Source organism: Pan troglodytes, chromosome 9 (assembly GCF_028858775.2).
Source record: "Pan troglodytes isolate AG18354 chromosome 9, NHGRI_mPanTro3-v2.0_pri, whole genome shotgun sequence".
Classification (NCBI taxonomy): Eukaryota; Metazoa; Chordata; class Mammalia; order Primates; family Hominidae; genus Pan; species Pan troglodytes.
Window position 1 is genome coordinate 70,276,664 of NC_072407.2, and position 473,915 is coordinate 70,750,578.

Consider the following 473,915-nt stretch of genomic DNA (forward strand, 5'->3'; position numbering starts at 1 on the left):
CGATTCTTTCTTCTGCCTGCTTAAACCTGCCTTTGAATCTGCCCTCTAGTTATTTTTCATTTCAGTTGTACTTTTCAGCTCTGGAAATTTTTTTGGTTTCTTTTAGATTTTATTTTTACTGATATTTCCATTTCGTTCACACATCATTCTCTTGACTTACTCCATACCCTCCTGTAGTTTTCTGAGCATCTTTAAGACAGTTGCTTTAAAGCCTTTTTCTAGTACACCTGCCATAAGCTCTTTTTCAGGGACAGTTTCTGTTTATTTGTGGTTTTCTTTAACCTTCGAATAGGCTATATTTTTCTGTTTCTTTGTATGCCTTTTGATGTTTTGTTGAGCATTGGACAACTGAATTTCATAATTGTAACTGGAAATCATATTCTCCCCCTTATCCAGGGTTTACTGGTTTTTGTTACTATTTTTGTTTTTTGTTTATTTGATTGATTGTTGTAGCCTATCTCTGTGTCAAGAATCAGCCTGGAATGTAAACTTAAGGTCTTCTCAGGTATTTTCTGAGCCTTGGGTATGTGTGGTCACTTACTCATTTTCCTCATATATGCAGTTTTAAAAAAATGTTCCAGGCCAGGCGCAGTGGCTCACGCCTGTAATCCCAGCACTTTGGGAGGCCGAGGCGGGCGGATCATGAGGTCAGGAGATCGAGACCATCCTGGCCAACATGGTGAAACCCTGTCTCTACTAAAAATACAAAAATAAAATTTGCTGGGCATGGTGGCGCGCGCCTGTAGTCCCAGCTACTCTGGAGGCTGAGGCAGGAGAATTGCTTGAACCTGGGAGGTGGAGGTTGCAGTGAGCCGAGATCGCACCAATGCACTCCAGCCTGGCGATAGAGTGAGACTCCATCTAAAAAGTAAAAAATAAATAGATAAAGTTTTAAAAGTTCTAGTGTTTAATGTCTGGCTCCCAAAGGGGAATAAAAAGAAAAATGAAGGTGGGAGGAAAGTGCATCAGCCCTTTAAATGCCCCAGAAGTCACTTAAGCCAGAGGGGGAGGAGCTTGCAACAACTGGAGGAGATGCAACAACAGTGGCCACCTGCGCCTCTGTGATTAGGAGCACCGCTGTGGGCCAGGCACGGTGGCTCACGCCTGTAATCCCAGCACTATGGAAGGCTGAGGTGGGTGGATCACTTGAGGTCCGGAGTTTGAGACTAGCCTGGCCAACATGGCGAAACCCCATCTCTACTAAAAATACAAAAACTAGCTGGGCGTGGTGGTGCACGCCGGTAGTCCCAGCTACTCAGGAGGCTGAGGCAGGAGAATCGCTTGAACCCGGGAGGTGGAGGTTGCAGTGAGCCGAGATCACACCACTGCACTCCAGCCTGGGCGACAGAGTAAGACTCCCTTTCAAAAAGAAAAAAAAGGAAGCACCTCTGAGATCAGAAGCAGCACTCAGCAGTGAGAGCACAGATCCCTGGTATTTGGAGGACAGGACCCTTTTTGCCCACGCCGGCTCCTGCAAGCTGTGTGCAGGTTGCTCCAGGAACACATGCACAGCTGCGTGCCATAGGGCTGGGGGTCAGGGATGGGTAGTAGCCATTGTGGGAAGAGCTAAAATGGACTGAAATTTACTGTAATTTACCAGTCCAAGCCTTCCCCCTGGAAGCCACAAGTCTTCAATACACTGCAGAGTTCTAAAATAGTTACACCAGACAGATTCTGTCACGCAATTGTTGTCTAGGTGGGGAGACAGATTCCTGGTGCTTCCTACCATGCTATCTTCCCAGATTCCTCTCTGAATAGGTGACTTATAATTTTTTTTTTCCAGTCAGTGTCTTATCATTTCATTTTTTTAACAGTGTCTTTTACAGAGCAAAAATTTTGGTGAAAACATTTTGATGAAAACATTTTGATGAGGTCTATTTCATCAATTTTTTCCTTTAGAGACCATGATTCTGGTGTCATAGTTGTATTCTTTTCCTAAAAGCCTCCACCTCCCGAGTTCAAGCTATTCTCCTGCCTCAGCCTCTGAGTACCTGGGATTACAGGCGTGCATCACCATGCATGGCTAATTTTTGTATTCTTAGTAGAGATGGGGTTTCACCTTATTGACCAGGCTGGTCTCGAACTCCTGACCTCAAGTGATCTGCCCACCTTGGCCTCCCAAAGTGCTAAGATTACAGGCATGAGCCACCGTGCCTGGCCTCTTACGTTTTCTTCTAAGAGTTTCATTGTTTTGTTTTGTATTTAAGTGTGTGCTCCATATTTCGTTAATATTTATATAAAGCTTAAGGTATAGATTGAGGATCTTTGTCTTCTTCTTCCTTTTTTTGCATACTGATGTCTAGTTGCACCATCTGTTGAAAGATTATCTTTTTTTTTTTTTTTTGGGGACGGAGTCTCGCTCTGTCGCCCAGGCTGTAGTGCAGTGGCGCGATCTCGGCTCACTGCAAGCACGGCCTCCTGGGTTCACACCATTCTCCTGCCTCAGCCTCCTGAGTAGCTGGGACTACAGGTGCCTGCCACCACGCCCGGCTAATTTTTTGTGTGGTTTTTTTTTTTTTTTTTTTTTTTAGCAGAGACAGGGTTTCACTGTGTTAGCCAGGATGGTCTCGATCTCCTGATCTCATGATCCGCCCGCCTCGGCCTCCCAAAGTGCTGAGATTACAGGCATGAGCCACCATGCCCGGACTATTCTTTCTTAATTGACTTACCTTTTCATGTTTTTTTTAAAAGCCCAAGTAGTGTCTGTGAGTTCTCCAATCTTCTTTTTCTTTTTCAAATTTAACTATTCCATATCCTCTGTCTTTCCATATAAGATTTAAAATTAGCTTGTTAATATCTATAAAAATATTCTGCTGAGATTTTGATTGGAATTGAATGAAATCTGTAGATCAATTTGCAGAGAATTTTTTTTTTTTTTTGAGACAGAGTCTCTGCTGCCCAGGCTGGAGTGCAGTGGTGCAATCTCGGCTCACTGCGAGCTCCGCCTCCCAGGTTCACACCATTCTCCTGACTCAGCCTCCCGAGTAGCTGAGACTACAGGTGCCCGCCACCACGCCCAGCTAATTTTTTGTATTTTTAGTAGAGACAGGGTTTCACCGTGTTAGCCAGGATGGTCTCGATCTCCTGACCTCGTGATCCGCCCACCTCGGCCTCCCAAAGTGCTGGGATTACAGGCGGGAGCCACCGCGCCCGGCCGAGAATTGTCATCTTAACTATGTGTGTGTGTGTGTGTGTGTGTGTGTGTGTGTGTGTATCTCAAGTATTCCAAACCATGAACACAGTATGTCTATCTGTTACTTGGGTCTTGTTTGATTTATTTCAACAGCATTTTGTAGTTTGCAGCTTTCAATCCTATATATACGTTGTTAGATTCAAACCTAAGTAGTGAGACTTTTGGGAGCTCTGGGACTGGTTTTGTCATTGTTTTCCATTACTAGTGATCCCTGAGGGAGAGGAAGCAAATGAGATGAGCCCTAATGATGGCCCCATCTTACTGTCTGAAGAGTTTGCAGCCTGCAGCGCAAAGAAGGAAGAGCTGAGGAGCAGCCCGGAAGCTTTCCTGAAGTGAGGAGATGGAGCTGGAGGTCTGGGAGGCCCAGACTGGAGTTCACAGGGCAAAGTTCTAGAAAGAAAAGAGTGCAGGGGAAGGAGAGAAATTGAGATTGTACCCTGAAGATTTAGAGTCGTAATTAATCTGAGTACCAATCAGTGCATACATGTGAGGAAAATGCTGAGGCTGGGGAAGGAACCTCCCAAAAGGATCAGTGGAAACAATCATGGCAGCTCACGTAGGGCCAGGAATATTTTTCCTTTCCCAACATCGGAGTGGAAACCTTGTGGGGCATTGAGTAAAGTACTCAGAAGGGTTCTACCTCAGTAGTGGGGAAAATGAGCCCTAGACTAAATGTCGCTCTGGTTCTACCTAACACAACACGACCAGAAAGAGTCAAACTCTTTTCAAAGAATTTAACTGTGTCCCAGAACAAAATTCAAGATAATTTATATGAATACAAAAATATCATACAACAAAATAATTTTCAAAACTAGCACAAATGATATATTGCAGCCAGTAAAAAGTTGCCAGGCATGCAAAGAAGCAAGAAACTGGGAGCCATCATGAAAAGAAAATGTTAAATCAATTGAAACTAGAAATGAGCCAGAAATGACACAGATGACAGTGTTAGTAGACAAGGACATTAAAATAGTTATTATAGGCTGGGCGCGGTGGCTCACGCCTGTAATCCCAGCACTTTGGGAGACCAAGGTGGGTGGATCACAAGGTCAAGAGATTGAGACCATCCTGGCCAACATGGTGAAACCCCGTTTCTACTAAAAATACAAAAATTAGCTGGGTGTGGTGGTGCCTGCTTATAGTCCCAGCTACTCGGGAGACTGAGGCAGGAGAATTGCTTGAACCTGGGAGGCAGAGGTTGCAGTGAGCCGAGATCATGCCACTGCACTCCAGCCTGGCAACAGAGCGAGACTGTCTCAAAAAAAAAAAAAGTTATTATAACTGTATTCCATATGCTAAGGAAAGTAAAGGAAAAATTAAGAATGTTAAGTAAAGACACAGAAATATGTTTTAAATACCCAACGTGAACTTCAAGATATTAAAATTACAATGTTTGAGATGAAACATATATTGAATAGGATTAACAGCAGATAAGACATGGCAGAAGAAGGCTGGGCGTGGTGGCTCACGCCTGTAATCCCAGCACTTTGGGAGGCCAAGGCGAGCGGATCATGAGGTCAGGAGATCAAGACCATCCTGGCTAACACAGTGAAATCCCGTCTCTACTAAAAAAAAATACAAAAAATTAGCCAGGCATGGTGGCAGACGCCTGTAGCCCCAGCTACTCAGGAGGCTGAGGCAGGAGAATGGCGTGAACCCAGGAGGTGGAGCTTGCAGTGAGCCGAGATCGTGCCACTGCACTCCAACCTGGGCAACAGAGCAAGACTCTGTCTCAAAAAAAAAAAAAAAAAAAAAAAAAAAAAAAAGACATGGCAGAAGAAAAAGTTAGGGAACTAAGATGTCAAAGAAAGTGCTTCAGGCAGAAGGAAAATGAGGCCAGAGAAAAGCTGGAAATACACAAAGGAATGCAGAGCACTGGAAATGGAAACTACATGGATAAATATACATGTAATTTTTTCTTATTCATTACACTTATTTATCAAGTAATTTTTTGACTTTGTAAATTGGCAATTTATAATTGTATACATTTGTGAAGTACAAAGTGATGTTATGATTTATGAATGCAATGTGGAAAAATTAAATCAAGCTAGTTAGCGTATGCATCACCTCAAATACTTAACATTTTTTTTTGTGGTAAGAACATTTACGTTTTACTCTCTTAGCAATTTTGAAATATAAAATATTCTATTATTAAATATATTCACCATGCTGTGTAATAGAACTAAGAAAACCCCATATTTTTCCTCTAACTGAGATTTTGTACACTTCATTTCCCCATTCTCCACAGTCCCAGTCTCTGTAACCAGCCTCTCCGCTTCTATGAGTTTAATTGTTTTAGATTCCATACATAAGTGAGAACATGTGGCATTTGTCTTTCTATGTCTGGCTTATTTCACTTAGCATAATGTTGTCCAGTTCCATTCATATTGTTACAAATAACAGAATTTCCTTCTTTTGAATGACTGAATAGTATTCCACAGTATATATACACCACATTTTCTTTGTTCATTTGTTGATGGACAGTTAGGGTAATTTCTTTCTTTTTTTTTTTTTTTTTTTTGGAGACAGAGTTTTCCTCTGTCACCCAGGCTGGAGTGCAGTGGTGCAGTCTCGGCTCACTGCAACCTCTGCCTCCTGGGTTCAAGCAATTCTCATGCTTTAGCTTCCCAGTAGCTGGGATTACAGGTGTGCACCACCATACCCAGCTAATTTTTTTGTATTTTAGTAGAGACGGGGTTTCAGCATGTTGCTCAGGCTGGTCTCGAACTCCTGAGCTCAGGCAATCCGCCCGCCCTGGCCTCCCAGAGTGCTGGGATTACAGGTGTGAGCCACCACACCAGGCCAGGGTGATTTCATAAACTACTGTGAATAGTGCTGCAATGAACATGTAGGTGCAGTCATCCCTTCAATAAACTGATTTCAAATCTTCTGGGTAAATACCCAGAAGCCATTGCTAGATCAGGTAAGTGATTGTTTAAGCAAAAATAATAAGAATTTGCTGTGGAGTTCATATAAAAGTAAATGCATGACAATAGCCTAAAGACTGGAAAGGAAAAAATGGAAATATACTATTGTAAGTTTTGTTTTGTTTTGAGACAGGGTCTCACTTGTTGCCCAGGCTGGAGTGCAGTGGCACAATCACAGCTCACTGCAGCTTTGACTCCTGGGCTCAAGCAATCTTCCTTCCTCAGCCTCTGAAGTAGCTGGGACTACTGGTGTGCACCACCATGCCCAGCTATTTTTGTATTTTTTGTAGAGATGGGGTTTTGCCACATTGCCCAGGCCAGTCTTGAACTTCTGGGATCAAGCAATCCTTTTGCTTTGGCCTCCCAAAGCACTGGGATTACAGGCACATATTAGTCTGTTCTCACACTGCTATCAAGATCTACCTGAGACTGTGTAATTTATAAAGAAAAGAGGTTTAATTGACTCACTGTTCCACAGGTTGTACCAGAAGCATGGCTGGGGAGGCCTCAGGAAATTTACAATAATGGCGGAAGGGCAAATGGGAAGCAAGCATGTCTTCACCTGGCAGGATAGTAAGCAAAGGGAAATGCTACATGCTTTCAAACAACCAGATCTTGTGAGAGCTCACTATCATGAGTACAGCAAGGGAGAAATCTGCCCCCATGATCCAATCACCTCCCACCAGGTCCCTCCCTCAACAATGGGGATTACAATTCAACATGAGATTTGGGTGGGGACACAGAGCCAAAGTATATCAAGGCATGAACCACCGCGCCCAGCCTATTGTAAGTTTTTTATACTATACATGAAGTGGTATCATAGCACTTAAAGGTAGACTTTGATAAGTTAAAGATGTATGCTATAAAGCAACCACTGAAATACAAATCCAAAGAGTTTTAGCTAAAAAGCCAACAAAGGAGATTAAATGGAATTCTAAGAAATAATTAATGCCAGAAAAGCTGGCTGGGCACGGTGGCTGATGCCTGTAATCCCAGCACTTTGGGAGGTTGAGGCAGGCAGATCACTTGAGCTCAGGAGTTTGAGACCAGCCTGGGCAACATGGTGAAACCCTGTCTGTACTAAAAATAGCATGGCATGTTGGTGTGTGCCTGTGGTCCCACCTACTCAGGAGGCTGAGGTGGGAGGATCTCTTGACCCTGAAAGGTTGAGGCTGCAGTGAGCCATGATTGTGTCACTGCACTCCAGCCTAGGTGACAGAGCAAAATCCTGACTCAAGAAAAAAAAAAAAAGAGAGAATTAATGCCAAAAAAGGCAGAAAAAAGTAAAAATGGAACAAAGAAGAGATGGGACAAATACGGCACAAATAGTAATATGTTAAGACTTAAACATAACCGTATAATAATCACATTAAATTTAAATGGTCTGAACACTCCCAATTAAAAGGTAAAAATTTTTAAATTGTATTTTAAAAGTGGCCAAGCTGTATACTATATAAAAAATTAACTTTACCTTTTTTTTTTTTTTTTTTTAAGATGGAGTCTCCCTCTGTTGCCCAGGCTGGAGTACAGTGGCTCCATCTTGGCTCACTGCAACCTTCACCACCTGGGCTCAAGCAATTCTCCTTCCTCAGCCTCCTGAGTAGCTAAGATTACAGGTATGCACTACCACTCCTGGCTAATTTTTGTATTTTTAGTGGAGACAGGGTTCCACCATGTTGATCAGGCTGATCTCGAACTCCTGACCTCAAGTGATCTGCGTGCCTCGGCCTCCCAAACTGCTGGGATTACAGGCGTCAGCCACTGAACCTAGCCTCAACTTTACTTTTTTTGTCTTTCACGAAGATGGTGTCTTGTTATATTGTCCAGACTCATCTCGAAATCCTGGGCTCAAGCAACTCTCCTGCCTCAACCTCCCAAAGTGCTGGGATTATAGGCATGAGCCAGCACTGCACCTGGCCTGAAATCCACTTCAAATATAAAGACACACGTAGATTAAAAGCAAAAAGATGAAAAAGATACACTATGTTAACACTAGCCAAAAAAAATCTGAAGTGGCTATATTAATATCAGACAAAATAAGTTTCAGGGTAAAAAAAATTACCAGATACAAAAAGATTATTTTATAATGAAAAACAGGTCAATTCATTGAGGAGACATAGCAATCCTAAATGTTTATGCATCCAAAAACAGAGCTTCAAAATACATAAAGCAAGAAGAGAAAGAATTAGCAGAAGAAATTAACAATCCACAATTTTAGCTAGAGATTTAAAAACCCTTAGTCAATAACTGATAGAACAAGTAGCAGAAAATCAAGCTAATCAATTAATTAATCAAAAATAATTATTTAAGATCAAGAAAATTAATCAAAAATAATTGATTAATCAAAAAATAATTATTAAAAATCAGGCCAGGCATGGTGGCTCATGCTTATAATTCCAGCACTTTTGGAGGCAGGTGGACCACTTGAGGTCAGGAGTTCGAGACCAGCCTGACCAACATGGCGAAACCCCATCTCCACTAAAAATATAAAAAGTAGCCAGCTGTGGTGGCAGGCACCTGCAATCCCAGCTACTTGAGAGGCTGAGGCAGGAGAATTGTTTGAACCCGAAAGGCAGAGAGAGGCTGCAGTGAGCCAAGATTGGGCCACTGCACTCCAGCCTGGGTGACAGAGTGAGACTCCGTCTCAAAAGAAAAAATAATTATTATTATTTAAGATCAATAAAATTTCTAAATCTCTAGCCACACTGATCAGGAGAAAAAGAAGACACAAATTACCAACTTCAGGCTTAAAAGAGGTGACTCACTATAGCATCCACAGACATTAAAAGAGTGGTAAGGGGAAACCGTAAATAATTTACCAATAAATTTGACAACTTAGATGAAGTGGACAAATTCCTTGAAAGACACAAAAACTCACACAAGAAGAAATAGATAGCTTAAGTAGCCATATGTCAATTAGATAAATTGAACTTGTAGTTAAATTTCCCACAAATAAAAACTAGGCCCAGATGGCTTCACTAGTGAATTCTATCAAATATTGAGAAATAAAAACACCATTTCTATACAAAATCTTTCCAACTTATTTTCTGAGGTCTTAATTACCCTGATACTGAAACCAGATGACAACATAACAGGGAGAAAAAACCCACAACTTCCAACTAACATCCCTCATGAACATTGATGCAAACATCCTTAATTTATTTAGCAAATCAAACCCAATAATATATTTGAAGGATAACATATCATCACTAGGTTTTATTATTCCAGGAATGCAGGATTGGTTTAACATTACAAAATTAATGTAATTTACCATAATAACAAACCTAAAAAAGAAAAATTATATCATCTCAATAGATGCACAAGAAACATTTGACAGTTGGCAGTATTCATTACAAAAACACTCAGTGGCTGGGTGTGGTGGCTTACACCTGTAATCCCAGCACTTTGGGAAGCTGAGGTGGGAGGATCACTTTGAGGCCAGGAGTTCAAGACCAGCCTGGGCAACATAGGGAGATACCCCCACCCCCATCTCCAAATAATTTAAAAAAGTATTAAAAAAATTAAATAATTATTTAATTATTTAAAAATAATTATTTAATTATTAAAAATAATTAAATAATTATTAAAAATAATTAAATAATTAAATATATATATATATATTTTTGAGACAGAGTCTCACTCTGTCACCCAGGCAGGCTGCTGGAGTATAGTGGCACAATCTCTGCTCACTGCAACCTCTGCCTCCCGGGTTCAAGCAATTCTCCTGTCTCAGCCTCCTGAGTAGCTGGGACTACAGGCGTATGCCATCACGCCCGGCTAATTTTTGTATTTTTAGTAGAGACAGAGTTCCACCACATTGGTCAGGCTGGTCTCAAACTCCTGACCTCAGGTGATCCACCCATCTCGGCCTCCCAAAGTGCTGGGATTACAGACGTGAGCCACCCTGCCTGGCCTAATTTTATTTATTTTTTAAAATTTGAGACAGGGTCTTTCTCTGTCCCAGACTGGAATGCAGCAGTGCAATCATAGCTCACTGTAACCACAAACTGCTGGGTTCAGGCAGTCCTCTCACCCCAAACTCCCAAGTAGCTGAGACTACAGGAGTGCACCAACTTGCTCAGCTAGTTTTTTTTTTGTTTTTTTTTTTTTTTAAGAAATGGGATCTCACTGTGTTGCCCAGGCTGTTCTCAAACTCCTGGCCTGAGTGATCCTTCTGCGTTAGCCTCCCAAAGTACTAGAACTACAGTAATGAGCCACTGTGACTGGCCTTTAACATTTTTATTTACTTTGTAAAATTTTTTTTTCAAACATTTAGACACAAACACACATTAGCCTAGGTCTATACAGGGTCAGGATCATCAAAATCACTATCGTCCACCTCCATGTCTTGTCCTGCTGGGAGGTCTTCAGAGACAATAACATGCATGGAGTTGTCATCTCCTGTAAACAATGCCTTCTTCTTCTGGAATACCTCTTGAAGGATCTGCCTGAAGCTGTTTTACAAGTAACTTATGATATGGTTTGGCTCTGTGTCCCCACCCAAATCTCATCTCAAATTGTAATCTCCACTCTCCACATGTTGAGGGAGGGACCTGGTGGAAGGTGATTGGATCATAGGGGCAGTTTCCCCCATGCTGTTCGCACGATAGTGAGTGAGTTCTCACGAGGTCTGATGGTTTAAAAGTGGCAGTTTCCCCTGTGCTCTCTCTCTCTCTCTCCTGCTGCTATGTAAAATATGCCTTGCTTCCCCTTTGCCTTCCGCCATGATTGTAGATTTGCTGAGGCCTCCCCCGCCAGGCAGAACTGTGAATCAATTAAACCTCTTTTCTTTATAAATTACCCAGTCTCTGGTAGTATCTTTATAGCAGTGTGAAAATGGACTAATACAACATTATACATATATATATATATATATATATATGATTAATCATACATTAGACCACAAAACAGGTCTTCTATGTACACACACACACACACACACACATATATATGTATGTGAAGAAGAACATTCTAACATAATGATTAATGCTATAGTACAGTAAATACATAAACCAGTACCATAGTCATTTATTATCATTAAGTATTATATACTGTATATAATTGTATGTGCTACACTTTTTGTTATTTTTAGATAGGATCTTACTCTGTTGTGCAGGCTGGAGTGCAGTGACCCATTCACAGCTCACTGCAGCCTCAAACTCCTGGGCTCAAGCAATTCTCCTTCCTTAGTCTCTTGAGTAGGTGGGACTACAGGCACACGTCACGACACCCGGCTAATTTTTCCTTTTTTCTTTTCTTTTTTTTTTTTTTCATAGAGATAGAATCTTGCTTTGTTGTCCAGGCTGGTCTTGAACTCCTGGGCTGGTCTTGAACTCCTGTTGACCAAAAATTTTATATCTGGCAAAATTATCCTTGAAGAGTGAAGGAGAACTTAAGATATTTCCAGTTAAACAAAAGCTGAGGGAGGTCATGACTAGCAGACCTGCCATATCAAAAATGCTAAAGGGAGTTACAGGCATTCAGTCTGAGACGAAGGCATTAGGCAGTAAGTCAAAGCCATAAGAATAAACAAAGAACGCTGGTAAAGGTAACTACTTAGGTAGGTATAACAGCTAGGATTAGTGCGTTTTTTATTTGTGACTCCTTTTTTTTTTCTTTTTTTTTTTTTTTGAGACGGAGTCTCACTCTGTCACCCAGGCTGGAGTGCAGTGGAGCGATCTTGGCTCACTGCAACCTCCACCTCCCAGGTTCAAGGGATTCTCCTGCCTCAGCCTCCTGAGTAGCTGGGATTACAGGCATGCACCACCACGCCCAACTAACTTTTGTATTTTTAGTAGAGAAAAGGTTTCACTATGTTGGCCAGGATGGTCTCGATCTCCTGACCTTGTGATCGGCCGGCCTCGGCCTCCCAAAGTGCTGGGATTACAGGTGTGAGCCACCATACCTGGCCTTTTTTTTCTTATATGATTGAAGAAAAGCATGTACAGTCAGTCGTGGTGGCTCACACCTGTAATCCCAGCACTTTGGGAGGCTGAGGTGGGCGGATCACAAGGTCAGGAGCTCGAGACCATCCTGGCTAACACGGTGAAACCCCATCTCTACGAAAAACACAAAAAATTAGCTGGGCGTGGTGGCACGTGCCTGTAGTCCCAGCTACTTGGGAGGCTGAGGCAAGAGAATGGTGTGAACCCAGGAGGTGGAGTTTGCAGTGAGCTGAGATCGTGCCACTGCACTCCAGCCTGGGTGACAGAACGAGATTCCATCTCAAAAAAAAAAAAAAAAGGAAAAGAAAAGAAAAGCAAGTACATAAAACATAATTACAAATCTATGGATAAAGATGTAATTTGTGATAATAACAATTTAAAGGGAAGGAAGAATAGGAATGTGTGGGAGCAGAGTATGTGTATACTTTTGAAACTAAGTTGGTATTTTTTAAACTAGGTTGTTATAAGTTTAAGATATTAATTGTAATTCTCAAGGTAACCACCAACAAAATAACTTTTAAAAAGTTCAGAAAAGGAAAGAAGGGAATCAAAATTGTTTTCTACAAAAAAATTAATAAATGCAAAAAAGGCACTAATGGAGGAACTGAAGAACAAAAAATATATGACACAGAAAACAAATAGCTTCATGGAGAAGTAAATCCTTCCTTATCAATATTTACTTTAAATATAAATGTAATAAACTCTCCAATTAAAAGGTAGAAATTGGCAAGTTGGATTTTAAAAATCATGATCCATTTATATCAGGGGTGTTCAACGTTTTGGCTTCCCTGAGCCACATTGGAAGAAGAAGAATTGACTTGGGCCACACAGAAAATACACTAACACTAAGCTGATGAGCTAAAACAAAAAAAATCACAAAAAAAGCTCATAATGTTTTAAGAAAGTTTACAAATTTGTATTGGGCCACATTCAAGGATGTCCTGGGCCACATGTGGCCCACAGGCCGTGGGTTGGACAAGCTTGATCTAATGCTGTCTTTATTTATTTATGTATTTATTTTGAGACAGAGTCTCACTCTTTGTCCAGGCTGGAGTGCAGTGGTGTCATCACAGCTCACTGCTATCTCAGCCTCCCAGGTTCAAGCAATTCTGCCTTAGCCTCCCAAGTAGCTGGGATTACAGGCTTAAGGTTTCACCATGATAGCCAGGCTGGTCTCGAACTCCTGACCTCAAGTGATCCACCTGCCTTGTTCTCCCAAAGTGCTGGGATTACAGGTGTAAGCCACTGTGCTTGGCCTAATGCCATCTTTAAAAGATTCACTTTATCTTTTTTTTTTCTTTTTCACTACTGCCTTCTCAGTTTCTAAGGAGATTCACTTTAGAAACAAAGACACAAAGAGATTGAAAGTAAAAGGATGAAAAAAGATATACCGTGAAATAGTAAGCAAAGGAGAGCAAGGGTGGTTATTAAACTATAAGTAAAAAAAGAAAAAGGCTATCAGAGAAAAGAATAACATTATATAGTCATAAAAATTTCAACCCAGCAAGAAGATACAACAATTATAAACATATGTGAACCTAACAAAAAAAGTCCCAAAATATGAAGCAAAAATGGACAGAATTGAAGGGGAAAATAGATATGTCTACAATAATAGAAATTTTAGTATCTCACTTTTAATAATGGATAGAATGGCCAGACAGAAGATCAATAAAGAAATGGAGGACTGGCTGGGTGTGGTGGCTCATGCCTGTAATCCCAGCACTTTGGGAGGCCGAGGCAGGTGGATCACCTGAAGTCAGGAGTTCAAGACCAGTCTGGCCAACATGGCGAAATCACATCTCTACTAAAAATACAAAAATTAGCTGGATGTGGTGGCATGCACCTGTAATCCCAGCTACTCAGGAGGGTAAGGTAGGAGAATCGCTTGAACCCAGGAGGCGGAGGTTGCAGTGAGCTGAGATCATGCTACTGCACTCCAGCCTAGGAAACAGAGCAAAACTCCATCTAAAAAAAAAAAAAAGCCGGGTGGGGTGGCTCACGCCTGTAATCCCAGAACTTTGGGAGGCTGAAGCAGGTGGATCATGAGGTCATGAGTTCGAGACCAGCCTGACCAACATGTTGAAAGCCCGTCTCTACTAAAACTACAAAAATTAGCTGGGCGTGGTGGCGCATGCCTGTAATTCCAGCTACTCAGGAGTCTGAGGCAGGATAATTGTTTGAACCCGGGAGGCAGAGGTTGCAGTGAGCCGAGATGGCACCACTGCACTCCAGCCTGAGTGTCTGTCTCAAAAAAAAAAAAAAAAAAAAACAGAAGAGAGGACTTAAATTATATTCTCAAGCAATTAGACCTAACAGATATATACTCAATCAACAAAAGTGGAATATACATTCTTCTCAAGTAGACATGCAACATTCTACAAGACAAATCATACATTAAGCCAAAAAACAGGTCTTACTAAATTTTAAAAGACTGAAATAATATAAAGTATCTTTTACAACCACAGTGGAATGAAACTAGAATGCAATAACAGAAGGAAAACTAGAAAATTCACAAATATATGGAAATTAAACAATATACTCTTTTATTTTATTTTATTTTATTTTTGAGACAGAGTTTCACTGTGTTGCCCAGGCTGTAGTGTGGTGGTGGGATCTCGGCTCACTACAACCTTCACCTCCCAGGTCAATTTTCCTGCCTCAGCTTCCCAAGTAGCTGAAATTACAGGTGACTGCCACCACATCTAGCTAATTTTTGTATTTTTTCAGTAGAGATGGAGTTTCACCATGTTGGCCAGGCTGGTCTCAAACTCCTGACCTCAGGTGATTTGCCTGCCTCAGCCTCCCAAAGTGCTGGGATTACAGGTGTGAGCCAACACACCCTACCAAAACAGTACACTCTTAATCAATGGATTGAAGAATAAATCACAACTCAAACGTTGTGATTGGCTCCGTGTCCCCACCCAAATCTCACCTTGAATTATAAGAATCCCCACGTGTCAAGGGTGGGGGATCAGGTGGAGGTAATGAGATCATGGGGGCAGTTTCCCCCATGCTGTTCTTATGACAGTGAGTGAGTCTCATGAGATCTGATAGTTTTATAAGCATCTAGCATTTCCCCTGCTTGCACTTCTCTCTCCTGCTGCCATGTGAAGAAGGATGTGTTTGCTTCCCCTTCCCCCATGATCATAAGTTTCCTGAGATATCCCCAGCCATGCAGAACTGTGAGTCAATTAAATTTCGTCCCTTTATAAATTATCCAGTCTCAGGCAGTTCTTTACAGCAGCATGAGAACAGACTATAAGATGAAAACAAAAACAAAAACAAACCCAAAAAACCACAGCATATCAAAACTTAAAAGATGCAAAAAAGGCACTGCTAGAAAAGAAATTTATAGTTGTAAATGTCTATATTAAAAAAGAAGAAAGATCTCAAATCAATAACCTAACTGTACGTCTTGAAGAACTAGAAAAAGAAGAGCAAACAAAACCCAAAGCTAGCAGAAGGAAGAATAATAAAAATTAGAGCTGAGATACACAAGATAGAGAATAGAAAAATGACAGATAAAATCAGTGTGTATTAGGTTCGTTTGAGTGCAGGGGTGTTTACAACTAACTGATTACATGCAGTTATGGATTTCTTTGTTCCTTCTTTTTTTTTTTTTTTTTTGAGATGGAATTTCGCTCTTGTTGCCCAGGCTGGAGTGCAGTGGCGTGATCTCAGTTCATTGCAACCTCTGCCTCCCAGGTTCAAGTGATTCTCCTGCCTCAGCCTCCCAAGTAGCTGGGATTACAGGCATGCGCCACCATGCCAGGCTAATTTTGTATTTTTAGTAGAGACGGGGTTTCTCCATGTTGGTCAGGCCGGTCTTGAACTCCCGACCTCAGGTGATCCACCCACCTTGGCCTCCCAAAGTGCTGGGATTACAGGTGTGAGCCACCACGCCCGGCCTCTTTGTTCCTTCTTTACTCCCACTGCTTCACTTGGACTAGAAAAAGAAGAAAAAGAAAAAAATCAATGCGTATTAGGGTTCTCCAAAAAACAGAAGCAAAGATAGATAGAAACATACATACATACAGATAGATACAAAGATAGATAGATGGATACGTACATACATATATACAGATAGATACATACGCAGACACATGATAGGTAGATAGATAGATAGATAGATAATAGATTGACTATGGGAATTCACTGACATGATTATGGAAGACGAGAAGTTCCACAATGTGCTGTCTGCAAACTGGGGAATGAGGGAAGTTGTGATCTAATTCATTCTGAGTTCAAAGGCCTGAATCAGGGAAACCAATAGCGTAACTCACTAAGGCCAAAGGCCTGAGAAATTGGGAAACTGGTATAAGTCCAGAGTCTGAAGGCCTGAGAACCTGGAATTCTGATGTCCAAGGGCAAGAGAAGACAGATGTCCCAGCTCCAGAAGAGTGAATTCACCATTCCTCTGCCTTTTTGTTCTATATGGGCCTAAACAAGTTGCATGGTGTCTGATATGGTTTGGCTGTGTCCCCACCCAAATCTCATCTTGAACTGTAGTTCCCATAATCCCCACATGTCGTGGGAGGGACCATATGGAGATAATTGGATCATGGGGGTGGTTCCCCCATCCTGTTCTCATCATAGTGAGTTAGTTCTTATGAGATCTGATGGTTTTATAAGGGGCTTCTCCCTTCGCTGGACTCTCATTCTTGTCCTGCTGCTGCCACGTGAAGAAGGATGTATTTGCTTCCCCTGACCCGTAATGGTAAGTTTCCTGAGGCCTCCCCAGCAATGCTGAACTGTGAGTCAATTAAACCTCTTTCCTTTATAAATTACCCAGTCTCAGGTATGTCTTTATTAGCAGTGTGAGAACGGACTAATACAGTGCCTGCCCACATTGGATGTGGACAGATCTTCCTCATTCAGTCCAGTGATTCAGATGCCAACCTCCAGAAGCACCCTCACAGACACACCCAGAAATAACACTTTCCCAGCTATCTGGATATCCCTTAACTCAGTCAAGTTGACAGCTAAAATTAACCATTAAATAATGAAACCAAAGTTGAAAAAAAAATCAACGGAATGGACAAATCTTTAGCTAAACTAACCAAAAAAAAAGCTCAGATTACTAAAATCAGAAGTGAAAGGACAAACATTGGATGATTCCACTTCTATCACTCTACTCTATCTAGAATAGGCAAATTTATGAAGACAGAAAGTAGAATAAAGATTACCAGGAGCTGGGGGTGGAGGAAGCAGAGAGTTATTGCTTAATGGGTAGAGAGCTTCTGTTTGGGATGGTGGAAAAAGTACTGGTTATACAATTAAATACTGTGAATGTATTTAATGCCACTGAATTGTACACTTAAAATGGTAAAAATGGTAAATTTTATCTGATGTATATTTTATCACACTAATAATTTTAAAAGATTATAAAGTCTGTCTTGCTTAGTGACTCTCTGCCTTGCTGGCTTTGAAGAAGCAAGCTGCCCTGTCACGAGTGGCCTATGGAGTGAGCCACATGACAAGGAAGTGGGTGCAGCCTCCAGCCTCCAAAAGCCAGTGAGAAGCTGAAGCCCTCAGTCTGCAGTCCTGCAAGGAACTGAATGCTACCAACAACCATGTGAGCATAGAAGCAGATCCTTCCCCAGGTGAGCCTCAGATGAGACTGCAGCCCTTGCTGACACCTTGATTAAAGCTCTGTGAGACCCTGAATTGGAAGACCCAGCTAAGCCTCGCTCAGATTCCTGGCTCACAGAAACTGAGGTGATAAATGTGGGCTGGTTTTTTTGTTTTGTTTTTGATATGGAGTCTCGCTCTGTTGCCCAGGCTGGAGTGCAGGGGCACAATCTTGGTTCACTGCAACCTCCACCTCCCGGCATCAAGCGATTCTCCTGCCTCAGCTCCCTAGCAGCTGGGGCTACAGGCGCGTGCCACCATGACTGGCTAATTTTTTTTGTATTTTTAGTAGAGACGGGGTTTCACCGTGTTAGCCAGGATGGTCTCAATCTCCTGACCTTGTGATCCGCCTGCCTCGGCCGCCCAAAGTGCTGGGACTACAGGTGTGAGCCACCACACCCAGCTGTGGGCTGTTTTTTGAATGGCTAAATTTGTGGTAATATTGTACTGCAATAGGTAACTAATGCAAGCAGTATTGTACGGTACTATCAGCAACTTTTCTTTTTCTTTGCTCAATAGTATGTCTTGGAAAACTACTAATTTTTTTTTTTTTTTTGGAGATGGAGTCTTGCTCTGTCACCCAGGCTGGAGTGCAGTGGCGCGATCCCAGCTCACTGCAAGCTCTGCCTCCCGGGTTCATGCCATTCTCCGGCCTCAGCCTCCCAAGTAGCTGGGACTACAGGTGCCCACAACCATGCCCAGCTAATTTTTGTATTTTTAGTAGAGACGAAGTTTTGCCATGTTAGCTAGGCTGGTCTTCAACTCCCGACCTCAGGTGATCCACCCACCTCGGCCTCCCAAAGTGCTGGGATTATAGGCGTGAGCCAGTTTTCGTGCCTGGCTGAAAACTACTAATTCTGTTACATGGAGCTCTAGCTCATTCCTCTGAACTGTTGTTCAGTACTTTGTATAAGCACCATTGAAGATGATTTAGAGCTTTAAAATGTTTTGCCATCACAAATAATGTGGCCCATGATGTTCTCCTTAGTGCCTCCATGTGTGCTTTCATAAGGAAGAAACCAAGATGTGTGATTGCATCTTTAGTCTTTTTGTTTTGTTTTGTTTTTAATTGAGACGGAGTCTTGTTCTGTCACCCAGGCTGGAGTGCAGTGGTGTGATCTCGGCTCACTACAAGCTCCACCTCCCGGATTCAAGTGATGCTTGTGCCTCACCCTCCAGAGTAGCTGGGACTACAGATGCCTGCTACCATGCACGGCTAAATTTTTTTGTGTTTTTAGTAGAGACGGGGTTTCACCATGTTGGCCAGGCTGGTCTCAAACTACTGACCTCAGGTGATCCGCCCACCTCGGCCTCCCAAAGTGCTGGGATTACAGGTGTGAGCCACCGCACCCGGCCGCATCTTTAGCTTTAATGCCACTGCCAATTGCCCTGCAGAGTGAAGCTCCCGAGTGGGGCCTTAGAGCGCCATTTTTCCTGTCCCTGTTGACTGCCTGTCACTGTCACCATCTGATTTCCCCACTGTAACTCCTGGAAGGCAGGAAGCATTTCCTTTGCCTCTTTGTGTCCCAGAGCTCAGCCCAGGACCTGGCACAGATCCCAAGCTATGCACATCCTTCCTTCTCTGTCCACATCCTCCCCTTTTTTTTGAGACAGGGTCTTCTCTGTCACCCAGGCTAGAGTGCAGTGGTGGGATCATAGCTCACTGCATCCTCAACCTGCTGGGCTCAAGCCATCCTCCTGCCTTATCCTCCCGAGGAACTGGGAGTACAGGCATGTGCCACCATGCCTGGCTAGTTTTTATTTTTTGTAGGGATGGGGTCTTGCTATGCTGCCCAGGCTGGTCTTGAATTCCTGGGCTTGAACTAACCTCTGCCTCGCCTCCAAAGTGCTAGGATTACAGGCTGAGCCACTGCGCCTGGCCCACAACCCTTTCTGAACAGCTGGGCTGTGACAGCCCACTAGGGACAGCCTTGTGGCTACAGTGGACTGGATCACAGAGGACCCTGGGCGTTGGACAGGCAGCTTAAATGGGCTGCTGTTGGAGCCAAGATTACAATCAGAGCCCCTTGGGGAAAGCAGAGCCTAACAGCTTCGGGAGGTAGGTCCTCTGCAGAGAGGAGCAGAGATGCGCAGAGAGCAGAGGGAAGGAGAAGAGCAGACGCACGGCCCCCAGGAGGCCCGGCTCTCATTCTGTCTTTGCAGCAAATCCCCGTCTTGGGACGGCCTGAGGTTTCTGTTCCTTGTAGCCACAGGCTCCCCGAGACAAAGAGCTGCTCCGTGTTCGTGGACTTGTTCTCTGGATCTCTCAGATGCTGAGTTGGGGGGTCTCCCAGAGATTCAGGAGAAAGGCCAGAGGCTGGGGTGGAGTCTTCCTTCTTCATGCATTTCCACGTATAGGGCCCCCGGAATCTCATGTGCTGGGCCTACCCGCCTGGCGCCACTCCATGGTTCTCTCTGCTCACCTGACGTCTTCGTGCCTGCTGCCCTCCTGCTGTGTCCTGTCCAAGCGGGCATGTCTACAGTCAGCAAAGCGGGACCAGGCCCCTGCCGTGGGCCCTGGCTCATAAAAGACAGTGAGTTTTTCACTCTGAAGTCCAGATTGCCCAGCGGGGCTCATCTTGTGCTTCAAGTCCATTCAGCGTGTGCCCGGAGCACGCAGCACTGGTGAAGTTGGGGTTCAGGAGTCAGGTGGACTGGGCCCACCCCTTACCTTGTGTGTGACCTTGGACAAGTCACCTACCTCCCCTGTTGTCTATTTCCTCATCTGAAAGTGGGCTTAGAAATGGTTCCCGCCACGTGGGGAGGCGGTGAAGCACTCTACCTGTCCTGTGGGGACCTTCCCTGTGCTTCAGACTCACGGCCAGTGTCTGCCTGGCATCCAATAGGCATCTCTGCCTTCACAACCCACAGCAGGACTCTTGATTTCTGGCCCACCTTCTCTCCAAATCCTTCTGTACCCCCTTATCAAGAGACAGTATAGGCCGGGCACAGTGGCTCACACCTGTAATCCCAGCACTTTGGGAGGCCGAGGCGGGCAGATCACTTGCGGTCGGGAGTTCGAGGCCAGCCTGGCCAACATGGTGAAACCCTGTCTCTACTAAAAATGCAAAAATTAAGGGGGCATGGTGGCAGGCGCCTGTGGTCTCAGCTACTCTGGAGGCTGAGGCAGGAGAACTGCTTGATCCCAGGAGGCAGAGGTTGCAGTGAGCCGAGATTATGACACTGCATTCTAGCCTGGGTGACAAAGTGAGACTCTGTCTCAAACAAACAAAAAAAAAGAGGCAGCATGGTCTAGTGGTAAAAGCATAGAAGCTGGGGGTCACCTACCAGCAATGTGACATGTGTAATGGTGGGCAGGTTCATGAATTCCCCAGGCCTTAGTTTCCCCTCTAAATGGGGGGCTGATGATGATGACATACTATCTCGCAGGGCTGCGGTGAGGATGAAATGAATTCACGTGTGAAGCACTGGGAATAAAGGTTCACCCTTTCCCTCCCCCCGAGAAACGATCCCTCCACCATTCCACCTTCTCAAACCAAAAATGCAGGGGTCACCCCGGCTCCTGCCGTGGGCACGTGGATCGTACATAAGGAAGCAGTGCACGCCCTGCTGACTCAGCTCCAAAGTGGCCCCTAGGGTCCTCGGTTTCTGTCCATCTGTGTGAACACACCCTGGTCCAAGCCAGCCTCCTCACTCCGCAGATGACCGAGCCAGCCAGGCCTCTCTATCTGCAGCCAAAGTGATCGTGTACTTATGAGATGTAAGTTGAAACTCTTCCTCCCCTCCTCCCTCCCTTCCATTCACTTTTTCTTTTAACTTTTGGGTTTTTTTGAGACGGAGTCTCACTCTATCACCCAGGCTGGAGTGCGGTGGCGCAATCTCGGCTCACTGCAACCTCCACCTCCTGGGTTCAAGAAATTCTCCTGCCTCAGCCTCCTGAGTAGCTGGGATTACAGGCACCTACCTGCCACCATACCCAGATAATTTTTGTATTTTTAGTAGAGATGGGGTTTTGCCATGTTGGCCAGGCTGGTCTCAAACTCCTGACCTCAAATGATCCACTCAACTCGGCCTCCCAAAGTGCTGGGATGACAGGCATGAGCCACCAAGCCCGGCCTCTTTTAACTTTTGATGATGGAAATTTCTAAACACACACAAACATGGAGAGAGTGGGAAACAGACCCCCCACTTCCATGAAGCCATCAGCCATGCTGGATGGACGGCAGCCACATGTGTCTTGTGGCACGATTCTCTTGCCCCCTTCTCCTGATGTGGAAGCATTTTAAAGCACACCTCAGACAGCCTATGACTTCATCCTCAAGCAACAGAGTCATCTTTTAAACTCTGAACTGGATAACGTGACTCCCTGTGCATTCCTGGGCTCTCCCGCTCCTCCCCTGCCGCTGTCCCCTGGGACCGGCCTGTCTCTTCCACTCTCCCCAGGGCCCTTCTCTCCTCACACTTGTGGCCTTGGATCTGCCCTGGGGGCTCCGCATTGCTGGCCTCTCTGCCTGGATCCCGCATTTCCCTGATTTTTCATCTGTGTTTTTACTTCAAATGTTTGGATTTTGTTTCCTGCTCACAGCGGGAGGCCATCGGGGATTGCTGTGCAGGGGAGTATTAGGAGCTGAGTTGTGTTTTTAAAATATCCTCCGGCTGCTGTGTGGAGGATGAGTAGGGCTGGGGGGGGGGAGCAGGAAGACCATCACAGAGAATTCAACGTAGTCGAACGTAGTCCATATTCTAAAAAGTATCGGCTTGTGTCAGCCACTGCGCTGGATCTTGAAGCAAAGCTGTAGATACGGAAATTGTGGCTGAGTATGGTCGTGGTTTGTCCCAACTGACCCAGCTGGTGGGTTTTGGGACCGAGGCCCAGGGGGCTGCCTGTGAGTTCATTGCATTCTCCCTGAACTCGTGGATTCCTTCTGGTGGGAGACAGTTACAGGCGCAAATGACCTAATACCACCTAGAACAATCCATCCCATAGTGGGAGCCGAGCCCCCCTGGCCTGGAACAATCGAGGAGTGCCAGAGTTCTCTGGTGTGGGGTAACGGCAAGACTCCCTGCTGTCAGGGGAGCGGGCTAAGGGGCTTCCACCTGCAAACATGGAATGGTAGGCGCAGGGGGCCGGAGGGTGGGATGGTGTCTCTAGCCAAGGCCAGCACCAGGGCTGGTGAAATAGGCTGGGAGGGGCAGGACGTGGTGGCTCACACCTGTAATCCCAGCACTTTGGGAGGCCGAGGCAGGAGGATCACCTTGAGGTCAGGAGTTCCAGACCGGTCTGGCCAACATGGTGAAACCCCGTCTCTAGTAAAATACAAAAACTTAGCTGGGCGTAGTGGCGGGCGCCTATAATCCCAGCTACTCAGGAGGCTGAGAATCGCTTAAACCTGGGAGGCAGAGGCTGCAGTGAGCCAAGATGGCACCATTGCACTCCAGCCTGGGCAACAAGAATGAAACTCTGTCTCAAAAAAAAACAAAAAACAAGAAGGCTAGGAGGGAGCCTTGCCCACCAGGGGGAGCCCTTGGACTTCCTCTACCAAGAGATGCGGCCCTGCTCCTAGAGAAACTGGCTGGCTCGAGGCCATGCCCTGCCGAGCTCGAGGCCATGCCCTGCCGGGGCTCTCAAGGCTTTGGAGGAGCCTCTGCTCCCTGTGGCCATCGTGTGCTCCTGAGCCACGCCCAACATTTGCAGACAGATCCGGTGTGAATGCTGTGCTGCCATTTGCTTGGTGAATGACCTCGGCCAAGCAACCTGGCCTTTCTGTGCCTTGGTTTCCTCACTGTGAAGGGAAGAGAGCTCCTTTTGGGGCCAAGTCCCAAATTGGACTCTCACTTCTGTTTGGCCTTCTGGCACCTTCTGTGTGGACTCTCACCCATCAGTTAGGGACTTTGTACCTCCTGTGTGTCAGTGCTGCGCTAGGCCCCGGATGAGCCACTGCCGCTGCCGCAGGAACAGAAAGCCTGAGGGGGGCTCTGAGCTCTCTGAGCTCCCCAGGGTGGAGGAGGCACCTTCTCTGAGCCCACCCCTCACCTTCATTGTGTTCCTCACAAGGCAGGTCTCACCCACCGCACCGGGGGCTCCTGGGCCACGTCATCTCTGAATCCCCATTGGGCTGGCAAACAGTAGGTGCTCACTAGGCACCTGATAAAGTGAGTTGAATGGGACTTTGTGTAGGCCAGGATGGCGCCTGGCTTATCTTGCAGTCTTGTGTCCTCCAAGTCAGGGAGAAGAAAGCCTGGAGCCCCTGGATTTGGACAGGTCTGCGACGGGGGCGCCTCGAGCTCTGTTTGGCTGGGACTCACCACAGGGGGCTGCACTGGGCCTGCAGTGCTGGGCAGAGGAGCTTGGGGCTTTCGGCAGGGACGGGTGTGGTTAGATTTGTGTTTTGACGGGTCCCTTGCTGCAGGGTGGAGAACGGATGAGCCAGGCTGTCTGGGAGCAGAGTGGGCAGGCAGTTGGTGGTGGGGCCCAAGGCTGGGCAGCAGCTGAGGTCAGGACAGGGGAAGTGGCCGGAGTACTGAAACCTTTAGGATGGCCAGTTGGACTCAGGGGGAAGCACAGGTTTCTAAATCTGTTAGCCCACGTGGGGATGCCATTAGGTACAGGGAGGACCCCTGGGGCCAAACACACTCCTGGGGGCCGATGCTGAGGTTGGCCTTGGATGCTGAGTTTGAGGCACCTGTGGTCCAGGAGGAATGCCATCCAAGAGAGAACAATGGCAGGGGGTTTGGAATAGGACCCTCAAGGATGGAGGGGGAGAGTGTGACCAATGCTCTCAAAGGATAAAAGAATTCGGAGACTGGGTGCGATGGCTCATGCCTGGAATCCCAGTGGAGGCCGAGGAGGGTGGTTCACTTGAGATCAGGAGTTTGAGAGCAGCCTGGCCAACATGGCAAAATCCCATCTCTACTAAAAATACAAAAATTAGCCAGGCATGGTGGCATGCACCTGTAATCCCAGCTACTCGGGAGGCTGAAGCAGGAGAATCGTTTGAACCCAGGAGGTAGAGGCTGCACTCAGCCGAGATCGTGTCACTGCACTCCAGCCTGGGTGACAGAGTGAGATTCTGTCAAAAAAAAATGGGGGGCCCTGGCTGGGGCAGGGGTACTGACTGGCTGACTCTGCAGATCCCTGTGGCCCACTCCCTGGATGTAGGGGTGCCAGGCAGAGGCCGTTAGTCACAAGCTGAAGGCCAGCACTGCAGGTTACTCTTCATCCTACCTCCCCAGAAAGGAACGAGGTGCCCACAGTCTATGAGAACACCCCCCGAGCCACAGCTCACACAGGCCCAGGGTTCTGGCTCTCCCAGGGGAGGCTCAATGAGCCAGGGTGGAGAGCTGACCCTTAGCAGGCTGGTCCTCGCCTGGGCCACTGGGGTGAAGTCAGGCAGAGGAAAGGGCATCCTCCACAGCTCCGATTGTCTACCCATGGTGGGCAGAGCTGCCCATTCCGGGCAGACGGTGTCTTGTCAGATTCAAGGACAATGCTGCGAGCTGGCCTAGAGTTCAAGATGGCAAGGGAGACAAGCCAGGGGCTGGAACCAACCACCTTCCCAGCCAGCGCCAGTGCCTGTAATTAAGCATGCAGATGCGACTCCGATGTGTGATGGCCAGGAAAGGAGACAGTCAGGCACAAGCTCTGCGGAGTGTGGCTGTCAGTCCAGAAGGCCTGACTCAGGCAGTGGAGGCTGGGAGAGGGGAAGGGGCCAGCAGGACGTGACAATGAGAAAGAAAAGGCTAGGGAAGCCGGGGTGCAGCGAGGGAGAAGACAGGAGGGGAGGACTGGGGGGCAGTTTCTGACCCATTCTCCCCACTCCATATTTTCCCAGCCTCGGCTTTGAAATTACTTCAAATGGTTTGGGAGTTACTGTCTTAGCCTTTTATCCCAGGCCCTTTGACATCCTTTTTGGAGATGAACTTAAATAAGAAGCTGGCCACCCAAACCTAGCCCAGGGAGATCTTGGTGAGTGGGAGACAGGAGATTCCGGACAAAGATCAGCTCTGCCTCAGCGCCAGGTGGTTGAGAAGCCACAGCCAACTCCACAACCATTTTTGGGTGGGGCCCCATGCCGCCATGTTTAGAGCAGATGCTGCTCTGTCTCTCCCCATTTCCCAGAGGAAGAAGCCGAGCTCCAGAACACTCTATAGCTTGCTCCAGGTCTCAGCAGCTGCAGACCTGGCCTGAGAACATGGCCTTACAAGATGCCCTGGCCACGTGTGGCCCATCAGCTCTTGCTGCCTTGGGCAGGTGGGCAGATGAAGGACCAAAGGCCAAGCTCAGGCTGGGCAGGTGGCAAAGGAACCTAGTTAAACAAACAGCTGGGACTCTAGGACCAGGGCTCAATCCTGACTCTGGGCCTCCAGGAGTGACTTTGCTGTGTGCCTCAGTGGTCCCGTCTTCAAAATGGAGATTGTGATGCTGATCTCCTGGGGCTGAGGCAATGCAGCAGGTCACACATGTGCAGCAGGTTACACACACATAGTGGGTTGCACTCACGCAGCAAGTTACACACGCACAGCACATTACACACGCACATTACACACGCACAGATCACACACACGCAGTGGGTCACACACAGGTTACACACAGTGGGTTACACTCACAGCAGGTCATACACAGCGGGTTACACTCACACAGCAGGTCACATTCACACAGCACAGGGACAGGGCAGGCATGTAACAAGCACAGAGCAAGTGCTGGCTGGATGTTCAGGATGGGAGCCTGGAATCCAGGGGAACTGGCCTAAGGAGCAGGCTCCGGGGTCAAATCCCAGGAATGGCCCTGGGGTCCTGGGTTACCTGGAGCAAGGGACTTGCACTATTCAGGACTAGCGATAGTGACCCCACCTCATGAGCAGGGCAGGATCAGATTCTGTTCTGCGCAGGTTCAGGCCGAGCTGGCCACACCACGGGGGTGATGTGTTGAATTTAGCTCCTTCACCCCTAAGGCTGGCTCCAGGAGGTTCATCGAACAGGTCAGAAAAAGGATTAAAGATGCTGGCTGTGGCCTCCTCTGGGGCCCAGGAGCCTCCCAGCAAGCACCAGGGCGGGCGTGGGTACCAGGGAGAAACCCAAGTCAGTGGCAACGACACAGTCAACCTCCAGGGTGTGGAGTGATGGTGCACATTCACAGAACAAAACCCTGCCACGTGCACGGCAGAAAGCAAGGCTCCCCAAGGAGCAGGATGCACCCACACGATTGTGGCGAGCAGTCAGTACTTTAATTCAGGTCAGGCTCCGACACCTGGGGGGATGGGGTCCTGCCCGCCCCACCCTGAGGTGGAACCCCCAGCTGCTCCTGGGCACAGAATCATTTACAAAAATAAATATGAAAAAAGCAGCAACTCTTTAGTGATCATGGAATTAATCTGACAGCAAATAAATGTGTTTAAGCATCTGGCATATCTCCTAAATTGCACTGAAAGAATTTGGAAGCACTTGGTTTGGTCTCAAAGGCAAAAGTAAAGGACGAGAAAGGGGCCAGGCCTCCCGCCAGGCCCCCGCCCCCCTCACATTTCTGAATCCGCATACATCCCGTTGATTAAGTAGTCCACCTGGGTGTAGTCCTTCTTCTTGTAGCTCTCATAGGCCTGCAGGGCAAACAAAACCAAGACTGTGATGAAAAGGGTCACCCCGAGTAACAGCACCACCAGAAGGAGAGTTTTGTCTACCACGGCCTGGGTGAGGGGCTCGGTGGTGACCACCATGTACTGGCCTTGGGTGCTGGGCTGGCACGAGTCCGTGGCTGGCATCTTAGTGCCCCCTGAGCTCCTGGGTGTTGGCCCAGTGGAATCAGTACCTGGTGTGGCTTCAGTCTCTACCTGCTCTGGTGCCTGGGATGTGCCTGGCCCAGCGGCCCTCTGGGTATATGGCGTGGGGCTTGGCTGTGTCGTGGGGGACATGGCCTCCATCTCAGGGATTGGGCTGGTGTGAGGTACTGGCACTGGGCTGGCAGTTGGCTCCCTGGCTTGTGCCTTGGTGGTGGTCACCACTGTGGGGGTGGGGGCGGGCTCTGGGGTTGTGTTTGAGGGCGTGGGTGTGGATTTATTTGTTGTGTTAACCACAGGCTGGTCCACTGACACCTGGCTAATGGGACCTTGTGCTTGGGGACGCGTAGGGGGTACAGGGCTTGCCGCGGTGTCACTGGGCATGTGCTTGGAGGGACTTGGACGAGTGCTCATGGGGCTGCTTGTGTTTGCTGTGGTCGCTACAGTCTGAGCACGTGTGGCCAATGTGGCCAGGGTTGCTGTTCTTGGCAACGCGCTGCTCTTTGGCACTTGTGCGAGGGCTGTGCTGAGAGATGGATGCCCAGTGGCGGTAGTGGACGGGGTCCGCCCTGTGGAAGTGGACGTGGGCGCGGGAGGTGCAAGTGTCATGGGAGTGCTGGAGGCTGCAGTCGTGGGAGCAATGGAGGCCACAGTTGTACTGGAGGCTGCAGTCATGGGAGCACTGGAGGCCACAGTCATACTGGAGGCCGCAGTCGTAATGGAGGCCGCAGTCGTACTGGAGGCCACAGTCGTGGGAGCAATGGAGGTCACACCATCAGCTGCACCTCCTGAAGTTGCTGGTTCACTCACATCTGTCCTGCTTGTGTCCTCTGTTGTGACTTCCATAGAGTTGAGGTGGGCTGCCGAAGTCCCTTTGGTCAATGTGACAGGAGAAGCTGCTGCCATGGTTACATCCTCAGACGTTTTATTATCAACTGTTTCCACAGATGCATTCCTCTTGACTAATCCCTTCCACATTTTGTTAGGGACAAAGTTGCCTTAAAGTCAGAAAAAGGAGAAAAAGAGAGACAATCATGTTCAATCCTGCACAGGGGGATTGCTCAGGGATCGGCTTCCACCCAGGCCTGTGGGGCCCCCTCCTCAGCCCAGCCAGAGTCGGGGGAGGTGATGTGCGAACATGCTTCCTCCCCATCTCTCTTCCCACTGTTGGCATGCAGCTCATTGAAAAAGCCCTTGTCAATTTGATTTTAAAACTCCTTTGCCCTCTATGAACCCCCTGCCCATTGAAGGCTTCAGACCTTCACTATTTGATCCAATTCCCAAAACATCAGAGTAAAAGTCTCACACAACAGGTGTGATTCACCATTAAAAGCCCACTGAACGCACACCCAGGTTTACAAAGCAGATAAACTGCACAGGTATTCACATCATAAAAGAACGCTTGGCTTTGTGAAAGGATTCACTGCAGGAATTCTTGGAAATGAATGGCACAGAGTGGGAACGCAGTTAAAGATCTGATGTATGAAGGAATCAATTCCCCAGTGAAGATTCAATTTAGAGATGACATCAAATCTTGCAGGCCAAGCGAGCAAACATTTCAGGGCTCAGCTGCCCGGTCCTGCTAGGGGCTCTTTGCCCACCATGGCCCTGGAGAAGGAAGGTTGGCCTGACAACCCTTCCCTGTGCGGCACCTGGGAGGGCTGGGGTTCCTGACGCGTTGGCCTGGGTTTGCAGATGCTGCTTTCAAGGGCTCAGCATGCTTTGTGGCCACCGTGGGCCCATCCAGCAGTCACACAGCTTTCTCACTTACGTGGATCGTTGGATGCCGCATGGCTTTCAGATAAGGACAAGGAGAAAATCCAAATGAGCACAAGAGCTGTCCACATCTTGTGGGTGAGCTGGGAGCAAGGCTGGGCGGTCCCCGAGGCTCCCAGCCAGCCAGCTCCTCAGGCTGCTAATGGTTCCCTCCTGCTTGGCCAAGGGATCTGTGGTCAAGAAAGCACGCTGGTCAGAAGGCGTCTGGCCAGCAACACACAGCCTTGCCTGAGAGCACCTGCTGTGGAGGGCTCTGGCAGGGTCCAAGGTGCAGACTGAGCCAAGTGCTGAGACCAGGGCCTGGTGCCCAGGAAGACCTCAGCCATGGTGTAGTAATGATCTGCCCTGTGCTTTGCATCTGATCACTTCTCGACCCGATTTCACTATGAATCTCAACCTGCAAAAGTTCCCATTCTCCCATCCTAGAGTTCAGAGTTTAAAGGAGCAGGAGAGAGGGCTAAGACTTGGTTGTGTTCATAGGGTGAAGGCCTTCTCATCGCCAAGACTGGTCAAGTCTTCCTCCTCAGCTTCCCCCATGGTCTGCAGAGTACAAATCAAGCCTAATGCACCCCATGTGCACCCTGTGACAGGTGACTGTGCCTTTCACATGGGAGATACTACTTAACCATTCATCCATCAATCCACCCATTCATCCATCCACCCGCCCGCCCACCCATCCATCCACCCACTATTCTATCCATCTACTCACCTGTCCATCCATAAGTCCATCCATCCATCCATCCATCCATCCACCCATCCATCCATCCACCCATCCATCCACCCACCATATCCTATCCATCTATTCATCTGTCCATCCATCCACCCACCCACCCCATCCATCCACCCACTCATCCATCCATCCATCCATCATTCTATCCATCTACTCATCTGTCCATCCATCCATCCATTCACCCACCCATCCACCCACCCACTCTTCCATCCATCCATCCACCCACTATTCTATACATCTACTCATCTGTCCATCCATAAGTTCACTCATCCATCCATCCATCCATCTACCCACCCACCCACCCATCTGTCCACTATTCTATTCATCTATTCATCTGTCCATCCATCCATCCATCCATCCATCCATCCATCCATCCATTCATCCATCCATCCACTCATCCACTTTTCCATCCATCTACTCATCTGTCCATCCACCCACCCATGCATCCATCCATCCACCCACCCACCCATCCACCCACCTGTCCGTCCACCCCTCCACCCACCCATCCGTCCATCCACCCACCCACCCACCCATCCATCCATCCATCCACCCACCCATCCACCCACCCACTCACCCATCCATCCATCCATCCATCCACCCATCCATCCATCCACCCATCTATCCATCCATCCATCCACCCACCCACACACTCATCCATCCACCCATCTATCCATCCATCCATCCACCCACCCACACACTCATCCATCCATCCATCCATCCACCCATCCATCCATCCATCCATCCACCCACCCACACACCCATCCATCCATCCACCCACCCACCCATCCATGCACCCACCCATCCTTTCATCCAATATTTACTGACTGCTTTCTCATGTGCCAGGCAGTACACTTAGGACAAAAAGGTGAAAAACACACAAGCTCTTCAGGGACCTGCAGTCCATCGGAGACAGAAAAGAGGTCATTGCAGGCTGGCACAAGCATTGTGCAGGGTGTGACTCAGTGCTGGGAAGCAAGGAGGAGACAGTATGCGGGCAGGCCTTGAAGACTGAGGTAGGCTGATCCTCTAGGCAGAAGCCCCAAGGGTGGCTGGGCCCCAGAGGACAGGGTGCCACAGGGGCCCAGAGGACACAGTTCAGCCAGTGGTGGTGTGGTCGGCATGCCAAGGAAGGCTTCCTGGGAAAGCGATGCCTGGGCCGCATTCTGAAAGCTGGGTGGGGGTGGGCAGGCAGGTGGAGAGGGAGCAGCAGATGACAACAGCAGGGTCAGAGGCAAGGAAGAGCGTGGTGAGGCGGGAATTAGTCTGGAGAGCGTGAGGAGGCCCCATGAGCCATGTGGCAGTTCAGATTTCACAGTAGGGGGATGCGAGTCCCTCCGGGGCCTTAGACAAGAACAGGAAGGTGCTTTTAGCAAGAGGGGAGGCAGGGGCAGCCAGTGAGGGGCAGCAATCCGGGCACCTGATACAGAGGCTCTCTCAATGAATGAAGGCATAAGTGAATGAGTGACTGACCCACTTCAGAGACTGCAGTGGTCCCCACAGCCGGCCCAAGTCGCTGTAAAGCAAAGCCCTCTCCTTCATTCTAATGCTCCACAGAAGTGATGTGGACGCCTTAACACATTTTTATTTTTTTGAGATGGGTCTCGCTCTGCTGCCCGGCTGGACTGCAGTGGCATGATCGTACCTCACTACAGTTTTGACCTCCCAGGCTCAAATGATCCTCCCACCTCAGCTGGGATCACAGGCGCATGCCACCACACCTGGCTATTTTGTGTGTGTGTGTGGAGAGAGGATTCTTGCTATGTTGCCCAGGGTGGTCTCCAGCTCCTCGGCTGAAGCAATCTTCCCGCCTTGGCCTCCAAAGTATTGGGATTACAGGCATGAGCTACTGTGCCCGGCCCTTAATGTATTATAAAAAAATTATTTGGTTTGGTTTATTTGTTTTGTTAGATAAAATAATGAAAACAGTCACAAGGTAACCAGCACTTAGCAGCCCACAGCAAAGTGTGGCCCCAGCTGCATAGCTGTAGGCAGACTGGGGTTTGGGGGTGCTGGGTGAGCTGCCCATTGGTCACTCAGGGACGAAGGGGCCATTGAATGCATGAGTGGCAGAAGCAGCCTTTTAGCTCTTTCAGCATTCACTGTCATTCCCTTGAGGAAGCTACTGTAATAGGGTCAAGAGACCATGCAAGGGGAGTGGGAGACCAGCAGGACACACAGAGGCCAACAGCACTGCCTGCGTTCCAACCCCAGCTCCCATGCTCACTAACCAAGTGACATGTGCAGCCACAGGACCTCTGAGCCCCGCTGAGCTGCATGGGAGTGACATGGGATCACACGGGCAAGGACCCAGCATGGCGCCTGGCTTAGCCAGCAGCCCACCCGAGAAGCACTTCCAGCTACGCAAAAGCAGCCACTGCGCAACAAGAAGCCCCTGGGTGGCTTCCTGCCTCCTGTAATCCATGTGGACTGTTGTCAAGCTGCCCCGGGGCTGGAGAAAGCCCTTAGAGCACACACTCCTCTGGAAGGCTGGTGTGTTCCATGAGACTTCCGGTCTCTTTCCGAGAGTCACTAACTTTTCTCTAGCTTCAAATGGTGCTTTCTCTTCAAAATGGTCTGTAAGGGCTCCTAATGTGTTAGGGGTTTAGAAAAATTACTTGGCCTTACAAACCACAGATCTAGAGTGCAAAAAGCATTCTTTGTTCTGACAGAAAAAAAGTGTGGCGGGGGGGATGGGGAGAGAAGAAACTAACCAATATCATGCAAGGCAGAACTGAAACTGGAAGGTTTTGGGCACAAAGAACTCACAATCCTCCACGGGTCAAGGCAGTGCAGCTGGGCTTTTGATAAATATGAGTATTTAAACGGCTGTCTCTTGGGCCAGTAACATCTACCGAATGTTTTTAAAATGCTACCACCCCTGGTATGTTCCCCAGGCCCGAGCCCGGGATTTGAGGTCCTCTGGGTGAGTTAAAGGTGAGATGATGTGGCAGGGGCTTCTTATGGGTGAAGAGGGTCTCGGCTCCTGAATGTACCCCAGCCCCAGGCCTTCTGCTGCCCCCTCACTACAAATCTCTAGGGCAGGGGTCAGCACACTTTCTCTATAGAGGACAGGATGGCAAATATTTGGGATTCTGTGGGCCATTTGGTCTGTGTCTTAGCTACTCCATTCTGCCGCTACAGTACAGAGGCAGCCCTGGAATAGAAGTGAATGGTGGGCATGGTTGTGTCCCAATAAAACTTTATTTATACAAACAGGCAGCAGGTGGGATTCGGCCACAGTTTTCTAGCCCCTGCTTTAGCACTTCAGCCAGCTTCTGGGACCGTGCTCCAGCTACAGCAGGGAGGATCAGACTCAATGTACTGAATGAACCTCCTCCTTCTTGTCCAGTTCTTTGCCTTGGAACAGACAAGGACCTTCTCCTTCCTGAGAGGGGACAGCCTTTCATCATCTTCTGCTAAGAAGCGCCCCTCCACCACCCTGCATGAGTAAGACACAGCTTCCCTGCAGCACAGAGGAGGCTTCTGTGAGTGCCCACGGCATCACCAAGGTCAGGGAGAACGAGGTAACTTGCATTTGTGTCACGAAGCCGAAGAGGGTTGCAGGGGATTGCGTGATACCTATCCTGTTCATGGGCCACCACCCCAGTCCACTCAGAAGATAAGGCCTCCTGATCAGATGCAATGACTCATGCATGTAATCCCCGCACTTTGAGAGGCCGAGGTAGGCGGATGGATTGAGCTCATGAGTTAGAGACCAGCCTGGGCAACATGGCGGAACCCCATCTCTACAAAAAATACAGAAATTGGCCAGGCGTGGTGGTATGCATCTGTAGTCCCAGCTACTTGAGAGGCTGAGGTGGGAGGATGGCTTGAACCTGGGAGGCAGAGGTTGCAGTAAGCCAAGATTGCACCTCTGCACTCCAGCCTGGACCACAGAACCAGACATTGTCTGAAACAAACAAACAAAAAAAATGGAGGCAGGGCCTCTGACAGTTAAGGGCCACAGACTGGGCCTGGGCCTTCCTTGGTTACTATAAGGCCTGGCTGTCTTTCCTTTTCCCTTGACCCTCTGATGATCTTGCAAAGCTCCCTCTGGGCTCACCGTCCCATCACCCAACAAGCAGGCCCAGCCTGCAGGGCCAGGACACTTACCAGAGGCTGCTGCTAAGGGCATGCTCCCAGCCTGGACCATCTTCCTCCTTGGAGAGCTGTGGGCTTGACACTGTGTCGCTGGGCGAAGTCTGGCTTTGCAGGGGGTGAAAGCCACGTGGTGGGGCACTCCTGGGCCATGCCATCCTTTGTGGCACATGTGAGATGAAGGTAGACTCTCCACTCTAGTAACAGATGCATCTAAAGTTTGAAAAAAAGTCCACATTCCTTATGAAAGGCATGAAGGAAAATTCCAGTGAGGAGGGAGGCACAAAAAGAGCAGAATTCAATAGATCATTCATTCCACTGGGAAAACGACAACATGGATCAAAGCTTTCAATGTCAAAACTTCCAATGCAGGCTGGGTGCGGTGGCTCATGCCTGTAATCCCAACACTTTGGGAGGCCGAGGCTAGTGGATCATGAGGTCAGCAGTTCGAGACCAGCCTGACCAACATGGTGAAACCCCATCTCCACTAAAAATACAAAAAAATTAGCTGGGCGTGGTGGTGGGCACCTGTAATCCCAGCGACTTGGGAGGCTGAGGCAGGAGAATCGCTTGAAACCAGAAGGTGGAGGTTGCAGTGAGCCGAGATTGAGCCACTGCACTCTAGCCTGGGCAATAAGAGCAAAACTGCGTCTCAAAAAAACAAAACAAAAAACAACAACGACTTCCAATGCAGCAACTTCTACTGCAGTTTCTTTTAAGGAAGCACTCAGACAGAGGTCCAAAGATGATCTACAAAGATATTTCTCACAGCATTATTTAGAAAGAGTAAAAAACTGGAATAGTTCTGTCAAGTATGGCCCCATTCATATATAAAATACTACGGCAACTGTTAAAAATACACAACTCTCTACTTATTGACATGGGAAGATATATAGCATGCATCAGTAAATGAACATGGCAGGTTACACAGCAACGTGTGGACCATGATCCTATTTTTGTTAAAAGAGACATTTATTCAAGGGTCTGGAAAGATTTGCACTAGAATGTTAATGAATATCCCTGGGGAGTGGATTCACCTGTGATTTTCATTCTCTACTTCATATCTTTCCTTCTTTTTTTTTTTTAACAAGCATGTATCACTTTTGGAAAAGATTTCTGAAAGGCTCCAAGGAAAGAAAACAGCGTATTTTCTTCAAGTACTTCAAGCCACTAAGCAGAAAGGCACAGAGTTATCCCACCTGATACAGTTTCACATGCTGATTTCCATAATTTGGAGAGACTACACGATCTATATACCAGGACAGACATTTTCCTAGGAGCCAACCAAAACTTCGGAGGAATCCAGGAGCAAAGCCATAATGCAAAGATGTCAACCGGCACAAATGCTTCTCTCATTGATGAATATTTAACGCGTACTCAGGAGAGTACAGAAACAGCTCATCACCTCTTATCATGGGAAGGTTATCAGTAGGTGGTGATATCAAGGACCACCATGGGCCTGCTCCCAACACAGATGCCCACGTGTGCACACACAGCCACACATACATGCACTTAGTCACACACGCTTGTGTGCGCACAGCTGCACATATGTCCATCTGCACATGCACACATGCCACCACACATGTGCACTCACACAGGCACACACATACACATGCAAAATCACACACACAAAGGTGAGGGCACACACACAGAGCAGGTCCACAAGGCTATATCAGGACACTCCACGGGTTTCTTAGGAAACTTCTGCTGGATACCATCACCACTTATTCCCTCCCAGCCGGTGGGGCTGGTGGTCACTCCCAGAGAAACAGGAATTGGCCACTGTGTAGTCGAGAACAGGCCTTCGTTGTCCTATGACTTCATCCCTCTGCTATGGTCCTGCCTCCACTTTCCAACAGAATATTCTAAATGTCAAGATCCCATGCGGGAACCTGTGGTCATCTATGTAAGTTGACTCATGATGGACAAACCATTAACAACATTTAAAATAACTGTTTCCCCTGCAAAGGCTTCAAGCCAAAATTAGGATGTGGGTCTCGGGACCCCACCCAGTTATTCTCATTATTATGTGGTACAGGGAGACTGGGTAGATGAGGGTCTCAGACCATAACAGATGGGAAAAAAGAGACCCCAGGGGCAGGAGGGGAATGAGCGAGAGAGAATTAAGTTTGTATTAAGTTGGAGACCAGGGCAGATGGAAAGACGGAAGGTTAGGCTGGCACTGGGAGCTCCCTTCTTCAGGGGTCAGCTCCCCATAGAATCTGCAAGGAAGGTGCAACAGGATACTCCCTTGAGCCAGGTGACACTCCATGACAAAAGCACCCCCCAACTATGCCCCTGGGTGTCAACCTCCCTATCCTTTTCTGGTTCATGACCTCGAGATGCCTCCCAAGGCATCTTGTCTGAATTCTTGTGTTCTGAACCTTGGCTTGTTATATGTGGGGCACTTTATGCAAGTTACACAAAACTGGACTCCAGGCGTGGTGCTGCATGCCTGTAATCCCAGACACTCAGGAGGCTGAGGTGGGAGGATTACAAGCCCAGAAGTTTGAGTTCAGCCTGGGCAACATAGTGAGACCCCATCTCTTAAAAAAAAAGGGGGGGAAAGAAATAACTTAATTCTTTTTTCCTGGCATAGAGAGGTTCCAAAGACCAATCCTGAAGCTTGGTAAAGGACTACAGCTGTTACCCCCACATTCTATCAGGCTATTAAGACTCACTCAGCAGCAACATGGCCAGGCCCCCACACCAAGTTAGGCAAGCTACAGATACCAAGGAGTAGGAACTGCAAACACAAATACAGGGCAAACTGCAGGTACCTAATCCTGACACATCACCTGGCTGAACTTTGGTAGCAGAAGCCCAAGGAACACAGACTTATGGCTTTGTGTATATAGACATTGTCCTGTAGCCCAAAGGATGTGACTCTGTGGCAGACGGGAACCTAGAACATTGGACATTTATTATATTACATTAACTACCTTGCTTGCTTCCAGGTTTCTGGAAGTTTTGGTAACACAGCTAAATACTAGGGCCTAGTTTTTGCTAAGAACGTGGGTAGCTCTGACATTCCTTTGTCCATTAGGCAGATCCACTGTATAAATGGAAACATTTATATTTTAAAGATTTTCCTAGCTGATTTTATCGAAATGTTAGAGATTTTCCTGGGGCGAGGGATAGCTGCAAGTTGTTACAGTCAGATTTCTAAGCACGATGATTATTTCTGGTGGCAAACCATGCGTGTGGAGGCCGATTCCTCCTATCAGCCTAACGATTAAGTCAACATGCTAAGCAGCCACACGGGGGCTACTAAGTGACTCGCACGGGGGAAGCAGGCAGGGAGACAGATGGGCAGGGGAGGGAATCTGGGGCAATGCACAACCTCCACCCAGGTAGAGAGAGGGTCTGGGGGATAGGTCTGTGTCACTCAAGTAAGAGCGACACTTCTTGGGGTCCAGTCCCGTCCTGGGCTTGCCCGGGAAAGACCCCAGGACAAATTCGGCCCCCTTCCAGAGTGTCCCCATTCTGCTCCCACAATGGGACAAGCCGGCCTCTTCTCCAGTCTGGGCCCCCTTCGGCCCTCCTCCCTCCTCCTGCCTCTTGGGCCCCCAGCCATGCTCGGCCCCCAGTTGACTTCTTCAGTACCTGCATTGCTCAGCGTCTTGCACTCTGTGCGTGCCCCATCCGCCGCTCCTCCTGTCCCGTTCCTCCTGCCTCTCTCAGCCCCACTCACTCTCCCACTGCCCCTCGTGCCCCCATCCAACCCTCCTCCTGCCCCCCACCTCTGTCTCTCAGTCCCAAGCCAGTCAGGGAGCCCTGACAGCAGCTACCCGGACGGCAGTGCGAGCCCCTTACCCGGGCGCAGCAGGCCCCCGGCGGCCTGGTGGCCCTCGGACAGTAGGAAGGAGCCTGAGGCCCGGCGCGGGGACGTGGCCGGCAGCGCAACCCAGGCAGCTCCGGGCAGCGCGCCCTGCCCGCGCCCCGCCCAAACGCCGGAAATGACGTCACGGAGGGCGGGGCGGGCCTCCTGGCCCGGGCGAAGAGCGGCTGCGGCGGGGCCTGTGGCGAACGGAGGCGAGCCGGAAGTGGGGGGGTTGTCTGCTCTCAGGCCCCGCCTCCCCGGGGCCGGCTCGGGCCACGTCTCGCGCGCTGCCAGAAGGAGCTATTTTGAGCAGGTCTGTGGCGGAAGTGGGTGTTCCCGGGTCTCTGCTGCCCAGCTGTGCCCGCTGCCGTCTTGGGGTCCCGGGGTGCGCGGGTTGGGCTGGGTGAGCTCAGAGGCACCTTGTCGGCAGCCGAGCCTGAAGAGGCGACCTCGAAACGCCTCGTGAGACCTTTCGCGGGCACACGCCCTTCGCGTTCCTCCGCTTCCTCCCACGTTTCTTCAGCCCCTGGCGGGGCGCTGGGGTGCCCGGTAGTTAAGGGTGGGGTGGCAGCGAGCGTTTCTGTGCACCCGCAGCGTGCCACGCCCGTGCTAAGCACTTTGCCTATAGAGCCAGTGAATTAATTCTGCAATAGCACAGTGAAGAACTTCGCCCCATTTTACAGACGTGGAAATAGGCTCATCAAGTGCTCTGTAATTGTAAAACCTGGGATAACAAAGGAGCAAAACGCAATGTAGAGGCAAGTGTGTGGGACTTGACTTTGGTTAGAAATAGGCTTTGCAGGCCAGGCGCGGTGGCTCTTGCCTGTAATCCTAGCACTTTGGGAGGCCGAGACGGGCGGATTATCTGAGCTCAGGAGTTCGAGACCAGCCTGGGCAACATGGTGAAACCCCGTGTCTACTAAAATACAAAAAATTAGCCGGGCGTGGTGGCGTGCGCCTGTAGTCCCAGCTACTCGGGAGGCTGAGGCAGGAGAATTGCTTGAACCTGGGAGGTGGAGGTTGAAGTGAGCAGAGATCGTGCCACTGCACTCCAGCCTGGGCGACAGAGCGAGACTCTGTCTCCAAAAAAAAAAAAAAAAAAAAAAAGAAAGAAAGAAATAGGCTTTGCAAGTTAGTAGTTCTGTGACTGAATCCCAGTCTGTATAAGACCCTCAGGCATCCCCCGGTCCAAACCAAAACCTGTCTGCGAAGGATGATTTCACAGGAGCAAACCAAGACTTTATTTCCAGTTTTATAACCTGCCTTGGGGTCTTCGGCTAGGAAGCTAAGAGACACAGAAAGCTGAGATTGGGCAAAGACAGGATCTACCATCCACTCCGAGCTCTGGGAGCACCTGAAATGCGATTTGATGTCACCACCACCATCCCCAGTTCAACCACAGTTCATGTGTGGAATTTAACCTGCAAAGTTGGGTTTGCTGAGACCCAACGCCGGTTGAATCATGTGAAGATCAGATCCTTTCACTATGTATTTGCTTTAATTTTTCCAACTAGTTCGGATCTAACATGAAGTACGGTATTGAGGCTCACTCCAGAAGTGAAAATATACAATCGTCAGGCAGATTTTAGTTCTTTGCCTGCCCTTTTCAAAAATCAATGACTGGGCTGGGCGCGGTGGCTCACGCCTGTAATCCCAACATTTTGGGAGGCCAAGGCGGGCGGATCACCTGAGGTCAGGAGTTTGAGACCAGCCTGACCAATATGGTGAAACCCGTCTCTACTAAAAATATAAAAATTAGCCAGGCGTGGTGGCGTGTGCCTGTATTCCCAGCTACTCGGGAGTCTGAGACAGGAAAATTGCTTGAACCTGGGAGGGGGAGGCTTCAGTGAGCCAAGATCTCACCACTGCACTCCAGCCTAGGCGACAGAGCGAGACTCCTTCTAAAAAAAAAAAAAAAAAAAAAATCAATGACTGTGACTCTGTTTTCATTTCCTCTTTGGCAACATAGGGACAATTTTTACTGCTGGGGCTGAAATTACAAACATAAGACACAGCCTCTCCTCTAGAGCAGCTGGGCAGCTAGACTTCCATCTGCTTGCTTTTTTTTTTTTTTTTTTAGACACGGAGTCTTGCTCTGTCGCCCAGGCTGGAGTGCAGTGGCGCCATCTCGGCTCACTGCAAGCCCCGCCTCACGGGTTCACGCCGTTCTTCTGCCTCAGCCCCCCGAGTAGCTGGGACTACAGGCGCCCGCCACCACGCCCAGCTAATTTTTTGTATTTTTAGTAGAGACAGGGTTTCACCATGTTAGCCAGGATGGTCTTGATCTCCTGACCCAGTGATCCGCCCGCCTCGGACTCCCAAAGTGTTGGGATTACAGGCGTGAGCCACCGCGCCCAGCCCATCTGCTTTCTTAAATTTCTATTGGAACAGAGTCATGCCTCTTCATTAGGTATTGTCTGTGGCTGCTTTTTTGATAAAAGGGCACGGTCGACTAGTTGTAGAGACTATATGGCTCACAAGTCCTAAAATATTTACTCTCTGGCCCTTTACAGAATATATTTGCTGATCTCCAGTCTAGAGTGTTACTGATGGGTTTCTGACACAGAAATATCTGGCTGAGATGGTCCAACATACCGAGAAACTCATTCTCTCCTATGAGAAAGTCATATTCTCTGATAGCATCTTTGGTCACCTGAAACCTAGAGTCCATTGAAGGCACAGCTCTGGGAACTGCAAAACTGTTCTGTGGAGTGTTATGGAGAGTAAAGCCAGGCAGACCAGCTGCTTCTGAGGGCTGTGGATAAAATAGAGAATGATACACTTACATCCTCTACCTTTTGTTTCCAGGCACGGATCATTTCAGGTGCCTTCTGTGCAGAAATAGCTGAATAAACTTGGAGCTTGGTCCTCTTTGTTGTTGAATTTACAATGTTATTTGAATGTAAGACCTTGTAGATACGACATTTGAAAGTTAGGGCTCTGGAATGGCACTGCCTGGCTTCAGACCCTTCATTTTTTTGCTAAATGACAACAAACAAGAAGCTTAGGCTCTGTGCCTCCGTTTCATCATAGTCAATTCTGGTATTTGCAGTAGTTATGTTGAATAAAGTCACCCAGTACACGGACTTAGCAAATACTGCTCCTTGGAAACCACAGCTCCTAGGGAAGATACAGGGTTAGGTTCCTGTGAACCTCTGATCACAACATTTTTATCAACAGATCAATATACATAACTTTGTTTTTGTGTGTGTGTTTCTATTTAAAGATGCTTTATTTAGGCCAGACACAGTGGCTCGTGCCTATAATCCCAGCACTTCGGGAGGCCGAGGCGGATGGATCACCTGAGGTCAGGAGTTCAAGACCAGCCTGGCCAACATGGTGGAACCCTATCTCCACTAAAATCACAAAAATTAGCCAGGTGTTGTGGCCCATGCCTATAGTCCCAGCTACTGGGGAGGCTGAGGCAGGAGAATCACTTGAACCCGGGAGGTGGAGGCTACGGTGAGCCAAGATCACGCCATTGTACTCCAGCCTGGGCAACAGAGCGAGACTCCATCTCAAACAAAACAAAACAGAAACAAACAAAAAGAAGCCTTATTTAATGTCTATTATTGACTCATTAATTAACATTGAAAATGAGATGGGAATAATATAGGGTGGTCACAGGAGAATTAAATTCCAGGCAGCAGTTTTACATAACTAGAGACTATCGTCTGCTAAGACCCTGAAAAACCAAGGTATGAACCAAGCTGGCTAAGACCAACTGGACCCAACATGGTGCTGGGCTTGACCCAGGCTTCCCCTAGGACCTCATTATGTGCTCATTAACATACTAAACACACAACCACCAGTACCATGACAGTTTCAGGAACACTCAGATTTGGCGCATAAATGGGTGACACCACCGCTCCAAGAAATCTCTACCTTTTCCCAGGAATTTTCATGAATATTCCACCTCTTGGTTGAAGAAACCCATAAAGGTAGAAACCCCGAACCATTGCTCGACTTTCTCTTGAGTAGGCCTGCATTCCTCTTTCTTGAGTATGTAATTTTCACCTTGTAATAAGTCTTTGTACTTTCACTATTTTCTGACTCATCCTTGAATTCCTTTTCGTAATGACATCAAGAGCCCAGGGTCAAGGTCCCACCTGCGTTTGGGCACCTCCCCAGCCCACTGGTATCAAACCCACAGACAATGGCATATAACTCATGCCTGAATGAAGTACATCTAACATGTATTTTCTCCCTAAGACAGACCTTTTGCACTGAGGAACACTAGATAACACTTCAACCCTACGTGTGGGGGCCATTTAAAAATGCAAAACCGCCACCCAAAAAAAAGCAAAAAATGACAAAAATGAGGCGCTAAACAGACCAAGAAAAGGACAGTTGTTGGCAGTAGGTGAGCAGAAATGAGGGCAGAGAGAGAGTGCTTGCTGGGTCTCAGCCAGGGACTCCAACACGCGGCGACTCGGATTTTCCCCACTCCAGGCACATGGCATGTACAGGCTCATGGCCTCAGAAACGCTGCAAGTATTGATTTGTGGGGGGAGGGGGGGAGGTTACACATAAATTTTTTACCTACTAAGTGAATTTGCAAATGTGGAATCTATGAATCATGAGAATCAACTGTATGCTAAAATAGAGGAGTAATAGGACCTGCCTCATCAGATGGCTATGGGAATTCAATGATATATGAGTGCATGTAAATTGCTTATAATGGGGCATTACACAGAGAGGACTGAGTATTAGCCACTTTTTTTGTGTGTTTTTTTGTTTGTTTTTGTTTTGTTTTTGAGATGGAGTCTCGTCCTGTTGCCCAGGCTGGTGTGCAGCGGCGCGATCTTGGCTCACTGCAACCTCCGCCCCCTGAGTTCAAGCGATTCTCTTGCCTCAGCCTCCCTAGTAGCTGGGATTACAGGCGTGTGCTACCACACCCAGCTAATTTTTGTATTTTTAGTAGAGACGGGGTTTCGCCATGTTGGCCAAGCTGGTCTCAAACTCCTGACCTCAGGTGATCTGCCTGCCTTGGCCTCCCAAAGTGCTGGGATTACAGGCGTGAGCCACCACCCCTGGGCCCGTTGTTACTATTATTGATTACAAAAGAGCAGGACTCTGGTATTTGGAAGAGGATTCTCTAGAGTTTGGAACAACTTGAAGTCCCTGAGTCCCAAACCATTCCGAACCCCTCCACGGTGCCGCCTTCGTCACACCAGGCAGAAGCCCTTCCCTTGTCACCGGAAACTCCCTCTGGAAGGAGCTGTTCTCTGTCATTAAAGGGAGTTCCCTTTCAGGAGGAAGCCAATACTCCCCTTCATGCTCCACCCTTTATTGTCATTATTTGAAAATAGAAGGTTTATTTTTATGTTCTGAACACAAAACTAAGAATATTACAATTATGAGAATTTTGAGAATAAAAGTGAATAATTGATGGGGATAGGAGTAAAATTAAATATGCATTATTGGTCTGAGCCTCCTGACATGTCTCTTATAATGTTCAGAAGTATTAATTTGGTTTTCGGGTATTCACCATGGATGGCCAGGGGAAAATTCTTAAGGATTATGAAACCAGGCTACTACGGACTTACTCTGAGTTTTTTTATTTCAATTTTTTTAAAGCATATTAATTTCAATAAATTGTTACTTAATTTAGTTCACATGTATTTGATATGGTTTAAATAATTTTTATTGAGGATTAGTATACGTCCAGAAAAGTGCACATAAACGTTTACAGCTTGATGAATTTTCACAAACTGAACCCCCCTGTGGAATGAACACTCAGTAACAGTGGCACCAGCGTCCTGGGGGCTCCCTTCAACCCCCCTTCCAGGCCCAAAATGAAAATGCCAAGTATCTGTGAAGACTCAGAGCAACCTGAACTCCCATAGAGTTGCTGGTGGGAATGGAAAATGGTACAACCACTTTGGAAAACAGTTTGGCAGTTAAACATACACATACATGACCCAGCAGTCCCACTCGTAGGTATTTACTCTAGGGAAATGAAAACATACGTCCACACAAATATCTGTAGGAAGTGTTTATAGCAGCTGTATTTGTAATTGCCAAAACTGGTAAAGGAAAAGCTTGTTCTACTCACAACACGTCTGACATCCATGTGTAGGTTTTCTTTTCTTTTCTTTTTTTTTCAAGACAGGATCTTTCTCTTATCATCCAGGCTGGACTGTGGTGGCACAATTATGGCTCATTGCAGCCTTGATCTCCAAGGCTCACACCATCCTCCAACCTCAGCCTCCCAAGTAGCTGGGACTATGGGTGTGCACTATCCTCAGGTAATTTTTTTTTTTTAATTTTTGTTAGAGACAGGGGTGTCACTACATTGCCCATGCTGGTCTCGAACTCCTGGCCTTAAGCAATCTTCCCTCCTCGGCCTCCCAAAGTGCTAGGATTACAGGTGTGGGCCACTGTGCCCAGCCCAACATGTGGGTTTTCCACACCAAGCAATTCTCTGCAGACGCCAACTGGGTATCCTACAATTTAATTCAATTTTGACACTAACTCTGTGGAGTTAGCACAGACCCCATAGGTTAAGAGCTCAGTCCCAGAAGACTGCCCCTGCTTCAGGCATCAATCCCAAGTAGTGGGTCCCCAGGTTACCACACTGGCTACAAATCAGAGGGGCCCACGAGCTCCTCCTTAGTTTTGTCATTTGCTAGAGCTCACAGAGCTCAGGGAAACACCTTACTTCCAGTTGCCGATTTATTATAAAGGATACAAATGAACAGCAGATGAAGAGAAGCATAGGGCAAGGTCTGGAAGGGTCCCAAACCCAAGAGCTTTTGTTCCCATGGAGCTGGGGGTGCACCACGCTCCTGGCACATGTATGTGTTCACGAACCACAAAGTTCTCTGTACCCTGGCCTTTAGAATTTTTTTTTTTTTTTTCGAGATGGAGTTTTGCTGTTCTTGCCCAGGCTGGAGTGCAACAGCGTGATCTCAGCTCACTGCAACCTCCACCTCCCGGGTTCAAGTGATCCTGCTGCCTCAGCCTCCCGAGTAGCTGGGATTACAGGCATATGCCACCACAGGCGTGAGGCGTGAGCCACCACACCTGGCCATGCCCAGGTAATTTTTTGTATTTTTAGTAGAGACAGGGTTTCGCCATGTTGGCCAGGCTGGTCTCGAACTCCTGACCTCAGCTGATCCACTCGCTTTGGCCTCCCAAAGTGCTGGGATTACAGGTGTGAGCCTCCAGGCCTGGCCAAAGTTAATTCTTTACAGAGCAATATTAAAAATAAAGAAGGTTGGCCAGGCGCGGTGCCTCACACCTGTAATCCCAGCACTTTGGGAGGTCAAGGTGGGGGCATCATGAGGTCAGGCGATCGAGACCATCCTGGCCAACATGGTGAGACCCCGTCTCTACTAAAAATACAAAAATTAGCTGGGCCTGGTGGCATGCACCTGTAGTCCCTGCTACTTCAGAGGCTGAGGCGGGAGAATCGCTTGAACCCAGGAGGCAGAGGTTGCAGTGAGCCAAGATCGCGCCACTGCATTCCATCCTGGTGACAGAGCGAGACTCTGTCTCAAAAAAGAAAAGAAAAGAAAAGAAATAAAGAGGGTCACTTTATGATAAATGATAAAAAATTCAACTCACCAGGAAGACGTAACAATTCTAAATATTCTAAATCAGAATGTACCAATAACAAGACCTCAAAACTCATTTTGTATTCTTTTGGAACTTGAGAAAATAATTCTAGCATTCATCTGTAACACTAAATGGTCAAAAATAGCAAAGAAGTTAGCATGCCTTTATTTCTCAAAATGGCTACAAAATATTTATTACTTTTGTAATAGAAAAAGAGTGTTTTTGTTTTGTTTTTTGTTTTTTAAGACCGAGTCTTGCTCTGTTGCCCAGGCTGGAGTCCAGTTGCACAATCTCGGCTCACCACAACCTCCACCTCCCTGATTGAAGCAATTCTCCTGCCTCAGCCTCCCGAGTAGCTGGGACTACAGGCGTGTGCCACCATGCCTGGCTAATTTTTTGCAATTTTAGTAGAGACAGGGTTTCATCATGTTAGCCAGGCTGGTCTGGAACTCCTGACCTCATGATCTGCCCGCCTTGGCCTCCCAAAGTGCTAGGATTACAGGCGTGAGCCCCCGCGCCCTGCTGAAAAAGTGTGTTTTAAAATAGAAAACTGTTTTTTAGGAGAAATGCTCTTTAGCAACAACAACAACAACAAAAAAACCCAACTTAATCCCAATACACATTTTAAAGTAGTATATAGCATGCAATAGCTGAGGTATAAACCTTCCTATCCATTCCTTATTAAATTATTGCCGGAAGTTCAAGTCACTCCACTCAAAAGGACTTCAAATAAGTGGGAAAATCGTTCTTTGAGAAGAAGGTATATGATTTGATATTGTTTTTCCTAGAGAAGAAAAAGAAACAAACCCATTAGAGTGTTGCAGAACCTGAATGGTTTTTCAAGAATTATGTTGATCAACTTTCTGTGTAGAGTAGCAAATAACAAGTGTCACCGATTTGAACAATAGTGTATTTGGGAAATAGAGAAAGGGCTGCTTCCTGTCCTTTGAGATCTTCACAGCAACCACAAACCCTATCTTGTCATCTGTGTTCCGGCATGCCCAGGCACATTTGACCAATTCTAAACGCTAAACGTTACTCCAGCACCCAAGTGTAACCCGTCACGAGGTGAGTCACAGTGAATCCTAACCAGGACCCCAGTGGGAAATGCTGCCTCCCCTTTAGGTTTCTGATTTCACTTCAGTTTCCCGCTAGCACTTATGGTGTCACTGATCACCCCTCCCCACCCCCCATCTCTTTCACAATTTTGTCTTCCGTGGGTCACGTATGTTTTGGAGATGTCTGACTTTCCCAAGAGCTGGTATTGAATTTCCACCCAGTGTTTCCAGGACGGCAGCCTGTGTGAAGTGCTAGGGAAAGCCTTTTCATGCCTTGAAAAATACACACAAGTATTTCTCTTCCTGAGCTTCAAGGAGACTCTGCATTCAAAAGACCACTCCCGGGCACTGCCTTCTACCAACTTCCCCATCCAACTCTGATTGCATCGGACCACTGTCTTCCCTCCATGCCTCCAGCCCTGAGGTTGTCAACGGGGTGCTCCAGCCTCCATGTGCACCCTGTGACTTCCTTCATCCTAGTCCTGCTGACCCTCGTGGCTTCTCCTGCTCCAAGGCCAAGCTCGGGACCCTGTCATCATCCCCGGGGACAGGCCCCATCTTAGAGAGAATCCACCCAGCTCCCCACTCCTGAGCCATCTTCCAGCTATCCCGCCTCGAGACTCCCACCGCACCTGCTCCTGGGCTGCAGCTGCACCCAACAAGTATGTCATTCTCTTGCCAATAGAGTGTCTTCCACGTCCTTGTCCTTCCCACACTCCCCTTGGCAACCCCACCCCGCCGGATGAATCCAGATGCCCACCTTCATGCCTGCCCCTGGGTGGGTGCTGAGGGAGACCCGTGGCTTTTTCCTGCAACCAGGCCTTCTGCGCTGCCAGAAACCCCATGCTCACCTGGCATGGTGCTCACACCCAGCCCCCTCCACCATTTTCGAACCCACCTCATTCTCTTTCAGCAGGTCTTGCCTCTTTCTTCAAAGAGAAAATAGCAGCCCTGTCATGGGAACTCCCTTAACTCCCTTCCTCCCTGCCTGCGCGAGTCCTGAAGAAACACACGTCCATCCTTTTCTCCTCCCTTCCAGTAGCATTGGAAGAGGTGTTCTCACCAATGAAATATCTTCTCACCTGAGATGTGGGTTCTATCCCCCACAATCTCCTGGGGAACTTTATCCCACTGATTAACTACTGCCTCTCTGGGACGTCCCACCTGTCTCTACTGGAATCTTACCTTTTTTTTTTTTTTTTTTTTTTTGAGATGGAGTCTTGCTCTGTTGCCCAGGCTGGAGTGTAGTGGCGCGATCTCGGCTCGCTGCAAGCTCTGCCTCCCAAGTTCACGTTATTCTGCCTCAGCCTCCTGAGTAGCTGGGACCACAGGCGCCTGCCACCACACCTGGCTAATTTTTTTTATATTTTTAGTAGAGATGGGGTTTCACCATGTTAGCCAGGATGGTCTCGATCTCCTGACCTCATGATCCACCCGCCTTGGCCTCCCAAAGTGCTGGGATTACAGGTGTGAGCCACCGCGCCCGTCCTGGCATCTTCCCTTTAACAGTGACACATGGCAGGGCCCAGTGGCTCAGCCTGTAATCCCAGCACTTTGGGAGGCCTAGGCAGGAGGATTGCTTGGACCCAGGAGTTCAAGACCAGCCTAGGCAACAAAGGGGGACCATTTTTCTCTATAAAAATCTAAAAAATTAGCCAGGTGAGGTGGCATGCCTCTGTAGTCCCAGCTACTTGGGAGGCTGAGGTGAGTGGAGTGCTTGAGCCCAGGAGTTCAAGATTGCAGTGAGCTATGATCATGCCACTGCACTCCAGCCTGGGCAACAGAGGAAAACCTCGACTCAGAAAAGAAAGGAAAAAAGAAGAAAAGAGAAATAGAGCTTTTCCAGCTCTCTGAAAGCTGTGTGTTGCTTGTTCTTTGCACACATCCCTTTTCTCCTTCCCTGTGGGTAACAAACTCTTGGTTTTTGTGAGCACCATCTCCTTGTTTTTTGTTATAGTTTGACACCTTTGCATGCATTCCTAGTCAAACTTGTTTCATTTTGAGCAGCGTATGAATGAATCGTGCTGCATGCATCCTTCTGTGCCTGGCTTCCCATGCTCTTCATCATGCTTTGGTTGTTATATGTAGCTGTAACTTGTTTATATTTATTGCTGTTTGGCATGTCATTATGTGAATGATCACGATTTGTTTATCTGTTTCCCTGTAGGTCAACATGTGGATTGCTTCTAGAATTTGGATATTATGAACACTGCTGTGCTGAACATTCTTGTACACTTATATGGTTTGGCTGTGTCCCCACCCAAATCTCATCTTGAATTGTAGCTCCCATAATTCCTATGTGTCGTGGGAGGGACCCAATGGGAGGTAATTGAATCATAGGGGCAGGTCTTTCCCCTGCTATCCTTGTGATAGTGAATAAGTCTCATGAGATCTGATGGTTTTATACATGGGAGTTCCCCTGCACAATACATGGGAGTTCCCCTGCACAAGCCCTCTTGTCTGCCACCATGTAAGATGTGCCTTTGCTTCTCCTCTGCCTTCCACCATAATTGTGAGGACTCCCCAACCATGTGGAACTGTGAGTCCATTAAACCTCTTTCCTTTGTAAATTACCCAGTCTTGGGTCTGTCTTTATTAGCCGCATGAGAACATACCAATTTATACACGTCTTCTGGAACCCATTTCTTTCTGGTAGGTACTAGGAGTGACACTGTCAGGCTGTAGGATATAAGATGCTTCAACCTTATAAGATAATGCCAATGGAGTGTATGAAAGCCCCATTATGCTACATCTACCCTATTCTTGGTATTGTCAGACTTTTAAATGTTTGCTTCTCTGGTTGATACGTAATAGAATTTTGTTGTGGTTTTAATTTGCATTTTTAAAATTCCTAATGAGGATGGGCACCATTTCTTGTATCTGTTAACCATTTGGATTTCTCTCTTACAAAATACCCGTTCAAGAGTTTTAATTTTTCTACTGAGTCTTCTGGATTTTTCTCACAGACTTGCAGGGGTCCTTTGTGGATTATATATTCTGGACATGAGGGTTGTCAGTTACATTTGTTGTAAATATCTTTTCCTACTCTATGGCCAGTCTTTTTGCTCTCTTTATATATCTTTTTTTTTTTTGGTAGAGATTTTTAAAAGATAAATAATAAATTGATAAACGAGAATGGAACACAAACTCTAAGTAATGGTTGTAATGGACTGTAGCCCATTGACTAAAATCAGAATCTTTTGAGTCTATCTACACTGATAAAAAAAGATTGGCCTGGTGTTGTGGTTCACACCTGTAATTCCAGCACTTTGGGAAGCCGAGGTCGGCAGATCACTTGAAGCTAAGAGTTCGAGACCAGCCTGGCCAACATGATGAAACCCCATCTCTACTAAAAATACAAAAATTAGTTGGGCCTGGTGGTACATGCCTGTAATCCCAGCTATCTGGGAGGCTGAGGCAGGAGAATAGCTTGAACCCGGGAGGTAGAGGTTGCCATGAGCCAAGATCGAGCCACTGCACTCCAGCCTGAGCAACAGAGTGAGACTCTGTCTCAAAAAAAAAAAAAAAAAAAAAAAAAGGTTTATTTATTTATTTATTTGAGACAGAGTCTCATTCTGTCTCCCAGGCTGGAATACAGTGGCGAGATCTTGGCTCACCGCAACCTCTGCCTTCTGGGTTCAAGCAATTCTCCTGCCTCAGCCTCCTAAGTAGCTGGGATTACAGGCACACGCCACCACACCCAACTAATTTTTTGTATTTTTAGTAGAGATGAGGTTTCATCTTGTTGGCCAAGCTGATCTCAAACTGCTGACCTCAGCCTTGGCCTCCCAAAGTGGTGGGATTACAGATGTGAGCCACCGCGCCCAGCGTTATTTTAGTTTTTTAGAGACAGGGTCCCACTCTGTCACCCAGGCTGAAGTGCAGTGGCACAATCATGGCTTACTGCAGCCTCAACCTCCTAGGCTCAAGTGATCCTCCCACCTCAGTACCACCATGCCTGGCTAATTTTTTATTTTTATTTTCAGCAAAGATGAGGTCTCTCTATGTTACTCAGGCTGGTCTTGAACTCCTGGGCTCAAGTGATCTGCCCACCTCTGCTTCCCAAAATGCTGAGATTACAGGCCTGAGCCACTGCACCCAGCCACTCTCTTTATAGTCTTAACCTTATGATTTTCTTCTTTTGATTTTTTTTTTTTTTGGTTTATTTGTCATTCCTTTCTAACTTCTTGAGATGGATGTTTATCCCATTAACTTTTTTTTTTTTTGAGACAGAGTCTCTCTCTGTTGCCCAGGCTGGAGTACAGTGGCGCGATCTCGGCTCACTGCAAGCTCTGCCTCCTGGGTTCATGACATTCTCCTGCCTCAGCCTCCTGAGTAGCTGGGACTACAGGCACCCGCCACCACGCCTGGCTAATTTTTTTGTATTTTTAGTAGAGGCGGGGTTTCACCGTGTTAGCCAGGATAGTCTCGATCTCCTGACCTCGTGATCCGCCCACCTCGGCCTCCCAAAATGCTGGGATTACAGGCATGAGCCACTGCGCCTGGCCTTTTCTTTTTTTTTTTTCTTTCTTGAGACGGAGTCTCGCTCTGTCTCCCAGGCTGGGGTGCAGTGGCGCAATCGCAGCTCACTGCAACCTCTGCCTCCTGGGTTCCAACGATTCTCTTGCCTCAGCCTCACTACGCCTGGATAACTTTTTGTATTTTTAGTAGAGATGGGGTTTCACCCTGTTAGCCAGGCTGATCTTGAACTCCTAACCTCAAGTGATCCACCTGCTTTGGCCTCCCATTAACTTTCAATCCTCCCCGCTCCTTAAGGTATGCACATACGAGTATACTTTTCGTCTATATACTGTTCAGCTGCACCCCACAGTTTTGGGGTATAGTATTCTCATTATTTTTCAGTTCAAGGTATTTCTAAATTCCTATTTGAATTAATCTCTGATCCATTTGTTATTTCAAAGTGTATATTAAAATTTCCAGATACATGGGGTTTTTCTAGCTTTTTGTTTTCAATTTCTAGGTTAACTGTACTTACGGTCAGAAAACACGGTCTGTTATTTTACTCCTGTGAGATTTGTTGAAACTGCTTTATGGTCCACCATATGGTCACTTTATATAAATGTTCTGAGTATGCTTGAAAAAGTGTGTGTTCTGCAGGGTTCTAGACGTGTAAATCAAGTCAAGTTTGTTAATTACGTTGTTCAAATCTTCTACATCCTTACTGATTTTTTTTGTCTACTTGTTTTATCAGTTACTGAAAGTGAAGTGTTCAAATCTTCTGCTTGATTACGGATTTTCTATTTATCCTTGATGCTCTATCAATTTTTGCTTTACTTACTGCCTTATCTACAGTACACAGCCCATGTAGCCAGTCTGCTGAAAGTTAGACTTGCAGGAAGCCAGATTACTACGTCCAGTAACAATCGAGGAAGCTAAACAATAACTTTTTTTTTTTTGAGATGAAATTGGGCGCGATCTTGGCTCACTGCAACCTCCGCCTCCCCAGGTTCAACTGATTCTCCTGCCTCAGCGTCCCGAGTAGCTGGGATTATAGGCATGCACCACCACGCCCAGCTAATTTTTGTATTTTTAGTAGAGATGGGATTTCGCCATGTTAGCCAGGCTAACTCCTGACCTCCCAAATCCTCCCTCCTTCCTGATCCACCCACGTTGGACTCCGAAAGTGCTAGGATTACAGGCATGAGCCACCGCACCTGGCCAAAACAATAACTTCTATCACAACCAGTCCACTACTGCCAGAACGTGATGAATAACTAACAGCTTCCCTAATTTTTGTCCCTGCTTCCAACTTAGGATCACCCAGGGAAAGCCAAAGATGCACCCATAGTCAACCACATAGTACCCCCTATCTCTAGTTAGCCCACCTTCAGCACCATGCCAATAGGGCAGACTTAGAGCGTTCCTTTTTGTCCACTATAAAGCTTTCCCACTCTTTTACCTATCTTTGAGTCTCTCTCTCTCTTTTTTTTTTTTTTTTTTGAGACAAGGTCTCACTCTGTTGCCCAGATTGGAGTGCAGGGGTGCGATCATGGTTCACAGTGTGATCAAACTCCTGGGCTCAAGCGATCCTCTTGCCTCTGCAAGCAATCATTTCTAACACTGTACATCCTGTCCATACAAAAAAAACATTAAAAATTAGTTGGCATGGTGGTGTGCACCCGAATCCCAGCTACTCAGGAGCTGAGGTAGGAGGATCTCTTGAACCCAGGAGGTTGAGATCAGCCCTGGCAACATAATGAGAGCCCTATCTCTACTGAAAAAAAAAATAGCCAAGCATGGTGGCATGTGCCTGTACTCCCAGCTACTCAGGAGGCTGAGGCAGGAGGATCACTTGAGCCTGGGAGGGCTGCAGTGAGCCATGATCATGTCACTGCACTCCAGCCTGGGCGACAGAGCGAGACCTTATCTCAAAATAAAAATGATGATAATAATAATAATAACGATGATAGGACTTCCAGAGGAAGAAGGGGAAATAGAGGCAGCTGAGGTCATTGGAGAAATGAAGCCCTAGCCTCATCCTCTGGGAGGTCCTCCATGTCCAGTGTCCTCCAGGGCCACATCTGAAGTGTATACTGGGGACTAGGAACTAGGTCCACCTTAGAGGATGAACAGCTTTGGCAGCCCACTTCCTGCCCATGCAAGTTTAGGGGCCTAAAGATTGTTTTTATTTTAATGCCCAAACAGTATAGAGTCTGCTTTCATGACTTCTTTGGCAATGCAATTCCCTCGAAGAAGTGGTAGACATCTGATCTGTTTGTTTCCAGTTCGTTTGCATGTGCAAGTAATCAGAGCCCAAACTCTCTTAAACGAAATGCTCAAACTTGATTTTACTTCTCTGCCTCCTCATCACCACAGGCTTCTCATTTCATTTGGGGTTAGCCCACCTGGTCTTTGTTACCGCGCTGAGTGTTAATTGGCCTTTACCACTCAAAGGCTTGTTTTCAGTGTTGTTTTCATATACGGTGTCTAGAAGCAACTGGATTTTTCTTAACCCACATGGGCACAAATGTCTGGACTCTGTTTATTACCTTTCACTTTTACTTGAAAATGGTCCAGTTGCTGCCCAAGAATATCTCTTTTGTTTAGTATTTGGCTAAATGCAACTGGCAAGAACCAAGGTCCACTGTTAGTATTCTGTTTTATACTATTTTCCCCTATGTCTACAGGCTCTGTAAGTATGTGGTTGACTTTCCAAGTCATCATAACAGACAGCTGGATCAAATGGTTGCCAATGTATTACATGGCGTGATGTCAGGTTCCACACAGCCTACTGCCTGACTTCTGAGCCAGTATCACATGATTTATTTATTTCTTTTTATTTATTAACAGTAGCACCCCACTTCTGATACTAATTCCAGTATTAGGACAATGCTATATGCTATCACAGTAGCTTAACACAACTGGACTTTAATGTTACAAAACTCAGAAAGTTCATTCACATGCTTTCAGATTCCACACTGCACCTAACCTGTATTTACTACAACTTTTTGCATTCTGGTTTTGTAACAGCAGGTTGTCCATAGTTGTTTGAAGAGAGAATCAAAATACTCTTGCCTTTCCAACTACACAACTGTATGAGGCCACATTTTCTTTACAAACTTCAACCAACACAACATTTTTCAATAACTTGAATGCAGAAACAAATATGAGAAGGCAGGCATTAAAGACATTCACAAAAATTTAGGCCAGGTGCGGTGGCTCACGCCTGTAATCCCAGCACTTTGGGAGGCTGAGGCGGGTGGATCACAAGATCAGGAGATCAAGACCATCCTGGCTAACACGGTGAAACTCCATCTCTACTAAAAATACAAAAAATTAGCCGGGCGTGGTGGCAGGCACCTGCAGTCCCAGCTACTCAGGAGGCTGAGGCAGGAGAATGGTGTGAACCTGGGAGGCAGAGCTTGCAGTGAGCCGAGATCACACCACTGCACTCCAGCCTGGGCGACAGAGTAAGATTCCGTCTAAAAACAAAAAATAAACAAACAAAAAAAATTATACATGCCACTCTTCTCACTAATTTTTGTTTTGATAAATATAGCTATTTTTCATAAAATACATGATTTATGTTAGCATGTAATGGGTTTATCCTTGTTATTTTAAATGAATAAATAATTTAAAATTTTTTCAGTTTAATTTTTGATATGGTAAATATTAAAAGATGGAACCTGTAGAAGCCTTTTTTTGGGATCCTCAAAACGTTTTAAGAGTATAAAGGGCTCCTGAGACCAAAAAGGTTGAGAACCAGTGCTTTAAAGCTTGATGTTTCTCAGGGTTTCATCCTTTGTGGATTAATGCCCATTATAAAATGTCTTGGCAAAGGGAGTTCATTCCTTTTAGCGCTTCCATCTTCTGCAGTGAGAGGACACCGCATTCTTCTTCTCCAGAGGACGCAGCAGCAAGATGCCATCTTGAAACCAGAGACCAAACCAACCAGCAACTTCGTCTTGAACTTCCCAGCCTCCACAACTGTAAGAATACATTTTTTTTCATGTATCATGTATCGGTCTCAGCTAGTCTGTGATAGCAGCACAAAACAGACTAAGATACCAGTCCTCCTCAAAACTGTCAAGGTCAACAAAAACAAGGAAAGTCTGAGGAACTCTTCCCGTCAAGGGGAGCCTGTGAAGACCTGATGGCGAGGGGTAATGTTGCTTTCTGGATGGGATCCTGAACAAGAAGAAGGACGTTAGGTAAAAAGGAAGGATATCTAAAGAAAGTGTGGATGCCGGGCACGGTGGCTCACGCCTGTAATCCCAGCACTTTGGGAGGCTGAGGCAGGCAGATCACGAGGTCAGGAGTTCAAGACCATCCTGGCTAACATGGTGGAACCCCATCTCTACTAAAAATACAAAAAATTAGCCGGGCGTGGTGGCGGGCGCCTGTAGTCCCAGCTACTTGGGATGCTGAGCCACAGAATTGCCTGAACCCAGGAGGTGGAGGTTGCAGTGAGCCGAGATTGCGCCACTGCACTCCAGCCTGGGCCACAGAAGTAGACTCCGTCTCAGAAAAAAAAAAAAAGAAAGTGTGGACTTCAGTGAATAATAATGTTACTGGTTTATTAATTGTGTATCACGTTAAGATAATAATAAGGAAACTGGGTGTGGAGTACACAGGAACTCTCTGTACTATCTTTGCACATTTTCTGTAAATATGAAACCATTCTAAAATTAAAAGTTTATTTTAAAATGCAGTTAGATAAAATGAAAAAATATGTAGAAACATTGGAAAGGAGGTAGTAAAATCATCCTTTTTTGTAACCAATATGATTAAATCGCTAGAAAACTCGAGATAAAAACTATACAACAACTTCTTTTAAAAAAAGACAGACATTGGCCAGGCCAGGTACAGTGGCTCATGCCTGTAATCTCAGCACTTTGGGAGGCCAAGGCAGGAGGATCACTTGAGGCCAGGAGTTCCAGACCAGGCAACATAGGGAGACTCCATCTCTACAAACAGTTTTTAAAAATTGCCACGTATGGTGGTGCATGCCTGTAGACCCAGCTACTTGGGAGACTGAGGCAGGAGGATTGCTTGAGCCCAGAAGGTTGAGGCTACAGTGAGCTGTGATCGTGCTGCTACACTCCAGCTGGGGCAACAGAGAGACCCTGTCTTAAAAAAAAACTAGCATACAGAGCTAGTTTTCTTTTTTCTTTTTCCTTTTTTTTTTTTGAGACGGAGTCTCGCTCTGTGGCCCAGGCTGGAGTGCAGTGGCTGCCGATCTCGGCTCACTGCAAGCTCCGCCTCCCGGGTTCACGCCGTTCTCCTGCCTCAGCCTCCTGAGTAGCTGGGACTACAGGCGCCCGCCACCACGCCTGGCTAATTTTTTGTATTTTTAGTAGAGACAGAGTTTCGCCATGTTAGCCAGGATGGTCTTGATCTCCTGACCTCGTGATCTGTGATCTGCCCACCTCGGCCTCCCAAAGTAGTGGGATTACAGGCGTGAGCCACCGCGCCAGGCCATACAGAGCTAGTTTTCTAAGTATCCCATAAAAAGAACCAGAGCTTTTCTGAGAACTGATTGAGGCTAAGTCTAGGGCAGCAAAAATGTATCCTGGAGCTTCTTATCAGTCACAGAAAGTAGGAAAGAAAAAGAAAAGACGGGCATGTTAAAATGGCATAGGAGGCCAGGTGTGGTGGCTCACGCCTGTAGTCCCAGCACTTTGGGAGGCCGAGGCGGGCAGATCACCTGAGGTCAGGAGTTTGAGACCAGCCTGGCCAACATAATAAAACCCCATCTCTACTAAAAATACAAAAAATTAGCCGGGCATGGTGGTGGAGCGCCTATAATACCAGCTACTCAGGAGGCTGAGGCAGGAGAATTGCTTGAACCTGGGAGGCGGAGGTTGCAGGAAGCCAAGATCATGCCACTGCACTCAAACCTGGTGACAGAGTGAGACTCGGTCTCAAAAAAAAAAAAGGCATGGGAGCCAAATTTCAAGGGCTCCTAATGACCAAGGTCAGATGGAACAACTGACTAACAAAATAATGATAGGATTCAATTGCAACCCAAAGAATAAAACCAATATCCACAAATCCATATTGGTATAAACAACTGAAACAAAATGAATAAATGAGGAAGAAACAAATTAATAAAGGTTGAAGGAATGAGAGAAACAGAAAATTACCATTAGAACTCCACAGTAATACTTGCTATAAGCGAGATCCATAGATGAATGCTAAACTTAGTGAGCCGAAGTTAAAGCAGAAACAGGATATTTGCATAGTCTCAAAGTATTTCCCCTCAGACATTCAGTAATTAAAAAGGGAAAAATAGTAACTTTCTAGTGGAGAATCCTGGCAGACAGCACCTTCACGAAATGCTCCAGGTTAGGGTCTCCGGCGGTATAAACTGACATTACAAACCCTCTGATATGATGCACTGAGCTTGCACATCGAGGCGGTGGCACCCTCTCCAATAATGCATGACCTCGATCTAATCACAAAAAACTTCAGGCAAACCCAAACTGAGGGCGTTCTACAAAACAACCGGCCAGTATTTTTCAAAAGTATAAAAAAATGAAAGTCATGAATTCAAGACAAAGACTGAGGAACTGTCACAGATTGGAAGACACCAAAGAGAAACGACAACTAAATATAATGTAGGATTCTGGATTGAACACTGGAAGAGAAAAGGGGAGCAGTAGAAGAACTGGTGAGATCTGAACAGCTTCTGCAGTTTAGTTAATAGCATTGTGCCCAGGTTGATTCTTAGATTTGACAATTGTTCTGTAGTTATGTAAGATGTTAACATAAGGAGAAACTGGGTTAACATAAGGGGGAAACAGGAACTCTGTACTATTTTTGCAAATCTTCTGTAAGTCAAAATTATCTCAAAATAGAAAGTTAAAAAAAACACAAAAGAATGGCCATTTTCAAAGTAATCAAAAAATTCAACAGATGTCATATATACAAATAACAGCCAATTAGGAAATAATGACAAATGAAAAATATTTATTAACAAACAACCGGAAAACATGCAGAATATCTAGGAATACATTTTATAAGAAATAGCAGGATATCATGAAAAAAACTGTAAAATTCTGTTGATGCATTGAAAAAGGCTTGAATACATGAAAAGCTATATTGTGCTCTTGGATAGGAAGACCTAAGAGTCTAAGAGTCTCAATCCTTCAGAATTTTTTTTTTTTTTCACAGAGTGTCACTCTGTCACCCAGGCTGGAGTACAGTGGCACGATCTCTGCTCATTGCAACCTCCACCTCCTGGATTCAAGCGATTCTCCTGCCTCAGCCTCCCAAGTAATGGGATTATAGGTGCACGCCACCACCCCCGGCTAATTTTTGTATTATTATTATTTTTTTTTTTTTGAGATGGAGTCTCACTCTGTCGCCCAGGCTGGAGTGCAGTGGCGCGATCTTGGCTCACTGCAAGCTCCACCTCCTGGATTCACGCCATTCTCCTGCCTCAGCCTCCTAAGTAGCTGAGACCACAGGCGCCCGCCACCACGCCTGGCTAATTTTTTGTATTTTTAGGAGAGACGGGGTTGCACCGTGTTAGCCAGGATGGTCTCTATCTCCTGACCTTGTGATCCACCCACCTCGGCCTCCCAAAGTGCTGGGATTACAGGCGAGCCACTGCGCCTGGCAATTTTTGTATTTTTAGTAAAGACCGAGTTTCACCATGTTGGCCAGGCTGGTCTCAAACTCCCAACCTCAAGTGATCCACCTGCCTTGGCCTCAAAAAGTGTAGGGATTACAGGCGTGAGCCACCGTGCCCAGCCCTTTCCTAAGTTAATGTAAAAATTCAGTATTTTTCAACCAAAATCCAATAGGGCTTTTTCTGCAAGGGGAATTTGATAAAATGATTCTAAAATTTATCTTGAAGAATACAAATAGGAGACAGGCCAGAAAAATTCTAAGCAGCAGCACAATTTTAATGTTAAAATGGATTATGATAGATGATAGATGGCCATAATGATGTAGATGCCAACAGTCAGATCAATAGCATAGAATACAGACAGGTCAAAGTGTCCATGGGATTTTAGTAAATGACAAAAAGTGGCATTTTAGGCCAGGCATGGTGGCTCACGCCTGTAATCCCAGCACTTTGGGAGTCCAAGGTGGGAGGATCGCTTGAACCCAGGAGTTTGAGATCAGCCTGGGCAACATAGTGAGACCTCTGTCAATACAAAAAGTAAAAAAAATTAGCCAGACTCACACTTCAGTCCCAACTACTCAGAAGGCTGAGTGGGGGGATTGCTTGAGCCCAGGTGTTCGAGGCTGCAGTGAGCTATGATCACTCCATTGTACTCCAGCCTGGGTGACAGAGTGAGGCCCTGTCTCTAAAAATAATAAAATAAAATAAAATAAAATAATGAAATAAAATAAAAATATAAAATAAAATAAAATATAAAATAAAATAAATAAAATAAAATAATCTCTGCATATGTACCTAGAAAGAAAAAAGCCTGAAAGTAAATAAAAATGTTAATAGCAGTGAGATCTTAGCTGTGAAATTATATACGCTTTTTGTTCTTTGTCCTTTCTTTTATTTTCAAACTTTTCTGCAATGAGAATGTATTAATTTTATAAGCAGAATACAAATAAATTCCAGGCCAGGTGTGGTGGCTCACACCTGTAATCCCTCCACTTTGGGAGGCTGAGGCAGGAGGATTGCTTGAAGCTAGGGGTTCAAGACCAGCCTGGGCAACAAAGTGAGAACCCAGTCTCCACAAAAAATAGAAATAAAAATTAGCTAGGCATAGTTGGCGTGTGTCTGTAGTCCCAGCTACTCAGGAGGCTGAGGTAGGAGGATCATTTGGGCATAGAAAGTCGAGGCTGCAAGGAGCTATGATTGTGTCACCGCATTCCAGCCTGGGCAACAGAGTGAGGCTCTATCTCTAAAGATAAATACATAAATACATACATACATACATACATTCCATTATCTTAATTAAAACCATAAGCACTGGCTTCTGTTTCTCCAACTTTCAGCCTCACCTTCAGCAACCTTACTCAAAGGAACACAGGGCTGTCCCAGGCCATTTGCACATTTCCTGGACACTTCCTCAGACCGAGCCCAGCTTATTGAGCTTATTGGGGCTGGCAAGGGGTGAGTGGGTGAGAATCCTGATTGCATCTCTTCTGCCCACAACTTATCCACCGCTGAGGGTCCTAAGCCACGAAGGAGAGTGTAGGCCAGGCCAACGGTGGAATTCTGCCCAGAGCTTTTCTTCCAAGGAGATCCGGCAAACCTGACGGGGGTTGTTGGGGAGGGTAGGCCATCCCTGAGTGTCCATCGTCAGCCCCCACCCTGGCTGAGGGATGTGAGAGGGAGTTAACATGAACTCTCTTGACTCTACATAGGTGGCTCCAGCAGCAGTCTGTGCAGGACCCTGTGAGCAGAGCCGCAGGTGCATATCTCAGCTCCTGGCTCTGCAGCTGACGCAGGCTGTGGCCCCAGGCCAGGCACTTCACCTCTCTGAGCCTCAGCTTTACAGAATGGGATGGTTACAGAGCTACCTGCTGGGGTGCCTGGGTGCTCAGTGGCTGGCACAGATCTGCAGATGTCCAGTCTCTGATGTTGGCCAAGGGAAAATGTGCCCGCCTGTAAAATTGCAAGCAGACCAGGAAGCCTCGGTCCTGAGAAGCTGTCCCAGTCCTGAGAAGCTCACAGGCTGGGGGGACTCTCAGAAGCAATTATGCAGGGAAGTGCTCAGCAGAGGCAGAAACCCGGACGACGGGCTGGGCAGAGCCTCACAGGGGCCCTGACTCTCAGCTGGGTGGAGAGGCAGGGCAAAGTATTCAGGGTACAGGGAGTGGCACTGCGAGGCACAGCGGCACGAGGGTGACAGCAGGCCCAGGGAGGGCTCAGCAGGAGGAAAGCTGGGCTGTGTTAAACCAGGAACAGGAGGAGGTGCGAATGCAGTCACCGGAAGCAGGTCCGATGAAGAGGCCTCGAAGTCCACCCCAAAGAGTCAGGACTTAACTTTGCACACAATCTGCCAACTTGGGTGGCAGAAGTTATTCCCACGCAGCAGTGCCAGGCTTGGACGAGGACTCACCCAGGTGGTAATGAGGGCCCTCCTTCGAGCTCAGGCCAGGAAGCAGCAGCCCTGACCACCGCTGCTAACCCAGCCTGGGGCCCTCTGTGTCCAGTAATACTTCATATTTGCTACCCGGTCATCTTACTTAATTCCCAGCACAGCCAAGCTAGGCAGCTATCATTATTCCTGCTGGCACAGGTTAGAAAACTGAGGTCTCTGCTGGGTGCGGTGGCTCATGCCAGTAATCCCAGCACTTTGGGAGGCTGAGGCAGGAAGATCCGGTAAACTCAGGAGTTTGAGACCAGCCTGGGCAATACGGCGAAATCCCGTCTTACAAAAAAATACAAAAATTAGCCGGCTGTGGTGACACATACCTGGGGTCCCAGCTACGCAGGAGGCTGAGCTGGGAGGATCACTTGAACCTGGGAGGCAGCAGTGAGCCAAGATCGTGCCACGGCACTCCAGTCTGGGCCACAGAGCAAGACCCTGTCTCAAAAAAAAAGGAAAAAAGGAAAAACAGGTTTCCAAGGGTTCAACAACCCGCCCAGGGCCATGCAGTGAGCGGGAAGAAGGGTGGAACCGTGTCCAGTGATCTCGGAGCCCACGTTCTTTCCCTTCATCTTAACAGCATCCAGTGTGTGCAGCTGCCACTCCCCTGGCCACGTTCATCTTCCACGCCCTCCCACGCAGCCCCCTCCGCCCTCCTCCCGGAGTTGCTTCTTCTTGGCCTGGGACGGATACTGAGCGCCGGAGAGAGCCCGGCCGGGCGGGACGCTGCTGCCCCCTCGTGGCCGCACGTGTTACCGCAGGCGGCCCATGGTGTCTGGGTCACTCTGGCCCTCCCGGGCTCAGCCTCTTCCCCCAAGAACGGCCAGAGGGTTGTGTGGGGAGCAGTAATAACGAGGTTCTCAGCTCCACGCCCTGCTCGCCGAGGAACCTCGGTCAAGTCACTTGCCCTCGCCTCACTTTTCCCCTCTGTCTAATGGACATACATTAAGACCTTGAAGGGCTATTAGGAGAACTTAATAGGCGAGTAGGGGCTCAGGGGTGCGCCTGGGGAACGTAGAAATGGGGCTTGAGAGAGCTCACGCTGCAGCTTCTGGCTCAGCGAGGGCAGCGAGAGGGCCTGTGATCTGTCCTTTTCCTTGTATGGCGAAAACAAAGTCCGGGTGCAAAGTCCGCTGCAGAGTTTGTTGACTTTGGGGCGAGGGCTCTGGCATCAAAGGCACTGCGTGCCCTGTCCACTGCTCCCGAGGCCGCCGCCCACTGTGATCTTTGCTCCAGTGGCCATGGGATTGTTTGAGAATTAACAACATGTAGGGAAAACCTGCGCTCCTGGCCTGCAGAGGGAGGGGAGGACCCCTTTTGCCAGGCTCCCCCAAACATTGAGCTCTCAGCTTCACCAGCTGCACCCCATGGGGTCTTCTTTGCCAGCTTTGGCGAGGGTCTGTTCCTCACTGCGCCAATGCCCCGGCATGTGATCTTTGGGCTCAGTGCCAGGCCCAGCTATCCTGCTGGCGCGGTAGGAAGCCAGAAAAGCCCCTACCCACTCCTGCTAGAGCCTAGGGGCTGCTGTTCCCTCTAGGACTCCACCAGGGAGCAGGAGGGGCCTTCACGGGGCTGGTGCAGACCTAAGACCTCCCACGCTTGCCCTCAGCCAGAGCCCTGAGACCCACACCCTCCTCTGCCACCTCCAGAAAAAGCCTCCGGTCCTGGACACCTTTGATGACTTCCTTTCCCATCCGTGCTGCTGGAGATGTCTACACTAGGAACTCACTGGGATGGACCTGTGTCCTGCAGGAAGGGCGGAGTGAGAGCCGGCCAGTGTCTGAGCTCCAGGAATGGCAAAGAGGAAGCTGCACAATATTTCCCAGGTCAGAGCCCTCCTTAGGGACATCCGCCGTCCCGATCTTGCCCCTGCAGCCTCTCTACCTGAAAGTCCCTATCCCCCTCCACACTCCACCAACCAGCTGCCCCTGGTCCCAGACTTGGACGTCCCAAGTCCATGTACACCCCTGCCTCCCCTCGGAGCTCCCACCACAATTTGTGGATGGGCACAGTGGGCAGGTCCTGGAGGCCCCACCCTGCTGTGAAGCTGGAGGGAAGGGGCACGTGGAAGGGCAGTGCTGGATGCAAGGGACAGCTTGGGGACTGGAGGGGCTTGGGTGGAGGCTGCTGGGAGAGGAGTAGCAGCTCAGGGGGAGGCTGGAGGTGGCTCAAGGGGAGAAGGGAGGGGCCCAGCGTGCTGAAGACTGCAGAATCTAGAAGACAGATGCAGCGGGGAATGGCCTTAGCAGGAGGTGAGGGCGGGAGGCAGCCAGTGTAGACAGTGGGGTGGAGTCCTCAGTGTAGATGGCAGGGTGGAGTGCTCAGTGTAGACAGCAGGGTGGAGTGCTCAGTGTAGACGGGGGTATAGAGTGCTCAGGGACCCTGAGGAAGAGCTGAAGGGGAATGGCCAGTCTTTTTTTTTTTTTTTTTTTGAGACAGAGTCTTGTCGCCCAGGCTGGAGTACAGTGGCGCAATCTCAGCTCACTGTAGCCTCCAGGTCATGGGTTCAAGCGATTCTCCTGCCTCAGCCTCCTGAGTAGCTGGGATTACAGGCACCCACCACTACACCTGGCTGATTTTTGTACTTTTAGTGGAGATGGGGTTTCACCATGTTGGCCAAGCTGGTCTCGAACTCCTGACCTCAAGTGATCCGCCCGCCTCAGCCTCCCAAAGTGCTGGGATTGCAGGCGCGAGCCATCGCGCTCCGCCTTTTTTTGTTTATTTGTTTGTTTGTTTGTTTTTTGAGACGGAGTCTTGTTCTGTTGCCAGGTTAGAGTGGAGTGGCGCGATCTTGGCTCACTGCAACCTCTTTCTCCCAGGTTCAAGCGATTCTCCTGCCTCAGCCTCCTAAGTAGCTAGCCACCATGCCCAGTTAATTTTTTTTTTTTTTAGTAGATACAGGGTTTCACCATGCTGGCCAGGATGGTCTCAATCTCTTGACCTCATGATCCACCCGCCTTGGCCTCCCAAAGTGCTGGGAGCCACCCCAAAGTACAGGCGTGAGCCACCGTGCCTGGCCAGGCCTTTGTTTTTAAGAAGGGAGAATCCCGTGGCGTTTACAAGCTGAGGAGATGGAGCTGGCCGAGGATGAGTGAGCTGGAGGGCTCTATGCAGGGGTGACGGCCTGGAGGAGGACAAGGGAGGGGATTAGCCTGGGTTCAGATCCCAGCCTGGCCACTTCCTCGCTGCATGACCCTGGGCAGGGCCATCCCTGTTCTGGCCCTTGCTGTCTCTGGAATTGGTTTGGAGGAATCAGGGGCATTAAGGTGGGACATTCTGCCTCCATTTTGCTTCAAGTACTGAAGGCCTCAGACAGCAAAATAGATGCCCCTGCCCAGGACTCCAAGCTTCAGGGGGCCCCACTTCTGCCCCCATGTGGCCCAGGGGATATGCCCTCAGCACCCAAACCCTCTTTCCAGGCTTTGCACCAAGTACCTGGACTCCAAATTCCCTGCCCAAGCCGCAGAGGCCATACGGATGCCTCCCTCAGACCCACCACAGGGGGACCTCGCCCTTGGTGGGGGCCGGGGGAGGTCCATGGTCCGGCTCCTCCGTCACCGTGCTCCAGCACAGCACCTCAAGCAGTCCAGAAAGTTCTACATGGAGCCGCCTTCCAGGTGTTGTGAGATGTATCTGTCCAGCCAGGGGGATGGGGTGCTCTATTCCATCACTTGTTGGCTGATATATACATTTATTTTTTCTTTACAGTGACTATCCATTATTTTATTTTATTTTAATTAATTCATTAATTTATTTTTTTTTATTTTTTGGAGAGAGAGTTTCGCTCTTGCTTTTGCCCAGGCTGGAGTGCAATGACGCGATCTCGGCTCATCACAACCTCTGCCTCTCGGGTTCAAGCGATTCTCCTGCCTCAGCCTCCCTAGTAGCTGGGATGACAGACGTGCACCACCACGTCTGGCTAATTTTTTTGTATTTTTGGTAGAGACAGGGTTACACCATGTTGGCCAGGCTGGTCTCAAACTCCTGGCCTCAGGTGATCTGCCTACCTTGGCCTCCCAAAATGTTGAGATTACAGATGTGAGCCATCCCTGTCAGGGCCACCGCACCCAGCCTCATAATTTTATTATCTAGATTCAAAATTTGTTAAGGTTTTGCTACCTTTGCCAGAAATGTAAATATTGAAGGTACATTGGGCTGAGTGCAGTGGCTCACGCCTGTGGTCCCAGCTACTTTGGGAGGCTGAGGCAGGAGGATTGCTTGAGCCCAGGAGGTTGAGGCTGCAGTGAGCTGTGATTGTGCCACTGCACTCCAGCCTGGGCAACAGAGCAAGACCCTGTCTCTAAAAAATAATAAATAAATAAAAATAAACGTGATGTTGCCAACAGCATGATGCTTTCCATGAGAGTTCAAAAGAGATCTCCTGAGAACATTCTGCCACAGAAACAGAATCATTTGTCACACCTGCAAAATACTAACAATTCTTATTTTTATTTTTATTTTTTTTTGAGATGGAGTCTCACTCTGTCGCCCAGGCTGGAGTGCAGTGGTGTGATCTCGGCTCACTGCAAGCTCCACCTCCCAGGTTCACACCATTCTTCTCCTGCCCCAGCCTCCTGAGTAGCTGGGACTACAGGCGCCCGCCACCATGCCTGGCTAATTTTTTTTGTATTTTTTTGTATTTTTTAGTAGAGACGGGGCTTCACCGTGTTAACCAGGATGGTCTCGATCTCCTGACCTCGTGATCCGCCCGCCTCGGCCTCCCAAAGTGCTGGGATTACAGGCGTGACCCACCGCGCCCAGCCATTTTTTGTATTTTTAGTAGAGACGGGGTTTCACCGTGTTAGCCAGGATGGTCTCGATCTCCTGACCTCGTGATCCGCCCGCCTCGGCCTCCCAAAGTGCTGGGATTGCAGGCATGAGCCACCGCGCCTGGCCATTTTTTGTATTTTTAGTAGAGACGGGGTTTCACCGTGTTAAGCAGGATGGTCTCGATCTCCTGACCTCGTGATCCACCCATCTCGGCCTCCCAAAGTGCTGGGATGACAGGCGTGAGCCACCGCGCCCGGCCATTTTTTGTATTTTTAGTAGAGACGGGGTTTCACCGTGTTAGCCAGGATGGTCTCGATCTCCTGACCTCGTGATCCGCCCGTCTCGGCCTCCCAAAGTGCTGGGATTGCAGGCGTGAGCCACCGCGCCCGGCCCACAATTCTTAATAGCATCAGACCTATTTTTAAGCAGGACATGATCAATCAGCCTATGTCTTTCATCTATTTTTGCCTGGAAAAATCCCTCTACCTTTCTGTAAATGGCATTGATGTGCTGAGGCATGGTTTAAGACTTGTGAGTGGGGCCAGGCACAGTGGCTCACGCCTGTAATCCCAGCACTTTGGGAGGCCAAGGCGGGCAGATCACTTGAGGTCAGGAGTTCAAGACCAGCCTGGCCATCTCATCTCTACTAGAAATACAAAAAATTAGCTGGGTGTGGTGGTGCCACCTGTAGTCCCAGCTACTCAGGAGGCTGAGGCAGGGGGATCACTTGAACCCAGAAGGCAGAGGTTGCAGTGAGCTAAGATGGCGCCACTGTACTCCAGCCCTGATGACAGAGCAAGACTCCATCTCAAAAAAAAAAAAAAAGACTTGTAAGTGACAAGCCCGGTCCTGGGGCCTGCTCTGTGTTCCTGTCCTGGGTTCCACCCATGCTTGCGGGGAGGGGGCCTGCAGAAGGAAACCTGACTCCACCAGCCCCAGAGTGACCAACTTGCTCCTGTTTGCTCCAGACTTTTGCAGTTTTATTCCTGAAAATGCCCCCTCAGTTCTAGGTAAACCAGGATGGTCGGTTGCCCTAGTTAGCCCACCATCCACCTTGAGAATCTAACAGCGGAGTGGGTGAGGCGGGAAGGAGAGAGAGGCTTGGGGACTTGTCCCTCTCTTGTTCATCTCAGGCCTGGCAAGAAAGGACATGTGTCCCCTGGAGATGGGTTGGGGGCATGACACACATGTCTGGTGTTTGCTCTGATCAAAGGCAAGGCTGTGGCTGTAGCTGTCTGGCGGGCCGTGGCGCTGAACAGGTGGCCTCGCTGGCACAAGCTGCCTTTCCCAGATGATCAGGAAAAGGTGTGTTCCCGGGGACCAGATGCTTCTGAGCAATGTCCAAGGTGCCCACAAGAGCCTGTGAGGGATGACTCAGCACTGGGAATCCATAAACCCACAAGGCCCCAGAGCCAGGTCATGGGGTGCTGGGCCTCCTGGGGTGGCCTTTCCTACTCCCTCTGTTCCTCCTTGAGGAGCGGAGGCAGCTGAGGTGGGAGGAACACGTGCAGAAAGAGAGAAGGAGCTGGCCTGGCCTTTCTCCATGGTGGCTTCCCTGCTGCAACTTCCCAAAGATGCAGCTTTAAATAAACTTAAGTTATTTATGTATTTATGTATTTATTTATTTATTTATTTATTGAGACAGGATCTTGCTCTGTTGCCCAAGCTGGACTGCAGTGATGTGATCACAGCTCACTGCAGCCTCAACCTCCTGGGTTCAAGTGATCCTCTTGCCTCAGCCTCCCGATTAGCTGGAACCACAGGCTTGCACCACCAGGCCTGGCTAACTTTTGTATTTTTTGCAGAGACAGGGTCTTGCCATTTTGGTCTTGAACTCCTAGACTGGTCTTGAATTCCTGCGTTCAAGCAATCCTCCCACTTCAGCCTCCCGAGTAGCCAGGACTACAGGTGCATGTCACCACACAGGACTAACTTTCATATTTTTTATAGAGACAAAGTCTTGCTGTGTTGACAAGGCTAGCCTCAAACTCTTGGGCTCAAGCAATCCTCCTGCCTTGGCCTCCCAAAGTGCTGGGATTACAGGTGTGGACCACTGCACCTGGTTGAGAATTTTGATCATTAAACTGGAACTAGAGTTGCAGCTCCTGAATTGAGTCCACTCTTGGGACTAGAAGTGACCCAAGGACTCCACTGCACCTAAGAGTGACGGGAGAGGGACAGCAGCTGCCCAGCTTTTCATCCAGGTGTGGGGAAAGGTGCTTCCTGCCCCAGCGCCGAGGGGTCCTGTGTGTCCCTGAGTTCATGTCACGGTTCCTGGCCCTCAGTAAATGCCAGATACAGGTCTCCTCCAGGTCACAAACAACCAGCCCATGATTGGTCCAGGGGGCAAGTTTCCAGGCTCGCCCCATGGGCCTGGGCAGCCACAGCCGCAGGCTGGGCCCCACGCTCCACCCACTTTCTCCGACCACTTCTGGGCACCATTCTCTCCCACTTCTCCTCGCTGACCTCTGAACTTGGAGGTCTCCAAGGCTGAGCCCTTGAACCTCTTTCTTCAGTTGCTTCTCTGGGATCATGGCCTTAAATACTGAAGATTCCACATTGCCATGGCCAGACCAGACCTTTCCTTGGACTGCAGACCTGGCTTACTCCACCCTTTTTCGAGGAGTCTAACAGAATCTCCATGGGATGAGTTCAGGCTAAGTATCCACATCCCACCCCGTTCTGTGCCCTAGACTGTTCCTCCTGGGGCCTCTCCCCTTCCGTTCCCCCATCACGTGTAACCCCAGTGAGCAGCAGCCCCGCCTTCCGGAGGCTCAGGCCAAATGCGTTGACGTCATCCTGGACTCCCCCTTCTCTCAGCCTGGACATTGCTCTCCACACCCATTCTGCCCTCACAGAGACCCAGAATCCAGTCACTTCTCACTGTCTCTGCTGCTGCCATCCTGGTCACCATCATTTTGAACTTGGGCCATTGCAATGGCTCCGCCACTGGCCTCCTAGGTTTCTCTCTCGCCCCCTTCCATCTACAGTATTTCCCACACCACAGCAGAGAGATGCTGAAAACAGAAATCAGCCGGGTGCAGTGGCTCATGCCTATAATCCCAGCACTTTGGGAGGCCAAGGCGGGTGATCACTTGAGGCTGGAAGTTCTAGACCAGCCTGGCCAACATGGTGAAACCCCGTCTCTACTAAAAATACAAAAATTAAGTGGGCGTGGTGGCAGGTGCCTGTAATCCCAGCTGCTCGGGAGGCTGAGGCAGGAGAATCGCTTGAACCTGGGAGGCAGAAGTTGCAGTGAGTTGAGATAGCACTGCACTCCAGCCTGGACAACAGAGACCCTGTCTCAAAAAAAAAGAAAAAAAATCAAATGACATGCTCCCCTGTTTCTGGCTCTCTGAGGGTTCCCCATCTCACTCTGAGGAAAGCAGGCTTTGCTGCTCTCTGATGGTGGCTCTCTGCACTCCAGCCCCTCCAGCCCTCGCTGCACCTCAGGGCCTTTGTACTGGCCTCCCCCAGGGCTGCAAGCTTGTTCCCTCCCTTCCTTCAGTCCCTTCCTCTCCTTCCTAGTGCAGCCTTCCTCATCCTCAACCCTCCTACGTTGCTTTGTCTTCTAAAGCTGGCATCACCCTCTCCCCTCTGGAGCATGGGTGGGTAAACACTTCTGTAAAGGGGCAGATAGGAAATATTTTCAGCTTCACAGGCCTTACAGTCTCCGTTGCAGCTACTAATTTTGCCATCATAGTGTAAAAAACAGTCAGAAATGTGGCTGGGCACGGTGGCTCATGCCTGTAATCCCAGCACTTTGGGAGGCCAAGGCGAGTGGATCACAAGGTGAGGAGTTCAAGACCAGCCTGGCCAAGATGGTTAAACCCCGTCTCTACTAAAAATACAAAAAAATTAGCCACATGTGGTGGTGGGCACCTGTAATCCCAGCTACTCATGAGGCTGAGGCAGAGAACTGCTTGAACCTGGAAGGCGGAGGTTGCAGTAAGCTGAGATCATGCCACTGTACTCCAGCCTGGGTGACAGAGCAAGACTCTGTCTCCAAAAACAAAACAAAACAAAACAAAACAAACAAACAAAAAAAAACAGTCAGAAATGCTACCCTGGGTGATACAGTTTGAATATATTTCCCCCAAAATCTCATGTTGAAATGTAACCCCCCATGTTGGATGTGGGGCCTGGTGGGAGGTGTTTGGGTCATGAGGGAAGACTCCTTGTGGCTTGGTCCTGTCCTCATGATAGTGAGTTTTCACAAGATCTGGTTGTTTCGCCCCGAGGCCTCCCGAGAAGCTGAGCAGATGCCGGTGCCATGCTTGTATAGCCTGCGGAACCATGAGCCAAATAAACCTCTTTTCTTTAGAAATTACCCAGTCTCAGGTTTTCCTTTATAGCCACATAAGAATGGCCTAACACACAAAATTGGTACCAGGAGTGGAGCACTACTATACAGATACTTGAAAATGTCGGAGTAACTTGGTACTGGGGAACGGGCAGAGGTTGGAAGAGTTTGGAGGGCTCAGAAGAAGACAGGAAAATGAGGGGAAGTTTGGAACCTCTTAGAGACTGGTTAAAAGATTGTGACCAAAATGCTGATAGTGATATGGACAAGCCAAGGCCAGGGTGATGAGTCTCAGATGGAAATGAGGAACTTATTGGGAACTGGAGCAAAGGTCACTTTCGTTATGCCTTAGCAAATAATTTGGCTGTATTATTTTCATGCCCTAGGGATCTGTTGAAGTTTGAACATAAGAGGGATGACCCAGGACATCTGGGGGAAGACATTTCTTCCCTTCCTCCTTCCTTCCTTCCTTTCGAGATCAAATCTTATTCTGTCACTAGGCTGGAGTGCAGTGGCATGATCTGGGCTCACTGCAACCTCTGCCTCCCAGGTTCAAGTAATTCTCCTGCCTCAGCCTCTCCAGTAGCTGGGACTACAGGTGTGCGCCACCACACCAAGCTAATTTTTTTGTATTTTTAGTAGAGATGGGTTTCACCATGTTGACCAGGATGGTCTCGATCTCCTGATCTCGTGATCTGCCCACCTAGGCCTCCCAAAGTGCTGGGATTACAAGTGTGAGCCACCAAGTGTGGCCATAAATTTTGAAGCAGCAAAGCATTCAAGATGTGGCCCGGCTTCTTTGAATTCCCTATGCTCAAATGCAGGAGCAAATAAATGAATTAAAGTTAGAAGTTATATTTAAAGGTAAAACAGAGCATAAAAGTTTGGAAAATTTGCAGCCTGGCCATGTGACAAAAGAAAGAAAAAGCTTTTTCAGGAGAGGAGTTCAAGCCGGCGGTGGAGTAACCTCTTGCTAGAGGATTTGCATAACTAAAAAGGAGCCGACTGCCAATAACTGAGACAATAGGAAATAGGCCTCAGGGGCAAAAAGGCCTCAAAGGCATTTCATAGATCTTCCACAACCCTCCCATCACAGGCCCAGAGGATGAGGAGGAAAGAATGGTTTCATTGTCCAGGCACAGGGCCCTGCTGCTCTGCACAGCCTCAGGACACTGCTCCCTGCCTGCATCTAGACTGTTCCAGCTCCAGCCTTGGCTCAAAGGGCCATAGTCACAGCTCAGGCTGCTGCTTCAGAGGGTTCCAGCCATACACCTTGGCAGCTTCCATGTGGTGTTAAGCCTGTAGGTGTGCAGAGTGCAAGAGTGAAGGAGGCTTGACACCATCCACCTAGATGTCAGAGGATGTATGAGAGAGCCTGGGAGCCCAGGAAGAAGGCTGCTGCAGGGGCAGAGCCTTCCCATTGGAGGGGAAATGTGGGGTTGGAGGCCCCACATAGAGTCCCCACTGGGACAATGCCTAGTGGAGCTGCGGGACGGGGCTGCCACCATCCACACCCCAGAATGGTAGATCACCAGCAGCTTGCACCCTGCACCTGGAAAAGCCGCAGGCCCTCATCTCCAATCTGTAAGAGCAGCCATGGGGACTGAATTCTGCAAAGCCGCAGGAACAGAGCTGCCCAAGGCCTTGGGAGCCTGCCCCTTGCACCAGTGTGCCCTGGCTATGGGACATGGAGTTTAAGGAGGTTATTTTGGAGCTTTAAGATTGAATGATTGCTCTGCTGGGTTTTGGACTTGCTTGGGGCCTATAGCCCCTTTCTTTTGACCGATTTCTCCCTTTTGGAACAGGAATGTTTACCTAATGCCTATGGCCCCATTGTATCTCAGCAGTAAATAACTGTTTTCATTTTTACAGGCTTGTAGGTGAAAGGAACTCATCTTCAGATGAGACGTTGGACTTGGGAGTGGGATTTTCGAGTTAATGCTGGGATGAGTTAAGACTTTGGGGGGCTACTGGGAAGGCATGACTATATTTTGCAATGTGAGAAGAACATGAGATCTGGGGGGCCGGGGTGGAATGATATAGTTTGGATATTTGTCCCCCCAAACCTCATGTTGAACTATAATTCCCAATGTTGGGGGTGGGGCCTAGTGGGAGGTTTGGGTCATGGGGGCAGACCCCTCGTGGCTTGGTGCTGTCCTTGCAATGGTGAGTTCTCGTGAGATCTGCTCATTTAAAAGTGTGCACACCTCCCTGCTCTCTCTCTCTCTCGCTCCTGCTTTTGCTGTGTGATGCACCTGCTCTGGCTCTGCCTTCCATGATGAGTAAAAGCTCCCTGAAGCCTTCCCAGAAACCAAGCAGATGCCGGCACCATGCTTGTACAGCCTGCAGAACCGGGAGCCAGTTAACCCCTTTCTTTATAAACTACCCAGTCTCAGGTGTTTATTTGTTTTTTATTTATTTTGAGACAGGGTTTCTCTCTTGTCTCCCAGGCTGGAGTGCAGTGGCACAATCTTGGCTCACTACAACCTCCTCCTCCCGGGCGCAAGTGATTCTCCTGCCTCGGCCTCCTGAGTAGCTGGGACTACAGGTGCACGCCACCACGCCTGGCTAATTTTCATATTTTCAGCAGAAATGGGGTTTCACCATGTTGTCCAGGCTGGTCTTGAACTCCTGACCTCAAGTGATCCACTCGCCTTGGCCTCCCAAAGTGCTGGGATTACAGGCGTGAGCCACCATGCCCGGCCTCAGGTATTTCTTTATAGTAATACAAGAATGGCCTAACACACTGCACAAGCCACTACCTCTCTGACTTCAGTTTCCTTTTCTGTAAGATGGGTTTGTGAAGATTAGGTACTGTATTAGTTTCCTGTGGCTGCCATAACAAATTACCACAAATCTGGTGGCTTAAAACAACAGCAGTTGATTATCTCACAGTGCTGGAGGCCAGAAGTCCGAGGTGGAGGTGTTGGCAGGGCTGTGCTCCGTCTGGAGGCTCTAGGGGAGGCTTCTTCCTACCTCTTCCAACTTCTGGGGCTCCAGGTATTCCTTGGCTTGTGGCTGCATGGCTCCAACCTCTGCCTCATCTTCACATGGCCTTTTTTCCTTCACTCTCCTCTTCTGTCTCAGATCTCTGTCTGCTTTTCTTTTCTTTTATGAGATGGAGTTTCACTTTTCTCCCTCAGGCTGGAGTGCAGTGGCGCGATCTTGGCTCACTGCAACCTCCGCCTCCCAGGTGCAAGCCATTCTCCTGCCTCAGCTTCCTGAGTAGCTGGGATTACAGGCACCCGCCACCATGCCTTGCTAATTTTTGTATTTTTAGTAGAGATGGGATTTCATCATGTTGGCCAGGCTGCTCTCGAACTCATGACCTTAGGTGATCCACCCACCTCGGCCTCTCAAAGTGCTGGGATTACAGGCTTGAGCCACTGTGCCCAGCCTCTGCTTTTCTTTTCTAAGGACCATTTGTCCTTGGATGCAGGGTCCACCTGGATAATCCACGATGAGCTCCTCATCTCAAGATCTCTAACTTAATGACACCTGGGAAGACCCTTTTCCTAACTTGGTTAACATTCACAGGTCCCAGGGATTAGGATGTGGATACATCTTTTTGAAGGCCACTGTTCAATCCACTGTATGTGTCTTTAAAACACTTATAAATGAGAATGAAGCCTGAATGTCAACTCCTTCATCTGCAGTGAAAAAATAAGACTGCTCTGTGGACCAGACTACTTAGTTTTATTTTTCACTGCAGATTATTTTTCACTACTCATGTGGGCCTGCCCAGGGCATTCTTTCCCAGGAGGCAAGTTATGTGGCAAGCAAAATGATCAGGAGAGTCAAACAAACAGCTGCAGAAACGGATGGACGATGACTGTCAGAAGGAGGAGAGAAGTGGAGGGTGACAGCCGAGGTGAGTGCCTGGCTCATTCATCCTCACTCCCTCTCTTGAATCCATGTTAATCACAATTTACATGAATGTAGTGCTTTAAAATTAAGGTATATAGAGAAACCCCATCTCTACTAAAAATACAAAATTAGCCGGGTGTGGTGGCGCATGCCTGTAATCCCAGCTACTCGGGAGGCTGAGGCAGGAGAATCGCTTGAACCCGGGAGGTGGAGGTTGCAGCGAGCCAAGATCTTGCCATTGCACTCCAGCCTGGGCAACAAGAACAAAACTCCAACTCAAAAAAAAAAGGTAAGGTAAGGCTTATGCTTATAATCCCAACACTTTGGGAGGCCAGACCAGGAGGATGGCTTGATCCTAGGAGTTCAAGACCAGCCTGGGCAACACAGTGAGACCGCAGCTGTCCCCCATCTCTATAAAAAATTTAGAAAAATTTTTTAAAGTGCTAAAATTACAGGCTTTTTAAAAGTGGTAGGATTATAGGCCGGGGGGTGGCTCATACCTATAATCCTAGCACTTTGGCAGGCTGAGGAAGGTAGATTGCTTAAGCCCTGGAGTTCAAGACCAGCCTGGGCAATATAGTGAATCCCCATCCTTCAAAAATATTAGCTGGGTGTACTGGCACATACCTGTAGTCCCAGCTACTTGGGAGACTGAAGTGTGAGGATCACCTAAGCCCAGGGAGGTTGAGGCTGCAGTGAGCCAAGAGTGCACCACTGCACTCCAGCCTGGGCAACAGAGTGAAACCTTGTCTCAAAAGAAAAAATTATCCAGGTGCGGTGGTGCATGCCTGTAGTTCCAGCTACTTGGGAGGCTGTGGTAGGAGGATCACTTGAGCCTGGGAGGTTAAGGCTGTAGTGAGCCGTAATCACACCACTGCACTCCAGCCTGGGTGAGACAGCTAGACATTATCTTAAAATAAATGAAAAATAAAAGTAAGGTAGAAAGAGTATTTTTAAAAGTCTTATTGGAGGTTCACATCAGCACTGAGAGATAAGAAATAGAGCAGATATCATGATTCCCACTTTATGAATGCAGAAACTGAGTCCCAGAGAGGTGAATCCAGCCTGTGTCCTTCACACCCCAGCTGGCTCATAGAAACCATGGCCTGTTACCAACCAAGCCCTCCAGAGCCCAGCACTGTAGGCCGATGGCGGCCTTCCCTGGCCTGCTCCTGGGGCAGGTTGCTGAGAAGCATTGCCTGTTTTGGGGAGAGGCCTGCGGCGGCCTGAGGAATGAGCCTGGCAGTGGGCACTCTCACTGGGGCCTCCTCCGGCGCTGCCCTCAGGAAGATTCTGTGGCTCCGAAAGCCCCAGGGGCACCTCTGACCACAGCAGTCGGTCCTGCCGGGTTGGGGGGGCTCTTGTGCCCAGCGTAACTTCACAGAGCCAGCACGTTCCAGCCTGGGAGGGAAACCAAAAGGCACTTTGCCCAAGTGTCACAGGGCTGAAACGGCATCCTCATGGGCCCCTGTCCCCGGAAGCAATGAGATTGGACAGGTGCTGAGCCCCTGTTACTTCATTGGGATGGACTTGCATCTAAGGAACGAACTGAGAGTGAACATTTCCAAATTTGAGGCCTAAGAAAAGTTTGTTGGCCTGATGAGCCGTGACAGGCAACCGTCTGGGGAAGTGGAAGCTCAGCACATCCTCCGGCTACTTATTATGTTACTGAAGGGTCTAAAAATGACTGTCCTTGGGGTGCTGGAATCCTGCAGAATAAAATAGTGCTGAATTTTAATTCATTCTTTGCAAATGAATGTTCTCAAGGCTCCGGTTGGAGTCAGGCACCCTGGGACCTTGCAGTAGTGTGCTTTGGGTCCCAGGTCACAGCACAGCCCCTTTCTTTTTTTTTTTTCTTTTTTGAGATGGAGTCTTGCTCTGTCGCCCAGGCTGGAGTGCAGTGGCGTGATATCGGCTCATTGCAACCTCTGCCTCCCAGGTTCAAGTGATTCTCCCGCCTCAGCCTCCCGAGTAGTTGGGATTACAGGCGCCCGCCACCAAGCCCAACTAATCAGCTAATTTTTTTTTTTTTTTTTTTTTTTTTGAGATGGAGTCTCACTCTGTCGCCCAGGCTGGAGTGCAGTGGCGCAATCTCGGCTCACTGCAAGCTCCGCCTCCCAGGTTCACGCCATTCTCCTGCCTCAGCTTCCCAAGTAGCTGGGACTACAGGTGCCCGCCACCACGCCCGGCTAATTTTTTGTATTTTAAGTAGAGATGGAGTTTCACCATGTTAGCCAGGATGGTCTCGATCTCCTGACCTCGTGATCCACCCACCTCAGCCTCCCAAAGTGCTGGGATTACAGGCATGAGCCACCTCACCTGGCCTTTTTTTTCTTTTTTTTAGAGATGGAGTCTTGCTCTGTCGCCCAAGCTGGAGCATAGTGGCTCAATCTCGGCTCACTGCAACCTCTGCCTCCTGGGTTCTAGCAACTCTCCTGCCTCAGCCTCTCGAGTAGCTGGGATTACAGGCGCATGCTGCCATGCCCAGCTAATTTTTTGTATTTTTAGTAGAAACGGGGGTTTTACCATGTTGCCTAGGCTGGTTTTGAACTCCTGACCTCGTGATCCACCCTCCTCGGCCTCCCAAAGTGCTGGGATTATAGGCGTGAGTCACCGCATCCAGCCCACAGTCCCTTTCCTCTCTGGGAGTCTCTGGTGGCCCCTTCATAATGCTTTTTTTTTTTTTTAATTCTTGGTACATTTTCTATGTAATCATTTCAATAACTGACTGTCCAGTAGAGTCTTTAGTTTTTCTGTATCCCTTCCCAAATTTAGAAACCTGACTTGAACTTTGGGCCAGTTGTAATGTGTCCTCTATGACAGGCCATCCTGGGCCCCCTTCCCTTCGTTCCTGTGGCCGGAGCCCTGAGCAGGCCCCATCCACTTGAGTCCAAGAGGCCCTCTCTCCTGGCTGCTACCATTGTACCCACCTGCTGGCCAGGCCCCCACAGGGGCCTCTTTCCTCCTGACAGTCTCATCCCCACTCAGCAGCCAGAGTGCCTTCTTTATAAATGTAGATCAGATCCTTTCACTGTATTTGTTCATCCAACACACATTTACTGAGCACCTACTGTGTGCTAGGCCCTGGCACGGGCACAGGAAACACATCAGGGAATAAAACTACACTCTCTGCTCTCCTGGAGCTTCCATGCTAGTGGAGAGAAGAAAGATACGTAAACATGTAATGAGTCAGGTGGTGATGAGTACAAAGGAGAAAAGTAAAGCAGAGAAATGGAGTAGAAAGTGCTGGCAATAGTGGGTGGTGGTGGTGGGGGGTGTGGTTTGCAATTTTCAACAGGGGTCCTCAGGCCTGACTGAGGAGCTGAAGAGGTAAGAGAGTGAGCCACGAGGCTAAGTGGGGTGAAAGAGTTGGAGCAGAAAAGGTGGGAGGATCACCAGGCATGATGGCCCCTCTCTGTAGTCCTAACTACTAGAGACAGGCTCATGCCTGTCATCCCAGCACTTTGGGAGGCCGAGGCAGGTGGATCATCTGAGGCCAGGAGTTCAAGACCAGCCAGACCAACATGGTGAAACCCTGTCTCTACTAAAAATACAAAAATAAGCTGGGCGTGGTGGCACATGCCTGTAATCCCAGCTACTTGGGAGGCTGAGGCAGGAGAATTGCTTGAGCCTGGGAGGCAGAGGTTGTGGTGAGCCAAGATTGCCCCACTGCACTCCAGCCTGGGCAACAGAGTGAGATCCCATCTCAAAACAAAACAACAAAAGCTAACTACTTGAGAGGCTGAGGTGGGAGGATAGCTTGAGCCCAGGAGTTTGAGGTTGCAATGAGCTACGATCACACCACTATACTCCAGCCTGGGCCACAGAGTGAGACCCTGTCTCAAAAAAAAAAAAAAAAAAAAAAAGAGTCCCAGCAGAGAACAGCAAGCACAAAGGCCCTGAGGCAGGAGTGCACCTGGTGTGTTTGAGAACCCACAGAGACACCACTGTGGCTGGAGCAGGGTGAGATGTGGGAAGGGAGTGGCTAAGGAAGCTGAGAGGTCAAGGAAGAAGTGTGGTTGGAGCAGGCCCTGCAGGTGCCGAAGGCTTTTGCTTCTTTCCTGAGATGGCAGCCCTCACGAGCCCTGGAGCTTCCCTGGCTGCCATGAGATCAGGTGGAAGGGGGTCGAGGCTGCAAGTGGGGACGCATGAGCGGGTGACAGGTGGCAGTAGTAGAAGTGTAAGAAGAGCTGGGAGTCTGGGTCTCTTCTATCTTGAAAATAGAACCCCAGGCTGTGCTGGTAGAGCTGGATGCAGGGTGGAAGAAGGGAAAATATTTTTGCTGCTTAAATCCTAGCCTGGCTTCCCATTGCTCGTGGGGTGCATTCTCGATTCCTCTTCCCCGCCTGAGGTCAGACATGTGCTGGCCCTGGCTGGCCTCTCCTGTACCTTCTACCACCAGCTCCAGCTCATGGCCTGATGTGGTTCCTCCCCCGAATCCAGCGACCGGGCTGCCCTCTGCCCCAGCGCCTCCTCCGTGGATGTCTGCTCTTCCTGAACTGCCCTCCCACCGGACGGCTGCTCCTTGGTAGCAGCTCTAGTGTCCTTCCTTCCCTAAGCCAGTTTCCCCAAACACTGCAGCACAACGCCCTTCATTTCTCATGGCATTCTTCATGGCCTGTCAATGGGGCTTTTGTTGTTTTAATTTTCTGTCTTCTTGTTTTTGTTGGTCTTCCTAGAATATAAACCCCATGAGGGCAGAGGCGTTCAGCCTGACTCCAGCCTGGCAAAGCTGTCACAAATCTGGAGGAACACACACGTTCACGGGCACTCAGTTCTGTGAGGTATTGCAAGCCCTCTCTGAACTTGCAAGGTGGCCATTGCTGTCCCCACTTTACAAGGGAGGAAAGAGTGCTCGGAGAGGTTCTACTTAGACCCGCCAAGGGCACAGTCGTTCTAGAAAGTAGCAGACTGGGAGTTCCAACTTGGGCTTGCTGGTTCCAGAGCCCCTTCTGTGCCCCTTCCAGGCTGTGCCTGGGTGAGATTCTTCTCCTACCAGCACGTCTTCTTCCTGGAGGGTTCAGTGGCTGAGCTGACACCGGTGGGCAAGAGGCCCTGGCAGGCTTGTTGAAGGACTCAAAGGTGGCGTCTGGGAGCCTGGCGGGACTTTCTCCCTGTCAGCCTAGAGGCACTTTTAGAGGAGTGTGTCTGTTTCGCAGTCTTCGTGTCTCATAATTCATAACTAAGGTAGAGGGTACACATTTAGTTTACAGTAAAACCTCAAACCCACCTCCACTCCCAGCCGGCCACTTCTCTCCCTGTTCCCTTCTCTGCCCTCCACAGGTGAGAACAAATGTCCGGGGCCGCCCCGTGGGGCCCCAGGCTGCCCGCCCTGAAACTGCCTCGCTGTGTGCCCTTGGGCAACCCCGCCCTGCTCCGTGCCTCAGTTTCCCCACTCATAGAGGCTCCACAGGTGACACACCTGGCTCCGGGCCCCGATCGGCCGCCGGGCCCCGCGGGGCGGAAACCCCGCGCCGAGCCTCGCGGAGGCACCTCCAGGGCAGGGCGGGGAGCGCGGGGAGGGGCCGCGGGGACCTGGGCCGCTGGGGCCGCCTGGCCGCCGGCCGGCTCCGGGGGGCGCCCGCGGGAGGGCGCGGCCGGCGCGGGGGGCGCGGGCGGCGGCGGCGGGGGGCGGAGACGCGGCGCGGCTTCCGCTCCCGCGCGCCCAGCTCCCTCCTCCCCGTCGTCCTGGTCCGCGGCGCCTGAGGAGGGAGGCGGAGGCGCCGGGAGCCGCGCGAGGAGCCGCCGCCGCCGCGCCATGGAGCCCGAGTGAGCGCGGCGCGGGCCCGTCCGGCCGCCGGACAACATGGAGGCAGCGCCGCCCGGGCCGCCGTGGCCGCTGCTGCTGCTGCTGCTGCTGCTGGCGCTGTGCGGCTGCCCGGCCCCCGCCGCGGGTAGGTGGGCGCAGGCCGGCCTGGGGCCGCGGGTTGCTCGGACAATGGCCCGGGCGGCCCCGCGGCCAAGTGCGCGGGCGCCGCCGCCGTCTCGGAAGCGACTTGGCGAGTTGGGAGCGAGTTCGGGCGCGCGCCCGGGATCCCCCTGCCGTCCCCGGCGTCCCCGCCACGCGCGGGCCCTTTGTCTCCCCACCCGGGCCCTCCCCGGGGACGCTGCGTCCCGGGCTGGCGAGGAGGGCGCGCGGGCGGCGCCCGCTCCGCCAGGTGCGGCGCGGGCGGGTCCTCACCTGCCCGAGCCCGCGGGAAGCCGGGAGCCGAGCCCGCTCTGGGCCCGTGTGGCCCGGGCCGGGCAACGAGCGGGGACTTGGGGCGCGGAGGCGGGCCTGGCCCGGGGAGCCGGTTCGCAAGCCTGTTTCCAGCGGCCGCGCGGCCGCCCCGCGTGCTCCGAGGACGGGCTGAAGTTGCAGCGAGAAAGTTCTGAGCCCGGGTGCGGGGCGGCCTGGCCGGTGGCGCTGCTCCTGTGAGCCGCGTGGCTGTGGGTTTCCAAGCGGACTGACACCTGCCAGGTGCCCGGGCGACCCGAATGCCCCGTGTGGCCGCCGGGTCCCCAGATAGTGTCCATCCCCGGGTCGGCTACGCGGAGGTGACGTGGTCCCAGAGCGCAGGGCAGTGGGGGAGGCAGGCTTGTGCCTCAGTTGTACACTCCCGTGGGGAGAGGTAGGGCCGGGGAACTTTCTCTCCAACTTTTGGTGTTTCCCAGGGGGTGGAGTTGAGGTCAGGAGGACTCAGGAAACTTAAGCAGTCGTGAAACGCTACACATGTTCTTTTAATTTGGAGATTGCCATGTGGTTTTTCAAGCAAGCCTCTTGCTACCTAAATCATTCTCTTCGGATGTGCGTGTTTTGTTTTTCTGGAGTATGGCTGGCCAAGTGGCACGGCCGCAAGTGCCTGTGCACGCCGGGGCTCCTGTTCTGTTTGTGGCAGTTTAGCGGGGAGGACCTCGGGCCCCTTTGTCTGGGCCTCCTTAAGGCAAACAGCTGTCTCCCTGAATATTTCCAGTGTGAATGGTGCAGCGGGGTGGCCCTGTAGTCAGATCCCCCAGGCTGCAGCCTCTGCCTGGAGGTGTGGGGGACAGCGGGGAACAGGAGGAGCTTGGAGTTTGTTTCACGTCCTCCTGCCTCTGACCCAAGCCTAGAGATTCTATGGACAGTTTCACCCCAAATCTGCCTCTTTCAGGAGCGTGTTTACATTGTGGGGCCTTGTCTGGAGCTAGCAAAACAAGGTGAAGACAAAACAGCGACAGTATCTGGGGAGTACAGGCCAGCGCCGCTCCTTTTTCCGGAAATGCCTGGGTCAAGGAGGCAAAAGGGGTTTTGGGGAAGCTGTTTGTTTTAAAGGGGGGGTTTCTAGGCCGACCGCGTTGCCTTTCACCTCATTGCAGTTGTGGGTTTTGTGCACGTTTTGGGGTGATGTTGCTGGAGTCAAATGCCTGTTGTCCATGTGGTTCGAGCCCCTAAGGAGAAAGAATTATAGCTGTAGAGTTCAGTTGTGTGTGAGGCAAAAATAGAGTTGATTATTTTAACATTAGGCAGCAAGGCCTGGGAGCCCCAGCGAATGTGGTGATCCAGGCCTAAAATGGAAGGAAAGGGAGGAATCTTTCTGCAGAACGGTTTTGATGTTATATCCCTGGTTTTCTGTGTGAGATACATGCCTCGGACCTCAGCGAAGCCAGTAAGTGGGCCGCTAATTATTTTTCCTGATTGCTTCCTGTTGCAATTGGAAGCTGTGAACGCACGGAAATGGCTTTGTTCTAGTGGTCCCAGTGCTGAGAACTTCCCCAGCTCCCAAGCCCTAGTCCTCTCTCCTCGGGGCCCAAGTGCTTGTTCCAGGGCCGGCCTGTCCAGGCACCCCCTCTCCCCCTGGAGTTTCCTCCTGTAGATGCCCAAGGCCAAGGCCGGGCCCTCTGGGAGAGCCCAGAAGGGCTGAGTGGGGTTAACCAAGTGCTGTGTGGAGCACCCTGAGAGAGTCCCCTCCAAAGCAGGGCCCCGTGTGTTTAGCTCCCCTCTTCAGTTCCAAGAAATTCGCCGGTGAACCCGATCCAGCATTTGTTCAGCACTTTTCTGGGGAGATTCACCTCGTGCTTCCTGTCGTTTTTGGAACCCGTTTAATTTCAGCCGTGCTGTGTCACTGCTCAGGCATTTAGTAGAACTCACACACACGGGTGGGGGATGTAGGCAGGTGAGGCCTCTGAGTTGCTTTCTCCCTTGCAGCGACGGGTTGCAGGGCTGATGGGGGTGGAGGGGTTTGGGGTCAGACCCACCTGGGTTTACATGCTCAGTGGCTGTTTGACTTCGGGCACCATACCTAGTTTCCGTTATCTCACCCCGTTCCTCTCCCAGGCTATGGGGAGCCCTAAGTGCCCTGTGTGAGACCTTTAGCCCCATCCCTGGCAGAGCTGCAGTGAGCGCAGTTGTGTGTCAGAGTCCTCGATCTTTCTGGCCCCAGCCGGTCTAGAGGCTGTTATTACAATAGTCTGGATTTTTCCTGTATGACCTTGGACATCCAGTCCACTGACAAACTCACTCACTCACCGCTGCAGCCCTCGGGGGCAGGAGTAGTTAGTTAGCACTGTGGACAGAGCCCCTGCGCCCAGGGTCTGATTCCAGCCTGGCCGCTTCCTGTGCTGGGAGGCTTAGGAAGCTGATGCTACCTTTGTGTGCCTCAGTTTTCTCACCTGTAAAATGGGAATAGAATCCTTCCTACCATGAATTCAGTGAGTTAACGTGCACCTGGCCCGGTATTATGCTGTTGCTGTTTTGCTTTGGTGTCTGCTACGGAGTGAAGTGCTAGGGTTGAGTGCGATAGAATGGCAGATAAGGCCCCGCCCCTGCGGGCAGAGCTTCCCATGTAGAGGGGAGGACAGGGAAAGAAGCTTTGCAGCTATGCAGAGGTGGGCCACGGGTGCTCCTTCACCCTCGGGGTGTCCTGCGAGAGGCCCTTAGAGGCCAGATCATGCTGTGGAGTCTGGTTGTGATCCACAAGGCAGCGGAAGCTTCTGGAAGGCTTTAGGCAGGAGTTACAGGAAATGCAAGCTAAAGCCAGATCTTTCCTAGGTGAAAGGTGTCGAGTTGATTTTTTTTTAAATTGAGGTGAAACTTACATAATATAAAATATTAAAGTATAGAAGGCAGGCATTTAGTATATTCACAATGTTTACAGTCCTCACTTCTATCAAGTTATAAGAGATTTCCATCACCCCCAAATAAAACCCATACCCATTACACAGTGACTTCCCGTTCCCTCTCCCCGGATCCCCTGGTGAACACCAGTCGACTTTCTGCCTCTGGTTCTGCCTGTTCTGGGCATTTTGTATGAAGGGAATCTTACAATGCGTCTTCGTGGCTGACTTCCTTGGTTACTGTAACGTTTTCAGGAGTCATCCAAGTAGTACCACGTATGGGTGTTTCAGCCTCTTATTTTTTTTTTGAAATGGAGTCTTGCTCTGTTGCCCAGGTTGGAGTGCGGTGGTGCGATCTCGGCTCACTGCAACTTCTGCCTCCTGGGTTTAAGTGATTCTCCTGCCTCAGCCTCCCAAGTAGCTTGCATTACAGGTGCCCGCCACCACGCCCAGCTAATTTTTGTATTTTTAGTAGAGACGGGATTTCACCATGTTGGCCAGGCTGGTCTTGAACTCCTGACCTCAAGTGAGCTGCCGGCCTCGGCCTCCCAAAGTGCTGGGATTACAGGTGTGAGCCATCACGCCCGGCCTATTTCAGCCCTTTTTGTGGCTGAATAATATTCCATTGTGTGGAGGGACCACATTATATTTGTCAGTTCATCCGCTGATTGGATTGATCTTGGTTGGTTGCGTCTCCCAGCCAGCACGAGCAGGTCTCATGCATCCTGCATCCTGGTGGAGGTGGCTGGTGGGAGGATCTGGCCTGAGACTCTCCTGCCGAGGTTCAGGAACGAGCCAGGTGATGGGGACAAGTTAGGGAGTCAGTGCTGGCATCTCAGAGGAGGGGCCTGGGCCCTGAGAGGAGTGCTGGGAGGGCAGAGTGAGGGCCAAGTTCAGGTTACAGAAGCCGTGAGACAGCCAGACATCTGTGGTTTGTGAGGCCTTGGAGACACTTAATGCGCTCTCCAAATGGGGAGTCTGTTGGGGAGGCCCTGGCGGGAGCCGGGGCTGCATCCAGGTCCTCGGCTTGGTGGCCTTGTTCACTTATTTGTTCAGGAAGCAGCAGGGTGTGGGCTCTGTGCCAGGCCGCCCTGGAGGGCTGTCCTGGGGGCAGTGAGGTCCAAGTGTGACGGGCGGAGGCAGCTGTGGCTTGCTACGAGCTGGCCTCAGGGACCCACCGGCTGGCTCCGGCTGCTCTCTGCATTCTCTTCAGCTCTGGAGAGCCGTGTGCCGGCCCTCAGCCTCAGTTTCCTCATCTGCAAAATTGGGACGATGGTGTCCACCTTGCCCATGCTGGTGGGGTCCCAAGAGCTGGTGTCTGGGGTGAGGGAGCTGGGGGCCAAAAGCTCCTGCCCTGGGGCATCCAGCTGTCCTTTGAAGAGTACCCCGAGGGTGGGACTGAGAGCCAGTCCCCAGCACCCTTGTCCAGATGGGGACCAGGAAGTGGGTGAAGATATTTGGGGTCTGAGCTCTATGCTGGTTGCCCCCGAGGGGGCCTGGAGCCCTGAGTTAGGAGCAGAACAGGGTGCTGGTCCTATCCGTTCCCTACCTGGGTAGTGGGGGCTGCCTTCCTGGGTTGGGGGTGGGGGGAGCTCCCTGTGCCCCTAAGCCATGCAGAGGCATGCGCATACGCGCAGCTCTTAGGCATGTGGGTGGCGCTCTGAGGTCCCTGCCCATTCCCGAGCCCCGTGTGGTGGTCCCTGTGCTCCAGGTCCAGCCTCTGGTTTCCAGTTTGTCCTAGTTTGTCACCTTGTAGGGGGCAGTTGACACTTTGCTGGCCTGACTCGTGGTGTGCCAGAGCCCGTGGCTGCTGGGCGACTGTGCCTCTTTCTCTCAGTGGCAGGAGCCTTATTTTCTAATTGAGCCTGATGGGTCAGAGGTTCTGCCACAGGGACACTGTTCTCTGTCTCTCGTGCTTGGGGTCTCCTGCTGTGGACCCCCTGGGAGGTTGTCCTGGGGGTGCGGGGATTGTGCTTTCTGGGTATTTTCTTATTTGCTCTATTGGAGTGTATTTAATTTAATATGTATATTTTAAACATCTTTTAGTTTGCCTTAATGTAATTTTTTTTGAGATTTAATTTTTTTTTTTTGAGATGGAGTCTTGCTCTGTCGCCCAGGCTGGAGTGCAGCGGCGTGATCTCAGCTCACTGCAAGCTCCACCTCCCAGGGTCACGCCTTTCTCCTGCCTCAGCCTCCTGAGTAGCTGGAACTACAGGCACCCGCCACCACGCCCGGCTAATTTTTTGCATTTTTAGTAGAGACGGGGTTTCACCGTGTTAGCCAGGATGGTCTCCATCTCCTGATCCTCCCACTCGGCCTCCCAAGGTGCTGGGATTACAGGCGTGAGCCACCACACCCGGCCTGCTTTTTTTTTTTTTTTTTTTTTTGAGTCTTGCTCTGTTGCCGAGGCTGGAGTGCAGTGATGCAGTCACCGCTTACTGCAGCCTCTACCTCCTGGGCTGAAGCAATCCTCTCACCTCAGCCCGCAAGTAGTTGGGACCTCAGGTGTGCACCACCACGCCCAGTTGATTTGGTTGTTTTTTGTAGAGACAAGGTTTCACTATGTTGCCCAGGCTGGTCTTGAACTCCTGGGCTCAAGCGATCCACCCACCTCAGCCTCCCAAAGTGCTGGGATTACAGACATGAGCCACTGCGCCGGGCCTTAATGTAGTTTTTCTTGTGGTTAAACTGAGGTGAAGGTTCACTCAAGGAGGAAAGTGGTTTTTAGCCTTTTGAGGGGCTCAAGGACCCCTTCAAGGATATGATAACGGCTCCTCTCCTGAGAAGGTGCTTGGTGGGGGCGGCACAGGCTCCACTCCACCCCATTGCAAGAATCCAGGGCCCTGCAGGGCTCAGAGCCCTCTGCCTGCCTCCCTGTGGGGCATTGAGGGGCACTCACCTTCTGAAGGCCTCAGTTTCCTTTTTTTGTAAAATGGAACCAGCTGATTCCAATCTCTATGGTCTCTTCTAGCACAGAGCTTCACATTTTTTCTCCCTTCAGGATCCTGAGGCCTCTGGATCGCTAGAGATTGGGGGTGTCCCCAGAAGAGGCGCTGCTTCTGTGCCCTCCCTCACCCCACCGTGCCTGGCTCCTTCTTTTTTTTTTTTTTTTTTGAGACAGGAGTCTCACTCACGCCCAGGATGGAGTGCGGTGGCACGATCTCGGCTCACTGCAACTTCTGCCACCCTGGTTCAAGCGATTCTTGTGCCTCAGTAGCTGGGACTACAGGCGTCTGCCACTATGCCCAGCTAATTTTTGTATTTTTAGTAGAGACAGGGTTTTGCCACGTTGGCCAGGCTGGTCTCGAACTCCTGACCTCAAGTGATCTGCCTGCCTCGGCCTCCCAAAGTGCTGGGATTACAGGCATGAGCCACCGTGCCCAGCCTGCCTGGCTGATTTTTAAAAATTTGTCGTTGAGATGGGTGTCTTGCTTTGCTGCCCAGGCTGGCCTTGAACTCCTGGGATCAAGCGATCCTCCCACCTCAGCCTCCCAAAGTGTTGGGATTACAGGCATGAGCCGCTGTGCCCAGCCTATTTTATTATTATTATTATTATTATTTAATTTTATTTTTTCTCACTATTGCCCAGCTCCTGGCCTCCAACTCCTGGGCTCAAAGGATCTTCCTGCCTCAGCCTCCTGAGTAGCTGGGACTGCAGGCATGTGCCATCACACCCTACTTTGTACTTTTGCTTTTCTATCTTTGCTCTTGTTAAAAGCCAAGTGCCATTTCATAGTACACAGGTGCACTTGACAGCATTTACCTGATTGAGGAGTTTTTCCAGCCTTCATTGCTATTACAAAGCATGCTTGCTCGTGTGTCTCTGCATGTGTATAAGTGTTTTTATAGGATACATTCCTAGTCAAAGAGTGTGTCCATTTCTGTTTTTAAAGATATTGAGGTTGGGCACAGTGGCTCATCCAGGTAATCCCAGCACTTTGGGAGGTTGAGGCAGGAGGATCACTTGAGTCCAGGAGTTCGAGACCAGCCTGGGCAACACTGGGAGACCCCATGTCTACAAAAAATTTAAAAAATTAGCTGAGTATGATTGCACACTCCTGTAGTCTCAGCTACTTGAAAGGCTGAGGTGGGAAAATCTATTGAGCTCAGGAGGTCAAGGCTGCAGTAAGCCATGATCACAGCACTGCAACAGATCTAGCCTGGGCAACAGAGCGAGACCCTGTCTCAAATGCATACATACAAGCATACATACATACATAACTCCTAAAAGGCTGTAGCAGTTCATACCTGCAAGCATCTACGAGAACACACACTTTCCTATATCCTCTCTGATGCCGGCAATTACAAGATTTTGGTTTTTGGTGTTTTCTTTGGTCCAGTTTGGTTAAAAATTATAACACCTTTTGATTTGCACAACCCTCATTTCTGGTTTATTGGTATTTACTTTTCTGCAAATTGCCTACACTTATCCTTGGACCATTTTTCTGTTGTCTTTTTCTTTTCTTTTCTTTTTTTTTTTTTTTGAGACAGAGTCTCGCTGTGTCCTCCAGGCTGGAGTGCAGTGGCACGATTGCCATCTTGGTTCGCTGCAACCTCTGCCTCCCGGGTTCCAGCTGTTCTCCTGGCTCAGCCTCCCAAGTAGCTGGGACTACAGGCATGCGCCACCACGCCTGGCTAATTTTTGTATTTTTGGTACAGACAGGGTTTCATCATGTTGGCCAGGCTGGTCTCGAACTCCTGACCTCAAGTGACCCACCCACCTATGCCTCCCAAAGTGCTGGGATTACAGACATAAGCCACGGTGCCAGCCTGTTTATCTTTTTCTTATAGATTAGTGGGAGGTCTTTATTTGGTATGGACTTTAAGTCTTTGTTCTGTTTGTTTCAGGTTTCACTGCTGGTCTGTAGCTAGTCCTTCATCCTTGTTTCTGTGGTACATTATCATAAAGATATTAAGAAGCTTCATGTAATCATAACTCTACTTTTTCCCTATGGCTTTTTTCCTATCCCTTGTTCCTCCACCTCCAGATTATAAATATATTCTCCATTATTTTCTTCCAGGAGTGTTACTGTTTTATGTTTTACATTCAGACATTATTCTGTCTGGGTTTTTTTTTTTTTTGTATATGGTATGAGGTAGGGGTCTGGCCAGTGAATAGGGAGTTGTCCAACACCTTGGTGGAGTGGTCCATCCTATCCATTCATTGTAAATGCTGCTCTTTTATGTGTAGTGTCCACAGACACCTGGGTCCTGATTCCAGACCCTTCACTGTGCTCCACTGCCTGTGAGTGTCTTTGTGTACCGGAATGCTGCTGTCTCCATCTCTGAAGCATCAGAACATATTTTAAGATCAGTTATGTAAATTCCCACCTCATTGTCCTTTTCAAAAGACGTGTTGGCTCTTCTTGCACGTTTATGCTTTTGTGGTGAACTTCAGAGCCATCCTATCAGGTTCCACCCTTTGATCTCTTGATCTGGGGATGGTAAATGGTGATATCCAGCAGGTGTCAGAGGGCTGGATTTTAAATGGCCTCCGATGAGCTGGCGGTCTCAGGCTGTGGAAGTGAATTCATCTGCTGGGTGCAGTGGAGCCGGCCTTGACATTTGTGGGTTTTGCTGACATTTGTGGAAGGCTCTGGAGGTGCCCTTTGTGCCGACTTGCCCGAGCCACTCCTGCTGCCCAACTCACTCCGGTGTCTGCTCAGGAAAGAAATTCTAATGCACGCTAATTTTAGCATTAGCCCGATGGCAAATATAATTACTGAGTTAATTATCACTCCCCTCCCTAGTTAATCCCAGAGCAAAATGTGGGCACCTTTCATTTCTTCCTTGGGATGTACCCCTGTATTAGTCCAGATGGGGAGGCAGTACCTGCCTGGCAAAGCTCTCAGGAAATTGCTCAACGGGGCATTAATAGCTATCTGAGCGTGTGGCCCGGGCCGGAACACACCAGCCTGGGTGCTGGGTTCCTTCCAGGCTCTGGCCACCTTGGGTTCTGCCCCAGGAAGGAGCAGACTGTCTCCTCTAGGGGACCTGAAGCTTAACGTCCTCACTGTACGAGATAGTTTTGGAGCAAGACATGTTCTGGGGCTTGCTTCTGCGGGTAAAGGCCATTTCTCCAAACTTTCCCCCAGAGCGAACTTGCTTCCCAAAAGGAGTCTGGATCCGGGCGTGGCCATGCTGCCCTGGCCTCCTCCTCACTTCAGCTGGAGCCTCCGAGCTGACGTCCATGCCTATTCCTCCTCAGCACTGTAGACACAGGCCCCAGCTCTGTCCCCTGCCCTCTCCTCCACTCAGACTCCCTGGGCTCTGAGGCTTTACCTACAGGCCCTGCGGTGCATATTCAGTGAAAGCCTAGATTCAGAGCCAATGACATCAGCTTTTACTTGGTCTCCTTGCTTTCTGGAACCTCCCCTTTGCCCATTTATCTTATGCTCTGGCCAGATTAATTTTTCTCCAAGTAGTTTTCATCACGTCCTTCCCTTTCTCAGACAGTCGTGCCCATTCTCCAGCATCTGAAGTTGGAACTTTTTGGCCTGGCAGGCCGTGCTGCCCTGAGCAGACCTACCCATCTTCTGCCCCTGGTGTGGGCACTTCTCTTGCCAGATCTGTCTGGAACCTTCCATGGTCCACCCAACCTGGGAGGGCCTTGAGGACAGGGGCTGTCTTCGTCTGCGCCCCTCTGCCTCTAGTGTGATGTCTGGTAGATGATCAGTAACTGTTCTGAGGCCACCCAAGGCCTCATCTGTCCAGGGAGCAGATCTTACCCATCTTTTACCTCCTCTGGCTCGAATTCTGCTGGAGCATGAGCTCCCTCTAGCCTAGGTTGTAGAACACCTGTCTGGCTATGTGACAGCTTCTGGGCCAAGTGTGAGGACCCCCATGGTCCTGCAGTAAGAGCCCATATTTCTGGGGTGTGGGAAACCCAGTGCACCCCAAAGGGACTTGACTGTGAAGTCCCAGGTCCACGTGGTACCCACCAGCCTCCTAGGGCCCGGACTCCGTGAGATGCCATGGTGGGGGCTTGGGCATTTGCAGCCTTCACTTGGCATTCTTACCATTTTCAGGAAACTTTATATAAACATTTTTAATCATGCAAAAAAGGAATTATGGAATAATAAATGTTTATATTAAAAAGTCTTGGTGGTTTTGATTTATTTATTTATTTTTTGAGATGGAGTCTCGTTCTGTCTCCCAGGCTTGAGTGCAGTAGCACAATCTTGGCTCACTGCAACATCTGCCTCCTGGGTTCAAGCGGTTCTCCTGCCTCAGCTTCCCGAATAGCTGGGATTACAGGTGCCCGCCACCACGCCTGGGTAATTTTTCTATTTTTAGTGGAGATGGAGTTTCACCATGTTGGCTGGGCTGGTCTCGAACTCCTGACTCAGGTGATCCACTTGCCTCAGCCTCCCAGAGTGCTGGGATTACAGGCGTGAGCCACCAAGCCTGGCTTGGTGCTTTTTAAATTTATTTTGAGACAGAGTCTGACTCTGTTACCCAGGCTGGAGTGCAGTGGTGCCATCACAGCCTACTGCAGCTTCTACCTCCCCTGGGTTCATGTGGTTCTCCCGCCTCAGCCTCCTGAGTAGCTGGGACTACAGGCACACACCACCAGGCCCAGGTAATTTTTTTAAAAACTTTTTTTGTAGAAATGGGGTCCCTCCATGTTGCCCAGGCTCATTTGGAACTCCTGGGCTTAAGTGATCCTCTTGCCTCAGCTTCCCAAAGTACTGGGATTATAGGCGTGAGCCACCGTGCCTGGCTACTTTGGTACTTTTGAGTTAAAACTATAGAGTAGGTGACTGAGTGATATTTTTAATGCGTTCTCAAGAATTTGAACATGAAGAGAGTGTCACCCTCCCAGGTTATGCCCCCGGGAGTTCATGCACTTGCCACCTGGTCGCTACTCAGGAGGCCCAGGGAGTTTGCTGCAGTGCCGGAGGACTCCTGGGTCTGGGCTGTGCCTCCCCGCAGCCGCCTGCTCCCTTGGGACACTCATTCATTTGCTGTGGCCACTGCCACCCACAGTCCTTGCCTCGTAGACTCCACTGCAGCTCTGGTTACAAAGAGCGAGTGGTCAGGGACTCCTGACCTGCCATGCAGGGCCCCGTGGGCTTGTGGTGGCTTTGGTGCCGTCCGCTGCATCTGCCTCTTAGAGCATGGAGTTCTCCTTCTCAGGAGGGCTGAGCTGCTGGAGCTCTAGTCCTGCCGCAGAGCAGCCCCCAAGTGCGGCGTTGCCTGTCCCTGTGGAGCAGGTGACTACCTGGCTGCGGGCGGAACAGCAGGCCATGGCTCTGGTAGTGGTCTGTGACAGCATATCACCCTGTGGGACAGATCCCCGGGACCTAGTGGGGTGGGATAGTGAGAGTTGCGTCCACAGGGGAGGCTCAGAGACTTGTGTGCCCATTGTGGCCCTGTGTGCTGACCCAGCTGGGCTCTGCCCTGTGTGGCCCCCAGGGTGCCCGGCGTGTGCCCCGATGGCCTGGGGCAGAGCTCCAGAGAGCCACGGCTGGCCGAGGGCTCACGGATTCTCACCCGCCCCCAGTGCCTCAGGAGACACCTGGGCAGTGAACAGCTTGAGGTGTGCGGAGGATGGCTCACGATGGGAGGGAGGGACAAGGGGTGCTTTCCATCTCTTTGGCCACCAGTTTTAATTAAAAAAAAATTTCCATCTGTTTTGAAAAGTTTTATCCTCTTAAGGAAATGACGTTTATTAAGCAACAGCCCCTTCTGCTCATCGTCCAGCTGTGCTCACTGGCAGAGCAGAGGCTGGTGGGATTCCGCCTGCTCCGCACCAGGAGGTGCCACTTGGCTTCCCAGTGTGGAAGGCCTTCTTGGACTCAGCACAACTTCACGGCCCTGTGGGCTGTGGGTCCCTGGGTTGGGCATGACTGACTTGGAGGGTGATGAGAGATCTCCAGGATCCAGGCAGGTCTGGCACGCCGCTGGGTGCTAGGCGCTGGGCTCTGGGCGGCCTCCTTGCTGTGCTTTTCTCTGAGGGTTGAGGGAGCCCTGCTCAGAGACCACCAGGTGAGCTCTGGGGGTCCCTCTGGGCTCCTGTGCCCTGCACAGCCCGGTTCTGACCACAGACCTCCTCCATCAGGGTGGACTACAGCCCAGAGCGGGATGCCACCACGCCCATCAGCCCCCACCCCTGGAGCCCCTGACCAAGGCCCTTCTGGGTACTTAACCAGTGATCTGATCTCACCACAGTCAGGGATTAGGGCCTCTCCCGGAGGGCTGGGGTCCAATGGGATGATGTGTTTCAGGTGAGAAACAGGTTCAGGGATGTCCCCAGCCTCACTGGCTGTTGTTGGCAGAGCAGGATGAAAGGCAGACGGGAATGCAGAATTGGGATCTCACCCTGACCCCTGTGATCCGTGAGGCCCTTGAGCGAGAGGGATGCACTCAGTCGAAGTGCCTGCCTCTTGCTTTGTGTTAGTGTGAAGAGGAGGGGTGGGCCCTGTTCTATTCTTGGCTGCCCACAGCACCTAAGGCCAGCTTGGTCACCAAGGCATGCTGGAAGGTCACCACAGGTGGCACAGGTGGCTTGGGGTGTGCTGGGCAGCAGCCACTATGCAGCAGTGGCCTCCAAGCAGAAGCTGCTGTTTCGGACACCTGAGGTATTCCCAGCCTCCTTCCCCTACCCCGAGGTTTGCTGGAGTCACTGAGGGGGCAGTAGCGAGCTGCAGGTGCAGGGTCGGGGTCCTGGGGGTTGCATGTATGCGCAGCCTCCAGAGAAGCCCATGCAGGCCCCCCTCACCTGTTCCTGCCTGACCTGCTGTTGTGTCCTGCTCCTAGCTCTGTGGTCTGGGACAAGCATGTTAACTGCTTCAGAGCTCAGTTTCCCCATCCGTAATAGGGAATGATCTTTATGCTCCCACAGGCTCGTCCTGAGGCTGCAGAGAGGCAGCGTTGAAAAGTACCTAGCTCAGGGCCTGGCTCAGTGACGGTTAGCTGTTAGGGTTACCATCGCATCGCAATTGTTACTCCATAGTGACGACCCCCCGGGGACTCTGGACTTGTTCAGCTCAGCTGAAAGGCTGCTTGGCTGAAACCATCTCAGCTCTGCATAGTGTGGCCTGTGGGTTGCGCTCATGACAGCGTGGAGCCTATTCAGTTGGTACCGAGTGTGCGTCCTTGCCTAGCTGGCCTCGGCATTTATTTTGTAGCTGGAGCCCTGGTGGGATGGGGTCAGGTGGGCTCTGGGAGTCTGGGGGACAGGCGCAGGTACCTTTGGGTGCACCTCCCCTGGGGGCCTCTGCTTTGTCAGAAGTATGGCTGGGGGCTGAGGGCTGACTATCTATTTGTAGGTGTCACCAGAGCAGTCCCCACCTCTCCTTTTCAGAGGACGTTATTGAGGGGACCCTGCCATCTGCGTCTGGGCTGGCTGCTTCCTGTGTGGGGGGCTCCTCCCGGCTGACCAGCAGCCCTTTCTGGCCCCCTGCATCAGCGCCTCCCCACTCAGCTTCCCTGCTGAAGGCAGGGCCAGCCTGGGCACCAGGTTCTTCCCCCTCTGCCCAAGGTCCCTGCCCACCTGTCTTCCCTCGCCCTGGCCGTGACGGTCAGTGCCTTTGCCCCACTCTGACGACCAGGCCCTGTGCGCAGTTGGCGCTCCGTGGTTGCTGAGAGATGTGCTCTCCAGTTTGTGGGCCAGATGGGGCCTCTGAAGTGGAGGGGGCCCACCCTTTCTCCTGCAGCCTACTGTGGCTCCCCATCGCCTCTGGGATGAGAGCAGACCCTGCGAAGCCTTGAGCTCCTGGCCCTCCAGCTGTGAGCCCAGGTGGGACCACCCAGTTACAAGAGTGTTAGGCCTGGCTGTGTAGGAGACGTGTGTCTCCACACCGGAGTCCTTGCAGCACACAGGAAGCCTTCATGGTCCTCATGGTGGGGAGGGGTCCCCGGGGAGGCATGGAGTCTCGCTCCTAGGTTGCTGTGTGGCTTCAGCGATCTGTACCTCCATGCCCCTGTCCTGCAGATGTCAACACCCAGTTGAGGAGAACGTGGACTTTGCCCAGTGTTGTGCAGGGATGGTGGGGCCAGGCTGGAGCCCACGTGTCCCGCCTTCGCCCTGGCCAAGGTGGGGGTTATCTGCCCTGGCCAAGCTGTGCCGCCCGTCCCTGCCCGCCCCAGCAGGTGGGGGCCTGTGGTGGGATCCCACCCATGAGCAGTAGAGGCTTGTTGACTTACTGGCCTCCCAGGCTCCCCCTCCAAAGCCAAGTCCTCCGGGACGGTTCTTGCCCCTGAGAAGGGGCAGTGTGGGTGCTGGGCTGCAGCGAGCCCCTCTTCGTTCCATTTCCTCACAGTCTCGGGGATGGAGGGCTTGTCCTGGAGCACAGGACCGGGATTGTGCTGAGGTCCTGGGAGGCCACGGTCATGAGGGGACCCAGTGAAGGCCAGGAGGGGACAAGCATCCCTCCAGGTATGGAGAGGGTCACCCCAGCGCCTCCGTGGATGTGACCCACTGGCTGTGGCTCCTGTGCTTGACCCTTTTGGCAAAGATATGCAGGGGTCTTTCAGTTGCCCCCTCTTAGGCAGCATGAAAACAATTTAACTCTTGCAGAAAGAACCTGGGAATTGATCTCCCCTGTCACTGATCCCTCAAGTGTGACTTTGCATTGGTTTCTTGGTCCCCTTGTGCCCAGTCTCCCCATGTGTAAAATGGGGTGACAGTGGTTCCACCTCCTATGAGGACTGAGTGAAGTCAGGAACCAGAAGCAGCTCCCACATGAGACTCAGAAAGTGTGACAGGCGTGGAGGGTAGGGACCCATGAAGCTAGGTCCGACGCCTTAGGAAAAAGAGGGAGCTTTCCTCCAGGTTTCCCCCGGATGGAATATGTTTCGTCCTGTGCACCTGCCTGCAGAGCCCCTCGCCCGCTGTCAGTCCACAATGAATGCTTGGTGGAAGAGTTCACCCAGGGCCTGCAACACCATAGTGCTCAGCTTCTCCAAATTCCTCTTAACTTCCAGACTCAACATGTAAACTTGATTCCAAGGAAATCAAAGCTGATCGTCAACACTGGACTTTGCAGGCAGCCCCCAAACCCACATGCATATTTACAACTAAGAAATGCCAGTTCCTCAAAGAATGTTAGCCTCTGAGATGCATCAGGAGACCAGGAGGCAAGGGGTTAAAGGCAAACCGTGGCATTCCCCAAATCTGTCCAGTTCCCTGGCATGGTAAGTGTCGCGGAGCCCGAGGTGGCATCTTTTGTTTGGCTGCTGATGGCGGCCTTCGGGCCTTGGCATCCACGTTGCTGCAATTTTCCAGGAACAGTAGATCATTTGAAAGTAGAGCTGCCACGTTTTGCTCAATAAAGGGATTTTGTAGAGCGATGATAAATTTGGCATGTCTTTATTATTATTATTTTTTCAACACTTAAAGAAAATAAAAGCTGGTACAAAGGTATGTTTGTTTCTGAAATGTGTTTCCTTCCCCAGATGTTCTTTTCTGCCAGTTCTAAAATGCGTTCTGAGCTCGGTCCTCCAGTTTCCTCCCTGTGAGGAAGAACAATGAGACCTTTGTAACCACACAGGGGAAACGGCCGCTTCCCTCTGCAGTGGGCATGGGGGAGGGGCTGGGACGTCCCACCTCCTCCCACCTCGATGGAAACCACGAGTCTGTGCCAGCCCAGCCGACTGTCGGGGGGTTTGGCAGCCTCCTTTCCCATGGTGGTAATTTGCAGGGTCATGGCTCAGGGGCACCGCAGTCTGCACCTCCGTCCCTGGATCCGTGCGTTTGCTGTGTGGCCTCGCAGTAAATGCTTCCATCTGCGTGGCGTTTATGGACCCTGGGGCTTGGTACTGTCTGTGTTATCTGGAGTCGAACTTGCCCTTTTCCTTTTCTGTTTGCCTTTCTTGCATCAAATGCTGGTCCCCACCCAAAGGGTAGCCCAGTCTGCAGGACACGGCGCAGAGGTAGAGTTGGTGGCTTCACAAGGGTCCAGTGGGGCACAGACCTTCCTCGGCTGCTCTGTCGCTTTGTGACTTGAGACTGCATGGGTGGGGTACCTGAGGGGTCTGTGAGCCCGCCCTTCCCACACGTGTGCATGCACACACACATGTGCACAGTGCTTCAGAAGTACCACCTTAGTTGGATTTGAAGGACAGCCAAGAGACCTGTATAAAGCTTGTAGTTAGAGTCGTTTCGATACTGGCCTGAATTAAGAGCAGTCTCCATGGGGTTGCTGTCTGTGGGGTACGTATTTAATGAAAATCCTTGTTTTTAAATAAATGTATCCTGCTTTAGAACACCCAAGATATAAAATCTAGACTTCATAGACAAAAATAGCTAACATTTGTTGTGTATCACAGTGTGCCAGGTGGGCTCTAAGAGATGTTTGATTTCTTTAATCCTTCCAGCTGCCTTGTGGGCTGGGGGCCATCCCTACCCTCATTTTATAGACGAAGAAACTGAGGCTGGGAGAGGTCAATTAACTTGCTCAATTTGGTGTAGGCAAAACTAGGAATTGGCAGATGGTGGTTCCAGTGCCTGCCTTTTAATTGGTACTTGAATTATACGAGTGTTTTCTTCCATCAATAAAAGAAATCGGCGAACAGCCTCCCATGGGTTTCAGTAAGTGCAAGCCCTCCTTGTCATCCCAGACCTCAGCCTGCCCATTTAATGGATGAAGACACTGAGGCCTGGAGGGAACAGTGACTTCGGAGCCACTCTCCTGGACTCTGCCACTCCTCTCGCCTCCCATATGAACCTGAGTGGCCACATGACCCTGGGGGAGAGCTACTCAACTGTCCCAAGGAGAGGGTGATGACTGCTGGCCTCCCACCGGCCATCAGCGCCCCACTGACTGACACCCCTGAGTCAGTCTCCACCCTGGAACTGTTTCTCTCACTATTTGCCATGGCCTTGGGCCGCTTCCGGGGGCTTGGCAAGGCAGGAGGCGTGGAACCAAGATGGTATGTAATCAGAATGCTATATTTTGTTGAAAATAAGAATGTTAGTAACGGGCTGGTTTCTGGCAGGTCAAACTGGGACTCTGAAATACATATTTTTCTCTGCTCTGCCCTAAACCTTCTAATTAGTGAAAACGCACATTTGCAGACATCAATCAAATGTCATATTCCCTAGCAGCTTGTCCTGGGATCACTGAGCTGGTCACATTCCACAGTTGCTAACTCAGGGCTTGCAGAGTATGTGTGCACGTGTGTGTGCATGCGTGTGTTTGTGAGAGAGATACATGCCTTCTGGGGAGCCCTGGTGGCCTGTTTCCTTCCCTCCCAGGCCCCTGAGCTTCTGCTCCCCACCCCGCCCCCAGCCCCTTGTCAGCACGTGCGCGGCCACTGCAATGAGATACAGACGTTCACCCAATTAAAACACAGTTAGTGGAGGACACATGGCTTTCAGGGAAAACCACTTTCTCTCAGGAAGATCTCTGCTGTGCAGTATTCCATAGCTAGACCCCAGCTCCACTCATTAATAGTGGGACTCCATTAATAGCCTGGGTTTTGGAAGAGGCGATTTGCTTCTGGTAACTGGCTCCGGTGCATGGATGTTCCCTCCTCTTGCTGGAATCTCTGCCCGACCCAGACAGTGCTTGTGAACCAGCCCTGGTGGGCTCCATGGGGTTCTGCGTCTGGGAGGCAAGGACTTGCCTGGGGTCATTCTCATTCTGCACGGCACTAGCCATGCTGGCTGCATGAAGCCGTATCACAGAGACCTGTGGGTCCTTTACATCTGATCATCCTGTCATTTGTATCTGGGGTGGTTAGTTGCAAACAATTCCACAGTAGCCAAATCAAGAAAGTCACTGGCTCTCGCAGGAGCGCGATTGGTGTGGGGCGAGCCTGGGGGTGTAGCCCAGGCAAGCCCTTCACCCTGATGCGCATTAGCCTTCTTATCCAGGAAATGGGGGGAGGCGGTCTGGGCCCAGGGAGGGGAGCATGCCGAGCTGGGGATCTCCACCGGTCCAGGATTCAGGGCGCCTCTGACCGTTCTCTGCCCAGTGCCTCCTATTCAGTTTTACTTTTGTGTTTTCCATTTCACTTCTGCCTCTAGGCCAGTGTTTTTCAAAATGTGTTTCCTGAGTGGAAATGAAAAAATGTTCTGTGATCAGGCGCAGTTGGGAAATCCTAGGGGAGAGAAAGTGAACTAGGCTTCCTCACCGCAGGACTTCTCACAGCCTTTAAAATGGTAATTATGCTCCAGGCCTTGTGCCCCTCTACCTAGGCATCCTTTACTGGTTGGGAAGAGACGGCAGGTTACGGGTGAGTCCGGGTAAGTGGAGTTGTGCCTAAGCTGATAACCTGACGTCACCAACACTGTTCTGTCACCTTGCTTTGGTGTGGCTTCTTCACAGTTGTCACATCTGGGCCGTTTGGAGTGACCTAGCAAGTCCTTTGCTTGTCTCCCAGGACTTTCCAGAGTAGCCAAGCAGAGCCTTCGGCCAGTTCCCTTGTGGGGCCAGGCCCTGCCCGGGAGCACAGGCAGGAGAACAGCTGCCTCCCCGCCTGCCCCAGGGCCTTGGTGTCAGGGCCATAGCCCCCAGCTCTGCGGTGGAGCAGCAGGGACCTGCCTGGCCCATCTCCCTGTTGAGGGAAGACCCGGAGGCGCCTGTCCTGTTCTGTGTGCTCCGAGGTGTCTGAAACCAGCTACCTCATTTTCTTTTTATCTTTTGCAAGTGATTTCTTATTTCCTGCTCCACCCCCAAACGTGCCCCCTGTATGTTTCCTGTTCGCCTGCTTCCCTGACCTTTGAAATGTGGTCCCTGCTCGGGAAACTTGCCTGGACCTCAGTCAATTATGGTTTTCCTCTGGGCTGTGTGTGTGTGTGTGTATTTGAGTGTGCAAGTGTGTGCATTAGGATTAGAGAGAATTCGATGGGGGGCCAGGGGCCAACAGGAATGGGGGTGGCTGAGCTGAGAGGCCAAGGGCAGGCTCCAGGTTGCATTGAGAGCCGAAGCTGGTGAGTGTGAGGCGGGCAGATGTGAGGTGTGTGTGGGGAGTGGGGTGCTGTCTGGGTGACTGGGCTGGGAGAGGGCAGGTGGGGGCCAAGCTGGAAGAGGTGGTGTTATTCTGTAGCACCTGATGTACACAGACCTTAGGGGTGCAGCTCCAGGCTTTCTCTCTCCCCACCCGCCCCTGAAGGCCCCACTCTCCCGCCTTCTGCAGCCAGCCTTCCTTTTGTCTGCCCCTGAGCTCCTCCGCTCTTGTGGTCGTTAAGAAAAGCTTTTTATAATCCAAGTTGGTTTGGGAAGAGGCAAACTGTCCTTTCCCAACAGTCATATGCCAACCCTGGCCACATCTATTCTGGATTTGAAGCAAAATATGGTATTTATTCATTATTGTCATGCAAATGTCAGCAGCTCGCTCATTCTTGATGGAGACAGCACCTGGAATGGGAGGGATGGGTCCACGGCCAGCATTGGAGGTGCTCGGCCCCAGCACCCGGGCCTTGCTCTGCAGGCAGCCCTGCTCTGCACTGGGCCCTGCTCTGCACCAGGTTCCACTGGGTGGCATCAGCCATGCCTGCCCTGAGGAGGTGAAGTGCGGGCTCTCTCCAGTGAAGGTGCAGAGGCAGGGTGAGCTGGCGGGCTCACGGAGGACGTGGGCTTCACCTGGGTTCAGGAGGCCAGGTCACATTCAGCCAAGTATTCATCAGCTGGGTGTAGAGACCAGGGAGGGTTTTTAGGGGTGGGAATGGCTGGAGGCATGGAGGTGGTCAGGGTGGAGTCTACGGGAGACTTGGTCTTCTCTGGTGCGGTGGGATTCATGTAGAGAGAGCCCTTGGGGGCTGAGGCCAGGCTGCGGGGTAGATGGGAGAGACCTCCTGGCTTAGCAGGTCCTTGGGTGGATGGATGGACGGATGGAGGGATGTTGGGGGAATTGGTGGGATATAGATGGTTCAGCCAAGGTGGAAATGGGGGAGTAGAGCTATTCCTGGGGTGCTTGAAGAAGTCAGCAAGTATCCCACTCCAGCTTGAGTTTGCAGAGCTTTCTCTAAAAGGCAGAACATGTGCTTGGTTAAAGGAAACCCAAGATTTTATTATTGTTGTAAATGTCAAGTCCCTCATTTTGAATCTTTAGACAACTGCAGAATTGTGTCACTGACTTGGGTAAAAGCCCAAGGAAAAACATGAAATTGTGTTGCCAAAATTGCGGTCATCGTAGCTGCATGAGGGTTTGAGTGGCCACCGCCACCCCAGTAGGAGAGACGCGTAGATGTTGAATACACTGTGAGCTGCGTGCAGGTAACTGAAACGTGGATGTGGGGAAGGTCCCTGGCTTCATGGAACTGTCTGCATAAAAGCGAGTCCGGGTGTTTCCTGTTTCTTCTACCTTAAGAAATTTCCACGAGAAGCTAAGGTATGGTTTTGCCAAGAATGTTGTTAATGGCCCAGCAATGAATATTTTCAGCCACTTGTAGACACCTGAACTTCATTCTTGGCAAACAGGTGTATGATTCTTGGACTTGGAGAGACTGAACTTTGCTGTGCTCAGAATGGAGGAGACCAGCTCACTTGTACTTTGATTTCTCCCTGGTCCCTGTCATTTTAGCCTGATCAGTGCTTTTTCAAACATTTCCTCTTGAAGGGGAGATAGGACTTTCTGGCTCAGGGATGGGGAGGCTTCCAGGCAGCCTTAAACATTGTCCCTGCCCCACCCTAAGTATCTTTGAAGTTTCATGTTTTATCATAAAGTCTGTGAGAATGTTGCAGACTCCGTTATAGTCATGCTAGTTTTATTTTTTTAAATGTGGTTTGAATTTTATATAAAGTATATGGATTATATCTGAGAACTAATGTGCAAGGCCTGTATGCAAAACATAATACAACTTTACAGAAGGACATCGGAGAGGACTGCAGTAGATGTTCACGGATAGGAAGACAGGAGATGGAGATGGCAGTTGCCCCCAGATTGATCAGTGGATTCAGTGCAGGGGCCGGCAGTGTGCTGTCCTCCCTGTTCTTTCCTCCCGCCCCATTGCACAAATGTTGGTGCCTGGCATTTAAAGAAGCAGACCAGGCGCGGTGGCTCACACCTGTAATCCCAGCACTTTGAGAGGCCAAGGTGGGTGGATCACTTGAGGTCAGGAGTTCGAGACCAGCCTGGCCAACATGGTGAAACCCCATCTCTACTAAAAATACAAAAATTAGCCGGGCGTGGTGGCGGGCACCTGTAATCCCAGCTATTTGAGAAGCTGAGGCAGGAGAGTCACTTGAACCCAGGAGGCGGACGTTGCAGTGAGCCTGGATCGTGCCACCGCACTCCAGCCTGGGCAACAGAGTAAGACTCCATCTCAAATAAATAAATAAGAAATAAAGAAGCAGCATGTCGAGGGTGGTGCTATGTAGAGGTGTCGGGGGTGATTGGCACCCAGCATCTGGAAGCAAGGTGGGGTAGGGTGCAGAGGTGACTGACAGCAGAGGCTACTGGAACAGATGGGAAGCTGGTTATGGAGCTAATAAGTAAATTGATTGAGCAAATAAGTAAACATATGGATAGTAACACAAGCCAGGCTTTGCACTTTGGAGAAGGTGCTTACAGACTTGGACTAGACAGTACCCAGACACATGGCTGAAACTGTAGGTACTGCCACGCACACATGCACAGAAATAGAGAAATAGTCATAGATGCATGTGTGTATAAAAGTGTATGTAGGCTAGGCATGGCAGCTCATGCCTGTAATTCCAGCACTTTGGGAGGCTGAGGTGGGTGGATCACTTGAGGTTAGGAGTTTGAGACCAGCGTGGCCAATGTGGCGAAACTCCGTCTCTACTAAAAATACAGAAATTAGCCAGTTGTGGGGGCACACCTGTAATCCCAGCTACTTGGGAGGCTGAGAATCACTTGAACCTGGGAGGCGGAGGTTGCAGTGAGTCGAGATCGCGCCATTTTACTCCAGCCTGGGTGATAGAGTGAGACTCTGTCTCAAAAAATAAAATAAAATAAAATAAAAGTGTGAGTATACATACACACGTACAGTTGGTTCTTGTTATTCTTGAAAGTTATGCTCCATAAAGTCACTGGGAACCCTGAATTATTGAATACTGAACCATTGCTCCTAGGGGAAACATCGGGCTAGGTTCCTGTGAGCCTCAGGTCACAACGTTTTTGCCAACTGTTCGATACGTGACCTGGCTTTTTTTTTTTTTTTTTTTTTTTTTTAAGACAGCATCTTGCTGTGTCACCCCAGGCTGGAATGCAGTGGTACAATCATGGGTCACTGCAGCCTTGACCTCCTGGGCTCAGGCCATTTTCCTGCCTCAGCCTCTCCAGTAGCTGGGACTATAGGCATGCACCACCACACCTGTCTGATTTAAAAAAATATACAGATGAGGTCTTGCCATGTTGCCCAGGCTAGTCTCAAACTTCTGGCCTCAAGTGAACCTCCCACCTTGGCCTCCCAAAGTGTTGGGATTACAGGCATGAGCCACCGCACTCAGCCCATAACCTTGTCTTATGTGTGTTTCTAAGACACCTTATTTAGGCTGAGCGCAGTAGCTCACTCCTGTAATCCCAACAGTTTGGGAGGCTGAGGTGGGAGGATCACTTGAGCCCAGGAGGTTGAGGCTGCAGTGAGCCAAGGTCACACCACTGGACTCTAAAGCCTGGGTGACAGAGTGAGACCCTGTCTCTAAAAAGCACCTTATTTACTGTATATTGTTGATTCATTAACATTGAATTCATGGCCAACTACGCTATAACTCATACCTGAATAAAGCCTCTCATGCATATTCTCTCTGTAAGGCGTGGGGCAGCCTCATGCACCTAGGAGCACTACACAGCAGCATATGTGCAGGGGACATTTTATACAGCAAAATTGCCCACAAAAAGCACAGTGATGTGGAAAGCATGGCACTAGCTAGACCGAGAGAAGGACACTTGCTTACATCTCGACAGCCGGAGCAAGAAGATGGGGCGTTGTGGCCTCAGTTGACCTCAGTTTGGAACGTGTGATGGTGACTCAGTTTTTTCACACTCTGCAAGTCAGTGAATGATTGCAAAAGTGCTGTGAGGTTTAATTTGGGGGATATAAATAAATGTTAGCAAGTAGGCGAGCTCAAGTACGGAATCTGGGAAGAGGGAAGACTGTACGTGTATTTCCTACCTCCATCAGCAGAGAGGCCTAGAAGCAATGACCCCAAGTAGCAGTGAGCACACCAGAGCCCACGTCTGGGTTTCTGAATACCATTCTCCACCCAAAGGAGTCAGAGCTTGTCCACGAAGAAGCTGGTTCTAGGGCTGGGGCAAGGAAAGGTACAAGCCGAGCATGGGGCATCTTATTGTGTAAGAAAGCAAAGAAGTTCTGGAGGACTGGTGGGGACCTCTGGGACAGAAGAGCCAGCTTAGAGGGGTGCTCACTGTCCAAATCTAGGAATATTTGAACGTCAAAATGTTGTGTACATGCCTTAGCGACCAACCCACATTTAAAACAAATTCCTGAATGAAGGCTGTAACTGTAGTCCCAAGTCATTCTTTTTTGTAGCTCATAATAGCCCATAATATTACTATACCATATGTTTGCATTTACCTATTTTTATTTTATTTTATTTTTTTGAGACAGAGTTTTGCTTTTGTCACCCAGGCTGGAGTGCAATGGTACAATCTCAGCTCATTGCAACCTCTGCCTCCCGGTTTCAAGCTATTTTCCTGCCTCAGCCTCCTGAGAAGCTGGGATTACAGGCATGCACCACCACATCTGGCTAATTTTTGTATTTTTAATAGAGACAGAGTTTCACCGTGTTGGCGAGGCTGGTCTCGAACCCCTGACCTCAGGTGATCTGCCTGCCTTGGCCTCCCAAAGTGCTGAGATTACAGTCGTGAGCCACCGTGCCCGGCCTGCATTTACCTGTTTTTAATTGTGGTAAAATACATATAACACTTATCGTCGTAACCATTTGTAAGTGTGAAGTTCAGTGGCATTAAGAACATTCACGTTGCTGGTAACCACTGCCACCATCCATCTCCCATCACAATTTAATAAATCATTGAAAACAGACTTTCTTGACCACAAACAATGGTGCAGCAGAAGCATCATAGATCTCTGTCTGTCCTGCTGGCTGAGCTGTGGCATCCTTCCTTTTTTATATTGTAAAAACTGTAAATAAAATGCCATAAAAACGCCAACGTTGATCTTTGTGGAACTTGCGGAGCTGACTGTAGAATGTGTTGGGGGTATAACAGGACCAGGGCAGCCCAGGTGTTTCTGAAGGAGACGAATCGGGAGGGACTCGCTCCGCCAGGCATCAGGGCAGATTGCAAAGCCTTGTTTTTGCACATCATGCTGATGCGGGGTGGACAGTTAGACCAAGAGGAGCCCGGAAGCAGACCCAGGCTTTGGCATCTGGAGCTTTGGCATCTGGCAGAACTGTCCCTGGGGTTGGGGTGTGAGGAGGTGTGCAGGGTAGTAGCGTGAATAACTGCTTTGAGGAGCTGAAGCTAGAAGGTGCCCAGAGCTGTGTTAGGTGTCAGAGAAGTTGTTTGTGAGGCATTGTGAGTAGAATTAAGTAACTTGAGTGCGTAATTGCCTCTGGGGATCAGGCCTGGGCATGCTCAACATTCACCAAGTCATGTTTGTTTTTCAATGCTCCAGCTCTTCCTCCTCCAGGAAGCCTGCCCAGTCTACCCACAGCCAGGTCTACCCACAGTCAGCCCTTCCTCTTCTTAGAAGCCTGCCCACTCTAACCACAGCCAGATCTTCCTCTGTCTAGGAAGCCTGCCTGGTTCACCCACAGCCGTGTCTTCTTCCTCTAGGAAGCCTGCCTGGTCCACCCACAGCCAGGTCTACCTCCTCCAAGAAGCCTGCCTGATCCACCCACAGCCAGATCTTCCTCCTCCAAGAAGCCTGCCTGGTCCACCAACAGCCAGGTGTACCCATAGTCAGCTCTTCCTCCTCTCGGAAACCTGCCAACTCCACCCACAGCCAGATCTTCCCCATCTAGGAAGCCTGCCTACTCCACGTACAGCCAGGTCTTCTTCCTTCAGGAAGCCTGCCTGGGCCACCTGCAGTCAGCTTATCCATCCCCAGGCTCCAGGCATTACCTGTCCATGCATTCATCCCACCTTTTCTTCTTGGGTGGTTTTGTGTGTGCGAGTGTGCGTGTGTGTGTATGTGTGTATATCCTGCCCAACTAACCTGCAGGCTCCTTGACTCTGGAGCCCTGATGTCTTCTGTTTCTCTGTCTCTTCCATCGTGCTGGCACTGGACGCAGGATCATTCCTGACTGATTAATCTCTAGCTTGTGTCCAGGCTGCAGCTTGCTCCGATGAGCAGTTGGAGGCCTAGTGTAATGCTTGGTGAATATAAATAAGGCATGGACTGAAAATGTTGCTTATTTTGGTATAGTAGCAAAGGATTGGGTTACCTTGAATTGAGTCTTGTTTGGTGTAACCATGTAAATAAACAGTGTAAAATATAGGCTATTGGAATGGAAGCCCAGACATCTGTTATGAATTCTATATATAAATATTGGATATGCTTACATGGGTTAAAATGAGATTGTTGGCACTTGGGTTTTCAAACTCCTGATTCTGCTCCGGGTAGGACTGATCACGGGTCCTGGTACTCAAGGCAGGAGGGGCCACGAGCTGGCCTTTCTCTGACACTGACTTGCCAGAAGTGGGCGTTCCTGGGAGTGGCAGACATGCACCCACTAGAGATAGATCTGAATCACCCCCTCACATTCTCCTAATAGTGCCAAGAACCCACAGCAGAGTGCGGGGTATACTGAGTTTGTGCTGAGCAGGGGTGCCTGAATCCCGGATTGAAGAAAGTGTTCTACGCCCGATTAAACCAACTGGGAATCCAGGCAAAAGAAGACGTACCCAGGGGAAGCCAGCCTGCCCAGTGTGCATGGTGCCTTTTAAACAAATTATCTGCATTCCCATTGGGATGAAGTTCACTTGACAACATTACTCATTGGTTTTTTTGCTTTTGTTTAGTTTTTTTTTGAGACAGAATCTCACTCTGTCACCCAGGCTGGAGTATAATGGTGCAATGTCGGCTCACTGCAACCTCCGCTTCCTGGGTTCAAGCGATTCTCCTGCCTCAGCCTCCCGAGTAGCTGGGATTACAGGCATGTGCCACCACACCTGGCTAATTTCTGTATTTTTAGTAGAGATGGGGTTTCACCGTGTTGCCCAGGCTGCTCTCAAACTCCTGACCTCAGATGATCTGCCTGCCTTGGCTTCCCAAAGTGTTGGCATTACAGGTGTAAGACACCGCGCCGGGCCTTTTTTGTTTTTGTTTTTTTGAGACAGAGTCTCCTTCTGTCACACAGGCTGGAGCGCAGTGGCACAATCTCAGCTCACCGCAACCTCCACCTCCCGGGTTCAAGTGGTTCTCCTGCCTCAGTATCCCAAGTAGAGCTGGGATTACAGGGACCCACCCGCCACCACACCTGGCTAATTTTTTCTTTTTTTTCTGAAACGGAATTTTGGTCTGTCGCCCAGGCTGGAGTGCAGTGGTGCAATCTCAGCTCACTGCAACCTCTGTTTCCCAGGTTCAAGGGATTCTCTTGCCTCAGCCTCCGGAGTAGCTGGTATTACAGGCGCCCTCCACCATGCCCAGCTAATTTGTGTATTTTTAGTAGAGATGGGGTTTCACCGTGTTGGCCAGGCTGGTCTCGAACTCCTTACCTCGTGATCCGCCCGCCTCAGCCTCCCAAAGTCCTGGGATTACAGGCGTGAGCCACCATACCTGGCCATAATATTCGTTTTTATGCATCATTCCTTTTTATGGCCCCTCTCACCTCCGTCAGGTGGTGAATAGACTACGTTTCATTTATCCGTTCATTGGTTATGGACATTTGAGCTGTTTCCATGTTTTGGCTTTGTGAACACTGCTGTTAACATGCGTGTACCTGTACGTGTACATACATGAGTAGAGGGGTTCAGTTCTTTTGGGTATATACGTAGGAGTGGAATTACTGGTCATAGGATCATTCTATGTGTAACTTTTTGAGGCACTACCAGGCTGTTTTCCACAGCAGCCAGAGGTGTCTTTAAAAGCAGTTGTCAGCTGGGCTTGGTGGCTCACACCTGTAATCCCAGCACTTTGGGATGCCAAGGCGGGCGGATCACCTGAGGTCAGGAGTTCGAGACCAGCCTGACCAACATGGCAAAACCCCGTCTCTACTAAAAATACAAAATTAGCTGGGCGTGGTGGCGCGTGCCTGTAATCCCAGCTACTCAGGAGACTGAGGTGGGAGAATCGCTTGAAACTGGGAGGCCGAGGTTGCAGTGAGCTGAGATTGCGCCATCACACTCCAGCCTGGGCAACTAGAGTGAAACTCCGTCTCAAAATAAAAATAAAAATAAAAGGAATGATCACTTCCTGCTTCATGAATGAGGAAACTGAGGCTCTGGGAGATGGGAAATCCTGCCCGGAATCTCACAGCTGGAGGCCAGGCCGGGCTTTGAATCCACGCACCTGAGTCTGAGTGGATGGTGTGTGCTTTGTGTTGGAGCTGGCCCAGGGCTGGATGAAGGCAACATTTAATTAATGAAAACCACTACCCCCTCCCGGCTGTTACCTCTTGAGCGCTTTTCTATGAAGCATCCTGTTTAAGCCTCGCACTCTGTGATGTGGAGGTGCAGTAATTATCCCCATTTCACAGACAGGATGTTGAGGTCAGAGGGGTTGAGTGATTGTCATGGGCCAGGTCTCAGCCAGGCTTGCTAACCCTGGAGTCTGCCGTCTGCTCTGAAGTGGTCACTCTGAGCTGGAGAGCTGACCTGGCCCTTTTGCCTTTGTGATGTACGGTCCTGAAAAAAATATTTGCAGAAATAGCTTCATAGGAACATATATGGAATTTGGAATTAAAAAATATATTAAAAACTATATATTTACCAGTATTACCAATATATTACCCAGAGACTTGTCTCCCTAATGAGGCCACCTTTACTTTTTCAATCTTCGTCTCCGCTGGTGCTTTCTCATAACTGCCATTCATTCTAGTAGAAATCATGGTTCACGGTTATGCTGTGTGTGTGGTTTTTGGTGTTGACATGTCGAACGTTTTTGTTGTTACCGCAGTCATTTTGTTACTAGTTAATTGGTGCTACCTTTCCACGGAGACAATAGTCTAGTTACCCCTGCCGCTGGAGATTGTTCTTTTCTTTTTTTTTTTTTTTGCTATTACAAATAAGGCCTCAGCAAATATTGTGACTCAGACGTTTTCCTTCTTTCTGGTGTTTCTTGGGACAGACTCCTGCAGGGGTGATCCCTGGGGAGAGGGCGTAATTATTTTATGTTCATGATGCAGCAGTCACCACCGTGTTTCTGAAAGGTTTGTTCTGCACTCTGGGCTGCCAGTTGACATTTGGTTTTTCATGGTGATCTGGTGGGTCCTGGGGTGTGATGGTGGCCGGGCCCAGCTGCTACAGCCCTCAGCCTGTCCATCCCCCACCCACACCCAGAACTGAGGCTCCAAGGTGCAGCCTCAGGTGTCTGCCACAGCCTGTGCATCCCTCATCGCCCCAGGTCTGTTGCCCTCCCTTCTCCTCCTTCTCAAATTACGCTGCCCAGAGGTCAGGCTAGAGGTCAGCAGGTCCATCACTGGATGGAATGACCTGGGGCAGGCCAAGGTATCTGGGGGCTGTGTAGCTGTGACCCCTGAGCTGCAGGGGGCTGTGAAACGAGAGACCTTGGGCACATGGGCACATGACGTGGTGGGAAGGCGCCCAGAGGACCAGCACCCGCCATGCTACCCCCACACTCTGCTCCAGTGTGCTCCCACCCCAGGACCTTTGCCCAGGCCTGCCGGCTCCTTCTCTCCCAGCAAGGCCTGCTCTGTCTCAGGTAGCATGCAGCCCCCCGACCCACTTCTTATGTAGCATGCAGCCCCCCGACCCACTTCTCATGTAGCATGCAGCCCCCCGACCCACTTCACCCTGCACCATTTCCCTGATCTGCAGCGTTTATGATGTAACATTACTAAGGTGTCCTTATTGGCTATGTGTATTGCTTGTTTATTACCACCCACGTGAATACGGAGCCATTCAGGCTGTGTCCTGGGTGTCTGGGTGGGCCAGCTGGTGCTGGGCACTCGCCTGCTGGAGGAGTGAGTGCCCATGGCCAGCCCCTCCTGGTACCTGGGCTGCATCTCCTCCTTAGTGTGCTGCCTCTACAGGCTTTTCTCCTGAACTGTCCTCTTTGCTTTTTTTTTTTTAAGCTTTAAAAGAAGTTTTTGTAGAGATGCGGTCTTGCTGTGTTGCCCAGGCTGGTCTTGAACTCCTGGCCTGAGATGATCCTCTCTCCTCGGAAAGTGCTGGCATTATAGGTGTGAACTATGGAGCCGGCCCTTCCCTTCTACTCTGCTACTCTGCTGTTCTCTCTCCCTCCCGTCGGGTTCTGCTCCTGCCACGTTCTCCCCTCTCCCCACCAAAGGCTGGGTTTTCTTTGTCAGGGCTCCTTTCCCCTTTGGAGAAGAGGGGGCTGTAGGGCCTTGGTGGGGGCCCCCCCAGTGACAGGATCCCCCATCACCCAGAGTTCCACAGGCCCTGGTGGGGAGGAGGGGGAGCAGAAGAGGAGGTGCCATCTTTGCCTGCTGGGGAAGGGCAGGGGCCACCCACACAGAGCTCTCCCATTTGCTGTGGACCCTGGGGCCACTGCCAGTTCCTTCCAAAGGAAAGCCAGCTCCCCAGGTGGTGGGAGAGTGATGTGGCTTCCTCTTAAACTTAGGAATTGAGTGTGTGGTTGCTTCTAAGTGTCTTAGAAGCCGGAGCGGCTCCTGGAAAGAGCCTGCCTGCCACAGCGGGCCTTACCCTGGCTGTGCCCACAGATGTCCCTGGGGCCTGCCGCTGCTGCCCGGCTCTCCTGGCCTCCCCCGGTGTGGGTTGGGAAAAGCACAGCAAATTAAAAAACACCTCCATCTCCGGCCTTTGAAGAACGCATCTGAACAGCCAGAACGCATCTGAACAGCCGAGAGTGTAAACCGTGGTGAAATGTGGTCTTTCCAGTTTGGGGAGAAGCAGAGCAGAGCTGGGGCTTTTGTACCCAGGGTTTCCAAGAGCTCCTGCCTCCCTCGGCTGGGCTGGCCAGGGCCCCCCGCTGGGACCTCCAGCTGTAGTAGGGAAGGGTTTACTGGGTTGCCGGCCACTGTGGACTGCCCCTAAGGGCAAGTATGCCTGCCTTTACCCGGGTTCCCCTCCTGCCTGGAAGATACAGCCCATGGGAGGCCTGTTGTCTGTGGGATCCTCCAGCATCAGAGACACTGGGGCCAGCGTCTGCCTGGTGAGGTGCAGGCCTGGCAGGCCCGGTCCCCCACCTGCTTGAGCACCCACGGTGGTGGGGGCTCGCTGCCTCCCGAGACAATCTATGTCATTGTTGTCCAAGGCAGCTAATTTAGAGTAGAAAGTTCCGTGTCCAGTCCCACTCTGTGCGTGTGTTAGCAGGGGACTCTCGGGCCGGAGCTGGGTCCACCCTGGTAGGGGGACTCCATGGGGCCTGGGCGACAGCACTGTGTATTTGTGTGTGTGTGTGTTTGTGTGTGTGTGTGTCTGAGGAGGTGGACCAGTTTCTCAAAAGGCCTGTGACCCCAAGAACCAAGGAATTTCAGCCTGGGTGGATCACACCTTCACTGGTGAGTGGGACAAGCTGGGGGCCCTCGCCACAGGGGCAGCCAGGGCATGGGGCACAGTTGGCCTCATTCACAAAATGGGAGTATAAGTGATCCCTGCTCCGGCGGCCAGGACGATGAGTGGGAACACACCGTGTGGGGGCCGCCTGGCCTGGGTGTGCCGCGGGTGTCCTTGTTGGTGATGGTTCCACCTGCTTGTGCCACCAGTGCCCTCTGGGTCTCACACACAACTCTCTTCCCAGCGAAGGCCCCTCCTGCCCTCAGGCCTCAGTGCTGCTTCCGTCTCGGAAGGCCCCAGGCGCTCCTGCATCCTGGGCGTGATTCCTGTGTGCCTGCAGACCCCCTTGCGGCTGCCATCTCATCCTTTGGTGCACCTGTTGGCCAGACCTCCTGGTAGCGGGTGCTGCACTCCCCTGAATGTGCCGGGGCCTGGGGGCAGGGACCTGGGCTCCTCTCTCACTGAGTGGAGGGAACTCAGTGTCTTGGAGTTGGGGTGCCTGCAGGCTGGGTGGTGCAGGTGAAATGCAGACCCCTCAGCTGGTGTTCCAGAGCAGCTGCCTTCCCCCGCCTGAGGGACTTCACCCGCAGCCCAGTCAGGGGTGGCGCCTGGGTGCATCGCCGGCAGGCTGGGTAGGGGTGGAGCCTGGGTGGCCCTGCCTGTGAGCTGCATAGTTGTCGCCTTTGACCCTGAGTTTTCTTCGTTATCTGTTTGGACCTGTTTGGGGCAGGCAGGGGATGAGATCTGAAGATAAATGCCTGAGCTGTGGCCATCTCCTTTTGTGAGAGGTCAATGTCCAGTTCCGCTGCAGTTATAACATCCCATTTTTTTATTTCTTTCTATTTTTTCCTTTTTCTTTTTGAGATGGAGTCTCACTCTGTCACCCAGGCTGGAGTGCAATGGGGTGACCTCAGCTCACTGCAACCTCCACTTCTCGGGTTCAAGTGATTCTCCTGCCTCAGCCTCCTGACTAGCAGGGGTTACAGGCGTGAGCCACCACGCCCAGCTAATTTTTGTATTTTTAGTAGAGGCAAGGTTTCGTCATGTTGGCCAGGCTGGTCTCAAACTCCTGGCCTTAAGTGATCTGCCCGCCTCGGCCTCCCAAAGTGCTGAGATGACAGGTGTGAGCCACCGTGCCCGGCCCAGAACTCTTTAATTCCCACCTGAAACTTGCCGCCTTAAGCAGGTCCCCAGTCTCCCTGCCCTAGTCCCTGGTCCCACCATTCTGCTTTCTGTCTCAATGAATTTGCCTACCATAAGTACCTCATATAAATTGAATCATAAAGTATTTGTCTTTTTGTATCTGGCTTATTTCACTTAGCATAACATTCTTAAGTTTCATCCATGTTGTAGCATGTGTCAGAATCTCTCTCTTTTTTTTTTTTTTTTTTTTTTTTTTTGCAGACAGAGTCTCGCTCTGTCATCTAGACTGGAGTTCAGTGGCACGATCTCGGTTCACTGCAACATCTGCCTCCTGGGTCCAGGCAATTCTCCTGCCTCAGCCTCCTTAGTAGCTGGAACTACAGGCGCATGCCACCATGCCTTGCTAATTTTTGTATTTTTTGTGGAGGCAGGGTTTCACCATCTTGGCCAGGCTGGTCTTGAATTCCTGACCTCAGGTGATCCACCTGCCTCAGCCTCCCCAAGTGCTGGGATTACAGGCATGAGCCACCGTGCCTGACCAGAATTTTTTTCCTTTTTGAGACTGAATAATACTCCATTGTGTGGATGGAGCAGATTTTGCCCCACTATTCATCCCTCAGTAGAGGGACGCTTGGGTTGCTTCCATGTTTGTTTGTTTTTTTGTTTTTGTTTTGCTGTTGTTGTTTGTTTTTTTTGAGACAGAGTCTCGCTGTGTCACCCAGGCTGGAATGCAGTGGCGCAATCTTGGCTCACTGCAACCTCCGCCTCCAGGGTTCAAGTGATTCTCCTGCCTCAGACTTGTGAGTAGCTGGGATTACAGGTGCCCGTCACTATGCCCAGCTAATTTTTGTATTTTAGTAGAGACGGGGTTTCACCGTGTTTGCCAGGCTGGTCTCGAACTCCTGACCTCAGGTGATCCACCCGCCTCAGCCTCCCAAAGTGCTGGGATTACAGGCATGAGCCACCGTGCCTGGCCGCCTCCATGTTTTAGCTGTTGGGAAGGATGCTGCTGTGATCCAGGGTGTATGCATATCTGATTGTGTCCCTGTTTTCAGTTCTTTTGGGTATATAACCCGAAGTGAAATTGCTGGGTCATATGGTAGTTCTATGTTTAAGTTTTTGGGGAACTGCCATGCTGTTTTTCATAGTAGCTGCACCATTTCACATTTTTGCCAGTGGTGCACAAGGGTTCCAGTTGCTCCAGATCCTCACCAACACTTGCTATTTTGTTTTTTTGATAGTAGCCATCCTAATTGGTGCAAGATGGTATCTTATTGTAGTTTTGATTTGCATTTCCCTGATGATTAGGGATATATTAAGCCTGTTTTGATGTGTTTATTGGCCATTTATATGTCATCTTTGGAGAAACGTCTGTTCAAGTTGTTTGCCCATTTTTGAGTTGGCTTAGTTGTTTTCTCATTGTTGAGTTTTAGGAGTTCTCTGTATTTCATGGATATTAATCTCTTAGTAGATCTATGATTTGGAAATATTTTCTCTCATTCTGTGGGTTGCCTTTTTACTCTCTCGATAGTGTCTTTTGATGCACAAAATCTTTAGCTTCCCATGAAGTCCCGTTTGTCTTTATTTGTTGCCTATGCCTTCCTGTTGTTTGACTTTCACAGTGTCCCTCGTTGCCACAAAGAACTGTAGACCTAAGATGATGACAGCACGGGTGGGGCGGCGGAGGCGCCGCTGTCATTTTCCTGGCCTCAGGTCCTCTGTGTGTCCTCCCATCCTGTGGAGCATGTCTCCTGGGAATGGGAGGGGCCAGGATTTGAGCCAGTGCTTGTCTTGGCAGGGAGGCCTGTGCTCGGAACCATCTACCCCACTGCCCTGGGGTCTCTTGGGCCATGCTCTGGCCCTTTGTGTTCCCAGCTACCCTCATAGAGGCTGCAAATCTTTCCCCTGCTGAAATGAAACCAACTGAACTAACTACAGGATTCAGTTCTGTGATTGTCATTGGCTGAGTTGAGTTTGTTTTGGCTTTCTCTTTCTTGGTGAAGGTGGGAGTGTGGGGTTGGCTGGGCTCCCCCATCTGCGCAGGAGGACCCAGGGGTCTGCAGTTTTCATGAGGAATGTCAGCTGTTTCAAGCCAAGGCTTCAGATGTTTTTTGGGGGTGTTTGTGGCCAGCCCAGCCTAGCCCTGCTGACAGCAGACACGGACTGATGGAGCTCCCTGGAGGCCCTTAACCTCCTCGTGTCCACATCTTGTGTTCACTCCTCATGTGGCTTCTTAGTCCCTCTGAGTCTGTGTTGGGGGTTGCTGGACCCTCCTGGGCCGACATCTGAGGTGTCTGGTGGGGTGATGGTCTCAAGGCCTCTCCTGATTTCTCATTCAGCCCGTTGTGGGAATGAGACCGTTGTCTGTGAGATGAGGCTTCTTGCACAGGCAGAAGGGGCTGAGGGCTGCGGTGCAGAGGGAGGTGAGGGAGCCAGCCTGGCCACAGGCAGATCAGGAATGCTTGGGGTGGGGTGGTGGAGAGAAGTGTAGGTGAGGCCAGAGGCCAAGGCCTTGGAGGCCAGGCTAGGGGGTCTGACCTTGTTCTGCATGGCACTGGCACAGGGAGCTGTGGAAGGTGTCTGAGCCAAGGGGTGGCATTCCAGAGTGACCCTTTAAATGTAGGAATGTCCAGAAGCAGGGTGGGAGAAATATGGAATACAGGGGTGGATGGGAAGCTGAGGCCACGGCCAAGGAAACGGGCCTGAGCTTGGACAGTGGTCAAAGACTTGTAAGGGAATCTTGAGGCTCTGTCTGGCCTGGGCTCTGAACCCCTCAAAAAATGTGGCCCTGTGGCTGGGTCTGTAGCGAGCAGCATGGCCAATGCTGTGCCTGCATGTCCCCGTCCCCTGTGTCAGGCCAACAAAGGGGATGTGACTTCTCTGCAGAACAGGACAGGGCCCCTGTAGCCTCTGGAGGACGATGTGGGAGGTTTTGGGCATGGCAGGAAGGGTCACCCATATCTGGGGGAACAGACATAACAGTTGGTAAACAAACAGGTGCTGTCACCGAATGTGGGAAGAAGGCTGTTTGCTGCGCTGCAGGAGCCTCTGAATGATGCGGGCCGGGGCTGCCCAGGCAACTTCCTGACAACGCCTTAGGGGTGGGAGGAAGGAACTGGAGGTCTTGGGCATGGGCAGGGCAGTACCAGGAGTGCTCTGGGCATAGTGCTCCATCCCAGGGCTGTGTATCTTGCTGGCTTAGCCAGTGGCCCTCACGGTTTGCTTCTGCCCCACAGCCTCGCCGCTCCTGCTATTTGCCAACCGCCGGGACGTACGGCTGGTGGACGCCGGCGGAGTCAAGCTGGAGTCCACCATCGTGGTCAGCGGCCTGGAGGATGCGGCCGCAGTGGACTTCCAGTTTTCCAAGGGAGCCGTGTACTGGACAGACGTGAGCGAGGAGGCCATCAAGCAGACCTACCTGAACCAGACGGGGGCCGCCGTGCAGAACGTGGTCATCTCCGGCCTGGTCTCTCCCGACGGCCTCGCCTGCGACTGGGTGGGCAAGAAGCTGTACTGGACGGACTCAGAGACCAACCGCATCGAGGTGGCCAACCTCAATGGCACATCCCGGAAGGTGCTCTTCTGGCAGGACCTTGACCAGCCGAGGGCCATCGCCTTGGACCCCGCTCACGGGTAAACCCTGCTGCGACTCCACCTGGGTCCAGGGGGCGGGGAGTGTCACCATTTCTCTCTCGAATTTACATGAGCCCAAGTTGTTTTTCAGAAAAAGGGTGTGACTCTTAAAATGAATTCGTGGGGGGTGTGTTGGCTCATGCCTGTAATCCCAGCACTCTGGGAGGCCAAGGCGAGCAGATCACCTGAGTCCAGGAATTCAAGACCACACTGGGCAACATGGTGAGACCCCATTTCTACAAAATATACAAAAATTAATCGGGTGTGATGGTATGCACCTGTAATCCCAGCTTCTTGGGAGGCTGAGGTAGGAGGATCATTTGAGCCTGGGAGATCGAGGCTGCAGTGAACTGTGATCCCACCACTGCACTCCAGCCTGGGCGACAAAGTGAGGAGATCCTGTCTCAAAAAAAAAAAAAAAGAGCTCAGCTTTCAAGATTTGTTATTGTTGAAGGAATTACTTCCCCTTGAGATTCCACAGTTATGTTCCTTTTTTTTTTTTTTTTTTTTAATTGAGATGGAGTCTTCCTTGTTGCCCAGGCTGGAGTGCAGTGGCACAATCTCGGCTCACTGCAACCTTCGCCTCCCGGGTTCAAGTGATTCTCCTGCCTCAGCTTCCCAAGTAGCTGGGATTACAGGCGCCCACCACCATGCCCAGCTAATTTTTGTAGTTTTGGTACAGATGGGGTTTCACCATGGTGGCTAGGCTGGTCTCGAACTCCTGACCTCAGGTGATCCACCCACCTCGGCCTCCCAAAGTGCTGGGATTACAGACGTGAACCACCGCGCCTGGCCCATAGTTATGTTCCTTTTTAAAACTTGCATGTCTGAGGCAACCGATGTGGTTGGCCATGGGTTTGAATGGTTAAACACATCTTTGCTGTGTGTATGGTGGGCGGCCTGGGAAGTGCGGACGCTCAGGCAGGTGGAATTTGCACCTTCTCCTGGCTTTCTAATTGCATTGGCTGAAAAAGTGCAGCTCCTTGTCTGGAAGCAGAACCTGCTGGGAGTGGTTCTCGGGTCCGTTCTGGAAGCTGCCCTGTGTCCTCCTCAGCTCCTAGTCTGGCTGAGTTCACCTGGGCCCTTGAAGGCTCAGGGCCTGGCCGTGATCCCAGGTGGGGAGAGCGTGGGTGGCAGGAAAGCTTTGGAGTCGAAGTCCGGGGTGGAGAGTTTAAGGGGAGGAGGCCCAGCTCCACTGGCCAGCTAGGCCAGGTCATCCCAGACTCCCGAGCAGAGGGAACAGTTTGCTTGGCCACCCCTTGTCCCTCCTTTGTCCCTTTTCTTGCAGCCTGGGAGTGACTCTGGGGGCCGTACACACACCCTTACCTGGGCTGTGCTGAGCCCTGGCCCTTGCTGACCTGTCAGGTTCTGTGCTGGGTCAGTGTCAGAACTGGTTGGCAGAGGTCTTGACTAGAACACACGAGCCATTTCCCACCACCCCCAGGCTCAGTTGGAAGCCCTTTGCCTGTTAGTTCATTCAGTGTCACCACAGTCTCTCAGCACTCCCAGCCTGGACCTCACCGGTTGAGGGGCCGGCCTAGATCTTCTTTGCGCAATGGCACGATCTCAGCTCACTGCAACCTCCACCTCCCGGGTTTAAGTGATTCTCCTGCCTCAGCCTCCTGAGTAGCTGTGATTACAGGCGTGCACTACCACACCTGGCTAGGTTTTGTATTTTTAGTAGACACAGGGTTTCGCCATGTTGGCCAGGCTGGTTTCAAACTCCTAACCTCAAGTGATCCACCCGCCTCGGCCTCCCAAAGTGTTGGGATTGCAGGTGTGAGCCACTGCACCCAGCCTGACCTAGATCTTCTAGGTTAGAAAGTCCCAGGAGTGGGCGGCCGTGCGTCCAGGCCTGCCACAGGAGCCCGCCTGCCCTCCTCCCTGAAGTCAGGGCTCTGGAAGCCCTTCCCTTGGCCGTGCCCTGTGGGACAGTGTCCAAGCTCTGGAGTAGGATTGAAGACCCCTGGGCTCTAGTCCTGGGGCCACCAACTTGCTGTTGCCCTTTGCAGTGACCTCCTCCTGACTCTCATGGTGCCGGCTGCAGGAGCCGGGCGGGAGGGGCTGGTTGCCAGATCCTGCAGATGCCCCTCCTCTGGGCCTGCCCAGGGTAGTGGGAATGAGGGTGCGGGGTGAGGGTCTGTCCTCACCAAGGCTGGTGTTTGGGAGCTCGGGAAGCAGAGTGCCATGTGGCCAAGTTCACCTCTTTGCTCTGTGCGGTGACTTAGGAAGCCATTGACTGGCTTCTGACGAGCACGGGAAGGGCTGGAGCCTTTCAGAGCCCAACAGGTTTGTGTGAGAGCCAGGCGTGTGTGTGTCTGAGCAACTGAGTGTGGGAGTGGGAGGATGTGAGCGTGTGTGTGTGTGCGTGTGCACGCATATGCGTGCATACGTGTGAGCCTGTGTGTGTCCGTGTGTGTGCATGCATGCGTGTGAGTGGATATTTGTGTGTGTATGAGTGTGCGCACGTGACTGTGTGTGCACGTGTATGTGCCCGTGTGAGCGAGTATGTGCGCGAGAGTGTCTGCATCTGAACCAGTCTGTATGTAAGTACGGGGTACCAGCAGGGGTGGGACGCGGTGGAATTTATCGCCAAAGTATTTTGAGTCCCTGAGGTCAGGCCAGAGCAGCCTCGTGCCCCCACTACCTGAGAAGTGCCCCCGGCCTCCCAGGGGTGCTGTGCTGGGCAACCACTCATCCCTGGAGCCCCTCGTATGCCCTCGCTGCCCTCCGAGTGGGCTAGCCACCCCCGCAGCTGCCAGGGAGCCAGCTGACCTCCGGGTCAGCCTCTGTTCCGCCTGGTGAACTGTTGCCCTCTCAGCCCTCTCCCCCTGCACTGTGACTCCAGGAGTCGCGGGGTTACTGACCTTCTTTTTGGAAGGGTCGGCTGGTGTAGCAGTGTCTCTGGCTAGGAGGGGGCATCTGCAGTAGTCGGAGAGGCTGAAGATAGCAGCTTGCTAGAAGCCCTCTCCCAGGGCCGGCCTGCGGTTGCTCACCAGCGGCTGCCGTGGCCATCGTGTCGCCAGGACCTGCGCTCCTCCTGTCCTTGCGTTCCCTCCCAGCGTGGGTCGCTGCAGCTCCCTCACCTCCCAACCAGACATCCACTGCATTTGTGAGCCCTTGCGCACTGGTCCTGCTCCCCACGCAGCGGGTATAGCCCAGTCTCTGGCCCTTTCAGTGAGTGGGAGGAGATGGTAAATGAATAGTATTTGAAAGGGACGTGTGCGTAGGGGGATAAAGCAGTGCTTGGGTGCTGTGGCGAGGGGCTTCCGTCGGAGCTCAGGTGCTGGGAAGGCCTCTTGGTGACTTTTGAGTCGAGACTGGAAGCAGATGAGGCTGAGAACCGTGTGGCTGTCTGGGGGCAGCGCGGTCCAGGCAGAGGGATCAGCCAGTGCAAAGGCCCTGGGCTGGTTTGGGGCGGGGCCTGTTTGAGGGGCTGTAGCAGAATGTAGGGAAACAGGGCCCAAGGTGTGAGGAGAGGACACATGAGGTCTCGAGCAGAGGAGGTGCCAGCTCTGACTCGTGCTGGAGGGCATCCCCTGGTGGCTGGAGCGAGAGTGAGCTGTGGGGTGGGTGGCGTGGGGGCAGGAGCCCTGTCCACAGTTATTACCAGAGAAAAGACAGCTGGATTTGCTGGCACTCTGCATGTAGGTTCGATAGAAAGATGAGACAAGGTTGGCACGGTGCCACTCTGTGCCTCAGTATCCTTGTCTGTACAGAGGCGTGACCATGCTGCATGTCATGAGGAAAACACCAAGAACAGTTTGTGAGTTCAACAAATGTTAGCTGTCGTTATAATAAAAATGCCCTTTCCTCGCCACCAGAAGTCCAGTCTCCATGCCTACGTGGTTTTGTCTTTTTACTTCTTTATGGCTTTTGCTATGTTGGTTGGGAAGTGCTCAGTGCTAGGTTGGGAGGTGATCAGTCGGGAGGTGCTAGGTGATTTGTTGGGAGGTGCATGATGCTCAGTTGGGAGGTGCTAGGTGCTCTGTTGGAAGGTGATTGGTACTTTGTTAGGAGGTGCTTGGCGCTTGGTTGGGAGTTGTTGGTGTCCAGTTGAGAGGTGCTAGGTGCTTGGTTGGGAGGTATTTGATTGGGAGGTGCTCGGCACTTGGTTGGGAGGTGCTCTGCACTTGGTTGGGAGGTGCTCGGTGCTAGGTTGGGAGGTGATCAGTTGGGAGGTGCTAGATGCTCTGTTGGGAGGTGCATGATGCTCAGTTGGGAGGTGCTAGGCGCTTGGTTGGGAGGTAATTGGTCCTTGGTTGGGAGGTGCTTGGCACTTGGTTGGGAGGTACTTGGTGCCTGGTTGGGAGTAGTTGGTGTCCAGTTGAGAGGTGCTAGGTGCTTGGTTGGGAGGTATTTGATTGGGAGGTGCTTGGCATTTGGTTGGGAGGTACTTGGTGCTTGGTTGGGAGATGCTGGGCCCTTGGTTGGGAGCAGTCTTTCCCATGCTCAGATCTGAGCTGGCTTTGCCTGCATCATCTCTGCGAGCCAACTGTCCCTGTTTGGCTCTGGCTTTTCTTAACTATTTGAAATGGTTCCTTTACGTGCTTGCCTCTGAATTCTCTCCCAAAAGCCCTCCCCAGGATCACACCTGTGGCTGTTCACTCCCACCCCTGCCCCTGGGGCAAAGTTGACCTTAGTGTTGATTCCTGGGCCTCTCCCCACACCTTCCCTTTGCTCCAGTCATTTGAATGAGAGAGTGAAAACAGTGAGATGCCGGCTCCCACTCATCAGATCCAGTGATGCTGATGACGCCAGCCATGGTCCTACCCTGAGGTGCTGACTCTGTCCCTGTAGGCTCCATGTCTCCGGAGAGGGAGAGGGAGAGGGAGAGGATTCCAGCCTGTCACAGGGCCTGCGGGCAGCAACCCCTGCTCGCCAAATACTGACTTGAATAGTGGTCCTCAGGCATAAGTGTGGGCGCTGAGTCCTGGGGCAGGACTGCTGTCCTGAGAGTGGGGACAGTGGAGGGCGGGTTTGTCCTCTGTCCTGGCCACAGGCACACGGTTGCGAGGAGCATCTTGGCCTTCCTCCCGGCCCTGCTAGAGCCCCCGTCATCTCCTGTGCCCTCCTGCAGTGCTGTCCCCCACCAGGGTCCTTCCTCAGAGGAGGGGGTTCCTGCCCCGGCCATCGTCAGGAAGGGGGTCTCTGGGTCTGAGCGTCCACCTCAGTGTGCACGTGGCCAAAAGGATCAAGAGCCCTGCAGCCAGGGGGGCCCCTCCTGAGACTCGACTTCGTTGCAGTTTCAGCAATGCAGGTGGCCCCGTGCAGACATCCAGGCAGGGTTGAGGGAAGGCACATCCCTCCCAGGCCCAGGATACCCATGTGGGTGGCAGAGCGGGCTCTGGGGATGACCCTCTGGCCCCTGAGGATCTGGGGCCAGAAAGACACTGGCTTAGCATGGGAGGAGTCCCCGGCCTGTACCAGCCTGACAAAGGGCTGCAGTGGCCCCCAGGTCTCAAATTAAAGCCAGGGTGAAACCCAACCCCCTCTTTAAAATGCAAAATGGCCCTTCCCTAAAATAACACACAACCACAACCGCAGCTGGCTCTGCACGAAGGCCATGCTGCAGCTCTTTTCTTCGGAAGTCGATTTTCCTCCGTGGAATTTGGCTGGGCTTGTGGTAGCGTTTGAGACTCTGCAAGAGCACGTCCACGCCAACCAGTCTCTGGTCACCGACTGGCTCGCAAATTCCCCATTTAAGGAAACCAGCAGGCCTCTGTTATGAAACTCGGGGAAGGAATGTGAATTATGCTCCATGCGGAGGCTCCTGCTCCTGCACGTTTTCCAGCCTTTTCCATGGGCCACGGTGGAGCATTTGGGGAAGGCCTGTGTGGATTCCCCCCCAACTCCAGACTGATGCCCCTGATACCTTCTCAGGAGGTGGCGGAGGGTCTGGGCTCTGTCCAGGCTCCTAGGGGTGGGGACGTGCAGGTAAAGCAAGGCGTCTGCCGCAGGCACGTGGGAGCCTTCCCTGGGCTGGCTGCCAGCACCTTGGAGTCCCAGGCTGCCAGGAAAAGTTCACCCACACCCGGGCTTTGCTGGCGAAGGGTGAGTCATATGATGGTCGGGCTCGGGCCCTCAGCAGACACCAAGTGTGTTCCCAGAGCTGCCGCTCAGCGCCTGTAACCTGGAACAGGCCAGCCTTTCGGGGCCTCAGTTTTCTCATCTGTCTAATGGGAATAGCAATTCCCACCTTCCCTGTGTTGGTTGGGTTCTCACTAGATGCACAGGAGACAGCAGCTTGAGAGGGACTGTTTGGAGAGCTGTTCCATGTGACACCCCTCTTACCCCGTCCCCACGGGGCCGGAGGAGCAGGGGCTTGGTGATAGCAGCTGGGCGCAGTCAGCCTCTGCAGGGAAGAGGGCACGTTTGGTTCGAGGCTCCTATGCCCTCATTCTTGTTGATCTTGTCACAACCCCTCTGGAAGGTGGAGATGGTACTCGCTCAGGAACGATACCACTCAAGGAAGCATGGCCCCCTGGATGGGGTGGCCCTTGGTGCACCTGAGGCTCCTGAGGCTGCAGAGCACCATGGTGGGGGAGGAGGTGGCTGTGTGTCTGTCATTTGCCTCTTCTACTGAATGGAGACCCCCAGAGGGCAAAGTGGGGCTTGTTCTCCCTGTGTCCCGGGATCACTCTCATGCCTGGCTTGGGCGAGCTGCCTGTTTCTAAATCACTTGCTAAGGCTGAGGGGAATGGGGTTTGCCGCCCACCCCAGGAAGAAGGGAGCAAGGGAGTCAGCACCATTTTACAAGGACCAAGAGTGGGAGGAGGCTCCTCAGAGGACATTCTGGGCACTGTCCCCTTTCTCTGCTGTGAAGGGTGGACAAAACACAATAGGTCTGCCAGCCCTTGTGTCCTGTGGCTCATCCCAGCTGGCTGGGATGGGAACTGAGTCCTCCAAGCTGGTGTGGTTCCCCTCTGGTCTCCGCTGAGAGTCACGCCCAGCCTCTGGGCACACACCCTGTGGTCACCTCCAAACAGGGCACACTGGGCACTGGCGGGGGTGGGACCTGCCATCCCAGACCTCGTGTCTACTCACTTTGTCTTGGTTCATTGGCCAGAGATCAAGTAAGGGTGCCCTGAGGATGTGCTTGTTTCTCATGGATGGGTGATGCTTGTCTCTTGGGAACATGGAGAAGCAAAGCCACGTCGCCCACAGACCTACCCAGGAACAGCTGCAGCTTCAGGTTCAGGGTCCATCCCAGCCATGGGTTTTATTCTTTTTTTTTTGAGACGGAGTGTTGCTGTCTCCCAGGCTGAGAGTGCAGTGGTGTGATCTTGGCTCACTGCAAGCTCCGCCTCCCGGGTTCACGCCATTCTCCTGCCTCAGCCTCCCGAGTAGCTGTGACTACAGGTGTCCGCCACCATGCCCGGCTAATTTTTTTTTTGTACTTTTAGTAGAGACGGGGTTTCACCGTGTTAGCCAGGATGGTCTTGATCTCCTGACCTCGTGATCCGCCCATCTCGGCCTCCCAAAGCGCTGGAATTACAGGCATGAGCCACCGCACCCAGCCTTTTTTTTTTTTTTTAGGCAGGGTCTCACTCTGTCATCCAGGCTGGAGTGCAGTGGTACAGTCACAGCTCACTGCAGCCTCGACCTCCCAGGGCTGAAGGGATCCTCCCACGTCAGCCTCCCAAGTAGCTGGGACTACAAGAGTGTGCCACCATGCCCAGCTAACTTTTTTTTAATTTTTATTTTTTGTAGAGGCGGGATTTTGCCATGTTGCCCAGGGTGGCTCAAGTGACCCACCCACCTCAGCCTCCCGAAGTACTGGAATTACAGGTGCGAGCCATCGTGCCTGGCCATGTTTTGTTGTTTTTAAATAGACTTAATTTTTTCAAACAGTTGTAGGTTCACAGCAAAATTGATGAGCAGCAGGTACTGAGTTCCTATACATCCCTGTCCTCACACCCACACAGCCTTCCCAACTGTCAGCATCCTGTGCAGGGTGGTACATTTGTTACAACTGATGAAAGCTGGCTGACGCACCATCACCCAAAATCCACGTTTACACGAGGGTTCGCCCTTGATTTGTACATTCTTGGTTTAGACAGATGAATAAGGACATGCACCCACCATTCCATGTCATACAGGATAGTTCCACTGCCCTGATTTTCTGTGCTCCACTCATTCATCCCTCTCCTCTCCAACTCCTGGCAACCACTGATGCTTTACTGTCTCTGTGTATTTGCTTTTTCCAGAGTGTTATAGCATTGGACTCATACAGATTGGCTCTTTCACCTACTAACATGCATTTAAGTTTCCTCCATGTCTTTTCATGGCTTGATAGATCGTTTCTTTTCTTTTCTTTTTTTTTTTTTTTGAGATGGAGTCTCGCTCTGTCGCCCAGGATGGAGTGCAATGGTGCGATTTCTGCTCACTGCAACCTCCCCCTCCCGGGTTCAAATGATTCTCCTGCCTCAGCCTCCTAAGTAGCTGGGACTACAGGTGCTCACTACCACGCCTGGCTAATGTTTTGTATTTTTAGTAGGGACGGGGTTTCACTGTGTTAGCCAGGATGGTCTTGATCTCCCGACCTCGTGATCCACCCGCCTTGGCCTCCCAAAGTGCTGGGATTAGAGGTGTGAGCCACTGGGCCCGGCCGATAGCTCATTTCTTTATACCACTAAATAATATTCCATCCTGAGTGTTTTGAATTGCCTTTTAGAGGTTCATTTACAGCATTTTCATGGTAGCAAAAAAATCAGAAATAACCTGAAGTTCTTTAAAAAACTTACAGCAGAGTACACTAGGCAATCATCAAAAGAACAAGGAATCTTTCTATCCGCGAGAAGGGAAGGTGCCCAGAATTTACTGTTAACTGAGAACAAGTTGGAAATAGTATATTTTGATTGCCCAGCTTAAGGCAGGAATACCTGAAACCATACCTGTTGGTTATTTCCGATGGGTGAGATTTTAGGGCAAGTTCACTGTCTATTGTTTCATGTCTGCATCTATGTAGACAAAAACAAAAAACAGATCTGTGTTAGCTGCTTCTCTTGCCCTGCCCCCGTCACAGGTACATGTACTGGACAGACTGGGGTGAGACGCCCCGGATTGAGCGGGCAGGGATGGATGGCAGCACCCGGAAGATCATTGTGGACTCGGACATTTACTGGCCCAATGGACTGACCATCGACCTGGAGGAGCAGAAGCTCTACTGGGCTGACGCCAAGCTCAGCTTCATCCACCGTGCCAACCTGGATGGCTCGTTCCGGTAGGTACCCACGCAGTCCTGGGGCACCCCTTTCCCCTTTGTCCCCAGGGCTTTTGAAGGCGTTCCTTCTTAACTCAGGCCTACAGACTCTTCTCTGAAACTCTGGGGCCCTGAGGAATGCAGGACTTCTCAGAACTTGGAACAGCTTCAGGGTCTGTGTGGCATTTGCCACCAGCCCTTGAATATTTCTATAGCAAATGTGGCACGTTCATTCTAAGTAGGGCAGAAAAGACTATCTGTAGCCCACACCCATGCACAGTTTTTTTTTTTTTTAACTTTGTTTTTTTGAGACAGAGTCTCACTCTTTCACCCAGGCTGGAGTGCAATGGCATAATCTCAGCTCACTGCAGCCCCCACCTCCCAGGCTCAAGTGATCCTCCCGCCTCAGCCTCCCGAGTAGCTGGGACTACAGGAGTGCGCCACCACACCTGGCTAATTTTTGTATTTTTGGTAGAGACGGGGTCTCACATGTTGCTCAGGCTGGTCTCAAACTCCTAAGCTCAAGGGATCCTTCCCCTCGGCTCCCAGAGTGCTGGGCCAGCCACTGCGCCCGGCCCATGCACCAAATGAGGTTTTATCACCAGATGAGCAACAAAAGCTTTCCATCTTCAGAGCGTCTTTGATTTTGGAATTGTTGGGGAGGGCTTATGGCCCAGCAGGGTTGTGAACAGTAACCCTGTCACACGCACCACCCCCACCCTGGCCCTATCCCAGCTCAGGCATCCTGAGGGCAACAGCCGGAAGCTGTCTCAGTTATTGGTGCATTCCCCAGTCTCACCAGGGGGCCTTCCACATGGTCAGTGCTCAATAAAATGGGCCGAGAATGAGTAGGAAGGGTTTTCCTCTCGTTGGTTAATTGCTTTTAGAGCCTTCTGGTCAGCATAGCTTCCCAGCTCCGTACTTAATTACCCCTTATAGAAACATCCCTTCTGTGTACAGGTGAAGGGCAGTTTATTCACTAACCAAGTGCTGCCTGCTGCTAGCCCTGTGCTAGGTGTCAGGGATCCTCCTGGGACGGCAGACCCCATTCCTGCACTAGTGGAGCTCCTGGCCCAGGCAGGGATGTGGCAGGTGTCTGTGCAGAGGGCAGTAGTGACTGCATGGGAGGACTCAGTGGCTGGATTTCTGCAAACACAGGCCAACACCCACATGAACAGACTTGAGGGCTTGGGCAGCTTTGCTCCACACTTGCCAGGCCTCGTGTGTTAGTTATCCATTGCTGTGTAACAAAACAGCCCACAACTTAACAGCCTGAAACAGCAAACAGGTTTTTTATGGGGAGGGAGTCAGTGATGAGGAGTGGATTAGCTGGGTGCTTCTGGCTCAGGGTGTGACCTGAGGGTACACTCAAGCTCCTGGCTGGGCCTCAGTCATCTGAAGGTTTGAGTGAGGCCGGGACATCCACTTCCAAGCTCATTCTCAGGGCAAGAGGCCTCAGTTTCTCCTGTTCCTCTTATGCTGAGCCACACATCTCTTTTGGGCTGGTTTGAAAATATCCTGTTGTCCCTGGAAGTGCAGACCAGCGGGTCTGGTTTGAGATTTGGAAATGTGGTTACCCTGTAGACTGTGGTTCTTGGGAGCTGAGTGATCTTACAGTTATGAAGGGTGGACGAGAGGATAGAAAGGCTGCAGCTGGGAGTGCCCTGGTCAAAGGATGGTGACAGGGGACAGTGAGGGTGATGGAGGTTGAAACATGCTAATGGTGGTGGCGGTGGTGGCGGCGAATCCTTCCATAGCACTTACTGTTTTCCAGGGACCTTTATCAGTTCATTTAATGCTCACACCACCTCTATGAAACGTTTGCTATTATGTTTTATTTTTATTTATATTTTTATTGTTTTGAGGCAGGGTCTCACTTCGTCACCCAGGCTGGAGTGCATTGGCACAATCATGGTTCACTGCAGCCTTGACCTCTTTTTTTGTTTGTTTGTTTGTTTGTTTGTTTTTGGGATGGAGTCTTGCTCTGTCCCCCTGGCTGGAGTGCAGCGGCACCATCTTGGCTCACTACAACCTCCACCTCCTAGGTTCTAGCGATTCTCCTGCCTCAGCCTCCCAAGTAGCTGGGATTACAGGTGCCCGCCACCACGCCTGGCAAATTGTTGTATTTTTTTTAGTAGGGACGGGGTTTCACCATGTTGGCCAGGCTGGTCTTGAACTCCTGATCACAAGTGATCCACCCACCTGAGCCTCTCAAAGTGCTGGGATTACAGGCGTGAGCCACCACACGCGGCCACAGCCTTGACTTCTTGGGCTCAAGTGTTCCTCCCACCTCAGCCTCCCAAGTAGCTGAGACCACAGGCACGTACCACCACGCCTGGCTAATTTATTTGGTATTTTTTTTGTAGAGATGAGGTTTCACCATGTTGCCCAGGCTGGTCTCAAACTCCTGAGCTTAAGCCATGTGTCCACCTCAGCCTCTCAAAGCACTGGGATTATAGGTGTGAACCACTGTGCCTAGCCTGTGTTTGCTATTTTGATCCCCTGTGCACAGAGAAGCATGTGAATTTGCCCAGAGCCACACAGCTAGTCCCAGCCAGGGTTGGAACATAGGGTCTGTAGCCCCAGGGTCTGGTCTGTTCTCAGCCTCTCTCCCACCTGCTTCCCCGCGGGATTCTTCTGCCTCTGCAGCGGCCATCGCTCTTCATGATGCACCTGGGGCTATTCACATGGAAGCGTCGTGTGTGGGGGGACGAGCTCTGGAGCCACACAGACCTGTGCAGGCCCCTTTATCTGTGACTGTGGCTGGGGCAAGGGCCGAGGCTGACCTTCCCTCAGTGCTTCTGGCTGAGGCAGAGCATGGCCCAGGGAGCAACCAAGAGTGATGGGCCTCTGGCTTCTCTCACTGAAAAATGGCCACATGGGCTGGGCGCCATGGCTTACGCGTGTAATCCCAGCACTTTGGGAGGCCGAGGCGGGCGGATTACGAGGTCAGGAGATCGAGACCATCCTGGCTAACACGGTGAAACCTCGTCTCTACTAAAAATACAAAACATTAGCCAGGTGTGGTGGTGGGTGTCTGTAGTCCCAGCTACTTGGGAGGCTGAGGCAGGAGAATGGCGTGAACCTGGGAGGCGGAGCTTGCAGTGAGCTGAGATCCCGCCACTGCACTCCAGCCTGGGCGACAGAGCAAGACTCTATCTCAAAAAAAAAAAAAAAAAAAAAAAGGCTGGGCGTGGTGGCTCACGCCTGTAATCCCAGCACTTTGGGAGGCTGAGACGGGCAGATCACGAGGTCAGGAGATTGAGATCATCCTGGCTAACACAGTGAAACCCTGTCTCTACTAAAAATACAAAAACTTAGCCGGGCATCGTGGTGGGCACCTGTAGTCCCAGCTACTCGGGAGGCTGAGGCAGGAGAATGGCGTGAACCTGGGAGGTGGAGCTTGCAGTGAGCTGAGATCCTGCCACTGCACTCCAGCCTGGGCTACAGAGCGAGACTCTGTCTCAAAAAAAAAAAAAATAAAATAAAATAATAAAATTAAAGAATTAAAAGTAAGGCCGGGCGTGGTGGCTCACGCCTGTAATCCCAGAACTTTGGGAGGCCAAGGCAGGTGGATCATGAAGTTAGGAGATCGAGACCATCCTGGGTAACACAGTGAAACCCCATCTCTACTAAAAATACAAAAAAATTAGCCAGGCATGGTGGCCGGTGACTATAGTCCCAGCCACTCGGGAGGCTGAGGCAGGAGAATGGCGTGAACCCGGGAGGCAGAGCTTGCAGTGAGCTGAGATGGCACCACTGCACTCCAGCCTGGGCGACAGAGCGAGACTCTGTCTCAAAAAAACAAAAACAAAAAAAAATAAAATTAGAAAATTAGCTGGCCATGGTGGTACATACCTGTGTTCCCAGCTACTCAGGAGGCTGAGGCAGGAGGATGGATTGAGCTTAGGAGATTGAGGCTGCAGTGAGCCATGATCACACCACCACACTCCAGTCTGGGTGACAGAGCAAGACCCTGTCTCAGAAAACAAACAAAAAAGATAACATTGTGGAAAACAGTTTGGTGATTCCTTGAGACGTAAACATTGATTTACGTATGACCCAGCAATTCCGCTCCTAGCTGTATACTCTTAAGAATCTAAAACAGGTCTTCACACAAAATGTGAATGGACAGTAATGTCCGTAGCAGCACTGTGCACAACAGCCGAGGGTGGAAATGACACAAAGGTCCCCCAGTGGGTGAATGGATGCACAGATTGGGTTCTGTCTGCACACTGGAATATGGTTCACCCCTAAAACGGGATGAAGCACTGACATGCTACAGCCTGGATGAACCTCGAAAACATAGTGCCAAGTCAAAGAAGACAGACATTAGAGGCTGTATATTGTGATTCCGTTTATATGAGATGTTTAGAATGTGTGAAGTTAAGTCCATCAAAAGTGTTTGCCGGGGCTGGGGGCGGGGACTGGGGAGTGACTGCTGACGGGTGTGGGGTTTGCCTGTGGGGCAATGGAAGTGCTTTGGAACTAGACAGAAGTGGAGGCTGCACCACCTTGCGAATGCACTAGGTAACACTATTCACTTTAAAGTGGTAAATTTAGGCTGGGTGCAGTGGCTTATGCCTGTAATCCCAGCACTTTGAGAGGCCAAGGCGGGTGGATCGCCTGAGCTCAGGACTTCAAGACCAGCCTTGGGCAACATGGCAAAACCCTGTCTCTACCAAAAAAATACCCCCCAAAAATTAGCTGGGTGTGGTGGTGCACGCCTGTGGTCCCAGCTACTCTGGAGGCTGAGGTGGGAGAATCGCTTGAACCTGGGAGGCAGAGGTTGCAGTGAGCTGAGATCACACCACTGCACTCCAACCTGGGTGACAGAGTGAGACCCCATCTCCAAAAAAAAAAAAAAAAAGTAAACGTATGTCCTGTGAATTTTACTTCAATAATTTTCTTAGAAAACAGCATCAACAAAAATGAACAGAAGAGGTGGTGGATCTGCAGAGCCCACAGCTCCCATCTTCCCTGTGCCACTTCATGAGTGTCACCCTCTCCTGGCAACTGTGCTGAGGGCTGGGGACGTGGCGGGGACCCTCTGCCCCCAGGCCCACCCTCAGGGAGCCTGTCACGGGGCGAGGGTCATTAAGCAAATAAAACTGCACATTACTGACCACGTCACATTATGATCCTGTTCCCAGTGTCCATAATCTCATTACACCCGAGTCCTCATTTGCTGGGCACTGTAAGCATCTAGAAAAGAATAGCTGTTTCTCTGGTTGATGCCAAGTTTCATTTACTCTGAAAGTATAAATTATGAGCATTGTAAGAAGGAGCGAGTGCACATGGCCTGATTTGTATACAGAGGTTAAAGCGTTGGGCAGGAGAGGTGTGCTTTTTGCCAGGCATGGCTTCCTCCTTTCTTCCCTGGGGGAGACTTTGCCACTTGACCTGGGGGAGCCCGTGTGTCACCATCACAGGCTGTGTTTGGGAGGTGCCCTGTGCACGCCGGGAGAAATGCACGAGGGCGCCAGCTCCTGGGGCTCTTGACCTGGCCTCACTTGTCTGGTTGAAAGCAAATGGGAAGCCTGGCATGGTGGCGCACGCCTGTAATCCCAGCGCTTTGAGAGGCTGAGGTGGGTGGATCACCTGAGGTCAGGAGTTCGAGACCAGCCTTGCCAACATGATGAAACCCTGTCTCTACTAAAAATACAAAAATCATCTGGGCGTGGTGGTGGGCATCAGTGATCCCAGCTACTCGGGAGGCTGAGGCAGGATAATTGCTTGAACCCGGGAGGCGGAGGTTGCAGTGAGCTGAGATTACATCACTGCACTCCAGCCTGGGCGACAGACCGAGACTCCATCTCAAAAAAAAAAAAAAAAAGAAATTAATTGGGTCAGCAGCAATGACTGTTGGGGGACCCTCCTGATGGCTCCTCCACCCCGCTTCCCTGACTGCAGGCAGAAGGTGGTGGAGGGCAGCCTGACGCACCCCTTCGCCCTGACGCTCTCCGGGGACACTCTGTACTGGACAGACTGGCAGACCCGCTCCATCCATGCCTGCAACAAGCGCACTGGGGGGAAGAGGAAGGAGATCCTGAGTGCCCTCTACTCACCCATGGACATCCAGGTGCTGAGCCAGGAGCGGCAGCCTTTCTGTGAGTGCCGGCTGGGGCGCGGGGGCGAGGGTGCGGGGGCTGGGGGGAGCGGGGGCGCGGGGCAGGGGAGTGGGAGGATGCGGGGGCGTGGGGGTGCGCGGGCGTGGGTGGGGTGGGGGGCAGGTGACCCCTCCCTGCAGAAGCCCATGCTCTGGGGGGCCCCCTCTCTAAAGGGGTACCTGCTGCAATGGAGGGATGTGTGTGGCTGGCTGGGGGGCACGGGCCTGCAGAGGACCCCTCTGCAGAGCTCATGGGGGCTGTTTCAGGCTCAGCAGTGGCAAGGGGATTTCCAAGGAAGGTTGCTTCGTTTTCAAGGCCGAGAAGAAGTTGTCTGTGTGTGTGTGTATATGTATTTATATACACATACACGTATGTGTGTATATATATATGGTTATTTATATATACATATATGTGTGTGTGTGTGTATGTATTTTTAATAGAGATGAGAGATTTTGCCACGTTGCCCAGGCTTGTCTCAAACTCCTGGGCTCCAGTGATCCTCACACCTTGACTTCCCAAAGTGCTGGGGTCACAGGTATGAGCCACCATGCTTGGCCCTGCAAGTCGCGTATTTATCAATGAATAATCTGCCCAGAATCAGCAGTTCTCAGCCTGGGGGCCATGCTGGGTTGTGACAGAGGTCCCTGATGGGGAAATGCACCAGCTTCTGTGACAGTGGGGCTGCGGCTCTGGGGACAGTGGCCCACTCCCACAGGGACCAGGGATGGAGATTTCTGGCCAGGCCATTATGGAAGGTTTGGACTTTGAATTGAAATGTGGGGCCTAGGGGTGCCAGCTGTTCCCAGAGCAGGACACAGGAGGGTGGGGCTCTCTGGAGCTGTTTCCTGGTGAGAAAGTCGTGGTCACAAAACCCATCTACACTTGGGGCAGCATGAGGGAGGGAGAGGTTCATTTTGATGAGTTTGTTGTTCCAGTTATATCCGTATTTTGGGGCTGCTACACCCCAGCTTTCCCCTGGTTTGAATGAGGTGCTGGAAGCATTTATCGAGTTCCGTTCAATTGCTGTTGGTCATAGAAGGGCTTGGGAGAGTGACAAGCTTGGCCATCCCAGCAAGAGGGACAGTGTTCCTATGGAAGCTGCTGGGTCCACACATAGCACAAAGACAAGACAAGCCTTTTGCCCAGGAGCCCATTGTCTCTGGGGTTCCCGTCACTACCACGCAGGCAGGTCCTGACCCCGGCCATTGGAGCGTGGGGGGCAGCCTTTGCAGAGGGGTGTCCTTTGGGGGCTCCGAGGAGCTGGGGAGGGTGTTCTAGTCATAGGAGCTTGGTGGGAGGGAGCAGGTGGGGAGGATGTCACTCCATGGGCAGGTCACATCTGGGTATGAGGGTGGCCAGGAAGGTCACGGCTGGTTTTGGGGAAATTGCAGGCCGTCTGGCCAGGCTGAGGGCCCCATGTGGACGGGGCCAGCGATGAGGCAGGTGGAATGGTGCCCGCGGGGAGGTCCCTGATGCCACTTGAGGCCGATGTTTGGGCAGAGGGACACACTGGAGGCTGTCACGGGGGACGAGGCAGGATGTGACTCATTCAGAAACAAGTGACGGTCCTCTTCTGGAACCTTCTCTCACTCTGTCCTGGTTTTCCCAGTCCATACTCGCTGTGAGGAGGACAATGGCGGCTGCTCCCACCTGTGCCTGCTGTCCCCAAGCGAGCCTTTCTACACATGCGCCTGCCCCACGGGTGTGCAGCTGCAGGACAACGGCAGGACGTGTAAGGCAGGTGAGGCGGTGGGACGGGACGGGACGGGGCGGGCGGGCGGGGCGGGGCCTGGTGGGAATGGGTTGCGGCCAGCGGGGGTGCCCCAGAAGGAACCTCGGCAAACCCGTTCGAAATGATCCACTTGGCGGGTGTGGTGATTCAAGTCTGTGGTCCCAGCTACTCGGGAAGCTGAGTTGGGAGGATTGCTTGAGCCCAGGAGGTCAATCCTGTTTTGTTTTGTTTTATTTTTGCCCCAGATATTTTCCACTTTTTTACTCTCCGCCTTGGTCCTCAGGCACTTGGTGCTTCCTGGGACTGTGTTGCAGTGAGGCATGGCTCTTCTCCTCTGGGGCACCGGCTGAGAATCTTTCTTTCCAGGTGTCGGTTCGGGGTGGGCCCTTCGGGAAATCACACACGTTCAGGATGCAGCTCGCCTTCGGGGATGCTCCCGGGCCTGGGATAGCCAGTCTGGCCTCTGGGGCTGACCCTGGGGCCTGGCAAGCGAGGGGGTAACGAGAGGTGTCAGGAAAGCGCCATCCCTGGGACCAGTCCTCCCCGTTTCTGTAGCGTGATGGGGCCCAGCTTGCAGAAGGTGGTGGGGGACAGGGCCTGCTTCCTGTGCCGGTGTCCCACTCGGGAGGGCAGGGGGCTTCCAAGTGGGCTGGCTTCCACACTCAGGAACAGTCCTAAGGGCAGAGTCTCGGTGTGGGGCCCCCTAGAAGGACTCTCCTGGCATCCAGTGGATGGAGAAGTCTCCTTGCTCTCACTGCTGTCTGAGCACATGGGGGTCCTGACTTTAGGAACAGTTTCCTGGTCCCCCTGTTCTCGCTGGGTAGGGTCTGTGTTTGTGTGCAGCGGCTGGGGTGTGTGTGTGGTCGCGGCGCCCGTGGCGTGTGGGTCTTTTCTCTGCTCCCTGGCAGGGGTCCTGCGTTTGGTGAGGATTTTCCAGGTTTGTATTTGTCTTTCTCTTTCTGAGAGCAGGGCATCTTTAATGAAGACATGGCTGTTTCATCAAAGGGTCTGTCTGCTGTGCCGGCTGCTGCAGGGGATGGTTGGAGAGTCTCCCCGACCAAGCATCTTGTTTCCCAAGTGGGGAGAAGGAGAATTTGAGAAATGGGGACTGGGGCGGCCTAGTCCTCACGGCTCTGGACAGCACCCCATTCATTCATCTGCTTGCTCATTCATTCGTTCATCCATCCATTTGCTCATTCAGCAGGCATTTGTTGAACACTTGCCGCGTGCTGGCATTGCTCCGAGGCACTGGGGACCCCGCGGTGCAGACAGAATCCCGGGCCTCTGGTGCTCGCACTCTGGGCTCTGGGGCTGGGTGGGTGGGGGAGACGGCACAAGTGAGTCCACGAGGGAGTCAGTGCATTAGAAAGGGTGAGTGTCTTGGACACCCGCTCCTCCATCACCTCTGGGGCCCTTCGCTGTTGACCGTTCACCTCGGCCTCAAAGGCAATGTTGAGAGAGAAACTGGACCCAGGGAAGGAGTCCAGATGAGCTGCCTCGTGAGTGACCTGGCGACACCAGGGGTTTGGACCAAGCAGGTTAAGGGAGGATTATAGACCCTTGAAGGGGAGGAGTGGTTTGACCAGGTTGGATGAGCCCTTTGTTTACAGAGGAGGCCAGGGCAAGTCACCAGCCTGGGGTTGCCCACAGCAGGTGGCATAGTAGGTTCTAGCAGGTGGGGTCTGGCTCCCAGAGCCATGAGTTTGCTGCTGCCCCATACCTGGGCCCTGGTGGAGCAAGGCCCTGGTCTCCCTCACAGACTGCCCCAGGACGCTGCCCGCTCCCTGGAGGAGGGGGTGCCTCGGCTGCACAAGCCTCAGTGGAGAAGGATGCTTGGCTTGCTGGCTGCCCGGGAACCTTGGCCTTCTCAGAGTTTGTTTTCTTTCCTGCCTGTCTGTTGGTGAGAAGAGGCTGAACTCAGTGCTGGAGCTGGACCCTGCGCTCTGCAGTGTTGGTTGAAGTCCTGGCGGAAAGGGAAAGAGTGAGGACATACGAGCTCATGACGGCAGGGAGCGGCCACCACAGTCAGGGCCGGGGGACGGAGGGGAGAGAGAATCACCAGAATATGGCAAAGGTGTAAAACAGGCAGCTCGGGCCGGGCGCAGTGGCTCACGCCTGTAATCCCAACAATTTGGGAGTCCGAGGCAGGTGGATCATTTGAGGTCAGGAGTTCAAGACCAGCCTGGCCAACATGGTGAAACTCCATCTCTACTAAAAATATAAAAATTAGCTGGGCGGTAGTGGCACGGGCCTGTAATCCCAGCTACTTGGGAGACTGAGGCAGGAGAATTGCTTGAGCCTAGGAGGCGGAGGTTGCACTGAGCCAAGATCGTGCCGCTACACTCCAGCCTGGGCAACAGAGTGAGACCCTGTCTCAAAAAAAAAAAAAAAATGCAGCTCGTCCTGGCTAGTCTGAAAAAGGTGGAGCATATATGTTGCCCAATATCCACAAATATTCCAGAAAATATCTGAGAAGAAAGCAGTTAATGAGACGGGCCTGTTCCCCTGCCCCGAGGCACACGTGTGGTGGGGGCCATGTCAGGAAGCAAGCCGGCACACAGATGGACATAGTCAGGACAGACCTGGATCGGGTACGGAACACAGCAGGGGCTGAGCTGGAGACTCCTGTACTGGGGGTGTGGCCGCCTGAGCTGGCAGGTCAGAGGTCTCTCTCAGGAGGCCTGAGATCTGAAGGACTAAAAGAGGGAAAGGCGAGAAGGAACAGCACGTGCAGCGGCTTTGAGGCAGGAGCATGCTGATGTTGGGACCGACTTCACGGGCTGTGTGACCTGCGTAGTCATATGAGGTGAGCTCTGTTGTTGACCTGAAATTCCTACCTTTTGAGTAAGGGACTATCTGCACTTCCATTTTGCAGCGGTCCCCACAAATTCTGTAACGGGCCCGGCTCTGTGTGTTTGAGAAGCTGAAGGGAGGTCTGGAGGTGGTCTCTTACTCTCTTGGTGTGTCTGTCTCCACATTTTATCTTCTGTTTTTTTGTTCCCCAGCCCTCCCTGCGTTTTTCCTGTATGTGACTGTGTGTCTGTGTGGGTGATCGAACCATAAGGCTTCCTGCTATTTATTTCACTTTATGCACTGCAGAAGCATTTGCGATTGCAGGAGGTAAATATGTATCAAAGACATGAGTTTTAGTGAAGGATATCTTTTTTTTTTTTTTTTGAGACAGAGTCTTGCTCTGTTGTCCAGGTTGGAGTACAGTGGCTCACAGCAGCTTCCACCTCCCAGGTTCAAGCAATTCTCCTGCCTCAGCCTCCCAAGCAGCTGGGATTACAGGCGCCCGCCACTATGTCTGGCTAATTTTTGTATGTTTAGTAGAGATGGGGTTTCACCATGTTGGCTAGGCTGGTCTTGAACTCCTAACCTCAGGTGATCCACCTACCTCAGCCTCCCAAAGTTCTAGGATCACAGGCATGAGCCACTGTGCCTGGCCTATGCCTGAACAATATCTTATCAAGACATGTCTTTTAGCCATCCTCCCGCTATGGGGCGTTTCTGTTCTCTTTGTGTTTTTGCCATTTCTGAGTCTTGCTGCTGTGGGTTGGGAGTGGGCAGGTGAGAGCTGGCTTGGGGCCTGGCCACTGGAGTTAGAGGGAGCAGGGCCTGGTGTCTGTTGCCACCATCGATTGGTGATGTCTGCCTAAACACTGTGTTGCATCTGCTGGGGATGTCTGCCTTGGGAGAGCAATGGGCATGTAGGAAGCAGGTGTCACCATCTCTGTTCTTGGGGTGTCAAAGCAAGGCTGGGTGTGGACATTTGTCGAAGGAGTGGGGAATGGACACAGCCCCCAACAAGCAGATCGTGCAGTCGTGCCTGTCAGGTGCCTTGCCCCAACAGTGGAAGGATCATTTGAGGTCAGGGGTTCAAGACCAGCCTGGCCAACATGGTAGCCAACATGGTGAAACCCTGTCTCTACTAAAAATACAAAAATTAGCCGGGCGGTAGTGGTGCGCCTCTAATCCCAGCTATTTGGGAGACTGAGGCAAGAGAACATGTTGCCCTGGGAGCTTTTGTTAAGGGTCCCTGTGTGGCTCCCTCACGTATCAGAGTTCCAGGAACGGGTGTGGGCCCTGATAAAATCCGAGACTCATGGCTCAGTGAAGTCGCACAGCTGGACAAGCTTGGAGACCCCCAAATAACTTGCCCAGGCTACCCTGGCTTGCAAAGGGCCACTGCTCATCCAGCGGTGATGGTGCCGTGCTGGGTGCCTGGCATCCGGTGGGTGCCCAGTGTCCAGCTGCCATGTCCACTGTCCATTCCCTTATCACCGTCATGTTGTCACCATGACCGGCGCCTTAGGTGCTGTGGCTGGTGCCAGGCCCGTGAGAGCTGGGGCAGGTTCACTCAGGGTCCAGGTTTGCCTGCATCGTCCCAGAATCCTCCCATACCTGGGGGAGTGGGCTGTCAGTGGGAGCCAGTAAAGGGGCGTTGATTTCTTTCCCAACCAGAAGAGGCAGGGGCTATAGACTTAGGTGGAGCCCCTGGCTCTTTGCTGGCTCCCAGGGTTCTAACAGCTGGGCCTTCTGAGCCCTGGGGACTGGCTGCTCATGGCTGAGCCCTTCAAGGGCATTGCGCTCCTTCTGCAAATGTCATTCCCAGTCTCCATGTCCAGGCCCAGAGCAGCCCTGGGGAGTCCTCAGGGCTCATTTTCCTGCAAGGGGGGGAGGGGGGGGGACGGGCCCTGTGGTGATTAGAGGAGGCTGCCTGCGCTCACAGTGGGTGGTTAGGCTACCCAGAGGAGGAGGCCCCTGCAGGCTGGCAGGGGGCCTGGTGGCTCTGGCCCCAGCCCTGGGCTCTGTGGCATGGAGCTGACACCACAGACACCTGTGGGGTTGGACCGCTGGATTAGCAGCAAGCCCTGCCCTTCCTGTTGGATAGCTTTTCCATTCCAGAGCCGTCAGGGCTGCAGGGCTGAGCACGCAGCTCCACGCTCCCTAGAGACTCAGCCGTCAGGGGTCACCTTTCTCTAGTCTTGTGGGAACTGTTTTTGCCCTCAGCCGTGAGAGGCACTTTTACACATAACTCAGTTGGAGCATGACTGGCACGCAGGAGAAAAACATTTTGTGTCATTTATAGGCCCTGCTTGGGCGAGACTCTGGGCCGGGAACGTCCACATGCAGCCAGTGTAGGGACTGTTTTACTCTGAGCCTGAATCTTTCTGCTTTGGTTCCAGATGCCGTGTGTAGGGTGTTCTGTCAAAGGGAGGAAAAAGCTCCTCGATGAGACAGAAAGATGCAACTGGGAGTCTGGTTTTGCATGAGGACGTGAGCGTTTCAGTTCACTTTTTTTTGTAAGCATGGTTCCCCAGTCTGACCTCAGAGCTGCCTGGAGATGGGCCCCACCCGCTTCCCGTTAATTAACCGGCTGGTGCTGGGTGTGGATGCTGGCTCCTCCGTCTCCCTGCCCTGGGCCCTTTTGAAGCTGAAGTGTTCCAGGGGCAGCTGGTGTGGAAATAGAGTTTTCTAGAGGTTTTAGAGTTGAGAAGAAACCTAAACTCTTCTTAGAAGCATTTCAAGGGTTTGTCACCAAGATGGCTCTCTGCAAATTTGAGGTGGTTCTAGAAGATCTTCCCATATTTCTTAATCCAGAGGGAGATGGGGATGGGCGAGAAACGGCTTTGTCCTTAAGGAAGTCGTGTTCTGGTTGGAGGACAGGCACCGCCTGGCATTGAAGTTGGTGAGTCAGAGACGGACCTGTGAGCGGGGCCAGAATGGGGCGCGGGCTTCAGACTTCACAAAGCAGACCACGCGGCAGCCTGGGGCTTTAGTATCCAAATGTCCTGCCCTCTGGGTTTCATTCCTTGCCGTAAAATATCACGTTAAAGGAAAATGTTTTGTTAAAAGACCACAGTCCTGTCACCTGAGCACAGTCGCTGTTCTCGGTTCCTCTGTGGCTTTCCAGGCTGCAGGTGCCCATTGGTATTGCGGCCGTGCGCCCGGCGGGCATGAATTAGCTGTGCAGCCTGGCTGCTGACGGGACGCCTCGCCTCGACTGAAAACCACCTGGAGATAGAAGCTGCTCACCCAGGGGCAACGTGAAGAAAACGTGAAATTCTGTCGCTTGTTGTAGCTGACAGCACGGCTGTGAGGTCCTGGTGGGCAGAGGCCTCGTGCAGGGCACCTCACCAGCCGGGATGTCAGAGCTGGCCGGAAGGAGCGGTGCCCATGGAGGGCTGCCAGTGCCCAGAGAGCCTTCCGAGGTGTCACGTTGGGCAATGAAATTCAGAGTCGGGCAGAGGAGGCCCTGGGGTCACACAGGGATCTCCTCCAGGCTATGGGTTGGTGAGGTCCAGTGTCTGGGGGTGAAGGATAGAGGCTCTGTGGTGAGGGCTCTGGAGCTGGCCCTGGGCTAGCGGAAACGCAGGTAACGAAGGAGGCTGTGCTGGTGGGACTTGTGCCTGTTCCCGAGGGAGGCATTGTGAGTGATGTTTAGGCCAAGAGGATTCAGGATGGAAGACATGGCTTGGTTTGTAGTTGGGAGCCGGCCAAGGAGTGGTGTTGAGAAAGTGCAGTGTCAGGCAGACCCGGGACCGTGGCGGCGAGGAGGTGCAGTGTCAGGCAGACCCGGGACCGTGGTGATGAGGAAATGCAGTGTCAGGCAGACCCGGGACTGTGGTGATGAGGAAATGCAGTGTCAGGCAGACCTGGGACTGTGGTGATGGTGAGGAGGTGCAGTGTCAGGCAGACCCGGGACTGTGGTGGCGGCGAGGAGGTGCAGTGTCAGGCGGACCCGGGACCGTGGCGGCGAGGAGGTGCAGTGTCAGGCGGACCCGGGACCGTGGCGGCGAGGAGGTGCAGTGTCAGGCGGACCCGGGACCGTGGCGGCGAGGAGGTGCAGTGTCAGGCAGACCCGGGACCGTGGCGGCGAGGAGGTGCAGTGTCAGGCAGACCGGGGACTTGGAGCACCTAGTTCCACTTGCGGGCTGACCTTCTATTTTTTGTCATCGTGTTGGGAGCTTAGGAAAGTGACTTAACCTCTCTGTGCTTCAGTTTGTCTGTTGGTAGAAAGGGGGTGATTATACTCCCCACTCCATGGGGTTTGGAGGAAGGCTGTGTGGGTTGTGCTGAGCAGCGCAATGGTGCAGGCTGTCTGGGTCAGTGCCGAGGGAGCGAGTCTTCCTTCGGCGGTTGTAATCAGAAGTAGCTTCCAAGGCTGGGTGCTGCCAGGAGGAGCTGGGGTGGGTGAAGGGGCAGTGGGGAGCACGGCTCACACGGCTAGCGGGTGACCTGGGGAGGACGGAGGGGGGTGTGCTGGGCGCTCCAGGCGTGTGGCTCCCTTTCCTGTGGGGCGAAGGTCAGCAGGGGGGCAGGGCCTGGCTGTGTCAGAATCACTCAGACTCTTAAGACACATCCAGAGTCCCCAGCCCCACCCCAACCCAACGCACCCACTCCACCAGAAGAAACGGGGCAGGTGGGGGCCAAATCTGTGAGTTCCCAAGGGAGGGCTGTGTGGGGCAGGTTGTGGGGGGCGGCGCTAGCATGGCCGGAAACATCTCGAGGTTTGAAGCCGGAGCCTCAGGTGAGACTCAAGGGTCCCTGGGACTCCCTCCTGGGTGTCTGACCGTTTATCTTTCATGGAGTTACAGGCGAAGACATTTCTGTGATGTCTTGAATTCTGCTTTTTCCTGATTTTGAGCAAATGAAAGCCAGCTGGGTGTAGGGAGTCAGGTGCCTTCCCCAAGGAAGGGGCTGAGAGGGTGGTCACAGCGGGACCCCAAGGGACAGGGAGCAGCGTTCCCAGGGGCACACAGGCGGCCTCCTAGAGGTAGGGATGCGTTGGGGGCGGGGGGGCCCGCACTGCTATGTGCCTTCAAGGTGGCACTATTTACGTGGCCCCTGAGCTGCAGGGTGACCGCTAGCCCTGGGCTGTGTCCTGGCTCCCCCGCCCCTCCTGAAGTGACCCCCATGAGACAGGGCAGGTATATCCCACGAGCCTCTGCCGCCCAGCGTGGCCGGGGCTCAGTGGGACCACGGCGGCTGCGATGCTGCTCTCTGCAGCTCAGAGTCACTCTCATCCCCAGCAGTCGAGTGCAGAGCCTGGGCCTCCGGCCTCCCCACCCCCTCCACACAGCCCCAGGACCGAGGCAGCAGCTGGCTTCAGTTTCTGCCATGTTTTTCCAATTATGTGGAATGAGCTAAAAACAGCAGGAGTGAGGCCTTATTTGGGAGTTGCCACCGCCATCCTCGGAAGCTGCTGTTCCTCACTGCCACCCCTCCAGCCCCATCCTCTGTGGAACGTGCCCCTGTTCCTTTGACTTTTGTCTCCTGCATATCCCTCCTGCTTGGGGGCCTTTGGGCAGTGGGCTTAGCGGCGTGCGCCATGCCACTCGGGCCACACGTGCCCTGGCCGGTGGCTCTCGGGGCTATGTCCAGAGGGTGGCCAGGCAGTGCTCCCGGCAGCGCCCAGATGAGGCTGGGGTGCGGCTTGGGGATTTGTGGGCCGCTGGCCACAGCTCACCCAGACAGAGTTTTAACAGATGTTCGTCTGTCAGGGACAGGAAATAAAAAGAAGTCGGGGATGGAGTGGGGGCGGCGGGAGGAACAGAGGGGGCCACTGTCGAGTCTGACAGGCAGACTGACAGCTGGAGCCGACGGCAAAGCCGCTCACGTCCATCCGTCTGTCCGGGCGGATTAGCCCAGGAAGCAGGGCCCGCTCAGCTCGGGGCCGAATAACGGGCGTTTGTTCCCAGAGTCTGGCTGTCTTGTCACTTATCAGGGAAGTAGGTCAAAGGGAAAAAAGAAAGGAGGTCCTGTGGGGCCGAGTCTGCCGCGGCCGGGCAGTGATTGGCGTTGACTTTGCAAACAGAAGGCAGCTGCTGTTCTCAGCCATGGACCGTGAATTTTTAATAGCAAGAAAATCAGCTCACACAGTTCAGGAAGTTGTGGAAGAAGCCTGAGTGCTAACTTTATTTTTTTAATTGAGGTATAACTTGCAGGCAATAAAACACACACATTTTAACGTGTACATTTGGATTAACTTTGACAGCTGCATATGTCTGCATAACTACCACACGGTCCAGACAGAGAACATTTCCACCACTGGGAAAGTTCCCGGTGCCCCTTTGCCGTCCTCAACCCCCGCCCCCTCCACCACTCTCCTGACTTCTATCACCGTGGATTAGCGTTGCCTGTTCCAGAACTACATGGAAATGGAACCACGCAGGTGTGCTCTTCTGCTTTTTGGCCTGAATACTCACTGTCAGGGCTGATGCAAGAGGAGAGGGGCGCATCATATTCCTGGAGAACGCTGTCACTGTGGAGCGGGGGCACAGGGGGAATGGCATCTCTGGGATGGGTGAATGCTGTGGGCGCCTTTCCGCAGGCTCAGAGTTAGACTGTGGTCACTGGTTTTGTCCCCTGCAGCCTCTTCCATGTCCCCCTTGTGACTGCAGCATAAGCCCAGCTCCATGCGGACCCCTGACCAGCTCCGCAGCTCCAACAGCTTCCCTTTATCTTCAGTGGCGAGTTTTGCGCTTGCAGGGTGCGGGGCCTGGTGGGACGCCCACGTTGCCCAGACAGAGTCCCTGTGCGGCTGCGGGCACTCCTTGCCCTTTCCACATTTGGTGATGACTCCTTGTTTGGTTTCACTGACCGTGCCCTGTGCCTCTGCTCTCCCTCCCCAGTTCCGTGTGCCCTGGGGTCAGTGATAGAAGACACGGCCCCTGGGCCCCAAGTCTGCTGAGCTGACACCTCGGGCTGCCGCTCACCTGCAGAGAGACACTAGAAGGCTCCGACTCCCTTCCTGGCCCCCACTCTGTTTTTCTACCTTTTACCGCCTATTCCAATGGAAATGCACGATTTGTTTCTCCCTGCGCACATCTGAGTGTGGACCTCCCTGCCCCTGCTCGTGCTGTGCCCACCACCTGGAGCACCCTTCCCCTGCCCCCTGCCGCCGGCCACAGCGCCCCTCCATCCAGACCCCGCTCCTGCACACGGCTCCTCCGCCCGTGCGCAGCCCTCTGAGAGTGTGGCAGGTGCGCCAGGCTCTGCTCTAGGGAGCTTCTTCCTCTTCCTGTGTCCCACGGGACCAATATCGGGACCCAGGAAACAGGCTGGGAGAGTTCGGTAACACCTTCAAGAGCGTTTGAGAGCTGAGGTTCTTTGGTCTTCAGTGGAGCTGGCAGTGACTTTCTTGACTTTGTCAAGAGAAGCCCCCCGTCTCCGTGCCACCTCTGGGGACGTGATTGAACGGAAATCAGAGCATCCGAGTTCCAGCCTCAGCCCTCTGCTGTGTGGCTGTGAAATGCAGGCCCTGTGTGCCTTGCTGACCTGGGAGGGTCGAAAGGACGGTGTCTGGGGAAGGATGCATAAGTTGTAGAGTGCCCTGCACTTGTGATAGGTGGGGCCGCGTGAACTGCTGATAGCCATCTTCTGTCACTTGGGGCAGTGGCATTGTCACATGGTTCCATTCCAATCCGTTATTTTGGCTACTGCCACTGAGGCGGGGTGGGTGACGGAAGTAACGTTTCTTGGGGGCCACTGCAGCGGTCATGGTCCTGAGCCCTATACCCAGGCACGCGTCCTGGGAGCTGTGTGAGGGGTCGTCCGTGGCTGGCCCTGCTTCTTTTTTTTTTTTTTTTTTTTTTTAATTGAGACAGAGTCTCTCTCTGTCACCTAGGCTGGAGTGCAATGGCGCGATCTCCGCTAACTGCAACCTCTGCCTGCTGAGCTCAAGCGATTATCCTGCCTCAGCCTCCCGAGTAGCTTGGACTATAGGCACCCGCCACCACACCCGGCTAATTTTTTGTATTTTTAGTAGAGATGGGGTTTCACCGTGTTAGCCAGGATGGTCTCGATCTCCTGACCATCTCGTGATCCACCCACCTTGGCCTCCCAAAGTGCTGGGATTACAGGCGTGAGCCACCATGCCTGGCCGGCCCTACTTCTTAAATGGGCCTGAGGCACGCGGTGCCGAGAGCTCGCTGAGGTCTATGGAGGAAGGGCGCAGATGGGATCTGGGCCTGGCGTCCTGGCCAGCCCCCAAGGCCTTCTCCACAGAGTTTCCATGTATACTGGGGTGGCCTTGCGGAGGGGCGCAGCCATGCGTCAGGCTGGAGCCAGCTGCAGAGGCCACAGACAGGGTGTCATGAGCAGTACAAGTAACCGCTGCTGTCCATTGAACACCTACTGTGTGCCTGGGTTCAGAAAGGCACCCTGTGCTGGCTTTTAAAGAATTAGGCCGCCTGCCTAAAGGGGGGAGTGTGGCCTTCTTTTTAATTTAAGTCACCAACTGTTTTATACATCCACACCCCTAAATTCTTCAGTTTTAGGCAAAGATGAGAGGGCTGCCCAGGTGTCATTTGCTCAACGAAACCACACTTCACTTGTGAGGCTGTGTTCCCTCACCAGGGTCCCCAGCAAGGGGGTGTGAGTGTTTAGTACCACAGGGAGGGCTGGCGCGGTGGCTCACGCCTGTAATCCCAGCACTTTAGGAACTCCTCACCTGAGGTCAGGAGTTTGAGACCAGCCTGGCCAACATGGTGAAATCCCATCCCCACTGCCTGCCTGGGGAGTGGCCATGCAGCCATGGGCCTGAGGTTGTGGTGGGGCATGGGGGCAGAGGCAGGCAGTGGGGGGCCACAGGAGGGGCTGGCTGGCACCGAGGGATGGGAGAGGAAGGGACCCGCCTGCAGGTCCCTTCCTGAGGCCGGCACTGACTTGGTCACTCTCTGGCTGCCCTGACCCCAGGCAGAGCAGCGACTTCCCTGTTTTAGAGCTGAGCAGACAGAGCCCCTGACTGCAGGCCAAGGTGCCTGCCAGCTGCTCCTGGAGGGCCACAGCCTCTCTGCGCTCGCTGGAAGGTCCCAGGCACCGTGCAGGTGACAGTGGCCGGCCTCAGGTTCCAGCAGAGCCAGCATCGGGCCCAGCCACTTCCCTTGTGCTTTGTGACCCTATGGTCACTTGGCGCAGGATCCCGGGTCAAGGTGCTGGGCTGCGGTTGCGGCATTTGCCCCACCACTTACCCCTGGGGGCAGCGGAGAAACTTAATCAATTGCTAAACAACAAAAATAATCTGGCCGCCTGCCAGCTGGGAAGCCACTGCGGCCAGGCTGTTTATGGCCTTGGGATCTGCGCAGTGGACAGTGGCCTGCACCGTGACCCCGTTCATCCTGTGTGCCCCAGGCCCAGGAGGTGGCTCAAGCCCTCTGCCTCCTGTAAGGGCACCTGAGAAGGAGGCCCTGGAGCTGGGAGCAGAGCTGGGGGTGGGCGTCCGGGCAGCAGAGGCCGATTCTCAGCTTTCCCTGGATCTCAGCTTTCCCCGGATCTCAGCTTTCTGCTACCCGTGTGAAAAGAAGCCAGGAGAACACAGCCGTCCTGGGTTGGTGCCGGCTGTGGTGGGAGGCCTGCGGTGGGAGCCTCCGGGGGCCACTGGACCTTTCCTGGGTGGCCTGTGGCCTGGGAGCTGCACTTGGTTCGGTGCAGGGAGGTTGTGACATCCACTCTGTCTGCAGGGATGGCCGGGGCCCTGCGGCTGGGTGATGAGGTGGGATGGAGGTGTCCGGGGCTGCCCTGCCTCCTTTTGCCAAAATAACAAAAATTATCTTGTTTGTTGTGAAAAAACCTGTTTTCCCACATTGGGGCATGGAGGGTATTAACTGTGATGACCTTCTGAGTTCCTGCACACTGGTGACCCATTGGCAGGGTCTCCTCCTGGCTCTGGCAGGGGTGGCTCAGGCCGCTGGGCGACGGTGTGCTGGCCAGATAGTTCCTGGGGCTGCAGGTGGCTTCTTTCGCCCCATCCCTCCCATCCCCTTTCATTCTTCCTGTCAACACATCTCAGACCCTGGACACCGAATGAGCCGTCGGTACCCACACCCCAGGGCAATTCAGTGGAGGGGTAGGTGGCTCGTTCCCCCACGTTGCCCCAGGAAGAGGACCCTGTCCCCGGCATCCTGACCCACCTCCCTTAGAGACTGAGAGACTCTAAGGATAAACCCGTTCACCTGTGTTTCAGAGGCTTTTTTTTCCTCTTATAAAATAACATTTATACGTTCGCTGTAGCAAGGAAAACATTATAAAAAATAGTGAAGAAAATAGAAATTACCCATAATTTTGCCACACAGACTTAGTTGTGTCCATGTATCTTGTGCACCTTTTTTCTGTTTACGGATCAAAATCGACTTTTAGGGTCAGGCGCGGTGGCTCACGCCTGTAATCCCAACACTTTGGGAGGCTGGAGTTGGGGTTGGGGGGTGGATCACTGAAGATCAGGAGTTTGAGACCAGCCTGGCCAACATGGCGAAACTCCATCTCTACTAAAAATAAAAGATTAGCCAGGCGTGGTGGTGGGTGCCTCTAATCCCAGCTACTCCGGAGGCTGAGGCAGGAGAATCGCTTGAACCCAGGAGACAGAGGTTGCAGTGAGCCAGGATCACGCCACTGCACTCCAGCCTGGCAACAGAGCGAGACTCTGTCTCAAAAAAAAAAATAAATAAATAAAATAAATAAATACATTAATTGACTTTTAGGAGATTGGTTCAAACAATGTGTGTAATGTTGTGTTTGAGTTTTTTTCATTTATCGTTCATGCAAATTCCGACATCATTCACTCTTCTCCAGAGTGTGCTGTTTTCCTGCCTGTGTCATCACCCGTCACCTTGAATGCCCTCGTTTAGGTAAAATAAGTACATTTTATTCAAAAATATTTGAGGACATTTGGGTTGTCTCCAGGTTCTTGGTCTTGAGTTTTGCTGTTCTCGTGGAGCCATGGTGGTGTCTGGTTGCAGGAACCTCCATGCGTTCCAGCTGCTGCTTCTGCCTGTGTTCTTAGGAAATGCTGGGGTCCGCGGTTCCCGGGCTGCTGACCAGGAAGCCTGCGGTGCTTTACGGCCCTTCCAGAAGCGGGAGATGCCCCCACTTAAGTGTCAGACAGGCCTTTCCACCTCACTGGCAGCTCCGAGCGGCTCCCTTCTATTTGCAGATGACTGAGAAGTTACCAATTTCCACGTTTACTGACTGCTGTTTCTCCTGTTAATTTGTATTTATAGTCTTTGCTCATTTATTGCTAGGGTTTTGGTGTTGTCCCTATTGACTTGTATGCCTTTTAATTTTTTAAACAACATTAATAGACTTCATTTTTTTAGAGCAGTTTTAAGTTTACAGGAAAATTAAGGGACAAGTACAGAGAGTTCCTTCCACCTGCTGTCCTCCTCTCTTCCTCCCCACCTTCCCTCCTTCCCCCATTGTAACTTTCTTTCTGATATTATAAAAGTCACTCATGGCTGGGCGTGGTGGCTCACGCCTGTAATCCCAGCACGTTGGGAGGCAGAGGCAGGCAGATCACCTGAGGTCAGGAGTTCCAGACCAGCCTGGCCAACATGGTGAAACCCCGTCTCTACTAAAAACACAAAAAGTTAGCCAGGCGTGGTGGCAGGCACCTGTAATCCCAGCTACTCAGGAGGCTGAGGCAGGAGAATGGCGTGAACCTGAGAGGCAGAGGTTACAGTGAGTCGAGATCGCGCCACTGCACTCCAGCCTGGGCAATAAGAGTGAAGCTCCGTCTCAAAAACAAAGTCACACACGCTTCTTGTACGAGGGTCATTTGGCCGAGGGGCCAGATGGCTCACCATCTAGTTGGGACAGGCCATGAGCTCGGAATGCTTTTTACATATTTACATGGTTGAGAAGAAAATCAGGAGAATAATGTTTTGGGACATGGGAAAATGACACGGAATTTGCATTTTAGTGTCCATAAATGAAGTTTTGTTTGCTCCCAGCTGTGTTGACTGAGGCAGGCTGCCTTCCTACAGCTGCGGCAGAGCTGAGGAGGCGGGAAGGAGACCGTGCAGGCCGCAGCACCGAAAATATTTGCTCTCTGGCCCTTCCCAGAGTGCTTGCCGACCTCTGTCCGACAGCTAGAAGGAAGGATAGGACCCGTCCGACGATAACCACTGTTGACATTTGAGCGCGTTTCCTTCCCGGCTTTTGTGTGAGAGTGGCAGTCTGTTTGCTTTTGTGGTCGGGATCTGCTGCACGCACGGCGGGCTGTTTGCATGAGGCTTCCTGGAGGATAGGGCTGGGCTCGGAGCTGCACGCAGTGGGGCGTGTCCTGCATGCAGTGGGGCCTCAGAAGAGAGCTGTGGTGGGCGGGGCAGTGCCAACGCTGGTGGGTGCCAGGCCTCCACGCTCAGATCAGCCCCGGCGACAGGTTTGGGCCACCCTCTCTCCGGTCTCCGTGCAGTGGCCCAGGCCGTCTGCTCTGCCTGGCACACTTGCCTCTGTCCTTCCACTGAAGCGCTCCTCTTACCCTCTGCTCCCGGCTGGGTATGTTGAATTGTGTCCCTCAAGGAGATATGCTGAAGGTCTAACCCCAGGAACCTGTGTATGTGATCTAATTTGGAAACAGGGTCTTGGCAGATGTAATCAAGCGAGGATGAGGTCACCCTAAAGTAGGGGGCCTATATCCACGGTGCTGGTGTCCTCATGAGAGCAGGAGAGCAGACACTGACACTCAGGGGTGAAGGCTGCATGGAGTCAGAACAGGGCTTAGTGCGATGGCGGCCACAAGCCAAGGAACTCCAAGTATTTCCTGCAACACCAGAAGCTGGAAGAGGCCAGGAAGGATCCTGCCCTGGAGCCTTCGGAGGGAGTCTGTCCCTGCAGACGTCTTGACTTTTGACTGCAGGGATGCATGTCTTAGGGTGTGGGGGGGGGTGCATTTCTGATGTTAGAAGCCACCTGGTTGGTGGCGATGTGTCACGGGAGCCCTCCGCAGGTTCTGCGTGTCCATGTGGTCGGGGACAGAGGTGGGCAGGGACGGACGGTGTCGAGCTGGACATGTCCATGACGTCGGCCATCCCTTGGGATGGCTTTTTTGTTTTGAGGATAAGGCTGCCTGCCAGGAAGCTGTGCCCTGCCTGGCCCTTGCCCCAAGCCCCTGCCCTGTGCTTGGCCTCACGGAAAGGATGTCGCCCTTCTCTCCTGCATGTGTGCAGGGAGGAAGGGGAGAGGTCAGCAGCCCGCCTGAAGGAGGCTCGGACGAGGGGTAGGTTTCACTTTCAGGCAATGTTGTGGGGCTATTTGTTTAAACAACCCCAAAGAAAACCATTTGGCCAAACTGTTAGTTTCCAAACATTTTACTTCCTTGGTGTTTAAATAAATTCCTACCAAGACTCTGTAGCTGGTCCCAGGGAAGGAGTTGGCCTCTCTTCTTTATAGCCCGGCACAGTCAGTCCCCTGCACCTGCCCCTCCCAACCCCAGGCCTGCTTCCCCGTGGCCATGGCTGCTGCCCGGACCCTCTCTACACACAGAACCTCCTGGAGGCCAGCTGTGGGCACCAGCCTTGGCAGGGCTCTGGCGGAGCCCAGGCTGCTGGTACTCTCTCTGCAGCTGCTCCCTGCTGGCCTGGCTGGACAGAGTCCCCACCACCACTGGGGTCACCTCTGTGCTGGTCACAGCTCACTCAGACCTTCAGGCAAATGGGTTGGATCCTGCCTCTCTCCCAGGTGTCTCAGTCTCTGCAAAACTCAAAAACCTCAGAGGCCTTGCAGCCTGAGGGGTGTCAGAGACTCCTCCTTCGAGTCAGTAAACACCTACAGATTCACCCCAGCAGTGAAAGGACTGCTTCGCCACAGAGGTTTGATTTACTCCTAAGTAATTGGAAGGGATGCCGAGAATAGGTTCCTCATGGTGGGACTAGAGGCCCTCTGCTGACCTAGTTAACAGAGGGCTAGGGCTGGGTGTGCTCAGCCCCTGAAGGTTCTAGGCCCATTTGGGACACCCCGCCAGAACCTGCCACAACCTGCCATGTGGTGACAGCTATCTAAATCCCAGAGGCTCTTGAGCTGGAGAGCAGACCTCTCAATCTCAGCAGGCCCCCCACACAGACCCCATAACCCTAGCCTGCCTTCACAGTACAGTTCGTGGCTATGTGTTCATGGATGGTGTCGTTCACCTAAGGTCTCTGCCCTGTGACCCCAAGGGCGTCCTGAGGGCAGATTCCAAGTCTGTTTCGTCCACCCCTCCTTCCCTAGCAGCGGGTCCAGGGCCTGGCCTGAACTAGCTTCCCACAGAGATACTGGTGGAATGATGAAGGCAGCCAGGCGGCAAGTGAAAAACGCACTTCCTGCATGTGCTGGCTCCTGGGATTGAAGTGTTTGAGGAAGCGAAGTGAAGTGAGCTTTCCTCTTGTGGCTGTGTGTCCTTGGGCCGGGAGCCTACCCTCTCTGAGCGTCGGGGTCCTTGTCAGTAGAATGGGGCATCCTCATAGCTCAAGGGGTGGTGTGTGAAAATTGTGCTATTGTGTTACTTTAATGATTTTTTTTTTTTTTTCGAGACAAAGTCTCACCCCAACGCGCAGGCTGGAGTGCAGTGGCGTGATCTCAGCTCATTGCAACCTCTGCCTCCTGGGTTCAAGTGATTCTCCTGCCTCAGCCTCCCAAGTAGCTGGAATTACAGGAGTGCGCCACCAGGCCCGGCATATTTTTCTATTTTTAGTAGAGAGGGGGGTTTTACCATGTTGGCTAGGCTGGTCTTGAACTCCTGACCTCAGGTGATCCGCCTGCCTCGGCCTCCCAAAGTGCTGGGATTACAAGCATGAGCCACTGCGCCCGGCCTACTTTAGTGATTTCTTAGGAGGACAGAGGGAACGGGCTGGCAAGGCAGGCTTGGAATGTGTTTTGGGATCAAGTGCCGGTTTCTGTCTGGCACTGGCGTTCTCTGTGGGCCCATGATGGACACACTGCTGAGGTCAAGCGTGATTCGTCTTGCGCTGTGCCTGGCAGTCTCATTGCAAAGTTCTGTAGACATCGTGTGGATGGGGCTCTTCCCGGCCAAGCCCTTGGGGACCTTCCAGGACTGTGATCTCCCCACAGTGGCTGTTAAGCAGGGACCTTTCGTGAAGTGGAGTCTCTGGTCCCCTCCAAGTCATAGCTAGACAGGGACTCGGGCATCGCCAAGCCTGGCTGATTATTCACTGGATGAGGAGACAGGCCCAGAGAGGGGCAGGAACCTGCCCGAGGTCACCCAGCAGGCCCCAGAGGTTTCGGTCTCGGATTCTCCCTGCTCATCCCTGGATATAGTGCTGCTGTGGATGTGGGGCTGTGCTGGGGGCTGTGGAGAGCAGGGGGCTTGTGCCAGGACCCCAGTGAGGGTGGCGCCCTCGCCGTGAGGCCGACTGTTGGTACGGGGCGGCCATCCACTGGGGTGTGGGGAGGAACAGCTTTCCTGAGGAGGAGGTGGCGGGAGGAACAGCTTCCCTGAGGAGGAGGTGGTGGTGCTGTGTGACCTGGGCCTTGAAGGACAGGTCCATTGTCAACAGAACATTTTGGGAGTGGAGCCTAGAGGGAGAAAATTTGTTGAAATTCAGAGATTCCCCTCCCCCTACCAATACACACCAAATCAGACGCCCCTGACCAGATCTAAATTTGGCTCTCAGAGATTTCCACTGTAGCCGGGCACTTGGGGAACCTTCTAAGTGCTGCCTCTGCCTCTCCCCAGCCTGCCTGCCTCAGTTTCCCCAGCCCTGGGCCCGTGTCGCTGTTGCCATCACGTGGGTGCCCTCTAGTGGAGGAATCAGATTATGCACTCCGGGGCTTGGAGCAGGAGTCAGGAGAGGCTCCTGTCTTTCCTTGAAACGTTGGATGCCGGGATCCTGGAACAGTCTCTGCATTCCTCCTGGCGAGAGCCAGAGCCTGGGCACAGGGGACCATCTGTTGTTTGAAGGCTGCAGCCTGGCAGGGCACTCAGGAGATCTGGCAGTTGGCTGCAGGGCCAGGTCTAGGGGCCAGGGCATCAGGGAGGCTCTGGGCTGGTTCAGCCCCGGGCCCCTTTGCAGATTGTGACCTGGGCCCCTGTGCAGGGGCATGGCCACAGGACGCTGGGAGGGGTCTCTGACCCTGACCTTCTTGGCTCTGTGCATCCTTGAGACCAGAAAGGTCTGGAACAAATGAGTAGACGATGCCCTAACCTGGGGAGGGAGCCACATCCTGATCCCAGCAACCTTGGGAAGGATCTGTCAGGATTATGGGGCACCCTGGGGGCCCCAAGTCTGCGTGGGTCTCCACTTGCAATTTCTGTAGGAAGCTCTGATAAATCCAAACTGGGGGTCCTAGGACACAGTCAGAAATGCTGATACCGCTGTGTGTGGAGCCTCGGGCCCTGGGGGTCAGGAGCATGTGGAGGGTGGGCCACGGGGGTTCAGAAGAGAATCCTGTAACCCCCCACCCCCCAAACTGAAGCCCACTTGAGGGCCATGGCTGAAAGGTTGGGGGGTCTCCGTGCGTCCTGTGGAGTGGGTGGTGAGGAGTCCTTGGGTTTGCACGCCTCTGGGCCTGAGCGGCGGGACCCCGTCCACAGCGGATCCCTGGGCCCTGCTGCTCAGATGCTCTCAGAGGGTTGCTGTGGCCACGGAGGGAGCCTGAGTTAAGCTTCTCTTGTGCCGGTCGTACGCTGTCAGGTCACACTGGTGAGTTAGGCAGGGCACAGATGCCCAGAGCAGAGGGAACTTTCCTTGGGGATTCAACACATGCAAGTCTTAGGGGCTGGCAAATCCTGCCCTCAGCTAGAGAGGGGGCTTTTATTTGAGACCAGAATCACCTGAGCATCCTCCTGTCCCCAGCTGTGTCCAGCCTGTCTGCAGGGACATCCTGAGAGGACCAGGCTCTCCCCTCATCCACCTGCCTAAGTGCCACTCTGAACCCTGTCCACCTGTGCCGTGGAGGGGCGTGACCTCAAGCTGCTCAGCCAGCAGCAGGCTTGGCCCTGGGGGGCAGCAGAGACCCAGGTGGCTGTGGGGTGGGTGCTTCATGGCGTGGTTCTGAAACTTCGTTGGAAGTGTGTGGACAGTGCCTTGCCTGTTCTCTGTGGGACCCTATTTAGAAACGAGGTCTGAGTTACTGGGGGTCATCACTGTGTTCTGATGGCCCAGCTGTGTGGAGGCCGCGGTGGAGCCCCATCCAAGGAGCCAGGGCCCTGGGTCTAGCTGTGACCAGAACGCATGCCCCGGAGGTGTTTCTCATCTCGCACCTGTGTTGCCTGGTGTGTCAAGTGGTCGTGAAACTCTGTGTTAGCTCTTGGTGTTCCTGAAAGTGCCTCCGGGTCTCAGGCCTCAGAACCAGGGTTTCCCTTCATCTCGGTGGCCTGGGAGCATCTGGGCAGTTGAGCAAAGAGGGCGATTCACTTGAAGGATGTGTCTGGCCCTGCCTAGGAGCCCCCCGGCACGGTGCTGGGGCCTGAAGCTGCCCTCGGGTGGTGGAGAGGAGGGAGCGATGAAGTGGCGTCGAGCTGGGCAGGAAGGGTGAGCCCCTGCAAGGTGGGCATGCTGGGGACGCTGAGCAGCACGGCCAGCAGCTGGGTCTGCAGCCTGGTACCCGGCGGGACTTGTGGTTGGGGCTGGTTTGTGGCCAGGAGAGGGGCTGGCAGGAGACAAGGGGGACTGTGAGGCAGCTCCCACCCAGCAGCTGAAGCCCAATGGCCTGGCTGTGTGGCTCTCAGCTGCGTGCATAACCTCTCTGTGCCTCAGTTCTCTCATTTGTAAAATGAGGAAACAAACAGTGCCAGCCTCCCAGAGGTGTCATGAGGATGAACGAGTGACCATGTAGCATGGGCTGGGTGCGTGTCACCTAACATCACCAGCCTTTGCAAGGAGAGCCCTGGGGGCCTGGCTGAGTCTTTCCCTCGCCCGGCCCACCCCAGGCCTAGTCTTGTGCCTGCTGCAGGCCCTTGACCCCTGACCCCATTGCACCTGTCTCCACAGGAGCCGAGGAAGTGCTGCTGCTGGCCCGGCGGACGGACCTACGGAGGATCTCGCTGGACACGCCGGACTTCACCGACATCGTGCTGCAGGTGGACGACATCCGGCACGCCATTGCCATCGACTACGACCCGCTAGAGGGCTATGTCTACTGGACAGATGACGAGGTGCGGGCCATCCGCAGGGCGTACCTGGACGGGTCTGGGGCGCAGACGCTGGTCAACACCGAGATCAACGACCCCGATGGCATCGCGGTCGACTGGGTGGCCCGAAACCTCTACTGGACCGACACGGGCACGGACCGCATCGAGGTGACGCGCCTCAACGGCACCTCCCGCAAGATCCTGGTGTCGGAGGACCTGGACGAGCCCCGAGCCATCGCACTGCACCCCGTGATGGGGTAAGACGGGCGGGGGCTGGGGCCTGGAGCCAGGGCCAGGCCAAGCACAGGCGAGAGGGAGATTGACCTGGACCTGTCATTCTGGGACACTGTCTTGCATCAGAACCCGGAGGAGGGCTTGTTAAAACACCGGCAGCTGGGCCCCACCCCCAGAGCGGTGATTCAGGAGCTCCAGGGTGGGGCTGAAGACTTGGGTTTCTAACAAGCACCCCAGTGGTCCGGTGCTGCTGCTGGGTCCATGCGTAGAAAGCCCTGGAGACCTGGAGTGAGCCCTTTGTTCCCCTGGCTTCAGTTTCCTCATCTGTAGAATGGAACGGTCCATCTGGGTGATTTCCAGGATGACAGTAGTGACAGTAAGGGCAGCCTCTGTGACACTGACCACAGTACAGGCCAGGCCTCTTTTTTTCTTTTTTTTTTTTGAGATGGAGTCTCACTCTGTTGCCCAGGCTGGAGTGCAGTGGTGTGATCTCAGCTCACTACAACCTCTGCCTCCTGGGCTCAAGTGATTCTCCTGCCTCAGCCTCCTGAGTAGCTGGGATTACAGGTGCCTGCCACTGTGCTTGGCTAATGTTTGTATTTTTGGTAGAGATGGGGTTTCACCATCTTGGCCAGGCTGGTCTCAAACTCCTGACCTCAGGTGATCCACCTGCCTCAGCCTCCCAAAGTGCTGGGATTACAGGCATGAGCCACCACGCCCGGTCAGGCCAGGCCTCTTTTGAATACTTTGCACACCATGGGTCTTTTCATCCAGGGGGGTAGGTACAGTTGTACAGTTGAGGACACTGAAGCCCAGAGAGGCTCAGGGACTTGCCCAGGGTCACACAGCAGGATGTGGCAGGTGTGGGGCTGGGCCTGGCAGCGTGGCTCCAGCTTTCCAGCATAGAAATCTGTGAAAGCAGATAGTTTGTCGGTCGGTAGGGGAGACTTTCTGAGACCCGCCCCAGCGGCTCAGAGGGTAGTAGCCAGGGGCCTTCCTGGGGGCTCATAACCCAGAACACTGAATGGGAAAACCCTGATGGAGGAGGCACAGTGGAGCTGTGGGTGCCGATGGGAAGTCCCAGAGGAGCTGGGAGGTCAGTAGCGGTGCTGCCCTCTGTGGAGCACTTAGTGGGCACCAGGTGTGTTTCCAGGTTCATGGCCCTGGGACCTGAAGCTCAGAAGGTGAAGTAACTTGCCCAGGGCGCCCGTCGGGCAGCGGTGGGCAGAGGATTTGTGGGCTGTGGAGCCTGTGCTCATGGCCCGGCCCTGGGGGTTGTGAGTGTGCTGGCTGGGGAGCTTTTCCTGCAAGTGGACTGGTGTCTAGGAGCCAGCATGTCAGGCAGCAGGCAGCGGGAGCGCAGCAGGCAGAGGGCGGGGCTCGAGCAGCCATCCTGGGGCACGGAGGCATGTGGGAGAGGGATGCTCCATGGCAGTGGCTGAAGGGCTGGGTTGTGCCCCGAGGAGAGTGGATGAGGGTAAGAAGTGGGGTCCCCAGGGGCTTTAGCAAGAGGAGGCCCAGGAACTGGTTGCCAGCTACAGTGAAGGGAACACGGCCCTGAGGTCAGGAGCTTGGTCAAGTCACTGTCTACATGGGCCTCGGTGTCCTCATCTGTGAAAGAGGAAGGGATGGGGAAGCTGACTCCAAGGCCCCTCCTAGCCCTGGTTTCATGAGTCTGAGGATCCCAGGGACATGGGCTTGGCAGTCTGACCTGTGAGGTCGTGGGGTCCAGGGAGGGGCACCGAGCTGGAAGCGGGAGGCAGAGGGGCTGGCCGGCTGGGTCAGACACAGCTGAAGCAGAGGCTGTGACTTGGGGCCTCAGAACCTTCACCCCTGAGCTGCCACCCCAGGATCTGGGTTCCCTCCTTGGGGGGCCCCAGGGAACAAGTCACCTGTCCTTTGCATAGGGGAGCCCTTCAGCTATGTGCAGAAGGTTCTGCTCTGCCCCTTCCTCCCTCTAGGTGCTCAGCTCCTCCAACCCACTAGTCAGATGTGAGGCTGCCCCAGACCCTGGGCAGGGTCATTTCTGTCCACTGACCTTTGGGATGGGAGATGAGCTCCTGGCCCCTGAGAGTCCAAGGGCTGGTGCGGTGAAACCCGCACAGGGTGGAAGTGGGCATCCCTGTCCCAGGGGAGCCCCCAGGGACTCTGGTCACTGGGCTTGCCGCTGGCATGCTCAGTCCTCCAGCACTTACTGACACCAGCATCTACTGACACCAACATTTACAAACACCGACATTGACCGACACCGACATTTACCGACACTGACATTTACCAACACTGTTTACCAACACTGACATCTACTGACACTGGCATCTACCAACACTGACATTTACCGACACTGACATTTACCAACACTGACATCTACTGACACTGGCATCTACCAACACCAACATTTACCGACACCAACATTTACCAACACTGAAATTTACCGACACCGACATTTACCGACACCGTTTACCAACACCGACGTTTACCGACACCGACATTTACCGACACTGATATTTACCAACACTGACATCTACTGACGCTGGCATCTACTGACACCGACGCCAGCATCTACCAACACTGGCATTTACCAACACTGACATTTACCAACACTGACATTTACTGACATTGACATTTACTGACACTGACATCTACTGACACTGGCATCTACTGACACTGACGTTTACCAACACTAGCATCTACTGACACTGACATTTACCAACACCAGCATCTACCAACACCGACATTTACCAACACTGACATTTACTGACACTGATATCTACTGACACTGGCATCTACTGACACCAACATTTACCAACACCAGCATCTGCCAACACCGACATTTACCAACACCGGCATTTACCAACACCGATGTTTACCAACGCCGACGTTTACCAACGCCAGCATCTACCAACACCGACATTTACCGACACTGACATTTACCGACACTGACATATACTGACACTGACATCTACTGATACTGGCATCTACCGACACTGATTTTTACCAACGCCAGCATCTACTGACACTGATGTTTACCAACACCGACATTTACGAGCACCGACATTTACCGACACCAATATTTACTGACATCAACATTTAGCCATGTGATGGGGGCCGGCTTGGGGGCAGGCCTTGCTCTTGGCACTGGGGATGCTGCAGAGACCAGACAGACTCATGGGGTCATGGACTTCTGCTTCTTCTCCAGCCTCATGTACTGGACAGACTGGGGAGAGAACCCTAAAATCGAGTGTGCCAACTTGGACGGGCAGGAGCGGCGTGTGCTGGTCAATGCCTCCCTCGGGTGGCCCAACGGCCTGGCCCTGGACCTGCAGGAGGGGAAGCTGTACTGGGGAGACGCCAAGACAGACAAGATCGAGGTGAGGCTCCTGTGGACATGTTTGATCCAGGAGGCCAGGCCCAGCCACCCCCTGCAGCCAGATGTACGTATTGGCGAGGCACCGATGGGTGCCTGTGCTCTGCTATTTGGCCACATGGAATGCTTGAGAAAATAGTTACAATACTTTCTGACAAAAACGCCTTGAGAGGGTAGCGCTATACAACGTCCTGTGGTTACGTAAGATGTTATCATTCGGCCAGGTGCCTGTAGACACAGCTACTTGGAGACTGAGGTGGGAGGATCGCTGGAGTCCAAGAGTTTGAGGCCAGCCCGGGCAAAGGGGACACAGGAATCCTCTGCACTGCTTTTGCCACTTACTGTGAGATTTAAATTATTTCACAATACAAAATTAAGACAAAAAGTTAATCACATATCCACTGCCCTGCTTAAGACAGAAAACATGGGTGTTGTTGAAGCCAGAGGCAGCTGCTGGCCTGAGTTTGGTGATTGGTTCCTAAGCAGTTGAAGGCAGTTTTGTTTTTCCATAGATGTCTGTTCTCCCTATGCTGGGTGCAGCCTCACCCTGCCGCTGTGGTCGGGTTTCAGTGGCCTCGTCCCGTGGACACAGCCTCGCCCTGCCGCTGTGGTCGGGTTTCAGTGGCCTCGTCCCGTGGACACAGCCTCACCCTGCCGCTGTGGTCGGGTTTCAGTGGCCTTGTCCCGTGGACGCAGCCTCGCCCTGCCTCTGTGGTCGGGTTTCAGTGGCCTCGTCCCGTGGATGCAGCCTCGCCCTGCTGCTGTGGTCGGGTTTCAGTGGCCTCGTCCTGTGGATGCAGCCTCGTCCTGCCGCTGTGGTCAGGTTTCAGTGGGCTCGTCCCATGGGCGTGCTTTGGCAGCTTTTTGCTCACCTGTGGAGCCTCTCTTGAGCTTTTTTGTTTGTTGTTTGTTTTTGTTTGATTTTGTTTGATTGTTTGTTTGTTTTTGTTGTCGTTGTTGTTGCCCAGGCTGGAGTGCAGTGGCGCGATCTCAGCTCACTGCAACCTCCGCCTCCTTGGGTTCATGCCATTCTCCTGCCTCAGCCTCCCGCATAGCTGGGATTACAAGTGCCCGCCACCACGCCTGGCTAAATTTTGTATTTTTAGTAGACAGGGGGTTTCACCATGTTGGTCAGGCTGGTCTGGAACTCCTGGTCTCACATGATCCACCTGCCTCGGCCTCCCAAAGTGTTGGGATTACAGGCGTGAGCCACCACGCCCAGCCTCTGTTGAGCATATTTTGAGGTGCTCTTGGTGCCAGTGATATGTTACATGTGTCCCCATCGCACCATCGTCACCCATTGAGGTGACATTGGTGCCTCTCCTCAGGGTGGATGCCTCCCTCTGTTTCCAGCAACTTCTGAAGGATTTTCCTGAGCCGCATCAGTCCTTGTTGACGTCACCATTGGGGTCACCTTTGCTCTCCTCAGGGCTCCCAGGGGAGGCCCGAATCAGGCAGCTTGCAGGGCAGGGCAGGATGGAGAACACGAGTGTGTGTCTGTGTTGCAGGATTTCAGACCCTGCTTCTGAGCGGGAGGAGTCTCAGCACCTTCAGGGTGGGGAACCCAGGGATGGGGGAGGCTGAGTGGATGCCCTTCCCACGAAAACCCTAGGAGCTGCAGGTGTGGCCATTTCCTGCTGGAGCTCCTTGTAAATGTTTTGTTTTTGGCAAGGCCCATGTTTGCGGGCTGCTGAGGATGATTTGCCTTCACGCATCCCCACTACCCGTGGGAGCAGGTCAGGGACTCGCGTGTCTGTGGCACACCAGGCCTGTGACAGGCGTTGTTCCGTGTACTGTCTCAGCAGTGGTTTTCTTGAGACAGGGTCTCGCTCGCTCACCCAGGCGAGAGTGCAGTGGCGCAATCACGGCTCGCTGTAGCCTCAATCTCCCTGGGCTCCGGTGATCCTCCTGCCTCACCCTCTGAGTAGCTGGGACTACAGACACATACCACCACACCCAGCTAGTTTTTGTGTATTTTTTGGGGGGGAGATGGGGTTTCGCTGTGGTGCCCAAGCTGATCTCAAACTCCTGAGGCACAAGCGATCCACCTGCCTCGGCCTCCCAAAGTGCTGGGATGACAGGCATCAGCCGTCACACCCAGCTCAATGATTTTATTGTGGTAAAATAAACATAGCACAAAATTGATGATTTTAACCATTTTAAAGTGAACAGTTCAGGCTGGGCGTGGTGGCTTATGCTTGTAATCCCAGTACTTTGGGAGGCTGAGGTGGGCAGATCACCTGAGGTCAGGAGTTTGAGACCAGCCTGGCCAACATGATGAAATCCAGTCTCTACTAAAAATACAAAAATTAGCCGGGCATGGTGGCAGGTGCCTGTAATCCCAGCTACTCGGGAGGCTGAGGCAGGAGAATCGCTTGAGCCCGGGAGGTGGAGGTTGCAGTGATCTGAGATCATGCCACTGCGCTCCAATCTGTGTGACAGAGCAAGACTCTGTCATGAAAAATAAATAAATAAAAAAATTTTTAAAAAGTGAACAATTCAGGGCATTTAGTATGAGGACAATGTGGTGCAGGTATCTCTGCTACTATCTACTTCTAGAACACTTTCTTCTGCCCTGAAGGAAACCCCATGCCCGCCAGCACTCACGCCCATTCTCCCCTCTCTCCCAGCCTCTGTCAACCACTAATCTACTTTCTGTCTCTGGGGGTTCACTTCTTCTGGACGTTTTGTGTGACTGGAATCCTGCAATATGTGGTCCCTGCGTGTGGCTTCTTTCCGTAGCATTGTGTTTTCCAGATTCACCCCCACATTGTCGCACGTTATCAGAACCTCATTCCTGACTGGGTGCAGTGGGTTAGGCCTGTAATCCTAACATTCTGGGAGGCCAAGGCGGGACGATCACTTGAGGCAGGAGTTTGAGACCAGCCTGGCCAGCCTAGCAAGACCCCAGCTACTAAAAATTTTTAAAGTTAACTGAACTTGGTGGTGGTGGGCACTTGTGGTTCCCAGCTACCTGGGAGGCTGAGGTGGGAGGATCGCTTAAGCCCAGGAGGTCAAGGCTGCAGTGAGCTATGATCGCACCACTGCACTCCAGCCTGGACAACAGAGCAAGACCCTGTCTGAAAAAAAAACCAAAAAAAAAAGTTCCTTCCTTTTTGTGGCTGGATGACATCCCATTGTATGGCCACAGCACATTTTGTTTGTCTGTTTATCGGGTGGTGGGCAGCGGTTTCCACCTTTTGTCTCCTGTGAATAATGCTGCTGTGAACATTTGAATTCAAGTTTTTGTTTGAACGCCTGTTGTGAATTATTTGGATATATGCGTAGGGGTAGGATTGCTGAGTCCTATGGTAGTGTTAGGTTTGACTTACTGAGGAACCATTAAACTGTTTTCAACAGTGGCTGCGCCGTTCTGCATCCCCACCGGCAGTGTGTGAGGGTTCTGACTTTACCTCCTCACAAACGCTTCTTTTCCATTTAAAAAAATATTCAGCCAGGTGCGCTGGCTCACGCCTGTAATCCCAGCACTTTGGGAGGCCGTGGCGGGCGGATCACCTGAGGTCAGGAGTTCGAGACAAGCCTGGCCAACATGGTGTAAACCCATCTCTACCAAAAATATAAAAATTAGCTGGGTGTGGCAGCGGGCGCCTGTAATCCCAGCTACTTGGGAGGCTGAGGCAGGAGAATCACTTGAACCCGGGAGGCAGAGGTTGCAGTGAGCCAAGATCGCGCCACTACACTCCAGCCTGGGTGACAAGAGTGAAACTCCATCTAAAATAAAACAAAAATAAAAATAAATAAAAATTTATTAAAACATTCATCACAGCCAGCCTAGTGGGTGTCCCATGTGGCTTTGCCTCGCATTTCCCTGATAACTAGGATGCTGAGCGTCTTGTCCCAGGCTTGCCACACCTCAGCACTTTGAGATACGTCGCACAGTCCCCATTTGCGAACGAGAAATGAGGTTTAGGGAACAGCAGCTGTGTCATGTCACACAGCGAGCAGGGGGTCTCTGGGCCGTCTGATCCCACAGCCGACCAAGCTCCAATCCTTACCGCCTCCTAGTGTTGTGGATGTAGCCCAGGGTGCTCCCACATTTTTCAGATGAGAACACCAAAGCTCAAAACAGGAGCGTTTTGTCCACATTGGATACACGATGTCTGTGGTTTGGTCCTGAAGTCACTTTATATCTCAGTGGTCCAGACTGGAGTAGGACAGGGGGTTCTGGGGAATGGGGAAGGTGTCCCAGGTGAAAGGAAGGAATTCCAGATTCTCCATACAGTCCTTGGGAAGTTAGAAGACTCAGAGGGTCTGGCAAAGTCAGACAAAGCAAGAGAAATGCAGTCAGGAGGAAGCGGAGCTGTCCAGGAACAGGGGGGTCGCAGGAGCTCACCCCCAGGAACTACACTTGCTGGGGCCTTCGTGTCACAATGACGTGAGCACTGCATGTTGATTACCCACATTTTTTTTTTTGAGGTGGAGTCTCGCTCTCTTGCCCAGTCTGGAGTGCAGTGGCACGATCTCGGCTCACTGCAAGCTCCGCCCTCGGGTTCACGCCATTCTCCTGCCTCAGCCTCCCGCGTAGCTGGGACTACAGGCGCCCGCCACTGCGCCCGGCTAATTTTTGTATTTTTAGTAGAGATGGGATTTCACTATATTAGCCAGGATGGTCTCGATCTCCTGACCTCATGATCCACCCGTCTCGGCCTCCCAAAGTGCTGGGATTACAGGTGTGAGCCACCGCGCCCGGCCCGATTTCCCACTTTAAGAATCTGTCTGTACATCCTCAAAGCCCTATACACAGTGCTGGGTTGCTATAGGGAATATGAGGCTTACAGGCCATGGTGCTGGGCACACAGAAGGGACGGAGGTCAGGAGGTAGAAGGGCGGAGAGAGGGAACAGGCGGAGGTCACATCCTTGGCTTTCAAAATGGGCCAGGGAGAGACACCCTCTGAGCATGGTAGGACAGGAAAGCAAGATAGGAACACATTGAGAGCAACCGAGGTGGCTGGGCGTGGTGGCTCACGCCTGTAATCCCAACACTTTGGAAAGCTGAGGTGGGTGGATTGCTTGAGGCCAGGAGTTCAAGACCAGCCTGGCCAACATGGTGAGACCCCGTCTCTACTAAATATACAAAAATTAGCCAGGCGTGATGGTGCATACCTGTAATCCCAGCTGCTTGGGAGGCTGAGGCAGGAGAATTGCTTAAACCTGGGAGGCGGAGGTTGCAGTGAGCCGAGATCCCGCCACTGCACTCCAGCCTGGGCCACAGAGTGAGACTCCATCTCAAAAAAAAAAAAAGAAAAAAAGACCAACCGAGGAATTGAAGTGGGGGGGCGTCACAGTAGCAGAAGGGGGATCGTGGAGCAGGCCACCCTGTGGTCACGCACTGGAAGCTCATTACCTGACGATTTGGAGCTCATCACTGGGGGCCTAAGGAGAAGAGATACTGAAGGATGAGTAGTGATGGCGTGGGGCACGGGTGTCTTTGGTGGCTGGAACTTGGGGACTGCTGGGGTGCCTCACTGCAGGCCTTCTCAGCGCCCTTCATATGCTTACACAGGCTGTTTCTAAGAGGGGGATACATTGCATAAGCGTTTTCAGACTACCTCATCATGGGTCCCTTTCTTTACCCGCTGTGGCCCTGGTGGCGCACTCTCTGGGAAGGTGCAGGTGGATGCCCAGACCCGCCCTGCCATCCACCTGCACGTCCAGAGCTGACTTAGCCTCGAGATTGCTGCTGGCACCTCCTGCCCCGGGACACCTCAGATGTGCCCGTGGAGATGCTGGCTCTGTGTTTTCTGCTGGAGTTTGGTGCGTCTTTTCCTCCTGCAAGTGGCCACCGCTCTTGGGTATGTCCTCAGGCTTCTGCGAGTCATGGCTGCTTCTCAGGTCCTTGCCCAGCGCCAGGAGCAAACCCTCCTGGCACTTTGTTCAGGGGTGGATGCGCCAGTGTTACTGCTGTGGACCCCCATCTCACATGAGGGTCTTGGGCCTGCAGGCTCGTTCAGCAAACACCCGCTGAGTATGCAGTGTGTGCCAGCTGTGTCCCAGGCAATGGCGGGGACAGTGGCTGCTGCTGGGGTTGTGGTGGCTTCTGGGGACTCTGGGGACAGCTGAGGTGCAAGGAGCCACGGCTCCTTGAGGATGCAGTTGGACTCCAGGTGGAAGGGATGGTTGGGGGAGGTATAAATGGGGTCAGGGAGGAGACACATTTGGAACAATGGGAACATTTTTAAGATGCTATGTCGGGAGGCAATAAGGCGGCCAACCCAGGTGCTGAGGAGCCCACACCAGCCCTGGACGTGTTTTGCCGCTCACCTTTGCTGGGGAGTGGTGGGAGAGAGGATTCCGTTCCACGTGGTGGTGTGCGCAGCTGGGCTGTGTGGAGCTGGGCGCTAGGAGGAAGGTGCTTTCTTGGGGGCTAGCCGGGCCCTGCCTTTGAACACAATCAGGCTCCAGGTTTTCAGCTCCCAGTGCATGAGAGGACTTCACGGGCAGCTGTGGCTGATCCCTTGATGAATTGGGAGAAGAACAAAGGTCTATGAAATGAGGTTTCATGTAGATGGCATTAGAGACGCCCACAACAGATTTACAGAGTGGAGCGGAGACGGTGGATGGGTCTGGGAGGCCCCTCCTGCTGGCCTTGTCTGTGACAGCTGTCCTGGGAATCAGCTTCCAGGCCGCCCCAGCAGCCTGACTGACACACACAGGGGTTTTAGCCCCATCCTGCGACCAGCTGTTGCCATCATCAGTGACAGCTGGGAGTGGCGGTGGCTCCAGCCCTGGGCACCCTCCCCACCTGCTGGGGCCCACCCAGGGCAGTCCTGACACCTACAGGTTGCTTGGAGCCACATCCGAGTCCTGCCCCACCACGTGTGAAGCCCGAGTGGTCGTGGGCTGAGGTCCCCTGATTGCGTCCCCACTTCCCTTCTGCTTCACATAGCTGCCTCTTCTCACCGTTTTTCCAGCCTCCTGGGCTAGGAATTCCAGTGTTGTGCTGGCTTTGCCCCAGGACACCTCCTTAGCCCTCTTCCTGAGTCTAGAGCCCCGGGGGTTGGAAGTTCTGGCCCCTGGGACACCTGCAGCCACACTCAGCTTCTGCTGTGAGCCTCCAGCATGTCCCCTCAGGACCAAGCCCTCACGTTCTTGCCTCCCCGCCCACCTGGGCTCAGCCAGGGGAAGGCCTGGCTGGGAGCGTCTCCCCTCTGCCCTGCCCTTCTCCCCTCTACCCTGCCCTTCTCTCCTCTGCCCCGCCATGGCTTTTATATCCTGTGCCACAAGACACGGCTGTGTGTGAAGGTGGCAGGGTCTGGCATCTCTGTGGGTCTCTGAGGCCCACGCTCCAGTGCCACTCTTCCCACCCGCTGGCCGTGCCCTCATGCTGGAGGGACAGCCCAGCCCTCTCCCGAAGCCCAGCCCCATGTGCCCAGCTGCCCCCGGCCCTCTCTCCTGGAAGCCGGGGTCACTCCAGCTGTATGCCATGGTGGGGACATCCTGCTTCCTTGGCCTGCCAGGGAAGGTCCTCTTTCCAAATGGCGACACCTGGTCCCTGCCTGGAGGCTGGAAGCTGTGGCCCTTGTATGCCCCTCCAAGGTCTGTGCGCTCGGTTGGCCCGAGTTCCCATCACCGTCGTCATCATCACCATCATCATTGTCATTTCGCTTGTCTGTGAGCCGGCCTGGTCTCCCAGAGCAGAGACCCTCTGAGGTCCAGCCTGAGTTGGGGTCTCCGTGCTGACCCCTGACGGGGACTCGGGACGTACCAGGTCTGGGTCAGGAGTGACCCCCAAACCTCGTGCCCTTTGACAGGCACCCCTGACTTTTGCTAAGTGGGTGGAGGTGACATCACTCACAGCGGGAGTGATGGGACAGGGTCTGTTGGCTGCACTGTGCTCCCAGGGATCTGGGGAGAGGCTATACCCCTGGGCTTTGGCACTGCAGAGCCGTGTGTGTTTGTGTGTGTGTGTGTGTGTGTTTGCGTGCGCGCACATGTGTATAAGATCTTTTTTTATTACATGAAGCAAGATAACTGTTGCTGTTTCCTTTTGGGTTTTGTGTTCGACAGAGTGGGGTACTTCTTCCCTCAGACAACAGAACTCTCCCCTTTAAACACGTGCTGTCAGAGGGTGGGTCTTGGGCTCATGTCTGTTTGCACAGCCGAGTCAGAGGAAACACAGGGTTCTTCATAAAAACACTGCACAGCAGGCGACTGTCCAGAGTCAGCCTGCAGGATGGCAGCAGCCCTGCCCCTCAGAGCACAGCTAGGGTGGGCTGCTTTGGGATCTCCCGTCATTCCCTCCCAGCTGGCAGCCGGCGGCCGGCCCATTCCTTGGTGTGCTGGTCAGGGGGGCGTGCGCCTGCTCTGCTCACCCTGGGAATGGGACAGAAGCTGGCAGCTCGGAGAGGATAGGGCTGGACCCTTTGGTGGCCTCTGGCTGGACCATCTCATTGTCCTCAGACACAGCCTCTCGGGTCTAGTTTCATTTCCTGAAAAACAAGTGCACAGAACTAGAGCAGGAGTCGAGAGCTACGGCCCCCGGGCCAGATCCAGCCCTGCCGCCTGTTTTCACACCATGCTCAAGCTGAGTGGGTTTTACATTTTTTAATTACTTGAAAAAAAAAAAATCCAAAGGAGGTTTCATGACCCATGAAAATTATATGGAATTCAAAAAAAAATTATATGGAATTCAAATTTCAGTGTCCATAAATAATTTCTTGAGACAGAGTCTCGCTCTGTCACCCAGGCTGGAGTGCAGTGCTATGGCATGGCTCGCTGTACCCTTGACCTCCCAGGCTCAAGCGATCCTCCTGTCTCAGCCTCCTGAGTAGCTGGGACTACAGGTGTGTGCCACCAAGCCCGGCTAATTTTTTTTTAATTTTAGTAAAGACAGGGTCTTTCTATGTTGCCCAGGCTTTTCTGGAACTCCATCTTGGCCTCCCAAAGTGCTGGGATTACAGGCTTGAGCCACGGAGCCCAGCCTGTTTTTGTTTTTTCACTGATAAAGTTTTGCCGGGTGTGGTAGTGTGTGCCTATAGCGATTTGGGAGGCTGAGGTGGGAGGATTGCTTAAGCCCAGGAGTTTGAGGCTGGGCTCAAGTGATCAGGAGGTGAACTATGATCATGTCATTGCATTCCAGCCTGGGTGACAGAGCAAGAACCTATCTCTTAAAAATATATATTTAAAAAGTATTGGGTGTGGTGGCTCACGCCTGTGGTCCCAGCTACTTAGGCATCTGAGGTGGGAGGATCGCTTGAGCCCAGGAGTTTGAGATTGCAGCGAGCCAAGATCGTGCCACTACACTCCAGCCTGGGTGACAGAGCCCAGACCCTGCCTCTTTAAAAAAAAACATGTATTGGAACACAGCCATGCCCGTTCAGTCACATGCTCCCCATGCTGCTTTCTGCTCCAGAGACCCTTATGGCCTGAAAGCTGAAAATATTTTCTATCCTTTACAAAAAAGTTTGCTGACCTCTGTCCTGGAAAATTCATCTCCCAAGTTCTCTTCCGGCACTGGCGTTCCTGGGTGTCCTAAATTTGGCCCCTGTTATTTCTGAACTCTGTTTTGGCTCTGTTCCCTCCCAGGAGCCAGGACAGGCACGTTCTCTGCATCTTGTCCCCTGACGCCCAGAGGCTTGGCTCAGCTCAGGCATTCTTGGAAATATCTGGCTCCAGGAAAGGCAGAGGCCTCCTGAGTCGGCCCAGAGGGAACCTGCCCCAGGTCTGGGGGAGGCCTGACCCAGCAGAGTGGCTTTTGCCGATGGGTTGGGCCGGTCAAGGTGTGCTGAAAGTTGTCCTCAGAAGGCCACTTTGGGATTCCTTCCTCCAGTATTAGAGCAACTGAGAACTGCTCATTGCAAGCCTGATGTTTTCCCAGTTGGCCGGGTCCACCGGGTGCCCCAGGATTCTGGAATCTGGGTGGAAAGTAGGGGGCTTGGGGGAGTGTCCTGGGTTCTGGAATCCAGGTGGCAAGTGGTGAGGTTCAGGGAGTGGCTTCTGAGCCACCATAGGGGTCTCTGTGGGAGGCTCTGCCCATCCAGGAGATTCCACAGGCCCTGCCGGCCCAGAGCCAGCGTCTTGCGCTTGCCGAGGCTACAGCCAGCCCCAGCCGGGTGGAACAGCCCGTCGCCTCCTCTCACTTTGTTTTGGGGCCACCTGGGAGTGTGGAGCAAGGGTAGAGAGCGAGGAAGTGGCTGCTGGCCGCTGCCCAGCACCCTTGTTTGCCTTGGGCCCTCTGTGGGCTCCTTTTTATTGCTCTTCAATGAAGCCAGGGAAATGGACTTCCTCGCCTCACTTCAGTTCAACATGTCTGGAAGTTTGGTATTAAAATTAAGAAAGTGTGGAAATAGAGCAAGAAGAGAAAAATCTCTCCAAGAGATAATAGTGACCTCTGAGCTGGGCGCGGTGGCTCACGCCTGTAAATCCCAATACTTTGGGAGGCTGAGGCGGGCAGATCACCTGAGGTCGGGAGTTTGTGACCGGCCTGACCAAGATGGAGAAACCCCGTCTCTACTAAAAATAAATAAATAAATAAATAAATAAATAAATAAATAAATAAATACAAAATTAGCCAGGCATGGTGGCGCCTGCCTATAATCCCAGCTAAGGCAGGAGAATCGCTTGAACCTGGGAGGCAGAGGTTGCAGTGAGCCAAGATCACGCCATTGCACTCTAGTCTGGGCAACAAGAGTGAAACTCCGTCTCAAAAAAAATAAATAAATAATAAATAAAAATAGTGACCTCTGGCCAGGTGCGGCAGCTCATACCCGTAATCCCAGCACTTTGGAAGGAAGGCCGAGATGGGCAGATTGCTTTAGCACAGGAGTTTGAGACCAGCCTGGCCAACATGGTGGAACCCCATCTCTACAAAAATAGAATAAAATTTAAGAGGTAATAGTGACCTTTTGGTAGATCGAAAACTGGATTGCTTTCTTTTTCTAAATGCTGATTCTTTTCTTTGTGGTGTTTGTGTTCTGTGCCGATGTCCCTCCCCCAGCCCTGTTATTGTGAGTGGAAGAAGGGGCAAGGGTTCGCCCGCTACTGTGAGCCCCTCCTCTCACGCTGGGTGTCCTTGGAGAAGCCTGCACTTCCTCATTGTACACCAGGGCCGGGTCCCTCCCTGGAGTGGTTCTGTGCTGCTGGGATGGGGCCAACCCCTCAGGTATTTTCTGAGTGTCACACAGAGGCGTATGCATTCATGGCCTTTGCGTGTCTTCCTGTTGTGGAGGCAAAAACGTGAAGAACCCTAGATGATTTTGGGACCAGGGCTCCATCACCTGCTGTTTATTGCACACCGGAGCATCCAGGCATGGGTGGAGAGCTCAGACTTCCAGGCACGGTCGCAGGGGCTGGTCTAACCATGTTCCCGCCCGCCTGCTCATCAGAACCGCCTGTTGGGAGCTGTTATCATGATCCTGTACCTGGGCCCTGGAACTGCCTGTTGGGGGCTGTTATCATGATCCCATACCTGGGCCCTGGGCCATCCGATTCTGACTTAATTGCTCCAGGTTGGGGCCAGGCTGTTGTTTGCTGTTTTGTTGTTTCTTCTGTGATGTTAGCCACTGGGCTAATCTGAGCCCCTCAGTTACAGGTGGAGAAACTGAGACCCATGGGGGTGCAAGGACTTGCCGAGGACCCAGAGCCCCTTGGGGGCAGAGCTGAGGCGGGGCCTGGCTTTGGGTCCCAGAGCTTCCAGTCCCCTTCCCACTCTCCTAACAGCTTTTTTTTTTGAGACAAGATCTCACCCTGTCACCCAGGCTGGAGTGCAATGGCATGATCTCGGCTCACTGCAATCTTCGCTAGCTGCGTTCCAGCGATTCTCCTGCCTCAGCCTCCCGAGCAGCTGGGATTACAGGTGTGTGCCGCCATGCCCAGCTCGTTTTTTTTTGTACTTTTAGTAGAGATGGGGTTTCACCATGTTGGCCAGGCTGATCTCGAACTCCTGACCTCAAATGATCCGCCTGCCTCGGCCTCCCAAAGTGCTAGGATTACAGGCTGGGATTACACTGTGCCTGGCCCTAGCAGCTTTGTCCTGTGCCATCCAACAACAGATGACCGAAGTCTTTGTTTCTTAACATGCATTCCATCTGCCTTACAGTTTTGCCACCTGCAAAACAGAGGACTTGTCGCTTTTCTGGTAAGCTGGAAATGTAATCTGGTAGCAGGAGGCCTGTGGAAGCTTGCCTTTAATGGCCTCGTGTCTCTTTCATCCTGTCCTGAGAGCCGGAGAACTTGGATGTTGCGCCTAACCCAACCTTCCTGTTAACATACAGTTCTGCAGGCTCATGGATCATCAGAAGCACGTCCTATCTCACGCGGCTGTATGCTTCCGTTGGTTCAGGTGTTTTTACCTTGACAGTATTTTCTCCTCGGTGGCTTTTGCGGTGGTTGCTTTTAATCAGCATTGACTCTTCAAGAAAAATATTTAGCTGCTACATCTCAGAGGAGACAGGGTGGAAAGCATCTGAGACCTGCAGGCTCAGACTTAGAACCAGAAGTGCCCTCAGAGTTCATCCGGCCCTGACCCAGCGGGAAATGAGTTCACAGAGAAGCGGGAGAACTTTGCCCCAGGCCCTGCCGTTGCTCATAACTGCCCCAGGTCCTTACATTTGCTCCAGGTCCTGCCCCAGGCCCTGCAGTTGCTCATAACTGCCCCAGGTCCTTACATTTGCTCCAGGTCCTGCCCCAGGCCCTGCAGTTGCTCATAACTGCCCCAGGTCCTTACATTTGCTCCAGGTCCTGCCCCAGGTCCTGCAGTTGCTCTGTGTGGTGGGTGTGATCTGGAGCCCTCCGCCCATTGCTGCATCTGGGGCAGGCATTGCTAATTGATCCCAGGACTCCTTCCTGCAGAGCACGCCCTGGTTCTCCAGGCAGCCGCTGCCTGTCAGCCTGCAGTGGTTCGGGAGAGGACACCTGCTTGCCTGGTCTGTTCCAAATCTTGCTTCTCATCCCAGCACAGGTAGGGGGTGCTATAGGAAAGGGATCCTCAGCTGGCCCTGTCACTGCTCTATCAGCTGGGGACGTGGCATCCTAGTGAAAACATCATGGCCGGGCGCGGTGGCTCACGCCTGGAATCCCAGCACTTTGGGAGGCTGAGGAGGGTGGATCACTTGAGGTCAGAAGTTCGAGACCAGCCTGGTCAACATGGTGAAACCCCATCTCTACTAAAAATACAAAAATTCGCCAGGTGTGGTGGCGGGTACCTGTAATCTGAGCTACTCGGGAGGCTGAGGCAGGAGAATCGCTTGAACCTGGGAGGCGGAGCTTGCAGTGAGCCGAGATCTTGCCACTGCACTCCAGCCTGGGCAACAGAGTGAGACTCTGTCTCAAAATCTCAAACAAACAAAAACAAACAAACAAACAAAGTGTCATTTATCCAGCACCCCTGGGGAACCATGATACCTGGTGTTTTATGGTACCTGGCAAGGTGCAGGTGAAGTTGCGGCTCTTGGGCATTGAACCCGTCTTGTTTGGGGCAGCTCAGGCCCCAGGCAGGGTCAGGGTTGGCTCTCGTTGGTGTGGCCCTGGCCCATCCAGACCTGTATTTCTGCTGTCCTGCAGGTGATCAATGTTGATGGGACGAAGAGGCGGACCCTCCTGGAGGACAAGCTCCCGCACATTTTCGGGTTCACGCTGCTGGGGGACTTCATCTACTGGACTGACTGGCAGCGCCGCAGCATCGAGCGGGTGCACAAGGTCAAGGCCAGCCGGGACGTCATCATTGACCAGCTGCCTGACCTGATGGGGCTCAAAGCTGTGAATGTGGCCAAGGTCGTTGGTGAGTCCAGGGGGGCCCCAAGCCATGGCTCACCCATGCAGACTTGCATGAGGAGGAAGTGACGGGTCCATGCCTGGGCATAAGTGTTGAGCTCAGGTGCCCCGACCTGGGGAAGGGCAGGACAGGAAAGGTGACAGTATCTGGCCAAGGACAGATGGGAAGGGACCAAGGGAGCTGATTAGGGAGTGGTTATGGACTAGGAATGTCGGTAACAATGGTTAGAAAGTGACTAACATTTGTTGAGCACCTGCTGTGTGCCCGGCCCTGGCCGGGAGCCTTCGTGCCCAGAGTGACCCCGTCTGCAAATGTAGTTCCTTGCCCTACTCGCACTGGGGAGCAGGACGCAGAGCCGTGCAACTCACAGGTGCCAAGCTCAGGACTCCCTCCTGGGTCTGCCTGGGCTGGGCTGTGCTTGTTGCCCCTGTGGCCCACGCATGTGCACCTTCCACCTGAAAGCCAGGATCTTCAGGACGCTCCCCGAGGAGGTCGTTGTCTGGCACAATGATTTGTCTCTTCCTGAAAAGGTGACAGAGTTACACTGGAGAGAGCAGCATCCAGGTGCGGCAGGGACAGGCCTGGGGCTCGCGGGCAGGGGCTCTGTGTCCTGCCGGGGTCCCGCACTGCACCTGCTTGTCAGAGGCACTCAGTCAATCTTTGCTGATGAAGGATGAGAGGACAGAGGACGTGATGCTTGCTGCTGCATTGCCTGCAGTCCTGGGTGAGATGCCCGGGTTGACTCTACTGCCCGTCAGGTGGATGTGATGTCAGATCCCCGGCTTTAAAATACGAGGGAGCTGGGAATTGAGGGAGCAGGTTGGGGCAGAAAGCACAGCCCCGTGGAAGCCTGGAGCTGAGGCAGTGTGGGCGACCCCTGGAGCAGTGAGTGCTTCCTTCATGGCCTTCATCGCACCCTGCAGTCCTCATGTAGGGGATGCAATCCATGAATTTAGTTTTCCTAGCCTCCTTTAAAAACGCGTTCATGCTGGGGCCGGGGCAGTGCAGTGGCTCACATCTGAAATCCCACCACTTTGGGAGGCTGAGGCAGGCAGATCACTTGAGGTCAGGAGATTGAGACCAGCCTGGCCAACATGGTGAAACCCCGTCTCTACTAAAAGTACAAAAAAAAAAAAAAAATTAGTCTGGGTGTGGTATCACACGCCTATAATCTCACTACTCGAGAGGCTGAGGCAGGAGAATTGCTTGAACCCAGGAGGTAGAGGTTGTAGTGAGCCCGTATCGTACCACTGCCCTCCACCTGGGCAATAGAGCGAGACTCTGTCTCAAAAAGAAAAAAAAAAAAAGAACATTTATGCCAGGTGTGGTGGCTCATGCCTGAAATCCCAGAACTTTGGAAGACTGAGGCAGGAGGATCACTTGAGCCCAGAAATTTGAGAGTGTCTTCCCTGGGCAACATAGAGAGACCTCATCTCTACCAGAAAAAAAAAAATTAGCCCGGCATGGTGGCATGTCCCTGTGGTCCTAGCTACTTAGGGGGCTGACGTGGCAGGATCACCTGAGTCTGGAGGCAGAGGTTGAAGTGAGCTGAGATCATGCCACTGCACTCCAGCCTGGGTGACAGACAGAGACCCTGTCTCAAAAAAAAAAAAAAAAAAAAAAAAAAAAAAAGCATTTACTATCCACCATGGAAGGTGAGACTGACCTGTGAGTGATTATTCAAAGAACAAAAAATAAACCCCAGAGATAAGACAAAAGGGTGCCTCCATGGAGGTGTGATTTAAAGCTGAGAAATTGGGCTTCTTCCCCCTCCCCTCTCACCCCATGGTTTGCTAAAGGAGATGGGAAAAAGGATTCTTTTTTTGGCTGAAATATTTAACACTAAATTAAAGCCAATTTTAACAGCACTTTGGTTGATGAGTGAAATTAACAGACTGGCCAAAAATAAACGAACGGTCTGTACTATGTGAAAAAGAGGCAGCTTTGGCCATGCTGGGCCAATGTGAGTTTTCAGGGTTGCTGGGAATGTCTGTGAATCGGAGGAAGGGCCTAGCTGGGACTCTCAGGAGCCGAGGCCCTGAGGGGCAACTTGCCTGGTCCCTGCCCCGAGGCGTTAACTGCTTTCTTCCTGGGCCGGATCGCAGGCCCTGAGGCTGGACCACTGGGCTGGCACTCTTGCCGAGCTGCTCCCTGACTTCCTGACCATGCTCCTTTCAGCAGCCTCGCTGCACTTTAGTTTCCTTGAATGAAAAATGGGGATGAGAATAGCTCCTACCTCCAAGGTGAATGGAGTGAGTTCGGACAGGTGACTCCCTGGGACCAGTGCCTGGCGCCTGACAAGGTCCAGTCAGAGCCCGCACTGCTGTTACTGATACCCTTGGCTGTACCAGGGGAGAACTTGGTTGCCATTGCCAGGTGTTCTCCCACCACCCCCACTACTGTCCCTGTTTGATGTGTGGCGGGAATAAAGCTGTGCACATTGGAGCTTTTGGCACATCCTGGCTTTCAGGTGAAAGGTGCGTGTGTGTTTGAGGGTTTAGCCTGGCCAACCCAGCCATGAGGTCGGACCCGACCCGGGGGTGAGTCCTGAGCTCGGCACCCCTGAGCTGTGTGGCTCACGGCAGCATTCACTGTGTGGCTTGGCCGCACCCCTTTCCCTGCTGGGCTGTTGATGTTTAGACTGGAACCTCTGTGTTCGCTTCCAGGAACCAACCCGTGTGCGGACAGGAACGGGGGGTGCAGCCACCTGTGCTTCTTCACACCCCACGCAACCCGGTGTGGCTGCCCCATCGGCCTGGAGCTGCTGAGTGACATGAAGACCTGCATCGTGCCTGAGGCCTTCTTGGTCTTCACCAGCAGAGCCGCCATCCACAGGATCTCCCTCGAGACCAATAACAATGACGTGGCCATCCCGCTTACGGGCGTCAAGGAGGCCTCAGCCCTGGACTTTGATGTGTCCAACAACCACATCTACTGGACAGACGTCAGCCTGAAGGTAGCGTGGGCCAGAACGTGCACACAGGCAGCCTTTATGGGAAAACCTTGCCTCTGTTCCTGCCTCAAAGGCTTCAGACACTTTTCTTAAAGCACTATCGTATTGATTGTAACGCAGTTCAAGCTAATCAAATATGAGCAAGCCTATTTAAAAAAAAAAAGATGATTATAATGAGCAAGTCCGGTAGACACACACAAGGGCTTTTGTGAAATGCTTGTGTGAATGTGAAATGTTTGTTGTCTGTTGAGCTTGACTTCAGACACCCCACCCACTCCCTTGTCGGTGCCCGTTTGCTCAGCAGACTCTTTCTTCATTTATAGTGCAAATGTAAACATCCAGGACAAATACAGGAAGACTTTTTTTTTTTTTTTGAGACAGAGTCTTGCTCTGTTGCCCAGGCTGGAGTACCGTAGCGTGAGCTCAGCTCACTGCAACCTCCGCCTCCCAGGTTCAAGCGATTCTTCTGCCTCAGCCTCCTGAGTAGCTGGGACTACAGACACGCACCACCACACCCAGCTAATTTTTTAAATATTTTTAGTAGAGACAGGGTTTCATCATGTTGGCCAGGCTGGTCTTGAACTCCTGACCTCAGGTGATCTGCCCGCCTCGGCCTCCCAAAGTGCTGAGATAACAGGTGTGAGCCACCGTGCCCCGCCTAGGAAAACTTTTTGCCTTCTAAAGAAGAGTTTAGCAAACTAGTCCGTGGGCTGGCCTTCTGACTCTGTAAAGAAAGTTTGATTGGTGGCTGGGTGCGGTGGCTCACACCTGTAATCCCAGCACTTTGGGAGGCCGAGGTGGGCGGATCACCTGAGGTCGGGAGTTCGAGACCAGCCTCACCAACGTGGAGAAACCCCGTCTCTACTAAAAATACAAAAAAAAAATTAACCGGGCATGGCGGCGCCTGCCTGTAATCGCAGCTACTCGGGAGGCTGAAGCAGGAGAATTGCTTGAACCTGGGAGGTGGAGGTTGTGGTGAGCCGAGATGGCACCATTGCACTCCAGCCTGGGCAACAAAAGTGAAACTCCGTCTCAGAAAAAAAAAAGTTTGATTGGTGTAACCAAAGCGCATTTGTTTATGGATTGTCTGTGGCAGCTTTTGTTCTGCCGAGATGAGTTGTGACAGATCTGTATGGGCTCTAAAGCCTAAAACATGTGCCATCCGCCCCTTTACAGAAAAAGTGTGCTGACCTCTGTTCTAAAGTATGGGACAACTACAATGTTTGCTCATTTATTATTCTATGATTTGTTTTCTGCTTTTTGTTGTTGTTGAGATAGGATTTCCCTCTGTCACTCAGGCTGGAGTGCAGTGGTGTAATCTCAGCTCACTGCAGCCTCGACCTCCTGGGCTCTAGTGATCCTCTCATCTCAGCCTCCCTAGTAGCTGGGACTACAGGCACACACCACCACTCCTGGCTGATTTTTTTTGTGTGTGGAGACAGGGTTTCCGCATGTTGCCCAGGCTGGTTTCAAACTCCTAGGCTCAAACGCCCACCTCAGCCTCCCAAAGTGCTGGGATTACAGGCGTGAGCCACCATGCCCAGCCTATTCTACTGTTTGTATTACATAGCTTTAAAAGATTTTTTATGACTTTAAGTCACAAGGGTTCTTTGTAGAAAAAAAAAATATATAGAAAAGTATAAAAAGAAAGTAAAAATTGTCCATAACCTCTCCAGCCAGAGACGACCATTGCTGACACCTCAGCATATTGCCTTTAAGTCTTTTTTCTCTAAGATAGCATTTCTCATCATCACAGTCATATGCTACGCAGAATTCTGTATCCTGATTTTTTCACTTGACATTACAACAGGTATTTGATGGCGCTGTGACAAACTCTTTGGCACAATCTTTTAAACGTATGAAATACTCCACTGCACAGATGTTCGCTTTTAGGCTTAACTGTTCTTTTATTTTGCGTGTGCTGGTTACAGCTGGGCACAGTGGCTCATGCCTGTAATCACAACACTTTGAGAGGCTGAGGCAGGAGGATCACTTGAGCCCAGAAGTTTGAGACCGGCCTGGGCAACATAGTGAGACCCCATCTCTACAAAAAACTTTTTTAATAAGTCGGGCGTAGTGGTGCATAGCTGTAGTCCCAGCCACCAAGGAGGCTGAGTTGGGAGGATTGCTTGAGCCCCAGGAGGTTGATGCTGCAGTGACCTGAGATTACTCCACTGTACTCCAGCCTGAGCGACACAGCAAGACTTGTCTGGGGAAAAAGAAAAAAAAAAAAAAAAAAAAAATATATATATATATATATACGCACACACACATAATATAAAAATATATATTTATGTAATATATAATATAAAAATATATATTTATAAAATTTATAAATTATATTTATAAGTAAATATATAATATATAATATAAATATATATTATATAATATATAATATTAAAATATATAATATAAAAATATATATTTATAAATAATATATAATACATACTTATAAGTATATATTTAAAATATATGTAATGTATATTTTTAAATGTATGATATATAATATACATTTATAAATACACATTTATATTATTTTATATAAAATATATATAAAATCTCCAAGTTGCTTTTTCCAAAAAGGTGTCTTGCTGCATTTCAAACATTCATTTAAAAACTTGAATGCTGGTGATCTGGTCCAGAATGTGTTCAGTAGCTGCTGCCAGTGGCCAAGCATCTCGGGAGATGTCTACAAAACACGCTGGTTCTGGCCTGGCGTGGTGGCTCACGCCTGTAATCTCAGCACTTTGGGAGGCTGAGGCAGGTGGATCACCTGAGGTCTGGATTTCGAGACCAGCCTTGCCAGCTTGGTGAAACCCCATCTCTACTAAGAATACAAAAAAATTAGCCAGGCATGGTGGCATATGCCTGTAATCCCACCTACTTGGGAGGCTAAGGCTGGAGAATCGCTTGAACCCAGGGGGCAGAGGTTGCAGTGAGCCGAGATCGCACCATTGCACTCCAGGCTGGGCAAGAAGAGCGAAACTCCGTCTCAAAAAAAAAAAAAAGATGCTGGTTCCTAAAATGTGGCCCTTTTCCTCCTCACCTGCTGCCAGACCATCAGCCGCGCCTTCATGAACGGGAGCTCGGTGGAGCACGTGGTGGAGTTTGGCCTTGACTACCCCGAGGGCATGGCCGTTGACTGGATGGGCAAGAACCTCTACTGGGCCGACACTGGGACCAACAGAATCGAAGTGGCGCGGCTGGACGGGCAGTTCCGGCAAGTCCTCGTGTGGAGGGACTTGGACAACCCGAGGTCGCTGGCCCTGGATCCCACCAAGGGGTAAGTGTTTGCCTGTCCCGTGCGTCCTTGTGTTCACCTCGTATGAGACAGTGCAGGGGTGCCAACTGGGCAAGGTGGCAGGCTGTCCGTGTGGCCCTCGGTGATTAGAACTGTACTGACATCATTAGCCTTGATGGTGGCCAGGACTGGTAGGACCCTCAGAGGTCATGGAGTTCCTTCGTGGAGCGGGTGCTGAGGCTGTATCAGGCACAGTGCTGGCTGCTTTCACCTGGGCCGTCTCACCGAAGCGTCCATGGAGCCTGCGTAGGGTGGGTATCTGTGTCGATTTTACAGATGCAGAAACAGGCTCAGAGAAACCGAGTGACTTCCCTAAGGTCACATACCCAGTTAGAGCAGAGCTGGGCCAGGAAGTGCTGTCTCAGGCTCCTGATGAGGCCTCCTTGCTTTGCACTCTTGCCAAAACCATGATCCAGAACTGACTTTGAGGTCCCCGGACCTCAGGCTCCTCCGAAATGGCCTCTTGGAGGCTGCTGAGCCACAGCTTAGGACCCACCTCGAGAGGCAAATGTGCTTTGAGCTGCCAGGCATCCTGGGGGCCCTGCCTTGGGCACGGGGTTCAGACAGGCCCCAGATGTGTGGGGCGTCTTTCTGGACTTGAGTTTTCTTTTCTGTGTGGTGGACACAGTGCTCACCCCGTAAAGCACCTGTGATGTGTGCAGCAGCCCAATCCCTGCCTGTCGCCTGTTCTGCTAGGGAAGGAAGGAAGACTTCAGGATGGCAGGACAACAGAAAGAGGTCCAGGTTTTAGAGCAAGGGCAGGTCAAACTTAGAAAATTCTGGAATGAGGATGTGCATTTCCTCTTCTGGATCTTCTAAAAGAAGAGGGAAGGAGGGGCTGCTGGGGGAGGAGCCCAGAGCCGAGTTTACATCCGGATCCCGCAAGGCCTCCCCTGCCCTGAGGTCTTGTTTTGTGATGTGCTTGTGTCCATCCTGGTTTCTGCCGTGTCCCCAGCATCCGGCCAAGCTTAGGTGGATGTTCCAGACACTCACCCTGTCTGTGCACCTGTTTTTGTGTCCGTAAATGGGTATTTACTCGCCTTACGAGTGAGCCACTGTGGGAATTCAGGGAGGTGGCGCAGTGACCACCCCTGGAGGGATATGTGTGTGGCAGGGGGCAAGGGTCTCGCCCTTCCCTGCTTCCTGCGCGTGGCTTTCTCCAGGACGGGGAGGGCTGAGCTGAAGAGGTGGGGACAGTTGCGTCCCCCCGCCACCCACTGTCCTGCGGTGAGAGCAGACTAACTGAGCCTGCCCTTCTCCCTTGTGCCTTCCAGCTACATCTACTGGACCGAGTGGGGCGGCAAGCCGAGGATCGTGCGGGCCTTCATGGACGGGACCAACTGCATGACGCTGGTGGACAAGGTGGGCCGGGCCAACGACCTCACCATTGACTACGCTGACCAGCGCCTCTACTGGACCGACCTGGACACCAACATGATCGAGTCGTCCAACATGCTGGGTGAGGGCCGGGCCGGGGCCTTCTGGTCATGGAGGGCGGGGCAGCCGGGCGTTGGCCACCTCCCAGCCTCGCCGCACGTACCCTGTGGCCTGCAAGTTCCCCAACCTGGCAGGAGCTGTGGCCACACCCACGACTGCCCAGCAGCCTCACCCTCTGCTGTGGGAGTTGTCCCCGTCCACCCCTGGGTGCCTTTGCTGCAGTTATGTCGGGAGAGGCTCTGGTGACAGCTGTTTCCTGTGCACCTGCTGGGCACCAGGTCCCAGCTAATCCCTGTGCCAGGACTCTAATTTGACCCTAACACACATGGTGGTTTTCATTGCTGGGGAAGCTGAGGCCTGAGGAAGTCACATGACTTGCCTTAGGTCACAGAGCTGGTGAGTTCAGGATCCCCCAGAGATACCAGGGCCAGCACTCGATCCCCACCCAGCCCTGAGCCCCACCGTGTGCTCGGATTGTGCTGGGAGTGTCCACACGCCCGGGACCCCAGGGCTGGTGCTCTCATCTCCTTTTTCCAGATCATGAGAATGAGGCTCAGGGAAGTTTGAAAAAAACCTATCCCAAGTCACACAGCAACAGGAGCAGGATTTGAACCCAGAAAAGGGGACCGCACACTCTGTTCTGCTAGAGTAGTTAGCTGTCCTGGGTGATATGGCAGGTGATAGGGGCAACTGTGCTTAACAAAGGAACCCCCATCCCCCCTGCCAAGTTGGGAGACTAGAAGGTCAGGGGCAGAAGCTCTGAAGGGCCAGGTGCAGTGGCTGACACCTCTAATCCCAGCACTTTGTGAGGCCAAGGCGGGCAGATGATTTGAGCCCGGGAGTTCAAGATCAGCCTGGGTAATGTAGTGAGACGCCATCTCTACAAAAAAAATTTTAAAAAATTAGCTGGGCATGGTGGTTCATGCCTGTAGTCCAAGCTACTTGGGAGGCTCAGGTGGGAGGATTGCTTGAGCCCAGGAGGTTGAGGTTGTGGTGAGCTGTGATCATGCCACTGCACTCCAGCCTGGGCAATAGAGTGAGACCGTCTCCAAAAAAAAAAAAGAAGAAGAAGAAGAAGAAGCTCTGAGGCTCCAAGTCCCCAGGCACCCCTTGGCTTGAGGGCAGACAAGGGAGGAGAGGGTCACCTGGGCAGCCCTGACTTTTGTCCCCTGGCAGAGGGACCTTCAGTGACCTTGGCCCTAGGAGAGCCTCTGAGCACGTCAGCCATGTCGAACCGCTCAGGAAGGGCAGCAAGAATTTGGCTTCTGACCTCTGCCTCTCCTACTCGCCATCTGCACTGGGTGTGGTTGTGCCCATTTTACAGATGAGGAGGCTGGGGCATCGACCAGCTGAATGCCTTGTCCCAGGTACTGCATAGGCAGAGCTGGCAGTTGAACCCCGTGTCCTGGTTGTCGCTGGGGGTGGGCTGCACCCTGACTTGTGAGGCCAGTAGCAAGGTTTGCACGTGACTTCATGACCATCACCCAGCTCTGCAGCACATCCCGTGACCCAGCTCATCCAGGCCACATGCAAACCTGTTGCCAGGCGAGAAACCAGTCACAGCACAGCTGTGGTTGCCTGAAATGATTAAGCTCATTAATCACCCCGGAGTGAGGACAGACTCAGATGAAAACCAGCAAAAGCCCTGGAAACTCATGTGACCCTGCCAATGAGGGCGGCCATGTGCATTGCAGCCTGGCCGTCACTCCGCGGTACGTGTTTTGGACTTAAACGCTCCGGATGTTTACTGAGTGCTTGATTAATAACATGGAAGGCCTGGGCTCATTGCTGTGGGAGTGAAGGATGCACAGCCAGGCCTGACATGATGAGAACAAGAACCTGGAGTCTCGCTGCCTGGGTGGTAATCCTGGCCCTGCCACTTAGCAACTGTGTGACTGTAGCCAGGTCACTTAATTTTGCTAGATCCTGCCTGCGCTTCAGTGGATCTTGCTGGTTTTCCAAGGTGGCCAAACACTTTAAGGCATTCATGTGGTTGCTAGGCTGCAGGGTTGAACCCTGGCTCACCCCGCAGGGCGCCGTGTGCTCTGTGGCCTGGCTGTGCCGTTGCTGACACCGTGCCCGTGTGTGTTCATGCAGGTCAGGAGCGGGTCGTGATTGCCGACGATCTCCCGCACCCGTTCGGTCTGACGCAGTACAGCGATTATATCTACTGGACAGACTGGAATCTGCACAGCATTGAGCGGGCCGACAAGACTAGCGGCCGGAACCGCACCCTCATCCAGGGCCACCTGGACTTCGTGATGGACATCCTGGTGTTCCACTCCTCCCGCCAGGATGGCCTCAATGACTGTATGCACAACAACGGGCAGTGTGGGCAGCTGTGCCTTGCCATCCCCGGCGGCCACCGCTGCGGCTGCGCCTCACACTACACCCTGGACCCCAGCAGCCGCAACTGCAGCCGTAAGTGCCTCATGGTCCCCCGCACCTCACTCCCTCGTTAGATCAGGCTGGTTCTGGGAGCTGACGCTGAAAGGAGCTTCTCATCTGGGGTTCCTGGGTGTACATAGATGGTTGGGTAGGTTGTGCACTGCACAAGCTGCATGATGCTACCTGGGGGTCCAGGTCCAGGCTGGATGGACTTGTTGCTTCATCAGGACATAGATAAATGGCCAAAACTCCTCAGCTGGAAGGTCCTGGGCAGGATCTTTGGGTGTGAAAACCAGTCACAGGGGAAGGGTGCTTGCTCATACTGCCAGCACAGTGCTGAGTGCTTTCCATAGCACTCGTTTACTCCTCAAGCCTGGAGGGTGGGGAGTAGCATGGTCCCATTTCACGTACAAGGAACCGATGCACAGAGAGGTGTGGCAACCCATCCAAGGCCATACAACTGGGGTGGGTTGAGCCGGGGTTGACTGTGGCAGGCTGGCTCAAGAGTCCCTGCTCCTGAACCCTTGCCAGGCAGCCTGGCATCAGCTCGGGGAATTTTTGCCCTGACCCTCGGAAGCAGGTGGGCCTCTTTGTTCTCATGTCAGTGATGAGAAGAGTGACTTTCCTATGGCCCCTCTGGAGTACAGGTGTTTCCTGTTGGCGGGCTCTTCCCCCATGACATCAGCAGCGAGCTGGTTATGATTCCCTACGGCAGAACTTGATAGTTTATAAAGCTCTTTGTCATCCAGGCCCCGTTGGAGTCTCACGCAGACCTGGTCGCAGGCGGGGCTGGTCTTGCCTGTCCCAGCTGCATGGATGGGGAACTTGAGGCTTGCAAAGGTTAAGGGGCTGTTTGAGGCCCAGGCTGGCAGGAGATGGGCCTGGGCCAGAGTCTGGGACTTCCCATGCCTGGGCTGTCTTTGGTCCTGTTGCTCACCATCCCTCCCTGGGGCCATGACCTTAGAGAGCCAAATGGAGGTGCAGGTAACCCACGGCAAGGAGGGGTTGCCATGACTCAGAGTCCCCGTCCTGTGGCCGGCAGTACCTGGTGCAACGACTTGGATTTCAGACCAGCCACTGTAGCCCGCTGACGGTGCGCTCGAAGTGCCACAGCTTCTGAAGCCAGGCAGGACTCAGGCCAGGAGACTCTGTTAGCTGCTGAGAGGGAGAGGCCAACGGATGTTCTGGTCCTGCTAGAGAGCTGGTTCTTCGGATCCTGATACCAGTGCACTGAGAGGAGGCCCAGCTTGATTCTGGGGCTGCCTTTTGGTGGCATGTGCTGCTCACTGACACCCTCGAGGAGTGTCTTCTCTCGGGCTTGTTGACTTTGCCCGGTTTTCCGCAGTTCACTGGTGCACACATAGGCACATAGCAAACCGCACACACAGTCGTGGGTATGAGTTTCACTACATTCCACCACCAGTGTTCACTACCATTACCTGCCTTCCGTCTTAAGTGTTCATCATTTAAAAATAAATTTATTGGGCTGGACGCGGTGGCTCATGACTGTTATCCCAGCACTTTGGGAGGCTGAGGCGGGCAGATCACCTGAGGTCAGGAGTTCAAGACCAGCCTGGCCAATATGGTAAAACTCCATCTCTACTAAAAATACAAAATTAGCCAGGCATGGTGGGGCATGCCTATAATCCCAGCTACTTGGGAGGCTGAGAGAGGAGAATCGCTTGAACTTGGGAGGTGGAAGTTTCAAGTGAGCTCATTTTGTGCCACTGCACTCCAGCCTGGGCAACAAGAGCGAAACTCCATCTCAAATGAATGAATGAATGAATGAATGAATGAATGGCAGGGCGTAGTGGCTCCCACCTGTAATCCCAGCACTTTGGGAGGCCAAGGCGGGCGGATGACAAGGTCAGGAGATCGAGACCATCCTGGCTAACACGGTGAAACCCGTCTCTACTAAAAATACAAAAAATGAGCCAGGCGTGGTGATGGGCGCCTGTAGTCCCAGCTACTCAGGAGGCTGAGGCAGGAGAATGGTGTGAATCCGAGAGGCAGAGCTTGCAGTGAGCCCAGGTAGCACCACTGCAGTCCAGCGTGGGCAACAGTGCGAGACTCCATCTCAAAAAAAAAAAAATAAATAAAAGAAAAATAAATTTATGATCTATTTCAAAAATAACACATGTACTTTGAAACAGCAGAGACACATATGACACGGAGAGTGAAATTCCCCATAGCGCACCCCCAAGAGACAGCCCTGGTCCCCCCGTCTTTCCCGTGGACCTCCAGCGGGGCAGATGCTGAGCCGCCTGTTGTCGAGTGGCGTGCTATCCCGTCCTGCAGCTCCTCTGTGGCTTACAGACACCCACCTGCAGCCCTGTCTTTGCCTCCTCTAGCGCCCACCACCTTCTTGCTGTTCAGCCAGAAATCTGCCATCAGTCGGATGATCCCGGACGACCAGCACAGCCCGGATCTCATCCTGCCCCTGCATGGACTGAGGAACGTCAAAGCCATCGACTATGACCCACTGGACAAGTTCATCTACTGGGTGGATGGGCGCCAGAACATCAAGCGAGCCAAGGACGACGGGACCCAGGCAGGTGCCCTGTGGGAAGGGTGCGGGGTGTGCTTCCCAAGGCGCTCCTCTTGCTGGTTTCCAGGCTGCTGCCCCTGTCCTTAGCAGAGGGAGGAAACAGAGGATGGCTCTGGGTGAATGATGACTTGGGCTTCGATTATGTAGTCACAGGGTATGACCCTGAGATGTGTGGAACCCCGAGACTGTGATTATATGTAGAAACTGGGTTTCCCCGTTGTTTAAGTAGTCATGGTGGGGTCAGACCCCACAGGACTTTTGTCTTTTCAAGAAAGAAAATGGTCGTGTGTCATGCAGGGGTAGTTGGTACTGGTTAATCCAGGTTTATCCTTTATTTTGTGGCAACTGTACAGTCATTTCTGCTACAATGCAGTATATGCTCTTCTGAAAGTCACCTATGCAAAATCGCACAGTAAAAATGACACAACTCATAGGGAAAGCGGGGCCAGGGCACAGCCCTCAAAATCTCCATCAATGACATGTAAGAAAAGAGAGGAACCTGGGAAATAGCAAAGTGCCTTTTGCACATTAAATGGTTAGCTATATCCCACAATACTGTGCATTCGTAAACGTTAATGCTGCAATAAATACGGCACTTCACCTTGGGAAGATCTGGAGTTGGCTTATGAGTGTGGAAGGGTGTAGCGCGTGAGTTTTTGTGAAACACTGGAAGGAGGATTGTGGGAAATCAAATGGAAAGTTCTCACCCCAGGCGTGGAGAAGAGTGGGTCATGGCCCCAGCAGTGAGCCCAGGGAGGTCAGAGACGGAGGTGTGTGTGTGGGTGTGACCCTGCGCATTTCCCTGCCGGCTGTAGTTTTTTGCATTCGCTTAATGTTTCTCGTGGAGGAAATTGTGCATGAGCAAATGTGAAACCGTGCTGTGCTCAAATTGTCCTAATACATCATTGCATTGAAACAGATTGGCTTTTTTTTTTTTTTTTTGAGATGGAGTCTCACTCTGTCACCAGCCTGGAGTGCAGTGGCATGATCTTGGCTCACTGCAACCTTTGCCTCCTATGTTCAAGTGATTTTCCTGCCTCAGCCTCCTGAGTACCTGGGATTACAGGCATGAGCCACCGCGGCCGGCCAGATTTGCATTTTTGAAACAACTGCTAGGCTGGGCGCGGTGGCTCACACCTGTAATCCCAGCACTGTGGGAGGCCAAGGCAGGTGGATCACCTGAGGTCAGGGGTTTGAGACCAGCCTGGCCAACATGGTGAAACCCCGTCTCTACTGAAAATACAAAAATCAGCTGGGTGTGGTGGCGGGTGCCTGTAATCCCAGCTACTCAGGAGGCTGAGGCAGGAGAATTGCTTGAACCCAGGAGGCAGAGGTTGCGGTGAGCCGAGATCGCACCATTGCACTCCAGCCTGGGCAACAAGAGCAAAACTCCGTCTCAAAAAATAAAAAATAGAAAAACAAGTGCTGTAGCGGAAGTGAGCACTTTGCGGAGTCAGGCTTGTGTGGACTGTTCCACGAATGATGTGCTCACGGCGGCCTCAGGCCCACCTGGAGTCTGCAGCATGGGGCACAACAGGTTCATTAGTGTAGAATTCCAGGACAGGCCTGGCTCCTAAGCAGCCTTCTTTTACAAAAACTGCAGAGCCCGCCTGTATCATAGCACTTCGGGAGGCTGAAGTGGGTGGATCACGAGGTCAGGAGCTCAAGACCAGCCTGGCCAATATGGTGAAACCCCATCTCTACTAAATATACGAAAATTAGCTGGGTGTGGTGGCACGCGCCTGTAGTCCCAGCTACTCGGGAGGCTGAGGCAGAATTGCTTGAACCTGGGAGGTGGAGGTTGCAGGGATCTGAGACCACGTCATTGCACTCCAGCCTGGGCAACAGAGCGAGACGCCATCTCAAAAAAAAAAAAACCTACAGAGCCACACGGCCTCTTTCTCCACCGAGTGTTGGTGTGGGAGCTTGTGTTATTGTGGTGAAATCTTGGTACTTTCTTGAGGCAGAGAGAGGCTGAGCGCCTGGAGAGACTTTCACATGGGTCGCCATGTCCGCCGTCAGTTTCGCTGTTGTGCTCCCCATCTGAAGGCTGGTGCCGTCCAGACAGGCTGGACGCCCCTTTCCACCAGATCCTTCCTCCCGCAGCAGTTTCTAGTTACGTTGTACTGTGAGGTCTGTGTCCTTGGTTGATGGCAAAAGTCAGCTGAATTGAAATTCAGAGCCATGCCTGGCTCCCTGGAGCTTCTCTCCTGGGCAGCTGTGATCATTGCCTCTGCTGTGGTGTGGGTGGTGGAAATGGATTCCTTTCATCTTGCTTGCTACAGGTGACTGTCACGTGGAGTCCTTTGGAGAGAGGGACGTGTTAATTGATGGATGTGGCTCCCATGCTGAGAAAGCTCCTGGGCGTACATTGCCTTAGAGTTTCATTGGAGCTGCGTTCTTTTATGGTGTCTGCTAGGCAGAAGTGATGAAGACTTGGAAGAAAACCCAGAAGGTTTTCCACTTAATTTGGAAAATGTGCTTTTCCCCTCCTGTGTCTTTTGCTAAGGTCCAGCCTCCTGCAGCCTCCCCGCTCTGTGGACTCTGGCTTTGATTCTTTATTAGGAGTCCCCGTGCTCCCCCAAAAGATGGTGTCTAAATTATCATCCAATTGGCCGAGGTTTTGTTTTCTATTAATTGTTTTTATTTTTTATTGTGGTAAATATATATAACATAAAATTTGCCATTTTAATTGTTTTGTTATTGTTATTTTTGAGACAGGGTCTCACCCCAGTGCCCAGGCTGGAGTGCAGTGGTGCGATCATGGCTCACTGCAGCCTCAGCCTCCAGGGCTCCAGTGATCCTCTCACCTCAGTCTCTCTAGTAGCCGGGACTACAGGCATACACTACCACATCTGGCTGATTTTTTGTATTTTTTTTTTTTTTTTGTAGAGACCCGCTATGTTGCCCAGGCTGGTCTCAACTCCTGGACTCAAGCCATCCTCCCACTTCACCCTCCCAAAGTGCTGGGATTACAGGCATGAGCCACAACACCCAGCCATTTTAATTTTTTTTTTTTTTTTGAGATGGAGTCTCACTCTATCGCCCAGGCTGGAGTGCAGTGGCGTGGTATCAACTCACTGCAACCTCTGCCTCCCAGGTTCAAGCGACTCTCCTGCCTCAGCCTCCTCCCGAGTAGCTGGGATTACAGGTGCCCATCACTATGCCTGGCTAATTTTTGTATTTTTTAGCAGAGACGGGGTTTCACCATGTTGGCCAGGCTGGTCTTGAACTCCTAACCTGGTGATCCGCCCGCCTCGGCCTCCCAAAGTGCTGAGATTACAGGTGTGAGCCACCGTGCCCGGCCTTTTTTTGTTTTTGAGACATGGTCTTGCCCTGTCACCCAGACTGGAGTGCAATGGTGGGCTCTTGGCTCACTGCAGCCTCCGCCTCCCAGGCTCAAGTTGTGCACCTCCACACCTGGCTAACTGTATTTTATGTAGAGACAGATTTCACCATGTTGCCCAGGCTGGGCTTGAAATGGACTCAAGCAGTCCACCCACCTCAGCCTCCCAAAGTGCTGAGATTACAGGCGCGAGCCACTGCACCCAGCCCATTTTACCTATTCTGCAGTTGACAGTTCAGTGGCATTCAGTCAGTTCATGAGGTAACCATCACTGCCATTCATCCCCAGACTACTTCACCTTCTCGGCAGATGTCCGAAACTGTCCGTATTGAACACACTCCTCATCTCCCTCTGACAGCCACCATTCTACTTTCTATCTCTCTCTGCCTTCTCTAGGTACCTCATGTAAGTGGAATTATACCAATATTTGCCCTTGTGTGACTGGCTTCTTTCATGTGACATGGTGTCCTCAAGGTTCATCTGTGTTATAGCCTGTGTCAGAATTTCCTTCCTTAAAGCCTGAATAATAACCCGTTGTAAAGGCTGGGCGCGGTGGCTCACACCCTCTAATCCCAGCATTTTGGGAGTCCGAGGTGGGCAGATCGCTTCAGGTCAGGAGTTTGAGACCAGCCTGGCCAACATAGTGAAACCCTGGCTCTACTAAAAGTACAAAATTAGCTGGGTGTGGTGGCGCACACCTGTAATCCCAGTTACTCAGGAGGCTGAGGCAGGAGAATCGCTTGTACCCGGGAGGCAGAGGTTGCAGTGAACCAAGATTGTGCCTCTGCAGTCCAGCCTGGGTAACAGAGTGAGACTTCCTGTCTCAAAAAAAAAAAAAAATCATCGGATGGATGGACGGACCACTTCTTGTTATTTATCCATCCACGGGTGCTAGGTTGCTTCCACCTTTGGTTGTCGTGAATAAGGCCACTATGAACATTTCCTTCCGTGGTGAAGGTTTTGTACTAGTGAGGAAAAGGCGTGTTTGTGGTGTTGCATAGGATTCTGGTAAGAAAGTTTGCACTAACCATAAGTATTTGTACTACATTAAAATGAAAGCTCAGGCGCCGGGCGCGGTGGCTCACGCCTGTAATCCCAGCACTTTGGGAGGCCAGGGCGGGCAGATCATGAGGTCAGGAGATCAAGACCATCCTGGCCAACATGGTGAAACCCCGTCTCTACTAAAAATACCAAAAAACTAGTCAGGTGTGGTGGCGGGCACCTGTAGTCCCAGCTACTTGGGAGGCTGAGGCAGGAGAATGGCGTGAACCCGGGAGGCGGAGCTTGCGGTGAGCCGAGATCGCTCCACTGCACTCGAGCTTGGGCAACAGAGCAAGACTCCGTCTCACGCAAAACTCTGTCTCACGCAAGACTCCGTCTCAAAAAAAAAAAGAGTTCAGGGTTTATGAAACTGGCCAGCCGCGTAAAGTTTGCTGTGTTGTTTTTGTGCCCGGGAGGAGTGTGGCCAGGGTGTCACGTCACACAGTACACGTTTCTCAGATGGTGGTTCTCCAGACTGCTGTCCCAAAGTCTGTTTTTGCATCTGGTTCCCACAGACCCACCCTCCACGGTGAGCCTGATTTTGGCCAGGGTAGCTGGAATCTTGCTTGTCTTTCAGCCCAGCAGCTGTACCAGGCCATGGTCCACAGCTAGTGGCTTTTAGGAAGGAATTTGTTCAGTTGGCTTTGACACACGGCCCCCTAGGGTCCACAGCTCTGTAGTGATGTGGATGTTGTTATCTACAAAGACACATGATCCTTCGTGTCCAGATGAAAGTGATGATGTCTTTGCAGCTGCCCAGCAAGGCTGTGTGTGTGTGTGTGTGTGTGTGTGTGTGTGGTGTGTGTGTGGTGTGTGTGTGTGTATGGGGGAGGGAGGCACCCTTTCCATCTGGGGGTGTGTGTGTGGGGTGTGTGTGTGTGTGTGTGCGCGTGTGTGTGTGGTGTGTGGTGTGTGTGTGTGTATGGGGGAGGCACCCTTTCCATCTGGGTCCAAGAGACTGGGCCTGGGGAAGACGCTTCTTTTTATCTACTTAGAGACTTTGTTTTATTTGTATTTTTTTGAGACAGGGTCTCACTCTGTCACCCAGGCTGGGGTATGGTGGTATGAGCATAGCTCACTGCAGCCTCGGCCTCCCAGGCTTAAGCGATCCTCCCACCTCAGCCTTCTGAATAGCCGGGACTGTAGGTGTGCGTCACCATACTGAGCTATTGTTTTTTTTGTTTGGTTGGTTTAATTTTTTTTGATACAGATGGAGTCTTGCTATGTTGCCCAGACTAGTCTCAAACTCCTGAACTCAAGTGATTCTCCCACCTCAGTTTCCCGACATTCTGGGATCACAGGTGTGAGCCACTGCTGTCTCCCTGTTTTATTAACTGCTGAAAGACCTAGATAAAGAAAGTCTGAAAAGACTTACTATCAGAGCACCATCCTAAGATGATTCCCTCTGACTCAACAGAGAGGGAGGGGAGCTTTTCCTTCAGGCCTGGGTGGCAGGAGCCCAGGTGCTCCAGGCCCCATTTGCCCCAGGCCAAATCACTCGGGAACTTGGATGCAGCTGTCTTTCAGGGTAACCCAAAGGAACCAGATCCCCCCAGGCAGCAGGCTTCTGGGCTGTCCTCTCCTCCTATGTTAGCTCAGTAAGAGCCCTTCAAAGGGATGCTGTGTCGGAGGCCCCAAAAGCCCAGGCTCATCCCTGAGATGCAGAGGGTGGGCTGGGCTTAGGCAGCGCTCGAGCATCTCCTGGGCGGTGACCCCAGAGAGTGTGGAGATGGAGAGTCCTTGAGAGTCACTGAGAGATGTGGCTGCCCTGCCTTCCCAAGAGGGGCTCTGAGTCATTCCCCACACTCACCTGCCCCTACCCACCCTCACCTGGCCCCCAGCCTCACCTACACCCACATCTGTACCAACCCCTTTACCCTCACCTTCCCTACCCACCCTCACCTCCCCTGTACCCTCACCTCCCCCCACATCTGTACCAACCCCTTTACCCTCACCTTCCCTACCCACCCTCACCTCCCCTGTACCCTCACCTCCCCCACTCACCTGCCCCTGCACCCTCACCTGGCCCCCAGCCTCACCTACCCCCACATCTGTACCGACCCCTTTACCCGCACCTTCTCTACCCACCCTCACCTCCCCTGTACCCTCACCTCCCCCACTCACCCGCCCCTGCACCCTCACCTGTCCCCCACCTTCACCTAACCCCCACCCTCACCTGCCCTCCCCTCACCTGGCCTCCTTCCGTTGGGGAAGGGGTTGTAAGGGGCGGCCCCCAAACTGTCTGTCCTGGTGCCCTGCAGAGAAAACAGTACGTGAGGGCCGCAGTCCAAAAGCTTGAGTCCTGGAAGGTGGAGGAGACAGGGATGTGTTGGGAAGGGCCCCATGGTCCTGGATCCCTTCTCAACTGTCAGTGGGGCCTTCATGGGAGCGCCAGTCTAGTGATGCACAGCTGGGTGCCCGGCGGGTGGCTGAGGAGGCCTAAAGTCCGAGGCGGCAAGAGCTCTTCCAGAGGCTGTTGTCCTAATCGCTCTGGCATACTCAGGCGGATTACTCTGGCATACGTAGTTAGGAGCTGATTGGAGAGGAGAGACCCCCACACCAATACTGGGATTTGACTTTCAGGCTAAACTTGAGAACTGTGGCCTCTGCTGTCCTGCCAGAGCTCTCCAGCCAGTGCCCAGGGCTCTCCAGCCAGTGCCCGGGGGTCTCCACCAGTGCCAGGGGGTCTCCACCAGTGCCCGGGGGTCTCCGCCAGTGCCAGGGGTCTCCGCCAGTGCCCAGGGGTCTCGCCAGTGCTCAGGAGTCTTGGTTTCTTTGTCTTACAGCCCTTTGTTTTGACCTCTCTGAGCCAAGGCCAAAACCCAGACAGGCAGCCCCACGACCTCAGCATCGACATCTACAGCCGGACACTGTTCTGGACGTGTGAGGCCACGAATACCATCAACGTCCACAGGCTGAGCGGGGAAGCCATGGGGGTGGTGCTGCGTGGGGACCGCGACAAACCCAGGGCCATCGTCGTCAACGCGGAGCGAGGGTAGGAGGCCAACGGGTGGGTGGGGGTGCTGCCCGTCCAGGCGTGCCCGCCGTGTCTTCTGCCGAATGCCAGCCTCTCACAGGCTGGGGAGACTTTCCACCCCGGGGATCCAATGGGTGGCTTTCCAGGGTCCCAAAAGCAAACACAGGCTTTTTCACAGCCCCTCCAGGAAAGCAGAAAGCCCCGAGGGCTGGAAGGGAAGGGGGAGCTCTGCTGAGAGGTTACAAGGCAGCGCTGGCCGACGGGAGTTGCAGTTGATAGGTTTTGTATCATCCTTGTTAAACTTGAACCCTGTGCAGAAATCCCTTCCACGGCATGGGGGGCTGCCTGTTGACTCGCTCCTGTTCCACCACAGGGAGCTCCTGGGCTTCTTCCTCCAGGAGGCCCCCGACACTCCCACCTGTTGGTCGTCAGAGCTTCTGGTTGGTGGGAAGGCACCCAGGACCTTGAGGTCTCCAGAGGGAAAAGCCAGGGAAAGAGGGAGACCGAAACCCATGTGACATGAAACTCAGGCTCCAAACTGAGCACGGGAACATTTGGGGACAGGAGCGCGATGGCCTTCCTCAGATAGCTGGGGGGCTGGCATGAAGACGGGAGCTACAGCCAGCACAGGTCCTGGGCCGGGAGCCCAGAGATTGAGCCCTGACTCTGCCACTTACTGGCCACATGACCTTGGGCGGGTGGCATAGCCTCTTGGAGACTCAGTTTCCTCATTGGTAGGAGTGACGGCCACAGTGGTGCGGCCTCTGCAGCACACGGGGGGCTCGGTGGGCGGAAGCCCCGGGTCTATAATGCGGCTGTGCAGGAGCCAGCCGAGCTGGTCTCCCAACGGCCAGGGCTCCGGGGTCCTTTGCAGCTGTGGGGGGCCTGCACCTGTTTCCCATGGCTGCTGTCAGAAATTACAGAAGCCAGGTGGCTGAGAGTAATGGACACTTGTTCTCTCACAGTTCCTGAGGGCTGAAGCCCGAGATCGAGGTGTGGGCAGGGCCCTGCGCCCTCTGAAGGCTCTGAGGGAACCTTTGGGCTTCTGGTGGCTCCAGGCACCCCTTGACTTGTGGTCCTGTCACTCCAGTCTCTCCGTCTGGCTGCACATGGCGTGGCCTCTTCTGTACCGTTGAAGGACACTTCAGTTGGATTTAGGGCCTACCCTCACCCATTGTGGTCGTATCTTGATCCTTCATGACATTTGTAAAGACCCTGCTTCCAAATAAGCTCACATTCTGAGGTTCTGGGGTGAGCGGGAATTTGGAGAGCACTGTTCAACTAGTATAGAATGTGACCTGTCAGCCTCGGGCAGCCCTGAGAGGCAGGGGCTTTCCACAGCCCAGCTGGGTGCCCTGGGCTCCGTGCTGGCCGAGGAGACGCCATCCCCACACCCGTCCTTCACCCGCCACCCTCCCGCAGGTACCTGTACTTCACCAACATGCAGGACCGGGCAGCCAAGATCGAACGCGCAGCCCTGGACGGCACCGAGCGCGAGGTCCTCTTCACCACCGGCCTCATCCGCCCTGTGGCCCTGGTGGTGGACAACACACTGGGCAAGCTGTTCTGGGTGGATGCGGACCTGAAGCGCATTGAGAGCTGTGACCTGTCAGGTACGCGCCCCGGGGCCTGCCCTAACCGCAGACACCCGGCCTTCATTGTCAGTAATGGCAGCAGCTGCCACATTGTCCGAGACCTGCCGTGAGCCCAGTGCCGCGCCAGGGGCTTTGTGTGTAGCGTGTTTTGTCCTCACACTGACAGCTGTAGGCTGGGGTTCTGAGTGAGCCCCACAGGGCAGAGGCAGAAAATGAGTCTCAGAGAGGGTGAGCGAGCTGCTTGGGGCCCCACAGCAGGAGATGGAGCAGGACTGCAGCCTAGCCTCTGCCCCCAGCACCTGCCCAAGCAGCTGCTCTGCTCTGGACTGTGTTAGGCTGCAAGGGCTGGAGAGAAATGAGAGTTGGTGCTTAGAGAGGGGGCGCAGGTCCCCATGGCTTTTCCTCTTATGATGAGGTAGATGGGTGAAGGGAGGGGCCATGCTTGCAGGGGCCAGTGACCGAGGCCCGCCGTTGGAACTGATGGCCTTCATCCCGAGCCCAGCCCAGGTGGGAGCAGGGCTTTCCGAGGGCTTGTCTTGGGTCGGCCTGCTTCCAGGGACTCTGCTGCAGCTCCCACCCCTGTCCAGAGCATGGAATCCCCCAGGCTCCCTGGCAGCCCTGTCAACCTCTGTCCTCCCAAGCTGAGTGTGGGGCAAGCTCTGGAGGTCAGCACTGCTCAGGGGGGCCCACGGGCTGCTTGCAGGGGCCAACCGCCTGACCCTGGAGGACGCCAACATCGTGCAGCCTCTGGGCCTGACCGTTCTTGGCAAGCATCTCTACTGGATCGACCGCCAGCAGCAGATGATCGAGCGTGTGGAGAAGACCACCGGGGACAAGCGGACTCGCATCCAGGGCCGTGTCGCCCACCTCACTGGCATCCATGCGGTGGAGGAAGTCAGCCTGGAGGAGTTCTGTACGTGGGGGCTGGCAGTGGGGTGGGCAGAGTGGCCTCTAAACCCGACCCCTGGAGGAGGCTGGAGGCCAGTGCAAGATCCTGTGTGGCCTCAGCCAGGCGGTGGGCTCTGCCAGATGCCAACTGTTGCCCGCTGGGGTTCAGCGACATGTCTGAATGTCCCGAGGCCTCTGAGGTTGTTTTCTTTTGCCGCAGAACAAATCACCACGAACAGCGTTTTAAGACAACACCAACTCTTTTTTTTTTTTTTTTTTTGAGTCAGGATCTTGCTCTGTTGCCCAGGCTGGGGTGCCCTGGTGCAAACACAGTTCACTGCAGCCTCGACCTCTGGGCTTAATTAAGTGAACACCTTGCCTCAGCCTCCCAGGTAGCTGGGACTACAGGTGGGCACCACCACACCTGGCTAATTTTTTTTTTTGTAGAGACGGGGTTTCCCCATGTTGCCCAGGCTGGTCTGCAACTCCTGGGCACAAGCTATCTGCCTGCTGTGGCCTCCCAAAGTGCTGGGATTATAGGTGTGAGCCACTGGCCTGACAACACCCACAGATTGTCTCTCGGTTCTGTAAGGCAAAGTCCAGGCACAGCGTGGCTCACCTGGGTTCTCTGCTCAGGGTCTCACGGGGCCAGAATCAAGGTGTCAGGAACGCTGGGCCCTCAGCGGAGGCTCTGTGGAGAAATTAGCTTCCTTGCTCACTCAGCAGGTAGCAGTTGTGGGATCGAGGTTCTGTTTTCTCTCTGGTTATTGGTCGGGGACCACTCTCAGCTCCTAGAGGCCACCCCAGGTCCTCGCCCCGTGGCCCTCTCTGCCTCAGCAGTGGGGGCTCCCTGCGTCAGTCCCTCCCGCACCTTGCGTCTCTCTGATTTGCTTCTAAAGGGCCCTGTGATTCGGCTCAGCCACCTTTAGATTAGGTTAGCCTCCCCTTTGATAGACTCCAAGTCGGCTGATTAATAACCTTAATCACATCTGCAGAATCCCTTCTGCCACATAAGGTCATGACGCCGTGCTGGGGACTGGGGTGGGAAATTACGGGGTCATTTAGGATTCTGCCTGCCACTGCCTTGCTGTGTCCCAGGGCTTGGGGGAGGGGCCTCCACAGCTGGGACCACAGTCCTTCCTCCCCTCCATGGTAACCATCTGAGGATTACTTGAGACCAGCCTGGGCAACATGGTGAGAACCCATCCCTACAAAAAATACAAACAAAAAGGGACCAGGCTGGGCTCGGTGGCTCATGCCTATAATCCCAGCACTTTGGGAGACCAAGGTGGGCTGATCACTTGAGGTTGGGAGTTCAAGACCAGCCTGCCCAACATAGTGAAATCCCGTCTCTACTAAAAATACAAAAATTAGCTGGGTGTGGTGGCAGGCGCCTGTATTCCCAGCTACTGGGGAGGCTGAGGTGGGAGAATTACTTGAACCTGGGAGGCGGAAGTTGCAGTGAGCCAAGATTACGCCACTGCACTCCAGCCTAGGCAATAGAGTGAGACTCCTTCTCAAAAAAAAAAAGGGCCAGGGGTGGTAGTGACAAAGAGACCCTATCCCAAAAAAACCGAACACTGAATCCTTGAGACTGAGTAAGGACACTGTGAAATTTTTCTGGGTGGGGCGGGGAACAGAGTGTCTTCTGTCATTTCTTCCACCTGGGTGTGGTCAGCTCTCCCTCCAAGCTGCCTCCTCTTCTTCTCATTGTCCGGGTGTTGGACACATTTGGTTAACTGGATAGAATAACGTGAGTTCCCAGGGACTTGGTCCATTTGCTATTTTATTTTATTTTATTATATTTGTTTATTTATTTATTGAGACGGAGTTTCGTTTTTGTCGCCCAGGCTGGAGTGCAGTGGTGCGATCTCGGTTCACTGCAACCTCTGCCTCCCAGGTTCAAGCGATTCTCCTACCTCAGCCTTCCAAGTAACTGGGATTACAGGCACCCACCACCATACCAGGCTAATTTTTTTGTATTTTTAGTAGAGACGGGTTTTCGCCATTTTGCCCAGGCTGGTCTTCAACTCCTAGCCTCAGGTGATCCACGTACCTCGGCCTCTCAAAGTGCTGGGATTACAGGCATGAGCCACCACGCCTGGCACCATTTGCTATTTTAATTCCCATGTGTATTAGTGTCCCACGGCTGCTGTAACAAATGACCACAAACTGGATGGCTTAAAGCAACAGAAATGGATTCCCCCAATGTGCTGGAGACCAGAAGCCTGCGACCAAACTGTTGGGAGGGCTGTGCTTCCTCTGGGGGCTCCAGGGAGGATCTATTTGTTGGCCCTTCCAGTGCTGTGGGTGCCAGCGTTCCACACTTGTGGATGTGCCGCCTCAACCTCTGCCCATCTTCATGTGTCCATCTCCTTTGTGTCTGCGTCTTTACCTCTTCTTCTTGTCTGTGTTGCCTCTTATAAGGACGTTTGTCATTGGGTTTAGGGCCCACCCAAATCATCCGAGATGACCTCGTCTTGAGATCCTTAACCTGCAAAGACCCTTTTTCCAAAAAAAGGTTATGCTCACAGATTCTAGGCCTTAAGACATGGGTGTATCTTTCTGGGGGGCACTATCCAACCCCTTATACAATGAAAGACGGGAAGAGGGCCAGGTGTGGTAGTTCACGCCTGTAATCTCAGCACTTTAGGAGGCTGAAGTGGGAGGATCACTTGAGCCCAGGAGTTTACAAGTAGCTAGGCAACATGATGAGACCCCATTTCTACAAAAAGTAAAAAAAAAAAAAAAAAGCCAGGTGTGGTGGCTCACACCTGTAATCCCAGCACTTTGGGAGGCTGAGGCAGGCAGATCACGAGGTCAGGAGATTGAGACCATCCTGGCTAACACGGTGAAACCCTGTCTCTACTAAAAATACAAAAAATTATGGCCGGGCGCAGTGGCTCCCGCCTGTAATCCCAGCACTTTGGGAGGCCGAGGCGGGTGGATTACAAGGTCAAGAGATCGAGACCATCTTGGCTAACACGGTGAAACCCCATCAAGATCACAAGGTCAAGAGATCGAGACCATCCTGGCTAACACGGTGAAACCCCGTCTCTACTAAAAATACAAAAAATTAGCCGGGCATGGTAGCAGGCGCCTGTAGTCCCAGCTGCTCGGGAGGCTGAGGCAGGAGAATGGCGTGAACCCGGGAGGCGGAGCTTGCGGTGAGCCGAGATCGCTCCATGCCACTGCACTCCAGCCTGGGTGACAGAGTGAGACTCCGTCTCAAAAAAAAAAAAAAAAAAAAAAAAAAAAAGAAAGAAAATTAGCCAGGCACAGTGGCAGGTGCCTGTTGTCCCAGCTACTTGGGAGGCTAAGGCAGGAGAATGGCGTGAACCTGGGAGGTGGAGTTTGCAGTGAGCCAAGATCGTGCCACTGCACTCCAGCCTGGGCGATAGAGCGAGACTCTGTCTCAAAAAAAAAGCCAGGCATGGTGGTGCATGCCTGTAGTCCCAGCTACTCAAGAGGCTGAGGCAGGAGGGTTGTTCGACCCACGGAGATCAAGGCTACAGTGAGCCATGATTGCACCACTGCCCTCCAGCCTGGGTGACAGAGTGTGACCCTGTCTCAAAGTAAGTAAATAGGAGGAGAGACAAGTGGGCAGTTCAGACTGATGGTATGGGCACAGTAGAGACTGGTGCAGACAGGCTGGCCTGTGATGTCAAGCAACTTCTGTAACTGTTTCTGGCATCCATTTGTGTGTCAATTTCCATGTCAGTAGGAAGACTCTGTAGGCTGCCAAGAGGAATAAGTGGGAGGATCCTCCCAGAGAGGCCGGGCCTGCAGGAGGGCCAGTTCTCATGAGTTCTCATTTGGCCCCTACCCTCCAGGCTGTGGTTCTGAGGTGGGAGACAGAGCCTGACCTCCGTTTGTCTTGTTTTGTCTTTGCAGCAGCCCACCCATGTGCCCGTGACAATGGTGGCTGCTCCCACATCTGTATTGCCAAGGGTGATGGGACACCACGGTGCTCATGCCCAGTCCACCTCGTGCTCCTGCAGAACCTGCTGACCTGTGGAGGTAGGTGTGACCTAGGTGCTCCTTTGGGGTGATGGACAGGTACCTGATTCTCTGCCTGCTAGGCTGCTGCCTGGCATCCTTTTAAAATCACAGTCCCTGTGGCATCCAGTTTCCAAAGCTGATTGTGTCTTCCTTTGCCCTCCTTTCTTTTCTACTATGTGCATTCGGTGCTATGAATTTTCCTCTAAGTACTGCGTTTCCTGAATCTCACAAATTTTGTTACATTTTCATTTTCAGGTAGTTTGAATATTTTTACACTTCTCCTGAGATGACATCTTTGGCTCATGTGTTATTTAGAAGTGTTGCTTAGTTTCTAAAGAGTTGGGGCTTTTCCAGCTGTCTCTCTGCAACTGATTTCTAATTTAATTCTACTGTAGTCTGAGAGCTTATTTTATATGATTTCTATTATTTTAAATGTGTTGGGTGTGGTGTTTTTGTTGTTGTTATTGTTTTTGTGTCTTTTTGTTTTGTTTTGCTTCGTTTGTTTTGTTTTTGAGACAGTGTCTTGCTCTGTCACTCAGGCTGGAGTGCAATGGCGCGATCTCAGCTCACCGCAACCTCTGCCTCCTGGGTTCAAGTGATCCTCTTGCCTCAGCCACCTGAGTAGCTGGGATTACAGGTGCACGCCACCATACCCAGCTAATTTTTGTATTTTTAGTAGAGACGGGGTTTCACCATGTTGGTCAGGCTGGTCTCGAACTCCTGACCTTGTGATCCGCCCACCTCGGCCTCCCAAAGTGCTGGGATTACAGGCGTGAGCCACTGTGCCTGGCCATTAGGTGTGTTTTATCACCCAGCATCATGCGGTTTATCTTGGTGAATGTTCTGTGTACTCTTGAAAAGAATGTGGATTCTGCTGTTGTTGGGTGGAGTGTTCCAGAAACATCAATTAGATCCAGTTGGTTGATAGTGCTCATCAGGTTGTCTCTATCCTTCCTTCCTGACTGCCTGCTTGAGCTGTCAGTTATTGACAGGGGTGTGGAGTCTCCAACTCTAATGGTGGATTTGTTTATTTCTCCTAGTAGTTCTATCTTTTTCTCTCCTTCTACCCTTGATCCTCTTCTCCCCCTAGGGCTTCCTGGTGTTGGTGGTGGGAGAGTGGGGTAGTGAAGAACCTGGACTTTAGGGCCAAAGAGGCCAGGGTTCAAATCCTGGCTCTGTCACTTCCCAGTTGAGTGACCCTGGCTGGTGCCTGAATCTCTGTGAGCCTCCACTTCCTCCTCTGTGAAATTGAGAGCACTTACCTGGCAGGTTGTCATGGGCATCAAGTAACAGGGCACTCCACCTGGACCCTGACACGTGATGCACAGGAATGCCAGCTGCTATGCCATGGGTGTGGCAGTAGTAATAAAGTGACCATCTGTATCCTCACCACAGTGAAGCCTGTCCAGGGCTTTCTCTCCTATGCCCCCATGCCTCCAGGTGGCCTTGGATCCTGTTGGTTCTGTGCTCTGCTCAGCTCCCTTTCTCCCGTGGGAGTTCCTGGGGGTTCAGCTTCATCCTACAGACAGCAGCACACACTGGCTGTGCACCCTTTTTTTTTTTTGAGATGGAGTCTCGCTTTTTTCGCGCAGGCTGGAGTGCAATGGTGTGATCTTGGCTCACTGCAACCTCTACCGCCTGGGTTCAAGTGATTTTCCTGCCTCACCCTCCCAAGTAGCTGGGATTACAGGCTCCCACCACCACGCCCGGCCAATTTTTGTATTTTCAGTAGAGATGGTGTTTCACCATGTTGGCCAGGATGGTCTTGAACTCCTGACCTCAGGTGATCCGCCCACCTCAGCCTCCCAAAGTGCAGGGATTACAGGCGTGAGCCACCACACCCGGAGTGCCGGTTGTTTTTAGCAGTTTGTCTTGTTCCTGGAGAGACTGGCTCCTGCCCAGGAGCTCGGGGAGTAGGGCCGCGGGGTGCTGCCTCACACCTCGAGTTTGGCCGTAAGCAGAGGGGACATTTTGTGACTGTCCCCCTCCTGAGCTTCCCAGCAGCTTTTCTCCAAGTTACAGCCCAAAAGCTCAGGTGGATTTGCAACCCAAGGGTGTCTGTGCACCTCCCACTGATGCCCGAACTGCCCTGGCCAAGAGACGGGGCCGTCAGAACGCTGCACCAACTGCAGCCTTGGGCCTCCATGCCAGAGGCCATGCCCTTCCATCCACCACCCCCTGGCCTGGGCCCTGGCCCTCCTGGCTCGGGAACTCCAGGCCCCTTCCTCACGGCTCGAGAGACATGTATTTACCGCACAGGTGCTTGTCATTCTCTTGTGGCCTCTTCTCCAGGGAGATCACAGAAGGACAGGGCCTCACTGAGGTCTCGGACATGGACCCTTTGATAGTGGCAGGAGCCAGGCTGGGCAAGAGGCAGCCACAGTCACCTCAGCAGTGCCATCACCACCGCCATTCAGCCCTTCCCTGAGCCGGGCGTGCCCCTGGCTCTGGCCCCAGTGTCCCAGTTACAGCTCACAGGAGCTTGTGGTGCCCAGCGGCTGCTTCTGATTGAGAGTTGAGGTCGGAGGCTTTGGGAGGCTGAGAGGCTGCTCGGTTTCACAACTGCTAAGGGAGACTTGGGCTCCATCTCAGGTCTGCCTCATGTCGCCCTCAACCTCCAGCCACCGGTCCTCCGTGTCCCCCATGGCCAGGCACGGCTTGCAGACATCTGTCATTGGCTCCTCTCAGCCGTCGTGGGCTGACCCTGGCACGTCCTCCTGTGGCTGAGCCCAGTGGGGACAGCCGCTTCCTTTTATTACCCGAGAACTCTTGTCTTTGATCAGGCCCCCTCCCCTATGCCACACAGTCCCTGTCACTCGGGTGAGCCCAGTAGTCATGGGGAAGGCCTGCGGGTTCCAAACATCCAAAGGCTTGCGTGCAGCATGACAGCTTGAAACCGATGTTTTTTACCTTGATCAGATTTCAGCTTGGCGGGGTTTTGCTCAGCTTTCAGTGAGGCCTGGGCCGATTTCCCAGCATCCCCTCCTGAGGCAAGCCTCTGTTTCCTGTGATTTTCTGCACAAAGTGGGAGGGAGGAGTCCTAGGAAATGGGGGGCCACCTCGAAGCCTAGGGCTCCTCTGGCTTCTCTGTGCCAGTGCCCCCACGCTTTGTGTCTGTGTCCCCAGCCCATGGGACTCTGCTGTTCCCTGAGTGCTGCCGCATGCCCAGCCCGCACTGAGGACGTGGAGCCCCGAGGGGCAGGATGGCCTCCATGGTCACACGTAGGAAGTGGCCTCCACCCTCCGATGATCCTCTCCCTCCTCCCTTTCAGCGCCCTCCCCGGGGGTGTCCTTGGCCCTCCTGCCTGTGCTTTGTCCCGTCTTCTGCAGGCGCCTGGGACGTGCTGACAAGTCCTCGGCCAGCTCCCGCCTTGCTATGCGCACACTGGTCACCACAGAGGCCTGGCCCTTCTTCTGTAGCAGTCCCACACCCGCAACAGGTGTGGCTGCTGACCACCTGCTTTCTGCCCCTCTGGTCCTGAGGAGGGCGCAGTGGGCACTCAGGCGTGGCTGAGCAGATGTGTGTTGCCGGGAGGAGGAAGGACTGCTCCAGTCAGGGCTGAATTTCCCACCCGGAGCATTTCTGCTGTATTTGGTGTAGCGCCTGCTGCTTAAAGCTCTGATTCCCAGTTGGCCCCCTTTCCCTTCTGCATTGAAAAACATACAGATGCATGTCTTCTTGCAGTGAATGTGTATTCTCCCAGCCTCTCTTCTGGGTTGGGGCTGGAGGTGGAGCGGCACACAGGAGCCGCAGCGATGGAGGATGTGCGGGTGCAGCACCCCGTACAGCAGGGATGCCAAACCCGCGCTGAGTCCCTCTCAACTTCTACTTTGAAGCCCAGTCACGCCATTGCCTGGGTTTTGCTGGGCGGGGCTGCGTGTGATGTTCTCCTCTGTCCCTCCCCCAGAGCCGCCCACCTGCTCCCCGGACCAGTTTGCATGTGCCACAGGGGAGATCGACTGTATCCCCGGGGCCTGGCGCTGTGACGGCTTTCCCGAGTGCGACGACCAGAGCGATGAGGAGGGCTGCCCCGTGTGCTCCGCCGCCCAGTTCCCCTGCGCGCGGGGCCAGTGTGTGGACCTGCGCCTGCGCTGCGACGGCGAGGCAGACTGTCAGGACCGCTCAGACGAGGCGGACTGTGACGGTGAGGCCCTCCCCGTCAAGGCTCTGCCAAGACCCTGGCCCTGCCCTCCGGGATACGAGCTTGGGGCTGCCTCCGGCCTCACAGGAGTAGGGGCTCTGAAAACCTTTGCTTGCAGGGAGATTGCCAAGTCTGTCTTTTAGGCCCAACAAGGAAAACTCTGCAGTTCCACCCATCCTGTCCCACCAGGTAGTGTGGCTTGAAGGCAGACTGTGAGGGTCTATCTCACCTTCCTGCATTAGGTCAGGAGTTTCACAGAAACCTGAGGCACATTCAGGGGTGGGCTGCAGAGGTCCATGGCTCACACCCTGGAAAATCCCCCCCCAAAAGACAGTGCTGTCTCCACTGACCAGTCTGTGGGATGGTGCTTAAGCCTGAGTGGTTTCTATCAACATGTACAATCAGGAGGTATAAAGAGATTTGCTCAGGCATCCTGGGCCCTCTCTGACCAGCAGGATCTTCCTTTAGATCTTGACAGTGAAACACATCTCTTCTGTGCCCCCTGTGAGTTTTCTTTCATTCATTCATTCATTCATTCATTCATTCATTCATTTGAGACAGAGTCTTGCTCTGTCACCCAGGCTGGAGTGCCCTGGTGTAATCTAGGCTCACTGCAACCTCTGCCTCGATTCTCCTGCCTCAGCCTCCCGAGTAGCTGGGATGACAGATGCGCACCACCATGCCTGGCTAATTTTTGTATTTTTAGTAGAGACAGGGTTTCACCATGTTGGCCAGGCTGGTCTCGAACTCCTGACCTCAGGTGATCCGCCCGCCTCAGCCTCCCAAAGTGCTGGGATTACAGGCATGAGCCACCGCGCCCGGCCTGAGTTTTCCTTTTATGAAGGACGTGCTTGGTTGGTTGCCTGCCACATGTTGTCAGCACCATGGGCCCAGGACTGCTGAGGAGCTGTTGATGCCCTCGCTCTCCCAGAGCCACCGGCTCTGTTAGGTAATTCACATGCAGTCTGGCCACTGTCCTACGTCCTCATTCACAAAGAACAGACATTTCGTAGAAGATGAGGGCCTGGGAGTAACCTCCCTGCATGTTTTTCTATAAAGGCATAGTGGTTAAGTCCTTCCAGCTCATTGACCATTGGAGAATTTTATGGAGGCTGTAGACTAGGGGCTGGTAAACTAAGGGCCCAGGGGCCAAATCCAGCCTGCCACCTACTTTTGTAAATAAAGTTTTCTTGGTGCACAGCCATGCCCATTCATTCATTTGCACAATGTCTGTGGCTGCTTTCATGCCAAAAGCAGGAGAACTGAGTGGTTATGCTGGAGACCTACGGCCTTCAAAGCCCCAGACCTCACGTCTGGCCCTTGACAGACAGAGCTTCCCCAGCCCTGCTGCGCATCCTGGCCCAGCATGTGCTGTGTGTGCGATTTCAACTTGCAGGAGCCGTGGTTAGGAATTGTCCCTGTGTAGGTCCATTTTGCATTGCTATGAAGGAGCACCTGAGGCCGGGTAGATTATGAAGGAAAGAGGTCTGTCTGGCTCATGGTTCTGTAGGCAGCACCAGTATGGCACCCGCATCTGCTCAGCTTCTAGTGAGGTCTCAGGAAGCTTTGACTCATGGTGGAAGTCGAAGCGGGAGCAGGTGCATCACATGGTGAGAGAGGGAGCAACGGAGAGAGAGAGAGAGAGCGCCTCTCCCTCTTGCCCTCACCTTGAGAGGAGATGCCAGGCTCCTTTAAGTAACCAGCTCCCATGTGAACTCACAGTGAGAGCCCACTTGCTACTGCGGAGAGGGCACCAGGCATCTGCTCCCATGACCCAAACACTGCCCACCAGGCCCTACCTCCAACCTTGGGGTCATATTTTATTCTATTCTATGCTATGCTATGCTATGCCATGCCATGCCATGCCATGCTATTCCTATTCTATTATTTGAAACAGAATCTCGCTCTGTTGCCCAGGCTGGAGTGCAGTGGCATGATCTTGGCTCATTGCAACCTCCACCTCCCAGGTTCAAGCGATTCTCCTGCCTCAGCCTCCCGAGTAGCTGGGATTACAGGCACACACCACCACACCTGGCTAATTTTTGTATTTTCAATAGAGATGGGGTTTCACCATGTTGGCCAGGCTGGTCTCAAACTCCTGGCCTCAAGTGATCCACCTACCTCGGCCTCCCAAAGTGCCAGGATTACAGATGTGAGTCACTGCGCCCAGTGAGGGTCACATTTCCGTTGAGATTTGGAGGGGCAGACGTTGGAGCCATCTGAGCCCCCTCGTCCCACTCTAGCTTCTCCTCCCGTGTGCCCCGCGGTGCTGGTGGCAGGCTCTTACGCCGGTTCTGGCTGCACGCTCTGTTCCAGAAGCTTTCTTCCCTGCTTGGTTACCAGAAAATCATCCCATCCATTACAAGGACAGGGTCCCCTTATCTCCCATTCCCAGGGCAGGACACCGGGGGCAGGGCAGGTGGGGAACTGAGCAAGTTCTCCAGGGGCAGGCGTGGCTATGGCTCCCTCCGGGTGGGCGTCTGGGGAGGGGTGGAGGCAGCCATCAGTGCCCTGGCTTGCTCTTCCTCCCTGGCCAGAGACTGTGGCCTTGTGCTGCTCCCGTGTGGGCTGCCTGCACCTCCAGTGGGTTGTGCTCCCTCCCCTCCCCTCAAGCTCTGCTGAGCACCACTGCCTTCCACAGCCCCCACTCTCGGGAGGCAAGGCTCCTCGTGGCCATTCCTGTCCTTGGCACCCACCCCCCCCCCAACCTGGTAGAGCCTTGGGCGGGGTCTGTTACTCCTTGCATGGCGTAGACCTCCCCACAGTAGGCACCTGACACATACCTCCTGGGGGGCAGGCAGGAGGTGCGTTGAGGTCTCAGCCCTGGCAGTCCCTCCCCTACGTGGCATAGGCCTCGCCACAGGGTCATCGAGGGTGGGTGGAGACTGTACTAGACCACTCCCCGCTGGTCCTAGAAAGGGTCCCATCTGTCTGCTCTCTGTTTGGAGTCCAGACCTTGGTTGCTGTGCCCTGCGTGGTGGGCTGGGGGGCACCCTCCAGCCTCTCTGAGTGTGTGGCCTCTCCTTGCAGCCATCTGCCTGCCCAACCAGTTCCGGTGTGCGAGCGGCCAGTGTGTCCTCATCAAACAGCAGTGCGACTCCTTCCCCGACTGTATCGACGGCTCCGACGAGCTCATGTGTGGTGAGCCAGCTTCTGGCACGGGGAGGGGGCGTCCGGGCTGGGTTCCCCCAGGAACGTGGAGTTTAGGGGAGGAGACGTGCCTTTCCAGCGGGGCTGGGGGCTGTGTGGGAGACTCAGGCGGCTGGGAGGCTCCTTGCAGGAGGCAGGGAAGCCTTTCCCAGGGCAGCGGCCAGGAGGACAGACTGTGAGCTGTGGGCTCGGCGGCTACAGAGTCTGCCTCAGTGGGCGGGGCTGATGGTGTCCAGGTGCCTGCAGCACGCACCCACCCACCCACGGGACCTTGCTGAGCAGCGTCTGTCAGGCAGCAAGATTACCCGAGGGCTGCAGTGGTCCTGTTCCCTGGCAGCTTACTGTCTGGCTGAGGAGGAGTGATGTTCACATATGCACACATGTCATGTGCACACACATGTACATGACAACATCCCACATGCTCCTCAAATAGCATGACCTGTACAGTCACGGATATAGGGCCTAGGGGATAGGAGGCCAAGACAGTCAGGGAAGACTTCCCAGAGGCAGTGGCTCCTGAAAGGCTGTCTGATTCAGGCAGGAAGGGAGCTGAGTTCAGATAGGAAGTAGCAATGAGTCATTGTGTCTGGGGACATGGCCACTCCTTCGCTGCAGAGGGACCTGGGCTGAGAGCTCCTCTCTTATGGCTGCAGTCGGGAGAGAAGTCTGTTGGGGGAGAAGGGGGCTTCCTCAAGGGACTCCCTGTGCCCTTTGGCACCTTCGTGCCAGGTCAGGCTTGAGGCCTGAAGGCAGTGGTGGGGGCCACCAAGGGTCGCCTCCTCTGCTGGGCAAGTTCCCAGTCTGACGGGCCTGTGCCGTGGGCCCCAGCTGTGGGGGCGCTGTTGATGCGCAGCCAGGCCTCGCCGCCAGAGCCCGCACGCTTCCTCCCATTCCGCTGACATCATCGACGCCCTCAGGATCGCTGGGCCGGCCCTGTGGGAGAGTGAATGTGGCTTTTGCCAAAGTTGAGTCTGGAGCCTGGAAACTTCCCTATGGGCAGCCTTGATAGTGGAGTGGCCCAAGGAGCCCACCCAGCCGACCCTGCCCCTCCCGTGGCTGGTGGGCGGCACCAGGGGCTGCCTGGCTTTGCTCGTTCACCAACATCACCCGGGCTGGCCAGGGCACGCTCACTTCCGCCACCACCGAGGGCCCTGGGCGAAGGAGTGAATACCAGGCTGCCTTGGCAGGGATGTGTTGAGGGCTGTGGGGAGTCGGACAGGGGCGGGGGTCAGAGGAGGAGGAGGGTGCACCGTGCAGGCTGAAGGGCCGCGTTACCCTGAGGTTGGCCAGGCTCCCCAGGCCTAGCCTCCCAGCTCCCCCACTTTCTCCCCACCCTCCACCAGTGGCAAAGCCAGCCCCTTCAGGGCGCACGGTGTCTGCCCCCAAGGAGGGCCCATTCCGTTGGGGTTAATGTTGGCCACCTCTTTCTGTCTGTCTCTGGCAGAAATCACCAAGCCGCCCTCAGACGACAGCCCGGCCCACAGCAGTGCCATCGGGCCCGTCATTGGCATCATTCTCTCTCTCTTCGTCATGGGTGGTGTCTATTTTGTGTGCCAGCGCGTGGTGTGCCAGCGCTATGCGGGGGCCAACGGGCCCTTCCCGCACGAGTATGTCAGCGGGACCCCGCACGTGCCCCTCAATTTCATAGCCCCGGGCGGTTCCCAGCATGGCCCCTTCACAGGTAAGGAGCCTGAGATATGGAACGATCTGGAGGAGGCAGGAGAGTAGTCTGGGCAGCTTTGGGGAGTGGAGCAGGGATGTGCTACCCCAGGCCCTCTTGCACATGTGGCAGACATTGCTAATCGATCACAGCATTCAGCCTTTCCCACTGAGCCTGTGCTTGGCATCAGAATCCTTCAACACAGAGGCCTGCATGGCTGTAGCAACCCACCCTTTGGCACTGTAGGTGTGGAGAAAGCTCCTTGGACTTGACCTTCATATTCTAGTAGGACATGTGCTGTGTTGTCCACAAATCCTCATGTACCCTAGAAATGAATGTGAGGGCGGCTGGGCTCTCTCCAGAGCTGAAGGAATCACTCTGTACCATACAGCAGCTTTGTCTTGAGTGCAGCTGGGATTTGTGGCTGAGCAGTTACAATTCCTACGTGGCCCAGGCACCAGGAACGCAGGCTGTGTTTATAGATGGCTGGGCAGCCGCACCGCAGAGCTGCACCACGCTGGTTTGTATCACATGGGTGACCATGGTATGTCTAAGAAGGTGGAGTCCCTGTGAGGTCTGCAGGTGCCCCCACAGCTCCAGGCCACCTTGAGGATTGCCTCTGCCTGCCCAGCCCTGAGTTCCCTCTCCCCTGTCCTGTCCCACTGTCACCCCAAGCCGGCCTCATTGGGAGCCTGTTGGATGACAGGGTATAGATGTAACCTGATTCTCTCTGGGGAGCGGGGTTATCTGGCTTCTCAAGAGCTCCTAGGAGCCCACAGTGGTGGCACCATCACAGTCGCAGCAGCCCCCAGAGAATGCGGCCCTGTCTGTTCCTGGCGTGCTCTGTGCTGCCCCGCCGGGGTTCCCCGCCCCAGTCGCAGGCCCCTTGGAGGAGGTACCATGTGTCTCCCGTTTCACAGATGAGCCCCGGGGAGCTCACTCTAGTAGTGGCCAGAGAGGCCTGCGGCTCAGGGAGCGGGGCACATTTCCAACAGGACACACCGCCCTGGTCTGAGTCTCGTGGGTAGCGGGAGCAGAGGAGAGCGCCCTATGTCTGTGGGGTGGCTTGGCTGAGCCTGGAAGCCACCTGACCTCCCCCGTCCCTTCCCTGCCAGGCATCGCATGCGGAAAGTCCATGATGAGCTCCGTGAGCCTGATGGGGGGCCGGGGCGGGGTGCCCCTCTACGACCGGAACCACGTCACAGGGGCCTCGTCCAGCAGCTCGTCCAGCACGAAGGCCACGCTGTACCCGCCGGTGAGGGGCGGGGCCGGGGAGGGGCGGGGCGGGATGGGGCTGTGGGCCCCTCCCACCGTCAGTGCTGGCCACCGGAGGCTTCCCGGGTTCCTGGGGGCTGTGCCACCGCCTCTGAGGCATGCTTGCTTTCTTCTCTTTCCAAACCCTTCTGCTTCCTTCTTTAATGACATTGTTGATTGTGGATAATCTGAAAACTACACAAAAATATAAAGAGCCAAAATCTCACCCAAATCCACCTCCTAGAGTGGCTGTTGGGCTCCGTCAGCATCCAGGCGGCCGTCTGTGTTCCGCACGGCCCAGCCCATCGATAGCCGCCTGCACCAGGCCTGTCTGCCCTCTGTGAGCTTCCCCTACGGGGTTCCCTCCACAAACACCCTGTTCTTCCACCCAGGGCTGGCTGCTTCCTGGAAAACAGCTGGATGGTTTTGTGCATGACAGACAAACACAGGGTGATTTTCGTGGCTAAAATACTCCCTGGAGCTTTTGGCAGGGTGAGGGGCTGGCTCCAGCTGAGCCACGCCTTGAGTGAAATGACTGTGAGGAGAATAAACTGCCGCCGCCCTCCAGGATCCTTGGGGCTGGCTGGGGAGAACCCCCGTTTCTGGGAGCACAGCCCCAGGATGCCAAGGTGAGCTTGGTGCCTAGATGTGAACTCCTGAGTGTAAACAGCGGGGGCTGACTTGACATGCTTTGTATGCTTTTCATTTGTTCCTGCAGCTGTATGCCCCTAAGGTGAGTCCAGCCCCCTTCTGCTTCCTCTGGGGCCTCGCCAGTGAGCCCCACCTTGCTGGGGCTGGTTCCTCCTGCCCTTCTGGGTATCCCTCACATCTGGGGTCTTGTCTTCTTGTTTTCTTTTTCTTTTTTTTTTGAGACGGAGTTTCACTTTTGTTGCCCAGGCTTGAGTGCAATGGTGTGATCTCTAGGCTCACCGCAACCTCTGCCTCCCAGGTTCAAGCAGTTCTCCTGCCTCAGCCTCCCTAGTAGCTGGGATTACAGGCATGTGCCACCACACCCAGCTAATTTTGTATTTTTAGTAGAGATGGGGTTTCTCCATGTTGGTCAGGCTGATCTTGAACTCCCGACCTCAGGTGATCCGCCCACCTTGGCCTCCCAAAGTGCTGCGATTACAGGTGTGAGCCACCGCACCTGGCCTTTTTCTTTTCTTTTCTTTTCTTTTTTCTGAGACAGGGTCTCGCTCTGTCACCCAGGCTGGAGTGCAATAGTGTCATCATGGCTAACTGCAGCCTCTACCTTCTAGGCTCAAGCAATCCTCCCATCTCAGCCCCTAAGTAGCTAGGACTGCACGCATGCATCCCCATGCCTAGCTAATATTTACATTTTTTGTAGAGACGAAGTTTCACTATATTGCCCAGGCTGGTCTCCAACTCCTGGACTCGAGCGATCCTCCTGCCTCGGCCTCCCCAGGTGCTGGGATTACAGGCGTGAGCCACCGTGCCTGGCCTGGGGTATTGTCTTCTTATGGCACCTGACTGTGGTGGGCCCTGGGAAGGAAGTAGCAGAAGAGGGTTCTTCTTGGTTTCCTGGACAGTAACTGAGTGTTCTGGAGGCCCCAGGGCCTGGCTTTGTTTAGGGACAAAGGGAACTGGTAACCAGAAGCCAAGAGTTTAAACACCCACTGCCCTTCTTCCCTGCTCCTGCTGCTGCAACCCAACTTAACCAGCCAGGAGTGCTAGGAACCCAAGCAGGGCCCCCGAGCACACAGCAGGCAGCTCACGAATTCTCTTTTCCTGTTCTCCCTTGGGAGCTGGGAGGATCTTAATCAGGCAATAAGAGATGGCACTGAGCAGCCAGCTAATTTTTTAAATCACTTTATTGTTTAACCATATGACTCACCCACTTAAAAAAGGGTACAGTTCAGTGGGTTTTAGTGTATTCACAGATGTGTGCAACCCTCACCACAGTTAATTTTAGAACATTTTCCTGCCCCTAAAAGAAACTCTGCATGAAGCCAGCTGTTTTTAAATTAGCACAGTTATTTTGCGTCCATTAAATATATGTTCATGGTACAAAATTCAAAAGATACAGAAGAGTCTGCAGTCCAAAGAGACTCCGCCCCCATGACGCCAAGCAGGACTCCCCGGGAGGCATGACCTCCTGCAGTGTGTTTCTTCTATGTCCCCCCAGGGGTCATCTGTACATATGCAAGCATACAAGAGCGTGGACTTTGTTTTCCAAGCCAGAAGATAATTGTAGATTTATGTGCAGTTGTGAGAAAGAGCACAGACCCATTTATCCTCTGCCTGGTTTCCCCCAGTGCTGCCTGCCATCTTGCATGACTTCCATTCCTATCATAAGCAAGACACTGGTAACGATCCTTTCACCTTATTCAGATTGACATAGGTGTTTTTTGTTTGTTCTTGAGACAAACTTCCTCTGTCACCCAGTGGGAGTGCAGTGGCACAATCACAGCTCACTGCAGCCTCAAACTCCTGGGCTCAAGCGATTCTCCTGCCTCAGTCCCCTCAAGTAGCTCAGATGGCAGGTGTGCACCATCATGCCAGGCTAATTTTTAAATTTTTTGTGGAGGTGAGGCCTCACTAAATTGCCTGAGCTAGTCTTGAACTCCTGAGCTAAAGTGATCCTCCTGCCTCAGCCTCCCAAAGTGGTAGGATCACAGGCATGAGCCACTGCGCCTGGGCTGACATATGTGTTTTCGTAAGCCCGAAAGATAGCATCTGAAGAGTCAACATTGAGCCTTGCCTTTTGCTGCTAACGATGTATAAAAGCTGCTGTTCTGAGCATTTCGGAGGCTCCCAGCTGCCGTGTGCACCCTGCCTAGAGCTCTACTGTAACCCGTCTCCGGGAGGAGGTGCTATTGTTTTCCTCATTTTGCAACAACGAGGCTGAAGAACTGAGCATGAACCACTAGCCCGGGTCGTTCGGTTGGTAGGCAGTGGGGCCAGGCCATCCAACTCACAACCACCTTCTACTCTGCTTCCCCCGCACCCTGAAGTTTGTTCTGTTTTGAGGGCACAGCTGTCACATTCTTGGTGGCTGAACAGCACTCCTTGTCAGGCGTGGCTGGGCCCCCACTGGAGGGCATCAGGGTCCCCTCTCCTGCTGCGGTTGAACCTTGGCTGTTTCAACCACTCCTGCCAAGTGGCCCTCTGAAAGGGACAGTCCATCTTTTCTCAGCAGAGGGCCACACCGGCAAAACGGTCCCTGGCACCCTTTCTCTCCACCTGTCTAATATAGAGTAAAAATGGTATCATGTTAAGATCTTCATTTATATTTATTTTATCATGAATGATGTAAGCATCATTTTGTGTGTTTAAGAACCTTTGGGCCCAGCGTGATGGCTTGCAGCTGTAATCTCAGCACTTTAGGAGGCTGAGATGAGCGGATCACTTGAGGCCGGGAGTTTGAGACCAGCCTGGCCAACATGGAGAAACCCCGTCTCTAGTAAAAATTTAAAAATTAGCCGGACATGGTGATCCCAGCTACTTGGGAGTCTGAAGCATGAGAATTGCTTGAACATGGGAGGCGGAGGTTTCAGTGAGCCGAGATCGCGCCATTGCACTCCAGCCTTGGTGAGAGAGTGAGACTCTGTCTCAAAAAAAAAAAAAAAAAAAAAAAAAAGAACTTTTGTCATTTTATTTTTCTCAGAAGGGTCTGTTCAAAGTCCTTCTTCTATTGGGTTGTTGATACTCTTATTCATTTGTAAGGTCTCTTTAGATACAGATAGACTGGAAATTGGCCCAGAACCTGTGCTGTGTATTGAAAATAATTTGTTTCCCAGTCTTTTGTCTTTTGATTTGGGTTATGGTACGTTTTACCATTTATATAATGCAAGTATCAATCAGCTGGCGCTGGTGGCTCACACCTGTAATCCCAGCACTTTGGGAGGCCGAGGTGGGCGGATCACCTGAGGTCAGGAGTTCGAGACCAGCCTGACCAACGTGGTAAACCCCCGTCTCCACTAAAAATACAGAATTAGTGAGGCGTGGTGGCACATGTCTGTAATCCCAGCTACTTGGGAGGGTGAGGCAGGAGAATTGTTTGAACCCAGGAGGTGGAGGTTGCAGTGAGCCGAGATCGCACCATTGCACTCCAGCTTGAGTGACAGAGTGAGACTCCATCTCAAAAAAAAAAAAAAAGAAAGAAAAAATTAGCCCGGTGTGGTGGCGGGCACCTGTAGTCCCAGCTACTCGGGAGGCTGAGGCAGGAGAATGGCGTGAACCCAGGAGGCAGTGAGCCGAGATCGCGCCACTGCACTCCAGCCTGGGCGACAGAGCGAGACTCTGTCTCAAAAAAAAAAAAGAAAAGAAAAGAAAAGAAATTATCAATTTATCAATCTCCTCTTTTATGGCGCATGTATATATATATATATATTTTTTTTTTGTTATGTTCAGAAAGGCCTTCCCTGCTCTGATCATAAAAAACAACTTATTTTCACACTCTCTCTCTTTTTTTTTTGAGACAGAGTTTCGCTCTTGTTGCCCAGGCTGGAGTGCAGTGGCGCAATCTCAGCTCACTGTAACCTCTGCCTCCCGGGTTGAAGTGATTCTCCTGCCTTACCTTCCCGAGTAGCTGGGATTATAGGCATGCACCACCATGCCTGGCTAATTTTGTACTTTTAGTAGAGACGGGGGTTTCTCCATGTTGGTCAGGCTGGTCTCGAACTCGCGACCTCAGGTGATCCACCCACCTCGGCCTCCCAAAGTGCTGGGATTACAGACGTGAGCCACCATGCCCAGCCCACACTCTCTTTCTTAACGTCCTCCTCCTTTCATTTTACGTTCACATCTTTAATTCTTCTGGGATGTAATTAGATTTGATGAGCAAGGTGGGCATCCAGCTTGTTTCTGGGCTGATGGCTTATGGGTGGCGTGAATTAGTCGGGGTCTATCAGGAGGCAGAAACTCTATGAGAATTTGAACAGAGAAAGTTCTGTCTACAGGCTTATTACCAGGGACTGGAATAGCAGAAATTGAACAGTGAGATGTACAGAGAACTCTAAGAATGCAGGAATAGGCCAGGCATGGTGGCTCACACCTGTCATCCCAGCACTTTGGGAGACCAAGGCGGGTGGATCACCTGAGGTCAGGAGTTCGAGACCAGCCTGGCCAACATAGTGAAACCCCATCTCTACTAAAAATACAAAAAAATTAGCTGGGTGTGGTGGCGCATGCCTGTAATCCCAGCTTCTCGGGAGTCTGAGGCAGGAGAATCACTTGAACCTGGGAGGCAGAGGTTGTAGTGAGCCGAGATCGTGCCATTGTACTCCAGCCTGGGCAACAAGAGCGAGACTCAGTCAAAACAACAACAACGCAGCAATAGCAGATGAGCCGAGGTGGGGCCTCCCCATCCCCCACCTCCCACCCCCCACCCTGGGCCGAGATCCAGTCCTCTTTGAAGAGGGCCTGGCCGTGGTTCACGGGACATCTGAGACATTGCCGAGGCGCTGCACTGGTGGATCTTGCCAGAAGTCTGCCCAGTGCAGATTTGGGCAGAATCTCAAACTCTGCCTTGGGATGTAGGAGAGAAACCAGGCCTGGTCAAGTTCATGGGAAGAGGTGGAAACAGACCCCATAGGCTGGGGCTTGGGCAGCTGTAGGAAGCCCTCTCTGCTGCCTCCCTGCCTGCTCTCTGCTTTGAAGCATCTTCCCCAGTGCCCCCAGTCTCGTGCCCTCTCAATGTTGGGGTCAAATCCTGAGGAATACCCAGACTGGCTCTCTGGGCCAAAGAGGACCCTCTCCAGAAAGAGCAGGGCCCAGTGCGGCTTCCTAAAGGGCAGGGGAAGGGCCTGGCCACTCCCCAGAGGCTACTCACCAGCCATCAGGATAGCCCCAGGAAGCAGGCCTTCTCGAGCCCATTTTATTACTTTATTTTATTATTTTATTTAATTTTAAATTTATTTTTTGAGACAGAGTCTCACTCTGTTGCCCAGGCTGGAGTGCAGTGGTGCGATCTCAACCCACTGCAGCCTCTGCCTCCAGGGTTCAAGGGATTCTCCCACCTCAGCCTCCCAGGTAGCTGGGATTACAGGTGCCCGCCACCACACCCGGCTAATTTTCGTATTTTTAGTAGAGACGAGGTTTCATCATGTTGCAGGCTGGTCTTGAACTCCTGACCTCAAGTGATCCGCCCGCCTCGGCCTCCCAAAGTGCTAGGTCAAGCCCATTTTAAAGTTGAAGAAACTGAGGCTGAGGTAAATTCCCTCCCCAGGGATCCTGCTGCAGCCAGAAGGTGGCAAAACAGGACTTCACCCGGGTCTGTCTGGCGTGAAAGGCTGTGTTCTCGTACCACCCTAGGGGGCCTGAGAGAACTGAGTCCCTCGGGCATAACTGACAGTTCTGTTCCCATTATTCCGCAGGGGCTCGGATCTGGCTGTATCCTTTCCAGGATGGCCTTGGAGACCCACATAAGCCCTACACCCTTTGGAAAGCTGCATGTTGGGTTGGGGTGCCGTCAGTGGCACTTGTGGAAGGTGCAGACCTGTGTGGGTGTGTGGGCCCAGGGCCCCTGGTCCCTTCCTCCCTTTGTAGGGCTGGTTGTGTGCTGCCTGGACCTGGAGGGCACGTTCACGTGGTGAATTTGTCTATTTACTATCCCCGCTTTGGGGCTGGTGCCAGCACAGGCCCTTGTGAAGGGGGTGCCTTTGTCTGGAGTGGGGCTGCGGCCCCTCCCTCAGCGTGGTGACTTCTGTGTTTGGGTCAGGGCTTCAGCAGGGACGCAGAGCTCCTGAGTGTTCGGAACAAGGGCGTCATTGCAGGAGTTAGACTGTGTGTGATGGAGGGAGGAGGGGCAGGAGGAAAGGTCAGAAGGAGAGTTCCTGGGAAGGTCCCTGAGGAGCCTGGTGAGGTGCTAACTGGTGTGGAGGACACTCAGGGCCTGTGGGGACATCTCCTACTGCTGGGGGCCAGCCACAAAGGGGACTGGCCGAAGTCCTGTCCCCGCCTTCACAGCCCAGCATCTGGTCACAAGGCAGGTACTTGGAAGGGCGCGGGCACCTGGGACAAAAGTGCCTGGGTTCCCTTTGCCTTTCACTGAGATGACCTTCGGGGCAGGTGGCTGCTGCCTCCCTTCCTGTCCCCAGGTTTTGCCAACTGGCCAGAGGAAGGGGTCCTGGGAAGCAGGGGGGCCAGAAGCCCTCTCTGCAAGGAAAGCCCGAGGGGTGTGGGAGGAAGGAAGGAATGCCCAGGCTGGCGAGGCTCTAAGTCACCCTGGCTTGGCTCTCCTCAGATCCTGAACCCGCCGCCCTCCCCGGCCACGGACCCCTCCCTGTACAACATGGACATGTTCTACTCTTCAAACATTCCGGCCACTGCGAGACCGTACAGGTAGGACATCCCCTGCAGCCCTCCATGGCCATTGGGTTCCCGCCAGCCCGTGGTGGAGGGGCCTAATCCCCATGCCACTGATGAGGTGAGGTATTCTGGGTGCTAGTGGGCAGGTGCCGGGCCCAGCCCTGCCTCCCTCTGCTCTGCCAACCACACTAGGCTGCCTCCCCAGACAAGATCAGCGGGGACTGCGTGTTGGGTTCAGAAACCAGCAGAACTCCACGTTCTGAGCTGCTCTTCAAGTTGCTCCTATGGAGGTTACTTTTAAGCTGGGAAATGGCTGTGGCGTCGAGGGGCCGGGGGCTTGGGCTCCAGAGTCTGACTGTGTGTTTGAGTCCGGCTGTGGAAACCTAGCCATTGAGATGCCCCCTCTTGGTGGCTCTGTCCTCTTAGGATGGGACAAGTCTGTGAAGGCTGCTGCAGCACCCACCGTAGACCCCTAATCGTGTGACGTCACCAGGATGGTCCGGGCTGCTCACTTGCCACAGTGGCCTGTTTGAGCCCGGGAAGCCAACGGGGCTGCTCAGCTGGACACCAGCCCCCCGAGCTGCCCATGTTGGGGTCACAGGCCCCACCTCCCTGGTTGGGGAGGGGCAACTGAGAGTGTGGAGAGGTGGGACCCAGGTGTGCTGGTCTCCGCAGGGGCTGGATCAGAGCCTGGGATGGGCAGGGTGAGCCTCCTGACCTTTAACCCAGTGGTGTCAGGCAACGTGGCCCACCCGCCAGCTGCACCAGGCCCCACCCCCAGAGGTGAAGGGGTGGGATAGGCTGGGCCTGGGCCAGGACACCTCTGGACCACGCATTCCTCATTGCTTGGGTCCCTGGAGCAGCAGGGCCTCCCGAGTGTGGTGCCGCCTGCCACCTAGTGGCCATTTCCACGAACTCCCAGGCCTGGCTGGGGAGCCAGAACTGCAGCCTCCATTTCCACCCCACTCCGGGTCGGGCCACCTCCCTGATGCCTCAGTATTATATCAAACTGTCACAGTCTGTCCCACAGCCTTACAGACCACTGTCTCCAGAATGGTCACATCCACACTGGGCAGCCCAGTCTCGCTAGTTCCTCGTCCCACCTCCTGCCTTTGCTCATGCCCGTCCTGCTCTGGGCCCACCGCGGACACATCCTCCCTCCCCGCCATCTGACCTCGCAGCAGCTGGGCCCCAAGAGGAGTATCCTGTCCTGCTGCACTTTTCTCAACACCCGGTGTTGGCTGCACCTTCCCACCCATTGCAGGCCCCTCTGTGACAGGACGGGGGCTCCTAAACACACCACAGTTCCGAGTCTGAACTCACACAGTGGGATGCGGCGTTTCTGGGCCACAGTTGGGTGCAGGTAGCCTCTGGGAGGATGGGAGGTCAGGAGCCATCTTGCGAGTCAGGTTGCTTGAACTCAGGATGGAAGTGTCCCGGGCCCATTGGTTGCTGTATTAGCCTGTTCTCACGCTGCTAATAAAGACATACCCAAGACTGGGTAATTGTAAAGGAAAGAGGTTTAATGGACTCACAGTTCCACCTGCCTGGGGTGGCCTCACAATCATGGTAGAAGGCAAGGAGGAGCAAGTCACATCTTACATGGCTTCAGGGAAGAGACAGCATGAGAACCAAGCGAAAGGGGTTTCCCCTCGTAAAACCATCAAGTCTAGTGAGATTTATTCACTACCACGAGAACAGTATGGGGGAAACCACCCCCATGATTCAGTCATCTCCCACTGGGTCCCTCCCACAGCACGTGGGAATTATGGGAGTACAATTCAAGATGAGATTTGGGTGGGGACACAGCCAAACCCTATCGGTTGCCAACATTTACAGTAACAGTGTTAGGTGAACTGTTGTCCAGTCTCCTGTTTTGTCGGACACTGTTTCTAGCACCTTCCAGGCAGAATCTCATGTATCCTTCACTTTCGAAATGGGTACTATTTCATCCCCACTTTTATCAATGAGAAACTAAAGCTCAAAGAGGTCAAGTAAGTTCCTGGCCAAGGTCAGCTAGCAGGCTCTAGAGGCCTCGTTCTCCTTAGAGGCAGCCTTGCCAGGGCCCAGGCTTGGCAGGCTGCAGGGCAGGTGCGGGCATGCCCATGGTAGAGGTGGGACCGTTGAGGCTCAGAGAGGGTAAGTGATGAGCCCTGGCGACACAGCGGGGTGGGTCCAGAGTCCGGCCTGCATCTTCTGGAGCTGGCCAGTGGACAGGCCTTTCCCGTTCACAGCCCCGGGGCTGCTGTGCCCACCAGGGCGGATGTGCCTACCGAATCCCACTCCTCTGTGTGTGTCCCTTTCAGGCCCTACATCATTCGAGGAATGGCGCCCCCGACGACGCCCTGCAGCACCGACGTGTGTGACAGCGACTACAGCGCCAGCCGCTGGAAGGCCAGCAAGTACTACCTGGATTTGAACTCGGACTCAGACCCCTACCCACCCCCACCCACGCCCCACAGCCAGTACCTGTCGGCGGAGGACAGCTGCCCGCCCTCGCCTGCCACCGAGAGGAGCTACTTCCATCTCTTCCCGCCCCCTCCGTCCCCCTGCACGGACTCATCCTGACCTCGGCCGGGCCACTCTGGCTTCTCTGTGCCCCTGTAAATAGTTTTAAATATGAACAAAGAAAAAAATATATTTTATGATTTAAAAAATAAATATAATTGGGATTTTAAAAACATGAGAAATGTGAACTGTGATGGGGTGGGCAGGGCTGGGAGAACTTTGTACAGTGGAGAAATATTTATAAACTTAATTTTGTAAAACAGAACTGCCATTCTTTCGTGCCCTGTGTGCATTTGAGTTGCGTGTCCCCGTGGAGGGAATGCCGACCCCTGGACCACCATGAGAGTCCTCCTGCACCCGGGCGTCCCTCTGTCCGGCTCCTGCAGGGAAGGGCTGGGGCCTTGGGCAGAGGTGGATGTCTCCCCTGGGATGCATCTCTGAGCTGCAGGCCGGGCCGGCTTTATGTGCGTGTGGCCTGTGCCGTCAGAAAGGGCCCTGGGCTTCATCACGCTGTTGCTGTTCGTCTTCCTCAGATTCTTAGTCTTTTTTTTTTTTTTTTTTTTTTGAGACGGAGTCTTTCTCTGTCATCCAGGCTGGAGTGCAGTGGTACAATCTCAGCTCACTGCAAGCTCTGACTCCCAGGTTCAAGTGAGTCTCCTGCCTCAGCCTCCCGAGTAGCTGGGACTACAGGTGTGCGCCACCACACCCACCCAGCTAATTTTTGTATTTTTAGTAGAGATGGGGTTTCACCATGTTGGCCAGGATGATCTCGATCTCTTGACCTCGTGATCCGCCCACCTCGGCCTCCCAAAGTGCTGGGATTATAGGCATGAGCCACTGCACCCAGCTGACTCTTAGTCACTTTTAAGAAGGGGACTGTGCCTTCATTTTTCACTGGGCCCTGCAGAATATATGCCTGGGCTCTGGGCTCTTCTGAACCTATGTTGGCTTCCATCTGACCTCTCTGTGCCAGCCCAAGGCTGCTGCTCTTCCTGAGGGCAAGGAGCCCCATGACTGCGTGTTGACTCGCTGGATGGGGCTGCTGAGCCCACTCTGCCACACCACGTGCCCCTGGCAGGGAGGGAATCCCTGGGTCCTCACAGGAACAGTCAGCAAGCCACACCTGACGCCTGCTGTGGGCCCATCCCTGCGGTGCTGGAGAAGACAGACAAGGCCTGGTCACTGCCTCTGCAGGGTCCCCAATCCGTGGAAGGAGACAGTAATCTAGGCATTTTCGGTGGGGAAGCTGAGCTGTTCTTGTGTCCTGAAGGCCAGGCGGGAACAGCCCTCTTCAGAGGGAAGGGAGAAAATGCGCATCGCATCAGTGGAGAAGGGCCTGACTTCCCTCAGCATGGTGGAGGGAGGTCAGAAAACAGTCAAGCTTGTTGCTGGGTGACAGTGCATTTAATAATCAAAATATAGGCTGGGTACAGTGGCTCATGCCTGTAATCCCAGCACTTTAGGAGGCTGAGGCAGGTGGATCACTTGAGGCCAGGAGTTTGAGACCGGCCTGGCCAACATGGCAAAACCTCAACTACTAAAATACAAAAACTAGCCGGGCGTGGTGGTGCGCGCCTGTAATCCCAGCTACTTGGGAGGCTGAGGCAGGAGAATTGCTTGAACCTGGGAGGCGGAGGCTGCAGTGAGCCCAGATTGTGCCACTGCACTCCAGCCTGGGCAACAGAGCAAGACTCTGTCTCAAAAAAAAAAAAAAAAAGCAATACAAAATACAAATATCACTTTCACTAAAAGAAGGGATGGAAGACCCAAAACAAACAGAAAACAACAAAATGGCAGGAGTAAGTCCCTACTTATCAATAATAACATTGACTGTAAATAGGCTAAGCTCTGCAATCAAAAGAGTGGGCCAGGAGCGGTGGCTCACGCCTGTAATTCCAACACTTTGGGAGGCTGAGGCGGATGGATCATTTGATGTCACGAGTTTTAAGACCAGCCTGGCCAACAAGGTGAAACCCCATCTGTACTAAAAATACAAAAATTAGCCAGGCGGTAGTGGCATGCATCTGTAATCCCAGCTATTTGTGAGGCTGAGGCAGGAGAATCACTGGAGGCTGGGAAGCGGAGGTTGCTGTGAGCCAAGATGGAGCCACTGCACTCCCACCTGGGCGACAGAGTGAGATCCTGTCTTAAGAAAAAAAAGAGTGGATGAATGGATCAAAAAACAAGACCCAACCATCTCTTGCATACAAGAAACACACTTTACCTATAAAAACACACTAGGCCAGGTGCGGTGGCTCACGCCTGTAATCCCAGCCCTTTGGGAGGCCTGACTGGCAGATCACCTGAGGCCAGGAGTTTCAGACCAGCTTGACCGACATGGCAAAACCCCATCTCTCCTAAAAATACAAAAAAACAAAAAAAAGAAAAAGGCTGGAAGTAGTGATGTGTGCCTGTAGCCCCAGCTACTTGGGAGGCTGAGGCAGGAGAATTGCTTGAATCCGGGAAATGGAGGTTGCAGTGAGCCAGGATGGTGCCACTGCACTCCAGCCTGGGCGACAGAGCGAGACCCCATCATAAAAAGAAAAGAAAAGAAAAGAAAAGAAAAACGAGAAAAACAAACACAAAATTAGTAGAAGAAAAGAAATAATAAAGATCAGAGCAGGCCAGGCTCATGGGCACAGTGGCTCAACTCCTACCTGCTCAGGAGTTTGAGACCAGTCTGGCCAACATGGCAAAACCCCATCTCTCCTAAAAATATGAAAAAAAAAATAGGCTGGATGTGGTGATGTGTGTGTGCCTGTAGCCCCAGCTACTTGGGAGGCTGAGGTGGGAGAATCACTTGAGCCCAGGAAGTGGAGGCTGCAGCGAGTCATGAATGCACCCTGCACTCTAGCTGGGTAACTGGAGTGAGATTCTGTCTCAAAAAAGCAAAGACCAGAGCAGAAATAAATGAAATGGAAATGAAGGAAACAATACAAAATGATACAAAAAGTTTTTTCGAAAAGATAAAATCAACAAACCTTTAGCCAGACTAAGAAAAAAAGAGAGAAGACCCAAATAAATAAAATCCGAGATTAAAAAGGAGACATTACCACTGATACCACAGAAATTCAAAGGATCATTAGAGGCAACTATGTGCAACTATATGCTAATGAACTGGAAAACCTAGAAGAACTGGGTAAATTTCTAGACACATACAACCTATCAAGATTGAACCATGAAGAAATCCAAAACCTCAACAGGCCGGGCACGGTGGCTCACGCCTGTAATCCCAGCACTTTGGAAGGCCTGAGATCAGGAGTTCGAGACCAGCCTGGCCAACATGGTGAAACCCCATCTCTACTAAAAAAATATAAAAATTAGCCAGGCGTGGTGGCGGGTGCCTCTAATGTCAGCCACTCGGGAGGCTGAGGCAGGAAAATCACTTGAACCTGGGAGGCATAGGTTGCAGCGAGCTGAGGTTGCACCACTGCACTCCAGCCTTGGCGACAGAGCCAGACTCCATCTCAAAAAAATTAAAATAACAAAAACCTGAACACACCAATAACAAGTAATGCGATGAAAACTGTAATAAAATGTTTCCCAACAAAGAAAGCCCAGGAACCAATGGCTTCACTGCTGAATTTTACCAAACATTTTTTTTTTTTTTTTGAGACAGAGTCTCGCTCTGCCGCCCAGGCTGGAGTGCAGTGGCGCAATCTCAGTTCACTGCAAGCTCCTCCTCCCGGGTTCATGTCATTCTCCTGCCTCAGCCTCCTGAGTAGCTGGGACTGCAGGTGCCCACCACCACGCCCGGCTAATTTCTTGTATTTTTAGTAGAGACGGGGTTTCACTGTGTTAGCCAGGATGGTCTCGATCTCTTGACCTCATGATCAGTCCACCTCAGCCTCCCAAAGTGCTGGATTACAGGCATGAGCCACTGCGCCTGACCAAGATCCTGTCATTTATAACAAAGCAACAACATGGATGGAACTGGAGGTCATTATGTTAAGTGAAACAAGCGAGGCACAGAAAGAGAAACTTCACATGTTCTCACTTATTTGTGGGAACTAAACTTTTTTTTTTTCGGGATGGAATCTTACTCTGTCACCCAGACTGGAGTGCAGTGGCGCAATCTTGGCTCACTGCAACATCTGCCTCCCAGTTTCAAGCGATTCTCCTGCCTCAGCCTCCCAAGTAGCTGGGACTACAAGCGCCCACCACCACGCCCAGCTAATTTTTGTGTTTTTAGTAGAGATGGGGTTTCACCATGTTGGCCAGGCTGGTCTCAAACTCCTGACCTCGTGATCCACCCGCCTCAGCCTCCTGAAGTGCTGGGATTACAGGCGTGAGCCACCGTGCCCGGCCGGGGAGCTAAAAATTAATACAATTGAACTCATAGAGATAGAGAGTAGAAGGATGGTTACCAGAGGCTGAGAAGGGTAGTGGGTTTGGGGGGTGAGGTGGAGGAGGGATGGTTAACGGGTACAGAAATACAGTTAGATAGAATGAAGAAGATCCGTATTTGGTAGCACATCAGGGTGACTGGAGTCAACAATAATTTATTGTACATTTAAGAATAAATAGGCTGGGCGTGGTGGCTCATGCCTGTAATCCCAGCACTTTGGGAGGCCGAGACGGGCGGATCACGAGGTCAGGAGATCGAGACCATCCTGGCTAACACGATGAAACCCTGTCTCTACCAAAAATACAAAAAAAAAAATTAGCCGGGCACGGTGGCAGGCGCCTGTAGTCCCAGCTACTCACGAGGCTGAGACAGGAGAATGGCATGAACCCAGGAGGCAGAGCTTGCAGTGAACTGAGATCATGCCACTGCACTCCAGCCTGGGTGACTGAGGGAGACTCCGTCTCAAAAAAAAAAAAAAAAAGAATAAATAGGAAAGTATAATTAGATTTTTTTTGTAACACAAAGGATAAATGCTTGATGTGATGGTTACATCATTTACCCTGATGTGATTATTATACATTATATGCCTGTATCAAAACATCATGGCTGGGCGCGGTGGCTCAGGCCTGTAATCCCAGCACTTTCGGAGGCTGAGGCGGGCGGATCACGAGGTCAGGAAATTGAGACCATCCTGTCCCACATGGTGAAAGCCCGTCTCTACTAAAAATACAAAAATTAGCTGGGTGTGGTGGCGCGTGCCTGCAATCCCAGCTACTCGGGAGGCTGAGGCGGGAGAATCGCTTGAACTGGGAGGCGGAGATTGCAGTGCGCCGAGATCACGCCACTGCACTCCAGCCTGAGGACAAAGTGAAACTCTGTCTCAAAAAAAAAAAAAAAAAAAAAGTTTCATGTACCCCTAGGCTGGGCGGGCACGGTGGCTCACGCCTGTAATCCCAGCACTTTGGGAGGCTGAGGCGGGCGGATCGCTTGAGGCCAGGGATTCAAGACCAGCCTGGGCAACGTGGCGAAACCCTGTCTCTACTAAAAAAACAAAATAATTAGCCAGGCATGGTGCGTGCGCCTGTAATCCGGCTACTCAGGAAGACTGAGGCAGGAGAATGGCGTGAACCCGGGAGGTGGAGCTTGCAGTGAGCCGAGATCATGCCACCACCCTCCAGCCTGGGCAACAGAGCGAGAATGCATCTCAAAATAAATAAATAAATAAATAAAATAAAACAAACAAAACACACACACACACACACACACACACACACACACACCAACACAAAGACCTGGAAGAAGTGCCTGGAGAGAGTCTCCTGGCCTCCCAACAGGACCCCAAAAATTGAACCCTTGATCAATGGGGCTGGATGTGCAGAGGTGGTGACAGCCCAGGGAGGCTGGGTCTCCTGAACCCGCCTTTCCTGCCCACGCAGTCAGCTGGGGAGAGTGAGGGGCTCATCCGCCGGCTGCCTACCCTCTGCCAAGTACATCCTTCAGTAAGTGCCTGAAGCGGGCACAGCCCTGCCCTTATGCCACTTATGCGCTGGGAGACCCAGAGATTAGTCAGGTGTGGCTCCTCCCCTGCATTTGCTCCAAATCCCGGAGACAGCGGGGTTCCAAAGCCATAAGGAAGCATTGTTCTAAGGTACCCTAGAGCCCAGAGGGCCGTCATATTCACACGGGAAGCCAGAGGGGGCTTCTTGGAGGAGGCAGCGTCTGAGCTGTGTCTTAAAGGAGGAGGTGAAGTTAACCTGGCTTATTTAAACTTCACAACAGTCCAGCCAGGTAGGGGGTGTTCCCAGAATCTACTTGAGGGAACTGAGGTTTGGGTAAAAAGAAGCTAAGCCAACATTTTTTTTTTGTGCATCCGTTTAATCATTTATTTATCCAATACACGTTACTAACTGGCTACCAGGTGCTACTCAATGCGGCCAAAAAGGCATGTACCTTCTCTCCAAACCCTCTCACCTCTGCAGTGACAGCCACTACTCCCCAAGTCTCTGTCACCCCTCACTGAGCCCTGAGGGGTCTCTTGTATAATGGGCTCCCTCCCCACCAACCAGAGCAGAGATGGGTCCTTTGCTCAGCTCAGCCTTCCTCCAACCCCTCATTCCAGAATGGGTGTGGGAGCTTCCTGCCTGCCCTGGGGCACTGAGGCAGCATCGCCCGGGCAGTTGAAGAAAGTCCATGTTGCCAGTTTGGCTATTTCCACTGCCGGGGAGGCCACCGTGGGAGGTCTTGTTCCTGAGAAATGTGGGTGGTTAGGACGGTGGCTAGGGCTTGGATCCCACTCAGCCCCTGTGAGGTTCCCTCTCCTGGGCCACTCGGCTGGCAGCCTCTGGACCTCCTGGTTGGGCCACACCTTCAGATGCCACCGGGGAACCCCCTCACTGGCCTCTTTTCTGTGGTCCTCTCCCAGAGTGCCACAGCTTGATCTCTCTCCTTCCAAATGTCCTCTTCTCTCTTTCCCCATAGGCTTGACGGCAGCCCTAGTTGTTAGTAACTCAGCGGCTTCACTTTCTCCCAACACTCAGGCTCCCAACCATCCTTTATAGGAAGGGAAATACCTGCTTCCCAAGCGGGATTGAATCTTAATGCAGTGAAGAAGAAAGAGAAGCAGAAGAGCTCAGTTTCCACGTTGAAATGGGCCGACCCCTCATATCCTACATGAGCCCGTAGCTGGCCTCTCCCGTCCAGCCTCAACACCTCTTGACCTGACCTGGCCTGGGCTCCTGAACACCAGCCAAGCCCTTCCTGGCATGTCCTCTTCTGGGGCAGCCCCTCTCCAGCCCGTGGATCAGCGCCAGCCTGGGATGGACTGTGCCCTGGTGACATAACAAAGGGAAAGACAATACGGCATTTTTCCCTTCAAGTTGAACTTCTTGTTTTTTTTTTTTTTTTCAGACAGAGTTCCGCTCTTCCACCCAGGCTGGAGTACAGTGGCAGAATCTCGGCTCACTGCAACCTCCGCCCCCAGGTTCAAGTGATTGTCCTGCCTCAGCCTCCCGAGTAGCTGGGATTACAGGCGCCCGCCACCACGCCCAGCTAATATTTGTATTTTTAGTAGAGATGGGGTTTCTCCATGTTGGCCTCAAACTCCAGACCTCAGGTGATCCGCCCACCTTGGCCTCCCAAAGTGCAGGAATTACAGGTGTGAGCCACACACCCGGCCTGAACTTCTTCAATTTAAGCTCTTCTTTATTCAGAGCTAGTTTTTCCTGTGTTAGTGTATGTGTGTGTTAGCATGTCCTTTCTTTTATGAAATTATGATAATAGTAAATACTTAAAAAAAAATCATTACAGAATTGAAATTGGGGGCCGGGTGCGGTGGCTCATTCCTGTAATCCTAGCACTTTGGGAGGCCAAGGCAAGCGGATCACCGGAGGTCAGGAGTTCAAGACCAGCCTGGCCAACATGGTGAAACCCTGTCTCTACTTAAAACACAAAATTAGCTGGGCGTGGTGGTGTGTGCCTGTACTCCCAGCTACTCGGAAGGCAGAGGAAGGAGAGTCGCTGGAACCTGGGAGGCAGAGGTTGCAGTGAGCCAAGACTGTGCCACTGCACTCCAGCCTGGGCAACAAAGCAAGACTCCATCTCAAAAAAAAAAAAAAAAAAAAAAAAATTAAAATTTGGCAGCTCTGATTCTGTTCCCAAAATTTAAGTCATGATAGCCAGGTGATGGGTGCGTGAGCATGCAGCCTGCTCTTCTCTCTGCTTTTGAATATGTTTGAAACTATTCAGTTACATGTGTGTTTTTTTAATAATTTGTTATTAATTTTTGCAGGTACATAGCAGGTACATATATTTATGGGGTTGTTTTTTTTTAAAGTCTAGATGGATTGAAAAGTTGAATATTAATATGAAACATTAAACTACAAAAGGATCAGGAGGAAAGACAGAAGGTGGTGATCCCTGAAATCTAGACGTTTTAGGGTAGAGACGTCAATCTGTGTAGAATGCAAAGCTTCTAAGTCATTCCTCTGTTTAAAGCCTGTCAGTAGCTCCCCATGGCTCTCAGGACCCAGGCTGAGCTCAGATACCTCCTCCTCCAGGAAGTCCTCCCTGACTTCAACCTTCTGGTTAGGTTAGAAGCAAACCATAAGTGGAGACCTTAGGGGCCCACTTACGTTGGGCAAGGTACTGTATGATTTCATTATAATGTATATGGCCCTGTGACCCACCTCAGAGTCAGGGATGGAGGAGCCTGGTGCAGATACTGGCAAATCCTTTGATGATGAGTGAGTATAGGGATGCAAGTGTCGGTGGGGGTGTTGGGTCCTCCCTGGGCTCCCCAGCAGGGAAGGACGGATGGGAGCCCAGCCCTGGCTGCCCCCTCCTGCCCATGGCCCAGCCTCCCTCTCAGGCACCAGCCAGTCCCAGGACTCTCTGCAACCTTTCCCGGGCTCCTTAGTCCAGCTCCAAGCTGCCCCTCTGGCCCTGTGCTACACCTGGTGCTCCCTGCTCTCGCTTCCAGCCATCTTCTCTAGAGTATGGCCAGCCCTTCTTCTGCCCGGAAGCTTTCCTTGGCTTCCATGGTCTGAGCATAAACCCAGGTTCCTCCGCCTGGCTTCCAAAGCCTCCATGGTCCCTTCTGCACCTGCTTCTCGTGCTGTTGCCCCAGACCTGAGATCAGCCCCACCCTGCCTTCCACGGGGTGTGCTCCTTCCACCTTGCTGCCTCGGCCTCTCTCCCTGGTATGGCCGCTCCCGCCCTGCCCAGGTGATCAGCCTGTGAATCCCCTCCCTAACCCCCGCACAGAGCACACCTCCCAGGCTGGCTTCCGGCTTGACTATGTTCCTCCATGCCTCTCTGAGTAGCAGGATCAATGTGAGAAAGGTCTGCCCTGTCTGCAGCCTCCCCAGAAGCACAGTACTTTTCGTGGCGCGTACACGGGCTGGTAGATACAGTTGTCCCTCTGTATCCGTGGGAGATTGCTTCTGGGACCCCCAAGGATTCTCAAGTCCCGTATATAAAATGGCTTAGTACAGTTAACAACGGAGATGTGTTCTGAGAAATGCATCGTTAGGCAATTTTGTCCTTTGCAAACATCACAGGTATACTTAGCACAAACCCAGATGGTCTAGCCTACTACACACCTGGGCTATATGGGATAGCCTATCGCTCCTAGACTACACATCCATACAGCATGTTACTGTGCTGAATACTGAAAGCAGCTGTAACACAATGGTAAATATTTGTGTATCTAAACATAGAAAAGATCCAGTACAGCTGGGCGTGGTGGCTTACGCCTGTAATCCCAGCACTTTGGGAGGCTAAGGTGGGTGGATCACCTGAGGTCAGGAGTTCCAGACCAGCCTGGTCAACATGGTGAAACCCCCATCTCTACTAAAAATACAAAAATTAGTGGGACATGGTGGCATGCACCTGTAATTACAGCTACTGGGGAGGCTGAGGCAGGGAGAATTGCTTGAACCCAGGAGGCAGAGGTTGCAGTGAGCTGAGATCACCCCATTGTACTCCAGCCTGGGCGACAGAGCAAGACTCCATCTCAGAAAAAAAAAAAAAAAAAAAAGTCCAGTACAACTACAATATCATAATCTTATGAGACCAGTCTTTTTTGTTTTTATTTATTTATTTATTTTTTGAGACAGAGTTTCGCTCTGTCGTCGAGTCTAGAGTTCAGTGGTGCAATCTCGGCTCACTGCAAGCTCCGCCTTCCGGGTTCACGCCATTCTCCTGCCTCAGCCTCCTGAGTAGCTGGGACTACAGGCGCCCGCCACTGCGCCCGGCTATTTTTTTTTTCTTTTTGTATTTTTAGTAGAGACGGGGTTTCACCGTGTTAGCCAGGATGGTCTCGATCTCCTGACCTCGTGATCCACCCGCCTCGGCCTCCCAAAGTGCTGGGATTACAGGCGTGACCGCGCCGGGACCTCCTGTGGATTTTCATGGGACTCTGAGAGGCGCCTCAAATCCATTTTGGAATAAGGCAGGTTATTAGCATGGGGTCTAACCGTGGGCTGTCTCGGTGTCCCGGGCTGGCTCTTGGGGCGGGGGTCCTGATGTCCGGGACCTCGGTCCTACCTGGGAGGCACAGATATGGCGGGGAACGGGAAGCCCGGGGGAGCATTTAGAAGCTCGTGTGCACACGGAAACCCTGTCTCTACAAAAAATTAAATTAGCGGGGCCCAGTGGTGCGTGCCTGTGGTCCCAGCTACTCGGGAGGCTGAGGTGGGGGGACTGCTTGAGCCCAGGAGGTGGAGGCTGCAGTGAGTCATGATCACCCCACCGCACTCCAGCCTGGACAACAGAGCAAGACCTTGTCTCAAAAAAGACCCCAGGCCAGGAGCGGTGGCTCACCCCTATAACCCCTGCACTTTGGGAGGCTGAGGTGGGCGGATCACCTGAGGTCAGGAGTTCGAGACCAGCCTGGCCAACATGGTGAAACACCCGTCTCTTCTAAAAATACAAAAATTAGCCGGGCATGGTGGCGTGCGCTTGTAATCCCAGCTACACGAGAGGCTGAGACAGAACTGCTTGAACCTGGGAGGCGGAGGTTGCAATGAGCTGAGGTCGCACCACTGCACTCCAGCCTGGGGGACAACAGGGAAACTCCGTCTCAAACAAAACCAAACCCCAAAAGTTCTCGTCTAAATCCTTCCCCCAGGACAAGGGCACTTATCTCTTGGCGGTGCGTCACAGGTAGGGATATTCCGCGATCCCTCACCTTGACACCGCTACGAGGACAGCCACCTCTTTCGGGTAAAGAGACCGCAATGGGAAATCATTCTGATAAAATTCCCCTGCGGCGAATGCGGGCATCGATCCCGTTACCTCTCACATACTAAACGAACGCTTCTCCACTTAAGCTGATTCCCTAGCTCGGCCTAACCTTTGCAGCCGGCGCATATTGTGGCTCACGTCACCACCGGTGTCCCCCGCCGCCCCCGCCCCGCCCGGCCAGCTCGCCACCCTATTGGCTCCCTCACGGCTCCGGCTCCACGGCCATGATTGGCTTGGCTCAATTTAGTTTTAAAAAGCATTGGCCACTCGGATTGGTGGTCCGAAGCGTCCGTCAAGCGGAGGACCTGCTGTTGCTACGGCGTAGGGGGACCCAGCCAGGTTTCTCCCCGTTTCTGATTTGTTTCTCAGGCTCCGGGGTCCTAGAGGTTCCGGATCCGTCAAGTCCATGGGAAAAGAATGCGCCCCTCGCGCTTGACTGACGAGGCTTGCGGGCCAATCGGAACGGAGTCAAAGGAGCCGCTAGGCGATCCAATAGGTAGTAGGGGGCGGGAGAGAGGGGCCAATGAGCCTGGAGCTGGGGGCGGGGACAGGGCCGCGATTGGCTGAGAGGCGGCCAGAGGGAGGGCGGGGGGAACTCAAGGCCTGCTTGATACGTCCGCCATTTTGGGCGCTTCGCTGATGGTGTCGGTGAGCGCGTTTCCCGCCTGAGCGCAACTAGCGGCGGGTCGTGGGCACCTCCAGGTAATGGGGGTGGGGGAGGCGCCGGAGCAGGCCGCGGCGCGGGGTGTGCGAGGCGCGCGGGCAGGCGCGGGGCCCCTCCACCTGGGCCTCGGCGGCTCAGGGAGGGAACGTCCCGGCCCCTCTCCCCTCCCCCCCCGGAATTCGTCGCTCCGCGGGCCCGGGAGGCGCGGCGCCGAGTCCTTCCCGGCCGCTCCCCGTCCGCTCCTGTTAGCCGGGGGCCCCGCCAAGACGGGCGCCGGGAGCGGGACGCGGTCGGGGCGGCGAACTTTGTGCCTCGTTGACGTTCGCGGCCTGGCGCGGCGGGCGGGCGAGGCGCGCCCCTGACCCGGCTCTGGCTCCAGCCTTCCCGCCCGCCGGCCGCGGCCCGCAGTCTCGCCCCTCCCCGGCCCGCGCCCGGTCTCCGCTCCCGCTGGGCCTCCCGGGGGCCTCGGGGAGCGCGTCAAGTTGAGGCAGCAACTCGCCGTCAAGAGTCGCGAAGACCATTGTTGGACTCTGCTCTTCGGGAAACAAGTTTTGTGGGTTTCTGTTAATTCGCCGCAGAGTCATCGGGATCCACACCAGCCAGTTCCGAGGCTCCCAGTACCCTTCCCAGTGGCTTTTTAACTCCTGTGAGGTGGCTTGTATGTAAACTGTCTCGAATGCCTCCCTGGTGTATTTGAGCCGGGGGTGGGGGGGTGGGTGGTCCTTCTTGTGGCTTGAAGTCCCTCCCTCTTAAAGAAGCCCATTCACTGTTTACTTGGAGGTGTTTCCTGTTGAGGTCCTGCTGGCTGTGATCACAATTTGGACTTTTTAATTATAGGTGAACGGGATGGGTCTTTGGATGTACCTCCGTGCCCTGACGTTTCAACCGCGTGACTTAATGTCATTTTCCTGGTACTTCACATTTTCTCTGTGGGGCTTTGGGTCTGTTTTGCTTTTATGGGAGGGGGTGCTTGACAGGCGTTCCCTTTCATCCTCGCAGCACTTGTTGACGGGGTGGTGTCCTTTATTCGTGGGACGTTTACTTTGATTTTGTCCTCAAGGTCATGTTGCAGATAGGCTTCAAGGGGGACAGGGACTCCAGGTTTCCAACCACCGAACTGAGCAAGTGTATGAGACCCAGTTATGGTGGTGGTTGGGTTTTCCTCACTGTGGAGTGGAGTCAGTGACCACTTTTTAGCTCTGTGACCTTGGGCAAGTTACCCAGCTTCTCTTTTTTTTTCTCTGTAGTATGGGAATAATAATAAGTGTCCCAGCCATAAGTTTGTCAGGATAATTGCCCTAATACATGTAAAACAGCTAGAGCCGTGCCTGGCACATAGAATCACCTCAGTGGCTGATTAGTGGTTAGGCTAGTTGATGGCTATTATTGTTTAATTTAAATTTGATTTTTAAATGTTTAGGTACTATTGGGAAGTCAGATGAGCATTTGAGTCCCGAATCTTGGTGACTGCCTTTAGAAAGCTATGTGTAAGACTCAGTTGGGCCGAAAAAGTAAAATTATAAGTTATTTTAATTTTTTCAGAACAGGGGTTTTGACCATTCCTTAAATTAGGAACATTTACCGGAGTAATTAATGAGTAGTAGCACCTCATAATGTTTAAAGAGATGGTTAAATACAGAAAAGCCCATCACAAGCTTAAGTCGGGCTTTATTCCTCATGTGCTTTTGGATACTAGTTTCTGGGTGACTGCCACCCGAATCAGTAACTAGGGTTTCTTAGTGTAGTCCTCCTTGTTACTGAAGACTGTAAGGGTGCCGTGGATTGCAGTATTCTTCAGCAAAGATAGTTTGGGAAATAGCTTTTGTCCTGGAGGGATACTTTGGAAGGTATTCTCCACTTCAGCATGTCTGGTCAGGGAGTCTAGAACATTGAACAAAATGCCTGCACTCAGTCAGAAATAAACTCACAATCCTTTACCGCTTGCCCGATACTCTCCTCCATGGTGCTCGAAACCTTGCGTGCACCTTCCCCTGGTATTGTTGTGTTTACTTGGGACTTGGTTTGCTGTATTGGAGATGTGTGTTTTGATGGACTCAGTCTTAAGTAGAGATGAGTATCTTGCTGGTGGAACTTAAGGACAGGAAGAAGATTGTTTTCGGTTTAGAAGTCTAGCCTTTGTGTAAAGTATAGCAAAGCAAAGTCAACAAGCAAAAAGTTGTTAGTTTCAATGAACTAATTGAGAATTTGAGAATCAGACCATAGCTGAGCAGAAAATGAATAGAAGTAACATTGACAGGATGAGGTTGCCTAGCTTTTTAAGATAAAGCTTTGGCCGGGCGCGGTGGCTCACGCCTGTAATCCCAGCACTTTGGGAGGCCGAGGCTGGCGGATCACTTAAGGTCAGGAGTTCGAGACCAGGCCAACATGTGAAACCTTGTCTCTATTAAAAATACAAAAATTAGTCAGTCATGGTGGCGTGTGACTGTAATCCCAGTTATTTGGGAGGCTGAGGCAGGAGAATCGCTTAAACCCGGGAGGCGGAGGTTGCAGTGAGCCAAGTCCAGCCTGGGAGACAGAGTGAGACTCAGTCTCAGGAAAAAAAAAAAAAAAAAAAAAAAAAAAAAAAAGATAGGGCTTTGCACCTATTTGGTAGAGAGATTATGTGCTTGTTACAAATAAACATCTCTTTAAAACAAGTGTCACGATCGGTATTTTATTTCTATGACAACTTTCATCGTCTAGTTCTATATTTTCAGTATTTGAGAGGCAGCCTCTGTGTGTGTTTGTGTGTGTGTGTGTTTTGGTCTAAAATTTTACAATATTTTACTAAATAAGAGTAAATGATAGTGAAAATAAAGCTCTTCTATCTGCTCAACTAAAACTCAGCATTGACTTGGTCCTTAGAAGTTATGGTCTGCACCCCAGTGTTGGCTGCTACTTTTTCTAATGTTGTACTGAAAAAAAGATCTGGCCTCTTGGCTTTAAACAGCTTTCATATTTCTTTCCTTTCTTAACTTCAAATGATTGTTTTTTGATTTACTCTAGTTCAAGAGTTCTCAGTTGGGGGTGGTTCCCCCCTCACCCCCCAGGAAACATTTGGCAGTGTCTGGACATATTTTTGCTTGTTACACCTCTGGGAGTGGGCAGTGTGCTTCTGGAGGGTAGAGGCCAAGGATACTGCTAAACATCCTACAGTGTCCAGCATAGCCTCCTCCCTGCCCGCCCGCAAAAGTATCCAGTCCCAAATAGCAACACTGCTGAGGTTGAGAAATCCTGCACTTAGATAGATGTGAGACTGGCCTGCATTAGAATAAGCCTGCATTAGAATAATTAGAAATTTTTTAAGACCATGGATGTTGGACTCCACCTCTGGAAATGGTGGGATTGAGAATCTTATTAATTTTTTTTGAGATGAGTCTAGCTCTGTCGCCCAGGCTGGAGTGTGGTGGTGCCATCTCTGCTCACTGCAACCTCTGCCTCCTGGGTTCAAGCAATTCTCTGCCTCAGCCTCCCGAGTGGCGGGGATTACAGGCACCCGCCACCATGCCCGGCTGTTTTTTGTATTTTTAGTAGAGATGGAGTTTCACATCTTGGCCAGGGTGGTCTTGAACTCCTGACCTCGTGATCTACCCGCCTCGGCCTCCCGAAGTGCTGGGATTACAGGTGTGAGCCACCATGCCCGGCCACGAGAATCTATTTTTTTGAAGCTTCTCAGACAATACTGAAATGCAGCTGAATTTTGGAACCACTGTTTTACACCACAGGTTTAGGGACTGTTTGTGAGTTAAGGGTTCCTTTCGGTGATCTGTGAACTTGGTCTTTGCAGTACCTAGATCCTGCCTTGGAGATTATTTAGTAGTGGGGATTATTTAGATGGTATACTTAACCATTTTTCAGATGCCTGAAGACTGAACTTTAGAAGCATTTGTTAAATAAATTGATTTTATAAAATATCTTAGGACTTTTTTTTCTTAACCTCGTGAAAATACATTACCATACTGTGCTGAAACTAAGCAAAATTCTTAGATATTTAGAGTTTGCTTCTGTGCTGAATAATCTTACACTACTGTAATTTTTGAGTTAGTATCTTTTGCCCTCCTTTTGTCAGTCAGCAGTCAGGTCTGGTTTTAGATGCCAGCTTCAACTTTTTTTTTTTTTTTTTCGGAGACAGTCTCACTGTGTCACCCAGGCTGGAGTGCAGTGGCATGATCTTGGCTCACTGCAACCTCCGCCTCCTGGGTTCAAGTGATTCTCCTGCCCTAGCCTCCTGAGTAGCTAGGATTACAGGTGCGTGCCACCACACCTGGCTCATTTTTGTATTTTTAGTAGAGATGGGGTTTCACCATGTTGGCCAGGCTGGTCCCGATCTCCTGACCTCAAGTGATCCGCCCGCCTCAGCCTCCCAAAGTGCTGGGATTACAGGCGTGAGCCACCATGCCTGTTTTTTGTTTTTGTTTTTGTTTTAATAAAGACCTATTCCCAGAGAATTAGCCCTGGATCAGTTTACCAGTTCTGCCCATTGAGGGCACAGATAGGCATACAGTATGCTCAGCCTTTAACACAGTGATCCTGCCCACTGGTAAGTTGGACTCTTCTGTGCCCTAGACTCTGATCCCAGCAGAGAAGTGTTCTTTTCTCCTGGGGAGATGAGATGCAGTGGTAGAGAGAAGGGTAGATCTTTTTTGCTCATATTAAAATTTAGATTATCTACTTTATGGAATGGAAGAATATTAGGAAAACTATAAATTTTTAGCAGCTAAATGTTAATATCTGAAGTTACAAAAGGTCATGGAGGCATTTTCTTATTCTTCATCCTGAAATTCGGCCTGTGCCTATGTTGAGAACTACCAGTGACCTCCATCTACTTCTAATGTCCATTTATTTCATCATCAAATACATTAATTGAGTCCTTACTCTGCTAGGAACTGTATTAGGGATTCACTGATGAACAGGCCCTTAAGGACCTGCAGTCTAGAGGAAGAGGCAAACAAGAGACGACAAAGCTGTTAAGAATTGTACATGGTGTCAGTGGGGCCTGGGAGGAAAGAGCTTCTGTTTGCTGGTCAGTTGGTTGATTTGTTTAAACTTTGGGTGGTTGAGATTGCCAGAAGTTTTGCAAAAGAATAAGATGGTTACACTTTGTTACTCATTTATAAGAAATGATTACTTCGACTTGCCTCCTTAGTTTGAGGAGTCTTAAAAAGCAGTGCCATTCTTCCCATACTGAAGCCGTTTTGTAATGACAGATAGGTGTTTATAGCTCCCTACACAACAGTTATCCTTTGACCAAACCTCAGACACTGACTCTCTGGTTCCAGACCCGTCCGAAGCTTGCTGTAGGTTTTTGCAAAATGTTTCCGGCATTCTTGAAATAGATGCTACTTCAAGTGGGAGTGGGTGTTTCTCCTGCAGCATTATGGATCTAGGTTGACTGGAGATTTTGTTGTGGCCTTTTGACTTTGGCTTAGATTTATTTGTCATGGAAGCCCCCTTTCCTACTTCTCACCCCCTTTAGTTTTATGAGGAAGGAGATAGTTGCTAGTTAGATCAATACTCAGTTTATTTCAGGTATTGAAAGATTACAGACTGACATTTGGATACCAGGTAGATTGGCTACGTGGTAAAGAAGCAAGTAAAAGGGCATTTGACAGTATGTGGAAAGGTATCTTATCTCTATGCCTAGCTAGGACATTTTCTTTTTTTTTTTTTTGTTGAGATGGAGTCTCGCTCTGTCACCCAGGCTGGAGTGCAGTGGCGCGGTCTCGGCTCACTGCCAGCTCTGCCTCCCGGGTTCACGCTATTCTCCTGCCTCAGCCTCCCCAGTAGCTGGGACTACAGGCGCCGGCCACCATGCCCGGCTAATTTTTTGTATTTATTTATTTATTTTGAGACGGAGTCTCACACTGTCGCCCGGGCTGGAGTGCAGTGGCGCTATCTCGGCTCACTGCAAGCTCCGCCTCCCAGGTTCACACCATTCTCCTGCCTCAGCCTCCCGAGTAGCTGGGACTACAGGTGCCTGCCACCACGCCCGGCTAATTTTTTTTGTATTTTTAGTAGAGATGGGGTTTCACCGTGTTAGCCAGGATGGTCTCCATCTCCTGACCTTGTGATCCGCCCGCCTTGGCCTCCCAAAGTGCTGGGATTACAGGCGTGAGCCACCGCGCCTGGCCATTTTTTGTATTTTTAGTAGAGACGGGGTTTCACCGTGTTAGCCAGGATGGTCTCGATCTCTTAACCTTGTGAGCCGCCCGCCTTGGCCTCCCAAAGTGCTGGGATTACAGGCGTGAGCCGCCGCACCCGGCCCTAGCTAGGACATTTTCATGTCACAGACTGGGCAAAGAGCTGGCTTTACCCTGAGTAGAGGCCATTTACTAATTGTCACTTACGGCTGGCTAGAGTTGACCTGTTTTAGATGCATTAGTGAAGACTATACAGTTGACTGAACTTAGGCAATTAAAGTTCGATAGGTTCTGAACATCTTTTTACAGATATAAGGAGGCTCTGATTTTGTACTTCACAGTAACTCTGGGGAAAACCACGGGATTATTAGTTCCAGAATTTCTTACAGTGGAAATACATAGTGACTTGAAGTGATCTGAATTCCCCAGAGATTGACTACCGTGAAATCTGATGGCCCAAGAAAAGATGAATGAAAGATTGTTTTTAGGAACATTAGAGAGCAGGACTAAAACGGCTGCAGACTGATGTTGAGTCAGACAGACTTGGAGAAAGCTGTGTGGGACTGTTAGTTGGAGCCTTGGGTTTCCTATACCTACATGTAAATCTGAACAAAAATTCTGGTGGCAGAGACACACTTTGAGAAAAAAGAGCTTGCCTGAGAACACATGTCACACTGAGACCCTAATCAGGGCAGTTCACACTGCCTGCTCCATGGTTGGCTGGTCAGATTGGTTGGGCTTTGGTCCTCAGATGGGTGTAGCGGGAGGAACACTGACTAGTCTTGACAATTGACTGAGGCTTCCATTCGTGAGAATCATGGTTTTGGGCTGCAACAACACTTAGACGTCATTTATTTTCTATTTATTTTTTTTTTGAGACGGACTCTCACTCTGTCGCCCAGGCTGGAGTGTAGTGGCGCGATCTCGGCTCACTGCAACCTCCGCCTTACAGGTTGAAGCGATTCTCCTGCCTCAGCCTCCCGAGTAGCTGGGACTACAGGCGTGTGCCATCACACCCAGCTAATTTTTTATTTTTAGTAGAGATGGAATTTCACCATGTTGGCCAGGCTGGTCTCAAACTCCTGACCTCTAGTGATCCGCCCGTCTTGGCCTCCCAAAGTGTTGAAATTACAGGCATGAGCCACCATGCCCAGCCCATTTATTCTTACAGAAAAATGGAGGCCATGCAGAAGAATGGAACCAGAAGGAGCAGAGAAATCTCAGCCCCGGTGATTCCATAGGATTGTGATGTTCCAGACCACAGTTTTAAGTGCTATTTGTTTCAAGAGTGACATCACAGCTGGATTTTACTTAGAATTCAGAATAAGTGGTTAACGTCTGGAATTTTATTTTTGGTGGTAGTATGTGTCAGTTTTTTGTCACTGTATAGTAGTTGAGGAGTTCTTTTTTGTTGACATAGAGATACACAGGGTTTGTATTGCCTTTGGACAATGGACAGGTCTCATCTGTCTCTTTTGTCTGCAAATGAGACCCTGCCCCTTCTGAGTAAACAACACTCTGTGAATGACTGTCCCTTTTCACTGTGGACTTCTTGTTATTACGCCCTTAGATGGACTCAGCAGCTATGAGATCCTCCCATCATAGGTATAGTATTTTGTAACAAAAGTACAGAAACACCTCCAAGGTGCAGTGAATGATCTCAAGGAGAGAAATGGAATATTATAGGATCATAGAGAGGCCTCGAGGTCTAACCAGCTGCTCTGCGGAAGTCAGGGTGATGGTGGTTTCAGTGTTGGGGAGGTTACAGAGTTAGTGTTGATATGCAAATTTTCTTCCTCCAAATTTGGAGTATGTTATATATGTTTTAATGTATATAACTGTGAATATGAATATAACATTAGAACATATATAACATAATTTCTGCTGGTGGAGTAGAGATCATAAATTTGGTTTGCAGTTTGCTTTCTAAAACATCTTTTAAGTTTATTCTTTTCTGGCACACAGGACGTTGTAGGGTAACTTTGCTGTGGAGTCTCACATTTTATATAGAATCATTTTTTCAACATAGTGTGGATAATCACATACGCCTTGAAGGATCAATATATGTTAACAGATGATTGGATCTTTTTGATTTTGCACTTAATTTCTTTACAAATTCTGCATTATAACCAGACAGCTCTATTGAGGGTTTGCAAATTTTTTCTGTAAAGGACCAGTTAGTAAATATTTTAGGCATTGGAGGCTAAATGGTCTCTGCAAGGACTCATCTCTGCTTTTGTAGTGTGAAAGCAGCCATAGCCAATCTGTAAACAAATGAAGGTGGCTGTCTTCCAATAGGACTTTACTTATAAAAGCAGACAGAGGGTTGGATTTGGCCTGTGGGTTGTAGTTTGTCAATGCCTGCTCTAATCTGTTTTGTCTTTGTTTATCTTTTTGAGATAGAGTCCCAGGCTAGAGTGCAGTGGTGTAATCTGGAGTGCAGTGGTGTAATCCCAGGCTAGAGTGCAGTGGTTTTTGTTTATTTTTTTGAGATAGAGTCCCAGGCTGGAGTGCAGTATAGCTCACTGCAGCCTTGACTGACCTCCCTGGCTGAAACGATTCTCTCACCTCAGCCTCCCGAGTAGCTGGGACTGTAGGCACATGCTACTACACCCAGGTAAATTTTTTTTTTTTTTTCTTGTAGAGACAAGATCTTCCGATGTTGCCCAGGCTGGTCTTGAACTCCTGGGCTCAAGCAGTCCTCCCACCTTGTTTTCCCAAAGTGCTGAGATAACAGGTGTGAACTACCATGCCTGGCCTCTAATCTGTTTTTTATTTTAACTTGTAATTGGACTATGAATTCAAAGAGTATATATCAGCATGTGCCCAGATATTAAACATTAGAACTGACACTTGTGTACCCACTAACCAGCTTAGGAAATAGAAGGTTGCCATACCTTTGGCTCCCTGCGTCCTCGTCTCACCACTTCCCTCTTTCTGACCTCCCCAAGGCAAATACCTTGTATGTATCATTTTTCTGCTTTACTTTATGGTGTTGCAAAGTATGAATGTATCCTTATATAATGTGACTTCATTTTTGCATTCCTTTAGACAATGTAAATGGAGTCACTTTGTTCTTTTTTTGCCCCCACTCAACATTGTTTCTGTGATCCTTTTATTCAGATGTTTGAGTACTTACCATGTCTTAAACACTGTTCTGCTGGGCATGTTAACAGTAAGCAAAGCAGATGAAAAGTCCTTGTTTTCATGGAGCTTACATTTTGGTAGGGGAAAGACAGTTAACAGATAAATGAAAGATACAGTAGCCATATGGTAATACAAACAGGGAGAAAAGTAAACCAGGAGAGGTGGGGTGTGGGGGAGTGCTTGTCTGCAGATTGAAATACAGCAGTCAACAGAAGGAGTGGAGGGACCCAGCCACAAGGCTGTGGGTGGCAGTGGGGTAGGGGCAGCATTATAGGCGGAGGGTCAGCAGGACAAGGTGCTAAGAAGGAGGCATGTCTGCTGTGTTGGAGGGGCAGCGGAGGCCAGTGTGGCTGGAGTGAGGAGCCTGAAGGAGAGTGGGAGGAGGGTAGGCCAGATGGATGGGGGAGATGGGGGGAGGGGGTAGGTCACACTGGCCATTGTTAAGATTTTGTCTTTTTCTCTGAGTGAGATGGGTAAGTCATTTGGTGTTTTGAGCGGAGGTGTCACATGATGTGGTTTCTAAAGGTCCCACTGTCCTGTGCTGCTGGAGGGAGGTTGGATGCTCTGGCAGTGATCCAGGAGAGCAGTAATGGCAGCTGAGACTGAAGGGGAGCAGGGGTGGGAGTGAGAAGAGGTTGGCTGCTGAATCCTTCTTGAAAAGGAAGAGCAGACCGGATTTGCTGGCAGATTGGAGTGGGTGTGAGAGAGGAGTAAAGGATGATACCAGGGATTTTTGTAGCTGGTGGGCGTTGCCATGTATAAGGAAAGGGAAGACTTGGGAAGAACAGCCTGTGGAAGTAAGATCAGGAGTTGGGTTTTGTGCATGTTCAGTTTCTGAAGCTTTTGGAGAGCAGATTGGAGATATGCTGGATTGGGGTGTTCGCTGCTCAAGGGAGAGATCTAGGCTGCAGATAGAAATAGGAGTCTTTGGGCCGGGCGCGGTGGCTCACGCCTGTAATCCCAGCACTTTGGGAGGCTGAGACGGGCGGATCACAAGGTCAGGAGATGAGACCATCCTGGCTAACATGGTGAAACCCCGTCTCTACTAAAAAAAATACAAAAAAATTAGCCGGCTTAGTGGTGGGTGCCTGTAGTTCCAGCTACTCTGGAAGCTGAGGCAGGAGAATGGCATGAACCTGGGAGGTGGAGTTTGCAGTGAGCTGAGATCGCGCCCTGCACTCCAGCCTGGGTGACAGAGTGAGATTCTGTCTCAAAAAAAAAAAAAAAGAAAAGAAAAAGAAATAGGAGTCTTCAATATTTAGGTGGCATTTAACAGTCCCGAGGTTGAGTGAGGCACTGAAGGAATGAGGCTCTACGGCAGCCTAGAAGGTGGAAGGAGCAGCTTTGAGGCCTTAGGAAAGTGTTGTCACGGAGGATGGAGTGGGGACCTCTGCCAGTGCTGCTGCCGTGAGGTCACCTGAGATAAGGACCAAGACTCGTCTCATGGCTCTGGCAGCGTGGAATTCATCGACGATCTTGATGAGAGCTGTTCCCACATGGTGGTGCAGGAAAAGCCTGGAAGGGAGCATTCACAAGGATTGAGAGAAGAGAAAGGCAAGTAGAGCTCCGTCATGGGATTTGCCACAGTGATGAAGGGATATTTGGGATCCTGAGGTGTTGAGGTGGGAGAAACCATACCATTTTTGCAGTGTTGGTGAAGTAATTCTCTAGAGGATGAATGACATGATGAATCAGAAGAGGTGACCCTTGCTGGAGCCACATTCTTGGGAAGGCAGCAGGAAGTGGGTGGGTGCCCATGTGGAGAGTTGGCATCCATGGGCTCCTCCCTGGTAGGAGGAGGGAGAGCAGACTAGGGGAGATGGGATAGTGGGAGCATGTGGACGTTGGCTTCTTTTTTTTTTTCTTGGTGAAATGGAAGAGTTCTCAGCAGTCAGTGAGAATGAGGGGGTGTCAGGGCTGGCGGGGTGTGAGGAGAGAGGAGGAAGTATGACATATTCTGTGGGAAAGTAAGAATGTGTGTGAATGGAATGGCCTACCTGAGGGTAGCAGTCCTGAGTTGCAGTGAAGACAGCACGATTTGTTATTTTTCCTGGAAGGAGAGTAGGCATTGCTTCATTTAACTGGGGTTGTGGTTTCCCTAATCAGAAATAGCAAAGCAAGAGAGAGGCCAGGAAGTGATGATGTTGGTGGGACGTGGTGGTAAAGCCGGGAAGGGAAGGCGTACAGACGGAGAGGTTTGCCCACATTGGTGCATGTGGTTGTGGTTTATCCTTCTTCACTTCTCTGTTACATTGCAGACTGAATATGTCTCATTTTCTTCTTTATCCTGCCATTGGAGAATATAATTGTTTCTAGTAAGAAGGAACGCTGCCTTAAACAAGTGCAGATGCATTTCTCCAGGGTACCAGCCATGTAGAGAATTGCAGGGTAGTGCGACATGTACATCTTCAACTTTACTAGATGGTGCAAATTGTTTTCCAAAATGATTGTACCTCTTTACCTCACTACCAGCACCGTCCTACATCCTTGCTAGCCCTTGGTATTGTCAGACTTCAATATTTGCAGGTTTGGTGGATGTAAACTTATATCTCGGGGTTTTTTTTTTTTTTAATGACAACATTATTGAGAAGTAATTCACAGACTATTCAATTGATCAATTTAAAGTATACAACTGAGTGGATTTTAATATATTCACAGAACTGTGCATTTATCACCACAGTCTAACTTTGTAACATTTTTGTCACCCCCTCAACGACAACAAAACCACCTTGTACCCATTGGACTATTCTGGACATTGCTTATTAATAGAATCATACAATAGGTGGTCTTTTGGGACCAGCTTCTTTCAACTTAGCATGTTTTCAAGTTTCATCCATGTTTTAGCATGTATCAGTATCAGTCCTTCATTCTTTTTAGTTGCTGAATAGTGTTCAGTTGTATGGATATACCACATTTTATTTATCCATTCATCAGTTGATGGACATTTGTTTCCTGTGAAATATATAGTTGATTTTCATCCTTGGCATAGTTTCCGGGCATACAGCTCCTAAAATCTTTGGACTTTCCAAAATGATAAGTGTCTTTTTGTATGCGAATGAGTTGACTGATGGCTAGCTGACCTAGGTAGCTTCAGGTTAGGGGCTGGTCACTGGAAAGACCATGATTAGAGGGTTGGGACTTTCAGCTCCACCTCCAGCCTTCAGTGAGAGGAGATTTGCTGAACATTGAATTGATCAACTGCCAATGATATAATCAGTTGTGCCCAAGTAATGTCACTGCCATAAAAATCTGGAAAGACTGGGTTCTAGAAACTTCTAGAACACATGGAGGTTCCTGGAGGGTGGTGTGCCCATAGAGGGCATGGAAGCTCTGAGCCCCTCCCCTCTTACCTTGCCATGCGTATCTCTCCATCTGTATCCTTTGTAATATTGTTTATGATAAACTGGTAAACTTGTTTCCCTAAGTTCTGTAAGCCACTCTAGCAAATTAATCAAACCCAAGGAGTGGGTTATGGGAACCCCAGTTTATAGCTGTTGGGGGGAAGCACAGGTAAAACAACCTGGAGCTTGTGATTGGCGTCAGAAGTCGAGGGCAATCTTGTGGGACTGAGTCCTCACCCTGTGGGATCTGACTCTGTCTCCAGGTAGATGGTGTTGGAATTGAATTGGAGGACACCCACCTGGTGTCTGCTGCAGAACTGATTGCATGATGTGTGGTCACATAAGTATCCTGTGTTGATTGTTAAGGGAAAGAATAGGAAAAACACTCTGCTTTGTTATTTTTGTCTCTTTATTACTGGATTTCTACTTTTTGGCTATTGTGAGTAATACTTCTGTGAATATTTGCATACAAATCTTTGGGTAGACATGGTTTTATTTCTCTTGGTGTATACGTAGGAGTGGAATTGTTGGATAATGTGGTAACTTTAACATTTTGAAGATTTGCCTTTTCCTTATGGCTAATGCTGATGAGTGTCTTTTTGCATAGCTTGTTGGCTATTTGCATGTTAAAAAGCAATTACCTTTTTTTTTTTTTTTTTTTTGAGACAAGGTCTTGCTTTGTCACCTAGGTTGAAGTGCACTGTGGCATGATCATAGCTTACTACAGCTTCAAACTCCTGGGCTCAAGGAATCCTCTCGCTTCAGCCTCCCGAGTAGCTGGGACTACAAGCACACACCACCATGCCTGGCTAATTTTTACAATTTTTGTAGAGACAGGGGTCTTGCTTTGTTGCCTAGGCTGGTCTCGAACTTCTGGCTTCAAGCAGTCCACCCACCTTGGCCTCTCAAAGTGTTGGGATTACAGGCATGTGCCACTGCGTCCAGCCTGATTATCTTTTAAATATCGTATTTGCTATTTGTATATCTTATTTAGAGGAAAGCTCACTTAAATCTTTTGTCCTTGCTTTTTTTTCAAAAAAGAAATGCTGTATTTTTCCTGTTTTTAACTTACCTAATGCCTTATGATTTATGTGTCCATGTTCATGGTGAGATTGGCCTGTAATTTTCCTTTTTTTATATCAACCTTGATGAGTTTTATTATCAAGATTATTCTAGTCCAATAAAACAAATTGTAGTATTTCCTCATTTTTCTCTTGAGAGTTTATGTAAAAGGGAATTATCTGTTCCTTGAAGGTTTGGTAAGCCTTGCTGGTAAGACCATTGGGGCCTGGTGTTTTCTGTCTCAGATTTTTAAATTACTTATTTGGATGTTTTAATATTTATAGGATTATTAAAATCTTTGTTTTTTCCTGAGTCACATTTGTTAGTTTATGTTAAAAAGTTTGCTTATTCTTGTCTGTATTTTCAAATATATTGGCATAAAATTCTGACTTACTATCTTTTGCATCTCTATCATATTTGTAATCACTAATATTTAACTTCCTTTTTTTAATTTTTTTAATTTTTATTTTTTTCATTGATCATTCTTGGGTGTTTCTCGCAGAGGGGGATTTGGCAGGGTCACAGGACAACAGTGGAGGGAAGGTCAACATACAAACAAGTGAACAAAGGTCTCTGGTTTTCCTAGGCAGAGGACCCTGCAGCCCTCCGCAGTGTTTGTGTCCCTGGGTACTTGAGATTAGGGAGTGGTGATGACTCTTAAGGAGCATGCTGCCTTCAAGCATCTGTTTAACAAAGCACATCTTGCACCGCCCTTAACCCATTTAACCCTGAGTGGACACAGCACATGTTTCAGAGAGCACAGGGTTGGGGGTAAGGTCATAGATCAACAGCATCCCAAGGCAGAAGAATTTTTCTTAGTACAGAACAAAATGAAGTCTCCCATGTCTACTTCTTTCTACACAGAGACAGCAACAATCTGATTTCTCTATCTTTTCCCCACCTTTCCCCCTTTTCTATTCCACAAAACCGCCATCGTCATCATGGCCCGTTCTCAATGAGCTGTTGGGTACACCTCCGAGACGGGGTGGTGGCTGGGCAGAGGGGCTCCTCACTTCCCAGAAGGGGCGGCCGAGCAGAGGCGCCCGCCACCTCCCAGACGGGGCAGCGGCCGGGCGGGGGCTGGCCCCCCCACCTCCCTCCCGGACAGGGCGGCTGCCAGGCGGAGATGCTCCTCACTTCTCAGACGGGGCGGCTGCCGGGCGGAGGGGCTCCTCACTTCTCAGACGGGGTGGCTGCCGGGCGGAGGGGCTCCTCACTTCTCAGATGGGGTGGCTGCCGGGCAGAGGGGCTCCTCACTTCTCAGACGGGGCGGCCGGGCAGAGACGCTCCTCACCTCCCAGACGGGGTTGCGGACGGGCAGAGGCGCTCTCCACGTCTCAGATGATGGGCGGCCGGGCAGAGATGCTCCTCACTTCCTAGACGGGATGGCGGCCGGGAAGAGGCGCTCCTCACTTCCCAGACTGGGCAGCCGGGCAGAGGGGCTCTTCTCATCCCAGACGATGGGCGGCCAGGCAGAGACGCTCCTCACTTCCCAGACGGGGTGGCGGCCGGGCAGAGGCTGCAATCTCGGCACTTTGGGAGGCCAAGGCAGGCGGCTGGGAGGTGGAGGTTGTAGCTAGCCGAGATCACGCCACTGCACTCCAGCCTGGGCAACATTGAGCACTGAGAGAACGAGATTCCGTCTGCAATTCCGGCACCTCGGGAGGCCGAGGCTGGTGGATCACTCGCGGTTAGGAGCTGGAGACCAGCCCGGCCAACACGGTGAAACCCCGTCTCCACCAAAAAAATACGAAAACCAGTCAGGCGTGGTGGCGCGTGCCTGCAATTGCAGGCACTCGGCAGGCTGAGGCAGGAGAATCAGGCAGGGAGGTTGCAGTAAGCCGAGATGGCAGCAGTACAGTCCAGCTTCGGCTCGGCATCAGAGGGAGACCGTGGGGAGAGGAGGGAGGGGGGAGAGGGAGGGAGAGGGCTATTTAACTTCTTAAACAGTATGTTTAGGTCATTAATTTTCAACCTTTTAATATACTTATATGTACATACATATCTAAATAAAGTAGTAATTTCCTTTTAAGCACCACTTTAGCTATATGCTATAAGTTTTGCTATGTATAATTTTTATCTTTAATTCTGAATATATTCAGATTTTCATTATGATTTCAAATCTTGGCATATGTATCTTTTTAAAATCTTTGTTATTGATGACAAACTTAAATTGTGTTAATAGGGCTGGTGTGATGGCTCACACCTGTATTCCCAGCACTTTGGAAAGCCTAGGCAGGAGGATGCTTGAGCCCAGGAGTTTGAGACCAGCCTGGACAACATAGTGAGACCCCAGCTCTACATATATATATTTTTTTATTTAGCTGGGCGTGGTGGTTTGTGCCTGTAGTCACAGCTACTCAGGTGGCTGAGGTGGCAGGATTGCTTGAGCCCAGGAGTTCGAGGCTGCAGTAGTAAGCTATGATTGCACCACTGTACTCCAGCCTAGGTGACAGAGTGAGACCCTGTTTCTTTAAAAAAAAAAAAAAAAGTGTTAATAAAATGTGGTCTAATGCGATTTTGATACTTTGAAATTTGTTGAGGCTAGTTTTAGTTTGTGCAGATTTTCATCACTATTCTATGTGTGTTTAAAAGAATGTGTATTTCCAGATTATAAGGTGAGGCTTTTCCATCTCTGTTCAAACTAGTATCCTTAATTTTTTTCTGCTTGTTCTGTTAGTTGGTGGGGGATGGGGGTGGGTGTTAGAATACAACACCGGATGTCCCTGACTTGCCATAGTCTGACTTAGGATTTTTCCACTTTATGATAGACTTATTGGGACATAACCCCATTGTAAGTTGAGGAGCATCTGGACTTCATGATGGCTCAATTTATGCTTTTTCAGCTCTGTGATGAGTTTATCAGGGTATTAAATTCATTTTCATCCAGGTGCAGTGACTTATGCCTGTTATCCTGACACTTTGGGAGTCTGAGGTGGGAGGATCAATTGCTTGAGTCTAGGAGTTTGAGACCAGCCTGTGCAACATAGGGAGACCCCATCTCTACACAAAATTTAAAAAATTAGGTTGGTATGGCAGCGTGTGTCTGGAGTCCCAGCTACTCAGGAGACTGAGGTGGGAAGATCTGCTTGAGCCCAAGAGGTCGAGGCTGCAGTAAGCTGTGATTGCGCCACTGCACTCCAGCCTGAGAGACAGAGAGAGACATTGTCTCTTTAAAAAAAGAAAAAAAATATATATATATATATAATTTCCAACTTACAATCGATTTATTGGGACATAACCAACCCCATGGTAAGTTGAGGAGGTTCTGTACCTTCTATGATGGGATTTGTCAGATTCTGTAGCACTCAGTTTTTGCTTTTCATCTGTAAAGTTTAGATTTTTTTGTGTGTGTAGAGACAGGCTCACTGTGTTGCCCAGGCTGGTCTTTTTTTTTTTTTTTCTTGAGACAGTTTTGCTCTTTCGCCCAGGCTGGAGTGCAGTGGCGTGATCTTGGCTCACTGCAACCTCTGCCTTCTGGTTTCAAGCGATTGTCCTGCCTCAGCCTCCCAAGTAGCTGGGATTACAGGCACCCACCACCATGCCTGGCTAATTTTTGTACTTTTAGTAGAGATGGGGTTTTACCATGTTGGCCAGGCTGGTCTCGAACTCCTGACCTCGTGATACACCTGCCTCAGCCTTCCAAAGTTCTGGGATTACAGGCGTGAGCCGCCGCGCCCGGCCCAGGCTGGTCTTTTAACTCCTGGGCTCAAGCAATCCTCCCACTTTGGCCTCCCAAAGTGTTGAGATTTAGAGGTGTGAGCCCCATTGCCCAAGCAAGTTAAGAATTTTAAACTTGCCTGTGACTTGCACAATTTGTCATTCTGTAAATCTTCATTTCTGTGAATATTTTCCCACTAAAGTATATATATAGGCCGAAAACTTAAGTATCTTTTGTCAAGGTGTTATGTAACTATGACAAGTGACTTTTGGTTACTATTTGCCTTATATATCTTTTTCTGCCCTTTTACTTTCAAGCTCTTTTGTGGCCTTAACGTTTTAGGCGTGCCTTTTGAAAGCCACACATAGCTAAATTATAGTTTATAATTTGACTCTCAACTGATGAGTTAGTGCACTTGGTAATTTTTTTTTCTTTTTTTTTTTGAGACGGAGTCTTGCTTTGTCGCCCAGGCTGTAGTGCAGTGGTGTCACCTCAGCTTACTGCAACCTCCGCCTCCCGGGTTCAAGTGATTCTCCTGCCTCAGCCTCCTGAGTAGCTGGGACTACAGGCATGCGCCACCATGCCCAGTTAAGTTTTATGTCTTCAGTAGAGAGGGGGTTTCACCATGTTGGCCAGGATGGTCTCCATCTCCTGACATCGTGATCCACCTGCCTCAGCCTCCCAGAGTGCTGGGATTACAGGCGTGAGCCACCATGCCCGGCCAGTCTGAACGTAATTTTATACAATATTTTCATATATGAAAGAAGTGTGTATACATTGAACCATCAGAAAGCAAAGGTGTCACTCATCTCAGCCATCCATGTTGACAGTCTGTGGTTGCTAGACATCACTATTGTTCCTGACATGAATTTATAGGCTATCAATAAGCAATCATTTTCTTACGATTATTCACATGTAAGTACTTAACAGTAAGGGATATGGCATACCATTAATACAATTAAAAAATAATGCGTGGAGGGTAACTAAGCAGCATAGTTGTATCACTGGAATACCTGTAACCGCTATTAAACAGCAGCAGATGCAGGGGGCTGGGGGGGTCTTTTTCCCCTTGGAGACGCGGAATAAACTGTGTTGTGTGCCTGCATTTTGACTGTGGTCTGTCACATGAGGTCAAGGTGGAATTTTTTACTTGTGGTATTAAAAATGTTTGGATTTTGGAGCATTTCTGATTTTGGATTGTTTGATAAGGGACGCTCAACCTATACTTTTATATTGTCATTCTTAAAAGGTTGTTTTGCCTAATACCCAGTTCTGGCTCGATGATTGTTTTCCCTTAGCACTTTGACAGCACTTTCATCTTCTTTTTCCATTGCTGGTATTGAGAGTGATAAGAAGTTAGATGTCAGTCGTTTCTCTGCAGGTCATCTCTAGCTTCTAACCTCTTTCTTTCATTTTTTAAAGTCTTTTTTTCTCCTTATTCTTCAATTTCACTAAGAATTATTTATGTAGAGTTCTTATTTCTTATCCTTTCTCTGCCTGAGGGTTGGTTTCTTTCTTTTTTTTTGAGACAGGTCCTTGCTCTGTCACCCAGGCTGGAATGCAGTGGTGCTATCCTGGCTCACTGTAGCCTCGGACACCTGGACTCATGTGATCCTCCCACCTTAGCCTCCCGAGTAGCTGGAACTACAGGTGCAAGCCACCACACCTGGCTAATTTTTGTATTTTTTTACGAACAGGGTTTTGCTATGTTGACCAGGCTGTTCTCTTGGGCTCAAGTGATTATCCTGCCTTGCCCTCCCAAAGTGCTGGGATTACAGGTGTGAATTATCGTGCCTGGCCTGATATATTTCTTCAATTAAAAAAAAAATTCTCAGCCATTTTTGCTTTGATATTTCTCACCTGCTTTTTCAGTTATCTCTTTCTAGTACTCTGTTTAGATCTTATATTTAGTATATTTTCTATAATGTGTTGTTTCAGCTATACGGACCATATATTCTGTAGGTAATACCAGTGGTTGCATGCTTTTCTGCTCTGATCTTCTGATGTTTCTTTCTGAAAACTTACTTCCTCTTGTGTTTGCTGTTTTTGATTTTGTGGCAGCCAATCTTTGTCTGCCATGCTCTAATTTGATGAGAATGGCCAAATGCCCTCAGTACATTTGCAGTCAATGTTCAGCAAATATTTATTGAGCTCTTCTGTACCAGACACTGTCTGGGCACTTGGTATTTACCAAAGAACAGAATGGATAATATTCTGCACCTTGGCGGAACTTAGCATCCAGTGAAACAAACTTCTAGGGTAGGGATGGAGGTAGCTGTGAGAATTTTCTTGTTTTTATCAGCCTAGCTTTGCATTTAAAGAGGTGTTTTAATATCGTGTCCAGGATTTTTACATATTCTGGGCTTAAAGTCCTCCTCATGTTGGCCAGTCCAGCAAATGTTTGTTTTGTTTTATTTTTAGGTTGCTGGTATTATCTGCTATTTTGGATTATTCTTTTGGTGTCTTGATACGTCCAAATAACCAAGTACCAGATATGTGTTTTGAATAAGCGTCAGCTAGTATTCAAAATATTTTAAAAATTACAATAGGGGATTTTCATTTTGCTAAGAGTTAGCAAATATATGATTTTTTCCCCCTCCTTCAATATGGAGTGTTCTTGTGTCAATTTCAGGAATTTCTTAGAGATTTTCAACTCTTTTACATTAGTTAGCTCATTTTTTATATCCAGAAATGGGAATGATTTCAAGGATAATTACCATTTTGAAATGGGATCATTTGCTTGCTAGAAAATGTTAACATTGACTCCAGCCAAGTACAGAACATTAAAAACAATCTGGAAAAAGGGATGTGGATCAAAATAGATTATGAGCCAAATCTGTCTCGAGGAAGGGAGTAGAGTTTAGCATTTATAATACATGGCCTATCCCAAGAGAGGGGAGGGACTATTTTATACATAAAAAAATATTAAAAGCCTTACTTTGGCCAATAAATTAAAAAGGGGCCATCAGAAACAAGAGCCATGGAGGGAAATAATGACACATAGGCTGGGGCTAGTACTGGAGTTCATTTTGTGACACTCTGGTGGCAGATCCTGTCAGTTCTGGTCCTGTCTCTGCCTCTGCCATGGCCTTCATTGAGGAGGGTTAGGGAATTTGGTGGCAGCAGGAGCACACTGCTGATCCCAGAAGCATAGGGTTAAGAACTAACTGCCTTGAATACGATCTTAGTGATTTTCAGTGGAGCCAAGGAGTTTGAAATGCATAGGCAATGTAACTTCATCAAACTTCAAAGAGCCAAGCTTGATAATCTTTCAGGGTTGTGAGAAAAGGATGAGAAAGGATTGTAGAGGACATGGGTTAGAGAGAGCGAGCTGGTTTAGCAGAATTGTTGTGAGGATTAAAGATAAATATTGGTGGGCATGTTTGTATCTATCTCTAGAAGAAACTAGAGTCCATTCTCTGTTTACCATATTGTCAGGCCTAACATTTTTCACTTCTTGGTATCAGTTACTAGTAAAGTGCCTCATGGTTAGTGTAAACCTTCAGCAGCCTGCCGTGCTTACTTACCTCCACTTGCAGGAGGTAGGTGTGTCTTTATTTTGCTTGCTGAGTCCCTGCTATTAAATTGTCACTTGCGCTTGATTCTTTATATGTGTTACTTTTAACTCTTTATTCCTTCTAGATGAGTGTGAGGTAGTCATCTTGAGATGAAGCAGCTGGGAAGCAGGGAGGCAGTCTGGCCATAGCGGTTAGGAAGAGGGTCATTAAGGTGGTCAGAAGTGGGATAGAACCTTGGTTTGACCACTGACTAGCTGTCTGACCTTGGGCAAATTATCTCATCTTTCTAAGCTCCAGTTTCTTCACATGTAAAATGAGAATCATACTAAAATTATCCCGGCTGGGTGCAGTGGCTCATGCCTGTAGTCCCAGCATTTATCACTTTGGGAGGCCGAGGCAAGCAGATCACCTGAGGTCAGGAGTTCAAGACCAGCCTTGCCAACATGGTGAAACCCCATCTCTCCAAAAAAAAAAACCAAAAAAAACTGAAAAACAAAAATTAGCTGAACGTGATGGCGGGCGCCTGTAATCCCAGCTACTCAGGAGGCTGAGGCAGGAAAATCGCTTGAACCCGGGAGGCAGAGGTTGCAGTGAGCCAAGATCATGCCAGTGCATTCCAGCCTGGGCAACAAAGTGAGACTGCCAAAAAAAAAAAAAAAAAAAAATTTCCTCTCTTTCCCATAGAAAATGACTTTGGGTAATTTGAAATTGTGGAGTGTTTTGTTTTTGCAAGTTTTCTAGTGTAGAAGTCCTAAACTTACACAGAATAAGTGGTTAAATGTTAATGAATAGTAGCCTATTTTATGGACTCTGGCTTGGTTTTGAAGTCTTGATTGTAGAGGTAGGATATTGTAAACTTTTTTATTCAACTGACTTTGTTTTTTTGGTTTGGGATAGAAAGTCTTAGTTTTTAAAAAAAAAATAATATGTGATATTTATTTTGAAAACAATTATAGAGAAGGCTAAAATCCATTCTGATCACCTTTTCCAAATCCTTTTCCATCTTCTGTTGTTACTGGTTTTGTGTCTCCTTTCTTGATTTTTTTTCTGTATATTTGCATATATATGCTGGGTATGTGTGTTTTATAATATAATAGCACCATACTATTGTGCCGTTCTTTTTTCATTCATCTCTTTTCACTGAGTCCCATGTAGTACTAATAGGTCTACCTCTTTCTTTTTAATAGCTGCATACTAAGGGTATACTTTATAGCCATTTCCCGTATCAAGGGTCTTTAGATTTTGTTGTTATTATCACAAACAATTCAGCTGGCTTTTAGTTCAATGTAATAAAGTTCTTTGTTCTTAAAAGCCTTTAGAATTACATTGTTTAGTGCAGAAATAAAACACTAAGTTACAAGCTGAGTTATTTTGCTTTTTTGTCTTTGCAAGTAAAGTACAAATGTTTAAGCAAAGGGAAGAAAACTTTTCTTAGAAAAGTATTTTGTTTACCTCCTTTCAAAATGAGATACGACATTGCTTTTAAATTCTATAAATGACCAATTATTTAGCAAATCTTTTAAAATTGTGGGAAAATACATAACATAAAGTTTGCATTTTCACCATTTTTAAAAAAGTTCCCAGCAAAATTGAGCAAAAAATATGGAGGAGAGTTCCCATATACTCCTGTCCCCACACTTCTGTGATAACATCCCTCAGGAGAATGGTGCATTTGTTAGAGTTGATGAACCTACACCAACACATTATCATCCAAAGTCCATACTTTAGGGTTTACTCTTGGTGTTACACATTGTATAAGTTTTTTAGACTGGAGTGCAGTGGTGTGATCTCGGCTCACTGTAACCTCCGCCTCTCAGGTTCGAGTGATTCCCCTGCCTCAGCCTCCTGAGTAGCTGGAATTACAGGCATTTGCCACCAGACTGGCTAACTTTTGTGTTTTTAGTAGAGACAGGGTTTCACCATGTTGGCCAGGCTGGTCTCAAACTCCTGACTTCAGGTGATCCGCCTTCTTTGGTCTCCCAAAGTGCTGGGATTACAGGCGTGAGCCACTGTGCCCAGTCATATTCTAAAAGTTTTGAAAAATGTATAAGGACATTTGAGACTCAAAAAGAGTCTCAAAAAGAAAAAAATTAAAGCAGCCTTAAATACGGGATAAATATTTGGTTGTGGTATATAATTTTTTATATATAATGCTTTTTATGTATAATTATTTTTATATATTGATTCAGTTTTCCCATATTTTGCTGAGGATTTTTATATCTGTGTTCATGAGAGATATTGATTTGTACTTGCCTTGTAGTGTCCTTGTCTGATTTTGGTATTATGGTTATGCTGACCCCATAGAATGAATTAGAAAGTATTCTGTCTGCGACTGCCGGGTGCAGTGGCTCACACCTGTAATCCCAGCACTTTGGGAGGCCGAGGCGGGTGGATCACAAGGTCAGGAGATCAAGACCATCCTGGCTAACACGGTGAAACCCCGTCTCTCTTAAAAATACAAAAAATTAGCCGGGTGTGGTGGCGGGCGCCTGTAGTCCCAGCTACTTGGGAGGCTGAGGCAGGAGAATAGCGTGAACCCGGGAGGCGGAGCTTGCAGTGAGCTGAGATCACGCCCTGCACTCCAGCCTGGGCGACAGAGCAACTCTGTCTTAAAAAAAAAAAAAAAAAAAAAAAATTCCGTCTGCTGCTTTCTATTTTCTGGAAGCAATTTTAGAGAATTGGTATTATTTTTTCCTTAAATATTCAGTAGAATTCACCAGTGAACCCATGTGGGCCTAGTGCTTTCTATTTTAGAAGGTTATTATTCAAATTTTAAATTTATAGGCCCTTAAGATTATCTCTTTTTGTGTACATTTTGGCAGATTGTTTCTTTCAAGGAATTGTTCCATTTCATTTAGGTTATTAAAATTTTGAGCATAGAATAGTTGATAATATTTCCTTATTCTTCTAATGCCCATGGTATCTGTAGTAATGTCATTTTTCATTTTTGGTATTGGAAATTTGTGTCTTCTCTCATCTCTCTTTCTCCTCAGCCTGGCTAGAGTTGCGCTGATTTTATTGTTGTTTCCTGAAAACCACCTTTTGTCTTTTTCTCTCTTGATTTCCTGTTTTCAGTTTCATTGATTTCTGCTCTAATTCTTCTTTTCTTATGCTTACTTTGGAATTAATTTGCTCTACTTTTTCTGGTTTCCTAAGATAGAAGATTAGATTATTGGTTTTGGATCTTCTTTTTTAGTGTATTACTCAATGCTATAAATTTCCTTCTAGACACTGTTTTTGCTGTATCCCACAAGTTTTGATAAATTGTATTTTTCAAGGCCAGGTGCAATGGCTCATACCTGTAATCCCAGCACTTTGGGAAGCTGAGGCGGGCGGATCACTTGAGGCCAGGAGTTTGAGATCAGCCTGGCCAACATGGCAAAACTCTATCTCCACTAAAAATACAAAAATTAGCCGGGGCATGGTGACACATGCCTGTAATCCCAGCTACTCGGGAGGCTGAGGCATGAGAATTGCCTGAACCTGGGAGGCAGTGGTTGCAGTGAATGTAGATTGCACCACTGCACTCCAGCCTGGGCAACACAGCAAGACTGCCTCAAAAAAAAAAAAAAAATTGTATTTTTTTTATTTAGTTAAAAATACTTTCAACTTTCTCTTGAGATTTCTTTTTTGACTCCCATGTTACTTAGAAGTATATTATTTAATCTTCTGGTATTTGGGATTTTTCAGTTATCTTTCTGTTGTTGATTTCTAGTTTAATTTCATTGTGGTCTGAGCATACATTGTATGATTTCTGTTATGTGTTTTAAGGCTCATAGTGTGGGCTCTCTTGGTGAATGTTCTGTATGAACTTGAGAACTGTAATCTGCTGTTTTTGAAATAATGTATAGATGTCAATTATACCCAGTTGATTTGATGGTGCTATTGAGTTCCATCATGTCCTTACTGATTTTCTACCTGCTGGATTTGACCATTTCTGATGGAGGGGTGTTGAAGTTTCCAACTATAATAGTAGATTCATCTATTCTCCCTTGCAGTTCTATCAGTTTTTGCCTCATGTATTTTGACACTGTTATTAGGCAAATACACATTAAGGATTGTTATGTCTTCTTGGAATATTTCTTCCTTTATCATTATGTAATACCTCTCTTTAGCCTTGATAACTTTTCTTGTTATGAAGCCTGCTCTATCTGCAATTAATACAGCTACTCTTGTTAACTTTTGATTAGAGTTAACATGATGTATCTTTTTCCATCCCTTTCTTTTTTTTTTAAACAGGGACTTGCTCTATAGCCCAGGCTGCAGTGCAGTGGCACAGTCATAGCTCAGTGTAACCTCCAAGTGTGTGCCACCACACCCAGCTAATTAAAAAAAAATTCTTTTTTGTAGAGATGGTGTCTCGCTGTGTTTCCCAGCCTGGTCTTGAGCTCCTGGGCTCAAGCAGTCCTCCTATCTCGGCCTCCCATCTCGGCCTCCCAAAGAGTTGGGATTATAGGTGTGAGCCCAGCCCCCCATTCCTTTACTTTTGATCTACGTGTGTCTTTATATTTAAAGTGGCTTTGTTTTCTTATTTTTGGTTTTTATATTTTTATTGGGAGCTACAGGGGAACGGCTTCTTCCCTGTCAATGGAGGTGCTCACAATTTTCTCAGCCACTCCAAGCTTGGGCCCTAGAGCACCTGGGGGGTCCTGATGGTGGCTGGACACATCAGGCATGTTCTCATCATGTAGAAGGGGCACTGGGTAGTTGTAGGGTGTGTCCTGATTGATCATGATGGCCTACTTGGTGTAGGGGCTGAGTAGGGGCAGAATCACAGAAGCTGGTGATGGTTAAGGACACATTGGCTCAGGCATTCTTGAGGAATGCAACAAGTCTCGCTGCCATCTTGATCTTGAAGGTGGCAACAGCTAGGTTCCTTGTAGACAACATATAGTTGGGTCTTATTTTTTGATACATTCTGAAAATTGCTCTTTTAATTGGTGTATTTAGACCATTGACCTTTAATGTGATTATTGATATAGTTGGATTAATATCTGTGATATTTATTGCTGTTTTCCAGGTTTTGCCTTTTTTTTTTTTTGAGGCGGAGTCTGCCTCTGTTGCACAGGCTGGAATGCAATGGTGTGATCTCGGCTCACTACAAGCTCTGCCTCCTGGGTTCATGCCATTCTCCTGCCTCAGACTCCAGAGCAGCTGGGACTACAGGTGTCTGCCACCACGCCCGGCTAATTTTTTTGTATTTTTAGTAGAGACGGGGTTTCACCATGTTAGCCAGGATGGTCTCGATCTCCTGACCTCATGATCCGCCCGCCTCGGCCTCCCAAATATTTTTTTGTTTGTGCTTTTGTCACATACACTTTTTCTGCCTTTTTTGGTTTTAATTGATCATTTTATATGATTTCCATTTTTATCTTCTTTCTTAGCATATTTGTTAAACTTTTTTTAGCTTTTAAAGGGTTACACTGGAGTTTGCAACATATATTTGCAGTTAATCCATGTCCACTTTCAAATAACACTACAGAGGTAGTGCACATACAGGTATTATACCTCGTTTTATTGTGGCTCACTTTCTTTCACTTTGCAGATACTGTGTGTGTGTGTGTGTGTGTGTGTGTGTGTTTTAATGAACAAATTGAAGGTTTATGGCAACCCCATATTTGCCAGGGTATCAGCGCCATTTTTCCAGTTGCATGTGCTCACTTCATTAGCATTTTTTATTGGTAAAATACTTATAATTAAAGTCCGTGCTTTTTTTTTAAGACATAATGGTATTGCACACTTAATAGTGTAAATATAATGTTTGCATATGGGAAACCAATATATTCGTGTGACTTACTTTATTGTGACATTTGCTTTTTTTGATAGTCTGGAACTGAACCTGTAATATCTCCAAGGTATGCCGTTACCAGTAATAACAAATATTTCTGATTCCGCCTTCCTGTCTCATTGTTGTCATTCATTTTACTTATAAGCATGCATAAATACATAAGGAAGCATACTTAATCGAGTACATTGTTATTGTTATTTTGAACAAACTACTTTTAATTAAGAATAAGAAAAATCAATTTTTTTTGAATCTTCACTTAATTCCCTCTCCAGTACTCTAATCTGTGTTTCCTACCTGGATCATTTTCCTTCTCTCTGAAGTAATTTTGGCAACATAGGTTTACTGGAAACAAATCCCCTCAATTTTGTTTGTCTCTTTCACTTTGAAGGATACTTTTGCAGGGTGCAGAATTCTAGGTTGGTGTTATTTTTCCCCCTCTCAGTACTATAAATATTTCATTCTACTCTTTCCTGCTTGCATGGTTTCTAAGAAGTTAGATGTAATTCTTGCCTTTGCTACCCTGTAGGTAAGGTTCCCTCCCACCTTGATTTCTTTTAAGATTTTTTTTTTGTTTTTGATTTTCTGACATTTGACTATGATATTGCTCAGTGTTTTTTTTTGGTGGGGGGTAAGTGGGGAGGTCATTGCTTGGCTTTTTATTGGCATTGTTTCCTGAACTTTCTGGATCTATGGTTTGGTGCCAGACAACAATTTGGAAAAATCTCTGTCGTTATTACTTCAAATATTGCTTCTTTCCTCTTTTTTCCAGATATTACCATCACATATGTTATACCTTTTGTAGTTGTCCCATAGTTCTTGGATATTTTCTGTTTTTTTTTTTTTTTGTATTTTTTTCTCTTTCCTTTTCAGTTACGGAAGTTTCTATTGTCATATCCTAATGCTCAGATTCTTTCTTCAGCCGTGTTTAGTCTACTGATAGATCCACAGAGGGATTCTTCATTTCTGTTACAGTGTCTTTTTCTCTAGCATTTCTAATTGGTTATTTCTTAGAATTTCCATCTCTCTGCTTATGTTATCTTTCTGTTCTTGCTTGTTGTCTGCCTTTTTCACTAAAGCCTTTAGCATATTAATCATGTTTTTTACAAAATTGCTAGTGGCCGGGCATGGCCTGTAATCTTAGCACTTTGGGAGGCTGAGGCAGGCAGGTTGCTTGACTCAGGAATTTGAGACCAACCTGGTCAACTTGATGAAACCCCATCTCTACAAAAAGTACAAAAATTAGCTGGGCGTGGTGGCACACACCTGTAGTCCCAGCTACTTTTTGGGGCTGAGGCAGGAGGATCACTTGAGCCTAGGAAGTTGAGGCTGCAGTGAGCCTTGTTTGTGTCACTGCACTCCAGCCTGGGTGACAAAGCGAGATCCTGTCTCCAAAAAAAAAAATTGCTGGTTTGGTAATTCTGCCATTGCAGCCGTATTTGACTCTGGTTCTGATGCTTGTTCAGTGTCTTTAATTAAAAAAATTTTTTTCAGAGTCTCAGTGTTTAAACCAGAAGGTTGTTAAGTGTCTTCAGCTGTGTGTGTGTGTGTGTGTGTGTGTGTGTGTGTGTGTGTGTGTGTGTGTGTGTTTGAGACAGAGTCTTGCTCTGTTGCCCAGGCTGGAGTGCAGTGGTGCAATCATCTTCTAGGTGCAAGGATCCTCCCACCTCAGCCTCCTGAGTAGCTAGGACTACAGTCAGACACCACTGTGCCCAGCTATTTTTTTAAAAAATTTATTTTTTGTAGAGATGGGTGTTGCTGTGTTGCCCAGGCTGGTCCTGAACTTCTGGGCTCAAGCAGTCCTCCTACTTCAGCCTCCTAAAGTGTCGGGATTATAGGTGTGAGCCACCAGTCCCAGCCCATTTTAACTGTTTGGAGTGTACCGTTCAGTGGCATTAAATACATCCACATTGTTGATCAACCATCACCACCATCCATCTCCTGAATGGTTTTCATCTTCCCATACTGAAACACAGTAGCCATTGAATCATCTTTTGGCTTCCCTGGGCCACATTGGAAGAAGAGTTGCCTTGGGCCAAACATAAGTTACAGTAACACTAACGATAGCTGATGAGCTTAAAAAAAACCACACAAAAAACTCAACGTTTTAATAAAGTTTATGAATTTGTGTTGAGCCTCATTCAGAGCTGTCCTGGGCCACAGGTTGGACCAGCTTGCATTAAACACTAACTCCTGCTCCCGCCCAGACCCTGGCAACTGCCATTCTACTGTCTCCATGAATTCGACTACTCTAAGTACCTCGTGTAAATTGCATCATACAGTATTTGTCCTTTTATCACTGGCTTCAAGCACAGTGTCTTCAAGGTTTACTCATGTTGTAGGATGTGTCCGAATTTCCTTTCTTTTTTTATTTTTAAATTTTTTAGAGGCAGAGTCTTGCTCTGTTGCTGGACTACAGTGGCATGATCATAGCTCACTGCAACCTCATACTCCTGGGCTCAAGGGATCTTCCCACCTCAACCTCCCTAGTAGTTGGAACCATAGGTGTGCATCACCATGCCTGGCTAAGTTTTATTTTTATTTTTTGAGGTCTTGCTATGTTGCCCAGGCTGGTCTTGCCTGGCTTCAAGTGATCCTCCCACCTTGGCCTCCCAGAGTGCTGGGATTTCAGGCGTAAGCCACTGCGCCTCACTAGAATTTCCTTTAAGGCTGACTTATATTTCATTTTATGTATATACAACATTGGTTATCCATTTATCCATCAATGGACACTACATTGCCTCTGCCTTTTGGCCATTGAGAGTGATGCTGCCATGAACATGGGTGTATAAATATCTGTTCAAGTCTCTGCTCTCAGTTCTTTAGGGTATATACCAAGAAGTGGAATGGCTAGATCATATGGCAGTTCTCATTCTACTTTTTTGAGGAGCTGCCATACTGTTTTCCATGACTGTACCATTTTACATTTCCCCAGTGGCACATGAGGGTTCCACTTTGCCCACATTAGCTAGCACCTCTTTTTGAGTGTTTATAGACATGAGCTGTACAGTGGTTTTCAAAGCATTGTTGGTTGCTTAAATCTTTCTGGCAGCAAAATCCAGGGAGGTTTTCTTTGTAGAATTTACAAGGTCTGTGTTACTATATTTTCCTGGTTTTCTTCCTACCATTCTTGGCCTCTCTTAATTTTCTTCTGGGCCACTTTCACATTTTTTTCTCCAGCCTTTCTTATTTTCCACACTGTTTCTTGGGTGGTCTCCACTTTCATGGCTGAACTTACCAGGTATGTGCTAATGATGCTCATACCTACTTCTAACCCTGATTTTCTGTTGAGTTCCGGTGCTTACTGGGCATTTCCACTTGTGCTCATTCTGCCCTCAAAGCAGTTATGACCCTGGATATGTAGGGTCTAAGTGCTAATGAGCCTGAATCCTGATACTTCCAAAGACTAGTTATTTGCTCTCTGAGCTTCAGTTTCCTCGCTTACATATGGGAAGGATAACAGTTATTTTAAGGATTAAATGATAGTTCATGTAATGTTTATATTACAGTATACATTGGTGGTAGTTAACATGTCTAGCCATTATCACTATTATTCTTTGTATAAATAATTTCTCCCTCTATTTCATAAATTTTTAAAAATTGTCATGCGATTATGTAATAAAAGGTGCTGCCGTTTTTAATTTTTAATTTTTTAGAGACAGAGTCTTGCTTTGTCACCCAGGCTGGTGTGCAATGGTACAATCATAGCTTGTTGCAATTTTCAGCCCTGGGTTCAAAGTGATCCTCCTGCTACAGCCTCCCAGTAGCTAGGACAATAGGTGTGAGCCATCATGCTTGGGGTAAAAAAAAAAAAAAAAAACCATATATATATATAATATAGATAATATATATTATATATTATCTATATTATATATAATCTATATATTATCTATATTATCTATATTATATATATTTATATTAATATATATAATATAGATAATATAGATAATATATAGATTATATATAATATATAGATAATATATATAATATATATGAAAAAATATATATAATATATAAATATATATAATATATATACAAAAAAATACACACACACACACACACACACACACACACAGAGTAGAGATGCCCAGGGTGGTCTCAAACTCCAGACCTCCCAAAGTACTGGATTACAGGCGTGAGCCACTGCACCTGGCCAAGGTACTGTTATTTTTATTAATCTTGTATGTCATTATAGTACTCTTTTAAAAAGCTAGCACCCGGCCGGGCACTGTGGCTCCTGCCTGTAATCTCAGCACTTTGGGAGGCTGAGGTGGGCGGATCACAAGGTAAGGAAATCAAGACCAATTTGGCTAACACGGTATAACCCCGTCTCTACTAAAAATACAAAAAAATTAGCTGGGCGTGGTGGCGGGAGCCTGTAGTCCCAGCTACTCTGGAGGCTGAGGCAGGAGAATGGCGTGAACCCGGGAGGAGGAGCTTGCAGTGGGCCAAGATTGCGCCACTGTACTCCAGCCTGGGCAGCTGAGTGAGACTCCATCTCAAAAAAAAAAAAAAAAAGAATAAATAAAAAAGTATAATTAGATTTTTTTGTAACACGAAGAAAGGATGAATGCTTGATGTGATGGTTACATCATTTACCCCGATGTGATTATTATACATTACATGCCTGTATCAAAACATCATGGCCGGGCATGGTGGCTCACGCCTGTAATCCCAGCACTTTGGGAGGCCGAGGCGGGCGGATCACGAGGTCAGGAGATCGAGACCATCCTGTCCCACATGGTGAAAGCCCATCTCTACTAAAAATACAAAAATTAGCTGGGTGCGGTGGGACACGCCTGTAATCTCAAAAAAAAAAAAAAAAAAAAAAAAAGCTGGTACCTATACGCAAGTGTATCAGCAATAGATGAGTAGACCTGTTTCCCTATATTCCCCTTCTAGTGTTAGTTTTAATTATTTGTGATTTGTTTGGTGGTTCACTGGATATAAAGGAATACCTTATGAATTTTCATTAAGAAAATTAATGAAAAATTAATAAAAAGCTAAATATTAAATATTGGCTTGCATTTTGGTTTCTTCTTGACTGATTGCTTGATTACTGGGTTCCTATTTCTTTGGTTCCCACTAGGTATTGTATAAGCTTAAAAATTATCCTCTGGTATTTTGAGTTTACTCCCCCTTTTGAAAGGACTTTCTCTTTTGTTTTAATCTCTGTACTTCATGTCATTGCTCCTCTATTGTCTGGATCTTAACCGCCCCCCAGCCCCATTATTGAGAACTGTATTTACAGCAAGCCCCTTAAAAACAAATTTTATGTTTGTTTTTACAATATACAGTTAATTTCTTAGTGTCATCAGCTATAAATGGAGTTATGAGAAATAAGTGAAAATTGTTCAATAAATATTTCAGTGCCTGTGAAGTGCCAGGCTCAAAAATGTTTAAGAACTGCCTGGCACATATGAGATCCTCTGTAGAAGTAGTAGCCATTGTGATGTACCATAAAGTTTACTTTTCATAATTTGGGAGGCAGTAGCATGATGGAAATAGGGTGTCATTTTTGTGTTCTTCCCTAGCCACTTCCCTACTGTGTTACCTGGATCAGTTACTGTCTCTCCAGCTCAGATTATTTGTAAAAGATGATATAACTTACAATACAAGATTGTGAGGGTCAAATGCAAATGTGTGAATACATTTGGTAAAGCAAAGTACAGATGCTAAAACCCTTAAAAAACAATCTTTTCTTAGCACCTTCCTTTGCAAATATAGATTGCATTATTGTTTTGTAACAGCTTTATTGAGACATAACTCACCCACTTAACGCATACAAGTTAATGTTTTTTAGTATATTCATGGAGTTGTACAACTGTCATCACAATCACTTAGAATATTTTCATTATTCCACAGGAAACCCTATACCTGTTAGTAATCACTTTTCATTTTTCTCTCATCCCGCTATACCTAGGCAACCACTAATGTACTTTCTGTTCCTATAGATGTGCCTATTCTGGGCATTTTATATAAATGGAATCATACAAACGTGGTCCTTTTTTGGGACTAGCTTTTCCCCTCTTAGCCATGTTTTCAAGATTTATCTGTGTAACATGTATGAGTACTTCATTTCTTTCTTTTGTCAAATAATACTCATTATGTGGGGAATATTACCTTTTATTTATTCATTCATCAGTTGATAGATACTTGGATGTTTCTGAGTTTTGGCTTTTATGAATAATGCTGCTGTAGACATTTATGTACAAATTTTTCTGTGAAAGTATGTTTTAATTCTCTTGGATACATACCTAGGAGTAGAATTGTTGGGTCATATGGAGCTCTGTGTTTATCCTTTTGAGAAACTGTGAGACTATTCTCCAAAGTGTCTACACCATTTTACATTCCCACCAGCAATGTGTAAGGATTCTGATTTTGTCACATCCATGCCAGCACTTTTGTTTTTTGAGACAGCGTCTCACTCTGTTGCCCAGGCTGGAGTGCAGTGGTGCAGTCACAGCTCACTGCATGATAGCCTTGACCTCCTGGGCTGAAGTGATTCTCCCACCTCAGCCCCCCAAGTTGCTGGGACCACAGGCATATGCCACCATCTCTGGCTAATTTTTTTGAGTTTTTCTTTTCTTTTTTTTTTTTTGTTGTTGTTAAGACAAGGTTTCACTACATTGTCCAGGCTGGTCTTGAACTCCTGGGCTCAAGTGATCCTCTCCTCTCGCCTTGGCTTCCCAAAGTTGTTGGGATTACAGGTGTGAGCCACCATGCCCAGCCTTTCCCATCCCTTCCCATCCCTCCTTCCTTTTTGAGACGGGGTCTCTCTGTATTGTCCAGGCTGGACGGGGACTCATGGATTCAAGCAGTCCTCCTGCCTTAGCCTCTCTAGTGGCTGGGACTGCAGATGTGTGCCACTGCGCTTGCCTCATTTGGTTTTTTTTTTTGGAGACAGTCTTACTCTGTCACCCAGGCTGGAGTGCAGTAGTGCAATCTCAGCTGGCTGCAACCTCTGCCACCTGGGTTCAAGCAATTCTTGTGTCTCAGCCTCCTGAGTAGCTGGGATTACAGGTGTGTGCCACCGCATCTGGCTAATTTTTGTATTTTTAGTAGAGTCGGGGTTTTGCCATGTTGGCCACGCTGGTCTCAAACTCGGCCTCAAGCACTTCACCCACCTTGGCTTCCTAAAGTACTGGGATTACAGCAGTCTACTGTGCCTGGCCTCGCTTGCCCATTTTAAAATTGTGTTGTTTGTCTTTATTACTAAGTTGTAGGAGTTTCTCAATTATTCCATATTCTTGTCTTTTTTTTTTTTTTTTTTTTTTTTTTTTTGAGACAGAGTCTTGCTCTGTTGCCCAGGCTGGAGTGCAGTGGTGCAATCTCGGCTCACTGCAAACTCCGCCTCCCAGGTTCACGCCGTTCTCTTGCCTCAACCTCGCGAGTAGCTGGGACTACAGGCGCCCACCTCCACGCCCGGCTAATTTTTTTGTTTGTTTGTTTTGTTTTGTTTTTTGAGACGGAGTGTCGGTCTTTCACCCAGGCGGGAGTGCAGTGGTGCGATCTCGGCTCACTGCAAGCTCCGCCTCCCGGGTTCACGCCATTCTCCTGCCTCAGCCCCCCGAGTAGCTGGGACTACAGGCGCCCGCCACCGCGCCCGGCTAATTTTTTTTTTTTTTTTGTATTTTTAGTAGAGATGGGGTTTCACTGTGTTAGCCAGGATGGTCTCAATCTCCTGACCTCGTGATCCACCCACCTTGGCCTCCCAAAGTGCTGGGATTACAGGCGTGAGCCACCGTGTCCGGCCTCTGTATTCCTGTCTTTTGAGACAGGGTTTCACTCTGTCACCTGGCTGGAGTGCAGTGCTGCGATCACTGCTCACTGCAGCCTCGACTTCGTGGGCTCAGGCGATCTTCCCACCTCAGCCTCCTGAGTAGCTGGGACTACAGGCGTATGCTACCACGCCTGACTGATTTTTTTGTATTTTTTGTAGAAACGGGGTTTTACCACGTTGCCCATGCTGGTCTCAAACTCCTGGGCTCAAATGGTCTGCCTGCCTCGGCCTCCCAAAATGCTGGGACTACAGGCATGAGCCACTGCGCCCAACCTTGTATATAAATCTTTTATCAGATATATGATTTGTCAGTATTCCATTCTTTGGGTTTTCTTTTCACTTCTTGATGGTGTTATTACTGAAGGATGAAAACTTTTAATTTGAAGTGCAATTTATCTTATTTTTCTTTTATCTCGTGTTTTTGGTGTCATATCTAAGAAAGTTTTGCCTAATCCGTGGCCACAAAGATTAACTCCTGTGTTTTTTTCTGAGTTTTGATTGCCTCATTTTTAATGACTGTGTTTCACTGGATAGATAAAAGAACCTTGGTTCAGATGAGATCATTGTTGTTTATTGTTGGATATTTAGGAACCATGTATTTGTGGATGACCTGGATTGTTTGTTCTGTGGTTTTCCCCACAGTGTCATCTTCCTCTATATTTAGACATTTCTTTTTCTATTATAAGCTCTTTGGACATTATTATATATGACTTTGTGCTCAGTATAAACACCTTAGAATAAAAGAATAATTGGACCAAGGGGTATATAGATTTTAACACCTTTTTGTTATCAGTGGCCAGAAAAATTACCCCAGTTGCTATTTTACCAGCAGTTCCAGACAGTTTTATGTTAATACATTTTAAAACTTGTTTTATTAGGGGTAAATTTGGACATGCAGAAATTGAACAGTATAATGAAACTATCAGTTACCCAGCTCTAACAACCATACACTCAAGGCCAGTCTTGTCCCACTTAACTTCCCCATTTCCCACTTCTCTTCTATATTATTACTATTTAAAAACTCTATTGAATCACAATAGAAATACGGAAAAGTACATACAATAAGCAGATTTTCATAAGCTGAAATCCCCCCGGGCAAGCAGCCATCACATGTCTCCTTGTGTCCACTTCCAGTCACACCCTCTTTAGGGGCAGCCGGTATTCTAACAGCTAACAGCACTGATTAGTTTTGCCCAGTTTTGTTTCTATTAAATAGAGTCTTACAGTAGGTACTCTTGTGTCTTTCTCTTGCCATTGTTTGTAAAATTACTGAAGTCATTGCATACAGTTGATTATTTGTTACTGTTGCTTCACGAAATTTTGTCATATGAAATTGTTCTGTTGTTGATGGACATTGGATAGATGGTAGTTTTGGGCTGTTACAGATATTGCTGCTCTGAACATTCAGTTTGTGTCTTTTGGTCAACAACATACGTATGCATTTCTGTTGTTCAGTATACCTAAGGGTGAAATTGCTAGGGCATAGAGGTATATGTATAGTAGTGGCATCTACTAAAGCTATTGTACCAAATTAGGCTTCCATCAGCAGTGTGTGAAAGTTCCACTTACTCTGGATCCTCTCCAGTATTTCATCCTTTTCATTTTAGCCATGCTGGTAGCTGTGTAGAGATGTCTTACTTAGGGCAATTTTAATTTACAGTAGTGAGGTCATACGTTTATTGGTCATTTGGATATCCTTTTTTATGAAACATATATTTAAGCCTTTTATTTTTTTCTATTATCTTTTTTCTGTTTTTATTACCTATTTTTTGCTGCATAATAAATTATCCCCAAACGTAGTGGATTAAAACAGCAATAAACATTATCTTGCAGTTTCTGGGAGTCAGAAACTTGGGAGTGGCATGGTTGTCTGCTTCTGGCTTGGGTGTGATTAGCCCTCTGAAGCCTTCATAGATCCGCTGGAGGATCTGTTCTAAGGTGGCTCATTTACATGCCTGGCAAGTAGGTTCTGGTTCTGGCTGTTGGTGGGAGACCTCAGGTCGTTTTCACATCGGCTTTTGCCAGGGATGTCTGAGTTTCCTGTTCTCAGGACATGGTGATAACTTCCCACTGAGAGAGTGATTCAAGAGAAAGAGCCCCTAAGTGGAAGCTATCATTTTTGTGACCTAGTCTTGGAAGTCACGTAGCATCTAGCTTTGCCATGTTCTGTTTGTTAGAAGAGAGGCACATTGTGGACTTTTAAAAAAGTGACAGGGTCTTATTCCGTCACCCAGGCTGGAGTGTAGTGGTGCGATCATAGCTCACTGCAGCCTTGACCTTCCTGGCTCAAGGGATCCCCCCACTTCAGCCTCCTGAGTAGCTAGCTGGGCCCACAGTTGCGCGCACCACCACACCCGGCTCAGTTTTGTATATTTTGTAGTTGGAGTTTTGCCATGTTTCCCAGGCTGGTCTCAAACTCCTGGGTTTGAGCATTCCTCCCACCTCGGCCCTCCAAAGTGCTAGGGATTTTAGGCAAGAGCCACTGTGCCCAGCTGAGATGTATTTTAAAACAACACTTAGTAGGATTTTTGTATTTTGGACAGGCATCTCTTGTCAGATGTATATATCGTGAATATCTTTACCTATTCTGTGGGTCCTCATTGTGTCTTTTGAGGTGAAGGAGTTCTATTAAATTTTTTTTTCTTTATTGTCAATTTTGTCCATTATATTTTGAAGATATTCAAATAATTATTGCTTCTTCTATAAATATGTTAGTATATGTTCTCAGAGAATAAGGACTCTTAACCGTAACAACCACAAAGCCTCACATCTTAAAAATAAAATGAACACACATTTGCTTGATATTATTCAATACTTAGACTTGAAAGTTCTAGTTTCATGTGATAACTTTTTTGTGTGATTTTCTAATTTTGGCAGTGGCAAATCAGGATCCAAATAAGACCTACCTTTTTTTTTTTTTTTTTTTTTTGTCTATGGGTTCCTCGTTTTTTGCTCTTCTCCCACCATGCCTTCCATTTGTGGGAGGACTGGGCTCTTTTGTTTTGTGGTATTCCCCACAGTGTTGTGTAGCTTCTGTTTTATGTGCACTGGTAGTTGGATCTTGAGGAAGTTTCTCTTGGAGAATACACTTTGTTGGACTCTCACTTTAAAACTTTTTTATTTTTTTGAGACGAAGTCTCAGTCTTTTGCCCAAGCCGGAGTGCAGTGGTGTGATCTTAGCTCACTGCAACCTCCACCACCTGGGTTCAAGCAATTCTCCTACCTCACCCTCCCAAGTAGCTGGGACTACAGGTACGTGCCACCACGCCTGGCTAATTTTTGTATTTTTAGTAGAGACGGGGTTTCACCATCTCGGCCAGGCTGGTCTTGAACTCCTGACCTCGTGATCTGCCTGCCTCGGCCACCCAAAGTGCTGGGATTACAGGCGTGAGCCACTGTGCTCAGCCTAAAACTTTTATCTGAAAATGGTGCCGTTTCTTTGGTTGTGATCTGTCTCTGGAGGTTGAATGTGGAGCTAAACTGAAATTTTTAAGGGCTTCTAACCTAAATCACATTGAAATTCATTTAGACCAGAGCTGTTCAATACTTGAAGGGTGAGGGTTCATTTTGGAAGGCACTTCCGCCGCCTTCCTTTTCTGTGTGTACGGGAGGCCAGTGGCAGTCTGGTCATCTTGACTGCATCACGCCCTCACTGGCAGTTCAGAATGTTGCAGGGCATCGTTAGCATGGATTTTGCTGTTGTTAGTTTTTTCATGTTTATTGTCTACTTGTTTTCTCCTCGTGCTGTCTGCTGGCTTTCCTTCTCTTGTTGCCAGTTTTGGAGTTGTGATGAACAATATGTTAAGGGTTGATAACTCAAAATTCTTAAGTTCTTTGTGGGTTAACATTGAATTTGTAGTGTTCTCCAGTCTCTTTCTTTTCTAACAGAAACTTTCATGATGAAAAATTGGAAGAATAAATTACAATGTGATTAACCCTGCACATTGAAGAAGTAGACAAATTATTAGTATTATTTTGAGACAGGGTCTCACTCTGTCATGTAAGCTGGAGGGCAGTGGCGGGATCTCGGCCAGTGCAACCTCTGCTTCCCAGGTTCAAATGATTCTCGTGCCTCAGCCCCCTGAGTAGCTGAGATTACAAGCATGCACCACCACACCTGGCTGATTTTTGTAATTTTAGTAGAGATGGGGTTTCACCATGTTGGCCAGGCTGGTCTCGAACTCCTGGCCTCAAGTGATCTGCCCGCCTTGGCCTCCCAAAGTGCTGGGATTACAGGCGTGAGCCACTGTGCCCAGCCTTCAAATTGTTTCTTAAAATGCGTGTGTATCCAGAGTTTAAACTGAAAGAGCTGTTTTCTTAATTCCAACTGTATTTTTAAAGTATCATTCAACTTCAAGTAATAATTAAATTTTTCATGTTTTGTTTATAAGTGAATGTATGTAAATGATACCAATTTTTGGCCACTAATTCATTCAGCAGATACCTTGGGTGCCTACCTGGTGCCAGTCCTGTGCTTTGGTCATACAGTAAGTCCTCACTTAACACCATTAACAGGTTCTTGGAAGCTGCAAACTTAAGCAAAATGACATAGAACTGAACCAGTTTTGTCTGCCTCATCAGTGTTATAATGGAATGGTGTTATTCAAGAACCTGCTGTATGTTGTTTTGCTTAAAGTCGCAGTTTGAAAAAACGTGTTGACACTATTAAGTGAGGACTTACTGTGTACATGGTTAAAGATGATGGACATGGTGCTGGTACCCTCATGAAATGCTCAGGACAGTGTTTCTACGAAAGACAATGCAGGCTATGTATGTAATCTTAAATTTTTTAATAGCCACATGAAGAAAGTAAAAAACGCATAAAATTAATTTTAATATGTTTTATACAACCCATTATGTCCAAAATATTATTTCAGCATATAATCAGTAGGAAAATTGAGATGTTTTCACATTTTTTATACTAAATCTTTGAAATCCATTGCATATTTTATACTCTTAGTACCTCTTAGATGAAACTAGTCATATTTCAAGTGCTCAAAAGCCGTATGTGGCCACCATAGTACAGAGCATATATCAGAATTATTATCATTATTGTTCATGCTCACATGGGAGTTGCAGGGGGCGCTAACCAAGAACCCAAGTAAACAGTGGGTTGGAGGGGCCAGAGGAGACTGGGAGATGAATTAGGAAGCTGTGTCCAAAGGGTATCTTAAAAGATCTTTATGGATGAATGCACACTCCAGTTTACCTTATTCCAGGTGTGGCAAAAGATGCAGAGAAGGGAAAGTGTAAGGCGGAACTGACAATGTTTTGGTGAATTGGATTGGAAGGGAAAAGAGGAGCCAGGGCTGTTTTCCAGGCTGCCTTTCACAACTAGGGTGTGCCTTTTACTGAGATGGGGAGGGCATGGTGAAGAGGAGGTTTGGTTGGATGGGCAGCTTGTGATGGAGAGCAAAAGCTCCATTTTGGAGATTAAATACCATGTGCTTGTGAGATAACCAAAGGGAAATGTCTACTAGTCATTGGGTTACCTGTGTTTGAAATGCCATGATGGTTGTTTTGGTTTTATAAATTTGGACCTTAGTTGTGTTTATGGAGAGGAATTTTTGTTTGTTTGTTTTTGAGACGGAGTCTCACTCTGTTGCCCAGGCTGGAGTGCAGTGGTGTGATACTGGCTCACTACAACCTCCGCCTCCCAGGTTGAAGCGATTCTCCTGCCTCAGCTTCCCGAGTACCTGGGACTACAGGCGCACACCACCACGCCTGGCTAATTTCTGTATTTTTTAGTAGAGACAGGTTTCACCATATTGGACAGGCTGGTCTCAAACTCCTGACCTCGTGATCCGCCTGCCTCAGCCTCCCAAAGTGCTGGGATTACAGGCGTGAGCCACCGTGCCCGGCCTGGAGAAGAATATTTTAAAAACCCACGGAAACGGCTTCGTTTATTCAACAGAACTTGTCTTGAATCTCCCAGCGCTTTGTTTTAGTTGCTGGGGAAACAGCACAAATAAAACAAATGTGAATTTACTTCGAGCAAATGTGCTGCACTCAGGGAAGTGTGCTAGGTCCACAGCCTGACCTCTGTGGGAGCCTCTGTGTTATCAGTGGGACAGAAGAAGGAAGGAAGGAAGGAGAGGAGCAGCCCTCCAACTACGGAGACTGAGAAATGGCCAGTGAGAAAACAACGAGTGTGTGACATCAGAGAAGCCAGGCGAGGAGAATGTTCTAATGAGGAGCATCTTCTGGGGGACTGCCTTGCATGCTGCTGAGAGTGAGGTGTACGTGAGGACAGAAGAGTTTCATTTGGATTTAGCCTTGTCTGGAGGTTGTCAGTGACCTGAAAGAGCAGTTTGAGCTGAGTGGTAGAGAGATCGCAGATTGGAATGAGGTGAAGAGGGAATGCTATCAGACAAATAACTCTTTTTCTTTTTTTAAAATAACCCCTACAAATCATTGAGAAGACCAACCCAGTAGAAAAGTAGACAAAGGATATAAACAGACAGTTGGCAGAAAAGTGAAGTATAAATGGTTCTTCAATATATGAACAGTGCCCATCCTCACTGAAGAGAAAAGCAAATGCATTGTTGACCAGGTGTGTGGAAACAGGCTTTCACACATCACTGGGGGAATATGGGTAGGGCTGACCTCCATGGAGAGCCACTTGGCCATGTACCTCATTGGAGAGCCACTTGGCCACGTGCCTAATTAGAAGCGCACATTCTTTGATCCAGCAGAGCCACTTCTGGAAATACTGGCATATTTTGTAATAGCAAAAAGTGAAAACTAAATGGTCATCAGTGGTGGCCTGGTTAAATCAGCAGTAAAACAAAGGAATGTCTATATCAGGTAAAGCATTATATTCTTGAAGAAAGTAGAAATTGTTTTTTTTTTTCTTACTATGCTCTAAGTCAGGTTCTTTGCGAGTTACTTTTTTTCATTAAAATTTTTCAAGATTGAGAAATATACAGGTGGGTCTGGTATAGGCCACACAATGTATATAGAAAGGTGCCTTTGAAAAGAGCTGTGTAGAGCTTGTCCTTCTGCCCTGACCCTCTACTTTTTCACGTTTCACTTAAGTCAGTAGGCTATATTCCTTTCTCCAGATACCTGTTAGGATTCTTTCGAGTGGATTCTTTCCTATTTCATATATGTACTGAGTTATACGCCATAGGAAAGGATATCTTACAATATCTTTATGGATGAATGCACACTTCAGTTTACCTTATTGCAGCTAAAAGTAAGTGTACCCCCTGTCAAGAGAGCATCCCGTTTTACTTGGTTTGGCTCACTGACAAAGTAAGCAAGCTCCTGGTGCAATTTGAGAGCCCTGAAAGCAGCAATGGGGATTCTACTATAGCTGTCTAGTGTAGGAAGATTTTCTTGGTCAAGTTTTTGTTGGGGGAAAGAACAGTCCAAACCTTTGTGAGCTGTGTGTTCTCATCCCAGCTACACGCACCTGACTGTATAGAACTTTTTGCAGTTTGGCCTTCTTTGGAGATAGCAGTGTGTTTTTACGTGTGGACTAAAGCAAAAATGAAAAACTAGGCACGTGCCAGTAGACCAAATCAGCCTCCTAGCAGAGCACATTGACATTGTACAACTTTACAGCCTCTGTCATTGGGGTCTGGTTTCAATTTACTTCATTTCTTAAGAGTTTAAACTGGTTTTTATAATTTTTCCTTATTTCTTTGAGTATCTTGGTTTCACTTATTTGTTCTTTTCTATGTCTTCTTAGATCTAAAGGAATGAAGAATTTTAGGATTTGAAGTGTCTTAAGTAATCATTTAGTCTAAACCTCTCATTTACAGATAAGAAAACAAGCTCAGAGAGATGTGGTGACTTGCTCAAATAGTGACAGAACTTCCTCGGCCATATGGAGGGGTCATATAATACCCTTGTGTCTTCAGTTTGAGGTACCTCCCATAATTTTAAGGGGTATGTGGCTTTAATTACATTACTACTGTTTGAATGAAGAATATTAATTTATATGCTGCACTAGTTCATTTAGAATCGTGGACACAATCGAGTTGAACTCTTACATTTTTTGGTTGAGAAAGTTAAGACCTAGAAGATGAGAATTTATTCATCTAAGATTACAGGCCATAAACATTTATTCTGTGCCTAGATTTTTAAAAATTGAATTATTGTTTTTTATTTATTTAGAGAGATAGGGTCTTGGTATGTGTGTGCTTAGTTTTAACGTGAGTCAGAGCAGTGCTGTCTAGTAGAACTTTGTATTAGGTTGGTACAAAAGTAATTCCAGTTTTTGCAATAAAAAGTAATGGCAAAAACCATGATTACTTTTAACCAACCTAATATAAGTAGTTAAAATTAATTTAAAATTCAGCTCCCAGGGGAGTGGGGTGGAACAACAACAAAAAACCAGCTCCTTTGCCTTCCTAGCCATGTTTCAGATGCTCAGTAACTGTGTGTGGCTGTGGAACTGGACAGCTCAGCCGTAGAGTGTTTCCCTTTCTTGTTAATCTTTTTTTAGAAATGCTAATGGTGGAGACTAAGGCATACAAGTATGACTAGAATTGCCAGCTACACGTTAGAAGGTTTAGGTTCAAAACTGGGAGTAAAGACTTAACTCTTGGAGCTTGGGATAGTGCTACAACTAGTCCTGGCCTGAGCCTTTTCTTCATTCATGTTTTATCCTTTTTTTCTTTATTTTTGGACACTGATAAGAACCTGTATGAGATTGTTTCCTTTTTTCCCCCCGCGTTGTAGGTATCTTATTTTGCCAGTTTATTAGGTTGGTGCAAAAGTAATTGTGGTTTTTGCCATTACTTTTAATTGCAAAAACCACAATTACTTTTGAACCAACGTAATAAAAATCCCACCCTTAGGCTTGAGTTCTCCTGTGCTCAAGCAATTTTCTTACCTCGGCTTCCTGAATAGCTGGGACTATAGGCATGCACCACCACGCCTGGCTAATTTTTATATTTTTAGTAGAGACGGGGTCTTGCTATTTTGCACAGGCTGATCTCTAAGTCCTGGCCTCAAGTGATCTTCCTGTTTCAGTCCCCAAGGTGTTGGGATTATGGGCATGAACTGCTGCACCCAGCCCTTTATACCTAAAAAAAAAAAAATTCCTAACTGTAAATTGATAAATTATAGCTGTTATTTATAGGGTACAAAGTGATGTTATGATTCATGTATACAATGCAGAATAATTAAATCAAGTTAATTAACATTCATTACCACAAATACTTTTTTGTGGGAAGAAAATTGGAAATTCTCTTTGTGATTTTGAAATGCACAATGGGATGAGTATTTACTACATTCACCATGCTATGCACTATATCTCAAAGAAAAAAACCCCTTTTTCCTCCTAATTAAGGCTTTGTCTCCCCTGACCATCATCTTCCCCATTCCTCTCACCTTTCAGCAATCTTTGTACACTTATCTCAGATAATAACCATTTGATTGCCAAGATTCCATATAAGAAGTTTTGGTCTTTTTTACCTTTGTACTATGGATTATGGAAGTTTCAGCTTTTACATCAAATTAAGCTTGATTGTATACCTTGGCTGAGCCCACTAAATGTAGCTCAGTGATTGGGATCATGTAGTCATTTGTACCTTTGCTGTGCGTCCCTGCCCACTGTTGTTACAACAGGCAGAGGTAGTTCTTTGGGCCTTATTTTAGATGTTGATGTACTAATTTATGACTTGGCTCTGTTTTAATAGCAGCTTAGATTGTGTTGGCTTCATATATGCCTGCAGTGATTTGAGTGTCCATTAGGGTGCATAGCCAGACAATGATGTAGTCCAATTAGGTGCCAAAGTCTTTACTTCAAGTACTTTACATACATGATTTTGCTTTTAGGAGGTGATAGTATGGATTTACTTTGGGTGTTTTGTACTTTACACAGTAGTCTTTTTGCATTTTTTTTTTTTTTGGTATAGTGATTATTGATTAATGGCTTAGAAGTCTTGGTGTTCCTACCTCGGCCTGTACTAAAATGGTTGGTGTTTCTGAAATTGGCTGATTGAGTTGCCTGTCTATAGTTATTTTTGTTGGAAGATGCCTCTGAAGACATGGGAATTAGGTTATTTATCAACAGTCATGGAAGTTGTTTGTTGCCTGATTATGGGCATTTATGCAGTTATTTTTGATGATTTTTGTATTCAAAATTTTGTGGATGATTTTTAAATTTACGGTGTGCTAGGCATTGAAGGTAAAAATGGTGAACAAGTCCTTGTAGAGATGAATTATCTTCCCATCTCATTACCTTCGTCTCTTCAAACTTGAGTGCTTTAGAAAACGTGTGAGGGTACTTGCAGCAATGGGATTTTTGAGATTTGCATTAGGAGGGCATTCTGAGGTGGCCTGTCCTGGGACTTCCTGATGCCAGTTAAAAACTAGTGTTTCTTGCTTTTGTGTATCCAAGCTTTGCGATACCACCTGTCTGTCTAATGGAGAGTGCATCTTTAGTTGTGTATGATATGTGCTCTCAGGAGAAAATGCTTTCTTGCATGTTATGCAATAGCTATGATTTCCTCTTATGAGTTTACATCAGGAATATCATGGTATTTATATTAGAAATTTATATGAGGCTGGGTGAGGTGGCTAACACCTGTAATCCTAGCACTTTGGGAGGCTGAGGTAGGAGGATCGCTTGAGCCTAAGTGTTTGAGACCAGCCTGGGCAACATAGCAACACCTCATGTGTAAAAAAAAAATTTATATGAGAGGATAGGGAGCAGATTACTACTGCTTTTTTTCCCTGGCCGAAGTGAGTTTTTTGGCTTTTTTTTTTTTTTTTTTTTTTTGAGATGGAGTCTTGATCCATCACCCAGGCTGGAGTGCAGTGGCACAGTCTTGGCTCACTGCAGCCTCTGCCTCCTGTGTTCAAGCAATTCTCCTGCCTCAGTTTCCCGAGTATCTGGGATTACAGGCACCAGCCACCAAGCCCGGCTTATTTTTTTTGTATTTTTAGTAGAGACGGGGTTTCACCACGTTGGCCAGGCTGGTCTGGAACTCCTGACCTCATGATCCGCCCACCTCCGCCTCTCAGAGTGCTGGGATTACAGGTGTGAGCCACCGTGCCTTGCCGGCTTTTTGTTTTTAAATAAATTTAGTGTCCATATAAGAGTGATTTGGGGTAAATCCTTTATTTTCCTGGACTATAAAACAGGGATGATAATAATAGGATGGAAAAGTACTTGCACAGTGCCAACGCAAAAGGTTTGTAAGGATAGTTTTCATTCCTGCTGCTCTCAAATTTTGTGATTAAGCAAGTTCACTTAGATGCTGTTTAGTTGAGAATTTGTGGTTTTGGTGTTTTAGTCCAAAGCAGTCCTCATTCTTAAATGTTATTTTTATATTATGTTGCACTTGCATTCTCTTTATTGGTGTTATCAGAGTCAGCAGTACTGAAAAGAAGAGAAATCTTTTGACAGGGTTAGGTTGTGTGACAGGGTTAGGTTGTGTGACAGGGTTAGGTTGTGTGACAGGGTTAGGTTGTGTGACAGGGTTAGGTTGTGTGACAGGGTTAGGTTGTATGACTGTTGAGAAAAATGCAGTCTATTGAAGGAATGATTGGCTGCAAATAAAAGTATACTATTTTCTTTTCCTGTCTTGATTTCTTTTTTGGAGAGAGGGCTTTGGATTCATTTCCTCTAAGAGAATAGTCTAATGCTGTCAACTACTGAACCACATCTGATATTATTGATGATTAAAACCATAGTCTTCCTCGTTAGCTTCCGTGATGCTGTGCAGCAGCTCCCAGTGTTTCAGAATAGTCTTACTCTAACCGTGTCCTTTTCTCACCCTGTCCTTTGATTATGATGTAAATAGAAATTAAATACTTGGAGAATTCCCCCGTTTTCACCTTTAGTGTTCTTTAGGGAGAACCTTTCATCATCCTTATGGATTCCACCCTCATCTGTTTGTGTTTAACTTTCAAAGCATCTCTTTGTGGCTTAGCTTTTTTTAGTGGTGGTGTGCTGTAGTATGTCTGGATACTGTCAGTTAAATTCTTTCCCTGTGAGGATAGGAAACCTTGGATCTTGATTTCTTCAACCGTGCTTGTCTGACTTCTCTTTCACCATCAGTACGTTCTCAGTCCCTCTGGGCTTAAAGCAGATTTTATTTTTTTATTTTACTTCTCTATTTTTTTTTTTTTTTTTTTTACCAAGTCCTGCTTAATTTTTTCTGTAGCCACTGGGTACCATGTTTAAAGCTTTGATTATTTTTATATTATAATATAAATTGTTGAAGCAACAAGAAAATTTAGAGTTAATTTACCCCACCTCTCTTATTTTTATTTTTGAGACAGGGTGTCACTCCTATCACCCAGGTGGGAGTGCTATGGCACAATCTTGGCTCATTGAAACCTCCGCCCCTTGAGTAGCTGGGACTAGACATAAGCCACTGCATGTGGCTAATTTTTTTTTTTTTTTTTTTGAGACGGAGCTTCGTTCTCGTTGCCCAGTTTGGAGTGCAATGGCACAATCTCGGCCCACTGCAACCCCTGCCACCTGGGTTCAAGCGATTCTCCTGCCTCTGCCTCCCGAGTAGCTGGGATTACAGGTGCCTGCCACCACACTCGGCAAATTTTTTTTTTTTTTTTAAGTAGAGACAGGGTTTCACCTTCTTGGCCAGGCTGGTCTCAAACTATTGACCTGAGGTGATCCACCTGACTTGGCACCTCCCAAAGTGCTGGGATTACAGATGTGAGCTACTGTGCTCGGCCTTTTTTTTTTTTTTTTTTTTTGATAAGTTTTGTAGAGGTGGGGGTCTCACCATGTTGCTCAGGGTGTCCTCTAACTCCTGAGCTCAAGTGATTGGTCCACCTTGGCCTCCCAAAGTGCTGGGATTACAGGCATGAGCCCCTACTACACCTGGCCTATTTTATTTTATAGATGAAGAAATCGATACTCAGGTTAAGTGATTTGTCTTAGCTTCTCATTACCTGTGTGACCTGATATTACAGCTCTCTGGTCTCTCAACATTTAATACCTCTTCCCAGTCCAACATTCTTCTTTGTTTTTTTTGAAACAGGGTTTTGTTAGGTAGCCCAGGCTGGAGTGCTGTGGCGCGACACAGTTTACGGTAGCCTCAACCTCCTGGGCAAGTGATCTTCCTGTCTCAGCCTCTCGAGTAGCTGGGACCACAGGCGTGTGCTACCATGCTTGGCTGATTTTTAAAATTTTTGTAGAGAATGGGGTCTTGCCATGTTACCCAGGCTGGTCTCGAACTCCTGGGCTCAGGTGATCCTCCTGCCTTGGTCTCTCAAAATGTTGTGATTATAGGCATGAGCCCCAGCATTTTTTCTTAAAAACTTTATGTTTTTCTTTAAACTAAAGCTTTATATGTCCATATTTTGGAGTCACCTATTCTAGATTGGGTAAGACAAACAGGAGTCCTTAAGTATCCCACTCTCTTTTTTTCCCTTTCCTGGAGATAGTGTAATACTTTGGACTGTTTTAACCAGTTAAAAATACTTACTTACCTCCATATGTCTGAAGACTGTATTTGAAGGGTTCATACTTGTGTGTATACTTTCTGATTTTTTTAGTTCTAACCAGTGTCTATTGATTTTCTGACATGGAAGATAAGGATTGGCTCTCTCTTCTCTCCTTTACTGCACCTTCATCCCTGTTTTCTGTCTTCCCTATCCACCCAATAGAGGTTTGTTAACATTTTGGTTAAATCACTATTTAGTTTTTTCATTACAACCACGTATACTACATTACGACCATGCATACTTTTTTTTTTTTTTTTTTTGAGGCGGAGTCTCACTCTGTCGCCCAGGCTGGAGTGCAATGGTGTGATCTCAGCTCACTGCAACCTCTGCCTCCCGGGTTCAAGCGAATCTCCTGCCTTAGCCTCCTGAGTAGCTGTGATTAAGGCACGCGCCACCACGTCCGGCTAATTTTTGTATTTTTAGTAGAGACAGGGTTTCGCCATGTTGGTAAGGCTGGTCTCAAACTCCTGACCTTGTGATCCGCCCGCCTTGGCCTCCCAAAGTGCTGGGATTACAGGCATGAGCCACCGCGCCCGGCCCATGTATACTATTTATAGCTGTTAAGTGGTATAAATTACAAATACTTTCCTTTCCTAAACAACTTTTGGTTTCCTCTTGAAATGTGTTACTGTGTTAGAGTGTGTGTGTGTGTGTGTGTGTGTGTGTGTGTGTGTGTGTGTGTGTGTTTTGAGTTGGAGTCTCACCCTGTTGCCCAGGCTGGAGTGCAGTGTCGCGATCTCAGCTCATGGCAACCTCTGCCTCCTGGGTTCAAGCGATTCCCCTGCCTCAGCTTCCTGAGTAGCTGGGATTACAGGTGTGTGCCACCACACCTGGCTAATTTTTGTATTTTTAGCAGAGACGGGGTTTCGCCATGTTTGCCAGGCTGGTCTTAAACTCCTGACTTCAGATGATCCACCCGCCTCGGCCTCCCAAAGTGCTGGGATTACAGGCATGAGCCACTGCGCCCAGCCGTGTGTGTGTGTTTTAAATGTACTTATCACTAATTTAGCCTCAGACTTTTAGCCAGTTACATATTCAGATCTTCCCTCATCTTTATCCTTTTGAAGGAATCTTTCTAGTTTGGACTGCTGGCTCTCCCATTCTGCGACCTTGGGGGTTCTTTTTACCTCTTTCTCCCCATTGGATCTCCTATTCCTGTGTTCTGTGTTACCTTGTTGCTCTCCTTAGTTTTAGTGGAGCATAGTTGCCAGTAGTTTTCAGTGAGAAAGGTGTATAGGAGCTAGATCTGTTGAGACTGTGTGTCTTTCTGTGTACTCGTGATTGATAAAGTTTGACTGTGTATATGCTTTTGGATTGGAAATAGTTTTCCTTCTATATTAGTCTGCTCAGGGTTGCCATAACAAAATATCATAGGCTGGGTGGCTTAAACAACAGAAATTTATTTTCTCACATTCTGTAAGCTAGAAGTTCAAGATCAAGCTTCTTGCCAATTTGGTTTCTAGAGAGTGGCCTCTTTCTGGTTTAGAGACACCATCTCTTCTCACATGTGGTGCCAATCATCATACCAGATGACACAGTCTGGAGCACCATAATCCCAAATGTTGGAATACCTAAAGATCAGAATCCCTGAAGATCAGAATCCTTAAAGATCATAATCTCTAAAATCCTGAAAATCACAAAAGATTAAAATCCTGAGTGTTGAAGCCCTGAAAGCCAATTACTGGGGAAGGGACAGTATGTTTTTGGTTGTGCGTAGGATAGTTGCATCACGTTAGACGGAACTATTACCTTGTTATTGTCTTTATTCGTAAATTAAGTATGGTTTAAGGAGATGCGTGTGGGTGCCAGGTTGACAATAGGTGGACTTGTGGACTCAGTTTTAGATGACACCTTGACTTGTGGACTCAGTTTTAGATGACACCTTAACTAAGGAGTACCTAGAAACCTGGTGAAACATTAGGTTTTGGGTGTGTCTGTGAGAGTGTTTTCAGAGGAGATGGAAAAATTCTCAAACAGCATCTAAACGTACTTGCTTAATCACAAAACGTCAGGTATGAATGTCTGCCCTTACAAACCTTTTGTGCTGGCATTGTACAAGTGCTTGTCCATTCCTGTTATTAGTTATTATCCCTATTTTGTAATTGATAATACCTCACTCACTAATGCGTGAGTCTGAGTGGGCTGCGGGGAAGATCTGCCCTCAGTGTTGGCAGGTACCATCCAATCAACCAGGGTCCAGACTCTTCTGCTGCCTTGGATGTGAGAAATCCAGGGTTGCCAGCCTTTGGACTCCAGGATATACACCAGCAGCCCCCTTGGGTCCTGAGGCTTTTGTGGACTGAGTTAGAGACCACTGGCGTCCCTGGTTCTCAGGCCCTTTGGACTTGGATTGAACCTCGTCACCGGCATCCCGGGGGTCTTCAGCTTGCCTGTCATGGGACTTCCCAGCACCATAATCGTGTGAGCTCATTCCCCGCATAAATCCCCTCTCATGTATCTGTATACATATCTTACCAGTTCTGTCTTGCTGGAGGAGCTTAATACAAATCTGGTATTGGGGAAGTCAAATATTCCTTCTTACCGTGTTTCTTAAAACACAATGGAACAGATCTGTGAAATTGTTCCCTTGCAAAAAGGCTGTGATAAGTGTATGAGGCTACGTAATGGTGAAAGATAAAAATGTTAAAGTTAATTATTATTGGGGCTATGAAAGCAGAAAATTGCTTAATTGCAACAGCTGGACATAACAGACTTTGAAACAGACAGCATGTACTTAAAGAGTTTGAAGACCACAACCACTCTTCAAATACAAGTGCAACAAGTGTTTCGAAGATCATAGACGTAGTGAAGACAGACAAAAACTACAAGAAATCTCTTCTGCCAAATTATTCAGTCCTATAAGACTTCTGCCCATTCACACATAGCGCCAGTTTGCTATGCTATATATTTAGTCTTCACATCATATTCAATACTGGTGGTATAAGTTGTATATATTGTTTTTGTTTTATGCGTTTTTTGCACATTTGACTCCACAAAAGTACATTTTTACAGTGTTGACTTTGTGTGTAAGCGTTGTACATATGTGTAAAACAGTTGAAACTTCCTCAGTAAATGAAGAGATGTCCTTTTTTGTATATCTGCATTTGTGAAAGATAAAATTAAAGATCTTAGCTCTCGAGCAACTGCATATGTGATGTTGATCCATCGTGGTTTTTGGTAGATCTCATCAAAAGACATAGGTTGTAGATGACTGCAGTTGTAAAGCTGATTGCATACAATTACCACCCGTAGTTATATGCATTTTAATGTATGTACGAATGAATGAGTGAAACAAGGTCTTGCTTTGTCACCCAGGCTGGAGTGCAGTGGCGTGATCATATCTCTCTGTAACCTCAAACTCCTGGGCCTTAAGTGACCCTCCTGCCTTAGCCTGTTGAGTAGCTAGGACTGCAGGTGCTTACTCCAAAGTCCAGCTAATGAAAAAAACTTTTTTTTTTGTAGGGGTGGGATCTCACTGTGTTGCCCAGCTGGTCTTGAACTGGCCTTAAGCATTCCACCCGTCAGAGCCTCCCAAAGCTCTGGGATCTCAAGCCTGAGCCACCATGCTGGCTGTTATATGCATTTATGCATTTTGCTTTTTTTTTAACCTATTTCTTTATGAATGTAGTTTGTCTGCTCATGACTGTTAGTCTACCCATGTGACTGTCATTATTAGACTTGAATTATACCTTGTATCCTTGCAAAAATATGCATGTGATTATTGCCTATTTTATTGTGTAAAGTGACCTATGACGTATTCTCTCATTTTTTTTATGTTTCTCAAATCCCCCTTTATTTTTTATTTTTTGAGACGGAGTCTTGTTCCGACGCCCAGGCTGGAGTACAGTGGTGTGATCTCGGCTCACTGCAACTTCTGTCTCCCAGGTTCAAGTGATTCTCCTGCCTCAGGCTCCGAAGTAGCTGGGATTACAGGTGTGCACCACCACGCCCAGCTAATTTTTGTATTTTTAGTAGAGACGGGGTTTCGCCATGTTGGCCAAGCTGGTCTTGAACTCCTGACCTCAGGCGATCCACCTGCCTTGGCCTCCCAAAGTGCTGGGATTACAGGAGTGAGCCACCATGCCTGGCCTGAAATCCCCCTTTGAAAATATAAATACATGTCTTCCGAAAGTTTTTTTAAATTATTTTTTTCCAGAATTATATTTTTGGGATTTTGATCTTTTGGGATTGTAATTTTCAGGATTTTAGACTTTAGGGCTTTTGATCTTTCATGCTCAAAAGGAAAGAAAACATCTCCCAGGACCAGATGTGGAGTAGATGGGAGTTGGAGAGAAGCTGAAGCCCAGGCCCAGCAACAGGCTGGGGGCCCAGGTGCTACGGGGGTCCCAGCCATTAACAGAGCTTCGTGCAGGTGGGCAGCTGGAGCCAGGGGGGCTCACTCTCTTGTGAAACAGGCAGAAAAACAGGCCAAACTCTGCTGGGGGCTGCAGCCTTTAGGGAGCAGCTGGTCTCCTGAGGCAAAAGGACACATACTTTGTTGAGGCCAGGAACTGGACCAGCCTGTCGGGGGCTTGGTAACTCCATCCAGAACATCCTCAGGGTCTCCACAAGGCAGACACAGCACAGTACCACAGGAGATGGCTGGGACAAAGAACCAGGAGCTGGAGGGGTGAGGCAGTGGGGGGGGCAGCAATCCTGAAACAATGAGAACATGGAGAAGAGAAAGAAAAGTCATACCAGCTCGGAAGAGCTTGCAAACCGACGTTCCAAAACACGCCCAGAATTCTAATGTTCCCAAAGTTATCCAGTCAATAATTAGAATCCACTGCAGATGAGCATTCAGCATTCGGGATTGTGGCATTCAGGATTGTGTCTTTCGAGATTATGACCCAGACTTTCTCAACATGGCCTTTCCTTGTGTTCATGTGCACGTGGTGTCTCATAAGGACACTAATCCTGTCAATTCAGGGTCCCACCCTTGTGACTCCATTTAACTGTAATTACTTCCTTTCTCCAAATATAACCATGCTGGGAGTTAGGACTTCAACATATGAGTGGAAGAGAGGGAGGACAGACATTCAGCCAGAACGCATCTCTTCAGAATTCTTTAGACATTGCCCCATTATCATTTTTTTATTGTAATAAAATACATATTAAAAAATTTACCATCTTAGCCATTTTAAGTGTACAGTTTAATAGTATACCTTCATAACATTGTGCAATCAGCACCATCCTCCATCTCCTGTTCTGCTTTCTGGCTCTGATTTTGACTATTCTGAGTACCTCCAATAAGTTGGAATTACATAGTCTTCTGCCTTTATTCAAAATACATTTTTGTCATTTTTGTGACTGGCTTATTTCACTTGGCACGTCTTTATGGTTCATCTACATCGTAGCGTATATCAAAATTTCCTGTTCAAGACTGAATAAGATTCCATTGTATGTATATACAGGTTAAAGCATCCCTAATTGGAAATTTCGAAATGCTTCAAAATCTGAAACATTTTGAGTGCCAACACGATGCCACAAGTGGAAGTTTCCACACCTGACCTCATACAACACATGTGACCTCATGTGACTGGTTGCAGTCAAAATATAGACACACAATACACAGTTAATTTAAAATATTGTGTAAAATTAACCTTTAGGATATATGTATAAAGTATACTTTAAACACAACTGAATTATATGTTTAGATTTGGGCCCTATCCCAAGATATCTCATTATGTATATGCAGATATTTAAAAATGCAAAAAAATTGAAATCTGAAATACTTCTGGTCTCAAGCATTTTGGACAGGGGATACTCCGTCTCTACCATACTTCACTTGCCCATTCATCTGTTGATGGACACTTGGGTTGCTTCCATGTTTTAGCTGTTGTGAGTAATGCTGCCATGAACACAGGTACACAAATATCTTTTCAAGACCCTGCCTTCAGTTCTTTTGAGTGTAGAACCATAAGTGGACTTGCTGGGTCATATAGTAATTCTATTTTTAATTTTTTGAGGAATGAACGTAACGGTTTTTCCACAGCTGCTGTACCATTTTGCATTCCCACCAATAGTGCGCAAGAGTTCCAGTTTCTCCACATCCTTATTGACACTTATTTCCTGTTTTTTTTTTCTTCTTTTCCTATAGTAGCCATCCTAATGGATGTGATGTGTTACTTCACTTTTTTGTTTTCTGTTCTTGAGAAATCTGAAACTATTCAGATTTTTGGTTGTGGAAGACCTAGGCTCTTCTTTGTGCCAGGGTCATGCCGTTTAACAGTGATGTTCCTTGGTATGGGTCTGTTTTAAGTAACGGTTTTGAGAATTATTTATCTGATTTCCTCCCTTCTGTTTTTTTGTTCTTTCTTTTTTTTTTTAGAACCCCTGTTGGTTGGATGTTGGAAAATGTTGCTAAAATGTTCCATTTTAGGCTTTCAGTTTTCTTTCCTGTTTTCTGATTGTCTTTTCCTCTAACTTGCATTTTTCTGTTTGTTTTGCTACTTTTTATGGTAGAGGCTTTCTGGAGGTGTCTGGTAATCCTTGGTTTTCATTCATATTTAAAAGTCAGGGATACACAACAGAGTTGGAGCATATGAAATTGACATTCCTTCCCAGCTTTGTTTGCTATAAAAGGACAGAGGAAGTGACAGCCTCAGTATCTATGAACGTACTTTGCTCTCAGACCTTCATTTTTAAATTACATCCCCCACTAAAAGGAACCAAGACTCCTTGGAGAAATGGCAGATTTCAAAGCCGAACAGAGAATGCATAAGACAAATCCAGAACGTGTTACATGAGGAAATAAGGAAGTGCTTGAGAACTGTGAAAAGCACACAAGAGCATGCAGGAAGGGGCTCCCACTGGCCAAATGTGGGACAATTTGAACATCAGAATGAATAATGATGTTAATTGGCCAGGCACAGTGGCTCACACCTATAATCCCAGAACTTTGGGAGGCCAAGGCGGACGGATCACTTGAGGTCAGGAGTTTGAGACCAGCCTGGCCAACATGGTGAAATCCCGTCTCTACAAAAAATATAAAAATTAAGCAGGCATGTTGGCGGTTGCTTCTAATCCCAGCTACTCAGGAGGCTGAGGCAGGAGGATCACTTGAGCCCAGGAGGTGGAGGTTGCAGTGAGCTGAGATTGCACCACTGCACTCCAGCCTGGGCGAGAGAGCAAGACCCTGTCTTCAAAAAAAAAAAAAAAAAAAAAAAAGTTAATAAAATACGAATCTATGAGTCCATACTGATGACATAAGGAAAGAATAAGTGGGGAGAAGGGAGCATCCCTCACTGAAGTTTGAATGTCAGGAGGAACAGTAGAGCCTCAAAAACCTCATCATTTTCATAACTGAATATCAATTGATTAAGACAAGAATTGCCAGTTGGCACTAAAACTACTGGATGAACGTTGTAAGAACATAGTCTCTTAAGTATTGTTCTACATATTATGAATTAATTACAAAGGAAAATCCTCAGTTTATAGTGAAGAAATCTGGCAAATATAATTTTAACCAAGTGATTGAAATTATCACCAATAATGGGGCAAATTGACATCATCTTGTCTCTTTCTGTGATGCTCCAGGAGAAACAAAGCTTCATTTATGTAGTACTACTGCCAGAAGCACATAACCCATATTCTTCAAAGATGTCAGTGAAATGAATGGAAAAAAACGTTGAACTGTTTCAGATGAGAGGAAATTAAGGAAATAGGACTTTAGATGTGATACATGATCCTAAATTGGAGGGAAGAGGGATTTGCCATACAGGACCTTTCTGTTTTGTCTAAGGACTCCAGCAGCACAGCCACATGGTCTGTTCTCATTTTAAGCAAAAATTTGGATGATTATACTTTTTGCAGTGTATAGTCAAAAACCACCTAACTGGTAAAATATTTTATTTTTAAAATTAAATATACTCGTTTTAATTTGCACCGAGGCTTGTTACTGTTATTTTTGTTGATTGATTTTAACAAATGTTTAACATGATTTATTATCTTACTTGAGGGAAAATGTTGCTATCACAATGTAGTATGAGTTTTATGGGGGAAAGGCAGTTTTGGAAATGCCTTGTAGATTGCATTCTTAGAGGATTTCTTTTTTTTTGGCCCTGTCAGGCTTCACTACTTAGAGGAATTCTAATTAGTTCAATGTCCACAGTTTAAGTCTTTTTCCACAGTATTAAGCTATATATGAAGTGCATACCTTGAAAGATAATTTCTATTCTTTTCATGTGCAGTGTTCGGTTAATTGACACTAGAGACTGAATTTGAGTATAGCTAGAACTTCAGTGATCTTAATGTTCTACTCACGCTTCCTGATAAAACGTATTAAGTGGACTGCCAGGGGGCATTTAAAGGAAGGAAATTGTAAAATTTTAGTATTTGAAAGTGTGGTGCCTTTATAGTGGACCCTATGTTGGATAAGAATAGAATTGATGCTTTCAGAAGACAAAGGTAAGAATATGTATTTTTCTTCTTCACTCATTGATAGTGCTATTATGACATCTGTATTTACTTCTGAGCTACTGTTTAGGGTAGGATAAAAGCTAAGGTAGAGAGATGACAGTGCTTTTTTTCTTATGTTCATATAGAAAAATTTTAGTGATTAACTAGAACTTTTTAATTCCCTGCGGTATAGTTCTGTGTGGCCCAAGACCCTGACCCAGTATGCTTTAATGGCAGCTATCATTACACCAAAAGAGAACATATGTGATTATCTGCTTTTTTTTTTCTTTTACAGGAGAGCTTGTTTCATATCCATATCCCACTTTATTCCTGCTAATCTGCTAATGCAGTAAATTGGAGGAAAACTGTTACCAGGATAACCTGTAATGGGCAAGGAGCCACAAAGAAGAAAACATTTCTTTTAATTTTTAAACTTGGTTTGAAAGGTAAGACCATTACGATTAGCAGGAGTTTCCTTCCATTAATGACATCAAGGAAAGCTGTGGTTCTATTGTGAGACCCTGGAGTCTTAGCAAACCAGGTGGAGACCAGTCTCTCTGAGCTAGGTACAATATGATTCTGTGGTACTGTGGTATTTTTAGGAAGTTAAATGACAGCCTCTTCAGTCTGCTTTGGTATATCTTAAATCTACAGAACTCAAGGGATTCTAAGTTTATAGGGGGTTATTGAGAGGGGCGCCAAAGACCAGCCAGGCCTAGTAAGCTGAAGTAGTAGCATGCAGAGAAAGACTCGCCGCCCAGGCCACTGCTTCCAGGGCACCGGGACTCTGTCTCTGTGTTTGTTTTTGTTTTATACCAGCGAAAGGACGTTTGACTTCTGGTCAGCCACTTTTGTCTTTCTGAGTCCTAATCTCCATCACTTTAGAATTTTTTATTAAAGATTAGAGATTGAATTTGCATATTTGACTTTTGGCTCAGTTGGCATTTACTAGGAAGTGGCAGAAGTGGCGCAGTAGGTCCTTTTGGGGGACATGCAAACATAGTTAATCAAATTTCACTTGTCCCCATTGTATCTCTAGAAGGTAGACAAAAATCACTTAATCATCTACCTTCCTGAACTGGTGCTGGTGCTAGCTCTAAGACTTGAAATTTTAGTCACTTTTTACTTGGCTTTCTTTTTATCCTGATGAGCAGTGATTTACCAGGGCCTATTGGTTCTACTGTTGACTCTTGCAACTGTCTTTTTCTTTTTGTTACCACAGCTGCAAAGCTAGGTCAGACTTTGTTGCCTGGAGAGATACTATGGTGGTTTTGCTGTGAGGGGTCTCTGCTTCTCACTGGCAGGTGGATGTTTCCTAGGCATCTGAAATACTACTTTGCATATGATGTCTCCTCAGCCCCAGCTCCTGAAGAACAGTCCTACTCAACCCTTGCAGGTTCCCCTTGAGCTTAAACAGTGATGTCCAATTCTTGCCCCTGATATTCAGATTCTCGTACATGACTTAGGATTTCCTCAGCTTTACCTCAATATTCTTCCGGATGAATCCCATGTGGAGAATTCTCTGCAAGTATTCATTCCCCTTGTGGCCCCTTGTCTCATAGAGTTTTTTTGTTTGTTTGTTTGTTTTCTGAGATAGGGTCTTGCTCTGTTGCCCAGGCCAGAGTGCAGTGGTGCGATCTCGGCTGACTGCAATCTCCACCTCCCGGGTTCAAGCGATTATCTGGTCTTGGCCTCCTGAGTAGCTGGGATTACAGGCGTGCACCACCACGCCCGGCTAATTTTTGTATTTTTTGTAGAGACGGTGTCTCACTATGTCGGCCAGGCTGGTCTTGAACTCCTGGCCTCAAGTGATCCACCTGCCTAGGCCTCCCAAAGTGCTGGTATTACAGGCGTGAGCCACCGCGTCCGGCCTCACAGAGTTTTATTATTGTTCTTTGTATTTGAATTCACGTCTTCTGGGGCTCAGCTTTCTTCCTGCCTTTTTTGTCAAACCACCTTGGATTGTTCCAGTTCCCTTGTGATCACTCCTTTGTGAACTCTCAGAGCATCTCATTAAGTTATTTTAGAATTATTTTTTTCTCTTAACTACATTTTAAGTATTTTGTGAGCAAACAGCTGTAACTTCTTTGTATCTTTAGTACTTTTCACAAGATAAGGTATCATTAATTGTTTGGTGGTAGGAGCTAAAATGTCAGAGGCATTTCTCAGGATAATATTTGAGACTTTCCCTCTCTCTCCTTGTTTATTTTGTTTTTCTTTGCTGATAGAGATTCTTAGCTTTGGCAGCTTGTGGAACAATTTCTTACCTTTAGTTATTCCTCCTCCTCCTTTTACACATCTCTGCTCGTCAGCATGCTGTCCTACACTAGAGTGAACCCTTCAAAGTCTCCAGGAGTCCTAGAATCAATGCCAGGTGGTTATGAGAGTTCCTGGAGAGGAACAGCACTGTAGGTATAGGGCACTTTAGACCAGGGGCTGGCAAACAAAGCATTTATTGCAAAGGCCAGTTAATAAATATTTTAGGTTTTGTGGGCCAAGAGGCAAAAAAGAGGATTTTATGAAGGTATTTATATACGAAGAGACACAACAATTTTTTACAGGCTTTGTTATTGATGAGATTCATAATGTAATAATTTAGTTCAATTTTCTATAATACAGCTCTCTCTTACTAGTGAGAAGACTGGAATTCTTTATTCTAGGGGGATAATATTTCACCTAATTGGTCTTTAAAGTCAGAGTTGCTCTCATCAAAATCTATTGCAAAGGTACATCTAATCTATTAATATTGATCTGCAGCAAGGTTTTACATTTTTCATCTTTGGAAATGTCTTTTTACAGAGGTAGGTACTCCCACATTCTCTATCAGTCCCCAAGCATATTACTTCAGTTGAGTATATTCATTATTTGGAAGGCATATGTAGAATTCTCTTGGATTCTTCTCTTGATACTTGCTTTTTAGCATGTCATTACATAGTAAATTAATCATTTCTAATTATAGTTTAGGCGATAGCTCCTTACTTGCACAACTGAATGGATTTTGAAATATGGAGATTGCCTTTGCCTTTGCATCAGGATCTGCAAAATGCTATGTAACTGTAGTTTCAGCTCAGAAAACATGTCCACTGCCAATCTGTATGAGAATGGAGAGCTCATCTCCTACAGGAAGTGTATGAAGCAGCTTGACCTTCCTTATCAACCAAAGTTGTTTAAATGACGTTAATGTAGTAGATGATTCACATGTCAGCCATTGAGACTTCAGCAAAGGCAGATTTCTATAGCTATCCAGTGTTCAGTAATTGTCATTTACAACTGTTCTTCTTGTTCAGAAAAATTTCGTTCTTTGCCCTGTGCTCAGAAAATCACAATAAAACTTCACCACATCAACCTGCTGTGGGATAGGGCAAACTGGGATGGTTAAGTCCATGAGTGCATGAAGTTTACTGTTGGTGCTACTGGTTCAGTAACAGGTGATGAATTTCAAAAGTCTCCAGATGCCTGCTGGCGAATAATTAAAGAATAACTGTAAGCTTTAAACACCTTACATTTTTATAGGTTTTCTAAGTTTGTTGAACTAAGCCCTTTTCTGTTCTATACACAACCGGAATCAGTTGTAGCATGTCCTATCAGATTCTACTGTAGGTTGTCTTTCTCAACTTCTTTGAAAATATTCTGCCTGTAGTTCTTTCATGAAGACTGTTCATGGAGGCTAAAAAGTCAGAGGTGTATCACAAGGTTTATAGCAAAAAATAACAATTGTTCCATCTTTCTCATCTCTGAATTACTCACTTGGGACTGCTACCTTCATCACTTAGCTGTTTTCCCTTATTTCCACATTTCTAAATAATTTGCCTATATGTAGCTGTTTGTAATCTACTTGGCTTCTAATTATGAAGAGGAGGTTTTAGTTCTTACATGGATAGCTCCTTCCCTCCTTCACCTTTTGGATAAAGTCAGTATTAAAGGTATGTATATTTTGGTTAATTATTCCCGGAATCCCTAACAAAATTTGCAAAATTCTCTTCAGTGTGGTCAGATACATCTGGCAGTCAGCTGTGTCTCTTTCTTGGACTCACTTTTTCCAAACCCTCTGCCTCATGCCTTCCTCTGTACTGGTTGCACTTGACCTTCTCCGTAACTGCTGGTGTTTCTCCTCACCTTTCTTCTGGGAGTCGTCTATCTCTTGATGTCTCGTATTTCTGGTTTTATGTATTGTCATGTTTTGGTGAAGAACATTCTGCAGTAGCTACCTGAAAATGTGTGAATAGATCCGTCAGACCTTCCATGTCTGAAAACGTTGGTTTCAAGAATTGATCCTAAGTTAGGTCCTTTTTTTGTGTTGTTTTTGTGAGTCCCCCTCCTCCCCACCCACCACTAGAAGGTTTAGATACTTCATCTCTGCTACCATGGAACTACACTCAGTACCTTGGGAGGATCTGTCGCACCACTCATTGTGATGGCCTGTGCAGGCCCTAAGGAGAGCCACATTTGTTAAGCTCTGGGAAAATTGCTTTCTTCTATTTCCTACCCATGCCCCCCTGCCCCCCCCCACCGACCTTTTTTTTTTCCCTTGGCCAAGAGGTGGGTGATAGATTATAATATGTTATTCTAAAACTTCTTTTATTTGAATATTGGACTTCCTAAATTGTTTAAGTTTTTTGTCTTTTCATGAATTGTTGGCGTTCTTGGCTGTAGTTTCCTTTTTTCTCCTTTGTCCTTTATTTTGTTGTGTTACTAGAGTTTCCAGAGCAGTGGAGAATGCGTGGGGTTCAACCCACTAAGCATCTGGAAGGTTACATAATCTTTTCTATTTTCTTACTGGAGCTCCATGTCAGCCCAAATGTAGCCATGTATTGTACCTTTTATATCCAATGGATTTTGAGATTTATAAAACAGCATGTTAATCATTTAGTACAACCTTCCTGTCCAGAACAGGAACTCCTTCTGTTCCTATAGAAAATCATTCAGGCTTTGCCAGGGCGCCTCCAATTGAGAGGCCTCTCATGCAGCCACAGACCTCATCTTTAGCAAGTTTTGCTTCTACTGCTTGTAGATAATTTGCACTTTTTACTTACTGGTTCTTATTTCATCCTTGGGTACAGTACAAGACAGGTCTTCTCTTCTAAGCTTTTAAATATATTCAAAGGTAGTTACTTTATCCCTCCAGGTAGTGAGCCTTTCTGCTGTCCTGGCCATCTCTTTGGATGCCATGTGGTTGCCAGACTCTTTGTTTTCCTTCAGAACAGGATATGCTATTTCCTGGTGTGACGTGATGTGCTCAGGGTAGGCCACAGTGGGATTAATTTCTCCTCTGGTCCTAGACATTATTTATCTGTTACTATATTCTGAGATTTCTTTGCTTATTAGTTACATCGTAATATTAGAACTTTCTATTGGACTTATAATGAACTGAAATCTTTGGACTTTTTTGTTTCTTTTCTTCACTTCAGCAGTTTTCTTCTCCCTGGCGTTCTTCCTATCTTGTTTTTCAGTTTTTGTCTGAAAAGGACTTTATATTCATTCATGTTAAATAAATTTTTCTTGATTCGTTGTGTCAAATAGTGTGACTGCTGACTTACCCATTATTAGCTCTTCCTCTTAGCTTTGTGTTTTCTGTGCATTTTGACAAGCCTGTGGCATCCTGTGAATCCATGCCATCAGAGCCCCTGGCCACAAGAGCTGAGCTTGTCCAGAGCTCTTCAGGCTGAATGCCCAATTGTCTTGTCTGGGAAGTGATTCTCCACCCTGTGCACAGAGACACATGGTTCCTCTTCGTGAACTTGTCCTGAGAGCCATTGGATTACAAGGCTGACCTGCCGTTGCTGCCTTCTACAAGCTGAGGCCACACACAGCTGGCTGGGCTGGGGTCATGCTCTTGATGACTGCTTCTTTGACTAGGAAAAGTGCACACTTTGGAGCTAGTCAGACCTGGGTTTGTGTCCCATTTCTGCTAGCATGTTTACTAGCTCTGGTCTTTAGTAGTAAGTCATTTGACCTCTCAGAATTTTAGTTTTTTTCCATCTGCGAAATGAGAACAAAACCTTGAAGGTATGAAGTATCTTGTATCTAAAAGCATGAAGCCCAGAGTCTGGCAGTATGGTAGGCACCTAATAATTGGTAGCTGCTGTTAAAAATTATGTTTCCACCTTTATATAAAGTTGCAGTGTCCAGACAGTTAATGTGATTGTGGAATAGCTAGGAGAGATTGAAGATTGTTTTTCATAAGGAGCTATAAAGACCATTCTCTGTTGAGCTTTTATTCCTGAGCAGTCTCAGTAGTCTATGAATCTACTTTAACTTTTCTTGCACATTAGGTTGCATACTGTAAAACATTTACAAAAGAAAGAACTTCCTGAAGGTTAACAGTTTATTGCTGCTAGCCTGAAGCTGTTGAGATAGCCCTGAATACTTCAGGGTTATATACAGTCTGATCAAAGTTTGCTAGGGAAGGAAGATTGACGATAATAGCTAAAACTTTAAAAAAACGGGCTTTTGAAAGATTTTTTTGTGACCAAGTTGCCAATCTGTCTTTCATTATAGAATTTGATAGCTCTTTTCTTAATCTGAAGTCTGCTTCTTTTTGACCATTTGCCAAAAGCATCTCAGTGGGCTCCTGAATTTCTACTTGATTAGGAAAGGCCATTTTCTTTGGGTACCTTGTCTGAAAGATATTTGAATAATAAATGACCATTGTCACTTACCTCAAGTTGGGTGAGTTATAAATGGCACATAACTGGGTTTCACTTAATACAAACCACACTGACTTGGATTTTCCAAGCTTTGCCTTCACCACGTTAGTATAGAATTCCCTTTCTAGCCAAGCAGTTTCACCATTTTTCATTTGCTGAGGACCACCTCGTATCTCTTCAGTTTTGGAGACTTAGAAACTTTTTGTGTTGTTGCAAATAGCCATGCCAATCATAACCATGTTTCCTACTCTCCTCCAGTTACCTGTTGCTTCCTTTCTGATGTTTGACTCATTTGTTCGCTCTTGGAATCCTGCCCGGTTTCAGAAATTCCAAGAATCTTGGATGCTTCAGATGGGAAACCTTTCTAGGGCCTATGAGAATTTACTGATTTTACTTTGACTTAAATTTTTTTTTTTTAAATTTTGAGACAGGGTCTTACTCTGTCAGCCAGGCTGGAGTGCGGTGGCGTGATCTCTGCTTCCCAGGCTCAAGTGATCCTCCCACCTCAGCCTCCTGAGTAGCTAGGACTACAGGTGTGCACCACCATGCCCGACTGATTTTTTGTACTTTCTGTGGTGGAGACAAGATCTCCCTTTGTTGCCTAGGCTGATCTTGAACTCCTGGACTAAAGTGATCCACCTACCACTGTCCCCTCCAAAGTGCTGAGATTACAGATGTGAGCCGCTGGGCCTGGCTAACGTTGACTTTTATCATACCATCTTACCTGTATTCACACATCCTCACCTCCAGCATGCACACATGCATCTGGAACCAGCTGGGTGTTCCTTGCCTCTCCTCGGTTTCCTTCATCTCTTAAGAAGACAACTGGCAAAAACTCGACTACCATTGTGCCATCCTTATTACTTGCCTTTCCCCACACAACCCCTCAGTCTCACTTCAATGAAACTTGTTCGTAGTAGAAATAACCCATGCTTTGCATATACTTGGACTGAAGTTTTTGAAATTGTGGAAAATAGGCACAGAAATTCCTGTACATTCAAGGTTTCATAATGAGAATTTGGAGAGGAACACGTTACTGTAATTGCTTTAATTTGAACTAGTTGACAAAAGTAAGGCTGGATTTTTTGGTTGGTGGTTGACTTTAAAAAAGTGAAGTGAATGATAAGGTTGTACATCTTGTCTTGCTGTTAGCATCTTAGCAGTGTATTTGGAGTTAGTACGGGGTGTATATATAGACATTTGCCTTCTGAGGGTTGTGTATTTCCCAGACAGCTTAGAATTCTAAAGGCAAGTATAAATTTGTATCATTTGACACCAAAGTACAGCTCCAGAATGAAGAAAAAGTGGAAATTAGACTTGGAGGAGGCAGAATGCTGGTGACATTGGAGAAGTTAATGGTCATTTAGTGTGAAATCTTGTAGCGGATACCTTGGCTTTGAACGTAGATGCCATTGCAAGGCATCATCTTCTGCTCTGGTGGGCCCCTCTTCATTAGGCTCACCCCTCTCCAATCTGTCTTTCGCGTTGTTGACAGTTAACGCATTCACACTCCAGATCTGCTCTTGCAGACTCCAGTGTCTGTCTTAGCACCGTGGCCAGTCTCTACAGTGCCCCACCTCAGGCGTCTTACCTTCATCCCCTTCTTTCCTGTCCCATATTTAAGTCATATTCACACCTGGCCAGACCCAAAAGAGGTTTGTCCTCTTCCCTCTGTCTTCACCTTTGTAGGAAATATGAACTCTGTTGAGAGTGTACTAACCACAGCATCAGTGTCATCTCCACGTCACTTCCAATGTCTGCTTCTGTTCAGAATTGTTTCTGTATGTTATTAAAATACTTTGTTTAATCTCTGCTGTAGATATTTTAATGCATACTTTCCTCAGTTAAAACTCACTGGATCTGTCTGCTTCTGCAGCAAGCCTGCACAGTGCCGTGCATTCACACACAGCCCTTTGTGGTCTGGCCTTGTGTTGCCAACCTAATCCTACCACCTACCCAAAGGCTCCTTCCTGTTGTCCTCAGGGCCTTCTCACTGCTGTGACTCCTGAAGCTACTGGGTCTTCCTGTCCACTGCTTTCAGGGAGGCATCGCCTGGCCTGGAATATGTTATGCAGCTCCATTCATCACCTCCTTAGCTCCCTGTATTTTGAGGCTCAACTTAGGCTTGATATATAATGAGGCATTTTTGGCCAGGTTGTCCTCCCTTGAGCTACCTTTCTGTGGAACAAGGTTGAAATGTATGCCTGCCTGTCTCTGTTTTCTCTGTTCTCAATTTTATTGTATTTTTCAAGGCTTTAGGGACCATCTGTCATATTACTCCTGTATTCCTTAGCATAATTCATATTAATACTTTAATACCTGTTGATTAATATAGCATATTAAATGGATTTGATTCCTTTATTCTCAAAGAAATGCTTGAAATATCAAAGCAGTTTCAAGTTGAAACTGGAAAAGATTCTGGAATACCTGGGTGGTAGAAAGCTGATTGCTTTTGACACCTTCTTTGGAAGAAGCAGTTGCAGAGATACGATAAAACTGGGTTTGAGTTTGTATTACCCTCTTCTCTAAAGAAATATATTGACTCTAGTAGGCACCTGATATTTGATTTAATTTGTGTGTGTAGGGGGGGCTGCACCTTTATGAAATTGACACTTCACTAAGAATGGAGAAACAGCTACTGCGTGAACTTTCTGTGTTTTGTGGTCTTTTTCCTTAGAAGTTAGTGAGAGCTGCTTTCAAAGACCAGCTGCTTTTACTCCTTTGTGTTCCATGTTTCTGCCCCTTCTTGTGAAAATTTCCCTGGGCATTGAGCTTTGCTGTCAGGGGGAAGAGTTTCTCATTAACTTACAACACTAAGAGATAACTTCCGTGGGAGTGACTCTGCTTTTTCCTGTTAATAGACACTTTCCTCCCTGGCCCCTTCTTAGTGGCATGCAGCTTTCAGCATGCCTGGAAGCAGTCACCAGACCCTCCTGGAGCCCACAGTTTCACATTTGGGTCTTGTCAGGCACTGTTCAACTAAGCTTCCTGCATGGGTGAATCCAAGCCTAGAAGGAAGTCCTCAGCCTCCAGGTGTCTGGACACTGCATCAGTAGATGAGCCAGTATGAACAGCCTTGCCTCAGCTTGGTTGTTCAGTACATCCTGTTCCCCAGCCTGCTTATAAACTCGGCCAGAGGTTCGGTGGAAACACGTCTGCCGCTTATGGAATAATCAAGGGATGCTGTGAGGTCTGTTTTCTAGAGGTTGAGTGAGAATTCTAGTTTTTTGTCCACACTAATCAAGTATCTTTGTTTCCCAACATTTTCGAGTGGCCTAGGCATTGTTGCTTCTTCTGAAAATATATTTTGAATTAGCTTATAAAATGAAATCAATTCTCAGAGATATGTACCTGTTTTTGGGTGTGTGTGTGTGTGTGTGTTTTTCCAGATGGAGTCTCACTCTGTCTCCCAGGCTGGAGTGCAGTGGCACAATCTCGGCTCACTGCAACCTCTGCCAACCGGGTTCAAGCGATTCTCCTGCCTCAACCTCCCAAGTAGCTGGGATTACAGGCGACTGCCATTGTGCCCGGCTAATTTTTGTATTTTTAGTAGAGATGGAGTTTCACCATCTTGGCCAGGCTGGTCTTGAACTCCTGACCTCATGATCCACCCACCTCAGCTACCCAAAGTGCTGGGATTACAGGTGTGAGCCACCGCGCCCAGCCGGCATGCATCTGTTTTTAATTTTGGCTCCTTAAGTCTAAACCAATGATGACCCACCTGTGCCTCTTGATGCAAGATCCAGCTCTTTGCATTATTTCAAGATGAAGGATTTGAAAACTTTCTTGTTATTGCTATAAATGTTTCTAGGTATTAGAGGCTACAAAACAGTTGTCGTTTTCTTGTGATCTACTTTTTTGAGTTGAAGAATATCTGCCCAAGTTGTTACATTTCAAGAATATACATGATATCTCCTGTATATTTCTATTTTAAAAAAGAGGAAAAACATGGCCTATAACCTCTTCTTACCTACCCCACATTGGCCCTTGTGTGGAAAACATCGTTAGTGATTGTAGCTGTGGAAGGAGATGGGGGCCATTTCAGTGCTGAGAGAGACTGAATCATAATGTCATTAGAGTGGGGCTGTCTAGTACAGCAACCACTGGCCATGTGTAACTCTTGAACATCTGAAATGTAGCTGGTTGAAATTGAGAGGTACTGTGAGCATAAAATACACATCATATTTGGAAGACTTAGTACCAAAAGAAATAATATAGCCCTGTTGGATATATTCTGTTAGATACTTTTAAATTTAATGTCATTAGTTGTTTTTTACTTTTTTGATGTGGCTACTAGAACATTTAATGTGTGGCTCAAAAGTTTATTTCTTATTTCTGTTAGACGGGTCTGACTTGGATGACAGAGCTTGTGTAGTTCTAGTAGTTTTAATAGTGGTGAGAGAAGGGAGTGCTGAAGGGAGACTTGGGGTGTATAGGAATTAGAACTTGGGCAGCGTGTGCTTGCATGTCTTTGTATAAGATTGTGTGAAATTTGTGTGTCAAATATTTTCTTCGTAGTGTTTTGTTAAATATATAGTATTAAAAGTCAATAACACATTTTGTTGTCTTAAGTCTTTCTTGTGTGTTTTCTTGGGTGGAAGCAGCTGCTTCTCCTATTTTGTTCTGTTTGTGCTCCATATGTTTAGGTAGCGGCAACTTCTACTAGAAATATCTTATGTGTGTTTATTGCCAGTCTGGCATATGATATCAGATATTCACTTCGATGTTGCTATCTTGAGGATTCCAATGGGGCCAGTTATTAAAAGGTATAGACAGAGCTGGTTTGATGGGTGTGTGACCTGTGCAGTCTCGCATGCTCAGAAACACTTGGATTAATGCTCTCCTGTTTGGGTTCTGTCTTGAAAGGCATCATAATCTTTGAATCTTTTTTGGAATCTCTGAACATTTTGCTCTGGGCCCAGCTAGTCCTGGGTACAGTTATTTCGCAGTTGATAGTGTACAGTTTATTGTACTTAGATATAAAGTTGCCAAATTTAAGCATAGTGAGTTCATATGAATAGGAGATTTTGAATTTGAAATTCATTGACGATCTTGTCATCCCCACAGTTGACTGCTCGTTTGTGGGTAGGATCACCAGTAGTTTCTTTCTTCAGGGTTCTAATAGTTTATCTTTTGTCATGTTTATGGTATGGTATGTTCTGCCTCTGTCTTGTTGAATGAAAACCCACTGATATCAACTTTTTCAGAGGTAGTTTCTGAAATAACACAGTACTGTTTGCACTAGTATGCTTTTCCTATGTTTTTCATGGCTGTATAATTATTTTGAATATATGTATTTAAATTTGTGAAGATGTAGATTAAAATGATCCTCCATTTATGAATTACAAGCTGTCAGCAGTGGTTTAAAATCAGGCATCAGCAGCATCTGGGAACTAGAGATGCAGAATCTCAGGCCTGAGCCCTGTTTTATTGAGTCAGAATCTGAGACTGTGTTTTATTTATTTATTTATTTATTTATTTATTTATTTATTTAAATTTTAGGACAGGGTCTCACTCTTGTTCAGGCCGGTTTGCAGTGGTATGATCATAGCTCACTACAGCCTCAACCTCCCAGGCTCAGGTGATTCTCCCACCTCAGCCTCCCGAGTAGCTGGGACTACAGGTGTGTGCCACCTGTTGCCCAGGCTGATCTCAAACTCCTGGGCTCAAGCGATCTGCCCATTTTGGCCTTCCAAAATGCTGGGATTACAGACGTGAGCCACTATGCCCAGCCAAGACTGCATTTTGACAAGGCCCTAGACTATTCATTCCTGTGCCTATGAAAGTTTGGGAAGCTTTAAAGCTCACTGATTTCATTGTTGGATATATTCATTGCCTTAGCAGCTTCTGTTTGCCTGAGTGTGTGTATGTTGGTGCCTGTATGTTCTAGCTGCTATTGCGGATCTTTCTTATTGACTCTCTACAACCTGTTTTGCTAAGGATCCTGAGGCTTAGAGATGAAGTAGGTTTCCTGAGGCCTCAGGGCTAGCCATTAGTGGAGCTGGTGTTAGAATCCAGGTCTGTTAAGATTCTTAGTAGTCCTAGAAGAGGTTGAGAGGATTTGTATATTTGATGAAAACAAAGGGTTGTAGGTGGTTCACATAAATTATAATTGGACCCCTATTGAATATGCTAGCATTCGACTAGCAGTGCCTTGGCAAATTTTACAGATAGACTGATGTTCTTGTTCTACCTCTTATAAATAATTTAGCCACTTTACCAGTTCCTAGTTCCTGTGTCAGAGACAGGGTGGCACCTTTTTCCAGAGAGTGTCACTGCTTGAATGCCTTGAATTCAAGGTACTTGGCCTCAGATTTTGAAAGGCTTTGATATCATGAAGGTTTTAAAATAATTTTAGAGGGTCATTAAGTAAAGCAGTTGATCTTCGATGAATAGATTTACTCAACAAATGGATCCTTTGATCCTATTTTGTGTATATAAGATGGCAGTTTTCACTTGTCTTACGTTACAGGAAGGTGGGGAACAGCAGACCTTGTCATCTGTGACATCAGGTAACAAATGACTCCCCAGTGAACTGCTTTCTTAATCTTAGCCCTTTTGGAGGAAACTCCATTTTCAAACTACTTAATCCAACTTACAAAAAACCCTAGGATTTTGAAGAAAGATTAGAGGGTAGTTTGGCTTTACTAAACCCTTTGCCCCACTGACTGGTTTGTTGGAAGAAATTATCCCTAATTTTAAGAACAGTCATATGCTGCATATATGACAGTGTTCCCATAAGGTTATAATGGGGCTGAAAAATTCCTGTCACCTAATGACTGATACGAATGAAAATTCCTGTTACCTAATGACTGATATGAATGATTAGTTTTGGGGGATTCTTTTTTTTTTTTTTTTTTTTTTTTGAGACGGAGTCTCGCTCTGTCGCCCAGGCTGGAGTGCAGTGGCGCGATCTCGGCTCACTGCAAGCTCCGCCTCCCGGGTTCACGCCATTCTCCTGCCTCAGCCTCCCGAGTAGCTGGGACTACAGGCGCCCGCTACCACGCCCGGCTAATTTTTTGTATTTTTATTAGAGACGGGGTTTCATTGTGTTAGCCAGGATGGTCTCGATCTCCTGACCTCGTGATCCGCCCGCCTCGGCCTCCCAAAGTGCTGGGATTACAGGCGTGAGCCACCGCGCCCGGCCAGTTTTGGGGGATTCTTTAAGGTGATTTTGCTACTTCAGCTAAACAACATCTTAACATGGTAGTGTCTGTTCAGATACACAAGTACTTAGCATTGTCACTACTGCGTCTATATTTCAGTACACAGTAACATGCTGTGCAGGTTTGTAGCCTAGCAGCAATAGGCTATACCAGATAGCCTAGGTGTGTAGTAGGCTAGACTGTATAGGTTTGTGTAAGTCACTCTATGATGTTTGCACAACGACGAAGTCACCTGACGAAGGATTTCTCAGTCTGTATCCCTGTCATTATTTGTTGTGTGACTGTGTAGTCTAGGTTGTGAATTTTAAAGGATAGTTATGTTTACTAAAAACAAGTTGTTGAAGTTCTGACTTTTTGGTTTTTCTGTGTAGTTTAGAGTAGTTATATTTTTTAAAGGACTCCATTTTACCTCAGGGCTCTGGCCAGTTGAACTTTGTAACTGTTATTTCATACCTGGTTTCTTTCTACTTGAAAGAGTACACATAGAAGCAAAGGCCCAGCAGGGGTGACTAATTTACCAGTGCCATTTGTTTCCAGTCAGCTTGCTGTTTGGCTAAAAGGTAAAATACATAATTTTTGCATAAGGAATTAGCTGTGGATATATTTTGGTTTTGAGTTTGTAGTATGTCCAATACAAAGAAAACTCACCATGAAAATGTATTTCAAGGCGTTCTTATTTGAAAAATGCTATTCTAACTCCGAATAGTGGGGAGCAAAAGGAATTAGCTGGCTGAGTGTGGTGGCTCAAACCTGTAATCCCAGCACTTTGAGAGGCAGAGGTGGTCGATTGCTTGAGTTTGAGACCATCCTGAGCAACATAGTGAGAACCTATCTCTACAGAAGTACAAAAAAATTAGCCAGGTGTGGTGGCACGGGTCTGTAGTCTCAGCTACTCTGGAGGCTGAGGTGGGAGGATCACCTGAGTCCTGGAGGCAGAGGTTGTAGTGAGCCAGGGTCATGCCACTGCACACCAGCCTGCGTGACAGAGCAAGACCTTGTCTCAAAAAAAAAAAAAAAAAACAAAAGGAATTAATCACTTTACAACAGATAATTGCTAAAGAATTCCTTTTCTTGTGTTTAAATCTCAAGTTTAAAATCAGCGTAGTAAACCCACAAAGTGATGGCTGGGGAATTGGAGGACCTCATTCATCAGTTAGGCCACGCTGCTGGAGCACACGGGCTCTGCTACAGGAGTGTTGCTTCTGGCTCACTGGAACAGCATGGGCAGGAACTTACAGCAGTAGGTGGCTTTCTTCCATGTAGTGATTTGGGGACCATGGCACGTTCCATGTTTTGGTTCTACCATCCCTCAGGTTCTTTTGGTCCTCAGCATTTAGCTAGATACAGGTGAAGGACCATGGGAGGTTTGATGGTTCCTGGCACAATGGAGGAAACTCTGTCATGTGGCCACACCTACACGGTGAGTGCCCCAGGAAGGGGAGAGTAGAGACGGGTGACTGTCAGCACCTCACTGGGCAGGGCGCAAGGGCTGTGGGGTAGACGTTGGGTGGATTCAGGAGACTGCAGAAAGCAAAGTGGGTGTTAATGGGACTTTTATTTCCTGTGGAACAAAGGACACTACACTTTCCTGCAAAAGACCAAGTAGTAAATATTTTAGGCTTTGTGGGCTGCAGATGGCCTCTGTCATATATTCCTTTTTTTTCTTAAAACAACCCTTAAAAAATGTCAAAATCATTCATAACTGGCAGGCTGTGAGCTGGATTTGGTTTGCCAACACCTTCTTATTTCATCACAACTAATTATCACTCTTCTTTAGAAATCCAGTGTTTAATGAGTTTCCTTTATAATAAGGTTGAGATTTGGGAAGTCAGTTTTTACTTGAGGCAAAAAAGTTGTATCTTGATTCATAATTCAGAAGTGTCATTTTATCTAGGTTTTAGGCATAGCTTCTCACCTGATTGGTGAATGTATACCCTGTTTATTATTAGCTAAAAATAAGTGCTTGATGCCAGATTCACTTTTTTTCTGATTTATTTCTTAGTATTTTTCATACTTTGCCTTTAATACTAAGTGTGGGGAAGAGTAGTAAAAATATATTTTAAAAAAAGGTTTTGTGATTTTTAAGAACGTAGAGGTGCATGAGCTGTATTATTCCACCAGAAGCATGGTGGGTGGCACTGGCGTTGTTATTCTGTGCCCTCAGACAGCGAACCACTTCTCTTCCTCTGGGGAATGAATGGAAACCCAACTTTTTCCCTCTTCCATTGAAGTTATCTTTTGGTATACTTTTGTCTTTTTTTCTACTTGTTAGTTGTATTAGTATCAAATGGCATAATAAAGTTACTTTGTTTACCATTTCCCACTCATCTGAAAGTCACAAAAAAACATTTATTTCTAAGATTTATATCCACTGACCTTTTCCCCAAAGTTATTTTCCTGTTACTTGTATTTCATCTTTGCCCTTATTTCTTTAATATTTGTGTTAGAAGTAGCTTGCTCTTGTTTCCTTCACTGGCAAATGTGTTACATTGCCCACTGGGTGGCTTCTGCGGATGCCCCTATCCACCCCTCGTCTGGAGCAGAGAAGTCCTGTTAGCCTAGCAGCATAGTGGCTGCTGTCAGTGCGAGGAGCTGTGCTTCTCTAGCATGGTCTGTGATGTCATCTGGACATAATTATTAGACTAATCGAATAGAGGAACAAGACAGCCCTGCCCCCGACTGTGGGCCCCCGCTTTGTGTCATCCCACAGAGCTTTGTGCTGAACATCAGTCCTCCACATCGACTCCTCTTGTAAGATGTTGTGTCCAGGTGGATCATCACAGTGGCTGCCATCCTTAAATATGTCTTGGTCCTGTTGCTGCTAATTGATGTGAGCTTGTTGCCATGTGTCCTTTAAAGCATTTAAAGTTTTTTTTAGAAACAAGGAAGACTTTTATAACACCCTTCACATTTTATAATATTCCTATTTAAAACTTGTTCCTTAAGGAGCTTTTGGAAGCTTCTTTAAAACTGCTTGGCCGGGCACGGTAACTCATGCCTGTAATCCCAGCACTTGGGGAGGCTGAGGCAGGTGGATCACTTGAGGTTAGGAGTTTAGACCAGCTTGGCCAACATTGTGAAACCCCGTCTCTACTGAAAAAAAAAAAAAAAATCAGCCGGGTGTGATGGCATGGTGTAATTCTAGCTACTTGGGAGGCTGAGGTAGGGATTACTTGAACCTGGGAGGCAGAGGTTGCAGTGAGCTGAGATCATGCCACTGCACTCCAGCCTGGGTGACAGAGCAAGACTCTGTCTTGCAAAAAACAAACAAAAAACTCTGCCTATATTTTAAATTATATGCTCATATAAAATGTTCAGTGATCTCACTGCCTGTCCTGTGAAGTGGATCTACTTTTTACAGAGCCTTGAGTAACCATGGTACAGAGTTTGTTTTCCTTCTGTTATTCCTGGATTGATCAGTGTTTATACTAGCAGTGTAAATGATTTTGCCCTCTATGATCTCTATTTAAAAAACATTTTTTTTTGAGGCAGATGTTCATAAAAGCATAAAATCAGGATGTATTCCTGTCTGATCTCCTAAAGTGGGTGGGTTTTTTTTGTTTTGTTTTTTTCTTTGTTTTTTTTGTGGAAACAGGGTCCTCACCCTGTTGCCCTGCTGGAGTGTAGGAGCACAATCATGGCTTACAACAGCCTCAGCCTCCTTAGTAGCTGGTACTACAGGAGTGTGCCACAATGCCTGGCTAATTTTTTGAATTTTTTTTTTGTCTTATAGAGATGAGGTCTCACTATGTTGCGTAGGCCGTTCTTGAACTCCTGACCTCAAGTGATGCTCCCGCCTTGTGCCTGCCAAAGTGCCGGGATTACAGGTGTGAGCCACTGTGTGCCTGGCCCAAATACATACTTCTAAAAATGTGTGCTATACATGGATTACCATCCTTTGCAGCCTCCTTCCTTTTACCTAGGCTCTTTTAAATAGCATGTGGATATTCATGCTTTTTTGGAGATAATGATAATGGTACACCTCACTAAGTGGGTAGTGAAGCTCCAGCTTATACGTAGGTTTTCGTTTGGGGGTTACAGAGAGTCAGTATGTATTAACAAACTCTGGTTTAAGAATTCTGCAGTGAGCATATAGACAGATAGGAAAGGTCTTTGAATGGTCTCTACTGAGGTCTTTTCCTGTGATGCTATCATCCTGTCATGTGTCTCAGAAGTGGCATTTGAGATCATCCCATCATGAATGGCAGCCTTTAGATCATGTAGTGAACCCTCTGTTTTATATTTCCATTTGTAACAAATAAGTACTTTTTTAGCTCTATAATTTGAAGTAGCAAACTCTGTTTTCCTTGTTGAGGAAGGATGGGCATGAAGCTGAGGAATGAATATGTATGTGGCGTAGTGATTAGGTTTCATTGTCATGTTTTCCTAGTAAACAGAGGAGAATCAGTTTCTCTAACTCCTCAAGAATTAGTGTTCAGTTTTTAGTAGTATATTAAGAATGGCACAGATTTTACCAGTTTATTGCTTCAGGCTTTTGACTATGAAAGTACTGGTTTGCAGTGATCATTTAGTTCTTTAGTCTTCTGAAGCCTTCTAGATATTTAGGCCTCACTGCTTATCACTTGTTGCTGAAGATATTCTGTTCTTCACCCTTAAGAAAAGGGTGACTTTTCTCCTTTCCCAGCATCACTTCTTAACAGTATGGATGAATTACTTTTGCAGGTTAAAATCATCCCAAGTTTTAGCTTTGAGCATTTTCAAGTCAAAATTTTTTATCTATTAAAATATTTTCTTTTCTGAGAAGGAAAAAATCCTGCCAGTAATGCATTAAAAAGTATTTTATAGGTTCAGTGTGAAGCTTATTTAACTTATGTGAGCCAAGTTGGCATTTTAGATTGTAAAACTGAACTGAAATATGAATTATGGAAAATTAATTTGTAAAGTTGAAATTTTATGAAATACTTTCTGCATTTTGTTTAGACCAGCATGTTTTGGAAATTTGATCTTCACTCATCATCCCACATAGACACACTTCTAGAAAGAGAAGATGTAACACTGAAGGAGTTAATGGATGAGGAAGATGTTTTACAGGAATGTAAAGCTCAGAACCGCAAACTTATAGAGTTTCTGTTAAAAGCAGAATGTCTCGAAGATTTAGTCTCATTCATTATAGAAGAACCACCTCAAGACATGGATGAAAAGATCAGATACAAGTAAGACAATTCAATCTTCTCTGTAGAGTGGGACTAAAGTGAAGTGGGGGTAGAATATACAGCTCTTGTTCAAGGATTCTCCAGTGTGACTGTTGCCATTTACAGAAGGGTAAGATAGTCAAGAATGACAGGCTCGGTGGAGCGCAAAATCCATTCTAGCAGTAAGTCCAGGGAATCACAAGAGTTTAAAAATGAGCGTTCTGAATTTCATTCAAAGGTTTTCTGGAAAGGCAGCGTGCTTTGTAAACAATGATGATAAATTTCTCAAAATAGTAAAATGGTTAAAATATTTACTTTGCAAATAGGAAGATGGACATGATGTGACTATGCAAAATCGCACAGCAGATCTAAGTCAGAGCTTGGGGTTGTGAAGAGCATTGCTTATACAATACATTCTGACCTTTCATTCACTGAAAGTAAAGGAATGGGTACCATGGGTAACTACAGTGGATTTTGTCTGCTAGTTTAATCTGCTTACAAAGAGAACGACAGTACAGTAAGAATCCTTTATTACCATCACTGTAACACTTTTTCTACAAACCTCTGGAAACTCTCCATAGGTATGTAAAGTATTGGGGTGTCAGTTAATTATTTCTCCATATCCAACTCTATTGAAATATTTGGCTCTTTTCCCCCCAGAAAATAGAGCAACTTCAGAAACAAAAATTGATGCATTACATAAACTTAATAGAACAGGAAGAATTAGGCTTTTAGTAGTGTCTCTCTTGCCATTTGTCCCTCAGTTTACCTTTCTTTTCAGACATCTTTTCCTTTCTTCTTGGGGAGAAATGTGCTGTTAGGGAAATAATACTTGTTAATGCTTTCAAGTTGCTAGTGGCTTAGGTCTTCAGAGATGTCATGTTCTCTGCCAACCATTAACATTGACACTTTGCATTTAGTGAAAGCCTCCACTCAGAGATTAGTGTCTTAATAAAAGAGGAGGAAAGGCTGGGCGCGGTGGCTCATGCCTGTAATCCCAGCACTGTGGGAAGCTGAGGCAGGTGGATCACCTGAGGTCAGTAGTTCGAGACCAACCTGGCCAACATGGTGAAACCCCGAGTCTACTAAAAATACAAAAATTAGCTGGGCCTGGTGGCAGGCGTCTGTAATCCCAGCTACTCGGGATGCTGAGGCAGGAGAATCACTTGAGCCCGGGAGGCCGTGACAGACCTACTAGTGTGCTGTCATCCCCCAAATGATAGACACTTTGCTACTTGGAAATCCCTTCACAGTGAACTAGCATGTGGGTGGTGCTACTTGAATTGGGGCTTATCCCTGATGGAGGAGTGTGGTATGCATCAGAGAGCACAGATTTTGGATCAGCCTCCTCAGAAGAGTATGACCCTCTTCTCTTCCAATCTCTGAGAGCTTGGGCAGGGAGCTTACCCTTCTTGGGTCTGTTTCCTCATATGCTGAATGAGGCTAGTAATGTTTTAATCATTGAAGAGTAGGCATGCCTTCTATGAAGGGCTTACTTTCCACAAAAGTACTGCGCGCCCCCCGCCGTTATAACAGTGTGGCACTTGTATTATATTGCTTCGTCAGTGTTTTTGCCTTTGAGGTTGCAAGAGCAAATGCACCTCCTCTGGACACAGCCTTCTGCACGGTACCATTTTGAAGGAGCACCACTTGAGTTGGATAGGGCAGTACTCTGCCATGCTTCTGCCCTGAGCAGAGTCACCACCTGTGTGTAACATATCTTGGATGATGCCACAGCTAGATTAGCATAGAGGGGTTTTTCAGCTGGGATCTGAAAGTGTTTTCGGGTTATGGTTGACTACAGTCATTTAAGGAAGTTTAGACTGGGATTGTGTAGTTTTGGGATGATGGAGTAATTGCTGTATTGGGGTAAACCAGACTAAAAAGTCCCCCAATAGTTTTTCAGATAAGACCTCTGGAGAAAAATGAAGCATGACGAGACAGGGACTGCTGAAGGTGGTGGGGTGGGCAGAGGAGCTCAGGGAAGGCCTAATTAAGATGGTGCCATCTGGTCAGAGCCATGCAGGAATTAAGGGGGTTGCCAGGTGGGCACTTACAACCAGGAACATCCAGGCAGGGGGAACAGCAAGTGTGGAAGCACTAATGTGCTCATGTGCTTGGTGTGCCCCAAGAACATCTGGGCAGCCAGAGAAGGGGCAGCATTGTGAATGAGGGAAAATGGAAGGAGGGAGGGTTGGAGTGAAGGTGGAGCACCTCTGGAGACAGGCCATGCAGGGCCTAGTAGGCTCAGCCAGGATGCTTGCTATACTTGGGATGAGATGGGAAGCCACCAGAGGGTTTTGAGCAAATGTGTGCATGTTGGGGAATCTGCCCCGATATTCACGTAGGTTCTTTTCTGTTTTCCCTAAGCGTCAGTCGGCTTGAGAAATAAAGGGACAGAGTTCAGAAGAGAGATTTTAAAGCTGGGCGTCCGGGGGAGACATCACATGTCAGTAGGTTCCGTGATGCCCCACAAGCCACAAAAACCAGCAAGTTTTTATTAGAAGTTTTCAAAAGGGGAGGGAGTGTGCGAATAGGTGTGGGTGACAGACATCAAGTACTTAACAGGGTAATAGAATATCACAAGGCAAGTGGAGGCAGGGCGAGATCACAGGACCGGGGCGAAATTAAAATTGCTAATGAAGTTTTGGGCACCATTGTCATTGATAACATCTTATCAGGAGACAGGGTTTTGAGATCAACCCCTCTGACCAAAATTTGTTAGGCGGGAATTTCCTCTTCCTAATAAGCCTGGGAGCATTATGGGAGACTGGAGTCTATCTCACCTCTGCACTGACCATAAGAGATGACCACACCCAGGGGGGCCAGTTTAGAGACCTACCCCCAGGTGCGCATTCTCTTTCTCAGGGATGTTCCATGCTGAGAAAAAGAATTGAGCGATATTTCTCCCATTTGCTTTTGAAAGAAGAGAAATATGGCTCTGTTCCGCCTGGCTCACCAGCGGTCAGAGTTTAAGGTTATCTCTCTTGTTCCCTGAACATCGCTGTTATCCTGTTCTTTTTTTAAGATGCTCAGATTTCATATTGCTCAAACACACATGCTGTACAATTTGTGCAGTTAAGGCAATTATCACATGGTCCTGAAGTGACATACATCCTCCTCAACTGACAGGATTAAGAGATTAAAGTAAAGACAGGCATAGGAAAGCACAAGGGTATTGATTGGGGAAGTGATAAGTGTCCATGAAATCTTTACAATTTATGTTTAGAGATTGCAGTAAAGACAGACATAAGAAATCACAAAAGTATTAATTTGGGGAACTAATAAATGTCTATGAAATCTTCACAATCTACGTTCTTCTGCCATGGCTTCAGCTGGTCCCTCTGTTTGGGGTCCCTGACTTCCTGCAACCTGTGCCATAGTCTGACTTTGTTCCTTAGGAGTGCTCTGCCTGCTCTGTGGTTAGGGACTGTAGGAGGACAGAAGTGGAAGTACAGTTGGCTGCAGTGATCAGCAGAGAAAAACAAGATCTTAGTGGACCTGATTGTTGAGAAGCGGTCAGATTTCCAGAGGCACTAGATGAAGTTAGAACTGAAGGGGTTTCCTCTAGGTATGGAATGGGAGATAAAGTGTCAAGAGTGACTATGAGGATTTTGGCCTGGGCAGTTGAGAGGATGGAGTGGCTTTATGGCAGTGAAATAAGATTGCAGAGGGAAAGGGCAGGAGTTTGGGTCTGGCCCTGTCACATTTGAAATGCCTGTTAGACATGAGGTGGAGATGAGGCCTAGCAGTAGGTGGACAGAGGACATGTAAAGCCACAAGGCTGAATGAGATCGCCCGCAGAGCTGATGGAGCTAGAAGAAAGCTTCTGAAACTGGAGATGGGTAGTGTGGGCTGGCCTGGGTTCCACTGAGGGATGGAGGAGTGATTGGATGCAAGAGAAGAACCTGGGGGCTGCTACCCTGGAAACCAAGGGAAGTCTGGCTTCAGGAAGGAGGGGGGACAGTGGGTTAGCGGTACTGCTCATAAGAAACCACTCAGTTTGTAACATGGAGATCATGGGCCCCATCAGTACAGGTTCTTTGGAGGGGCCCAGGTGAAAGCCTGGAGGCAAGCAGAGACAACTCTTTGAAGTGATTTCTTGTAACAGGAGCAGAGAGGAAGTGGTAGGTCGAGGCAGATTTGGAGTCGGGGTGGTGTGGGGTTTTGTTTTTTCCTAAATGGAAGTGATGACCTGTGAGAACGTTGCAGCACAGAGGAAACACAGCCAGTGTGAGGGAGCAGGCCGCCGAGTGATGCGTTGTGCTGGAGTGGGTGGGGGTGGGGGCATGTGGTCCAGAGCATACATGCAGGAGATGACCTCAGGAGCAAGGGCCACTCCCCTGGAGCGAGGAGGAAGTGCCTAGCTGTAGGTCGGGATGTGATAGGGCTGGGTTCCCTTCTGATTGCCTTCTCTGTGTTCTCAGGCAAAGGAAGCGAGGTCAGAGCCTATGGAGGAGGAGGGGTCTTGCCGAGGGTGGAGTGGAGGCATCTTTGGGTGCTTGAGAAGCTGCTGTTTTTTTTTGTTTGTTTGTTTTGTTTTTAAGACAGAGTCTTGCTCTGTCATCCAGGCTGGAGTGCAGTGGCGCAGTCACAGCTGGCTGCAACCTCTGCCTCCCAGGTTCAAGTGATTCCTGTGCCTCAGCCTCCTGAATAGCTGAGACTACAGGCGTGTGCCACCACACCTGGCTAATTTTTGTGTTTTTAGTAGAGATGGGGTTTTGCCACATTGGCCAGGCTGGTCATGAACTCCTGACCTCAGGTGATCCATCCATCTTGGCCTCCCAAAGTGCTGGGACTGTTGGTGTGCGCCACCGCGCTCGGCCTTGAGAAGCTTCATGAATGTTAAGGAGGGAGGGAAGGAGAGTAGCCCCAGCCTGTCTGGAACCAGAACTCTGAGCTTTTTGTGTAATGGCTAACATTATGCATGCTTCTTGAGTTAGGTCATACCACCCAGTCACCTAGAAAAAGTGAACAAATTTTAAAGTTGCTCATCTGGACTTTCTCTGTCAGAGTTTGGAGAAAACACTCATGCATTTGATTCACAGCCAGGAGTCCGCTGCCTTTTACTGATCTTCTGTTTGTCAGCAGTTTCCACATTAAGACAGTTGAGTGAGTGCATCTCCCCAACCCACTCTAGCAGCATTCTGCCATTTTATAGTGAAAATAAAGAGGAATGAAAACAGCTGTCATTTATTAAACACTTATTTACTTTATGCCAGGCCCTCTTCCCAGCCTTTTTTACTCCCCTCCTCCATAAGATAAGGACTATTGTCTTAATCTTACTAACTTGGAAACTGAGGCCCAGAGAGGTTAAGTAACTTGTCCAACGTTATACAGCATGTAAGTGGTAGAGGCCGGTTTTGAACTTAGCTAGTGTGACTCTAGTAGCTGCACCTGTAACCGCTGCATCAGCCCACTCCTGGGATAATGGTTACTTTACAGGGGTTTATATTCTGGCATCTTGAAGCCCATGCTACGTAAATTGAGGGAGGAGACTTTACTTCCCAAAGACCCATACATCTGCCAGGTCTGTTTTTTTTTTCCTTTTCTGTTTTCTTTATACAAAGACTCATTTTGGGACCTTCTCATACTCTTCTGTCTTTAGGCCTCACACCAGAGCCTGTCAAGTGCCGTGGCTTTCTGGTTCGTCACCAGTGGTCTTTTTGTGCCAGGGTCTTGCTGCAGGCAGCACTTGCTTGCCTTGGATACCCCAGGTGTGTCGTATACGTGTCCCTCCCGCCCCAGTCTTCCCTGGTTTCTTTTGTCATGCAGCCACGTTTGGCTATTTTGCCATCTCCCTGTCTTGCTCAGCTTTTGAGCTTGCCACTCCTGATGACTTGTTGGGGCGCTGGGTCCTGGCTGTCCAGCAGGGAGGAGTGTAAGAGCAGAGTAATTCTGGGTCAGCTAGAGTATCGTCTGGATAGGCTCAGCGTCTCTGTTGTTGCTAGTGAAAACAGACACGGGATTGTCATAGTAGGAGTAAGTGGAGAAAATGGACCTGCTGCCTGTTTGCAGAGGGTCAGTGGTCTGGTTGTCAGAGGCAAGCATTTCTAAAGCCATGGGGTCTGTAGAAGAGCCTGTGTGGGTCCAGATAGAGCAGGTGTCATGTTCTTAGCCGTGGGCCTTCTACAGGAGAGACAGCATGGTGAAGACTCATGGTGGGCTGACTTTGTGTCTGTGCTGATATCCAGATACTGGAAGGCTGATGTGGAGAGCACTAGTTTTGTTTTGTTTTGGTTTTGACACAAGGTCTCACTCTTGCCCAGGCTGGAGTGCAACAGTCATAGCTCTTTGTAGCCTCAAACTTGTGGGCTCAAGTGATCCTCTAATCTCAGCCTCCTAAATAGCTAGGACAAGATTTTTTTTGTATACTGCTTCCTGCCTTGGTAGCCCAGGCTGATGTCCTGTTCCCCCCTTCATTATAGTAGGATGCTTACTCTCTTAAGATGTAATATAGACTTAGTACCATTTACAACCCATCTAAAGATAAAGGCTGGTCCAGGTCCCTACAGAGTGCCTTAAGTCATTACAAGGTGCTGCATGCAGTGCAGTTTCCTGGAAACCAGTGTCCTCCACAGTTGTCCGCAAGCTTTGCTGCTTCCCATGCCAGAGGAGGCTGTAGCCTGATGGCTCGTACGTCCAGCCGCTTTCCTCGCTGATCGTGGAGAAGGCCCGGGCCCTGCAGCATGACCTCTCTGGGCTTCTGAGTACTAGGTGTGCTCTAGTTTCTTCAGGGAAAATGTATTCTTATTAAAGCTTGGTTTAAAAACAATTTTTTAGATAGTAGAAAATTTATTTTAGTCTGGAGGTTGGTTGAACAGAATGGATTGAAATGATTTCCTGATTTCCAGTAAATGATTTTATTTTTTTCACAAAATCTTGGGAAGCCTTTCTGATTTGTGTTTATCTTTATGTAATTAAACTGTTAATAAAGATGATGATGTAAATATCCTGTTCTTCTAGGTATCCAAATATATCTTGTGAGTTGCTCACTTCTGATGTCTCCCAGATGAATGATAGACTGGGAGAAGATGAATCCTTGCTAATGAAATTATATAGCTTCCTCCTAAACGATTCCCCTTTGAATCCGCTACTTGCCAGTTTCTTCAGCAAGGTGCTAAGTATTCTTATCAGCAGAAAACCAGAACAGGTAAATATGATTTTCCAAAAGGTAAGTATTAGGGCTGATCATCCCCTTGAGGTGATCCCCCAGTACTTGTTGCTTTAAGAGTTCTAACTTTGCCTTAAGTTCAGGTTCTATAAGAGAATGTATTTTAAACTTTAAACATTCTAAGCACTCACATACTATTTGTATGTTAATGAATATTTCTAATATGGCATAATCTCAAATTTCACTTAATTTGTTAGCATACTTTGGTTTCCTCTTTTGAGAAGTGGGTAGAAGATGAGAATATTGGGTACCCATTTGTGAAGACAGGGCTTAACTAAGATGGCAAGTATAATAACTAAGCAGTTGAATATGTCACCAAACAATTGCTTTGTTTTGTTTTTCCCCCATTGATGATCAGAGATGAAGCTTAAACCAAAAACCTTTCCCACAAATGTAATTGGTGATTGGTTTGTACTAATGGTGATTCTGTTTTGATTCTACTCAAAACTTCTCCAGGGTCAGGCTTGAGACATCTGAGTGTATAGACTGCTGTGTACATTTGTAGCTGTGCTGTTCCTATCCAGTGTGGTTTGACAGAAACTTCACTTGGTTCTCTAAGTGTGGTCCCTGAACCAGCAGCCCCTCAGTATTACCTGAGAATTTGTTAGAAATGTAAGTTCTTGAGTCCTATTCCAGACCTGCTGAATCAGAAACTCTGAGAGGTGGGCCCAGCAGTCTGGGTTTTAGCAAGCCTTCCAGCTAACTCTGATGCATGCTAACATTTGAGAACCACCGCTTTAGTGGATATTGTTGTGAAAAAGGATCTGCTTATCTGGAGATTTTAGTCATTTTATGGAAATAGGCACTCAGGGAACAACTAGAGCCTCAGATATTCAAGTATAAACTATAGCAGATTTGCCAGAATTGCAAGTATAGGTGTGATGATACGGGGTAAAAGTGGTCAAACCAGTTGGTTCTGCCATCCTTCATGATAGAAAATGGCTCTGGGTGACCCATTGTTGCTATCAGCACTTGTGGAAGGACTGGAGCTATTTTGGGCCCAGTGTGTCCTGTCCTATGCCAAGGCAAAGTGGATACATGCTTTATTTTAGAAAGAGATATTTCTTTCTTTCACTTAATGGAGTAGGATAAGCTTTCTAAGTTGATTGGAAATGAGATTCTTTTCACTTTGGTAATAATCCCCAAATCATGATTAATGTAGATTGTCTCTTTTTTTCTGCCTTCTAGTTAGAAATACAAGAACTGCTGGCTGTTTTAGGAGAGTGGAAGCCATCCTATCACCCTGATATTACCAGGCAGTTCTCAGGGATGGTTGTTGTAGCCATTATCCAGACATTATGCTTCATTGTGCTTTTTCTCCTCACTTCTGTGCTGTTGGAATCCAAGTTTGCGAGCCCCGATTTTCAGTGTACACATAAAGAGAGAGAATACACTTAAAACCTTGCCAGTTATGTTCTGAGACAAGAGCCCCTCGGCCTTTTGCTTGTTACACTTCCCTGTCAGGACTGTATGAATGATAGCAAGAGGATTCAGTGGCTGTGAGTTAAGATCAAACTTGGCATTTCTTTATCCTTTGTAAATTAGGAGTGTAAATAAAGGTTTTCTGTTATGTGATAGTATTAGTAGGGATGTATGCAACTGTAAGTAAGGACAAAAATTGAGACTCAACTGGCTTAACCAATAAAGGCATTTGTTAGCTCATGGAACAGGAAGTGGGATGGTGGGGCATCTTCAGTGCTGCATGAGTCAGCACCCCAGTGGGGTCATCTGTGCCACAGGTCCCTGTTGACAGTGCTATACTGTCCACCACACTAGCTGGGATTTATTCCTTTGGGCTCCAGGTTTGGTGTTTCTGGCACTGAATTACGGAATACTTGGGACACATGTGACTTTTTTCGTCCTTTCTCCTCTACTGTCCTTTTAAAAACTTGTGGGATCCAATTGTGAGTGAATTATTTATGTGTCATATCATTTCTTGAAGTTTTATATCATAATGCTTGACCTCATTGTCTAGAGAAGCAATGTGTGTTGGTTAATCCTGTATTTATACCTAATTGTATGAAGCAGTTTTAGTTGTCATTTCTGGCTATTAGACTTCATGTGGCATAATGGAAAGATTGTGGCTTTTGTGGCATACATATCCAATTTTAAATCCCAGGCAGCCACCTTTTAGCTCTGGAAGATAGTTTCTGAGCCTTGGTTTCCTCATCTCTAATGGGGTGTGGCGGTGGGGGTGAGTTATCCAACCCCCGACGCCCCGGGGCTTTTGAGAAATTTTAGTGAGATCCTGTTATATAGCAGCTGCGACACTCCCCCTGGGACTCGCAGAGGGTTTGGGAATAGATGACACGTGCGCACGGACAGAGGCAGAGGCAACAAGGCTGTATGGGACACAGGGATGCATGGGACAGAGTCATCTCCCTGGTCTCCCAGAGCAGAAGAGACCAGCAACAGGGGCCTGATTTCCGTGGCCATTCTCACGTTCCTTCAGGGTAGCTCTCTGCCTCTCCACCAGCTGCCCTTCTTGTGCTAAGCTATTGGAGTGAATTGGTGAAGTCAAAATCAAAGGCGATGTTTGTGTAGCCAGGTGAGTTAGTTATTTTGACTGGAGTAGAAATCTTTGTTTTGAAATTTTTTTCTCATGCTTGTTAGAGTCCAATTAGGATTTTGAATATTACTTATTTTAGTGCAAAATCTAACAGACACGCTTTATGTTCATAAACTGTAAAATGGTATATTCTCTTGCTCTTTATAGGCATATTAAATTTTTGATCACCATTCTTTGAGAATGAATAATGAAAGTGAATAGAAATAAAAGATTCTGTTAAGTTGTATTTGTATTAATGGACATGTGCTAATTTAGGGGATTTTTTTCCAAGGGGTATTTTGAGTATTGTAACTATTAGCCAGGCTTTCCAATTTGATACCTTGTTGCTAATTCAGCATTTGCCATTTCTCAACCTAAAGTAGTGGTAGAATTTGGAGGAGTCGGGGTTGGGACTTAAAAGGTAAAGTTTATAGTTTCCAAGTTACATGTCTTTCAGTTTCTGATGTGTTCTTCTCTAGATTGTGGATTTCTTAAAGAAGAAGCATGATTTTGTAGACCTTATTATAAAGCACATAGGAACTTCTGCTATCATGGATTTGTTGCTCAGGCTCCTGACGTGTATTGAACCTCCACAGCCCAGGCAAGATGTGCTGAATGTGAGTAGAATTCTGACCTGCTGTTGACTGGGGTTAGGGTGCTGGCATGTGAGCCCACCAGGCTGCTGTGTGCTGGGAAGGAATGCATGGGATTAGGGTTGGTAGCAGAGGGTTGTCTGGGGAGCAGGTAACAGGGTGGGGAAGAAAGGTTGTTCCAAGATAGGAAGAGATCCAGATTTTGCAGAACTAGAATTTCAGATGGGCACATCCCTAGGTATGTAGGATGTTTTGTTGTGAGTATTTTTTCCTTTTGCTGGTTTGCTTTTTATGGGGGTGGCGAGACTTTATGGGTTGAGCATTTGTCTTAAAGCTGGTTCTGATGGTAAAAGCAGAAGTGAGAGGGTTGGGAGCTCTAAGTCCCATTTGAGTATGTTATGAGGCCACACTCTTCAGGGCCACCTCTGAAGGTCAAAACGGAGAGGTGTTGATGTATCCAGGGATTCAGGCTTCAGAAGTAATTCTCTTCTCATGGGTACAGAGGAGCAAAGGATAAGGAGAACAGAGTTTACTTTGAGAAGGACATATTTTAAAATGTAGACAGATGGTGATTTTTAGGATGTGTGCCTCTTGAATAGATGTCTCAGGTAGAATTTGGGTGGGAAGAGGGGAGGGTGTGAGTAACTTGAAAATAAGGTTTCTCCCAGGCTCCCATCTCTGCCTTCTCTTCTTGTCTTTTGTGTCTTTCCCTCTTCCTTTCTTTTTTGAGTTGGGAGTCTCACTCTGTCGCCCAGGCTGGAGTGCAGTGGCGTGATCTTGGCTCACTGCAACCTCTGCCTCCCGGGTTCAAGCAACTCTCTTGTCTCAGTCTCCTGAGTAGCTGGGATTACAGGTGTCCGCCACCACACCTGGCTAATTTTTGTGTTTTTAGTAGAGACAGGGTTTCACCATGTTGGCCAGGCTGGTCTCGAACTCCTGACCTCAGGTGATCCGCCCGCCTGGGCCTCCCAAAGTGCTGGGATTACAGGCGTGAGCCACTGCTCCCAGTCCCCCTCCCTTTCTTCCCTTTCTCAGAAGCTTTGCAGAACCATGCTTCAGTCTATCCATCTTTAATACTAACCTGCAACCTTAGAACTTACTCATTTCTTTGGAAATGAGTTTTATTGAGAATGCTAATTATTATTTAAGACCTCAAGGACTAGGAGGGCCTATGAGGAGGAAGGTCTTTCAGGTGGTGCCCAGGGCAGGGCATGTTCCAGTGAGGTAGGGAGGTGTGCCAGGTGTGCATTTATGTGATGGTGTCAGGGCTGGATTTGTTGGTGACCCAGGCACTGTGATCACTGTGAGTAAACAGCTGGGTGTGTCTAGTGGGTGTCCTGGGACTTGTCTGTTGGCAGGGACCTTAAATTGGGACACCTGTTTCCTTTTGGGTGTGTCTTTGTAGATGTATCTTTTCTCAAAAGAGGTTGAGGATTCTGGGGAAGACTGAGGACAGGGAGGGGGTTATCACCTTTATATTGGAATTATCATAGGGAGAGATTTATTCAGGATGGTTTACTGGAACCAGTTTAATCCTTTGGTTGCTTCTGGGTTCAAGTTTAGGACCTGTCTGGTTTCCAAAGGAATCAGTGTGTTTCTGGAGAGAGAGAGCGATAGGAGGTTGATAAAGGTGTAGGTTGGGGAAAGGTTAGTTAGAAACCCCTAAATGTCTTTTGATTTTGTGGATCCACAGTCGGGGATGACTACAGAAGTGGGCTTGGAATGTAGGTGCCTGTGAATAGCTGTGGAGACAGCAGGGGTCTGGGATTGATTAGTTCGCCGCCTGGAAAGTTTCCTGGTTTCTCCTGTAGTGGTCAGGAATGCCCCGCCCCTCACATAGATGTTTACTCTCCTCTGTTTCAGGACATTATTACTCAAAGAGTGGTCCTAGACATCACTTGTGAGCTTGTTAGAGATCTGTAATCTCAGGTCTCTTCCTTGGCCTACTGAATCAGAATATACATTTGAACAAGATTCTCGGAGAATTTGTGTGCACATTTTAAAACAGATATTAAAATATGAAGTTGGGCCTCTACCTCTGTGGTGCCTACCTAATAGCTTCACATTTTCCTTTATTTGGTGTTTTCATTGAGCAGCCAGAGAGTGTCAGGGTTTCTTCTCTGTTCTTTAAGCAAATTGTGTTTGATTTCTGCCCCCGCTGCCCGCCCTAGTCTCCTTCAGCTTTCCGGGCTTTTTATGAGCAGAGGAGGGGTGGTGTCCTTTCTAGGTAGTGAGCTGCCTTGTTGATGATGGTGTTTTGGACTTCTTATGGCATTAATGTTAAGCCAGATGATTTTTCCTTTATTTTTTCTGAATTTGGATTCCTTTTATGTTTTCATTCACTGTAGCATTTCATACCTGGATTAAAAGGAGATGGCCATAGCTCTTTGCCAGCACATGACAGGGCGGAAAAACTCTGCCTCTGTGCTTCCTCCAGCCCCCACGTTTCCTGCAGTGGGTTTGGTTTTGTAATCTAAAAGTCCCGTTTGTTCATCCTGTGTTTTTCTTAACCCAGAGACTTGGTGCTAAATATTGCTCTTCTCAATCTTTCTGAAGCTTGGAATGAACGTGCTCTTACAGAAAATGTATAAATTCCATCCTTCTTAATCTCCCAGCCCTCTCTTCTTAAGAACTAACCTACAAACCCTTTTAGTCCTAAATGTCTGGGGGTGACCTCATGGCTAAGAAGCTGATATATAGAATTTTAGTGTGTGGGTATTGTAATTTGGGGAGTTGTTGGTACTGTTGGCCATTGTTAAAACAATATATTCACTGGCATTTTCCTTGGGGGACTTTTAATTTTCTGTAGTGTTCAAAGTCCAGAGAAACCTGTAACATTCTACTTAAAATGTGATGGATATTTCCAAGTATGTTAATCTACATTGGGGCTTGAACAAGAGCCACTCATTGCTATGATTACTTCTACAATGTGTTTTACAGTGGTTAAATGAGGAGAAAATTATCCAGAGGCTTGTGGAAATAGTTCATCCATCGCAAGAAGAAGATGTAAGTTCACTTGTGTGACTGTAAACTTGATTAGAAAAAAAAAAAAACTGTTTATTGGGCACAGAGCATACTTATATTAAATGTGAACATGATCAGAGCATACAGGGAGAATAGCAGCGATCTAGTGTTCTTAAGGTTGATACTTTCCTAAACAATATTACACTTTGCCAATACTCAGAAAATTTCCAGAAGTGTACAACAGCAGGCCCTTGTTATAGCACCATCTCCTTTCTAGAGCCGGTATTTCATGCTGAACCAGCTCGTTTTTGTACAAACCTCCTTTGTTTATGCTCCTTTTTACTTTTTTTTTCCCCTTTGAGACGGAGTCTCCCTCTGTCGCCTAGGCTGGAATGCAGTGGCGCGATCTTAGCTCACTGCAACCTCCACCTCCCAGGTTCAAGCAGTTCTCTGCCTCAGCTTCCCGAGTAGCTGAGATTACAGGTGCCCGCCACCACCCTGGCTAATTTTTGTATTGTTAGTAGAGACCGGGGTTTCACCATCTTGGCCAGGCTGGTCTTGAACTCCTGACCTTGTGATCCACCAGCCTCGGCCTCCCAAAGTGCTGGGATTACAGCCGTGAGCCACTGTGCCCGGCCTCCTCTTTATTTTTATACCCATCTGTAGCAGTTGATGTGGCCACATTTGCATTTGTTTTATCCAGTCTGATTACAGCTTTGCAGGCAGTGAAGTGGGATGTTGGTCACCATTGAGCCCCTACAGTAACTTTGTTATACTTCCTAGCCGTGGCTGTTAAGCTCTGACAGGTTTGGCCTTAGTCCTAGGTGCTAAAGGTTGACTTGGGTGTAGGATTGAAGCTAGATTTGGAGTTTGCAGATTGAACTCTGTGCTGAGGGAATGCCTGTTAGGGAATGCCTGTTGGGACCAGTGGGTGTGTGTGTCTCTAGAAGAGATCTATAAGGTTACCACCTTAAGTATCTCGGCCAAGCCGTATAAAATTGGCAGTAGTCATCCATTTTTACCTACAGACATGACAGTTCTCTATGGTTCAGCCTAATATCTACAAAGGAGTTGGTTTAAGGGCAATTCAAAGTTTGTCCTGAAGCTGGGAGAATCTCCTTGTGTGCCTCTAGGTTGCAGGTTAGATGGGAGAGCGAGCACAGCAGAGGAGCTGTGCAGAAAGAGACATGCAGTGGAGGCTCCTCTCTCTCACAGAAATACATTTTCTGTGATAGTAGAGCGAAACCCTTTCACTCTGATCCATTCAGAAACTTTTCATACCTGGACTTTATTAAAGGGACTGTCACTTCCCCATTATCCCTCTTTGGGAGAATGCAAGGTATGCTCCTTTGCAGTAGTTGTTACTGTTAGCAGAGTTGACATTGTGGACACATCCAGTGCAGACATGGATTGGGAATGTGGGAGCCCCTGCTTAGAAGGTGCTCTCAACCTAGCTGGGGTGATAAGCCCTCCTCCTGTGGGCAGGGGAGTGTGGTTCTAGGAGCAGGTTTCCCTGTGATGACAGTGTGGCCTGTGCAGGCCGTGGAGAGCCATGACAGGAGTGTGGCCTGCCCCGTTGACAGGGAGGAGTTTCCATGAATGAGGCTTACTCCTTGCTAGGTTCATGTTCTTGAGCAGAGGAACTTGATTGCTCAATGGGCTAGGAAGAGGATTGCTCAGTAGGGACTGTCTGAAGGGCCCAGGAGAAATTGATAATGGAGAAGTCCAATTCTGCAACAAGTTTTTTGAGAAGGACACTGCATTGTGGACATGAGTACCTTCTCTGCATGACTTACAAGAAAGTTAATTTTGGTTTTTGGACAGTCCTGTTGATAACTTCTGTTTTGTATTAAGTGATGAATTCCATGTTAAAATTATACTGGCCAGTTGATAGTTACCAAGGAAATGCTAGGCTCCTGATTCCAGTCAGTGGGTTTGGATATCCTAATCTGTGCTCTCCTCTCTTCTAGAATACAAGTGTTCTGCCTGTATTGGGAGCACATTGCTCAGTCTTTGAGTTATGCTCAGTTTCTTATTCCAGAGAATAAAATGTGTTTGGGTGCTGAGATTTTAGAGCTTTTCTGTAAGGTCAATACACTGAGAGAAGGCTTAATATTTCTTATCCATTGGCATTTTCCAGAAAACTGTATTTGCTTTTACTTTTTTTTTTTTTGAGACGGAGTTTCGCTTTTGTTGCCCAGGCTGGAGTGCAATGGCGCCATCTCGGCTCACCGTCACCTCTGCCTCCCAGGTTCAAGCGATTCTCCTGCCTCAGCCTCCCGAGTAGCTGGGATTACAGGCATGCACCACCACGCCTGGCTAATTTTGTGTTTTTAGTAGAGATGGGGTTTCTCCATGTTGGTCACACTGGGCTCGAACTCCTGACCTCAGGTGATCTGCCTGCCTCAGTCTCCCAAAGTGCTGGGATTACAGGTGTGAGCCACTGCACGCAGCTGTACTTTCACTTTTTTTTAATTCAAAAAAAGTATGTGCATCCTTCTATGCTGGTAAGAGTGTATTTTGGGGATACATGTTGAGTATCCCTTATCTGAAATGCTTGGAACCAGAGGTATTTTGGATTTCAGTTTTTTTCAGATTTTGGAATACCTGTATTTGCATTATACTGGTTGGGCATCCTGGACCTAGAAATCTGAAATGTTCCAGTGAGTATTTCCTTTGAGTGTCATGTTTTAAATTTTGGAGCATTTTCGATTTGGGATGCTCAATCTGTATTTTTTCCCAACTATTTTAGAAATTTTTCCTCATCAGAACCTTGACGACATCTCCCTGCACATAGCAGTAATGTACTGTGCACTATTATAAAGCTCATTCACCTGACAAAATACAATACTCGTGATGTGATCTCTCTTGGCCTTGACCTTTTGCTCACTGAAGCTTATGGCCAGTGTTAATTTGTTATTTCTTAAATAACTTTCCCTTTCATTTTTAAATTATAAATTTAACTTCTAACATGTTTTATGGTTAAAATTGTACTTTTTTCCTTTAGCGACATTCAAATGCATCACAATCACTTTGTGAAATTGTTCGCCTGAGCAGAGACCAGATGTTACAAATTCAGAACAGTACAGAGCCCGACCCCCTGCTTGCCACTCTAGAAAAGTATGTGTAAAACTCTGTTCTTGTTCTTCTTTCATATTGATGCTGTTCCATGTGTTACCATTGTGAGTGATTGGTAAGTGTTCCTTATGTGGGAATCATGTGCCTTGAAAATAACCTTGGGTGGGTGAGAAGGTAGGGAAACCTGCTTCTTTTATCTCAGTAGAAGTTTGGCAGGGTAAGAAGATAAATGACATTTATATCTAGACTTTGAGTTTTCCAATTATTTGTAAAATGGAATTCTGTAGAGCCATCCTAAGATGTGGTAGTCATTTAGAAATAACTGTAGTCACAGCTTCCAAGGGTCTTTTGATGAAGAATAGTCTTGTGTAAGTACGAATGTTGTGCATTTTATTCAGCAGCTTTTGTCAGATGATGTTTAAGGATTTATTGTATCTTTGCAGCCGATTAGGGACAGTTATCTCATGTTTAGGTTGAAGACAGCTTGGGGATGGGGTGCTGTTTTTTCTAGATTCACATGTTTTTAAAAAGAATGTTTACTGTCAACATGGGCATGTATATTTGACCTGCATTCAAACAGCTGAACGTTATTTTAATAGAGAATAATCAGGCCACTCCTCACTATGGGAGAATAATTGGGAAATATGCATACAGCTAGCATTGTTAAGTACTAATGGCAATCTTGCTTCGGTTTACTTCTATTGTTGTTTTTAATGCTTTTGTCAATCCGTTTTATTCCTGCTGTATATTGAGGCTCTTTTGCATCTTTGGCTTAACTACCTATAATGCCGTTTTATTAAAATAAAATGTATTATTTCCTGGACATATGTAAGACAGGCAGGGAATACATTACAGACAAGTTAATGTGTCTTCAACCCTGTCTTTGCGAAGTGGAATTGTGTTTTCCTAGCATGTAGAATACGAAGGGGTTGAGTTCTCTGAAGTAGCAAAACTACAAAAGATTGCCGGCTTCTGAGTAAAATGGCATCTTACCTGTCCCATTTTAGTAATTCTTGCACTATGGCATATATAGTCCTTTAAAACATATAAGACACCCCACATTCAAATACTAAGTGTGATATTAATTAGGTTGAACCTTGTAAAATTGCCATTTCAGTAGGTTAGAAATGTTGAATATCAGCAGTTTCATATGGCTCACTACAGTGCTGCCCAGTGGAAATAGAATCAAAGCCACATGTAATTTAAAATGTTTTTGCCCAAAGTCTTGGAAATCCAATGTGTATTTTACACTTAGAACATGCCGGTCAGACGAGTTAAATTTTGGGTGCTTGATAGCCACATGTAGTGAATGGCTCCCATAGTAGACAGTGCAGGTTCTGCCTGAATATCACACTGCTTAGTAGTCATTGCTAAGTTCTTCAGTGCCGCTCCAAGCCTTCCGTCCACACAGCTTTATTTGGACCCAATGTGTAACCTAGCCACCAGAGCCCATGTGCACACTAGCTTTTATATTTCAAGCTGTGTTTTAGTCCTAGATCAGGTAGCTAATTTCTGGATGAAGATAGGTAAATGCCTAGGATTTACATCATTAAATTAGTTGGAGTAAATGTGTTCAAATACATGGACCTGATGAATCAATGGCCCTGTTGCCAAGTAAAACCTCCATTGCATTTAACAGTGGAAAGAAAATCTGTCACAGTGCTTCCCACAGTCTGTTTGAGAATAAGAACCAACCACTTCTAATATTTGACACACTGCACATCTTTTTAGTGTCTGTTGATTCAGACAATACACAGTGAGAAAAGACTTCCATTTTAGTAAACTTATTAATCATAATAGCATCTGTATATATTTGATATATTATGTGATAATATGTAATATCTATTTGATAAATCATAGTTATTTAATAATGATGATATTACATTATTAAATCACTGTACTGGCAATACATAATGTACACATAGCTTGCCGAGCTCTATATTATGATGCCAGGTAACCCACAGTGTGGACTCCACTGTATATATGAACATCACATGCGTAAATGTTAAGCACAGATAGCACATATGGAAAAATTTGAAATGAGCTAAGGTTAAAGAAGATGCTAAAGAGCAGGTACCAAGAAATCTCAGAAAGCGGACTGAAGTGTTAAATAAAGAATGTTTGGCTTGGGAAGCAATCTGGGCTTAAATTGAATGCATTTTATTTAGTGACTGGAAATTTTTGAAGTTCAAAAATTTTTAAAAAACAGTTATGTTAGAATAGACTCTGTATCTGAATTCTTGATACTAATGACCTTATAACAAGTTGGGTTTGATCCCATTCACTTGAGCCAGTTGGTTTTTTGTAAGTGAATTTCTCATTAAAAAAAAAAAAAAAAAACGAAAAAAAAAAAACAATGAGCCATTGTCCCAAAGGCAGGGATAAAGAACCTGGATGGCTTCATGCAGGAAACAGCTCATATCATGAGTTTTAGTGATGTCTATCCAGAAACTGCTATTTTTTAAAATGTGAAAGTGAATATATTTTCTCGCATGTAATTAAATATCTTTTTATTGAAAGAATGTGAAGGCATTCCTTTTATTTTGTTTGATAAGCTTCAGTCCTTTGGTTTATTATTTCTTCTGGGTTTGGTGATACTTGCGTGTTTAGGTAAAACTCAGAAGATGGCGTAGCTATTGTGGTATTGTATTTTGACTGTCAAGTTTTCGCTGGTTATTATGTTTTTCTTGTCCATTAGTAGAATTCTTTCATGGATACAGTAGACTTCCAATTTGACACAGCGGTGAAATGGCTAGGGCCTCTGTTAGCCATCTTCAGGCATCTGTATTGACGAAAGTGACAGTGCCCTCTGATGAGTAAGAGCGCTATGGTTGAATGAAGAGAGTGTGGACCTCCACAGTCACATGCTGTCAGTACCCCTCCACCTGGGGTGAGGCTGCTGTTGAAAGAAAAACATGTTTATTTTAAAAGATAGTTTGTTTTCCAGAGCTTGGTTCCAGACCTAATAGTTAGTGTATAGACTGCTGTGTGTTAAGTGACTTTTATAGTACTCTTTTGGTGAGAGATCTCACAAGCAATTATTGCTGGTCTGAGAGTACTTGAAAAACCTCTTCTTGCAAGGGGACCTTCTCAAGTTCGGTTAGATACTAGTTTTGTTTCCCCAAAATAGAAAGAGATTCTCTCCTATTTCCTGCCCTACGTTGGCAAGAGGTGATCAAGGAACTGGTGTACAGTACACTGAACACAGCTATACCTTGGGATGAGGTGTCAGGTGAGCAACCAAGGACAACCCAGCTGCATGTCAGTCACACTGTAAGGGAGATTCCATTTCTTTTTCTTTTCTTTTTCTTTTTTTTCTTTTTTCTTTTTTTGAGGTGGAGTCTCGTTCTGTCACCCAGGCTGGAGTGCAGTGGCGCGATCTCAGCTTACCGCAACCTCTGCCTGCCGGGTTCAAGCGATTCTCCTGCCTCAGCCTTCTGATTAGCTGGGATGACAGGCGTGCACCACCAGGCCCGGCTAATTTTTGTGTTTTTTAGTAGAAATGGGGTTTCACCATGTTGGTCAGGCTGGTCTCGAACTCCTGACCTTGTGATCCGCCTGCCTCGGCCTCCGAAAGTGTGGGGATTACAGGTGTGAGCCACTGCACCTGGCGTCCATTTCTTAATTCACATGGATTTCGAAAATTACTGAGAGGCTAAGAAACTAAAGTTTTCCTTGAGAATGTTCATATAAATTCAATGAACTGGTTTATGTTAATTGTTATCTTACTATGTATGAGAGAAGTGTAATGGAAAGAGCCTGCAGATAATGCTTTTTGGACATTTAATTTAGTCACATTTATTTCATTGCTGCCATTTTATTTTGCTTTTTCAAATTTTATTTGTAGAGTAAAATGCAACAACTGATGTTTTCTTTTTTCTGTTTTAGATCTTTGCTAATTACACATTTATGCTTTTGTAGGAAAACATTCATGGGTTCTAATTAGCCTTTCTGAATGTTTTCCCTTCTTTAGTGAGGGTGAAAGGTTCTATGTCTTCTTGCCACCCCCAGCCCCAGTCATCATCATCATCAGAGTCTTGGTTTGAGTAGGAGGTGACTTTGTCTTGAGATTCTGTTGGCTCTCAACAAAATTGGCAAAGACAAGCATGGCCCAGGTTATTTTGCTGAGGGAAAGAGATAGAAGGGTGAGTGAGTGAGTGTGTTTGTGTGCGGGTGCATGTGTGTAATTTATAAATAGGATCAATTGCCTACTTTAATAAGTATATAGAAATAAAGTAGTAAAACAAATATGCCCAAGAATGAACTCTTCAGTGATGCTTGTCTTGTACCGTCGTCTTTTTTTCTGAGGTTGTTGGTGATAAGTGATACTGCAGTTAGTGATTATTGATTTGTTTCCCTAGGCAAGAAATTATAGAGCAGCTTCTATCAAATATTTTCCACAAGGAGAAAAATGAGTCAGCCATAGTCAGTGCAATCCAGATATTGCTGACTTTACTTGAGACACGACGACCAACGTAAGCTTTTCTTATATCTTACAAAATGAACCATGTTGTTTTGCTTTCAGATTTAAGAGTTAAATTCTTGGTGGATAAGCTGTAATAGCGTACCTTTGAATTGCAGTTGCTGATTCTTCTTCTGCTATATAAACCATAGCCTAATTTTATATGAATACCACATATTGGGATGCAGTTGAAAATTATGTTTTGGTGACACTATTTATTGGCAGTATTTAGACTCTAGTCATATATTTTTTTGGTAGTGGTAGTTAGGAAAATGCTACTATAATAAATGCTATAATCAAAAACATGTATAATGGCTGAAAAACAGAGAAGCTTATTTCTTGCTCATGATAATTAAAAATAGGTGTTCCTGGTCAGTGGGTAGCTCTCCTGGCCATTCAGAACGTCTCTCTGTCTTGTGATTCCTTTCATTCCTTTCTGCAGATACTTAGGCCTTTAGGTGGTGTTTTCCTGGGTTTCACATTTGAAGGCACTTGAGCAGAGGCTGTCTTAAAATGCGTGGGCAGGTGGCTTGAGCTTTAAGGACAAATTTCTTCTACATGTTTTATAATCAAAAATAAAGTCTTGCTTTTCACATGTGTGGCCTTCGCCCCTGGACCAGCCATTTCATGTGTGTCATGTTATTCTTTATAATTTATGTCCAGTGCAGATTTACTCATTATCAGAGTTTTCTAACTGCTCTTAGAGCATGAGAATCTGAAGAGGTATGTATAAGTTTTCTGGGATTGTGTGATGTAGAGGTTGGAATTTTGTATTTTTTACCCCAAAATTCATTCATTAAGCAAGGGACAGAGTCCATCCTTAGCATATGAAACTTCAGCCATTCAGGGTTTCTGGATTTACTTTTAGCGGTGTAATTATGGTTTCTAGCAAAATAGTGAAGATAACCTTACCAACCAACCCCTGCTTCCTCAATTCCTGATCTCTGTTGCTGCTTTGCCTAATCTTTGGTCAATACTAATGGAAGGGCAGTGTGATGGCACTGCTTCAAGTATGTTGTAGTTTGGGGGTTGTTTGCCTACCTGTCTCTTTCTAGGAAAATCAGTACCATCTTCCCACCCCAGGGGTACAGTACCCTCTTCCCACCCCAGCGGTACAGTACCCTCTTCCCACCCCAGCGGTACAGTGCCCTCTTCCCACCCCAGCGGTACGGTGCCGTCTTCCCACCCCAGCGGAACGGTACCCTCTTCCCACCCCAGCGGAACGGTGCCCTCTTCCCACCCCAGCGGTACGGTGCCCTCTTCCCACCCCAGCGGTACGGTGCCCTCTTCCCACCCCAGCGGTACGGTGCCCTCTTCCCACTCCAGCGGTACAGTGCCCTCTTCCCACCCCAGCGGTATAGTACCCTCTTGCTACTCATGCTACAAGGCCATCATTGCATTGTGGAATGCTGTTAAAGCAGTAGAAGGAAATTTATAACATTAAGTGGTTATATTAGAAAAGAAGAAAGAATGTGTGTCAATGATTTAAGCTCCTACCTTACAAATTAAAGGTAAAGGCAGGACAAATTAAACCCAAGGCAAACAGAAGGAAAGAAATAATAAAATTCAGAGCAGAAGTCAGTGGACTTGAGATGAGAAAAATAATACAGAATATCAGTGAAGCCGAAAGCTCGTTCTTTGAAAAAATCAATAAAATTGATAAACTTCCATCCCAATTAGGAAAAAAGTAGAAAAGAGACAAATTACAAATAATAGGAATGACTGTGTGCTATGGACTTTAACACTGTTTCCTGTGGAGTTCAGATGAATAATAAGAGAATACTACAAACAATGCATTAAACAGATTCAGCAGTTTATATGTGATGGACAACTTCCTTAGAGGAAATAATTGCCAAAGATCACTCAAGAAGAAATAGGTAGCATGAGCAGCCCCATATCAGTTGAAGAAATTGAACTTATATTGAAAACCTTCAACAAAGAAAACTCCTGGCCTAGATAGGCTCAATTGGTGAAGTCTACCAAAGATGGAAGAACTCTGTCAGAATACAGTAGAGGGAACTCTTTCCAACTCATTTTATGTAGCCAGCATCACTTTGAAACTATAGTGAACTACACAAAATCATGGGAACAAAAGCTATATTTGTTCCTCTGTATCTGCTGAGGATTGGTTCTAGGACTCCCATGCATACCAAAATCTGCAGTTGCTCAAGTCTCGTATAAATGGCATAGTATTTGCATGTAACCTACACATATCCTCCCGTGTACTTTAAATCATCTCTGGTTTCCTTATACCTTTTTTTTTTTTTTTTTCTTTGGAGACAGAGTCTCGCTCTGTCACCCAGGCTGGAGTGCAGTGGTGCGATCTCGGCTCACTGCAAGCTCCGCCTCCTGGGTTCACACCATTCTCCTGCCTCAGTCTCCCGAGTAGCTGGGACTAGAGGCGCCCGCCACTACGCCCGGCTAACTTTTTTTGTATTTTTTAGTAGAGACGGGGTTTCACCGTGGTCTCGATCTCCTGACCTCGTGATCCACCCCCCTCGGCCTCCCAAAGTGCTGGGATTACAGGCGTGAGCCACCGCGCCCAGCCACTTATACCTTATACAATGTAAATGATATATGTTAAGCTGTTTCATTATTTTAAATAGTATTATTTTTTGTTTGGCATTTTTTTCCACCTTTTTTTAGAGATGCAGTCTCACTATGTTGTCCAGGCTGGCCTTGAACACCTGGGCTCTAATGATCCTTCCGCCTCAGCCTCTTAAGTCATTGGGACTAGGTGAACCACCTCGCCCAGCTTTCTCTGAATATTTTTGATTTCCAGTTAATTGAGTCAGTGGACATAGAACCTGTGGATACAGAGGGCCGACTGCAAGTAACAAAATGCCACAAGAGCTGAAATGTAAAATTCTCAAGAAAATATGAGTGAATCAAGTCTAACAGTATATTGTAAGGATAATATATATCATAACAAAGTATGGTTTGTCTTGGGAATGCAAGGCTCATTCATCCTTCAAAATCTTCACATCAACAGACAGCAGATCTGATCACATCAGATCAATGAAGAAAAAACATATCATCATTTTGTTAAATTCCTTTATGATAAAACATCTCAGCAGATTAGTATTAGAAGGGAACTTGGATGAAAACTGATAAAGCCCTCTTTCATTTTATTTATATTTTTTGAGATAAGGCCTGCCATTCAGACTGGAGTGCAGTGGCACAATCATAGCTTACTATTGACTTGATCTCCTGGGCCTAAGTGATCTTCCCACTTTAGCCTCCTGAAGTAGCTAGGACTACAGGCACAAGCCATCATGTCCAGCCAAATTTTTTTTATGTTTTGTAGCGATGGAGTCTGTGTTGCTACATTCAGAGGGGAAGGGGCGATGTGAGACTGCATCTGTTCACAGATGACAGGATTGTCTTTGTAGAATATCCTAAAGAACATTAAAGAAAAAAAAACGCATACTCCTAGAACTAACAAATACATTTAGCAAGATTGCAAGTATGAAGTCAGCACTCAAAAGTTAATTGCATTTCTATGTACTAGGAATGAGCAGTTGGAATTTGAAATTTTTTCGAAGTATTATTTTTTATAGCATAGAGAAAAGAAAATACTAAGATACAAACCTAACAAAATGTGTGCAAGGTTTAATGCCCCAAAACTATAGAATATTGATGAAATCAAAGATGACCTACATAAATGGAGAGAAATACTCTGTTCATGGATTAGAAGACTCAGTATTGTTAAGATGTCACTTCTCCCCAAATGGACCTGCAGATTCAATGCAATTCCGAACAAAATCTAAGCAGGATTTTTTAGAAATCAAGTGAATTCTAAAACTTGCACAAGAATCAAAGTACAGTAGCCAAAACAATTTTGCAAGAGAAAAGGACTCACACTCTGATTTTGAGACTTAATACAAAGCGACAGCAATCAGGACAGTGTGGTGAAAGAATAGACATACAGATCACTGGGACAGAGCAGAGTCCAGAAGTAGACCCATCCCCATGATCAGGCGGTTTTTAACAGAGGCATGGGGGCAGTTCAGCGGAGAAAGGACAGCGTTTTCAGTAAATCGTCCTGAATAGTTAGGTATTCTATGCAGAACGTTGGACTTTGATATATGTTTTGCAGATTATGCAAAAATTAACTCAAAATGGATGATAGAACTAGACGTAAAACTAGTAGTTCTAGAAGCAAACAGGAGAAAATCTTTGTCTCAGAGTCATGTACAGATTGTTTAGATACATTGCCAAAACCCAATTCATAAAACAGAAGTTGATAACTCAGACTACACTAAAATTTTAAAATTCTGCTCGGAGACTCTGTTAAGAAAATTAAAAGATAGGTCACAGACTGCCAGAAAATATTGATAACGTGTGAGAAAAGACTTACATCCAGGTATATGAAGAATACCTAGGCTGGATGTGGTGGTTCATGCCTAGCACTTTGGGAGGCTGAAGGGGGAGGATCACTTGACAAGGCCCCATCTCTACCGGAAAAAAAAAAAAAGCCAGGCATGGTGACATGTGCCTGTAGTCCCAGCTACATAGGACGCTGAGGGAGGAGGATCGCTTGAGCCCAGGAAACAACAAAAACAAAGCAGTAATTTATCCTCTCACAGTTCTGAGTCCTAGAAGTCTAAGATCAAGGTGTTGGTGGTGCTAGATTCCTTTCAGAGGTACTAAGGCATTCCTCTTCCAGCTTCTAGTAGTTCTTGGCATTCCTTGGCTTGTGACCCCTCTGCATCCTCTTTACATCGCCTTCCCCTCTGTGTGTCTGTCTTGCCTCTTCTCTCTTCGAAGCATAGTTATGATGGCATTTAAGGCCCCCCTGGGTAATCTAGGATAATCTTTCATCTCAAGATCTTTAATTAATTTCATCTTCAGAGATCTTTTTTCCAAAGAAGGTGACATTTGCAGGCCCTACGTATTAGAATGTGGACGTATGTTTTGGGTAGGAGAGCATCATTCAGCCCACTACTTAGCTAAACCAGACAGACAGAATAGACAGTACTCAGTGCAGTATGCAGGGCAACTGGAAGTCACACACATTACTGTTGGGAATGGAAAGTGATACAGCCACTTCATAGAAATGTTTGTCAGTTCTTAGAAAGTTAAACATTTATAATGTCACCCAGAATTCTTATCCTTGAGTATTTACCCAGTTCTCATTCTACCTGTAATTGTTTTCCTGTAAGAAGTAGGTTATAATGAGTATAGATTGAACTTTATGTAGAATAATTTTAAACCTTTTAAATAGGAAATAATGTTGATTATCTAAGAAAAACTGTATGGAACAAGTATAGGCCTATTCATTAATAACACCCCAAACTGGCAGGCAATTTGGGGTGCCCTATAATCCAGAGGTTGGATCCCTTTCGCTTTCCAAATTTCCTGGTCACTTAGAGACTTGTTATTGTATAATAGTTATGAAGACTTAGAAGGTTTAGAATGGGAAGAAATCACATGTAATTTCTTACCTGATACTGTAGCTGTTTGGGTTGCAGGTTATAGAGGCTGAGCCTCATGGAGGTTTTATTAACCCTCTTCTGCCTCATTATGCTTTTTTCCTAGCCTTTTTTCCCGCAGCCAGAAAAGTTGATATAATCATTATTATATAATCATTAAGTAAAGACATACATGGTCGATAACCTTGAATGATTTGTTCTGAAATTATAATAACTAAAATTCCTTGCTTTGTTTCAAGATTTGAAGGCCATATAGAGATCTGCCCACCAGGCATGAGCCATTCAGCTTGTTCAGTAAACAAGAGTGTTCTAGAAGCCATCAGAGGAAGACTTGGATCTTTTCATGAACTCCTGCTGGAGCCACCCAAGGTAGGGGAGCTATGTTAAGCATGGCTGCCCAGCCAGTAATTTGGTTGAAACAGTCATTCGAATGTGTACGGGCCTTAGGAGTGGCAGAACTGGCTGTGGTCTGCATGTACAAAATGAGTGAAAAGATAACACTGCCAGTGATTTTTACTGCTTTTGAGTGGAGAATGGAGAATTAAACAAAATATTCACCGGTTTAGGAAGTTTACCTTTTCATTCTTCTGTAAATTCTTGGGTACTTACATGCCAATAAAGAAAAAAGAATTTTCTTCTTGTAGCATATTATTTTTGAATGTTTCAGGAAAAGCTAATCTTTCAGAAACGGATCTTTGAAATTGTGTTTTCTTACTCAGAGTTGGAGCAGTGTATGTCTGCTGTATAGTCGACCTTATTTAAGAAAGAGTAGGTTGAAGTTAGTATACAATTTGGAGAGAATATGATTTGGGGGTTTTTCAGTACAGAGCCTCCCATGTGCTAATTTTAAATGACTGTTTCCTCAGTGAAGACCCACAAGAGTTTTGTCAGCAGTCTATAAATGGTGTTCTTTCGCCCCTTGGATTGATACAGATTTAGATTAGGGTGATAATCACTTGCTTTTGGAGTCTAGGGTGGAAGATTCAGTTCCGTGTGAGTTCTGTTCCCAGTAACAGTTCTTAAGTTTCCTTTTTTTTCCTGCCCTGTATCATTGAATCTGGTGTATCTCTGTGGTTATCTACTGTGTGAGTTATTGGGAATTTAGAATACTAGTTTCTCACTTGTAAATTAGATGTTTTCTGTTTATTTAACTATTTGGAGTTGGGGGAGCACAGGATAACTTATATAACCAAGGGAGTCTAGTTCAGCTCCAGATCATCTTTTCAGATACCTGATGCCATTGGTGAGCAGGTCGTGGTTCCATCACTGTGCTCACAGTTTGCGTTACTCTGCTGGTTCCATTCCAGCCACATCTTATCTGCATTCAGCCTGTGTTGGATGTGGACCATAGTGTTGGTGCTTGCCCTTAGGGAAAGTGCCTCTGTTGGTGTTTGACAATGATGGTCAGTGGCATCCTTCATGCCAGTCCTGGGAAGAAAAACAGAGTAAGGAAAGAAAAAGAAAAGATTTAGAAGAGGAGAGAACATCACAAGTGGAAGACGGAGGTGGGAGAAGGATCTGACAGGGAAGAAGGTGTGTGAGGAAGGGCCCGACCTGTGTCTTAGGTGGCCCACCCATCTTCTTTCTGGGTGGACAAACAGGTGGCATCTGGTTCTGGGCCCCGATTCAAAAGTAAGGCAGTGTCTTGTTTGGACTTCTCTGTTACTCCGAGAACTGAGTGAGTTCCGTTTGCACCTGGTTTTACTGTATGATATGTCTGTCTCGGAGTACCATTTGCACCTGGTTTTACTGTATGATGTGTCTGTAAGTAGATCCATGAAGTTTTTTACAAAGCCTGCCAATTAGAGCTGTTTTCCATAGAGAGCAGAACTGTGGGCCTTACAGCTCTGTGAGTCCTCGGGAGGATGGGAGCCAGAGGGATGAGGCTACTGATGTGGATGGGGAGGGGCAGAAAGGGCAGCCTGACCTAGGCCGTTACGTGCCACCCTTGCCTCTCAGACTTCTAAAGTTAGGAAATGTTCTGCTTCTACTTTTGTGATTTCAGACTATAGAAACTCCTGTTGATGGACAAGAACAGGTTTAGATTGATCACATTTCAGGTTTGTGATCCAGAGGCAACGTCTGAATTTGCATTTTTATCACAGATTTGGCTCAGACTGAGGATTGTATTCCAAAACCACTTGTAGCAACTACTACCACCACCACCACCACGGCTGCTGCTGCTGCTGCTGCTGCTGTTGCTACTACTACTACTTCTTCTTCTCCTTTATTCTTCCTTCCTCCTCCTCCTTCCTCCTTCTCCTTCCTCCTTCTCTTTCCTCCTCCTCCTCCTCCTTTTTTCTTCCTTCTTCCTTTTTTTGTTTTTTTGAGACAGTGTCTCACTCTCGCTCAGGCTGGAGTGCAATGGCACAATCACAGCTCACTGCAGCCTCAACTTCCGCAGGCCCAGGTGATTCTCCCACCTCATCTTCCTGAGTAACTGGTACTACAGGTGTGCATCACCATGCCTGGCTAATTTTTGTATTTTTTGTAGAGACAGGGTCTCACCATATTGCCCAGGCTGGTCTCAAACTCCTGAGTTCAAGCGATCCACCCACCTCGGCCTCTCAAAGTGCTGGGATTATAGGCATGAGCTTCTGTGCCCGGCCATAACTTCTTTTAGTTTAGATTTCTGGTCAGATTTTGAAATATTGTACTTTTTCCTAGGATATTCTGTAGCCTTCTGCTTTGTTCTCATAACAGCTTGGAATGTTGAGGCAGGGAGACACTTGATTTCTTATAAAATTTATGGTCCAGGGAAATTCCTTGCTTTTTTTTTCCTTTTTCCTGCTTGGTTATTTCATTGTATCTTACAGATATCAAGAGCAGCTTTAGATGTTGTTTCAGGTGTAAAATTCAGGCCATGTTGTTTGCAGGGTTTAAACTAGTGTCATGTCTTAGCAAATACACCATTTGCTTTGTTCATTTAACTGAATTTAATTGGAAAGCTTTTTCTTCTTCAGAAAAGTGTGATGAAGACCACATGGGGTGTGCTGGATCCTCCTGTGGGGAATACCCGGTTGAATGTCATTAGGTTGATATCCAGCCTGCTTCAAACCAATACCAGCAGTATAAATGGGGACCTTATGGAGCTGAATAGCATTGGAGTCATATTGGTGAGATTTTCCCTGCTCACAGACATTTTAATTTGCCATTGATATTTCATGGATATTTAACCAAGTTACAACCTTACAAATTTACATTATGTCAGTGACTTTTCTTGGTCTGAGCATAAATGGTGTTTTATGTAGTTTTTGCCTTGAGTTTATTATAAATTTTGAATGCTTGTAATTGTTCACTAGGCATCTACTGTTGCTTTATATAAAGAATTGTAACATAGGATTTTGAAGATGATTAAAGACATCGGCTTTTCCCTCGTGCTCCGTCTCGTGGACAATGACTGCTGGGTGCAGCATTGTTTTCTGTTCATATTTAGTGAGGGGACAAACCTTTATCTTCTTGCCACTGGGAGGTATCTGTATAACGTACCTGATGCCATATGGTCTTAATTGATTTGAGTCTGGATTGACTCTTCCTTGAGACACAGTTATTAGCCTGCTTACTGATGGAAGGAGAAGGAAAAGCCCAGGGATGATTTAGGTCTCCGTGACCCCTGAATTCCCCAGTTTCAGAGTCTGTGCTTAGAATCCATAGGCCCAGCTCTGGAGCCCATGCTTCTTCTCTCTGTGCTGCCACCCACAGCACAGAAAGCGCGAGGGTTAACACTTTAGCAGGTTTCACAAGATATCTGGTCACATCATATATTTGGGGGAGATGTGGGGGAGTTTCAAAGGAGGTGTTTGTTCACTGTATGACAGGCATTGTAGTGTTCATCTTATGTACACTATTCATGTGATCCTGGGCGATCTCCAGGACCCTCAGGTGAACATTACAGTGAGAGAGAGGATGTGTTTTTCAGATCATGCCCAGAGAGAGGATACATTCCATGGCTAGTGAGTGGTGAAGCCAAGATTTGAATTCACCCAATTTCAAACCCATACGTGCTTTATCAACCACATCATTGTGCTTCCTAGCGTCACCGAGATATTTTTGTTAGGTTTCAGCTTTGGGTTAAATCAGTATAGAGCACAGAAAACAGGAGCAATTTGGAAAAAGAGATGAAGATTTAAAGAATTACAGTTTCTTTGATAGCTAGCATGGTCATTGCCTTCTGGGGATGTAGTTTTTGTCCTACCTTCTAGTGTATAAAACTCCGGGAATATAACGTTCCTAAGTCATTGATCACTGGTCTTTAATTTTACTAATAACAATATACAGTTATTGTTAATTTATTCTGTTAATCTTTAGGACTACTTCTGATGAGACTAAATTTGGTAAGACTACTGGAGGAGTTACTCATTACTTCTTCATTTTGAGATTAGATAACCAGACCCAACCATTTCCTAAATATGACATACTAAATTGACTTCCAAAATATGGCATTTTGTACTTTTAGAAATTCTTTCCCTTTTGTAATGCTATTACCTTTTCAAGTAATTTGAAAACCCTTGTACTTCCAGGAGATTCACGTTACTGCCTCTCGTACCATTTGTTTTTGCTGATAGCTCTAGTTTTTGTATGCTGGAGTTGAGTCATGAGCACCTCAAGACTGTGGACCGTATTTTTGTGTATCTCTGTCTGCCATGTTGCATCTCATACAATACCCTGCACAAAAACCATCAGTAAATATTTGTTGTATCAAAATGAAATTCTTACAATTTTTTTTTTTTGAGATGGAGTCTGGCTCTGTCGCCCAGGCTGGAGTGCAGTGATCTTGGCTCACTGCAAGCTCTGCCTCCTGGGTTCACGCCATTCTCCTGCCTCAGCCTCCCGAGTAGCTGGGGCCACAGGCGCCCGCCACCACACCCAGCGATTTTTTTGTATTTTTAGTAGAGACGGGGTTTCACCGTGTTAGGATGGTCTTGATCTCCTGACCTCGTGATCCGCCCGCCTTGGCCTCCCAGAGTGCAGAGATTACAGGCATGAGCCACCACGCCTGGCCTCTTATAAATTTTTTTGAAAATTGTAGAAAATTTACCACGCTAACTATTTGTGTTAGTTGCTTTGAAGAGAAAAAAGATACTCCCTTTCTCTTGGAGAAATGTACTCTTGTCTTTGTATGTTTGTTGTTGGTTTTTTACTAGATTCCATACCAGTTCTGGCATGTCAGATAAGCAGATAGCATGCCATTTAGGCTCTAAAGCAATACTTCACATCCCCATTTAGTCCTCATTATTTATGAGGGATACCTTCCAAGACTCCTTTGGATGCCTGAAACCACAGCTATCGAACCCTATATATAGTATGTGTTTTTCCTATACATACCTGTGACAAAGTTTAATTTATAAATTAAGCACAGGAAGAGATTAATAATAACTAATAATAAAGTAGAACAATTATAAATCTATACTGTAATGAATGTTATGTGAATGTCATCTCTTGGATTAGCATGTCTTACTGTATTATACTCACCTATTTTCAGATCATGGTTGACTGTGGGTAACTGAAACCACAGAAAATGAAACTGTGGTTATGCAAGTACTAATGTGAACTCAGGTTCCTTTTAATTGGTCCTTTTGGACTGAGAGCACATCATTTTTACTTTATTAAATCACTGTTCTGTAAATATATTTAAGTATTGGCTTAAACATTGAGGTAACCGAATAAAACATGGTTTTTCTTTTTTGTAGAACATGTTCTTCAAGTATACATGGAATAACTTTTTGCATACACAAGTGGAAATTTGTATTGCACTGATTCTTGCAAGTCCTTTTGAAAACACAGAAAATGCCACAATTACCGATCAAGACTCCACTGGTGATAATTTGTTATTAAAACATGTAAGTTTATTTGGTCTCGTTTTTCTCCCACTCTCTCCTGGTTATAGCAGTTTTCCACTTGACTGTGATGTGAATTGAGGTTTAAAGGGCTTGAGGTTAGATTTCAGAGTCTAAATATTTGACTATCATGTGTTCATTTCACTTTTAACATGTAAATCATTATATAAATCAAGTACTGGACAAATAACTATTAAATGAACAGTCTTGTAAGAAAAAAGGTAAGTGGCCCCCTTATTTGGTAAAATTAATAGGTTTGAAGATATATAAATTCTTTGATGATTTGAAGAATCATAGAAATTTAAATACTATGGAAAACATTTGCACTATTATTTGGCAGACCAGAGTGTAGTTTCTTTGCTGAATACGTGACTGAAAGTCAGGAGAACTGAGTTCTTTGTGATGTTGAGAGTCTCTTCCTGGGGTCTCTTTTTCTCTTCTGTCAAATATGAGATAATTTTACTAAGTCAGTCTTCAGATTTTTTCTTGCTTGGTAGTTCTATGGTACTTTTAAAATTTCTAGCCCACACTTGGTTTACTCGCAAACCTAAAATGTAGAAAAGGCTAGCTTGGAACAGCCAAGTTGATGGGAAAGACAAATGACACCTGAGAAGAACTAGCCCTGCACATTCCAGTATTGCAGCCTACAGCAGTTGTCACTGACTTGCAGACTTTGGGCAAAACCCACCTGTTTTTAATATTAATGCAGTAATGTTAGTTCATCTGGAAGTAAGACTTGCTCACATTTTAAAAGTACAAGCATTACTTTGGATTCTAAGTTAAATTTTTGCCAAGGCATAGTTTTCTTTATTCCATTTTAATTTAGCTCAGGTTTTATATTTCTGTTCTGAATTTTCACAGCTAATAAAACCTGGCTTTCCTTTATAGTTAACTATAGGTAGTTAACTGCACTACCTATAATACTGAGTTTCCTGTAGATGTTCTGTGGAGGGTGTGGATCCTGATTTGAATCTCTGTAGTGTTGTGGGTGTCTGCAGTAGATTGATGATCACATTGCATTTGGCTTAGTAACATTTAGCTTGCTAGATTATGCATACTACTATTCTCTTTAACCTAGAGTTCTGTTTCACTTTAAAGTTTTGATGCTTTGAAGTATTAACTGGAATATTCTTTTTTTTTTTCAGCTTTTCCAAAAATGTCAATTAATAGAACGAATACTTGAAGCCTGGGAAATGAATGAGAAGAAACAGTAAGTAAATTGTTTTTTTGAAAGGAATTCAGTTTGGTTGGTAATATGAGGAAAATAATACCTCCTTGCCCTAGTCAGAAAAAAATGGAAATAATTACATGATACTGGCCATTTTACAATTTAAACTTTTCCCCAGATTATTTCATTGTAACAGTTGTTTTTATAATACTAGTAATTTCTTGTTAGGTCCTCTTGTTTTTGGGGCAAAACCAGTGAGTTCGGAGTGTTCCCCACCTCTGTGCTGCCTTTGAAACTTCCTGGTCCTTTTTGAATGGCTACTGTTCTAAGAGTTATAAGGTTAAAGTTAAGTCCTTGATGATGTGACTTAGTGTATTTGTCCTGGTCACCTTATGCTCAGAACAGAAGGTATCACGTACATATTTTCATTGCAGAGAAGAGTTGCTTTGTACAGGGACCTAGAGGAAAAAAATTGCTCAGTGTTTTCTTTTTAGAAAATGTTTGTTAGCTGATTGGCAAGGTTATGTGAAGTATTCGTTGAGACATGTAAGTAGCTTTGTTACACAAAACGTTTTCTTACAGGTGTTGTCTGTAACAGCATTCCTCTCTAGTGCTCTGTGAGCCTTTATGTCACCCTGTAGATTCTGAAGCATGGTGGCATAAGGGCGTGTTTGGGAAACACTCTAAAGGCATGCTTCTGTGTTTGTTTTTAAGACAGGTTTATTGAGATATAATTCTCATATGGTAAAGCTCATTTTAGGTGTACATTCCTAGGAATTCTGACTGATGCCTGAAGTCACCATCACCACAATCAAGACATTTCTGTCACCCCCAAAATTTCTCTCATGGTCCTTTGTAGTTGATCATTTCCCAGCATTCTTGTTATGTGTCTCTGTGTCTCCAGGAAAGCTAGATGACTCTTGGGAGTCAGCCTTACTTTGTGAGGTTTGATTTTTTTTAAAAAATCATGTAATAAGCACTGCTACTAGGGTTTTGATTTGGCTTCATGTGGGAAATTGGCATTTTGTTTGTTTGTTTGTGGCAAGGGGCTAGTATTGGTAGACCTCAGATACATTCTTCCAAATGGAGCTCTTTGGAGATGCTGTTTGTGGCCCAGTTGACATCTCTGGTTATATGTCTGACTCCGTCTTGGCTTCTCTGTGCCCTTCCCAACCTCCAGTCTTGCTGCCTCCTCATCTGGCCAGGGCTCAGATATCCTTTGTGCCCTGCTCTCCTGGTGAGTCCCGTTTTCTGGAGGCCTGGTGAATACCATTCCCTCTATCTAGAGGGATCCCGAAAGAACTTTCCTTGTTTCCTTGCACAACAGCCTGAAGCAATTTGAAGCTGTGGGTCACCTTAGAGATGGGCCTTTGTTTTCTTTCACTTGTGTACTTGAGGGAGTGCAGGCGAGTGACTCAGTTGCCTGTAGGTAACACCTGGCTCTCACTGAAGAACTAAAAGAGACTCTGAGCAACTCAGTGAAGATTGACTCTGGCCAGGCACGGTGGGAGATGCCTGTAATCCCACTGCTTTGGGAGGCTGAGATGGGAGGATTGGTTGAGGCCAGGAGTTCGAGACCAGTCTGGACAACATAGGGAGATCCTGGCTCTACAAAAAATTAGCCGGATGTGGTGGTACTTGCCTATAGTCCCAGCTACTCAAGAGGCCGAAGTGAGAGAATTGCCTGAGCCCAGGAGTTTGAAGCTGCAATGAGCTGTGATTGCACCACTGCACTCCAGCCTGGATGACAAGCAAGACCTTGTCTCTACCTAAATAATCAACCCTGTACTTTCTTACCCTTAGGCACCCCCAAGCCCTCTAAGATTCTCTAGCAGATACTTTATTTTCCAAGCAAGCCTTCAAGCATAGGATGTTTTTTTTTCTTATTGCTCCTGAAAGGCTTTTCTCTCTCTAAGCAAAAATCTCTGCAGTGTTTGTTTCCTGCTATCTGCAGTCAAAAATCTTTCGTTTGATAGAGCTTAAAATCTTGGCACTTTGTAAATAGGTAGAGAAATCAGATTAATATGAGTTTACTTAATATATATATATATATATATATAAATTTTTTTTTTTTTGAGACGGAGTCTTATTTTGTCACCCAGGTTGGAGTGCAGTAGCACAATCCTGGCTCACTGCAGTCTCTGCCTACCGGGTTCAAGAAATTCTCCTGCCTCAGCCTCCTGAGTAGCTAGGATTTCAAGTGTGCACCACCACGCCTGGCTAATTTTTGTATTTTTAGTAGAGATGGGGTTTTGCCATGTTGCCCAGGATGGTCTCAAACTCCTGACCTCAAGTGATCCATCTGCGTCGGCCTCCCAAAGTGTTGGGATTACAGGCGTGAGCCACTGTGCCTGGCCTGATACAAATTAAGTGTAAAGATTGATCATGGTTGGGAAGATGAGACCCTAAATGGGAAAAGGACAAAGACTGTTTGTTTGCATGTGTTCAGAATGGTGTATGGTCAAGTACTAGTTGACTGTCTCCTATCTTGGCCAAGTCTCACATCAGCTAATATCTTAACTTGAGACATGTCATTGGTAGATAATTATTTCTATTCATTGATATAATAAAAATTTGCTATCTTTTAAGAAAATGAACCAGCAGAATTCTTACCTCAGTTCCTTATAATCCGATTAAGGTTTTTTGTTTTTTTTTTTTTTTTTTTTGAGACGGAGTCTCGCTCTGTCGCCCAGGCTGGAGTGCAGTGGCGCGATCTCGGCTCACTGCAAGCTCCGCCTCCCGGGTTCACGCCATTCTCCTGCCTCAGCCTCCCGAGTAGCTGGGACTACAGGCGCCCGCTACCACGCCCGGCTAATTTTTGTATTTTTAGTAGAGACGGGGTTTCACCGTGTTAGCCAGGATGGTCTCGATCTCCTGACCTCGTGATCCGCCCGCCTCGGCCTCCCAAAGTGCTGGGATTACAGGCGTGAGCCACCGCGCCCGGCCATCTGATTAAGGTTTGAAAAAGTTTCATTAAAAAGATGTAAAATAAAATCACAATAACATTAGGCATCAGAGAAGGTTTATTTGATCTTTTAAAAAATAATGTGTTATTGACAGTGAGTGATGATTTTTGAGATTTGAATAAACTGTGGCCTGTTGACTGAGGCTGCCATATAATCTTTTACAATTTCACACCCCTCCCCGACCATGCTGCATGGTCATATTCTGGCACCTTCCATTCCTTTGTTTTTCTTTTCTTTTCTGTCCATCGTCATTTTCTTCAGTGCCTTCAGGGTTTAAAATGATTATTTAAAAGTCCGCAGTATTTACCGAGTGTTTCATCACTTCATCCTATCAGGAATCTGAGTATTTGTCCTTTACCTCTTGTTAGGGCTGAGGGAGGAAGACGGCATGGTTACATGGGACACCTAACGAGGATAGCTAACTGTATCGTGCACAGCACTGACAAGGGCCCCAACAGTGCATTAGTGCAGCAGCTTATCAAAGGTAAGTTATTTGTGAAATTTGAATTACATTTTTGTTGTGTTGCAGGAAGGATTTAAGGGTCAAGTAGAAATGCATGTAGCATTTTTAATAGTGATTTGTGGGACTTCTTTATATTTGGCAAATTATGTATTTGAATGAGGTTCTTGAGAATGTGTTTGAACAGTGTTGTTTTTTGGCTGTATTTATGTTCATGTAGTTACGGATCATTCCATAAGCATTGGCAGGCTTGGCTGGATTCAGCATATAAGAGTCACCTATTGTCATTCTTAAAGAGCATTGCTTGGTGAATCATGCTTTTGAGTATTGTGAGTGTGAAGTACTCATATGCTAGCAGTTGAGCCACCTCAGCTATAATTTTGCCTTTTATTTTCTGAAGGCCTCTATATAGCCTCTGAATTAAGTTTCTTTAACTGGAATATTAGGGCATTTATCAGCATTTCTTTGATGTCGCTATCACTAAAATGAGGGGTATTGGCTTCTAAAGGACTCTTTCTGTATAGCATTTCAGTTTAATCAGCCCAAGCTTATTTGGAAGAAACTATATGGATGCTTTTTTACACTGGTCCCAAGCCATGAGCCTTCTTCTAAAATGAGAGAACTGTGTACTCTGGGTTTTTGTACCAACAGGATTACCAATCCTGAGACCTATTCTGAATGTGAACAGTCTTTAACATCCATGGTAAAGAATTTGTTCAGTTAAAATCATTTCCCAGTGGGTCTTCCATTTTTTCTTAAGAATGTTTGTTTGTTCAAGAGGCTATTCCCTGTTGAATGTGCACTAAAACCACAGTTGTCACCAGGGATGGAAAAAGTGGTGTGTGCCCACTTCTAATTTTGCTTCTTGAGAGAGGCATAAGAGGTATAAGCCTCTTCCTTGGGCCATTTCACCACACAGTTTATCTTTATGTCCTAACTAAGAAGAAATGGCCATGTGATATGACTGAGTTTTTAGATCAGACTTTCCTTTATGGAAGCTGCTTGCCAGGTGGTACATGTGTACACTTGTGTGAGTGTGCACACATGCATGGCTGTTTTAAACCAGAATTATCAGATGACTAGTTAGGCCTCTAAAATTACGTCATGGTTTGATTTTCTCAGAAAAGCAGTTGTTTATCCTTTTCTTTAACATTTCTCTAGAAGGTAGAATTTCACTATTACCTGTGTATCCACGTTGGCCCATGACACAAATATTTAGGAAACATGATCTTAGAGCAATTTGAGAAGCCATACTAGGTTCTGTGGAACATTCATTGGCCAGCTGCCAATGAGAGCATTTCAAGAAAGTGTGCAGGAGCTGTCATTTGCAGCATTTTCTAGACTTAACTTGACCATGGAAAAAGATCCCCCTACCCCCGACACGTTAAACACCTACCACCTTTCTCAGAAAAGCTTGTTGGAAACACACTTTCCAGGTTAAGCTTCTACCAGAGCATTTTCAGAAACTTGTTAAGTTCACAAGCTACCTTAGGGCTCTTGGCCTAATCAAGCCTATACCATTGGGTAGGGGGATTCTGGTTCCTGAAAGTCCATGGGATTTGGGCCTATGGAAGGTTTAATAATTCCATTTCTCTAAGAGCACTGGGCTGGCTGTCACCCAGTTTCTCAGCTGGGTGACTCACCATTGATGAACCAGGTGAGTAGGCCCACTTTTATATTACCTGCTTACTTTATTTGTCTATGTGGAGGTCATTGTGGTGATAATGCTTTTTTGCTTTTCTCACTCTGAAGATCTTCCCGACGAAGTCAGGGAACGATGGGAGACGTTCTGCACAAGCTCCTTAGGAGAAACTAACAAGAGGAACACGGTAGATCTAGTAGGTTTTACAAGGTTACATTTTTATTCTTTCAGTGCTCTTAGCCTTTGCCCATTTATTCAGAAAGATGTAAAAGATCTTCCATTTACCTCAGTAACTGTGAGCCAAAGATAAATTCTTATCTCTTTACCAGGGAGAGAGGTCAGTATTCACAATATTCTTGCCCATTTGTCTAGTCCTCTCCTAATTACCTGCCTGGGATGACAGAAGGATATTGAGAAGTCACTGATTTCTGCTCCACATCCTACTTAGTGTCCATTTCCCTCCATGCCCTGCTGCCGAGCACCTCAACAGCCTCTTGCCTTCCTTTCATTCTGCTGGGTTTGTGGCCACATGCCACTGATAACCCTGGGTGCTTAGGAAAGTGAAAGATTCAGTTGGATATTTTTCTGATATTATTGAGTTGAGTATACCCTCGTTTTACATCATTCCCAATGGGGGAATATTTTGTAGATGACTTTGAAACCTCAGCTTTAAAATTTTTTTTACCAGAATTGGGACTTTGAGCCAGGGAATAATGGCATTGATAATTTTTTTAAAAATTATATTGGACTTTGGAATGTATTTTTTGGTTTTTAAACACATTAAGTTTTAAGGTAAGTATTGCTTTGTTTCTGCTTTTAAAGATGGGGAAAGCATTTCCTTTTACAAGTACATGCCAGCTGATAGTCGAGGGGTGGCCTTTGCTTAGACAGAAGCAGCACGTGACTCGACATTGAAGTGTTTATGTTTGGCGTTTAATTCTATATTTCAAATTTGGCAGTGGCAGTCTTGAATTTCTAATATGCAGTAACACCTTGACTGTTAGGAATTCAATGATCTGGCAGCCTGAAGCAACAGGGAAGCAGGCTCTGAAAGCCAGAGAGCAGCCACTTGGTCCTCCTGTGTCACTCCCTGGAGGGCTGTGCCTCCTACTTTGTAGATTGCCTAAAAATATGGTCATCTTTTTCCAGACTCCTGACAGAGTCACACTTTTTAAGCGGGGAATAATGATAGAATTAGGACGTATTAAGAGTTGGAAGAATTATGAAGTTGAGGTAACTATTAAAAGGAAGCTATGTGGGGCCATTTAATTAAAATAGACCTAAGGCCTAATAGCCCGAGTGTTTCTGTGTACCACAGCCCAGCCGAGAAAATGACATTAGTATTGACAGCCCTGGGTCATCAAGGAAGGGTTAAGTCATTTTTAATGAATATTTTACCCATTGTAGATAGATACTCGGACTATCGTTTAACTTGAGTGTTCTGGATAATCAGGGTTTTTTTTGTAGAATGGAATTGTCCTCTCCCATACTGTTAAATCATACTGCTTAATTTTAGAGGTTCCCATGTTGATTCCTTTGCAGGCAATATAGTCTCTTTTAAGGGGACTATTGTCTTGTCTTATAAAGGAATATTTAGTAATCTGATTTTGTTTGGGAAACTTCTTTTAAAATTATCCTTTGATTGGCTTAAAAGTTAGAAGTCAAAAATGTCCAATTAAGCTTGTTACCAGACTTTTAAACAATTGTTTTTATCTTAGGTAACTCAAGCATATTTCTTTTGTGAGCAGTTCTGTAATAAAGAAGGACTTCATTACAATTCAGATAATGCTCACTTACTATATAGTATGCTGTCAGCAGATCTGCTCTGGGATTGTGTGTAAATGTTACTACATATATCCCCGTAGAAGGGTGTGGTCATCCCGCAAAAATAAAACGTTCAGCCCCTGGTAGACTGTGTTAGAAAAAAATTATTTTGGGCTCCATCTGTCACTCAGATTGCGTCTCGGTTCTTCTTTGCTTGCTCTGCTTTTCTGCCATCATACTCGGACTGCATAATCTAAAGTCAAACAAAATCATAAGTTGGCTTATAAAGCAAAAGTGGTTAGATTGATAGGGCCCTTTAACATTACCTATATCCCCTGTTGAGTTAGCCCCACTCCAGAATTTTGCTGTCTGTCGAGACTTTCAGGTGAATCTAAAGACTTCTTCAATTCTTTATTCCCGAGCCCTTTCTTAAATACCACTTCCGTTTAGTCTTAAGTCCTTCTGATAGGGAGTTTTGCTTTGTAGTATTGTGAGGGCTACAGCTATTCCAAGTGTTTAATATGCTTATATAGTAGGTCTAGGCACCAAGGAGATTTTAATTGTATCCTCCAGGCCGTTCATTTTCCTGTCCAGAATGTGTTCAAGCTGTATCTCAGTGGGGTTGGGTACCATGTTCCAGGAAAATATGCAATTGTAAATATTATTATAAACACAACTTGGTAAATGCAGTGGGCCTTACCCTTGCAAAAGTGACATAGAAAAAGAGTGCCCATGTTTGAAATGTGGTAGTTACACTTGCCTTCTTAACATGCTTGTCACTGGAATTGGTAGTTAAATAATAGCTTGCTTATGCCCTGTTCCCTTTCCCAAATAGATAAGATTAGATACACTGCCTTGACTTCCTTGATTTTAGAATAGCTTGGCTACCTCTCTGGAAGTCATTTCAGGTATATTCATAGAAGTGGAGTCAGCCCAGTTCAGCACCACGTGCTTAAGTTAGTGCATTGTTAACCTGACATGTTATTTTTCTGTTTACAGCAAGGATACATTCATTTATACACTGAACACTTTCCTGTCCTATTGGCTGTGTACCTGAGGACTTGCTCACTTCTTTTGGATAAGCTGTGCCCAGCCCCAGGCTCCTATCACTTCTGTAACATTTTAGTTAAATTCTCTCTGAGATACTCAAAGTGCTTTAATCTTTTGGCTCCATCATACCCAAATACGTGCACAGCAGATTCATATACTCCCTGTGTTTTTATGTTTGGAGTTTATGATGAACAAAAGTTGGTGTTTTAATGATATCCAAAGACCTCTGTGTTTTGACCAAGTCCCCAAACTAAAAATTGGCAAGGATTTAGGTAGAGTGAATTTAGAGAACATAGGACATGTTTTTGTACTGACTTTGAAAAATTTGAGTTTGTTTCATTTTTTGCCCTCTTCTCCAAGGGGGAAAATGTATTTAAAATTGTTGATGCTTCTTTCCCATCATTGACAAGACAGTGTGTAGAAGAAGAGATGTAGAATGATCTGAATGTGTGCCTGTATTAATCACCAGGAGTTTCCACAGGTTGGGGTGAAACCTGAAAGTGGGTGTTTCTAACTAACCCTAGGTTATGTTGATGCTGGGGGTCCTCAGTGGGACCATACTTTGAGGATCAAGGAATAAGTCTCTAGCTTTCACTTGTCACTAATACGGGCCTCAGAGTTTAACAGTCATTTCACACTTCTGATTTCCCTTGGGAACCTAATCAGCCAAAGTAAACACCAATTTGCTTTTTCCTGTAACAACAGTTAACGAAAATTTTATTTCGAAAGAAGATAATATCTCCGAAACTGTGTGCACTACAATAAGAGTGCACTTTACTTACGGTATATCTAGCTTGGCAAGAGTGTTATATACTTGTTGCTTTTTGCTGTATTTGTTTATATTCAGTGATTATTAGTACTCATTAATTCGGTAAATATTTGAGTGCCTACAATGTGCCAGACACTGAAGATACAGTACTAGACAAGATTGGCAAAAATTTCTGCTTCAGTGGAGATGGATAAACAATGAGTAAGAGACACGTGTGCACACACAATATGTGTAATATACAGTCATGCACTGCATAATGTTTCGGTCAGCAATAGACCGCATATATGACAGTAGTCCCATAAGATTAGAATACTCGATTTTACTGCACGTTTTTTATTTGTAGATACACAAATACTTATCACCATGCTCCAGTTGCCTCAGTATTCAGTGCAGTACTGTGCTGTGCAGGTGTGTAGCCTAGGAGCAATTGGTTGTAGCAGATAGCCCAGGTCTGCAGTAGGCTCTACCATGTGAACTCTATGATGTTTGCATGATGACAGAATTGCCTTTGTCACAATGTATCCTTGTCATGAAACAATGCATGACTGCGCGTGTTTCAGATGGTAAGTGCTAAGGAGCCAACGCATGGGAGGGAGTTAGGGAGTCTTTGGGGCAGGTGTACAGTTTAAAATCTGGTGTCAAGGAAAATCTCACTGGGAAGGTGCATTTGTGGAGTGGAGAGGGAAGAGCAAAATGCAGAGGACTCGAATTTGGGTTGTTCCTAGTGTGTGCAGGGACTTGCATGTTGTCCCGTGTGGATGTAACAGTAAGCAAAGGAGAGAACAGAAAGACTTGAGGCCAGAAAGGCGCCAAACAGCCAGATTTTCTACAGCTTTTTAGTCTATGGTAATTTTGATCTAATGAGAATTTGTTAGGTTTTGAACTAAAAAGTGCCATACCTTGATGTATATTTTTAAAAGATGGCTATGGCTATTGGGTTGAGAACAGACTGCTAGGTGGGGCAAGAGCTAGGAGGAGGGAGACTGGGGAACTGCCAGCCATGACATTAGTCCAGGTGAGGGGAGTGCTGGCTTGCACTGGGGAGCTGATAACAGACTTGGTGAAGGGCGATGGGTCTGGAGAGGGATTTTGGCTCCATTTTGAAGGTAGAGTGGACATGGTGGGTGGGCTGGAGGAAACAAGATGACCAAGGTTTCTAGTTGAAGAAGAGTGAAGGTGGCAGTTACTGAGCTGGAGATGCCTCAAAAGGAGTGTGTTTGGAAGTGTAGATCAGGAATTCAGTTTTGTATACATCTGAATAATGAACCGATGGGATTCTGATTAGCAAGTTTCCCCCATGGGTAAATAATCTTTTTTTTTTTTTTTTGAGACAGAGTCTTGCTCTGTCACCCAGGCTGGAGTGCAGTGGCGCGATCTCGGCTCACTGCAAGCTCCGCCTCCCGGGTTCACACCATTCTCCTGCCTCAGCCTCCTGAGTAGCTGGGACTACAGGCACCCGCCACCGTGCCCGGCTAATTTTTTGTATTTTTAGTAGAGACAGGGTTTCACCATGTTAGCCAGGATGGTCTCGATCTCCTGACCTCGTGATCCGCCCGCCTCGGCCTCCCAAAGTGCTGGGATTGCAGGCGTGAGCCACTGCGCCCAGCCTAGGTAGATCATCTTTTTAGCTCATTTTGTTAATGATTTCAGACTCAGATGGTGTAGGTAGAATCAGACTCACATCTTCCATTAATGTAATTGTGAAGATGTGTGTGCATTGTGTTACTAATAAGTTGCTAAAACTAGTTTCATTTTGGAGAAAGCATTTTTAAATATCTTCTAGTATTGCTTTGAGGATCCAGTTTAAGTAGAACATGCGAAGGGGAGGTCACAATGTCTGGCACATAGTAGTTCAATAAAAGTTAGTTTCTTTCTCATCTTTAATTAAAGAGTGTTAAAATCTTATTTTGTAGGAAAAAGCGAAAGTGTGAATGAGGATACATCGAATCCTATTTTAACTTAGACAGCAAGACTTGGCTAAGAGTTGCCAACTCTGTTTTGTCCTATTTTGCTCAGTTCTTTGCATGGCCTTCTATTTCTGTGCCCCACCATGGGGTTACACCCCTAAAACACACTGGCCCAGCATGATATGTGTGCTGGCTTGCCAGCCAAGTGGCCCAAAGCTCCTCTTGAGTGCACTGCAGTACAACCACTTGACCTGCTCTTTAACATAGTCCTGTGAGATGCCAGCTGCCATGACCAAGCAGTATTCCCACTCCTCCTCTACACTCTGGCAAGGCTTTCCTGGAACATCCCCATGCCCACATCTTTACCCAGTAACTCACTAAAGCCACTCTTGACTCAAGCAGGTACCGTTCCTTGATCACGGAATCTACCTTTGATTTCATCAGGCCAGATTCACAAACAGAATGGGAGTGCTTTATCTATACCTTTGAGAGGATGGAGAGTGAAATAACTGGAAACACTGGGTTATCACAGCTTAATTTCATCCAGGCTTGGTGTCTTTACCAAAGATGGTTGGGGAAAGGAAGGGAGATTCTTCTTGTTCAGGCAGTGATTTGCTCAGAATTTTACAAGACATACCCTATACAGACCTATTTGAATTCTACTGTGGGTTTATTGAACCAATGTTGGAACAACTTCGCAAAACAGACCAGGCCAGTTAGGTACAGCTTCATGAGTTGGCAGGTAGCAGCAGCCCGTGTCTTCCCTAAGATGACATTCCCTGCCCAAAACACTTCTATGAAAAGTACAGAATAAACAGCTCAGAGAATACAGTGTAAGTTACCCGCAGAAATATAGTACTTCTTTCTAGAAGTTTACAAACTGTCCATGTTTATCCCTTGCCATATAGCAATCACTACTATTAGTGCTGTACTTAATTATTTGTTTATCTGATTTCTAATTGTTAATGCTTCCCCCAAATATTGTGTGACATTTGTAATTAATAAAAATCACTTAACGATGAATTGGTGAGCAGTTCATGTTTGTGTTTTTGCTTAATTACTGAAAGTTGGTTGTAAGTTCTGGGGGCAGGGTGCACATTTTCAAGGGTAGATGATTTGGGGTCTTTTGTGAGTGGGAAGCTGTCGACTCAAGTCACATTTAGTACTACTAGACAGTGGTTTTCTTAGTGTGGGCAGGAAGTCCAAGAATTTGAAATGGTTATATTTAAACCTGACCTTTTGAGTGGCGCACTGGTAATCCCTGGGGATTGCAGTTGGACCCTGCAGGCCCCGTACATAGAAAGGGTTTCTATGTTTCATCTGTGCCATTACCTCTGTCTTTCTTTTTGTAAACATTTAATTGGAGGTGATTATCAAAATCACTTAAATGGAGTAACTCACCTTTCTTCTTGTCTGTTTTCTGGTGATGTCAGTAGTGAGGAGTGGAATAACTAGAAGGGAGTGGCAGGGCAGCAGCCTGGCCCGAGGGAAGGAAGGGTGCCCTTGACACATTGGGCGGGTTTGGCAGCTTAACTGTGACTGACTTTCATTTTTTTCTGTTACACGTTGAGAAAAAAACTAAATGTGATTTTTCCATAAAAATGCTGATACAAATGTCCAAAACTTTTCTATGTTAAATAGTCTTTTACATTTTTATGCATATAGGTTACAACCTGCCATATTCATTCATCCAGTGATGATGAAATTGACTTTAAAGAAACGGGTTTCTCACAGGATTCTTCTTTGCAGCAAGTGAGTCACGCCTAAAGCTTTGCTTTTTGTTTTTATTTTAAATGCTTAGTTTAGTTGCCTTTTATGAATCAGCTTCAGAGTCAGATTATGTATTAGAATGTGATTTGGGGTTTCTTATTAGTTAGACCAAAGCATTTAAAATAGGAAGTGCTGGGTAAATGAAAGATAGATTTGTATTGGTTATGTTTCAAGGGATTGTTCCATACCTGATAACAGTGATGAGTCAAGTACATTTTCAGAAGATTTGAATGAACTGAATAGTTAAGAAGGCATCTCACACATGCTTGTTACACAGACCTTTACAATAGTTGAGTTGTTGCTTAAAGATTTGTGTAGTAGAGATCTGCTGGTAAAAATAATAGAAATAAGACGTTTAAAATGTAAGTAAAAGTAAACTCTCACGAATACCCCTGATGTAAGTTCTATTATAGTTACATCTAAAGTAAATTTTTAGTTGAAGTAATTCATTGCAACCCTTCTCTGCCTGCCCCTGAATTTATCATCTCCCTTTACCACCTGCTTATAATCTTTGTGGGGGAAAGCCTCGATATGAATAATAAATGTACTGATTTATCATCCATTGTTAGTTCTTGGAGAAGTGACAAATGATTTCACTTCTCTGCTAGGTATGGGAGTGAAAAACAGAAGCCCTTTTGCAGGCTATCAGCTTTTCATATGGAGAAGTTGTCCTTAGCCAGGACCAGAATGCCTTGGCTTACATGTTGCTTTGGTGCAGCAATAGAATTAAACGGGGACACCTTCCCACCCAGCACGGAATGTTGTTGCTTGGCTTCTTTTTTTTAGTCTCTAAGCTTCGTCTTAGATGAAGCTTCACATGCTTATGCTGGCCCTGTCTTTTGGCTTGTAAGTCTTATACCTGTCATATTCCAGTATTGGTTGAGCTAAGCAATTGTTTGATTTTAATACTCAGACAGTTTAGAGTTTACCTTTCCCAAATAGGTCTGAAGTAGCATTTCAGCATTTGGCTGACTTCTCTGTTGATTCTTGACACTTCTGCCTTTGACAGCAGATTTCCGGAGGTTAGGGTCAGGAAGTAGCCAGTCCATAGAGGGCACTGTTGAGCAGCTCTCACAGCTTCCTGCCTTGGCTTGCTATTAGGCTGCACGGGCAGTGGCGGTGGCCCACCATGGCTCATTGTGAGCCCTCGTGCCTGCAAGCAACCCTTTTCCCAGAGCGCTCTGGTATTGTCCCAGGAAGCACCTGGACAATGGGCTCTCCCTCCACTGAGGCACCTGTAGAGTACTGAAATAGTCCACCCAGTTGGCCATGAACCTGAGTGCTGTACATTGGTCCACCCCTAGAATGAAGCTTGATGATATCAAATGTAAATTATCAAGGTAATTTTGTACCTGTTGAAATACAGCTTTAAGAAAAAGAACACCTTACTAGTAATAATGATAAACTTGGAACTTCGGCTGTCAATTTAGTCTAGATTTGGTTAAATTTAGGCATTTGGAAAGTGGATTCCTTTATTTCTCATGATATCTGGTTCCAGGGTCATACCTGTTCTGGGGAGAGTTTTCTTACATTATTTTGTTTGTTTGACCGACAGCTCACGTGCATACGAAGCCATTTCATTCACAAAACTAACTTACAACAGCCCTTGCCAAGCTCTTAGCTTGCAGAATTTACCCACTTCATATGAACTTTTCAAAGTGGAAGAATAATTACTCTTTTCTGATTGACAAGCTTCCAGTACATTTTTCTTTGCATGTTTAAACCAATCATGGATCATTTTGAAAATAAATACACTCCAAAGCACTTCTTAAAATTTTGAGAATGCAAAAAAAGTCTTGGTTAATTTATTAGAGTTTCATCATAGTCTCCATTAAGATCAGAATATTAGTTTGTAGACTTGAACTTGAAGTTGTCATTCACGTTTGAGGTTGGGCATCATGTTGATAAAGTCCCCGAATGTAGAGAGCTCAGGGCAGATAATTTAACCAGGTAACCCAGCCACGTCACCAGTGGGGAGTGCCTCCAGGCGTTTGTGCCCTGCCCATTTGCTTCTCCCTTTAGCCTTGTCTGGTCTCCTAAAGTCTGGTGTTTGACTCCCCACCTCCCTGATTCTGCCTTATAGAGTTTGGAGGGTGAGGCCCCCATGGAGGTCTGGAGAATTCAGACTGACTGCCGCATATGGGCTCTGAAACACTGACTCATCATTTCCCACTACCTCACATCACATACGGGCTTGCTGGTAGGCAATTAGGCCACATTTAGTTGACCAGTAGTTTCTGTTGCCTGGGTGGCATTACTGTTAAGAGATTTGCTTAAAGTGGTTGGGTCACTTCTCAGTGACTTGAACAGTTTCTGACTTTGGCCAGGATGACAGTACTAGGAAAGTGTGCTTTTTAAAAATAATTATACAGTTATATTGTGCTTTCCAGATATAGGTTTCTCAGAGTTCAAAGCACTTTTTATATACCTTTAAATAGGATACAATAACAGTCTTCACTTACATATATTTGTAAGTTTTGGTAGCTTTATTAGTAAAAATGAGATTTGAAATGTGAAGTTCTTTGCTAGAAGCTGTAATTGACTTAGAACTAATGAGGATTACATCTCATCATTTTCCTTTTTTCTGTGCATTATTGCATGGAAGTTACTAGTGTCTGTGTCAGTTGCTATGTATCTCTCCAGATGGATGAATAGATAAATATATGTATATGTATTCTGTATGTACATGTATGTATGTATACATTCGTATTTAGTATTTGCATTCTATTTTTGAAGCATTTAAAATATAACAACATTTTGGGGAATATTTCTTCCCCTTTACACCCAGGAGAATCACATTAGGATCACTAGAGGTATAACAATTTTGAGAGAGCTGGCTGCGATGGCATGCACCTGTAGTCTGGCTGCTCTGGAGGCTGAGGTAGGAGGATTACTAGGAGGTAGGAGTCTAGGAGTTTGAGTCCAGCCTGGGCAACATGGCAAGACCCTGTCTCTTAAAAAAATTTTTTTTTTCGAGGGGAAAAATAAAACAATTGGGAGGGAACTTTTCCCTCACGTGACCACATTTCTGATCTGTAGATAAACTCAGAGCATGGTTCATGCTGCTTACTCAACAGAATCACTTCATGGTTCTTTACCAGATCTTTGAGGTACTGAGCATCTGTTTTGCCTCATAAAAGATAAAGCTGCAGTTCAGAAGAACTGATTTCTTTTTGATGTAATTAATATTAATGCTGGCTGTCATTGTCCATTCATAGGTCCAGAACTCAGCTCAGCAGCCCAGGACTTGTCCCTACCCTTCTGCTTTCAGCCAGACCTCCATGCTCAGCCTTGGTTTACACTCCATGCCTTACCAAGTGGCCATTCCACAGCCAGTCGCTTGCTGCCCCCTGCTCCCTGCCCCCATGTGCTCATCTAATATCACCTCTGGGGGCAAGAAAGGGGGCAGCACAAAAGTGGGAGTGAGCAGAGGGGCAGTGGGTGTGCTGTTGTCTTGCATGAGCGACAAGGGAGGTTTTGGGTTCTCTCTGTCTAGTCAAACTAGACATATAGAGCTTTTCTTCAGACCTAAGCAGTATAGATACCTTCCAAAGCCTAATATAAGGTTTATTTTTAAATTATCTGCAATAATTATCCATGCCATAATTCCCTGCCACCAGAATGAGTAATCAGGAATTAATGGTAGAGGCATTTCTGCACTGTACATCTGCAAGGTGGAATCTGGAGGCTCTGCCCATATGTGGAACCAAGGAGAAGGTGGTTTAATACAGTTACAGATGCCTCCTTCCCAGCAAATGCCAGTGGGAGTGATGCCTTCAGTTGAGCCAACAGCCGCCTCCCTGCCCCTCATGGGCCCACCCACAGAAAACGGCAGTCTCATCTGTATGCAGCTCTGGTCACTGTATTTATTGTTTGGGTTAGAATGAGGAGGTGGCACTAGTTTGTCTTCATATGTTCTTTACTCCTGATTAATACATAAGAACATACTTGTTGATTTCACTTGCTTCTTTGGGCCTGCTTGTTTTAAATTAGAATATCAACATTTTCCTGGGGTCCATTATAACACCCCCACCGCCCCCCATTTTCAACTAAAAACCCGAACAAGTCTGGTACTCTCTAGATTTGGTATTAAGGAAACAGAACTGGCTCCTCTGTGGGTCTTCTAGTGTTAGAGACTTTTCAGAGTGATTTTGGATAAATAGTCAAACGTTTACTCTCTTCATAAGGTAGGTAGGGTAGAAATTATTTTCGTTTTATATTCTTCCCAGCCTCTAAGACTTAATTTTTTTTAAAAAAGAAATGAAATGTCCCTGAACATTTTGTTTCTGGGATTATGCTTGTGTTCATCAGTCGGTTTTCCTCTGGTGTGATTTTGCTGTAGTAGATTGGGGGTGGAGGAGGTGGCAAGGAGGGAGGGGGTGGTCACCACTTGTTGGATCTTAGGATAAAGTTGGTTGTGTCCAGAGGTGACTGATACACCTTATAATTTCAGACTGTTCCATGTCATGTGATCACTTTAAACTAGGCTTAATCCAAACCTCTCTCTAAAGATAATTCACAATAGAGGACAGAGTGGTCACATAGTGTTTCTTACAGTGACATGTGCATTAGAATGATTTGTAGACCAAATTTCAAACGTTTCCTTTTTTGGCAAATTGTGTCTGAAATTATTTGATTTTTCTTTTAGAAAAACACACCAACTTTTATAGCCCTATGGCTATGTAAATAAGATGATTTCTGGAACACAAATGGGCAAATAGTATGTAGAATATCATTAGAATCATTATATCACTGTCACTGGTCCTGGGGTTGCCAGGCCTTTTCTGATTATCAGATGCAACAAATGACGTCCAATTTTATTGACCAGTTTGGCTTCAACGATGAGAAGTTTGCAGATCAAGATGACATTGGCAAGTGAGTATGTTTTTCTGTTTCCGCTGTTGCTCTTGCACACCCTTGCTCTTGGTAGATGTATGTGTGATTCTGCGGGATTCTTAGTCTTGAGCATTCGTGAGTGGGAGGAACCTGCTCTTTCCACGGTGTTCCTCTAGTTCCAGCAGATTGGCCCTGGGACTGGATAATTAGGACTTAAAATAACACTGCAGTGGCCGGGTGCGGTGGCTCATGCCTGTAATCCCAGCACTTTGGGGGGCTGAGGCAGGCGGATCACTTGAGGTCAGGAGTTCGAGACCAGCCTGGCCAACATGGTGAAACCCCGTCTCTACCAAAAATATAAAAAATTAGCCAGTTGTGGTGGCGGGCACCTGTAATCCCAGCTACTCAGGAGGCGGAGGTTGTAGTGAGCTGAGATGTGCTATTGTACTCCTGCCTCAGTGACAGAGCATGACGTGGTCCCTTTTTTTTTGGAGACAGAGTCTCATTCTGTTGCCCCGGCTGGAGTGCAGTGGTGCGATCTTGGCTCACTGCAAGCTCCACCTCCTGGGTTCACGCCATTCTCCTGCCTCAGCCTCCTTAGTAGCTGGGACTACAGGTACCCGCCACCACACCTGGCTAATTTGTTGTATTTTTAGTAGAGACGGGATTTCACCATGGTCTCGATCTCCTGACCTCGTGATCCACCTGCCTCGGCTTCCCATAGTGCTGGGATTACAGGCGTGAGCCACTGCGCCTGGCCGAGACTCGGTCTTTAAAAAAAAAAAAAAAAAAATCACTGCAAGGAAAGAAGCATTCACCTATAGGGTTTGACCTCTTTCACAGAAGCCTATTTTTATTAGATTACACTTTTAGGAATTCAAGTCACTGTTCTTAATTCTAGCTCTTAACGTTAAATAGTATTATCTATAAAGTCCTTAATCCTGGCCTGGCACAGTGGCTCACACCTATAATCCCAGCACTTTGGGAGGCCGAGCCGGGCGGATCACTTGAGGTTAGGGGTTCGAGACCAGCCCGGCCAACGTGGCAAAACCCTGTCTCTACTAAAAATACAAAAACAATAGCCAGGCTGGGTGGTGTGTGCCTGTAGTCCGAGCTTCTGAGGAGGCTGAGGTGGGAGAATCACTTGAACTTGGGAGGCAGAGGTTGCAGTGAGCCAGGATTGCACCACTGCACTCCACCCTGGGCAACACAGGGAGACCCTGTCTCAATAATAACAATAACAATAATAATAATAATAATAAAATTATTAATCCCTGTGTTGTTGACTGGGGCATCACGTTCCAGCAGATGACCAGGTTGGCAGGAAAAGCTCTGCCCTACATGTATTCTCATCTCTAGGTGACTCATCAGAAGGTAGATTTGGGTTTTTTGCAAGAGCCAGACACACTAACCACTCATTTTGCAGTCAGGGTAAGAAGCAGAGAAATGAGAATTATTGATACTGTACAGAATTAACGAGTAGAAAATGTGTAGGCAGTTAATAGAAATGAAAACAGGTGGTCTAGCATCTGACATTGGGATAGAAGAGATTTATAAACAAAATATTTTGAGGTAGATATTATAGCTCATTGACACAGAGTTTAAGAAAAAAAATGAAGGCAGCTGGTATTTGAATATTGGATGATGATTCTCACAGGAGACACGGTTATGCCACAGACACCCAGTATCTGCTGTGGTCTTTGGAAGCAGTAAATCCTCAATAATTTGTTGAACCACAGCCAGTGGAGCCTGTTGTTTGTCACAAATTGCAGTTTGCAGTATGTGAGAAGCTAAAATATTTTTACAGCACGCTCTTAATTGTGCTATAAACATGCCGTATGGGCACAGTGGAATGGAGGTGCCGCTGTAAACAGCAGGAGTTGAAGGCTGTTATGTGCCTTGAGAATTGGCTGATTTTAACCCAAAAAGAGCAAGAACACAAGATATTCTGTCCATACCCCAGGAGCATTCTACTCAGGCTAGGATCCACCACCTCACACCAGACCCTGCAGGTCCCTGTTCGGTGTCTCGACATTCACGTGCCTGGACTCTTGCTTCATCTTCCTATTTAGGATCTGTAATCTCTTTACAGTCTGTATTGCATGCTTGGACTAGTGATTGAGTAAAACAAACCTTTTAAGAATCATAAGATAGCCCCTCCTCTTCAAACTTATGTTTAATAAGCAATGAATTCTTTTACTCCCTCCTTGCTTTTCTAGATGATATCTTGTTAACAGCATAAGATTTCATGGGTGTCTATGTATTTTGTGTATGAGTTTGACTATCCCTGGAGAAAACTCAAGTGTCTGACAGCTTTTGTATACTTCATGTTTTGACTTGGTTCTTTGCAAATAACCTTTTTCTTGGTTATATTAGTATGGCCCATGGAACTATGGTTGTTATCGTAGATGTTAAAAATCTTTTATAGGAAGGATTCAAGGGTGTCCCAAAGGCTTTATGTCTCAGAAGGCTTCTATTGCAGCCCTCCTATCCTGCATAAATTCATTAATACCAAGGGAGCTGGCATCATTTAATATAAGAAGGTTGTTTCTGTTTGTTTTTTATTTATAGAGATTTTGATGATAGTGTAAATATCTTAAATTTGGAAACTTTCATAAATACGGTTTCTGTGAGCTGATAGTAATTAATGCTTCCTACACTTTTATTTTGTTTTTTTACAGTGTTTCTTTTGATCGAGTATCAGACATCAACTTTACTCTCAATACAAATGAAAGTGTAAGTATAAACTCTGTTGTGAGCAGTGTGGCACATGAGAGGTTAAAAATTGGGTGAGTCCCTGTGTGGATGCCACATGCTGGGACCCCTGTGCTCTAGAGCCCTAATCCTAAATTGGTGTTACATACTTCACTCTGTCCCATGGCCTACCTGGCACCCGTGGGCGTGTGATTTTTGCAGCCCTGGTTTATGACTTGGTGGAGCTAATAAGACCAGGGTCACTTGTGATTGCAGCGTAGACACTTGACTTCAAAGAGAAGGCTGCAGTTTGACACCAACCCACTGCCTTTGACTCCTTTGTATTGCCAGGAGAGAAATGTGGACTGGGTCAGGGCAAGCCCCTCATTACTAGGCATTTCTGTGGAAACACCGAGACAGTCATGTCACCTGAATGGAGACAGTTTATTGATTTTATGTTGACTAGCATGAGAGACCACTGGCTTATTTGCTGATGGAGTAAGGTAGGAACTGCTGATTTGAGCCATTGAAGGTTATCACTGCTCAGCTGGACTAGTAAAAGCAAATAAGTACGGTTGCTTTTCCTTGCTAGGACAGACCTGGGACCGCATCTCCAGGACAGGGGAGGCTCCTGGGATTACAATGATGCTTTGATGAGATGAAAGAGGATATGGTCTATGCTTCTTTTTGCTAGTCTTTTTAGGGAAACCCAGTCTTTTTTAGGGGAATTCTTGTTACGGACACAGAAACTAATGTTAGGTGTTTATATTTTATTTTGGTGTATGTGATAGGCACCATATTGTAAAGCAGTGAAAAAATGCAATTTACATTGGTAATGCTTAAGAGAAGATAACTTGACTTTAAATTTATTGTGTTGTTTTTTTCCTCTCATTTTTATTTAGGGAAATATTGCCTTGTTTGAAGCATGTTGTAAGGAAAGAATACAACAGTTTGATGATGGTGGCTCTGATGAGGAAGATATATGGGAGGAAAAGCACATCGCATTCACACCAGAATCCCAAAGACGATCCAGGTGAAAGATAGTTGGTTATAGTTGTAATTATAGCGAACCTGTAAAGAAAATGATTATCATGAGACATACATTGTGTCATCACCAAACATACATGTTAACCCAGAAACCAGTGTTTTCTTTGTCATGGCCAGAAATGCCCTTGTTGGCGGGAGTTGGTGCTTCCACTGTGACAGTGATCTGCTGGGAAATGCTGCAGGTGTTTAGACACAGTTCGTGAGGTGTTGGGGCCCAGCGTCTTCCAAAGGGGAAATGTTGCAGACAAGCGTAGTCACATAGTGCCTTTTACTAAATAAATGTTCCGTCATCAGTAATTACAACAGCAGTTATGTGTTGTTTCTTGTAAAAGATGGAAAACTTCCCAAAGGAAGGGGAAATTGTATTTAAAAGTTAATCTATTTGGGGAAGATAGGGCCATGTCAATTAATATATCTGGGTCAATCCAGTCCTTTTTTTTTTTAAATCATCCGTATCACAGGAACCTAAATAAATGATGCTTCTGTACACAGACAAATCTTGTTATATGAGCATTCATTGTCAGAATCTTCATATTTAAGAGAGAGGAATATTTGATCAGCAGCTTAAGAGAGGAATATTTGAACAGCAGCTGAACTTTCATTTTTATTTCATTTATTGTTACTCATTTTATTCATTTACTTATAATAAGTAATGTTTTCACATGGCCTAGAATTCAAAGGGAATCAAAGAGTATGCAATGAAAAGTAAAACTGTCTCATCCCTTCTTCCAGCCGTCCAGTCCTCTTGCCGGGGAGTCCCTCAGCATCACCTCTCGCTGCCAGTTATGTTGCCTCTTGTAGGAATGCTTGTTGCCACAGGTTATAGCAGACTCAGCGGTGGCTTGAGCAAGTAAAGCTGTGTTTGTCCCTACAGTCCAGAGTTGATAAGGGAGTTGAATAAGGCTGTTAGACCGGGCATCTTTTATTTATTCCTGCTCTCGTCTTCTGCATGTTGAGTTATCTCCTATGATCACAAGATAGCTGCTATAGCTCCAGAGCCAGACAGCAAAAGAAAAATACCTTCATGGCATTTTTGTTTGTTTGTTTGGATAAAGTCACACTCAGACTTGTTTGCCATCATTTACTGAGATTTTGTTTCTTATGTTGAATGGATTCACTAAATGATGCTTGCCCACAGCATGACTAATATGTGTGAGGACAGTAATACAGTATATCTGCACAGAGCACCACGTGTGGAAGGCACAGAGAATTTAGTGTGTCAGGGAAGACTGTGTCCTGGGGGAGATGACACCTGATACCCAGAGGGAACACTGATGACAGAAGGCAGCTTTTATTATTTAACAACTCTATTGAGGCATACTTGACGTAAACTGCATTTATTTCAGTTGCACAGTGTGGAAATTTCAACATGTATATACATCCGTGAAACCATTATCCCAATCAACATCATGAACTTAACCATCGCCCCAAAAAGTCTTCTCATGATCTTTTGTAATACCTTCCTCTTTCCTGTCTCGTCCCCCACAACCATCTGTTTTTTGTTCTATTAGTTTGCATTTTCTAGAGTTTTATATAAATGAAATCAATACATTATACTTTTTTTGTCTAGCTTCTTTCACTCAGCATAATTAATGTGAGAGCTGTCCATGTTGTCTAATGTATTAGTAGTCCATTTCTATTTTTGTGGGGTTGGGCAGGGGCTGGGTAGCATTCCATTAAGAGGATACACTACAGTGTGTTTATTCATTTTCCTATTCATGGATGTTTTGGTTGTTTCTGGTTTGAGGCCTATAATGTCACTTGAAGATAGATTGTGGTGTTAAAGGTGCATACTGTAAACCCTAAAATAGTCACTAAAATAACAAAACGAAAAGTTATTGTTAATAAGCCAACAAAGGAAATAAAATCAAATCATAAAATACAAAAGAAAGCAGAAAAAGAACAAAGGGCAGCCTGGACAAACAAAACTACTGAGCAGCAGAATGATAGAGTTAGTCCTAAATAACCATGTGAAACAAACGATGCAGACACCCTCATTTAAAAGACAGAGATTGGCTGGGCACAGTGGTTCACACCTAGAATCCCAGCACTTTGGTTGGCCAAGGCAGATGGGTTGCTTGAGCCCAGGAGTTTGAGACCAGCCTAGGCAACATGGCAAAACCCTGTCTCTACAAAAAATACAAAAATTAGCTGGGCATGGTGGCGTGTGCCTGCTGTGAGGTGAAGCAGGAGGATTGCTGGGAAGTCGAGGCTACAGGGAGCCAAGATAAAAAAACAAAAAACAAAGATGGTCAGTTTGGATAAAAAATGAGGCCTAATTAATGCTGCCTATGGGAAATGATTTAAATACAAAGAAACAAGTATATATGAAAACACAAAAAAGAACAAGATATGTTAACACTAAGAAAAAGCCAGAAGGTCTGTATTAATCTCAAAGTAGATTTCAAAGGAAAGGGATAAAGAAAGTGATATAATGATAAAGGGGTCAATTCATTAAGAGGACATAGCAACTTTAAATGTTTACACAACCTAATAACGGAGCTTCAGGATACACAGAGGAAAAACTGGTAGAGCTGTAGAGAGAAGTAGAGCAGTCCCCAATGATGGCCAGATATTTTAACACCCCTCTCTCAGAACTGATGAAATGGGAGGTACAAATCAGTAAGGCTGTGGAGCACTTGAACAACACCATCAACTAACTTGCCCTCCTTGCACGTTTATAAAGAATCCTACCCAACAACCACAGAATGGACGTTCCAGTGTGTGAAATATTTACCAAGATAGACCATAAAGCAAGTCTCAGATTTCAAAGGGTTCAAGTCATTTTCTGACCAAAATGGAATGAAATTAGTAATCAGTAACATAAAGACTTTTGGTAAATCCCCCAGCTTTTGTTTTGTTTTGTTTTGTTTTTTTGAGACGGGGTCTTGCTCTGTCACCTAGGCTGGAGTGCAGTGGTGCGATCTTGGCACGCTGCAACCTCCACCTCCCAGGTTCAAGTGATTCTCCTGCCTCAGCCTCCCAAGTAGCTGGGATTACAGGCGCCTGCCACCAGACCTGGCTAATTTTTGTATTTTTAGTAGAGACAGCGTTTTACCATGTTGGCCAGACTGGTCTCAAACTCCTGACCTCAGGTGATTCGCCTGGGCGACAGAGCGAGACTCTTGTCTCAAAAAAAAAAAAAAAAAAAAAAAAAAAAAAAAAAAAAAATTTGCTGGAATCTACAAAAAATCTACTAGAACAATTAAAATGACTTTAGCAAAGCTGCATGATACAAGATCAGTATAATTGTACCTCTTCATACTGCAACAAATGGTTGAAATTGCTAAACAAGCTGAGCATAGTGGTGCTTGCCAGTAGTCCCACCTGCTCGGGAGGCTGAGACAGGAGGATCCTTTGAACCCAGGAGTTTGAGGCTGCAGCACGCTATGATTGCACCTGTAAATAGTCACTGCATTCTAGCCTAAGCGATATAGACCCCAATCTCTTAAAAAAGGGAGAGAGAGAGAGAGAAACTACTAAATAATACTATTCATAGTAGCACCAACACTATTAACTGTATTAAATATGACTGGGCATGGTGGCTCATGCCTACAATCCCAGCACTTTGGGAGGCCAAGGCAGGAGGCTCTCTTGAGCCCAGGAGTTCGAGACCAGCTCGAGGAACATAGGGAGACCCCATCTCTATTTTTTTAAAAACAAAAAATTTAAATATGTAGGGACAAATCTCACAAAACATGTCCAAGACCTGTATGCTGAAAAGCCTAAAGCATAGCTGAGATAAAGACAACTTGGTAAATGTTTATAAGTAGGAAGACTCAGTATTATAATACTAAGCTGCCAGCTCTCCTCCCCAGGTTGAATCTGTAGATTCAACACAAACAAAATCCTTCCAGCCTTTTTTGTAGCTATTAACAAGCTGCTTCTTAAATTCATATGGAAATGAAAAGGATCTAGAATAGCCAAAACAACTCTTATAGAGAACAACAAAATTGGAGGACAAACACTACCTTATTTTAAAATTCAATAGTTAAAACAGTATGGTATGGGCAAGAAGGTAGGGCATAGATCAGTGGAACAGAATAGAGAGCCCATAAATACAGGCCTACGCATATATGGACAACTGACTTTTGATAGAGGCGAAAGGCAATTCAGTGGAGAAAGGATAGTCTTTTCAACAAATGGTGCTGGAACCATCAGGCATCCATATTCAAAAAAGTGAACTGATCCATACCTCTTACTATATAATACATTAACTCAAAATGGATCTTAGACCCAAATGTGAAACATTAAACTATAAAACTTCTACAAGAAAACTTAGAAAATCATTGTGACCTTGAGTTAGACAAAGATTTCTTAGATGTATCACCAAAAACACAATACATAAAAATATTTTTTTTTTTTTGGAGACGGAGTTTTGTTCTTCTTGTCCAGGCTGGAGTGCAGTGGCGTGATCTCAGCTCACTGCAGCCTCTGCCTCCCAGGTTCAGGTGATTCTCCTGCCTCAGCCTCTGGAGTAGCTGGAATTACAGGTGCCCGCCACCACACCCAGCTAATTTTTGTATTTTTAGTAGAGATGGGGTTTTGCCATGTTGGCCAGGCTGGTCTCAAACTCCTGACCTCAGGTGGTCTGCCCGCCTCAGCCTCCCAAAGTGCTGGGATTACAGGCGTGAGCCACCACGCCCATCCCTAAAAGAATGATTTTAGTAAGCCGAACATCATCAAAATTTAAAATTTTCACTCTTCAAATGACACTTTTAATAGAATGAAACGACAAACCATGCACTGGGAGAAAACATTTGCAAATGACACATTAGATAAAAGACTTGTGTATAGAGTTAAGAAATCTCTTTACTCAAGAAAAAGACAATTCAGTTTTTAAAAAGCACAAAAGTGTGAAAAGACAAGATATAAGATGGCAAATAAGCATTTAAAAAGATGCTCAACCTCCTTGGTCATTAGGAAAGTACAAATGAACACCACAGTGAAATGAACACCTCCACCCCTTCGAGAAGGTGGTTCTTAGATTGTGGCCTCCACTTTAAGCAGAGCCCATGTGTTCCTGTGGTGGAGGCTTAGTGTGAGGTTGGGCAGCACGCACGCAAAGCTGAGTCTTCCCGGGCATCCTGACCACGTGGTGCTCAGACAGATGTGATCCTGCTGAAGCACCGCAGGACCTTTTGTTGCTGGATGACTGTTAGAATTTTCTGGATTTAGCTGGTGGCTGATAAGCAGCGTTAAATACTTGGGTCTTGTTTTTCCTTAGCTCGGGGAGTACAGACAGTGAGGAAAGTACAGACTCTGAAGAAGAAGATGGAGCAAAGCAAGACTTGTTTGAACCCAGTGGTGCCAACACGGAGGATAAAATGGAGGTGGACCTGAGTGAACGTAAGTGGATTCATTCTTCAGATCAGCTGCCCTGTGTTGGAATTAGGTATTGTGAACAATTGGCAAAGGAGCAGTTCACAGCATCTGAGATGATATCTGAAGGAAAGGTTGGGTTGAAGCGTGTTGTCAAGTGAATTCCTCTTGGAGGTTTAAGTTTCAGAGACAGCTTCAGGGAAGGAGCACAGAATGCATTTGTGGATAAGGTACCTCCCCTTCCTGGTAGGAAATGAACGTCAGCTGTGTGGGTCTGGCTGGAGGACAGAGCCCACTGCTAGGTCAGTCTTCTGGCTGTGTACCCTGTGTGCTCTTGCAGAAGGAAAAGGCCCTGTGTTGGTGGGAAGAGGAGGACATGGTTGTGTTGCGTGGCTTCGTGAGTGGAATCAGCCAGGGGACGCAGCCTTAGCTTAACAAGCATTTCAGTGCGTTCTTCGTAGTTGATTTCAGAAGCTCACAGCCTTGAAACTTGTCCAGCTGAGTGCTTGCTTGTGCCCTGCTCCTTGCTAGGAAGACTTGAGTTAGCTGGCCTTTTAAAAATACTTTAAAAACTTCTGAAGGTTTGGGAAACAAACGTTCATGTGAATGAGCCGTATGGGCTGATAGCGAGGCTTGCCCCAAGCCTGGCCAGTCTCTGATTGCCCTGCAAGGCCTTTTTTGTGTTCATCCCAGAGGCTGAAGCCCAGCTAGGGTGGACCTTGTGGTGACTTCAGAGCTAGATGGGACCAGATCAGTCATCCAGCAAACTGCCACATGTTGCAGATAAGGAAACGGGATGGGAGAAGAAGAGAGATCTTTCTGCTGCCTCTTTTCCAGCCCACACTCAGGAGGAGGAAGTGGACTTTTCTGTCCGTAATTCAGTTTCAATCAACATGCCTTTGTCAAGTTCCTACTGTATGCCAGGTGTTAGGCCTGTAACTGTGAACGGGCCACAGACTCTGCCTCCAGGGGCTTGGGGTCGGCTGGGGAAGCAGATGGGCAGTGCAGGGGAATGGGGACAGGGTGCTAGAAGAGGGGAGCCTTCCATTAGGCCTCTTTGTAGAGGCAGGTGGGTATGAGGCTGAAGGACCCGTAGGGATTTGCCCGTGCGAGAGAGAAAACAGCTAATCCAAATGCCCAGAACGTGCTGTTTTGCATGGCTCGGGGATGAGGTGGCGGGAGCAAAGGCCAGAGGCCAGATCAGGAGTTGTATTCTGAAGGTTGTAGGGAGCCCTTGAGGATTTGAAAGATCATTATTGGTTCTGTTTCAAGACATTCATGGCAACAGTGAAAAATGGACGAGAAAACGCATGGTAGAGACAGGAGAACCATGAAGACATTGAACTGTTACACATGAGAAATAATGAGAACTGCAAGATGGGCTCCAGGCAGCAGGGAGGTGTGAGGAGGAGACAGGGCAGATGCCCTGATCTGTTGGCTCTGGAATCTGTAGGGTTTGTTGTTGTTGTTGGTTTTTTTAATGTACAGTTCAAGGTTGGGTGCAGTGGCTCAGGCCTGTAATCCCAGCACTTTCTGGAGGCCGAGTCAGGCGGATCACTTGAGGCCAGGAGTTCGAGACCACCCTGGCCAACAGGGTGAAACCCTGTCTCTACTGAAAAAAAAAAAAAAAAAAGCTGGGCATGGTGGCATACACCCATAGTCCCAGCTACTCGGGAGGCTGAAGCAGGAGAATCGCTTGAACCTGGGAGATGGAGCTTGCAGTGAGCCAAGATCATGCTGTGCACTCCAGCCTGGGTGACAGAGTGAGACTCCATCTGGGGAAAAAAAAAAAGTACAGTTCAGTAGTATATTCACACTGTTGTGTAACAGATCTTTAAAACTTTTTCATCCTAAACTAAAACTCTGTACCCATTAAACAGTTCCTCATTTCTACTTCCCCAGTCCCTAGCAGCCTCCATTCTACTCTCTGTTTCTCTGGGGTTGACTAGTCTAGGGATCTCATATAAATGGAATCATACAGTATTTGTCTTTGTGACTGGCTTGTTTCCCTTAGCATAATGTCTTCAGAGTTCATCCCTGCTGTGGTGTATACAGGATTTCCTTTTGTTCGAAGGCCGAATGACATTCTGGAATCTTTGGTTCTTTCAGCAGGCTGGGTATGGTTAAGTGACAGGGAGGGAAACACACTTGGCTGGACTGCGTGCCGCTGCTGCTGTGACTGTGGGCCTGGGTGTAGGGATAAGCAGCGAGGAGGCGAGCACCCTGGATGAGGTTCGCGTTTACCTACCTCCCGGGGTTAAGTGTGGCAGGGAACCAGGCCTCCTGCTTCTCTGTTCCTTGGGAAAGACAGCTTTTGCATCTTCAGATCTCTGGAGACACAAGTGGGTAGGGTTGGGGAAGATTCTCTCTCAGGGCTTCAGGGCTACAGGGTTGCCCCAGAGAGCCTCTGCCATTCCACCAGTCTCTGTGGCTTCTGTTGGAGGTTTTGTGGACATTCAGAATCGTTTAAAATGTTACACGGACTCTGAGGAGCTCATCTGGGAAAGACTATCTCAAAGAGATAACAGAAAAGTCATTTGTGTGTAATATAATTTAGTTGTAGAGTAGAACTCAGATGGAATGATTCCAGAGCTTTGCATAGAGTGGGCAGGCAAAAATAACTGTCAAGTTGACTTTTTGGAGGTTTCAGGTGAGATTTTCAAACATTCAAGCATTTATTCCTTCTTGGTGTCAGTGGAGCCCTGTGACACTCACAACAGGTAGGTGGGCAAGAAGCATGGAGCGCACCCTAATTAAATGCCTACTCTATGCAGGCCCTCCTGTGATCTTTGCTAAGTGAATAGTCATTATGAAATCAAACAGATGAAGTCAGATACCTTGGGGAAAGTCACAGTCAAGTGTGTCTTTAAACTCAGAACATTTCTATTCTACACGGGTACTTCTTAATCTTAGTCACTTGTGTCTGGGTTAAGCCCTTAAATAACTTATACCAGTTTCCCTAGCATTCCTTCCTGCAACCTAGAGATTCCTAATTATGATAATATCCCTGATGGAATGCAGTGGTTCCCACATCCGGCTTGTCCCCAGCAAAGAATTGAGGATTCAGCACTCTGTGAAGGAAAAGCATGGTGTGCAGTTAGAGCAGATCCACAGTGACCTGACTTCATCAGAAGGGACACATGTCTGAGGAGGTGACATTTAAGGAGAGACCTGCAGATTAGACCCAAACTTGGCCAGCAGGCAGCATAGTAAGAAGAGCCCCACAGACCGTAAGTGTGCTCAAGCAAGTCCTGCCGCTTCAGCCTCTGAGGCCAGACCTGGTTCTGCAGGACTTAGGAAGCCTAACTGCAGTGCACTGCAGGGAGCCCGCAGAATGGGCAAAGTGCAGTCAGACCTGGACTGGGAAGCATTAAGGTTATTTCTAGTTTATTGGAGTTGAATAATCAACATGTTCTTTTTTTAGAAAAATAACCTTTTTACTTTTGAATAATTTAGATTTATAGAAACATTGCCAAGATAGTAAGTCCCCATATATCCTTCACTTAGCTTCCCCAAGTATGAATATAGCCATGGTACGTTTGTCAAAACTAAGAAATTAACATTAATCCCTCTTTGTGCATGTAGCTTTGAATCTCTGTGTAGTATTTCTTTTGGAACAGTTGTTAGAAATGGGAGGTTTGAGGCCAGGCGCGGTGGCTCACGCCTGTAATCCCAGCACTTTGGGAGGCCGAGGCGGGCGGTTCACGAGGTCGGGATATTGAGACCATCCTGGCTAACACAGTGAAACCTGTCTCTACTAAAAATACAAAAAATTAGCCAGGCGTGATGGCAGGTGCCAGTAATCCCAGCTACTCAGGAGGCTGAGGCAGGAGAATGGCGTGAACCCGGGAGGCGGAGCTTGCAGTGAGCGGAGATTGTGCCACTGCACTCCAGCCTGGGCGACAGAGCGAGACTCCATCTCAAAAAAAAAAAATAATAATAATAAAAAGAAATGGGAGGTTTGAGAATGTGGGATCATTGTTAGAGTGCCCTCCAGGTGGCTGTGCCCTGTCCGCTCCTGCCCTCATTGGTGAGAGTGTCTTTCTCCCACAGCTCCAGTCTCTTTTGCTAATGTGTTTTTGATAAATACCTTGTGGTACATGAAACGACTGAAGTGTTTTCCAAATAGAATTTCTCCCCTCTTTTTAGCACCCAACTGGTCAGCTAACTTTGATGTCCCAATGGAAACAACCCACGGTGCTCCATTGGACTCTGTGGGATCTGATGTCTGGAGCACAGAGGAGCCGATGCCAACTAAAGAGACGGGCTGGGCTTCTTTTTCAGAGTTCACGTCTTCCCTGAGGTGAGCGAACATGTGCTGTCTCTACACCCTTCCACGGGGGACCTGGGAATGGTCAGGTGTTTGCTGTTAACGTGTGTTCTTCACCTTGACTGACTTCCAAGTTGAATATACTGCCCTGAAAAAGATTAAACATCAGCATACTAACACAGCTCTGTGTTGTAAGAAGAACAATCACCATCTTCCTTTCCTTTCCTCCTGGATTAATTGGAAATGGGAGTAGTTCTTGAACAAAGTAGCTTGTGAGGATGCGGTCCCAGGGAGTTAGCAGGACGCAGCAGAAGATGCATCTCCGCGAGCTTTTCTGGCTTCACAGAGCTGTCAGGACAGAATTGAGGAGAACAGGAATGAGGTGAAGCCAAGAAATCCTGACAGGCACAGCACCTCTGTGTGGGGTGTGGCAGGCAAACAAAATGGATCTTGAATTCAGTAGATAATATGAACTTACAGTTCACTTGCAGCTAATCCAGTGCTGTCAATTAAGGGCTCCCAATCATTGATAACTCGGAAGATAGGAAGACAAACTGTTTTGGGCTGACAGTTAGTGTCTTAGACAAACTAAAGAATAGGCTGAAACCCATGTTGCTTTGTAGTAACCATAGTAATAGCATTAAGTTACTACTCAGAGGTACAAGTGAGATTTGTGAAAAATGTCTCCAAAATAATGAGTTATTTCGTCTACCCCGCTTTTCAGTACAGGACATACATTTCCGCCTACTCCTTTTTTTGGTCTGTTTATAACCCGAGGATAAGAGCCTTTGGTTACTTGAGGGTGTGATTGAAGCAGCTTGCTTCTCTTTACCCTCTGTGTGCACGTCTCTGAGTTTGTGGGAATGAGGGATAAAAGAGGAAGTGTAATGATCTCCCTCACCCCCACCCCTTACTGCTCAGGCATTTGGTGTTTTTTTACTATGTTTCCACAGTTCCAACAACAAATATCATTAAGAGGGCCAGTCTCTCCCAGGCAGTGTGGCTGAAAATAAGTAAAGGTTTTTGTAAAACCAGTCAACCTGATAAATACCGTTGCCATTGCACAATGTACGTCTTTGCCGTTCAAGCTCTGGGAGCCTCATAGTGACTATGGTGGGATGAGAAGTTGGGACATGATGAGCCTGTCTAGAATGCTTTACAAAGTCCCTGTCTTACTGCCTTGCTGGCTTAACAGAACATTTGCCTGCCCGCACTCATCTCCTTCTTCAAACAGCTACTGGCACTTAGATCCATGTGTCACTGGAGTTTGTAACCCAGTGACTCTTACACAGATGTGTAAGAGTCTTACACAGATGTCTGCTAACAAAAACTTAACTTGTAAAGGCTTATTGTGAATCTTGGGGTAACTGAGGACCATTCCCTGCTGCTAATATCTGAATTTTCTCTTTTTTGAAAGCACAAAAGATTCTTTAAGGAGTAATTCTCCAGTGGAAATGGAAACCAGCACTGAACCCATGGACCCTCTGACTCCCAGTGCGGCTGCCCTGGCAGTGCAGCCAGAAGGTGCGTGCAGAGAGGCCTGGGTACACGCCAGGGTCACGTGGCTGCTTTGTCAAACCAGACCTGATTCTCAGGCTCAGGGGCTAGTGGAGCCCGGGAGTGAGATGGTGGGTCTGATGTCCACAGGGCAGCTGATGAAAGAAATTGTGCCTGTCCTTCTAGAACCACAGCATGCTGACTCTGGAAAGAGTAAGGGCTCTAAGTTACCAGGCATGCAGTGTGCACATTAGGAAACTGAGGTCTAGAGGGAAGAAGGCCTGAGCCCATAGTACCCAGGGTGAATAAAACTGGAATTAGACGTGTGCAGCCAAGCCTGTGTGTAGTTGTCCCTTGGAGTTTGCTTTGCTCAATCATGTAGGTGTATCTGGGTTTGTTTAGAGCTATGGGGCTGGTTATTTTCACTTCGCCATTGTAAGCAGATTGAATAGTCCTGGGAATCTCTAAAGTTCCAGTGGGTTTTCCTATTACTCTACCTAGTCAAATGTGTTCCTTGCACGGCCCTGAACTGTTTTCACCTTGATGGACAGGGCTTTGGGAGGAGGGGGATGCTAGCAAAGGGAGTGTGATGGGAACCAAAAGGATGTGGAGGGCACGAATCATGAGGTGGGCTTAAGGAGTGAGTTCTTAGAAAATGAAATGAGGTTTTGGTAGAAGGTGTGAGAACCCTCCTTCCCAGGGGCAAGGGAAAGGAATAAAACCAATAACTAATGCCGGTTTCATCATCCTCCTGAACATTTGATACAGATTCCCGCATTTGACTCCTCAGTGGTTCTGTAAGTGGGTTCACTGATCCCCTTTCCTGGATGAGGAAACTCAGGTTATAGATGAGGTTCCTTGTCCAAGTAGTCTACAGCTAGGAAGTGGTGATGTCGATGTTTGAATCCAGGAAGCCTCACCTCAGCCAGGCTCATCACCTATGTTGGCTTCCCATTAGAGAACAAAGAAACGATCCACCAGCACCACCACAAGAAAGTAATTTTTAAAACAAAGAAAAGCAAATAGAGCCCAACTGAGGAAAACAAGTGAGTAGAGGGTAGAGTGTGTAACTGCCTGCTCTGCCTCACACTGGAACAGTTAGGAGCACAAGTGTCTGCTGGGAGAAGCTGGGTATGGAGGTGGACGCTGAGCTGGGAGGGATGTAGGGGACTTGCTAGTCTCTAGTAAGGAAAACCCATGAAACCCCTCTTTAGTGGGCATCTTTAAGAAGTCTCTCCCCATCAAGAATGTGGCCCAGACAACAGCAGGCAGAAGCCGTCTCACTCTTTTTTTCTTCAAGCAGTAGATGTCACGTTGGGTAGATGGGTTTGTACAGTGGTGGGGTGCCAGTTCCTTTTCGGGCTTGCTGTGTGTGACCATCAGCTGTGTTCTTTTCAGCGGCAGGCAGTGTGGCCATGGAAGCCAGCTCTGACGGAGAGGAGGATGCAGAAAGTACAGACAAGGTAACTGAGACAGTGATGAATGGCGGCATGAAGGAAACGCTCAGCCTCACTGTAGATGCCAAGACAGAGACTGCGGTCTTCAAAAGGTAACCAGGGGTGAGATCCTGCTGGTAGCTTCAGGTTATTGGGAGGATGGTGGGGCAGAAACCTCAAACATTAAAATTTTTAATTTGATTCAAATGAATGTTCAGATACTAGCTTGATGTCTTTCTGTGGTCTCCATTAAACACAATAAATCTTAATGAAGAGATGGAGAGTTTAGGCCCCTAAGTGCCTTTTCCCCCATAAATGTGTTCAGAAGACTGTATTTTACATCTAGCAGTTTGATAGAACTATGAGAATTGATAAATCTTTAATCACAATAGAAATTGGCTTGTGTAACAGGCTACAGAGCATGGCCCATGAAAACCGGTTTCAGGTTGACTGGTTTTACAAAAACCTTTACTTATTTTCAGTAACATACAGATGATTATCTCAGGACATAATGCAGTCATGAAAATTCAGTAGCAAAATGATAGCTTTAAAAGAACGTGACCCTTAGAAATTCACTTCTAAACTCAAAAAAGGAATTGTAATGGATATTAAAAACCTAAAACTGAGAGAATAATGGGAAAAATGTCTGTCAAAACTTAAGGACTGAAGCTAAGCCTGTGCTTAGAGCTTTAGTCTTAGAGACCATTCCAGCCATTACAAGAAGGAATGCCTTCCTGCTTATTGCGAGGTCACTACAAAACAAGGAGTGAAAGAAGAAAACTGACTGTAGACTGATTTCATACATGAGCAATTATTCTCAAAACTTAAGTTAAAAGCTAGCAAACCAAATGTAGCAATGTATTTTAAAGTCATGACCAAGGATATGTGCTCCAGTGACACAATGTAAACGCCAGTGTGTACATGGTAAAAATTATTCAGAGTAATTCCCAGACAAAAGGAGAAAAGCATTTGATTACAAATTAAAGCTGTTCATGATTTTCTTTGCAGCCTAGGAATAGAAAGTAAATAGGTGAAACTGTTAAGTATCTCTAGAAAATCTAGAGTAGACTTGATTCTTCACAGTGAGGCATTAGAAGTATTCCCTTTAAAGACAAGAACCAGAAAGTGGGACCTACAGTTGCTATTTGTCTTCAGCACTGTGCTGGTGGCCTTAGCAAATGCAGCATTCCAAATAAATAGTCGCTGTTGATAGGCTATGATTTATACGTAAAAATTCCAATGGAATCTGTAGATAAGGATTAATAGAAAAGTTTAGCAGGTTTACTGGAGACATACAAAATCACTTGCATCCTATAAATCAATATAAGATATTCCATATGTGCCTGTTTCTAATAAAAATGTAAAACCTTATCTATAACTAGGAATATGACCTTTATGGGAAAACAGTTTAAAATCTCATTGAATATATTGAAGACCTGAATATAAATACCAAGATTTGCCATGTTTATCAATGTGAAGATATTTTTAGCATTTCTGAACAAGTTAGTCTATGAAATTAATGAAATTTCCATCAAAATCCCAATAGAGATTTTCATGGAAATTGAGAAACTGATTGTAATAGTCATAAGACCAAAGAGAGCCAGGAATAGCCAAAAACATTTTAAAGAAAAAAGTGAGGGGCTTCACCATATTCGATATCAAGACTTAGTAAAGCTGGCCGAGTGTGGTGGCTTGCACCTGTAATCCCAGCACTTTGGGAGGATTAGGCAGACAGATTGCTTGAGCCCAGGAGTTTGAGACCAGCCTAGGCAGCGTGGCAAAATCCTGTCTCTGCAAAAAATACAAAAATTAGCTGAGTGTGGTGGTGTGTGCCTGTGGTCCCAGCTACTTGGGGGTGCTGAAGTCGAGGCTGCAGTGAGCTGTGTCCCCCACTGCACTCCAGCCTGGGGGACAAAATGAGACCCTGTCTCAAACAAAAGCGAAAACAAAACTTAGTAAAGCTACTGAGATGGTGTGGCTTTGGCAAAGAATTATACAAAGAGACCCCCTCCACTACATGAACTTGTTACATGTTAGAATGCCATTATAATTCAATGAGGAAAGAGTGGACTAGTAAATAGTGATTATCCACATAGTAGAAAAATAAAATTAGATATTTTGTCTCAACATAAATATGAAAAGCATGAACTGTACAGCTTTTAGAAGACAACAAAAGAGAGTACCTTTACAGTTTGGATGTAAGGCATTTTTTTAACCATAAAAAGCCAAACCATAAAGGAAAATCTTGGTAAGTTTGACTTTAATTTCTAATATCCCAGAAGACATAAAATGAAAAGACAAGCCACAACCAGTAAAGAACCAGTAGCCCGGATATTAGAAATAACCTTATATCAATGAGAGATAGTCTAATTTTTTTAAATGGACAAAGGATGCAAACAAGCAACTGTCTGTGGAGGAAAACAAGGAGCAAACCAAATCCAGAGTAAATGGGACCTGTCAGTTACAGTAGTAAGTAAATGCTATTTCATGCTCACCAGTCTACTAATTCCTATCTTAAGTTGTTAGAGAAAATAGAAAAAGTACAAAACCTGCCCAGCTCTTTTTATGAGGGCAGTGAAATTTGAATTCCAAAACCAGATAAAGATAATTACAGAAAATGATCAGTTCATGCCACTTACAGGCTACTGAATGCAAAAATCCTGTGTAAGGTATTTGCTGACTGGATCCAACAGTGTATTAAAAATAATTTATAATGATTAGTTAGGGTTTATCCTGGAAGGCAAGGATGACTCAAAGTCAGAGAAATCTGTCAGTTTAATCTCCATATATGGTGTTAGACAGAAAGTCAGTCATTTGATTTTTTTTATAAGGTTCCATAGCTATATATGATTAAAACTCCAAGAAAACCAGTAACAGAAGTGAATTTATTTTTCTTCTTCTTTCCTCCTCTTCCTCCTCCCTCCTTCCTCCTTCTTTCTTCTTCTTTCTTCTTTCTTCTTTCTTCTTCAAGATGAGTGCAGTGATGTGGATCTCGGCTCACTGCAATCTCTGTCTCCTGGGCTCAAGCCATCCTCCCACCTCAACCTCCCAAGTAACTGGGACTAGGACTACAGGCACACGCCACCATGCTCAGCAAATTTTTGTAGTTTTTTTTTTTTTTTTTTTTTTTTTGTAGTGATGGGGTTTCACCATGTTGCCCAGGCTGGTCTCAAACTCCTGAGCTCAAGCAATCCACCTGCCTCCACCTCCCAAAGTGCTGGGATTACAGATGTGAGCCACCGCACCTGGCCATGAATTTCATTAACTTGGTATAAGTTAAATACCAATACCAAAATGCTACAGCAAAACTAATACCTAATGAGGAAAGTTTAGATGCATTCACTTTAAGACGAAGCCTTAAAGGATGTCCATTTTCATTGCCAGTGTTAGGCAGTCCTGGAAGGAAAAGGAAATAGAGTTATAGGTAAAGATCAGGAGGAAGTGGTAAAACTGTTGTTCTTTGCAGGTGGTAATGATTACCTACAACCAAGTCAGTAGCAAACTTGTAACTAATAAGAATTCAGTAAAGCTATTGAGTAAGAAATCAGTTTAAAAAATCAGTAGTCTTTTTCTTCATCAGTAGTAAGCAACCAGAACATAAAATAAAAAGCAAGGTATTATTCCAAAATACCTCAAAATATAAATTATTCAGGAATGATCTTAACCCAAGTCTCTATAGAGAAATCTGGACAAGTGGAGACCATGGCATAGCTTAGTGCTGCAGAGACATCTGCCATCTTGAAGTTAGTGTTTAACGCAGTCTCAATCCAAATTTCAGTTGGATTTTTAGAAGTAACTTAATACTCTAAAATTTATATGGAAAAATGAAGGTTCCCAAATTGCTTAGAGGTAACCAAAAGGGAAGATTGAAAAAGGGACTTGCCCTGACAGATAGTCACGCTGCAAAGTCACAGTGATTGGAACAGTTTTGATATTAGTGTCCAAACAGGTACAGGTGTCAGTGTGATGAAATAGAGGGATTAATAATGGGGAAGGGAGAGGAAGGGCTGGTTCACCAAAAGGAAAAGTCAGGCAAGATCCTCCCTAATCTACATTCTAAAACAACTCCAGCTGGATTAAAAGACAATAAGAAAAACATGTGCAGTGCTTTCTGTGCACCAGGCCCTGCTCTCTACACTCTCCATGTGTGGTAGCTCATGGATTATTCTTAGGAACCCTATTAAGATAGGTACTGGGATTATTATCCCTGCTTTTCAGGTGAGGAAACTGAGGCACTAGAGTTAAGTGATGAGGCCGGAGGCCAGAGTCTCATGATGGTTAATAAAAGAAATAGAGAATGTCTTTTTAACCTGTGTGCAGAAAGGGACTTCTGTATCTATCTCATCTGTCTGTCATCTATCTATCTGTCTGTCTGTCTGCCTATCTAATCTATCATCTGTCAGTCTATATCTAATCTAGATTTTTTTTTTTTTAACACGAGGTCTCGCTCTGTTGCCCAGGCTGGAATGCAGTGGCGCAATCATAGCTCACTGTAACTTCCAACTCCTGAGCTCCAGCAGTCCTCCCACCTCAGTATCCCAAGTAGCTGGAACTACAGTTGTGTGCCACCACTCCTGGCTTAATTTTTTTGTTTGTTTACTTTTTTATTTTTGTGGCCCAGGCTGATCTCAAACTCCTGGCTTCAAGTGAGCCTCCTTCCTCGGCAGGACTTCTTTTAAAAAAAAAAAAAAGCCTTCAAAAACAGAAACTATAATGCAAAGAGTTGAGTTAGATTATATTAAAGTTAAGAATTTCTGGTTGATAAAATGCTGCAGACAAAATTAAGAGGCTGATGGCAAACTGAAAAAAACATCTGTAGTAGCTAAATCAACAAGAGACTGACATTATATATTCAAGGACTTCCTATAAACTAGTAAGAAGAAAACCCAAATCAGAAAATTGGCAAAAGATAAGTTTATAGACAAGCCTTAAAAGCTAAAACAAACAAACAAAAATGCTCAAAACTCATCAGAGAATTATAAACGATAACAATATAGGACTTGATACTCTTCTTACACGAGCAGCAGTTAAAGGTGGATGATGTTGAGTGGCGGTGGGCGGCAGCCTGCAGGGCCCTGGTGGCCTGCTGGTGAGGAATACAGACCAGGGCAGTCATTCTGGGTAGTAGCGTGGGCTTCTTTGTAGGTAGAAAAATGGCCTACAACTCTTCACTCCTGGGTGTCAAGTACTGAGAAACGCCCAGACAGGTCTGCCAGGGGCCGTGGACAGTGATGGTCGTCACAGCACCCTGCATGGAAGTGTGAGGTGGAGGGCAGCTTTGGTTGGGAGAAGCCATGTAGAGTGGTAGGTGCACACCACGGGTGCTGTGCCACAGTCAGTGGGGACAGTGGGTCTCCCCGACTTGCTGAGTTAAGAGGTAAATACAATGAGATGTAGAGTTGAATCCATCCCAGTTAGCGACTCAGAATACACATTATGTTATGACTATTTTTTAAAGAATTAGAATTAGAAACACATTAGTTGCTTTGAAGGGAAAGGAGTAGAGAATGGGGATGAAGAAGAGTAACTTTACAAAGAAGGAGCCAGGTAATTCAGAGGATCACTAAATCATATGATTTTAACTCATTTTCCTACTTATAAATTGCTTGGAACTATCTGGAAACGACCCAAGAATGCATCCTAATATGAGATTTTTCATAAGCAAAATCCAGGACAGAATCAGCTCTGAGTGATGGACCTTTCACTCTTATTAGTGCCATTGTGATTATGTAAAAAGGGGAATCCCAGACTGAATAGGCAGAGTCTAAATTTCTAGCCCACAGAGCTGAGGAGAGTGTCTCTTGTGTCTTTCTCCACCAAGAACCATCTAAGGAGGAAAAACAGTCCTTCTGGGTCTCATTTTACCCAAATCCTCTGTGTCCTTAGGATCAGCTCTTGGCCCCCTCTTCTCCCTCTGGCGTTTGTGCTTCTCACACATTGTTCGAGGGCAACTCGAGGAGCCGTGAAATCCGATGCAGTCAACACGGTGACCTCATGTGACTGAGGCTTCCAGCCAGCAAGCTGATGGGGTCTGTCTTGCTGCTTTAATGGTGGGCTTGGCCCCAAAAGCAAAGTGCTTTAACTAAAGACTCATTCCTTCAAACAGGTTCTTTGACACCTTCACCGAGTCTGCAGTTTTGCTTACGTGCAGTCGTGGACATATTATTCCCCCAAATTCCTCATTTCTAGGAGTATTCTGAAACTCTTGTACATTTCTTTTTCTGTTTTGCACACTGGGCTTCAGAGTGTTGAAATCCTATCGGTATGTACAGTGTTATGGGACCGTTCTTTATCAGACGCCAGCCACATTACATTGTCCCTGTTTTGGTTCCCACCTGTGTGCGACCCTTTCCTTTTGTGATTCCCCAGTCACTGTCTGTGGTTGTGTGATCGTGCACCCTGCGCATGCTCAGTCCCAGGATGCTTTGCCTCCGCGGCAGTCATGACTCCAGAGCCATCTGCATGTGACCTCATCCTCTGGTACCTAGGTGCTGGTCCCTAGGGTGTTTGATGTGCCTGTCATCCTCTTTACTGCAGTGAGGAAGGGAAACTGTCTACCTCTCAAGATGCTGCTTGTAAAGACGCGGAGGAGTGTCCCGAGACTGCAGAGGCGAAGTGCACCGCGCCCCGGCCTCCCAGCAGCAGTCCCGAGCAGAGGTAACCACCCGCCTCCTCAAACCCACCCTGGCCCTGCCCTGCCCTGACCTTGCCTGTTGCTTCCTGGGAGTTGGGAGGGGACTAGAGGGATCGTTTACAGCTGTGCTCAAGTCTTCGGCCGCTGACCTGGCAGGACAGGGTTTTCTCAGTCCTAAATGAGCTGAGTCCGACTGAGCTGAGAACTTAGAAACAGCAGTTCCTCTCCTTAGCGCAGAAACCGAAAACCAGTTTTTAGAGACTCTTTAACATCACTCGCTCTTCTAGAAGTGGCTCCGAACAGAGGGGTCTCCTCACCCTTGTTGTTGAGGTACTGAGCTGAGGGTGGCATTGAGCCCCTCCAGGACTTGAGTTCTCATTGGCCCCACTAAAGTCATCCAGCCGCCAGGCACGAGCAGATCGTGGTGCCTATTTGCCCACATTCCTGCCCTGTGTGACACAAGGAGAACTTGCTGGAGCCCTTTCATACATGTAGCTAAATAATTCTTAGTGCTTAAGTGAATCCCTGTAATCTTAAGTATGAAATGCCCACTCCCAGAGCTGTGTGACTTAGAATGTGATGTTTTGTTTCTAGTCACTTTTTGCTTAGCCTGAGCCAGTGGTCTGAAGGGATGGGCCAGTCTAAGTCTCAGCCACCCGGAGCCCATGCCAGGCCCTTAGCAAGATTGAGCATGGCCCAAAGATGAGGCTGCACCCCTGGGCCACAGGAAGTTTTGTTCAGCACTTCCCACAATTAACTTCTGTGAACAAATGTAGCTAAGATTGTATATTCCTTCCATAAGGAATAAAATGACCTTTAAAGCTATTTCAGAGAAGTTTTAACCCCCCACCCCCACCCCATCCTCCCCCAAATCTTGCCAGCATTGTATGAGAGCATAACCAGTGGGAACCAGCAGGGAGCACTCTTTGTTGGTCCAAAATCCTGTATTCACAGTGTAGCAAGCTGTTTGTGTTCCTCCTGTGGAAATCGTAGCCAAAATAAAGCCTTTGTTTTTGTGATTAAAAATATTTTTTTTTGCATATAAAACAAACAAATTAAGAACTATTTGAGCATGTTGGCTCTAGTGAAGGCTTTTGGGGGAAGAGGCAGGGTGGCCCTCTAGCACTGGGAAGCTGCCTCAACTCTGCTTCTACGGATTGGGCAAGTCACTCTCTTTCTTGGGGTTTCAATGTATTTTTTAGTGGTCCTTTATAGGTCTCATTCCCAATCAATTATTTCAGCTCTCTGATTTCTACCTATAAATTTCCTTTATACTGAGGGCTGCCTAGGCAGGATCGTCCAGGTCCATCCCAGTTTGGGGCAGTTGCTTCAGGGGAATATTCTTGGTTTCTCTGTCATAAGGATGCACAAGGCTCTGGAGTCATTTCCTTGGCTTTCTGAGCACAGAAGAATTGTTTGCATAAGGGGAAGCCACTTGCTCTCCTCTGTGGCTGGGAATGCCTGCTCTGAAGAGCCCTGCCCTAACCTGCCGGGCCAAGGGATGGAGGAAAAGATGGGGTCAGCCAGTGGAAGAAGAGGGGCATCACTTGGATCCATGCCTTTATCCATCTGTCCTTCTTTCCTCTGACACACGTTTGTGTGTGGTGGCCACTAGTCTAGGCCGGGTCATAAAGCTGCAGCACACGGACACCCAGTGATCTCGGGGCATACTAGAGGCACATTCATCAAGAAGCCACGAAAAAGGGACAGGGGTCCATGTGAGCTGGGGTGCGGGGGAGAGGATCTCTGAGGTGACGTTGGAGTGGGCATTAGGGCAGACCTAGAGTGCGTCCTAGATTGCACGTGTTCTAAAGTGACGTATGACAGCATGGGATATTGAAGCTCACCCGTCTTCCCTGTGTGGTTCCCGTCCCAGCCAGATACCACAGTTCCTTGGATTGGCAGGCGCGCTGTTTCCTGTCACACTTAAAGATCTGCATTGCCACATGATCTCACTTTTCACAGCTGTTTTATCAAGCATGTCCTTTGTGCTTCTGATGTGCTGAGCATGCTGCACACATTATGTACTTATTTCATATGTATACTAGTGAAGCCCTGTGGGGCGTGGGGAGGGTTATTTTCCCATTTTACAGAGGAGAAAACAGAACTGAGAGGGGCTAAGAAATCTACTTATAAGATCACTCAGCTTGTTAAGTGAAGGCAAGTTATATACCAGTTATGTCTAGTTCCAGAAGTCTCGGTTCCTATGTCTCTCATACGTGGAGCCACCATCAGATGTAAGTGAGCAGAGTGGATTGTGTGTGCAGAGCTGACTTTTTGGCTCACTGTATAACCAGCAGGTGTAAGGCATGAGTAGCATTCTAGCTGTAAATTGTGAATGCTAGTGGAAAAGTGCTTGTGGGCATCCCAGTTACGGCCCTAAGCACCCTTTCCCAAGTCAAGTCTGCTTGATAAAATTTTGGTCAAGCCTTCCAGAATAGGTTATATATTCAGGTTGTAATTTTGGCAGGAAGGCAAAACCTGGACACTTTGTTATATACTGTCCCACCTGTTATTCCCTCCCAGTTTTGAGCCTAACATTTGCTTTGTGGGACATGTTCTTCAAGTGGACACCTTTTTTTTTTTCCCAGTAATTTATTTGCAAACCTTCTTTCCTTTCCCTTTTCCCCCCCTTTCCTAGTAGCAGAATCCTGTTTCCAAGTGAAATAGTATGTGGATTCCAATCTGTGGGTCACATAAAAGCTTTCTTGAAGGAACGGTGAACACATAGCTCCTGAAGGCTCTGGAAGCCACAGTTTATACCCCACTGACCTAGTCACTCCCTGTGCTTCTTGGAGGCCGCAGTGGGGCGGTTCTCCCAGAGCATTTGCTCTGCTGCTGCCCTTGCTGAATGCCTGCTCACCCGGTGATGAAGCTTAGATGCACTCACATTTTTCTAGAGCTTTTGCTCCATTCGTTTACATATCAATCAATCAATCATTTTATTAAAAACTTACTAAGTTCAAAACAATGTTAAAATAAGTTGTCCCTGCCCTTGGGGAGCTCAGCTAAGTAGGTTTTGTTTTTCATATTTCTGCTGCAAGTGCCTCCGATGCCTGTCTGTTGCTCCTTAGGACTGGCCAGCCAAGCGCACCAGGTGACACTTCAGTGAATGGCCCTGTATGACGGGTGACGTCTGCTGCTGCTGACTGAGGACTGCAGACCGCCACCACTCAGGGGCTCTGGAGGGGTCAGCTGGAGCCCACCAAGCTGTCACTGCTGCACTCACTCTGCAAGGGATCAGGACCAGCAACCTTTATATTCTAGATTCTAAGACATTGTACAGAGAAATTCAGAAGTGTAAAAATATTGCACATTGACAAATACCAAGAATTTTTGCGTATGTTTATATTGTATTGTTCTAAATAATGGGTAGCCTGTGAAATAAGATCTTGCCACCCATGTAATAATAGTAGTAATACTATAGTTAAAATGGCTGTAAGAATAGTTTTATAAAAGTGAATACACAGATCTATTGTATTTGAAACATAACTATTTGACAATTATTAGTGTGACCAAAGTATTAGGCGGTTTTCATACATTTTTCACCTTGTACAAAATTATGAATTCATTTTTCCTCCAGGCCGACAAGGAGTTGTAGAATGAAAATGCCCTCTAAGTGTTATTTTGGTTGTTCTAACTTACAAAAGTGGTTTTGAATAAGAAATATTTGGTGTTCTTTTTATAACCAGTTTTTGATTGGTAATTGTTTTCTGTATTGTTTAAAACGGATCAAAAATGTAAGTCTATTGGTAGAGATTAAGTATTTATTGCTACATCATAGTTGATAAATTGATGTTATTGTAAAGCCATATGTTCTGTTCAAGTCTTGTTTGCTTGAAATGATTATTCCTACAAGTGAAACACTAGACTATTTGGAGTGTATATGGCTTGTGTTTTGGGATTTTTTTTTTTTTTTTTTTTGGCTTTTGTTTTTGTTTGTTTTTTTGTTTCGTTTGGTAGTTCATCTGCCTTTTAACCCATTCACCAAAATTTACCTTGTTAACAAGCATCACCAATGAACATTTCAGAGCAATCTGCATATTTAACAGACCTAAAATAAATCCTATTAGGCAAGTCAGTTGAAAATGCTCGTGCTGCTAATGGAATTAGAGTGCGTTCATTTTACAGGCTAGTATTTTAAAAGTAGAAATCAAAATCTGGCACCGAAGCATGCTAATTGTTTACTGTACCTTGTGAGGTTTTCACTCATAAATTTAAACCAGTGTGTTTTTTTAGAACTGGTTTGTGTATATATATAGTGATTATGGATACTAATTCAATGTAATTTATAATTTTCTATGTCAATACAAAAATACATCACAGCCTTCTCAAACAGCTCAAGCAATATATTGTATATTGCCATATCGTCTGGTGAAAGGGTTAAATTACTTCACCTCTTGCACTTTTAGATGCAAATCAGTTTTTCATTTCTGTAATAGAAAATTATTCACGTATTTTTACATCATTTGTTTTTCCTGACCAGTATTTAAAACCAAAAGGATATTCTGAAAAATGGCCAATAATTTTTTTAGAAATAGCATCCCAAGCAGCGTGCCTAAACATTACATTGCATATGGAAATAAAAGAATCAAACGTCTAATGCCTTATTATTTCTGATTTCCTTTTTCATTTTAAGTGGTGTGGAGATTCCAGCACTCCCAGGACAGTGGAGTCAGCAGTAAGCCCTGGGACAGGTGGCAAGGGTGGGTCCCTTGACCTTTGCACGCCTCCTCAGGAACCCCCTTTCCCGGGTGAGCCCCTCTCTGAAGAGACTGTCCTTGGGCCTCCTCTGGAAGCAGCACCCCCAGAGGACAGGGCTCCTCCTGCTTGCCTCAGGGCTGCCTGACTTGAATGGCGTTGGACCTCGGGGATTACTGGTAGATAATATGCTCTGGTCTCGCCTGGTGGCGAGTTTTGCCAGCCATGGCCAGGGTTTGGCTCCACTGGTGGCACACGTGGCCTCCGTGGCATGGACCTGGTGGCTTCTCCATCCCACTGTGGCCTCTGTGATATGGACCTGGTGGCTTCTCCATCCTACCCAAGGTAACAGTGTCTTGCTTCATCCCACTGACTGCTGGGAGAGAGCCTCTGGGACTTTTCTTTCTTTGGGGCAGCATTTTGTTTTGTCTTTCGTAGCAGGGAAAGGATATGACAATGGGGAGGACAGTTCTTTTGGAGGTTGGAGGGGCCAAGCCAAGGACAGGAGCAAGTGTGCCCTCATTTTGTTTCTACTTTTAATTTCTGTGTGTTGGCCATACTGAATTATGAGACTAACAGATGTCTACAATACAATACCTGTATTCAAAATAACAAAAATAAACCTGATTCTTTGTTTCTAGAAATCTCTTGTACCTTGCTTGGATTTTTAATGGGTTGATGTGTCCTGCCATTAGGTCCCGTGTTACACTAGGTCCTGTGTGAGAAAGACTGCACTGCACTGTGTGAGAGAGTGGCCTCTGGGATCAGGGGCTCATCCTCCCCACTGCCATAGCCCAGGTGCCCAGAAGAGGTGGTGCCTGACACCGGCTCTCAGTCTTGGGACGGCTCCAAGGGTTCCTCTGGACCTCCAGCTTGTTACTTTTATGTGCAGCGTGTCCCACCTATGTTGTTTGGCTCCCAGCCCAACAAGTCACAGTTAGGTGCTCCATAATGATTCTTAAGATGTGATGCTTATGTAGCTCCTTATTTTGCATTTTCCCTTCACCTGTTTGCTTAAAAACATGTTCTCTAGTCATTACCTCCTAGCAGGTCCTCTGCACAGCCTTTTGCTTTCTGGGCACGCATGCACCCCCTCCGTGCCTGGGCCCACAGGCATCTCACACAGCACTGAGTACACACCTCTGCATGCTGGGCCCGCAGGCAGCTCACTCTGAGCTGTCTGGGTACCCACCTCTACATGCGAGTTCATAGGCATCTCACTGGCAATCGTGTAACCAGGGCACAAGCTCTCCAGCCGGGTGGCTCATCACAGCCCAACTCAGCCACTCATGATGGTGTGACCTTAGGCAGGTGTCAGCTTTTTCTGTTGGGTGGGGAAACAATAGGAACAAGTTCAAAGACTTGAATAGCTTTTTACTTATGGTAAATGTTTAACAAACATTAGCTAACTTTTACTCACTTAACCCCATAATGTCACCTGCTAGCCTTTCTAAATTTCCACTTCAATCCCACCTATTATTTAAAACCTTTACCTTCAGAAAAGTTGAGCATCTTAATCAGATGGGTTTCACTGCCCTTCAGCTTCCAGGGTCAGCTGCATCCGTGTGCCAGGTCTGGCCACCACCTGTGTCTGAATGAAACTGGCTATCCGTATGGAAAGACATGAGCCTTTTTTCCTACTGCACGTCATACACAAGAATTCATCCAAAATAGATTGCAGATCCAAACATGAGCGCTTAGTGAAGTTTTTAAAAGAAAAAATTATCTAAAATGTGGGATGGGCGAAGGCTGCTTTGGATGCAGAGCACATACCGTAGAAGAAAGACATCGGGCTTCCATCAACGTGAAAATGTTCTGCTCTTGAAAATGGACAAGCAAGGAACGGAATGCCAGGCAAGAAATCACACTGTGTGTCCTGACAAAGGACTCAGACCTCGGATATAGGGGAGAAAACTGCAAATCAAAATTAAGATGAAAAGCCCAATTTAACAAATGAGCAAGAGACTTGAACACAGATATTCACGAAGAAGGGACAGATGTTCCCTGACTTACGATCCATGCCGGCCACTTCCCCTCGCGATGGCACAGCTGGCTGGGACTGCTGCTCCCTGCCACCGCTCAGTACTGCAGGAGGGCACTGTGCTGCGCATCCATCACCAGCCCAGGAAAAGATCGGAATTCAGAGTGTGGCTTCTGCTGAGAGCTTAATGCTTCCGAAACGCCATCGTAAAGTCCAAAAACCTGAAATTGAACCGTCTTAAGTCAGGGACCTGTGTATACATGAGTGGCCAATAAGAACATGAAAAGTTGTTTAACATCATCACTTCCTAGGGAGGGCAAGTTAGAATCACAAAAAGGTCCCATTTTCCATCTGTTAGTGTTCAAATGAAAAAGACATCACCAGATAGGAGAATGTGCAGCTGCTAGAACTCACCTATTACTGTCTAAAATAATACTTCCAGTTTAGGAAACTAGTGGGCAAATTCATTTTTTGGTTTGGAGGTTTTAAAAAATTAGACATACTCCTGCAGACTCTCCTAGATACTCAGTGCAAATATATGTCCACAGGTGATTTGTACAAGGATGTTTATTGTCACTTTATTCGTAATATGTCTAACAACAGGAGGGTAGATAAGCAGATTCTGGTGTAGTCATACGATGGACTTCTACTTAGTAACCAACGGGGGTGAACCATGATGAATGCAGCCATGTATATACGTCTCAAAAACGTTGAAGGCTGGACACAGTGGCTCACGCCTGTAATCCCAGCACTTTGGGAAGTCAAGGCAGGCAGATCACCTGAGGCCAGGAGTTGAAGACTAGCCTGGTCAACATGGCAAAAACCCGTCCCTACTAAAATTTTAACAAAAATTAGCCCAGAGTGGTGGTGCACACCTGTAATCCTAGCTACTCAGGAGGATGAGGCACGAGAATCACTTGAATCCGGGAGGTGGAGGTTGCCGTGAGCTGAGATCGTGCCACTGCACTCCAGCCTGGGTGACAAGAGTGAGAACCTGTCTCATAAATAAATAAATGTGTTAAGCAAAAGAAGTAAGATATGTAAGCATCTATACGAAGCTCTAAAACCAACCAAACGAATTGATGGGAGAAATTCGAATAGTGTTTTCTCCTGGCAGGGAAGAGAGAAGGATTGGCTGAAAAGAGCACAGGGACACCTTCTGGGGTGAGGGAAGTCTTCCGCAGCTTGTTGGTGATGGTGGTTATGTGAACGTATACATGTGTCCAAACTCATCAAAACCTACACTTAAGACCTATGCATTTGATTGTATGTGATTTGCACCTTAATCTTTTAGAAGACCTAAGGAAAAGGAGAAGATAAAAGTGCAGCATAGAAAGCATTGTGAGGGAGAACACCCCCCATGGCATGCACCGTGGCCCCGGGACTGCCTTTCCTACCCCGCCAAGGAGAGACCGAGGAGCAGGGCACGCTCTGGGCTCCAGCCTGGATTTGCCCGCCCATGGAGAGGACACGTTCCGGATCGTCCTCTTCCACACAGTAGACTTTCTGTCCTGCCGAAGGGGGAAGTCTGCATCCCTGGGTTAGACACGTCTCATGGAGTCCTCTGCCCGTGACCGGGGGGGGGACATTTGTCTAATCCAGGGATGAAGTCAGAGAACTCATCCAAACCATGCCCCTCAAGCAAGGTTTAGTTTTAAAAAGAAAAAGAAAAGGATGTTGAATCCATTTGTCCGTCGTGCCTTATTTCCCAGAGGGCACTTCAGGAGGGCTGAAGGGGGCATGACCACCTCGCCAGGCATTGTCACAGGAGGCGGTGGGAAGCAGTGGTTTGTATGGAGGGAGTGATGTGAAGATGGGAGAACAGGCCGTGCCGGCTGCTGCTTCCCTTCTCGGGGACAGTCACGCTCTGACCGCGGCTCCAGGGCTGCATCTAATGGTTCAAAGGCCCAGTCACGGGGTCCTGTTGGGAGGAGGTGCTCATGCCCTGGCCTCATGTTTCTCTGTGGGATCTTGGCACTAGGTGAGTGCCCTTGGCCTCTCCACACTCCACTCTAATGGGAGCTTAGTGACTTCACTGAGAGATTTTGGTGAGGATTTGCATTTTTGGTTCAGTCAAAAATGCTTTCTAGGCTGGGCAGGGTGGCTCACGCCTGTAATCCCAGTGCTTTGGGAGGCCAAGACGGGAGGATTGCTTGAGCCCAGGAGTTCGAGACCAGCCGGGGCAACACAGTGAGACCTCATCTCTGAAAAAGTAATAAAAATTCAAAAGCCAAACTAAGGAGTTCCCCCCGCCCATTTGTCTTTCAAATCCTAATTCTCACTTGTTTCTGAACCTTGGTGTCCTTTCCTAAACAAACCAAGAAATACCTTGTTACACTAAATCTGTTTTTTCTCTTTAGAAGACAGGTGGTCAGATTGGGGTTGAAACTAGAACCCAGGAATATGCTGTTGATGTAATAATCATAAAAGTGACAGGCTGAAAATAAGTGGATAGAAAAATAGGGTACAAGCAGAAAATAAGAGTATTCATATCAGGCACAGCAGAGTTTAAAAGCACTGTGCAGGGGTAAGATGCTCTTCATCAAACTATAAATACCGCAGTGGAACAAAACAATTAGAAATGCAAGGAAAGGGTCTTCTGTTTCTAGTTGTAAGAGTAATTTTATCAGAACGCACATCCTGCCAATGATGAAAGTTGGGCTTTTTAAAAACCGGCTTTAAACTTTTTACAACTAGATTACTTGAGCCCAGGAGTCCAAGACCAGCCTGGGGAATGTGGCAAGACCCTGTCTCTACCAAAACAATTTTTTTAAATTAGCCAGGCGTGGTTGTGCGTACCTGTGGTCCCAGCTACTCGGGAGGCTGAGGTGGGAGGATTGCTTGAGCCAGGGAGGTCAAGGCAGCAGTGAGCTGTGATCATGCCACTGCACTCCAGCCTGCGTGACAGAGCAAGACCCTGTCAAAAAAAAAAAAAAAAACACACACACACACAAACAAACTAGGAACAGAAGGAAACTACGTCAACGTAAAAGCCATACGTAAAAACCCATAGCAAACATTTTACTCATTAGTGAAAGACAAAGATTATCCTCTAGGAACAAGAACAAGGCAGGGATGCCCTCTTTCGCCACTTCTATTCAGAGCACTAAAAGTTCTAGCCAGAGAAATTAAGAAGATAAAGAAATACAGGGCATTCGATTTGGAAATGAAGAAGTAAAATTATCTGTTTGCAGATAATATGATTTGAAAATGTAGAAAGCCCTAAAGTGTCCACACACACACACACACACACACACACCAACTATTAGAACTAATAAATGAATTCAGCAAAGTAGCAGGATACAAAGTCAACACACAAAAATCAGCTGAGTGCGGTGGCTCACACCTCTAATCCCAGCACTTTGGGAAGCTGAGGAAGGAGGGTCACTTGACCCTGGGAGGTTGAGTCTGCAGTCAGCTATGATCACATCCTGCACTCCAGCCTGGGCAATATTGTGAGACCCTGCTCAGAACACACATGCACACACATCAGTGGTGTTTCTATATGATACCAATGAAGAATCTAAAAAAGGAAATTATAAAAATAATCCCTTTTACAATAGCATAAAAAGAATAAAATACTTAGGAATTAACCAAAGAAGTGAAAGGTGTGTACAATAGAAACTACAAGACACGGCTGAAAGAAATTAAAGAAAACATTAAGATATGGAAACACATTCCCTGTATATGAATTGGAAGACATAACATTGCTAAAATGTTAATACTACACAAAGCATCTACAGATTCAATGTAATCCCTATCGAAATCCCAATGATATGTTCTTGCAGAAATAGAAAAATCTATTCTAAAATTAATAGAGAACCTCAAGGGACCGTAAGTAGACAAACAATCTTGAAAAAGAACAAAGCTAGAGAACGCATACTTCCTTATTTCAAAATTTACTACAAAGCTACAGTAGTCAAAACATTATGGTACTGGCATAAAGAGAGACATATAAACCAGTGGAATAGAATAGAAGCCCAGGAATAAACCCTGGCATTTATGGTCAAATGATTTTTTTTTTTGAGACATATCCCTCTGTTGCCCAGGCTGGAGTGCAGTGCAGCTCACCACAACCTCCACTCCCTGGGTTCAAGCGATTCTCCTGCCTCAGCCTTCTGAGTAGCTGGGATTACAGGTGTGCACCAGAACACCTGGCTAATTCTTTTTGTATTTTTAGTAGAGATGGTTTTGCCATGTTGGCCAGGCTGGTCTCGAACTCCTGACCTCAAGTGGCCACTTGCCTTGGCCTCCCAAAGTGCTGGGATTACAGGCATGAACCACCATGCCTGGCCTATGGTCAAATGATTTTTGACAAGGGTGCCAAGACCGTTCAGTGGGGAAAGGACAGTGTTTTCAACAAATGGTGCTGGGAAAACTGGATATCCACATGCAAAAGAACAGAATTTGACCCTTACATAACACTATATACAAAAATCAAAATGGATCTAAGACCTAAAACAAATTCCTAGAAGAAAACATAGGGCAAGAGCTTCACAGCACTGGATGTGGCAGTGATTACTTGGATATGACACCAAAGGCACAGGCAACAAAGGAAAAAAATAGACAAATTGGACTTCATGAAAAATTTGAAATGTGGTTCATCAAAAGATACTGTCAATAAGCCAGGTGCAGTGGCCCATGCCTGTAATCCCAGCACTTGGGGAGGCCAAAGTGGGAAGATCCCTTGAGTCCAGGAAATGGAGACCAGCCTAGGCAACATAGGGAGACCCCATCTCTACAAATAATAATTAAAAAAAAATACTGTCAACAGAGTAAGAAGGCAATTCACAGAACAGGAAATATTTACAAATCACGTCTGATAAGTGATTAATATCCAGAATATTTAGAACTCCTAAAACTCAAGAACAAAGAAACAACGTGATTCAAAAATGGGCAAAGGACGTGAATAGACATTTCTCCGAAGAAGATATACAAAGGACAAACACATGTAAAGGTGCTCATCACTAATCATTAGAGAAATGCAAATCCAAACTACCACCTCACATCCGTTAGGATGGCTACTGTAACACATGCACACTCACACAAATAAATGTTGGCAAGGATGTGGAGAAATCAGAACCCTTGTGTGCTTTGGGAATGTAGAACGGTATAGTCGCTGTGGAAAACAGTATGGAGGTTCTTCAAAAAGTTAAAAATAGAATTTCCATATAATGCAACAATTTCACTTCTGGGTATATATATGAAATAATTAAAAGCGGGGTCTTGAAGAGATATTTGGACACTCACGTTCATGCCAGCATTATCCTCAATACCTGCAAAGTGGAGACAACTCAAGTATCCACTGACAGATGAATGACTAAGCAAAATACTGTGTATACAAAAAGTGGAATATTATTCAGCCTTAAAAAAGAAGGAAATGGTACAACATGCTACAACATGGATGAAACTTGAGGACATTAGGCTGAGTGAAATAAGCCAGTAACAGAAAGGCAAATACCACAGAATTCCATTTATTTGAGGTGCCTAGAGTTGTCAAATCTATAGAGACAGACAATAGAGGGGTGGGTGCCGGGGGATGAGGAGTTAGTGTTTAATGCTTAATGGATATAGAGATGAAGTTTTACGGGTGAAAAGAGTGCTGGAGATGGATGATTGTTGTGGTTATACAACATCATTAGGGGAATTTAATACCATTAAACTGTAACTTTTTTTTTTTTTTGAGATGGAGTTTTGCTCTTTTCACCCAGGCTGGAGTGCAGTGGTGCAATCTCGGCTCACTGCAACTTCTGCCTCCCAGTTTCAAGCAATTCTCTTGCCTCAGCCTCCCGAGTAGCTGGAATTACAGGCACAAGCCACCACGCTCAGCTAATTTTTGTATTTTTAGTAGAAACGGGTTTCACCATGTTGGCCAGACTGGTCTCCAACTCTTGACCTCAGGTGATCTGCCTGCCTTGGCCTCCCAAAGTGTTGGGATTACAGGTGTGAGCCACGGCACCCAGGTGAATTGTAACTTTAAAAAATGGTTAAGATGGTATATTTTATGTTATGTATATTTTACTGTCAGGCCTCTGAGCCCAAGCCAAGCCATCACATCCCCTGTGACTTGCACATATACACCCAGATGGCCTGAAGTAACTGAAGAATCACAAAAGAAGTGAATATGCCCTGCCCCGCCTTAACTGATGACACTCCACCACAAAAGAAATGAAAATGGCCGGTCCTTGCCTTAACTGATGACATTCCACCACAAAAGAAGTGTAAATGGCCAGTCCTTGCCTTAAGTGATGACATTACCTTGTGAAAGTCCTTTTCCTGGCTCATCCTGGCTCAAAAGCCTCCCCCACTGAGCACCTTGAGACCCCCACTCCTGCTCGCCAGAGAACAAACCCCCTTTGTAATTTTCCTTTAGCTACACAAATCTTATAAAATGGCCCCACCCCTATCTCCCTTCGCTGACTCTTTTTGGACTCAGCCCGCCTGCACCCAGGTGAAATAAACAGCTTTATTGCTCACACAAAGCCTGTTTAGTAGTCTCTTCACACGGACGCGCATGCAATTTGGTGCCGTGACTCGGATCGGGAGACCTCCCTTGGGAGATCAATCCCCTGTCCTCCTGTTCTTTGCTCCATGAGAAAGATCCACCTATGACCTCAGGTCCTCAGACCAACCAGCCCAAGAAACATCTCACCAATTTCAAATCTGGTAAGCGGCCTCTTTTTACTCTCTTCTCCAACCTCCCTCACTATCCCTCAACCTCTTTCTCCTTTCAATCTTGGTGCCACACTTCAATCTCTCCCTTCTCTTAATTTCAATTCCTTTCATTTTCTAGTAGAGACAAAGGAGACACATTTTATCCATGGACCCAAAACTCCGGCGCCGGTCATGGACTAGGAAGGCAGCTTTCCCTTGGTGTTTAATCATTGCAGGGACGCCTCTCTGATTATTCACCCACGTTTCAGAGGTGTCAGACCACGCGGGGATGCCTGCCTTAGTCCTTCACCCTTAGCGGCAAGTCCAGCTTTTCTGGGGGAGGGGCAAGTATCCCAACCCTTTCTGTGTCTCTACCCCTTCTCTGCTTTTCTGGGGGGCAAGAATCCCCCGATCCCTTATTTCCATGCCCTAACCTCTTATCTCTGTGCCCCAATCCTTTATTTCCGTGCCCCGACCTCTTATTTCTGTGCCCTGATCCCTTATTTCCATGCCCCAACCTCTTATCTCTGCACCCTGATCCCTTATTTCCATGCCCCGACCTCTTATCTCTGCACCCTGATCCCTTATTTCCATGCCCCGACCTCTTATCTCTGCACCCTGATCCCTTATTTCCGTGCCCTGACCTCTTATCTCTGCACCCCAACCCCTTATTTCTGTGCCCTGACCTCTTATCTCTGTGCCCCAACCCCTTATTTCCATGCCCTGACCCCTTTCCTGCTTTTCTGGAAGGTAAGAACCCCCGAACCCCTTCCCTCCGTGTCTCTACTCTCCCTTTTCTTTAAACTTGCCTCCTTCACTATAGGCAAACTTCCACCCTCCATTCCTCCTTCTTCTCCCTTAGCCTGTGTTCTTAAAAACCTAAAACCTCTTCAACTCACACCTGACCTAAAACCTAAATGCCTTATCTTCTTCTGCAACACCGCTTGGCCCCAATACAAACTTGACAATGGCTCTAAATGGCCAGAAAACGGCACTTTCGATTTCTCCATCCTACAAGACCTAAATAATTTTTGTCGAAAAATAGGCAAATGGTCTGAGGTGCCTTACGTCCAGGCATTTTTCACGCTTCGTTCCCTCCCTAGTCTCTGTTCCCAATGCGATTCCTCCCAAATCCTCCTTCTTTCCCTCCCGCCTGTCCCCTTAGTCCCAACCCCAAGCGTTGCTGAGTCTTTCCAGTCTTCCTTTTCTACAGACCCATCTGACTTTTCCCCTCCTCCCCAGGCTGCTCGTTGCCAAGTCCCAATTCCTCCTCAGCCTCCGCTCCTCCACCCTGTAATCCTTCTACCACCTCCCCTCCTCACACCCGGTCCGGCTTACAGTTTAGTTCCGTGACTAGTTCTTCCCCACCTGCCCAACAATTTCCTCTTAGAGAGGTGGCTGGAGCTGAAGGCATAGTCAAAGTACATTTACCTTTTTCTCTATCAGACCTCTCTCAGATCAGTCAGCGTTTAGGCTCTTTCTCATCAGACCCCACTAAATATATACAGGAATTCCAATATCTAACTCTGTCCTACAACTTAACCTAAAGTAACTAAAATGTCACCCTGACTTCTACCCTTTCCCCAGATGAATGGGAAAGAGATTTTCTCTAGCCCAATCTCATGCTGATAACCCCTGGCTTCACAAGCCAGGCCTCCAGGAAGGCATTAGAGCAGTTCCCTGAGAGGATCCCCAATGGAACTACCAGGCAAATTCCCCAGGTATAGCTAGGCGAGATTACATGATTTCCTGCCTAGTTGAAGGGCTTAAAAAGGCAGCTTACAAAGCTGTTAATTATGACAAGCTTAAAGAAATTACCCAAAGTAAGTGGGCAAAGGATATGAACAGACACTTCTCAAAAGACGACATTTATGCAGCCAAAAAACCCATGAAAAAATGCTCATCATCACTGGCCATCAGAGAAATGCAAATCAAAACAACAATGAGATTGCATCTCACGCCAGTTAGAATGGTGATCATTAGAAAGTCAGGAAACAACAGGTGCTGGAGAGGATGTGGAGAAATAGGAACACTTTTACACTGTTGGTGGGACTGTAAACTAGTTCAACCATTGTGGAAGACAGTGTGGCGATTCCTCAGGGATGTAGAACTAGCAATACCATTTGACCCAGCCATCCCATTACTGGGTATATACCCAAAGTATTATAAATCATGCTGCTATAAAGACACATGCACACGTATGTTTATTGTGGCACTATTCACAACAGCAAAGACTTGGAACCAACCTAAATGTCCAACAACATAGACTGGATTAAGAAAATGTGGCACATACACACCATGGAATACTATGCAGCCATAAAAAATGATGAGTTCATGTCCTTTGTAGGGACATGGATGAAACTGGAAACCATCATTCTCAGCAAACTATCGCAAGGACAAAAAACCAAACACCGCGTGTTCTCACTTATAGGCGGGAATTGAACAATGAGAATACATGGACACAGGAAGGGGAACATCACACACCGGGGACTGTTGTGGGGTGAGGGGAGGGATAGCATTAGGAGATATACCTAATGCTAAATGACGAGTTAATGGGTGCAGCACACCAACATGGCACATGTATACATATGTAACAAACCTGCACGTTGTGCACATGTACCCTAAAACTTAAAGTATAATAATCATAATGAAAAATAAATAAATAAATAAATAAAGTATATTCCTCAAAAAAAAAAGAAACTGCCCAAAGTAAAGACGAAAACCCAGCCCAGTTCATGGCCCACTTAGCAGCAACCCTTAGACGCTATACTGCCCTAGACCCAGAAAGGCCAGAAGGCTGCCTTATTCTTAATATGCATTTTATCACCCAATCCACTCCTGACATTAGGAAAAAACTTCAAAAATTAGAATCTGGCCCTCAAACCCCACAACAGGAATTAATCAACCTCGCCTTCAAGGTGTATAATAATACAGAGGAAGCAGCCAGACGGCAACACATTTCTAAGTTACAATTACTTGCCTCTGCTGTGAGAAAAAACCCAGCCACACCTCCAGCATACAAGAACTTCAAAATGCCTAAGCCGCACACACCTAAGCTCAGCAGTCAAGCATTCCTACAAGACTTTCTCCATCACGATCTTGCTTCAAGTGCCAGAAATCTGGCCACTGGGCCAAGGAATGCCCGCAGCCCAGGATTCCTTCCAAGCCATGTCCTATCTGTGCAGGGACCCACTGGAAGGCAGACTGCCCAGCTCACCCGGCAGCCACTCCTAGAGCCCCTAAAGCTCTAGCCCAAGGCTCTCTGACTGACTCCTTCCCAGATCTGCTCGGCTTAGTGACTGAAGATTGACGCTGCCTGATCGCCTCAGAAGCCCCCTGGACCATCACGGATGCCAAGCTTCAGGTAACTCTCACAGTGGAGGGTACGTCCATCCCCTGTTTAATCAATACAGGGGCTACCCACTCCACATTACCTTCTTTCCAAGGGCCTGTTTCCTTTGCCCCCATAACTGTTGTAAGTATTGACGGCCAAGCTTCAAAACCCCTAAAAACTCCTACTCTGGTGCCAACTTAGACAACACTGTTTTATGCACTCTTTTTTAGTTATCCCCACCTGCCCAGTTCCCTTATTAGGCTGAGATATTTTAACCAAATTATCTGCTTCCCTGACTATTCCTGGACTACAGCTGCATCTCATTGCCGCCCTTCTAACCCAAAGCCTCCTTCGCGTCTTCCTCTCGTATCCCCCCACCTTAACCCACAAGTATGGGACATCTCTACTCCTTCCCTGGCAACCGATCACATGCCCATTACCATCCCATTAAAACCTAACCACCCTTACCCTGCTCAACGCCAATATCCCATCCCATAGCACGCTTTAAAAGGATTAAAGCCTGTTATCACTCGCCTGCTACAGCATGGGCTTCTAAAACCTATAAACTCTCCTTACAATTCCCCCATTTTACCTGTCCAAAAACCAGACAAGTCTTGCAGATTAGTTCAGGATCTATGCCTTATCAACCAAATTGTTTTGCCTATCCACCCTGTGCTGCCCAACCCGTACACTCTTTTGTCCTCAATACCTTCCTCCACAACTCACTCTTCCATTCTTGATCTTAAAGATGCCCTTTTCACTATTCCCCTGCACCCCTCGTCCCAGCCTCTCTTTGCTTTCACCTGGACTGACCCTGACACCCATCAGTCCCAGCGGCTTACCTGGGCTGTGCTGCCACAAGGTTTCAAGGACAGCCCTCATTACTTCAGCCAAGCTCTTTCTCATGATTTACTTTCTTTCCACACCTCCGCTTCTCACCTTATTCAATATATTGATGACCTTCTTCTTTGTAGCCCTTCCTTTGAATCCTCTCAACAAGACACACTTCTGCTTCTTCAGCATTTATTCTCCAAAAGATATCAGGTATCCCCCTCCAAAGCTCAAATTTCTTCCCCATCTGTTACATACCTCGGCATAATTCTTCATAAAAACACACGTGCTCTCCCTGCCGATCGTGTCCGACTGATCTCTCAAACCCCAACCCCTTCTACAAAACAACAACTCCTTTCCTTCCTGGGCATGGTTGGATACTTTCGCCTTCAGATACCTAGTTTTGCCATCCTAACAAAACCATTATATAAACTCACACACAAAAAAAACCCTAGTTGACCCCATAGATCCTAAATCCTTTCCCCACTCCTCTTTCTGTTCCTTGAAGACAGCTTTAGAGACTGCCCCCACCCAGGCTCTCCCTGACTCATCCCCACTCTTTTCATTACACACAGCCAAAGTGCAGCGCTGTGCAGTCAGAATTCTTACACAAGGACCAGGATCGCATCCTGTAGCCTTTTTGTCCAAACAACTTGACCTCACTGTTTTAGGCTGGCCATCATGTCTCTGTGCAGCGGCTGCTGCAGCCCTAATACTTTTAGAGGCCCTCAAAATCACAAACTATGCTCAACTCACTCTCTACAGCTCTCATAATTTCCAAAATCTATTTTCTTCCTCACACCTGACACATATACTTTCTGCTCCCCGGCTCCTTCAGCTGTACTCACTCTTTGTTAAGTCCCACAATTACCATTGTTCCTGGCCCAGACTTCAATCCAGCCTCCCACATTATTCCAGATACCACACCTGACCCTCATGACTGCATCTCTTTGACCCACCTGACATTCACCCCATTTCCCCACATTGCCTTCTTCCCTATTTCTCACCCTGATCACACTTAGTTTACTGATGGCAGTTCCACCAGGCCTAATCACCACTCACCAGCAAAGGCAGGCTATGCTATACTATCTTCCACATCTATCATTAAGGCTACCGCTCTGCACGCCTCCACTACCTCTCAGCAAGCCGAACTAGTTGCCTTAACTGAAGCCCTCACTCTTGCAAAAAGACTACGCGTCAATATCTATACTGATTCTAAATATGCCTTTCATATTCTGCACCACCATGCGGTCATATGGGCTGAAAGAGGTTTCCTCACTACACAAGGGTCCTCCATCATTAATGCCTCTTTAATAAAAACTCTACTCAAGGCCGCTTTACATCCAAAGGAAGCTGGAGTCATTCACTGCAAGAGGCATCAAAAGGCATCAGATCCCATTGCTCTAAGCAACACTTATGCTGATAAAGTAGCTAGACAAGCAGCTAGCTTTCCAAATTCTGTCTCTCACAGCAACACTTATGCTGATAAAGTAGCTAGACAAGCAGCTAGCTCTGCAACTTCTGTCCCTCACGGCCAGTTTTTCTCCTTCACATCAGTCACTCCCACCTACTCCCCCGCTGAAACTTCCACCTGTCAATCTCTTCCCACACAAGGCAAATAGTTCTTAGACCAAGGAAAATATCTCCTTCCAGCCTCACAAGCCCATTCTATTCTGTCGTCATTTCATAACCTCTTCCATGTAAGTTACAAGCCACTAGCCCGTCTCTTAGAACCTCTCATTTCCTTTCCATCATAGAAATCTATCCTCAAGGAGATCACTTCTCAGTGTTCCATCTGCTATTCTACTACCCCTCAAGGATTGTTCAGACCCCTCCCTTCCCTACACATCAAGCTCAAAGATTTGCCCCCGCCCAGGACTGGCAAATTGACTTTACTCACATGCCTCCAGTCAGAAAACTAAAATATCTTAGTCTAGGTAGACACTTTCACTAGATAAGTAGAGGCCTTCCCCACAGGGTCTGTGAAGGCCACCGCAGTCATTTCTTCCCTTCTGTCAGACATAATTTCTCAGTTTGGCCTTCCCACCTCTATACAGTCTGATAACAGACCAGCCTTTACTAGTCAAATCACCCAAGCAGTTTCTCAGGCTCTTGGTATTCAGTAGAACCTTCATATCCCTTACCATCCTCAATCTTCAGGAAAAGTAGAAAGGACTAATAGTCTTTTAAAGACACACCTCACCAAGCTCAGCCACCAACCTCAAAAAGATTAGTTAGTACTTTTACCTCTTGCCCTTCTCAGAATTAGAGCCTGTCCTCAAGATGCTACAAGGTACAGTCCATTTGAACTTTTATATAGACGCACTTTCTTGCTTAGCCCCAACCTCATCCCAGACACCAGCCCTCTAGGCGACTATCTTCCAGTCCTCCAGCAGGCTAGACAGGAAATTCACCAAGCTGTAATCCTCTCTTGCCTACTCCAGATCCCCAGCCATAAGAAGACACCCTAGCTAAACGATCAGTTCTTGTTAAAAATCTGACCCCTCAAACTCTACAACCTCGATGGACCGGACCCTACTTAGTCATCTATAGTACCCCGACTGCCGTCCACCTGCAGGATCCTCCCCACTAGGTTCACCATTCCAGAATAAAGCTGTGTCCATCGGACAGCCAGCCTAATCCCTCCTCTTCCTCCTGGAAGTCGCAAGTACTCTCCCCTACTTCCCTTAAACTCACTCCTATTTCTGAAGAACAGTAATAACCCTTATGAGCCTAATACATCCCTTCATTCTATTAGGTCTGTTCGTCCTTACCCTACTTTTTGCAACAATGAAGTCACCCCCACCACTTAGGCCGAGCCCCAAAAAACTTGTCATCCATACTATTTTCTGTCTAGTCATACTCCTATTCTCCTTTCTCAACTACTTATAAATGCCCTACTCTTGTTTACACTGCCAGTTTACACTGTTTCTTCAAGCCATCACAGCTGATATCCCTTGGTGCTATCCCCAAACTGCCACTCTTAATTCCCTCTTAAAGTAAGTAGATGATCTTTGCTGGCAGGGCACCCTCCAATACTTCCACCCTGATGAAGTTCTATTCCTTACTTTTATACTCACTCTTATTCTCATTCCCATTCTTATGCCACCCTTTACCTCTCCCCAGCTATCTCCACTACACTATCAACCTTACCCAATCTCTCCTAGCCACCTCTAATCCCTCCTTAGTGAACAACTGCTGGCTTTGCATTTCCCTTTCTTCCAGTGCCTACACAGCTGTCCCCACCTTACAGACAGACTAGGCAACATCTCCTGTCTCCTTACACCTCCAAACTTCCTTTAACAGCCCTCACCTTTACCCTCCTGAAGAACTCATTTACTTTCTAGACAAGTCCAGCAAGACCTCCCCAGACATTTCACATCAGCAAGATGCCGCCCTCCTCCGCACTTATTTAAAAAACCTTTCTCCTTATATTAACTCTACTCCCCCCATATTTGGACCTCTTACAACACAAACTACTATTCCTGTGGCCGCTCCTTTATGTATCTCTTGGCAAAGACCTACCGGAATTCCCCTAGGTAATCTTTCACCTTCTCGATGTTCCTTTACTCTTCATCTCCGAAGCCCAACTACACACATCACTGAAACAATTAAAGCCTTCCAGCTCCGTATTACAGACAAGCCCTCTATCAATACTGACAAATTTAAAAACGTTAGCAGTAATTATTGCTTAGGAAGACACTTACCCTGTATTTCACTCCATCCTTGGCTACCTTCCCCTTGCTCATCAGACTCTCCTCCCAGGCCCTCTTCTTGTTTATTTATACTCAGCCCCAAAAATAACAGTGAAAGGTTTCTCGTAGATACTCAACGTTTTCTCATACAACATGAAAATTGAACCTCCCCCTCTACGCAGTTACCCCATCAGTCCCCATTACAACCTCTGACAGCTGCCGCCCCAGCTGGATCCCTAGGAGTCTAAGTACAACACACCCCTCTCAGCACTCCTTCTCACCTTTTTACTTTACATCTCCAGTTTTGCCTCGCACAAGGTCTCTTCTTCCTCTGTAGATCCTCTACCTACATGTGTCTACCTGCTAATTAGACAGGCACATGCACACTAGTTTTCCTTACTCCCAAAATTCAATTTGTAAATAGCACCAAAAAGCTCCCTGTTCCCCTCATGACACCGACACGACAAAAAAAAAAAAGACTTTCTGCCTTCACTATTGCTCTCAGTATTAGAATAGCAGGCATTTCAACCTCTGTCATGACCTTCCGTAGCCTGTCTAATGACTTCTCTGCTAGCATCAGACATATCACAAACTTTATCAGTCCTCCAGGCCCAAGTTGACTCTTTAGCTGCGGTTGTCCTCCAAAACCACCGAGGCCTTGACTTACTCACTGCTGGAAAAGGAAGACTCTGTATATTCTTAAATGAAAAGTGTTGTTTTTACCTAAATCAATCTAGCCTAGTGTATGACAACATAAAAAAACTCAAGGATCGAGCCCCAAAACTTGCCAACCAAGCAAGTAATTACGCTGAACCCCCCTGGGCACTCTCTAATTAGATGTCCTAAGTCCTCCCAATTCTTAGTCCTTTAATACCCATTTTTCTCCTTCTTTTATTCGGACCTTGTATCTTCCGTTTAGTTTCTCAATTCATCCAAAACCGTATCCAGGCCATCACCAATCATTCTATGCGACAAATGTTTCTTCTAACAACCCCACAATATCACTCCTTACCATGAGATCTCCCTTCAGCTTAATCTCTCCCACTCTAAGTTCCCACGCCGCCCCTAATCCTGCTTGAAGCAGCCCTGAAAAACATCGCCCATTCTCTCTCTCCATTCCACCCCCCAAAAATTTTTGCCGCCCCAACACTATTTTGTTTTATTTTTCTTGTTAATATAAGAAGGCAGGAATGTCAGGCCTCTGAGCCCAAGCCAAGCCATCGCATCCCCTGTGACTTGCACGTATACGCCCAGGTGGCCTGAAGTAACTGAAGAATCACAAAAGAAGTGAATATGCCCTGCCCCGCCTTAACTGATGACATTCCACCAAAAAGAAGTGAAAATGGCCGGTCCTTGCCTTAAGTGATGACATTACCTTGTGAAAGTCCTTTTCCTGGCTCTTCCTGACTCAAAAAGCTCCCCCACTGAGTGCCTTGAGATCCCCACTCCTGCCTGCCAGAGAACAAACCCCCTTTGACTGTAATTTTCCTTTACCTACCCAAATCCTATAAAACAGCCCCACCCCTATCTCCCTTCGCTGACTCTCTTTTCAGACGCAGCCCGCCTGCACCCAGGTGATTAAAAGCTTTACTGCTCACACAAAGCCTGTTTAGTAGTCTCTTCACACGGATGCACGTGAAATTTACCACATTTGAAAAACATATTGCATTACAGAGGAGTGAGTGGGTGGCAGAAAGGAGGGCAGAAATAATGGCCACACTTAAAGATCTAAAGGATGGGTGGTTCCTATCACGTCTCCATTTAATTCTCCGGTCTGGCCTGCAGAAGCCAGATGACACTGAATTTAACTAGAGTTTAGAGCCGACTTAACTAGCTCATAGCCCTGGTGGCGCTGTTGCGCCAGATGTGGTATCTTTGCTAGAGCAGGTAAATGTGGCCTCAAACACACAGTATGTAATCCTTTGATGAGGCTAAGGTCTCCTCTAGCCCAAATCTTAATGTAATCATGGGCATGATATCTCATCACATTTGCTGTATTCTACTAGTTAGAAGCAATTACGATATCTTGTCTATTCAGGCTGCTAACAAAATACCTTAGCCTGAGTACTTTATAAACAATAGAAATTTATTTCTTGCAGTTCTTGGGCTGTGAGGTCCAAGATCAAGGTGCCAGCAGATCTGGTGTCTGGTGAGGGCTGGCCCTCTGCTTCCACGATGGAGCCTCGTTCCTGTGTGTTCACGGGGCAGAAGGGGCAGGGGTGCCTTTTGACCTCTTTTATAAGGGCACCAATTCCATTTGTGAGGGTGGAGTCCTCATGACCTAAACACCTTCCAAATCCCCACCTCTTCATGCTACTGTATCGGGCCGCAACCTTCAACATTTGAATTTTGGGGGATACCAATATTTAGACTGTAGCACACAAATCCCACCCACAATCAACAGGGGAGATTATACAAGGACATGAATACCTGGAAGCAGGGATCATGGGGTTCCCTTAACGTCTGTCTACTACACCTTCTAAAATAAAAGACAGGCTGAGCACCGGGGCTCACGCCTGTAATCCCAACACTTTCAGAGGCCGAGGCAGGAGGACTGCTTGAGCCCAGGAATTCGAGACCCCATGTCTACAAAAAATTTAAAAAATTAGCCAGGTGTGGTTGTCAGGCCTCTGAGCCCAAGCCAAGCCATCGCATCCCCTGTGACTTGCACGCATATGCCCAGATGGCCTGAAGTAACTGAAGAATCACAAAAGAAGTGAAAATGGCCTGTTCCTGCCTTAACTGATGACATTGTCTTGTGAAATTCCTTCTCCTGGCTCATCCTGGCTCAAAACCTCCCCCACTGAGTACCTTGTGACCCCCACTCTGCCTGCCAGAGAACCCCCCTTTGACTGTAATTTTCCTTTACCTACCCAAATCCTATAAAATGGCCCCACCCCATCTCCCTTTGCTGACTCTCTTTGGACTCAGCCCACCTGCACCCAGGTGATTAAAAGCTTTATTGCTCACACAAAGCCTGTTTGGTGGTCTCTTCACATGGATGCCTATGAAATTTGGGGCCGTGACTCAGATCGGGGGACCTCCCTTGGGAGATCAATCCCCTGTCCTCCTGTTCTTTGCTCCATGAGAAAGATCCACCTACGACCTCAGGTCCTCAGACCAACCAGCCCAAGGAACATCTCACCAATTTTAAATCGGGTAAGTGGCCTCTTCTTACTCTCTTCTCCAACCTCTCTCACTGTCCCTCAACCACTTTCTCCTTTCCACTCTTCAATCTCTCCCTTCTCTTAATTTCAATTCCTTTCATTTTCTGGTAGAGAGAAAGGAGACACGTTTTATCCATGGACTCAAAACTCCAGCGCCGGTCACGGACTAGAGAAGGCAGCCTTCCCTTGGTGTTTAATCATTGCAGGGGCACCTCTTTGATTATTCACCCAGGTTTCAGAGGTGTCAGACCATGCAGGGACGCCTGCCTTGGTCCTTCACCCTTAGTGGCAAGTACCCCAACCCCTTCTCTCCGTGTCTCTACCCATTCTCCACCTTTCTGCGGGGCAAGAAACCCCAACCCCTTCTCCTTCACCCTGAGTGGCAAGTCCCGCTTTTCTAGAGGAGGGGCAAGTACCCCAACGTCATATCTCTGCACCCCAATCCCTTATTTCCATGCCCCGACCTCTTATCTCTGCACCCCATGCCTTATTTCCACACCCCGACCTCTTATCTCTGCACCCCAACCCCTTATTTCCACGCCCCAACCCCTTTCCTGCTTTTCTGGAAGGTAAGAACTCCCAAACCCCTTCCCTCCATGTCTCTACTCTCTTTTCTCTGGGCTTGCTTCCTTCACTATGGGCAACTTTCCACCCTCCATTCCTCCTTCTTCTCCCTTAGCCTGTGTCCTCAAAAACTTAAAACCTCTTCAGCTCTCACCTGACCTAAAATCTAAGCGTCTTATTTTCTTCTGCAATGCCACTTGACCCCAATACAAACTCGACAGTAGTTCCAAATAGCTGGAAAATGACACTTTCAATTTTTCCATCCTACAAGATCTAAATAATTCTTATCATAAAATGGGCAAATGGTCTGAGGTTCCTGATGTCCAGGCATTCTTTCACACATCGGTCCCTCTCTAGTCTCTGTTCCCAGTGCAACTCATCCCAAATCTTTCTCCTTTCCCTCCCACCTGTCCCCTCAGTCCCAATCCCAAGTGTCGCTGAGCCTTTCTAATCTTCCTTTTCTACAGACCCATCTGACCTCTCCCCTCCTCCCCAGGCTGCTCCTCGCCAGGCCGAGCTAGGTCCCAATTCTTCCTCAGCCTCCGCTCCTCCACCCTATAATCCTTTTATCGCCTCCCCTCCTCACACCTGGTCCAGCTTACAGTTTCGTTCCGTGACTAGCCCTCCCCCACCTGCCCAGCAATTTACTCTTAAAAAGGTGGCTGGAGCTAAAGGCATAGTCAAGGTTAATGCTCCTTTTTCTTTATCCCAAATCAGATAGCGTTTAGCCTCTTTTTCATCAAATATAAAAATCCAGCCCAGTTCATGACTCCTTTGGCAGCAATCCTGAGACACTTTACAGCCCTAGATCCTAAAAGGTCAAAAGGCCGTCTTATTCTCAAAATACATTTTATTTCCCAATCTGCTCCCAACATTAAATAAAACTCCAAAAATTAAATTCCGGCCCTCAAACCCCACAACAGGATTTAATTAACCTTACCTTCAAGGTGTACAATAATAGAAAAAGGTTGCAATTCCTTGCCTCCACTGTGAGACAAACCCCAGCCACATCTCCAGCACACAAGAACTTCCGAACATCTAAACCGCAGTGGCCAGGCATTCCTCCAGAACCTCCTCCCCCAGGAGCTTGATACAAGTGCCAGAAATCTGGCCACCAGGCCAAGGAATGCCTACAGCCCAGAATTCCTCCTAAGCTGCGTCCCATCTGTGCGGGACCCCACTGGAAATCGGACTGTTCAACTCACCTGGCAGCCACTCCCAGAGCTCCTGGAACTCTGGCCCAAGGCTGACTGCTTCCCAGATCTTCTTGGCTTAGTGGCTGAACACTGACGCTGCCCGATTGCCTCAGAAGCCCCCTAGACCATCAGGGATGCCAAGCTTCGCATAACTCTCACAGTGGAAAGTAAGTCCATCCCCTTCTTAATCAATACGGAGGCTACTCACTCCACATCACCTTCTTTTCAAGGGCTTGTTTCCCTTGCCTCCATAACTGTTGTAAGTATTGATGGCCAGGCTTCTAAACCTCTTAAAACTCCCCAACTCTGGTGCCAAATTAGACAGTACTCTTTTAAGCACTCCTTTTAGTTATCCCCACCTGCCCAGTTCCCTTATTAGGCTGAGACACTTTAACTAAATTATCTGCTTCCCTGACTATTCCTGGGCTACAGCCACACCTCATTGCCACCCTTCTTCCCAATCCAAAGCCTCCTTTGCGTCCTCCTCTTGTATCCCCCAACCTTAACCCACAAGTGTAAGACACCTCTACTCCCTCCTTTGTGACTGATCATGCACCGCTTACCATCTCATTAAAACCTAATCACCCTTACCCGGCTCAATGCCAATATCCCATCCCACAGCATGCTTTGAAAGGATTAAAGCCTGTTATCACTTGCCTGCTACAGTATGGCCTTTTAAAGCTATAAACTCTCCTTATAATTCCCCTGTTTTACCTGTCCTAAAACCAGACAAGCCTTACAAGTTAGTTCAGGATCTATGCCTTATCAACCAAATTGTTTTGCCTATCCACCCCACGGTGCCAAACCCATATACTCTCCTATCCTCAATTCCTCCCTCCACAATCCATTATTCTGTTCTGGATCTCAAACATGCTTTCTTTACTATTCCTTTGCACCCATCATCCCAGCCTCTCTTCGCTTTCACTTAGACTGACCCTGATACCCATGAGGCTCAGCAAATTACCTGGGCTGTACTGCCACAAGGCTTCACAGACAGCCCCCATTACTTCAGTCAAGCCCAAATTTCTTTCTCATCTGTTACCTATCTCAGCATAATTCTCATAAAAACACACGTGCTCTCCCTGCTGATCGTGTCCGATTAATCTCCCAAACCTCAATCCCTTACAAAACAACAACTCCTTTCCTTCCTAGGCATGGTTAGTGTGGTCAGAATTCTTACACAAGAGCCAGGACCGCACCCTGTAGCCTTTCTGTCCAAACAACTTGACCTTATTGTTTTAGCCAAGACATCATATCTCCGTGCAGCGGCTGCTGATGCCCTAATACTTTTAGAGGCCCTCAAAATCACAAACTATGCTCAACTTACTCTCTACATTTCTCATAACTTCCAAAATCTATTTTCTTCCTCATACCTGACGCATATACTTTCTGCTCCCCGGCTCCTTCAGCTGTACTCACTCTTTGTTAAGTCCCACAATTACCACTGATGCTGGCCCAGACTTCAATCTGGCTTCCCACATTATTCCTGATACCACACCTGACCCCCATGACTGTATCTCTCTGATCCACCTGACATTCACCCCATTTCCCCATATGTCCTTCTTTCCTGTTCCTCACCCTGATCACACTTGATTTATTGATGGCAGTTCCATCAGGCCTAATCGCCACACACCAGCAAAGGCAGGCTATGCTATAGTACAAGCCACTAGCCCACCTCTTATAACCTCTCATTTTCTTTCCATCATGGAAATCTATCCTCAAGGAAATAACTTCTCAGTGTTCCATCTGCTATTCTACTACTCCTCAGGGATTATTCAGGCCCTTCCCTACACATCAAGCTCGAGGATTTGCCCCCACCCAGGACTGGCAAGTTAGCTTTACTCAACATGCCCCGAGTCAGATAACTAAAATACCTCTTGGTCTAGGTAGACACTTTCACTGGATAGGTAGAGTCCTTTCCTACAGGGTCTGAGAAGGCCACCGCAGTCATTTCTTCCCTTCTGTCAGACATAATTCCTCAGTTTAGCCTTCACACCTCTATACAGTCTGATAACAGACCAGCCTTTATTAGTCAAATCAGCCAAGCAGTTTTTCAGACTCTTAGTATTCAGTGAAACCTTTATATCCCTTACGGTCCTCCGTCTTCAGGAAAAGTAGAACAGACTAAAGGTCTTTTAAAAACACAACTCACCAAGCTCAGCCACAAACTTAAAAAGGACTGGACAATACTTTTACCATTTTCCCTTCTCAGAAGTCAGACCTGTCCTGAGAATGCTACAAGGTACAGCCCATTTGAGCTCCTGTATAGACGCTCCTTTTTATTAGGCCCCAGTCTCATTCCAGACACCAGACCAACTTAGACTGTGCCCCCAAAAAACTTGTCATCCCTACTATCTTCTGTCTAGTCATACTCCTATTCGCCATTCTCAACTACTCATACATGCCCTGCTCTTGTTTACACTGCTGGTTTACACTGTTTCTCCAAGCCATCACAGCTGATATCTCCTGGTGCTATCCCCAAACTGCCACTCTTAACTCTGGAAGTAAATAAATAATCTTTGCTGGCAGGACTATGCTGAACCTCCTTAGGCACTCTCTAATCAGATGTCCTAGGTCCTCCCAATTCTTAGACCTTTTATACCCGTTTTTCTCCTTCTCTTATTCCATTTAGTTTTTCAATTCATACAAAACTGTATCCAGGCCATCGCCAATAATTCTAAATAATAAACGTTCCTTCTAACAACCCCACAATATCACCCCTTACCACAAAATCTTCCTTCAGCTTAATCTCTCCCACTCTAGGTTCCCACACGGCCCCTAATCCCGCTCGAAGCAGCCCTGAGAAACATCGCCCATTCTCTCTCTCCATTCCACCCCCCAAAAATTTTTGCTGCCCCAACACTTCAACACTATTTTGTTTTATTTTTCTTATTAATATAAGAAGGCAGGAATGTCAGGCCTCTGAGCCCAAGCCAAGCCATCGCATCCCCTGTGACTTGCACGCATATGCTCAGGTGGCCTGAAGTAACTGAAGAATCACAAAGAAGTAAATATGCCCTGCCCCGCCTTAACTGATGACATTCCACCACAAAAGAAGTGAAAATGGCCTGTTCCTGCCTTAACTGATGACATTATCTTGTGAAATTCCTTCTCCTGGCTTATCCTGGCTCAAAACCTCCCCCACTGAGTACCTTGTGACCCCCACTCTGCCCGCCAGAGAACCCCCCTTTGACTGTAATTTTCCTTTACCTACCCAAATCCTATAAAACGGCCCCACCCCATCTCCCTTCACTGACTCTCTTTTTGGACTCAGCCCGCCTGCACCCAGGTGATTAAAAGCTTTATTGCTCACACAAAGCCTGTTTGGTGGTCTCTTCACATGGACGCACATGAAAGTGGTGATGCACACCTGTCATCCCAGCTACTCCCGGGGCTGAAGCTGGATCACTTGAGCCCTGGGGTTCCAGGCTGCACTGAGCTGTGATCACACAACTGCACTCCAGCCTGGGCAACAGAGCAAGACCCTGTCTCTAACAAATAGAATAAAAAGGCAATTGCTAGGCCAGGCATGGTGGCTCATGCCTATAATCCCACCGCTTTGGGAGGCCAAGGTGGATGGATCACCTGAGGCCAGGAGTTCAAGACCAGCCTGGCCAACATGGAAAAAACCCATCTCTACTAAAAATACAAAAAAAAAAAAAAAAAAAAAAAAAAGCTGGGCATGGTGGTGTGTGCCTGTAATCCCAGATTCTCAGGAGGCTGAGGCGGGAAAATCGCTTGAACCTGGGAGGTGGAGGTTGCAGTGAGCCGACATTGCACTCCAGCCTGGGTGACAGAGCAAGACTCCGTCTCAATTGCTGCATCTTGAGTCTCCTATTGTTGCTGTTGTGAGACCTTGGTTCTCATCTTCTTAGTTTAAGATAATTTAAACAGGAGACACACAGCAGAGGAGAGGTAACATAGAGTAATTTATTGCAAAAGAAAAAGAATATTCTGAAAGTTAGATGCCGAATAGACAGTACACCCTGAGAGAGAGAATTCGGGGTGGGCTGCTTGTGAGGATGAGACAGCAAAGACTGGGACTAGGTGTGAGAAACAAACTCGCCTGTCCAAACCCAAAGGATGGACTCAAGAGACCCAGAGAACAGCGGAAGTGGGACTCTTAATGATGGTCTTGTAAGCTCGGGTGTCTGATGAGTAGGCACACCCAGCACGGTTTCAACAAGCAATTTATCCCCTAGTGCACAGGTCTCTCCCCCGTTTCCTCATAGGCTGAGTACTACGGGTCACAGTCTTCCCAGACATCGCCTATCAGTTGTTGGGTTGGGGCTGTAGGTGTTTTATTTTGGGGGGTTGTCCTGCTGCATTTTGTTGCAGCCCAAGCATCTTCCATGGAAGAGGCACCGAACCACCAGGCAGACAAGATCACTCAACCCACTGATGGGAGCCAGCCTTAGTGGCTACACCAACCCAACAAAGACAGACACATGGACAGAGTGGACACAGCTGAGACAGAGGGCAGGCATGAGGCCAACAGTGTGGACTGCAACCTCCCAAAACCATCTGGCTCCTTCTCTTATCTGAATGTCCAACCTGCCAGCAACAGGAGACCAGCATCCCACTGCCAGTGTGGCCCAGGTTCACAGGAGACCAACCAGCCACTTGACAGCAAGTGGACCCACTGGGCCTCTTTCATTCTGGAAAGGCCAGTGGTTTGCACAAAAATAGACATCTCTTCTAGGTAGGAGTTTGTCTTTCCTGGCTCCAGGGCCTCAGTCGGCATCACTGTCCAAGCGCTTAAGGAATGTCCTGTTCATCGGCGTAGAAGGGCTCACAACATCACTTCTGATCAGGGAAGCCACTTTGCAGTGAAGATGTGGGAAAGGGTCTGTGTCCCTAGGATCTACTCATTGCGTCTCATTGTTCGGAAGCTGCTGGACTGGCTGGGTGTTGGAGTGGCCTCCCACACGGAGAGCTGAAGCAATGCCCTGTAACTACAGGCCCCGTCATCCCGGATGGCGTGGGGACATTGAGTCAGAGGCCTTCATATGGCACTGTGTTCTCAGCAGAAAGCACACATGGGTCTGGGAGCTGAGGGGTGGGAGCAGGGCGGCCCACTCAACATCACTCCTGGTCACCCCTGTTTGTGTTTTCCATCTCCCCAGTCTTGGCTCTGCAAGGTTAGCGGTTCTGGTTCCAAAGGAGGTGTTTGCTTGCCAGAGGACAGAACTACAAGCTGTAGCTTCCACCAGGGTACTGCAGGCTCCTTTTGGCCCAGCCAGCAAGCCGTAAGAGGAGCCACCCTCTTAGTGGGGATGCCTGGCCCTGAGCAGCAGGGGGACATGGGGGCTGCTGTCACCTGAGAGCAGGCGGCAGAGAGGAATACATGTGGGACTCAGACACCCGACGTGGGCAGGCGCTTCTTGGCACCCCCTCTTCCGATTATGACCGGAAATGGATCTGAATAGCAACTCTGACCCCAAAAGGGCATGGTTAGCAGGGACTCACAGGGGCTCACAGTCTTCAGGAACAAGGGCTTGGGTCCAGCCACCAGATGCACCTGATGCCAACAGGAGACAGCTGAGCGCCAGGGCAATTTAGAACAGAAAGTAGAGGAGGGGACAAGAGGGACCACTGTGTTCCCAGATGAACGCAGTTGGCTATGGGGCTGTCATTTTTTCCATTAATTTCCCTCTTCTAAGTACACAGAGAGAGGGGCCCTGGAGGGGTGGCTTCCCACACGTGTGGAAAAGGGGATCTGGCCAGTGCAAGGGCGGATAATGGCAGACACAGGGCAGAATCAGACCTCCTTAGACAGAGGATGCTCTGCCCAGCAGCTGCGAGGCATGTGGTCAGGGGCAGCCTCCAGCTGCCAGCTCCCCCAGGGTTTGCCTTCCCAGCTCAGCACAGCCAGGGACTGAGCAAGGCAGCAGGACCAAGGTCACTCTCTTATGAGGCGCTCCCCCCAAGTGCTAAGCCCAGCCATCTCAGGCCAGCATGGGGCTGTTCTGCTGGCCAGCCTTCACCCTGCACTCCTGGCTGGGCGGGGATTCTTTCTCGGATCTGAGTTGTGGATTGCAGCATCCCTGCCCGACCCTTCTCCCCAACGAAGCTTCGCACTGCCAACACCGTCTGCGAATTTCCACGGCACATCAAAGAGGGCAAAAAATGAGGGGAAGGAGGGCAAAGAACACAGAGACAGTGGGCGGCAGGTCCAGACCCACATCTGTGTAACTGAATTCACTTCATTAGATATAAATGGAGGCCAGGCATGGTGGCTCACACCTGTCATCCCAGCATTTTGGGAGGCTGAGGCGGGCAGATCACCTGAGGTCAGGAGTTCAAGACCAGCCTGGCCAACATGGCAAAACCCCGTCTCTACTAAAAATACAAAATTAGCCAGGCGTGGTGGCAGGGGCACCTGTAATCCCAGATACTCAGGAGGCTAAGACAGGAGAATTGCTTGAACCCAGGAGGCAGAGGTTGCAGTGAGCCCATATTGCACCACTGCACTCCAGCCTGGGTGAGAGTGAGACTCCATCTCAAAATATATATATAGACAAAATGCTCCAATTAAAAACAAATATTGTAACATTGAGTAAAATATTATATTCGATCGTATGCTACTTATAAGAGACATGCACATAGAAAGTCACAGAAGGGCTGAAGGGGACTGAAATCATACGCCATGAAGATGCTAAATGAGGAGAGCTGATGTGGCACTATTAACTATTGACACCAAAGGAGGCTGCAAGGGAAGAAGAATTACCACAGTAAAATACAGACATTTCATCAGCATTAAGAGGGCCAGTCCACCTGGACCATGTAACAATTCTAAATGTGTGTACACCTAATAAACCTGGTCTTAGAACACAAAGCAAAATCTTACAGATGTAAAAGGAGTGGGAAATTAGGATGTAGACATCTGGGTGAGGGCCATTATCCTGCCTACAACCTATGGGTTAGTTTTCTCAGATGTAAATCATACCACAGCCAGGCATGGTGGCTCATGCCTGTAGTCCCAGCTACTTGGGAGGCTGAGGTGGGAGGATTGCTTGTGCCCAGGAGTCGGAGGCTGCAGTGAGTCGTGATCATGCCACTGCACTCCAGCCTGGGCAACAGAGCGAGACCCTGACCCTAAAAATAAGTAAATGATAAATAAATAAAATCATACCACAGTAAAATTGATCTTTTCTTTTTCAAAGTGACCGAAATCCTCTTGGAAATGTAGAAACGCTCCTTGATAATCTTTGCCATAAAATGAAAGCTACCAACTCTCTCGGAAGCATTAAGAAGAAGCACACTTCTTCACAAAGTAGATAGCACACGGCAGAGTGGGGGCCAGAAGACGTGGCTCACCTCAATGCCTGCCTTGTTCTAGAATTTTTTTTTTTTTAGTAACAGCTCTTCATTTTAAGAAACTGGAAAAAGAACAACAAAATATACCAAAAGAAACTCAGAAAAAAGATAAGATACAAAGATAAAAAGCTGCAAATGTGGAAAGAATAAAGTGAGACATTATAGAACAGCTTTGAAAGCTGCATACAGGTATTTAAGGCTGTATGCACCCTGGTGCACAGCAGCGTTATTCATCGGGCAAAAAAAACCCATCAAACCATGAAACAAAAACACCCACCGCCTGGGGAGCACTGGATGCCGCGGAGTTTTATGCAGCTTTTAAAAAGAATGATTTGAACGTCTGGTTAAGGTGGCGCTGTGCATTCACACTTCGGCCCTTCGTCTCCACAGACAAGATAAACTCAGCACATTCGACACGGCCCGGAGGAATGATCCATGGCCTCGACAAAGAGAAAACTAAGAAGACATTGCTGGGCTCAGAAGGAAAGTAAACATCTCCCAGGACCAGATGTGGAGTAGATGGGAGTTGGAGAGAAGCTGAAGCCCAGGCCCAGCACCAGGCTGGGGGCCCAGGTGCTACGGGGGTCCCAGCCATTAACAGAGCTTCGTGCAGGTGGGCAGCTGGAGCCAGGGGGGCTTACTCTCTTGTGAAACAGGCAGAAAAACAGGCCAAACTCTGCTGGGGGCTGCAGCCTTTAGGGAGCAGCTGGTCTCCCGAGGCAAAAGGACACACACGTTGTGGAGGCCAGGAACTGGACCAGCCTGTCGGGGGCTTGGTAACTCCATCCAGAATATCCTCAGGGTCTCCACAAGGCAGACACAGCACAGTACCACAGGAGATGGCTGGGACAAAGAACCAGGAGCTGGAGGGGTGAGGCGGTAGGGGGGCAGCAATCCTGAAACAATGAGAACAGGGAAGAGAAAGAAAAGTCATACCAGCTCGGAAGAGCTTGCAAACCGACGTTCCAAAACACGCCCAGAATTCTAATGTTCACAAAGTTATCCAGTCAATAATTAGAATCCACTGCAGATGAAATTAATTTTGTAGAATAGTCTGATAAAGACTAAAATAAATGTGCTTGGGAAGCTCAAGGAGAGAAATGAAGAAACCTAGAACTGAAGATACTGTTCCCCAAACAGGAAGGAAGGAAAGAAGGAAGGAAGGTAGGAAAGAAGGAAGGAAGGTAGGAAAGAAGGAAGGAAGGAAAGAAAGGAAGGAAAGAAGGAAGGGCAGAGGGAGGGAAGGAGGGGGAGGGAGGGAGGGAGAAGGGAAGGAAAGAAGGGAGGAGGGGGAGGGAGGGAGGGAAGGACAGGAAGGAGGGAGGAAGAGAGGAAGAAAGGAGGGAGGGAGGGAGGGAGGAAGGAAAACAAAAAGCTTAAAAAGAACCAGTTAGAAATCTTGAAAATAAAAAATGGTCACTGAAATAAAAAACGCGCCTCAATAGACAGGCTAAACTCTAGACTAGACATAGGTAGAGAGCTGATGAATTGGAAGCCAGTGCTGAGAAATTCAGCCAGAACCCTGCATAAAGAGAAAAAAGTTCTGAGAGGAGGAAAGGGCTGCTACGCAGTCTGAGGAGAGATCCAGAAGACCATGGAGAAGCAGTATTTGAAAAAATATTAGCCCTGAATTTTGCAGAATTAGGGAAAGGCATGACTCCTCAGCTTGAAGCTGAGGTTTGAATACAAAGCAGGATAAAGGATAGTCTCAACCCTTGCCCAGTTGTCACTGGATATCAGAGACAAAATGCCATTTTCCAGAAAGTGTGTAAAACGTGGTCTCATTAAAGAAAGAACAAGTGAGCACAGGGCACATCCTCCGGAAGATTCTATGATGGTGTGAGCCTGGGGTGAGCACAGAACACACGGCAGGTGGTTCGTCTGGGTTCCTAGGGGAGGACGGCAGGGCTGGAGGGGACCCAAAACAAAGCCCAGAAGCCGCCCAACCATGTGAAATCATGAAATGTGGTAACTACTTAAAAATGTGGGCCGGGCGCAGGGGCTCACACCTGTAATCCCAGCACTTTGGAAGGCCAGGGCGGGCAGATCACGAGGTTAGGAGTTCAAGACCAGCCTGGCCAATATGGGGAAACACATCTCTACTAAAAATACAAAAATTAGCCAGGTGTAGTGGCAGGTGCCTGTAATCCCAGCTACTCGGGGAGGCTGAGGCAGCAGAATTGCTTGAACCCGGGAGGCAGAGGTTGCAGTGAGCTGAGATTGCGCCATTGCACCCCAGCCTGGGTGACAGAGCGAGATTCTGTCTCAAAAAAAAAAAAAAAAAAAAAAAAAAAAGTGTAGTTACAGCCGGGCATGGTGGCTCATGCCTGTAATCTCAGCACTTTGTGAAGCTGAGGCGGGTGGATCACTTGAGGTCAGGAGTTCAAGACCAGCCTGGCCAACATGGCAAAACCCCATCGCTACTAAAAATACAAGCATTAGCCAGGTGGGGTGGTATTAGCCTGTAGTCCCAGCTACTCATGAGGCTGAAGCAGGAGAATCGCTTGAACCCAGGAGGTGAAGGTTGCAGTGAGCCAAGATTAGACCGCTGCACTTCAGCCTGGGCCACAGAGCAAGACTCTGTCTCAAAACAAACAAACAAAAAAACAAAGTGTAGTTACTGAAACATCAAGTATCGGCATACGTTCTTTAGCATCTCTTGCAGTGAAAATCAGCTGGAAAAGAATTCTCCCAGCTTTTGTTTACCTGAAAAGGTCTTTCTTTGGCTTTCATTTTTGTAGAACAGTTTCACTGGAAATAATCATGATGACAGCTTTCATTTTCTTCCGGCACTTTGCATATGTTGTTTCATTTTCCTCCAGGCACATATTGTTGTTCCCCTGTATATAATGTATTGTTTTTATTCTCTTGCAGTTTTCAAGCTTCTCTGTTTGTCGTTGGGTTTTAGTAGCTTGTCTACGATGTGTCGAGGTTTTTGTCTGTTTGCTTTATCTGACTTGAGGTTCACTGAGCTTCCCGAATCTTCAAGTTAATGTTTTTAATCAAATCTGGGAAATTTTAAGCCATTATTTCTTCAAATATATATATTTTTCCTTTCTTTTCTTCTCTCCTCTCCTTCTGGGATTCCAATTACATGCATGTTGGACTGCTTGATAGAGTCTTGTGGGTCTCTCAGGATATATTTCTTTTTCTTGGTAAAAAATGAAGTCTTTTTTCTTTATGTTCTTTGCATTAAATACATTTTATTGACCTATCTTCAAGGTCATGGATTTTTTCTCCTACTGTCTCCAATAAGCTATTGAGTCTATCCAGTGAAATTTTTATTTATGTTGTTTTAATTTTCAGCTTGAAGAATTTCCATTTGATTCTTTTTTGTAGCTTCCATTTCTTTGTTGAGGTTCCCCTCTGTTTATTCATTAAGACTATATTTTACTTTAATTATCTGATCATATTTAAAATAGCAGCTTTGAAGTCTTTGTCTATGAAATCTAACCTTTGGGTCCATTCAGAGTCCACTTCTATTCACTGTCTTTTTCCTAAATATGGATCATACATTCTTGTTTCTTTGTATGTCTAGTTATTTTTTGTTGGTAACTGGACATTGTAGGTAGTATTTTGTAGCAACTTTGGATTCCGTTATGTTCTTCTGAAGATTGTTGGGTTTTGTTCCAGTAGGCAGTTAACTTGCTTGATCTGAAACTGTAGAGTCTGCCTCCTCCACAGTGTGTAGTGGCTGATGTCTCTGCTCAGCTTTTCAACTTCCAGCTGTAGTCTTTGTAGCCAACCCTTTGCACCCGTATGCTCAATATTTAGCCAAGGATTTGAGCAGAGTTTATGTTCAGATTTGGCAGCTCACCCTCTATGTAGTTCCCTTGCTTTGGGGGTTCACCCTTAATTTCCCAGCTGCTCAGCCAGCCCTACACTTTGTCTTCTGACACCTCAAACCAATAAGGATTCAACTTTCTGCCATGCATGCTGTGCATGATTTGGGGAATACATGCACTCAAAGGAGCAGAAAACTCACGAGTATCACCTAGTCCTCTTATATCTTTCAGGGTAGACTCCTCTCTCATATCTCCCTCATTTTTCACCAAGCTTCCTCAAGTCTCTGATACGTGTTTGTAGTTTGATGGCCATCCAAGGATTGCGGCAGAGTTTAGACTCAGATTTGGGTCTCACCCCTTCTACAGCTCTCTTGTTTCAGGATTTCTTCCCTACATTTCCAGCTCCTCTGCCAGCCTTGTCCTCTGTACTCTCCCACCTTGAGCTTGGAAGACTGTGGCGCCATGGCCATGGCTGTGGGGTTAGGAGCGTGCTGAGGCAAAGGGCTGGCCTTTAATTGCCTGCATCAGTTCATCATTGGCTGTGATTTCCATCAGCTGAGGGCACTTCTGTATTGAGGGGGAAGCAGTGAGAGGTTAACAGCCAATGTTCACAGCAGCTGGGGGCTAGGGTGTACTAGGCTGGTCCAGGAGATTTGGGCAGGTACCAGTGGTAGTGAGAAAGAGTCCGTTCCAACTCTGCTTTGGAGATAAGTTGGGGCCAATTGCCCTGAAATTAGATTCCTCCAAAGAATCTCTGCTATGTGCCCCACTCGTGACCCTCCTTTCTGCTTGCCTCCTGACATATTCTTTGTTTTTTTTTTTCTGGAGACAAAGTCTTGCTTTGTCACCTAGGCTGGAGTGCAGTGGCCCCATCTTGGCTCACTTCAGCCCCCGCCTCCTGAATTCAAGCAATTCTCATGCCTCAGCCTTCCAAGTAGCTGGGATTACAGGCACACACCACCATGCCCGGCTAATTTTTGTATTTTTAGTAGAGATGGGGTTTCACCATGTTGGCCAGGCTGGTCCCTAACTCCTGACCTCAAGTGATCCATGCACCTTGGCCTCCCAAATTGCTGAGATTATAGGTATGAGCCAACACGCCCGGCCCTCCTGACATGTTCTTTTTAAACCAAGAGGGAAACTGAAGTTTTCTCTCTGAGAACCCACACCTATGCTTCTGGGTCCCTGGGGCTGAGGGATCACTATGAAAAGCTTTATTTCAGGGGATCTGACTTCTCAGCCCCATCAGTCCCATGAACTTTTGCCAACGTCCTTTCTCAGGAATGAAATTAAGCACCCAGGTTTTGTTTCACATAATTCAGCCAGACCCTGCCCCTGCCCCCAAGGGCTTCCTGTGCTCCTGGATGGAGAGAAGATACACAGAGAAAGCACCCAGATGAGTGGCTTCCTTGATGGGGATTTAAAATATTTTATTTTCATAGAATTTCTAGTGCCATAAAAAGGTATATATTTGATTGTTTTGCTTTCACTTATTTATTTGTTTATTTTTGAGACAGTCTCACACTATCGCCCAGGCTGGAGTACAGTGGTGCGATCTCGGCTCACTACAACCTCTGCCTCCCAGGTTCAAGTGATTCTCCTGCCTCAGCCTCCTGAGTAGCTGGGTTACAGGTGCACACCACCACGCCTGGCTAATTTTGTGTTTTCAGTAGAGATGGGGTTTCACCGTGTTAGCCCGGCTGGTCTTGAACTCCTGACCTCAAGTGATCCACCCCCCTCGGCCTCCCAAAGTGCTGGGATTACAGGTGTGACCCACCGTGCTCAGCTTTTGCTTCCTTTTAAAAAGCATTTTGGATTTTAGGGTCTTTCTTTTTCTATCGTGGTATTTCTCCAGTGGAGCCCCCCCTCTGAGTTCTGACCCCAGTTCTTCCATGACATCAGCATTTAATCCCAGTTGATAAGCTGCCACATCCTTTAAAAATCAGCCCACCTGAAATGTTCTACCCCAGCAACTCTGTTCTCACCTTTGAAAAGAGCACCCGACTACTGAATGCCAGGAAAAAGCGCATCCTTTTGAGAGAAATGCATATAGCCAAGGATGGAAATCCTGAAAGCAGATGTAAAATCCCCTCCATGTAGAAAATCATAGGCACCAGCGATGCTATTAGATATGTATGACTAATTGCGGTTAATGCTCGCTGCTGTCAATTAGCCTCATTAGCACAAGCAATTTGAGCACAGGACATTACTTTAATTACCACAAGCAGTTTGTTCATTTGTGGAGAATGTGCATTTCCAAAAACGTTGCGCTATTTGGAAATTAATCCTAACCTCTTGCATTGTTAAAAATTCAGGCAGATAGGGGAGAAAAAAACTGTAAGCAAGCAGATACAAAAATAAAGGTGACGAACGTTACACAGTCATTTTTACTATTATTTTTCTACTATTTTATTTTCTCTGCTAAAGCGGACTAGGGTCATTGTAAGCTTTCTTTTCTGAAATCTATGCGTGGGAGGTAAAATGACTGGCATTAGAGCTCAGCCGAGACATTAAGCCCATTAAGGGAGGCAATGCAGAAAAGCCTTCAAATCTGAGCTTTTATTCAACTCACCCCGGGGCCGGGAAAGGGCCGGCGATGACAGCCCCACCCCACCATACCTTCAACCTTCTTGCTGTGTCCCAGCGAGGACAGTTTCACTCCCACCGGACCCTCCAAGCCTCTTGCCCACGGCTGTGTCCTGGCCGCTGCTTCCTGCCTGGGCCCTGGAGTGCTCCGAGGACCCCTCCCCAAATCCCAGCCACCGCCGCCCTGTTTGGCGTCTCTGATGGAGAGCTGAGCTTCCTGTGTCCTCCCAGCCTGCAGGGAGCAGCACCCGCCACGGTAGCTCCCCTTTCCCGCCTGCTCTGCTGGATGCTGGGTTTCAGTCCAGGTCCTTCGGGCGCCCTGGAACCCCCTTCCCCTCCCCGACCTGGGCCTGTCATGGGCCACTTTAGGGCCCTGGATGGCGGCCCTGCTCCCTGGCGCCGCATCGGCCATCGGTGGCAGACTCCCGCCATCCGGATTCTCCCTTTCCTGCCCGCACCTCTCTTCTTGCGAGTGGCCCAGAAGCAGGGGTGGTCGTTCCGCTGGCTCCTGCTGCACACCAGGCCCTGGGGACATCGTGGCCCTGGGGACATCATGGTCCCTGCCTCCATGGAGCTGACGCTCTAGAGGAGCCGGACACAAAAGGCAAAATGAAAGCACGCGAGCTTCATCATCAGCCAGACCACAGGCTTAAAAGAGCGTTGGCGCCACAACTAAAATTCAACGGGCGGTGGGCGCGGTGGCTCACACCTGTAATCCCAGCACTTTGGGAGGCCGAGGCAGCTGGATCACCTGAGATCAGGAGTTCGAGACCAGCCTGGCCAACATGATGAAACATCTCTACTAAAAATACAAAAAAAATTAGTTGTGTGTGGTGGCCGGTGCCTGTAATCCCAGCTACTTGGGAGACTGAGGCAGGGAGAATTGCTTGAACCCAGGAGGTGGAGGTTGCAGTGAGCCGAGATTGCACCACTGCACTCCAGCCTGGGCGACAGAGCAAGACTCCGTCTAAAAAAACAAACAAACAAATCAATGGAGCTGTAGTTCATAGGGACCCACTCGATGAATTTCTTGGCATGTGTGCCCCTGCAGAGCGGCTCCCAGAACATCAAGCGTCCCGAAGTCCCCACCCTGCTCCTTCCCAGTCCCCCTCCCGAAGGCAGCCCGGCCGAGGGCAAGGCTTGGTGGCTCCCGGGCTCCCGTGCTCTGAGCCTGTGCAATCCTCGTGGGGTGGTGGGTGGCGGGTGGCCGGAGCACTGCTGTCTTCGTTGCTCTGCAGTGTTCCATCCACCAAGTGAGCACAGTGTATTTTTCCATTCTGGTGGGAATGGTGACCTGAGTTACAGAAACAAAAAATGCTCATCTAAACAGTACTTTTAGGTGGCCACTAGGCTCTCCAGACCCAGGTCACAGCCAGCGCCCATCCTCACCCAGTGCAGTCTCGGGCTGGCTCCCTCCCGTCTTGGCCCCTGGCCTGTTCCAGGGCCCCTGAGAGCAGCTCCTGGCCATGCCATCTCCCATGGTGTCCCCAGGCCGGCACTGGTCCCCTGGCCCGTCCGCTGTGGGCTGGTTGCTAAGCCCCTCCCCGGGGGTTCTGATGGCAGTGGCTTCTGGCTCCCAGCAGCAGCTGGGGCTGGCCAGCGGGGGAAGTAGAGGTAGGAGCTGCCTCTCCATGAGAAGGGCCTCTGAGAGGTAAATTCCCTACCCACAAAGGGGGCCCCTGGCTTCTTGAAGGACCTGCCTGTCCTGGTGGGGCCCCAGTTGAACGGCCACCTCTCCTGGACCAGGGCTCCCACTGGGCCAGCCAAGCCCTGGCCTGATGCTGTGAGGCAAAATTACTCGCATTAGAGTTTAGCCAGACAGGAAGCTGGGAGGACATGAAGCCCCCAGCATCCCCAGTTTAGCAGGCAGGGACCGCAGATGGAGGGAGGGAGGGAGAAGAGAGGGCCCATCTCCGCTGCCGTGAGTGCCTTCTGTGGGCAGACGAACTCCTCCCTCGCGTTTGTCCTGCAAGGTGACATTTTAAGGCCCAGACACAATTCAGTTTTTATCGAGCAAGTGTCAACATGCTAGACAGGAATTTTGTAGTCTCCTGCCACTGTTCCTACCCGGGGACACAGAGTCCCAGAACAACGTGCTGTGTTCTCGCCGCATCCTTGCACCAGGAAGCAACCTGTGGGGGAGTTGGCTCTGAAAACGAGGGCAACACGGTGTGCCCAAGGGTGGGATTCTGGTGGCAGTCGAGTGTTTCTTCAGGTGGGCACCCTGCTGCCTGGGGGGCTGTGCCAGGGCCGGGAGGACCCTCCCATCAGACAGGAGCTCCGTGGACAGTGCTCCACCAGCCGGGCTCCTTGGGAGAGTGTTCCAGGACACGGCAGGAGCCCAGGTCAGCAGGGGCGTCTGTCCTGACCTGGCTGTGCCCTCTGACCTGACCTAAGTTGTCTCCCACAATGTGGGGGCAGTTTGAGCCCCTCCAGGGAGATGGTCCCCAGGCCCCCTTCATCTCCCCAGAGGAGGTGGGAGGTGGCTCAAGGCTTGTCCGTCACTGGGAGGGTATGGGAGTCGGGCCCCACCAGGAAGGGGGTAGGAAGGGGCCGCAGACGTCCTGCTCACCAGTGCCCCCTGGGACACCCTGGCCTTGGCGGCTAAGGGACCATGAAGGCTTGCTCTTAGATCCGTGTCACTTGTCCCCAGCCTCCTGAAAGACAGCCCTCATGACAGTCCAGCTCAGTATTCTGCCCCAGGGCACGTGCAATTTTAGGAGATGTTTTTGGTTGCCACACAGTGGGGAATGGGGAGGCTGTTGCTGACATCAGTGAGTGGAAGCTGGGGGGCCGCTCATGTCCTCCCAGGCATGGGACAGCCCCTCACAGCAGAGAACCATGTGGCCCCCAGTGTCAGTGGTGTGGAAGCAGAGGCACCTTGGCCTAATGGATCTACATCTGGGGCTACAGGTGGAGAGAAAGAAAAAGGAAATGAAAGCAGAGGCGTGGAAAGCAGCCCAGCCTCTGCCGTGCTGGGCCTCCTGGAAAGGAGAAGAGGGCGGGCTGGCCCCAGAGGCTCCACTGGGCAGAGCTCCCCTCCCTCAGCCCTGGGCCCCGCAGCTGGGTCTTTTGGGCCCCATTAAAGCTGGCCTTGGGTGTCCTTGGGCCTTGGCAGGACCTGCAGCCACCACAGGGGGTGGAGGCCTGCCAGGGTCCTTGGGTGGTGGCTCACGGTTTGGAGCAGGCCACCTGAGCACCCCGTGTCCAGGGGCAGCATCCCGTGCATCAAACTCCTCACATAGGGAAGGGTTTCCGAGGCCCTCCCTATACCTCGGCCTCGCTAAATGCCTGGGCGGGCTGAGCCCACTGAGCCCTAACCCCATCAAAACACTTGTCACCTTGTCACTTGGCTGTGAGTACTCAGTCCCTCTGCTCCCCACTAGCCCGTGAGCCCCTTTACCAAAGACTCCTCTCCTCCATCCCCACAGCCCAGCATGCACATCATTCATCCTCCCTGAGCACAAAGCTCGTTCTAATGCCCCAGCCTAGAGTCTCAGAGGCATCCCCGTGGACCAGTCCCGATGCTTTGCTGCAGGTGATAAAGGCAGATGTGACTCGCTCCGCTTCCCAGGGGGGCAGGCAGGGGCCAGGGTCCTCAGTGCTGGGGAGCCGTCATCTTCAGAACATTGCCTCTCATCCTCGTGTGTGTGACCTCATGGTCTTAAGATGGCTGCACAGCTAAAGGCATCACACCAGTGTCCCAAACAGGGAAGAGAGCTTCTCCCTACCCAGCTCTGCAGGCCAGGATGGGATCGCCTGGGAACTCCGTCATCAGGTGCTTGGCTCAGGCCTATCCCCAAGGGCACAACCAATGAAAGTTTGTGGGGTAAAGGAGGAGTGAGTGTAGCAAAGCAAAGCCCTTCGACGTTCTCACGTTTGTGGGGCCACATGTGGAGCGATGACTTCGGGCGCACCTCTGTGCTGCCTCCCACTGGCTTCCCAAACCTCAGGGTGCAGCCTGCCTCTGGAGGCAGGAGCAGGGCCCTGGCCGGCTGGGAGTGGCTGGAACTGGGGACATCACCCACACAGGCGGCCTGGGACACACTGGATGCGTGAGCCTGGAAAGGGGCCAGGAGGAGGGGTCTCCGCCCTTCTGGGGCAGCCTGAAACTGGCAGATGTGGCAATGCTGGTTCTGTTCCAGACCCCCTCCGTGAAGTGCCGTTTCCATGCTGCCCTCACTGGACCAAGGGCACAGCTGTGGAGGAGTGTGAGCGAGGGATCCCCACAAGGACAAAAGCAGAGACCATCCACTGAAGATGCACCTCCAATCCCTCCTGGTCACGCCCAGCCCCACACCCAGGGGCCATCTCAGGAGATGCCCTGGCCAGGCCTCTAACCATATCCGGCTCTTGCAGCCACTGAGTCTAAAGCCACCTGGCTCAGGTCCTGGAATGGCACTGCAGGCTTCTGTGGGTGCCAGTGATGGCAGAGAAGAGGGTCCCCCAATGGCACCTGGACAGCCTGGGCAGATGCTGCCACCCAGCCTCATGGTCTCTGGTGGGGTGGCCGAGGATGGGTGGTGGGGTGCGCCTCTCTATGCATCAGCCCTAAAAGCCTAAGACGTGGGTCCTAGAAGTCACGCCTCTCCCCAGAAACCCTCCATGGCTCCCTAGTACCACAGGCGCATTCAGCCTCCTCACACGCTGGCCCCAGCCCCCACAGCCCCTCAACTTCCCTCCCCACTTCCCACTACACCCTCTGTGAAAGCCCAGCTCATCTTTCAGGCAGGCCAAACCCAGGTTTGCCGGGTCTGAGCTTATAAAATCTGGGGGGCCTCTTTAAGAATAAGAATATAGGCTGCGCACAGTGGCTTATGCCTGTAATGCCAGCACTTTCGGAGGCCCAGGCGGGCGGATCACTTGAGGTCAGGGGTTCAAGGCCAGCCAGACCAACATGGTAAAACCCCCACCTCTACTAAAAATACAAAAATTAGCCGGGCGTGGTGGTGCACTCTTATAATCCCAGTTACTTGGGCGGTCGAGGCAGGAGAATTGTTTGAACCTGGGAGGCGGAGGTTGCAGTGAGCCGAGATCACACCACTGCACTCCAGCCTGGGCTATGGAGCAAGACTCTGTCAAAAACAAAAAAGAAAAAAGACAAAGAATATAAAATAACTAAGACAAACACAGGCATAGAAGTGAGTATCGCTTAGACTGAGAAATGAAGTCACAGAAAACTACAGATTTTAAAAAGCTGATTAGTGTCATCAACATTACAAAATGTGGAAAAATCACAGTTCTTCTTAGTCACCTGACTCGCTCTACAATACCTGTGCCCCGGTATTTTCGAATGTGTGTACTCATTGTTCATCTCTCATAGGACAAGGACTTTGTTTTATGATTTTCTGCAGAGAGAACAGAAAGATGATATGGCCTCTCCTCCTCCACGATGGATACGAATTTACTTTTCATTATTGATGGTGTAGAGAAAGTTCCTGAAGCTTCACAACCCAATGCTGGTGACGTTGTGTACATTCTTAGGATTGGTATCATTCGGGAAAGCCTCTCCTGAGTTTCTTTTGTGTGTCAGTGTCCACAGATGGGCTCGTTTGTAGTGGGAGCTGCAGTTCCTTGTTCTGCAAACAGGAATTGTGACGAGTTTTGCTTTATTCAGTTCCCATCACAAAAGGAAAGAATGTGCAAAAGTGGGTTTGTGGCCATGACTCGCGTGAGCGAGCGTATTCCTGGCAGGAAAGTGCTTTTGTCTGACTGGGCTGCAGCAGGGGCGGCCCCTCTGCTGACCATCCACATGTCTGCTGATTAGAGGGCGTTCCCATGGGCCAGCTTCAGTTCCATCCATCACCCAGGTTCCTGGGCACCCCTACCTCCATAGCTGGATGCTGTGGGATGGGTCATATACCACATCAGGCCTCACCTTTCTGCATCAAGCCAGCAAATTTGCACTTTGTCCCTAGACAGAGACATTCCCATGTGGGGAGGACCAGTGGCAAACTAACTGCACCAGAAGAGACCTTGAACCACATAGATATACCCCACTGTGGTGAGTTGAATTATATGCTCTAAGAGGACAAGTTCAAGCCCTGCAACTCTATGGAACTGAACTCAGCCAATGACCTGAATCAACTTGGAAGCAGATTCACCAACTGGGACTCCAGGAAGGAAGGCAGCCCGTCCCGTCCCCGGGTTTCAGACACGTGAGACACAAGCTGAGGGCTGATGAGCCCTGCTGCACCCAGACTTCTGACTTGCAGCAGTGACGAGATCATAAATGGGCATTGTTTTACGGCGGGAAAAAACTGTCAAAGCCTAACCCCAGTGCCTGGGAATGTGACCTTCTTTGGAATGGGGTCTTTGCAGAGGTCATCAAGCTAAGATGAGGTTAGATTGGGTGGTGGTGGTGGGTGGGGGGGTCCTAAATCCATGACTTGTGTCCTTCTAAGAGGGAAACGTGGATTTAGGACACAGAGACACAGATACACAGACACGCAGAGGGGAGAAGACCAGGGGGACAGGTGGAGACTGGAGTGAGGCACCACCGCCATGGAGTGCCAGGCACTGCCACCAGCAGAAGATGGAAAAGGCAGGACACACCCTCACCGCTGGCCCCCTGGTTGTGAACTTCTGGCCTCCAGACTGTGGGAAAATAAATGTCTGTTGTTTTAAGCCACCCAGTTTGCGGTCATTTGTTACAATAGCCACAAAAAAATCTCACCCACCCACCCAATCCACACTAAAGGTGTCCCCAGCTCAACCTCCCCTCAGCCAGATCCCACAAATGTTTACAGCCCCTAGTACCACCGCAGCAGAGGGGACCTGAACTCCAGAGCGCAGCCAGCCTACAGTCCTCACCGACTGAACAAAGCGTCTGACTTCTGCAATTTTTGTTTTTTGAGATGGAGTCTCGCTCTGTTGCCAGGCTGGAGTGCAGTGGCGCGATCTCTGCTCACTGCAACCTCTGCCTCCCGGGTTAAAGTGATTCTCCTGCCTCAGCCTCCTGAATAGCTGGGACTACAGGTGCACGCCACCACGCCCAGCTAATTTTTGTATTTTTGATAGAGATGGGGTTTCACCATGTTGGCCAGGATAGTCTCGATCTCCTGACCTCATGTTCTGCCCGCCTTGGCCTCCCAAAGTGCTGGGATTACAGGTGTGAGCCACCATGCCCGGCCAACTTCCGCAAATTTTAAATGACTGTGTGGATGCTGCTGGGACCCTCCCAGAAGGGGTGTGTGCAAGAGAGGGGCTCTAAAAATTGAGGTCTCTCAGCCTCCAGGGAAATTGCCAGCCTTTAGAGCTCTGCTTAGTTCACCCAGCCTTCCCCAGGGGGCCTCCGTTCTGGCCCTCTGGGTCTGTCTCTTGGCACTGTGACCTGCGCTGGCTGTAGGACCCTTTCCCTTCCTCCAGGACCCCTGGAACAGGGCTTCCCTGGCAGAGCTCATCATGAGAATCTCCTGGGGGGACCTCAAGGGGCCAGGCCCCATCCTGCTAAGTCAGGGGCAGGGAATGTGGCTCTGAAACCCCCCAGTGGGAGGCTGGGGGCAGCTGTCAGGGGCCCTGCTCACGGCTGGTTGTCAGAGAGGGGACCCTCTCCATGTGGTCTGCCTGCTGGAGGATGGGCCAGAGGCTGGAGGTGCCCAGGATTATGTGCCACTGGGACCCTCCCTAGGATGGGCCCCAGAGACCCTCCCTCCACACAGTTGGACCTCAGGACAAGGGCACAAGCACCTCCTCTCCCAGAGCTGGCTGTGGGGTGAACAAGCCCTGAGCTGCAGCGGCCACCTCATGGTGAGATGTGGGTTGCAGAGGCCAGGCACATCCCTGACACGCAGTGGGTTCAGCCAGGCAGGCTGAGCCACACCTCTGAGACCATCAGTAGCTCCCACTGGCCAGCAGGTCAGCCAGTAAAGGCCGACACCACAGTTCTTCCTACTCCAGCCCTGACCGAGTGTCTGGGTTCACCTCCACTCGGCAGGAAGCACCCAGATATGTGCCAGGATCAAGCCAGGAGAGAAGGATCAGGTAGTTTTCAGGTTGTTCTCATGTAAAATCCTGTAAACATGGCCAGAAACACGTGACTTTGATAGCTACAGATACACCTTTGATTCTGTAACTGGAGAGAGACAGGCTGGAAGAGGAAACCTCAGGAGGTGATAGGTCCAGATATGCGGCAGGGGAAAGGCAGGAGCGGGAGGAAGAGATGGGAGAGAAAGAGGCATGGTGGGAGGGAAGGCAGCCAACTTGCCGGGAAAGTGGCATAAGTAACAACTGAGGCAGAACTGGAGGAAGACAGAGAAGAGAGGCCCAGAGGAGCAGACAGGGATGCAGGACAGAGGGGAAGAACCCTTCACAGCCACGCATGGATCCAGAGTAGAGCTCAGAAAGCTACGGCCTGTGGGCTGAACTGGCCCGCTGCTTGTTTTCATAAATAAAGTTTTATCGGCACAGGGCCACACTTGTTCATTTCCGTGTTGTCTGTGGCTACTTTCATGTAGAGTTGAGTAGTTTTGACAGAGGCTATGTGGCCAGCTCAGCCTAAAATATTCACTGTCAGCCGGGCACGGTGGCTCACGTCTGATAATCCCAGCACTTTGGGAGGCCGAGGCGGGTGGATCACCTGAGGTCAGGAGTTCGAAACCAGCCTGACCAACATGGTGAAACCCTGTCTCCACTAAAAATACAAAAATTAGCCGGGCGTGGTGGTGCTTGACTGTAGTCCCAGCTACTCAGGAGGCTGAGGCAAGAGAACCCAGGAGGCAGAAGTTGCAGTGAGCCGAGATCATGCCAGTGTACTCTAGCCTGGGTGACAGAGTGAGACTCCGCAAAAAAAAAAAAAAAAAAAAAAAAAAAAATTCACTGCCTGGCCCTTTCTGGAAAACATTTGCTGACCTTTGGTTTACACCCATGTGGTCTTTGCTTCCAGGACTGTCCACCCTTCAGAGCTCATTGGGGAATCGAAGACTTTCCCCTTAGCTAGATCCAGGCCTGGGATGGGGAGGCGGCTGCCTGACGATCACACGTCTGCTGGCCCTAGGCAGCCCCGAGACCTCTCGGCACCCAGTCCCTTCTGTGTATGAATAACATCACAGATCCGAGGCGAGCTCTTGCGCAGTCTCCTGTGAGCTGGCCTCCACACGGAAGGGTCATTCGCTAGAATGTTCTCCGCTCACGTTCTGAATTCTGACAAATATTCTCCAAATGTGATTTTCATCGCTTCAAGTGAGACCCAAATCTTGTTAGGTGACGCCAAGGCGAATTCAAATATAAAACTCTATTTGCCTTTAACATTTTCAAATATTAAAGTTATCAACAGAAAGGCAAGTAAAGAAATAAAAGTGCAAATGCGATGGGGAGAGAATGGCCCGCAGGCAGGGGTCGGCGAGGCCCCTCCTCAGCATCATCTGTATCTTGCCCTGCGCTGGAACTTGGCCCACAGGACATCACGTTTGCCGGCACTGCCTGGGAGGTTCCGGACACAATGCAAGAGTCTGGGCTCATAGCCAAAGGCAGGGGCTCATGGCTCAGCTACACACACATCAAATAACAACAACAAGATCTAACCACAGAAACCCTGCTCCCTGGGGTTCATCTTTACCCTGTGTTCAGGGAAAACAGTCATCAGCCCTTGAGTTTCAAATGGCCCAAATTACCGATAATTTCAGCCTAAATTAGGCCATTATGTGCTCGCTGCCAGGGTTCCTTCTCTGATGAAAAGCAAGTACTGAGCGGTATCGTCCTCTCCGGGCAGATGGACGGGGCTGGGGGAGGACGGGGTCCCTGGGCCGAGCCCCCTCACCTCTCTTTTTGGAGGGTAGGGGCTGGTGCTCGGCCCACTGTGACTTGGGCAGGGACGGCAAGCTCTGACCTGCGTCGGCCCTCAGGCCCCAGGTGGTGGCTCCAGGAGGACTTCAGAGGACCAGGGCTCAGTGGGAGAGAGGCTCTGAGTGCCCTGACGGGTGGGCACTGCCCTTTTTGAGTTCCCTGGGGTGGGATTACCGACACACAGTGCCAGGCATCTGTGTGCCCAGGAGGGGCCTTGGAGGTGGAGGCAGAAGCACAGGGGCCGGGGAAGCTCGTAGTCGGGTGTTACAGACTGAATGTGTGTCCTCCAACTTCTTTTTTTTCTTTTTTTGAGACAGGGTCTTGCTCTGTTGCCCAGGTTGGAGTGCAGTGGTGTAATCACAGCTCACTGCAGCCGTGACCTCCCAGGCTCAAGTGATCCTCCCACCTCAGCCTCCCGAGTGGCTGGGACCACAGGTGCACCACCATGCCCGGCTAATTTATCTTTATTTTTAGTAGAGATGAGGTCTTGCCATGTCGCCTAGACTGATCTTGAACTCCTAGACTCAAACAATACACACCCACCTTGGCCTCCCAAAGTGCTGCGATGACAGGTGTGAGCAACCACGCCTGCTTCCCAAAACTCACGTCACAGCCCCGACCTCCAGTGTGATGAGAGATGGGGTCTTCTGGGAGGTGATCAGGAGGGTTAGATGGGTCAGGAGGGCAGGGCCTGGTCTGATGGGACTCATGTCCTTATGAGGAGAGACTCCAGAGAGTGGTCTCTCCCTCTCTCTGCGACCCCTTGAGCTTGCCCAGAGGTCATGTGAGCACACAGCCAGATGGCGGCACCCACAAGCCAAGAGAAGAGGCCTCAGAATGAGCCTCACCCGGCCCGCTCCCCGATTCTGACTTCCAGCCTCCAGAGGTGTGAGAAATAGACATCTGTGGTTTAAATCCCCCCAGCTGAGGGAGTTTGGGATAGCAGCCGCCCGCTGGGGAAATGGAGGCCCTGGGACCTCCAGGCCAAAGGCCAGCGCCTGGAAGGGCATCGCAGAGAGGGAACAGCATAAGCAAAGCTGCAGGGTGAGCAGAGGAAGGCAGGGCCAGAGAGAGCACCCCGTGGGATTTGGGGAGACTGTGAAGGCCAAGATAAAGGCTCTGACTTTATTTTGTTCTTTGGGCAGTAGGAAGCCACGGAAAGTCATTTTTTAGAGGGAAAGTGCAGAGGTGGACGGTGCTTTAAGGAATGGATTCCGGTGCAGTGTGGTTTGTTCTGTCACCTGCCTCTCCCGGCGCCGTTTCCCCATCTACTAGTCAGGGTCCCGCACACACCGTAGGACTCACAGCAGTTTCCCAACTGCAGCACCATTGACATTTAGGGCTGATTTTTGGCTGGAGGGGCTGCCCTGTGTAGTGTAGGACGTTCAGCAGCCTCCCTGGTCTCCACCCACTCGATGCAGGTAGCACCTGCCCCAGGTGTGACAACCAGCGATGTCTCCAGACATGGCCACGTGCCTCAGGGACAGAACCCCCCGACTGAGAATCCCTGTGTTACAGGATGAGAGCCAGGCCAGTGGACGTGCTTTCAAAGGCACAGTGTCCCAGCCTAAAGGGGTGCACAGACTCGGATGGGGGCCCTGACCCTGCCAGGGCGGTGCTGGGATGCCCGTCCTTGAAGCTTCTCTCTGGGTCAAACACCTCCGGCCACGCTCTTGCTCCAGATTTGCTCCAGGCAGGCGGGGGTTTGGTGGGGAGCGGAACCACTTTAGCTGAGTGTGACCAGCTGTATTGCTGAAACTGGGGCTGGGGTCATGGCTATGCCTTGGACTGTCCCAGATGGGGACAAGGTGCCAAGGGAGCATGAAATGAAGAGGGCTGTGGCAGAGACTGGCGTCCATGGAGCACCCTTCATGTCCCTGACTGTTCAGAGCTGGACACAAATCAGCCCGAATTCTCCTTCCACCCTGGGGCTGGGGATGCTGTGGGTCCCTGTTTGACAAGAGTGGTGGCTGCAGCTTTTGCTGGGTGGATGGGTGAGAGGGCTCTGTGGCCATTGCAGAGCCTATGGCACACGAAGCATGTGAGTGACTGGGGCCACTGTCATCCGAGGGACACCCTGCGACCCCAGTTGGGTTATCTGTGGCCCCGGGTGGCACAGTGGCAGCCCCGTTCCAGCTGTGGAGACCAATCACAAGCCCTGGGGAGGGGGGGCAACAAGGTGACTGCCTTCTGGTCCTGATTCCAATATTTACACCCACCCCACCATGGACCCACCTAGGAAAATCTGGGGTTCGTGTGTGAGCGGCCCCCTTGTGTCTGTTGGCTGGGAGGGGAGCTGGGAGTCTGGGCTGCTAGGGGAGGTTTCCACCAGCCCAGTGCCCCAGCTTGCACAAGGACCAAGAGATGCTCAGCGTTGAGCTGGGGCCATGGGGGCTCTTCTGGCTCCCGGAAGTCTCAGCTCTTCCCACACCTCATGTCCTGGGCCGGAGAGCTCAGGGTTTGCTCTCTGTAAGTCACCCAAGTCTGTAACAAGAGAAGCAGTCCCGTGGTCCACTGGGCTTTGCTTCTGATGTGTGGGAGGTGATTTTCTCTGTAAAGGAAATAACTGATCCGTAAGAAACAGAAGGTGGAGGGAAGTCTCTCCTCACTTCATCATATTTTCTGGGGATTGACTTTTTGGTTTTGTTTTATGAAAAGTTCATTTGTGATCTATTATTCAATTAGGAAACGCGCCAGGCATGGTGATGCTTTTTTAAAAGGGCAGAGATAACCTAATAAGTCAAATTCAATTTGGGAAACTGGAGTCTGTACGTTTTCCAGAGTAATTGACCTGCCCATGGGCTGAGATCCAGAGGGAAGTGGGGATGGAGGGAGATGTGAGTCGTGATCCAGGCCCAGGGAGGTGGGGAGGCTGTGGGGGAGCAGGACACCCAGCAGGTGCCCCCAAGCCAATGCAGGAATGGGAGAGACAGTGTCCCTGACAGTGTCACCGCCCAGTGGATTTATTTTTTCTTGCCCACTACCCAGATGAAGCTGATTGATCGAGATGGGGGAATTGCAGTGGAGAAAGTGTTTAATACATGTAGAGCTGGCTAAATGAGAGACCGAGGTTTTAGTATTCTTCAAATCAACCTCCTTGAAAATTCAAAGGATAGGTTTTTTTCAGGGATAGTTTGGCAAGCAGGGGGCTAGGGAGTGGGTGCCACTGATTGGTTGGGGCTGCAATCCCAGGAGTCTGGACAACAGTTCTCATGTGCTGAGCCTGCTTCTTGGTGGGGGCCACAGGACTGTTTGCGTCAGGAGTCTCTGGTCCAATGAAGTCATCTTGTCGTCAGAAATGTAAGCCTCAAAAGACATCTCAGAACGCCAGTCTTAGATTCTAAAATGGTGATGTTATTTACAGGCATAACTGGGGAAGTTGCAATCGTGTAACCTCCTGAACGATGGCTGAGAATCCTGTTAACTCTGCCTACATCTTAGCAGAACTCAGGCCCCTCTCATAATCCTAACCTTGTGGACTTTTATTAATTGTATAAAGATGGTTTAATTTGGGGGAAGGGCTATTATCATTTAAACCATAAACTCAATTTCTCCCAGAATTAGCTTTGAACGACCAAGGGCAGTTTGGAGGTTAAAGGCAAGATGGGCTTGGTTATGTCAGATCTCTTTCACTGTCATCATTTTCTCACTTTATAATTTTTGCAAATGCAGTTTAAATGGGCAGCAGGGCCACCACCTGGGGAGAAGAAAAGAGTTGCCCCCACTCCAAGTCCCTGCACAGGTTGCCCTCTGACCTGCACCCCCTAGAGTCGACCCCCTCCTCAGGGCCTCAGCCCTGATTTCCTTGACATGAGCCCAGCAGGGCCAAAGATAGGAAGGTTGTTGGCACCAGCCAGAAGCAGAGGGAATTTGGTGACCCAAGGGTCAGGTCACACCCGGAGCTACCCAGGCAGACGCGCATGCACACACACTACGAAAGCACTGCAGCACACACCCTGTGTACACATGTGACACCACGTTCTGCACTCCCACGCTCATGCACAGACACCTGCATGAATTATGTCTGTGCACACTCACACCATCAAACACGCTACACTCATGCTCACACACACCCACACACACTTACTCATGCATGTACACCTCCGTGTTCTTGCACGTGCATTCCCACAGGACCATGGCAGGGGGCACGACGTGTGGGAGCACCTGGGGTGCCGTGAGCAGCTGGGACCCTGGGCCGGTCCAGGGAAGGGCCTGGGAAGGACTTGGGTGGATGATGAGGGAAGGGCAGCCCCTCATCTCCACCGTACCCCTCATCTCCTGGTGGCTCACTCCTGTAATCCCAGTATTTTGGGAGGCTGAGGTGGGCAGATCACATGAGCTCAGGAGTTCAAGACCAGCCTGGCCAACATGGTGAAACCCCATCTCTACTAAAAATACAAAAATTAGCTGGGCGTGGTGGTGTGTGCCTGTAATCCCAGCTACTCGGGAAGCTGAGGCAGGAGACTCGCTTGAACCTCGGAGGGTGGAGGTTGCAGTAAGCCAAGATTGTGCTACTGCACGCCAGCCTGGGCTGCAGATTGAGACTCCGTCTCAAAAAGAAAAAAATTGACTTGCAATAATGAGTTGAAAAGGAGGACTTCTCCCAGGTGCATTTCTGGAACCTCAAGGGACAGGAAGGCAGCCAGGCCTCGGGAGCCCTGGAACCCGGGACGGAAGCGTGCCTGCACGTGCTCAGTCCCAGGCTCTACTTTCTGCCCTGTGGCTGTATTTCCTCTCTCTCCGCCCAGCCACCTCGAGGGCGGAAAGTGACATCCGGCAGGAGGCTTCCCTTCTTCAGACTGGGCTCCCCCAAGAGAACTCTTTCTTAGTCCCAGTCCCAAATTCTGAAGGGAGAGTTCTTGACTGACCCTAGTTGGAGTCAGGTGCCCGGCCTGGTCACTCCTATGATGGTGGGTTGGGTTGGGGACGGGGGACATCATGGTCCAGAAAGGCTGCCAGGCACTGGCCCGTGCAGGTGAGGAGAGGTGGTTATGGGAGTGACTGTGAGCTCATGGATGGTGCACACAGCTGATTCGAGTGAGGACTGGAGCCCAGGTCTTTTGAACTCCTGCCCTGGGTTGGGTTCCCTTCAGTGGCATCTTGGACATGGGCTTTGGTATAAGTGGTTTATGAGGGTGCCCGCTAGGAGAGCCCTGGAGTGGAGGGAGCTGGCAGGACAGAAGCAGCCAGGCCAGCCCCAGTCTGCTCCCCTGTGAAGCTCTGGTGTATGAGTGGCCCCTTGGGGTCGTCCCATCTTGAGGAAGGAAGTTGAGCTTTTCATCCAGCCATTGATCAGGGGCTCCACAGACAGGAGCTCCAGGCCTCACTGAGCCAGGCAGCTCCCATGGGCTGAGGGCAGTTCTGCAGAAAGGGTGCTGCAGTGAGTTGTGGGCACCAGATACAGCTGGGGACTGGGTGCACAGAGCCATAAAGCGGACCCCGGCACAGTGCGTGGGCATCCACAGAAATCCTGGGCGCTGCAGACCAGCTAACGGGTGGGTGATGGACAAGGGTCCAGGTGCTGGTCAGTGACGTGGGCTGGCAACGTGCATGCGGCAGCCCCCAACCACAAAGCGGGAGGAGACGAGGGAAGAGGGGTCCTGGGCTTGGCTTGGGTTTGGGGAGCACTCCCTCCTCTGTGGATGTCTGCCTGTGTCCCCCCAACTCAACACAGTCCCCCCACAGAGGGACCCTTGGGGGGAAACACTAACTACCCCAAGAAAATAAAGAGGCAGACACCATGCTGGGTATTTGCCAAGAACAATTCCATATTCAGATCCACTATTAACATGAAGCTAAATGCGAGAAGTGTTGGCTGGGATTTTCAAATCTGAACGATAATACTCACTTATGAACCTTTCCATCACAATGACCCAGAAATAAGACGTGAAGAAGTTGGGATAATGCCATCAAAAGGGTCACGGCGCCCTCATGATTCTCTTGACAGGCATGAATTTATATAATAATCAAAAAGCATTTTCACCATTAAGCAGCCCCACAGCCTGCCAAGGCCATCGTGGATGACGGTCGCATTACTCACGCGCGTCGCCACCCAACCGGCTGGGGCATCGCCGCGCTTCCCATTCTGCTGGGAACACGTAGAATTAAGATGCTAGGTTTCAAAATTATAAAAACATTTTTCCATATTACTTTTTGGGGGGAATTTGCTAAGAATCACATGACTTGAAGGATAATTATTCCCTCCAGTCATTTTATTCACTTGATAAAAAAGTGGGAAAACATAGATAATAGAATATTTACTGTTTTATACATTTCTTTTTTTTTTTTGGCAGAGTCTCACACTGTTGCCCAGGCTGGAGTGCAGTGGTGCCATCTCGGCTCACTGCAACCTCTGCCTCCCGAGTTCAAGCGATCCTCCCGCCTCAGCCTCCCAAGTAGCTGGGATTACAGGTGCCCTCCACCACGCCTGGCTAATTTTTTTTTTTTTTTTTGTATTTTTAGTAGAGACGGGGTTTCACTGTGTTGGCCAGGCTGGTCTTGAACTCCTGACCTCAAGTGATCTGCCTGCCCCTGCCTCCCAAAGTGCTGGGATTACAGGCGTGAGCCACCGCACCCGGCCCAGATCTGCCCTTTCGTGTCTGGCTTATTTCAGTGAGCCTAATGAGCATTCTCACGTTTACTCCACGTTGTAGCATGCGTCAGAATCTCTTTTCGCTTTTAAGGCTGAGCACTCCTCCACTGTGTGCATAGACCACCGTTTGCTTACACTTCAATTCCAGACATGCGAGTGCTTCTACCTTCTGGGTCCTGTGAACAATGCTGCTATGAACACGGGGTGCATCGTGCCTCCAGACTGAGAAGTTAGGGGTTCCCTGCCATCCTCCAAGGCTGGATTCCTTACAAAGGGTGGGGGTGGCACCGAGGCTCATTTCCGGCCTGGGGAGAGCTCCAGCTAACAGGAGGAGGCAGGAGAACCGATGGAGTTGGGAAGTTCCCCACTAATTTCAAGAGTCCTCAAAATGTTCATACTCTTTGATGAATAATTCCAACATCAGGCATTATACAGAGGGAATCAGAGATGTGGCTCAGGGCACTTGTCACAAATGTGGGTGATGCTGGGAACATTAGTTAATGGGCAAAATAAAGAAAAAACACTTTCTCTGCACAACCAAGTTGGGATATGAGTCCAATGTGCTCCCCAGGACACCTGTAAGCACACATGTATATGCGCATCAGAACAGACACGGGTATGCTGGAGACCCCCCTTGTAAACTGCCTAAAAGGCATTAGCTCCAAATGACCATCACAGAGGAGAGGAATCATCAGAGGAGACGAGGGGTGCGGAGGAGATGAGGAGCATGGGGGAGACCAGGAGTGCGGGGAAGACAAGGAGTGCGGGGAAGACAAGGAGTGCGGGGGAGACGAGGGGTGCGGGGGAGACGAGGGGTGCGGGGGAGACGAGGGTGCGGGGGAGACGAGGGTGCCGGGGGGACGAGGGTGCGGGGGGGACAAGCGGTGCGGGGGAGACAAGGGGTGCGGGGGAGACCAGGGGTGCGGGGGAGATGAGGGTGTGGGGGAGACGAGGGTGAGGGGGAGACGAGGGTGAGGGGGAGATGAGAGTGAGGGGGAGATGAGGGTGAGGGAGAGATGAGTGGTACAGTGGAGATGAGGGGTGCAGGAGAGATGAGGGGTACAGCAGAGATGAGGGGCGCTGGGGAGATGAAAGGTACAGTGGAGATGAGGGGTACAGTGGAGATGAGGGGTGCAGGAGAGATGAGGGGTACAGCAGAGATGAGGGGCGCTGGGGAGATGAGAGGTGCAGTGGAGATTAGGAGTGCAGGAGAGGTGAGGGGTACAGTGGAGGTGGAGGGTACAGTGGAGGTGAGGGGTACAGTGGAAATGAGGGGTACAGTGGAGATGAGGAATGTGGGGGAGATGAGGGATCCCCACCCTCAGTGCTGGCCTGTCTTCGCCTGTATTCGTGCTCCTCCATCTGCCCACCCCAGGGTCCACCCACAGCTGGGGTCACAGCTCAGCCACCTGGGCTGAACTTTCCACATCAGGCTCCACAAGGCTCCACTCCCTCCAGCACCCCACTGGCCACCCAGAGCCCCAAGGCCAGAGCTGTCTTGGATCCAGCTCCCCACCTGCCCTCACCCCCAAAGTCACCTACAATTCACCGTGGGGGCTGGGTGAGACCAGAGGCCCTGCCCCTGCCCTCTCCACTTGGACCCACTTTGTCAACTGAAAAGTTTCTCCGAAAAAAACTGCACACTGGCAATATGTTTTGCTACGGGCCAAAAGATTTCCCACATCTGGAGTCTGAATCAACACACATACGTCCTCTGAGACTGGGAAAGCAGTCCCCATCCCCGTGCAAGTCCCCCCGCCAGCATGATCCCCAAACTACCTCGCCGGCGCAACACGTGCCTGGGCATTACGCTGAACTGCACCACCTGCTACCCCCCTTCCCCGCCCTGCACCCCCCACCCCCAGCCGTGCCATCAAGGCCTCTGGGCCACCGAGGACTTGGATTCAGAAAGAAAACAGCAGATGAAAGTCCTGTAATGGACCCCATTGTGCCCCATGGTGAGGCGCAGAAAGAAAAATCAAACCCAAAAGCAACCAAAGGAGTCAAATGATTGTATTTCAGACACACTGTAAAGAAGTCGGCCTTAATGCCACTCCAGGCAAACCATGCAAACCGGCAAAGTGGGTCAGCCCTTTGGACTTCTGAGAACTGAAAAGCTTTCATCTGTCTCAGAGCTCAACTGTTTGTGCCTGGAATTGCTGGTGTGGGGTGGGAATGAAGGGGTGCAGTTTCCCTCCCAGCCCCTCCTTTCCTACCCAGGTCCTTCTTGGTGGTGACTAAGTCTCATGGTGTGCCCACTGTCACTCATTCTGTTTTTAAGAACTTTTCTTTCTGGACATGTTATTCTTGGTGAATATATGTCTTTATTACTACATACTGCTTCTTGGGAACAGGAACATTTTAAGATAACTTTGAAATCTCTTCTTGGTAATGCAAACAGTCATTTTCACAGCAGAACTATTTTCTTTTTTTCTTTCTTTTTTCTTTTTTTGAGACGTAGTCTTGCTCTGTCACCCAGGCTGCAGTGCAATGGCGTGATCTTGGCTCACTGCAACCTCCGTCTCCTGGGTTCAAGTGATTCTCCTTCCTCAGTCTCCCAAGTAGCTGGGGTTACAGGCGTGTGGCACCACGTCCAGCTAATTTTTGTATTTTGGGTAGAGATGGGGTTTCATCATGTTGGCCAGGCTGGTCTTGAACTCCTGACCTCACGTGATCCACCCACCTCAGCCTCTCAAAGTGTTGGGATTACAGGCATGAGCCACCGTGGCCGGCAGTAGAACTATTTTCAAAAGGAGAAAGTGAATACTATATTCTTTTCTCCCTTGTCACAGTTATGAGACTAAATTCTCTGGGGGTTACCTGTGATTGTCTTAGTAATAAAAACTGTGTTCTTAGGCAAAGACGTCCTTTCATTGATCAAAACTGAAATAGCAAAATGAGCATAAATATCGCAAATTACACGTATCTCACCCTGACTGGACGACCGTAAGCCAAGACAAAAGAGACCACTCTTCCTGCAACCATGGAGGGGACCACAGATCAGAGTGGGTTGGGGCCAGCTTTGCGGGCCAACTTCCGGGTCCTTCCTCGAGAGCCACTGTTGCTGGTGGCCCGGGCAAGGCTGCCGGCACCCTCCCCTGAGGCTGGCGTGACATCACACACTCTTCTGGAACAGAGAGGGGAATGTCTCCCTGCAGGACAGTGGCCGTTCTGCTTGTGCTGAGGACTTCTACCCCCAGTGCGCTCCCACACGGAGGGCAGTGGGTGAACGTGGGGAGCGTCACGGGTCCTTGGATGCCACCTGGAACATTCCCAGCTGCCCGGCGGCCTGCTGGTAGTGTCCTCCGGGGCCTGCTCCACACCCACCAGGGTCAGCTGACCCAGAGTTCTTTCCCTGGCTTGGGACTCAGACCCCTCCAGCTGTGAAGACAGCCCTCGGCTCTCACCCCTTCCCGTTGGAAGCTTACTTCGGAGCCCTTGACTTACCTTGGACCCGCCTGGGGCTGAGGCTGGGCCGGGCTGGGGAGCGGCCAGGAGCCGGGGCTTTCTCTGGGTCTTCCCCTCCCCTCTTCCTACAGTGGACAGCTTCCTGCTCCCCAGATCCCACCCTGACCCCTTTTCCCCAGCAGGGCCAAGCCCAGCCTTACCCAGCGTTGTGTCCTCAGGAAGGCGGTCCCCAAGCTGGGTTTCAGTTTCTACATCTGAAACCAGGGTGGGGAGGGAGGCTGACTTCCATGACGCGTTCTAGAACAAGGTTCGAACTCTGTTCCTGCAGGTGGCCTGACCGCCCCCAAAAGGCCTTCCCACCTGGGGGCTGTGGACAGTGGAGGGCGAGCGTCCTCCTGGAAGGTTTTCAGGCACAAGGGGGACCAAATTGTGGACACGCGTGAACAGGCCCTGGGAGTGAGCAAGAACCCCTGAGGCCCCTCCCAGGAAGAGGTTCAGCAGGGGACAGCATAGCCAGACCGTCCACAGTCTCGGTGGACCAAGGCCACGCCACAGACGCTCCACCCCAGGTGGAGAAGAGGCGGCTGGCAGGAGCCCTTTCTCCGGGGGCCCCCCCGGGCACTTCACAGCTCCCCCGCACGCTAGAGCTGCACGTTAGAGCTGGGCCACCGGCCTCGAGTTTCCTTTCATCCCCACAGAACCAGCTCTCGAGGGGCCCTGGGCGTGGGGACCACCCCGCCCTGCCTCTTGCTAGGCAGGCCCCGGGAGATCGGCCTTTGAGCCTGCGGCCTCTGAGCCAGGCAGGGCGTCCGGCACCCGCATCACTGCAGGAGCTGGCGTTGCCACGGTGGCCCTTGAGGCAAGAGTCAGACCCCACTCCGAGGGCCACGGGAGACGCGGCCTCTGGGAACTTGTTTAGAACCTGCATCCTGTGAAACTGCAGAGCCTCCTCAAGTCCCTTCCCCAGTACTGCTTTTGGGGATGGACGGGCGGAGGGGAGGACAGCAGGCAACTGGGTGCCGCTATGGGAGGCTCTGCAGTCCCCTTGGCCTCTCTGCACAGCTCCACTTCCCTTCACGATCACCTTCAGGCTGCAGTGATCACCTGGAGCCCCTCCCAGGGGACGTCTGGTATTTCTGTACCGTCTTCTAGAAAGAGCATCCTCTTGTGGCTGGGTTAGGATTGGCCCCGCCCCCTGCCCCTCAGAACCAGGTACCGGCACCTGACCCAGCCCAGGTTTGTCAAAGATCAGATGATTGCAGACGTGTGGTGTTATTTCTGAGGCCTCTGTTCTGTTCCATTAGTCTATATATCTGTTTTGGTATCAGTACCATGCTATTTTGGTTACTGTAGCCTTGTAGTATAGTTTGAAGTCAGGTAGCGTGATGCCTCCAGCTTTGTTCTTCTTGCTTAGGATTGTCTTGGCTATATGGACTCTTTTTTGGTTCCACATGAAATTTAAAGTAGTTTTTTCTAACACTGCGAATAAAGTAAATGGTAGCTTGATGTGAATAGCATTGAATCTATAAATTACTTTGGGCAGTATGGCCATTTTCACGATATTGATTCTTCCTATCCATGAGCATGGAATGTTTTTCCATTTGTCCTCTCTTATTTCCTTGAGCAGTGGTTTGTAGTTCTCCTTGAAGAGGTCCTTCACATCCCTTGTAAGTTGTATTCCTATTTTATTCTGTTTGTAGCAATTGTGAATGGGATTTCACTCATGATTTGGCTCTCTGTTTGTCTATTATTGGTGTATAGAAATGCTTGTGATTTTTGCACATTGATTTTGTATCCTGAGACTTCGGTGAAGTTGCTTATCAGCTTAAGGAGTTTTTGGGCTGAGACAATGAGGAATGCTTCCAGCTTTTGCCCATTCAGTATGGTATTAGCTGTGGGTTTGTCATAAATGGCTCTTATTATTTTGAGATATGTTCCATCAATACCTAGTTTATTGAGTGTTTTTAGCATGAAGGGGTGTTGAATTTTATTGAAGGCCTTTTCTGCATCTATTGAGATAATTATGTGGTTTTTGTCTTTGGTTCTGTTTATGTGATGGATTACGTTTATTAATTTGCATATGTTGAACCAGGCTTGTATCCCAGGGATGAAGCCAACTTGATCGTGGTGGATAAGCTTTTTGATGTAGTGCTGGATTTGGTTTGCCAGTATTTTATTGAGGATTTTCGCATCGCTGTTCATCAGGGATATTGGCCTGAAATTTTCTTTTTTTGTTGTGCCTCTGCCAGGTTTTGGTATCAGGATGATGTTGTCAGGAGTCTTTCTTTTTCTATTGTTTGGAATAGTTTCAGAAGGAATGGTACCAGCTCCTCTTTGTACCTCTGGTAGAATTCAGCTGTGAATCCGTCTGGTCCTGGGCTTTTTTAATTGGTAGGCTATTGATTACTACCTCAATTTCAGAACTTGCTATTGGTCTATTCGGGGATTCGACTTCTTCCTAGTTTAGTCTTGGGAGGGTGTATGTGTCCAGGAAGTTATCCATTTCTTCTAGATTTTCTAGTTTATTTGTGCAGAGGTGTTTATAGTATTCTTTGATGGTGGTTTGTATTTATGTGGGATCAGTGGCGATATTCCCTTTATCATTTTTTATTGTGTCTATTTGATGGGTTTTTTAATTAAAAATAAGAGATATTTGACCCATTTATACCTGAAAATGTCCTATTCTGTTTCTGTTTTCATTATTGAGAAACAAATGATAAAAAAACCCTAGAGGGGAAAAAAGTGCTTTGAACCCCAAAATATAATTTTGTTTTCTAAGTGTACATAGAATAATAAAGTGTGGCTGAGGTTGGGTGTGTTTTTTTTTTTTTTTTTTTTTTTTGAGACGGAGTCTCACTCTTGTCCAGGCTGGAGTGTGGTGGCACCATCTCGGCTCATTGCAACCTCTGCCTCCTGGGTTCAAGTGATTCTTCTGCCTCAGCCTCCTGAGTAGCTGGGACTACAGGCACCCGCTACCACGCCTGGTTAATGTTTTGTCTTTTTAGTAGAGACGGGGTTTCACCGTGTTAGCCAGGATGGTCTCGATCTCCTGATCATCTCGTGATCCCCCTGCCTCGGCCTCCCAAAGTGCAGAGATCATAGGTGTGAGCCACTGCACCCAGCCTGGAGTGTGATTTTTAATTGTCCTGAAAGCTTCAAGTTCTTCTGACCCAATGTCACTGTCCGTGAGCTCAGGCCGGCAGGGAAGCATGCTGCGTGTATAACATGTGTCCAGAACAAGGAAGTGCGTCCCTGGGAACAGTCTGGCCCAGGTGTGTGGATCAAGTGTTTGGAGTGGAGAAGCTGGGCAGCTGGAGGGATGCAAAGACAGGCAAGGGTCAGGCATTGGAGGGCCTCGAGTGCCACGATAAAACATTTGAGCTTGATCCTTACAGAATAATGAAGCCACCAAGGTCTCCTAGCAAGAGGGAGTTATGGTGAGGGCTGCATTTTGCAAAGTTGGAGCTGGCTGCTACAGAGTAGGGACTGGACAAGGAAGGGCAGGCAGCACTGGATGGAGTGTACAGCAGAGAGCCAAAATTCTTTGAGATTTTGCCCACTGAGGGGTGGGGTCTGTTTCTCTACCCGCTTGCATCTGGGCTGAGCTTGTGTATTCGTCCATTTTCCCGCTGCTCATAAAGACATAACTGATACTGGACAATTTACAAAAGAAAGAGGTTTAATGGACTCACAGTTCCATGTGGCTGGGGAGGCCTCACATCACGGTGGGAGGTGAAAGGCATGTCTCACAGTGGCAGACAAAAGAGCACTTGCGCAGGGAAATTCCCCTTTATAAAACCATCTGATCTCATAAGACATACTCACTATCATGAGAATAGCACGGGAAAGACCCGCCCCCATGATTCAATTACCTCCCACTGGGTCCCCCACAACATGTGGGAATTGTGGAAGCTACAATTCAAGAGGAGATTTGGGTGAGTACACAGTCAAACCATGTCAGCCTGTGACTGCTTTGACCTACAGAACATGACAGAAGTCATGTGCCAGTTCCAGGCTTAGCCTTTAAGAGGCTGCCCTTTGCTTCCTCCTGCTTGGAACACAGCCACCATACTGGGAGGAAGTCCAAGCAGCTACATGGAGGAGAATGAAGGCCCTGCCCACTGTCTCCAGCTGAGGCCTGAGCCTCCAAGCCGCACTCATTCACCAGCCATGAGTCTGCTTCCTTGAAAGTGGATCTGCCATGCCTGGAGGGGCCACCCCAAGTGATGCTGCATGGAGCAGAAATGAGCTATCCCCACCCATACTGCAAAATCATATTGTTTTACGCCACTAAGTTTTGGGGCAATTTCTTATGTGGCAATAAATACCTGAAACATTGCTCGTGGGAGGCTGGGAGGGAGAACTTTGCCAGGCTCTGTGGACCCTGAGCTGGGGCCTGGGCAGTGGCTGGGTGAAGCCTAGTGCAGGTTTGACAGCTGTTCCCGTGTTTTGTTTCCTGCGAAAATCACAGCAACCTCCTTCCCACCCTCGCCCCCACTGCAAACAGTGTTCAGTCTCCCTGGTGATGCAGCCCCACTCGGTGGCCAGCTGCTGGGCACGGGGCTGCCGTTCGGACAGCTTGCAAGACAGCTGTGCTCCCGGAAATGGAGGGCCCTGGCGATGGTAATTGGCAATGTCCTTCCTTTGGGAAGTCAGCCTGATTCTTCAAATACAATAACAGGGTTTGAGAATTTAATCTTCCCCCCAGGGATACTATTTATTCTGTTATTCATGCATCACGGAGAAGAAAGCTCTTACCACTAAGGATCTGTCAACTTGATTTTCTCTTAATCAGCGCTTATGTCCATCTTTCTGCCAGATCTATGTCTTCTTTGACAAAAACATGGAGCATAGCAGTTCTTTTCCTCAGAGCAGCGCTAGACCCCAAATACTTTTCGGTGGAGACGAGACAGCCCCATGGCCTGTGCTGCTGTTAGATATCTCATCCCTGCACCTCAGTGTCTCAGTCCTGGAGGATACGGGCTCCCCACCTTCCATGGACCCCGGCACTGCGGGTTGCACAAGAACCCAGGGCATCGGATACATTTGGCATTTCAGACAAAACAAAGAATGTCTTAGTAGGATACATCCCAAATGTCGCACGGGACGTACTTACACTCAAAAATCAGTCACTGTCCGTCTGGTATTCACATTTAACTGCGTGTTCTGTGTTTTTATTTACCTAATTGCACCTGAGTCACCTAGGGGGACATTTGGAATAAAGGAGCCAACGACAAAAGCAGGAAGGGCTCAGGGAAAGCTGGGGTTCGGGTGGGCAGGAAGGCCCCAGGGGAGGTGCGACAGAAGGTCAAGGAGGACCCTGCAGGGAGGAGGGATTGGGCAGAGCCTGGGCAGCTCCACTAGATTTTCTTTTCTGTTTTTCTTTTTTTTTTTTTTTTGAGATGGAGTCTTGCTCTGTCACCCAGGCTGGAGTGCAGTTGTGCGATCTCGGCTCACTTGCACCCACCTCCCGGATTCAAGCAATTCTCCTGCCCCAGCCTCCCAAGTAGCTGGTACTACAGGCGCGTGCCACCATGCCTGGCTAATTTTTATATTTTTTTTTAGTAGAGACCAGGTTTCGCCATGTTGGCCAGGCTGGTCTTGAACTCCTGACCTCAAGTGATCCGCCCACTTTGGCCTCCCAAAGTGCTGGGATTACAGGCGTGAGCCACCATGCCCCCCCACCAGACTCTCTTTTCTTTCCTTTTTTTTTTTTTTTTTTTTCTGAGTCTTGCTCTGTTGCCCAGGCTGGAGTGCAATGGTAGGATCTCGGCTCACTGCAACCTCCACCTCCCAGGTTCAAGCAATTCTCCTGCCTTAGCTTTCCGAGTAGCTGCGACTACAGGTGCCTGCCACCATGCCTGGCTAATTCTTTGTGTGTGTTTTGGTAGAGACGGGGTTTTGCCATGTTGGTCAAGCTGATCTCGAACTCCTGACCTCAGGTGATCTGCCTGCCTCGGCCTCCCAAAGTGCTGAGATTACAGGCATGAGCCACCGTGCCTGGCCACTAGATTTTCAAAGAAGGTGAGGGAGCAGCCAATAGATTTGAAGGGAATTAGTGACCCACTGTCCCGGTTTGCCTGGGGCTTTTTGGTTTTCACCTGGAAAATTCTGTGTCCCAGGAAACTTCTCAGGGATTTCCAGCCTAGGGAACTGGGATGGCTGATCACCCTAAATAGGAAGGATGTTCTAGATAGAGGAATGTTCTAGACAGAGGAAACAAAGTGCAGAATCACCCAGGTGTCTTTGCCTCCTAGAAACAGCTTGACTCTGTCCTCTCTTCCCTTGCAGAGGGGCGTTGGGGAGTTGGGTTGGGTTGGGTGAGTGAGGCTCTTGCCTTGGGTACAAAACGCGCAGGGTGCCAAAAAAACTCAGTGATCAGGATAAATAATATTTCAGTGCAATATTTGTAAGTCCAAATTAATGTGAAATATCCATAATGAACAAATTATCAAACATTTAAATAATGTTCCTTAAACATAGAACTACTGTATCACCCAGCAACTGACTTCCCAGGTATAGGAATTGAGAACAGATGTCCAAACAGATCCTTGAACACAAATGTTCATAGCAGCAGTCTTCATAAATGCCAAAGGGGGAAGCAACTCAAGTGTTGATGAGCTGATGCATGGATAAAAAGTGGTCTATCCAGCCAGGCGTGGTGGCTCCCAGCATTTTGGGAGGCTGAGGTGGGCAGATCACCAGAGGTCAGGAGTTCTAGACCAGCCTGACCAACATGGAGAAACCCCCACCTCTACTAAAAATACAAAATTAGCCTGGTGTAGTGGTGCATGCCTGTAATCCCAGCTACTCAGGAGGCTGAGGCAGAAGAATTGCTTGAACCTGGGAAGTGGAGGTTGCAGTGAGCCAGGATTGTGCCATTGCACTCCAGCCTGGGCAAGAAGAGTGAAACTTCGTCTCAAAAAAAACACAAAAAACAAAAAACAAAAAGCAAAGTAGTCTATCCATATAACAGAATATTACTCAGCCATGAAAAGGAATGAAATATTCATGCTACAATATGGGTGAACCTCAAAACATGCTGAGTGAAAGAAGCCAGACCCAAAAGGCCATAGATTTTATGATTGCATTTATACGAAATGTCCAGAACAGGCAAATAGAGCAGATTTCCCCTGACAGCCCTCAGAAGCAAACCACCCTGCCGACACCTTGATCTTGGACTTCCAGCCTCCAGAACTGTGAGATGATGCATTTCTGTTGGTCAAGCTGCCTGGTGTGTGGTACTCTGCTATGGCAGCCCAAGCCGACGACAACAGTCTCGCTCGTCAGACTGGTGAAAATGTTAAATGTTTGCTAGCATCCAGCTGGGGATTTGGGGAAAGAGGCACTTAGATTCCAAGAGGCTGTAAATGGGTGCAGTATTTCCAGAAGGTAATTTGGTGTTTTATTTTTTTTTTTTTGAGACAGAGTCTTGCTCTGTCGCTCAGGCTGGAGTGCAGTGGTGCGACCTCAGCTCACTGCAACCTCCACCTTCTGGGTTCAAGCCATTCTCCTGCCTCAGCCTCCCGAGTAGCTGGGACTACAGGCACCTGCCACCATACCTGGCTAATTTTTGTATTTTTAGTAGAGATGGGTTTTCACTGTGTTGGCCAGGCTGGTCTCCAACTCTTGACCTCTGGTGAACCACCCACCTCGGCCTCCCAAAGTGCTGGGATTACAAGTGTGACCCACCACACCCAGCCAGATTTGGTAGTTTCTAACAAAGGTTGAAGTTTGCACACCTTGTGTCCTCTGGTCCCAGGCTAAAATGCCATCATCTGATTCCGGAAGGCTTCTGCATGAGGACGTCCGTTATATCCCAGGACACTGGGAACCACATGAATGTCTATGGCTGGAGGGAGGTAAACTGAGAGTGTCATCCACATAGTGAAGTAATGCCTGGCTCGTGGAGAGAAAACAGCAGTCCTCACCTGGAAAGATATCTGAGATGCATAAAATCAAAGAGGCAAGTTGTAGAAAAATAAGCACAGCAAAATTCCATTTAGCTTTTTTTTTTAAATTGCATGTATAACTGCAGTGAAAATTCAGAAACATTTGGAAGAATACACATTTGCAGAAGTTTGTTTGTTTGTTTGTTTGAGACAGAGTCTTGCTGTGTTGCCCAAGATGGAGTGCAGAGGTGCAATCTTGGCTCACTGCAACCTCCACCTCCCGGGTTCAAGCGATTCTCCTGCCTCAGCCTCCTGAGTAGCTGGGATTACAGGCACACGCCACCACGCCAGGCTAATTTTTGTATTTTTAGTAGAGACAGGGTTTTACCACGTTGGCCAGGCTGATCTCGAACTCCTGACCTCAGGTGATGCACCCGGCTTGGCCTTCCAAAGTGCTGGCATTACAGGTGTGAGCCACTGCGCCCGGCCACATTTGCAGCAGTTCTGCTAGAAGCATGAATGGCAGAACCTGCATCTCATTTTTTTAGATTTTTAAAGAGCGACGTGATTCTGTGTCATTTTCACTGTGTTTTATATTTTCCTTGTCTTTTGAAAATAATAATCGCTTTAACAATAAGCACTTAAACTAAGTCAATATAGAGACTACATTTCTATTACAGCTGGCTTTCAAGAGAGGGGTCCTGTGAGGCCTTTTCCTTCCCAGCGTCCTCTGAGGAGCTGCATAATTTTCTGGCTTGAAATCCAGATAACTCCAGATAACTGGTCACTACCCTTCAAAGCCCTGTGCTGGCTGAACCGTTCCTGCCTCATTTCGTTTCTATAGAGACCCTGTAGGGTAGGTCAAGGTGAGGCAGTGGTGCTTAGTGCAGGCTCAAGGCCTCACGGCTGCGCGTGCTGAGACCAGAGTTGAGCCTGGGCATCTCTGGCCTCTGCGTGGTTTCCTCCGCTGGGTCTGAGGATGAGCAAAGGCTGATTCCATCCAGCCTGACTCACCTGGGCTGGGGGGCGGTGTGGGGAGGAAGTGTCTCCTGTCAGCCCACATCCAAGATCACCACCAGCTGGTGAGCTTCCCGGGGGTGGGGCTGCTGGTCAGCTCCAGGGAGGCTGGGGGGGGGGGGTGACCCTCCGCAGGGGGCCCCTCCTTCCAGGAGGCCATGGTTGGTACCGCACAGCGAGTGGACTGATCTGGTTGTAGCGTTAGCTCTTCCCAATACCGCTTCCCTCCCGGTGACGCCGATGCACAGTGACCCGTGCGTCTGGTGGCTCCTGACTGATGGAATTCAACCGCTGTCCACAAAGCCCGGCGAGTTGGGGACAAATGGGGCGATGCTGTCACCCTCTGAAAGACAGCATCAGAGGGATGCCGCTGAGAGGAAGCGGCAGCTCAGAACGGCGGCCGACTCCACCCGTGGGGTCAGCCGCCGAAATGCGCCTGGTTCTGGATTTACAGCGACAGGAAGCAACAGAGAAGACGACCCCAGAAAAAACGGGGAGAGAGGAAGCAGACACTAATCAGAAACGCTGCAAACCCATCACTGAAAGTTTAGAACCAGGGCCAGTGAGTCGCTGCTGCGAGAAGTCTGAGGGTGGACGCCCTCGGAAGGAGGGACGCACCTGGAGAGCTGGGCAGTCGCACCTGGAATGGGGGCTGGATTGGATTTCACCAAGAGGTTTTTAAATACTCATCACTTTTTAGTCCTCTAAAGTATTTTGGGGCCAGACGCAGTGGCTTACACCTATAATCCCAGCACTTTGGGAGGCTGAGGTGGGTGGATCACCTGAGGTCAGGAGTTCAAGACCAGCCTGGCCAACATGGAGAAACCCTGTCTCTACTAAAAACACAAAAATTAGCTGGGTGTGGTGGCGGGTGCCTGTAATCCCAGTGACTCCGGAGGCTGAGGCAGGAGAATTGCTTGAGCCTGGGAGGCGGAGGTTGCAGTGAGTCGAGGTTGTGCCACTGCACTCCAGCCTGGGCAACAGAGCAAGACTCTGTCTCAAAAAAAAAAAAAAAAAAATGTTGGGTCCCTGAGAAGCAGGTCAGAGCTTTTCCTGCACAGCTCAGGCCTCCAGGTGGAAGCACCCCTCTCTCTTCCCACTGCCCCTCCTTGTGGCCCCCCAGCTGCCTGTCCTCCTCCTGCACACCCACATCCTGGTAGCCAGACGGGTTCCCATATGGCCCTGGGTGCTGCTGATGGGCCTGACTCAGGGCCAGGAAACAGGGGCAGCTGTCCAGGGCCTGTCGCTGAGTCACCTACTTCCCGCCCCCACCCCTCCCAACTGCAGGCGTCAGCCTCTGGCGAGGCCATTAGCAGCCCCTCTTCCTCCAGGCTGAGCTACCCAGAAACCCCCAGCTGGATGAGTCACCCAGGGCACAGGTGGATTCACGGACTCCCGGCTGTGACCCTGCCTCTGACCAGCAAGGATGTCCCTGAGGAAGCCCATCTCCCATGGGATGAGTTCACCAAGGAGCAGGAGGGGAGGCTACATGGTGGGGGGCGGGGCTGGGGGCTGGGAAGGAGAGGCTTCCCTGGCACAGAGCCCAGGGCAGTGAAGGAGCGGGCCGGGGGTGGTCTGTTGGAGAAAGAAGATGCAGGTGGTGGGTTTAGGGAGGAGAGAGTGCCACACTGCAGACAAGGATGGCTCCAGCTAAAGAGCCCAGGACTTGTGAGCTGAGCAAAGCAAGACATCAAAAGCGACATCCCCCCTCCACTCACCCTGGAATTGGAGGGGAGAGTTGAGCTTGCGTGGAACTGCGTCTGGGGTGGGAGGTTGCAGGGGCATCCTGAGAAGCCACCGTGGCTCCCAAGACGCTGGTAGAATGTGTCCACTAATAAAAAGCTGACTAAACACTTTTCAAAGATGCAGCTCTCCAAATTATCCTAGTGACCCCAGGCTTGTCTCAAGCCCATCTCCCTGGGAGACGACAGCTTTCCACGAGGGCTGTGCCACCAACGCTGCAGCATGCGTGCCAGCCACACAGCTCGCGTTCCAGTGCTAGGGGAGCGGGTGCTTGGGCAGCGGGGCACTCCTAGAACTATTCCCACAGCAGACGGCGAGCGGCAACTCAACCATCCTATGCAAGTGAGATCAATACATCCTATATATATATAGGTGGCTATAAATACACCCACCATGATCCAGAACTAAATGCATCCCCAATCTAACTTCCCCTTAAAGAGCCTAGAAGTGCCTGTGGCCTTTCCAGCACCACATTGTCTGAGGGGAAACTGAGGAAGTGATGTGTCGAGACACAGGTCTTAACTGGCTGTGATTATGGCCTGCTTTCACATTTCACAAAAAATTTACAACCACGAAAACACATGGACTTAGGGCCCTGCCTGTGGCAGAGCCTGTACTGGCCTACACCAACATTCCATGTCCCCCTCCTCCTTCAGCTCCAGAACTCAAGTGAGCTCAACACCATCCATAATAAAAGACCCTGTTTCCAACCTGTTTCCAAGCCTCCGTTGTGGCCGGGCATGACTCTGGCCAGCAAGATGCATGCAGAAAGAATCTTCCAGAAGGCTGCTTTAAAGATGGCATTCTGTTACCCAATGTCCTCAAACCTCCAAAACTTGCTCTTCCTCCTTTTCTGCCTTCTCAGCTTGCACTCGAAACTCCAATTTCTACCTTAACCCCTTAGTAAAAGCACCCAATTGTTTCTGTGAATGAAACAACGCTGTATAATGAACCCATTTAACAAGGTTCTGTCGAATAATCGAATACATATATTAAAAACTCATTCATAGAATGGTATAATTCTATCCATTGATACAACTTTCACCTTAGCCAGATCCTTTGCCAGCTACTCATTTTTTTAGGGGAGCGACTCTAGGGTCTTTTTTCATGACTGCTGTGTTACTGGAGTGGGGCTGGGTGGCGTGGAAATCAGGGAATGGGGGAATCAAGGACACAGACATTTGCAGGGTCAAAGAAATGCCAATTTTAGGTCATCGAGCCATTTCCTCATTTCTTGAGTAGTAATGAGATCATCGTGGGACTGATAGGTGGTATCGTTCGTCACGTTATCATCCAAACCTCTCCCTCTGATGAGCCCGTCTTGCAGACATGAGCTTCTCAGCAGCGGTGGAGGTGGTGTACCCTCTCACGTGTTTTTATTCATTCATTCATTCATCAAACATTTGTTGACCACTGTGAAACTGATTGGAACAATTCCTACCGCACGTGATGGAAAACCTCTACGGGCCATTGGCTTAAATAAGAGAGATGCTTCTTCTCCTCTGTTGTGAAACAAGCCGGGAAGTGTGCAGCCCAGGGACCAGGCTCAGGGTCACTGGGACCCAGGCTCCCTCGGCCTTGATGTGTCACCTGAAGCCATCACCTCATGGTCCAAATTGGTTGCCCACCTCCAGCCTTCATGTCCACACTCCAGGCAGCAGGAAGAAGGAATGGAAAAGGACCAAAAAGGGGGCGTACCCATGTAACCCCCTCCACCTGGAGTGTGCTGGGCCTCATTCTGTACCCGGTCAGTCCTGCTCACCTGTCAGGTTCAGCTCCCCTAATCCATGCATCTCCTTCCCACGACAATGGGGTGGTTATTTGTACAATAACCATTTGTTGCATACAGTTGGCCCTCCATGTCCACAGTGGGTTGGTTCCAGGAAACCCCTGGCCACGCAAATACCGAAATCCGTGGATGCTCAAGTCCCTTATATAAAATGGCATAGTATTTGCATATAACCTATGCACATCTTCCCATATGCTTTATTTTTAATTTAACTTTTTTATTTTTGAGATGGAGTCTCACTCTGTCACCCAGATGCTGGAGTGCAGTGGCGCCGTTTCAGCTCACCGCAACCTCTGCCTCCCGGGTTCAGTTGTACAAGTGATTCTCCTGCCTCAGCGTCCCGAGTAGCTGGGATTACAGATGCCGCCACCACATCTGGCTGAGTTTTTGTATATGTAGTAGAGAGAGGGTTTTGGCATGTTGGCCAGGCTGGTCTCGAACTCCTGACCTCAAGTGATCTGCCCGCCTCGGCCTCCCAAAGTGTTGTGATTACAGGCATAAGCCACCGTGCTGGCCCTCCCATATGCTTTAAATCATCTCTAGATTACTTATAATACTGAGTATAATGTAAATGCTACATGAATAGTTGTTATACCGTATTGTTTAGGAAATAATGACAAGGAAAAAAGTCTGTACGTATTCGTACAGAGAAACCCATCCTAGGCCTACCTACAAGGACCCAGTCCACAGTGGGTTGAACCCACAGCCAGGGAACTCACAGATACAGAGGGGCCAACTGTAATGGGTCTCCGTGAGGGTCTAACTCCACGAGGGCAGGGACCCTGCTGCTGATTTCACCACTGCAGCTCCACTGCCAGGCAATGGACGGTTGAACTCCCGTGCAGTGGGCATGGCCCAGGTGACCCTTGACCCTTGCTTGAGTTCTCAGCTTCAGGGTGGTTTTTCCTGGTGGTGGACAGCGCTTCTAAGGAAAATGGGCTGGCTCGAAGGCAGCGGGGGACATCAGGCTTTCTGCTTGATTTCGATTACTCTAATGGTGACCCACTTTGTCTGCTGCACACTGGGCTGTCTTCAAGATGACAGGTTGACAATGACTGCCATTGGGTCATTACTGAGCAAAGAGCCATTAGCACACTGGCTGTAGTTCCAGCACAGTCTGTGCCGGGAGGCAGGTGTCTGTCATCCCAGGTGTGCTGGCCTCATTTGTCTGAAGGAATCTGCCGACCTCAGGAAACCCCAGCACGCCTTCAGGCCACTGCCTTGCTTGTCTGTAGCCTTCCCATGGTCACCGCACTTCCGGGCCAGGGTCCCAGCCAGGGTTTATACCGAGAACCACTCACCCAGACTAAGCGGGAAGCAAGACGGTGGGTGTCATCCCACGTGGAAAAAGAACTTAGGGACCTGGAGGAATCAGGCATGGGCATGTTTATTTTGAATACATGTGTCTAATTATTCAATGGAGCTTTCTTAAATGAATTCAAAATACATGTGAAGATTTGTTTCCAGTTGCTTAATGTCTTTTTAATAAGGAGGCTCTGACCAGATAACCTACCCTGAAATTTCTTTTTCGTTTGTTTTTTGTTTTTCGAGACGGAGTCTCGCTCTGTCACCCAGGCTGGAGTGCAGTGGCACGATCTAGGCTCACTGCAAGCTCCGCCTCCTGGGTTCACGCCATTCTCCTGCCTCAGCCTCCCAAATAGCTGGGACCACAGGCGCCCGCCACCACTCCCGGCTAATTTTTTGTATTTTTGGTAGAGACGGGGTTTCACCATGTTAGCCAGGATGGTCTCGATCTCCTGACCTTGTGATCCGCCCGCCTTGGCCTCCCAAAGTGCTGGGATTACAGGCGTGAGCCACCGCACCCGGCCTGAAATTTATTTTTCTTTTTTTCCTTTCTCTTTCCTCACTTTCCTTCCTTCTCTTTTCTTCTTCTCCTTCTCCTCCTCGTCCTCCTTCTTCTTCTTTCTTCTTCTTCCCTTCTCTGTCTCTCTCTCTCCCTCCCTCCCTCCTTCTTTCTTTCTTGACAGAGACTTGCTCTGTTGCCTATGCTGGAGTGCAGGCTTGATCGTGGCTCACTGTAGCCTCAACCTCCTGGGCTCAGGTGATCCTCCCACCTCAGCCTCCCGAGCTGAGTAGCTGGGACTACAGGCACGTGCCATCATGCTTGGCTAATTTTTTAAAAATATTTATTTATTTATTTTTAGTAGAGATGAGGCCTTGCTATGTTGCCCCAGCTGGTCTTGGACTCCAGGGCTCAAGTAATCTATCTACTCACCTCAGCCTCCCAAAATGCTGGGATTACAAGCGTGAGCCACTGCGCCCAGTCTGAAGTTTCTTTGAAAGCAAAAAAGGAAACAAAAAGAGTACATAGGCCCAAATGAAGACAGCTGAAAGTTTAATGTACCTCAAATTCCAGCCCATGACTAAGGGATGGACTTTGAGTCTCTTTTCGAATCCATCTCAAGGATTTAGGTTTAGAGTTTCTGCTCCTTTAAACAGACTAAGAGCCTCTGTGACAAAGTAAATAGAGAAAATAAGTGTAGTCAAGCTCTGGCAGGATTCGGAAGGGGGCCTAACGTGGAAGAAAGGAGAAGGCTGGAATTGACTAAGATGTGCTATGCACTGGGCTGGATTTGTTCTCAGCAGAAAGCAAGAGCGAGCTCTGGGATGGTAGCAGGGCTCCCACTACCACCGGGGGCCAAAGGTTGCAGTATTTCTCAGGTAGCCAAGAGGCACCCATGAGCCCAGCCCCTGCCCACTCCCTGATGTCATCTAGACACAAGGACATGGGGCATGAGAGGACATCATTGTCACTTCTCTGCAGAGTCACAGGAACGTGCCCTCTGCTCCTCCGCCTCTCGGCTGTCCTTCTGCCCACGGCTGGCCCAGACTCCCATGGCGACTCACTGTCTCCCATGCCCCCACTCCCGGCAGGAAACCACTTCAGGGTTTACTGTGGGCTCCGAAATCAGCCTGTGAGTCCTAGTTAGGGTCCCCTGTGCCTGACTCTCCTCTCCCCAGGCTGCAAGAAATAGGGATGACCAGAAGTCAAACTGTGCCCTTGGGAACACCCCACCCCTCACCACTGTCGTGCCAGGAGTCTGTTCCTAAGACCCCTCCCCAAGTCCTGTCTCCTCCTCTTCCTCCCATAAACCACAGCAGACACTCAGCCACCAGGCTGCAGCCCTGCACCTTCTCCAGCAGCCACTGGCCTTCGCCAGAGTTCTTGAAAGCCCAGTTGTCCTTCCCCAGCCACGTGGAGGCAGACGGATCTCTCCTGGGGGCAGCCTGTAGCTGTCTGTGCAAAGGTTCCCAAGACTAAAGTGTAGAGGACAGGTAAGATGACACTGTCATGATCATCATTCGTCCTGTGCCCTGTGGACATCAACCCACAGATGTGACATCAACCCATCTGATATTGAGCCCAGTGGGTGGGGAGATCCTAACCCAGCTGCTGCTGTTGAGGACTTGGGTGGTGTCTGGCCAGTGGGAGGGGAGGTCAGGCGAGTTTTCAGCAGATGACCCCGTGCTCTTCGGAAGCCCGGAGGTGCCACATTGTACAAGTGTGATGCCTGGGATCCTGTGCTCCCCTGATGCCTGGGAACGGGGTGAAGGAACAGCCTAGGCTTGGGTTCTCTCCTGGGTTGTTTCGGGACTTGGCCCCAGCTCAGGAAGGGTTCGTGGAGGAGCCAAGGAGGGCCTTGTTCCTGTGGGATGTCTTTGCCTTGGGCACAAGGACAGCCTCTTGCTGCTGCTCTGCCCACCGCCCACCCCTTGGCGGCCTCTGGGAGTCTGGGCTGCTCTCCCTCTGGACCTAACCAGTTGCCCAATGGCTGGACCTGCTTAAAGCTCCCTCTTAACAACTGGACCAGGCAGCCAGGGGAGGCACTGAGAGGCCGAGCTTCTGAGCTGGTGCCTGTGGATGCTCGACGGTCCCGCAGCTCCCACAATGGGATGGCCAAGCAGACCCTGAGATCCACAGCCCCCCTTTAGTGAAACAGGAGGGAGGTCGCTGGGCACAGGGAGCCGGGAACGCCTGCCCTCCCCGCCATCGACGGCTCCCGAGGCCTGAACCTTCGCTCCAGCCCCAGCACAAGCCGGCCAGGGCGCAGGGCCAAGTGTTGCCCGCCATTCCCCGGGTACCCCATGACCTCCCAGCTGGGACTGGCTCGGACTGAGGAGTCGTCCCTGCCCGTCACCCTCTGGGGTCTCCAGTGCCGCGGAGCTCAGCTGGCTCTTGCAGCGGTAGGGGCTGGGAGGAGAAGCTGCAGGGAGACCGCAGGCGCGGGACGTTGTGGGGGGTCAGGGTTGCTCTGGGGCTGGGACCCCGGGGGGAGCAGTGGGGTTGACGCCACAACGATGACTTGGGCCGCGGGTCTGGGGGCTCTCCCGCGGGGCGATGGGGCTCTGTCTTTCGGGATTAGGGTCTCTCCCACCGGGTTTGGGGTTCTCTCTGCGGATTTGCGGGAGTCTCTCCCGCGGGATGAGGGGGGGCTCTCCGCCGCACCCGCCTATGATGGCCCAGAGGACCCGAGCTCGGGTCACTCCCGTCGCCCTCGGGGCTCGGCGAGGGTGCAGGAGGCGGGCGCTGAGCCGGTGACGCGACTCAGGGCGGCTCCCGGGCGCGCCGCATATATAGCAGCGGCGGCGGTGGCGGCGGCCACACCGGGCGGCGGACACGTGGAGGGACCCGGCCCGCGCCTTCTGCCCCTGCTGCCGGCCGCGCCATGCGGTGAGCGCCCCAGGCCGCCAGAGCCCACCCGACCCGGCCCGACGCCCGGACCTGCCGCCCAGACCCGCCACCGCACCCGGACCCCGACGCTCCGAATCCGGGCGCAGCCGCAGCTCAAGGTACTACTGGCGCCGGGCCGACCCTGCGCCCCCGGGAGGCTTCCCCTTCGGCTTTCCTCTGCCCAGGGACGGTTCTGCCAGGGCCCTGGCCCGGCCGCCGCCTCTGCTCCTCCCCGCAGCCCCGGCACTCCTTGCCTCGGGGCGCAGCCCACTCCGGGTTCCGACCCGCCCGCCCTGTCCTTCCCTTCCAGATGGCCCGAGGCAGCGCCCTCCTGCTCGCCTCCCTCCTTCTCGCCGCGGCCCTTTCTGCCTCTGCGGGGCTCTGGTCGCCGGTAAGTGCGGGGCGCGTCTCCTCCGAGTGAAGGGGACATCAGAGCCGGCCGGGCGTGGAGGGCTTCCTGGAGGAGGCAGCCTCCGCCCTGCCCGCGGGGATGGGGGTGGAAAGTGGAAAGGCTCGTGCGGGCGCTGTCCTGGCCGCGGGCGTCGCGGGAAGGGTCCGGGGCTCCCTGGGATTCCCCCCGCGCGCTTCTCCGAGTGTATCAACAGCCCCGGGCTATAACCAGGCCGCCGGGAGAGCTCTGCGCTTCGGGTCAGCGCCTCGGGAAAGCGAGAAGCTCGCCCGTTCCGCAGGGCTTAGTTAGAATGGAGGGCGAGGAGCCACTGGCGTGGCCTCAGTGTCACTAAAGCAGGTGCAGTGCGCTGAGAGTGCGCGGGCTCAGGCCCTCAAGTGAAGTATTTCGTAAATCAAGTGGTTCCATTTTCATGTCAAATATAGCCGACTTAGGGGTAAACCTGGAATTTCGCGAGCTATCCAAAAGCACATGCATTGTTCTAAGTCCTCTGCCATGCCGGGAAAGCCTGGGTGCACCCATTCAGCATCGGCTCCAGGCACAGCCCTGGCATCTGACCCCCTTTTCTCCCTTCAAGGCCAAGGAAAAACGAGGCTGGACCCTGAACAGCGCAGGCTACCTGCTGGGCCCACGTAAGTGACTGACAGCATGGCCTCCCCACTCCTGACCCCACCTGCCCCTCGCTTTGAACCCTGGCTCCTGCCCCTCCGCCTGCGGCTGGGCAGACCCTCTGGCCTCCCTCTTGACCTCATTGCCCGTCTCCATTGCTCTGCACACTTGATCTGTGTACGGTTCTTTCCAGAAGCTTCTCCTGCCCCGGCTCTGCCGCCCTGTCCCGGGGTGAGATTCCCACCCTGGGCTTTGCTCAAGTTCTCCTGGGCTTTCCCGCCTTGCAGTCCTTACAGGCCCTGTTCTGGGCCTCTCCCCAGGCCCCCGGGTCTCCCAAAACACTCAACTCCTCGGCTTGCAGAGCACCCTAGGTCAGCGGACCCCAAATCCTGCCTCCCTCTTCCCTTTCTCCAAGCTCCACACGGGAATTGCCAGATCGCCTGAAGGCAGCCCAGACAGGCTCTCCTCAAAACAAGGTTCAGGTGACCCTGCCTGCCCAAGCCTGTGTCCCCTCCCTCTCCCTGTCCTGTTGTTGTCACCTGTGTCAGCGGTGTCCCCTGCTGCCTGAGGTGAGCCCTAGCCCTAGATGGGACACTGCAGGCTGACACCTCCCCGTGTCCGCCCCCGCCCCTGTCCCAGGCCTCTACTTTCTCCACATCCTTGGTCTGTGCAGCAATGCCTTCTGACTTTCCTCCAAAGGAGAGGACAAGAGGAGGCCTTGGCTCCCTCCTGTAACTCACCTTCCCCTCCACACCTCACCATCCACCTTAAAGCCTCCCTGTACTGCCTTCTGCCAGAGGAAGGATGTGAACAGCACGCAGGGCCTATCTGAGCCCCGCGGAGCAGCAAATGGGGAGAATGGTGCTCTTCTCCCCATGCCAAGGAAAGCTGCCTTAGTTCTCAGTCCCAGAGTCGAATACAGCTTCCTCCTCCTGCAGACGCTTGTTTATCAGGGTCACTCAGAGGACCCCCAGAGTCAGGCTTTAAGAAACAGACACGGGGATGACAGAGCTGCCTGAGGCCGCGTGCGGATCGGTCCAGGCTGTTCACCACAGGGCCTGCTGGTCTCTGCGTGGCCCTCTCATCCTCTCCCTGCCCATGGAGTGGCTTGACCTGCCTGAGGGTCGGCTGGAACAACCCTTTGCAACCCTGAGCTCTGCCACTCAGAGGGCCCCTCGTCTTTGTGTGCTACGGGCCCAAAACAAAGGCAGAACTGGTCAATGAGAACATTTATCTGTGTTGCTTTGGAATATTGAAAATCTATTTGTCAAGAAGAGTTTGACCCCTAATTAGAAAACAAACTCATTTTCGCCATCAATTTTACGGCCCTGTTCAGCTGTAGCTAGATGAGTTGTCAAAATACTTAACAATATGCCTTTGATTTCTAGGATCTGCTAGAAATGCAGCAAAAGCAATGTTTTTGCACCAGCTTCTGCTGAACGCAGTGTGGCCGTGGCTGAGGGTGCATCAGTGACATGAGGCGATCTATGATTCCTCTATAAATTTAGCACCAAGAACGGCATCTCTGGAAATACGAGTTAATTCTCCTTTGTCTGGCCTTGTAGACGGCACAGTCCACCCAGGCCAACCAGCTGGAAACACAGAGGCGTCCTCACCCTCGTCCCCATCTCTCATTTCCATTTCCTTTCCTGCACAGCCCCAAATCCAGCCCTCCTCTTCACCCCACGCCTCTTGGTTTACAGCCCTCATCGTTTCTTCCCTGGACTTCAGGGATCTCTGTGCTTGCAATCACAGTTCCTCCATTTTCGCACCACGAAACACACCCACACACACATGGGAACGCACACACGCTCCTGCACCCCCCACCCCCATCCTGTCTCCCTCTGTGACCCTCTCGCTCCCTCTGTCTCTCTCCTTCTCTCTCTCTGGCTCCAGTCCATCTTGCACACAGCTGCCAGAGTGAAAATAAAAATCGGATTCAGTCACAACTTAAACTCTTCAGCGTCCCCCATGCTTTCAGGGACATGAGGACCCAGCTCCTGTTGTCTGCCAGGGAGTCACCCAGTTTGATGCCAGCTCAGTGCCAGCTCCTCTGGACCCAGGCGCAACCCCTGCAACAGGGCAGGTTCTGGGCCTCTCCCCCACTTCAGGAGCCACACCTCCCTTTCTCCCACCCACCCTGTGCAAACCCTCACATTCCCTTTGACCCTGGCGTAAGCGGCCAAGCTCTTACCTCAGCTGGGTGGAGAATCGCTCCCTCTGCTCTGGTGTCTGTCCCTGGGCTCTATTTCACAGTCGAGTTGCGTGTGTGTGTTGGCTACAGGCAGCCCTGTGTCCTTCTTTGGGTGTGGGGAGGGCGTGCATGATAGTCACACCCAGAGGCTTTCCTCTCTGATCTGCAAACAGATGCCGTTGGCAACCACAGGTCTTTCAGCGACAAGAATGGCCTCACCAGCAAGCGGGAGCTGCGGCCCGAAGATGACATGAAACCAGGTGAGAGGACTCCTATCCCGGGCCCCGGGGCACCTCACTTCCACCAGCTCCCAGGTGCATGCAGGGGACAGCTGTGGGTGTCGGGGCTGTCCACAGCTGCAGCCCAAGCCTGGCCATGACTTGACTAAGACGATGTGGCCTCGCCACACCTGTCAGCAGCTGCAAACAGAACCTGCAAACCCGAGACAGCAAGGGGTCCTTCTAGGCTGGGAGGCTGCCCAGGCACCAGGGCCTCCAGAAGAGCAGGACTGGGCACGATGGCTCCTGCCTGTAATCCCAGCACTCTGGGAGGCTGATGCGGGTGGATCACCTGAGGTCTGGAGTTCAAGACCAGCCTGGCCAACATGGCAAAACCCTGTCTCTACCAAAAATATAAAAATTAGCCAGGCGTGGTGGTGGGTGCCTGTCATCCCAGCTACTTGGGAGGCGGAGGCTCGAGAATCACTTGAACCTGGGAGGCGGAGGTTGCAGTGAGCCAAGATCATGACACTGCATTCCAGCCTAGGCAACAGAGTGAGACTCCATCTCAATTAAAAAGAAGAAGAAGAAAAGCGAGGCCTCGAACTGGATATCTCCCCAACTCCCTCACATTGAACAAGGGCCTTGGAAAGCACAGCAGGGCCTTGGAAAGCACAGCAGGGCCTCAGGCTGCTGGGATCAGATCATTGACCTTGCAGCGCCCAGCTCCTCTGTAGGGAGGGGGATGACCTGAGACACTGAAGCACCCTCTGCGCAAGTCGTGAATGTTGATCTTTTCTCTTGTAGGAAGCTTTGACAGGTCCATACCTGAGAACAATATCATGCGCACAATCATTGAGTTTCTGTCTTTCTTGCATCTCAAAGGTATGTGAAATATCACCAACTTAACATTCATCTCTTAGCACACTGGAAACGTAAAAGGCCCATCGAGAAGAGAACCCATAGAATCCCCCTGGGAAGTAGCCGATTACTTATCTACGTACAAAGTCCTGTTTGGCTGTGTGTCGGGATGACAGAGAATGTAACACTAGAGCTAGCTCCAGAGGGCTGGGATTGCGGCAGGGGCATTCTACCACCGTGGAGGGCCATCGGGCCAGCGCTGCTCCCAGGAAGAGAGTGGGCCTCAGGGTGCAGCTCATTCTACTGGAACCATATCTATTCACACGGTGACAACTGCTGTACCTTTTAGGGCACAGGTATACTACAGGCCAAGTTCTTTGTGAACCGTCCTAAACCTTTTCTCTTTTCTTTTTTCTGTCTTTTCTTTCTCTTCTCTCTTTTCTTTCTTTCTTCTTTCTCTTCCTTCCTTCCTCTTTCTTCCTCTCTCTTTCTCTCTCTCTTTCTTCCTTCCTTCCTTCATCTCACTCTGTCGCCCAGGCTCGAATGTAGTGGTGCAATCTCAGCTCACTGCAGCCTCTGCCTCCTGGGCTCAAGTGATTCTCGTGCCTCTTCCTCCCAGGTAGCTGGGAAAACAGGTGCGCACAATTATGCCTGGCTAATTTTTGTATTTTTAGTAGAGGCTGGGGTTCATCATGTTGGCCAGGCTCATCTTGAACTCCTGGCCTCAAGTAACCTGTCTGCCTCAGTCTCCCAAAGTGCTGGGATTACAGGCGTGAGCCACTGTGCCTGGCCCTAAACCATATTTTCTAAGCATGGGAAATTAATAGAAGCCCATATCTTAGACTGCAGTGTTTCTCTATGCAGCCTTCCTGCCAGGCAGGCTGCCTTGAAATCTAACTGGAAAGGCTCTGATCCTGGCTTCCAGTGTCTTCTGCAAACACTGGGGATGAGGAGACCTCCGCACACTACGCTTGGCATTCATTCCACGATGGGCATCTGGCCTTGATCAGATAACCACACAGGTCCTACTGCAGCAGTGGAGGGAGCCGGAAAGCGGCCCCGGTGCTCTGAGGGCTAACAGGGAGGTGGTGGTGGGGAGGAGGGATGGACCGCTTTGCCTCTCCAGCAGAGAAGACCTTCACCTGGTGCTCTGAGAGTTAAGGGGGAGGTGGTGGAGGGGAGGAGGGATGGACCACTTAGCCTCTCCAGTGGAGAAGACCTTCACCTGCTGCTCTGAGAGTTAACAGGGAGGTGGTGGTGGGGAGGAGGGATGGACCGCTTAGCCTCTCCAGTGGAGACCTTCAGTTGCACATCACAGTTTTGTCCAGTTTTGAAAAATCAAGGCTGATCCTTGGGTTCATTTTGGATCAGGATGTTTTTCATTTGCAGTGTTATCGGGCTGCACTTTAGGTGGCGATGGGGAGAGGGAAGAGGAGTGAGGGGAGGGGAGCGGGGGAAGGAGACTGCCAGAGAAGGTCTTGGAAAAGGCGGTGTTCATTAGAAATCTCAAAACCGAGTCACCAAGTTCCCTCTGTTGGAGCCCAGTGGAGCTTCTGGGAGAAAAGCTGGGGTGACTTTTCCTACAAGGGGCAGAGGGACTCTGCTAGATTTTTGTTTTTCATTTGTTTTTAATTTTGTAACATGGAAACTCTTTCCTTAGGATATACCAGCTCTCATTACTCAGCTAGGAATTATACCTCTTTAAAGCCTGAATTTAAAAGTCTGACAGTTTTAAATGCTTACTAACTGTGGGAGTTAAATCATTACGAAGTGAGGAATACAGAGTGTCGTCCCTGATTCTGGGTTTAATCTGGTAAGAATCTTTACAGAGGACGACCACACGCCGCTTCCTGTAGCATGTGTCGTGGTTGTAATTCTCTCGTGTGCATATTAAGAAGTTGCTGCTCAGATGTGGCTCTTCCCTTTGCAGAGGCCGGTGCCCTCGACCGCCTCCTGGATCTCCCCGCCGCAGCCTCCTCAGAAGACATCGAGCAGTCCTGAGAGCCTCCTGGGCGTGTTTGTCTGTGCGCTGTAACCTGAAGTCAAACCTTAAGATAATGGATAATCTTCGGCCAATTTATGCAGAGTCAGCCATTCCTGTTCTCTTTGCCTTGATGTTGTGTTGTTATCATTTAAGAATTTTTTTTTTTGGTAATTATTTTGAGTGGCAAAATAAAGAATAGCAATTACTTGCAATTGTCTTTTTCTTCCACACCTCTGTCTCATCACCAGCACCACCCATGGGTTTTAAAAGATAAAGCTTGATCATAATCATGGATTAGACATGAATTTTAAACCCAAATTCTACCGTCAAGAGCATCTGAGACACCACCTCTTATTGCATGTCCAGGGGACATAAATTTATCTCCATATTAAGCTGAGTCAAATGTAATTATGAAGGTAAGTCTGTTACTGAGATGAACAAAAACACAAAACAGACAAAACCCCTGCCCTCGTGGAGCTGATATTTTAGGGAGATGGGAATGAAAAAGACTACAACAACCTTAAACAGATGGGTGAGTTGCGTGGTACTCATGGAGGTGGTCAGTGCTGAGAACAGACGTGTTGGCCGGGTGGGAGGGCCAGGAGCAAGGCAGGAGAGGAGAGATGGGCGGGCAGGTAGAAAGGCAAGGGCAGGAGGTGTGTGCTGGGATGGTGCTCTGTGAAGGAAGGCCTGTGGGAATATCTCTTAACGTGACAGAGACTGAGTCTTTTGAGCAGAGATAAAAAGATCATCCCAGAAGTTTCGAAAAGAAGGCAGGCGACCTGTCGCGGTGGCTCATGCCTGTAATCCCAGCACTTTGGGAGGCCGAGGTGGGCGGATCACTTGAGGTCAGGAGTTTGTGACCAGCTTGGCTAACATAGTGAAACCCCATCTCCACTAAAAATACAAAAATCAGCCGGGCATGGTGGTGCACGCTTGTAATCCAAGCTACTTGGGAGGCTGAGGTTGGAGAATCATTTGCTCCTGGGAGATGGAGATTGCAGTGAGCCAAGATCACACTCTAGCCTTGGCGACAGAGCGAGACTCTGTCTCAAAAAAAAAAAAAAAAAAAAAAAAGAAGGTAGGCGAGGGGGAAAAGCCGGACATTTCTGTCAACGTGGGAGGTGGTACACAGGCCTTTTTGGTTTCACCAGAGCTGGCTGTGAGGTGGGAGTGGGAGGTGGTTTCCCAGTTTCCCCCCATTGGCAGTTTGCTGCCTAAGACCTGTTTCAAGGGGCACAGAGCCCTGGCATCCCTCTCCCTGCTCGGTGACCCCCCCTCCACCACCAGGCAGCTGTGCCCCAGCTCCATCCTGGCTGCCTCCCTCTCCTGCAGGCTCCACGCTCACGCTTGGTGGCCTTGGGTCGCCGGCGCTTCAGACCACGCCCAGCCCGGAGGTAGTGACGTCATCCACCTGGTGGGCTAAACACCTGGGCCCACCCTCTCACTTCCTGTTCACCATCTGCATTTATCCTTTTCCACTTTTTGTTTTGTTTTGTTTTGAGATGGAGTCTCACTCTTGCCCAGGCAACAGATCGTGCAGTGGCGCGATCTCGGCTCACTGCAACCTCCACCTCCTGGGTTCACGCCATTCTCCTGCCTCAGCCTCCCGAGTAGCTGGGACTACAGGCACCTGCCACCATGCACGGCTAATTTTCTTTTGTATTTTTAGTAAAGACAGGGTTTCACCACGTTAACCAGGATGGTCTCGATCTCCTGATCTCATGATCAGCCCGCCTCGGCCTCCCAAAGTGCTGGGATTACACTCTTCCATGTTTTTTAAAATCTCTAGTTCTCCAACTCGGGCAGGCACCAGAACTCCCCGAGGCCTTGTCAGGAGGCAGTGGCTAGGCCCCTCCCCAGGGTGTTGGAGCCAAGAGGGCTGGGTGGGCTGGAGCTGATGGAGCTGGGCCCCCAGCAAGCTTTCCTGCCGCTGCTGCTGCTCACTGGAGGCCTGTGCACATGTCCCTCCCAAGGCCTAGGGAGCTCCTGGCATGGAGGAGGCAGATGAGTGGGTGTGTCTGGGGACCACACCTCGGCCACTGGGCTCCAGCCCCACGGTGTGCAGCCTGTCCTGTCTGGTCTTCCTGTAGCCTTTGCCCCCAGATCCAGTGGCCATGGACACCACCTCTGCCTCAGCCCGCCCCCCAGCCTCCTGCACTCAGTCCTGCAGACCCCACAACTGCGGCCCTGCCTCGCTGACCTAAGGCCTTTGCATGTGTCCCTCCCAAGGCCTGGGGAACTCCTAAGCAGCCCACAGGATTCCGCTCCAGGGTCACCTTATCCAGAGTGCCCTTCCCGTTCCTCCGCCCCAGCATGTGTGGTGCCACCCTAATCAGCATGCCTGTCACTCTGATTGTTTGCAGATGTGTCTCTCCTCACTACACCATGAGAAAGAAGTACCTGAAGGACCCGAGATTAATGACGCTGTGCTGAGTGCTGGGCTCTCCGCACTGCACGTGGCTCGCACGAGCCTCCTGAGCAGTGTTCAAAAAGGGCCAAGGAGCCCAGCCTCCATGCAGGTGTGCGGCCTCTGTGCAGGGGTGCGGCCTCCATGCAGGTGTGCAGCCTCCGTGCAGGTGTGGGACTTCTGTGCAGGGGTGCGGGCCCCAGGGTCAGCAGCACAAAGGTGTCGGACTCTCCCCCTGCGGCATCATCTACCTCCTTGTCTAAACCTTGCCTTCCTTTTAGGTATAAACGGAGTGGGGCAGGTGGCAGCCAGAAGGTGAGGGAAAGGAAGTGAGGGGCCAGGAGCGGCTGTGGTGCCATTTGCTGTGATGGACAAGGCTACAGAGGTGACGTCTTTACTTCCCAGAGAGAACGTGGTTGGAGCTGGCCGCAGCCATCCTGGATCAATCTGTTGCTAACAACAGCAGTCTTTTCAAGGGAAGGTGTTCTCCAGCCACCTCGGGAAGTGAAGAATTTACGGACAGGCCTGAGAAACACCAAGATGCCTAATGGAGAGGTGGAGAGTGTTGAGGTTGTGCACCTTGGGGGAGGTGGCTGTCTCCATCATAAAAGCTGACCAGCATGAAAGCCCGTCCACCCCCTACTTGCTCTATCTAACCAGGAGCAGAGCAGACGCCAGGGTGATGCTGCCTGAGGGCGCCTGGCATGGTGGAGGCGGGTGAGCGGTGGGCCAGTCTGAGGAAGAGGCCTGGGCTCAGGAGGTCCCTGGAGGAAGGAGGAAAAGTGCTTTGTTTAAGAGGAAGAAAGAGAGGCGGGGTGTGGTGTCTCATGCCTGTAATCCCAGCACTTTGGGAGACCAGCCTGGGCAACATGGTGAGACCCTGTCCGTATAAAAAGAAGTAATTAAAAAATTTTTTTAATTAAAAAAGAAAACAGGAGGGAAGAGAGAGTCTTACAGGGATAAGGAAACCCTAACGCCAAAGATGTAAAGAATTTACAGCTGATCATTTTCTAACATAGGGCCCAGGAAACTTTTATTTCAATGCAAAAAAAAAAAAGGGGATTCTTGTACATTTTGGAGTCAGGATTGTAAGCCTCCAATAAAATTCTAAGCCGCCTAACCGACTGAATGGATCCCTCTCTTGGCCAAGGAGACCCCAAAGAAGCCTCAAAAATTAGGTCATGACGGGAAGGGAGGGGCCAGACATGCTCATTATGCCTCTTCCCCATGGAGTTTAGACACAGCTGACCAGGGACCAGCATTCACATTACAACAGAGATCTTGAGACTGACAAATCAGCCTCTTTTTAGCAATAAGATACCAAATTCCAGCCTGACTCTGGTATAGCATCACATGACAAATAACAAGCCCTGAAGGAAATGAAAGTATTTTAGCCCCACATATATTTCTTTGACATATTCTGAAATGGCCCTGCAAAGCTGACTCTTGTGGGGGAAATTTGCGTTCTATAGAGAATCTCCTTCCTAGTCTGACACCTTTCTAAGGTCTGGTAAGAGACATTCACCTGAATGTCTATTCTCTCTGGAGCCTGCTACCTGGAGGCTTCATCTACATAACAAGAACCTTGCCTTCCACAACCGCCCCCTCCCACCTCCATCTACCTTCCCTTAATTCAAGTTAACTTCAACTCTTCAGAAGGGCTTAACTCTTTCAACCAATTGCCAATCAGGAAACCTTTGAATCCACCTATAACCTACAAGCACCCACCCTACCCCACTCATTGAGATGTTCCACCTTTCTGGGCCAAACCAATGTATACCTTACATGTATTGATTTATGTCTTTGCCTGTAACTTCTGTCTCCATAGAACATATAAAACCAACCTGTAACTCAACCACCTTGGGTATATATTCTTAGGACCTCCTGAGGCTGTGTCACGAGCCATGGTCCTTAACTTGGCAAAATAAACCTCTACCTTGATTGAGATCTGTCTTGATACTTTTTGGTTTACAAGATTTTATCCTGTGTTATCATGATAAAAACTAAGAAGGCTCTAGAAACCAGAAAGCTTGACAGTCTCTGATATAACTTTTTAAAAAAAAAAAGATCCAGTGATTTCTGCTTCCAGGAGATGGAGTAGAGGTAGAATTTTCCTTTGTCCTTTTGCTAAGTACAATTAAAAATCCTGAACATCATATATAAAGCAAACATAAGAAGACTCTGAAAGCCCAAGCAATAGGCAGACCAGCTAGGAACTTCAGCCCGTGGTGAGTTCCCTGGGTTTTCTTTTTGCCTCACATATCTTAGACTTGGGCTGAAGGAGCCAGCATCCTAGAAATGCCAACAGGCACAGACCACGAAGGCCCCAACAAAAGCTGCCCTCTCTAGATAAAGGACCAGGAAAGGGAAGCCTGGTAAGACGGAGAATTGTAGATAATGACCACTCTACTCCAGACAAACACCCCAGCAAACACTGTGGCTTCACCAGGCCAGCTAAGGCTAGGTGGGGAGCCTAGACTTACTCATAAGGCTGTGACAAGGTGGCCCAAACCCCAACCAGGGGAAAGTTGTAGGGTGCCAAGTAAAGAACCAGGACTTCATCCCCCACAACCACCCCATTCCTGGCAGTAACAAGACCCCCTATACAGTGTCAGCAGAGACCACCTGGGAGCCTGGATTCTGTGTCCCTCCTCCCACACAGTAATAGGCATACTTCTCTCCATGCATTGGGGTGGTGTCAGAGGAAGGTTAGTGGAGAATCAGCACTTTTACCGCCTCCCAGTGTGACAAGGCCACCCCCTTCTCCTGTGGTGTTAGCAGAGACCATGCAGAGGGGTGCAGTAAGAAAGCGCTCCTACCCCTCCCAGCAAGGGAGGTATTAGTGGGGAGCTGGAACTCCCACTCCTGCCCAGCCATAATGAGGAGCAGCCCACCCATGCCCAGGTGTCAGTGGAGACTGAGTGGGAAGCCTGGACTTCTGTCCCCACCTGGCAGTAATGAGGTGGCACCCCCAGCCTTTCCCCTCCAGGGCAATATCAGAACAAGCCAGCTAAAAGAGAAGGTTCAAATAAAATCCAGAGTTTCATACCATAGCACCCTAAAAGTCCGGGTTTCAAAGATCACTTATCATACCAAGAATCCAGAAGATCTCAAACTGATAAAAGACCATCAATAGATGTCAACACTGACATAGTGAGTATTAGAGTTATCTGACAAAGATTTTAAAGCAGCCATCATAAAAAAGAAATGCTTCAAGAAACTATTTCAAACATACTTTAAACAAGTAAAAATACAAAGTTTCAGCAAAGAAACAGAAATTGGAAAGAAGAACCAAATGGAACTTTTAGAACTAAAAAATACAATAATTGAAATAGAAATTCCAGTGGATGGACTAAATAGCAGAATGTAGAGGGCAGAGGAAAGAACCTGTGAACTTGGTTTTGTTTGTTTGTGTGTTTTTTGTTTTGAGACAGAGTCTTGCTCTGCTGCCCAGGCTGGAGTGCACTGGTGTGATCTTGGCTTCCTGCAACCTCCACCACTGGGGTTCAAGTAACTCTCCTGACTCAGCCTAATGGGTAGCTGGGATTACAGATCTCACCATTGTACTCCAGCCTGGGCGACAGAGCAACACTATCTCAAAAAAAAAAAAAAAAAAAAAAAAGTATGTGTAAATATGTAAATATAATAAAACATGTTATCATTATATACTAAAAACTATACAACACTGATGAAAGAAACCAAAGGAGTTTTAAATAAATGTAGAGACATACCATGTTCATGTTCATGGATTGAAAGACTCAACACAGTAAATATGTCAGTTTTCTCCAAGTTCATATACAGGTTTAACACAATTCCTATCAAATCCCAGCAAGATTTTTTGAAGAAATAGATAAGCTTATTCTAAAAATTTTTTTTTTTTTTTTGAGACAGAGTCTCGCTCTGTCTCCCAGGCTGGAGTGCAGTGGTGCAATCTCGGCTCACTGCAAGCTCGGCCTCCTGGGTTCATGCCATTCTCCTGCCTCAGCCTCCTGAGCAGCTGGGACCGCAGGCGCCCACCACCATGCCTGGCTAATTTTTTGTGGTTTTAGTAGAGACAGGGTTTCGCTGTGTTAACCAGGATGGTCTTGATCTTCTGACCTCATGATCTGCCCGACTTGGCCTCCCAAAGTGCTGCATTACAGGCATGAGTCACCGCGCCTGGCCAGCTTATTCTAAAATTTATATGGAGAGGCAAAGAAAGTAGAACAGCTAAAGCAACGTTTTGAAAAAGAAAAATAATGAAGAGTCTACCTGAGTTAAAAGCTACAGTAATCAAGACTGTGTGTATAGATACATAGATCAACAGAACAGAGAATCCAGAAATAAACCCACCCAAATACATCCATCGGTTTTTGACAATGGCGTGAAAGAAATCAATGAAGAAAGGATAGCCTTTTCAACAAATGGTGCTGAAGCAATTGAGTATCTATAGGCAAAAAATAAAATCAAAGTTGAAGAAGAATTGTGACCTAAACCTCATACATTGTTTTTTTAATTTTAGAGATGGGATCTCACTATGTTGCCCAGGCTGGACTCAAACCCCTAGCCTCAAGGAATCCTTCTGCCTTAGCCTCCTGAGTAGCTGGAACTATAGCCATGCAACACTGCACCTGGCTTCACACCTTATTCTTAAAATTAACTCAAAATGGATGATAGATTTAAATGCAAAATGTAAAACTATAAACTTTTAGAAAATCCTTAGGATCTATGGCAAATAAAGAGTTCTCAGACTTGACACCAAAAGCATGATCCATGAAAGTTATATATAAAGATATATTAGACTTCTCCAATAAAAATACAAAAATTAGCCAGGCGTGGTCGTGGGCACCTGTAATGCCAGCTGCTCCGGAGGCTGAGGCAGGACAATTGCTTGAACCCAGGAGGTGGAGGTTGCAGTGAGTCGAGATCGCATCACTACACTCCAGTCTGGGCAACAGAGGAAGACTCTGTCTCAAAAACAAAACAAAACAAAACAAAACAAAACAAAAAACAACTCTGAAAATTCAACCGTAAAGAGAAAAAAAAAAAAAAGAAAAAGAAGTCAAATTAAAAATGGGCAAATGCATAAACAGATATTTCACCAAAGAGGAGATATACATGGAAAATAAGCACATGAAATCATGTTAACATCATTGGTCATTAGGGAAATGCACATTAAATCCACAATGAGGTGTTGCTAACCACCTATCGGAATGACTAAAAGAAAAAACAGTGACAGCATTAAATGCTGGCAAAAATGCAGAGAAAATGTGTTGCTCACGTACCGCTTGTGGAAATGCAAAATGGTACAGTGCGTTTGGAAAACATTTTGGCAGTTTCTTTAAAAACTAAATATACAACTTGGTCAATGGGTACCAAAAATAGAAAGAATGAATAAGACCTACTATTTGATAGCACAGTAAGGTGACTATAGATGATAATAACCTAATTGTACATTTAAAAATGAATTAACAAGTGTAACTGGATTTTTTGTAACTCAAAGAATGTTTGCAGGATGGATACCCCATAACCCAGGACGTGCTGATTTCACACTGCATGCCTGTATCCAAACATCTCACGGACCCCGTAAATATATATACCCACTATGCACCCACACAAATTTCAAAACAATTAAATTTTAAAAATAAAAATAAATATGCAACTACCATACAACCCACCAATTGCACTCCTGGGTATTTATTACAAAGAATGAAGACTTAGCTTTACACGTAAGCCTGTACACAAATGTTCATAGTAACTTTATTCATCATAGCCCCAAACTAGAAACCACCCATATGTCCTTCAATGGGTAAATGGTTAAACTGTGGTACATCTATGCCATGGACTACTACTCAGCAATAAAAAAGAATAAATTGTGTGGCTTTTTGTTTATTTATTTTATTTTTATTTTTTATTTTTTTAGAGAAAAGGTCTTACTCAGTTGCCCAGGCTCCTGACCTGGCCCCTTGAAGCCATGGGATTACAGGCGTGAGCTGCCACACCCAGCCAGAAATGAGTTGTTGAAACACATAGCAACTTGGATGAGTCTCCAGAGAATTATGCTGAATGGAAAAAAGGGAAAAAACAAAAAACAGGCTGAGAGTGGTGGTTCATGCCTGTAATCTCAGCACTTTGAGAAGCTGAGGTGGGAGGATTTCTTGAGGCCAGGAGTTCAAGACCAGCCCGGACAATGTAGCAAGACCTTGTCTCTACAAAAAATAAAACATAAAAATAATTAGCCAAGCATGGTAGTGCAGTGCCTGTAGTCTTAGCTACTTGGGAGGCTAAGGCAGAGGAGGATCTCTTCAGCCCTGGAGTTCAAGGTTACAGTGAGCTATGATCACACAACTGTACTTCAGCCTGGGCGAGACAGCAAGACTCTGTCTTTAAAAAAAAAGTTCCCAAAAGTTACATACTATATAATTCCATGTATCCAACATTCTTGAGATGACAATATTACAGAAATGGAGAAGAGATTAGTGGTTACCAGGGGCTAGGGAGGTGATGGGGATGGTAGGAAAACGTGTGCGGGCAACTTGAACTTGAGAGACCTTTGAGGTGACAGAAATGTTCTGTCTCTTGACAGTATCAATGTCGCTATCCTGGTTGTGATATTGTCCTATAGATTTGTAAGATGTTATTATCATTAGGAAAACTGGATAAAGGGTACATTGAATTTCTCTGTATTATTTCTTCTTTCTTTCTTCCTTCCTTCCTTCTTTCTTTCTTCTTCTTCTTTTTTTTTTTTGAGATGGAGTCTCACTCTGACGCCGAGGCTGGAGTGCAGTGGCACGATCTCAGCTCACTGCACTCCTGCCTCCTGGGTTCACACCATTCTCCTGCCTCAGCCTCCCCAGTAGCTGGGACTACAGGCACCCGCCACCACGCCCGGCTAATTTTGTTTTTGTATTTTCAGTAGAGACAGAGTTTCACCGTGTTAGCCAGAACAGTCTCGATCTGACCTCGTGATCCACCAGCCTCGGCCTCCCAAAGTGTTGGGATTACAGGCGTGAGCCACCGTTCCCGGTCTCTCTCTATTATTTCTTAAAACTGCATGTGGGCTGGGTGCGGTGTCTCACACCTGTAATCCCAGCACTTTGGGAGGCCGAGGCAGGCGGATCACGAGGTCGGGAGATGGAGACCATCCTGGCTAACACAGTGAAACCCCGTCTCTACTAAAAATATAAAAATTTAGCCGGGTGTGGTGGCCGGCGCCTGTAGTCCCAGCTACTCTGGAGGCTGAGGCAGGAGAAAGGTGTGAACCCGGGAGGCGGAGCTTGCAGTGAGCCGAGATAGTGCCACTGCACTCCAGCCTGGGCGAAAGAGCGAGACTCAGTCACAAAAACAAGCAAGCAAACAAACAAACAAACAAAAACTGCATGTGAATCTATAGTTATCGCAAAATGAAAACTTTAATTTTTAAAGAAACAAGTTAAAATATTTTTGGAAGCCCTGATGTGTTCGTTGTTGAATTCTAGCAAACATTTAGGAAAGAAATTGTTTTAAATTCTCTATAATCTCTTCCAGAAGATAGAACTGAAGGGAATATTTCCTGACTCATTCTATGAGGCCAGCATAACTCTAATACCCAAACCAGACAAAGACATTAAAAGAAAACTATAGACCAATATCTCTCATGAACATACAAGCAAAAATCCTCAACAAAATACTAGCAAGTTAAATCCAACAATGTGTAAATAAAATTATATGCCATGAGTAAGTGGAATTTATCACAGGTATGCAAAGCTGGTTTAACATTCAAAAATCAATTGATGTAATTAATCAAATCAACAAGCTAAAGAAGAAAGATCCGTTAATTATATCAATGCACACAGAAATAGCATTTTACAAAGTCTAACACCCATTCCTAATAAGAACTAGAAATAGAGGCGAATTTTGTCAACATGGTAAAGAACACCTACTAAAAACCTACAGCTAATATCATAGTTAATAGTGAGAAAAGAAGCCAAAGATGTCCCCTCTCATCACTCTTTTAAACATTGTACTGGAATGCCTAGTTAATGCAATAAGATAAGAAAAGGATATACAAAGTTTACAGATTGGGAAGGAATAAATAAAGCTTTGTTTGCAGACGTCATGATCATCTATGTAGAACTCTAAAAGTATCATCAACAACAACTACAAATGTCCTGGAATTAATAAGCAATTATAGCAAAGTTGCAGGATACAAGGTTAATAAACAAAAGTCAATAGCTTTCCTATATACCAGCAATGAACAAGTAAAATTTGAAATTAAAAATGCAATACCACTTACATTAGCACCTCCCAAAAATGTAATACTTAGGCATGCATTTACCAAAACCTATATGAGGAAAACTATATAACTCTGATGAAAGAAATAAATACAGAGCTAAATAAATGGAGAAATATTCCATGCTTGTGGATAGGAAGACTCAATATTGTCAAATATTAGTTCTTCCAAATCTGATGTATAAATTCAACACAATTCCAATAACAATTCTGGCAAGTTATTTTGTGGATAGCAAAAAACTGATTCCTGGGCCAGGCATGGTGGCTCATGCCTATAATCCCGGCACTCTGTGAGGCCAAGGCAGGAGGATCGCTTGAGCCCAGGAGTTTGAGACCACCCTGGGCAACATAGTGAGACCTTGTCTCGATAAATAATAAAAAAAATTAGCCAGGCATGGTGATGTACACCTGTGGTCCCAGCTGCTCAGGAGGCTGAGGCAGGAGGATCAGTTGAGTCTGGGAGGTCAATGCTGCAATGAGCCGTGATCACATGCCACTGCACTCCAACTTGGACAACATAGTGAGATCTTGTCTCGAAAACAACAAACAAACAAACAAACAAAAAACCTGATTCTAAAGTTTATGTGGAGAGCCTAAAGACCCAGAATAGCCAAAAAAAAAAAAAAAAAAAAAAAAAAAATTGAAAGAAAAGAACAAAGTTGGAAGGCTACTATAAAGCTACAGTAATCAAGATGGTGTGGTATTAGTAAAAGAATAGAAAAATAGATCAATGGAACAGAATAGAGGGCCCAGACTCATACAAATAGAGCCAACTGATATCTGACAAAGGAACAAAAGCAATACCATGGAGAAAAGACAGCCTTTTTGACAGAAGGTGCCAAAAACAACTGAACATTCATATGCAAAAAAAGACTAGATAAAGCCTCTTATCCCTCTCACAAAAATTCATTCAAAATAGATCATAGACCTAAATGTAAGTTGTAAACTATAAAATTCCTAGAAGATTGGCCAGGTGCAGTGACTCACACGTGTAATCCTAGCACTTTGGGAGGCCAAGGTGGGAGGATTGCTTGAGGTCAGGAATTCGAGACCAGCCTGGCCAACATGGTGAAACCCCGTCTCTACTAAAAATACAAAACTTAGCCAGGTGTGGTAGCAGGCGCCTGTAATCCCAGCTACTCAGGAGGCTGAGGCAGGAGGGTCGCCTCACTTGAACTCGGGAGGCGGAGGTTGCAGTGAGCTGAGATTGCCCCACTGCACTCCATCCTGGGGGACAGAGAGAGACTCCATCTCAAAAATAAAATAAAATAAAATAAAATCCCTAGAAGATAACACAGGAGAAAGTATGGATGGTCTGGATATGGCAATGATTTTTTAGACACTATGCCAAAGGCATGATCCACGAAAAAAAAAATTGATGAGCTGGACTTTATTAAAAACTTTCGTTCTGCAAAATACACTGTCAGGAGAGTGAGGAGACAAGCCACAGACTGGGAGAAAATATTTGCAAAGGACGTATCTAATAAAGGACTGTTATCCAAAATATACAAAGAATTCTTAAAACCCAACAATAAGAAAAGAAACAACCCAATTAAACAATGAGCAAAAGACCTCAACTGACATCTCACCAAAGAAGATATGCAGATGGCAAGTATGCATATGGACATATGCTCAACATCATATGTCACTGGGGAACTGCAAATTAAAATGGCAATGAGATACCAGTACACACCTATTAGAACCGGCAAAATCCCAAACACTGACAACGCTAAGTGTTGGTGAGGAGGCGGAGCCACAGAAACTCTCATTCACTGCTGGTGGGAATACTCAATGAAACAGCTTCTTTGGAAGAAGATAGTGGTTTCATGCAAAACTAAATATATTCTTATTACATGATCCAGAATCATTGGGTAAATCCATTGATGTTTACCCAAAGGCATTAAAAACTTGCATCCACACAGAAACCTACATACAGATATTTACAGCAGCTTTATTCCGAGTTGCCCAAACTTGGAAGCAACTCAGATGTTCTTCAGGAGGGGAAGGGATGAACAGTGGTATATCCAGACAATGGAATATTATTCAGTGCTAAAAGGAGATGAGCTATCAAGCCATGAAAAGATATGAAGGACATAAATGCATATTACTAAGTGAAAGAAGCTAGTCTGAACAGGCGACCTACTGTATGATCCCACTTAAGTGACATTCTGGGAAAGGTAAAGCTGTGGAGAGAGTGAAAATATCAGTGATCGCCAGGAGTTGTGGGGAGGGAAGGATGAACAGGCAGAGCACAGGGGTGGTTTAGGGCAGTGAGACTGTTCTGTGTGCTGTAACCCTGGTTATGTGCCATTGTACATTTGTCAAAACCCATAGCATGTGGAATAACAAGAGGGAATCCTAACGTCAGCATGGGCTTTGGGTTTGTGGTGTATCACTTTGGATGATGGTGTATCACTGTAGGTTCATCAGTTGTAACAAAAGGACGGCTCTGGTGAGGAATGTTGGTAGTGGGGAGGCTGTGGTGTTGGGGGGCATGGATTATATGGGAAATCTCTGCACTTTCTGCTCAGTTTTGCTGTGAACCTAAAACTACCCTAAAAAATACTCCAGTAAAAAAAATAAATAAATAGAGACCCAGCATGGTGGCTCACACCTGTAATCTCAGTGCTTCAGGAGGTCAAGGAGGGAAGATCATTTGAGGCTAGGAGTTTGAGGCCTGGGCAATATAGCAAGACCCTGTCTCTACAAAAAATAAAAATACAGAAACTTAGCTGAGTATGATGGTGTGAGCCTGTAGTTCTAGCTACCTGGGAGCATTGCTTGAAGCCAGGAGTTTGAGGCTGCAGTGAGCTATGATCGCACCACAGCACTACAGCATAGGCAACAGAGTGAGACTCTGCCTCTATTAAAATATATATATTTCTAGGGAATCATCATTAAAAAGGTTGTCACTGCAGACTCTGTCTTCATAATTCGGTAA

The 473,915-nt window shown here is 48.4% G+C and overlaps 4 protein-coding genes and 2 long non-coding RNA genes across 68 annotated transcripts; 4 read left to right on the forward strand and 2 right to left on the reverse strand.

Annotated features, from left to right (window-relative positions):
* Window positions 1–26,859: 26,859 nt before the first annotated feature.
* On the reverse strand, window positions 26,860–38,049 carry C11H11orf24 (chromosome 11 C11orf24 homolog). 5 transcript variants are annotated; one of them, XM_016921394.3, is made up of 5 exons: window positions 37,848–38,049; window positions 34,047–34,244; window positions 29,199–29,373; window positions 28,238–28,425; window positions 26,860–27,250 (listed from the first exon to the last, which is right to left on the reverse strand). In XM_016921394.3, the coding sequence occupies exons 3-5, from the start codon at window positions 29,272–29,274 to the stop codon at window positions 27,170–27,172; spliced, it is 345 nt and encodes a 114-aa protein (XP_016776883.1). In that variant the 5' UTR covers window positions 29,275–29,373; window positions 34,047–34,244; window positions 37,848–38,049; the 3' UTR covers window positions 26,860–27,169. The 5 variants fall into 5 exon arrangements, with proteins under 5 accessions (XP_016776883.1, XP_063640290.1, XP_016776881.1 ...); XM_063784220.1 differs by having other exon boundaries at window positions 37,638–37,991; XM_016921392.4 differs by having other exon boundaries at window positions 26,860–28,425.
* Window positions 38,050–38,071: 22 nt separating this feature from the next.
* On the forward strand, window positions 38,072–49,048 carry LOC107967134 (uncharacterized). Of its 6 annotated transcripts, XR_008537862.2 has the most exons (5): window positions 38,072–38,167; window positions 43,966–44,105; window positions 44,722–44,897; window positions 46,784–47,137; window positions 48,643–49,048. It is a non-coding gene; the product is annotated as an uncharacterized LOC107967134 (long non-coding RNA). The 6 variants fall into 6 exon arrangements; XR_008537860.2 differs by lacking the exon at window positions 44,722–44,897; XR_008537861.2 differs by lacking the exon at window positions 44,722–44,897 and having other exon boundaries at window positions 46,791–47,137.
* A 30,539-nt stretch (window positions 49,049–79,587) lies between these two features.
* Window positions 79,588–217,251, forward strand: LRP5 (LDL receptor related protein 5). 3 transcript variants are annotated; one of them, XM_016921396.3, is made up of 23 exons: window positions 79,588–79,843; window positions 114,902–115,298; window positions 124,327–124,524; window positions 130,417–130,613; window positions 132,223–132,354; window positions 153,057–153,453; window positions 156,627–156,798; window positions 170,317–170,533; window positions 173,194–173,483; window positions 176,537–176,763; window positions 178,056–178,240; window positions 180,316–180,639; window positions 182,958–183,157; window positions 190,328–190,536; window positions 191,941–192,131; window positions 192,817–193,026; window positions 196,896–197,021; window positions 200,912–201,148; window positions 204,176–204,286; window positions 205,740–205,976; window positions 207,071–207,210; window positions 214,417–214,514; window positions 216,788–217,251. In XM_016921396.3, the coding sequence occupies exons 1-23, from the start codon at window positions 79,756–79,758 to the stop codon at window positions 217,047–217,049; spliced, it is 4,845 nt and encodes a 1,614-aa protein (XP_016776885.1). In that variant the 5' UTR covers window positions 79,588–79,755; the 3' UTR covers window positions 217,050–217,251. The 3 variants fall into 3 exon arrangements, with proteins under 3 accessions (XP_016776885.1, XP_024203051.1, XP_016776886.1); XM_024347283.3 differs by lacking the exon at window positions 205,740–205,976; XM_016921397.4 differs by lacking the exons at window positions 79,588–79,843; window positions 114,902–115,298; window positions 124,327–124,524; ... (3 more) ...; window positions 156,627–156,798; window positions 170,317–170,533 and adding an exon at window positions 171,086–171,251.
* Window positions 217,252–228,669: 11,418 nt separating this feature from the next.
* Window positions 228,670–382,653, forward strand: PPP6R3 (protein phosphatase 6 regulatory subunit 3). Of its 50 annotated transcripts, none has more exons than XM_016921399.4 (27): window positions 228,695–228,783; window positions 229,583–229,656; window positions 270,952–271,078; window positions 285,315–285,465; window positions 303,774–304,006; window positions 310,952–311,138; window positions 314,187–314,324; window positions 317,241–317,306; window positions 320,272–320,384; window positions 324,704–324,817; window positions 330,479–330,608; window positions 333,203–333,355; window positions 335,930–336,079; window positions 337,222–337,286; window positions 340,579–340,694; window positions 342,423–342,508; window positions 349,468–349,554; window positions 354,350–354,447; window positions 357,090–357,144; window positions 358,005–358,135; window positions 363,377–363,498; window positions 367,621–367,774; window positions 369,159–369,265; window positions 370,637–370,787; window positions 376,919–376,936; window positions 377,212–377,331; window positions 380,353–382,653. In XM_016921399.4, exons 5-27 carry the CDS (start codon window positions 303,780–303,782, stop codon window positions 380,432–380,434), a joined length of 2,670 nt encoding a protein of 889 aa, XP_016776888.1. In that variant the 5' UTR covers window positions 228,695–228,783; window positions 229,583–229,656; window positions 270,952–271,078; window positions 285,315–285,465; window positions 303,774–303,779; the 3' UTR covers window positions 380,435–382,653. The 50 variants fall into 50 exon arrangements, with proteins under 50 accessions (XP_001173771.1, XP_009421857.1, XP_001173705.1 ...); XM_054661470.2 differs by having other exon boundaries at window positions 270,952–271,056; XM_016921400.4 differs by lacking the exon at window positions 228,695–228,783 and adding an exon at window positions 229,219–229,403.
* Window positions 379,884–404,003, reverse strand: LOC112204760 (uncharacterized). Of its 3 annotated transcripts, none has more exons than XR_008537864.2 (5): window positions 403,441–404,003; window positions 384,866–386,887; window positions 384,023–384,211; window positions 383,503–383,923; window positions 379,884–383,333 (listed from the first exon to the last, which is right to left on the reverse strand). It is a non-coding gene; the product is annotated as an uncharacterized LOC112204760 (long non-coding RNA). The 3 variants fall into 3 exon arrangements; XR_010147266.1 differs by having other exon boundaries at window positions 384,866–384,984; window positions 403,441–403,988; XR_010147267.1 differs by lacking the exon at window positions 384,866–386,887 and having other exon boundaries at window positions 403,441–403,987.
* A 49,948-nt stretch (window positions 404,004–453,951) lies between these two features.
* GAL (galanin and GMAP prepropeptide) lies at window positions 453,952–460,519 on the forward strand. Its single transcript, XM_001173776.7, has 6 exons — window positions 453,952–454,158; window positions 454,350–454,430; window positions 455,026–455,080; window positions 457,425–457,511; window positions 458,277–458,354; window positions 460,261–460,519. Exons 2-6 carry the CDS (start codon window positions 454,350–454,352, stop codon window positions 460,329–460,331), a joined length of 372 nt encoding a protein of 123 aa, XP_001173776.1. The 5' UTR covers window positions 453,952–454,158; the 3' UTR covers window positions 460,332–460,519.
* Window positions 460,520–473,915: the final 13,396 nt, after the last annotated feature.

What these genes read in the sequence shown, in the direction of transcription:
- C11H11orf24 (XM_016921392.4), bottom strand. Translation starts at nt 29,274, where the DNA reads ATGTGGACAGCTCTTGTGCTCATTTGGATTTTCTCCTTGTCCTTATCT. An exon ending in TGCGGCATCCAACGATCCAC is followed by an intron (nt 28,426 to 29,198) that starts GTAAGTGAGAAA and finishes TCTGACTTTAAG; the next exon opens with GCAACTTTGTCCCTAACAAA.
- LRP5 (XM_016921396.3), top strand. Translation starts at nt 79,756, where the DNA reads ATGGAGGCAGCGCCGCCCGGGCCGCCGTGGCCGCTGCTGCTGCTGCTG. An exon ending in CCAAGACAGACAAGATCGAG is followed by an intron (nt 156,799 to 170,316) that starts GTGAGGCTCCTG and finishes GCTGTCCTGCAG; the next exon opens with GTGATCAATGTTGATGGGAC. An exon ending in CCAGCATGGCCCCTTCACAG is followed by an intron (nt 205,977 to 207,070) that starts GTAAGGAGCCTG and finishes CTTCCCTGCCAG; the next exon opens with GCATCGCATGCGGAAAGTCC.
- PPP6R3 (XM_009423582.4), top strand. Translation starts at nt 303,780, where the DNA reads ATGTTTTGGAAATTTGATCTTCACTCATCATCCCACATAGACACACTT. An exon ending in AGGATTCTTCTTTGCAGCAA is followed by an intron (nt 349,555 to 354,349) that starts GTGAGTCACGCC and finishes TGGGGTTGCCAG; the next exon opens with GCCTTTTCTGATTATCAGAT. An exon ending in GGAGGTGGACCTGAGTGAAC is followed by an intron (nt 363,499 to 367,620) that starts GTAAGTGGATTC and finishes CCCTCTTTTTAG; the next exon opens with CACCCAACTGGTCAGCTAAC.
- GAL (XM_001173776.7), top strand. Translation starts at nt 454,350, where the DNA reads ATGGCCCGAGGCAGCGCCCTCCTGCTCGCCTCCCTCCTTCTCGCCGCG. An exon ending in CTGCGGGGCTCTGGTCGCCG is followed by an intron (nt 454,431 to 455,025) that starts GTAAGTGCGGGG and finishes TCTCCCTTCAAG; the next exon opens with GCCAAGGAAAAACGAGGCTG. An exon ending in AGGCTACCTGCTGGGCCCAC is followed by an intron (nt 455,081 to 457,424) that starts GTAAGTGACTGA and finishes ATCTGCAAACAG; the next exon opens with ATGCCGTTGGCAACCACAGG.